General features: G+C 41.4%; 13 protein-coding genes, 3 long non-coding RNA genes and 6 pseudogenes across 53 annotated transcripts; 13 read left to right on the plus strand and 9 right to left on the minus strand.

Annotated features, from left to right (window-relative positions):
* Positions 1 to 27431: 27431 nt before the first annotated feature.
* On the minus strand, positions 27432 to 42944 carry FBXO45 (F-box protein 45). The gene is made up of 3 exons (XM_019723024.2): positions 42315 to 42944; positions 35793 to 36149; positions 27432 to 31653 (listed from the first exon to the last, which is right to left on the minus strand). The coding sequence occupies exons 1-3, from the start codon at positions 42621 to 42623 to the stop codon at positions 31468 to 31470; spliced, it is 852 nt and encodes a 283-aa protein (XP_019578583.2). The 5' UTR covers positions 42624 to 42944; the 3' UTR covers positions 27432 to 31467.
* A 40-nt stretch (positions 42945 to 42984) lies between these two features.
* Positions 42985 to 53898, plus strand: WDR53 (WD repeat domain 53). 4 transcript variants are annotated; one of them, XM_074330058.1, is made up of 3 exons: positions 42985 to 43090; positions 47806 to 48301; positions 52352 to 53898. In XM_074330058.1, the coding sequence occupies exons 2-3, from the start codon at positions 47822 to 47824 to the stop codon at positions 52943 to 52945; spliced, it is 1074 nt and encodes a 357-aa protein (XP_074186159.1). In that variant the 5' UTR covers positions 42985 to 43090; positions 47806 to 47821; the 3' UTR covers positions 52946 to 53898. The 4 variants fall into 4 exon arrangements, with proteins under 4 accessions (XP_074186159.1, XP_074186162.1, XP_074186164.1 ...); XM_074330061.1 differs by having other exon boundaries at positions 43080 to 43289; XM_074330063.1 differs by lacking the exon at positions 42985 to 43090 and adding an exon at positions 43965 to 44211 and having other exon boundaries at positions 47806 to 48326; positions 52352 to 52555.
* Positions 53899 to 60388: 6490 nt separating this feature from the next.
* SMCO1 (single-pass membrane protein with coiled-coil domains 1) lies at positions 60389 to 66092 on the plus strand. The gene is made up of 3 exons (XM_019723676.2): positions 60389 to 62080; positions 64527 to 64676; positions 65132 to 66092. Exons 1-3 carry the CDS (start codon positions 62031 to 62033, stop codon positions 65574 to 65576), a joined length of 645 nt encoding a protein of 214 aa, XP_019579235.2. The 5' UTR covers positions 60389 to 62030; the 3' UTR covers positions 65577 to 66092.
* A 3855-nt stretch (positions 66093 to 69947) lies between these two features.
* On the plus strand, positions 69948 to 101536 carry RNF168 (ring finger protein 168). The gene is made up of 6 exons (XM_019723667.2): positions 69948 to 70956; positions 82794 to 82870; positions 85285 to 85464; positions 87544 to 87662; positions 92827 to 92908; positions 96587 to 101536. Exons 1-6 carry the CDS (start codon positions 70656 to 70658, stop codon positions 97529 to 97531), a joined length of 1704 nt encoding a protein of 567 aa, XP_019579226.1. The 5' UTR covers positions 69948 to 70655; the 3' UTR covers positions 97532 to 101536.
* LOC109443378 (uncharacterized) lies at positions 100706 to 123794 on the minus strand. Of its 3 annotated transcripts, none has more exons than XR_012495620.1 (5): positions 123608 to 123794; positions 123340 to 123523; positions 117924 to 117962; positions 107522 to 107600; positions 100706 to 100844 (listed from the first exon to the last, which is right to left on the minus strand). It is a non-coding gene; the product is annotated as an uncharacterized LOC109443378 (long non-coding RNA). The 3 variants fall into 3 exon arrangements; XR_012495621.1 differs by having other exon boundaries at positions 123605 to 123789; XR_002136668.2 differs by lacking the exon at positions 100706 to 100844 and adding an exon at positions 103284 to 106511 and having other exon boundaries at positions 123608 to 123786.
* On the plus strand, positions 123794 to 180969 carry UBXN7 (UBX domain protein 7). Of its 2 annotated transcripts, XM_019723668.2 has the most exons (11): positions 123802 to 124009; positions 139629 to 139776; positions 142244 to 142311; positions 149310 to 149375; positions 158735 to 158847; positions 164503 to 164649; positions 165952 to 166042; positions 166675 to 166802; positions 171536 to 171929; positions 172062 to 172141; positions 173484 to 180969. In XM_019723668.2, the coding sequence occupies exons 1-11, from the start codon at positions 123847 to 123849 to the stop codon at positions 173643 to 173645; spliced, it is 1560 nt and encodes a 519-aa protein (XP_019579227.1). In that variant the 5' UTR covers positions 123802 to 123846; the 3' UTR covers positions 173646 to 180969. The 2 variants fall into 2 exon arrangements, with proteins under 2 accessions (XP_074186187.1, XP_019579227.1); XM_074330086.1 differs by lacking the exon at positions 149310 to 149375 and having other exon boundaries at positions 123794 to 124009.
* On the minus strand, positions 124005 to 125370 carry LOC109443379 (uncharacterized). The gene is made up of 3 exons (XR_002136671.2): positions 124693 to 125370; positions 124418 to 124621; positions 124005 to 124135 (listed from the first exon to the last, which is right to left on the minus strand). It is a non-coding gene; the product is annotated as an uncharacterized LOC109443379 (long non-coding RNA).
* An 8049-nt stretch (positions 180970 to 189018) lies between the features above and the next one.
* TM4SF19 (transmembrane 4 L six family member 19) lies at positions 189019 to 195580 on the plus strand. The gene is made up of 5 exons (XM_019723684.2): positions 189019 to 189212; positions 191818 to 192019; positions 192407 to 192484; positions 194243 to 194412; positions 194691 to 195580. Exons 2-5 carry the CDS (start codon positions 191837 to 191839, stop codon positions 194872 to 194874), a joined length of 615 nt encoding a protein of 204 aa, XP_019579243.2. The 5' UTR covers positions 189019 to 189212; positions 191818 to 191836; the 3' UTR covers positions 194875 to 195580.
* A 1652-nt stretch (positions 195581 to 197232) lies between these two features.
* Positions 197233 to 220189, plus strand: DYNLT2B (dynein light chain Tctex-type 2B). Its single transcript, XM_019723686.2, has 5 exons — positions 197233 to 197532; positions 199987 to 200120; positions 203395 to 203464; positions 217527 to 217590; positions 220039 to 220189. The coding sequence occupies exons 1-5, from the start codon at positions 197402 to 197404 to the stop codon at positions 220084 to 220086; spliced, it is 447 nt and encodes a 148-aa protein (XP_019579245.2). The 5' UTR covers positions 197233 to 197401; the 3' UTR covers positions 220087 to 220189.
* Positions 203424 to 261318, plus strand: PCYT1A (phosphate cytidylyltransferase 1A, choline). 6 transcript variants are annotated; one of them, XM_074330152.1, is made up of 10 exons: positions 203424 to 203464; positions 217527 to 217590; positions 238464 to 238590; positions 245126 to 245225; positions 251932 to 252048; positions 252691 to 252842; positions 254040 to 254118; positions 254565 to 254707; positions 256214 to 256402; positions 257299 to 261318. In XM_074330152.1, exons 3-10 carry the CDS (start codon positions 238474 to 238476, stop codon positions 257503 to 257505), a joined length of 1104 nt encoding a protein of 367 aa, XP_074186253.1. In that variant the 5' UTR covers positions 203424 to 203464; positions 217527 to 217590; positions 238464 to 238473; the 3' UTR covers positions 257506 to 261318. The 6 variants fall into 6 exon arrangements, with proteins under 6 accessions (XP_074186253.1, XP_019579237.1, XP_074186257.1 ...); XM_019723678.2 differs by lacking the exons at positions 203424 to 203464; positions 217527 to 217590 and adding an exon at positions 222808 to 222962; XM_074330156.1 differs by lacking the exons at positions 203424 to 203464; positions 217527 to 217590 and adding an exon at positions 222975 to 223440.
* LOC141571085 (small ribosomal subunit protein eS6) lies at positions 209655 to 210509 on the minus strand. Its single transcript, XM_074330107.1, has one exon. It carries the CDS (start codon positions 210459 to 210461, stop codon positions 209712 to 209714), a length of 750 nt encoding a protein of 249 aa, XP_074186208.1. The 5' UTR covers positions 210462 to 210509; the 3' UTR covers positions 209655 to 209711.
* LOC141571095 (large ribosomal subunit protein eL36-like) lies at positions 245243 to 249820 on the plus strand (annotated as a pseudogene).
* Positions 249234 to 251431, minus strand: LOC141567883 (large ribosomal subunit protein uL4 pseudogene; annotated as a pseudogene).
* A 35-nt stretch (positions 261319 to 261353) lies between the features above and the next one.
* SLC51A (solute carrier family 51 member A) lies at positions 261354 to 278602 on the minus strand. Of its 2 annotated transcripts, none has more exons than XM_019723681.2 (9): positions 278331 to 278602; positions 277842 to 277936; positions 266430 to 266584; positions 265193 to 265266; positions 264617 to 264775; positions 263938 to 264049; positions 263522 to 263668; positions 262718 to 262823; positions 261354 to 262182 (listed from the first exon to the last, which is right to left on the minus strand). In XM_019723681.2, exons 1-9 carry the CDS (start codon positions 278366 to 278368, stop codon positions 262046 to 262048), a joined length of 1023 nt encoding a protein of 340 aa, XP_019579240.1. In that variant the 5' UTR covers positions 278369 to 278602; the 3' UTR covers positions 261354 to 262045. The 2 variants fall into 2 exon arrangements, with proteins under 2 accessions (XP_019579240.1, XP_074186273.1); XM_074330172.1 differs by having other exon boundaries at positions 277786 to 277936.
* LOC141571092 (large ribosomal subunit protein eL42-like) lies at positions 270300 to 274455 on the minus strand (annotated as a pseudogene).
* An 11366-nt stretch (positions 278603 to 289968) lies between the features above and the next one.
* On the plus strand, positions 289969 to 299745 carry ZDHHC19 (zDHHC palmitoyltransferase 19). Its single transcript, XM_019723680.2, has 8 exons — positions 289969 to 290240; positions 290584 to 290705; positions 291244 to 291383; positions 292162 to 292334; positions 292714 to 292819; positions 298362 to 298447; positions 298794 to 298998; positions 299559 to 299745. Exons 1-8 carry the CDS (start codon positions 290116 to 290118, stop codon positions 299664 to 299666), a joined length of 1065 nt encoding a protein of 354 aa, XP_019579239.2. The 5' UTR covers positions 289969 to 290115; the 3' UTR covers positions 299667 to 299745.
* Positions 292696 to 393642, plus strand: TFRC (transferrin receptor). Of its 4 annotated transcripts, none has more exons than XM_074330131.1 (19): positions 292696 to 292819; positions 373942 to 374000; positions 374555 to 374765; positions 375342 to 375522; positions 376761 to 376907; positions 377083 to 377182; positions 378773 to 378886; positions 379501 to 379599; positions 380411 to 380550; positions 382297 to 382454; positions 383196 to 383315; positions 384692 to 384777; positions 384997 to 385060; positions 385981 to 386048; positions 386947 to 387005; positions 387228 to 387309; positions 388818 to 389039; positions 389889 to 390029; positions 390640 to 393642. In XM_074330131.1, the coding sequence occupies exons 2-19, from the start codon at positions 373965 to 373967 to the stop codon at positions 390880 to 390882; spliced, it is 2271 nt and encodes a 756-aa protein (XP_074186232.1). In that variant the 5' UTR covers positions 292696 to 292819; positions 373942 to 373964; the 3' UTR covers positions 390883 to 393642. The 4 variants fall into 4 exon arrangements, with proteins under 4 accessions (XP_074186232.1, XP_019579219.2, XP_074186239.1 ...); XM_019723660.2 differs by lacking the exon at positions 292696 to 292819 and adding an exon at positions 369899 to 370030; XM_074330138.1 differs by lacking the exon at positions 292696 to 292819 and adding an exon at positions 370688 to 370706.
* Positions 358018 to 369880, minus strand: LOC141571096 (uncharacterized). Of its 4 annotated transcripts, none has more exons than XR_012495649.1 (5): positions 369762 to 369880; positions 360655 to 360830; positions 359450 to 359582; positions 359130 to 359325; positions 358018 to 359026 (listed from the first exon to the last, which is right to left on the minus strand). It is a non-coding gene; the product is annotated as an uncharacterized LOC141571096 (long non-coding RNA). The 4 variants fall into 4 exon arrangements; XR_012495650.1 differs by having other exon boundaries at positions 360678 to 360833; positions 369762 to 369873; XR_012495648.1 differs by having other exon boundaries at positions 360655 to 360833; positions 369762 to 369873.
* Positions 393643 to 404604: 10962 nt separating the features above from the next.
* LOC141568126 (U2 spliceosomal RNA) lies at positions 404605 to 404781 on the plus strand (annotated as a pseudogene).
* Positions 404782 to 411404: 6623 nt separating this feature from the next.
* On the plus strand, positions 411405 to 450946 carry TNK2 (tyrosine kinase non receptor 2). 20 transcript variants are annotated; one of them, XM_074330267.1, is made up of 17 exons: positions 411405 to 412720; positions 414160 to 414250; positions 432095 to 432275; positions 433207 to 433277; positions 435117 to 435338; positions 436231 to 436383; positions 436847 to 437124; positions 438557 to 438683; positions 439031 to 439177; positions 439261 to 439355; positions 444254 to 444448; positions 445856 to 445947; positions 446556 to 446600; positions 447308 to 448653; positions 448751 to 448846; positions 449005 to 449132; positions 450154 to 450946. In XM_074330267.1, exons 3-17 carry the CDS (start codon positions 432113 to 432115, stop codon positions 450158 to 450160), a joined length of 3165 nt encoding a protein of 1054 aa, XP_074186368.1. In that variant the 5' UTR covers positions 411405 to 412720; positions 414160 to 414250; positions 432095 to 432112; the 3' UTR covers positions 450161 to 450946. The 20 variants fall into 20 exon arrangements, with proteins under 20 accessions (XP_074186368.1, XP_019579194.2, XP_074186409.1 ...); XM_019723635.2 differs by having other exon boundaries at positions 414160 to 414209; XM_074330308.1 differs by lacking the exon at positions 433207 to 433277 and having other exon boundaries at positions 414160 to 414209.
* LOC141571108 (ubiquitin-ribosomal protein eS31 fusion protein-like) lies at positions 417702 to 421172 on the plus strand (annotated as a pseudogene).
* Positions 450947 to 478668: 27722 nt separating the features above from the next.
* Positions 478669 to 485181, minus strand: LOC109442775 (chloride intracellular channel protein 1; annotated as a pseudogene).
* Between the last annotated feature and the right edge of the window lie 6230 nt (positions 485182 to 491411).

A 491411-nucleotide genomic window follows, 5' to 3' on the forward strand; every position in this document is an offset into this window, starting at 1 on the left:
GATTTCTTATTTAAAATACAATTATCCTTAATTCTATGTTCGAGATGGTTTCTAAGGAGATCATTAATTTACATTATATTATATTTTATTTTATTATATGATACATGTATCATATAATAACACAAAATAATAAATATGAATATTTAGTAAATATAAGTTTATATAATTTAAATATATAAATTAATTACATATTATTACATATCAGAAAACTCTAGGAAGCTGGTATTCCTTATTAAAGAGAAAGGTGCACTCATCACTTTAAGAGCATAAATTAGTCCCTTCATCTATGTGGGGAAAAGAGGATTATGTGCCTAGGGCTTGAATCCACAATAGTCAATATTTGCTGGGGTGTTTTTGAAGGTTGCTCAGCATCCAAACGTCCTTACTGTTTAGGGGAGTCTTTGCTTGCATGGTCGTGGTAGGAATAGTCTTAGTAGGAAACAGAGCTCTATCCCTTGGAAATTGAGGTGTGATTGCATGATCCAGGCTCAACCCTCTGAATCTGTGCCAAGAAGCAAGGGTCTGGAGCAAGGGCTGCAAAGAAGCTGACTGCTCTAGAACTGGCAGCAGCAGCCTCTAATGTCTAGGGCAGTGGTAACAGTAGTGCCATACACAGTGTTCAGCAGCCAACGTGACACAGCCTTTCAGCCAGACTGTCCCCATGATGTGACCATGGCTGCGGTTATAGCTGTCCACCTCCCTGTGGTGCTGCCCATTTGCTCATTTAGTCTCCAGCCTTCACATTCTCATCTACCTACTATCCTTCAAAGAATTCTTTTCCTGCTCAAGAGAGCCAGAATTAGTTGCTGTTGCTTGCAATCAAGAACACTGACTCATTCTCCAAATGGGAAAAAGAAAAATGCAAAAACTCTTGAAGTTGAAACAATGATGGGAGAAGAAAGAGAGGTGGGGGAAGAAAGAATTGAGATTTGGAAAGGTAAAATAAGGTTTTTTCTGGAATTAGCAGAAAGTAATGACAGCAACAAGTCTTGTTAGAGTAAGACCACATTACCTATAGCTATGGGCAAAGCTGGACTCCCAGGGAAACGAAGACTGCAATTCAATTGGCATAAGTCAAAAATTACAGTCCACTACCCTAGAGGAAACTGACTTACCCAAGTGATAGAATGAGGGAATTCTTTCAGAGATAGTAGTGTCTGATATTCTGAGATGTTTCTTGGTGGCTATACTTTAGGATAGGTTAGGCCTGGAAACAGTTAAAAGAACAGGAGTTAAATTATAGCCAAAAAACTTGGTAATAATATACGAAGAACTGAAATATTAGTCAAAAATATTAGAGGAAGCACTAATAAACAATAAGTTTTTATAGGTGAAGTAATCTCAGACCAAACTTAAGAATTGAAAGACTTTGCTTATAATTGTATGAAATACTTACAGTTTGGGTTATAATTACTATCTAAACTATTCTGAAATTACAATTCTTTGTAATTAAAATAACAAATATAATTGGAATTATTGACAAGAAAATAATAATTTCTAAGTTTATAGTGGTTTATGGGTTAAATTTGGTAATACTGAACTTAAGATCATTTCAATGAAATGGTACTTCTTTGAATCTTCGGATCCCTTCAATTATATGAATTGTTTGAAAATATAGAAAGTTTATAAAAGAAACATATACATATAGACTTTATTCTATTTTAGGTACAAACTGAATGGTTATCAGCAGAAATGTGCTGCTCAGTAGTTTTGTGGCCTCTCTGTGCCTCAGTCTCCTCATTTGTAAAATGTTGATTATAATAGTACCTACCTCATAGAATTGTACTGAGAAAATAAGTAAGTTACTAGTGTAAGCCCTTAGAACAGGGCTTGATACATATTGAGAGCTCAATAAGTCTTAGTTGCTTTTAATTGTGATGATTGGGTTTTTATTATTTGGGGTAAAGTCAGATCTACTCCCAATAACTATGGAAAGGGAAGTAGACTTGGGTAGCAATTTAATTGAGACTAGATAACTTAAAAAGCTCCAAAATGTGGCATTCTCAAAACTTATCTAACTTTAGGCGGGAAAAACAGAGCAGAACTGTTCAGAGGAGGATCCATAAGGAATAACCATTCTACTTAGGAACCCATCACTAACCTCAAATGGCCCCAGAGGGGTGCCAACGTTATGTTTCTGCCAGCCATAGCTATAATGAGTGCAAGATGGTCCACAGACAGGAAGAAGCAAAGGTGTTTAAGAAAGGCCTCTCCATGTGACTTGCCAGAGGAAAGGATGAAGACATCCTGGGAGGTAACCAAGGAAACCTTGTTAGGAGTGAAGAGGATGTTGGGTTGTAGGTCATGAGGATGGAAAGCTGAGGATAGAAGGAGAGGAGAGACCCAGAAAGGCTGCTGCAGTGGGATTACTACAGCTCCCACAACCAGGGGCCTCTCCACTTACACCACACACCGCTCCACGTCCCAAAAGTGACCCAGAGGCTGGAGATGCTAATGGACGATCTCATCATCCTCAAGCCTGCGGGAAGTCTATCCAGCTAAAACCAGACTGCGGTTTTGAATTAAATGTATTGGCGGTAACATTGGTTAACAGCATTATATAAATTTCAGGTGTATAACTTTATAACACATCCTTTATAATACATCTGTATACTCTGTTGTGTGCTCACCACCCACAGCCTAGTCTCCTTCCATCACTGTATATTTGGCCCCTATTATCCTCTTTGTCCTCCTCCCAATCCCCTTCCCCTCTGGTAACAACCATTGTCTACAAGAAACTCTTTTTTTAAAAAAAAACTTTTATTTATTTAAGTGTGTTTTTCCAGGACCCATCAGCTCCAAGTCAAGTAGTTATTTCAATCTAATTGTGGAGGGCACAGCTCATAGTGGCCCATGTGGGGATCAAACCAGCAACCTTGTTGTTAAGAGTACCGCGCTCTAACCACCTGAGCCATCCGGCAGCCCAACAAGCTCTTTTAACTAGATACAAAACTTGGCTCTGGAGTCAGACTCTGGCTTTAATGTCCGTGCTCCACCACCTGCCAGATGGACGAAATTGAGCAAGGTACTTAGCTTCTCTGGGCCTCGCTTCCTCATCGGAAAGGTGCCTTACATACAGCAAGGACCTTAGCTATTATTATTGCTTGCTGACAATTTCATCTTCCAGAGAGTAGAGGAAGTAATAAGGGGAACTGCCACTCTGAACCTAAATTTGGCCAAAAGGAGGAATTGGTTGGCAGAGTGGAAGTGACAGGAAACTTGGGAGAAAGCAACTGTGTCTTCTTGAAGTTTGTGATACTGAGAGAAATGGTAGGGTGTAGTTAGATGTGATCCCTAGATTTTAACTATTCAAAATATATTAATACCATGGCTTGAGACTTTAGAAAGATGTTCAAGAATTGAATAACTTCTTAAGAATATTTGCTTTACCTATGAAATCTCAAGGAAGTTAAAAAGGGGAAGGACTTAAAGAAATCATACAGTTACATATATGTTTGTTTATTTGATTGTATCAGAAAGAAAGCCTAAGGTGGACAGAGGGCGCATAACCAGTGGAACAGATGCCTAATGTACTTTTGAGAAAGTGAAAGCCTCCCATGAAAAGTCTCTCTGTAAAAGGCTTCATAAAGTCATATTCAAAGCAAAAAAGGGATACACTATTTGTGGTCAATGTTGTCATGTTGGTGGTTGACAAAGAGAAAGCAGAACTCCTCAATTTGTGTTTTGCTTCTGTTTTCTCTGCCAAAGGGAATGTTCTTAGAACAGAAATGCCCAGAGGAAAAGTTAACCCGAGGTGGGAGAAAAAATTGCAAGAGACAACCACAGTGTCTCTATATGAATTCCAGGAGTCTGACTAGAACAAAGTATTTTCCAGAGGGTGGGGAGATTTGCGCATTAGTTACCCATGAGGCCTTGTCTAAAGGACAGACCTCTGGAGGCAGGCACTTGCTACAATTTTTAAAACGGTGAAGAAATTCAATTCTACACACCACAAGCCATTGTATTTATTGAGAGTCCCAGAAACAACACAGATTATTAATGAGATGGATGGTGGGCACCTTGAAGGGGCAGTGGTTACTAGGAGTCAATGTTGTTGGACAGAAAACATTTCCATCTCTGCCATTTTGTCCCCAAGGAGGTTTTCAATACAAACATTTCAAATGAATTATACCAACATTGATTCATTTTCGTCAGGAATGTGTTTTTTGGAACAAACACCACTAAGTCAATTTAATTTCTTCATCATCTTTCTATGACACACACTTGAAACATTTCCATTTTTATGAATTTTAATTTTTTTTCAAATGAAATGCTTTTCACTAAGATCAATTCTTTTTCATTTAAGTTTTTAAATTAAGTTTTGTCCTATTCCTTGTTTTTTCAAATCTGTATTGGATCGATATCCAATTTTACTAAAGTTTTGCCATGTTAGGTGATATTTTGATTGGTCCCCTCCCCCCAACAATATCCATCTCCTTATTTCTGGTGACTACCCCAACTCTCATCCAATAACCGTATTTCCACCAGGCAATTCAGGGGCTTAAGCCAACTCCACCCCTGGCCAAAGCAGGGACCATGGTTCAAATCCCATCTCCAGTGAACTGTTATTATTGCAAAGAATAGGACATGACTTAATTCAGGCCATTGAAGCTAGAAAAAGACTTTTGGTGGGGACTTCTGGGAAACAGCTCTCTTTTCATTTGATTCACGTGGTATGAAGATGTGAAGCTTGGAAGCACTGCAGCTACTTTGTTGCAATGAGAAAAGCCTGGCTGAGAGCTAAGCCACCACACAGAGACCTAGAGGCTTCCTTGGAAACTGAACTGAAGCCCTGATCAAGCTACATCTGAAAGAGCTATTTATGGACTTGACAGTTATATGAGCCATTAAATCCTCTCCTCGTCCCCCTTTTGAACCAGCTTAGTTGAGCTTCGTGTTCCTTGCAACTGAAAATGCCTTAGCCAATACACCCACTGTGGATTTTCTTTTATGGCTGTTATTTCTATCAAGTCCAAATTTTCTGACTAAAATTTTCAGGCCTAAATTTTGTCAAGAAGATTTTTATCTTTCAATTTTTAACTAAAACCAAATTTTAATGTTTCAGAATAAGCAGTTTCAGTTTTATTTTCTATTGGTTGTGTATCAGTTATATTCATTATGAATTAGATAAAAGATTAAAGATAGTGTATATTTATTTCTTGACTAATCCATGAGAATATTGCAAGCAATGAGTCAGAAATAAGGAGAAGGAGAGAGGGGGAGGAAAGGAGGGAGAGAGGGAGGGAGGGAGAGAAGGAGGGAGGGAGGGAGGGAGGGAGGGAGGGAGAGAGAGAGAGAGAGTTGTAGGTATAATGTAAGAACCCAAACGTGTGAAGGGATGGTAAGGTAGGGGGAGCTCCAAATACCACACTTCATTCAGAAGGGATTGGACATGGTATTTAGAGTTGGGGATAGACCAACTATTCAGGACTTCAGAACCCCCTAACCCTGATTCTATGACGATTAAACTGCACAATGAAATACCTGCAGAAGGATTCGTTATTAGGTAGGCAATACCACTAGTAGCTCTGATCTAGCACTTCTGTTTTGTCTTCGTGTGAGTTAGAAGAGATGCCCCTCCGTCTGGACAGAGCCCACAGGTGAAACAGGCTAGATTTCAGCCTCCACTCCTCCCCTCTGCTCAGTGCTCTTTTGCAATGATCCAGCACAACTATAGGATGTGGTTCTCAGCTTGGCAGAGGCTTTGGCCCTTGGGTCACATGATTAGGAGGGCCAGACAAGGGGTCCAAAGTCCCAGCATCATCAGGCTGGATTGTGAAGAGTTAAACGCTGAGGACAAAGCAATGACTGGCTGAGTAGGCTGGCTCAGGGCTGTGGAGCTTCCAAAGATCATGGCAAAGATAAAGAGGCCCAAGACTGGTCTGATGCTCCCAAAGTGTGTCCAGTGCTGCAGGATGAGATCAGGGAATGGAGCCAAGGACAGAGTGTCAGCAGCAACCAAGGAAGGGATGTGGCAGCTGCTGCTCTGCCAGGAAGATGGTTCCTATCATCCCAGCTTCATCCTGCCTAACCAGACCCCTTACCTGTTGGTTCCTTACCAGTTTTTGCCCCAACTCCATCCTCTGCACCCTCTGCATCCAGATCAAAATGGGGAGCGTTCTCTGCCTGTCAAAGGGAAGTTCCCTGGTAATCAGGATCCTTGCCAGAGTTGTGAAGCCAGGCAGTGCCCTTCTGTGCTCCACTCTGGGTAGTCTACATGGCTGATCTGGTCCACCAGAACCTGAACTTCCTTATGCCACACACCCTTCTGGGAGTCTGGGAAAGCCTGCGGACTTCTCAGAATCATGTTTCTAAATGTAGAGAATAAAATACATAGGATTATAAAGGAAATAAACTATGGAGGGTGACAATAAAATGTGTACACATTTTAAGAAAGAAAAAACTGTATTAAAATTGTAATAATATATAACGATAACAAAAGATGAATACAAGTCATGTGAATACATTTTTTTGGCACCCCCAGTATAGTAAATTAGAATTCTATCCACAGGCCCCTTGGGTTCATGGACCCCAGATCAAGAAGTCCTGAGGGAGTAGTAGATAGTAGTTTAGAATTTTTTTAAAAGAGTTAAAAGTACTATCAAAGGTATTTGTTTTTGGAAAGGTCAACTAAAGTGGAAAATAAAAAGCTACTCTAAGTTTTATATATGTTCAAATTTTATTTTTACACGTAAGTATTTTCTGGTCAGCTCTATTTTTGCCAAGCCCATTTCCCTTTCTCACATCTTGATATTAACCTCAAAATTCAAGTTTCCCTTAGTGACTTAAAATTTCTTGATTTCTGTGTTTAAACCGCTTTTGGAATTGATTTTTACTCTCAAATTGTACTACCTCTTAGAGCAATGAATTTCACAAGTGTCCAATCCCCTACATGAAGTATGGCATTTTGCTGTGTATAATGCACAATTTTTGCCCAAATTTGTGAGGGAAAAATACAGATGCACATTATACATGGGTAGTACTAATTCTGCATCTATATAAATGTTTTTAATTCTTTTATTTATGCTTATGAGTTAAAAGTGTAACTCTAGAAATCAATAACAATATCTGTATGCAAAATAATATCCTGGAATATGATAATCGGTTTTGCTGAACTTATGACGAACTTGCAATGACGAAGAGTTCTTCGCCTTCTGTGGTGCATAAATATTGTGAATTTGTTACTGGTATATAAAATTTCTTGTAACTTGTATCTACTCTTGTGTTTTGTAATTATTTGTTACACAAAATTTCTTGCGCCATAATGTGTTAAAAATAAATGTTAAAATTCCTTTATAATACAAAAAACAAGTACCTAAATGTAAACAAATAAAAATTTGAATTAAACAATTAAAACAAAAGATTTTTTTTCCCTGAAAGTTTGGGCCAAAAATGTGGGAGCGCATTATACATGGCAAAATATGGTAATATTTCATTTTTATTTGTTTAAGGTAGATCTCCAAGTTCAAGATGTGTTCCCAATACTACTATTCTATTTTACAGTCTAATCTATAAATTACTGAAAGGTTTTATGCTTAGGCATCAGATGTTGATTTGTCCCCACGACTGCGCTAATTCTCCTATTGATCATTTCTGTTCCCCTCCTGTAGACCTTTCCTACTTTACATATATATATATATATGGGTTTTTTTGAGGCTCAGCAATCACAAACATATTTCCCGTGTGAACATGTTATGTGTACCAGACAGGGTCCCAGAAACAAAGACTTGGCACAGGCAAACTAGGCAATTTGAAGAAGGCTTAATAAAGGGACTTGAATACAGATGTGGTCGTGATGGTACAAGAACCCAGGACTTGCCCCAAAGCGCTGTTAATGACCCGAGGTCTGAGTGAAGGTAACGATGATTAGAGCCCAGAAGGTGAGAGTCCAGAAGTCACAGAGAGAGAGAGAGAGAGCCTCTGGCATAGGGAAGCAGCCACCCTGAAGAAATTTTGATTGGCAAGAACCAGAAGAATAAGTACCCTGACTGCTCTCTCCTCTCTGCCTCTAATCTCTTATCAGGGCTCCCACTTAGGGATCCCACCTTAGAAGCCAAAGGACACAGGAACCGTTGATTAGTCAGGACAGGTCAGCTGCCCTGAGTAGAGAGCAGGGTAGATGAGAGTGGAGAGTGGATCTGGAAGGTCAAACAATAAATCCACACACTGAGGTTCTACACAAGGGTGGAAGGAATCATGGTAACTGTTAACTGGGTTTGTTCTTTTTTTTCTATTATACTTTTCTAATATGTTGTGGCAACAGTAGCATCTTGGCACAATATGTTCTTAAAGAGCCTTTAATGCTTCTCATTCTTTATCTTGCAACTTGTCATACTATGAACAAAATTTAAACTATTGCTTCCTATGTGTGTTACCAGCCATTTGCTTACACCAACATCTAAACTTAACAGTCACTTTTCTTATCACTAACATACTCTCATACAATTTCCCTACAGAATTATTCCCAGTTTATCCATTAGTAAAATGATGTTAGATGAGATTTCTAAGGTCTATTATAGTTGCAAGAACTTAGAATTCTAATCTGAGATATGAATCTTTAAGGAAGCAGTGGGATAGGAATACCAATTATTTAGGGGAGAGAAGTTAAGGTCCTCAGGCTGAAGCTATGGACCAAAGATTAGAGGAAGAATTGCAGCTCAAGTTTTATAGACTTAACGTTCATGTGTATCAAAAAACACAATCAACAGAACAAAAAGGCAAACTACAGAATGGGAGAAAATATTTGAAAATCATATAACTGATAAAGTGTTTCTATCCAGAATACAATAAACGACTCCTAGAACTCAACAACAGAAAGCCAAATTATCTGATTAAAATGGACAAAGGACTTGAATAGACATTCCATCAAAGGAGATATAAAATGACCAACAAGCATGTGAAAAAATGCTTTACATCACTAATCATCAGAGAAATGCAAATCAAAACCACCATAAGATAACATTTCACACCCATTAGGAGGTTTTATTAAAACAAAAACAAAGCAAAACAAAAACAGAAAACCAGTGTTGGCAAGGGCATAGAGAAATTTAAATGCTTGTGCTCTGTAGGTGAGAATGTAAAATGGTGCAGCCTTTATGGAAAATAGCTAGGCAGCTGCTCAAAAAATTAAAAATAGAATTGCCATATGATCCAATAATACTGCTCTGGATATATCAAAAAGAATTGAAAGCATGTTCTCTAAGAGATACTTGTACACTTATGTTCATAGCAGCATTGTCCACAATAGCCAAAAGGTAGAAGCAACCCAAGTGTCTATCGGCAGATGAATGGATAAACAGGATGCGATATAGACATACAATGGAATATTATTCAGCCTCAAAAAGGGAGGAAATTCTGACACTTGCTACAATGTGGATGAAGCTAAAGGAGATTATAATAAGTGAGAAAAGTCAGTCACAAAAAGACAAATACTGTATGACTCCACTTACATGAGGTACCTGAAGTATTCAAAATCAGAAAAAGAAAGTAGAAGGGTGGTGGCCAGGGGCTGAGGAAAGGGGGGGAAAGTTGAGTTGTTTACTGGGTACAGAGTTTCAGATTTGCAAGATGAAAAAGTTCTGGTAATAGATGGTGGAGATGTGACAATGTGAATATAATTAACACAATTGTACAGCACACTTAAAAATTGTCCAGATGGCAAATTTTATGTTATGTGTATTTTAACACATTTGAAAATTTAAAAAAAAAATTTTTTTTTAAGTGGGAAGGAACCTTAGCGATGCTTTAGTTCAAACCCTTTATCTTGCAGACGGAAAATTAGGGCTCTGAGTGTTAAATGATTTACACAAGAACAGAACACAGTAGCACAGATGGAACCTTCATCCATCTCAGCCCTGCCTTTTCTTTTTCTGATCAACTGTGACTTTAAAATATAATACACATCACTTGACATTTGTCTGGTGCTATAATACAGCAACCACACAGATGTCTTTCTGGTCACAAGAGGAAAAAAACACAATGAAGGGGTCAAACTGTCAGCACCCAATCCAGGGGTCAATCTTAGCACCACTAGGAGTAGGACAACCATACATATCTCCCAATGGGAGGCAACATGAAGCCCCAACATCACTGAGAACATATTCTTGCTAAAAAATGTTTAACTTGAATTAAATCAAACCCTGAAATCTAACCTACCATTTATAGGAAATAAAGGGCCTAGAGGAATCAGTTAGAACACTACATAAGGAAGCAGTCAGATAAATCCGGAAGATGGGACCCTCCCTTCCACTTATCATCATCACAGTTAAAAGAGCCTTAACTCCGTACCATACAAATGCGATGCAGTGTATAGTCCTGGATTTGGTCTTAGTTTGGACAAAATAGCAGTCAAAGACATTTTGGGGACATTTGGAGAGATTTTAAATAGTGTTAGATAATATCAGGACATTATAATTAATTTTGTTGGGTACTATATTTTGATTTCAGCTCTGCAGGAAAATATTCTTGTTTTAAATATATGTATTAAAGCACTTAGGAGTGGAATTTCACTATGTCTTCAAATACACTTTTAAACATTTTAGCAAAAATTAATAAAGTATGCTGACTGGGGGAAACTCTTCTAAAGACACTGGGCACACGGGGAGGGGGTGGGGGGGGAGGAGGCAGTATGTCAAGGTTGTAGTAAACATGAGGGTAAACCACACACATCTCCTTGGCAAGGGAAGGGCCCACTAACGGCCCTTTGTTCTCAGCATTTCCTTCCCGCTGAGGTTTCAGTCCTGACTTCCTTTGGGTTTGTAAGTTTCTGAGAAACTCATGCTTTCAATCAGGACCTCCTCTTGGGGGGTCATCCTGGAGACTAAGGCATCTGAAGGGCTGTCCCATGGAGGAGAGAGTCCCAGGTGGGCCAATGAGGATGGCTGGAGGAGGCAGATTTCAGGTGCATAAAAGGCAAAATGGAGCTGATTTCTCAGTGAAGTAGCAAAATGTCCATCTCTGGAAGACTTGGGAATGCTGGCCTTGACGACTTCTACGGTACCTGTCAGCCTCACACGCCAGGACCCAGGAAAAGGATGGGGGTGGGGGGTGAAGAAGGGAGAACAAGACAGAACTGGAGGAAAGGGAGGCAGAGAGCCAGGCACTGACTGGTCTGGGCCTTAAGCTGATTCTCTGGTTTCCCTCCCAGCCCCTGCTTCTCAGTGCTGCTTCCTGTTTCTCGAAATCTGGAGAAGCCAATTTCCTTCAGTGGCCAATTTAATTTGATAAGGAAAGTGAGGGAGCCCAAGCCAAGCCATCACAGGGCCTGTCCTTGAGCAGAAACAGGAAGTTCAGTCTTTACAATCCCCAAAAAAGGGAGAATTGGAAGAGCAGCTGCAAGCCAAATTATTGCAAAGTTTGTTTTGAAGTTTGCAAATACTGTATTTAAAGCTAATAAAGAACCGTGCCCAGCATATTCCCTAGCTCCAGTGAGGACAGAACAACACAGGTCAGGTCAACAAACTGGAGCCCAGGGCCACTTCGTCCTGGGCTTAGATGGGATACAAAGATGAATAGATCCTTTCCCTGCCCTCACAGCATTCAAAACCTTGACTGCAGCCGAAAGATTAAAAATTACATATAAATAAAAACTCACTGTAAGACATACTTAGTTCTGAATGATAAGGAGAGGATAGGAATCTCTCTGGAAATGTAAGGGTGAAATTCAGGGAATCAATACCGCAGTTAGCCGTTTAACTCACCGCATAGCTCGCTATCTAGCCACCTGTACTTAGATTTCATTTTTTTTGCAGTTTGATCCATCCTGATATTCAGCTGTTTTCTCTTTGTTTCTCTCCTCACTGGTTAACTGAAGAACTCTGTTCCCTTTCTCAAAGCTACCCACACCTCCTTAATTAACAACATCCTGACCTGGGAAAGAGCAATATTTTAATCCTTAGAAGCCCGGATACTGGAATCCAATTTACAACTCTTGCAGTATTTACTAGTGACGCATTAGAGTCCCAGGCTGCTGTAGCCAAGGCTGAGTCCAGAGTTTGGAGATAACATCATCTTCAAACAGTCCAGACCCCAGGAAGCCATGTCAGCCCTCCAACCTGCCTGACCAACCCCCCCCTTTGCTATATAACTGAAGTTAGTGCAGCTGCCTACCAGCCTCTGCCGTGGCAAAGGAATTTGCCAGCAATTCTCTCTTGCTAACTTTAATAAAAATCTTTTTTCTTTTCCATGTTGTAGAATCTTGTGAGTGCTTTCACCTTTTGCGAACGACCAAGGATTAATTCCACAGCATGACAGGAAATACTTAACAAACAGACTATATGCCATATTCTTTCTTAAATATCTAGGGTAGTATAGCTACAGTCTTAGATGAGAGGCATGGAAATGGCCCAAGACCAATGACTCTTTGGTGGTTTGTCCAGACCCAGAATTCTAGATGTAGATTTCTCTATTAGTGTCTCTTCGCCCCAGGGAAAGAAAGATACCCTCTCCTCACACAGGGCTAGGAGCCAAGTCCCTAGAAATAGTCCCATTCTGTTCTGTCCTGTCTTGTTTCTCAATAGCCCTGGAGCCCTCAAGAATCCAATTTGTCCCATTACCTAATTCTATGCCCAAGAAACACGAGCCAAACAAAGTATTCTTGAAAATGTCATGATAAATGATGTTTGGAAGCATTCTATTGTTTATAAAACCTTTTCCTATCATTATCTTACTTGAGTATCTCAATTCCGTGACATAGTTATGGAGGGTATAATTAATATCCATTTGCAGATTAAAAAACTGAGGCTAGAAGGTAAGTGATTGCCCAAAACCGCAAAATCAAGCCTATGGCCTGTGACTTCGTCCCACGGACAGAGGTGATAAACTCCCATCTGCTTTCTCCTACACCACACTGCCTCCACTGGAATATGCCAGAGTGGAGAGAGTGTGTAAGGGCATTGTAACACTAGAATTGGAGGAAAGCAGTGAGAAGGTACAAGGTCACATTCTTTGGGGATCCTTGTAAAACTATGCCTTGCCTCTGTGCTTTGATCCCCAGCCCCACGTGTTCTGCCCCGCAGATTCCTCCCCCCCACGGCGTGCAGGTTTAGACCAAGTTACAAGCCAGATTGCACGTGGGTGCTCATGTTCTCTTCCTACATCGAGATGTGTAAGAGATGCCAGAGGCTTTCGATTAGTGGTGATTAGTCGCTAAGATAGATGTGCAGCCTCTGGGGAGGAGCTAGAACAGCCAGCCAGCTTTGCCCCTCCCTCATGCCCCTCTCCTGTTCCCCAAGTGACAGGGTAGCAGTGAGGTGACTATTTAGACTGGCCCATGATCATGGTGGTGGGAAAATGGAGGAAATGAAACGATGGGAAGAGGAAAGTTGGAAGAATTAGAACTTTCATGGGTAAAGGCAGAGGATGAAGAATTAGGAAAAAGCAAAAAGCCAGGTCCTCTAAAGTCCTCCTCCTCCTTCTCGAAGAAAAGACTGTCAGCTTTACAGAAAACCTGGTGTTTCTGGCTCAGCTCACCACAGGGGATGGGTTTGGCTCTGAAATGGGGCTGAGGAACTAGTTCACTTTTCCATTCTCTGGGTTTCCTCTGAAATCTCCTCCCCGCGGGGCACCCCACCCTCTCCTGAACACCTGAAGCGTGCCGCTGCTGCCCCCTGCTGCTAGAGCCCTGCTGGACCAGGAGAGAGGGAAGCCTTTGGAGGGCAGCCACTTGCCACCTCAGGGGAAGCAGAGGAAGACACTCTAAGGAGTGGGCAATAAAACAGAGTAGTTTAAACACAGACGGACCCAGAAATCAATCTTCGCAGGAAATGTCTGAAACATCTGGCTTATCATCAGCATATAGGCCCGTTAAAGAGGTCAAGGCAGGGCGAGGTGGAGAGCACCCACCTGAGACTGAGACTTTTACTAAGACCTAGACTACCCATTTTCTCCCTTTGGCTAGTCTGAAACATATCAACCTTCCTCAAGCACAGTGTTTTCTGTGTGATGGTAAAAAACTTCAACGACTTCATGGCTAAAAGAATAATGTTCAAAATTTTCAACTATCTTTTTCTCACCTCTTATTTCTAAGTCCACAGACTGACCCCCACCTACATTTTCAGCCTCGCCTCCCATTAGTCTTCCTTTCACAGACGGCACACCTATCAAACTGAACAATTTGCTGTTTCCAAACTCTCCCTCTTTTCTTCTCACTGTCATTTCAGTGTCAATGCTTCTGTCTTCCCCCTCCCCCTACTTTTCTAGCTCTATGAGTAACATGCATTATACAGATACAAAATTATTAAACAAAAACTGACAAAAATGAAATAAGAACAGATAAGTATTTTAAAAAACCCAATAACCTCTTCACTATATTTTGCAGCTTTTGAATTTTGTATATCTATATTGCACGTTCAAATATAATAAATTAAATGGCTTATTTCTTAATCAGAAAAAATGGATTAGAAATCTTTGAAATATAATATTTATTCAATAATTTTTAAAATTTGAGACAGAAACACAGCAAGAACATTTATTAATGAAAACATGACAGAGAAGTAAACACCATAAGGAAATTTTTAGTAAAAAGGGTAACAGTAGCCAAGTGACATAAAGAATAGACTGAGTTTCTAATCTAATCTCTTTTTAAAATCTCAGAAGAATAGAGAGGATACTAAAGAAGAAACTTTTGAAAATTAATAGTTTAAATGTATCTCTACATGCAAAAGAATGAAGTTGGACCCCTACCTCACACCACAAACAAAAATTAACTTCAAATAACCATAGACCTAAATGTAAGAGCTAAAACTAGAAAACCCTTAGAAGAAAACAAAAGAGTAAATCTTTGTGACCTTGAATTAGGCAATGGTTTCTTAGCTATGACACTAACTAAATGTCCAACTGACAAAAGAAGAAATAGATAAATTGGACTTTATCAAATTAATTTTTTTTGTACTTCAAAAGGATATCATTCTGGGGTATATAAAGAACTCCTACAATTCAACAATAAAAAGACAAATTTTCCGTTTAAAAATAGATAAAGGATTTGAACAGACATTTCTCAGAAAACATACAAGTGCCAATAAATACATAAAAAGAGGTTCAACATGATTTAAAACCACAAGATACCATCCCAGACAAGAAAAAGCTAAAGGAGTTCATCAACACCAAACGAGTATTACAAGAAATGTTAAAGGAATTTCTTTAAGAAGGAAAAAAACCTAAAAATATGAATAATAAAATAGCAATAATTACATATCTATCCATAATTACTTTAAATGTAAATGGATTAAATGCTCCAATCAAAAGACAGGGTGGATGAATGGATAAGAAAACAAGACCCTTACATATGCTGCCTACAAGAGACTCACTTCAGATTGAAAGACACATACTGACTGAAAGTAAAATGGAAAATGATATCTCATGAAAATGGAAATGAAAAAAAAAAGCTGTGTAGCAATATTTATACCAGACAAAATAGACTTTAAAACGAAGGCTTTAACAAGAGACAAAGAAGGACCCAGTAATTCCACTTCTGGGTATTTATTAGAAACACAAAACAAACAAACTCATAGATACAGAGAACATTTTGATGGATGCCAGATGGGCAGGCCTGGGGGGATGGGTGATAAAAGGGAAGGGATTAAGAAGTACAAATTGGTAGTTACAAAACAGTCATGGGGATGTAAAGTAAAGCATAGGGAATATAGTCTATTATATTGTAATAACTATGTATGGTTTCAAATGGGTACTAGATTCATCAGGGGGATCACTTCGTAAGCTATATAAATGTCTAATCACTATGCTGTACACCTAAAACTAATATAAGATTGTACGTCAACTGTAATTGAAAAATAAAAAATATGAAAAAATAAATAAAATAAAATAAACAAGACAGGGCATACACAAGCCTTCACCCTGAAATGGTATCTGGTCATGAAAGCGGTGAAAAATCTTAACTATGACACTCTTACTAAAACAAAGGATTGAGGAAGTACTTTCTGGGTACCTCCTAGATGCCACTTGTTTCCCTCCCTGCATTCACTCACGAAACATTTATCAACCCCTACTGTGTATGCAGAACTGCCCAGCTCCCAGAGTCTAAGCCATGTGTGGCAGGTAGTGAGGCAGACTGATCTGGAAACAGAACATTTTTATTGGGGGTGACAAGTGCAGGACTACAGGTATGAGCCAGGTGTGTCACATCCCTGAATTCCGCTGAGGACAGTCAGGCATGCTTCCCTTTGGATGAACTCCGTTGTTCTTTTAAGACATAATGTTGTCCTGGAGGAGAGGATGGGCAGAGAGAACCTGAGGGAAAGACAAGGTGGTGGGACAAAAAAATAAAAACACCCCAAAAAACCCACAAGATACCACTTCACACCCATTAGGATGGCTAGAATTAAAAAACAAACAAGCAAGTGTTGGCGAGGATATAGAGAAATTGGAACCTTCATGCACTGCTGGGAGGAATGTAAAATGGTATAGCCACTATGGAAAACAGTTTAGCCATTCCTCAAACATTTAAAAATAGTTATCAAATTATCCAGGAATTCTACTCCTAGGAAATGTCACCCAAGGGAATTGAAAGCATGTGTTCAGATGTGTGTTCATATAAAAACACGAATAAAAATGTTCAGAGCAGCATTATTCATAATAGCCAAAAAGTGGAAACCCAAATGTTTACCTACTGATGAATGGATAAACAAATGTGTTATATATACTCAATGAAATATATTACACAGCCATAAAAAGGAATGAAGTTACTTAAATTCTCCATTGCCTCAGTTTTTTCATCTAAAAGAGGAATAATAACAGTACCTATCTCATCTCTCATCAGATTGTTCTAAAGTTGCTGAAAATCAGGTCATCATAAATAAATCAGAATTCCTATATACCCATAATAACCAATGAAAAAACGTAATTGCAAACAAATTCCATTCTTAATTTAAAAAAAGGAACCTGTAAGGAAAGACTTCTTTCCTACTTGTAAGATTTTCATCCATTTGAAAGGAGCTCTACTGGTGTGACACTCTCAGTCTCTGCCCCTTTACTCATGCTGCTCCTTGGAGGGCAGACTGACATTAGTTAATAAATTTAGGAAGAATAATATGGGCATGCTGAGCTCAGTTTTTGTTTCTTCTTCTTTGGGAGCAAAGTGCTGACAGTGTCCTATATATAGCTATCTTTATTAGATTGTCTGTATAAATCTTTTGAATGCTTGCTAATATTTGTTGGCTTGCTCTATCAAGTACTTGGCTATCTAATCTAAAGCCACATCCTCTAACCTGATCTCTGTTAGCAGTAAAGAAATATTTTAGCCTCCCAGGTACTACTCCTTTATTTGTTCCAAACCCAAGTGAGGAACCCTATCTAATTATTGTACCATCAGAGATAATATTGAAAGATATAAAGGATGGTGAGATATACTGTCATCACAGATGAGAATACACTTTATAGTAAAGATATCAGTTCTTCCCAAATTTATTAATTCAATATGTATATTGATTTATATTTTCTATTTTTAATACAATTCACAAAAGAATTTTCAGGTAATGTGAGAAGCTAGGTCGAAAATTCACATGGCAGAGCAAAGGGCCAAGAATAACCAAAATAATTTTTAAAAATCACAACACTGAGGGAGTTGCTCTTTCAAAAATGAAGACTGATTTTAAAGTAAGGATAATTAAGAGTGCATGGTGTACGCCTATGTGTAGAGAAATAGGCCAAAGGAATAGAACAGGGAGCCCAGAAACTGATCCTCGTATATGTGGAAACTTGGTAAATGAAAGAGAAAAAAATTGCAAATCCATGGAGGATAAGATAGACTATTTAATAAAGAGGATGACGATAACATGTTAATCATATTTTAAATGATGAACTTTCTACTTTCTCCATAACAAAATAAATTCTAGATAGATTAAAGACCTATATTTAAAATTTTTTGAACACACTTTCTTCCTTTGTATTACAGTATGGACAAAAAATCCCAAAATACCTTTGATGCCTTTCGTAGCCCATGATGCAAACTTGTCACAATGTTGTCAACTAATATCTGCCCCGAGTCAGAAGTTCATGGTCAGCAGTGTAATGCAGAAGCTAAACCTGTTTGTCAATTGGATGGTGCATTGTAAGCCTCTTTCAGATAGCTTAGCAATGAGCCGGCTCTTCAGAGAGGGTTGTAAAGTCTCTGCTTTATAAATTCTCTTAATTATTGGGCTGTTTCTAACACATTTCTAATGCCAAGAAGGCTGAAACCTTAATTGCAAAGCTAACTTCATTCAGTGATCCTGATTCTTCCGTGCTCCTTATGAATGTATGAGGCAACAGGAAATTTGTAATCCCTCTCCTGTATGCAATACAAGGTGTGTCCAGCTGTGCCTGGCCTCAGTACACTTCCCCATGAAAGGTCAGAATCTGGGACACCACATGCATCCCCTTACATCTACAGATTGAGACATGCCTGTACCTTATATTATCTGTGGGGTTTGCCCTTGCCTCTTGCTTGATAAACAGAAATATTGCTGGTAAGAGTAAATTGGTCCTACTATTTTCACAATCAATTAGGCAATTCCTAACAAAGATGATGATGAGCATAACCTATAATCCAAGAATGTCATTTTTAATAATATATTCTAGAGAGACTATATGTACAGAATGCATTCCAGCTTTGTTTATAATTTAAAAAATTGGAAATAACTTAAATGGTCATCAACAGAAGAACAGATTGTAGTATATTTGTAAAATGTAATACTGCACAGGAATTTAAAATGAATTAACAGCTCTATGTTTAAATATGGATAAATCATAAGGACATAATGTTACAGAAGGACATAAACAGTATTATGGTTTATGTATAATTTGCATATATGCAAAATAATGCTGAACTTTTTAATGAATCATGCGTAAGTAGAAAAATTTTAAAAACAAACATGAAAATGATTCTGGAGAAGAAGAGAAAAGAAAGGAATCAAATCACAGGCAAGGGTATATAGGGGCTTCAGTTATATCTATAATATTTTGTTTCCGGGGAAAAAAATGATCTGAAGAAAATATGGCAAAATGTTAAGATTTGTTAAAATTGAACAGTGGGCACGTGGGTGTTTGTTGTTATTCTCTTTGCTTTTCTGCTTATGTTTTAAAATGTAAAAATTACAAAGGAATAGTCGCGAGACAAAGAAAGTTTCAGGCTTGTGTCTGCACAACAGGATAACTGGAAATCGATTCGGGGGAGTCACAGAAGCCCACGGAGGCAGCAAGATGGATTTAAAATTGGGTGGAAGAGAGAAATCAACCTTTTAATATTTTTGCCATTTTGGGACATGAACATCACTTGAGATTTTGAAAAATAATAGTAAACTGAAGAATTGGAAGTCTTGGTTAAAAAAAAAATTGCTGTAAATTCTATAAATAGTTAAAAGAAACAAGGTTTTAGTGAACTAAATTTATCATTTATCATTTGACAAATTGATGAAATTGCTATCAATGAATTCGTGTTTAGCAATTTGTTATTTAGCAAATTGAGAGACGTTTAAATAATATTTATCCTTTGAGGGTCTGTGCAAAAAACACCTCCTCCCTGAAGCTGTTTGCATTGAACCCTCCCGCACCCAAGTACGCCCTCTTCTTCCGCTGAAGTTCCGTAGCACTCCTGCACTTCCCTCGGGTGTTATAATCTTTACCATTTGTTACAGCTGTTTAGACAGGTCTTGACTTTCTTGCGGGGCCATGAGATCCTTCAGGGCAAAGTTTTATTCATCTTGGCCTTCCTGATGGTGTGGTGCTCAAGGTAGGTTCTCAGTAAGTATCTGAACAACAGAGAGGAGAAAGAGGGACCAGGACCCCTAACTGAGGAAGGATCAAATGACTAAAAATGTCTGCTTCTTCCAGACTGCAAAGTGAAGGATATTTATAACAGTCTGTGCTTTGAGTTTAAGCCACAGATTATTGCTGTTTCATCATTTTCCCCTCTTGGGCCATTTCCTTTGAGATGAAGTTCTGCCAATTTCTACCTTCAGGCTCTGCCTACAGTGCCAGCCTGCCAGTGTGGTGCCAGGGAAGTACTCTCAGAGGGAGCAAAGCAAGATAATATGATGACAGCATTTCTCTGCAGCAGGAGTAGACCCAGCTCTCATGCTGGAGCATGTACAGCAGCAGATGAGCAGAGCTCGGATAGGACCAGGAGCCCCGAACCAGGCTGCTATCAGGATGCTACATGGAAAAACCAAGGGTTCAGAAGGGTAAGGCAAGAGGCTTCTGGCTAGGTTTTAGAGTTGCCAGATTTAGCAAATAAAAATATAGGGCAGGGCTGGCCCGGTGGCTCAGGTGGTTAGAGCTCCCTGCTCCTAACTCTGAAGGCTGCCGGTTCGATTCCCACATGGGCCAGTGGGCTCTCAACCACAAGATTGCCAGTTCAATTCCTCGAGTCCCGCAAGGGATGGTGGGCAGTGCCCCCTGCAACTAAGATTGAACATGGCACCTTGAGCTGAGCTGCCTCCTGGATGGCTCAGTTGGTTGGAGCGCGGGTTCTCAACCACAAGGTTGCCAGTTCAATTCCTCGAGTCCCGCAAGGGATGGTGGGCTGTGCCACCTGCAACTAGAAAACGGCAACTGGACCTGGAGCTGAGCTGCACCCTTCACAACTAAGACTGAAAGGACAACAACTTGAAGCTGAACTGCACCCTGCACAACTAAGATTGAAAGGACAACAACTTGACTTGGAAAAAAAAAAAAAAGGCCTGGAAGTACACACTGTTCCCCAATAAAGTCCTGTTCCCCTTCCCCAATAAAATCTTTAAAAAAAAAAAAAGTTAGAGGTTATCAAATTGGATTAAAAAAAATCAAGATCCAATTATATGAAGTACTGCCTGCAAGAAACACAATTTAAATATAAAAGCAAAAATGCATTAAAAAAAGAATATATATATATATATATATATATATATATATATATATATATATATACATATGGCAACCAGTGGAGTTTGAATTTCAGATAAACAATGAATAATTCTTCAACAAAGGTATGTCTCATGCAACATTGGGACGTACTTATACTAAAAAAATTATTCATCTGAAATTCACATTTCATTGGGCATCCTGTATTTTATCTGGCAACTCAGATATAGGTCAGGGGTTGTGTAGTTATGGCTAATCATAAGTAAGAGGCAGGCTAAGAGAGAACAGTTCATAGAGGTGAGAAGGGAAGCCGAGAAGAGCCGGCCCAGACCCTGATGCGCCTTCAAGGCAGGGACATGTGTCATTCCCATGGACTCCTCAGTCCTGATGAATAAAATAACTGTCAGAGTGTCTCTAGTGATTCTCCAACAAATCAAACACCCCACCACCACTCCTGTCTGCTTCTTCAAGAACACTTATCTTATTAGAGGATATCTATCCGTTGACATGTCTGCTTCTCCCTTGAGTGGAAAGCAACCAGGCCTTTGAGTCAGAGATCTGAGTTCAAATCTAGACTCTGAAACTTAAATCTGTGTGACTTTAACAAATCACATGTCCTCTGTGATCCTCAGTTTTCTTTCCTATAAAACATGTACCATTGAGATGTGATAAATAAATGAAATAATGTAGGTAAAGCACATAGTAGGTGCTCAGAAATATTAAGCACAACATCAAGCGATCCAAAGTGGTGGAGTAGATACATGCTGTGCTTGCCTTTTCCTGTGAACACATCCAAATTACAACTAAATTATAGAACAATCAACCTGGAGAACCTTCTGACATCCAGCTGAACAGAAGTTTTATAATTAGGATATAAAGAAGACACATCGAGACTGGTAGGAGGGGCAGAGACACAAAACGGGCCAGCCCCAAACCTCTGTGGCAGATGAAAACTGGGAGGGCTATCTCGGCCACAGAGGTTCCCCATGGAAGAGCAAGGGATCCAAGCCCCACACCAGCCTTCCCAGCCCAGAGTACTGGTGCTGGAAAGAGGAGCCCTACAACATCTGACTGTGAAAAACAGTGGGGATTCTGACTACCTGGGTGGGAAAAAGGCTGCAGGAAACCCAGACATCCTCTTAAAGGACCCGTGCCCAGACTCACTCACTCGCAGGCACTCACTTTGGGATGGTGACTCAGGGGGCCTCAGAGACATGCGGGGGGTGGGGGGGCAGACTGAGGTGTGTATGGCTTCAGGGGGTGGGCTGAAAGATAGTTGCTGCTTTCCCTGTGTCGGGTTCTTCTACCATACAGCCAGCAGATAGGTGCCATCTTTCCTGTGTTGAGACCGCCCCCAACAGGCCAAATCTGACTCTGAATTGGTCAGGTGAGCTCTGCTTGCTCCACCCTAGTGACTCACTGAGACCCTGCCACACCCAGCTCTTTACTGCACAAGGCTTTACAGCGGCTGAACCTTACCAGGAGCCAGCAACCAACAGCAGGCCTCAGTGTTTCCTAGCTTTTTGTGGAGCTACCCCAGACCCAATACTGGTGGCAGCCATCCTTGGTTCACAGTGTGGCCTCTCTCATGTGCCTCCAGGTCGAACACAGGCAGCGACCGACTGAGGATCACTTGATATCTCTGTCATGTAGGGACTCTGGTCTCGCTCCCCGCACAAGAATGCAGGATATGGTGAGGCCAAAAGGAACAACGGAACCATAGATAGGGGAATCATACCACTGGCGGCTGGGTTCTCGCTGGCGGCTGGGTTGGAGACACAGGAAGCAGCTAACTGGTAACAACTGATGGCCACCCAGCCACAGTGGATGGCCATCTGATTACAGATTATGGCCATCTACAACCCGAGCCAGCACCTTTCCACATGAAGCTGAGAGCCTGGAAACTGCTCTCTGGGACTCTGTCTCCACAAGCTCCTACCAGGTAGTCCTCGGCCAGTCACAGGAAGTGGATGACCTGAGACTGCACCAAAGCCCCTCCCAAGAGGCCCTAGAACCAACGTATTTGGAAGTTGGCTTCAGACCAGAGCAGAACACCACCCAATTAGTCCCACAAGTGGCACACCCAAAAGGCAGCCTCAATAAGCACCAGAGCCTGCTGGGGGGAATGTCACTCAGTGGGTAAGTCCCCCACACAGCAGGCCGTAAGCTGTGGACTTGGCTCCATCTTCCTACAAGATCTCCTTTCTACCTCAAAACCTATAGCTCTAAGTATCACTCTGTGAAAAGCAGGAACATTTCACTTAGTTGAAAAGTTAGCACTGTTCTCCCCAGTTCTTTTGTTTTCCAGATAAAATAACTGAGGCACAGAGAAATCACTTCTCCCAAGTTACAGAGCTGTAAGTAGTAGAACTGGGGTTTGATTCCAGGCAGTCTTAACTCCAGAATCAATGCCCTTCCCTTATTCACTATACCATGTACTTTACAAACACTGGGTTATAAATGCAACCTGACAAAAGACCTTCCAACAAATCTGTAACACCCCAAAATAGTTTCTGGCCTTACCCCTTGTTCCAGTGAACAACCAAATACAGTATTGAAGTTGCCTTCAGAGAGAACTAGAACTGGTAGACAGAAAACTTACCAAGTATATTAGTTTCCTGAGGCTGCCATAGCAAAATACCATACAGTGTGTGGTTTAACCAACAGAAATTTATCATCTCCCTGTTCTGGAGGCCAGAAGTCCAAGACAAAAGAGTGAGGAGAGTTGGGTCCTTTTGAGAGCTGTGAGGGAGGAATCTGTCCCATGCCTCTTCCCTAGCCTCTAGTGGTTTGCTGGCAATCTTTGGCATTCCTTGTCTTCTGCTGCATGACCCCCAATCTCTGCCTTCATCTTCACGTGGCAGTCTCCCTGTGTGCATGTCTGTGTCCAAATATCCCCTTTCTATAAAGATACCAGTCGCATTGGATTTAAGGCTCATCCTTCTCCAGTATGACCTTAAGTAAATGCAATGACCATATTTCTAAGTAAGGTCACATTCTGAGGAACTGGGTGTTATAGGACTTCGACATGTGATTTTATTACTTTTTTTCCTGCAGCAATTTTTAATGATTATTTTTTTATACAGAAGTAAAAAGCTTGATTCTACAATGTGGCAAGCCACAGACGCAGCTTCTCAGGTTTGGTTTAACACTCAAATTTCAAGGCCTTCCTGACTCAGGAAAGATACCAAATCCACTGCTCCCTGAAAGAATCCCAATAAGGACACTTCTTTTAAATGACTGCAGGAATTTAGCTCACTAAGGGATTTAGAAAGACCAACAGAGGAGATATTAGATGTCATAGGAACTAGCTCTGGCTCTGCCATTGACTTGCTCTTGATCTACGGCTAGTGGGGTTTTTTTCTACATATATTCTCCTAGTCATGAAACAGATTTTGCCTCCACTTTCAGGCTCTTTAAAAGTCAGTCCTGAATGGTGATCTCCTAGTTCAGGGGAGAATTACCTGGGAATGAATGTGTGTCTGTGTATACACACACACACACACACACACACACACACACACACATGATTATATATATAATCATATATGTATATGTGTGTATATATAATCATATATGTGTATGTATATATCTATATATATATATAGATGCCTGAGTTCATACCCTTATTCCATCTAATTTAATTTGCCTGAGCATCCCACGTATATATTGTAAAAGCTTCCCACATATATATTGTCTTGATGGTGATGGATGTATATGAATGTCAAACTTATCAAATTGTGTGCTTAAATATGTGTTGCTTACTGTACATCAATTATATATCTCAATAAATCTGTTTGAAAACTTTAAAACTTCCCAAGTGATTCTAGTGGGCAACCCAAAATTAGAACCATTGGGCTGGGTCAACCTCCTCCTTTAAGCAGAGCAGGCAACGGCCTTAGAAGGGAAGACTGCTCAGGGATCACGTCATACTAGCAGCACCACCAGGACTTAGAACGTCTGACTCTTGAACTACCACTCCAGTGTCCTTGCCTTAAAATCAAAATGATAGGAAATTACTGAGCTCCCCAGAAAATTTTTAAAGAGGCACATGAAAAATTTGAAGTGCTAGGGTTGTTACTCAGAGGCGTAGGGCATGAGTTAAAACAAAAAACTAAAAGCCCACCAGCCTTTACTTGGTAGAATCACCACTTAGAGGGACAGTTAGGTGTCCTTTCAGTGTACACCAGGCATACCCTCCCCTCACTCTGCCCACTGGGCTGTGCAATCTAGTGGAGCGAGTAGAGCAAATGAGAAAAGTAACGCGTCAGCAGCTGTCACTTGGCTGGTAAGTGGCCTGTTGGCTGCCTCCTTCTTAACTCCTAACTTAGTTCCAACACTCTTTTGAATTATTTCTACCTCAGATTCAGCATGTTCAAAACTGAACTTATCACCTCCTACTCCAATCCGTTCCTCCTTTTCAATTTCCTCTACTAATAAAGAGTACCATTATTTTCCCAAATGTCCACACCAAAAAAAGTGCCTCATCTTCTACATACAAATGGTGTCCATTTATCTTCCTTAATATCTCTTGCATCTTCCTCTGCATCCTGACAGTCACCTTACTTTAGGGCCTCATTATTCCCTGCCTAAACCTCCTGACTCATCTCCCGTCTTTCTATTACTGCTTTGGGCAACTGGAGTAATCGTGGAAAACGACATGGATCACGCCATGCCCCCTCTAAAACAGATTTGAACGGCTTCCCCATAAAAAACAGGATGAAACGCAAACTCCTTCGCATGACAATTATGATGTAGCCCCAATCCCTCTGTTCCATATCCTCTCCCACTTTTCCAGGAAGCACCGTTTCCATACATACACATCATACACACTATCCTATCTGCCTAGAGTAGCAGACCCATCCTCACCCACTCCTATTCATCTTCTAAGAGTCATCTTAAATATCACTCCAGATTAAATACTCCGTCTCTGTGCCACACTGGACCTCATACATGACTCCATTAAAGCAATTATTCCATTGTCATGGTAGTCTATTTCCACATTTGCTCTCATTAACTTGTGAACGACTAGAACATACCATTTTTCGTTTTTCTCTCTCTGCATCCTTAGGACCTGGCAAAAGCTTTGTACATATAGGTGCAAAAAAGTATTTAATGGATTATGAATTATCTTCTCTGACTTTTCTTTCTAAACTACCAAATGGGTGACTAGCAGCTGGGTGAGCAAGGAGATCCTGACAATTTCAGAAGCTATAGCTCAGCTACAGACACCTAAAATCCAGAGTAGCGTTGGGAGTTAACGAAACTGTCTGTTTCGTTATGGCCCCATAGGTGCTGAAATTCAGTGTTCCTCTAGACTGTGCTTGGAAACGTGGATGCGTTTGGCTGCTCCCCAAAACTCAATGTAGCCAGTCTCCATTACCAGTGTGCTTGTCAGCAAGTAGCCGTCCATCCATGCTCTTTACTGATCCGGGCTATTTGGTCATGAACTATTTCATTCTTTGGTTTGTTGAAGGGGGAAAGAAGTCATTGACTCCTCTCATTCCAACCTTAAACATTCTTTCCTTTAAAGGTAAAGGTCACCACTAAAGGGGCGTTGATGAGTAAAAGACCTTTTAAATACTGGCTGGATAATGTGAACTAGTTTGGTACATTAAAATAAACAAAAATATCTGGGCTATTCATACCATTACAATAACTCTCTATTAAATCTAACTTTGGATATCAGCATTTTAATAAATTATTTCAGGGAGTCTTTCTCCAGGGAGATGGGACCTCAAAATCATTACTCAATTTCATCCTCCATTTTGTTTGTAGAGGAAGAAAGGGAGCAGAAATACAGTATGACTTACTAATTAACATACCATAGGATAGGCAGGACTGGACTTCCCTAATCTTTTTCTTAAATGTTTTCTTGTTTAAAAAGAAACAGAAATTAAGTACCATCAACAGGATGATCTAAGGAAAACTTCCTAAATGATTTTTACTTCTTGAGTCTCTCATTATGAAATCTTATATACAAAAACTAAATAATGACAATCTTAAATCCTGAGAGACTGCTTCTATTAACAAACCATATTCTGAAAAGTAGAGAACATGTTGTTCTAAACATTTTAATGAATACATTAAATAAAAAGCAAATGGTTCAGGGGAGGATCCAAAAAAGAAATTAGGACAACAGACTGGTAAAGCTGTCCCTGGTATCTCTTCCCACTAAAGATAAATACAGAAATTGTACACCTACTTTTCTTTTAGAAAATTAAAACGTTTTGTATAAATTTTAACATATTAATGCATCAAGCAACTTTTAGCAACATGACCAACTCATGCCCTCTTTAAGGTTTTGGATCACAGGAGCCATTTGTTCAGCCACGTCAGTCTCTTATTACTCTGGGCAAACGATTGCATTATCAAACAACTATTATCTGGGGGTGGGCAGCAACAGGGGAACAGGATCCTAGTGAATTACTATTCCCTGTCCATGTTCCATTCTAAACTTGGTGAATGTGGATTCCAGTATTAAAAGCCATGGAATTTGTAGGTAAATTCCATTACATTCGACTACTAAGATACCCGTTTTTCTTTCTGAGCTACATATAAAAAAAGTCCTCATTTTAAATGTAAGCAATCACAGGTGGTTAATGTTTAACTTTTTATTAAGAAACTAAAGCAAAACAAAAGAATTTCCAAAAATTAAAATACAGATTTCTAATTTTAATTCTAAACAAATATGAAATCTACACCAAGACCTAAAAATCAGAGTTCACCAATATTTAAGAATAAAGGGGAATGGCTAAAATGCATTCACAGTCATTTCCTTGTTAGCCTCAGATTTGCATCCCTTTCCTTTGTGCTTCACTTAAACAGGATACAGAATTTCTTTCTCATCTTTTGTTATTGTAGTCTGTAACTTTAGAGGAGCTTTTGTCTTCCTACAGTTCTCTCTCTATTCCTTCAGCAAATATGTGAGCACCTGCTTATTGGGTTGAGATGATTTAGACATAAAGATGAGTTCGTCAAAGATCCTGTCCTAAGATGTTCAGGGGAGAAAAGATACCAAGAAATAATCTATAAATAAATTTATAGGTGGTATAAAGTAATACAGCATGTTTTAAGTACAGATAAAATATAAAAATAGGAAAATTTCAAGGAAGGCGGGATTACATTCAGCTGGAGAAATTGAGGAATGCTTTGTGAGGATAGTATTTGGGTTGGATATGGACGGTTCCTTCAAGGAAGGCTTCAAAGAGGTCCCAATATGGTGGCCTTGATGTCTAGAGAGTAATCTTTTCAATGTTCATCTTTAAATCTCAAGTTTCTGTCTCTTCAAACTGCTAACTTTTTAAAATAAAAAATATTAATATTACAATTTATATGAACAGCAGTTTGGGGACTTAAATTAAAAGTTAATTATAATACCTCCTATATGGTTTCAGGGCTGTTACTTTCTAAACTCTTTCCCCGGTCAAATCATATCTAAAAGGCAGAAGATACCTAATCATTGAGCCATGACGTAAATATTCAACTGGGCAAAACCTACTGGCTTTAGGTGCTTTCTCAAGTCTAAACCTAAATTTACATGAATAAAAATGGAGATAAAACAAATGGCTTAACATTCAAAAGTCAGATAATGGAAAAAATAATGGCAACTATGAAATGATATATATTAAAACAACAGGACTCTTTGTATGAAATGTTTTAATGAATTATGAGCCATTGACCATTACAGACGTTAAGCCTAATATTTCTTCTTTCCTATGTAAAACCAGATGATCAGAACAGCCTATCTCAAATATGACAGAATACCATAGTATGAGTGAGAGTAATAGTAATGTTTGCTTACACATCTGCATGCTTCACTAAAGTTAAGAACCAGAGAATGCTCCCAGTTTCTCAAGTCAAAAAAGCAAATTCAATTACACATTTTTCCTGCTCAAAGTTTCAGTTGAAATACAAAACTACTTTGCCTTTCATAGCACTTTTTATCCATCACACAAGCACTTTCCTGTTATTTTCTCTACCCTCAATATTCTTGTGAGGTAGTGAAGGGAGGGAGCAAGGATACTTTAATTTTGCAGATGAGAAAACTTAAAGTGAATTTTGAACTCAACGGTGGCAGCGTACTGAAAATCATCTAGGAAATTTTAAAAAATGTTTATGGTTATGTCACATCCCAGACCAGTATCAGAATCTTAGATGTAGGACCCAAGTATCAATATTTTTAAAAACGCACATGACTCTAAAGTACAGCTATGGTTAACTACTGGTTTAGATGACTTATACTCAATCTTCAGGTACAACTGTCTTCTACCTAAATGCTCTCTGAAAAAGAGATTCCACTTCCTTGAACATTGTAGAAATTTGCTTCAATATTGTGTAGAGCTACTATTCGTTTCCAGTAACAAATTCATTTATCAGGTTATAAATGAAGGTTCTTCATTTCCCTGAGGCTCATGTTAAATATGAACCACCAATTTTATACAATTTGAAATGGGCTAGTAGGAAATTCAAATCTTTGAGATAAGAATAGCTTGTTAAACATTTAGGCAATTATTTGATTTCAGGTTTCATATGCAATAACCATGTGTTTTTGTTTTCCATTCAGCACCTTCAAAACTTCGTTACAAAATGAACATCTACTGACAAGACAAAATGGAAGTTTTAAACAAAACTCTTGGCGAAAGCTCTTGGAATTGGCTATATCACAACTTGAAAAAGAAAACAAGTACTTAAAGGGCTTTATAGTTTTCTAACCAGCTCAGTCTTCACCCTAACCCAGTTCTCTTTAATTTTAAACTTTGCCAAATTCCACACCAAGTCATTCCACACCAAGAAAAATCAATTTCTGTAGCAGCTATATTCTCTAATACATGTAACATATAATTTCACTTAGTACTATTAAGTATGGTTTCCAGGAGTTTCTTCTTGACATGGGTATCAAAAAGAATTTTTAACAGATTTCACCTTTAAGCAACATACTAAATACACAATAAATATTTATAAACCTGTCAGGTGGCAAAAATAAATCTTTGTTCATGATTCAAATCCCCTGCTTCATAGGAGTATTGATAATCTTAACTCTCAAGGAGCAGTCCAAGAACCCCAGCCAGCTTCTTGCTGTCCCTAATTTTATTAGATTTAAGACAAAATATACATACAGCAATAACCTAAAAAGTACAAAGATTCCACCTGCCTTAGTCAATTCTTATCACAAAGATGTATCTGACACCATACAATTTATACTTTCATACAGAAAGATGATGTTTGTTTCTCTTCTAACAAAAGAAAATCTCAGCTCATGTATGTTGGATTATTAATTCGAAAGAGTATTAGTGAAATCAGATTTATTAGTCAAAAATTCAGAATAGGAATTAATGTTAAGCTCTTCTACAATGAAACCTTCAAAATATTGCCAACCTGAAGTTTTCAGCACAAGGTGTTCTATTTCAAGTCCCATGGGGGCAATTACATATACTGAGATTAAGAACATTCTTAACCTGGGTTCAGGTTGGCACTGTTCCAGGTGGGTGAGTAAACATTTTCTTGATAACCCCAATGAAGAGTCTGAGGCTTAGATTGTTGCATGATGTAAACAATATGAAATTTTAAAAAATTATAATATCTACAGCATTATAAAGTTACAAAATAAAAGGACCATTTATCAATTCCTTTCCTAAGGTCTGTGACTAATAGCTTTCATATGTGAGGCCTATAAAAGCAAATGGCAATGTTGTGTATTGTCATGAGACACTTTCTCAGAAGGCCAAAAAATAAAACCAGGTACTATGAGATGCACATTATTATTACTGATATATGTACGGTTAGAAATAAATTTGCCTTCCCTCAATCTTTAGCCAGGAGATTAAAGGAGTTTTACAATAATTTTGGTCTTTTTTTTTTTTTAATCAGAATAGCTATAGAAACTGTAAACCAAATATAATACAAAATGAGCCAATACAACACATCTCCTCTCAAAATCCTCTTCGTTGTAGTTACCTAATTGTCCCTAAATGTTATTTTAATTTTGTACCATGTAGTGGTTTTTAAGAAATTGAACTAGAACAAAGCAATCACTTTGTCCTGTTTTTTTTATAGTTGTTTTTACACACATATTGTATATACAACTTGTAAAATAGCTGCACAATTTTACATCTCACTGTTAGAGAAGTGCAGTCCAAGCAGACCATGCTTCTCAATATATTAAAAATATTAAATAAAACCCAACCAGTTTCATACTTTTCTAATAGTCAAGCTGGTTGGAAAAAAAGGGTCTGGAGAAAAAACAGGCAGTTGTAAAACAGGGTCAGTCTTTCTTCACAAACACACTACTTAAAAATCTTGCTATTTCCTTATCTTATCCCTTTTACAGCATCTCTAAAATCTCACCTTAAAAGTTGGAAATAACACATTGCTAACTTAGAGACAAAATCAGTTGCAACATGCATATGTCAACTGCCCACTCAACCAAGTGCAACCCTGAGGATTTTCTGGCCCAGTAGAAAGAGGAAACACTAAGATAATCTCTGCTGTAGAGTTGCTTCTCCAGTTAACAATTTCATTGTGTTTTTCAGGATGTTTCTTGGGCATGCATGTATGACACTGTCACTTCATGATTCTAATTTCCACAAGCAGATTATCTCCTCTACTTTGTCTTTCATCCCAAGAAAGCCACTGTCATCCATCCAAAGGTTTTCCAAGGTAAACCAAAGTCACTTCTGTGTTGCCATATACAGCAGAAACTGCTGGATATAAGCAGGCCTTTGGAAGTCCTCTAAAGGCAACCCCCAGGAACTCATATCCACGTTCAAAAGCTAAAGTCTTATCTTCCATGTCCAAGATGACTCGAATTCTTTCTCCTATCTGTAAACAGATATCAAAATAAGGTTAGAAGAAAGCCCAGCAAGGGCATAGCTACAAGAAACATGATACAAATGAACAAGTTGAAAATATTATTTTGAATATATACCAAAAGTTATCTAGAAAAACCTGAAGAGAAGTTTTCTGGTCAAGGAGAAGCAGCTAGAAAAAGGACACATATCAATTTCATTACAACTTGTTTTGATAGTTTTTTTTTAATTTAAGACTTACATGGGGCCTACATTTAATACTGAAAATTTAAATGCTCCCCTTGAACAGTCCCCAGATTCTTTGTTTAAAGGTTTTTTTTCTTAAGCTTACCACTAAAAGCTGTAACTTTACCAAAAAAGGCTATCTAAATAACCTTTTCAAATTACTATAATACACACACACAACGGAATATTATTCATCCATGAAAAGAAATGCACTTTTGATACATGCTAGAACATGAATGCACATTGAAAACATTATGCTAAGTGAAATATGCCAGACACAAAAAGATAAATACTGTATGATTCCACTTGTATCAGGCACCTAGAATATTCACATTCATAGAGTCAGTAAGCAGAACAGCGGTTACCAGAGGCTAGGGGTGGGGAGTGAGAAATCAGGAGTTATTTTTTAATGAGCAAAGAGTTTATGTTGGGGATAATTAAAAAGTTTTGGGTACAGATAATGGTGATGGTTATACAACACTGTGAATGTATTTAGTGCCACTGAATTATACACTTACAAATGGTTAAAATTATAAATATTGCTGTGTATATTTTAATACAATAAAAAATTACATATATAATAAAACACTTATATAGTCTTTAAAGTTTATACAGCAGTTCTATATATAATGTGGAACTTACATAGTCATAAACAGACAAATCCAACTAAAAGTTCTAAAGAAGTAGAACAGGCTTTATTAAATAGTCACTTTATGGCCCACCGCTCTAAAAACATCTGTTTGTCATAAAAACAGCAGCACTGGTAGTTAAACTAAACTGGAAGCACAATATAGCCAGTTATTTTCCCATTTAGAAAAGTAAGCAAAGAAATAAGGATGTTTCACCTTTATAATTTGTGTCTAAATACTTGAAGGTAGAAAGTCCTAACATTTGCAATCAAAAATAATTTTATATTTCCAAATTATGCTAACTCCTGCTCTTGTTACTTCTCTTCATTGTATTTCCTATCACAAATAACTACCAACATCTGCTTTTTTCTTCCCTTTGCCCAACGTGCAGATTAACGCACACCCAAGTTTGTGGACCTAAGAATATTATTACCATCATCAACACTACTGCCATCAACAAAACATGAACAACAAAAAATAGAAATGAAGAATTAATATTTTGTTGGGTATTCATTTTGTGATTCATTTGTATTATCTCTTTTGATCCTCACATCAATCCTAGGAGTTATCCCTATTTTACAGAAGATGAAACTAAGAAGATAGTCCCACTGCTGGAGAAATTTGCAAGTTTGCTCCACCTACAACTGAGCATACAGCATGCACACAGCACAGGGAGCTGAAAGCAGAAGTCTTACTAGCTTTAGGTATCAGAAGGCAAAACTTGGAGATGGCAGAGTAACTGGAAACTTAGAGTTGGAACTCTAGAAGCAACCGAACCACAAAGAGGATGAGCCCCCAAATCTGAGAATAAACTCTGCCCAAATCCTGGTGTGATAACTATATAACACAGACATAGAGGAAACCTCCAGGTAACTAGCTGAAATAGTAGCAGCGAGAAACCAAAAAACAAACAAACAAACAAACAAATAAAAAAATTAAACAAAGACATTAGCTGGTACACACCATGGGGGAGACAGTCTACAGTTTGAGTCCATGCACGTTAAAAGCATGCTAGAACAAGAAAACCTACAGTCTTCAGAACACCAAAGCAACTTCTAGAGGAACAAAACACTCAGGTACTACTGCATATTATCTATAATGTCCAATTTGCAATTTAAAAATTACTGGATATGAAAAGAAACAGCAAAGTACAACTCATACCCCCGGGGGAAAACAAGGGCAGTCAATAGAAACTGATTCCAAGTAGGCCTTGATGTTAGATTGACAAAATCTTCAGAGCAGTTATTATAAATATGGGCAAAGAATTAAAGAAAAATCTAGGATTAATGAATACACAAATAGAGAATCTCAATAGAGAAATGGAAACTATAAAAAAAGAACCAAATGAAAATTCTAGAACTGAACAGCACAATAACTAAAATTCACTAGCCTGGCTTAATAGCAGAGTTGAAATGGCAAGAAGAAAGCATCTATGAACTTGAAGATAGAGCAATAGAAATTATCCAATGCAAAAAAAAGAAAGAAAAGAAAAAATGTAGCTTCAGAGGCACAGAGACAAGGACAATATCAAGTAGTCCAACAATTAAATTAAATGTAAATGGATTAAACATTCAAATCAAAAGATAGAGTATGAGATCAGGTTTGCTAAAAAGCAAGACCCAATTATTGTAAAAAGCAAAATCTGATTACATCTGTCTAGAAAACCTACTTTTAATACAAAGACAGACTGAAAGTAAAAGGATAGGGGGAAAGAGGTACTTTGCAGTAGTAAGCATAAGGAAGTTGGAGTGGTTTTATTAATATGAGACAAAATAAACTTCAAGACAAGGAATATTACTAGAGTCAAAGGCCAATTCATAATGATAACAGAGTTAATCAGTCTGGAAGAAATAATAATTATAAATGTATATCCACCTATTAATAATAACAGAGCTCCAAAACACCTGAAGCAAAAACTGACAGACTGAAAAAAGAAATAGATAAATTAGCAAGTACAGGTGGAGATTTCAATACTCCACTCAGTAAATGATAGAACAGGTAGAAAGAAAAACTAGTAAAGATAGAGAAGACATGAACACTATTAACTAACTTCATTAGTTAGTTGGGTGAAATGACATTCACCCAAATGTCATTTATGGCCTATTTCATCAAAAAGCAGGATATATGTTGTTTTCAAGCACACATGGAACATTAATCAAGATAGATCATATGCTGGGAATAAAACAAGTCTCAATAAATTTAAAAGAACTGAAATCGTATTTTTAGTTCTACTACTTTAGTATGCCTGACTTGCAGTCATTACTGAGGCTCGAGTTTTCAAGCCACATGTTCATCTGAAATATGCACTATATAATTCCTCAAAATTTCAAGTTTCTTATCAGATTATTGTGTTTTAGACCGCTGAATCTATAGTAATCATATAGATCTTATAAATAATTTTGAGCCTAGAATCAAGTAAGTATGGTGTAAGGCTAAGATGAAAAGAATTTAAAATGCAGAAGTTTGCCTGAACTTGTCTGTCTTTATAGAAATCGGTAACACCTCCAGAGTCTTTGAATCCACAAACAGATTAATAAATAGCAGGGGGTATGTGTATGCATGTACACAGGTGCATTTGTGGGGCTGAGATGTCTAGAAAAAGCAGATTTGGATGTGCTATGATATAGGAAAGATGAAGAGTCTAGAGCATGAGTTGGCAAACTATGGCTCCTGGGCCAAATCTGGCCTGCAGCTCATAAATGTTTTATTGGAATACAGCTATTTTTATTGGAACACAGCTATGCTTTTACATATAATCTATGGCTATTTTTGTGCTGTAACAGAGTTGACTAATGACCAAGACCATATGAACGACAAAGCCTAAAATATTTACATCTGGCCCTGTACAGAAAAAGTTTGCCAACCCTTGATTTAGAACAGGGGTGTCCAAACTTTTTTCAATGTTTTTCACCAAGGGCCATATACAGTAAAACACACAAATAGCCGGGTCACTCACTCAAGGTGAAGTACGTATTGCCTCACCTGGTTTATTTAAGTAAACTAAATATACTTTTGGAATTTGCTGCAGGCCAATAAAAAAATGGATCACGGGCCGCAGTTTGGACACCCCTGGTTTAGAACAAAGATGGACTGCTCAAGGTCAAATATGTATTAGGAAACAAATATTGAGATACTAAAAGATTATCATCAGAGTAGCAAAGAAAGACCAGTTACACTATTTAATTAAAAATTACCAAAAAAGTTATACAAAGCTACTATATTAAATTTCATAAATTTGAAACAAATTAAAACATGATTTGACAAAGGCCCACATCGAAGAAAATACCTAGCTTCTCACCTGATATTTTGGTGCGTTGTTGCATTGTGGAAAACTACCATTGACTTCTCCATTATGTAGTAGATTATTGTCCACCAGATTCCAGCCCCAGCTCTGGTCATCACTGCCCAGCAATGCCACATAACCTTGGCACTGCATGGGGGCCCGTTTTGTGGCAATTCCAATCACTGCCACAGTGCCCAGAGGGCCCTCCCACCATACTTCCCATGCATGGCGGCCCTCACTGAAACCAATCTTGGTCCTTGCACCATCAGTGCTCTGAGCAATGGGGTTTCGATGCAAAGTAAAGCCATTTTTCTTAATGTAGACATTCCTAGAGCAGTCATTAGTGCTGAAGGCATGTTGGAAAGCACGTACCTGAAAAGATGAAAAACAGACCAGAGAAACAGAAGTTGGATTTTTCTCAAATATTAAAAAGTACCCAAACTTTAGGCTATGTGTTTTTAACCAATAAAGTTATATATTTTTAAATAATAAAACAAGCATTTCCAAAAAATGACTAAAGTTTCAGGATGGGATACTAACATTTAAAATAACTGCCAACTATTTCATTATTGATCAAAATTCTAAACCGTAGCATTATTTCTCCAAAAAGACTTCTTAAAGATATCAAAAGATATACACAAGAATCCTTATATTTTAGAGATAACACTGAAATATTTATGGATGACATAATGATATTTGGGAATTGCTTTGAAATATCCAGGGTGGAGTGGGAGAGTTGGTGTGGTAAACATGAAACTAGATTGCCCATGAATGAATCATTGGTAAAGCTTGGTGATAGGTACAGAGAGGTTTGTTAAACTATTTTCTATACTCTTGCTTATATTTGATATTTTATATCAAAAAGTTAAGAGATGTACAGTTTTCATGTTGGCAATGTTATCACCAAAAGGGTATTTTAAGTAAAATAGAGAATTTAGTCATAGCAGCTCTAAAGTTTATGAAAAATTTGAATAACCACAAATTACGTTTGCGCCTCAGCCTCCTTGCTAGGTCTTACTCATACACTGAGACAGCACCACTCTCATTTTAACAAATCAAATAATCCCCTAGGTATATCTAAATTCAACCACTAGAATTTATAAAGAGATAGGCATTCAGGATAGCTTTCCATTGATAGAACACGTTAGTTTACCCTCAGTAATTACCAGCTTTCTTTAAGCTTCCAAAATACAGTATGAAAATTGCTACTCTGTATAAATAATAACAATTTCTCATGTTCTAATAATTTAAAGCTTTTGGTTTCTGTTTGTTTTTAATACCTTACTTTATTAAAACCACCCAAAAGCAGCCAAAGGCTGGGACCCATTGCTTTAGTTAACCTGAGAAATCAACTCCAGAATCATACAATTTCAGCACAGGAAAGAAGGACCTTAAATGTCACCTAGTCCAACTCAGGGATGAGGACACAGACCTAAAAGTCAACAGCTAGTTAGAGCAAGAGCCCCACAGAGAAGTCAGGTATCCAGTCCCCTCATCAAGTGTTCATTTACTAGCCAGTACACCACTGTTTCATTGTTGTACTCCAGAGCAGAGAAATTTAATAAAAAAACAAACAAACCCTTCTTGTTTCATGCATCCCGTGTTTTCATGAGGAGGCTGTAAAGCTAAAGTATTCCTATTTTTTTTTCCCTATCTGTTCCTATTTATAACACACTTTTAAGCATCTAAAAGATCGGAACAAAAGATTAAAAGGGGGAGTAAAATGTCCCCAAAATATTAAGTATTGCCCAAATAACCTAAGAGATTACTATCAAGACAATTAGTCCCTCATTATAAAATATTTAATTAATACTTACCCCAATTCTTATAAATACCAACTGGTTTTTCTCTATCTTTATTCTCTTTGCCAGTGACACTGTTGACAACCTCTTCCTCAAACATCTATGACATCTTCCTGTTACCCTGGGCTGATCCTCACTATATCCTTTTTTGGTGACTACGCTACCTCTGCCCCCCAAACTCTCCAGAACTCAGTTCTTAACCCTCTACCTGAATTCTTTCCAGACCTTTCTAAAACAGCACGTTTATTACATCTCATCCCAGTTCAATAACCTTTGATAGTTCCATATTGACTACCACATCGACCGTGAATTCTTCTGGCTTTCAAAGCCCTCCAGATGTGGTTCCTCCTATTTCTCTCACTTCCGTTGTTCTCCTTGCCTGTAGTATCGTACCTGCTTTCCTTCCCCCACATATCCTCTATGACCAGCCCAAGTCATACCACCTCCATGAAGCTATTCTTAACCAAGACCACCCAATCTCTTTGACTTCTCTCACCTGAATTCCACAGTCTACACCACACAACACTTAACTCTGTACACACCCCAACCATTTGGTTCCAGTTAAAAAATACCTTGCAAAAAATCTTATCTAACCTAACCTGATCAAACCTCTATAAGATATACAGAGAATAGAAGAGCATGTTCAACAACACCATGGGAATGAAATCTGCAAAACCCAGATTGAGGGAAACTTTACAGGGTAAACCACCTGGTTTCTTCAACAAATAAGTTGCAGGGGTGGGAGGTGGGGAGATGGAGGGTGAATGTGTAGACTGAAATAGTCTAAAGAGACATATCAACTGTTTCCCATGGGAATATTATATAGATCTTGATTAAATAAATGGTAAATTAAAAATAAACACTTGATTTATAAGGCAATGGAAATCAGAACACTGCATTTTTTATATTAAGGAATTACTGCAAATTTCTTTAATTTTTAGATAAGATGATATTGTGATTATGTTAAGTGTCCTTATCTTTTAGAGATGGATACTGACAAATTCAGATGAAATGGAAAAATACACAAATTAATAAATAAAAATCTGTAGTTCCTGTCTCCAAGTCTCATGCACAACCTGGATTTTGCATTATGGCAAACAGCTTTAAAACCTTGTTTAGGAAATAAGTCTGAACTTTAGAGAATTTTAGTTAGATGCCAAGTATGATGGAAATAATTGATGCTATTTATTAACACAAACTTTTAAGAAGACAACTCCTAAATAGATTGACAACTCCAAATACTTTCCAGTTTAATGCTATCCCAAGGCTGTTCCCATTTTTCTCTCAGTTACCCAAGCTCCCTGGAAATCCTATCTGATTCTTCCTTCTTCTTCATCTCACTCACTCGGTAAGCTAGCCGTCCCCCATGTGGATTTGTTCTCTGCAGTAGCTCTCCCAACCACCTCCTTCTCTCCACCATACACTTGTTCATACCTTTGTTTTATACACTGCCTAAGTACCTCTGGTACAATCACTAGCCCCTGCCTTCTCCAATTCATCTTATAGCCTAGTTTTTCTAAAACACAGCTCTAATTGTCACTCCTCTACTCAAAATCCTGTGGTTTCCAACTGTAGAACAAAGCCCAAACTACAGACTAAAGGCTGTATTTCAAGGCCCTCCATGATTTATCTCGTTTCAGCTTACCTTTACAATCATATTTCCCACTACTTGGATTCAATCTAATTGAACTATATTTTTAGCCTCTCCTCTAAGCTCCAAACTGTAAGAGATGCCTATTTGAAATCTTTTGGATATCTCAAATACACTTAAATTCTCCTCTAACGAAACTGAACTCATTCCTCCTAAATCCAGCCCAGGTCATCTCTCTATTATGTAAGCCAAATACCTAGGCGTCATCCTTAGCACTTTCCTCTTCCTCACCCCTAATTCAAATCTATTGCTAAGTCCTGTAGATTTCACGTCCTAAGTCTCTCCTAAATTTCTCCCCATCTGCTCCACTACCTACTTCCTAATTGATCTATCCATATTTCTAAGGTTTCCCTCCAACTTGTTCTCCATACTGGTTAGAAATAACCTCTCAAAAATGCAAAATAATCATATCACCAATCCCCACACTCCAAACTCCCCTTGCTTAGTTCAAAATGGCTATAGTTTAGTCCCAGGCCACCTCTTCCATCGTATCTCAACCTGCCTCACCTTCACTCTCTATGTTCCAGCTACATTGATGTATTTTCTGTCCCTCATACTCATCAGGTTTCCTCTGGAAGGCTCTTCTCTCACCCCTTGGCCTATTTATTCTTCTCCTTCAGGTCTCAGTTCATGCATTATTTCTTCAGAAAGGGCCTTCCCTGACCTGCACACCTAGGTCAAATCCTCCATTACTGACACTCAGAACACCACGTGTCTCTCCTTCACAGTACTCAGCACAGATGGAATTTTGTAACTGTGTGATTATTTGATTAATGTCCATTCTGCCCCCACCCCCCACCAGATTGTGAAGCAAGGCATCCATGAGTTTGTGTCTTGTTTTCATTCATTCCATCTACAAAACTGAACATAGTTCCTGGCATTCATATTTTTTTAAATAAAAATACAGTATATGCTGTAGAAAGCCTTGGCTTTCCTCTTGTACCGCTTTTGTTCAGGGTATTTCCTCTTAGTAAAATATTCAAATCCTCTCTATCTTTAAAATTCAACTCAGATACATCTCAACCTCAAACCTTCTCCAACCCTCCTCTCAGCTTGTAAATCTCTCCTCTCACTGAACTTCTAGTATATGTTTCTTTTTATGTCTCTAATAGGAGTAATTTCTACCAGGTGTTGGTTATTTCTATACATTTTTTTCTCCTGTATTAGACTCAGCACTTACTTATTAGACTTCTGACTTCTTTTGAATTAATCTTTTTATCCTCAGGATATTCAAGAAAAATCCTCCATCATCTGAATGAATATGTTATGAGTACAAGTCTACAATACTTGTAGTGCTTGTAGTAGAAAGACATACAAAGTATTAGAAATTTAAGAAACCTAAACTATCTACCGTGTTTCCCCGAAAATAAGACCTAGCCCGACAATCAGCTCTAATGCATCTTTTGGAGCAAAAATTAATATTTTACTATATTATATTTATTATATTATTTTACTTATTTTACTATAAGACCGGGTCTCATATAATATAACATAACATAATACCGGGTCTTACATTAATTTTTGCTCCAAAAGATGCATTAGAGCTGATTGTCGGGCTAGGTCTTATTTTCGGGGAAACACGGTAGAGAAGATACAAAAGGAATAGGTAACACAGGTTGCCTCCTAAGAAGGAAAACTGGGTGGCTGGGGGAAAAGACATTTTGCTTCCTTTGAATGTTAACTCACATGAACACATTATCGATTACATATTATTATATGAGTCTTTAATCAGGTGAACATATCTATGACAGAAAAATTACCAAAATGCTTTAAAATAAAAATAAACTTTATGGAGAAATAAAAACTAAATAAAACTTATGAAGCCTACACATGTATCAGGCAAAATAGGACAAAACTGCAATATTTGCACCCTACTATATAAATTACAACTAGTATCCACTGAGCATCTACGATGTACAAATATTGTCAAAGTAAATTAACATTATTTCGCTTAGTAGGAAAACAACTTGATAGATCATTTAACAGGAATATTCCTTAAACTTATTAAACCAAAACGTGCTTTATTACAGAAGAATAAATTTTACATCTATTTCACATGAAAAAAAGTTTACTTCTTACTCTGACTCTGACTGGTAGTCTAGCATTAAAAAGGGATGTTTTCCCATTTTAGTTATTAATGTATTTTTTTATGTTTACCACATTCTAAGCGAGACTTTATCCTCTCTCATATGGCTCTTGAAGACTGCTATACTAAATAGCTGCTATCCATCCAAATGAACTCAAGCTTAAGGCCTTTTTTTGGTATTGCCTGAAGAATCCTTGCAGCCCTACCATTACCTGTTACTAGACATTTTTATTTGCATATGAAGGTAGGAATATGCACAAGAATCTAGAAGAAAAAGAGGCAGCAAAACCGGAATTCTATGACAAATAGAACAGTAGAGACACACCATAAAGGTGGAACTAGGAAAAAGTTGGCAAGGAAGTAGCCAATAATAGTGAGACAAGGCAGTATTATGAAGGTTAAGCAATGCCGACGGGAGTTGGGTCTATTAAAGCCTGTATCTTGAAAGTTAGCAGGATGCCTAGGACCACACTCATTTATACACCCGAAACACTGTAGAAGGAATTAAAAAGAACTTGGGTGAAAATAAAGAAAAACAAATGGTTATAAATCAGAGCTTGGAAAAGGTGAGGTGAATGTGGGATGAAAGCGAAGATCTTAGAACTAAACCGATGTTAAGGCAGCAGGAAGATCTATTAAAGCCTATTTGGAGGGCAGGGAGAAAAATAAGATTAGAGTATTGAACGTACCACAATGAGGGCGGTATGTGTTTATAGGGAAAGACAGGGTAAGGTAGAATGAGTGATGGAAACCAGGGATGGGAAACCATCTGGATCTTCAAAAAGTCTATCACGGAAGTGGGGTGAGTTAAGGCGCATAACTTCAATCCAAAGAGAAGAGGATCTTCATGGAGGGGGGAGCTGAGGTAAGGTATGGACAAGTGCGGTGGAAAGGCGGGATGGTGAAGCGAGGCGTCTGACTCAGAAGCCTAGAGAAACACTGAGGGCCGTGCGCAGGAGCGGGGCTGGGGGCAGCGGCGTGGCCGGGGGATCTCTCACCTTGGCCTTGTAGCTGGGCAGGTTGCAGAGGATGTCCGTGCGCAGAGCCTCTTCTGCCAGGCTGCGGGCGCACAGGCTCCGCCACACCTCGCTGTTCTCATCGCCGTGAAGGCAGCGGTACCAGTGCTTGCACACCAGGGCGCAGCTCCGCAGCTCGGACAGCTCCAGGTAAGAGAACACCAACTCCAGCACCCGGCTGGGCAGCCGGCCCCCGGCCCCCGAGCCCGAGCCCGCGCCCGCGCCCGCGCCGCCGCCGCTACAGCCAGCGCCACCCGAGGCTGCTCCAGCCCCCGGGGCCGGGGCCGCCATCACCTCACCAGCCGGCCCACGGGCCGCCGCCGCTGCTGCCGCTTCTCCCCGTCTCTGCTGCGGAGGCCAAGCCTCGCCTTGAGACGGGAGCAGCTCGCTCACCGCCCCTCTCACAGCCAACTGCCCTGCCCCTCCACCACTCCCGCCCCTGCCCGGGGGCGCCCGCCGCGCGCCCCGCCTCACTGAGGGCAGAAGCACCCGCCACACGGGCGTCCCCCGCCCCTCCCCCGCGACTCAGCGCGGGCGCCGGAACCGCCCGACTCGCACGGCGTCCCCGTGGCGCGCCCGTGGCTCCGCCATGCGGGTTGAGGGCACGAAGCAAGGGCGCACGCCCAGCTCGCTCACGGTTCCTCTCGGCCCCGGATGTGACTGTTTAGCTGAGACGCCTCGCGCCCTACGCTACATGGGATTGGGCGCCCGTGGGTGAGGTCATCAGGAGGCGCCGTGGAGGGAAGCGGGGAGCACAGGTATGAGGTTTGCGCGGGTGGTCTTGTGGCTCGCTTCCCGTGCCTTTTCCTCTTTTTTGGTCTAAAGGTCCCGCGTCAGCTTTTCTGGGCCCCTCTTCCTGTGAGGTTTCCTTATGTCAGCGAGGTCCCTGTTTCAGACTCCAGCCTAACGCTGGAAACTTCCCTCTCCTGTGCAATTCCTGGCTCCGCCGCCTTCGGCGTGAGTTGGATCTTCTTTCTTTACTTTCGGCAGTTAAAGTCGTCTTTTCCTGATCAGGCTCTCGTTTTCCTCAAATACCGGTACTTTTCAGCATGTGTGCCCCAGCGTGTATTTGGAAAGTAAGGTCGCCACATTTGAACCTTCCTCCCCCCAACGTTTGGATAACTTTAAAGTGCTGTTTAAGTGCTTATTAAGTGCTACATTCGTTTGGACAAAATGTAGCCTTTTCAAGTCTTTCCTACTAACCCACCGATTAGTAGGCGGATTAAGGCAATGTGTTTTTATTTAGACGTTCCAATGGGGAGAATGACGTGAAGGCTATAATTATATATGGCTTCTTGGAAGGGAAAGAACTGCAGCATTATTTGGTTATACCACGTTTTCCTAGGTGGCCCCAAAAGTTTTCTGACAGTCTTTAAAGAATGCTTAGAGAAAATAATAGCTGTCATGTGAACCAGGCATTCTCCTAGGTTCCTTTATGCGGGTTTTTATGTAATTCTCAAAACAAGTCTGAGGGAATTATTATAATAGGGTTTATAGATTCCCTTAGTTGCCAACTCTACTGTCTTACCTTCCTTTATGTAGAAAGAAATCTTTCAAGACGCCCTCCCCCTTCTGTGTATAATCTATATTTTGTTCTCTAGTAAGAATAAAGTAACAGCAGCTACCTTCTCTACTCTTATATATGGTGTTTCATTATTGTGTTCCCTTCCCAGGTGTTTTTGTTTTTACAACATGCTTAGTAACCCAGATTCTTTTCATACTTGCTAATGCCAGTGGCGCAGCTTTTCAGTCATGTTGTTTGCTAGCCAGCTTCTCCACATCAAGACCAACTTTGGAAAACCCAAACATGTGAAGAAAAGTTGACATATATGCGTTACAGTGATAATGACTATAAGATATTGACAATGCAGGTAATAAGGTAATGACAAAACAGGTAATGACAATACAGGAACTGTGTTGTCTATAATAGCCCCTTAAAACAGTCCCTTTATAAGGTAGTCTAACATCAGGCTACAGAGTTTTGTTCAAGTTTCAGCTTTCAACCATAGGAGATCCAAGGAAAACCAACATTTTTCTGGAAAGACACTTAAGTTTCTTTGAAATCTTCAAGGATAAGTAGAGTTGATGCATCTGAGAAGGGGACAAAGAACCAGGCAGAATGAACTTCTTGAAAGGCACAGACACTTGAAAAGCACGAGTGGGTATATAGAAGTATGACTGGAGCAGAGTGTTTAGAGTAGAGATCGTTCAGTTATTAAAGACATTGGCCTTTATCCTTTCTGTCACAGTATAGGTGAGTAGGGCCTTTCAAGGATCTGATCAGACAATTTTGGTGCTAATCTTGTCCAGCCAATGAGGTGACTGTGCCAAAGTACTCCTCAAGTGTCCCAAGTAGAATTTCAAAGTAGGAAAAGGTTTCCTATATCATACTTCCTCTTCTTATACAGATCTTTCACCTGCTTGTCACCCTCCTGAGCATGCCCCTTCCCTCATCTTCAGTATCTTTATTCTGCCCTCTGGCTGTTGAGAACTGCAAACTGTTGCATTACACACTTTCTAAAAATGCTCTCAAAATACCCACTTTCCCCCTGCCCACTCCACGATATCATTAGGAATTGAATCTCTTCTCTAATTAAAGTAATTCACAATAGGATATGGTTGATTGTTGTGCTTGACCCTTTAGGCATCTGTGTATAAGTTCATTGACTTGATACCTCAATGTGGGGATAGTGGCACTTAGCGATTCTATTTCTGGTAGGCTTTCCAGTCCCAATAAGAGAAAAACAAACTGGCTTGACAGCTTACTTCTGACAGATTGTTTTGATTTAACTCAGATTTAATCACATTTTCCCCACTACCTTTACCAGAACGGTCTGATTGTTTAACACTTTTTTATGGTGGTCTTTGAATGTGTTTCAAATAATCACAAATTTTAATTTTACAAACGGATCAATACTCTGCATGATAAATATTGATGACTAAAATTAAAAGCCTCAGTGTATAGCTTTCTGGGGCTTTCTCAACTCTTTTTTAACATTCCTTATAATAGGTCTTTGTATTTTTCTGACTTGTTAGGTAATCGGTAAATATTAGCCATGTGATTTGAGATTAGAAGTTTAATTTGTTTTTTACTTTGGTGCATAGAGGTTAAGGTAGAGCTGACCTTGGTCTTACGAGATTACTAGACTGAGAGTTACTACTGGTTTCATTATGGAAAAATTTACAGGAACTGTGTTGTCTATAATAGTCCCTTTAAATGCTTTTAAATACAAAATCCTTTTGTTGCCTGACCTCACACTTTAGGGTGGAGCTTAAGCAAATGTATGTTTAAAATTGAGTTAATCTTTTCCAGAAAAGAATTGTATTAGGAAGAAAACCTGCTAATACTTTTGTCTGCCAGTCAGCATTCACTTAGGTCCCCTGTGGGTAAATCTGTCATGGAGAAATGGAAGTACTAGAAATCCTGCCTCATTCTTGTCTTAGAGAAAACCTAATATCCCAGCAGGGATCGAAAACCCCTATGTGCACAAAATCCTGACGCTGTAGATGGCAGACTTCCAGACTTTGAAGTTGATAAAAGAAAAATTAAAACTCTAATTTAGGAGATAAGTGATCAATACGCTACAGATTTATAAGAGAGTTAAAATTTTTTGTAACTTAATTGGCGTTTTCAATGGCTAATTCAAATTTCGTATTTTAAAGTAGGATATTGTCTTTGTCTTATAAGTCAATAGTCACCACAGATGACCGTCCCTAAGCCTAAATATTAATATTTTAAGTTGCACTAAGTGTCCTTTATTCTTTATCTGTAACATTTGGCAAGTCTCTGTTATGGTAGAAAATTATTTAACTAGTACTTAAATACTTGTCAGCAAAAATCAAACTACCAGGGTTCCCTGTCTTTACCTCCCTCTGAGTCATTTCCTCTTCAAACCTCTCTATTAAAACTTACTTGCTTCAGTCTCAGTTTAATTAGTTTCCTCCGTATACTAATTGAGTGCTTCCGTTGACATTAAAAAAATGTATCTTTTTGTCTTTTTCTCATTTTGTCGTCTTTATGAAAATTACTATATCTGATTTTGTGACCATGTTACTTTACTAACAGATTAGTGATTTTTTTTTTGCAAGTCTAGTCATTTTTTATGTGTGTGGCTAAAAGTGGGAGGAAACAAACTTTGTGTTGGGAATAGAAATCTTAGGCAGATTGCCAGATTTTTTAAAAATTATTTTTCAAAACAATATTAGGAAATTTATACCATTTTACTAAATTCAGGTATTGTATCTGAAAATAGTAAAGCAACTGTGGCAGTTTTTCACTAGATAAACTCTTCCCTTGGCTTGTGAAGTGAAAAATTAAATTTGACCAGATTTGTTTGCTTCCTTTTGTTTGACCATTTAGAGTTGTATAAATTGCCCTGATTTTCTTTTTTGCTTTGCCTGATAGGCACTTAAGGCAGTAAGTATGTGGCAATTTCAGTTTATAGATCTGGGATGCCTAACATATCAGGAATCTAAATTTTGTACATAAGTACTGCTGTTGCATAAATGCAAGTAGGTGATAATGGGATTAAAAATTTGTCAGTACATTTAAAAGCAGTAATGAATGATTAGTAGCTTTTCGTCACTTTCTGTACTTTCAAAGAATACTAAGTAGAACCGTTGTCAAGAGGAATTGTTAGAAAAGTATCTTCATGATTTAAAAGTTTGGGATCCCATGTATAAATCCTAAGGGCCAGCTGACTTTGGGCAAATTATTTAACATTTCTGAGACTCAGTTTTGTTATCTATAAAATGGATACAAGTTCCTAAGTGATGCTGATGCTGCCAGTCTAGAGACCATACTTTGAGGACCATTGGTGTAATATATATTATGCCTCTTTGACCAGCCTAATAAAAATAAGAAAAGTGATAATGGTAATATTTGTTGAGCACTCATTATGTACCAGGCACTATTATATGTGCTTTGCATATATTATCTCATTTAAGCCTCTCTGATCCTATGAAATGGGTGTTATTATTGTTACCCTCGTTTTATAGAAATGGAAGGTGGATGAGAGAGGAGGTTCAGTGCTTGCCCAAAGTCACCCAGCTAATAGGTAATAGAGCTATTCAAACCCAGAGAGTCTAGCTCCAGAGCTCACTCTCTAAAACATTATTCCAATAAAAGATATGACTTGAAGGTTGTACAGCCCTCTCTTAAAAAGAATTTTTCCTAATTTAAAATAAACATATTTAGTGTTTATTCTTATGTAGGCCTCATTTCAAAGGCTGGCAAACCAGGCTTACCTGGGTCCCTGATGCAGGGATAGCCCATTCAGGTACGTTCCAGACATACACCACAGTCCTGTGTTCAACCAGGCTTTCATAGACTTGATCTTAAAATGTATTTTTTGTTGAGTTTTTTAGATGTCTTTTTAAAATATTTAAATGAAATATCATTTACTGCATTTATCTCCTACCATCAAGTGCTTAAGTAAAACATGAAATGATAGTTTTTTCGCCCTCTTCACAGAGTCTTCTGGGCCATTATGGCTGTCAAGTGGACTGGTGGACATTCTTCTCCTATTCTCTGCCTGAATGCAAGTCAAGAAGGACTAGTGGCTTCTGGAGCAGAGGGTGGAGATCTCATGACTTGGGGTGAAGATGGGACTCCATTGGGACACACACGCTTCCAAGGGGCCGAAGATGTTACCAGTGTCTTATTCTCTCCCTCTTGCCCCACCAAGCTCTATGCCTCACACGGAGAAACCATTAGCATACTGGATGTCAGGTCCCTCAAAGGTTCCCTGGACCATTTTCATGTGAATGAAGAAGAAATCAATTGTCTTTCATTGAATGAAACTGAAAACCTGCTGGCTTCTGCCGATGACTCAGGGACAATCAAAATCCTAGACTTGGAAAATAAGAAAGTTAGCAGATCACTGAAGAGACATTCCAACATCTGTTCTTCTGTAGCGTTTCGGCCTCACAGGCCTCACAGCCTGGTGTCATGTGGACTGGACCTGCAGGTGATGCTTTGCCAGGAGTACTTGGGTAATTTCTAAATGGGATTTGCTAACAGAATCAAACTTTGAATTTTCTGTTCTCTACTAACATTGTCTTCTACTGCATGTTTCATGCTAACTTGACAAGGCCTTGATTTTATTCACAAAGTAATCATTAATCCTTAGTCTTCCTTGTTGTATGCTTTAATACATTCCTAAAACCTGAGAATTCAAATATTTGATTCTGAACATTTGTTTAAACAAAGGGCCATACTGAAGGCAGAGTTTACTACCCATTTTCTACAAACGCTGTGGGAAAAAAAAAAAAACTTGGCGGGACTGCATCTGTTTTTACTTTAAAATTCTGGGGTGCATTCATTGAGATACTGTGTATCGGTGACCAGGATCAGAGCATTGCGTTCATGCTGAGTTTTGAAAGGACCATCACATATTGACCCAAATTCAGAGGAAGGCCATTAGAAGAGTAGGTATATCTAGAAACCCCATTATGTGGGGTTTTCACGAGGGGGAAGAGTAGAATATGCTGGTTAAATACAAGTCATAGGGAAGCAGATTTTGGTTTAATAAAAGAAAGCTCTCAAATAGCTTGAATTTTCCCACAGTAGATGTGCTTCTTGAGAGTAAATCTTATGTCACTGGAGTGAGAATAATCATAGTTTCTTTTTGGTGAGCACTTAGTACTTGCCAATGCTTTATATATATTAGTTTTGATTCTAATCACACCCTAATAGATAATTATTCTTTTTTTGGACATGAGGAAACAGATTCAAATTAAGTGCCTGCACAGCTGCCTGAATTGGGATTCAAACCTCAATCTCTGTGACTTCAAAGCCTATGTTTTTTATCTGTGACACCAGAGGTATTTAAGCAAAATATCTTTAATAATGTGATAGAAAAGAGTTCTTGGTTTGGAAACAGATGACTTACAGAAAAAGAACCACTTTTATTAATGACCTATTCTAGGCATTTAATCTACCTTTTCAACTACATACAGTATTTTTCTTCTAAGACTCTGTGATTTTGTTAATAGCATCACAGGTTTTGTCTTTCCACCTTCTTGGCTAGTGATCTGTACCACACCTTCCTGTACCCTCCCTACCCTCTCATAATTGAGAAATAGATGAGGCTGATTTTTGTTGTGGGTCTGACTGCCACTCCCCCTCCCTCAAGCCACTGGTATTTAGTAGGCAAAATTTTAAAATCTACAATTTTCTACCCTAGTGGTAACAATATGCGTATTTGGTTGTGCGGAAAGGCCTACACAATGAGGCGGATATCTGTTTTAAGTAGGCACATTGTACAGTGTCTCTCTGACTAATCATTCTTTCATCCTTAAGCTATACTAATTTTCAATCACTGGTTCATTATTTAACTACTAAGTCTGGCAGTAAACAATGAGGTATGCAAAAATGACCTGTATTCTTCAGATTAAATAAGAAGTGGGCATCTAGAATTTACCATTTTGCATCCAGTTCTAGGTGGGAAGTTTTATTAAAGTTAGGCAGCTGCTAGAGAACAGTATAGGAAGTATTTTGTGTAAAGAAGACTTAGGTGATTGCTTGACTGCCAAGAATTGCTTGAAGTTCACTGTAGATTACCTTCTGCACTGGGCTATGATATAACAACAAAGATTGTGACATCACAACCATGCTTTAAAGAAATTATTTCCTTACTAAAGTTGTAATTTCTTCTACAGTTTACCTTTTAAAACCTGGTTATTCAGTATTCTAAACTTTAAGAATAGCCAGCCTATGGGGCAGTCCAAGAGTGTAGTTATAGTGGAAGGGAGTTTTTATCAGGTTAATTTTGAGTTATTTCTCACTGAGCAAAATGCGTTTTATCTCAATGCAGGAACTGAATTACTGCCACACACAGTAGATATGCTCAACACACCTATGCTTGTTATTAAAGAAATTATAAAAATTACATCTTTTGATTTAGATAGGTTTAAATAATTAGGTAAAGAATACTCAGAGTCAAGGACCTTAAGAACAAAGTGTGATTTATTAAGATTCTTGAGACCACTTAGTTTTATAGTAAATAGATACAAATAGTATTTATAATATATGCGTGAGGTATAAAGAATAACATTAAATAAATACCTGTGTATGCACCACTCAAATAGCATTTTCTTATAAAAACCTTTGGAAATTCGAAACCATCATACATTTCTGTAGCATACATGATTCCCACCCCCCACCCCGCCCCATTTCCACACCTGAAAATAAACATTCAAAGGATCAGGATGCTGGAGGAGGTGTTTTGTTTTGGTTTTTTGGTTTTTTTGAAAATTAATCTTTTATGAGGAAAGAAATGTTTTTTGTAGGGGGGAGAAATTTTTGAGTCGGGTCACTATGATATGATTGCATTCATTTCTAAACATTGGCCAGTTGTCCACTTTCCCTCCCTTTGATGTTTTATAGCACCATAAACCCCAAACTCTTGTATTCTTTCCTTTGATATCTGTAGCTCCCCTGCTTCGGTGATATTGCTTGAACAGGTGGTTGAGAAATTGTGGGACACCTTGGAATCTTTGGCAGTGACGAAGAATAAAGAAGTAAAAAGAAACTGCATAGGCAGGAACAACTTGGGAATCTTTAATACTTGGATTCTTGAGTTGGTAGAATCTAGGATGGTTAGTAACACATTTAGATGATTTAGCACAAAAATGTTTAAGTTGCTGAAAACACTTTTGGTATAATTCATATTTAGATGTCTTAGGACAACAGAAAATGTAATCCAGGCATTATGGGAGCTGTGTAAGAAAAACTTGGGGGTACCTGCCAATACAGTTAAGCTAGCATATTTTGGAATGTCTATTTTCCTGTGTTCAGGTTTTTTTTTATGGAGATTATTTTCACATCAAGTTTTAGTACACATTCATTTTTGTTGTATTTTCTAATATTTTTTTATTTTACTTTATTTCAGTTTGTAGTAGTATTTTGGCTTCACCCAAATACTAATTGCTGGCCACTTAGTGTAATTTTATAAATCCAATCCAAAAGGCTTTTCAGTTCTTTCCCTAGTAGAAGCAGAATATAAGTATTATTAGATTTCCTGTCTGTTGAAAGTAGGCTGAGTAGACAGAAGTTAACCTTGAATAAAAGGCCAAATTCTTAATATCAGCAGTAGTAATCTTGTCAGTTCAGCTCTATGTTTTGACTATCTACACAAGGTCTTGCTTATCCTACTGTCCATTTTAAATTGTGAGTCATAATTCAGGAATAATATGAGATGGTAAAATAAAACTGTCTATCCCCTATAAAAGTATTAAGAATATTTTCCTTTTCAAATTGGTTACTACAGGAAAGAAATGAATCACTATAAAGTAAAAGCAATTCACAAAGCTTATTATTTTGTTTTAAACAGGTTTTATTTAGCATTTCATTTAAATCGATTCAGTAGGTCCACGATCATGATAGGCAACAACAACAAAAAGCTAAATATACCAGGATGTCAAATTAATCAACAGACTGGTTTGGAATTTAAGTATGGGAGGGAGAAGCTGGCTGGAATAGTTAGGAAAGCCTTCTTAGAAGGACAGGAACTTGCTTAAGCCCCTAGGATGTGTGATTTGGGTAATGGGAAAGGAAAAGGAAAAGAAAAGGGAAAGCATTCCAGATAGAAATTACTTCAGTGGAATTCCAGATTTAGTTTAGTTGATAGGCATTATTACTTGTAACCAGCATAGACTAAAATTAATAAATTTCATAATCTTCCATTTTGCTTGCAGAGATGAGGGGTGAATGACTTAAAGAAACTGGCAAGTGCTTAAGAATTTGTATTACACCTTAATGGGTTTGTTAATGGAAAGTTATTCAGGCTCTTTTTTTCTAAGTTCTAGCTTATGGCCCATTGGCATTGTAGCTTTGGCACCAGGGTAGCATTCCACTGGCATGTTGTACTGTCGAAACATTTTTTTTAAATAGTGCTAGAAATACATCCTGCTACTCTCAGACTACTTTGATGATTTTATTAGAAGCAGAATAAGCATGGTAGTTGAACAAAATAGCCAGAACTCTATTTGACTGTGTAACTTCCTTTTATTTAAAGGTGATGCTGTGGAACCTTCAGAAAGCCCGGCCACTCTGGATCACAAATTTACAGGAGGATGAAACAGAAGAAATGGAGAGCCCACAATCACCCAGTCAACTTTTAAACCCTGCTCTAGCCCACTCTGTGTCTGTGGCATCGTGTGGTAACATTTTTAGTTGTGGTGCAGAAGATGGTAAGGTTCGAATCTTTAGGGTGATGGGAGTCAAGTGTGAACAGGAACTGGGCTTTAAAGGCCACACTTTGGGGGTATCCCAGGTCTGCTTTCTGCCAGAATCCTATTTGCTGCTTACTGGAGGGAATGATGGGAAAATAATGTTGTGGGATGTAAGCAGTGAAGTTGAGAAAAAACAGAAGAGTCCTACGAAACATACCCACAGGAAGAAAACTAAAAGAACAACTTACACCAAGCAGGGTGGAAACACTAATGCTTCAGTAACAGATGAAGAATATGGCAAAATTTCACCAAAGCTAAGTATTGAACATGGAGAAAAAGTGAACTGGCTCTTGAGTACAAAAATAAAGGGATACCAAAATATTTTAGTAGCTGATCAAACTAGTTCCATATCTCTGTATCCCTTAAATGAATTTTAAATCCAATAAAAACATTTGGAAAACTGCAGCAAAACGTTGTAGGTTGAAAAGAAATGCTGATTCTTTGCTTAAATTATTTGTCATATGTAATAATACCATTCCATTGTATAAATGTTAAGACATTTGAGCAGAAGATAATTGGGTAATACTTCATATAGTAAATGAAGTATTAAAATTGGGGAAGAGAACTAATATTCACTGATCATGTACCAGTGATTTTATATATTTTTTCATTTTTTATTCCAAATCAATGAAGTGGGTAATTTCCCCATTTATTGCTACAGAAATTGAGACTCAGAGATATTAAGTAATTTGAGAATCCAGGAAAATTGCAGGCACAATTACTTGCCTACAAGGATCTTAGTTGTCTTATCAAGTCTCCTGCCTTAGGAAAGCCCACATCCTGATCCAGATGTGGTCACCACGTCAGTTATAATGCAAATTATTTTGGATCCTAGGATGTTATGAGGAGCCTTACCAAGTTGGAAGAGGGAACGTATTCTTGTGTTTGTTCTTTGTAAAGCCCAGAGGCTTTTCTAACAATTACTTTTTGCCGTTTCTGAGAAGAGGGTTCCCAGGTCAAATCAGTTTAGCATATTACGCAGCAATCCAGACCATGATGCTGGTAGGACCAGGAATAAGCTGGAGTCATGAATAAGCAGATATTAAGTAGAGAAGAGATAGAAGACAGAGGATAGAGGCCAACATAATATATCAAGAATAAGTTGCTTTTTTCAGGGGCGGCCAGTTAGCTCCGTTGATTATCGAGTACTGTGCTCTTAACAACAAGGTTGCCAGTTCGATTCCCCACATGGGCCACTAAGAGCTGCGCCCTCCACAACTAGATTAAAACAACTACTTGACTTGGAGCTGATGGGTCCTGGAAAAACACACTTAAAATAAAAAGATAAAAAAATAAAATTTTAAAAAAGTTCCTTTTCATCATGGCCTAATTGCTGTCTTCTGTGCATGTTTTTTCAGCTTCTGTGTATACTTTCTACTCTTTATATTCAAAGTTTTGAAGAAAGAATCTGGTTGGTTACCATTATCCTTGTTTGAGGAGACTCTTTGATAAGCTCAATTTTAGTCAGAATGCTTGTTGTAAATGACAGAAACCAAATTCGAATTGGCTTAAAGGAATAAGAAGGAATTTATTCATTCACAACTGAGAAGTCCAAGCATAGTCAGGCATGTACTGCTCAGGTAGCTAAGCTGAGAGGATGTGAGTCTGTAGGCGCCGCACTTGTGGAAAGTCTATTCTTGGGGTGAAGAGGTAGAGTCCTCGCAGTAATTTTAAGCCTGGAACCAGCCATGCCTGAAACAAGTGTATTCCTGTAGCCTGTTTTTTTGTGTGTGTGTGTTTTTTTTTTGGTTTTTTTTTCATTGCTTAAGCTATTTGAGCTTGATTTTTTTAACTTGCAAGGAAGAGTTGTGACCAATTATCTGGGCAAACAGTAAATATTGTTTAGTGACCTCACTTGGAATTTAAGGAAAGGAGAATGCCATCTTGGCGCTAAAAAATTTATTGACAAAGGACTCTGGCCTGAGTACTTATTGATAGAAACAAGATTCTAATCCCAGCACTGAGCAAGATTCTTGGCCATTATGGGCCTTAGAGTTTCCTTACTTGAAAGTGAAGGGGTTGAGTTAGATATCCCCTAAGGTGCCTTCCATGCCGCTGTTCTATAACATAAAACAACATAATCATAACATCGTATTTAGCCAATGATTATAATATTTATTAAAATGCCAGGAAGGACTAATAATCATCGGTCAATCTCTGGAGGTTCAAAAGAATCTTTCGAAAATTACCCAAATACAGCATCATTTTACCTATTGAACCTGAATAATTTTGAGGGAACAAGGTAAGGAGTATTAAACCAGGATTGAAACCTCAGTCAATCAAACATCTTTTGGTTGCTGATAAAAGATACCCACTAAGACTGCCTAAGCAAAAAGGAAAAATTTCTATCAGGACATGGGGTGTGGGGGGAGCAGAATTCTCTCTTAACCGATAGCAGAAATGTAGCTCCACCTCACTTGAGTCTCTAGCCAGGGAAGCCTATAAGAACCAAGGCATCTGCACTTTTTGTCTCTGAGTCCCCTGTGTCACTTGTCTCTGCTTCTCTCTACATAGTGGCTTTCACATGACAAAAGATGGCCTTTCAGGAAACATGTTGAGATCTTGCTTCCAGGCAAATCCTATGGTTCAAATTTTGATAAAAATTTCCCCCAAAAAGATGGACTTTCAGGGCTACATCAGTAACCCATTTCAATTCCAGAAACTAAGTGAACTGTATCTAACTTCCAAATCTCTGAAGAGAATCTGATTGGTGCAAATTTAGTCAAGTGCTGCCTCGGATCCAATCAGGTCTGATGGGGGTGGGGGGTGTTATCACTTAGTATCAGCATTGCCAAAAGTGCCTATCCCCCATTAATGGGGAGCTAGTTCTCAGAGAAGGGGAGCATGGATTGAGCCAATAGTCCCATAAGATCTATTATACAACCATTGATACTTTGGTAAATTTACAGTATGAAAATTATATGCAAATGAACTGTCCTTAGGTCAGTCATGTTGCTACAGTTTGACTTAATTTGCAAGCAACAAAGACATTCCTAGATTAGTTAATGAGGGTTTGAGGAAATAAAAAAGTAAGCAAAAGAAAGCACCACAGCCCGGGCTTACACAGATACAGGGTATTATTTTGAACGTAGTTTAGCTCTAGTAGTCAGCCATCCATTCAGATAACAAATGAGAACTTCAGTAGTTACCCCTTAGAAGTGGGCTTTCGATGTCCCTTATCTGTAGTAGGCTGAAAATGACCCCCCAAAGTTATCAGGTCCTAATCTGGAACCTGTAAATGTTACCTTATTTGGTAAAAGGGTCTTTCCAGATACAATTAAGTTACAAATTGTAAAGGATCATGTTAAAGGAGCATAATTATGGTCATTGTATACTTGCTTTTCTATTTTCATTAGAGTGTAAGATACTTGAGGGCAAGGTTTCTGCCCTGTTTAATTTCAGAGCTTATGATCTAGCCTGTCCTGGACCCTTCCAACTCATACAAGCAGCACTCTAAATATTAAATGAAGCAAGGGAGGTCCAGAAGGGGAAAATGTTAAGAGATGTAGGTAGAAAAAAATAAAGGTCAACCTGAAGGAAACTGGTGGCAAGGTTGCCTGGCAACCAGACTGAACCTTTTGCTTGTGCTTCAGGTTATTTTTAATACCAGCTCTCAGGACGACACAGCTCTCCCAACCAATGTTCAATTTACAGACACCCAGACATGCTCATTTCACGTTGAATGTTCCCTCCCAATTACAATCGGTTTGTGATGCAGGATGGACAATCCTGAGGCTGGGGCAGTGCTACGCAGTTGCTTCTCCCTGCCACGAAAAGAAATGCCTTCAAGATGAATCAGTCACCCTCTGGCAGAGTTATATGTAATCCTGGAAACTTCACTTATGAACAGTTCTCCCTTGACCTCAGTTTTCCTATTCACAGACAGAATTAAAGAAAAACAGTACTACACTGTACATGTGTTCTGTATGTAAGTGTATTTTGTTGTCTGAACTATTTGAAAGTGAGATACCATGACAATTGATCTCGAAATATATCAGCATGCATCTCCTAAAAAAGATGTTTTCCAATAAAATCATAATACTGATATCATATCTAGAGTATCTTTGGTTTGAAAAAACTTGTAAAAGCTAAAAATGTTTTAAAATAAATGGCAGGTGTAAATATTTTTTTAAAAAATATCTAAAAGTACAAACTGCATAAACCAAGTGAGGGATATAATTCAATTAGAGAAAAGTTTTATAATGAGCCATTCTGCCCAATGTAGTATCAACTTGTCAAATTCAAAATAACCTTCTCTAAACCAGTGAGTGTCAAATCCGTGATATGAGAAGTAATTTAGTTTCAGCAAAATAGCATTGGCCATCATAATAAATTAATGTAAACAATTCAATTTTATTAGTTGTAATATGGGTTGTATTTAATATGTAGATTTGTTTTGATTTTATACTTGCATAAAAGTTGTAAGAAGTTTATACCTAATATTGGGTTTAAGTATACTAAAGCAACATTGTACTAAAGTAATTTTAGTATAATGATTAAATAATAAATCCTAGAAGTCTAATAATTATTTTTTTAAGAAATATATAGCACTCAATCTTGGACTTGTATATAATGTCCTGAAAATCTTCTCCAGTGGTCTTTGGCATCTCCTGGTGACACTAGGCGTAGGTCAGTGATGTTGCTTGGAATGTAGGAAATACTAATAGCAAGGTTGGAACCCGTAGTTTGCTATGGAAGAGGGAGTTCTGGAGGAGCACAAAGGATTTTTCAGTGTAAATTCTGGGGTAGCTAGGTAGGAAAACTAGTCACATTATCAGTAGGAGGCATTGGAGTCAAGAGTGGAGTCCAGCTTCCTGCTTTCAGTATCTGGGTGGATCCCAATGTCATAAATCCAGGTGGGGAGCACAAAGGGTGAGCAGGTTTGACTACTTAGTCCTACCTTACCTGCCCTGGCCGCTCTGACTAGCCATCTGGTGTCATTACCACCAGTTCTCCAAAGTGACACGTAGCTGCTGTTATTAGTTTGAACTCTTTGGTTGCACAGGACAGAATCCCACCGGGGTGATTTGGATTCTATTACTGGAGTAAACCAGAGCAGGGATTAGACAGACATTTCTGTTTTCCTTATACCTCTTACTCTTGGAATTCCTCTTTTTAAAATAACGTATTCTAATGTTCTAATTGATGTTACTGCTCTTCATGAGGCATTACTTTTTTAATTCTTAGAATTTTCAATATTTTCCCTTCCTGCATTGCTCTGTACAGGGTCAGCTCCTCTTGGAGACACATTCCACAACTTTCCTGGGTTGTCAGAAATTTTGATAGCCTCAAATTAGTCAACTAACTTCATCAGTCACTACCTTAACTTTTTCTTTTTTTTCTTTTTTTTCCCCCTTGTCTAGGTGACTTGGGCAATTAGACATCAGATAACTTATTTTCTTTCTTTTTAATAAAGAATTCTTCGTGGCACTAGGTAACCATTTATTATTTAACATTCAAATTTAAATTTATTTTTGGTCGAGCAGGTAAAGCGGGTTGGTGGAAGGGAAGAAGGGAAGAAGGGAGAGTCCACGTGCCCAGGTCCATATTTTCCAAAAAATGTTATTTCCCACGTCTTAGAACCTTTGTTTATATTTCTGAAATGTCATTCAACTCTACCATCCTACCACATATTTTCATTGTCTATGACATTCCCATAATTGGATTTGACTATTTCTTCAAAGGATCACTTTTCCTTCAAAGCTTTTCTAAAACCAAGGTGTCTTCATAATCTTGGCTGCAAATCAGATTCACCAGCGAAGGTTTTTAAAATATCTAGATGCCTAGGTCCTATCCTTCAAAAACCTGAATCAGTTACAGGTAGGTGATAGAGGTATAATATGCTGCAGATCAACTCACCCTTCATAAATACTAAAAAATCTGAATCAAATGTTTTTAAAATTAGTGATCCCCATTTTACAAACTGCAGTGAACATGGCAGTACAGATAACGTGTTTGATATTCTGCTTTCATTGCCTTTGGATATACGTGTATATACTCAGAAGTGGGATTCCTGGATTATATGTATGGTACTTCTGTTTTTTGTTTTTTGAGGAACTTCCATTGTGAAGTTTTTGAGGAACTTTTCATTGTGACAGGTTCTTTCCATCTTTCTGCTCTGTTGTCCTGGCTTGCTCTCTGAGACTGGTTCCCTTCAGGGTCTTACCAGGATGTCTGCTGAGGTTTCCAGGCATCACATGAAGATTTAACAATATTGAGGGATGAAGAGAGACCATTTTCTCCCGTCTGTTTCTTTCCATCAGAAAAACTTTCTCCAAGTCACAAAAGGACAAATAGTGTACAATTCCACTTGTGCAAGGACCTAGAGTAGTCAAATTCATAGAGACAAAAAGTAGAATGGTGGTTTCAGGTGCTGAAAAGAGGAGAGCATGTGGAGTTGGTGTTTAATGGGCACAGAGTTTCAGGTGGGGAAGATAGAAAGTTCTGCAGATGGATGGGGATAATGGCTGGACAACAGTGTAAATGTACCCAATGCCACAGAACTGCACACTTCAAAATGGTCAAAAGGGGAAAATTTTTTAAATTGAGAGGTAATTAACATAGTATATATAGTAGCTCCCCTTTATCCATGGTTTCACCTTCTGGGGTTTCACTGTCCATGATTTCAATTACCCACAGTCAACCACAGTCCAAAAATACTAAGTGGAAAATTCCAGAAATAAACAATGAGTTTTAAATTGATCTGAGTAGTTTGATGAAATCTTGAGCTGTCTGGTGTTGACACACTGAGTCCCGCCCAGGCTGTGACTTATCCCTATGTCCAGCACATCCACACTTATTCATCACTCAGAAGCCATCTCAATTTTCAGATTCACTATCACAATGCTTGTGTTCAAACAATCCTTATAGTATCCTGACACTCTGTCACAATGCCTACGTCATTCACCTCACTTCATCTCACCAGTAGGCATTTTATCTTGCATCATCACAAAAAGAAGGGCAAGTACAGTACATGATATTTTGAGAGACCCATTCACAGAACTTTTATTACAGTATATTGCTATAATTGTATATTATTAGCTATTGTTAATTATTGTTAATCTCTTAGTGTGCCTAGTTATAAATTAAACTATACCATAGGTATTTTTGTATTGGAAAAAACATAGCATATATAGGGTTCAGTACTATCCACGGTTTCAGGCATTCACTGGGAGTCTTGGAACATATGCCCCCCAGGTAAGGGAGGTCTACTGTATATTAGCTTCAGGTGTACAACATTATGATTCATTATAAGTATATACTGAGATCACCACAATAAGTCTAGTTAATATCCGTCACCACACAAAAATTTGTTTTCATGTGATGAGAACTTTTAAGATCTACTCTCTTAGCAACTTTCAAATATATAAGACAATATTATTAATTATAGTCTCCATGCTATTCATTACATCCCCAGGACTTATTTATTTTATAACTGGAAGTTTGTACCTTTTGGTACAAAATGGGTGTTTCCTACCTTCACTTATTTCACTTACCCCCCACCAAAAGGGTAAAATTTAAGTTATGTATATTTATCACAATAAAAAGAAACAAAGCTTCTTGGAAGCCCCACAAAAGACATCTTCTCACATTTCATAGGCCAGAATTCTGCCACCTGCTCATTCCTAAACCAAAGATAATGGAAACAATAATGAAATTAATATGATTGGCTTAGTCTAATCAAGATTCATTCCCGAGACTGGGGAGGGGCCCAGCCTCCCCTGAAGCATATGGCTTCCCAACACTGGAGCAAAATTTGGATTCTGTTGAGAGAAAAGCCGCAGGGGGGTGGGGGGAGAGAGGGGTGCATCGCTAGTTGGACACATAGGTAGGACACAAGACCCTAGCAAGGTTTTTCCCACAGAGGCAAGGAAGGACTTGATGTCCTCAGCACACTCAAAGTTTTCTGAAGATTTATGTGAGCCGTCCTGACTCCAACCCCCAGGAGTCTGTGAGGGAATTATAATGTCTCACATATCTATCCCTTTGCCTTTCCACTCCTAGGACCAACATTGTAATCGACCCCTCATCGCCTCACACCTGACTGTGATAGCAGTCGTCTGGGGCTTGTCTGCCTCTGGTTTCATTCCCACTTGGATTTATCCTAAACACCACTGCTAGATTAACTTTACAGAACCAGCAGCTCACAGCAGTTCAAACTTCTTATCAGGCTATCTAGAACCGTCCACTCTTTTGTAGTCCTTGTTTTCTGTGCTCCTTTAGGGCAAGGATTTTGCCTTCCTCATTGTATTCTCAATACCTAGAATAGTGCCGATCATTTATAGGTTTTATCCAGTCAACTGATATTTATGGTGTTCAGTAAGTACCGAATAAGTGAATAAATTATTCAACAAATGAATAAACCCATGAGCGGGCTCTTATCATTTTAAATGTTGGGTTTTTTCTCCTCACATGAATCTTATGCTTAAGACATTTCCACTCATTGTTCTCTGACCGTATTATGTACCTTGTCACCTCTGTAATTTTGCTCACACAATTTTTCCACTTTGTAACACCTTTCTCTCTTCTCTGATAATCAAAGACATACATTTCATTTAAGGCAAAGCTCAAATACTACCTTCAATGTGAGTGTTTTTCAACTACCCCAGGCTTGAGTAACCTACTCACTCATGATTTATGATTATTATGGTCTGTACTTATTTAGCACACAGCATTTTATGGACATTTTCTTTTTAAGTAATGCCCTATCTTCCCAATTAGAATTTAAATCTTTTAAATTCGGGAATCCAGTTTTATGTCTGTTTTTATTTCCAATACCTAATCTAATACTAAAGTGCTCAATAAATATTTATTAGTTTCTAAGGATGGTTAGATTTTTAGCATTGATATAATACATCATAAAAAGTATGGGGCTCTCTTTAAACTTAATTTAGATTATAATTGAATAATTAAGCTGTTAAAATTTAAAAGTAATATTTCCATCAGATTTAATTCTAGTATACGTAGGGGTGGCCGGTTAGCTCAGTTGGTTAGAGCGTGGTGCTAATAACACCAAGGTTGCCAGTTCGATCCCCACATGGGCCACTGTGAGCTGCGCCCTCCTTAAAAAAAAAAAAAAATTCTAGTATATGTATACATTTGTATGTCCATATATACATTTACTAGAATATACATAGAACCACTGGTTCTACTACTGGTTCTATACATAGAACATCTGGTTGTTGTGCTGGGTTGATGTTCTATGGCTCATTTTTCAAAGGCACATATTATAGTGCATTCCAGGACACCGGTGTTCACAGGATCAGTTCTTTGAAACTATATTTGGATGTAGAAGCTATTAAAAGCTTCTTGTACTGAGTGACCTTTCAAGCAGAATTTAGATCTAATACTCATCCTGGTGCCGCCTGTTGCTGAGTGGAAGACAGCAGAAAACCCGGGACTCAAACCTCTATTGGGTTTTTGTTTTGCTTGTTTTATTTTCTTTTGTTTTGCCTTCAGAAGATGAACAATGAAACCACAACTCTGGTATCCTTAAAGGAGGCCATGAAAAGGTTGAGAAGGGCTATAGGGCGGGAGCAAGCATAGGTCTGCTTTTCTGGGATGGCGGGTAAGAGAAGAGTGAGGAGTAAAAATAGGCAAAGAACCACAGACATGCCAATTAGGATTCTATTTGTGTTAAAGTGCTTTAAGTCTTCCAGGTTAAAAAATATGTAAATTAATAAAGAAAAATTTACTCCCAAGTGCTATAATTCCATTCAATTAATGCATGTGCTATATAGTAGGTATACAAAAATAAATAAAATGTGTTTTCTGCCCTCAAGGAGCTCACAGCCTTTAAGGAGAGCAAAAGTATTCAAAAATACTTACAATTTAATGGGATTGAGCTTATAATGGTGATGTTCCTAAAGGGCTATGAAAACATGAAGAGAGGATCAATTAATTTTGCCTTTGACACCAAGAACAAGAACTCATCATAGAGGAGCGTTTAAGCTAGATTTTAAAGTGTGAGTAGGAGTTTATAAGAAAGAAAAATACGGGAAGGAACTCTAGGTTGAAGAAAGAGTCCAGGTAAGCCATATAAGCATGGAACTGCATATTGTATTCAGTCACCAGATCGATGTCTCAGGTGATTGGTGAGTAGGCTGTGAGAAGAGTGGCAGGAGATGGGAGCAAAGGGTAAAGGACTTCATCTTTCCCGCTGAGAAGATCCAGCTTGGCTCTAACAATATCACTAAGCAAGTCAGGGTGGCAGAAAAGCTATATGTTTTTGAGTTACATGATCAGAATTGTGTTTCAGGAGCATATTTGAGGTGGCAGAAATTGAAAGCAGGGATCCAGTTAGGGTACTGTAATCCTAGGTCCAGGAAAGATGGTGATTAATTGGTTTAGTGGTGATGGAGAAGAGGGGATAGATTAGAGACATGAATGGTGAGGAAAAAAAACAAGAATTAGTCTGAGATTTCTCATTCAAGCAATTGAATGGATGGTGGTGTCATTAACTGAGCTGGAGAATTGTAGTAGAAAACACTCAGATTTGTAGACATGTTGTTTAGGATTTATTTGGAATGTTCTGGGAATGCCTTTTGGTAAGGACTCCAAAAACTGCAATTGCAAACTTTTATACTGATTGACAAGCTTGAGTTCCTCTCTAAAGTTCAAGCTAGACATGACCTTATAAGCAATATAGTCTTAAAGGAGGTCTAAAATTTAATACGAACAGTATGCCAGATAACATGGTTTTAATGTATAGACAGATTGCTGGCATATTAGGTCATGCAGGCTCACACTCCTACAAAACGCACGTTTCACACTGACCATTATCTGTATGTAAATGAATCCAAAGCAGTGAGAAAATTCCACTGTAGTAATTTCAGAAGATGGGGGTTAGTAGGTTCAGTTTAGGACAGTTGAGTTTGACATCCCATCCAGGTAGAGATGTACAAAACACAGTTGAAGATACACTTCTAGAGCTTAAGAGAGAGATGGTACCTGAAGCTGAATTAGCCTTGGGAGAAAGGTCAAGGATAGAACCTGGGCAACCGCAACCGTATTCAGGTAACTGGGAACGCAGAAGGTCAGGGAAGTGGTTTGTGTTTATCACTTCCTTCACGAAAGACAATGTGGGTGGCTTCAGGCAAGTGAGCTGTGTTGTTGTTACAGCTCTTCGTAGTTCAGTTCGACATAATTCCGGTGCCACAGCGCCCTCTGATGGTTAGGGTTGTTCAGAGCTACTCAAATCCCCTTGTTGGGTTACACAGCTCAGCTTCTCATCCACATTACAGATTTCAATCAAATAAGACATTTTATTACTTCTGTGTAAGGCCTCTGCTAGATGTTGGGGGAGAGGGATAAAGACGGTCAAGAAATAGTCTCTGATTCTCCTCCCTCCAAGAGCTTACAATTTTGTTCATGAAACGCTAACTCTGAAAATAGAGCAGGAGATGGGGAATGACAGGTGATAGAGGCAGTCCCTGTGAGAATGAAGTAGGAGATCTCCAGGTAGAAAGGCTGGGGGATTCAAGCAAGCAGTGGGATTTGAGCTTAGCTTTGAAGGATAGGATTTGGACAGTCATCATAGGGTAGAGAAAGCCAGCTTATTAAATACTGGCTCCAGCACTAGCTAGCTCTATGACATGAGGTCTCAATCTTTATCTTTATCTGTAAAATAGTAAAAATGTCTACTTCACTTCTTATGGTGGTTGTGAGACTCAAAAATAATGCTTGTATAAAATACTTTTTAAAGTATAAAGTATCATACGAAGATAAGATATGGCAGATGTAATTAAACAATTCAAAAGTTTGGCAACATAAGGAATGCAAGAACTAGGATGATGGCAAGGGAGAATGGCACGTGGGAACATCTGTTCACAATCTTAAATTTAAATAGCTACCCAAATTTGGTAGTGGTTGCAAACAATATATTATAGTCTTACCTTAAGGCAACATCTTAAGTTTGTCCCCTGACCTAAACTAACCCTTGATTCTTTTATCCGATAGAGTAGACCACAAACTCAAAGCTTTAGAAGCACAGTTTAAAGAACTGGACTTCACCAAGGATAATCTGACACAGAAATTTGAACATCATAGCAAGACGTTGGCAAGCCAAGCAGCCCAAGATGAGCTGTGGACAGCAGTTCTGGTGCTCAAGTGAGTATCCAATGAAAAATCAGTGGAATTCTCTGGCATTATGAGAGCTTGCAATGGTCATTCTAAAATTGAATGTCTTAATATGGTTCCAACAATGGATTGTGAAGAAAGCGCATATGCTTAATTTCCTTCATTCAAAATAGATTCATCTGAGTGCCTATTTCTATGCCGGGCACTGTGGTGCTCATCACAGTCTCTTGCTTGCTGAAGTCTTACTAACACAGAGATGCATAGTGTAACTCCTCTGCCATTGAGAAAATTATAGTATGGGTGGCTGGAGAACTATGGTGTCTGGTTTAGCACAGGTCTTATTTCTCAGGTAAGTATTTTCTAAAACACAATAGCTGGTTCTCCTAATGGGTTTATTCTTCTCTAAGTTACCCGAATAGATTTCGTTTTATAGTTGGATATTAAATGTTCTACTGCTTAAGAAGCTCTCCCCATTTTTTTTGTAGATTCACTTCAATGGAATTGAATATTTTATACAGCTATGTCGTTGAAGTACTCATCTGCTTGCACACTCATGTGCTTGAGAAGCTTCCAGACCTGGTGAGAGGTCTTCCCACCTTATCCTCTGTCCTTAGACGAAAAGTCAAGAATAAGCGCATTAGAGATGTGTGGGAGTCGGTCCTAGAGGAGTGTGGGCTGCAAGAAGGTGACATCACAGCACTTTGTACCTTCTTTATCGCACATGGTAGCAAGGCAGAACACTACAGTGCTAACGTGAGGCAGATGTACATCAGGGATGTCCCTTTCATGATCACCAACATGGTGAAGAACCAGGCTCTGCGGGATGGTTTGCTGAGGGCTATTCAGGTCATTGAGAAGGGGAAAGCAGTGAGAGCCCCTGAAGAGCAAAAGTCATCCCTAAAAGAGTTGATGCCATCAGTCAAAAACTAACCTGTTGCCCTATAACCTAGTGATTCCATTTCCAGTAATTTATCTTGCAAATGGGAAAAAATATGTATATACAATTTTGTTATGGGCTTATTTTTATAGCACAAGTGAGGGGAGTGTTAGAGAAGTTATGATAAATGGATACAGTGGATACTTTCTGTGTAGACACATAAGAGAATGAAGAAGCTCTTTGTGTTATTGTATAATGATACGGCGTTATCAGTAAGATGTATTGTTTTAAAATATTTATTTCCAATATAGTGTTAAGTGGGAAAAAGTGCAAAAACAAATACATAGACACATATAAGCTAATATACTCATAAACTTTATAAACTTCTGGAGAAATACAAAAGAAAGTGATAATATTGGTTGTTTTAGGAAAGAAAACTAAGAGACTAGAGAATGAAAGGTAGGAAGAAGTCTTTTCACTGTTAATCCATCTTGTACATTTTGAATTTTGAACCATGTGAATGTATCATCTATTAAAAGACAAAACAACAATAAAAAATACCTAATATATATTGTATGTTGATATACATTTTCTCTCTAGTATAAATATCACAGGTATTTATACTAGAAAAGGAATTCTCACATATTGACCATACATTTATGATGTATAAACAATTTTGTTATGATGTATATACAATTTATTGAACACCAAATGCCATGTGTTAGCCAGATAGCTCAGTTGGTTAGAGCATAAGCTCTTAACAACAGGGTTGCTGGTTCGATTCCCACATGGGCCAGTGAGCTGCGCCCTCCACAACTAGAGTGAAGACAACGCTGAACTGCTGGAGGGGTAGCTGGATGGCTCAGTTGGTTAGAGCGTGAGCTCTTAACAAGGTTGCTGGTTCAATTCCTGCATGGGATGGTGGGCTGCACTCCCTGCAACAGTGACTGGATGTGGAGCTGAGCTACACCCTCCACAACTAGACTGAAGGATGACTTGGAAAAACACACCGTTCCCCAATTAAAAAAAAAACCAACCCTTAAAAAAAATATATATGTTATAGATAGATAGATAGATAGATAGATAGATAGATAGATAGATAGATAGATAGATCGATCCTGTCCTCCTGGTAAAGGGTAAGTGCTGATGCTTTATTTGGGAGGTACAAATTCAGGACAGCCAAAATGAGGTAATACTCTGGAAGGGATGTTAGATAGAGAAGGACAAAAAACAAGGTGATATGTAATCTTGCTGGCCCCTCCTTGAAAATGAGCCACAAGAAACATGGAAGTTGCTTGGCAGATATATCCACTCAGTCTGATCCTTCTCCAAACACACTGTTTGGAGAAACCATGCCCATGCCTTCTTGGAAGGAAGAAGGAAAGGGAATTTCTCTGTCATGCTCACTCAGTCCACTGTTTTCAATTGGCCAAAGTTTGTTCCAGTGGGGAATGACACCTCATACTTACATAATGCATCATCTAAGCCCTCCCAGTAACCATTAGAAAGTCAGAGCCTACATTATTCAGTGCAATGTTTCACAGGAGTCCAAAAGTGGCAGGAGAAGCCAGAGATTCCAGGCAGCAACTGGTCAGCCACAGGCAGACTAAGGGATGGTAGGTCCAGAAAGTAAACAAGGCCAATGAGGAAGCATATACTCATAAAATGTATCCATTACAGAAGACATAAGTACCTAAAATAGAAATCAAAATGCAAGAGTTAAATAATAAGACTACAATAAAAACGACTATCACTAAGAAAGAGATATACAATTCGATGAGTTCAGAGAGGTATTGTTACTGTGACAAGGCCTGTGTGCTTGACGCACCAAATATTTAATATCCAGTAGATCAGAGCTTAGATTAGGAAAACTTTTATTTATCGAAATGGCACCATAACGAAAAGATAGATTTCTAGTTTTGTCAAATCCATCTTAAGACACAGCAAATCAAGATGTGTAAAACAAAAGGATCAAGACAAATGAGATCTAATGCTAGTGTCAGTTTAATGTCTACTGTGTTTTATATAGTATCTTTTTGTTCACTTTGGAAATTTTTACTAAAAATTGCAAAAAATATTGTTCAAAGATGTAAGGTTTTTTGAAACTCAAAATGCATTAATAAATAGACTTGATGAAATAAATTTTTAAAAATCCATCTTAAGAGAGTCCAGAATTCAGCCTTCTTTTATGTCAAGGAAAGAGAGAATGGGCCAGGCAAGAGGTGGGACCCAAGGAAGAGCAGAAATCTCCAAATCTCTTTGTTCTCAGTTAGTTCTTGACTCCCTCTGACCTGAATCCAGTCCTGAGATTATTATAAATCTTTGATAAACCGGCATGGCTTTGCATATCTTTTCCCACTTATTCAGGAGGTTGTTTTTGCAGAATTTCTCTAGTCAATTAGCATATCAACAATAGGAACTATTTTCCTGAAGGCCCTGGGAGAAATGCATGCTAAAATTTATGGTAAACAGCATATGGGAGAGAAACAGAAGCATTCTATTATTATAATATCACTGTCTGATGGAGAAATACTTCCTGGAGAAGTGCACTGAGTTGATCCTTGAGGTAGGCAAAGTCACAAACCAACTCATTTAGGATGAATTGAGAAAGCAATGACCTGACAACACAAGATGACATAAAGTAGATCATAGTTGAATGTTTCAAAGAAAAATGGAAGATTCCATGGGAAAAGCAGATTGATACCATATTAGGGAGGTGGAATTCTGGGCTAAGGAATTGATACTATGGACAACTGGATGGCAACCAAAGGTTTCCGAACCCACATTAAAACAAAACAAAGCTTTTTACCACGGACCTACACATCCTTGTTTTGGTTCCATCTGGAAACCTCTCATCTCCTCAACCTGAATGATCCCAGCAGACCCAAAAGAACTTCGACTATTTTCATGCACAGTGTTTTTCTTTTCTCTTTCTGTAGTTAATTTCCTCAAAAAAACTCAGGCCTAGTTCTCTCCCCCCACCCCCATTTTTTTATTGTGGTAAAATACACATAAAATTTACCAACTTAACCATTTTCAAGTGAACAGTTCGGTGGTATTAAATACATTCATAACGTTGTACAACCATCACCACCATCTATCTCTAGAACATATGAAACTGTGAAACTGTATATCCATTAAACAATAACTCCCAGCCCCTGGCAAACACAATTCTACTTTCTGTCTCTATGAGGTGTCAATGGAAGAACGTCCAAATCTATAGAGAATTTTTGTAAGAGTTTATTTGAGCCAAACTGATGACATACATCAGGGAGCAAGATTTCATATGCTCCAGAGAGTAAATTTTGCAGCTTTTTTTATGCATTTAAAATTAAGGGGGAAAATAAGGAAGATCACAGGAAGGTGGGAGAAAGCAAGACAGGGATTGGATTATGGGATAGTTGACAAGATTCTGGGCTCTCTTGAGGTTGGTTATGACTTATTTCAAAGGTGCATTAACCTAGATGCACAGAAGCAGTGGAGATTGTTTGCTTAAGACAAAGGTAAACCTTTTACTAAAAAGTTATATGCCTGGAGTGTGACTCCCCACCACTACCTGCCAGTTAGGAAGTTATGATTAGATCACCCTGTTAAATTACTTTCCATAGAATCCCTTTTTCGGTCCACAAAGGCTTGGTTCTCAAGTACGAAGGGTCAATCTATATTTAATCCGCCATTTTCCTAATCACAATATGTATTTTTCGTAGAACTGAATTTAATAGGATCAGTTGTCAATACAAAAACTTAATATCAAGTGGAAAAACATTTCAAAATGCATAAAATGTTAAACTATTTTCTGTTTTGGCTTCCTTATAATTTTGATTGCTCTGGATTGAAATTTAATAATAAAGTACTCCATTGTAAATGATGCACATGACTTTTGAGGTTCAGGATGGAGGCAGACGAGAGGTTTCCCAAACCCCTAGGAGGGAAGGCAATCCCAAAACAACCTATCTCTGGGCCACAGACTTGAGAAGGGGATGGACTATAGCCTTCTATAGTGAAATGCCTTTATAAATTATGGCAGTTTGCAGATACTCAGGCGAGAACCTTTCTAGATTAACCTCGGAGATGCTTTTCTAAGAACTTTGGGCAGCGAACTAAGAGGCTTAGTTACAAATGAAGAGAAACAGAAAGGTAGTTTGAGTACCAAGGGAAGAATTTTAAAAATTACTGTTCGGTATTTAAAGTTTGTTTGGGTTCTCTTTTCCGACCAGAGGCCAAATCTCGCGACACTGCCAGGTTTCCGCAGCCCCGGGAACAAAAAGTGCAAGGGAAGCTCGGACTTCACCTAAGCTGAAGTAGGAGGGGCTGCGACGCGGGAGCAAGGTCCTCCCCAGGCTGGGTGACGGAATTGGTGGCGCGCCCGGGACCCGGAAGTCCCGCCCTTCCCATTGTTATTGGTCTTTGCCCGTGGGCGGTTGTCTGGATGGGCGGGGCCGTTTTGGCGGGCAATTGTGACGTTACCAGTCCCGATCGGATTGCTTCCGCACCACCGCAAAGATTAAGCGTTTTGACTGATCCAGGAGAGGGTAAGGGCGGCTTCAGAGCGCCAGGAAACGACGTGAGACGCCGAAAAGCTGGAACGCTCGGGTTCGTGTGCTGCCCCTACAGCAACGAAAAACCGGAGGACCTGCTTTAGGGAAGCCAGGCGTCCGGGCGGAAGCAGCGTCTTTCCCGGAGCGGTGGTTTGGGGGCTGTGTGCCTAGCCAGCCTCCGGCTTGGCTGCGGGCAGCTGAGCGAGCATCTTCACCTGGTGAGAGGGAGGAGGGGAACTTGGCGCGTACCTCCCGCCGCACCAGACAACCGGAACCCAGCGTCCGCACTGCCGAAAAGGTTCTCTTAATGCCTCGGAGCAGCCAAGGTCTTCCGACGAAAACCTTTATTTTCTTATCCTAATTTGTCCTAAACGTGGATAAATTGCACCGCCTTCCAGGGAAGTACTGTTTACCTGACCCGCAGAGCGCCTTTTGCTTCAAGACGTGTTTGATGCTTCCAATCTCTGAATTCTGATACGCTGCTGGACACAGTATTTAACACAAAACTGCTAATTTGCTTTCTCATTAATTGGGCCAGAAATACTATTGTCTTTTCGGGTGTTGATGTTGAATATGCCGTTTTAGTATATTAAAATGGCTGTGCCTAAAGACGCCATCCGTTCCTTGTCGGATTGCCAATGCGGGATCTGCGTGGAAATCTTGATCGAGCCCGTAACACTGCCTTGTAATCACACGCTCTGTAAAGCATGCTTCCAATCGACTGTCGAAAAGGCGAATTTATGCTGTCCCTTCTGTCGCCGCCGGGTCTCGTCGTGGACTCGGTACCATACCCGAAGAAATTCTCTTGTCAATAGAGAACTGTGGGAGATAATTCAAAAACACTATCCAAAGGAATGCAAGCTTAAAGCATCTGGGCAAGAATCAGAAGAAATCGGTGAGTAAAACCCAGCGTGTTTGTTGGCTAAAAAACCAAAAATCTTTAAAAAATGAGTCACTGCTAATGAGTTTTTTCAAAGGCTAAAAAAGAAAGCCCGACTAGTGTCTGTCTAAATTATTCACAGGGGGTTGGGTTCTATGGGCGCCAAAGTCAGTGGCAAGATTTTAGTCATTGTTATAATACCCAAGGTGTGTTCAGTTGGTGTTTGTTGGGTTAAAAGTGAAAAAACAAAACAAAAAACTCACAAAAATTGCTGGTGTGGAGTCTTCATTCTTATGAAAAGTTGTATAAATATTCACAGATGAGCAATAGCGGTAGTACAGCAACAGCCGAAATAAGGAATCCAGTAGTTACTGGGTTCCTGTGTTAATATTTCTTTTACTTTCAATTACTTTCTCTAACTTACTTGCTTATACATATCCATCTTAACCTGCAAGGAGCCTAAACTAGCTTTCTGAGACCAGTTCCTTCTGGTTAAGTCATTTTTATTCAAAACCCTCCACAGTGTGGACTCAGCAGCTAATTCAGTGTGTCCCAAATGAAACAATTGACTAGCAGCTTGATCCACTTATGTGATCAGTAAGCCACGCAGTGTGTCTTAATGTGGTGGTGTCTGCTCTGGTGTACTTGCCTTTTTTTGTTGGAATTATTTTTATTGTAGTAAATATATATAACAAAATCAGCTATTTTAATCATATTTTTAACAGTAGTTACCTTTTATTAAAACCACTTGATTGTCCTCACCAGAAAAAGCCAATCTGTGTGAGAACTCCCATATGGATTTTGGGTCCAGTGATGCCAGTATCATCTAATTTTTTTCAAGAAAACCCCAAAATCTACAAGTCCATAGTTTGAATCCTACCAGAATAAATTGAAATTCTTTTAACCTACAGGCCAGAGAAAACACAGCTGTAGATCACCAGTTTACCATCACTGCCTTGAAAGAATAGATTAGTTCAAACAAGTTCACTGTTAACAAAATTAGAGATGTAGTCCATAGGAAAAACATTCAGTAATGCTCTTCTCTATTTAAAGCATGTATAGAGGATAGAGTCAAAAACAATCAAGAATAGTTTGATTTTTCATCAATAAATGTGTTGCATTTCCAAAAAAACCCCACAAAAAACATTTTATTGAGAAACTCACATACAATTGTTCCATTTAAAGGGTTAGGTTCAGTGGTTTTGGTATTTTACATTCTTTTTGCAAAATTGCAGTAAAATACATATGACAAAATTTGCCATTTTAACCATTTTATTTATTTATTTATTTTTTATTGGGGAAGGGGGACAGGATTTTATTGGGGAACAGTGTGTACTTTTAGAACTTTTTTCCAAGTCAAGTTGTTGTCCTGTTTCAGTCATAGTTGTGGAGGGCGCTGCTCAGCTCCAGGTTCAGTTGCCATTGCTAGTTGCAGGGGGCGCAGCCCACCATCCCTTACAGACTCAAGGAATCGTACTGGCAACCTTGTGGTTGAGAGCCCTCTGGCCCATGTGGGAATAGAACCAGCACCGTTCGGAGTTAGGAGCACGGAGCTCCAACCACCTGAGCCACAGGGCCGGCCCCCATTTTAACCATTTTTAAGTGTACATTTCGGTGGCATTAATTACATTCACAATGACGTGCAAACTTCACCAGTTGTTTCCAAAACTTTATCACCCCAAAATTTTTAACCATTAAGCAATGATTCCCCATTTTTCTCGCCCCCTTTCTAGTCTACTTTCTGTCTCTATGAATTTGCTTATTCTAGATAGTTCATATACAATATGTGATCTATTGTATCTGGCTTAAACTTAACATAATGTTTCCAAGGTTCATGCATGTTGGAGCATGTATCAGTACTTTATTCCTTTTTAGGACTGCGTAATATTCTATTTTATGGATATATTTCATCTGTCCTTTCATCCACTGATGGACATTTGGGTTGTTTCCACCTCTTGGCTATTTGAATAGTGCTAATACGAACATCAATGTCCAAGTATTTATTTGACTATCTTTTCGGTTCAGAATTTCTGGGTCATATGGTATTCTGTGTTTAGCTTTTTGAGGAACTGCCAAACTTACACAGGGCTGCACCATTTTACATCTTCAGCAGCAATGTGTAATGCTTCCAGTTTCTGCACTTGTTATTTTCCGTTATTTTTGTTTTTCTTTTCCATAGTCATCCAAGGTGTAAAGTGGTATCTTAGCATGTTTTTTTAATTGTGGTAAAGTATACATAACAAATTTACCATTTTAACCATTTTTAAGTATACAGTTCAGTGGCATTAAGTATGAGGTATGATCAAAAAATACGGTGAATGTTTAAATTAAAAAAATTTTTATTACAGTAAAAGACACATTGCCTTTAATCCCCCTCAAAATACTCCTCCTCACTTTGAACGCACTTATTCTATCGTTCTTGCAACTTTCTGAAGCAGTTCTGGAAGTCCTCTTTTGTGTTTTTACAAGCATTTAAGAAACAATGTGCATAGAAAATGGCCTTAGAAATGGGCAAATGGTTTCATTCTCCATCATGACAACGCTCCATGTCACACATTGCATCTGATATGGCAATTTCTGTCAAAAACATTATGGTGTGTCCTCATCCGCCTTATTCACCAGATCTGGCACCATGTGACTTCTGGCTCTTCCCCAAAATCAGAATGACTAGGAAAGGTAAATGTTTTGAATCAATTCAGGTCATGGAGGCAGCCATAACAGCGCAACTAAAGCCATTCACGAAAGAGGACTTCCAGAACTGCCTCAAAAGGTGGCAAGAACGATGGGATAAGTGTGTTCGAAGCAAGGGGGGGATATGTTGAGGGGGATTAATGGTAATATGTCTTTGACTGTAATCATTTTTTAAATATAAACATTCACCATATTTTTTTTCTTTTTTTTTTAATTTATTTTTTAAATTTATTGGGGTGACAGTTGTCAGTAAAATTACATAGATTTCAGGTGTACAATTCTGTAATACATCATCTATAAATCCCATTGTGTGTTCACCACCCAGAGTCAGTTCTCCTTCCATCACCATATATTTGAATATTTTTTTATCACAACTTGTACATTCACATTGGTGTGAACCCACCACCATCTATCTCCAGAATATTTCATCTTCCCAAACTGAAACTCTGTACCCATTAAACAATAACAATTAACATTATACTGTATTTGCTCTGTCACATGTTTTCATCTATCCATCAGTCTTATTTTCCATTTATTTTATTAGATCATTATTACCTTATAATTTTTTTCTTTTAATATACGAAGTCTGACAGTTATGTTCACGAACTTGTTGCAATGATGTTGCTAACCTTTTCTGATATTAGAGGGGTTATTCATTATGAATTTGTACCAACTGGACAGTTAACCAAGTTTACTATTTGGATGTGTTGAAAAGTCTGCGTGAAAAGTTAGACAACCCGAACTGTTCGCCAATAATTCTTGGCTCTTGCATCACGACAACATACCAACTCACAGGGCACTGTCTGTGAGGGAGTTTTTAGCCGGTAAACAAATAACTGTATTGGAACACCCTCCCTACTCACCTGATCTGGCCCCCAATGACTTCTTTCTTTACCCGAAAATAAAGGAAATATTGAAAGAAAGATATTTTGATAACATTCAGGACATCAAGGGTAATACAATGACAGCTCTGATGGCCATTCCAGAAAAAGAGTTCCAAAATTGCTTTGAAGGGTGGACTAGGCACTGGCATCGGTGCATAGCTTCCCAAGGGGAGTGCTTTGAAGGTGACTGTAGTGACATTCAGCAATGAGGTATGTAGCACTTTTTCTAGGATGAGTTCGCAAACTTAATTGTCCGACCTCGTAAGATTCACATATGAGATGCACAAATCTTAGTTGTACCTTACTGAGTGTTCACATATGTATAACCCTTTGTAACACAAAACCCTATAATACTGAACATCACCTCTGAAAGTTCCCTCATCTTCCTTCCAGTTAATCTCTACTCCCAACCTTCAAAAGTCAACCATTTTTTTCTTTCACCATAGATAAGTTTTGCCTGTTCTAGAACTTCATGTAAATGGAATTCTATGAGTTTTCCTAGGGTTGTCTTAACAAAGGACCACAAACTAGGTAGTTTAAAAAAAACACAAAATTGTTTTCTCAAAATTCTGAAGTCTACAAGCCCCAAATCAAGGTGTCAGCAGGGACATGTTCTCTTGAAGGCTCCAGGGGAGGATCTGTTCCATGCCTTTCTCTTAGCTTCTGGGTGTTGCTGACGGGCCGTAGTGTTCTTGGCTTGCAGCTGCATAACTCCAGTCTCTGCCTCCTTAGTCACATGGCCTTCTCCCTGTGTGTCTCTGTCTTTACATGGCCATCTCTTCTCTGTGTCTCTTTCCTTTCTTATAAGGATACTAGTGATATTGGATTAAGGGCCCACCCTACTCCGGTGTGAACCCAACGTAATTATGTCTACCAGAACCCTGCTTCCAAATAAGATCACATTCTTAGGGTTAGGACTTCCACATTTAACCCATAACAGTAATCATCCAGTGTGTAGTATTTTGTGCAAGGTTCTTGTACTAAGTATAAAGTTCAAGATTCATCCTCCTGTTGTGGGTATTGTTAGTTTATTTCTTTTTATTTTTAAGTATCATTCTACTGGTTCACTGTATTATACTTCCTTGGCTGTTCTCTAGTTGATGGCGCTTCCAGCTTTTAGTTATTATGTATAAAGTTGCTGCTAAGATTCTTGTACAAATTTTTTTGTGGTCATACGTTTTCATTTTTAATTGGGTAAATAATGAGGGGAATTGCTCAGTCATAGGTGTATATTTGGTTATAGAAGAAGCTACCAGATCATTTTCCAAAGTGGTTGTATTATTTTCTAATCCCAGCAGCAATGTACAGTTGATCCTTGAACAACATGGGTTTGAACTGCATGGGTCCACTTTTTGTTTTTTTAATAAAGTTTATTGTGGTGACAATGGTTAGTCAAGTTACATAGGTTTCAAGTGTACAATTCTGTATTACATCATCTATATATCACATTGTGTGTTCATCACCCAGAGTCAGTTCTCGTTCCATCACCATATATTTGATCCCGTTTACCCTCACCTACCACTCTTCTTCCCTCTTACCCTCTGGTAACTATTGTCTGGTAACTGTGTCTATGAGTTTTTGTTTATTTGTTTGTCTTGTTCCTTGGTTGCTTTCAGTTTTATATTCCACATATCAGTGAAATCATGGTTCTAAAACTTTTTTGTCTGACTTATTTTGCTTAGCATAATAATCTCAAGATCCATCCATGTTGTCGCAAATGGCACTATTTCATCTTTTCTTATACCAGAGTAGTATTCCACTGTGTAGATATACCCCGATTTCTTTATGTAATCATCTATCGAAGGACACTTTGGTTGTTTCCATGTCTTGGCAACTGTAAATAAAGCTACAATGAACATTGGAGCACATATGTCTATGGATAAGTGTTTTCAGATTTTTTGGGTAGATACTCAGGAGAGGGATTGCTGGGTCATATGGTGATTCTATTTGTAATTTTTTGAGGAACCTCCACACTGCCTTCCATAACGGCTGCACCAGTCTGCATTCCCACCAACAGTGTATGAGGGTTCCTTTTTCTCCACAGCCTCTCCAACACTTGTTACTATTTGTCTTGTTGATGATAGCCATTCTGACTGGGGTGAGGTGATATCTCATTGTGGCTTTTATTTGCATTTCTCTGATGATTAGTGATGTTGAGCATTTTTTCGTATGTCTATTGGCCATCTGTATGTCTTCTTTGGAGAAATGTCTCTTCAGGTCCTCTGCCCATTTTTTAATTGGATTGTTTGTTTTGTTGTTGAAGTGTATGAGTTCCTTATATGTTTTGGATATTAACCCCTTACTGGAGGTGTTGTTTGCAAAAAATCTCCCATTCAGTTGGTTGCCTCTTTATTTTGTTGATTTCCATTGCTGTGCAGAAGTTTTTTAGTTTGATATAGTCCCATTCATTTATTTTAGTTTTTACTTCCCTTGCCTTGAAGTCAAATTCATAAAATCCTCTTTGAACCCAAGGTCCATAAGTTTAGTGCCTATGTTTTCTTCTATACAGTTTATTGTTTCAGGTCTTATGTTTAGGTCTTCTTTGATCCATTTTGAGTTAATTTTGGTACAGCAGTCTAGTTTCATTCTTTTGCACATGGTTTTCCAGTTCTCCCAGCACCATTTATTGAAGAGGCTGTCTTTTCTCCATTGTATGTTTTTGGCTTCTTTGTCGAGAATTATCTGTCCATATTTATGTGGATTTATTTCTGGGTTTTCAATTCTATCCATTGGTCTGTGTGTCTGTTTTTCTGCCAATACCATGCTGTTTTGATTATTGTTGCCCTGCAGTACAAACTGAAGTCAGGGAGTGTGATACATCCAGCATTAGTCTTTTCTCTTAGGATTGCTTTGGCTATTTGGGGTCCTTTGTGGTTCCATACAAATCTTATGATTTTTTGTTCTATTTCTTTAAAAAATGCCATTGGGATTTTGATGGGGAGTGCATTAAATCTTATATTGCTTTGGGTAATATGGCCATTTTAACTATGTTGATTCTTCCAGTCCCTGAGCACGGAATGTCTTTCCATTTCTTTGTGTCTTCTTCAGTTTCTTTTAAAAATGTTTTATAGTTTTCAGTGTATAGGTCTTTCACATCCTTGGTTAAGTTTATTCCTAGGTATTTTATTATTTTTGTTGCAATTGCAAAAGGAATTGGTTTTTTTTTTTCTTTCTTTTTCTGAGATTTCATTGTTAGTATATAGGGATGCAATGGATACATTGTGTTGATTTTGTATCCAGCAACTTGACTGTATTCATTTATGTTTTCTAATAGCTTCTTGGTGGAGTCTTTAGGGTTTTCTATATATAGCATCATGTCATCTGCAAAGAGTGACAATTTAACTTCTTCATTCCCAGTTCGGATGCCATTTATATGTCTATCTCTCTCGCCTAATTGCTCTGGCCAGGGCTTCCAATACTACTGTGTTTACCCGAAAATAAGACCTAGCCAGACAGTCAGCTTTAATGCGTCTTTTGGAGCAAAAATTAATATAAGACCTGGTATTATTATATTTTATTATATTTTATATTATAAAGACCGGGTCTTATAGTATAATAAGAGCGGGTCTTATATTAGTTTTTGCTCCAAAAGACACATTAGAGCTAATTGTCTGGCTAGGTCTTATTTTCAGGGAAACATGGTATGTTGAAAAGCAGAGGTGATAGGGGACAGCCCTGTCTTGTTCCTGAATGTAGGGCAAAGGGCTTCAGTTTTTCACCGTTAATTATGATATTAGGGAGGGTATGTCATATATGGCCTTTATTATGTTAAGGTATTTTCCTTCTATACCCATTTTATTAAGTGATTTAACCATAAATGGATGTTGTATCTTGTCAAATGCTTTTTCTGCATCTATTGATATAATCATACGATTTTTGTCCTTTATTTTGTTAATGTGATGAATCACCTTGATCGATTTGCTTATGTTGAACCATCTGTGTGCCCCTGGGATGAACCCCACTTGGTCGTGATATATAATCTTTTTAATGCATTATGCAATTCAATTTGCTAGAATTTTGTTTAGGATTTTTCATCTGTATTCATCAGAGATACTGGTCTGTAATTTTCTTTTTTTGTATTATCCTTACCAGGTTTTGGTATCAAGGTAATGTTGTCCTCATAAAATGAGTTAGGGAGTATTGTCTCTTCTTCAATTTCTTTGGAAAAGTTTGAGTAGGACAGGTATTAGATCCTCTTTGAGTGTTTGGTAGAATTCACTAGTGAAGCCATCTGGTCCTGGAGTTTTGCTTTTGGGACAGTTTCGGATGACTGATTCCATTTCCTTGCTGTTGATCGGTCTATTTAGATTTTACAATTTTTCAGCCTAGGAAGGCTATATGTTTGTAAGAACTTGTCCATTTCTTCTAGGTTATAGAATTTGGTGGCATGTAGTTAATAGTATTCTTGGATGATCCTTTGTGTTTCTGTGGCTTCTGTGGTAACTTCTCTTTCATTTCTGATTTTATTTGTCTTTTTTATCGTAGTGAGTCTAGCCAAGGGTTTGTCAATTTTGTAAATCTTTCCAAAGAACCAGCTCTTTGTTGCATTAATTATGGGTCCACTTTTATGTGGATTTTTTTTTCCCCAGCAATACCTGCACTGTTTTCAGTTCCTGGTTGGGAGTCCATGGATGCAGAAGGCCAACTACATGCATTGATCTGCGCCATCTTATATAGGGGACTTGAGCGTCCTTGGATTTTGGTATCTACAGGGTGTCCTGGAACCAAGGGATGGAAGAATAATTTTATAAATAGCTTAATTCAAGTTCAAGTTAGGTTTTATTGTTTATTTTTATTTTTGGTCCAATACTGGACATTGAGTTCTTTAACTTGTGAATAAAATGAAAAGTATGGGGATAAATTTCTTTTAATGCATTCTGGCTGCCAAGGAAGAACACTCACTGTAAGAAAGCCATATTAAGTACAGTGAAAACATTTAATTTAAATGAGTCACAACAGAAGTTTTAGAGTTAACCAAAACAGAGCAGTGTTGAGAGTTGTTTCTAACAGATGTCAAAAATTGTCTATCATAGTCACTTTTAGTGTATACAACTGATGTTTTCAAATTTCTCGTACGCTTAGAAATTGTTTAAGAAATTGTTAAGAAATAGCAAATATATTGCTGCACTTAGATGTTGGAGGCATATAAAGACAATTTTAATTTGTTGTGTCTGATTGAAAAAGTTACTGATCTTAGTTTAGATTTACCTTGTGTGCAAATAAACTTTAAAAATCTCCGAAGTTCCATGTTTAAAACAAATTACTGTTGTCAGCTCAGTATAGAGTAGCTAAGCATCTTCTATAAAGTGCATGTTCCTTTCTTTTTGCCCATTATTGTAGTATGTTATTCTTAATTGATCTGTAGACGGTCTTGTATTCAAACATTAATTCTCTATTGATTTATGTATTTGCAAATAACTTCTCCCAGTTTGTTGTTTGTTTTTGACTTTGTGATTTGTCATCATATAGAGGTTTTTATTGTTTTGGGTTTCTTCTATTATTTAGGAAGTCTACCCTAAGATTTTAAATTATCTCTTGTATTTTCTTCTTGGTTATTTATGGTTTATTTGTTTACATTACAAGTTTGTTTTTAAATTCACCTGGAATTTGAGTATTGTATGAGGTAGGCATCTTAACTTTTTCCCCGCCAGGGATTGCCAATTCTAATAACCACACCTCTTGGCAAATGACACATCCTCACTGTGTACTGTTTGCCTAGACCTATGTTTATTTTCCAGAGCTGTTTTGGGGCTGTTTGTTGTTTAACTACCTATTTCTTGGTAGCTGTTAGTTTTAACAGCTATTAACTGTTAGATAACTATTAGAATTAAGGTGATAGTACCATACCTTAATTTAATTCTGCTCAATTTCATTTTGATATCTAGTATAATAAATCTGTCTTCATTATTCATTTTCTAAATTATCTTACTAGTTTTAATTATAGCTAAAGTGATTTACTTTTTTCAAGTATTTTTATTGTAGGAAAAAATATATAACATAAAATTTACCATTTTAATCATTTTTAAGTGAATAGTTAAGTAGCATTAAGTACAGTCACATTTGTATGCAAGCATCACCACCATCTATCTCAGATTTTTTCACCGTCTGCAATTGAAACTCTACCCATTAAACAATAACTCCTCAATTTCCCCTCTCTCTAACCCCTGGCAAGCCTGTTCTACTTTCTGTCAAATTGACTACTGTGGGTATCTCATTGAATCGTGGTGCGTATTTTGTCCTTTTGTATCTGGCTTATTTCACTTAGCATAGTGTCTTCAGGTTCATCCACGTTGTAGCATGTGTTGAAATTTCAATCCTTTTTATGACTAATATTCCATTGCATGTGTTTGCACATTTGGTTTGTCATTGTGAGTAATGCTGCAATGAGCATTGATATACAAGTATCTGTTTGAGTGAGTCCCTACTTGCACCGCTTGGATATGTACCTAAAAGTCGCAATTCTGGATCATATGGTAATTCTTTAATTTTTTTGAGCAACTGCCATATTGTTTTTCATAGTGGCTGCACCATTTGTATAAGGATTCGAGTTTCTCCACGTCCTTGCCAACACTTTGTGTTTTGTTTTACAGTCGCCATCCTAATGGGTATGAAGTCGTGTCTGTGGTTTTGATTTGCATTTTCCTAATGATTAGTGGTACTGAGCACCTTTCTGTGTGTTTGTTGGCAATTTGTATATCTTTTTAGAAAAAAGTCTATTTAAGTCTTTTGCCCATTTTCTTTTTTTTTCCTTTCCTCATAGCTGTGGCTTTTATTTTTTTAAAGATTTTTGTTAAATGTTGCCCATTTTCTTAATTGAGTTTGTTTGTTTTTTTGTTGTTGAGTTGTTGGTGTCCTTTATATTATTCTTGATGTTAATCCCTCATCAGATGTATGATTTGCAAATATTTTGTTCCCATTCTTGGGTTGTCTTTTTATTTTCTTAATGTCTTGGCTATTTTTAGAAGTGCTGTACCTCTTGTCTTCCTGGACTTTTTTTTTAGCCCTCCTATTTTGTCAGGGGCCTTATTCTTCTCTCTCCTGTATTTTCCACTGTATTGTTTCAAATGGATCCTCAATGGCTAAAATAAGTAAGAATTTAGTATATTTTAGCCCTACTTGTTATGGAGTTACATTGCTGTATTTAGTTCCTCTATTGCAGAATTTGCAAACTGCTGGCATGCATGAGGCCTTATAAAGCCTGCAGACCTGTTTTCTATGACCCATTTAGTGTCAAATTTAAAATTGGGAGATTTTACATTAAAATACAGATTTCTGGATTGTCTTGAAAAAACAAAAATTATGGCAACGACAGACCTGAGGCGGCAGTCACTTGGACTTGAGTAATAGCTGTCCCTCTAAACAGGAAGTTGTGTTCCCTTTTTCCAGATTTATCTCCAGGGTGACTTTTCCCCCTCTTACTATAGCTTAGCGTTTCTCTTTATTTCTGCAGATTTATTTCAAACGTCTGGTGATCCTTAGTTTTACTTTTGTATTTAAAAATGAGTCCCTAGAAAAAAGCTCTGTGTACATGGCAGGGCATTAGTGACTGGCAGACATTGTTTGAGGTTAACCTGGCCATTATGCTTTACCACCCCTCACAGCCAGATTTCAGGGTGCTTTGCTCTGGGTCACTTCCTTTTAGATGTACTGGGTCTATTCAGACAATACAGTTTCCTTAGAAAATAACCTTTGAATGTGCCTATGTGCACTTACATTTCCAGGGAGAAACGCCTACCAGCCAAGTATTCTAATTTACCAGTTTATAACTTTGAGTTCTCTGGCCCACACTTGTTTACTCTGGACTGTATTGTGGCTTGTGTTTCTGAGCCTGAGCCACTCTTCGGGAATATGGGGCAGATCCCCTCCCACTTCCACCACAGCCTTCCCTCCCAACGGCTGCTTTTCCCTTCATTCTGCTGCACCATTCACCTCTCTGACATTGGCTTCCCATTTTCTAGAAATTTGTTCCAGTTTCTTGTTTACTGATTGTCCCTTCCCCTAATCTCTTTGCTGTTATAGGACTACTTTTAAAAAAAATTCCTTTACTGTTATTTTAATGGCTTTTAGAGAAAGAGTTAAGTAATACATACTCATGTGTCATTTTGAACCAGAAAACCTATGGCTTTTCTTTTAAAATGGAATTCCATAAAGAAGGTATCGCTGTAGCTGTTAATAATTGTCATTTTACATTTTATATTAATAGTTTTAATGGAAGACCAAAGCGAGCCATAAAATTCTGTGTTGCCTATTGTATTTTTTTTTCTTGGTCTGAAACAGTTGATTGCTATCAGCCAGTTCGTCTGTTAAGTAAACCTGGGGAATTGAGAAGAGAATATGAAGAGGAGATAAGCAAGGTAGGAACTAAATAATTATTCCTTTTTGGAAAAATTCTCTGCTGTGTTTTCAGTTTTAGATTTTACATATAGTTTTTTCTGCTTATATAAATAGTATATATTGAAATGTAAGTAATTTTAATGTACTTTATAAAGGCTCCGTTTTTTACGTGTATTCAAAATCGTTACAAACTAGCTTTAATTTATACATAATTAGTGCTCTTCTTATGGGATAGTTGTCCCTAAGTATTTAAGTATGAAAGAGATTGTGTTCATTTTCCTGAAGCTTTGAGCTTAAAGGATGGAAAAATTGTGGTAGATTGTAGTTGTTTTAGTTTGTTAAGGCTGCTATAACGAAAATACCATGGACTTCGGGGCTTGAACAACAAACATTTATTTCTCACAGTTCTGGAGGCTGGGAAGTCCAAAATCCAAGGTATAGGCAGATCCGATGTTGGGTGCGGGCCTGCTTCCTGGCTTGTAGACAGATGCCTTCTCCCTATAGCCTCACATGGGGTTGGGGCAGGGGAGACAGAGAGATCCTCTCTTGTGACTGATTGTATACAGCTATTAATCCCTTTCATGAGGACATGACCCAATTATTTCCTAAAGGCCCCACCTCCAAATATCATCACAGTGGGGAGGAAGTCAATATATGAATTTTGGGGGACACAACGAGTTTAAATGAGAATAGAAAAATAAGGCTAATTGTGAATTATTAGATGAGAAAAGAGGGCCTAGTGCTTACATTGAAGCCTTTGAATTTCGCTAGTACTGGGAGAGCCGTATTATCACCTTATGCTTTGGGTAGAGCAGGGGTGTCCAAACTACGGCCCGTGATCCATTTTTAATTGGCCCGCAGCAAACTAGTTTACTTAAATAAACCAGGTGAGGCAATACGTACCTCACCTCGAGTGAGTGGCCCGGCTGTTTGTGTATTTTAACGCATATGGCCTTTGGTGAAAAATGTTGAAAAAAGTTTGGACACCCCTGGTGTAGAGCAACGTTGTCAAATAGAAACACAATGTGAGCCTACGTACAAAGTTTTTCTGGTAGCCACATTAAAAAAATTTTTCTTTTTAAATACAAATGAAGTTATTTTAATTTATATTTTATTTAACCCATTATATCTAAAATATTTTGTTATCAATATAGAAAGTATTACATAAAATTATAATTATATATATCATGATTAGGCACTAATTATATAAAATTATATAAAAATGAATCATGAGATTTTACATAATTTTTGCTTACTTAGTCTTCAGAATCTTTTATACTTTTAATACACATTGCTTTTGTCTGGGCTCATTTCAAGTGCTCAATAGCCACATGTAGCTAATAGCTACTGTATGGACCATGCAGATCTAGAAGAACTAATAAATAGTAAATAATTATGATAGTTGTCTAAGCAGTGGTCTTAAGTAAGGGTTTTAAAGAAGGAGTTTAATCCTCACAATAATGTAGTGAGAACAGGCTCTATCAGGATGCTTTGACTACACATAGAAGGAAACCCAACTTCAACTACCTTAAACAACAAGAAAATTGTAATTATTTGTAATTAGTCTTTCAGGTTTAGTTTCATCCAGAATTCTAGCTCCAGATCTTTGCTAATGTCTTTTTTTTTTTTAATTATATTAAAACATATCTAACATACAATATTATGTTAGTTTAGATCTTTGCTAATTTCCATCAGCAGGCTTTATCTTCAGGCTAATAGCAAGATGGCTGCACGGTTCTAAATCTCAGTTTTCTCATGGGATTGGATCAAAGATTTATTCTTGAGTCAAATCCTTTGGAATTCTCAAGTGGTTCATTTTTTTTTCAAGAAGTATGTTTAAATGATTATAAGTTTGGCTTTAGATCCTAGAATCTGAGTTTGAGTCGCTATTCTCCCACTTACTGATCTAAAAAAGTTATTTGCTTTTCTATGTCTGTTTCCTCGTTTGTAAATCGTATAATAACCGTTGTGGTTGTTTCTTCAGCAACCACTCCATTCCTGCTCACTGTGTGGGGATTCATCCCAACTTCAGGGATAGACCCTAAGTCATTATATTCCCTTTGCTAGGGTTTGGTTCAGGAACCTACGCCTAATTTAGTCAGCGTATGGCATTCTGTTAACTGAGGAAAAGGATTGCCTAGAAACACGTCCACAAATGTGTGACAATTTAGTAGAAACTGTGATAAGGACTGAGGTGAGGAGAGATGAGGGTTTGATTAAGGTTTGATTGGGCCGCCTGGGGAAGGCTTCCTGAAAGAGACTACTTGAACTATTCTGTAGAAATTTTCCTCTCCAAATTTGTACTTCATTTGAGGTATTTTAATTCCTGCCAATTTATTCTGTCTTTTTAAAAATTTTACTGTTCTTATTAGGAAATATTGCAAGTATACGTAAAAGTTCAAAGAAGGATTGTTCTGTGTTAATCATTTTTAAGGTGGAGGCAGAGCGGCGAGCCAATGAGGAAGAAGAAAACAGAGCCAGTGAAGAATACATACAGAAATTATTGGCAGAGGAGGAAGAAGAGGAAAAAAGACAAGCCGAGAAAAGGAGAAGAGAGATGGAAGAACAGCTGAGAAATGATGAAAAATTGGCAAGAAGGCTAAGCTTTAATATTGTAAGTTTTAGGAGAGAACTTTGAAGTATTAATATTCCTATTGCTTTGCCTCTGGTTTTCAGATTTGAAGACGTGTTCACCATAACTAGTAGCTATTTCTGACATATTTACTGTACTTAAAACTTTTTTTACATATTTTTCCAGTTTTTGCATATTGTTACATATTTGCTCTAATCCAATTATAATATTTCCCCCCTTTTTTCTGCCTCCCCCCCTCCACACTCCAGTTCAAGCCGCTGTTTCTAAGTCTAGTTGTGTAGGACACAGCTCCCTGGCGCATGCTGGTATGATGAGCCTTGCGCTCCCCTCGGCTGAGGGAGCTGGTCGCCAGTCGTCGATCGGTCGCTCACAGCAGCTCTCGCCGGTTGCCGGCCACTCACTCTGGCTCCCGGCCAGTCACGCTGGCCACCGGCTGCTCATGGCGGCACACGGTAGCCCACGACAGCTCACGCCAACCTTCGGCTGCTCACGGCAGCCCAGCTTCAGGGAGAGCTGTTGTTCACAATCTTAGCTGCTCACTGGCCCGTGTGGGAACCGGTGACCTCAGTGTTAGGAGCATGGCGCTCCAGCCACCTGAGCCACCGGGCCAGCCCCCAAGTATAATTTAAAAAAACTTTTTTTATATGTTGTTAGTAAATTCAAATTATGTAGGAAAGCTATTCAGTGAAAAATGAAAGTTTCCTTCCCCCTCCCACCTTTTCACTCCCATTCTGTTCTATTATATCAGTTTCTTTCCCCAGAGGTTAGCACTATTAACAGTTTCTTATAACTATTAATATTTTTCTTAATTCACCTAAAAAGGATTTATCAATCACACTTTTTTCCTTGACTTTTTTTACTTGATACATCTTAGAGATTTTTTTGTATTGCTACATGTAGTCTAATTCTTTTTAAGAGTGACATAATATTCCATTGTATGGATGGAAATCATTTTTAGGAAGTGAAGCACATTTAATTTTAACATATTAAACCTGGATTTTATTATCTTGCTTTAGTTATTGTGTAGAGGAAAATGAGGAAGAGAATGGATGATAAAATCACATACTTTAAGACCAAAGAATACAGTGGGACTCAGTGATTTGAAAGAACTTGGCAGAATCACCTGGGATTCTTTTAAAATACAGACTCCCATACCTGTTCTAAATCTACTGAATCAGAATCTCTGGGCATGGGATTTAGGGCATGCCATTCCCAGAGGCACCTAGGGAAGTCTGATGTGCGTTCAGGTTCTAGAGCCTCTGCTTTCAAACAACAAATATCTTAAAATATACTTGCTAAAATGAAGTATGTCCAGAATTGGGATTTTTTTTTTTTAAATTTTTGAGAGGCCTACCATTCATAATACTATACCAAGTTTTAAGTTGTATACCCTTATTTATATATTCTTTTTTTAAAGTAGAATAGCTTTATAAAAGTATACAGTAGGAAATTAAAGACATTGACCAATAGAGTAATAACAAATGGAATAAGAAAGAAAACATATCAAAGAGGAAAACCTTTACCTGTCTTTTAAGAGTCTATTCTAATCTTTCTTGTCTTCACATGGGATTATAAAAGTAGATCTGTTGATATTTTAGAGTAAGTGTTGGTTTACTTACGAAAGTTTGGTGGTCCACGGCCAAATGTCTACCACCACCATTTATATTAATTTTTCCAGTAGTAAGAAACTTATGAGACTGTACAGCAAGTAAATATTCATGGTATTGGTATGCCCTGAAACCCCCAAATTAAACTACTTTTATATAAAACTAACTTTTATTCCAGGTATATCTACAGCTGTTTGAACTTTCCCCTGTAGATTAAGGTAGTTATATGAAACTATTCATTAGAAAAATTAGCAGAAATTATCAGCTAATAAGATGAATATTATCATGCCTTTTGTGCTCTATAATGCAGAGTTAAAATGCAATTAATTTAGATCAACTTGGAAGACTTAAACTTGTTTATATTAATTTTAACATGGTCAATATTATTCAAAGTGTATAGAAAAATTCCTGAAAAATTCTGTATTAGTCAAATTAACGGCTCACTTTATAAACTTATTTTTAATAATGTCTGTTGTACTTTTTGTTGTTAAAGAACAATTTCTGTGAGGGAAGTGTCTTGGCTTCTCCTGTGAAGTCCAGAAAATCTGATCCAGTCTCAACCAAGTCGCAAAAGAAAAGTAACAAACAAATAAGTACTGGAGATATTCAGAAGTAAGTGAATATGACTATTTATCAATTATTTATTGATCACCTATGGTATACCAGTATTTTTTGTTCATATAGTGTACTGACAGTCAATTTTTGGTTCATGAACTCTGCATGAAAACCCTCAGATGGTTTGAGATTGATGTAAACTGAAAGTAAGAGAGCTACTCACATAGCTTAGATTCCTGGCTAGCACAAGTTGAGATGTGAAGTCCTTTTGTGTCTTGATTGCTCAGGACTTCCACGTTGTTCCCATTTTCTCAAAATTAACAAGTTGGGTTTCTTTTTCTCTTGGTTTAGATTCAATTGAGAAAAGCTGGTCCCATATAACATCTTCCTCATAGAAGGAACTTACAATTTGTCATCGGGGTCATTCACCCAGTCTCCTTTTCCCAGTTTGTGCATTACATTTTTTTCTCTACAAAAAGTGTGAGTCAGGTAGTCAACAGTGAAGTAATGGTTTAGCTTCCCCACATTCAAGGGCTTTTGGTTCAACTGGGTAAATAATGTGCAAGTAATTTGTTTCCTTCCAGAATTTATAGAAATTTTGGATTTGGGGTGCTGGAAATTTGGGATGGGGAGACCTAGTTTTGGGGTGGGTAGAGTTAAGTGACGTGGTTGCTATTAAAGAAAAAAATAGATATGGCAATACCAATATTGTTAATGCTGATTTTTATGCAAAGTAGAAATCAAGAGAAAAACCATTAAAAGGTGAAAAGCAGAGATAGTGCATAATAACACAATATTCTACTTAAAGGATATAACTGTCATGAATCTTCATGTATCTAAATATATATTTTGAAATATATGAAAATAAAAAATTACTAGGAATACAATGGACCTAATCTAATAAACTGAATTTTCATAAACTGATGAATTTAAAAGCAGAAATTGAAGAAACTGAGAAGCTAGTGGTTTAAAATAAAAACAAAGTTAAAAAATATAAGGTATAATCTCTGGAATATATAAAGAATTCTTACACACCTCAACAACAAAAGACAAATAATCCAACTTTAAAATGGACAAAGGACTTGAACAGACATTTCTCCAAAGATGTACAGATGGCCAATAAGAACATGAAAAGATGCTCAACATCATTAATCTTTAGGGAAATGTAAAAACAACAAGATACCACTTCATACCCACTAGAATGTCTATAATCCAAAAAAAGGGAAAAATAGCAAATGTTGAGAAGGATGTTGAAAAATTGGAATCTTGTGCATTGCTGGTGGAAATGTAAAATTGTGTGACCACTGTAGAAAACAGTTTGTCAGTTATTCAGAAAGTTAAACAGAATTACCATAAAACCCAGCAATTCCACTCCTAGGTATATAACGAAAAGAACTGAAATAGGTATTAAAACAAATACTTGTACACAAATGTTTGTGTCAGCATGTCAGATAACCAAAGGTAGAAACAGCCCAAATGTTCATTGAGGGATGAATGGATAAACAAATTGTATATCCATACATTGGAATATTATTCAGTCCTAAAAAGGAATGGCATGCTAATACATGCTGTAATATGGATGAACCTCAGAAACATGCTAAGTGAAAGAAGCCAGACATAACGGGGTATGTATATGATTTCATCTATATGAAATAGCTAGAATAGTTAAATCTGTAGAGACAGAAAGCAGATTAGTAGTTGCCAGTGGCTGCGGAGAGGTGGCGATGGGGAAAACTGCTTAATACATACAGCGTCTCCTTTGGGGATGATGAAAGTCTTTTGGAACTAGAGGTGATGGTTGCACAACTTTATGAATGTACTAAATGCCATTAAGTTGTGCACTTTAAAATAGTTAATTTTATGTTACACAAATTTCACCTCAAAATGATTAACAAAAAAGATTACGAAAGTATTTGAAAATTAAGAAAAACTACAGGTAACTCATTGGTTAAACAATATTTTCTTAAAATTTACTTATATTGAAAAAACAAAACAAAAAACACTTCACCCATTTCTCTCACATATCTCCCCACCTCCACCTTTGGCAACCACCAATCTGTTCTCTATATCTATGAGTCTGAGCTTTTTTTTTTTTCTTTTAACCAGATTCCAAATGTGAGAGAGATCATAGGGTATTTGTCTTTCTGTGACTTACTTCATTTAGCGTAATGCCCTCAAGGTCCATCCATGTTATTGTAAATGGCAAGATTTCATTCTTTTTTATGGCTTCAAATTTATAGTGAGTAAATGTATATGGTATTTGCACATGGATAGACAGACAAAATGATTGAAACAAATGATAATAGCTAGCTTAGAAACACACCACAGTTTATGGAGCCTCTATGCTAGCTTTGGTGTTTTTAAAATATGTCCACAAATTCTTGGATGTACCTCCCTTCAAAAGATAAAGCCTGGGGGCCAGCCCGGTGGCTCAGGTGGTTAGAGCTCCATGCTCCTAACTCCGACGGCTGCTGGTTCGATTCCCACATGGGCCCGTGGGCTCTCAACCACAAGGTTGCCGGCTCGACTCCTCAAGTCCCGCAGGGGATGGTGGGCTCCACTCCCTACAACTAACAATGGCAACTGGACCTGGAGCTGAGCTGCGCCCTCCACAACTAAGATAGAAAGGACAACAACTTGACTTGGAAAAAGCCCTGGAAATACACACTCTTCCCCAATAAAGTCCTGTTCCCCTTCCCCAATAAAATCTTTTTTTAAAAAAAGATAAAGCCTAATTTCCTTCCCCTTGAATGTGGACTGGACTTAAATATACAAACAGAATTACCAGAAGAGACATTGTACACTTCAGAGACTAAGTTCTAAAAGGCACTGATTTTTATTTAATTTTATGGAAATTAAAATTACAGTGAGGTCATTTTTGATTATATACAAATATTGATTGAATCATGTTGTACAGCTGAAACAAATACAATGTGGTATGTCAGTTATTCCTCAATGAAAACAACAAAATGACAGTGAAGTTAACATTTCGTATTCATCCGACTGGAAAAATTAAACTTTCTGGCAATATCAAGTGTTGTAGAGGATAGATGCACTTCACATGCTTGGGGAGTGTAAAACTTGATACTCTATAACTTTGGAGTATAGACACTAAAGAAACCCCAGAAGACAAGTACAGGAATGTTTCCAGCAATACTATTTGTAACAGTAAAGCGCCAGAAGCACCCTTATTCTAAGAGTAGTGAAAATGAATTCCAGCTAAGGAAAACACGCATGATTCAGGAAAGTGTTGGGTGAAGAAAACAAGTTGTGGAAGAATACATATAGTATGATTCCATATACGTAAGTTTCAAACCCATGCCGAACTAAGCGATAAGGTTTTTAGGGGTATAGGTGTGTGGTTCAACTTTTTAAAAATGAGAGAAATAACTCAGGATATTGATCATCTCTAAATAGGGGGAACAAAGGGGAGGCCCCATAAGGGATTTTAAAATCAGTGATGTTTTTTCCCCTTTAAACCAGGTGGTGAGTATAAGGCTGATAATGTAAATCTTTAAAACTTTTTTTTTAAGTATTACATATATTGAAGTGCATTAATCTTAAGTATACTTTTTACATTTTTACATTTGTATAAACCATCCTCCAGATTAAGATAGAATATTTCCAAGAAGTTCACTCGTGCCCTTTCCCAGTCAGTATCCCCTCCCTGTAACTATGATGTATTATGATTCTTATATATATTTTGTAACTATTCTCTTGTAAACTATTTGTTTTCATGAGGTAGACCAATATATACTTTATTAGAAAGATATTTAAGATATAAGTGAAAAAAGGAAATCCCAGACAAATATGATTTCTTTATAAAAGAGATAGTGTATACTATATATAGAAACCATACCTATATATTTTTAAATTGGTTACATATGAGGAAGTAAATAGGAATGAAAAGGGATGATGACATGTATTTCCTACATTTCTGTTTAGTTTTTTAGCATGAGCATGTATTCATATATTACTTGGTTATTATAAATAAAGACTATCCAGGAGAGTTCATAAATCTTCACTGATTATGTTGGGTAAGTATCTAATCACATTTTATTTTGTTCTCTGCTTATAGATTTTAAAACAACTATTATGCTATAATAACTCTTATCTTGGTACTAGCATACTGGGTAACTTTGGCAGAAGAGATTCATCAGCTTTGGGAAACAAATGAGGTTAAACCTGGACTCCTATTTTCTCTTATCAGCTGTGGTTCTTGTTCTCATAAGTTTGCAGACTGTTTAGGCTGATGTAATTAAATATGTGGGTTAGGTACTCTAGGTTATCTATAAGGGATATTCATTTGTTCTTTATATGAGATCTTTGTCTAGAATTTATTGTTCCATATACGACTCGTTGGTACTTTGGGCAGTGGAACATGGTTTTACATTTTACTTGCATTCAGACATATTTTTCATTTTTTTAATTATAAAAGCTAGCTGCTCTTTGAAAACCACCCAAACTTACCACCACTTAAAGGCAGCCAACATTTTGGGAGATTTCTGCTATTTTTAAGCATACTTATATATGCATTTAGATTTTTCACTTTTTAAAATACACCTACCATCTCATAACCTTTCCTTCTCATTTATTTTACAGCATTTTCCATTATATTACAAACTTTATATTTTCAGTGTCAACCTATTAAATAGATGCTTACAAATTTAGATATATGCTCTTATGCTGATATGCCTGTTTGTCTCTAAGCAGATAGTTGATATAAAATGTGTATATAACAAAAATCTCAATACCAAAATAGTAAAGAATCTAATCATGGACTTTATCCCAATAGTAGAGATAAAAAATGTAGAATTTCTGGCATTTAGAAAAAAAAAAGCTAACATGTGCTTTCTTCTGATTTAAAATGTCATTTCCATTACTACTTTTGGTAAGACTCTACAGTCTTGGTTGTTTTGATGCTATCTACCTTTTTTCATTTTTTTGAGAATTAAGAAATGTTTAGATTTGACTTTTATTTTACTTCCTTTTCTGCTGTTTTACACTAAAATATTAATACTTGGCCTTTTAAGTTTTGCTCTGGAATTATACCAAAACACCTAAGACAAGGAGATAGAATACGCTCTTTCTGATAAATCAGCCGGGTAGCAAACCAGACGAGGCTCGGTATAAATAGTTAATCTGCCTTTATTATATTGGGTACATACCACTTGTCTTTCAAAGCATTCAAACTTTGGTAAACTTTTTTTTTTTTTTTAAGGTATTTGTCTCCTAAATCTCAATTTGGAACAGCATCACAGCCTGAAGTTGTACAAGAAGGCAAGAAAAACTCCATGTCTATGGTATGTGGATGCTAAAGCTGTTCTTAGTTTGGCATGTTTACTAATGGTGTATAGGTTGCTAATACTTGTAGGTTCCTAAATTTTTTTTTTAAGTCACTGTAGTAAATGGGACACCCTTTCTTAGTCATCCTAGGCTTACCAGGACTAGAAGTCAGCAAACTTTTTCTCTAAAGGGCCAGACAGTAAATATTTTAGGCTTTGAGGCCCATGTGGTCTCAGTCACAACTAATCAGCTCTAATGTTGTCATGTGAAAGCATCCATCGCAATATGTAAACAAATGAGCTTGTCATTGTTCCAGTAAAACTATTTACAAAACAGCAGGCTGAATTTGGTCCCTGGACCATAGTTTATGGATCCCTCATCTAGATAATCAAACTCACAAAAGTGAATAGGCTACCCCTCATACCGGCTTCACTTAAAAGATCATAGGATGGGAAACAAAGCATGCTAGTCGGGCAATATCAGGCATATCGTTCAGTAAGAGTCCTCACTGCAGAGCTCCTAAGGGATTGCCTGGAAATGATAACACACAGAAGCCCCAGGCCCCATATGAGTGAGTTATTTATTGTAACAACCCATGGATGTAACTTCTAGGGGTCCTGGTAAAAAACATACCCGGTCAAAAGAGTTAGTTATAAGTCACTTACAGAAGCCCCAAGATTTGACATCCTGCTAGGTGTTCACAGATCACTCCTAGTTCTCCTAGTACAGATGTAGTTCATCAATAAGGGTCATTTTTTACCATAAGCTATGTGGCCTAGTAACTAACACAGGTGACATTCCACCTTTATCAGGTTTCGAGATAACTAGAACTAGGAAAGGTGAGTTGTCACCAAGGTCTGTTTCCCACATAAAAGAAGTTTTGTTAACCCTTTACTCACATGTTCCTAATTTTTTTTTTAATTCAGCTAGGTGGTTTTTATAGCACTTAATATTTAATGGACATTTGTTATGTGCCAGATAACATATGTATTTTCTTTCAATCTTCATCACGACCTCCAACTCTATAATGTAGTTATCCTTATGCCCATTTTACAGTTGAGAAAATTGAGGCACAGAGAGATAAGAGACTTGCCCAATATCCCTTAAGTAGAGGCAGTAGAGAGAGGATTCAAGTCCAGATAGTCCGGTTCATACTGGAACTGAGGATTGATAAAAGAGGCATTGAAGGGCTGGGATATTTTCCCTATCCTGTTGTTCATATTCACAGAAACCTAGAATTTGTAAACAACCTAGAATTTGTCCAATCCAAACCATGTTGGTTCATAAGAAATGCTATCAGGAATGATAAATGCAAAGCAAAGAAGGTAAAAGAACAGACTTAATATTTCCAACAGCCAGGAGTAGTTTTTGTCCTGAGGCAAATTCTCATTGAAGACTTTCTTCTTAAGGCTTTCCCATGGTCAAAACTAATCCTAAGTCTTGACTTCCCTAAGACCTATAAGTGAGAAGAGGAATTATCCTGGCTAAAGCAAGGGTCTCAACCCAAGGTTTATGGTTAGAATCCAGAGAGTACACAGGAATTTACATGGAAGAAAAAGTTTATCTTTACTTTTGTCTGATCTCTCATTTTAGTGTTTCCTTTAATTATGAATTAACAGACCATTATACTTGTAATAGTACCTGTGACTTTGCCATCAATAAAAAGGGTGGATTTTTTAATCACATTACATTTGTTGCAGATCTCTTGAAATATCCTTTAATACTCATCTCTACTGTAATATTACAAGTTATAAGACGTGCCATTAGTTCATAATAGATACACAATATATCATAATCTTTAACATTTTAGTAATTGTGTTGCAATATAAATTGTGATCCTGTGTATTTATATTTTAAAATATTATTCTTAGAAACGGTTTGTAAGCTTCACCAAAATGCCAAAAGGAGGAGAGTTTGTGGGACAAAAAGGGATTTAAAACCACAGGGCTAGTGGAAGTTTATAAGGTGAAAAAGAGGTCAAATCATCGTGCCAGCTCTTGGCCATAATATAGAATCTGGTTTGTGGGTTTTAATCTGTAGGTTTTCTTGGAAGTGAAAATGAAGGAATGCCTTAATCTAAATGGGCACATAGAATGGAAATACTATTAAGCATATACCTTATTATTAGTAGTAATATTTAATAACTACCTAATAGGGACAACTCAGCTATGGTATCTGTGGGGACAGAGCCAGGAGTGAACTGAAACCAGTGAACTATTGGCTTCTAATATAACTGCTGTGGCTACGCTAGCAGAAAAATGGGGGCTAGCAAGAAGAGGGTGGCTGAGCTAGTAAGCGCAGATTGCAGTTAGGATGGCGGGTTGCAGACATGGTGGATCCAGCCTCCAGTGAGACTATAGTGCCGCCAGGGAGAAGATAGTAGTATCCCCTATTTATGGCTCTGTGGGTCAGCGTATGGCATTCCAAAGATAGAAGAATTCCAAAGATAGAAACATAAAAGGACCAGAGACCCCGCAGGCCGCCCCGCACGACAAATGGCACAGCGAGCAGGGTACGGTGCTGGCCAAAGTTCTCCAAAAGGCGGTGGAGCAGTTTATGCATATGAACACTCAGTCTCAGGAAGACCAGGAGAAACAGCTGCCAGAGAGCTGGACCCCGTGGAGGGGTGGGAAAACATGGACGGTTCCCCAACCAGCACAGGCCAGAGAAAGCGAAGGTCGTAGCAGCCCTGTGGGCTGGGAAATACTTGCTGGGGCAGCCCGGATGCGGGATTTGTAATCCCAGGAGGAAATGCTTGCTGAGTCCTCCATGGGAGCTGAGGGTGAGGTCAAGGTCATCCCTCACCCCCAGGACAGCCCTGGCGAATGACTATGGACTATGGGGAATTGCCTTCCATCCCTACTTTAATGGCCGCTTGACTGTTTGGGAACATACCACCATGTAGTGGAACTGGCGGATGTTTGCTTTTGTGTCTTGACTGGCAGCCATCGAGAATATGTAAGCACCTTGACTGTGATCCGCTGTTGTTCCAGCACAGTGCCCTGAGAGGCCCAGAGAGAGTAGCAGTGCCCTGAGAGGCCCTGGCTGTGCCCGGGGAGACTGGTGGTAACCTAAGAAGTCTGGCTGTGCCCAGAAGAACTGGTGGTGCCCTGAGAAACCCTGGCTGTGCCCAGAGAGCCTGGCTATGTCCAGGATATTGCATTCACCTCTAGGCTCCTCGCACAGGGCCCCTTGCGGAAGACACTTGTCGCGTAGATTGTGAGGCAAGACCCTGTAGGGGTGGAGTGTGGGGACAGAGCAAGGAGTGCAGTTTCCAGGCTCTCGGCCTCACGTGGAAAGGTGCTGGCTCAGGTAGTAAATGGCCATCAACTGTGATTGCATGGCCATCACCTGTGGCTAGTTGGCCGTCAGCTGTAACCAATGAGCTATTGGCCTCTAATATAACTGCTGTGGCTACACTAGCAGAAAAATGGGGGCTAGCAAGAAGATGGTGGCTGAGCTAGCAAGAGTGGATTGCAGAGAGGCGGATGCTGCCAGCGAGACTGTAGTGGTATGACTCCCCCATCTATGGCTCCCTGGGTGTTCCTTTTTGGCCTCACCATATCCTGCGTTCTTATGTGGGGAGCGGGACCAGAGACCCCGCAGGCCGCCCCGCATGACTGTATCAGTGAGACTTACATGTTATGACTTGATGTGTACCCCTGGTTCACTCAGTCTTTTTCTGTTTTCTACAGGAAATTGACAGTAGTGATACAAAGAGCCCCACGTGGCAAGACACAGAAATTGAGAAAGATATGCCAACACTTTCTCCACAAATATGCCTAGAAATTCAAGAAAAAGGTACAAAGTCTTCAATAGAACCACCTATGCCTCCGTTATGTGCCAATGGTACAGAATGGTACCTTGAAGGAGAAGTCAAAATGAGACCAAGCAGTCATGAAAAAGAGTTATGTGTCATAAATCATGAGGGACCTAAAGCCAGAGTTCCCTCCTCTAGAGAAGCTGTAGTTAAGCCTTGTGGCAAAACAGAGAGTGGGAGCACTGTATCAGATATGACACAGATAATTGGAAATAGCACAGTTGAGACAGAAAATGAAGAATCTCGTCTACTGATTAATAAAGAAGATATTTCCAAAAGAAAAAACCAGGAATCATCTTTTGAAGTAGACAGGGATCCATGCTTTTCTGCAAAACGAAGGAAAATGTTCCCTGACGCTTCCTCAGACGAAGAGGAAGCAGAAATTGACTTTACCCAAAAACTGTTAGATTTGGAACATCTACTTTTTGAGAGACATAAACAAGAAGAACAGGACAGGTTATTAGCATTACAGCTTCAAAAAGAGGTGGATAAAGAACAAATGAAGCCAGACCGGCAAAAAGGATCCCCTAATGGGTATCAGTTACGTGCTACTCCCTCACCTCCAGACAAATTGCTAAATGGACAGAGGAAGAATTCCAAAGATAGAAAAGTAAAAGGACAAACTGAGCATTCAAAATGTCAGAGAGGCTCAAAAAATGAAGATTGGCAACCTTTTAAGAGCCAGTTGAAACATTCAGTTAATGGAAGAAAAATGCCAAATTCTACTAGAGATAATTTGGCATCTAAAAGTGCTCATTCCGTACAGCCTAGTAAGTCACAGAAAAGTATTTTTCAGATGCTTCAGAGATATACAAAGTAATGCATAGGCAAAGGGAGTGTTTTATAATCTAGTAAATCTGCTCTGTGGACACATTGTCCTTAACTAAAGGACTGCGATTATAAGGGAGGAATGAATATACAACTGTGTTTCTGTCAAACTCAGTGATAAGCAAGAGTCCCGATCCTTTATTAATAATTGCTAAGTTTGGCAATCCTTAATAGATAATAGATATAAAAATGCCTGGGCCAACTCCCAAGAAATCGTCAAATGCCAGTCTCTTTCACCAAAAACTGCATTTTATGGCCTTTGCTCACCTTTGTGTCCTGACTTGTAATCAAAGCAAGATTATAATCATACTACACAAAGTAGTTAAGGAATCCAGGTTTCAAATCTAAGTTTTCTTGCTACTTTGCCATGTATGTGTAGAGTACTTGAAATTCATCTTCCATAACACTAAAGTAATCTAATTTCCATTTTTTAAATTATTTTAAGCATTATAGCATCTTCTTTTATTTAAAATAGGTTGGGATCAGCATGAAATCTGAAAAATCAGAGAGTTCTGGAAAATTAGGGTTAGTTAGGAAACTAGACTCTTGATGCAAAAGCAGTTACGAGTTGGGATGAGGCTGAGTGGAGCAGATGATAACTTAGAAGCACTGGAACTGAGTGGGTGGTTAGGGTCCAGGATGGAATAGCAGGTATAGTTTGGCAGAGCATTCTCCCTCCTCCTTTTTGTGTTAAATGACACAAAGTATTTGGGTTTTACAGCTTTTCACACCATAGTATCTGGTGTCAAAATCAAAATTAGTTACTAAATTACCTGAAATTTTGGAAAAGCATATTTCTATTAATCTTCTATTCCAGAAAGAAAATGGGAATTTACTATAGGAGTTATATCACGATATCCTATGTTATGAAACCTATGACATAAATAACCATGTGTTTATTTCCTTATATTATCATTTGTATTGATGGTGACTTCTATTTGTGTTTATGGACAGAAATAGAAAGTATGATACTTGGGTTTTGCCTTATATTACCCCTGGAAGTTAAATCAGAGGCAATGATTTCATTTTGTGAAATTTAACTTAGAGACTATTAATCTTTGTTTCATTAATATGACTAGCTTGGAGCAAACAAACAGTTTTAGCAGTATTTCTGCTGATGTCTTGTTACCATCCTTTTAAGATAAAAATACAATAAAATGTCCTAGAGCTAATTCTAGCTTAAATTTGTCAATATTTTTATATATTGAGATTTTTTTCCCTCCAAATTTTATAACTGAAATTCTGTTAATTTTTGCATACTTGATGGCAAATATTTAAATACTGATTGAGTGGGTAATTATGGGTAGAATTCTCTATTGCTAATTTAAAATTTAGTTTGCCCTTTCTCCGAATAAAGTGTCCTCTGAGTAATGATTGAGCTGAAATGAAGTACAGCCAGAAACTAACCAAATTTGAATAAAATAGACTAAAATCTACCTTCTCATCAAACCGATATTTTTCTGAGCAATTTAAATCTTCCTGGAATAGTCCATGACCAAAAAGGGGGGAGAGGAAATAGTGTGAAGTAGTTAGGATTTATATGTTTAACCTCTTGTCTGTGAAGAAGTCTTCCTGACTAAAGTTGGTTTTAAGATAAATTTTAATTTCTCTATTAGTCATTAGAACGTATTGCTAGTTTTTCCTCTCATTTTTGTGGAAGGTATAAGAGTGTTTAATTTCTCAGGGAGTATTAAAACTGCAGAGGTTGAGAATCTGAAAATTAAAGTGTTAAAAATAAAAATGGACTATTATGTATTTTACCACAATTTAAAAAATAAAAATTAACTACATAAAAATAAAAAGTTCTGCATAACAAAATCTATAAAGGAAAACTAGAAGACATGCCAAACTGGGGAAAAAATAGATGCACTTCATCACAAAGAGCTAATTTCCTTCATATAAAGTGTCTGTCAATCCATTAAGAAAAAGACTAACAACCCAAAAGGAAAATTATAAAAGTTTATGTTCCCAAGAAACATAGTTCCCAGGAAAGGAAATGTAAATGGTTCTTAAATAGGTAGAAAGATGCTTAATGGTATTAAGCATCTTATATCAATGCTCATACATTTTCCCACCCTTCAGATTAATAAAGGTAAAGGTGCTTTTTTTGTTTTGTTTTTGTTATATATGTGTGGGGTGTTTTTTTTCTTTTTAATCTTGGCAAGAGTGTGAGGACAGAAGCATTCTTTTATGTTGCGTGGTACGAACAGAAAAATTTAAATCCCTTTGGAGATACAGTTGGCAATTCTACCTCTAGTAATTTCTTAAAGCTGTCTTCACATGTGTGTAGAATGACATGTACAAAACATTTTTGTATGGCATTTGTAATAAACTTAGAAACAAACTTCAATGTAACATTAATAGACAATAAATGAATGTACAATGGAATACTATATAGAGCAGTTAAAAACCCACCACTTTACACAGATGAAAACAACTATAAGATGTAGAGTTAAATAAAAATACAAGATGTAGAATAGCATATATAGTGTGCAACTATTTGTCCAAAAAAGGAAAACATGTATTTGCATAAAATATGCAAATATATAGAAAGAAACCATAAATGTCAGCAAGGAGAGAAAGTAGGTGGCTGTGAGATGTAATAGAAGAAATGACTTTTCACTATATGTTCTTTTGTACTTTTTGAGTTTTCAGTCACTGAATATATCATCTAGTCAAAAAAATTTAAATTTTCTTAAAATATTGCAAAATAAAGGAAGCTTATACATCTCAATGTGCACCACTCTAGATGGTCCTTTTTGTCTTTAAAATTTTAAGAATCATAATTCAGGAAGGCTTTTTTTTTCAGCATGAAAAATAGCATTGTGAATTTTTGGAAATAGCATTGTGAATGAATTTGAATTTATTTAGCTTTAATGTACTATCTCAAAATTATTTGAAAGTAAAATTTAGGCTTTCCAGGTAGCACTGCAACATACCTACAATCCTGCTGAGAACAATGAAAAAGCCAGATAAAAATGTAAAAATGTATACTTAAAAGCATCGGAGAGCTACGGAAATAATAACCAGTTTAGGGGCTAAGATTCTAGAGAGGAGAGACAAAGAGAGGGGAACTGAGGTTTGCAAGCACATTTTTGCTGGTAGCATGTGGCTGTTCCGAATGTAGAACGAGAACCAGGGCTGCTGCTGGTGAACAGAGAAACTGGAAGAGTTCTTGGCTATCTCATGAACCTAGAGTGACAACATTAGAGACTGGAGGGTCATCAGACAGGAGGCTGGTTTTCTCATCAGGATAATTGCAGTTTTGAAAATCCTCAGGGCAGAATTTAAAAGACTGAAAACCTCTGAAAAGTGAAGAGAGTTGTTATCAGGTTCACAGTGCCGATGAGACAAAAGAATAAAGTTCGGGACCTTCCAAGGGATGGAAGCCTGTTCACACAATAGAGTCTCAACTGAAAGCCCTAGAACAGGGGTCTGGCAAATTACACTCTAGGGGCCAAATCTGTACGCCGCCTATTTTTGTGGAGCCTGTGAGCTAAGAATAGTTTAAATGGCTTTTAATTTCTAAATGGAAATCATAACATAACCAACAGAGTTGCTATCAAGAGTTAAGTAATATATATGGAACACCTGGCACAGGCCCTGGCTCAAAAAAAGCCTTAATAAGTGGTCATTCCTTCTCCCTGGCTAGTCTCTACCTCTGCTCGACCAGTCCCACTTTGGAAGTGTCTCACTTCATCCAGTGCTTTGTGCTCCCGTACGTCTCCAGATGTGGCACAAGTAAATTGCAATTATCTTCTGTCTACTGATGAAGACTCCACTCATCTTTGCCGGATGTGTTCACAGCTTCCTGTGTCTCAGCCCCCAAAGGAAACCAAGTCCCAGGAATACTTCGGGGCTTCCTTGAATTTCTATACTAGTTCTACACATTTGGTATGCATAAAGGTGGGTAAAACACTACGAACATATTAAAGAGACTGGGGAGTTGAGCCATTACTGTGTTTACTTAATCCTGTATAAAGATCTTAAACAATCATGACTTGGAGTCTTTTTTTGTTTTTTCCCAGAATATTTTACATTTTCTTGGCAGGACTTTGCACAACATGCACCCTGAGGTCAACTGAGCGGACCCTTCTCTTTACATTTTGCTTTATATTTCTCTACAACTTGGCTTTTGTGCTCCCAGGCTGGCCCAGTTAGGCTCTATTCCTAAAACTAGTTCAGTTCATAAGGCTTTGAATTCAGTTGGGGATCATCCATAAAAAGTTTGGGGAGTATCTGTTTTTTACTGCACGTTAGACTGGCTGACCATGGACTGTCTTGATTCCTGGGATCAGGATGAGAACCCCACTCCCTGCTCAGTTTATACTAGACAAATGTAGATTATACTGGGTATATTGATTATGGTCCAATCAAAAGAAAACAAAAACCACAATAGGTATTTCAGCAGAGGGTATGCCGTACTGTAAGGAATTGGTTAGACAGGTGGTGCTGGAGCAAAAGGGAACAGTGCGATAACCCAAAGATGGTAACTGCAGGAAGTGGCCACCACCCTCAAATCTGGGAAATAGATGGGAAGGGTTTTGGTTACTAGAATGAGCTCAGGAGGTGGGGAATGGTGACCCCTACAGACCTGATGTTCAGACCTTTGAGAAGGAAGCACCTCCCTGACTGCTGGTACTGGGAAAGGCCCTAGTGAATCATTCTAGAAGAGTTGAAGGAATTTGGAAGCTGGAGGCGACTGACAGGAATAGCAAAAAAACAAGCTTCCCCCCCTGCCTTCCTCCTAGTATCCCTTATTAGAAATTCATAAGAAGCTTGCTGACAAAGGAGTCTGGGAGAGTGGGAAAGTGTTTTTTGTATCACAGCAGAATTTACAATGGCAGGCTTGGACCTGAGAGACGAGGGGTGGGAGGGAAACACACGAGAATCCATTAAAGGTGTTTTCCTTTAATGGATTCTAGGACTAAGATGTCTTGAAATTTCTAAGCCAAAAACCTGGAAAGCTATTCTGACAAGATGGAGTAATGTGTGTGGAAGAATGGTGCTTAAACACAAATAAATGCCTAGGCGAGGTAAAACCCCATTAAGGATCTAGAGGAGAAAATTGTGGAGAACCTTCCCAAGTACCTGTAGAAAGCCCTCCCGACTTCAGTTTCTGTTGCCCTGATTATATCCTAGCGTCCCCATCTTGATCAGGGCTGATGATTCAGGTTTGCGTTTGCCACCCACACACAGACAAACAATAACCTAAAACCACCTTTGTCCTGAGTCCCTACAAGCTTTCCAATTCCTCACCTATAGGGATGACAAGAACCCCTTTCTGAAATGTCTTCTATACACAATTAAGGCCTCAGGTATCACTAAATTCCCAGAGCTCCTAGGAAGGTACACCCCTGCAATAGAGTTAAAACACCAGGATAAGACTGAAAGGAGGGCATTTGAATAATTGAAAGATAATGAAGTAACTCTTCAGAGTAAGCCTAGATTGCAGGAAAAATGACAAGAACTGTAACAATTTTAGCAAGAGGAACTGAGATAATACTAATTTGGTTTTAACGTGAGAGAATCCACTCCCAAAGAGTTTGAAGTGTTGTAATTTATACAACTGTATTCTAAATTTATAGGATTGAAAACTGCTAAAATCTCATTTTCTCAGGAATGATTGGAAAAGCACCTTGGGAACAAACAAACAAATTTACTTGATTCCTTTTACTGGCAAATGCTTAGAAAACTTAAAGCTTTTACTTGTATAAAACTAAAATTACATGAATGAGCTGGTTTATTTTTAGAAGAAAAAATTATTTTGTGCTGGTAAGAACAGGTCACAAACCAAAAAATAGACAAAAGGCCTAATTACCTAAGACTTAAGTCTTTAGGGGGTAAGAAGTGGCAATTTTAACATTGCATAATAGCAAAAGCAACCAAAAATATTAGAGCTGAAGCAAGAGGTTAACCTGTGAGGACTAAATCAAGGCTCTCTTCTAGGTGAATTCTGCCCAGAGGAGCCCTGTCAGGAAATCAGAGAGAAGAGAGTATGATTGAAGTGTTTATCTCCTTGACTCCTCTGCAGGATGACCCCCGTCTGGCTGGCTGGCTATGGCCCCAACTGAAAGTCATATCTCCTGGAAGGTAGTGTTCACACAGATTCTCCTTCCAGGTTCTGGTATCTGCTTCCTCTTCACCCTTCTGATCTAGAAGTCGTAACAGCTCTCTGGCATTGCTACACGGAACCATCTTGTGCTTTCCCTAGACCATGCCCACGTCTTTGTAAATAATCCCTCTTCTCAAATTATCCAGTTTAACTGGGCCATCTATTTTTTACCAGGGCCCTGACTGATACTGTTAGCTAGACAACAAAGCATACCAGATATTAAAGGTCATGGAAATGTTCCATATCTTGAAAACTCATTGAACAATACATTTAAATTGGATGCATTTTTATTGTATGTAAATTATACCTCAATAAAGTTGATTTTCTAAAAATTTGTCCATGAACTCTGTGACCTATACCCATTGGTTTCCATGGGGCACTCAATGATCCTTTGCATAGTTCCTGTAGCACAAGAGAACCCTGCCTACATGCTCCCCTGTGTCTCAAGAAATCCCTGAACCATTAGAAAAATACCTAACGGAGAAAAAAAAAAACCTTCATGGTTAGCTCAAGTTATTATGCTAGTTCCACATATTTGATCTGAATAAATGTATGTTTTTAAAAGTCTGTAATCTTAAGGTGCTAAGAGAGTTGTACCTCAGCGATAGGTGTGCTTCTCATTCCTGTCTGTAGGTGACAGTCTAATAAATGACAGTCTTTAAATTTAGAGACGATTGTCTATTTCTTCTACTCTCTCTCTGTTATCCCTCATTTTAGCAATTTTCAAGCAGTGATTATTAGGAAAGGACACATATTCACATGTACTGTGACTAACTGTCCTGTCTGTAGGTGACAGTCTAATAAATGACAGTCTTTAAATTTAGAGACGATTGTCTATTTCTTCTACTCTCTCTCTGTTATCCCTCATTTTAGCAATTTTCAAGCAGTGATTATTAGGAAAGGACACATATTCACATGTACTGTGACTAACTGTCATATGACCACCTGTTGTGTCCAAAATTATTCATTTCAACGACAGATTTTCAGGCATTGAAGAAAAGTTAAAATTCAGAATGTTTCTGGAAATGCTGTTGAAAAATGACCTTGCCTGGGATGATGCCAGCATTCATTCTCCCTCTCAAGTCACTTTTTCCAGAATTGTCTCAGCTTTTCAAAACACCTCTCCCATCTATGCATCCCCAGGTTCTCATAAATGTGTAGAAGGGCTTCCTGTGGGAATAGGGGTCTAGGTGAGAAGGGATGCGGGAGAAGTCTCAAGGAAGAAAGAGACCGTGATGTTTTGCATGTATTGGTCTTTTATAACTTGGACATTAGTCAAAAACTGCACTATTAATATCATATAATTTTGGGTATAAAGGTAAGGATGTTAAATTCAGAAGCGATTAAATTCCTCCACTCTCACTCTAAAGAAATTAACTTGTTATATATATTTTAAAAAGTCCAAATTAGAGGCATCAAATGTCTGGGTTTTGGATTAAGATACTCTTATGAATGACACTTAGGGCTCTAACTTATTCTGACATTAATCTTTGTAAAATGTGTGTCAAGAGCCTCAAGCTATTCAATTTCATTCATCTGCTCTAAATTATGTCTTGTTTGGGGACAGCTATAGAGCTCCAACTAATCAAAACTGAAATATAACCACCTAAAGGTATGAGATGATACTATTTCCAAGGGCCAACACTTACTGGAAACTATGGGCTGGGCACTGTGCTTAACATCTCATGTAATCCTTTCAGCAATTCTAGGGCATAGACACTATTATTACACCTATTTTATATGTGAAAGAAACTGAAACTCAAAGAAGTTCAGTAATTTTCTCAAAGTCAGATAGAAGGAGGAGGCAGAGTCAGGATTTGAACACAGGACTATATGACTAGAGAATGAACTCAGACTCATTCTTCTATTCAAAAAGAAAATAAGCCAGGAATATCATTTATAAAGAAAAACAGAAGAGATTGTGTGCAGTTCTAGACACCTAATAAGGCGACGGTATACCCTGTTTTATAGAGGAAGAACCGGAGACCAGTGCAGTTGTCACTGCCTAAGGAGATTCTGACAGTAAGTGGATCTGTATCGAGACTGGAGTCTAAGACCCATGTCTTCAAGCAAAATGTGCTGTCTTGTTAAATATAAATTATATAAAATAAATATAAGGATTAAATGTACTTATATAACACCTGAAATTATAAATCATGTTTGTTTCTGGTGATTAAAGCTGAGGAATGGTAAGATTTCCTGTCCTACAGAGGAAAAGAGATGGACCTGGGCAAGCCTGCGGACACAGTGAATGGTAGGTAGAGAAGAATACGCTGCAGGGAAGGAGAAGAGAGGCCAGAGAGAGAGGAGGAAAATCAGCAGGTGTGGTACCACAGAAGCCAAGAGTGAGATTTCTAAAGAGGTAGTAAGCAAATACCAAATTCTATTGAAAAGTCTATAGAAATTAGCAACTTGAGGTCTTAGGTGACCCCAGTACAAGTGGATTGGGTGCAGTGTGAGCAGAAAGCAGATTGAAGTGGATTCTGAAGTGAGTGGGAGGGAAGAACATGGAGATGGTTGTATAGACAACAATGTAGAAAAGTTGGGTTTTGAAAGGAGGTAGGGAGAGATTAGGGTATAGTAGCTATTGTGGGAAGGCGAGAAAACTTGGGCATATTTAAGTGTCAGTAGAGAGGGTCCAGTGGAGAAGGAACATTTTCATATTCACACCCAGGCAAAAAAAGGGATAGATCTTACATAATAAGAGAGATGGCTTTTCTGTTGTGAGAGGGAAAGAGAAAACAGGGTGAGTGGAGTTGTGTGTAGATTTGTGCGTTCAGTGGCCACAGGTCAATGGACTTCTTGCCTGATGGCTCCAGTTTTCCCATTCTCAGTTGAGAGTGAATAGGAAGGGTAGCTGTACAAGATTTGAGGAGAGAGAAACACAGTACGGACATCTCATCACCTCTTTGGATTCCCTTGGTTTTACCTGCCTCTTATTCCAGCCACTGCTACAGCAACCATTTCTGCCTGGGCTCTGAACAACTTCGTGTGGTTGCCACCACATAGCACCTGACCTCAAGCCTGTGCCAGGTGTCAGGTCTAGGATTTGATTTTACTCTATTTACAGGCTTGGAAGTTAGCCTGTTACTGTTGCATAGATGCTGGCAGAAGACCTGAAATTCCTGGGTCAGAGAAAAGGAATTGTATCATTCATGGCACAACAGGCCGCATGAGTATCATTTTTATGTCCATTCTTGCCGAGGAGAAGAGACAACAGAACTTGTTCTTGAACATCTACAGAGGGTCCCAAAAAAATGTATACACATTTTAAGAAAGGAAAAACCTATTAAAATTGTAATGTTCTATATCAATAACTAAAGATCAATAAAAGGGGTGGCCAGTTAGCTCAGTTGGTTAGAACATGGTGCTAATAACACCAAGTTTGCCAACTTGATCCCCGCATGGGCCACTGTGAGCTGCGCCCTCTCTGAAAAAAAAAAAAAAAAAAAAATCAATACAAGTCATGTGTATACATTTTTTTGGCACACATGGTAGAAGGACCTCCTGGAAGACATTTTGGAGGCTGAGATCCTGTGTGAACAAATGAGAGGTGATCTACCAGCCAAATTTTGGGTAAGTGCTAACGTGACTTCATTTCCACCAGAGGTTGATAAGGACTGGCACATTCAGGTTATACTTACAAATGCCTCTAGATAGTGCATGGTGAGATGGCAAGAGTAGGGTTCTAGAATCAGGTAAATATGGATTCAAATTTTGCTTCTAGCTGTGTAGTCCTAACTTCTATGAGTATTTCCTCACCTCTAACAGGACAATCAAATCTTCCTCGCAGAGTTGTTGAGAAGATGAAATGATACAGCATATGTATGGCAGAGTAAGTTTTTGAAATATTAACTAATATTTTACCCTATCCTTGCATGATTTGGTCCTTCCCACATTTAGTCAGCTGGGCTATTTGACATTTGTTGCTTCAGGAAAAGTTCACCTAGGAAAAAGTAGAGGATAAAAATGTTAGTTCTAGACTTTTCAGTCTCAAAATCTAGCCCCCAGAGAGAACTCAAAACAAGAACAATAGATTTATAAGAATATCTGATGTTGAGTGAAGGGGATCAGACTATGCCACCCCAAAATAGGCCACTTGGTATAAAGATTATTTTAAGCTAAGACATTTGAAATTCACAGATGCAGAAAAATAGCTTTCTTGGAGCTTCCCTTATGTTACTAAAAGCAACAGCATCTAGGAAATAAAGCTGCCATAAATTCCTTTTTAGGACAAATCTACTCCCAGAAGGGAAAACATGAATAAAATCTACCTCAAATTCCTTCTCCAGGGAAATTTTATGGCCCTGAAGGAGCTAGAAAGATCATTCATACCTGTATAGACAAACATTATTACAACTTTCTTATTTCCTGAAAACCCAAAAAACTTTCATCTTTTCAAAAAGTCACTTATTTTCCTGTAAGTGCCTTTCTCCCCCCTTCACCTACTAAGATGGTAATTGTATAAGCCCCAAATTCTAACCTCTCTTCTGAGTTACTTATCACCGAGTTCTCCTGCATGTGTGTGCATTGCATATATAAACTCTGTTTTTTTTCTTCTATTAATCTGTTTTATGTCAGTTTAATTTTCACGGCCCCAGCAACTGAACTAGGAGGGGAGAGAAAAAAGATGTTTTCCTCCCCTACATGAGTAAGAGAGGCTTCCCTGATCTCAGATCAAATAAAGAATCTCTGGGCTGGTAGAAGGAGAAGGGGAGTATTACAAGTTCAGGTGTAATACATGTCCCTAGAGAGGAAGACCCTGTGTCCCAGACCCCTTTCTGTCTCAGAAAGATGTCCCAAGACAATGTAGAAACAGAGCAAAGAAACTCTGACAACCTTACAGCTTCCCTTGCTGCACTGTGTGCTGGGAGCAGCAGAACATTTCCTGTGTGCTCAAGAATGACACAGCCATGTAACCCAGGGGGTTTTGGGACCCAGAGGAATCCTGCAGCTGGAACAAGGGAGAGCCTTATGGCGCCTGGGGGGCCACTAAGCACCTTGTAGGCAGTGCTTATATCTCAAAGGTACGGGTGTGGATAGAGGACAACCAAGGACCGCATGTATCCCCTAGGGCGCCTAAAGCAAAACCCCTAGAACTTAGACACAACTCAGGTAAAGCATGAGGAAACCAACTTAACTGGAACTACATTTTTTTGTTCCTTTTTCTTTAACTGAAATTACGTTTTGCCACCCCAGATATCAGGGCCTCACAGTAGAAATGAAATTGAATTAAGGGAGACTACAGCTACTGTACAACTACTTCTGGTTTAAGATTAGTTTCAGCTGTTTGTGAAACTCATCCAGGATGTCTTAGAATTCCCAGGTAGCCCATATCTGCTTAAGGGTTGAATACTAACTCTAGACTAGGATTAGAGCTAAGTTATCTAGACCCAAAGGCCAAGATCTACCTGGAAATGTGTTATGTAGAGCTGATGTGACCCCTAAGAAATCTGCCGATTTCAGAAATGTGAGTAGACAGCGATGAGACCAAGCATGAAAGAGTCCTACAGAATGCTTAAATTCCCTAGACAGACACAGGGTGACTGACAAAAGAAGGTGAAGGTGAAGAATAAGGCAAAGAAAAAACAAATTAAAAAAGAAAAAAGACAAAAAAGAAGGTGCTGTCACCCTTGTTAGAGTTTGCATTCATGATCGAATTTCCTAAATCAAAGATGAATAAGGTCATTGTTATGGATGAATTGTAACCCCTCCCTAAAATGACATGTTGAAGTCCTAACTGCCAGTACCTCAGAATGTGACCTTATTTGGAAATAGGGTCATTGCAGAACGAATTAGTTACTATGAGGTCATACTGGATTATGGTGGGCCCCTAATCCAATATGTCTGATGTTCTTATAAGAAGACGTTCATGTAAAAATTCAGGCACACACAGAGGCAGAGATTGAAGTTATATAGCTGTAGGCCAAGGAATGCCAAGGATTGCTGATAACACCAGAAGCTAAGAGTAAGGCCGTGGAATAGATTCTTTCCTAGATTCGTCCCATGATCCTTCTGACTTCTTGATTTTGGACTTTTGGCCGCCAAAACTGTGAGAAAATACATTTCTGTTGTTTTAAGCACCCAGTTTGTAGTAATTTCTTGCAGCAGCCCCAGGAAATTAAGTCATTATAATGCCTTTGTCTTAAGGTGAATTTCTAAAAGACTAAGCCTCTTTTGAGGAAAGGAAGAGTTATTTCAATAGCACTAACCCAAGTTGCCAAAGCAGAGAAGCCCTCAAAACCCTTCAAAAACTGGCATACCTATGCAGCCATATTAGTACTCGGATTAGCCATTTCAAAAGGGAAAATAAACACCGTTTCCCCGAAAGTAAGACCTAGCCAGACCATCAGCTCTAATGCATCTTTTGGACAAAAATTAATATAAGACCTGGCATTATATTATATTATATTATTATATTTATTATATTATATTATACCGGGTCTTATATAAGACCCGGTCTTACATTATATTAAAATTAAGACCAGGTCTTATATTAATTTTTGCTCCAAAAGACGCATTAGAGCTGATGGTTCTGCTAAGTCTTATTTTCGGGGAAACACAGTAGTTCTCAATAATTTTGTCTTTATTGCAAATGGTTGTTCAACTATAGATATATTATGTTTTTACATTTGACTTAATCTTTAGGCATAATTTTTTAAATGATAAAAAAATAAAACATACGTTCGAAGCCAAGTTTGCATAAACAAACAAAAAATTGGCACACCTCTTAATCTGCTATAAAAATGGTGGCCTGGATATGTGGGGAGAAAGTGAGTTTTGGAGGATGAGGCTGGTCTCTACAGCACTGTCCAGCTCCCAGCGGCCAGGGGAAGAATTATTTAATTATTAAGGACCTTAATATTGCTGCTAAGACTTTTGGAAAACTCCTAAATTTACAAAGAGAACCTACAGCTATTAACGTAGAAGCTAAGTCAGGTCTTGGGGAAGACGATGTCTCAGAGGCCAGTAAAAAACCCCGAGTCTCCACAATACCTAGTTTGGTTGGTACCCATGCTCCCTCCTCGGTAGCTAGCCAAGGCCATGAAACTGGCCTATATTGTTTGAGAAAAAAGATGGCAGGTGGCATGGCTGAAACATTAGGCTCCTCCTGCCTTTAAACTGAATCAATGCCTCCACATTTCCTTATAGCTGTATGAGACCAATCAGAGGATTCACCCAGCCCAAGGAAGTCCACATCCTTGGGAAGTGGAGGGAATGGAACCAGTAGGAAGTCTCTTCAGGGGATAACAAAGAGGTATCATCCACATGGATGCAGGTGAGCATATCACTTTGAATCCAGGCTTACCTAAGAACCCAAGGAACCCAGAAGGAATGTGCTATTAGTTAATTATTGCTGCATAACAAATTACTTAAAAATTAGTGACTTAAAATAACAACAAACATTTATTATCTCATAGAGTTATTGTGGGTCAGGAATTCTGGAGTGGCTTAGCTGGGTGGTCTGGTTAGGGCTCTTAACAGGTTATAGATAAGACGTCAGTTGGGGCTGCAGTCATTTAAAGACTTGACTGGGAATGGCAAGTCAGTGCTGGCTGTTGACAGGAGGCCTCAGTTCCTTGCCACGTGGGTCTCTCCACAGAGCTGCTTGAGTGTCCTCATGACATGGCAGCTGGTTTTCCCCACAGTGATTGATCCAATAAGGAGCAAGGTAGAAGCGGTAATACCTTTTAAGAGCACATCTTGGAGGTCTCATGTCCTCACTTCTGCCATGTTCTTTTCATTAGAAGCAAGTCATCAAATTTGGCCCACACTAAAGAAGAGGGGAACTTAGGCACTATTTTTTTGAAGGAAGACATGTCAAATAATTTGTAGGTATTTTTTAAAACCACCACAGATAGTATCACGCACATAACCCTGAACTGCTTTGTTAGAGGGAGTGCTTGTCCTGTGGAATCTAATTTGGAATAAATACCCAGGTCCCATCATCATGAAGGTCAGGGACTTTTATATGAGAAGTAATTTTCTTTGCAATTATACCCTAAAAACACAATCATGACCAATGAGAAAAATGCAGAAATCTTCTGGGGGGTGTTCTGGGAAAGTATTTTTTTTGTTTGTTTTTCTGCCCTTCCCCTTTCTTCCTGCCTCAAACATAGGTGTGATGGCTGGAGCTGCAAAAGCCATCTTGCTAAGATGACTAGAAGGCCAAGGGTTATCTATCAGCCCTGACTTCATTGAACCAGTACGAACCTGCCTGTGCCTGGACATGCTGTTATGTAAGAGAAACGATTCTCTATAACTTAAGCCACTGGTATTCAAGTTTTCTGTTATTGACAGTCCAAACCATTCCCAACTAATGCCAGTGACTTAGTAGAAAACAGGATAACGGAGTCAATTCTTAGCTTTTGAATTTTTAAAACCTAGCCTATAAGATGGTAAACAAAAACAAAAACAACCTCAGGTATAGGCAATAAATTTGGGAGAGACTGATAACTAGTAAGCAGGCTACCCAACCCCTAGACTCCATAAAGATTCCCTGGTCTGGAAATGATAAAAGTTAACTTCAGGTATGGAAAAATAAAATTTAATTTCTTATTATATGAGTTTGGGCACTAAGATTTATACTTACTATATGGTAGCTCGCATTTGACTCAAAATGTTATTCCTTTCTTACCCTTTAACATCTTATTATTGCCCTAAACAGTACTCAGGGTCATTCTCTGAAAATTCACTTTTCTTCTAGACGTCTTGATAAAAACCACAATTTTTTCTCCTCCCAAGCTTGAAGAATTGAGGTTGTCCTTCCCTTTTCCCTTTTCTTCGTCTCTTATGTCTCTGACCTGTTATTCATTTTTAAAAATTTATTGGGGAATACTGGGGAACAATGTGTTTCTCCAGGGCCCATCACTCCACGTAGTTGTCCTTCAATCTAGTTGTGGAGGGCACAGCTCACTGGCCCATGTGGGAATCGAACTGGCAACCCTGTTATTCAGAGCTCACTCTCTAACCAACGGAGCCAACCAACTGCCCCATGATCAGTTATTTTTTTACTTTTCTTTCTTTCTCCCTTTCACTTCCTTCTCCCTCTCTCCCACTCTTTCCCTTCCCTCTTTCCTTACTTGCCTCTCTCTCTTCCTTTCTCCACCCCCCATCACCCCCCCCCCTTTTCTTCTTGAAGCCTTCCATTATTAGGACTGTGGACAGTTTAGCACATCAATTCCTCACCACAGTATAGTTGCAGCTCCAGCAACGCTGATCTGTGGAGGGAGGTATTTGGATAGACTGTCCCACAGAAAACAACTAAAATTGCTAGATACTATTTTAAAACAATCAAAACTTGTTGAAAACAATGGAAGACATGACAAGACAGTAAGGAATGACTGGGCCCAATCAAAGAGAATGTGGAATTTCTGAATGGAAAGGGAGCACCGAAGTTTCCCCTCTTTGAGAGAACAGGCCAAATGTGACAAACTTGAGCAACAATTTTCATGGCCCCATGAGGTGTGGAGTAAAGAAGTCAAAAGCCAGGGCCGCAGAAGGTGGGGAGTTGAATTAGTTTGCTAGGCCTGCCATTTTTAAAAAAAGGGGTTATGGAAAGTAACCTCACAGGGTGATCTGACAGTAAATTCCTAACTGGGCAGGTCATGGTGGGGAGCCATGCCCCAGGCATATAACCTTTTTTTAAAAAAAAAACACAAAGTCTTTATTCTTAAAGAGAATTCAAGCATAAAAAGGCACAAAACGGGCCGGCCTGGTGGCTCAGGCGGTTAGAACTCCATGCTCCTAACTCTGAAGGCTGCCGGTTCGATTCCCACATGGGCCAGTGGGCTCTCAACCACAAGGTTGCCGGTTCGACTTCTACAAGGGATGGTGGGCTGTGCCCCCTGCAACTAGCAATGGCAACTGGACCTGGAGCTGAGCTGAACCCTCCACAACTAAGACTGAAAGGACAACAACTTGAAGCTGAACGGCAGCCTCCATAACTAAGATTGAAAGGACAACAACTTGCCTTGGGAAAAAAGGCCTGGAAGTACACACTGTTCCCCAATTATTAAAAAAAAAAAGGCACAAAACCCACAAGCCATGGACATACGCAAAAATTGAACTACTATACTGGCATATAACTTCTTCAGCGAAAGGTTTTCAACCAGCCCTGTCCATTGTTTTTGTTCATCTTCAAAGGTTAACACACCTTTGAAATGCCAAAAGTAATACCCCTTGAAGGCGTTATTAATCCTCAAGAGAGGACATAACTATCCCGTAACCCAATCTCCCCCTTGCTTTCTCCAATCTTCCTTACGTCCTCTCCTTAATTTCAAGTGCATAAAAGAAGCTGCAAAACTGCTATTCCCCAGAGCATTTGAGATCTTGCTCCTTAGTATATGTCATCAGTTTGGCTCTAATAAACTCTTATAAAAATTCTCTACATGTTTGGATGTTCTTACGTCAACAGACTGGGTGGCTTAAACATCAGAAATTAATTTTTTCCCCAGTTCTGGAGGCTAGGAGTCCAAGATCAAAGTGTTGGCAGGTTTGGTCTAATTCTCTGCATGGTCTCCCTGGTATCTCCTTTCAATGTCCCCATTTCCTCTTATAAAGACACCAGTCAGATCGAATTACAGCCCACCCTAAACGCTTAGTTTTAATTTAACACCTCTTTAAAGGCCCCATCTCCAAATATATTCACATTCTAAGGTTCTATGGCTTCAACATATGAATTTGGAGGTGGACACAATTTGGCCCACAAAAGGAATGTAATGTGAAACATTCCCCCATAACACTAAGACCTCTCTGGTAAGAGAACCACAAGTAAGTAACCCTTCTACTCCCTGTCACCAAGGGCTGCATGGAAGGTTGCCTTGATGGTGGGTAATGAGGAGTGGGGGCTGTCTCTGAGAAGCTGTAGCTCCAGGCCATCTCTGATATGTTGATTTGAAGCCCAAATTCATTTTGCCTGTGTGGTTCAAAAAGCTTCCAGTTATAAGTTTAGTTTAAATTGGTCTCAGTACGGTAGTGCCCCTAAATGGTTGACAGGAACAAAGGTAAATCTCCTCTAGAGAAATGTGCCTTCATCTTAGACCTCAAAGAATTCCTATAAATAATTTTGCAAAAAATAAGCACCCCACAGTAAAAAAAAATAAACTAAGCACACACACAGAAACCCAGGCACCATGTATGAGAAGTGGTATAAACTACAGACTAAATGAACAGATGTGCAAAGACTTCAGACATTGGAATTATCAGACATGGATTAAAAAATAACTATGATTATCATGTTTAAAGAAATAAAATATTAACCTGAAAGCATCTGCTTAAATCTGGTTAAAAATAGCTAACCAGATTTGAAATATAAATATTAATAGAACTTATAGAAATAAAAATACAATAATTAAAATTTTTCAGCTATTTTCATATAAGCTTCAAACATACAACACGGTTGAAAGAACAATATAATAAACACCTGTAGGCAACTACCTAGCCTACATTTAACAATTGTTAACATTTTATCATAGCTATAGTATATATATATTTTTTCAATTTGCTAAACCATTGAAAAGTAAGTTGCAGACATATTTTATCCCTAAATATGTTAGAATGCATCTCTGAGAAATAAGAACACTTTTCGTAACCAAAATGTCATTATCACATCTAAGAAAATAATTTACTAATGTCATCTCATATTGAGTCCATATTAAAATTTTCAGTTTGCCCAAAAAAGTCTTTTATAGCTGTTTTTTGTTTTTGTTTTACAGCTAGGATCCAATCAAGGCAATGCATTTGGTGGTAATATCTTTTTACTCTTTTTATCTGGAACAGTCTTCGTGTTCCTTCCCCCCCATCTCACCCACCTGCCCCTGCCCATGACACTGACTTTTTAAAGAGACCAGGACAGTTGTCCTGTGAACATCCATATTCTGGATTTGCCTGAGTGCTTCCTCATAGTGTTCTTTAATTTGTTTCTTGATCTGCCTGTGTTTCTCGTAGTCTGGAAATTAGGCCTAGAAGCTGGATTAGATTCAGAGCCACAGTTTTGCGAAGAACATGTCATAGGTGAAGCTATGTATTTCCTAACGCATCACATTAGGAATACAAAATATCAGGTTGTCCCATTCTTAGTAATATTAAGTTCAGTCACTTGGTTAAGGTGACAATTGCTGAACATCTTTCCAAAACTGAAAATTCAAAATCCCTCGACAGTTTATCAGCTTCTTAAAAAGTCAAACATACATTCACCATATGACCCAGAAATTCTACAACGAGGTATCTTCCCAAGAGAAGTGAAAACTTATATTCACACAAAAACTTGTACATGAGTTTATAGCAGCTTTATTCATAATTGCCTTTAATTGGAAGTACCCCAAATGTCCTTCAACTGGTAAATGGATAAACAGACTGGGGTACATTCTTACAATGGAATCCCACTCAGCAATAAAAAGGAATGAAATACTGATACAGGCAACAGAATAGATAAATCTTAAAAAGCATTACACTAAGTATTAAGAAGCCAGATTCAAGAGGGTACACCCTGTGCAACTCCATTTATATAACATTCAGGAAATAGCAAAAACCATAGGAACAGCAAACGCTAACCCTACACCAAACTACCAATTTTTTCATTAGTTTCAGGTGTACAAAACAATGTAATAGTTAGACATTTCTCCCCTCACAAAGTGATAACCCCCACCCCCCAATCTACTACCCCTCTGACATGGCATACAGCTGTGCCAGTTCCACTGACTCTATTCCTTATGCTGTACTCCACATCCCGTGACTATGTATATTAAATTATAGTTGACATACAATATTATTCAGCTTCAGATTCAGGTGAACAGCACAGTGGTCAGGCATCTACACCGTCCATGAAGTGGTCTCCTTAATAAGACATGTGCCCACCTGACACCCTACAAAATCTTTGCATTACTGATTATATTCCCCAAACTGTCTTTCATATCCCTGTGGCAATATTGTGGTTACCAATTTATGCTGTCTAACCCCTTCCCCTTCTCCCTCATCTCCACCTCCCTCCCATTTAGCAACCATCAGTTTTTCCTCTATATCTCTGAGACTATTTCTGTTTACTTTGCTCATTTATGCAGTTCTTTAGATTCTACATATAAGTGAGATCATATGGTATTTGCCTTTCTCCAACTGACTTAATTCACTTAGCATAATGTTCTCTAGGTCCATCCATGTCATTGCAAATGGTAAGATTTCATTCTTCTTTATAGCTGAGTTATACAATGGATAAATTTACACAATTTATCCATTGTATAAATGTACCACAGTTTCTTAATCCAGTCTTGTTTCCAAGTCTTGGCTATTGTAAATAGCATTATAATAAACATAGGGGTGCATATGTTTTTTTTTGAATTAGCATCTTGGATTTCTCTGGATAGATACCCAAGAGTGGGATTGTTGGATCATAAGGTAGTTCCATTTCCAGTTTTTTGAGATACCTCCATACTGATTTCTATAGTGGCTGCACCAATCTGCAATCCCACCAACAGTGCACGAGGGATCCCTTTAGTCCACATCCTCACCAGCACTTGTTGTTTGTTGATTTATTGATGATGGTCATTCTCACCGGCAAAATACCAATTTTTAATATAGGGCATAGAAGTTGCCAGTGACTAACATACTCTTACACCACTTTCTGAAAGGTCTGAAGGAACAGGAAAGGTCAAGTATTACTCAGATGGATTCTATGTAAAGGCAGAATCAGAACAAAGGGAAGTGGAGGGATATTTCATCCTGCTCAGAGTGAAGCTTTATGAATGGAGCAGATTCTGACTGCCTAATTAACACCCATTTCCCTCCTTCTTCCTAAAAGCACCAGACTTTAGGGAGGTATCCATCCACCTTCCTCCACAAAGCCATCTGCTTTACTAAACCAGTTATGTTTATTTCACATTCCTTGGCACGGGTGGCTCTAGGAACAGAATTGTGATTCAATTCAGACCGGTTAATTTTGAAGAAGAGTCTTCCAAGGGACTTCGAGAAACATTTGCTTGTTTCCTTTCTCAATTAAAAAAAAAGACTTGACAGAAGAGATAAGTTGGTTCTTCTTCCTCTAGATGTTATTGTATCTGAATGTGATGCTTGGAACTCCTGCAGTTATCTTGCTACCAGCTTAGGATAAAGCTCAGACAGGTGAGGGAAAGTCAAGAGAGCAGAGCTAGAGCCCTGTGGTCATGGACATAGACCCTGCCCTAACTTGGATTATTTAAGCCAGCTGAGTTAGGGTTTCCTGATGTAATTCATAATACCCTAAAAAACTTAATGCCTGTCCCACAGTGTAACGTACCTTTTTGGTGGCAGTAATACTGGATCCATATGAAAGATGCTGAAAAAAATAAGAAGAGATACTGTTATTAGTTGGATTTTCTTTTTATAGTTGCTGAGCACACCACTCTTCAAGTTTTTTGTCAGCTCACTTTTGTTAGGGTTTAAATCCCAGTCTCACCCCTTATATTACCGACATTTCTAATTTCAATGTCAAATTTCTTACTTTTCGCCTTTATGGCTTGTGATTTTGTCTTCTTCATGAAATCTTTCCCTGTCTTGATCAGGACTTCATGATCTACAGCTTCAGGGCTTTTCAATAACCTGTGTTCTGTGTCAATGGCGCCCCCTGGAGCAAAAAAGTGCATGGCATCCCCTCCTTAAATTGTGCAAAGCAGTTCACTTGAAGTCATTAAGACCCTATATTTTCTGAAAGTTGTAAAGTTTTGCTAGTCTTCTTTAAATCTTTGATAAATCTATAATTTATTTTTGTATCTGATATGGGATTTGGATACAATTTTATTTGGCCCCAGAGTCATAGATCAGTTAGTCCATTTTTTTTCTCCAGTGTTTTGTAATGTCACTGCTGTCCCAGTGTACATATATGTTTTTGTCTGTTTCTGGACTCTGTTCTCCACTCTCTTTGTTTATCCCCCACCATTACCACACAGTCTTAGTTACTATACCTTTATAATAATTCATGATATCTAGTAGGGCAAAACTTCCACCTTGTTCTATTTTAAAAATGTCTTGATTATCGTTGATACGTTGTTCCTGAATTTGAAAATCACCTTATTAAAATCTTGGGAAACTCTGTGGGATTTTTCTTGGAATTACATTGAATATAAATATATATATATATATATATATATATATATATATATATATATACATACACACACATACATATACATAAATTTGGCATCTATATATTGTCTCCCCATACATTAATATAGATTTCTTCATTTAATGCCTATCAATAAAGTTTAATCATTTTCTTCATAAGACCTAGTACATTTTGTTAAATCTATGCTTAGGCACTTTATACTTTTAGTTGCTATTGAGAATGGAATAGTTTTAAAATTAGTTTCAAACTATTTGCTGCTGCTCACGTTTAGGAATAGAGTTTTTAAATGTGTCTTGTATGTTGGTTTTATATTCAGAAATATACCTGAACTCTTATTAGTTCAAAAATTGTCGGTTAGTTCTTAGGTTTTCTATGTAAATAATCATAGTCCATAATAATATTGTCCTTTAAAAATTATTTTATATAGGGCCGGCCCGGTGGCTCAGGCAGTTAGAGCTCCATGCTCCTAAATCCGAAGGCTGCTGGTTCGATTCCCACATACCACAAGGTTGCCTGTTCAACTCCTCGAGTCCCACAAGGGATGGTGGGCTCTGCCCCCTGCAACTAAGATTGAACACAGCACACCTTGAGCGGAGCTGCTGCTGAGCTCCCGGATGGCTCAGTTGGTTGGAGCGCGTCCTCTCAACCACAAGGTTGCTGGTTCGATTCCCGCAAGGGATGATAGGCTGTGCCCCCTGCAACTAGAAAACGGCAACTAGAAAACGGCAACTAGAAAACTAGAAAACGGCAACTGGAGTTGAGCTGCGCCCTCCACAACTGAGACTGAAAGGATAACAATTTGACTTGGAAAAAAAGGCCTGGAAGTACACACTGTTCCCCAATAAAGTCCTGTTCCCCTTCCCCAATAAAATCTTTAAAAAAAAATTATTTTATATATGTATGTATGAGTGTGGTATGTAACAAGATTTTTCTAAATTTTGGTTTAGTTTAACATTTTTGTTTCAGTAACCTTAAGTGAGGCTGAGCTTTCATTTACTGTTTTGTTTGGTTTTGATATTAAGATTATGCTAGCTTCATAGAAGGAGCTGTGTGTCCCTTTGTTTCTTTCTTGGAATAATTTATATAAACTTTGGATCATCTGTTGCTTAATTTTTTTTGGTAGCAATCACCTGTAAAATCATCTGGATCTTTTTGTTTGTGTGGTGAATTCAATTTCATTAATTGTCATCAGTCTATTCATAGTCAAGTCAATTTTGGTAAATTATATTTTTCCAGAACAGATATTTATGTTTCTTGATTCATTGGCATAAAATTGTCCATAATATTCTCTTATTTTTAAAATCACTGCTGTATCTGCTATGTCCCTGTTTTCATTCTTTCTAGTCTTTCTTTTTTTCTTAATTTAGTTAATCAAATAATTTAAATTTCACTTGTTATTTCAGAGAACAAGCTTTTGGTTTTATGGATTATTTTTGTATTTTGTTTTCTTTTACTGATTTCTGCATTTCCCCCCTCAAAGTTCCCTAGGTTTACTCTGTTGTTCCTTTATCAACTTTTTGATTAGATGTTGAGCTACAAGGTGTGATCAACAAATACGGTGAATATTTAAATTAAAAAGCTTTATTACAGTGAAAGACATTTTGCCATTAATCCCCCTCAAAGTACTCCCCCTCACTTCAAGCATACTTATCCCATTGTCCTTGCCACTTTCTGAAGCAGTTCTGGAAGTCCTCTTTCATGAGTGTCTTTAGTAGTTGCACTGTTGTGGCTGCCTTGATGTCCTGAATCATTTCAAAACATTTACTTTTCATGGTCTTTTTGACTTTGGGGAAGAGCCAGAAGTCACACGGAGCCAAATACAGTGAATAGGTGGATGAGAACATACCGTAATGTTTTCATTTGACAGAAATTGCTGTACCAGAAGCTATGTGTGACACAGAGCCTTTCCATTGTGATCAAAACATAGGGTGAATGCTGCTGTCGAGTGCCATTCAATGGAAAGGCAGGGATCTTCAATATGGGAAGCAGCACGTTGAACCTTAGTAAGTTTGTGACAAGTTTCAGTTTGTTTGGGGCAGTCAGTTGGGTGTGAGCTACGGTGGAGAGGTGTGTTATAAAGTGTGCCATAAATCATCCTCCAGGATGACAAAGTTCTGTGTCACGCATTGCTTCTGGTATATGGCAATTTCTGTCAAATAAAAACAGTGTGTCCTCATCCACCTTATTCACTGGATCTGGCACTGTGCGACTTCTGGCTCTTCCCCAAAGTCACAATGATTCAGGACATAGAGGCAGCCGCGAAAGCCCAACTAGACACTCACAAAAGAGGACTTCAGAACTACTTCAGAAAGTGGCAAGAAAGATGGGATAAGTGCGTTCAAAGAGAGGGGGAGTATTTTGAGGGCGATTAATGGCAATGTGTCTTTTACTGTAATATTTTTTTTAAATTTTATTGGGGAATATTGGGGAACAGTGTGTTTCTCCAGGGCCCAACAGCCCCAAGTCGTTGTCCTTCAATCTAGTTGTGGAGGGCGCAGCTCACTGGCACATATGGGAATTGAACCGGTAACCTTGTTGTTCAGAGCTGGCACTCTAACCAACTGAGCCATCTGTATCTTTACTACTTTTGCCTGAGAGAAGGGGGTTGTATAATTGTATATTTGTCAAATTTCTTCTTTAAACATTAATTTTTCTTTATATACAGTTGAGATCACGTTATTAAGTGCATACAGAATTAGAATTATTTTATCTTCTTGGTGATTTGTTCTTTTTGTCATTATATAGTGCTCCTCTTTATCTCTAATGATATGTTTTGCTTTACAGTATATTTTGTCTGAAATTAATATAGCCACAGCAGCTTTCATTTCCTTAATATTACCTCTGTATATCTTTTTTAACTTTTCAACTTTATGCTTATGTTTAGGTATATCTTGTGTCAATCGCATATAGTTCAATTTTTAAAATTATGTAATCTAATTATCTGTTCTTTTAAACAAAATAAATATTGTCATTTTAATTTACAATCAAAGTATAATACATTTATCTAGGATTCAAGGTATTTGGATTCCAGGCTCTACCCTACTATTATGTGACCTTGCACAACTCTCTCAAACTCTCTGAATTTCAGGAGAGTCAAGATAAAATAAATGTTTAATCAGATTATGTTGAATATCCCTTCTAGCTCATTTACTCTGTCATCCATTAAATTACAGTAACATGTTAACAAATTGTTTTGAGGCAGGGAGTCTTAAAACCAGAACTGAAAAACAAAATCCTAGAATAATTTAGTGATATAATTCAAATAGTAACTGAGATTTAGCTTTGAAATATTTGCTCTTTGTCATCTAAAACTTCATTTTTTTATTATTCAATATATAAAATTTTTGCAATTTAATTTCTTTTCTGATAGTGCTCCATGTTTTTTAAAAAACGTATTTTCCATGATCTGGGGATGTATGTAAATATATTCTCTTGTAATTCTAAAGCTCTTTTATATTTTTTAATAATCCAAAAAAGTTTTTCAAGGTTTCATTATTAATTTCCTGCCTCATTTTCTTTTAGCTTATTTTTTAATTTCTACAAAATTTTTCTAGAGTTGCAGATGCCACAATCTTTGCCACTTTTTCACAAGATTAATCTAAAAATCACATCACCATATTTGAATTCTAAGACCTCAGAAATAAACCTACAGATCTCATTGTTAGCCTCTCCATTTAATGGAGGTGCAGTAATAACTGTGTCTAGTTTTTGTAGTCAGTGGTATTATACCATTTTATTTGGAGCCTGATTTTCCATTGTTGGCTATAGTGACATGGCATTTAGGATTAAGGCCTTTAAGAAGGAAGAGATCACATTGTTTCTTGCTCTGGTTTTCCCCTCCCTTTTTTGCACCTCTGTGTCAATGGGAAGCAAATAGTTTCCCAAATCCATGACTGATCCCTGGAATTCCTCAACCCACCCATAAACTGCAGCAACCTGAAAGGTGGTGCCAGGATCAATCTTTGTCATTTAACTGACAATGCTCTTGATCAGGAGTCTGCTTTCTTATAAACCAGTGTCTTCCTGAAACTATATAATCCTAGTTACCTTAATTTGACTCGGTTACTTCTTAATTCGCCCCAATAGCATATTTAGTCTCATAGGATGGGTCAATTCTCCAGATGACTCATCCAATCTTTTATTGGGCCATTTTCCTATGTAGATAAAATATGTGGGTGTGGGTGGGGATGGGAGGTAGTAAGTGGGAGGTGGGAGGTTAGAACCTAAAGAGTCTTTTTAACTTTACTCTCAAGATGGAGGATCATCAGATTTGAGTGCACCCCTATAACTTTTTGTTTAAATTTTAAATTATATCAGTAACATACCAATGTTACCTTTGTTTAAAAATAAAGGATAAAAACCTCAAAGTCCCCTTTCATCATCCCTTCTATTGGCCCCCCCTCTCGTTTTGATGACACCTTTCCAGTACCCTTTCTATACATTTCTTTCCTCTAGTGTATATACATACATACACCCATTTTCTTTTTACATAAATGACACCTCCTCGTTTTACAGGAGGAAACTAAGTGAAACCTTAAGGGGAGACATATGTTGACAGACTTACTGAAGGAAATAGTTTATTAAAACCTACCATGTGTCAGACTACACCCAGTGCTTTACTGGCACGAAGGGTTCTGGTATTTTACTTCTGTTGGATGGGTCGCTAAGCAACTAGTGTAGCGGTTGGGAAGCAGATGCGAAGGTCGTTTCAGTGCGATGATGTGGGCTTTGTATTTTGATGGGAGCTGCAGGAAACCTAGCAGAGGGCTATGGACCTGCAAAAAAAGAAAAAAAACTGTTATCGGCAGTTGGGTCTGTCAAAGCTTGTGAAGCTAAAACGCGAAGAGCCTACTTACTACCTGCCGAGCCCGAAGCTTCCTTCGGAAACCAGAAACCGATATCGAGTCTGTGAGATTGGCCTTGGAGCTTAAACAGAGGAAGGCACCAGAGGTTGCGAAGAAGGACGCGACGGCAGGGAGCAACCAAACAACCAACCGCCAGAGAAGAAACCGTTCTTAGACCGGCATGGAAGTGCGCCTGCGCCGACCGCCGGAGGGGGGCGGGGCGGGACGTGAGGGGAGGAGCTTGGGGGCGGTCAATGAGCCTGCGCAAACTGCGCGGCGAGGTGGGGGAGGGCGGTCCGTGTGTGTCTGTGTTGTTGTTCCGCGGCGGCGGCGGCGGCGGTAAGATGGCTGCCCACGGGGGCTCCGCGGCGTCCTCGGCGCTGAAGGGGTTAATTCAGCAGTTCACCGCTATCACCGGTAAGAGACGCGGTTACCGGAAGGTGGAGAGTGGGGTCTGGAGCGGGCGGCCCGTCCACCCTCGGCTTCCCCTTACCTTCATGCATTCCTCCTTCGGGCTTTTCCCCATAGCTCGCGTCCTCCCTCCTGAGGAAGAGCGACGACGGCGTCGGGTCTCCGGTTCAGGCGGGAGACTGCCCTCCCCCCCACCACGTATCCCAAACCCTGGTTCTCGGTCTTCTCGTAGTGTGGAGGGGGACCCCCCCGCTTCTGTCAGCTCAGACCCCGGGAATGGGCCGAGCCCTTTCGCCCCCGCCGGCCCAGGGACCTAGGGGCGGGAATGGTGGGGGGCCGCACCCGGGCCACCGCCCTCCTCCTTCATCGTCATCTCTTCTCTGTGCAGCCCTGGGGTGCCGTGCATCCCCTCACCTCCTTTTTCCTTTCTTCTTTGGCCAGGTCATTCTCCGCCGTCCCTGGCCTGCCCTTCCCTTTTCTGGGCCCCTTGGAGCCATCGCCGTGGCCCTGGCTTGTTGGGGCCCTCCCGCTTTAACCGTGAGGCTGGTGGGTTCGGCAGCGCCTTCACGGATCCCGTGGGATAGGCCGCCAGAAAGGGGTGTGTGTGTTGAGGAGTACCTTCAAGACAGATGTTTTAAGATTAGAATGAGGAGGAACCCCCCCCCCCCCATACACACACACACACAAACCTTAATAGAGAAGGCCTGGAGGAATCCTGGGTGGCGTTTCCCACCTCCCCATAATAAAATCATGAAGACAGACCATGGCGCCGGGGCCTCTAGCCGATAAAACAGGGATGGCGGCAGAAACTTCTTTGAGAGAAAATCAGTTTCTGGATGTCAGTATCCCCCAAACCCTTGGTTTTTATTTTCCTTTGGTCCTCTGCGAAGGGCACACGCAGAACCTCTAACCGTCTGGAGGAAAGGCCCTAAGCCATTCTATGAATTCTCTGACTTCTCTCTGATGGTACTGAACTTTTTTTGCATGAGTTATTAGAGGGCGGAGCAAATGATGAAGTTCTCTGTGGAGTGATTTGAGAGAAGAGTACTCCATGTGCCTGAGTGTAATTTTGCCGTTCTAGTTTGTCATTTTGGAAGGAGGTCAGAATGTTAGTTCCCTCCCTTAACAGATCTATACTTTTTCCTGGTAATTTGTTAGATGCAGAGAACGTTTCCACTACTAAAGTACGTAGAATTTGACGTGCAAGACCTGGTTAAGTAAATTTTTTTTTATTGTTTTAACTACTGCAGGTTGTATACAGGTTGCCATTTTATAATGAAAGCTAGTTTTATTTTTTGCTCAGCAATAATAACTAGGTGTTTGATGCATTATCTGGCTTGTGGGCATGAAACATCACAAAACATAACATCAAAGTTGATAAAGTAAAATTTGTAATCAAATTGAGATGAGTGGAATAACTTTTCTTAATGTTTTTAAACTTTTGTGATTGGACTTTTATATTAAAGATGTAATGCATTTCCCAATGGCTAAGCAGATCATTGTTATTGGGAAAATTAGAAATTATTGTGTATACAAGTTAATATTGCATTATGTTTATATAGAAAAATCTTTGTAGTGAATCAGATATTGAAATATTTATCATAATTAATCTTGATTCAGATTTTTTAGAAGTGGTTTAAGATGATATCTGTTTAATTTTAGTTTTTTCTGCTAATTACCACCCCTGCAGCAACTCATATTGTTTCAATCTCACATTATTTCTTCTAGTGCAACATTTTTGTTAGACATAGAGAAAAACCCAGTGCGGTAAGATGAAGTGACTCACTTAATTGCTTTAAATCTGTTTCTGTCTGCTAGTCTACATGGCTTGTTTCTTGGATACAGGCCTTTCTATTTCTGAGTCAAGTTGGAGACCCTCAGTAGAACAAAGTATTTGGAATTCTGCAAAAGAAAAAATACTTTAGATTGTTTTTAATGTATTATGAACTTCTATTAATAATTTTTGGGATTTTTTTTTTTTTTTAACAAGATAGCAATTAACTTTTAGAAACATGATTGACCCCATTAGTCTTTTTCACATATCTTAAAAAGAAATTTTGGTGTTCTATCTGCATATATTTTACATTGTATTTATGATAAAAGGGTATTTGATAATTATTCATTGCTAGGTGAATTAAACTGAATTTAAGAACTTATGCTCCTATTTCAGAAAGGTTTTACTTACCTGGAAGCTCAACATTCTGGTAAAAGCAATGCATTTTCAAAAATGTAAGTCTTACCTTTTTGGTGGCATTTAGAAATGGAACAGAAAATTGAAAGAGTTTTAAGTCTTATTTCTCACTAACTAGAACAAATCTCACTCTGTATATGACACATGAGTATGAAGTAAGGACTATGATTTTTTAAATTATTAAAAAGATATCACATGAAATAATTTTGAAACAAGGAAAAACTAATCCACTTTCACAACAATATTTTACATTTTATCTTCCAATTCTTGTTTATATACTTTTATTTTTAATATTTTTTCTTATTTTTACATCGTGGATCATAGCATATATAATTTAGAATCCTGAAATTTTCAGTTAACATTGTATCATAAACATTTTTTTTCATAATCAAACTCTTTTGATAAGCAAGTAGCCAAGGAAAATGATGCTGTTTGAAGTAATCACATTGAGAACATGTATATTAATACCTCTACAACTTATGTTAGACTCATTTGAAGTTATTTAGTAAACCAGTCCTGTTATAGTCTGCTACATTTTACAGTATTACTCAGTTTGCTTTCCCTGGTTATTCATCATACATGGCTTTGAATGACTGCTGACTGCTTTTAAAAGTCATGTCAATTCCCCTAATATGAGGAAAGAATGTGCTGCTGGATCTGAAAGTAATTCTAAAAGTACAATTTTTGAAAATGTTTTGAACCATGGCATTACCCATTAACAGCAATTGGGCTTCCATCCATCCACACCTACACAAAATACACAGATGTAATCAGAATAATTTTTTTTATTCACTGACTTGAGTGACTCTGTGTAGGTTACTTAATCTCAGTGTAGTTCAATTTAATTAGCATCCAAATATGCTTCTGCTCAGTACTGGGCCTGTTATAAATACTGGGAAAAACACTGTAAGAGAGACATAGTTCCAGATATCATAAAGCTCATAGTCAAATAGGCAATGATGACACTGATGAGTAAAGCTCGTAATGCTGTGGGTGGTTCTGAATGTTGGGGGGATGCCCAAACTTCTACCTTCTGAGTGGTTCCAAAATTGTCTTGTATTTCTCCTAATTGTCACCGATGTCCTGTCTTAGTCTTCAAGTGCTGGAGATCCCTTCAAGCTTTGAAGATCTGGGTCCAGAATTGTGAGTCATATCCAGAGAAAGGCACAAGAATAATTCTTGAGAAAAAGGATATATAGATGATACAAAATAGGTAAAAATAAACAGGCAATTAAAAGGTAAGGACAGACAATGTGAGGGAATAGAAAGGAGAGGCTGAGAAGAATACAGGAGTTTGCTAGTATAGAATTCTAAAGCTTTATGCATAGTAGGCATTCACATACTTAATGAAATTATAGAATCTCGGTTGTGTAGAAGAGACCTTAGTTTAATATTTCTCTCAAGTTGTTGAATGAATGCATATTTGTTACAGAAATTAGTGTGGTATTTGGCTTTGTGACCAATTTCCATCCATAGTCTTTTCTACAATACATTTCTCTTGGGCTAGCATTAAAATATTTTTAAGTTTTCTGGCAGGAAAAGTAGTCGGTTGCAAGTGTTATAGATATATCAAAAGAAAACTATATCAAAGAATTATTTCAAAAGGTGATAATGACTTTTGAACAGAAATTTAGGGAAGTAGTTTTTTTTGAGTTGTGAATGAAATCTTACCAATAAAATCAGTACTTATTGATAAACTACTGTGTGCCAGGCACTGTTCAGATCATGGGGATACTACGATGAAAAAGACATGGTGTATTTGTACAAAAAGCTTAAAAGTTACCAGGAATACAGACACATACATAGGTATTGTAATACAGTGGGAAAATAGAAAGGAGCTATTACGGAGCACAAAAGAGGAAGATCAAGAAAAACTTCCCAGGAGAAGTAATTTCTTAGCTAAAACCTAAAGGAGAGGTGTTTCTAGCAGGAGGAATGTTTGTAAAGGCCTGGAGGAGACAGGGACTTACACACATACAGAGACAAGAAAGCAGAGACAATAGGTTTAGGGAATTGATAAATCCAGATAAATAGAGCCTAGCTAGTGGAAGATGCACTAAATGGAACTGAAGAGATTAAGTGGGTGCCAGATTAGGAAGGACCTTGTTAAACCATGGTAAGGAACCTGGCTTTATTCTGAGTGTAATCAGTGAAGCTTTAATTAGGGGAGTGACATAATCAGATTTGGATTTTTTAGAAAGAGCTACTTGGCCATAGTGGAGAAGAGGAGTGGTAGGCACAGATCAGTAGAAGACTGTTGTGTTAGTCACGAAAGACACTAGTGTCTTGAAATAAGTTCGTGGCAGAGAAGTGGACTCTGAAAGATATGGGTAGAAGTCAGAGGAGTCAGAATGAAGCTTCGGATTTCTGTTTTGGACATCCAGATCCATCCTGCTGCTGTTTATGAAGGTTTGTTAGAGAAGTTGTTTGGGGAGAAAATAATTAGTTCAGTTTTAGGTTAGCTGCTGCCTGTGGGACTTCCAGTTGGAGCTGTTGAATAAGCAAATGACTATTTGGGTCTGGAAGGAGAAGTGACATTTGAGGAGTCATATTGATGGCAGTTGAAAGTATGAAAGTAGATGGCATCTTGCAGGGGAGAGTGTAGTGTGAGAAAATACTAGGTTCCAGGACACAAAGCTGAAGGAACACAGACATCTGACAGACTGCAAAGAGAAACCAAAGATGTAGAAGAAAAGCTAGGAGTGTGTGGTAGTACTTCCATCAGGAATGTGGTCATACCTCCAATATAAAGGCACTTCAGGGACCAGGAATTACTGAATATGCATAGTTTTTTTTGTTGTTTTTTGTTTTTGGTTAGAGCTAGAAGGTATCTTAGTGGCCATCTTGACCCATTTCTGAGTAAATTAAATGAGAAATTGAAGGCCCAGAGAAGTAAAATATCTTAGGTCAGTACTTTTCAAACTTATTTGTAGGAAAGGACGTTTTTTTAAAAAAATTTCCAATCTTCACAGACCAGTACTGTTATAAAAAAACAATACAAATTAATTGCTTAAAAAATGAAATAAGAACAAATAGAAATGCAAGTCCAAATCTTTAAAATTAAGGTATAATTTGCGTACAATAAAATCGACCCTTTTTAGTTGTATACCTATGAGAGCTGAGAAGCGTATGCAATCATATAACCACATCGAGATGCGACAGTTTCTCATTCTCAAAAAATTCCTCCGGCCCCTTTGTAGTCAACCCTTCCCCCCACCTGTAACCTAATCTTTTTGTCTATTGATTTTCTTTTTCGGAATGTGATGTAAATGGGATCACAGTGTGTAGCCTTTGAGTCTGACTTTTTTTACTTAGCATACTGCGTTTGAAATTCATTCATGTTGTTGTGGTATGAGTAGTTCCTTTTTATCGGGGAATAGTATACCATTGTGCGGATATACTACACTTTGTTTATCCATGCATTAAATGAATGGCAAATAATTGTGTTGTTTCTAGTTTGGGGAATTATAAATAAAGCTGCTAAAAAAACACTAGTGTACAAGTGTGTGAATGTTTTATTTCCCTTTGGATAAATACGTAGGAGTGGGATTATAGGATCATATAAATGTATAACTTTAAGAAATTGCCAAACTGTTTTTCATTTTCTATTCCCATCACCAATTTGTGAGAGTTCCAGTTGCCCATTGGTATTTTTAATTTTAATAGGTGTGTAATGATATGGTATTGTGACTAATTTGCATTTGCCTAGTGACTAATGATATTGGTCATTTTATCATATGATAATTTGCCATCCATAAATCTTTCAGCCCCAACTTTTAATTATTAGATTCAACAGACATACAGTTACTCTATTGAATTGCTATTAAGTGTCTAAGTGCTTCCACTGGCATTTCTGTCTTGTCACTGGCTAGTGATAGATGGCTGGTCTGCCCTGGACCCCAGGTAGTGGTGGAACAAGGACTAGAAGTCTGGTGTCTGCTCCCAGGCCCATGTGTTTTCCTCCAGGTTACTGCCTGCCTCACTAGAGGCTCCTTTTGCTGAGTCAACACAAATTAGCTTTGTTTAACCAATCATTTCATTTCCCTAACGTAATCATTTCGTTCTTCTCGTACTTACTAAATTTATTTTTCTGTGTATAAGGGTTTTTATTTTATATTATGTTTTCTATTCCTGAATGGTAAGAAACTCCAAGATGAAAGAGAGAGGCTGATGAGGAGGCTAAACTTTCACTTTATTTCTTACAGCTCTCACCCACTCCCATTTCCTTGATGGATTCTCTAGCTTACTGTGTTATCCTTTCTGGGGGAAATGTGGAACCAAAAAGCAACCTCTTTGTGTGTCTATCATTTCTGTGCTCTATCACTCGTGGGCAAGAAGGGATCTGTAGAGGGACCTACCTTCCTTCTTCCCTTCCCCTCTCCTCCCTTCCCTTCCCTTCCTTTCCCTTCCCTTCCTTTCCCTTCACTTCCTTTGTCTTCCGCTCCCTCTTACTCCCCACCCTCCCTCTCTCTTTCATTCCCTTCCTTCCACCTTCTCTTTTTTTCCCTCTCTTCCTCCCTCCCTTGTGACTCCCATACTTTGGTTCCTTGACAGTAGTGAAGAGACTGTCCTTTGGCACTGAAAGTAGTGTAGCGACCAGACATAAGGGACTGTTAAGTCTTGATTCTTTCTCCTAGCTGTGGTGGAGACGTGGACTACATTACAGGTTTGGGGCTATTTCCTATATTGTCATTTAATGGAGAGAGAGAGAGTGAATTAAGAGGCAGCAGCAAGGAAATGGCCACTGATAAATTGTGTGCCACAAGCTGGGTTAAATAATGCTATTTGGTGCCATTAGCAAGCTTAAAGCAGATGGAAGGAAGAAAAGATAAGGGATAAATCAAAAGAGTGCATATGGTGAGACACAGGACTCCGGCCCTAGATTATGGATTGAATGTTTATGTGTCTTCCCCTGCTCCAAATTCACATGTTGAAATCCTAACCCCCAATGTGAAGATATCAGGGTGTGGGGGCCTTTGGGAAGTTAATTAGGTCATGAGGGTAGAGCCCTCAGGAATGGGATTAATGTTGTTAAAAAAGAGACCCCAGAGAATTCTCTTGTCCCTTATGCCCTGTGAGGACACAGTGAAAAAAATGGCTGTCTGAAGCAGAAAGCAGGTCTGTACCATACACCAAATCTGGAGTCTTTATCTTGGACTTCCCAGTCTCCAGGACTGTGAAAAATAAATGTTTGTTTTGTTTAAACCACCCAGCCTATGGTATTTTTATTATAGTGGTCTGAACAAACTAAGAACACTGAGTTAGACTAAGCAGGCCTTCTACCACAAATATTGGCACCTCAAAATAAACCCATTTAAACAAGGTTACAGATAGTTTAAATCTGCAAACTTGTTTTATTAGCCCTGTCTATAAAAAGGTATGTTCTTTATTCTGAATATAATAAGATAGAAGTTTAAATTTGTTCAGCAGACCCATCAAAAATTGTTATTACCTCTTAGTATATAGGTGAAACCTGTAACCATCACTCTTCCTTCTCCCTGTATCGTTTAGCCCTCCTTACTTTTCTGTCGTCTCAGTTAACCTTCACTCCCTCATATTCCTGTTAAGCTCAGTGGGAATGTTATTGGCATTTTGGCTAGGACAGTTTGTTGTGTACGACTGTTCCATCCATTGCAGAAGATTTAGCACTTGTATTAGTTTCCTGTGGCTGCTTTAACAAATTACCTCAAACTGCATGGCTTAACACATATTTATTCTCTCACAGTTCTGGAGGCCGGAAGTCTATAATGAAGGTGTGAGCAGTCTTTGGGGGAGGGAGGATTTTTCGACCTACTACAGCACCCCTAGCTTTTCTCCACTGAATGTCAGTAGTGCCCCCTCCCCTCAAGTCATGAAACACCAAAAATGGTCTCGCACATTACTGAATGTCTCTACTACTTCCCAACCCTAAGAGCCACTGGAATCTTTAATTATCTTTCACTTATCTTCTGTTTCTAAAATGTTACACTAAGTAAACTAAGAATGACTGATTTTACAAGCACAGATGATTCAGATAATTTGGCTTTATTTAAGAAAGTAAACGGTGTACTTTTGCTTATTGGGCCCCTTTTTAAAACTACCTTGTTTAATCTTGCCAGGATTTAGCATGAGCTTCCTTTTTAAAAAATCTATAGGTAGAGCTCCCTTTTCCCCCCCTTTTATTGAAAGCTCTTACAAGTCACTATGCTGACAAGCTCCAATGATGAAAGTTATCCTGTGTAATTGTCAGCAGAGATATGATAGTTCCATCTCCGGGATACGCTGCCTACAGCTTAGATTCTAGCATTAAGTGGTTAAGTGCGGATTGTAATAGATAGGATGGTAATTCTGGGCTTCCAGTGTTGACACCCTCTGCTCCCCAAAATATCACAGTTATTTATTGTAGCTTTATTTTTGTGTCTTAAAGTCATTCCCTGTATAATCCCTTTTAATAAATTCTATTTTAAGTTGTAGTTCAGTAGACCTATAGACCTTGAAAATTTTGGAATGCTTACCTGTATTTTTATTAGGTTTTCTACTGCCTCCGTGTATCAGCTCATGAGGCTTTTCCTCAGTCACACTGGAATGCTGTTTAGTTGTTACAAATTTTGGAGCAGATCCCTTTCATGTATTTTGTTTGTTTATTCATAGCATTCACCTTTTTTTCTAGAGTAATATTTTTTTGCTTTCTTCATTGTACTCCTTTTTTTCCATGAGTGTTTAACATGAGTGAAACACATGTTCAGAGCATCAGTGAGTGAGGGAAAGAAAACTGATGTCTTACTCTGCCTGTTTACTATCTGACGACACGTGGATCTCCATAAGCTGTATAAAAATCTCCCAGTATTTTTCATTTGTTATTGATTATAGCTTGAGTACCATATAACTGGAGACAGTCTTCTTAATAGCCAACTACTTGCCAGTAAGGACTTGTGCCAAGTTATTTAATGTGAATTTTGTTAATCCACACAAGCACTTCATGAAATTAATATCCCCATTTTATAACTGAGGAAACTAAGGGCTAGAGAAATTATTAACTAGCTCAAAGTCACCCAACTAGTGAATGATAAAACTAGGATTCAAACTCAGGATTATCTGAGTACTATCCAGGCTCTTGATGTCTATCCTATACTCCCTAGCTTGGGAACGGAAGGGAATATGAAGAATGTTTTATCTTCATTAATGAGTGTAGGAAAAATCCTCTTCATTAATGAGAGGAAAAATGTTGATACCTTCATTCCAGTGGTTTGGTGTCTATCCCCAGGGTACCCATGTCTTTGGTGCTCAAAGTATACCTGTCCCTGCCCGCCATGTGGCACTTCATGTAGGCCTTTCTTACCTCTCTCCCAAAAGGCTCTTGGGATGCTAAGGCTACTTATATCCCCTTTTTTCTGAACTAACTCCCATAATCTCTTATATCAACCCTCAGTTTATTGTTATTGGGTTTTAGGGGGAAGCAATATTATTGAATTAATTCACAGTGTGAAATAATTGATACATCCTTAACTCGTCAATAAGTTTATAGTTTTAAAAAGGGTTTTTTGTTTTTTTTAATTCAGTCTCTTAAGTGGTAGCATGTTAGGCAGCATAATAAAGTGAAAAAAATTTAGGTAGTTAGGAAAAGGCTTTTGGGACAGGCAGACCATATTGTTGACAGGCCAGCTTACCTGAGGAGTGGCTTAACAAGCTCCTGGTTTTCATAGCATCTTTTATTTTACTTCAGAACACACAAATTCTCTAAATGGTTCTCATGCCAGTGACGTTGGAGTTCTGATAATTGTAGGGTATTGGAAGGGAAGACAATAACTATTTGTATGCAGTGATCATTTTTATGTTGAATTTCCTTATGGACAAATCAAAAGAAGTGAAAGCAGCCAGCATTGGTTGCTATTAGGGCAGAAGGGAGTTTTGCTCCCCATCAGCCTGCTCTTTGCGCTCTTTGTGGTGCTTTAGTGCAATGTGAGCATCTAGAGGGACGAGAGCCAAAGTGGTATGAGCTCAGCCAGTTCATTCTCTGAAAGGAAAAATCAGTAGATGCATTGAGAAGCTAGTTTTAGGGTTTGTTCGGAGGCAAATGTAACAGTTCATGCATCTCTCTGCTGGACCAAGCTGCCAGAGTCGTCTACCTATAGGAGCCTTTTAGCTTTCAGAAGCTGCTGTTGTAGATAAGTAAATTAAAACAGTGGAGTACAATAGACTCTGAACTTTTAGGCTAGCATTTAATAAGTATAGTCAACACATTATAACTAGACACGGTGTAAAAATATTAGGAAAGCACTGAAACAAAGCCTCAGGTTTTATGAGAAATAATATGGCAGTGCCTGAGTCTTGAAATTCTTCATCAAATTTGTGTGCTGTTTTTGCCCAAAGAGTTTGCATTTAATTACCTAACATAAAGTTGATTATTGGGATATGTGAATTCCTCCTTTTGTTGTCCTTAAAAATAAAAGTTATTTTACCAGCAAAAATGGGTTTATTCGAGAATAGCAAAGACTTGCATTTTGGGACAAGCAAGCTATAGCAAAATAGGCAAGTCCAACAAACAAAGGAGAGGAAAGTTATTTCATGGAGAAAAAGGAAGTTGGGAGGGGTTGTTTTGAATGAAAGTCCATTGGAGAAAAGCAGTAAATGGTTCAGGGAGATGACAGTTCAAGGAAATGATGGTTTCTCATTACCAGAGTTGCTGTGGTAATCGATTTTTTTGTAGGAGATGCAATTTTCTGTTGGGGCCTATAATCCATTCTTTTTTGTTGAAGATTTCTTCGTTGGGGTTTGTCATTGACAATTCTTCTGTCATTGACAAGTAGTAGTACTGTGAGGGCTCCGCATTCTAGCCTCCCAATTCCATTTTAGTGAGGTTTCCCTTTATTTTTACACCCTCAAAAGTTGCATTCATTTTTGAGATTATAATGTTTTAAAGCATGTTTTCTAGTTGAGAATGTAAATTTGTACATTTACAGAACTTGAAAACTTTTGGTTCAGGTTGATCAAGAACTTAGAACTGGTCCAGTTCAGTGAGTTTTTAAAGTTTGCAAGATAGATAAAGTAGCAGAGACAATGATAGAGATTAAGACCATCATGGAAAAAGATATGAGTATATCTGTTCTTGTATCTACATCAGGGTGAGGAGGGGAAGGGTAAGGTCCAAAACTTAACAGAAAGGTGGGTATTTGGTGTGTCAGGAAGAAAAACAAGGGGACTGATTTGACTGATACCACTTCCATATCATGCAAAAGCATGGCATTATAAAGTACCACCAACTGATCTGCCTAGCTTACCATAGACCTGTGTGGCTGAAGGGACTAAGACGGAGGTGAGATGAGAGCAAAGGGATACAAAACAGGAGTGGTAAATAATGGCCGAATCTTGTATGCAGCTCAAGAGAGAGGAAAACTTTTGCAGTCATCAATGCAGAACTATTGAACAGGGGAGACAATCAAATTTGCATTATTTTCCAGTGTAGAAGATACATCAAAGGAGACATACCAAGAATGGAGAGATGTGACAGCTCATGTAAGACTATCGCAATGGACGTAGAGGACAGGTGGATAGGATTGATTAGATGGAAGCTGTAGGATTTGTTGGTTGACTGATGGGATGTTTATAGTTGAAGGAGAGAGAAAAGTTGGAGAAAGTTTCTCAAATTTTAATAACATATGAAGCCTTTTTAAAAGAAAAATCATTCCTGTCCTACGTAACTTAAATTACCATATATACCCAGATAAAAGGCAAACCCCAAATAAAAGACAATTCTATATTTGTCTAATTCCCCAAAAAGATTTTTGGCTAACATAAATATGTAAGTTTCCAGAGATTTAAGTGAAATGATCCGATACTTTTTTTGTAATATGTTTTTTACTGATTTAATATTAAATAATACTGTACAATAATGCTTTTTTCCATTTGTGTTTCATGAAAGAAGTTTGTTCAGTTTTTTTCAGTAGCATCATAGGTATATGTACCAGCTATCTGACAAAGCCATGGCTAATGTCATCTGACAGTTTTTTGGAGCATTTGATTTTCACTTTCCATTGTCTGAGATGTAGCACTTTTAAAAGTTGTAGATGATGCTCTCACTAGAAATTTTATCTTAAGTCCATTTATCCTAAGTACCCCATTTGCTGTTTGTAATTTCCAGTGTAACCATATTGCTTTATAAATAAAATTTAAAACATAAGTATATGCACACCGTGTAAAATTCAAAGGATGTAAATGAATTGTTTTGGCTGAAGCCTGGCCCTTTGTTCCCTGGTGTAATAACTGGTGAGCAGTTTATCAGACATTGATCACATGCAAGCAAACATGCTAGGTGTTGGGGATACCAAGACAATAACCAATCCTTGCATTCAAGAAGCTTCTCTTTTAGAGGAACCAGAAAGTAAACCAACATTTACCACTCAGTATATTCATGTATATTATAGAGTGTCAGAGGGATGGGCGTGGGGAGGTACTGTAGAGACTGTTTAACACACAAATTGATAGAGTAACATGTAGGGTGATTCTTGAGCATGCCTGAGCTGGATGAAGAGAGAGAGGAATGGGGAGGAGGGATATTGGAAGTGTGTAATTCAGTACAATTGAATTGTGTAGGACGGAGAAGAGGAGAGGCAAAGCCGGAGAGATAGGCTGAGGCCTGATCACAAAGGACTTTCCAGATCACAAGGACTTTGTAGGTGTCAGAGTCATTAAAGAATTTTAAACTGGGGTGTGATATAATGAGCCTTGTATTTTGGAACATAACCTCAGCAGCCAGGTGGAATATAGGCTGATGATCAGTTAGGGGCCTATTGTAAGAAGTATAAAGGGCTTGCTTTAAAGCCTTAGAGATAGGAGTAGAGAAAACACATGAGAGATACTAAGAGTAGAGTCAGCGCTTCCATTTCTGGCAGTAGGGCTAAACTAGAGAGAGATGGATAACCCTCCCGTTGAGAAAAAAATTCCTGAATAAAATGTGTATTTAAAAAAATCTTTGAGAATGTATCATTGAGATGGCAAGAAAGTAAGGAATACTCAGAGACTAAAAATGTGGCCTTCCTAAGGAGAGGAGTCTGAAAGAAGACCCCTGCCCCTTTATGAAGTTGAGCTTTATTGTTTCAACCTGGGTCGATGGGGAGTAGCGGGAGATAGCTTCACTGCGAATTTATAACAAGGGTCCTTACAGGGTCAGACTTCCCATGTGGTCTTATAAAACTTCAAGTCAGGAATGTATCTTGTTTGGTAGTCCCTGTTTGGTAGTGCCCACAGGTGCCTTACAAAATCTGTCAAATGATCATGTCCCCTTGTGAGGAATGTACCTTCAACCCAGGCTTCAAAAATCTACAGATTAAAATTCCAAGGCACACAAGATCTTAAGTCAAATAATCGCAAAAGACACAAAAACCATGGCACAGTAAGCAAGAGCCAGCAGGACCAAGACAATGACCCATAGAGACTGCAGAAAGTTTATATTTTGTCTTAGTAACTCCAGTAAGTTTGATTAATATTGAAATATGATCATGAAGTAAGGATCTCTGAAACATGACCAAGCAGATTAGGAAAAACCAAAAACAGAACTTCTAAGTTAAAAAACATTAACTGAAAGTAAAAGCTCAATGAACAGATAAAAAAGAGGTGAAGAGTTCTAATTGGAGTTCCAGACGTAAATAAGCGTGACTGGAGGAGTAAGGTAATTGTTAAATAGTAATGGCTGAGAATTTTTCAGAACTGATAAAAGATAACAGTTCTTATTTATGGTGGAAGTCCAGTGAATCCCAAGGAGAAGAAATAAAATCATCCCTGACAAATGAAAGTGAAACTGCAGAAGACCAAAGACAGAGAAGATCTTAAAAGGGACTAGAGAGAAACAACAACAGATTGGTATACAAATATTTTTCTTTGGCATCTGATTTCCTAACAGCAACAGAAGCCAGAGGACATTGGAATGCTGTCTTCAATGTACTGAGAGACCTTAGCTGTCAGCCTTAAAATAGAATATCTAATAAAACTATCTTTTAGGAATGACAGCAAAATAAAGACATTTTCGGATACACACACACCCACCCCCCACACTCAACCAACAGACCTCACTGAAGTAGATTATAAGGGACTTCATTCAGATAGAAGGAAAGTCATCATCCCAAATGGAAAGCCTGAGATGCTTTTTATTTTAGTTTTATTAGTTTCAGGTATACAATACAATGACTAGACATTTACACCTTTCCCAAAGTGACAACCCCCACAAGTCCACCACCCATCTGACACTGCACACAGCCACCACAGCACCATTGCATATTGCCCATGCTGCATCTCATATCCCATGAATGTGAATACATATATATTTTTAAATTTTTTAAATTTTTAAAAATTATAGTTGATATTCAGTATTATTTTATATTAGTTTCAGGTGTACAGCACAGTGGTTAGGCATTTATATAATTTATGAAGTGATCCGTTAAATCTAGCACCCATCTGACACCATATACATACAGTCTTTACAACATTATTGACTATATTCTCCGTACTGTACCTCACGTTCTGTATTGTAACTACCAATTTGTACTTCCTAATCCCTTTACCTGTCTCACCAGCCCTCCCAACCGCCTCCCATCTGAGATGCTTTTTAATGGCCACAAAATGTTTCATCAGATAGATTCTAGAATTCAGTCTCTATTATTGGACATTTATGTTGTTTCTAATTTTTTATATTAACTGAAGTTATACTAGATATGCATATGCTCATGTTTATGCATGTATTATTTTATGTAGAATAAATAATACGTTTTCTTTTGACTAGAAGCCCACCCATATTACTAGGTCAAAAAAGAAACGAGTATTTTTATGTTTCTTGATACATGTAAAATTATTTTCCTAAAGGGCTTTACCACTTTACATTGTATCTAACAGACTATGCTGGCTTTAGAAAATGAGTTTAAGTGTGTGATAGGGCACTTTTAAATGATGAAGACTGACATTTCTTACCAGGTTTTGACTTAGTTGTATCTTTGACAAAATGTTCTCACTTCTCTCCCACTGTTATGAAAAATGCTTTCTTTTTAATAGAAACAGAAATGCTAACGGAAATACATTCTTTCTAACAAAGTATTTCCAACTTTCTAGAACAGTAGTCTTTCATTTTTCTTTTTTTTTCTCTTCAGTTTATTAACAAATATATACTTGATCCATTTAAAGAAATGGCAAATAAATGCTTTATTTAGTTTTTGTTTTATTATGAAGGAAGACTACTATTTTAATGCTATTTTCTTTTCTAGCTCTGTATATTTCACTAATCAGCCAATATAGAAGTAAACAATTTTTTTTTAAAAAGTCATTTTTTTTTTTTTTTTTTTTTAGTTTGAAGAAAAAGTCATTCATTCTTAAAGGGAAAAGGTACTATTAATTTGGCAATTCTGTATACTAATAAGAACTGAATGTAAAAAGGTGTCCTTAAAACTTTTCTCCTGTCTTTTGCTTTTTCAGGTGCAAGTGAAAGTGTAGGGAAACATATGCTTGAAGCCTGCAACAATAATCTGGAGATGGCAGTCACAATGTTTTTGGACGGTGGAGGAATCGCTGAAGAGCCCAGTACCAGTTCAGCAAGTGTCTCCACTGTTAGACCACACACAGAGTATGAATTTATTATTTATTGTTACTTCCTGCCCAAATTGAGTAGTTGCATTTTTATCAGGTTAATTCTTTGTTTTTGAAAAAATTGTAAGTTGAAAGCATCTGAAAAAGTCAAGTAGAAATGTTTATTCTTACATGCTTTAATTCTGTAAAGCTTTGTCTTGCCTATTTAATCCTCAGAAGAACCCTGTGTGATGGCATTATCCACATTTTACAGATGAGGAAGTAGAGACATAGCCATTTTCCCAAGCTACACAGCAGTTAAGTAGGAGATACGGAATTAATGCCCAATAAAACTCATTTCCCAATTCTAGATTTTCCTACATTGCCCCAGGAAAGTTTTCAGTTGTCATAAAAAATTTTTAAAAAGATTTCTAGTCCTTTATACCTTAAATAGTTGCATGTAGTTGATCATTAGAAGCACTTTCAGCATATGGAACTGTACTATATAGAGAGAATAGTAATAAATGGTGAACAGATTTGGGTTTTTTGCCTTTTACATTTGATACCAATGAGAGTTTGAAATAAATACCTTTTGGGCAAAATTCCAATAGTCTTTGGAAAATATTAGAAATGAACACTACTCAAAGGAAAACCATTGATTTTTGAAACAAAATTAAGAAGATCCTTAAATAAGACTTTAATACTCGTAGCCCTTTCTAGTGGTTATAACATGAGATCCCCTTAAATACGAATAGGCAAGGCATGGATTTTATTTTTACTAAATTAGACTTAGATTTAAAAAGCCAAATAACATTCAGGACATGCCTCTTTTGTTGATCTAGTTCCAGATTCTAGAGTAATATTGTTTCCACATGAATCATGAACTTTAGAGATCATTATTAATATTTTACAAAGTTTTCTCCTATTACTACTACTGATTGAGATAATTTTATGTATATACTTAAATGTATATATGTATATATTAATGTATACTGTAAAGTGAGGTATAACAATAATGGAAAGATTTATTTAGGTAAAAGACATCTTTAAATTCTTAGTTTTCTTAAGGTAATAACCTATTTTCCCTTTGATGAAAAAGTATTACTAGAGCTTCCTCTTACAGATGCATTATCTATTCCTTCAGAATATTGAAATTCTGTGTGTAAGCAATAACTGATATCCAGTAGGAAAGAGTATTTAATGTATTAATAATTTTCAGTTACCCTTTATCTTTCAATCATTTGGCTTATTGTATATTTCTTTAACTAGCCGTTCTTTGATTACAGGATGTTAGTTCTTGATGAATGAGTATTTGTACTTTATTTCATGAAGTATGTTTTAGAGTTCCAACTCCTAGATATCAAAAACAGGGCCTTAAGCTCAGTTGTTATGATTAGAAACACCTGGATGGAAAACATTAGGCCTAACTTAAATTAACATTTATTATAAGCAGGAAGATAAATTTGGAATTTCCTATTGTGAACATTAATCAGCAGAATTTAACATTTGAGTTAAAACTATAAAATAAACTGATTTGTTTTGTTTTGTTTTGTTTTAAGATTTCATTGGGGAAGGGGAACAGGACTTTTTTTTTTTCCAAGTCAAGTTGTTGTCCTTTCAATCTTAGTTGTGGAGGGCACAGCTCAGCTCCAGGTCCAGTTGCCATTTCTAGTTGCAGGGGCACAGCCCACCATCCCTTGTGGGACTCAAGGAGTTGAACTGGCAATCTTGTGGTTGAGAGCCCACTGGCCCATGTGGGAATCGAACCGGCAGCCTTCGGAGTTAGGAGCACGGAGCTCTAACTGCCTGAGCCACCGGGCCGACCCCAATAAACTGATATTTAAAGGAACATACACCATTTTTACAGTATATCTAAATATTTATTTTTAATAGAAGAGATGGGTTATTAGTAAACCCTTTAGTGGTAAACTTTGAAGAGTTATAGGCTTTTAAAAGATGAGTAATTACTTTTTCTGTTGCATGTATTTTAGGCTCTATTTAATAATTAATACAGGGTAATACCTATGTTAGCCATCTTCATAACGAGCATAAAATTCATTGTATGTTTGTTTAAGCTTATTTTAATATATCTGTATGATTTAATTATTATTCGATGTAGTAGTAATGTCATATTGCTTTTATAAAGCCTGTAGTTTTTCAGTTAATTTTTCTGCCAATTTTTTTTTTAATTCCCTTTTTTTTTCTGAAAGAATTTAGGGTAGGCAACTTGAGAGGAAAGGGGAAATGCTTGTTATTTTTGTTTGTTCTCTTTCTTTATAAATCATGTGAGCTATCTGTGCCAGGTACTTTATTTCAGTTGATCTCTATATGGAAACTATCTAACAATCATTTATCACTATGGTTCCTAAAAGTCACTAAGTCTGGAAAAGAAAAAAAAAAGTCACTAAGCCTGGTGTTCATTTTATTTGTTAATTTGAATGGAATTAACAATAGTTACAGAGAGAACAGGTAGCAAAAAACAGTTTTCACTTTGATATTTTCCCACTTTTTTTGTTTTTTAATAGAGAAGAAGTTCGTGCCCCAATTCCTCAAAAGCAGGAAATATTGGTGGAACCAGAACCTTTGTTTGGTGGTAAGTTCACATTTCTTTAGTTTTGTTTGACTTTATTGTTGTCTTTAGGATTTTCATGAAGCTACCAAAAGATGTGAAGACTTGTTCAGAGATTGTAATTTCAGGTATAGGGTCAGTTCTTGTAATTCTGTACTCCTCTCAGGAATGTTGCACAGTTGGTTCTCTCTAAGGAGTGAACCAGATTAAAAAGTTGATGTTTGTTGCAGAAGGCCAAAAGGAGGAAAATTAGCAAAAAGAACTGCTGCCTTATAATGGAAACCAATCAATCTATTGTTAGATAAAAGACTCCCAATTGTTTTTCTTTTCTGGATACCTATGTAACTGCCACATTCTTACTGTCTAGATATGCCTTTTACTCTTTCTTAATTTCTAGACATACTGTTCCTATTTTGAACAAAGGAGAAAGTAATACCCAATCCATGCAAAAAAAACCTGATACCAATCTGAGTGCATAGAGAAGATGGTAGAAAATAGGACATTTAATCAGATTTAAAGAAAATTTATAGTTTTAAGATACACTTACTTACCTTTGTGAACCAAATATTTTAGGCATAATAGATGTAATAAAAAAAAGAAGACAAGGTAATAATCTGGTTAGGCAGACGAATGTATAGAAATGTATATTGTACATACTGAGAACAGCAGAGAAATAGGCTTATGAAAACTTTTGTAGGTAAATTAGACTAAAGAAGAATAAGTAAGTTGTAAGACAAGGATGACAAAAATTATATAAACCATATCTTTTAATTTGAAAAAGCACCTTAGTTAAGTGTGTTTTTAAGATTCATCTTTAACTTGGCAGCTTTGGAGTTTACTGTAGCAAGAAATAAAAGAATATACTGTCTAAATTTGGAAATAAAGATGGGGGATGAAAACTATAAGATCTGAGTATTGAAGTATAATATGTGCTTTCTAGACTGTTCGATTCAGCCAGTCATTGTGTTATTAACATACCAGAAGTAATAAAGCATTGTTCATATATTTTTGTTTTTAAACTTTTTTATTTATTTAAGTGTGTTTTTCCAGGACCCATCAGCTCTAAGTCAAATAGTTGTTTCAATCTAGTTGTGGAGGGCGCAGCTCACAGTGGCCCATGTGGGGATCGAACTGGCAACCTCGTTGTTAAGAGCACCATACTCTAACCAACTGAGCTAACTGGCCGCCTCCGTAATTTTTTAAATATGAACTTTATGATAGATTTGGAGCCAAGGCATAATACTCTTAGAAGCTTTGTCTTTTCTTTATTGCAAAGAAGAAGGCAGGATCTTTGAGTGGAGAAGACTACAGGAAATAGATTCTGTGCCCATTAACTGTTGAACCACAGGCAAAAGAGTTTCCACTTGAAACCCTGCTTTCCTCCTTTTACCTCTGGTTTGATATACATTATGGAGGGTGATGAAAATAACGTTATACAGTTAGGAAGTCAGTCCTGTCATTATGAGACCTTATTATAACTTAAGAAAGGTCTTTGAAGAATATTTTCTTCTTAGGATAGTATTGATTTAAAGAGTGATTCTCAAAGTGTGGTTGGGAGTCCCTGGTAACCCCTTTCAACAGTTTGGGTCTGTAAGATCAAAACTGTTTTCTTAGTAATAATACTAAGAAGTTATTTGCCTTTTTTACTGTGTTGATATTTGGATTGATGGTTCAAAAGCAATGATAGGTCAAACTATTACATATTAATTGAATTAGGGCAGGGGCACCAAACTGTACTACTATTCATTGAATTCTTTTTATTTTTTCCCCTTCTTCCGCCTCCCACCCCCCGACCCCCCACTCCCCGACCCCCCACTCCGGTTCAAGCAGTTGTTTCTCAGTCTAGTTGTGTAGGACACAGCTCTCTGGCCCATGCTGGTATTATGAGCCTTGCTCTCCCCCCTGGCTGAAGCAGTTGGTCGCTGGTCATGGCAGCTCTCACCGGCTGCCGGCCACTCATGCTGGCCACCAGCCGCTCATGGCAGCACACGGTAGCCCACAGCAGCACCCAGCAGCCCGTAGCAGCCCGTGGCAGCCCACGGCAGCTCACGACGACCTCCTCCGGCTGCTCACGGCAGCCCAGCTCCAGGGAGAGCCGTTGTTCACAGTCTTAGCTGTAGAGGGCGCAGCTCACTGGCCCATGTGGGAATCGAACTGGCGACCTCGGCGTTAGGAGCACGGCGCTCCAACCACCTGAGCCACCGGGCGGGCCCTACTCATTGAATTCTTCACTGCCACACACTCGCAGTTAAAATAAAAAAAAAACACACACAAAACCAATTTTATTTACTAATGTTCTTGATGAAGCAATAAAAATTAATGTAATTAAATCTTAACCCTTCATTACACATTTTAAAGTCTTCTGTTTGATGAAATAGGATGTATGCATAAAGCACTTCTGCATACTGAAGTGTTACGGTTACTTTAACTAAAAGCGCTTGTACACTTGTTTGAATTGCAAGCTGAACTGGCTGCTTGTTTTTCATGGAACATTATTTTTACTTGTAAAAATATTACTGACAAACTATAGTTGTTTAGAGTTAGACGTTTGGCATACATTTTCTTGAATATGAACAAAGCCTGTTACTGCTTTAAGGCAAAGAACTGATATTTGTTGCCAATAATTTTTTTAAAAAAGCTTTCAGGCATAAATTGGAAGTTTAGAAAGTTTATATCTACAATTGTGAGCTTGATTTTTTAAAAAATATTTTATAATGAAATGGTCAATATTTAGAATGTTTGCATAACTCAGTGAATAAAATGTTTTCAAAATACCAAGGCATGATGTTACAAAATTGTGCATAGGTAAAAGATCTATTCAGACTGGAAGATGATACACACACACACACACATATTTGTGTATATATATGTGTATATATACACACATACATATACACACACACATATGGAAAGACAGAGAGATTAGATATCTATTGTTGTGCTCACTTCGGCAGCACATATACTAAAATTGGAAAGATACCTATTGCTGTGTAACAGATTGCTTCAAAATTTAGCTTTCTGAAACAACAAACATGTTACTTCTCAATTTCATTGGGTCAGGATCTAGGTGTGGCTTAGCCAGGTGCCTTTGGTTAGGGTCTTTCACAAGGGTGTAATTAAGGTATCAGCCAGGGCTACAATCATCTCATAGCTTGAACAGAGGAGGATCTGTTTCTGAGTCCGCTCATATGGCTGTTGGTTGGCTGGAAACATCAGGTTCTTACCACAGCAAATGAGAGCCACAGGGCATCCCAAGACAGAAGCCACCATCTTTTAAAATTTAATCTTGTAGGTGACATCCCATCCCATCATCTCTGCCATATTCTATTCGATTTTGCCATACTCAAGATATTCACATTTACGTTATGATTATTGGGAGGTAGGGATAATTGAGAGCCATTTAAGAGACTACGTACCACATAGGCCTATAGATTTGAATGGAGCAGAGTATGAAAAGTTCTTTGATAGAATTGCAGATTCCATGTTGCAACTAACCTGTAAGAAACTATCATTGGTTGAGTTTTGGTGTAGTATAAAGAATATTTACAATTATATTAAAATATTATTAAAATAATCCTTTTTATAACTACATGTGAGGTTGAATTTTAATTTTTTTCATATACTTGAACTAAAGGAATAGCAGTAGATTGAACGCAGAAGTAGATCCAAAACTCCAGGTAGCTTCTCTTAAGTCAGTTATTAACAGATTTGTGAAACAGTGCCACTCTTCTCTAAATTTTTTTATTCACCTGTTCCATTCTCCTGTCCTGACTGATGCCCCTTGAATCTTTTTTAGCTCTTTGTAGCTTAGCCTGTAACCTCAGTGACCAGCACTCATTATGTGGGCATTAGAGCGAGAGTACAGAGGACTGAAGTTTGCTTTATAGCAGATGGGCTGGAAGAATCAGGAAACCACATATTGAAGAGGCAAGCAGGAGTAATAATGGTCCTAGGGCTAGAAGTGTTGTGGCCTGAGGAGAGGTTCTTGGTTAGGCTTTGGATAAATGAGGAACAAACAGATGGGAGCAGGTTATGAGCCCAAGAAATAAAAGGGGTTGGGTAGAAGGCTAGCAATAAGTGGAACTAGTAAGGATCCCCAGGAGGTCAAATGCCTAATAGAGAAGGGTTAAATTGGAGGTAGGTGGGGTGGAGGAGAAAAATAGCGTGGGGGGGAAAATAGGGGAGAATGTGCGAGGTGTGGTAAAAAAATACGGTGAATGTTTAAATTTTAAAAATTTTACAGTAAAAGACACATTGCCATTAATCCCCCTCAAAATACTCCCCCTCACTTCCAACACACTTATCCCCTTATTCTTGCCACTTTCTGAAGCAGTTCTGGGAAGTCCTCTTTTGTGTCTTTAGTTGTGTTGTCTTGGCTGCTTTGATGTCCTGAATCATTTTGACTTGGGAAGAGACAGAGCAGCACGGTGCCTGATCCGATAAATAAGGTAGATGAGGTAATGTTTTTATTTGACAGAAATTGCTGTATACCAGAAGCGATATGTGACACGGAGCCTTTCCATTGTAATAACAAATATGGTGAATGCTGCTGCGGTGTGCCATCCAACAGAAAGGCAGGGATCTCCAATGTGGGAAGTGACGCATTGAACCTTAGTAACAATGTATGACAAGTTTCAACTTGTTTGGTGCAGTCAGTCAGGTGTGCGCTATGGTTGAGAGAAGGTGTGTTTTAAAGTGTGCTGTAAATTGGACTGGCCAGGTGGCTCAAGTGGTTGGAGCTCCGTGCTCCTAACTCCGAAGGCTGCCGGTTCAATTCCCACGTGTGCCAGTGGGCTCTCAACCACAAGGTTGCTGGTTCAACTCCTCGACTCCCTGACTCCTGCAAGGGATGGTGGGTTCCACCCCCCTGCAACTAAGATTGAACATGGCACCTTGAGCTGAGCTGCTGCTGAACTCCCGGATGGCTCAGTTGGTTGGAGTGCCTTAACCACAAAGTTGCCAGTTCAGCTGCCCCAAGGGATGGTGGACTGTGCCCCCTGTAACTAACAATGGCAACTGGACCTGGAGCTGAGCTGCGCCCTCCACAACTAACATTGAAAGGACAACAACTTGACTTGGAAAAGTCCTGGAAGTATACACTGTTCCCCAATAAAGTCCTGTTCCCCTTCCCCAATAAAAAAAAATAAAGTGTGTCGTAAATCATGCTCCATCATGACTATGTTCTCACACATGGCTTCTGGTATACGGCAATTTCTGTCAAATAAAAACGTAACAGAGTGTCCTCATCCACCTTATTCACCCGATCTGGCACCGTGCCACTTCTGGCTCTTCCCCAAAGTCAAAATGACCAGGAAAGGTAAATGTTTTGAATCAGTTCAGGACTTGGAGGCAGCCACGACAGCGCAACTAAAGACACTCATGAAAGAGGACTTGCAGAACTGCTACAGAAAGTGGCAAGAACAATGGGATAAGTGTGCTCGAAGCGAGGGGCAGTATATTGAGGGGGATTAATGGCAATGTGTCTTACTGCAATAATTTTATTTAAGCATTCACCGTGTTGTTTGATCACACCTCGTGTGTGTGTGTGTGTGTGCGTGTGTGTGTGTGTGTGTGTGTGTGTGTAGAATAATGTAGAATATTGACTGGCTTGCCTTCGGCAATTTAAAAGTAGAAGAAAACTACTTTTATGTACTACCTCCCCAATAATAATATGCTTTCTTAGGTAGCTTATATGTCTTATCCTAGGATACTCTTCTCTTACTTTCTTAATTGTTGTGGTTAAAAAGTATCTGGTAACGAGTTTGAAGGAGGCATTATTGAGAGGCTATATTATTCCTGCTAGAAACATACATTGAAATAGGACCTCTTGATCAAAAATAGTTCCAAGATTGAAAAGAATAGCATTCCTCGCTTTGTAAAGGAAAGGAGGGAGAGTGTGAGGGAGGGAAAAATAATGCAATATTGAAATTTTTTTAAATTCAATTTAAATAAAATCAATACAATAAAATTCAATTTGAATTTAAAATTCAGTACCAAGCTGAATCATGGAAGTTTCGTTTTTTAACCAAATCCCATTGCTAGAGAAAATATTATGATTCTTTAATATAAATACTGATATACATATGTGCATAAATGATATACAGACATAGTGCTTTAAACAAAAACAGATTTTTTTTTACACGTGTTTTTACATTTTTTGTTACATTTTTGCTTTTTTTTTAACTCAATAATACTTCGATAGAAAGAATTACCTATATAATGGTAAACATAGGTGTTGGGAAAGATACTTTGGCATGGGGTGGGGGACTTTTTTACTTTCTAATCTTACTACTAATCATTTATTAACATGGAACATTGTTCTGGTTACATGTTGGCCAGGATTACATTAAGCCAACTTAATGACTGTTACCCATATTGAAAGAATCATTAAATGTATTGTAATGTATATAAATGATCTGGCAAATTTTTTTAGGTTTAAGAACACATAGGAAGATAACATTTTGACTATTGCCTTTTAGACTTCATTTGTAAAATACTTCAGGAATGGGCAATGTACACTGGACAGGGGTATCAGAAGACGGTTCTATTCACTTTTCTGTAATGAAACCATTATGTAATTGGAAAAAATTTTCTTCCAAAGCTAAAAATGTTTTTTGGTATATGTAATTCTACATGTATATCCACTCACTAAGAAGTTGACTCAAGCGTTATACCAAAGGATAGATCCCTTAGGTTAAACTGAATTAGATATTTTGTAGATTCATCTACATGGGGAGTGCTCAAAATCTTCTTTCTTCCTGTCTTTTACACAAGTTTAGTCAAGTCTTACGTGAGCCTTAATTTTCTAATTTGTAAAACAAAACGGTTGGGCTGAAGGTGGTTGAGTTCATTATATATAAATGAATTGAAGGTTTTAAAAATATTTATTTTTTGAAGGAGGGCGCCATTATGAATCTATGAGTGTTTCAAAACAGGAAATACTTACAGATAAGGAAATTTTTAGAATTGTTTCAAAATTAACATTTAAATTTTTGTATCAATTCTATTTTTCCCCCCTAAAGCTCCTAAAAGACGACGGCCTGCACGGTCAATATTTGATGGTTTCCGGGATTTTCAAACTGAAACTAGTAGGTATCTGTGGACCAGATTATCTTCTATGTCTGTCTGTCTCTGTCTCTCCCTTCTTCCCTCTTCCCTCCTGTCTTCCTTTCCTTTCCTCTCCCTTCTTTCTCCCACATATAAAAAACCACAAGGTAAAAAAGCACCCACACACTCCCCTATAGGTCAAAATCCTAGTTTTATATACTTTTTTCTTCAAAAGAAGATGAATATTAGGTCTAATTACTTTGAGGAGTCATCTTATTTAAAAAGTGAAATTATGAATTCAGTCTGTAATTGTTATTAATCCCCTCTAGAGCTGAATTGTCCTAAATTCTAACCTACTTGATGATAGAAGAATAATAAGAGAGATGGAGATAATGTAAGAAAATCTGGTAATTTACAACCTTAATCAGCTTTTTTTGGTGGGTGGGGGGGATATTAGGGGACTTCACTATTGTTGGGCAGTGGTGAAAGTCTTGACTTTCCATGAGTCTTCCTCTGATACCCTCCCACTGGAGATGGGGTGGGGACACTTATTGCCAGATGGGGATGAAGTCCAGGCTCCCCACTGGTCTCCTCCCACACTACATTGAGGAAGCCTCGTTATCTTCGGGAGATGAAATTCCTGGCTCTCTATTCAATCTTTTCTGACACGACTTAGGCAGAGAGGTTTGAGTTCCTTGTTAAAGCCTCACAAGGGTGGAAGTCTGGGCTCCCCACTCAGCCTTACTGGCATGGGTGGGAGTGGGGTCACAGGTTTTCTGTAGTGTTTGGTTGAAGTAGAACAGTTATTATTTAAAAGGTTTCTGTCTTGCTAGGCTGCTCCTTTGGCTAGAAAGAGCAAGGTTTTGTTAGGGCTTTTTTGGTCTACACTTAATTGGCATTTCAGGTTGCCAGGTTCTTTAAGCATTATGTCTGGGATATATAAGGCAAAAAAAGAAAACCCAGGGGACTCACACCATATTGTTCCTTGGATTCCGAGGTCAATAGTTGGTCTGCCTTCGCTTCACCTTACAGAGTCTTCCTGTGTTTGTTATTTTTTTAAATTTATTTTTTAATTACCATTGACATACAATATTATATTAGTTTCCAGTGTACAAAACAGCATACTGGTTAGACATTTATGTAGTTTATGAAGTGATTCCCCCCGATAAGTCTAGTACCCATGTGACATTATACATAGTTTTTACAATATTATTCATTAGATTCCGCATACTGTACTGTACATCCCCATGACTATTTTGTAACTACCAATTTGTACTTCTTAATCCCTTCACCTTTCCACTCAGTCCCCCAGCTCCCCTCCCATCTAGTAACCATCAGTTTGTTCTCTGTATCTATGAGTCTGTTTGTTTTATTTTTTTCTTTAGATATAAATATAAGTGAGATCGTAAGATATTTGTCTTTCTCAGTCTGACTTATTTCACTTAGCATATACCCTCTAGGTTCATCCATGTTGTCACAAATGGTAAGATTTCATACTTTTTTATGGCAGAGTAATATTCTGTTATACAGATATATATATATATATTACAATTTCTTTATTCAGTCATGTATTGATGGACATTTTAGTTGCTTCCGTATCTTGGTTGTTGTAAATAGAGCTGCTGTGACAATAGGGATGCATATATCTTTTCAAATTAGTGTTTTGGATTTCTTTGGATAAATACCCAGGAGTGGAACTGCTAGGTCACAAGGTAATTCTATTTTTAATTTTTTGAGGAACCTCCATACTGTTTTCCATAGTGGCTCCACCAGTTTGCAATCCCACCAACAGTGCAAGAGGGTTCCCTTTTCTCCTCATCCTTGTCAACATTTGTTGTTCGTTGATTTATTGATGATAGCCATTCTGACAAGTGTGAGGTGATATCTCATTGTGGTTTTAATTTGCATTTCTCTAATGATTAGTGACATTTAGCATCTTTTCATGTCTGTTGGCCATTTGTGTCCTCTTTGGAGAAATGTCTGTTTAGGTCCTCTGCCTATTTGTAATTGGATTGTTTGTTTTTTTGGTGTTAAGCTGTATGAGTTTTTTATGAATTTTGGATATTAACCCCTTATCAGATAGTTTGATACCAGGTAGCATGATGCCTCCAACTTTGTTCTTCTTTCTCAAGATTGCTGTGGCTATGTGGGGTCTTTCATGGTTCCATATAAACTTTAGGATTATTTGTTCTAGTTCTGTGAAAAATGTCATTGGTATTTTGATAGGCATTGCATTGAATCTATAGATTGCTTTGGGTCGTATAGACTTTTTTGTTTTGTTTTGTTTTCCCCTTTCTCCCGCCTCCTCCTGCCCCCACTCCTGTTCAAGCCGTTGTTTCTCAGTCTAGTTGTTAGGAACACAGTTCCCTGGCCCATGCTGGTATTACGAGCCTTGTGCTCCGGCTAAGGTAGTCAGTTGCCAGTCGTCGGTTGGCCACTCACAGCAGCTCATAGCTCTCACCAGCTGCCGGCCACTCAAGGCAGCACACAGTAGTCCGTGGCAGCTCACGCCAACCTCCGGCTGCTCACAGCAGCCCAGCTCCATGGAGAGCTGTTGTTCACAATCTTAGCTGTAGAGGGTGCAGCTCTCTGGCCCATGTGGGAATCGAACTGGTGATCTCGGCGTTAGAAGCACGGCATGCTCCAACCACCTGAGCCACCGGGCCAGCCTGGACATTTTAATTATATTAATTCTTCCTATCCATGAGCAGGTATATGCTTCCATTTATTTGTATTTTCTTCAGTTTCTCTCTTCAATATCTTATAATTTTTCAAGGAAAGGTCTTTTTTGTCCTTGGTTAAATTTATTCCTAAATATTCTTTTTGATGCAATTGTAAATGAGATGATTTTCTTAAATTTCTTCTTTCTGACAGTTCATTATTGGTGTAGAAAAATGCAACCGATTTCTGAATATTAATTTGGTATCCTGCTACTTTACTGAATTCATTTATCAGTTCTAATAGTTTTTGGTGGACCTTTCATTTTCTGTGTAGTATCATGTCGTCTGCAAATAATGACACTTTTACTTCTTTCTTTCCAATTTGGATGCCTTTTTTTTTTTCTTGTCTGAATGCTGTGACTAGGGTTCTAGTACTATGTTGAATAAAAGTGGTGAAAGTGGACATCCTTATCTTGTTCTTGACCTTAAGGAGAATGCTTAGCTTTTCCCCATCAAGTATGATGTTAGCTGTGGGTTTGTCATATATGGTCTTTGTTATGTTGAGATGTTTCCTCTATTCCCACTTTGCTAAGATTTTTTGTCATAAATGGATGCTGGATATTTTGTCAAATGCTTTTTCTGATCATAGTATTTTTATTTTTTTTTCATTTTGTTTGTATGATATATCATGTTAATTGATCTGTGGATATTGAACAAATACCCACAAATCAATTTATTCTTGGTATGCATATCAAGAATAAATTCCACTTGATCACGGTATATGATCTTTTTAATGTATTGCTGAATTCAGTTTGCTAATATATTTTTTTTAATTGGGTAATATTGGGAACAGTGTGTTTTTCCAGGATGTCAATTCATTGTTTTTCAATTCAATCTAGTTGTGGAGGGTGCAGCTCACTGATCCATGTGGGACTCAAATCGGCAACCTTGGTGTTATGAGCACCTCGCTCTAACCATTGAGCCAACCAGCTGCCCACCGGCGGCTCAGTTCCAAGCTCAAGCCAGTGCTTCTCACTGGTCTATGTGGGAATCAAACCGGTGACCTTGGTGTTATGAACACTGCGTTCTAACCACTGAGTCAACCGGCCGTCCAGAGGCTCAGCTCCAAGCTCAAGCTGTTCTTTCTCACTGTCCCATGTGGGAATCGAACTGGCAACCTTGTTGTTAAGAGCTTGCGCTCTAACCAACTGAGCCATCCAGCCACCCCAGTTTGCTAATATTTTGTTGAGAATTTTTACATCTATGTTCATCAGGGATATCGGCCTGCAGTTTTCGTTTTTTGTAATGTCTTTGTCTGCTTTTGGAATTAAGATAATGGTAGCCTCATAGAATGAGCTTAGGAGCCTTTACTCCTCTTGAATTTTTTGGACTAGTCTGAGAAGAATAGGTGTTAATTCTTCTTAGAATATTTGGTAAAATTCACCTGTGAAGCCATCAGGTCCAGGACTTTTGTTTGTTGGAAGCTGGTTGATTATTGATTCGATTTCATTAGTAGTAATTGGTTGGATCAGATTTTTTGTTTCTTCTTGTTTCAGTCTTGGAAGATTGTATTTCTAGGAATTTATCCATTTCTTCCAGATTGTCCAATTTGTTGGCATATAATCGTTAGTAATATTCTCTTGTAATCCTTCCTATTTCAGTGGTGTCAGTTGTCACTTCTCTTTCGTTTCTGATTTTATTTACTGTGTTTCCCCGAAAATATGACCTACCCCAAAAATAAGCCCCATTTAAGATCGTCAACCAGACAGATGCGTTTAGTACGTTATGACGATGTTCCAGAAGAAGATGACATGACTGTATTTGAAATAAATGTAGATTGTCATACATGAAAAAATAAGACATCCTTTGAAAGACATACTCCCTTATGCGTCTTTTGGAGCAAAAATTAATATAAGACCCGGTCTTATTTTCAGGGAAACACGGTATTTGGGTCCTCTCTCTTTTTCTTGATGAGTCTGGTTATAGGTTTATCAATTTTGTTCCTTTTCAAAGAACCAGCTCTTGGTTTCATTGATCTTTTGTATTTTTTTTAGATTCTATTTTGTTTCTTTCTGCTCTGATCTTTATTATTTTCTTTCTTCTACTCACTATGGGCTTTGTTTGCTGTTCTTTTCCAGTTCCCTTAAGAGTAGTTAGATTGTTTATTTGAAATTTTTCTTGTTTCTTGAAGTAGGCTTGTATTGCTATGAATTTCCCTCTTAGGATTGCTTTTGCTGTGTCCCATAGATTTTTGGATCCTTGTGTTTTCATTTTTGTTTGTCTCAAGGTATCTTTTGCTTTCTTCCTCTTTCTCATTGTTTATTAGCATATTAGTTAGCCTCCATGTGTTTGTGTGTTTTTTAGGGTTTGATTTCTAGTTTTATATCATTATGGTTGGAGATGACGCTCAATACAATTTCAGTCCTCTTGAATTTAGTGGGACTTGTTTTGTAGCCTAACATGTGGTCTGTCTTGGAAAATGTTCCATGTGTACTTGAAAAGAATGTATATTCTGCTCCTTTTGGGTGAAATGCTCTAAAAGTATAATTCTGTCCATCTGGCCTAGTGTGTTATTTAAGGCCACTGTTTTCGTGTTGATTTTCTGTCTGGAAGATCTATCCATTGGTGTCAATAGGGTGTTTAAGTCCGCTACTATGATTGTATTACTATTGATCTCTCCCTTTATGTTGGACAGTATTTGTTTTATGTATTTAGGTGCTCTTGTGTTGGGTGAATAGATATTTATTAGGGCTGTGTCCTCTTGTTGGCTTGATCCCTTTATGATTATGTAATGTCCTTTTTTTGTCTCTTACTATAGTCATTTTAAAGTCTGTTTTGTCTGTTATAAGTATTGCTACCACAGTCTTTTCTGTTTGTTTGTTTCCATTTGCATGAAATATCTTTTTTCATCCCTTTACTTTCAGTCTGTGTGTCTTGATCTGAAGTGAGTCTCTTGTAGACAGCATATGTATGGGTCTTGTTTTCTTGTCCATTCAGCTATCTGTGTCTTTTGATTGGAGCATTTAATCCATTTACATTTAAAGTGATTATTGATAGGCACATAGTTATTGCCATTTTATTCATATTTTTGGTCATCTTTTGTTTGTCTTCCCCTTTCCTCTTCAAGAAGTCCTTTTAACATTTCTAGTAATATTGGCTTGGTAGTAATGAATTACTTTAGCTTTTCTTGTCTGGGAAGCTCTGTATCTCTCTTTCAATTTTAAGTGATAGCCTTGCTAGGTAGAGTTGTCTTGGTTGAAGGCCCTTGCTTTTCATCACTTTAAATATTTCCTGCCACTCCCTTCTGGCCTCTAAAATTTGTGTTGAGACATCAGCTGATAGTCTTATGGGAGCTCCCTTGTAAGTAACTAATTGTCTTTCTCTTGCTGCTTTTGGGATTCTGTCTTTGTCTTTAAACTTTGACATTTCAAAGATGATGTGGCTTGACATGGGCCTCTTTGGGTTCATCTTGTTTGGGACTCTCTGTAGTTCCTAGCCTTGTATGTCTATTTCCTTTGCCAGGTTGGGGAAGTTTTCAGTTGTTGTTTCTTCAAATAGGTTCTCGATCCCTTGCTCTTTCTTTTCTCCTTTTGGTACTCCTATGATGCAAATGTTGTTACACTTGACGTTGTCCCAGAGTTCCCTTAAACTACTTTTTAAAAATTCTTTTTGTTGTTCGAATTGGGTGTTTTCTGCTATTTTATGTTCTAAATCACTGATTCAATCCTCTGCTTCATCTAATCTGTTGTTGATTCCTTCTAGTGTATTCTTCATTCAGTTATTGTATTCTTTATTATGATTTCTATGTCCTTCTTTATGGTTACCATCTCTTTGTTGAAGTCTCACTAAGTTCCTTAATATTTTTATAGCCAGTGTTTTGACTTTATCTCTGGTAGGTTGGTTGCCTCCACTTCATTTAGTTCTTTTTCTGGAGTTTTCTCCTGTTTTTTTTATTTGTGACATGTTTCTTCCCTTATTATAGCTGTCTTTCTGTGTTTGTTTCTGTGTATTAGGTAGATCTTCTATGTCTCTCATCTTTGCTAGGTGGCCTTATGTAGTAGGTGTCCTGTATGGTCCAGTGGTGCAGTCTCCCTGATCACCTGTGCTGTGTGTTCCAGGAGTGTCCTGTGTGTGTTGTGTGTATTCTCCTGTTGTAGTTGAGCCTTGATTACTTTTGGCACATCAGTGGGTGGGATTAACTCTCAGACTGATTGGCTGTGAGGACTGGCTATACCCACAGAGTATGAGCTGCTGTGTAGGGGCTGACCCCTCAGAGGGGGGATTTGCCTGAGTGGGCTCTTATGCCTGTTGAGACCACTCTTTGGGTGTGCTGCTTGTGGGGCGAATGGGATAGTGCTCAGGTGTGGTCTAAAGCAGGCCTCTCGGTGTGTAGCTTCTGATGCCTCTTGGGAGGGGCTCCTGTGCAGGCCAATTTTCAGCCTTGCTTGTGTCTGCCCTGGGCTACCCCATAGAAGCTGCAAAGCTATATGTACTTGGTTGCTGCCTGTGTTGGAGCTAGAGGCGTGTGGGGTGGCCTCACTGTGATCCCAAGCTGGCTGCCACCTGTATTGGTTCTCGGGCAGCTTAGCAAAAGGCCCAGGGCACCCCTAGGCCTGTTGCTACCTGCTGGCTGCACATAAAGCTCAGCTGCTGAAAGAGCCCTTAGGTGTGTGGCCCTGGTTGGTTGACCTGGTGCTGACAGTGCTCCCAGTAGTGCCACCCGAGTTGGGTGGGGTGGGATCCCAGTGAGTCTCTTTGGTGGGCCCAGTGGTTTTCACAAAGTTAATGCAGATCAGTTCTTGCGCCAGTGCTGAGCCTGTGGCCACTCTGCAAAATGCCCAGAGAACACCGTAGCCAGTCACTGCTCACCTCAGACCCACCGATCCTTGAGAGCCGCCCAAAAGAGGCTACAGCACAAGCTGGGGCTGACCACCTGCCACCAAAAGTCTCCCAGGTCGCCACAGGGTGATTGCTGTTGTAAAAGCCTCCTGCAATTTGCAGGGCAGGGCTGGCTTTGGAGTTGCTGAGGTTGCCCCCGGTGATGCTGCACTAGCTGGGTGTGGTGAGGTGCCAGGAGTCACTAATGGGGGCATGTGCAGATTTCACCAGACCAATGCCGTCTGAGATTTGGCCCTGTGGAGGAGGGCTTACCACTGGAAAGATGGCGCCTGCCTGTAGACTACACATGAGGCAAGCTCTATACAGGGATAATAGCGGCTGGCCCTTTGCCCTGAAGGGTTTTCCTTGTATGACTCAAGTTGCGCCAGAGCCCAGGGTGAGTGCTTGCAAGCAAGTAAGTCTGTGTGTAGGCTCTTTAAGAGGACGTCTGGGTTTCCAGCCACCTTCTGTCTCACTGGGATGAATAGAGTCCTTGCTAATTTTTCACTGCCAGATGTTGTGGGAACTCTTCTTCCTGGCACAGGACCCCTGGGCTGGGGAGCTCGGTGTGGGGATGGGACCCCCCCTCTTCTCTGGGGACTGCCACCACCAAGGTGTCCCTCCCAGTGTTCAACCACTGTGGGTTTGGGGTCAGCCTGTTTCGCGTCTCCGCTCCTTCTGCCAGTCTTGATGTGATCTCTTCTTTATATCCTTAGTTATAGAGGTTCTGTTCAGCTAGTCTTCAGATGATTGTTGATGTTGATTGTTCTATAATTTAGTTGTAATTTTGGTGTGGTCATTGGAGGCAGTAGGCACAGTGTTTACCTATTTGCCACCTTGGACCTTCTCCTCAATCAACTTTTGAATGAGCACTTAAATGCTGACTATAATAAAATAAAAAACTGATTTTGCTCAAGGTCCTGATATCTGTCAAAGTAATGACTACAATAAAAATGGTTATTGTAGGGGATTTAAAAATAGAAGAAGAAAAAGCCACACCACCCAAAGCAGCCAGTACCATGTTTCTCCAAAAATAAGAACCAGGTCTTATATTAATGTTTTCTCCAAAAGACGCATTAGGGCTTATGTTCAGGGCATGTCATCCTGAAAAATCATGCTAGGGCCTATTTTCTGGTTAGGTCTTATTTTCGGGAAAACACTATTAACATTTTGGGTACAGTTATTTAGGATAGGTTTATATCTTTCTGTGGAATAAATTAGAATGGGAATCTTGGATTTATACTTTCAAAGGATTTAGTACTGATTTAATAATGGAATTCTAAAGAAAAAGACAGTTATGTTTAGAAAATAGATAAGAAACTCTTGGACCATGTTTGATTTTGTAGTTGATTTATCATGAGCTTATTGAAGCACAGATAGGTGTTATAATTTGGAGAGAGTTGAAGGGGAACCCAAATTGACTCAGGTCATTCAAGGAATCCTGTGCCCTTCTGGGAAAAGGTAACAGCAGTGGTTATTCTCTCACTTCCAGAAAGAATTTTTAAAGATTGGGTATGTGGCTAGAAACGACATAAATTAGGATCACTTTTAGAACTAGATAAATGGAGATGAAAGTTTTCTTCTGTGCTAAAGTTTTGAATATGTGAAGGAAATATTTTGATTGGGTGACTCAAAATTTCTGCGTTTGTCCTTACCTTTGGGTAGAGAGCTACCACCAAGTCTGAAGATTCCCTCCTCACCCTGCTTTGTATTTTTTTTCAGTCAGCATTTAATGTCTGCATTTGAGGTCAAGCACATTGTTCAGTAGTTCTTGCAATTGATGCACATGTTTTTTTATGTTGTGAGATTTATGCCTTTTATTTTATGGCTATTTAAAACTTTCTCACCTTCCTGTGTTGCAGTTCGGCAAGAACAGGAATTAAGAAATGGAGGCGCAATAGATAAGAAACTAACTACCCTTGCAGATCTCTTCCGGCCACCCATTGATTTGATGCATAAAGGCAGCTTTGAAACAGTAAGTTGTTAAAAATTCTAAGCCTTAGCTATGAATCCTTTTGCATTTTCAATGCCATTTATTTTTCTAAGAGCAAAAAATGTGTTTAGGGTATTGTATAGAGAATTGGCATCTTAATAAGTATAATGTAAGTATGACTATACCTAAAAGGTAACATTGAAATATATTTCTAGCAGCAGCATATGACATTGCTTGATAAATGATTAGCCTTATGTGGTACAGTTTTAGAGTCTTTGCCATTTTGATACTCGTAGTTCTTCCCTTTAGTTTTACTTTTTTTAGTTTATATATTTGATTACTACTGAGAAAAGCGTATGTGTGTTAGCCATTTATGAATTGTTTGTAGATATCTTTTGCCCACATTTTTATGGGGATTCTACTATATTTTAAAAGAATATCTGTAGTTGCAGAATACATTCTCCCTCAATTCTTGGCTTTAGCTTGGCTAACACCAAAAAAAAACAAAAAGAAAACACAACCTTTCAAGAATAGGTTTATTTGATTGTCTACTAAATTACAAGCTTGTTGAGGGGGAGGGGGGACATGCTTCTTTTTATTTTGGTACTCCTTGGGACCCAGTCTCTCACATTTCATAGGAACATAGTATTGGTTATTAAACAAATGAGTTTAGTTAGGATTTTAAATATTTTTGTTTTGAGGTGTTTAATCAGCTTGCTTTTGTGTGTTGACTAGCATGTCAGTATTCTTTTGAATCAGAATGGCATTTCCATAGATGTAGATTACTTAACACGTTGCGTATGGATCATGAGAATCTTCGTTTTTTTTCTGAGCCATGCGTTAAGGACGGATAACGAGAATTCTCGTTTTTACTGTTGACTCTTTTTACTTTGCTTATTTTATTGAATTATTTGTGGAATAATTATTTATAGAATAATTTATAGAATAATTTATTTGTAGAATCTATTATTTATAGAAAAATAATAAATGACATAGAAGCATTTACGCTTTAAAGAGAAGAGTGCATTTTAAAGTAGTTTCTTTTAAAAACCTGCCAGAACATAGGGGTATGAGGGATTTAAACCCCGCCATACGCAACGTGTTAAATTTCAGGTAAGTTTTATCTGTTAGGATAAAGTGGGTCAAACAATAACCATAAAAGTGATGTTAGTAGCTACATATTTGAAAGTGAATTATGATTATTGTTTTTAAATTTTGTCCCTTGACATATTCTTATACTAAGCTAAATGAAGTATTTAATTTAGGATAAGAAATTTAACCATAAGCATATTCTTTAGTTTTAATTTTCTGAATTGTAAAACCTGAAAGTGTTTGGCTGCATGTAACAGAAAATCCAAATGATTTGGCCAAAGAAGAGGGTTTTTTTGTCATGTGAATAAGTCTAGAGTTGAGGGAGTCTTTGCCATTCATTCATCAGCTCAAAGATGTCAGATTAGATGTCTCCTCAGTTTTCTTTATCTTTCCCTCATGATCTTAACATGGCTGCTGCCTATCCTTTTTAGTGTTCCAGGCCGGCAGCTTGTCTGCCTATCCTTTCTAGTGTTCTGGTAATAATACAGCTACTGAAAGAATAAATATGAAAGACAAAAATGATCTGAGTTTGTTTTGACGTGTTTTCCATTTTCATTACCTTTTGAGTTGCTCTAGGGTTTGAAGAAATAATGCTGAGCTTAATTTAATGTGGTCATTTTGGGCTTATAAAAAGCAGTTACTCTGCTGCTTGTTCATAGAGGGGAAAAAGTGAATCTTTTGATGTTGTCACCTGCAGTTTGATTCATTTTATTAAGTTATATCACCTTTTTCTTTGTATTTCATGACCTATGTTGTTTGCAACAATCTATTCATGTTTTCAATGGTCATACTAAACTTTATCATTTACGACTCTTTAAATGACACGAACACTCCCAGAAAAAGTAGGCGTTCCATTATAACTAACGATGTGTCCATTAGTTTTATAATATATAAATTAGGGATGTAATATGCAAAATTAAGTCATAGAACCTTAAGAGGTGAATGTTAAAAATTATAGGAACACTCTGATTGCTCAGGCAGTGCCCATAGGTTAGGGCACAATACTACATGTAGATCTGACACATAGTTTTACAGGTTTCGAAACTAGACGTTCTTAGTGTAACTAGAGGTAGACTGTATTCAAGGATTCTGGCTCATGCTAAACAGATGAAACACTGATTAATTTACTTATTAAGTCAATAAATATTTATTGAGGACTCCTATTGCAAGGCCTTGTTCTAAGTCCTAGGGATTATATTTCTTGGGATAAAGATTTGACTGCGTGTGAGAGGGACCAGAAGGAAAACCACCAGTAGCTTAAGCAAGATAGAAGTCCAGGCTTTTAGGATGGTTCTGCTATATGAATGTACTAGGAGTGCAGTTTTTCCTGTTTTCTTCTTCTGTCTCCTAGGTCTTGCTTGCTTTGTCTACATGAGTCAAGGTGGCTTACCACCATGTTTGCTTTTTTCCAGCCAGCGTGAAGGAGGGAGGGGGCTGAGAAGGGTACACCTTTTCCCTTTAAAGGCACAGCTTAGAAGTTGAACACATCACTTATGCCCATATCCCACTGACCAGAACTTGGCAATATGGTCACACCTAGCTGCAGGGGACACTAGGAGATCCTGGTGCTTAGCTAAAATTGGAGGTTACGTTACTAAGAGGGAGAAGGGAAAAATGGATATTTGGTACCTATAAGCAGTTTCCGCCACAGAGAGATAGTGGTAAACAAATTATACAACATCCTTGCCATCAAAGAATTTATAATCAAGAGGGAGAAACAGATTATAAACAAACAAAAAATTATATATATAACATACTGTGTGTATATTTTATATATGTTTCACGTGTATGTGTGTGTATATATGTGTGTGTGTGTGTGTGTGTATATATATATATATATAGAGAGAGAGAGAGAGAGAGAGAGAGAAATTGCAGGTTACAGTAGGTGCTAGGAGAAAGAATAAAATAGAATAAGGGAAGGAGAGAGGGGGCAATTTTTTGTTTGTTTGGGGCCATTAAGGTGCGTGTGTTCTTACAGGTAAATTGAAAGCAAGGTTAATTTCATAGGTTTCACATGTGTTTGTAATTGTGAGGAGAGAGGACGATTTTAGATGGGAAGATCAGGGAAGATTCTGAAAGGATGAGATTTGAGTAGAAACCTGAATGAAGTGAGGGAATGTGACCCATAGGAATGTCCAGAGGAAGGGCAGATTGTAAGTGTAAAGGTACTGATGTTGGAAGGAGCTAGGCATGTTTCTGGTATAGCCAAGAAAACCAGTATGGCTGGAGCTGAGTGAGCAAGGCACTTCCATGCTGAATGTTTCCTTGCCCAGGTGAATGATCTCACCTGGGCAAGGGAATGGTTAGCCTATAAGTTCTTGTTCTATTTATTGTGTATTCAATGCCTTAGAAGAGTTTCTGGCACATAATTCTCCATCATTAAATCTTTGTTAAATGATTGAATGGCATAATCTGGAGTATATTGTACAGAAAGAATCAAAACAATTTTCATAAAGTTTTTCTAAACAAACTATAGCTTATATTTAGTTTTATTCATATTTGGCAAATATGGAAAAATTAGAAAGCTAGTAAGGAAAAATAAAATTATAGTTTTCATAAAAAGTACTGTGCGTATTTTAATATATTTTCCTTCTTGACTTTATGTATACGTATTATTAAAACTTTTTTTCCTTTGTATCATTTTTTTTTCATACTTTACTGATCTGTCTTAGACTAGGAGAGCTGGTAATTTCCCACTGTTTCCCCCTTGTCACGGGGGAAAGCCGTATCACATACCTCTCTATTTGGTATAATCACACTTACCCTTGGGTCTCCCTATGATGGCTTTTGAATGTTAATTCAGGACAACCTAATGATTCCAAGAGGGAAGATTCATCATTTATCCCATGGCCCACTCTCATCTCTGGTCCTTTACTCATAATTTGTTTACTTTGTGAGATTGTGTAAGACTCTCATATTCCCTCTAAACATTGTTGCTTTGTATGAAATTCATGTCTTGTTTGGGCCCTTCTAGCAGTAGTTTCTTAATAGCATCTTCAGTTTTTCTTGCTGGTATAAGATTTCTCCCTAATGTGTGCTTCATGAAGGCAGGGATTTTTGTGTTTTGATAATTGCTATAACTCCAGCATTTATATTAATAACTGTACCTGAAACGTGGTAGGTAGTAGTATTTGTTGAATGAATAAATCTGAATTAATGAAAGCATGAATGTGAATGAATGAATTTTTAAAAACAAAAGCAAACGTCTCTCCATCATTTTTAAACTCTGGACTTTTGTTATTTTCAGTGTTGAACATTTTTTTCTTGTCAGTGTTGTAGTTTAGGCAGACTTATGTAAATTCACCTTGTTATATGGATAAGTATTCTCCAATCTGTCTTTCTAGAATGTGTTAATTTTTTTCTTTATTCTCAAATATTTTTTCTTCAGTTAAGGCAATGTAATTACTCATTTATCACTCATTTATTATTTTGTGTGCCTGCTATAGGTAGGAAGTAAGTGGAACACTATTACTTCCTGGAAGCAAGGAGTAATATTATTGTATTTGTATATTTTAAAATAAGCCTTTGACCAGTTTCGTACAGCTTTTTGGCTCAATACGGGAATACTTCCTTTTAGAACATGGGTCTTCACCTGCAGAATCAATAGTGAATATTAGAAAATGATTTTCTCTGGGGATTCACACCAAAAAATAGGATTACAGTATGTAAACCTTCTTAAAACAGAAGATAGTCTTACATTTTCCAATACCTCAAAAATGATTTACATTTTTCAATTGTTATTAATCTAAGTTAATTGATTCTTAAGATTTTCCTGTGTCAAACTGATTTGGAAAAGAATATTGTTTTAAGAAAATTATTCAAAACTATGGCTTTCATTTCATTGTTTCTATACACAGGTTTAAGGCAGCATTTGCTCCTTTGTTTTTCTGCCATTCTCTTTGTATTCAGCAACATTTTAAGGTTTTTATGATGACAAGGAACTCTTGAGCAGAAAATACACAGTCACGATTGATATTAATCTTTATAAACTGAGGAGTCTTTCAAAGATTATTCTGAAACATTCTTTGATCCTGCAATCTCATTTTTTGAAATCCAGTCCTAGGGAAACAACCCTAAGAGAAAAAACCTTAGCAGCTTTTACAGAAATGTTAGTGATTTTATAAAATAATGCATGCTTAGTAATTGAGATGAGTATGATATTTGTAAATGTGTATAGAAAATGATGTTGAAGAAAATAAAACATGAAGTCATATACACACACTGGTTATATCTGTTAAAAAGGAGATTGTATATTTGTGGATAGGAATTGGAAGAGACAATACAATGGAATTATGTGACTTGTTGACCTTAAGTTTGGAATCTTTTTCAGGTAAAGATGTTTAAATGTACAATAAAAAAATCCAGCCATCAGAACAATAATAGTTCATTTAAATTTGAAAAATGCTTGAAAATGGACAGTATAATTATATGCACATAGGCAAATTAATGTAAATAGTGTATAGATACCAAAAACTCTAGATGTCATACTTGAGAAAAGAATTTAGTAGGTTAAATAAATGAAAAGTTGACAGCTTCTGAACTCTGAAACATATCAGTTACAAAGTAGAAATTATTTCTGACAAATGTGTAACTTTACCCTTACAGGCCAAAGAGTGTGGCCAGATGCAGAATAAGTGGCTAATGATAAACATTCAAAATGTACAAGATTTTGCATGCCAGTGCCTCAACCGTGATGTATGGAGCAATGAAGCTGTGAAGAATATTATTCGGGAACATTTCATTTTCTGGCAGGTGAGGAGTTTATCAAAATTTTAGTAGTAGTTTATTTTTGTAGTATGGGATGTTGAGAAGGAAGAATTCAGTTGTAAACTGGAAAAAAATGAATAACTGAGTTAAATTATGATATATGAAAATGTAAAACCAACCATAATGGCTGAAATAGTAAAGGTAAATGAAAATTAGGGCAGCAATGAAGAAATCCCAAAGGAAGGAGGAAAAAAAGAACCAAACTATGTAACCATATAATACTTGTATCTTGGAAGAGCTTGAATATCTTGATGGAGTATACAACTGTACTGTTCAATAGGAATATAATGGGAGTCACATATGTAATTAAAAATTTTCTAGTAGCTGCATTTAAAAAGGATAAAAGAAACAGGTGAAATTAATTTTAATGTATTTTAAAATCAATATATCTAATATAAAACTAATATTAAAATATTAATGAGATGTTTTGATTTTGTGTGTATGTGTGTGTGTTAAGTTTGCGAGGTCTGGCGTGTATATTTCACACATACAGTTCAGCTCAGTTCCGACTGGCTACATTTCAGCACATGTTGTAGTGGCTGCTATAATTGACAGTTTGGATGTAGGAGATCTTGGAGTAATGGAACAACATATAACTAAGACTTGGATTTTAGTTTGAATTTGATACTCTTTAACTCTGTGTCCTTAGGCTTGTCACTTAGTCTTGCTGGCTGTAGTTTCTTTTGATATAAATTACTAAGCTAAGGTTAGATGATCTTACTCCAATTTTTTTATTTTACGAAAAATTTTAGAAAATAAAATCTGAATGAACTTAATTTCCACCCCACTATATGTATTATTGTCATTAATTTGTTTTTTTACAGGCCCCTAAATTCAATATTATTTTTTCTGAATGGTAACGTTTTATTCAGTGACTGTTGATTGTGCATCCTTTGCCTAGCGCTGTACGAGGCAAGAGCCTATCTTAATATATTATGACTTACTAAGATGTTATGATTGAAAAAAAATGTATATGATTAAGAGTCAGGAATGGCATAGGTAGACAGATGCTTTGAACAGGAAGAGCAGTAACTCGAACAGGAAGAGCAATACCTCTTCTGAACTGGAAAGGGAGGAAAAATGGACTGATATATAAATTTCCAAAGGAACTGAGGACAGGAAGTTGAGGGAGTTTACACCAGATGACTTTCATTTTCTGTTTCTGAGTAAGAGCCTAACATATACAAAAGGTATATTTGGAGAATTAATTACTGTTGGTATAAAACAAGAATATACTTGGTACTTTTTTTAGAGGCTGACTTTTTTTTAAAATCAATGACTTAACAGGTTTATCATGATAGTGAAGAAGGTCAGAGATACATACAGTTTTATAAGCTAGGGGATTTCCCCTATGTTTCCATCTTGGATCCACGGACAGGTAAGATTTATATCAGCTTACATCCTTTGACCTATGACTTATCTTTCAATTACCTAAATAATTAATCTTTCGTATATAACTGGATCCAGTTTCAGAATTGTTTGTAATAATTTAGGTGTTCATTCCCGTTAGAATTATTTAAACATCTGTTGAAATGTATATATACGGAGTCTGTTAGTGCCAATTTTGGGAGATGGTAGCATTTTATATTTGTGCAATTCTTACAAAAAATAACTTTTATCTTTCTTGTGATATTTAAAGGCTCTCCTTAGATTTTCTATTAAAATACTAAGATCATTCAGGTACTGGTTGTAATCCCACCAGAGAAGCAAAGAGTAGAGATGAGCATATTATTAATGGATTGAGTTCTATATAGATACTGCTTTGGGTAAATCTCTTCTTAAATGGGAATAAGTGATATCAGCAGATAAAGTTGTTGCCCTGTTTTGATGGGTGGGAATCTCTTAGGTTGATTGTAATTAGTGGATCCTCTAGGTTATGAAAACACTATGCATCTTAAGCTGGTGAAGGGTATTCCCAATAAATTTTAATTATGCATATGCCAAAATAAGTAATGAGAATGTTCAGAAGGCATGTTGATTTCATTATATATCCTGGTTTTTAATTTTCAGGTCAGAAGCTAGTAGAGTGGCACCAGTTAGATGTATCTTCTTTTTTGGACCAAGTGACAGGATTTCTTGGTGAACATGGGCAACTGGATGGACTCTCTAGTAGTCCCCCCAAAAAATGTGCCCGCTCAGTAAGTATGACTAAGAAGTGGTGATGGGTGATTAAGTTTAATTGTATATAATGAGGTCGAGATGGTAAAGACCCATGTTTTTTATAGTTTTAGCTCTTAAATCAGTGATCCACTTTGAATTATTTCTTGTATACGGTGTTTAGGGTAGGGTCGAGTTGCAGTTTCTTGTTTGTTTGCATATGGCTGTATACTTGTTTCAGCACCATTTGTTGAAAAGATTCTCCTTTTTCCATTGAATTGCCTTTGTACCTTTGTCAAAAATTGATCATATATATGTGGGTTTATAGACTAGTCTTTTCAGTGATTGATATATCTTTCTTTATACCAATATTTCACTATCTTAATGATAACTGTAGCTTTATGATAAGTCTTGAAATCTCATGGTTAAGTCCTTCAACTTTGTAGTTTTGGTTATTTCAGGTCCTTTGCATTTCCATATAAGTTTTTACAATCAGCTTGTCACTTTCTACAAAGAGCTACTAGGACTTTGATTGGAATTGCATTGACTATGTATCGTTTTGGAGAGATTTGACATCCTAAAAAATATTGAGTCTGCAGATTTATGAGCATGGTACATATATCTCCGTTTATTTAAAGTCTTGAATTTCTCTCAGCAATGTTAGTTTTTGTATGTTGACCTTGTAGCCTACAACCTTGCTAAATTAACTTATAGTTCTAGTTACTTTTTTGTAGATACCTTTGAATTTTCTAGATAGATGGTCATGTTGTCAGCAAGTACACTTATTTTACTTCTTCCTTTACAATCTCTATGCCTTTTATTTTTCTTTCTTAGCTAGGACCTCCAGTACTAAGTTAAACAGAAGTAGTGAGACATTAGACATCCTTGTTTCTGGTGTTCTGGTGAAAGTATCTTTCACCATTAAATTTGAGGCTAACTATATGTTGTGTACAGATACGCTTAATCAGGTTAAGGAAGTTACCTTCTATTCCAAGTTTACTGAGTTTTTATCATGAGGGGATTTTGTCATGATTTTTCACATCTGTTGGGATGATCATATGGTTATAATTTTTAGTGAATTACGTTGGTTGATTTTTTAATAATGTTAAACCAACCTTTTATTTTTGGGCTAAAACCCAGTTGATTATGATACATTACTTTTAAATATATTTTTAGGTTTGATTTTCTAAAATTTTGTCAAGAATCTTTGTATCATTATTCATGAGAAATATTATTTGTAGTTTTTAAGTGTTTTGTTTTCCTTATAATATTTTTTAATATCTTTGTTTTGTTTTGGTATCAGGTTAATGCTGGCCTCACAGTGAATTGGGAAGTGTTTCTTCCTTTTCTGTTTTCTGGAAGAGTTTGTTTAGAATTGCTATTATTTCTTTAATATTTGTTGACATTCACCAGTGAAGCCACCTGGGCCTAAGAGTTTTCTTTGTGGGAAATTTTAAACTACTAATTCAATTTCAATTATAGATACAGACTACTCGGGGATCTATTTCTTCTGCAATGAGCTTTAGTAGATTGTGTCCTAGAGATTTGTCCATTTTATCTAAGAGGTTGAATATATTGACATAAATTTGTTCATTTTAATTCCTTGTTATTCCTTTAATGACTGTAGTATCTGTAGTGATGTCCCCTCTCACAGTCCTGTTATTGGTAATTTGTGGCTTCATTTTTCCTGACAGTCTGGGTAGTGGCTTATCAATTTTATTTATTTAAAAGAACCAGCTTTTGGTTTCTTTGGTTTTTCTTCTGTTTTGTAGGTCATTGATTGATTTCTGTCCTTTCTTTTTTCCTTCTGTGTAGTTGGATTTAATTTTCTTTTCTTTTTCTATGTGGGTACTTACTTAATTTAAGATGGAAACTTAATGATTAATTTGAGACCTTTTTTTCCTAATATAGCCATTTAGTTCTGTAATTTCTCTGTAAGTGCTGCTTTAGCTCCAACCACAGTTTCTTCCAGCTTGATATGTTTTCTTTTATAGACATGATTAGGATTCTATAAGTAAGGAATTAAAGGAAAATGGATATGAACTAGGAAGCCAGCGGTGTCTGCCATGGTGACAGTCTTTAAAATCAAGCTATGTGCTGTGCAATGTCACTGTTATAAACTTATAGTCCATCTAAGCAATTGCAAGTCATATAGGCACATCTACTTGCTTTTTTGTGTGTGTGATAAATTAGCCTTAACTTTATTTGAAATGTTTTATTTTTTGCTATATAATTTGGCAGATAGTGAAATTCAAAATGAGATTCCTTTAGTTTCTTGTGTGTTAGCAACCCATACTTATAAATCTTTTTTTTATTGTGGAAATGTTTAAGGATATTCAAAAGTAGAAGGAATTTATTGAACCTCTATATATCCATTAGCTAATTCAATAATTATCAACAAGTGGCCAGTCTTGTTTTATCTATGCTGCATTCTATTCACATTATTTTAAGGCAAGTCTCATAATTTGTTGTTTCATTCATTATACTTTGGTATGTATCTTTAAAGCACAAAGGTTCTTTTTCATTTTTAAAACACAATCCTTAAAAAATTAACTTACCTTAAAAAATTAACAGTGTAATGTCATGAGACATCCAGTGTTCAACTTGCAAATTTTTTTGTATCATTTGCTTGAGTTAGGATCTAAATAAGTTCCATTTAAACAACCCTTTTTTTAAGTTTAATTTTTATTTTATTACTATTTTTAAATTTTTAAATTATAGTTGACATACATATACATGTATGACATACATATATATAGCTGACATACATATATTAATACATATATATAGCTGACGTACATATGTTAATTTCAGATGTACAACACAGTGATTCAACATTTATATACCTTACAAAGTGATCACCACAATAAGTCTAACCATCTGTCACCATACATAGTTATTATGATATTAACTCTATTTCCTATGCTGTACATTACATACCTGTGACTTATTTTATAACTGGAAGTTTGTACTTAATCTTTCCCATTTCTACCCATCCCTCCTACCCCACTCCTCTCCACAACTGTCAGTTTTTTCTCTGTATCTATGTATTTTTTTGTTTGTTTTATTTAGATTCCACATATAAGTGAAATCAGACAATATTTGTTTTTTTGACTTATTTTACTTAGCGTAATACCCTCTAGGTCCATAGATGTTGTCTCAAATGGCAAGACTTTATTCTTTTTTATGACTGAGTAATATTCCATTGTGTATATATACCACGTCTTCTTTATCCATTTACCTGTCAGTGGACACCTAGGTTGCTTCCATATCTTGGCTATTAGTAGCAGTGGTGCAGTGAACATAGGAACATAACTCTTTTTGAATTATTGTTTTCATTTTCTTCAGATAAACACCCAGAAGTGGAATTGCTGGATCATATGGCAGCTCTATTTTTAATTTTTTGTGGAATCTCCATACTGTTTTACATAGTGGCTGCACTAATTTACAATTCCACCAACAGTGTACAAGGGTTCTCTTTTCTCCACATCTTAACCAGCACATATTATATGTTGATATATTAATGATAGCCATTCTGATAGGTGTGAGGTGATATCTCATTGTGGTTTTAATTTGCTGTTCCCTGATGGTTAGTGATGTTGAGCATCTTTTCATATCTCTGTTGTCCATCTATATGTCCTCTTGAGAGAAACATCTGTTTAGGTCCTCTGCCCATTTTTTAATTGGATTGTTTGTTATTTTGGTGTTAAGTTATAAGAGTTCTTTACATTTTTTGGATATTAACCCTTTATCAGATGTATCAGGACTTACATTTAAGTACTTAATCCATGTTGAGTTTATTTTTGTATATGGTGTAAGAAAGTAGTCTGGTTTCATTTTCTTGCATGTATCTGTCGAGTTTTCCCAGCACTATTTATTGAAGAGACTGTCTTTTCTCCATTGTATATTCTTGCCTCCTTTGTCATAGATTAATTGACCATATAAGCATGGGTTTGTTTTCTGGGCTTTCTGTTGATCTGTGTGTCTGTTTTTGTGCTTGTACCATACTCTTTTAATTACTATAGCTTTGTAATATAGTTTGAGATCAGGGAGCTTGACACCTTCAACTTTGTTTTTCTTTCTCAAGTTGCTTTGGCAAACAACCCATATTTTGTGACTGAATAAGTTTAGTGATATTCGTGACATTAGAACTTTACCAAGAGGAAAACTATTAAAATTTGCATTTCTCATGACCACAATGAAAAGGTTATTGCAATTAAGCTTGGGAAAATATAGTTGGTGTTTGAAAAAACAACCTATTTATTATACGGTGTTTTGTTTTGTTTTGAATGTTAGAGATCTGTTAGATTTTTTAGAAAATGATAATTACTGAGTTATTTATTGATAACCTTCTATCCAACAATGTTAGTTGAATACAATGGTGACATGCTTTGCTGTGTGTAGTCATTTTAAAGACTTAATGTTTTGGTTTTATACTTAAAACCTTAATTCTTTTTCTGGGCAGGGAATAAACTGTTTTCTTAATTTTATTCATTTTTATGCAAAAAAACTCCCCTGTGCTTGCAACATCATTGTGCCAGGTGGTATGAGTTTTTATTTTTGTTCTTAAGCTATCCATTCCAACTTGGTTCTGTACGACAATGTTGTTGCCCACAAATAGCGAAAACATTTAGTAGAACAGATACATTCAGCAGATACTAATAATGGCAAGTTGACTATTATATTTCTTATGCCCTGTTTGACTTCACTATCTATTTTTGGTTTAACTGTTTTCTTTTTCTTTCCACCTGTGTTTAATGACTGCATCTTGCAGGAGAGCCTTATAGATGCAAGCGAAGACAGCCAGCTAGAAGCTGCCATCAGAGCCTCCTTGCAAGAGACACATTTTGATTCATCACAGACAAAACAGGATAGCCGCTCAGATGAAGAATCTGAATCTGAACTTTTTTCTGGCAGTGAGGAGTTCATATCCGTTTGTGGCTCTGATGAAGAAGAGGAAATAGAGAATCTTGCCAAATCCAGAAAGTCTCCCCACAAAGATTTGGGGCATAGAAAAGAGGAAAACAGAAGGCCACTGACTGAGCCCCAAACCAGAACTGAGCCTGGAACAACCACAAACCACCAAGGATTGCCAGCTGTGGATTCAGAAATATTGGAGATGTCACCTGAAAAATCAGATGGAATAGTGGAGGGCATAGATGTAAATGGTGAGTTACATTCTAGACTTGATTTACTTGAAACTTGAGTATTACTGAAGGGATATATTTATTTGTGTAAATTAGTCTTCTATCTTAAGCTCTTGTGTCTTTTTTTCTTTTTTTTTTTTTTTTTTACCGTAGGACCAAAAGCACAACTGATGTTGCGGTATCCAGATGGAAAAAGGGAACAGATCACTCTTCCAGAGCAAGCTAAGCTGCTAGTGAGTATATCTAATTGGAAGTGTTTACTTGATGTAGATAAACTAATTCATTGGTGTAATTGACTTGATTCTTTGAAATAAGTGTTAGGTATTCAGTCTGACTTCTAACTGGAAACTTAACTGAGGTTAATCTTACTTCTAATTACCTTATTTCCTTCCTGAATTACCTTAGGCAAGTCACATAGGGTCTGTTCCAGTCCAGGCTCTTCTATTCCATGGCTGCATTTCATTTTCTGACTGAAATTATTACCTGGAAAAGGGGAGTAGAGACTATAGTGGGGCTCCAGGATTTCTTAGCTGGAACTGCAAAATAGTTAAGAACCACGGCCATTTTTTCATGTTTCTCTGATGGGGCGCCTATTTGGTTTCCCCCCCTGTAATTCTCTGGTTCACACCATTATTCTCTGTTTATTGGTGACTTGTGTTTAACTCTCAACTTGTACATGGTCCATCATAGTGATGCTGAAGGCTTTTTCCTCTAAAATCCACAGATGATGGACCTGTCCCGTTTTTTTTTCAACTCCTGGAAAAGAGAATGAGCCTGACTAGCTTAGCTTAGCCTATGAATGAATCCCCCTTTGATCAGGTGTTTATACCTGGCCATTTTCTGCAGCTGGAGATAGTCTATTCTTGAAGCCTGTATGACTCGAATGCAAGTCCGATCTGGCTGCTGGTGCTGATACCCAGACTGTCGCCCACGTCTTGTGTTTGGAAGGGAATTAATTAATGGGAGATGAGACAATGGATAGAGCAAGTATAGACAACTTTTTTGAGATGTTTGGTTGTGAGGCTAGAAGGGGAGTGGACAGTAATCAGAGGGGTAAAATGGTTGAAGGAGAAAGACTGAGCGTTTTTTAAGTCTGGTGGGAAGCATCTGTAGAGAGGGAGATGTTGAAGATACCTGTAAAAGACGGCATATTCTATAGTGGCGTGGTTTCTGAGAAGGCAAAAAGGGGTTTAGTGCAAAAGTGGCAAGATTGGCTGTCGGTAGAATGAAGAACATGTCTTCCCTGATCAAAAAAAGGAAGGAAAACTGATCAAGTGTTTAAAAACGAGGACGATAATTTTATAAACAGACAGTGGGTTTCTTTATTAAGGAAACCATAATAACCTTTATATTTCAGTATCACTTGATGGCCCTAAATTATTGGATACAGGTTTATTATCTCCCCATCCAGAGGGTTATATGGGCCCTTCCACAAGGCTAGGCTTCGGTTATCTGAAAGAGTAACTTAAACTTCATGTCTTCCTGATATGATAAAAATGAATGTCATATATGTAATTCTTTAATGTGCTCTTTCTACTTACATCTAACAGCCTTGTCTTTGTTTATTTTTCATAGGCTTTGGTGAAGCATGTCCAGTCTAAAGGATATCCAAATGAACGTTTTGAACTTCTCACCAACTTCCCTCGAAGGAAACTCTCTCATCTGGACTATGACATTACATTACAAGAGGCAGGCCTTTGTCCTCAAGAGACTGTCTTTGTACAGGAAAGAAATTAACATCATGGCCTGACCTCTCTCAGCTTACCCCTTTTTTCCCTTTTCCTGTGAGATACCATGTCACTGAGTATGCATTTTGGCTCATGGGATCATAGAGCCAAAGTTGGGCAAGCAAGTCACCTGCCTTCTCTTTTATTCCTTGCTCTCTCCTATAATCAGTCTTTTTCTCTCCTCTCCTATTTTCTTTTTTCTACTTTTCTTTTCTGTCTTTCTTACCTAATTGGGTGACCAAATGGAAGTGTAAGGATAAGACCTCCTAATACTGGCAGCAGGAAATGTGTGTTCCAAGAAGTGATCTCTTGCACGGCACTTTTTCGGGATCAACTGATGTTACTCCTCAGACTCTTTTGGTAAAGGACCGGCTAGATTCAGAATAAGAACAACCTCCCTTTTTTGTAAGCCCCATTTTTAGCAGGGAGAAGAAATTCTCTAACATATGTTTTATTATTCATATAGGAAATATCACATAACAAAATATCCAGGCTTTTGTTTACATGGAAAAAGCATCCCTTGTAATTATTTACTCATTATATATAAAAAAAAATTTTTTCAAAGGAATTCCATACCCTCAGCTAGAGTTATTTCCATGATCTGTGTTATTGGCAGAATGAGTGTTAAACATAGGGTGGATAGCATGGGGTGTCTTTCAATATCCTAGCCTGAGACAGCTTTCGTTGTTATTACTCTGTAAACTGTATTGATCCTGCTAGTCCCGGAATGGACACTTAGTGAGCATATTGTGGTGACCGACATAGGAAGATGCTTGCTGTTTTTGCCAGTACAGCATATTCGTTCCTTTGGCCCTTCCATTCTTTGGGTCCACAAGTGATCTGTAGGAAGGCAGCAGTTCATACTCATGCAGTACAATGGCTTGTAGTTGTAACCACCATGGTTATTGATTGTCCCATGTGCTCTAAGGCATACTTGTGTATGTCCTGGGGGAAAAAGACAAAAATGCAGCTGAGAGTATCTAACCACGTTCCTTTGGTTAGAAATAATGATTTTTTTTCCCCCCCGCCCCTGTTTGGAACAGTCTATAAAGGCTCTGGTGACTAAATTAGCTTAATTCCTCAAGCTGTTTTCTTGCAAAAGTTATCAAAACTGAAAGCCTCTCTAAGAGGAAGACCTTTAAATTCAATTCATAAGACAACATTGAATAAGGGAGGTGGGGAAGTTTACCAGTAGACCAGATCTTGTGGGGTTTTTTCTGCCTGCAAAAGCCACGTTCAAATTGTAGTTGGTGAATGCTTTTTTCAGTATTATTTAGAAGATGCCATCTTGAATCTATATAATACTATTCGACTATCAGTTTCACTGTATGCTCAGTTCTTATTTTAAACTTTAGAGGTCTTTGAAGGGGTAGTGGTGATTCTGGTGACAAACTCAGAAATTTAACTTTCTATAAAACCGTAATGTAAAATGGACCTATTTTGTCAATTGGGGATTTAGATTGATTGCTTCTTCTACTTGAGGAACGTAAATTGCTGTTATTGCTCAGAGACCTTTAGGTTCCCATCTACTTTAAGATCACTCTCTTGGTAACTAGTTGATTAAAAAAGAAAAAAGAAAAAAAGATGTGTTGCCTAGTATACAGTTAGAGAATATGGTTTCTAATGGGTGAATTTTGAGGGACCCTCCCTAAAGAATGAGTAATGTTTCTCCTCAAGGAAATCATGGAAAATTCTGTTTCTTCTTCAGTGAGTCCTTTTGAATTAATGTTCTTACATTTTTTCTTAAGTCTGTGTAAGTGCTTATGTATAAGTATATAATTGTATAAATATTTATAAATATATTTATATAATTACAATTTCATTTATACCTTGAGTCAAAGTTCTCTCTTTAGATTGGTGACTGAGTAATACCACTTTGGTGTTTTTTCATAGGCTCTCGAGGCTAACTAGCAACTTCTGAATTATTGAGGAAATATGGTTTTCATGTTAATTCCTCATTTGTATCTCTGAACTTGGATAACATACTTGCTATCTAAGGAACAGAGCTATACACTATCAAAGGCGCATTAGAGGGTAAAAAAATTGTTGGTAGTAGACAAGGTCAGATATCTAAAAATTCAGAGAGGTACAGGGTAAGAAGTGAGGATATGCCCAGCTTTGGTGCTGTAATGGCACCCATCTCCACTCAGCAAAGTCAAGTCACAGCTAAAGCCCAAATCTGTCAAAAATGTGAAGTCAAGAACTTTCCCTATAGGATTCTTTCATTCTTTTACCTGTTAGCTTCTCTTTATAAAACATATCTAGAGAACCTGAGACAACATGTTCATTAATGATAGGACGTAGTTCTTTTTGATAAGCTCAGCCCTGGCATATCCATTTATGAGAAACCAAAGTGACTTTTTCAACTGTGAGATGACCAAGTATATATATATAAAGTGATTTAAGTAAGCATATCAAAGAGATAGGGCATGAGATATTGACCCAACTTAGATACAGCTGGGGTGTTTAGAGTTCAAGATGTAAAGGATTTTATTTTGTTTTGAGGCAGGAGTATAATTATCATGGGCTTGATACAGAGGCCTGTGGGAGGATGGATTATGGATTGTACATGGGAAGAGTGAATATGGAATATTGCTTTACTCAAGAACTTAATCCACTTAGGGAGTATGCCTCCTCTACTTTGTCTTATTTCCTCTGCAAATTCCTTTGTTCTTTGGAGGAGAGGTTTTATTAAATAGATTAAATGAGGTTAGTATGATAGTTAAAAAATAGTTAAAAATAGTCATTCCTTTTGAAAGAGATTATAAAAGGTAGGGAAAAGAACAAGATAGACTTTGAGAGTAAGTGACAAGACATGTATAGGGAGATAAAATGAAAACTAGTGGGGAAAAAGTGACAGGAAACCTTTTGAATTTGATTTAGGAAGGAACCAGAAGAGAAAAAGAACAGCCAAATAAAAGAAGAACAGGGAACTAATTTTGACTAACATGTGCTAGGTACTTTATATGCATTTTCTCCCTTAATCTTCCTAAGAACTCTAGAAAATGCATATTTTCCCCATTTTGTAGATAAGAAAGAAAACTGAAGTTCAGAGAACTTGTTTCAGGATGTCACAGCTAGTAAGTGACAAAATCAGAATTGACATCCAGAGTCCATGCTCTTTAACTCCCCTGCTGTAGACTCCTACAACAGGGGATTCAGTCAAAAGGTTAGTATCTCATTGTTTGGTTCTGTGAAGTATCATTTGGTTTCTTTCCTTAAAGCTGTGGAATTTGTGCTATGCCTATAAATTATTAATATCATTAATCCCATAGATGGAGAAAATGTAAATGTGCATGTGGAATTGCAGACCCGAGCAGAAACTCTAGGAACCCACAGATTTTAGACCACTGAAAAGGATTATCTCTGAAATCCCTTCCACTCCAAAATTTTATGCTTTTAGGTCTCTCCCTTTTAATATATTATCCCTAGGCTAATTAAAAGTATACTTGCTAATTAATTCCTTTGCTTTTTTTTCTGTGTCCAGGTATCATTTGCCCAATAACTTGATCTAACCTCACTATGACTGAAATCTCCAAAAAGGAGAGTGTAATAGTTATAGATCTAGTAATGATCTTTTAAATATAATTCATTACTTTTAAAAACTTAATGTGGTATTCCTAATCATTGTTGAATATGACTAAAATGTAATTAATGACAACCAAATATTTCATTGACACCAGAGTAAAATTTTATTTTACCTGTGTGCTTAAACAAAACACTTGACTTGCCGAGCAATTGTTAGGAAATTGATTTGTGTCAGTTGTAGAATTTACACGTAGTTTTGGCAGAAACAACTTTTTCAGATCCAATTAGGCTGACTTTTAAAAATATTTCTTGTCCCATAGAGCGTATCTCCATTGTGTCATTCTCTCTTTCTCTCTGGCCCTCTTTCATTTAACTACTCAATAGTAAATTATGGGATGCAGGATGATGAATAAGTACTGTCTTGTGTAAAAGTAAATGCGAGTCAGAAGAACCAGCCCTCTGATGAGCACGGCAATTTTCCAGTCATACAAGCCTGGATGAAAAGGCTGCTTCAGGACAGCTGTGTGCTATGAATATTCAACTGTAGTGATTTGCCTTGTTTAGCACGTCTGGACTGTCTTGCCATGAAACTTAGAATTGCACTGCACACATTTTGCAATAGTGGCAAGAATGTTCTTTAGTACTAAAAATAACCAACAGAGAATACCAAGCCAATATGTTGATTTATCCTGTTATGCTGAAGTTTGGTATCTTAATAATGGTTATTTTGGTCTTTGACTCACCTATGTGTCAATCCTGCTAGAGAGCTTAGAATCGAGAGTATTGTTTCATAGAGATTATGATGACCTTGGTAGTTTTCCCATGAAGTGAACTTGTGTGAAAATTACTGGATGTAATGATATGGGACCCTTATTTAGAAAATCTTTTAATACTACTTTCTCTTTTACTTTTCTCTGTTCCTGATTTTTGATGTCCATTCTCTGAAAATTAGTCATGATTTTTAATGAAATTGCCTATGGTTAAGAAGTTCATGTCTAAATTTTAATATGTAACATTTAAATTTTTTTCATAAATTAATATACAGATGAAGAATTTGAGGCAAACATTTTTAGAGCTCATTTTCTCTCCACTTAAGAACTATCTTATTCCAAATATAGAATGACACCCCCCACCCCCTTTTTAGCCTACAGAATGTTGTTATATTGCTTAGAATCTCAGTTATTCTCATAAACATGACTTTTGGTACAGGCCTTTCCTTGCCATATGATCTGAAAGTAGAGTTGGGCGATCCAATATGAACTACATTAATAAAACACAATTTAGCATTTCTGTAAAGTATTTTCAAAAGATAACCACATTGTTGGATTAGAGATACAAATGATGATATTTTGCCTAAGAACAATCACATGTTAATTTATAAATATGGGAAGTTGCCTTGTACTTAATTCTGTTGCAACAAACAGCAAGTTTTTGTTGTTTGCTTAATGATATTCCTCTACAGAGATCAAAATGCCCTAAGTTTTCATATCCCTTATAAGGTCACTTTGGTTTTCAAATAAGAAGAATAGTCAAGCTAAGCTGGACTGAACATAAAAATTTTATATCCATCAAAAGAAGTTATTAATCTAACTGTGCTACTATGCATCATTCATTAGACATGGTAAATGGGAAACATTTCAAAGCGTTAGATGAATTCTAATCTGGAATTGAACTCCCTTCCTTAAAATCTTTTTTATTTGTTTTTTTTCATGGAATCAGTATGGGCATCTTAACTGATAAGGGAGAAAGATTCTTGATATGGAATCATTCCGAGCCATTCTGTTTATTTTCCCTCTGTCATAGCTGGATTTAGAATATATGCCATCAGGATCTATTTCAAGTTAAAGGCATTGAAATGTTGATGCTCAGTTGGATATCTTGCTGTTTTAAACAAAATGGTTTTATAGTATGCTTTCTCAAAGCTTCTGTGTTCTTAATAATGGAAACTATCAATAAATTAAATGGTGTGATTCAAAATATAAATAGGTTTTTGACACTAATCATATGCTCTTAATAACTTTTTGATAATTTATTGCCCTGTAAGTTAAACCTCACATGGCGTGACCATTGCCACCAGAAAATCCCTTTACCTGCTAATTAGAATGAAAGTAGTTATGTGATATCCACTTTTTAGTTAATGAGTAGCAAGCTTATAGTAGGGGCCTTTTATCTTAACCCATTTTGGGACTTGGGCCTTGTTCCTTTCCTAGGTTTGTCCCTTCGGTTTGGAAAGGCTATTTAAAACATCTACTGGAAAACAGAAATGAGTACCAGTTGATGCTAACATGGGACTTGGACTTTAAGGGGCTTTCATCCAAGTTGTGGCATGAATCTGTTAGACAAAATTTTATTCACTCCTTTAAGAATCTTTTTTCTTAGAACGGTTTTCCTTTTGATTGTTAACAACTTATAAGCACCTGGTGTCTTTTTTTTAAGCCCTTAAAGAAGCAAAGTCTGTTTTCAAGTAGGTATTGATTGTTCCATGGAAACTCAGGAGTGTTTGTAGGCTCTGTGCATGCTTTGTGTATGAGTTCAGTTTGAACAGTGTGATTTGAATCATCTGGGATGTCCAGTTCTGGCATGTCTTCATTAATTGTGTTTTTTAAACATTTTTCATGTCATTTTTCAAACCTCATTTCCCACCTTATTCAGAGAGGTTAATCAAGGAATGAAATTTCTTTGGGGATAGGGATGGGGGTGGGTTGGGAACTTGAGTGAAGTCAACTTGGGGTATTTGCTTTAAAGTGTTTCTCAAGCGGTTCCTAACAGTATTTAGAGATTCCCTGGGATATTTGTATACTCAGCTTATTTTGGACAAAGTGGTGGTCTTAGTGAGATTTGCATTCTTAATGCAGGACAGGCTCTAAATTTTATCTGTAGTGGAACTTAGTCACTGAATCCAGGAAGATAATGGACATAGACAATGCTCCTATTGTAGTGTTTCTGGCAAGTGCCCCCTAAAATGCACAGGTAGTTCTGTTTTCTAGGCTTTTAATCCCATGGTGCTAGGAGAGACCATTTGTTTCTGCAGGTCTTCTCAAAAGTGGGAAGAAGGTTGGGGTGGCCGGTTAGCTCAGTTGGTTAGAGCGTGGTGCTGGTAGCACCAAGGTTACCGGTGTGATCCCTGCATGGGCCACTGTGAGTCGCGCCCTCCTTAAAAAAAAAAAAAAAAGTGGGAAGAAGTCTTTGGGACCAGTGAGTAAGGGGCAACTGGATCATCCACTAAATTTTTTGTTCACGACACAATAGAGACCCTCTTGTATATCTATCTAGTAAGTGATAAAGGTGCTAGGGAAAGCCTTCAATTTAAAGACACAGAGGCCGTAGAAAATCTAAACTTGTAGGAGAAAAACATGCCATTAGATAAGGCAGAGCTGTAACTGCTGGCTAAGACTCAATGGAACTTCCACTTGCTCTAAAACCAGGGAAATCTTAGATAACTGGGTGTGATATATCTATAGATACACATAGTCTATAGGTAAATGATTTCTGAAATGAGGATCTTTCTCTCAGTTGATCCTCTGGTTTTGGCTGTACCAAATTGTGAATATTCTTGCTGTGTTGTACCCAGTTGCTTTATATTATTGCAACTTGAATTGGGGAGGGGGGGTGGGACATTTTGGGTGGGGGAGGGAGGGGAGTGGGACGATAAGTCTTTTGAAGACATCAGCTCACTGTGCTGAGAGAGGGACCAAACTCAAGGAAACCTCTGATCTATAAATTCAACTGCTGCATTTTTTATAAATACATGTAAATGTCCTGTTGTAATATTTGATCTTGAAAATAAAATAAAAAACTTTTCAGTATTAGTTTTTCGCATTGTTTTGTTAGATAAGACTGTGGATATAACTTTTATTAATACAATCCAGGTTTTAAAAGCTTTCCCTCATATTCTCATATTTAGGACAGTAGTATTTATAGACAAAAGTTAGTTCATTGTCCCATTTTCAAGGATAATGCTTGCTAGTTTTTTCTGTTCTTAGTAGTATGTTGGACATTTATGGTAAGTTTTCCATAATTGTTGGTCAAATTGTCATGAAATGATTGGGTTTGCTAGCCTTGATGGGAAAGTAAGATTCTATATTTGACACGTTTGGGCAATTCAAGTGTCTGTTTAGTTTTTCAAACTAATAATGACTAATGACTAAGGACTTGGCATAAGCAAGTGAAGAAAAAAAGTAATTACTAAATTAATAGAAAAGCCAGGAGATACGATTATATTGTTCAGTAGAAATGGAGATTGCCACCTAGCTCACAGTAACCTCAGGGACCAGTTTGTGCTGCTACTTTTCTTCCTCTTGTGGAACTGCCCATCACCTCCATGCTTCAGCAACATATCCTCATGAGCCTTGCCATCTTCTCTCAAGACCTTGTTTCCCTGGCTACATGGACTGGTCAAGGGGTGGGCACCTTCCTATATTGGGCCAATAGGGTACCTTTCCCATTCCTCCAGCCGTAATGAGCCTCACAATATGCCAAATAATAGAGATATGGTGATGAACAAAACACGCACAGCCCCTGCCCTCAAGGAACTTTCTTTTTAATTAGACATACAGACAAGAAGCAAATGAAAAAAACCAGATTTGATTCAAATACTAGGAGAAAAACTAGTAAGGAGCGAATTCTGCTTTAAATAAGATGTTGGGGAATAATATTTAGGCTGAGACCTGAAGGATGAAAAGAAGGTGGCCATGGTAAGGATGGAAGGAAAACTTACAAACAGAATGACAAATGCAAAGGCCGTGGAGCAAGAAATTCTTTTATGTATTTGAGGTATTGAGGGAAAGCCAACGTGTGCCTGGCATGTAGTGAGCAAAGGGAATGGCATAAAATGAGTAAAAGCTACATCATGCAAGGCCTTGTTAGGCCCTGGTAAGGGGCTCAGCTAGTGTCCCAAGTGTAATGAAGCCATTTACGTGGATGGTGATTGAAAGAGCAAGAGTAGAGACCACTGAACGATCAAGGTACAAAACGTTGCCTGGACCAGAGTGGTGGCAATGGAACTTGGAAGTAATGCATAAATTATAGATGCATTTTAAAGGTAGAAATTAAAAGACAATGTTGGATTAGATGTGGCGGAGGAAAGGAAGGAAGGAAAGAAATCGAATGACTCAAGTTTCCAGCAGGTGGGTAGATAGTGGTATCATCACTGAGGTGGGAAGACGGGTGGATCACGCAGGTTTGATGAGAGAGCAATCATTTTGGATGTGTTAATTGTATTTCCAAGTGCGGTACAGTATAGGAAGTTGGACGTGTGAGTCTGCAACTTGGAGGTAAGGTGGACTGGAGTTAGAAATTTGAAAAATCATTATACATGGAGTTTAATATATGAGAAGTTGAGAAAGAATGAGGTCACCTGGGGAGAAAATCAGAGTGCCCAGAATCCAGGCCTGGAGATGACCAACGTAAAGAGGCCCCGTCAAGGAGATGCAGCTCGTGAGGGAGGAGACACACCAGAGTGGGGTGTCTAGGGAGCCAAGACAGAATGCTCAAGAAGGATCTAGCAGCCAACAATGTCTAATTCTGCCTGGGGGTCAAGTGAAAAGGACTGTAAAGTGTTCATTAGATAGAAGTCACTGGGAGGAGGAGTGGGAAGAAGTTTTATTTTTATACTAATGAACTAAAAAAAACTAGAACTTCCTCTTCAGTGCACTGGCAAAAATGGCAGCTCTTTCAACATCTCCTATCTTCCTTTTTTTCTCCCTCCAATTAAGGGAATGTGCTCTTGTTTAGTCAGCTGTCAGTTGAGGTTGGAGCCCACCCACAAGGAAGCTGATTAGTCTGTCACTTTTATCTGGGAAAGACTGGCCTGATTGTCATCTTTTCCCTTTTCCTCCTGCCACTGAATTCCATTTCTCAACTTCCTCTATTCCTTGCTCAGATCCCACCTCCAGACCCCACAGTATCCCCCAGCATGGAACATCTGTGTATCCTGTTCTCCCAAGCCTTTCAGCTTTGGGAATCCTTTTATGGTGTTAGGCAAATTATTTTCCTACCCAGGCCCCATTCTTAATTTGTGCCCTCAGACTCCCATTTGCTGCTCCCTAGAAATATCACCAATAGAGTGATAACTAGTAGCTGTGTCTCCAATAGATCGAATTCTAAGATAACACATTTGTGGAAAGGTAATACTTTAATTCTTTCGTGGCAGTGACCAAGCCGCTGTTACAATAGAGGGCCTGCTACAGAGAAGTACAAACTTAACCGAAAGCTGGCCTTAGTAAAACTATTGCAAGTATGCTCGTATAGTTGCTAAAAGAAGTGTCTTGTTCATAAGGTTAATCACCGAACTAATTGTCACAAATTTGTCCTAAGGAACAAAGACCTACAGCTGTCATCACCAGCCCCAACTAAGTTTGGCCCTTTAAGGGGTTAAAGCCAAATTCCAGCACTTTTCTTTGCTCTAAAAGCACCATTTAGATAGTCATATGAGAGTGTCTGCTATTAGATAAGCCACTGGGTTCTGAACAGAGATGCCTTCTAAACATCCAAGTGATACCTGGCAGTCAGCCATCAGATCATTCTAATTGCCTGATTACAAGATGTCTAACAGACACTACATATAAAATCCCTTTTGCTAAGCTGAGATTCAAGAACAGGAGAGGACTAACCCACTCTAGGCAGCTTGCATCTTATTTAACTCTCAAAATAAACTTGAGGCAGGTATTTTATAAATGAGAAACTAAGGCTCAGATTATTACTGAGGTGCAGTAAACAACTGATAAATATTTGTAGCAGGAATTGAGACACAGATTTCTCAGGTGTCAAAACACCACAGTACTGCCTCCAAGAGGAAATACATTAAGATAGTTGGAATCTGGGTTGGGGAAAAACAATATCTCAGCCATCAGTGTGAGGGGCTGTGTGGGGTGTAGAGTTACACAACATACGCTCATCTCTCCAACCTCACTCACTATTACTCTGAGCAAGTCAAATTCCTTTGGGCTATAATCCCTTTATCCGCACAATGAGGCTAACCTAACATTTATTTTACTTGCTTTAGGTCTATTGTAAGGATCTAATGAAATAGTCTGTAAATGTGTTTTATAGGGTGAATGAATGGTTCTTTGTATTATAAAGCTTTGTGTGTCCTCAGCCTAGTGGTATCTTCTATCTAAATTCAATTCTCTGGGAAGAAACAAGAATTCATTTAAGCTCCAAATGATTCCCTTTTACCAGTACAATGAAAACTGGATCCTATTTAATGAACTTTTCAATAGCTATTTACCAGCTTTTGCTTCAGACATATATACATCTGCATGCATAGAAATTTCATACACAGAAAGCAGCTCATATGCAGTTTCAAAGGATGTAATAGCCAGTTATAATTATTCCTTCTTACATATATGTAGCAAGGGTTTTCTCAGTATTGTCTGTCTATTTTCATCATTAGAAATAAAATCTTTGTGCATAGATACTATGTGTGTTAACTTCATGCAGTGCATAAATTCATTAATCAAGTGATTCCTGAACTGCTACCATATTCCAGGCGCTATGCTAAATTCTGGGTATACAGAGCAGACCCAGACACAGCTTCTGCCCTTCAGAATCTCACAGTTGTGGGGGTCGCCAGTTAGCTCAGTTGGTTAGAGCATGGTGTCCTTAACAAGGTTGCCCATTCGATCCCCACATGGGTCACTGTGAGCTGTGCCCTCTACAACTAGATTGAGACAACTGCTTGACTTGGAGCTGATGGGTCCTGGAAAAAACACAAATAAATAGAAGTTAAAAAAAAAAAGAATCTCACAGCTGTGGGGAAGAGGCACATAAATAGGACAGGTAAATCAAAATGAAATGGGAAGAAGGCAAAGATTTTTTTAAACAGGACACCAAAAGCAATGATCATAAGGGGAAAGATTCATAAATGCAACTTAATCAAAATCAAGAACTTTTCTTCATCAAAGATATCATTAAGAATGAAAAGGCGGGGCCGGCCCGGTGGCTCAGGCGGTTAGAGCTCCGTGCTCCTAACTCCGAAGGCTGCCGGTTCGATTCCCACATGGGCCAGTGGGCTCTCAACCACAAGGTTGCCAGTTCAATTCCTCGAGTCCCGCAAGGGATGGTGGGCTCTGCCCCCTGCAACTAAGATTGAACACGGCACCTTGAGCTGAGCTGCCTCCCGGATGGCTCAGTTGTTGGTTGGAGCATGGGCTCTCAACCACAAGGTTGCCAGTTCAATTCCTCGAGTCCCGCAAGGGATGGTGGGCAGCGCCCCCTGCAACTAAAATTGAACACGGCACCTTGAGCTGAGCTGCCGCTGACTCCCGGATGGCTCAGTTGGTTGGAGTGCGCCCTTCAACCACAAGGTTGCCGGTTCGACTCCCGCAATGGATGGTGGGCTGTACCCCCTGCAACCAGCAACGGCAACTGGACCTGGAGCTGAGCTGCGACCTCCACAACTAAGACTGAAAGAACAACAACTTGAAGCTGAACAGAACCCTCCACAACTAAGATTGAAAGGACAACAATTTGACCATTGTTCCCCAATAAAGTCCTGTTCCCCTTCCCCAATAAAATCTTTAAAAAAAAAAAAAAAAAAGAATGAAAAGGCAAGGGGCCGGCCCGGTGACTCAGGCAGTTGGAGCTCCGTGCTCCTAATGCCGAAGGCTGCTGGTTCGATTCCCACATGGGCCAGTGGGCTCTCAACCACAAGGTTGCCAGTTCAATTCCTTGAGTCCGCAAGGGATGGTGGGCAGCGCCCCCTGCAACTGAAATTGAACATGGCACCTTGAGCTGAGCTGCCTCTAAGTTCCCAGACCGTTCAGTTGGTTGGAGCGCGTCCTCTCAACCACAAGGTTGCCGGTTCGACTCCCGCAAGGGATGGTGGGCTGTGCCCCCTGCAACTAGCAACGGCAACTGGACCTGGAGCTGAGCTGCGCCCTCCACAACTAAGACTGAAAGAACAACAACTTGAAGCTGAACAGAACCCTCCACAACTAAGATTGAAAGGACAACAATTTGACCATTGTTCCCCAATAAAGTCCTGTTCCCCTTCCCCAATAAAATCTTTAAAAAAAAAAAAAAAAAAAAAAAAAAAAAAAAGAATGAAAAGGCAAGGGGCCGGCCCGGTGACTCAGGCAGTTGGAGCTCCGTGCTCCTAATGCCGAAGGCTGCTGGTTCGATTCCCACATGGGCCAGTGGGCTCTCAACCACAAGGTTGCCAGTTCAATTCCTTGAGTCCGCAAGGGATGGTGGGCAGCGCCCCCTGCAACTGAAATTGAACATGGCACCTTGAGCTGAGCTGCCTCTAAGTTCCCAGACGGTTCAGTTGGTTGGAGCGCGTCCTCTCAACCACAAGGTTGCCGGTTCGACTCCCGCAAAAGATGGTGGGCGGTGCCCCCTGCAACTAGCAACGGCAACTGGACCTGGAGCTGAGCTGTACCCTCCACAACTAAGACTGAAAGGACAACAACTTGTAGCTGAACGGCGCCCTCCACAACTAAAATTGAAAGGACAACAACTTGACTTGGATAAAAGTCCTGAAAGTACACACTGTTCCCCTTCCCCAATAAAATCTTAAAAAAAAAAAAAGAAGAATGAAAAGGCAAACCACAGACAGGAGAAAATATCCATAACACATATATCTGACAAAGGTCTCGTATTTGCAATTCTAAAGAACTCCTATAAACCAGTAAGAAAAAGACAACCAATAAAAACCGGACAAACGACTTGAACAGGATCTCAAAAAAGGACCTCCAAATGGCCACTGAGTGCATAAAAAGTGCTTACTCATCTTGAAAATGCAAATTAACACGTTGCGTACGGCGGGGTTTAAATCCCTCGTGAAGATTCTCGTGATCCGTACGCAACGTGTTAAAACCACAGTGAGATACTACTATACACCCGCCGGAATGCCTAAAATTAAAAATGTTGGTGAGAATGTGAAGAAACTGAAACTCTCACACCCTGCTGACGGGAGTATAACTTGGTAGGACCATTTTGGGAAACTGTTTGGCAATATCATTTACCAAAATTAAATATTCATATTCACCTACCCTATGACCCAGCAATCCTTCTCCTAGATATAGTCCCTAGAAAAATTAGTGCATAGGTAGTTCTTCCAAAAGACATCTATGAGAATATTCTTAGTAGCATTATTTATAATAGGCAAAAATTGAAAAGAATCCATCTTTTCAATATCCATCAACAGTACATTAAATTGTATTATAGTTGTACAACGGATAATACTCAGCAACAAAAAAGAATGAATTATATGATGGATGAAACTCTCAGATATAATATTGAGTGAAAAAAGCCAAACATAAAAAAAGTACACACTACATGATTCCATTTATACGAAATTCAAGAACAACCAAATGTTAATCGAGGATAAAAGCCAAAATAGAAGTTAACACTGGGGATAGAGGTAATGATAGGAGGAAACACAATAGAAACTTCTGGGGATTTGAAGATGTCCTATATCTAGATCTGTGTGATGGTTACTCTGGGTGCACATGTAAAAATTTGTCAATTTTTATGCACTTTATGTTGTACCTAAATTTAAAAATAATAAAGTGCAATGGGAGCATAAATGCTTAACTTTGAGTGAAGAAATCAGGGAAGACTTCCCTGGGGGTATTTGAACTAAACAGGGGCTTGTCAAAATGGGGTCACAGATCAGAGGAAGACAAATACCATATGATTTCACTAATGTAGAATCTAAAAAAATAAACAAACAAGTAAAACAGAAACAGACTTATAGATACAGAGAACAAACTGATGGTTGCCAGATGGAAAGGGGGTTGCGGGGGCTGGGTGAAAAAGCCAGAAGTAAAAATTGGCAGTTACAAATACGCTGTAAATAAAGTATAGCATAGAGAATTTAGTCAATAATATTATAATAACCATGTATGATGCCAGGTGCGTATTAAACTTATTGGGACAATCACTTCATAAGTTATATAAATGTCTAACCACTATGCTGTACACCTAAAAAAAGAATCATAAAAATATTTGTCCCTTGATTTGTAATCCTATTCTCGGGAATTTATCCCAAGGAAATAATTAAACATAAGATAAAAGCTATATGCATCTCCTCTAATGTAAAAAAAAAAAAGAAAAGAAAAGAAAAAAGAGAGAATCTAAATGTTTAATAAAAAGGAAGAATAAATTATTGCCTGGGCAATCTTATATAATTTCACAAGGATTACTATGAAAGCTGTAGAATCATAGGAAAGTGTTTATGATTTCATAATTAGTGAAAAAGGCAATATATGTATGTAGAATATCACTATAACAATGTAAAATAGAATATGCACGTGTTCAAAGGCTAAAAAGAAACATGCAAATATGAAAACAGATGTATAAAAGAGCTGAGATTATGGTGAAAATGTTCTTATTTCTTATAGGTTGTCCTTATAATAAAGTTATTTTTTTTAAATCCTAAAAAATTGGGGTCACAGATCTCCCATGCAGAGAGCATAAAATGCTCAACAGTCTGGTATGACTGTGCCTGGGGCTTGAACAAAATGTCGGAAGGCACTGGGTAAAAAAAGCAAAGGAGCCATGCAACGCACAGAATTGAGCTAAGAGCAAAGCAAGCAGGGTGATAAGTTAGAAATGGTGGCTGCTCTGTTCAGGGCTGTTCTTCCAAAGAGCCCAAATTCTGCAATGAGTAAAACACATATGGGCGGCTAGTTTGTGAAACAGTGTTGCTGCTTGGGAAAGAAGAGGAATGAAGGTATTTCTCACGGGTGCATCCTCTGACTCATTAAGACGTTTTTGCTCACGAGGCCATGCCTCCTGGTTCCTTCCTTAGCGTCACATGAAAATGAGCAAAGTGTGGGTCATCAGGAGAGGGCCCTCCAAGAGGAGTAAAGCTCCTTCAATGGAAGCCTGTGGGCAGTGTTGTGGGGGCACACACACACACCCCCGCGCATGCACACACATTCGCATTGGTGACCTGGACATATATTCAGAGCCTCCCTGGCCCTCCTCAAGGGTCCTGCAAAAGTAGCCCCAAGGTCCAGCCCTGCAGGAGTCCCACTCTGAAGACAGAGGCTTCTCCAGGTTCTTTCTCTCGCATCTCGATTCTTGCCAACGGATGCAGGTAAGCACAGATGAAAGGGCCCAGTGAAATAATGGCCAGGGAACAGTATGGCCTAGCATGAACTTCCACTCAAGTGAGCCCTGGCTCTGCCACTGAGCAGCTCTGTGACTTCAGGTAATTTTTTTGACTTCTCTTAGCCTCCGTCTGTCAACTTCAGACCGATACACATGCTTAGAATACTTTTCCCTTCCCAGCTTTGCCTGTCTCATGCCTTGTTGTCATTTAAGTTTTAGCTCGCATAGCACTTTGTCCAGGAGGTTTTACCTTGAGTCTGCAGGACAAGATTAGGTGTCCTCTGTGTGCATCCATTACACCTTAAATCTGATCCCTCTGCTCAGCACTTGATTGTTACCTTGTCAGCGTCCCCACCAACCTTTAAGTTCCTCAAGGGAAGAGACTGTATCTGATTCACCATTCTATCCCAACCCCTAGCATACTGCCTGGCAGAAAGTGGTCATTTAATAAATATTTTGCTGTTCATGAGGAAATGAAAGAAAAACCTGGCTAGATGATGAGTAAGGTAGATAGACACACAGAGAATTTGTGATTCCTTCTCCATATCACTTATATTGTTGCCCAGACAGCTAGCTGGTGATTTGTTCACCCAGCCATGATCTCAGGTTGGAGTATGGCCTCCCCTACAGCCTGCTTTAATAAGGTTTTACCTTATCATTCCTGCTTGTCTCTTCGGATATCAAATTAGCCAACCTCTTTGCCAATCTCCTAGCTCACATTTTGGAAAGCATTTCTCAGAGTGTTATGATTTCTAGGGAAACAAAGTCAGGAAGAGGAAGTGAAATTCAAACTAAGTCCCAGCCCTCCTGGCTGGAGCAGCACAGCAAGTGCTTTTGGTGTAAGATCAGCGTGACAGCCAGAATTCGCTGCATTCCACTCTTCCAAAGGCCATGCTCAATTTCGTGGTTTCTCCCTCTCATGTCCGTAATTTTTAGTTTCCCTTCTAAAACTCTTTCCTGATAGGAAAGATTTCCAGAGAAGAGATTGTCAGGGGGATGTTATTTTGGTGATCTGTATGGAGACAGGTCTTACTCAGAGGTGGAATGGTTTGAAGGCTGCTGAAAGTGTTCCTGAACAAAAGCTTCTCCCTGCCTGTGGTCTAGAGAGCATGTTTGAAAGTCCAACTACACACCAGTACTTATTTGGGCTCCTGACAAAACGTCAGTCATGTGGGAGGGATGTGGGTTAAAATCGTAACTTGCTAACACCCTTGATTGGTTAATTCTCTCCAACACTGGGACACATTGACAGCCCCCGCACTCAATGACAGGACAGTCTGGGGAGAGAGGCTGCCCAGACGTGCCCTTGCATCACAAACTGTTACCCTACAGGTGTCCTGCTTAGTTATTGAATATGGATTGCAGTAATAGTCAAGGTATCTATTTTTCTGTTTTGCATATGGATTGTTCCAGCACCATTTGTTGAAGAGATTATCGTTTTCCAACTGACATACCATCTTTTTCAAAAATAATTTGATCATTTGTGTGTAGGTGTATTTCTGAACTCTCTAGTCTGTTGCATTGGTCTGTATGTCTTTATATGCATTTCTTTACCGTATTGATTACTGTAGCTTTATAATGTCCTATAACATGATGAAAAGTCCTCCAACTTTGTTTTTCTGTTTTGAAATTGTTTTGGCTAATCTAGGTCCTTCACATTTACATACAAATTTAGATTCAGCTTGTCAATTTCTACAACAAAATCCTGCTGGGATTCTGACTGAGATTGCACTGAATCTATGCATCAATTTAGAGAGAATCGACATGTTAATGATACTGAGTCTTTTCATCCATGAATGTGGTATATCTCTCTATTTATTTAGGTTTTAATTTTTTTCAGCAATGTTTTGTAATTTTTAGTGTACAGGTCTTGCACATATTTTGTTAAATTTATCCATAAGCATTTTCTGTATTTATGCTATTGTAAATGGTATCTTTTAATTTTCACAATTTATCATTGATTGTGTACACAATAGAATACAATAGAATTTTTGTGTATCAATTTTTTATTCTGTGACTTTGCTTAACTGACCTATCAGTTCTAGTACTTTTTAAAATAGATTCCTTAGGATCTTCTACATAGACAATTACTCACAATGCTACTTGTGAGCAATGATAATTCTCACTTCTTTCTTTTCTATCTATATAGCTTTTGCTTCTTTTTATTTTCTTATTGCTCTGCAAAGGACCTCCTGTACAATGTTGAATGGAAATGGTGAAAGTGGACATCTTTAAAATGCCATCTTTTAAAGAGAAAGGATGACACCTTTAAAAATTCGTTTTTCTGTACCAAATAGAAATAATCACTGGCTGTAATAGAGGTACAAACAAAATATGAAGGGATGAAGAGTGTGAGTGTGTGTGTGAATGTGTGTGTGTGAGTGTGTGTATGAGTGTGAATGTGAGTTGGCAGAAAAGGGAACAATTAAATTCTATCGAATGGGGAATATTTATAAGAGGCAGAGTTTTTAAGCAAGTTCCTTGGCTCTTCTTGATCTGACCCTGGGAGGTGACAGCATCTATAAGTCTGTTTCCCCCACCCCATGCTCTCAGCAGCAGAACTACCGTGACCTTCCTTCTGTTGGTTCCAGGACACTGTTGTCTCCCTGCATGATGACATGCTCACAGACCTGCTCCCGCATCCTGGGGCTGAGCCTCAGTACTACAGCTCTGGTTGCTGCTGGGGCCAACGTGGCGCTCCTCTTTCCTAACTGGGATGCAAGCTACCTGTTGAGGGGCCTCATTGGCAGGCATGCCATGCTGGGCTCTGGACTCTGGGGAGGAGGCCTTATGGTAAGTGTTCTGGGTTCCCTGGGTATGAACTCCCTAAGTGCCCTCCAGGGGTGGAGCAGGGTGGTGGTGGGGAAGGAGTGTTTGATCTAACAAGCTGGTCTTGAGTCTATAGCAACTCCAAGTGGTAGAAGATTCTAGGACGACTTGTGAGAGTTGTTGAATTTTGGACTAGGCAGAATGGGTGTGAATGTCAGATCAGACAACATTCAGAGTCAGATCAGAGTGACATCAGGCTAGCCATCCAACATTGGGTCCTGACAGTCAAAGCCAAACTTTCTGAGAAAGATAGGATAATCATGTCCATGTGTGGCTAGCTCAACAGCAACCGGTGGCAGCTAAAATGTAAATTACCTAGTCTCTTCTTACGATTTTTCTCTCCTCTCCCAGGTACTCACTGCAGCTACCCTCATCTCCTTGATGGGATGGAGATATGGATGCTTCAGTAAGAGTGGGCCCTGCCAAAGTGTAAGCACCAGATTCCACTCTTCTAATACCTAGAATTTCCCACATTCTGTTTCTTTAGAGCTAAGTGGTAAAAAGGCAATTTTGGTCTTTGGGTTTGATGTCAGGTTCTGACCATGCCCATTAATCTCCCTAAGCTCTTGGGCAAGTTGCTTAACTTTTCTGAGCCTCAGGTCCCCACCTGTAAAATGGGAGTTAACAGGATCAAGTCAATGATCCCATTATATGATAAACCATAAATGTAATGAACTATAACTGTTGATACAAATGTGAGAAACTTATTTTTATTTTTTAGGCAATTGAACAATATGGACATGAGTTATGTACATTGTAATCAGGTATTAATGATAGAAAATTTCCTGGTTATTTTGTTTAATTGTTCTTGGAACTGGAAGGTTCTCCCGAGATCATCTAATGACTAGATTCTGGTCTGATCTTTCCATTTTACAGATAATGAAACTGCAGCCCAGAATAAATCTGCTCTTTATTAATTACAGCGTCATCTATATACACATTTGAAAACTCTCAGTTTGCTTACACACCATATTGCTTATTCAACCTCAGATGCATGAATCTGTGGCCTCCTTACCGTAACTCCACGGCTTGCTTTGATATCTGCAGCCCATGTATTGGAAACCCTACTTACCGAGTCAGAATGATATTTTAAAGAATTAAATATAAACACCCACACATTTCATTCACGATCTGTTCTCAGTCATGTCTGTTTTTCCCCTAGACAGGTGGTTTCAGACCTGAGTGTGTATCAGGATCCTTGCAGGGTTTGTTAAAACACAGATTGCTGGGCCCTACTACCAGTTTCTGCTTCAGTAGGTCTGGGGTAGAGCAACAAATCTGCATTGCTAACAAGTTTCCAGGTGATGTGACGCTGCTGGGACTGCGACCACATTTTGAGAATCACTGTCCTAAGCTTACATCAGACTAATTCATCTTGAATCTTTTAACTATGAGTCAAAACTTAGTGTGCGCCTTTCTCTGTGCCCTCCTAAGCTCCAAACCAGCTCGACATTAGTGGAGAAATGACTCTATAGTTCTGATTAAAAACTATTTATATGTTTTATTTAAAATTTTAAATTATGTATTCTTTGGAAGGGAGAAAGACATCTAGTATCCTGAGAAAGAAGCCAATTTGGAAGCAAACCAGAACCCTGCCAAGAAAATAAACTCATTGTTATCTTTTGGGAGGGAGGGGTGGTGCACCGACTAGAGAAGTACAGTGAAAGAATTAGTGTCATTTCAGAGTTGACTGTAATTTCCCTCCGTCTGTCTCTGTCTCCTTTCTTCCTTTCTTTCCTATCCTTCTTCCATGCTTGATTTGAGAAAGACAGGAATCAGGGATAGGAGCTTGGATATTTTAGAAAATACAGCTTTCCCTTAAAGAGGCAGAAGTGGGCATGTGATAACCATTCTGACCTTTTAACCTAGAGGCTGAATAACTGCAATCTAAGCTTTAAAATTTCTGATGCCAACCTGCTGAGAAGCTCTGAAAAGCCTGCTGAATCAGGAAGGTCCAGGTTCAAGTGCCAGTTCTTCTCCCACCCTTTCCTGGCCCTACCAACTGACCCCTCATCAGCCACCTTACCTTGGTTAAGCTTTAAAGGAGGGGCCGTGGGTAGGAGTAGCCCCATGGATATGATGGGGGAAAGCCTGAACACCAGAGAAGTTAGACTTGTCCAGATGGCCCCACAAGTCACCTAGTCACGATGCCATCTTAGGCTTACTGTTTCTTTTCTCCCTCTACAGATGCTCACTGCTCTGTTTTCAAGTGGCCTGGCTTTGCTTGGAGCCTTGATTTGCTTTATCACTTCTGGAGTAGCCCTGAAAGATGGTCCTTTTTGTATGTTTGATGTCTCATCCTTCAATCAGACGCAAACTTGGAAATATGGTTACCCATTCAAAGACATGCATAACAGGTAAATGGATGGAGACTTGGATGAATTTGCAGCCTTTTCTGAGAGAGAGGGAGAGAGGGAGGGAGGGAGAAAGAGAGATGGACTACAATCTCCTTTTGGTGATGCATTCTAGCATTTCACTCCTCTGAGGCTCAGAAATTGCAAATACAGCAATAGTCACCCTAAAGAGTCTAGACCTAAGACCTGAGCTGGGCGAGGCCCCAGTTTTCTATTGAGATTGTTTATTTGTCTTTTCTTACTTATTCCTCAACTCCTGGTCTCCTTATTTTTTGGGATAGGAATTATTTGTATGACCATTCACTCTGGAACTCTAGCTGCCTGGAGCCTTCTAAAGCTGTTGTTTGGCACGTGTCCTTCTTCTCCACCCTTCTGTGCGTCAGCCTCCTCCAGATTTTCCTGGTAGTCATTCATTTCTTCAACAGCATCCTGGGCCTTTTCTGCAGCCTCTGTGAGAAGTCATAAGTAATGCCCTTTCATGGGCGGGAGTTTTCATCAGAAGCTGCCTTGAATCCTCTCTGCAACTAGGACTTATGGGTATGAATCATAAACAAACTTCCCTTTTAGGTATTCCTGTAGGAATAATAAAAATAATAATTCCTTGTATGTATGTTGAATGATATGTTTTTAAAATCACATTGTAAACTGCAAGATGATGTATTTGTAGAAGGAATAATTAAGTCATTATTGTGTAGGAACTTACACTCCATAAAATGTCCTCCAGCCATGATCTCATTTCAGCCTCTCAACAACCCCATAAAATCTGTCACATGTCATACATAGAGAAGTTAAGGCTCCTAGAGGATAACGGACTGGCTGCCCAAAAGCACTCAACTAGGTTCAGGTAACCTCAGTACCTGAGGCCCTATCTTCTAAATTCAAGTTCACCAGTTGTTATGGACTGAACTGGGTGCCCCCAAATTCACAGGTTGAAGCCTTAATCCCAATTGTGACTTTATTTGGAGATAGGATTAAGGTTAAATGAGGTCATAAGGAAAGGACCCTAATCCAGTAGGACTGGCATCTTTATAAGAAGAGGATGAGATACCAGATCTCTCACTCCACAGGAGCACAGAAGAAAAGGAAGGACATGGCTAGAAAGTTGCCATCTGCAAGCAAAGGAGAAAGGCCTCGGGAAAAACCAAACTTGTTGGCACCTTGATCTTCGACTTCCAACCTGCAGAAAATAAATTTCTGTTGTTTAAGCGACCCAGTCTGTGGTATTTTGTTATGGCAGTCTGAGCTGCTTGATCTACCAGTGTTCATCCCATTAGTGTTCAGTGCAGTTCAACAAGTGGTATATCCTGAGTATCCCCTGTGTGCCTGGTATTCACTGCTGTGCATGCTGTGGATCCAAAGATGACTGAGACATGGCCTTGACCTTGAACCCTGCCCTGTCCTTGACGAGCTCATGGTCAGGTTAAGGAAACAAACACATGTGCCAATAATTTAAATGTCATATAGTAAGGGCCATGGTAGAGGTCAACACAGGGTGCAATGAGAGCTCGGAGAAACAATGAACCTCCAAGAAGAGGATCTGTAAGAGACGGAGGAAGACTTCAGTTATGTCTTAGCTGATTCTTGAAATAGCCCAGTAAAGGGGGCAGGGTTTTCCCAGCAGAGGGAACAGCACGCTCTAAGGCATGGAGGGGAGACATGGAATGGGGTGTGTGCAAAACTGGGATGCCACAGCTGCTTCTAATGTGGAACGTGGAAAGCAGAGGACCTCCCTCTCTCCCACTTTAGGTCATGAAGCGTCTTATCTGCAAGAAAAGAAGTGTGAATTCTGGCGAGACAGCCATAAGGAGCCAACTGAAAGATTTCAAGCAGAGCACTGGCAAAGGAAAATCATTCTGAGGGCAGTGTGAAGCGGGGGCTGGAAAAGTGAAGGTGAAGTGAGTTCATTGGAGTCCGGGAGACCAATGTAGGCAATACTAGCAAGAAAACACTTTGTACAACAAAACCTGGAACAGTAAAATTAGTTGGTTTCTAGTGGAACTTGCAAAGGTATACTTTTACAGAAACTACCCCCTTGGCGTCTTATAGTGGCAAGTTTTGGAATGTGTTGATCCAACCAATAGGTTAAAGGTTACCAAAGGAAGCCTGGATGGATATTGAAGGAATTTCTTTTCTGTTTTTGAAGCAGGCAGAGGTCAGGATACTACAGCTTTGTAAATAGGAACAGAAACTGGTGCTCATCAGCAGGGAATGCACCCTAAGTCTGCTCCTTCTGGCTTTTGCACAGGAGCAGGGTGTGGGTGAGGCTGGGGGAACTGCAGGCTGGCAGTTATGGATTAGAGCAGGGCACTGCAACCTTTTCTGTAAAGGGTCAGATAATATTTTAGACTTTGAGGGCCATAAGGCCTGTTGCAACTGATCAATTCTGCCAACAGGACAAAAGCCGCCATAGACAACATATAAGTGAGCATGGTTATGATACAATAAAACTATTTCTGGATACTGAAGTTTTAATTTCCAGTAATTTTCACCTGTCGTGAAATATTCTTCTTTTGGTATTTTTCAATCATTTAAAAATGTAAAACATGTTCACAAATCCTACAAAACAGGGTAAAGGCTGGATTTGGCCCTCAGGTCAGTTTGAAGACCATTTAGAATTTCCGGCCTGCTGCTCACTAACTGTGTATCCTTGGACCTCAATGGGCCTCAGGTTCCGTGTGAATTTCTTAAGATTGTAGGGCGGTTGCTAAGAGCTAGCGTATTAAGCTGTTCTGTAAACCGGGCAGACATACATCAAATTTGGCCGAAGCGACCGTCACTCTCGCTCGCCTAATTCCCGCCCAGTAGCAGTGCGCACGCGCGGGAGACGGCGGCGAGCGCCCGCAGAGAAGGGCGGGCCGCTCCGCGGAGAGCGCGCGGCCGCGTCACGTCAGGGCCAAGGGCGGCCCTGTTGCCCTGACTACGGTTTCCCAGTTCCTTGCCGCAATCCGCCAGGCCTTCATCACGAGATACACTAGCCCAAGAAGTCCCGGCGATGGCTTCGTCGACGCGTCCGTCCATTTCTATGGGCGCGCCCTACTCAATGGCCGACGGGGTGCCTGAGACTGAGAAGACCTCAGGGGAGTCCGACAACACCTATATTCTGCGGCCCATTTTCCAGCAAAGGCGGGTAGCAGACGGGTTGTGGCAGGGACGACCTGCGGGTCTGTGGGTCAGGCAGGCAGAGCTCGCCTGGCAACTTGGGGGTCGGGAAGGGTAGTGCGGGGGACTGACGGAGTGGGGCGGGGCGCTGACAGAGTGGGGCGGGGCTGGGGCGGGGCGGGGCCGGGCGGGCGGGCGGGGCGGGGCTGGAGAGGGAGGAGCGAGTCGGGAGAGAGGGGTGCTGTTCCTGGGCTTTCAGCTGCAGGGGGCAGCAGAGGACCCGTCCTGGTATTAAAGCGCCTGGAGCGCCTAAGGCTAACGCAATGGGGGTGGTTGGCTCTTGGAGGCTGCGGACGTGGGCACCGAGGAAAAAGGAGATGGATAGAATGGACAGAGGAACAGAAAGCAAGCGCATTGCGTTGAATGCCATTCGGTCGTGTTTCGAGGGTTACTGTGTGCATACATGTGCCAGAATATGCTTACTTCTCTGCAGGGCAGGGGATCTGTAGGTATACAAAGCTTTAACAAGGTAGTGTATAAAGGCCCTTGGCCTGCCACCCTGATACCTTCCCAAAATTAAGGCACACAGTGCAGAGGACAGTAGGATACATCACTAACTTCATTTTCACAAGGTAAACAAAATTTTAAATAAAAGATTTCCCAAGCTCCTCCTCTGCTGTTTGAAACCAGATTGCTGAATCAAATGCTCGGCAAATACTGGAAGCCAGAAACTTTGGTTGTAAAGTGATACAAATTTTCATGCAGCAGGTTTCTGGTGGATAGGATGGACATAAAAGAAGATATGTTCAGTTATCTTGGTAAAGGAGTCGAAATGCATAGAATGCCATTCACCTGTATTTCTACTGTAAATAGTGCAGAACACGATTCACAACACATATATATTATGTAGGAATAATCCTGTGAAATTATTTGTGACTTGTTTGAAGATATAGTACATATGTACATAGGTAGACCACATTTTGAACAGATCAAATCCTGGAAATTTGTCAATGATTCTAAAGTTCATCTGTGAGAGTAAGCAGGCAAGAGACCAAAGAAAATACTGTTAAAATGCAGTAAAGGGTCACTAGTATTACCAAATATTAAACCATATTATCAACTCAAAAGTTAAATATTTTGGTAACTGCACATGATAGACAAATCATCTGATAGACTATATAGCCCAGAAAAGGAACTTGTGTAGTAATATGTGGTAAATACAACTAAAATGCTAATGGTATTGTTAGGGTGGTGAAAAATTAGACTTTTTTTTCCCTGTCTTCATATTCAGTAATTCATTTCTTCAAAAAATATTGTCTACTATGTGCTGGGTGCTATTCTAGGAAATGGGGATATAACAGTGAACAAAGATAAAAATCCCTGCCCTCCTGAAGCTAATGGTCTAGCTGGGTAAAAGGACAACAAACGATAAATACGTAAACTATGTAGTATGTCAGATAATAGTAAGTACCAGGTAGGGAGATATAAAATGATGTGGTAGGAGGGTGGTTTGAAGTTTTAGAAAAGGTGGTTAGGAAAGTGACTTTTGAATAAAGACTTGAAAGAAGTGAGGCAGCTAGCTGTGCATAAAGGGAGGAATTGAACTTCAGGCAGAGGTTAACAAGTGCAGAAGCGCTGAGATTTGCATGGCTGGTGTTGTTAAAGAACATAGGGAAGGCCTGTGGGGAGTGAGTGGAGAGAAGTAGGGGGAAAGTAGTAGGAAACTAAGTCAGAGAGTTTTAGGATAGACCTTCTGGGACCTTGCAAGTCGCAGTTAGGATGTTGATTTTACTCGGACTGAGCTGGGAAATATGTGGGTTATTTTGCATAAAGGAGTGTTATAATCAGACATACAGTTTAACAGGCCCAGTCTAGTTGCTATGGTGAGAACAGGATTTGAGGACAAAGGCAGACACAGAGAGACTTATTTGTTAGGAGGCCGTTGTAATCTAGGCAAGAAGTAATGGTAGCTTGTAGCAAGGTGTTGGCAGTGGGTTGGTGAGAGTGATTGAATTCTAGACTATTTTGATGGTAGAACTGATAAGATTTGCTCATGAATGGGCTGTGGGCGGTGAGTGAGAATGGCAGCAAGACTGATACCAAAGTTTTTGGCTAGAGCAACTGGAAGAATGGAGTTACCATTGACTGAGATGGGGGGCCCACTGCAGGAGGACAGTTTTGGGGAAAGCAGATGATCAGAAGCTCAGTGTTGGATGTATTCAATTTGAGTTGCCTACTATACATCCAGATGGAATATGTGTTGGAATATGTGGTCTAAAATGCAGGGGAGAGTTCCAAGCTGGAGATAAAAATTTGGAATATGACTTGTTTCCTTAATTTGTTTTTGTTTTATAATAAACAATACGAAAAAGAAGGATTAAATAGTGCTAATGACAAAGGAGCTGGGGGAAGTTGAACTGTGAAGGTAAGTTTGGGTTTTGGAATTACCAGTTAGATGTTTTGAACTCTTTCATTCAGGTTCAGACCCTCTGTGGTTAAAGACTGTATCCATGCTGTGCTCAAGGAAGAACTGGCAAACGCTGAATACTCTCCAGAAGAAATGCCTCAGCTCACAAAACATTTATCAGAAAATATTAAAGATAAATTAAAAGGTAATAGTAGTGATCATTGGAAATGATTCGTTCCCTTCAAACATTCGGTTTCACCCATTTGTCGCCTTCCCCATCTTTAAACAAAGAATATAAGCCATGAAGTCTATTAAAGACAAATTTCTCTTTAATGTCTAGTTTTCTTAATTATTTGGTAACTTTTATTCATGTAAGTTTTTGCAGATGGTGGGAAAGAGTAAAGATGTGAAATAAAACATTATATGGAACTATCCAGGAAATCAGAGTATGTAGAATGACCAGGAAGTACAGGGGCTCCTTACCCCATAATTCTTGGTTGTTTTTCCCACCAAGATACCAAGTCCTCAGCTTACTATTCAGTACCCGTTCAATCTGACCTCAGTCCATCTCTCCAGCTGAATCCTTACTACTTATCCTATTCAACCCTCCACTCCTGCCAAACTCTACAAGTGCAGAGCAGATCTTGCACTTTTCCTCCCTGTTCTTTATGTTTCTCTGTCTCTCTTTTATTAATAATGTTATACCATCTGAAAACTCCTCTCTTTCTATCTACCCCTTTTTAAAATACTATTTTTTTGAGGGAAGAAATATCTTTGTAATAGCAATACATTTTCATTGTAATAAACCTGGACAATACAGTAGTTTCCCCTTATCTGTGGGGATACATTCTAAGATCCCCTGTGGATTCCCGAAACCATAGATAGTACTGAACCCTATATACACTATGTTTTTTCCTATGCATACATACTTATGATAAAGTATAATTTATAAATTAGGCACAATAAGAGGAACAACAATAACTAATAATAAAATAGGACAGTTATTACAATGTATTGTAATAAAAGTTATGTGAATGTGGTCTCTCAAAATGTCTTACTGTGCTGTAAGACATACTGTGCTGTCTTACTGTGCTTAACTTTTTCATGTCAAAGAAACACATTATGGTTATTCTTTGGCATATCTGAATTGCTAGCATCACTACTTGGTGCTTTGTGGCCACATTAAGTAAAATAAGAGTTGCTTGAACACAAGCACTTGAATACGGTGACAGTCGCTTTGATAACTGAGACAGCTACTAAGTGACTAATGGGTGGATACACTGGACAAAGGAATGATTCACAGCGTGGGTGGGACTGAGTGGGTCCTTGTGAGATTTCAGTATGCTACTCAGAATGATCCACAACTTTAAAGTTATGAATTGTTTATTTCTAGAATTTGCCATTTGACCACAGGAAATTGAAACTGGGGAAAGCAAAACCACAGATGAGGGAACTAATGTACACATAAAGTTTTTTTTAAATTATATAAAATTTAATTACCTCAAAGTAGTTACTATTTAATATTCTGGTGTGTTTTCTTCTTTTCTTAATGTTTTAATTTTTAGAAATGAAAAAATAAAAAAGTATAAAGAAGAAAATAGCTGTTCTATGTATTTTCATCACCCAAATGAACTGTTAGTATATTAGCATTTTTATTTTGAGGCTTTCTAATGAAAGTTCACTGTTAAAATTATTGTAAAAATATGCATGCTCGTGTAAAAAACTTTAAACAATTTAGAAAAATAAAATCAGAAAAATCACCCCAAATGCTACCCATAAATAATCATTAATATTAGGTGAATATCATACCAGAGCTCTTTTCTATGTATGATACAGGTAGATAAATACTTTAATAACAATGGAATATTATAGACCTATTTCCCATAGTAGGTATGGCATTCATTCTATATTTAAATGGAATGATTGCTCATTATTTAATCCTTTTACCATTGCTGAGTTCTGTGTTTTGGTTTGGTTCTTACCTGACAAGATTTTGTTATAAGTTTTTTCAGGAAGGGCTCAGAAATGCTATATTCCATGGATTCTTTCATGTTTGAGAATGCCTTTAAACCAGAATATATTTTGGATGAATATAATATTTTGAGGTAATTATTTTTTTGAAAATCTTAATAGAGTTTGCTTCATTGTCTTCTAGCATAGAATTTTACTGTGGAGAAATCTGAGGTCAGTCTGAAGTTCTCTGCATAGGGAATCCTATCCTTTATCTTGATAGTAGCTTTTCTAGGGTATAGCTTGGTAGTGAGCATTCAAAAACCTGTAAATTTTATTTTTCCACATCAGGGAAATTTCCTGTACCTCTGAATACATTTCTTCTTCAGGACATCAAATATTGATATGTTGAATCATCTGTGTCTTCCATATCTATTGGCTTTCCTCTGCGGTAATTTCTCCCTTTTTCTTTGATGTCTGCTTGTGATTATCTTAAGCCAGTAATTCAGTTTTCATTTGTGTCTGGTTTGTCTCTTGCCATTTTAAATTTATTAGTTCTGTACTGCTGTTGTGTGGGTATTCAGTTTGTTTTCTAGGGCTTTCATCTCCCTTTTCATCTTTCATTGTTTTATAATCTGACTGAGTTCTTATCTTATTGAACTTATGAACTTACGTTGTTCTACATTGTGAATCAGTTGTGAGGAATTGCTGTTTGTTCCTTGATTTATATTATCTCCTAGGTTGAGTTCTTTTTCTTTTAAACAGTACGTTTCTTTCTTGGTAGTCTTTTGTTTCTGCTGTTGCACTTGTGCATATTGCCATTCAGCTTTTTTTTTTTTTTTAATTTTGCTTTTATATGGTGTGAGTGATTTTTTTTTACTCTCCTTCCACTTTGCCTGAGGCTTTTTATTTTTCTCTCAGAACTATGATTTAAGGGCTGAATGTTTAATATTCTAGCCACAATTCTAAAGCACGGGTATGAGAAAAGGAGGAAGTGACATGGGTAGAGAAATGAGGAAGCTCAACTAAGCTGTATGCTGTGATTTTAAAAAATAACTTGAACTGTCATCTTCTGAGATTTTGTTATGTATCCTGAATTAGGGTTCATGTCCCGCATGAGTGGGTACCTGTAGTGTTTGGATTGTTTGCCTAATTTACTGTATAACCGTGAAGTGTTTACTTTCATCAAGGAAAGTTGGCTCTGTTTTACCTTTGCCCATTTCACATTTTTGTTGTTACTGTTTCCACGATTCCCTGGTCATAAAAGGGGGAACATAAAGATACTCAGTTTTCTTCTCTCCAGATTTGTTGTTAGTGAGAAATTTCAGGATTTTGATTGTCTAAGGTCACACACTAAGTTTACAGTTAGGATTTGTCCTCAAGTCTGACTCCAAAGCTTATTATAATCATACTCAGTAAGTGCTTGTAGACTGAACGTTTATGGCCATTTCTAAGCAAACTTGCCTTCATTAAGTAGTTTTACCATATATTTGCTTATTGATAACTATCTCATTTTTTTTTCTTTCTAGAAATGGGATTTGACCGATATAAAATGGTGGTGCAAGTAATGATTGGAGAACAAAGAGGTGAAGGAGTATTGTGAGTAGTTGTTTTTCTTCTTATATGTTTCTTATTAGGTATTCATCTTCTTGATGATTCAGTAAGATTGTGTCTTTACAAAACTCAGAGGAAAGGACTCTGTGAACCCAAGAGATCCTGGTACTGAACAGTGAGGTTGACTGTCTTGGTGAGCTCCATGGGGTAATTCACTCTTCACAGTATCTGTAGGCTAATATATGTTCCCAAAGGAAACAAGAGATTATGTATATATCGGTCCTCCCATATTCCTTGTTGCCCAGTTTTTGGTCCTACCATTCTCCTAAACTAATTTCTTTAAAATTATCTGAGACCTCCTTATTAGTAACCTAATAGCTTCTTCATAGCTCTTGTCATTGGCCTGGGCTTCTATTTCTTAAAATTCACTCTGGCTTTATTGGCCCTCATGTGACTTATCTAACTTGTTTCTCTCTTGTTTGTCCAACTGATTATTCTCTACTTCACTGGTTTCTCTTTGTCGCCTACATTCCCAGCTGTGAGCTTTCTTCAAGGCTTTCTTCTGCTCTTCTCTGTGCTTTTTCAATGAGCTCATTCATTCTCATGACCTCAAACTGTCATTCTTGTATTGGTGAGTTCAAAATCTGTACTTCTTGTCTTTTCCTATGCTCAAGTGTTAATCTCCTGTTTCCGTTTGTAACCAGTGCCTAGTACAGTATTTTGTAAGAAAGTACTAAAATACTTGTTGAGTGAGTTTTAAAAATGCCTTGTAGATAATATCACTGAGAATTTTCATTATAGAATGTTAGATTTGAAAGGGACTACACGTATTTTCTAGTGTGTAGTCCCCTTATTTATAATGACACTTATGAGGTTCAGCATGATTTGCTCGAAATTATAGATATGGCTTGTGTCAGGGTCACTAATAGAATCCAGCCTTCTGACTCCCAGCATAGTATTCTTCACCATGGTGTCCTCTACCATTTGGCTGAAAGGCTTCAGGAGATTTCCTCACCACAGAGAGACTAAGAAATACTTTACTATTCTGTCACCTCATATTCAACATGTTCAGAATTCTGAATTTCTTCCTCTCCTTACATCAGGCTGTCATTTTAATTTCTCTGTCTCTCACAGTATTACCAAGGTTTTACTGACTTAAGCTTAAAATCTTGGAGTCTTCTTTTATCTTATTTAGCCATTACTCTCTCCCATTGCATGCATTGTAATCTGGATGTCAGGGTTACTTAGCAGCCCCTTATTAGCACTTCTTGACTCTCTCTGATCTGTCTGCTCTACAGTTCATTTTGCATATCAGACTGTCTTCCAGGAGTACACCTCACTTTCTTTCCATAAACTCTTGAGTTTATTGCAAACCCTGTCAAGTATAAACTCCTTAAACTGACCTGGTTAAATGTGATTAAGCCAAACTCTAAAACATGGCATCCAAGGCCTCCCTCTCCCCGTTTTAAAATTTTTATTGTCTAAAGTTTTAAACATATGCAAAAGTATAGACACTAAAGAATTCCCATGGAACTACTGTGTTTCCCTGAAAATAAGACCTAGCTGGACAATCAGCTCTAATGCATCTTTTGGAGCAAAAATTAATATAAGACCCGGTCTTATTTTACTGTAAGACCGAGTATAGTATAGTATAATATAATATAATACAATACAATACAATATAATACTGGGTATAATATAATATAACATAATATAATATAATACGAGGTCTTATATTAATTTTTGCTCCAAAAGACACATTAGAGCTGATTGTTTGGTTGGATCTTATTTCCGGGGAAACATGGTATTACCCAGATTCAAAGGTTATCGACACATGTATTGTTTCATTTATACATCCACCTACTCTCCCTGCCCCCACCAGATTATTATGTTTTTTTTATTTATTTATTGGGGTGACATTGGTTAATAATAATATATAGGTTTCAAGTGTACAGTTCTGTAATGCAGCATCTATACATTGCATTGTGTGTTCACCATCCAAAGTCAAATCTTACATCACCATATATTTGACTCTCTTTACCCTCGTCTACCACTCCCTCCCCCTTAGTCTCTGGTAACCATTATATTGTTGTCTGTATCTATGAGTTTTTGTTTGTCTTGTTTGTTGCTTTCAGTTTTATATCCCACATATGAAATCATATCGTTTTCAACATTTTCTGTCTGACTTGTTTCACTCAGCATGATAATATCAAGATCCGTCTATGTTGTCGCAAATGATAGTATTTCATCTTTTTTATGGCTGAGTAATATTCCATTGTATATATGTACCACACCTTCTTTATCCAATCATCACCAGTTTGTTTCCATGTCTTGGCCACTGTGAATAATGCTGCAATGAACATAGGGGTACATATACCTTTACAGATAAATGTTTTTATACTTTTGGGGTAGATACCCATTAAAAGGATTGCTGGGTCATATGGTAATTCTAGTCTTAATTTTTTGAGGAACCTCTATACTGTTTTCCATAGTGGCTGTACCAATTTACATTCCCACCAGCAGTGTATGGGTTCCTTTTTCTCCACAGCCTCTCCAACAGTTGTTATTATTACTTGTCTTGTTGATAATAGTTATTCTATTAATAACAGGTGTGAAGTGGTGTCTTATTGTGGTTTTGATTTGCATTTCCCTAAGAGCTAGTGAAGTTGAGCATCTTTTCATATATCTGTTGGCTGTTTGTATGTCTTCTTGGGAGAAGTGTCTTTTCAGGTCCTCTGCCCTTTTTCAATTGGATTGTTTTTGTTGTTGTTGAGTTGTATGAGTTCTTTATATATTTTGGATATTAGCCCTTTATCGGAGGCATTGTTTGCAAATATCTTCCCCCAGTCGGTGGGTTGCTTCTTTGTTTTGTTGAGGTTTCTTTTGCTGTGTAGAAGCTTTTTAGTTTGATATAGTTCAATTCATTTATTTTTGCTTTCACTTCCCTTGCCTTTGAGGTCAAATTCATAAAATCTTCTCTGAACCCAAGGTCCATAAGTTTAGTACCTATGCTTTCTTCTATGCAATTTATTGCTTCAGGTCTATGTTTAGGTCTTTGATCCATTTTGAGTTGATTTTGGTGTATGGTGACAGACAGCAGTCTCGTTTCATTTTTTTGCATGTGGCTTTCCCGTTTTTCCAGCACCATTTATAGAAGAGTCTTTCTTTTCTGCATTATATGTTTTTGGCTCCTTTGTTGAAAATTATTTGCCCGTATACATCTGGGTTTATTTCTGGGTTCTCAGTTCTGTTCCATTGGTCTGTGTATCTGTTTTTCTGCCAATAACATGCTGTTTTGATTATTGTCACTTTGTAGTATAATTTGAAGTCAGGGAGTGTGATACCTCTGTACTTGTTATTTTTTTTCAGGATTGCTTTGGCTATTCGGGTCTTTTGTGAGTCCATACAACCTGATGATTTTTCATTCAATTTCTTTAAAAAATGTCATTGGGATTTTGATGGGGATTGCATTAAATCTGTATATTGCTTTGGGTAATATGGCTATTTAACTATGTTGATTCTTTCAATCATGAACACAGAATATCTTTCCTTTTCTTTGTGCCTTCAATTTTTTAAATAATGTTTTGTACTTTTCAGTGTATAGGTCTTTCACATTCTATGTTAAGTTTATTTCTAGGTATTTTACTCTTTTTGTTGCAATTGCAGAAGGAATTGTTTTTTTTTTCCATTTCTTTTTCTGAAATTTCATTCTTAGTATATAGGAACCACAATGGATTTTTGTACATTGATTTTGTATCCTAAAACTTTATTATATTTGTTTATTGTTTCTAATAGTTGTTTGGTGGAGTCTTTAGGGTTTTCTATATAAAGAATCATATTGTCTGCAAAAAGTGACAATTTGACCTCTTCATTCCTAATCTGGATGCCTTTTATTTCTTTCTCTTGCCTGATTGCTCTGGCTAGGACTTCCAATACTGTATTGAATAACAGTGGTGATGGGGGGCATCCCTGTCTTGTTCCTGATCTTAGAGGAAAAACTCACTTTCTCACCATTATATATGATAATAGCTTTGGGTTTGTGGTATATGGCCTTTAGTATGTTGAGGTACTTTCCTTCTGTACCTTTTATTAAGTGTTTTAATTATAAATGGATGTTGTATCTTGTCAAATGCTTTTTCTGCATCTATTGATATGATCATATGATTTTCATCCTTTATTTTGTTTATGTGATGTATCACATTGATTGATTTGTGTATGTTGAACCATCCTTGCACCCCTGGAATGAACCCCACTTGATCATGATGTACGATCTTTTTGATGTATTCAATTTGCTAGTATTTTGTTTAGGATTTTTGCATCTGTATTCATCAGAGATATTGGTCTGTAGTTTTCTTTTATGTGTTATCCTTACCAAGTTTTGGTACCAGGATAATGTTGGCCTCATAAAATGAGTTAGGAAGTGTTGCCTCTTCTTTAGTGTTTTTGAAGAGTTTGAGAAGGACAGGTATTAAATCATCTTTGAATGTTTGGTAGAATTCATTAGTGAAGCCATCTGGTCCTGGACTTTTGCTTTTGGGGAGGTTTTTGATGATTGTTTCAATTTCCTTACTGTTGATCATTCTATTTAGATTTTCCAGTCTTAGTGATTCAGTCTAGGAAGGTTATATATGTCTAAGAACTTCTCCATTTCTTCCAGGTTATTGAATTTGGTGGTGTATAGTCTTTCATAGTATTCTTGTATGATCCTTTGTATTTCTTTGGTATTTGTTGTAACTTCTCCTCTTTCATTTCTGATTTTATTTGTGTTTTTTCTCTTTTTTCCTTAGTGAGTCTAGCCAGGGGTTTGTCAATTTTATTAATGTTTTCAAAGAACCAGCTCTTTGTTGTGTTAATTGTTTATATTGCCTTTTCTCTATTTCATTTAACTCTGCTCTAATTTTTATTATTTTCTTATTTCTGCTGACTTTGGGCTTCATTTGTTCTTCTTTTTCTAGTTCTTTAAGATGTAATGTTAGGTTGTTTATTTGAGATTTTTCTTGTGTCTTTGATAGGTCAGTAATGATATAAACTTCCCTCTTATTACTGCTTTGGCTGCATCCCAAAAGTTTTGCTATGTTGTATTTCATTCTCATTTATTTCTTTGTGTCTTTTGATCTCCTTTTATTTCTTCTTTGACCAGTTGTTCTTTAGTAGCATGTTATTTAATGTCCACATATTTGTGTTTTTTCCTGTTTTGTTTTTGCAGTTGATCTCCAATTTCAAAGCATTGTGGTCGGAAAATATGCTTCGTATGATTTCAATCTTCTTATATTTGTTGAGGCTAGTTTTGTGTACAAACATATGGTCTATTATTGAGAGTGTTTGATGTGCACTAGAGAAGAACGTATACATTCCCACCAGATTATTTTGAAGCAAATTCCAGTGATTATACCATTTCATCTGTAAATACAGCAATATATATCTCTAAAATATAAGGACCTTTTTAACATAATAAAGTATCATCACATCGAAATATTGTCAGTTCTTAATATTATAAAATATTCAATTAGTATTCAAATTTTCCCAATTGTTTTGTTTCACATATGTGTGTGTTTGTATGTGTATATACATATATGCATATACATACATACAAGCACACATATATATATATTTACAGTTTGTTCAAATCAGGATCCAGACAAAGTCCACACATTATATTTGGTTGATAACATCTGTTAATTTTTAAAAAATACATAATTTATCTCCCTCTTTTATCTATCATCTATCTATCTATCTATCTATCTATCTATCTATCTATCTATCTTTCTATCTATCTATCTTGCCATTTATTTGTTGAAAAAATTGGGTGGTATGTCCTATAGAGTTTCTTATATTGTGGCATTTGCTGATTGTATTCCCCTTGTATTGTTTATCACGTCTTCTATTTCCTGTATTTCTTTTAAATAAGTAGTTAGATCTAGTCTTAATCAGTCAGAGTTTTGAGTTTTGGGCAAGAATATTAAATAGGTGTTTAATATACATCCTATTGCATCTCATTAGGAGGCACGAAATATCTGGTTGTCTCTTTTTTAAATTAGGATTGATCATGTATCACCCCAATAAACTTGAATTTAAAAAAAGATTGATTATGGAGTTCAGATATTGTCGAATAGATCCATCTATTATAAAGTTCCCTATCAGCTTTACCATTAATGTTTTTGGCATCCTATCCTAGATTCATCATTCATCAGAGTTATAAAATGGTGGTCTTATAATTCTACCATTGTTCTTTCTTTTTTTTTTTTTTTTTTTATGATGTCTGATCTTATTTATTTGTTACTCTTAGAAAATCTCATTTTTGACTGGACTCAGACTTAGAGGTAGAAGCTCTCAGAGAAGACAGCCTGCGTCTCTTGGCAATCTGTTCCTGGCGTTTTTCTTTGGCCTCCTTCATTCTCTTGGCCAAAAGTTTAGCATATTCTGCAGCCTCTTCCTTATTTTTCTTAGTACGCTGTTTCTTCAGAGCAATACGCCGACGTTTGTGTTGCAGGACTCGTGGAGTAACAAGACGCTGAATCTTGGGTGCTTTGGTTCTAGGTTTCTTACCTTCTTTGTTTAGGGGCTTTCTCACAACATACTGGCGGACGTCATCTTCTTTAGAGAGATTGAAAAGTTTGCGAATTCTGCTAGCTCTTTTGGGCCCCAGGCGACGAGGCACAGTAGTATCAGTGAGACCAGGAATATCTTTCTCCCCTTTTTTTACAATGACCAAGTTGAGAACACTCAGATTGGCATCCACAATGCAACCCCGAACCGATTTGCGCTTTCTTTCTCCTGTCCTCCTTGGTCTATAACAGGAATGCCCCTTACTCAGGAGCAGGCGGACACGGCCATGGGTCAAGACACCCTGCTTCATGGGAAATCCTTGTTTGTCATTCCCACCACTGATTCGAACCACATAACCCTTCCATTCTTCACCCAGAGCATCAGCAGCAACTTCTGTGGCCATACGCTTCTCATAAAACGTACGAAGTTTGCGTTCATCGTCCACTTCAATGAGTTTCTGGCAGCCAGTGGCTGGGAAAGAGATGTTCAGCTTCATCCTGAAGCAGCCGACGGCCTCCGCGGCGCCACGAAAAAGAGGCCCCTGTTCTTTCTTTATTAGCTGGAATTCTATTAAGAATGAGGTGTGTGTTTTTTCCAACTCTTTCATTACAATGAGGTATAACTTGTACAGAAAAGGAAGGATAAATTTACCAATTTTCAGAATAATGCATTCCATAGCATCCTACAAAGGTTACCAATGATTGTTTTTATATCTGTGAACCCATGGTTTTAAATATATTTGATGTTTTTAAATCCATTGTAGTTATTATCTTTATTGATGCTCTAATTTTCCCATCTTTGGCCATCGGTAGTTTTTTCATGTTAACTTCTCATTCTTTTTCTTTTCTTTCTTTATTTCTTTTCTCCCTCTCCCCCTCCCCCTCCCCCTCCCCCTCCCCCTCCCCCTCTCCCTCTCTTTCACAAAACGGAAGGCTTATTTCTTCTTTTCATGAAACACACCACACAAGGTAGGAGTCCAAGCCTGGTGTGGTGCCTCACTGGTGTCAAGTACATAGGTGCTTATGTCTTGTTGCTCTGCTGTGTCCTCATCTGCATTGCTGAAGATGGCTCAGTACTACACTTACATTCCTTAAAGGAAAAAGATAGAAGGAAAGTGTATGTGCCATTCCATTTTCAGCACTTTAAAGATGTGATCCGTTGTCTTCTGGTTTCTATTGTTTCTGTTGAGAAGTCAGCTATAAGTCTTGTTAGTGTTCCTTTTGAGGGATGTGTCTTTTTTTTCCTAACAACATTAAAGTGTTTTTCTCACTGTCTTATTACTCTGATGTGTATGATTTTCTTTGTATTCATTCTTCTCGGTGTTCTCAGAGCCCCTTGAATCTGTGGGCTCTTGAATCTGTTCTGTATCAGCTTGGGAAAATTCTTAGTGTGTGGACAGAGTTGACTCCCATCTTGAAAAACTGACTGCATGTTGAAGCTAATCCATCAGCTTAGCTTCTGAGTGAATGAGCCTGGACCATTGACCCCACCTCCCCTTTTCCTCCGTGGACTCTGGAATGTGTACAGAGGTTTCAGGCTAGCGGTGCAGTTTCTATTACTTCTTCTGGGGTAAGGAGCTCTAGATGTTATCGATCTCTTAGGTCACTCTGGCGCCAGTCTGCTGGTATCTGGCTCCTTTGTTTTCCCTGAACATGCATGCAGCCCTTTGGGAGCGCATAGGTCTGTTTCTGAGTGGGGATGAAATAGGGTGGTCTAGAAGGGGAAAGACGGAGAGCTCACCATCTTGCAGCCACCCAAGACAAGCATTTCCTGTACATAAGTTCCCTTAAATCCATTAACCAACAAGTTGGACTTATCTAGTTCTTGGGTCTCTCTGCCCCTTCAGCATTTGGGGGCTGCTTTTCATACACTGTCTTTTCATGGGACATTTAGCCATTATCTTTTTTTAAAAATAAACTTGCTATTTTAGAATAGTTTTAGATTTGTAGAAAAGTTGCAGAGATAGTACAGAGTTCCTATACACTCCATATCTAGTTTCCTCTCTCATTAACATCCTACATTAGTATCATACATTTGTCACAACTAATGAATCAATATTGACAGCGTATTATTAACTAAAGTTCATACTTTATTCATATTTCTTTAGTTTTTATCTAATGTCCTAATGTTCTAGGATCTTATCTAGGATATCACGTTACATGTCTCTTTAGGCTCCTCTTAGCTGTGACAGCTACTCAGAGTCTCCTTGGTTTTGATGACCTCGACAGTTTGAGAACTACTGGTTAGGTATTTTGTAGAATGTCCCTCAATTGGGATTTGTCGGCTCGTGGTTAGTCTGGACTTAGAAGTTTTGGGGAGAAAGATTATAGAGGTAAAGTGCTGTTCTCATCATATCATATCAGGGTACATATTATTAACATGACATATTACCATTGATGTTAATTTTGATCACCTGCTTAAGGTTTAGGTTTTCTACTGTAAAGTAACTCTCTCTCTCCGTTTCATACTGTTGTCTGGGAAAAAATCACTATGTGAAGCCCACACTTACGGAGCCTGGAGTTATGCTCCACCTCCTTGAGGGCAGAGTATCTGTATAAATTATTTGGAATTTTTCAGCACAGATTTGTCCCTTATCATTTATTTATTTGTTTGTTTGTTTGTTTGTTTGTTTAGTCATTTGTTTCCATAAGGACTCATGAATTTTTATACTTTGGATTATAATCTAGTACTACTTTATTTCGTTACTCAAATTGTTCCATTGTTGGCCATTTGAGCTCTTTTGGTTGACTCCTGTGTCCCTTTGACATACTCTATTATTGTAGATTTTTTGAGTACTTCCTTACTTATTGGTACTATGAGATGGTCCATCTTATTCATTCCTGCCCCAAGCTAGAATCGGCCATTTCTCCAAGGAGCCCTAATTCATTTCATTGGAAAATGGCATTAGAAACTAAGATCTGGGGACTAAATATGGCCATTATCTTTGCTTTTGTTCCATTTGCTCTCTGCTTTTTAGACTCCAGTTACATATCTGTAGATCTTTTTGCTGTATTGCACGTCTTTTATGCTCTTGACTAAATTTTTATTTTTTCTCCCTGTGCTTCAGTTTGGATGTTTTTCTATTGAGCTGTCTTTCAGTTGGCTAACCCTCTTTTTTGTTGTGTCTAATCTGCTGTTAAACCCACCTACTGACTTTGTAATTTCAGTTATATTTTTCAGGCCCAGAATTTCCATTTAATTCTTTTTTATAGATTCCAATATTCTAGTGAAGTTCTTTATTTTTAATCCATGTTCTTTATTCTCCTTCTCTCCTCCATTTTTTACATTTTGGTCATAGTAATTATTGTTAAAATCTTTTCCTGCTTACTCTACTATCTAGATCATGTGTGAGTCATTTCCATTCTTTTTTTTTTTTTTCTTGATAATCCTTCATATGGCTCTGTCTCCTGGCATGCCAAGTTTGAATCCTGGACATTGTATTTAAAATATTGTAAAACCTCCAGATAATGTCACTTTCTCCCAAAGAGGGTTTACCATTTTCTTTGCTATTCGGGTAGAGTCTGGGCTGCTTACTTTAATCTAGTCAGGTACTGAGCTGAGTTGAAGTTGGGTTGCAGTTTTGATAATGCTCTATCTTCAGTTCACCCTTTTTTTCTTGAATGTAGCCCTCCAGATCTTTCAACCAAAAACCTGCAGTGTTCATTGGAACCCCACCCCCAGCAAATACTGACTTTTAGTCCTTGTTTCCTCAGCATAAAACTACTTTTCATTTCAGTCTTTTTCCTTAATGTATTTGTTTCCTATTGCTGCTGTAACAAATTATAAACCAAGTGGTTTAAAATACCATACATATACTTTTATAGTTCTGGAGATTATAAATCCAAAATGGGTTTCATTGAGCTACAATCAAGGTTTCAGCAGGACTGTATTCCTTCTGGAGGCTCTAGGGGAGAATCCATTACCTTGCCTTGTCCAGCTTCTAGAAGCTGCCTACATTTCTTAGCTCATAAACCTTTCCTCCATCTGCAAAACCAGCATATATCTTCAAATATCTCTGACTCTGATCTACCTGTCTCCCTCTTGCTGTGATTACATTGAGCCCACCTGGGTAATCCAGGATACTCTCCCCACCCCAACATCCTTAACTTAATCATATGTCTGTAAAATCCTTTTTCCATGTAACAACATATTCACAGGTTCTGGGGTTTAGGACAAAGACATATTTGTGGGGGGCATTATTTTGCTCACCACACTTAGGTTTTTAGGTTCCTGCTTACACAGTTTCAGAATTCAGCACATGTCTTGAGGGGAAACCTACCATGTAACATTAAGGCTCAGTTCTGCTCTCTTCTTTTTTACAGGGATCTTGGTCCTTCAGGTCTCCAATTTTATTTCCCTAGCCCAGCAAGACTGCCAGCAGTGCTGCTGGTTTATTTTTCCCTCAGTAATTAGTCCTCCACCTGAGCAAAACCCAGATTCTCTGCTGCTAACCGTGTGCCCAGAGTTGGCAAATGCCCCACTGCAGAATACCAGTTTACCTCATTGCAGTTCACCTCTCTGGAATTTTGGCTCTGATTCATTTTTTCGAGTTTTTCTAATTGATCTTGGTGGGAGCACTGACCTGCTACAAACTGTTCCATCATATTTCTTCTAAGTCCTTTTGACACAACTTTATAAATATATATCACTATATATATTTAAATATAGCATTCTTTTTTATATAGCCCAGGGTTTTGATATGACTCAAATGTTTCAGGTTTATCTTATACGTTTCCAACCCTAGGCCTGGAATTGGCCATTTATCCAAGTAGCTCTGGTTCTTTTTACTGGGAAATGGTATAAAGAGTCCTCTATCATTTGCACCTAGTACTCTGCTCACATATGATACTCAACAAATGTTTGTTAAATAAATGTTTATATTTATGTCTTCACTTGGTTCTACTCATCTTAACTACTACTTCTTTCAGTCTTCTTTGGCTTTTTTCTCCTCTCTAAATTCTCTAAATCTCTGTAGCACTTATACAGATTTAGTTAAAATACTTTGCAACTTGGGAGCCGGCCCGGTGGTTCAGGCGGTTGGAGCTCCGTGCTCCTAACTCCGAAGGCTGCCAGTTCAATTCCCACATGGGCCAGTGGGCCCTCAACCACAAGGTTGCCAGTTCAGTTCCTCGAGTCCCGCAAGGGATGGTGGGCAGTGCCCCCTGCAACTAAGATTGAACACGGCACCTTGAGCTGAGCTGCTGCTGAGCTCCCGGATGGCTCAGTTGGTTGGAGCACGGGCTCTCAGCCACGAGGTTGCCAGTTTGATTCCTCGAGTCCCGCAAGGGATGGGGGGCTGCACCCCCTGCAACTAGAAACAGGCAACTGGACCTGGAGCTGAGCTGCGTCCTCCACAACTAAGACTGAAAGGACAACAACTTGATTGGAAAAAAATCCTGGAAGTACACACTGTTCCCCAATAAAATCTTAAAAAAAAAAATACTTTGCAACTTGGACTTGGAGGCTGGGACTAGATAGATGTTATAATCCCTTTTAATTTTAATAACCTATAAATTAACACCAATTATACATTATCTTATTCTTTTTATGTGTGTTAATTTTTTCTCTTAATTAAATTGAGATTTGAGGATAGAGCCAGATTTTACTCTTTCTGGACGTATGGTAGTTGCTAAATACTTGTTGATTGATCAATTAAGTAGATTGATTTTATTACATATTGTTACTGTTGCAGCTTGGAAATAGGTGGAACTTTTTTGGTTTAAGAATGTGTGACATATTATTAGGCTAGGGGGAACTCTTCTATGTAAAGCAAAAAAAAAGCTCTCAAAAACGAATCAATATAATATGGTATGTGTATATCTTTCATTATAGACGTGAAGCTAAATTGCCTAGGTTCAAGTGAAGCTTTGTCACTTAATATTTGAATGACCTTGAACAGTTTTGTTAATTTTTCTGATCCTCAGTTTTCATGTTTATTAAATGGGTATAATAATAGTACCTACCTTATAGGATTAAGAGAGTTAATACATTGTCATGCAGTGTCTCCAGTCCCACTCCTGCTCTCAGCGCGTAGACACAGAGTATGGTGAGGTCAAAAAGGAACACCAATGGAGCCATAGATAGGATAGTCATACCACTATATTCTCCATGGCGGCTGGTCAAGACACAAAAGCAAACATCCACCAGTACCCCAACAAGGGGTCTTCCTGCATCCCAGTCTCGCTGGCGGCCGGGTGAGACATAGGAAGTAGGATCAACACGATCTGCAGTGTAATCCGCTTGCTAACTGCACTTGCCGCAATCTGCGCCTGCCAGCGTAGCCACAGCAGTTATATTAGTGGCTAATGGCTAACTAGTCACAGTGATGGCCATCTAATAACTGAGGCAGCACCTTTCCACGTGAGGCCGAGAGCCTGGACACTGCTCTGTGGGACTCTGTCCCCACATACATGTAAAGTAAAGCATTTAGGCCAGAGGCTGACACAAAGTAAGCACCCAATAAATGTTATCAGTGACTCATTACATACATTTAACAAAAAATGTAAAATATCTGTAAATACTTTTTTTACTTAACATTGTGCAAATCTTTTCATGTTCTTGAAGTTTTTTTGTAAAAAGTATCTTTAATGGCTGTATAGAAGTTCATTGCCAACAAATACCCTAATTTCATTTACAAATTTACTGGGCATTTAAATTGTTCACATTTTTTAATTGGCTTTTATTTTGACTAACATTTTTTCTTATTCAAGAACTGGGAGAGGAGAATGGCCACATTGAGATTTTATTTTATTTTTATTTATTTTTTTAATTGGGGAATATTGGGGAACCAGTGTGTTTCTCTAGGGCCCATCAGCTCCAAGTTGCCATCCTTCAATCTAGTTGTGGAGGGTGCAGCTCAGCTCCAAGTCCAGTCGCTGTTTTCAATCTTTAGTTGCAGGGGGCGCAGCCCACCATCCCATGTGGGACTTGAACTGGCAACCTTATTGTTGAGAGCTCGTGCTCTAACCAACTGAGTCATCCGGCTGTCCCCACACTGAGATTTTAGAAGTAGCATAGCATCCTTAGCGATAATACTAGATTTAGAATTAGTTAGAAGATTAAATTCTAGTTCATAGTCTGCCCCTATCTTTTCTAGGTTGGAGTAAATAATCTGTTGGATCCTTTCCAGAATTACCTTCTCATATTATTGTACAGGAATTAAGTCCATTTTAGTCTTAATTCTTAGGTATTATTTCCTCTAAAAGTCATACACAAATATCTTAGCTGACTTAATCTATATAACAGAGCTTCCTGTCCAGAGTACCAAAGACTTCAAGGTAGTGACTCTTTTAGCCATTAGGCATCTAGTCAAAGTCTGGGGCTGCTAGACCCCTGGGCTGGTCACCCCCAACTGCAAGCAGCCTAATCTATGACCCCAGACTCTTCTAGTTTACCCAGTATATTCTGCTGTACAAATACAATTTTCTGTGTGTCATCCTGTGAAAAGGTTTGAAAGTACTAATCTAAAAGAACGTGTCAAGGAAAACTTTTGCTGCTGGCAGATATATGTAGTTCAGATCCTTGCTATTTGTTGGTAATTCTCCATTCTTTGACTTTTTAGCATGGCTGCTCGCTGTTTCTGGGATGCTGACACTGACAACTATACCCATGATGTTTTCATGAATGTAAGTCTATTTGGAAACCTTTTCCTCCTTTCAAAGGACACAGGGGCATTGCAAATAAAATTACTTAATATTTATTAAGATTATTAACTTTAGACAATTATCTTAGACTCCTTCTTGATGAGATCATTTTCCTGTTCTTTTTTGTGTTACTAAAGCAGAAACCTAGTGTGCTGCTTATAGGCAAGGAAACTTGTTTGTATACAGGTGAAGTAACTCATTACAAGTTTGAATGTGGGAATAGCATATTGTTAAATTATTGCTAATAGACACATAGCACTTTGTTAAGTAGCAAAGCAATTTGAGTGACGGGTTCCATGAACAAAGTGATTTTCTTTCAGTAATTAATTTATCTTAGAGTTATTTCTCAAAATGAAGGAAAAACAAAGAGGAATTTTTCAAAAGAGGTTTCTTTTAAACATTGGGAAGTTATTGGCATAAATGTTTTGTATATTTTAATCTTATGTTGTTATTTTATACTGGCTTCCAGGAATTAGCCCCTCCTCTATCCAAATGCTCCCAGGTTGTAAATTAGTAGAGTCAGAATTAAGTATAGTAATGTAGAACAGAAACTGAATTGAGTGAATTAGGAGAAAAATTCCATTTCCAACTCTGTAATTTTCTAATTGATTGACTTTAGTAAGTCATTAGACTTTTCTCTGATTGTGTCAGTACCATTAGGAAACTGTACTAGATTTTTCCAAACACTGGCTGTGGCTGCCTAAGAATAATTTGAGGAACTTATTTAAAACTCAGATGCCAGGGCCCTATTCAAGTAGATTCTAATCAAATAAGCCAGGGGTTGGATCAGTGAATCTAAATTTTTAAAAAATTTTCATCACATGATTATGCTTACTACCAGTTTTAGAAGCTGCTTATGTAGATGATATTAAGGTACCTTTTAGCTTTAAAATTCTATGGTCCTGCCAAAGTTTCATTTTATCCTCAACTGCCGTAGAGATCAAGGGTTGAACAATGGGAAGTATATAAATCTTCATTTATAAACTCTTAGGGGTAAGGGTCAAGCTAAGGTGATGGTTTTTCCTGCTTGTTGGAGTTAAAAATGTATATTTCCCTGAGTCTTTATACAATACAATTCATTCATTCAACAGATAATTCTGAGCTCCTATTATGTGCCAACCTCTGTACTGGAGGTGCTAGGAATAAAATGATAATGGTTTTTGTCTCTCGAGAGTTTATAAACCAGTAGGGGCCAGGCAATACTCAAATTAAGAAACATGTAATATACAACTTTAGTTATCAATTATTACTTAAAAATTTCAGGATTGGGTTTTAGAACACAGGATTGGTGGGGGAGGTGCCTAAAAATCATATTTGAGAGCCTGGTCTAGGTTGTTGAGTTAGTCTACTGTATCTTTAGTACAGTTGGTTGAGTTGAGTGTTTAGGTGTCATTTTCAGAACTTAAGCACTTTACTATTTGGGAGATCCCAGGAAGACCCATAAAGGATGAGGAAATAAAGAGAGGGGAGAGAAAGGCATATGTATATTGAGCTGATAATTGCTGTGGATAACCGGGCTCAATCCCGCTGGAGAACTCTGGGTGGCGCTGTAGAACAGTGCCAATTAAAGTGGGGTCCACAGACCAGTGCTGTGAACGGTTTGTTACAGGTCCTCCAGGAGATGAGTACATAAATTGAGTGTAAGGGTTTAGAAACTCTTCTATGAATTTGACAAAGTAATTTTATGTCCATTGAATCTAATAATAAAAGGTTTAGGCTGTATTTGTATATTTCTTTTGAATTTCATTTTCCTAATTATTGTTATTGTATTTTACAAAAGCATCAGTGCGTGAAGGAATGGAAATTAAAACAAAAACAAAAACAGGTCCCGTACCACAGATAGCACTGTTATAGAACACAGCTCACAATTATCTCAGTCAAGGAGCCAGGGAACTGGGGCTAACCAAAAAATGTTGCTTTTGGTTAATAGTCAGGTACTTGAGTTCAGATTTTCTCCTATCACTGCCAAGCTGAAGGTGAGGTTGGTGGGTCAGGAGTTGCTCAGGCAGGTGGAACTCCTGTAAGAAATACCTAAAAAGTGTTTTAACAAGTTTAACTGGGATCTGGAAAACATTTTGGGATTCTGAGCTAAAAGACGGACAAATGAATTTTATAAATTAAGAACAAAAATCCAGAGACCATTTCCCCTTATCCAGAATTTATGACAAAGTGCTGTTATTTTTATTATCTGTGATACTATTATATAATATAGTTCTTTGGGTTGGGTAATGCATTTACTCTAAGAAACTCAAAGCATTTCATATATTATTTCTTTGATAAATCAGGAAAAATGGGAATACTTTTTTATGAACATGAATTACATAAAGTTCATTAGTTTGCATTTTGTTTCTACATTCCGAAAATCTAACTTTACCCATCCTTACATTCTGGATTTGTGTATGTGTGTTTTCTGTTTTGTTTGTTTTTTAGGACAGTTTGTTCTGTGTTGTAGCAGCATTTGGCTGTTTCTACTATTGAATCTTTGAAAGCTGGGAAAAGATATGATCATGAAGAAATATGAACAACTTTTTTATATTGTTAAATATCTTGACAAAATAAAGATAATTTGGCAGCATGGCAACCAAGTCTGTTGAGTTTTAGGCCTTATATTTTAACGTTTTGATTTTGTTATAGTATGTTCTTAATACATTTGGAAAGTAGAGGAAAAAGTAGGGGAAAATCCTTAATTAAATTGTTCTACATAACTAAATGTTTTGGTATATTTTCTACCAGTGTTTTTTATTTGCAGGGTTTAAAAGAAATCATATATACAATTTTGTAACCTGATTTTTCACTTCTCATAATTTCATGTGCAGTTTTAATGTCATTTTATTTGCATTATGATTTTCATAAACATAATTTAATAGTTGCGCTTATTCCATTAGGTTATACCATTGGTTATTTTTTGCCATGTCCTTATTGAGGGACTGATTATTTCTAAAATTTTAATATTATAAATAACACTGAGATTAATTTATTTGTGCATAAAGTTTTTTTCCTACATTTTGAATTGTTGCCTTTATCTCTCACTCATTGTTTTTGCTCAGCCTTTGCCACCCTGCAGCTTACACAGATTATTAGCTTAAACATGTTTTTTCCAGGGTTTGTTCAGTGTCAGAATTTCTGACAAGGTCTGAGAGTTTCCAAGCTGCATGTGAAATTAGCCCTCCCTTAAGACTCTTCAAAATTATGTTGGTAACTATCCCAACTCCCATTGTCTTTGTAATGATGTTTTCCTCAGAATCCCTGGTGTCTTCTCCAGCTAGCTGTTCTAATTTGGATCACCTTAGTCTTTAGGCTGACAAGGAGAAAATTCTGAGATGTTCTAAATTAAATTATAGCAGCTGGAGAGTGAGAGAGACAGAACAGGTAGCCTCTTAATAGCTGTAGACTAGCTAACAAAAGACTACTCATATTCATATATGTGTTTTGGAACTTCCAGGTGGCTATTTCCATGATTATCCAAAAGAGAGAATAGCCAGCACCTTTGAACCCCAGGAGCGTCCACTTCTTGTCTGTGCATGAACCTTCTGGACTGTTGCCCACCAGTCCAAAGGAGTGGACACTTTTTTCTTGTAGGTTCTGTGCTTATCCCCAGAGCTGGCCCTGCTTCACCTTCTCCCACCCGCATTGCCTATAGCTAATGTAAGAATTATTTCAGATGGCTTACATGCTTCCCCCCACCCCCACCTCCACTCCCACTTGATGTATAAAAAAAAGTCTTTTCCTCCTAGCCATGCTGCTGCTGGTTTGGACTTCATGCCCCAAGACTGGTCTACTTTTTGGTTAGCATTTTTGGCTCGATAAAACCTTTCTTAAGAAAAAAACAAAAAAAGACTTTCAGCTGTGGAAGTTAAATTTTGGTTTAACAGAGCCATGGTCAAATAATTATTTGAAACTCAAAAGGGAAAGTGCAACTGTTTAAATCCTTTTTCTCCCTGAGTCTCCTCATGCATAAATTTACCCACCTTTTTCAATTCAAGCATGTAGACAAAAATAAAAATGAATAATAAGAAAACACATTAAAAAGTTATTTTACATACTTCTTCCATAACAGTTAAGTATCTACTTGCCTTACATCAGTGGACTCTAAAGAGACCCCTCCAGAGGTTCATTCTAGCAAAGGAAAAAGTTTCTCTTCACTAGACACCCTGCCATGTGATTTCCTACTACCAGTGGTCTCCCTTGAATCTGCTTGCTGACCTAAGAAACATCTAAACCCATAGAGAATTTTTATGAATTGGAGCCAAACTGATGACATATGCCGGGGAGCAAGATCTCAAATGCTCCCGAGAATAAGTTTGCAGTTTCTTTTATGCATTTGAGATTAAGAAGGGAACGAATGTAATGAAGATTACTTGAATGTGGGAGAAAGCAAGGCAGGAATGGGATTACAGGAAATTTAAGCTCTTGAGGGTTGTCATGTATTAGAAGATGGGGTCTGAAAGGAGGGATTTCAAAGGTGTGTTAACCTAGATGCACAGAAACAATGGACAGATCTTGCTTAAGGCAAAAATAAGCCTGCCAGTTAGGAATTTATGATCAGGTCCTCCTGTGAGGCTACTGTCCATAGCACCCTCTTTGCTTCCACACCTTCCTGTTCACCTAGCCCTCGGTTGATTCCTAAGGATCATTTTTTGGTGAGCCCACCTGGGTCAGAAATAAAAAGGTCATTATATTCGTTATAGAGATACATAATATTAAGGAAAGAGGGTTTGGGGTCAGCTACAGGTTTTCACAGGACTTGGTTGGCGGACGTGAACTCTCTTTACATCACCCAGTAGGAAACAATTGACGCTGTGAAGCAGACACAGACCGGTGGGTCTTTGGCGGAAGGCGTCATGGCCACCTGCATTATGGATGCCCTGGTACGATTGCCTGGCACTGCGCCACGCGTTGGGGATAGAGCAGGGAGGACCATGACGGACAAGTCCGATCGAGAAGGTCCAACCCAACACCGAGCAGGACACCAGAGGAGCTGCAGGGTTAACGCTTCTTGACGAATTGCCGGGAAGCACGCGTGACAGTTCACTTCTGTCTCATTACCAGGAGGTGTCTTCACCGCATATTCCAGTTCCGCAGGGAGACAGACCCTTAGTCAATTTATGGCCTGCCTAGTGTTTTCTGCTCAATCACTCTGTGGAGGCGGAACCACTGTGTCAGGGGTCGAGTTTTCTGGGAAAAGTCGTGGTCGGATTGACAAGAGGGCGGGCAGTAGGCGGGACTTCCGGCCCGCTGTTCAGTCAGCTGCCTTTCCCGGGCGTCTCCCCGCAACCTCCTAAACTTCCCTTGTCCGTGACGCTGCGCCCAGGAGAAATCCGACGGGACAGGGGTCGGGATACCGTGAGCTGCAGGTGAGGACCCGGTGTGTGTGCATATCCTTGCGGCTCTGAGAGGAGAAACGGTGGGGCTGAGACCGCGAGGAGACTGACTGAAAGAAGAATGGGTCAGTGACAGCGAGGGCAGTGTGAGGCAGGGGCTACGAGCCTACTGTGACCCAGTGGCAGTGACAGCGAGGGGACTGTGACCGAGATGTAGCTGCTTGCGAGGGGTCTGCGACCCAGGAGCAGTGAACGCAAAGGGACTCTGACCTCGGAGAGAGGCAGAGGTTGCCAAGGAACTATGACCGAGGAAGTATGAGGCAGTGACCGCAAGGGGACTGTGACCAAGGGCCAGTGACTCGGAGGAGACTCTGATCGATGGATAGTGACTGCGAGGAGACTCTGACCTAAGGGAACATGAAGCAACGGCTGTGGAGAGACTCTGACCAACTAGCAGTAACTTTGAGCGGCTGACTCGGAGAAGAAAGAGTGGGACGAGTGACTGGCTATGGTACTGTAAGGCGAGGTTTGGGCGCGGGGTGTGATTGAATGGCCGTGACTGGGCAGAGAACGTCTTTAGTGGAAAGAACAACGGAACAGGACTTACTGTGGCTGGTAAACTTACCTCACCACTGAACTGCAGTTTCTTCCTCAGTGAATGGGAAGTTTGGACTAGATGAATGTGTCCTAACCTATGGCTTCCATCCTATTATTGGGTTGTGAAATCCATTTATGGATGGCATCTGAATGTTTTTAAAAAATGGAATAGACATTTTCAGTGTGTTCACACAGTAAGTATTGTTTCATGAAATTTGTTTCAGTTATGTGTGTATGAGATTATTATGTAAAATGGACTTTATGTATCTTAAAACATGGGAAATAAAATGTAGTACAAAAGATGATTACTAGATTATTCCTGAATTTTCTTTCAGATTATTTCTGAATTTTCTTTCAGATTATTTCTGAATTTTCTTTCAGGTCTAAAGTGCCATGATTTTATGATTAGGGGACTGTTCGGAAGTACAAAGATACAATTGGCAAGGCTGGATCTACAGCTGAGGCACAGGCTCTATCAGATAGACTTAACCGGAGAAGGCTTCCCAAATAAAATTGAAGTGACAAGTTATGATGAGGACTGAAACTGGCGATCTCGGTTGGGAGAACCAGAACTTATATATTGAAGTGGGGACAGTGAGATTTATAGAGACAGCAAGAATATAGGGGTTTATGTTAGGAAAAACTGTTAGGAATAGACGTTGAGGAAGGGGACGCTTTAGGGAGGTTAAGAACAAGACTTAGGAAGAGAACAGATGATAGAAACAGAAAACATTCTGCCAAGAATAAAATGGGAGTAGGGAGAAATGACCTTCAGGGTCCTTTTCAATCTTGATGTCTAGGGATTCTGCAAGTACAGAGAATGGCTAGTAAAAAGATATTAGTTGAGAATGGGATTTGGTGCAATAGTAAGTGGTACACAGATGATGAGCATCATGGAGAAGAAAGGATGACTCTGGGAAGGTCAACAATGGTGACTAAAATGCCACATGAAAGAGGCTTTAATGTATTTAGCCATTTAGCTCAATGATTTGTACACTGGAGGCCAAGACTGGCTTACTGGGTATGATACTGTATTGTGGGTAATTCAAATGATGTTTTAGCTGCTGATTTTATCTCCTACTGATTCCCTTTTCATGAGGGCTATTAGTGATGCAGATGAAATGAATTAAAGTGAGTTTCACCACCTCCTCTCCTACAGCCCTTTGTAGAAGGTGCTACTGATTTGCCACCCAACGTCGTTTTTGTTTCTTTCTTTTCTAAATGGGGTGACATTGGTTAATAAAATTACATAGGTTTCAAATGTACTATTTATAATACATCATCTATATATTGCATTGTGTGTTAACCACCCAAAGTCAAATCTCCTTCCATCACCATATATTTGATCCCCTTTATCCTCTTCTCCCTACCCCTCTTCCTTTACCCTCTGGTAACCACTAAGCTGTTGTCTGTGTCTATGAGTTTTTATTTGTTTGTTTGTTGCTTTCAGTTTTATATCCCACATATTAGTGAAATCACATGCTTCCCGACTTTTTCTGTCTGACTTACTTCGATTAGTATGATAATCTCAAGGTCCACCCATGTTGTTGCAAGTAGCAGCATTTCATTTTTTCTTATGGCTAAGTTATATTCCACCCAATTTAAAAAAAATATCTAACAGAAGAAGCTTGAGGTAATTTTAACTTGTTAGACACTGTATTTAACTGATAACCTAATAGTCAGCCCCGCCTCCTGTACACGTACACACTTTGCGATGGGGAAGAGAGTTCAGAAAGATTCTTGAATGGGAATAAGTGGGGATTGATGCATAGCCTTTGTTTAGCTAAAAAATGGCTAGTTACATTTTTTTCTAGAACATTAGGTGTGTACATGGCTTACATTCTACATAACTAAAAGGAACTACTGAAGAATTTCTTTCTAGAAGAGAATATATGCTTCAAGGTAACTGACCACAGAAGAGGAGACATTTAGCCTTGGGGAACTGCAGCACTGCCTTTGGGGTCTTTTGTGTTTGCTGAATGAAATAATTCTTTTTGACCTACGCTGCTTTGTAAATTACCTTCGAAAACCAGTATAATGACCTGATTGATAAAGAATGAACTTTATTCCTTCTTCAGCCTATGCGTTCTCCTCCCCTAAACAGGTGAGGTTTTATTTTTCTTGGGGTCCTCCCCTTTGAATATTTGATCCCTTAAGGGGAGAATGATCTAATCAGATAGAGGCTTGGATTCAGAAGTCCTGGGTTGCTTTATCTGATATTAACATTGACTTACTCTGTGACTGTGAGAAGAATTATTGCTTTCTCTTATTTAGATTTTCTAATGGCAGAGGTAACTGTACTTCTGTGTAAACAACCCTTTAATAATCTGCAATGTAATAATGATCACCACATTTTGTGAACAATCTCATGGAATGTGTAAACCATATGATTCCCCTATAGAGCTGTCTGTCTAACCTCTGGGTTAGACATGATTCCCCCAGGGAGTTCAATAACCTCTCCGTCTTATAAATGCTGATAAAAATTAATTTATGAAATATAAAAAAAGCAAGCATAATAGTTTGCTATTGTTATTGCATAATTCTGATCTGAAGTCAGATATCTGGCTTTTCTACTAACACAGGTAATTCCCACTTCTGAATCAAACAGAAATAGGTCTCTCTTACACCAACATTGGTGTTATCCTAAAATAAATTGGAAAGACTAAATTTTCCTAAAAGTCATGACTTTTGGGGGGAATTTTTTCAGTTAGAGAAACCTGAAACTCAGAGTACTTGCTAATCATTGTTGGACTGTGAGAGTTCCTTTTTGCTCAGGATTGTGGCTGCTTTTACATCTTTTACGTTATCACCACATGAGTCACATTGGAAAAATAATGTGACTTTGGAAGGAGAAAATGAGATCAGGGCTCTAGGCTCAACCCTTCTGCTTATCTGCTGTTTGAAGTTTGAGTTATTTTGTTAATTGCTTTATGAATATTTGTGGCAAAATTTAAATCCTAACTCCATGCTGCAATTCAGTCAGTAAATTCAAGGAATACAAATTTTTACATAATCTATTTTGCAGTATATGCCAGAGCTCCACTCCAGAAGAAAAAAAAAACATTTGTGAGTTTCTAAAATATATTTGACACTGTGTGAGATTAGTTTACATACATTATCTCATTAATAAATTAATTGAATTGCCCATAATTTACTGTTCACAAACCAGATTAGTAGATAGAAATATAGTAGGCTTTTTTTTTGGTCTTTTTTTTTTTTCTCCTTTTCTTTTGGTAACTCTCTTGTTGAAAGTTGAAAGTTATATTAGTTTGAAGCTTTTTATGTGTGAACTAGAATGACTACCAATGAGCCAGGGGAACCCATTGTCCCCTATGCTGTTATATCACATTCATTACTATTTGAAGTGAGAGCTGCTAAAAATAGTGACATACCGTCTTTGCTCTATATCAGAGAACAAAATGAGTGTATGGCACTTAGCAGAAAATAAGTATGTAGTTTTTATTTTTTAATTTACAGAGAATTACCTTAGATGTGATTATATTTGTTTATTTTTTTTGGCTCTAGAGCAGAAGTCTTAATCTTTTTTGTGTCATGAACTCCTTTGGCAGTATGGTGAAACCTTGTGAACTCTCTTTTTGGAATAGTATTTTTATATGCAAAATATAAAATACATGGAATTATAAAGGAAACAGATTATGTTGAAATAGTTATCAAAATATTTTTAAGTGTGATATAGCACTATATGTGCTTTTTATTAATATAGTAAATAATGTTTACTATCAGTGGGTCTTATAACTATAATCATTTTTAAAAGATCATGTGTTTAAACAAGATATTTGTAAGGAGTGTAATATGATATGAAAATATATTATTTCTATTGGTGAGAAAGTCTATTATTCTAAATCTACTATTACTGTTGCAACTTAGGTTCATAATTGAAGGAAGTGGTGAATTTGCCAAGGTTAGCAAAAGTAAAGATAAAATTTTTTGTTCAAATCCCAGACTCCCTGAATCTATCATAGCCCTTGCCTTAGACATATAAGTTCCATAACTCACTCTAGGAAGAAGACAGCCTTTAAACACAGGGTTTACTCACTGAATCTTCTGGAACGGTGGCAGAGCCTGTTCAACTGTAAGAACTATCACAAGTGTCCCTTGTGGTTTTTAAGATAATCTCTTTCCTGAAATATTCTACTGTGTGACCAGGCCCAAATATAAGCTTTATTTGGTTCCAGCGCTAACGGAGAGTCTGGCACAGGGTAAGTGCCCACTCAGTATTTGTTGAATAAGGGTTTTTCTGAAGAAATTAGAGGGAAGAGATCAAGTTCAAAGCTAAGATCTTAGATGTGGCAATTTACTGGCCTCAAACATTGAAGAGTAACACTGAGCTCTTCTTTAAAAGTAATGTCAGTGCAGGTCATATTGTGAAATTTACCTTTACATTTAGAATTTCTCAAATCTCAAAGGCTTTTTTTTTTTTTTTTTTTGACTTAATTCTATATATTGTGGTGACATAATGTTACTGACATAAACTGAAGTAATCCTGTATCAGAAAGGTATGGTACAATTTCTTGATATAATCCTACTCCTAGAAGTATCCTCCACTTTAGAACTATTTGCATAATCTAGGCAGAGTTTGCTATGACATTATTAATAAACCTGGTCCTGACTTCTTCTAGGATAGTACTTGACAAACTTTTTCGGTAAAGGGCCAGATAGTAAATATTAGGCTTTGCATATCATACAGTTTCTGTTGCAACTACTCAACTCTGCAGTTGTAGCACAAAAGCAGCCATAGGCAATAAATACATCAGTGAATGAGCATGGCTGTGTTTCAATTCAACTTTAATTACAAAAACAGGCAGTGGGCCATTTTTGGTGTGTGAGCTGTAGTTTGCTGACCTCTGATGTGGATGTCTGATGGTTCTTGAATCTCGTGCCTCCTCCTCGCTATGGATTAGATATATCCTCCCCCCTCAAGCTTCCAGCTTCAAAGGCCTTTACACAAGGGGTGATGTGACTGCCCTGTTATCTGTGGAAAGGCCTGAACGGACAGGCGATGACATGATTAACACCGAGAGTACTGGATGCGCTCTAACCTTGCTTGTTAGAACGCCACTGTATTAAGCTTTAACATGGCACAAGCAGGTGAAGACCCCAAATACGAAGTCTGCTGACTGACAGCTTGGGAAGTGAACATGGGTATGCCAGTAGAAAATGACTGAGCATAAGGTTTTACTGAGGAAGATAATGTAGGCCCAGAGAAGGGGGAAGCAGGAATAGAATGCAAAGGGAAAATTTGTTTCCTCTTTCTGCAGATAATTCTCTATAGTGCGCAGTCAAATTTGAATTAGAATTTGAAACTTGAGGCATATATGTAATTGCAGCTTGCTACTATTTATATTGTTGCATAGCTTAAGAAGCAGAGTCCACTTCTTCTTTCACCCTGGGGTGCTGACTAGATCTAACAATAAAAAAGGAGAATAAAGAGGACTGAGTGGGAGTCCCTAAAACTGCACTAGTAGGAGACTTTCATCTTTAAAACCCAAGCACGTGCAATGCCATGCATGCCAGTGCCCAGATTTTGTCTCCTTCTGGACATTCAGACTGGAAAAATACCTGACTGGATTTATCCTCAGTATCTTCTCACCACTCTACCCCCACACACATTTCCAACTTACTCTCTGTACTTCCTTACCAGCAAACTTGATGCATCCAATAGCCATCTGTTGGAACATGGAAGAACAAAGCAAGCAGTGTGTACTGGGAGGTGGGTCAGCAGAAGTGGAGGCAGATTTTGTGAGTCTGAGTAAAAAATCACAGGCACAATACTACATTCTGTATCTTGAAAGCAATTTGGAGACACTAATGCACTTAACAAGCAGGGTGGTAGCTGGTGGTGGTGTGGGTAGTTCTGTCCATATTTAGAATCTGGTTGAATGGGGAATTTGAGTGACTAAGATGAGGCGACTGACTAGGGACTAAGTAGGTAGCAGTGTGGGTAGGATCAGGCCTCACAAATGCTGCATTCTGGTGCCAGCTTCCTTTGTCTCTCTTTTGCTGTAGCTTCTCTTGACAAACACTTTTGGATGATAAACCACTGAGCAAACAGGAAGGTGGGGCCCACCCTAATGAACTCCTGAGGGAGGCTCTGTATTCTCTCTCTAAGTACTTTCAAAGCCATCTCCATTTTCAGGGCTATCACTGCACCTTTACCTGAATGGTGTTGGTTGATTACAAAGGTGCGGTTATCATATGGAGAGTTTGGGAAGTATTGATCCTCACTGTTGGCGGTATTCAGTGGTTACTGTGCAGTTGCGAATGTTGTAAAGTTAGTGTGGTTTTAGGTCCAGCTAAGTTTCAGTATAATGAACTAAAAAGCCAACATGTATGTATTATCCTCAGTATGCCCTCTTCCTCCCACTTAACCTTTTCTCAACAGCAAAGTTGATGTGTCCCAGCAGGCATTTATTAGAACTGTAGGGAAACGGGGGGTAATTTTTCCATCATTTTAGGCACTAAATATTAAATTACTATCTATGCTTTTGTGGTGCATAGATGTGAGGGAACGTGGGGATGGTTTAAGAGAGCCAGTGAGAATGAAAAAGCTTGAGAGACATATAAAGTCAAAGTTTTAAAATTAGTAGTAGTTCTAGAGGAAACATGTGAGGGTTAATCTCTAATTTCTAAAATCTTTTATTGTTAAGGAATGGCTGTGACGTTGGTGTTTTACATCTCTGAATAAAGAGTATAAGATACAGAAGTGTTTTACATTAAAAGCCAAAAAGTATTAGGTATGTTTGTTCTAAAGCCAAAGGATCTTAAGACTTCAGTTTAAGTTTAATGTGTAATGTTCACTTTAAAGTATAAAGTAAAATATAATGTAAGACACAAAAGTCATTTTTAGAAAATGGAGGAACTGTATGTAAGCAGATAAAGAATTGTGCAAGCAGATAAGGGAAAATACTTTTGACAGGATGGGAGCTTTGTTGCGCCATCTTTGATACAGTTATAAATTTACAAGTACTTGACCCCTTTCCATCAAAACAAAACAGTAATGTATATAGTGTTTTTGAAAATTTCAAAGTGGTTTTCTATACATACTACACTTATTCAAATAGTTACTGAACGACTACTGTGTTCCAGGGATCGTTGCTACGTATTGGGTGCATCAATTATGATTGTGTGGTTCCAAGTGATAAGAAACACAGCTCAACTGACTTAAGCAAAAAGGGGATTGTCTTGGTTGGCAGTTAGACAGTTCAGGATCTGACTTTTCTCTATCCTCAGCTTTTTTTTTTTTCCTTTGTTTACTGTTTTGAAAAAGGCTCTCTTCCTGGTTATCGGTTGGCCACTAGATTGTTATGCAATTGTTCCTAGAGCCATGTCTCCATGTTCAAAGCCACACAGAAAGAAGTGATAATCTTTGTCCAAGCTTTCCCATCTGGTGAGTCCTGAAGTCACTGATTGGACTAACTCAGGTCACCTATCATTGCCCTCCCCTCCATCCTTCTTCCTGTACTGATGTACTAGTTGGTTTAGGGTTTGCACATGCGGCCTGATGCTAGCTAGGGCTGAGGGTGAAGCTCACACAGACCAAATGAAAATGGTCTCTTTTCAGAATAGGTGGATTGAACAAGGGGAAGACGAACAACAAATATCTACCACATCAGGGAGTTTATAGTCTAATATCTCTTTATAGTCTAATTTCTCATTTGAACCTTACCATGACTTAGAAATGAAGTACATTTTATTAGAACCCTCCTTAACCACATGAAGAAACGCTTAGAGTCAAGGGACTTACCGTAATCTAGAGTTAAGGTACTGGAAGGAGCTAGAATTAAAATCCAGTTTTTGTTATATGATTCCTGGTCTAGTGCCCTCTCTACTCTTCTGCTCTGGCCCAAACCAAAACAAGCCCCTGGAGTTCCTGAGTAGTCTGCCAGTAATACGCCCAGTGGGAAGGGAGCCCAGTCTTTTTGAAAGATGAAATTAAGTTCCTGCTTGGCCCAGTGTAGCACATGACCAGAGTTTAGTAAGTGGTTTTGGTTAAGTTCATGTCTGACCATTTTTTTACTAGGCAACATAACATTGTCATTAAACACACAGACCTAGAGCCAGAATGCCAGCATTCAAGTCCTGGTTTTGCCCTTTCCTAGATGTGTGATCTCAGGCAAGTCATTTAACTTAGCTGTGCCTCAATTTCTTCATCGGTAAAATAGAGATAATAGTATTATCTCATAGGATTGTTGTGAGGATTAAGTTATTTAATATAAGTTAAAGGTTTATAACTTCCTGGCATATAGGAAGTACTCTATAAGTATCAGCTATCATTATAATCACTATAATTGTTATCATCACTATTTCAGGGACTGTGATAGAGAAATGTGGGCTATGTGATAGATAGTACAGTGAAACAGGTTTACATTGAATACCCTAAATCATTATGAATTCTAAATATATCCTCTATTCTGTTTTCTAAAGATAAGCTTTACTGTGTTTTACATTGTACTAACCTAAAGACTAGTAAGGGTTGTTCTCAATGAGGGGAGAGGGTTTTAATGGTATGTCACATGAGTGTATGGGGACATATATGAGGTATGATTGAAAAATATGATGAATGTTTAAATTAAAAAAATATTATTACAATAAAATACACATTGCCATTAATCCCCCTCAAAATATTTGCCCTCGCTTCTAACACACACATATCCCATTGTTCTTGCCACTTTCTGAAGCAATTCTGGAAGTCCTCTTTCGTGAGTGTCTTTAGTTGCGGTGTCGTGGCTGCCTTGATGTCCTGAATCGATTCAAAGCATTTACCTTTTATATCATTTTGAACTTTGGGGAAGAACCAGAAGTCGCACGGTGCCAGATCCAGTGAATAAGGTGGATGTGGACACACTGTAATATTTTTATTTGACAGAAATTGCTGTACTAGAAGCGATGTGTGACACGGAGTGTTGTCATGCTGAAGGATGAAATAAAGACATTCACGAAAGAGGACTTCCAGAACTGCTTCAGAAAGTGACAAGAATGATGGGATAAGTGTGTTTGAAGTGAGGGGGAGTATTTTGAGGGGGATTAATGGCAATATGACTCTTACTATAATAAATTTTTTTATTTAAACCTTCACTGTATTTTTTTATCACACCTTGTATCTATCCTGATCAATATTTTCAGCCATGACTTGGATGGAGACATAAAAACCATGCTTTTCAAGTTTATAGATTACATGCAATTGTGATAAGTAGCTAATAAAGGTGGTGGTCAAGATTTGAAATATTTTTAACAGATTGGAACAAACAAAAAGATCAGGATTAACAGGATTATGACCAGCAAAATGAATAAATGTGTGTCTATACAACCTCTGCTCTAAATGTCCTGGTGTGCTAAAATGGATTGTCTCCTGAGATTACCCAGTCCCATTTCAAATAACCTTGTTCCTAAAAAAGATTTTTATTATGTTTTGTTAAAATTTGTGTCTCTGCATCTTTCAACCAGTGATCCATGTTCTATTGTCTGAACGTTCACAGAATAAGTGTCTGCCCTACCCAACATAGCAGGCATTTCAATATTAGGGATAATTACCAGGTGCCTTCCTGTATCACATACAATAGTAGTTAAGGACGTGTGGTCTACAACCAAGCTGACTGAATCTGATTTCCTTTTCTTTCTTTCTTTTTAAAGTGATTTCTAGCTTCACCACGTACTAGCTATGTGGCCTTATCTTCTGTGCCTCAGTTTCCTCATCTGTAAAATAGTGATAAAAATAATATACCTGTGTCAATGGGTTGTAAATATTCAGATAATTTTAACATTTTTAAAAGTGTTTAGGCATACAGGTGGTAGATAAGTGCTCACTGTGAGTAGCAGTAGCAATGGTAGTAATGTTTCTTTTCTTTCTTTGTCGTAGTTTAACATCAGACTCTAGAAGAGTTCTTGCTACAACAGTGATTCTTAAACCTGGTTGTGTAGGAATAGGGAAGATATAGCATACTTCATATTTACCATACTTTTATGTAAGTATATACTTTTTATAATAGTAATCCTAGGGGGAAACTTGACAAAATCTTTTTGTATATAGGGGATACACAGAAGATAGGCTTTAAGGTAGACGATGACAACTACGACTACTAAATAATAACAGTAGCTAATATTTACAAGTACTTACTGTGTGCCAGGCACTGAGCTAAGGCTTTACATGGATTATCCCATTTCAACCTCATTTGTTAGATGATGCAAGTAAGGGTTGGAGAAATTAAGGAATTTGTCCAAGTTCTCGTGGCTTGTAAGTGGTAGAGATAGAATTCATACTTAGGCAATCTGATTTTAGGGTCTTAATCACTACGTTATGCTGACAGACTGATGTTAAAGATTTTTACATTTCTCAAAATGGAGCACAGAAAAGAATACTGAATAATACTGCCATACACATTTGGTTAGAGGTGTTTATATAAGGCAGATGGAGAGATTTTGTCGAAGAATATATGTACTCAACTGAAATACAGGTAAAATGTATTAGTATTACTATTCTTTACCAAAGACCTTTGTAATGTGTTAATAATACGGTATTTTTGATTCTTTCTATGTTTGGAAATTTTACTTTAGCTTTAAATAGCTAGTCAGACAACCCTTTTCTCTTGCCTTGAGTCCTCATTGTGATATTTTATTTTTTGTATGATTTTTTTTTAATCTAGTGGAATAGATCCAGTGTCACAAAATCTAGCAACTGCAGACATTAATCTGGCTTTAGAATATCTTGAAGACCACACTGACAGTATTTAACTATTAGGAGGAAAGCCTTTGCTTTTTTCTAGTAAAATAATATCCACCACCTGTTTGGCTGGTTGAGTTGAATCATATGACAAGATGGTTCAGTACTTCAAGAAGTAAGCAGTTAAAAAGCAAAGCAAATTTTATGTTATGTGTATTTGACACAATATGAAAAAATAAAACAAACAAAAAAGCAAAGCAAAACCCGAGTGGAGAGGGAGAGATGAATTACAAAGTGGCATGAGGAAACTTGAGTGATAGATATGTTCGTGACCCTAATTTTGACGATTTCACGGATGTATATATATATATATATATATATATATATATATATATATATATATATATATATAAAAACTCATTAAATTATGTACTTTAAGTATGTACAATTTATTGTTTGTCAATTATACTTTAGTAAAGCTACGAAAATATAGCACGCATACTCCTCCCTGCCAAACACAGAGCAAAGACTTCTGAGAAGTTCCTATAAACATGTCTTTGGACGTGTTAAGTATTTTTCTATTAAACATTAAAGAATTTTAATTTGCAATTATAGAAAATAACTGGTGAGAATATGACATGGCATTTATCCCCTTGATTTATTATGACACCCTTAAAACTGTTTGAATCATGAATAAAAAGTACAAGTGCCTTTAAAATATCACCTATTTGTAATGTCAGAGAGGTAGGAGCAGAGATTAAATAATTCTTTGTTGCTTATCAGGAAATCCTAGCAAAACTACCTAGCAGGAAAGATCTATAAATCTGTACAGCTGACAAATCAGGCAGCCTCTGATTCAGGCCAGTAGCCACGTCAGTTCTATTTGATTGGTCCTGGGACCTTGTTTACCTTTAAATAACTGTGACCTTTTATTTCACTGTTCAGTTAGACTGCTGTGATTTATGTGTGCGAAAACATAAGGGACTCATGCTGTAGAGAGAATGTTCTTGATTGAAGGAAGCAGCAGTAATGATGATGAGACAGCTTCTTTTTAAAAATCTGGAATTTCTGGGAGACATCAGAAAACAGTGGTAAGGACTTTGAAATTAGACAAGTCTGAATTTCAATCATGGCTCCTCTACTTACTAGCTATGTGATCTCTTAGGTAGATTGCTTAACTTCCCTGATCCTTAGTTTTCTCATTTGTTAATTGGGGCTAATAATACCTGCTTCTCAGATTGTATGGGTTAAATGAAAGTAATGTGTATGTAAATTGCTTAGTACAGTGCCTGGCACATAGTAAGTATTCAAAAAAGATAGCCAACATTGTGACTATTGCTGTTGTTATCTACCGTGCAAGACATTTAGATTACTAAATAGACTGCTTGGAATATGTATATTATGTATACTGATTCAAAGAGTCAGGAAGGAGAGGGAATCAGTTTCTAGAGACCTCAAAAGACAATCTTATATGAGGGCCTGTCTGTGTAGAAATTATTATAGAGCATTTTAAAAGTTAAACTTTTAATTTTGAACAAAAAGGTAAAGCCTACAGAAAAGTTGTAAGAATGTAAAAGAAACTCCTTTATGCCCCATCTAGATTCATACATTGATGTTTGCCATATTTGCTTTACCTTTTTTATAGGTATAATATACACATTTTTCTCCCTCCCTCTCTCTCCTTTCCCCTCTTCCTTCCTTCCTTTCTTTTTTTCTCTCTCTTTCTTTCTCTCTTTCTTGCTGATTGTAAGTTGCAGACATTATGACCTTTTATTTCTAGATACGTCAGCATATACTCATATCTCCTAAAAAAACAAGGAGAGTCTTTTACATAATACAATGTAAACTATCAAATTCGGGAAGTTTAACATTGATACGTATTGTTATCTGATACATAACCCATATTCAAATTTTACTGATTGTCCTAATAACTGTTCTTTATAACAATTTCTCCCCCAATCTACAATTTTGCACTACATTTAGTTGTCATTTCTTTGGTTTAACCTGGGACATCAGCCTTTCATTGTTTTTCATGGCTGACAGTTTGTGAAGAATATAGGCTTGTTGCTTTGTACAGTGCCCTTTAATTCAGGTTTGTCTGCTTGTTCCTCATGAATCCATACAGGTTATGCTTTTTTTAAAAAAATTTTATTGGGGAATACTGGGGAACAGTGTGTTTTTCCAGGACCCATTAGCTCCAAGTCAAGTCATTGTTTTCAATCTAGTTGTGGAGGGCGCAGCTCACTGGCCCATGTGGGAATCGAACCGGCAACCTGGGTGTTAGGAGCACTGTGCTCTACCCAATTGAGCTAACCAGCCACCCAGGTTATGCCTTTTATGGCAGGTAATAAGTCCTCGGTGTCTTACGTCAGGAGGTAATACTGGTGACATTAGTTAACTTTGATCACGTTAGCTAAGAGATTTTTTTCACTATAAAGGTAACTCTTTTCCCTTTGTAATTAATAAGTAATCTATGGGGAGGTATTTTGAAACTGTGTAAATATCCTGTTCCTCAACAAACTTTCCCACAATGATTTTTAGAACCCTAAGGAGTATTTTTATATCCTAAACATATGGTTTCCTCACCTTGATTTAAGTCTTCTTGAGAAAATAGTTTTTGCTTTACAATTGTTCTAGTACCTTGTCCACAATAAGTCCTTAATATTATTGACTACCTGACCTTGAGCTGCCTGTCATCAGATTGCTGATTTCATTTCTCGAATGGATTTTTTCTACCTACGCTGAGAAGAATTTAACAGGTACTTACAGCGAAGTCCTGTCTATGCAAATTAGAAACAGATTAATTGGACTAATTAGGCATTCTTAGCAGGCCTCTCAGACCAGTGAGGTGGGAGTAGTAATCCTGACCTGGATATTTTGAAAGAATAATTACTAATCATGAAGAAAGGCTCTGATCATCATCACTGGAAAAACCTGTTAAATGTATAGTAGTACCCTTCTTCCGTTTGAATTTGCATTTGTGATGAAAGGAAGTTTCTGGGTGGTGTTCATCTTTCGCTTTAGACTCACATTTTTCAAGTCATCCTACTACGTAGGCACGACTCCTGGGGAGTCACCTTCAGTTTCTAAGAATTAAGTCAGGTTTCTCGTAGATCTTGTCACGCTGCCACTTGAAATGTAGCTGGAGGACAAAGTAAGGCACAATTGCTGGTGCTTAGATGAGCACCTTATTCAGGAGGGCTTATTAGAGGCAGTGAGGCAGACTAGAATGGCCTCATTTGTCTGGCATCTGTTTTGTTCTCCACCTTTGTTTGCTCTGCGGATGTTTTCTTCCACCTTTCTCTGTCCTATATCTTGGCCAAAGGTGGCAGTTGACCATTAAAGTCAACTTTATCCTCTATCCCAATTTCTGGTTGATGCCTAAAATTTCATCACTATCAAGAAATTAATTTATGCAAATTATATTACCCAAGAAAAATCTAGATATCCTTCCTTGCAGGGGGTTGGAGAAGTAGCACAAGCCAACATCTAAACATGAACTATGACATATTCAGAACTTTTATATGATAGCTAGTTACTAGAAGCTCTCTGCTAAATGAGACTGTAATACATTTTTCTTGGGGGAAGGAGAAGCCTGGGTGAGGATTTAATAGTTGGGGACTCTGAATAAGCTTAAGGTGCTAATACTCTGAAAGAGAAAGGGGAAATGAGGTTTGAAGAAGGAAGAGGAAGGACATTTAAATGTGACAGTACACTTAATGTCACAATTAACTCAAACCCTGGTGGAGTGGTCTCTGAAATCTACAGAACGTTTAGTGTTAAGAGACCCATGTCTTGTTAAACCAGGAATTGGTGATGGCCATTCCTTAAAAAAGGTTCTTTTCTCCATCTGCACCAAAGACATACCTTTTCCATTTCCTTGGGGAATAACATAAGGGATAGTGGTAAAGTCTGTGTAATCAACTTTCTCAGCCAAGTTATTCCAGTCTTTTGCATGCAGTCACGATACGCAATTAGCAGTTGGTATACAGGCTTCATTGGTCAGGAGGAATCATTTCCCAGGTCCCATGATTCATTGTGGCCATTGTTCCACACAGAAGCATTTCAGTGTTTCTGTTAGAGCCTATGTTTTGTGAAGCTTTGTTTTTGCCAGATGCAGTTGGCTCATCTTTGTGAAATATGGGCTATTGAATTGATCTTTTGCTGAATATAATTTGTGTTAACATGTCTGAAATACTGGTGAAAGACTTTTTTCTACCCCAATGAGACAAAAATTCTTTTTCACTTTCTATGACCAGTTAAAATAAGATGGATGCACAGAGTTCAGCCAAAGTCAACACAAGGAAGAGGAGGAAAGAGGCACCTGGACCCAATGGGGCAACAGAGGAAGATGGAATTCCTTCAAAAATGACACGCTGTGCAGTTGTAAGTAAGGAAGAGATTTCTGTTGTACACTTAACCTGGCGGGGGAGGGTAGAAAACTGATATAACATTGATGATATCAGTGTTACAAGTCTTCTTAAATAATGGAGAGAATGAATAGTAAGTATTTTCACAGTTGTTGGAAATCTTATCCTTTCTCACCAGATTATAACTCACAGCTCAGCTGTAAGAGCTTTACATTGGAATTGAAAAAATAATGTTTGGAAAATTTGGACGTTGTGTTGTATATTAGGCCAAAGATCAAATTTCAACTAATGAACTAGAGAAATTGGGGCTCTAGACAGTAATCTGATCTTGATATCATCTCATGGTGTTTAGTTTTCTGTGTCTTACGGTCTTTTCTCCCATATCAGTTATCCACTCTATTACTGGTTATATCTTAGATGAGCGCCTTTTTCTATTACTGCCTACCTTATGTTCCTTTATCTCTGTGATGGTATCTTTGTATTTCTAACTACTGCCAAGCCTTTGATAAAAGACCCAATCCAAACTGCTCATCCTGTCTCAGGTTGGTACTCTTCCTAAAGCTTCCCCTAAAGAACATGTCAACGAACACACAATTGAAGTTATTGTTGATATACGATATTATTATGAAACCCATGTTTCAAAATCCCAGTGATAGAATTGCATGTTTCCATATTTTCTTTACCTATATTTACTATTAGCCACTGATCAAACTGCAGTTTCCATTGGTTAGTTCTGGAGCTTCATAGCCCAAAAGGAAAAACATTTCCAATCTAGCACAGTTAACAATTTTTCCAAACCAGTGCTCTGTCTTGAGCAATAAAAACAGCCGGGCTCCACAAATACGAGGCATATGCGAATGCTCCAGGCCTGATATTGATGACATTGGTGGGGGCAAATGTATTCATTCATGTTGCTTCTGTAACAAATTACCACAAATTTAATGGCCAAAAACAATGCAGACATGTAATTTTATAGTTCTGGTGGTCAAAGACTGAGATGGGTCTTCGAGGGCTGAAACCAAAGTGTAGGCACGGCTGAAGGTCCTAGGGGAGAATGTTTCCTTGCCTTTTCCAGCTTCTAGTTGCCCCCATTGCTTTGCTCATCACATCACTCTGACCATTGCTTATGTCATCACATCTCCTGATTCTGAATCTCCTGCTTCCCTCATTCACTTATAAAGACCCTTGTGATTACATCGGACATACCCGAATAACCCAGGGTTATCTCCCTGTCTCAAAACTTTAATCACACCTGCAAAGCCCCTTTTGCCATGTAAGGTAGCATTGTCATAGGTTCTAGAGAGTAACATGTAGACATCTTTAGGGGGCTATGATTTGCGTACCAAGCAAGTACACTCAGAAAATGACTCAGTAGTCAACAAAACAGGGCATTGTTAATTTTATTTTTTTAAGATTTTATTGGGGAAGGGGAACAGGACTTTATTGGGGAACAGTGTGTACTTTCCAGGCCTTTTTTCCAAGTCAAGTTGTTGTCCTTTCAATCTTAGTTGTGGAGGGTGCCACTCAGCTTCAAGTTATTGTCCTTTCAATCTTAGTTGTGGAGGGTGCAGCTCAGCTCCAGGTCCAGTTGCCGTTGCTAGTTGCAGGGGGCGCAGCCCACCATCCCTTGGGGAGTCAAACCGGCAACCTTGTGGTTGAGAGGACGCATTCCAACCAACTGAGCCATCTGGGAGCTCAGCGGCAGCTCATCTCAAGGTGCCATGTTCAATTTTAGTTGCAGGGGGCGCTGCCCACCATCCCTTGTGGGACTCGAGGAATTGAACTGGCAACCTTGTGGTTGAGAGCCCACTGGCCCATGTGGGAATCGAACCGGCAGCCTTTGGCATTAGGAGCACGGAGCTCTCAGCGCCTGAGCCACCAGGCCGGCCCGGCATTGTAAATTTTTGAATGTTTCTTAGACAGTTTAGGTAAGGGAGATGGTGGTGGGCACCAATTCAGCAATCTCACTTGGAGTAGGAACAAGTTATAACCAAGTGGGTGATACTCTTAGCCAATCTCCATAACCCAGAATAGAGCAAAAAGGCCAGTCTTAGTGGAATGGGCTCTGAGAAGATTTAAATTTCTTGGTCTTTAGAACCTGAGGAATCTCAGTGCTTTAAATTCCTTTGCTTCATATATTCATGTCACAAATCAGTTGAGTGACTTGTTACCTATTCCACATTCCTCTCTGGTACACACTGGCTGTTTAGCATGGGCAAATGGTTAAAGATTCACTCACTCAACTGGCTGGACCGATCCTAATGAGGAGTATCTGTTAAATAACCTGTCATTACCACTATATACCTGTACTTTCTATCTCTGATCCCCTTTCAATTCTGTAGCAAAAGCAAACGAAGTTTTTTTTTCTTTTTTAATAACAGCTTTATTGAGATCATCTAATCCACCCCTTTAAACTATACAATTCAGTGGGTTTTAGTATATTCACAGAGTTGTGCAATCATCACCACAAACAAATTTAGAATATTTTTATCACTCCAAAAGAAGCGCCATACCCATTAGCAATCACTCCCCCTTTTCTTTCTTTCAACCTCCCCAGCCTCTGAAAACCACTAATCTACTTTCAGTAGCTATAGATTTGCCTATTCTGGACATTACATACAAATGGCATCATACTCCATGTGGTCTTTTGTGGCCGGCTTCTTTCACTGAGCATGTTTTCAAGATTCATTAATGTTGTAGCATGTATCAGTACTTCATTTCTCTCTGTTGACAAATAGCATTCCATCATATACTTCATATTACATTTTATTTATCCATTCATTCATTAGTTGACATTTGGTTTGAGCAAACAAGATTTTGTCACACGTTTACAATGTGCCAATATGGCATAGGTCCTAGAAGTGTAAAAAGATAAGCAAGACCTTCCCTTTGAGAGATATGAGCATAATGCAGAGCTTCAGAGCTCAGAGCTCATTAGCTTTAGAAAAGTGCTTTCCTTGCCAGTGGGGTAAGGAATGGGAGGGAATACCAAGTGTTAGGTAGCTGGGTTGATGGGTCAGGATGAAATGGATAGAAGAAAGAGAAAAGAGTTGAGGAAAAATTAAGTGATAACTTTATGGCTAGTTTGTCTCTAAGTATAAAGAATTTGCTTACTGATACAGATGTTTCTAAAGAAAGGTACAATCAAAAGCATCACAAAAGTATTTACAAACAATAAGACATTTAGCCTATCTTAATATTTATATGTATGAATATGTCACAAAGTACGTAAACTCGGGGGGAGATTTGCCACAGTTCTGCTTTATGAAGATAGATCTCATAATCTCATTTCAGTCAATATATATTGAAAACCTCTCTGTGCCAGTTGCTAGAATTGGAGATACAAAGATGAAAAGACGACCTTGCTCTTAAGAATCTCTCAGACAAACAGAGAGAGACATAATTAAGACACAGTAGGAAAAGGGCCACATAGAAGGAGGTTACAGGAACAATGGCTGTCTAGAGGAGCAACAGATTCACTTTGTCAGAATGCAGAGGATGTGAAGAATGACTCCTAGGTTTCAGGCTTCGGCAGATTGTGTAAGTGGGGTGTTTCTCACTCAGATAAGAAACACAGGAGGAAGAGCTGGTTTAGGGGGAAGATGGGTTTAATTTTGTGTAAGTTCAACATAGAAGGTCTATGTGACATTTCTTATAGAAGCAATGTTGCAATCAAAAGATCATTTATAATTTGGGAGATGATGATCATTATTAGTTATAATTTCTAGTTACAATAATATTAGTTATAATTTGCATAGATTTAGAAACTTTATATAGCATTTAGAAGCTAACCTCTTAGATTAATACAATTAATTAATTTTATTGGCATAATAAACCTGTGCCATGGAATGGAAGAGAAAATGAGCTAACATTGTTGATGATGAATAAATTTGTTGAGTGCCTATTGTATGTGAAATATTGTGGAGCAGGTGGTATTACCTTCCAATTTTATAGAAGATGAAATGAAAGTTTAGAAGCTTGCTGTGATTTCACCACTATCAATAGAGCTGGGATTTAGATCTGAGTCCGAAATCCATTCCCTTTCATTTATACTTCACTACCAGGTAGTCAGAAGACTTGAAAGCGATGCTATTCTGTAGGATTCCCTTGAGTTTAAAATAAAGGAGGTATGTTTTATAACATACGAGTAGGTAGAAATACTTCGTCCTACTTTTATAAACCTCAATTTATTTGTAGGCACTCTTCTCTAACTGAGAAGAGACTAACAGAACGCTTTAAAAAAACTACACCTTCTAATTGAAGGCAACCCTAGAAAAATAAAGATTTTGCTGATTCTGCTGTAGCTGAAGAACCTTAGGTGTCATCCTCTACACTTAGGAGGAATTGATCCCGCACAAACTTTCCAGGAGAGAGCAGCATTTGTCTTCTGCCTTGGAACGTACGCGGAATGCTACAAGGAAGATCGAAGAAACAGAGTTATGAAAGATAGGATACTTAATGTATCTTTTAAAATTGAGATAAAATTCACATAACATAAAATTCACCATTTTCACCTTTTAAAGTGTACAATTCAGTGGTTTTTAAAGTTGTGCAACCTTCACCTTTGTCTAATTCCAGAACATTTTCATCCCCACAAAGAGAAAGCCCTGACTCATTAGCAGTCGCTCCCCATTTCCTCTTCTCTCTCTACCTACTGGAAACCACTAATCTACTTTCTTTCCCTATGGATTTGCTTATTCTGGACATTTCATATAAATAGAATCATGCAGTGTGTGGCCTTTTGTGTCTTTTATTTAGCATAATGTTTTTAAGGTCCATCCAGGTATCAGCGAGTATTAATACTTCATTCCTTTTTATAAGTGAATAATATGCCACATGGACATACCATTTTGTTTGTCCATTCATCAGTTGATGGATATTTGGATTGTTTCCATTTTGGCTGTTGTGAAGAATGCTGTTATGAACTTTATTCGTGTACAAGTTCTTTTTTAAACATATGTTTTCATTATCTTGGCTCTGTAACTGGGAGGGTAATTTCTGGGTCATGTGGTATTCTATGTTTAACGTACTGAAGAACTGTTTTCCGGAGCTGTGTACCAGTTTACGTTCACAGCAGCAGTGTATGAAGGTTTCTGTTTCTCCTCATCATCGTTGTTAGTACCTGTCTTTTTTTTTTGCTTATAGCCATCCTTATGGGTATGAAGGGGTATTTCATTGCGGTTTTAATTTGCATTTCTATAATGACTAATATTGTTGAGCATCTTTTCATGTACTTTTTGGCCATTAGCATATCGCCTTTGGAGAAATGTCTAGATCCCTTTGTCACCTTAACTCTTCACTTCCCTCTTCTGCCTGCCTTCCATTCGCCAGGGCCTAACCCTGTATGCAGAAAAGCATGTGACAAAATCCAATACCTATTTATTATAAAAACTCAACAAACTACAAAGAGAAGGGAGATTTCTCAACCTGATAAAAGGCATCTACGAAAAACTTACAGGTAACATAATACTTAATGGTGAAAGATTGTATGCTTCCCCCTCAAGACTGGGAAGAAGGCAAGGAAGGGTATGTGTCCTTCCCACTTCCATTCAAAGCTGTACAGGAGGTTCTAACTAGGGCACAAAGAGATAATAAAAGGAAATTAAGGGCATCCAGATTGGAAAGAAATAAGTAAAAGTGTTTTTATTCACAGACGACAGGATCTCATATGTAGAAAACCCTAAGGAATCTACCAAACAAACTGCTAGAATTAATCATTGAGTTTAGCAAAGTCATAGGACATAAGATCAATATATAAAGATCAACTGAAATTACACTCACATACACACATACAAATCAATTGCACTTCTATGTACTAGCAAGGAACGATCCAAAAATAAAATTAGGAAAACAGTTACATTCACAATAGCATCAAGTAGAATAAAATACTTAGAAATAAATTTAACAAAAACTCTTAAGTAAGGCTTTCCTCTATAGAGGAAAGAGCATACCTGCATTCTTTGCCTCTGACAATTGCATACAATTTATATAACTTCTCTGAGCCTTGTTTTCCTCATCTGTAAATTGAGGGTACTGTTGTATTACTTGCTTCACAGGGCTGTTGTAAGCATTGGAACCTCGTTACAGTGCAAAGCATTACACAGTGATCATCGTACGCAATGAAGGACACAGAAGTTGTTTGCCTTCCCAGTCCCCTAGTTGAAGTGGTATGAAAGTACACTTATGACCCTTGGCAATTTTATTACGTACAACAGGGTTGGGTGTTCTGCCAGGCAGCAGAGGAGCCATCATTCTGGACCCAGTTATTTGGGACTAAGCTTAGGTTCCCACCCACCTCGTTCAGTCTTTACCCTGAAATCATCAGCAAGACATTTGTCTTTCATGCCGCAATGTACCCATTTGGTAAAAGGTTGCATCTTTCACTTGTCATTTTGGATGACTTTTTTCTTCTTCTTTATGTTATGAAGTTTTAGGAGGAATTGTAATCACAGCATATTGACTAACTGATTATTCTTTAATGCTGCCGTTTTTTGAGTATTTCCATTTGTACCATTGAATTTAACTGTCTTTTCCTTCACTTTCCTTTTAAGGGCTTACGAGAGCCAGCTCCTTTTTCTGATGAAATCGAAGTGGACTTTAGTAAGCCCTATGTCAGGGTAACTATGGAAGAAGCCAGCAGAGGAACTCCTTGTAAGTAAATACCCAATTATGTTATTATTTTACTGTTGTTTTTAGCATTCCATTGTATTTATCAAATATATACCTACTCTGTATATTCTTTCCTCAGTTTACCTGTAAAGGCTGGTTGGGACAAAGGGGAGGAGTTCCCCCCATCACCCTTGCTGTTCTATTTGGGAGGACAGCTACTCCTTAAATTTCGTTTTTCTTCTTACTCTATACTTGTCTGCAGGATGTTGTCACAGCTGTGAGATACCGTGTTACACACTTGCTTCCTGGGCTATTATCACAGCTATGAGATGTAGTGGAACAAAGACAATAAGATATTAATTAGCCTGAGCTGGATTATAATCTTGTCTATTTTTACAAAGGTCCAAATAATATGTCAGGCTGTCACATTTTTTGTAGCCTTCAGATTGTTCCCCAAGTGTTCCTTTGTATTGTCAGCACTGTCACTGTGACGCTGTGATGATGGAGGACAAAAACATCCCAAGCTGGGCAATGCCCATCACTGAATTTTCTCTTTGTTGGTATTCTCATTTTCCAGTTTTATGTAAGACTCACTTTATTATTTTCAAAGCCCATGCTCTTTACTTGTATGCTTAGTTTACATTATGTATGTGTTCTAAATGCTCTCCCATTTTGGGCAAATGGTTTTAGGCATCATCATAAATGAAAACTTCCATGAGCATTTGTTATGAATACCGAGTCCTATAGGGAGGTTTCCTTACTTCTATGTAAATTCTCCAATTCTCCTTTTTTTTCAATCCTTTTTCAGTTCTTCCAATTACTATGGTAAGTGTTCTCTCTACTCTGTAAATGTCAGGCTGGACTCAAACCCAGGCAAGTACTAGGGAATGAGAAGCAGTTATAGCCACAAAAATCTATACATTTCCAGTGTATCAAAGATATCTGTGGTTACTTTTTAATTGTTAGTATGTTTGCTGTCTGTAAGCAAAATACATATGAATGCTGGCCAGTGGTCAGGCCAGTGGTCCTTTGACTATACCTTGGCTATATGGACTACAGTTTTGGGGTCCTCAAAATTCCAGAGAGTGCTTTCCTTTTGCAAAAGTGTTTAGCTATGGCTCATATTGATCACGACCCTTCTAATTCATAATGTGATTTTTTTGGCTTTGGCTCCCCTTGTAGAATAGGCACGCTAATGAGGCAGGTAAAATGACAACAAGGAAAAACAGGTCATGTGTTTAACAGGGTGCAGTGGTGACAGGTCAGATTTCAAAATGCCGCCAGACAGTCCAAGGATCACATTCAGATGTGACAGTAGTATGTTGAGGGCAAGAACTTTTCATGTACTCTCTAATGACACACATTCAGAATGTAGTACCTGGCTCAAATCTGATCACTTTAGTTGTATTACCCCGCTTCTCGCTAGTCTATCCATGCCACTTGGGGTACATGGAATGTATGTATGTGTATATGTACTTTAAACAAGTTTAGATGCTTATAATTAGCAAACACTAATAAACCTAATTTAAAAATATTTTAGAATAATAGAATTTTACAAGTTCATTTTTGAGATAATCTACTTTATAGTCTATTGTATACATGAAGAAATGAAGGTCCATAGAAACTTAGAAGTGAAATCTCCCCTACAGTAAAACAAATAATTAGTGATAGAATTGAAGCTAAAACCTAAGTGTTTCCATCTTTGTGTTCTTTTCACCCTGGAGTGGTGCTACTGTTTGTAGACATTAGTTATAAACAATAGAAGGCCATCTGACAAATTGATTGTATTTTAGACTGTAGATAGTCACAAATTAGCCTATAAAGTTTGACAGTCTAATTCTAGCTCTGGTTTTCCTCCTAAATCTCATTCTTTCAGTTCCTTTTCATGTTAAATAACCAAGTAACTGAATTCATATCAGTGCTGGACCAGGGATGAATCCACATACACATGCCATAGGTAGTGAATTTTAAACCAAATATTGGTACAAGGAGGCATCCCTCCCTCTGCCCCCAGGTTTTCACTTGAGAGGTTAAGGGAGTACAAGAGGGAAGTTTGTATAATCCAGGAGAAAACTCCACTACCCAAAGAAAAAACAAATGTGGCTTGAGAGATGAGAAGGTCATCCCTTTTGAAAGATGGGGAAAAAAATAAGCTATATGTTCTCTTGGAGAAAGGAAGGAAATAGCAGAGTCTAAAGGGCAATGGAAATCTGTTAGAGACAAAATGATTCAGTGATAGGTATTTGTGAGACTATATCAAAAGAGACAATAAATTGAAATGCAGGTCTGTTCTACCTGAAGGAGAACATCTAATTACTCAGCTAGCAGTAGTGTAATCCAAGTAGTGTAATCCAAATTAGTACTATCTTGAGAATGAAAGGGGTTGCTTTTAATAATATGCTGAGACAACGGATGTAAATCAGGTTTCACATCTGTTACCCTGCCCTATAACCACTTGGTAAAAGAATGGATAACTTGTGCTTTCTCCCCAGATTTTCTAGTTCAACAGTGGCCTCTTCTGGCCATTTGGTTAATATGCCAGTCTTGGTTCACTGAAGACTTGGGGTTAAGTCCCAGGGAATTGAGAAGTTAGGAGGCCAGGGAAACACTGAGGAAGACCAGAGGCACGTCTAGGGTTGGTCCAAGAAAAAGGACTCAGTGGCGACATGGCTTAATATGGGTGATTCCTGATCGAGTGGTCGAGTCTAGACCACTCGATCAACAGCAGTCTAGACGATTGCCACCATCCAGGAAGGAAGGGTGTTTATTGAGCTAAATCTCCCTCATTTCACTTTGCCCTTGCTGTACGCTAATGGCAAAGAAACAACAAAATAGTCTTAACTTCTAAATTTTATCCTTTGTCTTTTAGGAACAAATAAAGTGAGATCATAGCCCCACTCTGGACTTGTTTAGGAAAGATGGACGTATGTTAGTTACTTCATGGTCAGCATTTCTAGGATGTAGATGAGCGATTATACTGCTCGGATTTTGTTTTACCTTTTTTTCTCTCACTGCCTCTTTGATCAGGTTTTTATTCAAAATTAGCTGTCCAAACTGATTTGACCTTTACGGAATACACAAATTTTGGTTTATGCCACAGGCTTCTTTTCTTCCGTGGTGGGTTTCTTTTCTGCAGGCTTCTTCTCAGCTGCTGGTTTCTTGGTCGCTTCAGCCTTTTTTCCCACCAGAGGCCTCTTCTGCTTCGTAGCACCAACAGCCTTCTTTCCTTTCTCCCCTATGGCTGGCTTCTTGCCTGGAACGCCCTTCTCTTACTTGGCTTCTAGAGCTGCTGCTGTGTATTCCCCCCGGAGCTAGTGGTTCTTGGCCTGGAGAAGAAGGGTGTTCCGGCACATGATCTTTGCATATAGGTTTAGCTTCAACGTGATTCTCAAGTTTTTCAGTGGATTCTTCTTCAGGGCTCTGTGCTGAATCTTCTTGCGTGGTACTTGGAGGGCTTTTTGGATCTCTGGGCTTTTCAAGATTCTGCTAAGGTCTATATTCAGCATCTTGTGCATGGGAAGGTGGCCATTACTCTTGAGGGAGGCAGCTTTACGCTAAGGGCCATACAGAGCATCTAACTTGCAGAAAGCACGTTCAGTACAAATGCAGAAAAGGCTCCCACCGGGAGCAAGTTTCAGAATGTTCAGTTTGCCCCTCCAGCTGCGGCAGCCATTGGGAGCAGCAGCCATGGCTCTGCGCTACCCCATGGCCCCGCGCTACAAGGTGACTGAGGGCGTGAGCAGGCCGAGGCACAGCCGCTGCCACGGGCGCCTCACCAAACACACCAAGTTCATGCGGGACGTGATCCGAGAGGGGTGCGGCTTTGCCCCCTATGAGTACGTGCCGTGGAGCTGCCCAAGGTGTCTCAGGACAAGTGGGCCCTGAAGTTCATCAAGAAAAGGGTGGGGACACACATCTGTGTCAAGAGGAAGAGGGAGAGCTGAGCAGTGTCCTCGCAGCCATGAAGGCAGTAGCTAAGAAGGACTGAGCCCCCTCTCCTCTGTGTGGAATAAAACCATTTCAGAAACAAAACAAAAATGTTAAGTTTGCCTACACTAAGCAGAGTAATTCCAAGGATGTTTCTAAGGCTTTGATGATGCCATTGTCCTCGTTATACTGGGGGTGCCAAAAATATGTCCACAAGTGGACACTTTGGTCAGCGTTGCTCAAGCAGTAGTTTGCCGTAATCAGAAGTGTCTGGACGCTGATGGGAACCACTCTGAGCACCTCTTGTAATTGCAGGAGTCAAACGTGACTCGTATTCATCTTTTGTTATTGGTATATATTGAGTATTACAATTTTAATAGTTTTTTTTCCTTTCTTAATGTGTGTATACATTTTTGGGGGGCACCCTCTGTAGATGATGCAAGGTCCCTGCACTGGATATGACCACGGTTTCTCACTTTGCCCTTGCCAGCTCTCATTCACTGAGGCGCCTGGACTTTTTGTCATCACTCCAGGCCTTAAGTTTCTTAAGAAGCTAAACAGCCTCCTTGGTCTGCTTGTAGCCTTCAGCTTTATCTTCAACCACCACAGGAGGTTCAGGAACTTCCTCTGTGACGATGACCTTTAGACATGACCAGCGCTGGTAAGGCTGAGGCAGCCAGGGCGGAGCAGATGGCCTATCGCTTCTGTGTTGTGTTCGCTCTGCAGTGCCAACGGCGCCATGTTTTGGTTGGTGCAAACGTGCAGCTCCCACGACACATACTGCCCAAAGCACCCTGGCCAGAACGATGGGTCCTACCACCTTGAACTCTGGGAACTGGAGCCGCAGCTCTGCCAGGACCCCACGGCTCAGCCTTGGTTTGATGACCTGTTAATTCACTGACAGCACAGCGCTGGTGTTTTGCGCCAGTTGATATGAACAGAGTTCACAATATCTGGCCAAAGGGGAGCCTTGAATACTGCAGGCAAAGTGACATTTTTGCCACGTGATTCCCCCTTTTCGGAGTACACGATATCAGCAGATAAGCAGCCTTTTGCTTTGTCTTATAGATGAGGAAACTGAGGCTTAAAGAGGTTAAGATTAGAGAGGAAGGAGGCTAGTTGGCAAACTTAAGCTACAACCTTTCTGACTCTTTAATCTACCATATTATATTCTCAGCTTTTCATTGTACTGGTGTATGTTTATTTTATTTAAAAATGTTATTTCCTGTATTATAAAATCAATACATTCCCATGGCCTAACATTCATAAAGTACAAAAAGGGTATAGAGTGAAATGTCTTCCTTTCACCACTGTCTCGTAGCCACACAGTATCCCTCTTACTGGTTGGCAACCAGTTTTACCAACTTCTTGTGGATAGCTAAGCAAATAACATATGTGTCCTCCCACCCTTTTAGTGGGTGTATCATGGTATATTCAGTCTGCCATTGAAATTTAGGTTGTTTCTGAACTTTTGCTATTACAAACAATGCTGCAATGAATAACATACATTTTTACAAATATATCTGTGAGAAAAATTCCTAGAATTGAAATAGCTGGACCAAAGGGTATAAGCATATGTCATTTGTCTTTTGATAGGTATTGACTAATTGCCCTTAAGTTGTACCATTTTATATTTCTATAAGCAATTATGATTTTTCAGTTTAAAAGCTACTTGTTTATGGATAAAACTATCTGGAAAGAAAAGTCCATAAACCTCCTGACAATCAGTTTTCTCCCCTTTGAGTCACTGTCCTCACTGAGTCACTGACAGGAGGGAGATGCGTCTCAGCCCTGCCTTCAGACTGGCCCTTCTCTCCCAGAATGATATAGATGCTTCTACTCTTGTTTTCTGCTGTGACAGTAAAATAGTAATAGTTCTCCCTTTGTTCACATAGTGGGAATATGTCACTAGGACTCAGATTTATCATTTGAAGCATGATGAAACATTATATACATTTTATTCTCAGTGTGCTTTTTTTGGCTTGGAATTAATCTCATACCCCAGGGCATCATTTCCTGGCTTTTCTTTTGTAATCTACTACCACGAAAAATAAATTGACAATCAGTGCTTTATTATTCTCACTAATGGAGAGGAGATGAGGAAAAGCTCTAATACAAAGTCCTGAAGTATTTATATTTGATTTTCAAACACTGAATATACTGAGAAAGTGTACGATCATGCCCACTGTCAAGGAGACGTGCTTGAAGGAATCCTAGCTGTTGCCACAGAGCAGGTGTTGAGGGTGAATCGGGACTGAGAAACATACATTGATAACTGGCACCTACCTGCCATCTTTCTCAATCTCACCTTTCTGGATCATGCCTTACTCTGGGCAATAGCAGGGAGGTTTATTTTCAAAGCAAAACATTAGTCATCAGTAATCAAGTCAGCCTGAAAATGAGAGAACAAGCAGCCAGAGTATAGTCTAACTATCCTCTGTTCAAACATAACTGAAGTTTAAATATAAATTGAAGATGAGACTTTTGAAGTTTTGGGTATGTGTGTTGCATAACCCTTCCCTTTCACTTCTACAATAACTAAGAAAAAGCAACCATTAAGTCCAATTACCTGAGAAGTTTGAAACAACCAGGCTGACAAAGGAGAGAGTGGATACGATGTCCAGAGTGTCTTTGTAGCCAAGGAGGTTTGTGATGTGAGTCCTCACAACCCCAGGCCACTTGCACATCAGAGTGACTGTCCATCCAGAGAACACTGTGAGAGGGAGGCATGCAGGGATGGAACACAGTGCCACTGGCATTTGTCAGATCCGAGATAGTGAATCAGTGTATTTCTATGACAAATTCTTTCTTTTGGATTTAGATGAGCGGCCTGTGAGAGTTTATGCAGATGGAATATTTGACTTATTTCATTCTGGTCATGCCCGGGCTCTGATGCAAGCAAAGAACCTTTTCCCTAATACGTACCTCATCGTGGGAGGTAAGACAACATCTGATGACCTTAGGTACTGCCCAGAAAAATAATTACAGTAGCCTTTTCCCCCTGTTTTTAGAACCTGAGTATATTGGCAATTGCTTTGGTTTTTAAACATGAAGTATATAAACCGGAGAGAGACGTTCCAAGCTCACTGACCTGAGATGTGCAGTGTTTATCTCACTGTTCTTAGCCGAGTTTCTGAGTCATGGGAGCAACACTGGTCCCTATTTCCTGCTTAAGACCAGCATTTACTTTGCATGTCAGTTTTTCATTTTGAATCAACTGAATTACAGAAGTCTGCTAAGCAAATGTTATGTGGTCCAGTCTTATAAAAATGTAACAAGAAAACATTTTTGAAAACTTAAATGATGTAGAAATATACAGCACGATCATTTCAAAGCCAGAGATCTCAAACCCGTGTTGGCTCCTCTCTTCTCCAAAGTGTGAACACACTGTGTAGTGAGGGTCGCTCCTGCAGGTGCATCTTGGATTAGGAAAAGCATTGTTACCCAGCCTGAGCTACGTCCAGGTTTTTCTCCAGGTGGGGAGAATGGTTACAGTCCTAGAAAATGGAGAGGTTGGTGACTGAGGAATGGTTTAGCCTAGGGGACTTTGACTTACACCTTTATCATGTGGTGAACTCAGTTTGCAGTGATGAGCTAACGCACAACTTCAAAGGCTTCACCGTGATGAACGAAACTGAGCGCTATGATGCAGTGCAGCATTGCCGCTATGTGGATGAGGTGGTGAGGAACGCCCCCTGGACCCTGACGCCAGAGTTCCTGGCAGAACACCGGGTAAGAGACAGAGCACAGGGCCCCATTCCCGGTTCCGGAAGGCCTGCAGCTCTCAAGGCTGCTGGTACTTGGCCTAGTTTTCCACTAGCCTTATTTTACTTTTACCGTCTATGTAAATTTCACACAGAGGCGATGACAGTGGTATTACTACTAATAATAGTCATCCCTGACGTTTTATGGGTTTGATGGTTTACACGCACTTTTACATCCGTTGTATTTCCTTTGCTCTCCCTGTAACAATCCTGTTGGGTAATTATTATTTTCACTTTATATGTGAGAACAAGGCCAGAGAGACCAAATGACTGGGTCCAGGTCACACTGTAGCAGGACTAGAAATTGAACTCTACAGTTAGGGGATTTCCTACCCCCCAACACACACACACATACTGTAGGTGTGTCCAGCCTTATAGCATTCCTGTCTCTTTAGAACAGACTGTGTTTCCCTGAAAATAAGACCTAGCCGGATAGTCAGCTCTAATACGTCTTTTGGAGCAAAAATTAATATAAGACCAGGTATTATATTATATTATATTATATTATATTTATTATATTATATTAAAGACCTGGTCTTATATTATAGTAAAATAAGACCAGCTCTTGTATTAATTTTTGCTCCAAAAGAGGCATTAGAGCTGATTGTCCGACTAGGTCTTATTTTCAGGGAAACAGGGTACAGATGTATCTATTCTAGTAAAAGGGCTCTTGGTTGCTATTTTTATATTCCTACTCATCGCATGAACTGAGAGAGAAACCAGTTCACAAAGAAGTGACCTCTTTCTCTTACTTTTAGAAACCCTTATTTGACCAATTCTTACAGACCCAGGAGGACGGGGAGATTTCCTTTCTTCTTTCCTTGACTGCACTCACTTATTAGCACACCAGCAAATCCTCCAGTCCTATTTTCCAAGCATGGTGACTAGTATACAGTTTGAGGATGGCACCTCCAGTAGACCAGGAGAAACAGCTAAAAGAAAGAAACTGGCTGACTTTATATTTATGATCCGTAAATAATTAGGTTGGGTGGACTTGTAAATGAATCGTGGAATTTAGAAGCAAAACAAAGAGAGAGAAAGAGAAAAAATGTCCGTTTGAGGCCTGGCCTCTCCTTGTTTTCCTTTTTATGGGCTTGAGAGCATTTACTAGTTCTTTCTGAATGGCAGTTATCCTGGGTTTTAAATGATATTTCCTTATTTGCAGATTGATTTTGTAGCCCATGATGACATCCCTTATTCTTCTGCTGGTAGTGATGATGTTTATAAACACATCAAGGAAGCAGGTGAGTAAGTTGATTTGCATCCTCACTTTATGGAGTCTCGGGGGCAGTGACAGAGATTCCACCACATCGCTGCTTTCAGAGCAAAATTTATACACTGAGAAAGTCGACATCCACTTTCAGGTCACACTTTGGATAAGAGGTTAAGGTGAGCGTCACAATGACGTCCACCAAGTCTTAGCCTCTACTTTCGATATCTCTTTAATTTCAGAAATCCTTTCTTCAGCCCCATATTTTTCCTAATATGAGAGCCATAGAGCTTCTCCTTTCCTTAACTCCTATTCTTTGATTCACTCCTCCTTCTGTAGATCAATCTTTCTACACTGCTCTTAGTAATAGCAGATTCTGCTTCTTGAGGAAAAGAAAGGAATGTTGCTCCCAGTTGACATCTAGCCCTACCACCTGAGCTAACCAGCACGTCACCGTGTTTGTATGTGTTCTTGGGGTAGGCATGTTTGCTCCAACACAGAGGACAGAAGGTATCTCCACATCAGATATCATCACCCGAATTGTCCGCGACTACGACGTGTACGCTAGACGGAACCTACAGCGGGGCTACACGGCCAAGGAGCTCAATGTCAGCTTTATCAATGTGAGTTCCAACCGCACCCCAGAGTGCTCTGGTCCTACAGAACACATGTTGCCTTCCACTTCCTCTGAGCTGAACTTACTTTTCAGTCTGCTGTAATTGTCACCTCCTAAAGCTCAGTGAATGCTTCTTTGCAGATGACACCATGCTAAGCTCTTTAGAAAGAGACTAAAACAGAGGCATTTTCTGCCTTTATGCTCTAGTATCAACACATTGATATCAGGACACACAACCAATTAAATGAATAAGAATGTGTAACTTATATAACGGTATGTATATCAAATACATTTAAAACAGTGGTTTTTAGCATTTTTATTTTTTGATTGGATGGTCTTTGAAAATCTAAGGAAAGCTGTGGATCCTCTCTCTGATTGGATAGTGACACACAACATTTTGCTTGCAATTTCTCAGGACCTATGGACCTAAGCTTTAGTTTACCATGTTCCCTCACCTGCTCCCAGCTCTGTGAATTATGAATAAGTGAAATGATTTCATCTAAATGTGATTTTTATCTATGTAGATAAACCCTAGCTGTTGTTAACCTCCGACTACAGAATCTATCTATTTTTAGGTGTTTAAAAATCCTAAACATATTCCCTTTCCCCTTTATGATCAGGAAATTGTGAGACTGTTTTTTCATTTGACTAAAGATTCTCCTCTCTATGTCCCATCCCCAAAGGGTTCGTACCATTTTCTCTTATCTTTAGGGAAGCTGGTAGAAACAAAGGGTATCATCTTTATTTTGCAAATGAGCAAACAGACCTCAAAATACTAAAACAACTCTTTTAAAATCATAGAATAAGTCAATGATAGAGGGGAAAAAATTCAGTACAGGGCGCAGCAGGATGGCTCAGTGGTCAGAGTGCGGTACTCTTACAAGGTTGCTGGTTCGATCCCCACATGGGCCACTGTGAGCTGCGCCCTACACAACTAGATTGAAACAACTACTTGAGTTAGAGTTGATGTGTCCTGGAAAAACACACTTAAAATAAATAAAAGCTTTTTTAAAAAAAAATTCAGTACAATAAATGCATTAATGAAGTAAAAGATCTACTACTTCCACTTTTAGCCTGTTATAGTTGGCTTATTCTTGGCAATATTGTATGGTGATCTTATTACTGCCTTTACATCTCCATCTGGAATGGGGTTTGGGTTATGTTGGGCATGTTTATGTTCTAAGTTTATATTTTTTCTTTAAAAAGTGTGACTTCATTTGACTATATATATGTTACTGGGGCTACCCTATATATTTAGTTTAGTCCTGGGCTTCTATGATGTTAGAATTATCTTTTTGTATAACATGACCCTCCAGAGCATATCTTATGTATACGATGACCATCCAGAGCACATCTTACGTTATAACGCTAGAGAAGTGTGGGATAGATTAAAGCAAAGTGAAATTCTAAAGATTAAAAATAATATTAATAGAGTGCCAAAACATATTTTTCCCTCCTTTGGTATGGTCGGTCAGAGTAAGTATTATTTCTCAACAGTTATTTCTTTACCTAGGAGAAGAAATACCACTTGCAGGAGCGGGTTGACAAAGTAAAGAAGAAAGTGAAAGATGTGGAAGAAAAGTCCAAGGAATTTGTTCAGAAAGTAGAGGAAAAGAGCATTGATCTCATTCAGAAATGGGAGGAGAAATCCCGAGAATTCATTGGAAGTTTTCTGGAAATGTTTGGTCCAGAAGGAGCACTGGTATGTTCTTTTCTGCTGGACAATTTGGGGATCTTTAGGGAATTCTCATGCTGTGGGAAAAAAAGTTATAGACTCCTTGAGCAGAAAGGGACGTTGGCAGTAAGAAGTTATCTTATCTGTTCTCCATATTGGGCAGAACTCTATTTCAGCTATCCACAAAAAGTTCTTTAAAATCTTTACAGAAAGAGGTTACATATTCTCCTAAATTATTTTGCCAGCTCTCTATCAATGTCCAAATCTGGTGACAAGATAAGCAAGTAGCCTTGTCTAGCTTGCTTTTCTACATTATAGTTTTAGATAGAAGGAAAGGAAAGAACAAAGAATAGTGAAAAGAAAGCTGCCTTCACTACAATCAGCTACTGCAGGATTGCTGGGCGAGGTGGGAATTCTGTCCTTGAGGAGTAGCAAGGTATTTTCAAGCCAAATGAAGGGTGTATGTGTAGCTATTCGGCAAGTGAGCCGAGGTTAGATATAAGGAAGAATCTGAGTGTGAGGATGTTTGGATACCAGAATAGATTATTCAGGAAGAATATGGAATTTCTTTTTTTCAGAGAACTCTAAAAATAGGGTAGGTACCCTTTTGTCTGAGTCAGTTCCTTTGTTTTTGCCTGGAGCCTGGACAACAAGCCAAGTGGCCTTTTAAGAATACCATTGACATAGAAGTGAAGGGTTGGGTGACTATGGATAGCAGGTGGGGAACCCGGAGGTAAGTAGCATGGCATGGACCGCTTTAGGGAGGAAATTGCTTAGGATTATAGTTGTGTCCCTCTTCTGGCTTACTCCATCACTTTTGACATTGCAGAGGGCCCTCATGGTAATCTGAAGTCTCAGATCCTCCAGCGGTGATTTAGTAGGATCCATGGGTTTCTTCTAACTCTTCCTTTTGGTCTTCCCAGAAACACATGCTGAAAGAGGGGAAAGGCCGGATGCTGCAGGCCATCAGTCCAAAGCAGAGTCCCAGCAGCAGCCCCACTCGTGAACGCTCCCCTTCCCCCTCTTTCCGGTGGCCCTTCTCTGGCAAGACTTCCCCGCCTTCCTCCCCAGCAAACCTCTCCAGGCACAAGGCTGCAGCCTATGATATCAGTGAGGATGAAGAAGACTAATTTTTCACCCCGCCTGTCCTCTCCCGTCCCTCTGTCCCATCACCTGCAGAAGCTCTCTGTTGAATTCCAAATTGTGATCCCAACACTACACCTAAGAACAGCGACAAGGAAAGACAATTGGGGCAAGAGGACCTAGGCTGGGGGTCCAGACAGCCCATCCTCCCAGAGACATCACCCACCACACTAAGGAGGCTGACTGTGTCTTAGAAGCCGGTTCTGCATCCAATACCCTCCCCACAGGCGTCGCTTTACTGTTTATGTGATCTTGACAGGGAAATTGTCGTTTTTATTTTTTTAAAAATTAGTCTTTCAAATTGTAAGTAGGACTAATTTTTTGCCCGTGAGGAGTGGGCAGAAGGAAGTGGTGTTATACCCAGAGGCCTTTTCTTCCTGATACACTATAGTGTTTGCCTTCTGTTCTGAGGCAAACTGGCTTGCCAAGTCCTTCAAGCAATGAGCCATGTTGATGGGTGATTTGGGGAGACATATACTTTTGTTTTCCTTTAAAACAAAAAGCTGAAAGCTGGGCCATAGTCACAAATCCCCTAACTGTACTCCTGGCACGTGTCGATGTGGCTGTGGGAAGATCTGAGCCAAACTTTTCTTACTCCCTGAAGAGTTGCTTGGTCCCATTGGGCTCCATGAAGACACCGATGGGGATGGAACCAGACCACATGGCGTCAGCTGCGGTTTTGCTACTGTGTTCATCTCAGACAATTCTATTGCCCAGTTATTTAGGAACTCTTCTCAGTCTCCTTTTTGCAATCTCCCTTTCAGGAAAAACATTTTCAGGTTTACTGTGATTGACGAAGCGAGTGGGACAATACTCAGTCTTACACCAAATCAGTTTGGATTAATTTCCCTCCTGGAGTAAGTCCCAGCCCTGCTACTCCTATTTCTATGCCCATTTCCCAGCTTTCTACAAAGGAATACTTTGTAAATGTCTGCAGTTTGAACACAGTCTGTTCATCTATGTTGCTCATAACCGTATTGAATAGTTAGTCATTTGCACAGAACACAGACGCAAAAGCACAAGAAAACACCCCTACTTCCTAACGCCTTATCTTGACCTCTGCCCCTCTTAAGAATGTTCTTGACGGGAACCAGTGCTCCATAGTATTTCCTTTCCTGTGAGGGTGGCAGCTGGCAGGGACTCACTTCCCTCTACCACCCCTCCAGCAGCCACAAAGCCACATTCACATTAGAAGAGTACGGTAGGTTCTCTCCGCACGTGCCTGGTGGTTATGGTCCCACCTGCCGTCAGGCTGCCCAGGGGCATTCATTACTTACATTTCACATCGGAGACTGCTGAAGCCTAACCCCTGCTGCTGAGCGGGAGCTCATTTTCAACCTCCAGCTGCGTGTGTGACCTAGCAGCTCAGCATCCATCAGTCATCTTCAGGCTGGGTTCAGGGGAAGATTGCTTATGTCCAGGCCCCACCCCACCACTCGTCAATACCCCTTGTGGGGGTGGAGTTCTAGTGTTTTCAGCTAAGAAAACCCATTTTCTCTTTTCTCGCCCCTCTATTAGGGCTGTGAGCGTCTCACAGTCGCCACCCTCCACACGTGGTGAAGCCGGCTGCCTGCACAGCAGGAGTCCCTGCGTTCTTCACACTCAGACCACCCAGAGGCAGAGCATGGTGGCTGGAGGGACAAAGGGGGGAAGCTCTTGTCCTGACGGCCTGTGAAAACTACATGTAAACTCTTCTTATGAAGTGCTGTTTTTACTGTCAGATCTGGTTTACACGAGCTTCGGCTTGGGATCCTTTTTTTTTTTTTGAAACAGTTGAAGTTAGTGTTTGCCTACATTATTCCGCCTCATGATTACATTTTAACTTTTCTGGTAACTTCTTCAGCAGTCTTCATCTGTGGGAATTCTGCCTGTTTCGGTCTTATTCTCCCTGGTATAGGAAGGCAATGAAGTCACCACTGAAGCCCACCTACTTGTTTCCTCAAAGTACACGTTATCCAGTATATTTGGAAAGGGAGATGCCTAAAATGTGGGTTTCCTCCCTGCAGTCACTTCCCTCAAGTATATTATCTGGGCCCCAAATCTTTGGGACCTTCTCTGCTCTATCAACGGGCTGCTTGGGCCATGCCGGGTCCGTGGAATAATCTCTGGGCTGATACGCTCCGAGACGACTAGGGCGAGCATGTGCACACATTCTTGGGAAACTCGCTCGCCTCTTTGGGCGAGACTACAGCCTCAGTCTCCTAACACTACAATATTTCAAACAATTTTGACTGAAAGCAACAACATTTATAGTGTGGCATGTTAGATATGTTGGGATAAATGTGATCCTGGGTGCTGGACAGGATGGGCAGATGGAGGAAGCTGTTGGAACGATGTGTGATTTGATCCTTTGGGCCTAATTCAGTGAGGTTAAGAGGTTCACATACCATGACTGTGCCTGTAATTTGTAAATCCTCTAATATTAATATTTGAACCTGTGGAGCTGTTTCTCTGAATCCCACACACAAAACTGTCAGTCTGAATAGGCCAAATGTGGCAGAGATGGGAGAGCCTGAAAAGGTGGTTGGCCTCAGAGCCTCTAAGATAGAAAGAGAATGGAGAAGGAAGTCCTACAGCTAAGCTGGTGCTGAGGAGCTGCCATTTCAACAGTTTCCTTGAGATGCACTGGGCAGAAAGTTCGCTCTTTTCATACACTAGATTCAGTAGAACTGAAGAATAGAGGTTGAAATTTTAGAGGACTGGAAAAGGATCCTTTGTACTGCTATAGCTATTTCTGAAAGCTAGAGTCCAAGACCATTGGTTTGCTGAGGCTTGGGTAAGAAGGTCGGGGATGTGAGCAGGTTGAATGGAGAAACAATATGAGAGAGGTAAAGAGAACTTTTGACCGTTTCTGATCACTAATAACTTCTTAGGCAGCACCTGAGTTCCGTTTTTTAAAATTTCACTTGTGACCACACAGCTGGTCAGGCGGCCTCTGGGTATTCCCTGTGCAGTGGTTCTTCACAGTGCTTTTGTTACTCTTTCTGGATTATCTTGACTTGTGGGGTACTTTTGCTGTTCTGGAGCTCATTGCCTTTTTAAGCCTTTTCCAGATCCCATACTTAAAATCTTTCCAAATCAATTCTATTTTGCTGCGTTTCTTTAATTCCCTAAAAGCCATAACTTCTATATTTTCTGTCAGCTCACACTTTTACCAGAATTGCAACCAATACTGGTGGGGGGGGAAAAAACTCCCTTAACAATGTTTTTAACTAATGGTATTTTTTTTTAAGCTTACCAATATAAGTATTTTTGAATGTTATATTTTTCCAAGTCACACTATGATGATTCTGTTTTCTCTCATAGAATAGATTGTCATGGGATAAGAGTGGTCCCTAGCTTCTATTTTTCCAAATAAGTAGAACATGTTCTTGAGATTACACTATTAAATGTTAATTTTCTTTAAAAGAAGAAAGATTTTCTGTCTGCCAAAATTATATGTTTGTATTCAGATTGGGGTAGAAAACAACAGTGCTCGATTTAGCATTAAGGATGACTCAGGTTGTGTTCCTTTAGGTTTGAAGTGGGCTTCCCCACCCTTTTTCGGAAGCACTGACTGTATTTTGAATACAGACTTACTTGATTGGTTGAATTGCTTTATATTGAGGAAACTGAAAAAAAAAAAGTCTTGGAAAGAAATGCTGGCCATGGCATGAAAGCCCCATCACCAGTGCCGACGTCCGCAGGACTGTCTTCCTTAATCGCTGTTCAGTATATTGTTTTCCTTTCTGAGTATTAGTAATTTGTTCAAACTTATTTTGGCTTTTGTCATTTAGGCAAATAAAAGCAAAGTGGTTTTACGCCATGTTTTATTTTCTGTGTTTTTGACCCGATCTACAGGTGTATGATACAGTTTATGTCTTGGGGGCTTTTACCTGTACTCTCAGTTCCTTTACTTTTGCATCCTAATTTATTTCCTCAAAATCAAGCTCCATGACCATATTCCTGGAGGATACCTTTTGCAGCTTGGCACAGAGACTCAAAAAACCACGGTCTCACGAAGGGAGGCTGATCCTGCTCTCCCGGGTCTGACGTCATCAGTGCCCTATTGACACAGATGTAAGGGAAAGAACACCTTCGATCTATTCTTTAGAAGCCTGGTTTCCTTGAGAGTTTGGGCTTGTACTGTCTTTGCCTGGCTGAGTTCTACTCCCATCCACATATCGGACAAACTACCATGTACTCTTCCCCCTTTTCATTTGCTTTGAGAAAATTCAGTGACCTTTCAGTATGCAAGTTTTAAGGGCTAATAGTGGCACCCCCAGGGGCAATGTGTGCAGTTATAGAGTTTCAAACTTCATCCTGTTTATCTATTATATAATAAAACTTAAAATACCGTCACAGGCAATATCAAAAACAATTTCATCCTATTACATAATTCACCTTCATCTCTATAGTCAAATAGAATCGGCCAGCTTGTGCTGACTAAGGAATCCTTCCCCATTTGGTCAAAGTGGAGGGGCAGTGAAGAAATGTTGTGCCTGTCTCACGAGTACAGTGTCTCTTTCATTGTCCAAGCCATCCACCTCAGGCTTTGAGGTCCAGATCCCGGTGTGGAGAACAAAAAGGTTCATATCCAACCTTGTCGTCTTTCCTTCTGTAGTACATTCGTGCCAGCACAGTAATCAGAAAAGTCTCCAGTATGAGGAGGTGGCAATTCATCACTGCATTGTGGGGTGAAATACAATGTAGGTTATGCGAAATTATCTAGGTGGTGTCCCACCAGCAGCCCTGACATGTGAGCTGAACAACTTTCTCCAATTTATCCTCAAATCAGGACCTGGAGATAGTAAGTTGTCATGAGTAGCGTACCAGGTTAATGGCAGAGCCAGAACCAGAACTTAGCGCTCTACCTTCTGCAGTCTGAGGCTAGCTCAAACCTCATTTCTTTTGTGTTTTATGGGCATGGCCTTCTGCTTTCTGACCATACCCATTACTCTCCCAAAAGCTAAGGATTTGAACCCACGGCTTCCTGGGTTGGCCATCAAGGCTGGCTTCAAGCTGTGGAATTGCAGCTCTCCTTTGGGTGATTAGAGAAGTCATAGTCTCCTTAAAGTCTCTGTGGGGATTCTTGGAGATCCCTGTCTGGGTATCCCGAGCGGCAGCCAGCCTGGCCTACCTCTATGCTAAGGTCCTCCCTTCCCTGACCCTCCCCCTCTCTCCCATCCTGGAATGGGATAGGAGCCCCAGTGTGCTCACCTTGAGACCTGATTTTAGAGGAAAAGGGAGGCGAGCAAGCAATCTGCCCGGCGTTGGCCAAGACGGAGAAGATGGCTGGCTGCAGGGCGGTCAGGATGAGGAGAACCTGCAGGGGGGAGAGCAGCAAGGGCAGGGCGGGCCCAGCGGCCGTGGCACCGAGGCCAGCTGGCTGTGCTCGTGCTGTCCTGCCAGTGCATCGGCCAGCCTGTAGGTCTGTGCGGAGGGTCAAGACTCACACTTGATTACAACTATACTAATTAGTACTATACTAATTAGTTAAGATGAGGTCATACTGGAGTAAGGTGGGTCCTTATTCTAACATGACTGGTGTCCTTATCAGAAGAGGAAAAGAGACACAAAACCCAGACACGTGAGGGGAGCCTGCCATCTGAAGATGGAGGCAGAAATCAGAGTGACGGAGCTGTAAGTCAAGGAATGCCGAGATTGCTGGCAAAACACCAGAAGCCAGGAGGAAAAAGGAAGGATTCTCCCTTGTAGGATTCAGAGGGAGCATAGCCCAGCTGACACCTTGATTTTTGACTTCAAGCCTCCAGAACTGTGAGACAATACATTGCTGTTGTCTTAAGCCACTCGGTCGGCATTTTGTGGCAGCCCTAGCAAATGATTACAGCACAGAAAAGCAAAAACTGGGATGGGGCAAGGATCATTTTCCAAATCTCACAGGAAACCTAAGGCTTAAGAACATTCCCAAACCTGCTTTTATCAGTCATTAGTCTCACCTCCTAACCGCAATTATTTGTAGCTCTATTATGAACCATCTTTTCTCTCCCAGGATATAGTTACCTGGAACAGAGCAAATTTGGCTCCCATGTTCTGCTCGCCCAGGTGCAGCTTGGCTTGACGGAAAATGATGGCGAGGGACCAGAGAGCCAAGAGGGTGGACACACCAAGGAAAGTGTTGATCCATAAAGCTGTGCTCTTCTCAGAAATCTGATGGCAGACCAGACAGTAGTCAAAGACGGAGGCAAGCCCTTTTCTTCTATTCCCCCATAGTGGGACAGGTAATAAAAAAGGTCCCAAAGCCGTGGCCTATTCCAGTCTCCTCTCTCTCCACCAGAGTCCTCAAGCCTCTATTTTCCCATATCCACCCTGTCCCTGGGGTCCTGCATCAGGGGGTGTCAGCTCTAGCTATTCCTTCTAGAACTCAAAGGTACTAAACAGGTCTTAGACTTTACTCCTGCCCCTTACTCCTGGCTTACGTCTGCTGGGTCAAAGATGCCATCAGGGACGAGAAACAGGCCCACCAGGCACAGTGCTATCCTGAAGAAGGCATACTGGAATGGGCCGAACATCAGCAGCTGGAGCTTCCTCCTGAGGGCAGAAGAGGGCTAGGAACATGGATCCATGAACTACCCACCTCGAGAAAACCTCCCAACCCCCTCGCTGGGCTCCTGGGCCCAGACTTGGCTGCCATCACAGACACCAAAATAGTTAAATGAATGGGAACATAGGGAGAAGCCAGAATGCTGAGCATTGGGAACCTCCCTCTCGCCTCCCGCTCACTCCCAGACCACAATGGTACCTTTTGAGCAAGAACTATCTGTCAGTGTTGACCCAACCTCGTTAACCAAAATGGGCAGAGGGGCAAGTAAATAGCCAAAGTCCAGTTTGTTTTGTTTGCCTAAAGTTTGTAGGGGGCAGTGGGCTTAAGTGACGGGACCTTTGGAGTACTCCTTGCTCTGCTCCCCTTCCCCCTGGGTGGGTGCCCCGTGTGTGGGTCCTGGCTGGGGGATGCCCACCCTTTCATCATTGGGTTTGTTCCCTATAAGTCTAATTTCAAGAGACGTGCAGCAGGGCAGAGGGAACCAGCAGACGCTCTGGGGAGAGTGCGGGAAGAGGTACCGTGTTCGCCGAGGACGTCTCTCCCTCCTGCCTTACCTGGTGAGCATGAGTGGGGGGCAGCAGAGGCAGCAGCAGCAGCAGGGGCCTGTGTGAATCCTCATCGGCGTGTCCTTCAGTGTCCTCACTACTGCCTCCTTCCCACCAAAGCCTTCCACCATGACCTGCATCAGCAGGTAAAAGCACACCGCATAAAACCTGCAGTGGGGGAGAGTGGGCCTGAGAGTACCAGAGGGGACCGCAGCCAGCGGAGGGGACTCCCTTTGCTGCCAAAGAAGATGGGCTGCAAAGGGAGCAGGGAGAGGTGGCGCTTACCAAGGGGATCATGGTAAGGGCTGGCATTCTGAATGTGTGACCCGAGAGGAGAGAGAGGACAGGGGTCCAGGGGCCTGGGAAGGGGAATTTCAGGCTGTGGGAACAACATGGTGGCTGAGGATGGACACATCCAGAAGTTCAAGGCACTTGGGTTAGCACAAGTTGGAAAGGGATCAATTCGTGATCAATTACTAATCAGTTTGCAGGGATTTATGGATGGGACAGGGGATTCCGGAGTTGTGGGTAAGTGGGGAGCAGAAGGATACCCAACCCCAAGCTGGGGGCGGGCAGGACACTCACGAGGTTATGGCCATTTCTACAAGCATGAGGGAACGAGGAATCCAGAGACCGAAGCAGCAGAACATGGACACCACCTGCTCGGAGAGGAGCAAGAAGCCATTTAGAGCAAGGAGGAGACTCCGTGTTCTCTCTCTCTTGAACTTTTTGTGGCAAAGGCTCAAGGAACCCAAACCTAAACATTTAAGGCACCATTACTTAAAAGTGGCCAGCTGGAAAAATCACTAATTAAATTAACTAATTAAAAACTTTTATTTTAATTCAGCTGTCAGTTGCTTTTATGTCCAAGGTGAGAGACAGCAAGTCACCTTGAGACAGGGATTCTTATGAAGACTATCTCATCCTGTATCCCTGGGTAAGGAGTATGTAAGTTAATCGTTAGGAGTAAATGGATCAAGATCCAGCACGCTCTTTTCAACACGTCATGTTATTAAAGCACCTCTGATGACTTGAGATGGCCTAGGCAGATGTCATCTGGCAGGAAAGGACCTCAAGGGCCCCACTGTCCACCCCGAACAGACACTTAGAGCTCATCACAAGGAAGTAGAGGGCCAATTTTATGGTCTACGATATATTATAATACCATGTTTCCCCAAAAATAAGACCTAGCCGGACAATCAGCTCTAATGCGTCTTTTGGAGCAAAAATTAATGTAAGACTGGTATTGTATTATATTATATTATACTATACTATACTATACTATACTATACTATACTATACTATACTATACTATATTATATGTAAGACCCAGTCTTATATAAGACCTTATATTAATTTTTGTTCCAAAAGGCGCATTAGAGCTGATTGTCTGGCTAGGTTTTATTTTCGGGGAAACATGGTAGCTGTGGGAGTTTAAAAAGCCTACAGTGGAAGGATAGAGTAAAGTATGACCCCATGGGGAAAAATTCCCTTCTACACGCTGAGGAAACACTGCTTGCCTGTACAGGAAGAAGGCTTGCTTTTAACAGTAATACTGTAGCGAGGGGAGTGCTGAGTGGGCTGAGCAGTTTCTTCAGCTGTCTCTGTAGCTCTAAGAATTCAAACACTCCATCCCACTGCCTGTTGGCCCTCCAAGCATGGGGTCCTGAATGCAAATGGAGATCAGATTACAAACCCCTACCCTAAGGTGGTAGAGGCAGGCAACCCTTTGCTGACTTGAATTGCTGAGTTTGGAGGAATTCTCAAAATGGTCCCTGCCTCCTCACCAGTCCCTCCCAAAGGGCAGCTACAGGGTCCTCACCGTGGGTGCAGAGCTGCTCCAGAGCAGAGTCCGCCTCTTGATGGGGCAACGGGTGTTCTTGTACAGGTAGACAGCGTCCTCCAGGAAGATGGCGATTGAGCCCAGCACAAGCAAGGTCATGACGACCGTGAGGGCAATTTCCACAGGGCCCAATGCTAGACAGGAAAGAGGGCAGATTCCAGTGAGTTGACGATCAGGACTGAGGGGCACAGATGTGGCTTCTTCACTTGGATCTAAATTGCTTTACCACATGTAGAATTGTCTGGCCCAGACACCCCTCCATGCAGAAGATTAGCTTTTTCTTAGACCTAGAATAGCCAACATGTGGCTAAGAAATAGTCATTCTTCTGTATGGAAGGGAGACTAGACCAGACAATTCTAGATATGGTAAGGCTCACCTGAACCAAACAAATTTTACCATAATTAGCAAAAATATTGAGTTCAGAGTTCAGCAGGGCCTATTCACTTTTCTACCTCCAGTGTCAAGTGTCATGCTAGTGAGCACGGACCAATTAACATTATAATTGAAGCAGAATATAATTAGTGGTATATACTTTAGAAATGTTTAAATTTTATTTTAAAAATTATGTTATGAAACTGGGATATTAGAAAAGGATTTGAATAACAACAACAAAATGGATACAAGCAAAGACTATAAGGTTTTTCACCTGTGTTGGCCTTACAACTTCATTTTACATTAAATGTGGTCCAGTAGCTCTCTTTAGTGTTTATTACAATCTTTTGAGCAGTTGTTAAAAGTAGCTGTCCAGGTCCTACCCTCAGAGATGCTGCTTCAGTAGATCTGGGATGGACCCAGGAATCTGCATTTTTAACGAGCTTACCTGATAATGGTCAGTGGTAACAAACATTTTGACAAACACTGGTGAAGCTCTTCTGACCTCACCATTGCTACAGGAAAACTTAATATAGTCACAATATGTATTTCTGAACATGTGACTCATCAATGCAACAGTCAGTTTCAAAGTGTTCTGTGACTAAGCCCAGACCCTCATTCATCTATGTCTCTTCCCTAGTTGGCAGACTCTCTCCTTTCTACCTTCTAACTGGCTAGATCAGTGGAAGAAGGGGGAAAAGAAGACAGTTCATTGTCTTATTGTCTTGGGAGTAAAGAATGAGGAAGGTATTGGCTAGTCTGCCTTATGTTTTGGTGACTGAGGGCAACTCAGTCAGAGAGATATTACCGCTGAAACCAAACCAGGCAGGAAGGAGATCAAACTACAGTAAAGACTTGAGCTGTCATCTGGGTCAGTCATACCTGGTGGCACCACGAAGAGCAACCAGATCAAAGGTAAATCTGTCAAAAATACCACATTGCTCCTGGTTGCTTTTATTTCAGGGCACACGTTTTTCTCACTGTTTGCTTTACCCAAGGGGATCCCTTTATCTCTGACCACAGTTAGGTCTAATGACCAATCCAGAGGACCTGCCAAGGGGAAGGTGGCCCTTGGATTCCAACTCCCAGGCAGGACTTCTGAAGTCAGTGGTAAACATCAATCACAGGCCATAAAAGACTGGATTGTGCTGTTTTTCTTTCCTCTTACCCATCCGTTTCTCCACCCACCTCCATTTAGTTAGGCTATAGCCCTCTGGGTGTCTAAATTCCTGGCTTGGCTTTGCTGTTCCTGTTGAACTCTATTGCCTCTTTCTCAATTACCTCTCCAGATATTGCTCTAGTAGGTCCTGCAAGTTTTGAATGTTAAAAAACTGGTTGCAGTACTTTATTTAAAAAGACTTTACCGTTTCCTACTTGAAATGTTAAAAATATAAACATCACAGAGGATTTCTTTTTACACAAGTTTACCCTTATACAACAAAAATGTGTATCTAAAACAATTATGGAGATACTCATAAAGTCTGTCATATTTCAAAATAATTCCAGATTAAAGAGATAAGTCTTTTAAAAATCAAACAGGGAAAATTGAGAGAGAGAAAAGAGAGCGAGAGAGAATTGTACTTTCATCAGGACTTTGGAGACGAGACATTTCTAAGCTTAGGAACAATCCAAAAAATCAGAGAAGGATGGTCAAATTTGACATAAAGTGTTTAAACTTTTAAATGTTAGAAAAAGGGGAGCAAACAGACTTGGGGAAAGCATTTTTAATAAATGTGTACTCAAATTTAAGATCTTTATTGCATAAAGAAAATTAATAACAAACACAGGAGGCTCTTGCAAAAAAAAAAAATAGAAAAGTGATATTAACACAGCTCAGGACATGTGGGAAAATAGTCAACCTGCCTAGTAGAGAAGAGAAAATAACAGTGATATATTATTTTTGTTTTATTAAAAGATAATGTTTATAATATTATTGACTAATAGGCCTAAATTAAAAACAACTTAAGTGTCTGACAATATTGGAATTACTAAGTAAATTATACAACAGAGTATTATCCAGACATAAAAAATTTGTGCATGCCATAAAATATCTTTGCAAAGAGTATATAATAATATATTTTTTAAACTTATTAACACTCAATTAAAAAACCCCAAAACTTATTAGCAGACCCACACGTATGTAGTCATCTGATTCATGACAAAGGTTCCATTACAGTTTTGGGGGAAAGCATGTTGTTTTTCAAGACAGGGTGCTGGGTTAATTGGATATCCTTTGGGGGATAAAAAAGAACATTGACCCTCTCCTTCATATCATACAAAATACCTAAATGTAAAAGTTAAAACACAGTTTTTCAAAGAAAACAGAGAAGTACATCTTCATGATTTTGAGAGAGGCAAAGATGTTTTAAAGTAGGACACAAGAGCACTAATCATAAAGAAAAAATTGATAAATTGGACTTCCTTAAAATTAAGAATTTCCATTCGTCAATAGAAACCATTAAGAGAATAAAAAGGCAAGCTCAGACTGAGAGAAGATATTTGCAATACAGATATCCATCAAGAAACTCATATCCATAATATGTAAAGAATTCCTATCAGTCAGAAAAAGACACTATATTTTTTTTAAATGAAAAAAAGATTTTTTTTTTCATTTTGACCCGAACACTTACTTTGCAAAAGAAAATATCCAAATCTTCAAGAAACAGAAAAGGTGCTAAGTATCAACAGTTAACAGGGAAATACAAATGTGAGATGCTATGACATACCCACCAAAAGAGCTAAAATTAACAGAACCAACGATTCCAAGTGTTGGTGAGGATGAGGAACAATTGAAACGCTGTTGGGAGTGGTACAAGCAGTTTGGGAAACAAATTGGTAGTATCTATTAGAATTAAATATACACACCTACCCTATGACACAGGAATTCCACTCCTGGACACATATTCAGTAGAAATGAGCACTTATAATCACCAGAAGAATGTTCAGAGCAGCATTCTTTATAGTGGCCCAAACTGGAAATAGCCCATATGTTCTTCAATAAGAATACAGACAAAAAAATTGTGATGTATTCCCACAATGGAATATCACACAGCAATAAACAAGGATGAGCTACTGATACATGCGACGAAATGGATTATCTTAGAAACAGAATGAAAAGTAAGGAAGCCAGGCACAAGAACACATACTGTTTGATTTTGTTTATATAATTGGAAAACCAATCTATAAAGCCGACAGAGGTTAGAATAATGGTCTTTGTAGGAATAGTAAGTGAGGGGAGTATGAGAGACCCTACTGGATACTGGAAATGTTCTAAATCTGGATCTGGGTGGTGGTTTCACAGATGTACACATAGGTTAAAATACATCAAACCATATATTTAAGATTCATTGCTCTTTACAGCATGTAATTTACCTTAAACAAAAGAAAAGTCTTGTGTGAACAAAGCAGAATGCAAAATTAGTGCAGTAAAATTATAAGCATGTTTAAAGGATTTGATTGGGGAGAAAAAGGTAGAAAAGAGTTGAAGGAAAGAGTGAGGCACTACAAAATGGAAAGTCACAAAGAATTGTCCATAGTTGGCAGACTAAGAAATAAACTATAGGTATAGTATATAAAACTATAAGATAACCAACTAAAACTATTGACATAATTATATGGAGAGAATGGAAGATGGTTGGCACTAAGTAAGCTAAATCCGCATGTATCATAGAGACAGCCACAGATAATGCCCAAAAATCAATGCCCCAGGGAATAATGGTGTACACATATTGGTGATTTGAAGGTAACTATCAAAAGAACCATCAGCTATAAAAGGAGGAGGATAATTAGAAATGGGAATGGATAGGGCAAGGGATTGTTTTTGTTTGTTTTGTTTTTAGTGAACATATCCTCAAGATTTTATTGTTTTCATAATAAAACAAAATATGAAGCTTACAACTGGATCACTTGGCTCTTTCTCCTATCTCCTCCCAGTTCAAAATGCTTGCATCTCTTAATAGCCAGCATTCTCTTAGATCTGCGGTGGGACTCACGCATTCAAGCCTCAGGACAATGTTTGTAGTGTTAGCCGTTTTGTGGAAAATCAGCTCAAGTCTGCCCACCATAACCACTCTGCTTCCTGTCATAACGCTGCATTCCCTGCACACACAGAGAATCCTTGCCCTTCTTTGTACTGTGGCACTTTGTGGGGTTGGTGCTTGCCACACTTTTTACGGAAAGTCTGGGACGTTTTAGGACCGTTCACCATGTTTTTGAGAGCGCTATCAGCACGGAAATGTGGGAGGGGATTGCTGATTTTCATTAGCAGCCCTTTTGCACTATTTGAATTTTTAACCATGTTCATGCATTACTGTGATAAAATAAAAACATATAAAAATCATTGCATCCAAAAATGCCTCGAAATACTAAAACAACATTAGCAATGCTGTCTTCAGGTGATGAGACTGTGGTGTTCTTGTCTTCTATCTTTTCCAATTATTCTATAATAAAAATGTATTTTATAACAAAAATGTTTAAAAAAAAACACATTTTGCCAAACATATACTAACGTAAAAAATTCGTATGCTGTAATGCTTATAAAAACAGGACATAAAATTGTAAGTATAGGATGATTTCTACTAATATTAAATAAAAGCATAGAAAGAGGAAATTACACTGAGATAGTTGTGTCGTGGCATGGAATTAACCCCTGGTTGTTCGCAAAAGGTGAAAGTATTCAGACTCTATAAAGTGGGAGAGTGAAGAAAAGCTTTATTAAAGTTAGGAAGAGAGAGGCAGTGTCCAAAGATGATGGCTGCCACAGGTTGTAAGAAGAGAAACACCGGGGTGGGGGTGGTCACCGGGGCAGAGTCCAGAGTCTGAGAGTGGACAGCCGCACTAACTTCAAGTTAACTTTTTCTTATATAGCAAAGGGGGAGCCGGTCAGGCAGGTTTGAGAGCTGACATCTCTTCCTGGGGTCTGGTCTGTTTGAAGACGATGTTATCTCCAGACTCCAGACTTGGACTCAGCCATCAAGGCCTGGGACTCTAATGTGTCACAAGTAAATACTGCTAGGAAGTCGTAATTGGATTCCAGTGTCCGGGCGCCCGAGGATTAAGAAATGGCTCTTTCCCAGTTAGGATGTTGTTAATTAATGAGGTATAGGTAGTCTTGAGAAAGGGAACAAACAGAGTTCTTCAGTTAACAGTGAGGCGAGAAGCAAAGAGAAAACAGCTGAATATCAGGACGGATCTAACTGCAAACTAAGTCTAATTACAGGTGAATAGACAACGAGCTATGCGGTGAGTTAAATTGCAAACTAGCTAAGTCTGACTGCATTATTGATTCCCTGAATTCACCCTTACAATTTGTAGTGCCTGTCTTTGAGTAGTGGGACTATAAATTACTTCTTTTCTTTTTATTGTTCTGGATTATCAGATTTATTTTACTGAACCTGAATTATTTTTGCAATAGAAATGTTTAATTAAAAAATACACATATGATTTCATTTATATGTGGAGTCTAAAAAAACAAAAAACAAAATAAATGAACAAACAAAACAGAAACAAACTCATAGATACAGAGAACAAAGTGATGGTTGCCAGATGGGAGGAGGGTTGGGGGAACTGGGTGAAAAAAGTGAAAGTGAAGGGATTTAGAAGTACAAATTGACAGTTACAAAATAGTAGAGGGAATGTAAAGTACAGCATAGGGAATATAGTCAATAAGATTGTAATAACTATGTATGGTGCCAGGTGGGTTTAGATTTATCAGGGGAATCACTTCATTAGTTACATAAATGTCTAACTACTATGCTGTACACCTGCAACTAATATGTACTATTGAAGGTTAACTGTAATTGAAAAAAAAAAATTAAAGAAATGTCTATTAAAAAAATAGAGAGACAAAAGACAAAGTCCAGATAGGCAGAAACCAAAATTAATTCAGCAGATTTCTAAAAACCCATGTCCATTGTTGTGAGAGGGAGTCACTGCTGGAGGCCTTTCCTTGCCTGACCCTCACTGGCGACTTGACTGTCATCCTCAGCTCCCTGAGAGCTGAGAGTGGAAACTGCCCTTCCGCACACAAGCCATCGAGGCCAAAGCCTTTCCCAGTCTTTCCTGTCCTTGCGACGCCCTCCTCCTTGGACATCTCCTCCTCCTTGATTCACAGAACCACAGTCCTCGTTCAACTCCTGGCCTCTGACCTTAGGTCTCCCCTATGATTCCTCATCCTCTCCCACACTTTGTGTTCTCCAAACTCAGTCACTGCAGCTCAGCTCTTCTCTGTTTACTGAGGTGTAGAATTTCCCCTGCCACTCCTTCAGCCTCCCGACAACCACGTGAGCTCTTCCCACCTTCAGGACTTTATACTTGACTTCTGCTGGTTCAGCTTTTCTTCCTGAGCGCCTGATGGCTGGCTCCTTCTCCTCACTCAGCTCTCAGCTCAACCCGCTCTAAGTGCCTATGTGATCTGCCCCCACCTCCACATAAGGTTATTTGCATATTTATATACTTGCTCATTGTCTGTCCCCTCATCTTAGCGTAAATTCCACCAAGACAGGGACTTTGTCAGGTTTGTGCCTGGAACAGCACCTATGGACTATATGTTGAATGGAAGAGATAACCTCATGAGAATTCCTATTGTCCTCTCCATTATATAGGCTTTTTCAGGAAACAACAATAGAGTGTTAAGTACCTGGCCCAGGGTCACACAGCTTGGGAGGGAAGGAGGTAGGATTTAAATCCAGGGGTTCCTGATGCTAAACCCATACTCTCAACCATTATACCCGCCCGCTGACTATTGGTGTGTGTTCACATAGACATGGGAGAGCATGTGGAATGATATAAACAACCAAATGCAACCCTAAGAGGTTGTTTAAGTTCATGAAGGAAGGGGTGGGGCATATTCTGACTGTTCAATACAGAAATGCTTTTGCAAGTTCTTGTGACTGCTGGCTTTGGTACCCGATTCTTTCTCATACTTGCAGTATCTACAGGCTCTTGCGTGCATTTCCACGGTGCAAAAGCTAAGAAAGACAGAAATTCTTTGGCATCCACACCTTGACACCACTGCCCTCCATCAAACTCATTTATCTTTTTAAAAGATTGTCCCCTACAAAGGAATTTTGGAAATGCCTTAAACAAAGTTAAATGTTTCTTTCCTGCAGAGCCTACTCAAGTGTTTAATCTGATTTACAAAAAGGAGGTTACGGAATATAGCTTTTACAGAACTTGTTTTTCTACACACTCTGTTTTCATGAAGCACTCCTTGGGATTAGTATTCCAGGAAACACACTTTGGGAAATGCTTGTCTAACTGACCATTTTGTATACAATCATATCTTTAGCAACTAGCAAATTTCCCACTGTCTTGAAATAGCGAAGATTACTTTTTTAAATAATGAAAATAAAAGAACATTAAAATTTTGAAGCAAGAGTATCAGCCATAATCCTAGCTAGTTCCTAACCAAAAATTATTTTATTTTTGCATATTTGTTCCATAGAGGTTAAGAGCATATGCTCTGGAGTCAGAGATACCTGAATTCAAAGCAAATTTCCACTTACTGCTTGCTCTTGGACAGGTTACTCATCCTCCCATTAAACCTCTTAGTACAGCACCTGACATGTAGTATTTTTGCTCAATAAAAAGTAGCTTTAAAAAACATCCTTGTTAAAGTGCATACATATTATATTACTGCAATCATACTGTAAAATTTTGTGTTGTTTTTTTATCTAACATTTCATCACAGCCTGTCAAAAATGATTTTTATAATTATTTTTTAAATTATACATATTTCAAAAATGAAATAGAGCAAACATTACTATACCCATAACCCATTTTAAAGTGTTATGATTTTGCCAATTTTGCTTCAAACGTTATTTTTAGAAAAATGAAACATTACAGATGTATTTGAAGTCCCCCGTATGTACCTCCTGGATCTTTTTCCCTTCCTTACCTCACCTCCCAGGGCTCACTACTATTCTGAAGTTGGTGTATATCTTTTCCATTTATGGTTTAATGTTTCACAACATGTGTACATATTCAACATGCTATATTGCTTTCTCATTTAAAAAAATCTATATAAATGGCATTTATCCTGCAAAACGCTTTTTCCACTCAACGTTGTTTTCATGATTGTTATTTTCAGAGAGTTCCTCTATTCATATACCTACAGTTAGAATTGCTGGGTTGGAGGAGATGTGAATCTTCAGTGTTACAGATATCTAATTACTCTCCGAAGTACTGATACCAATTTATACTCCCACCAGCCATCTGTACGAGTTCGTGGTTCACCTCAAATTCAACATCACTTGGGATTAACAAGACTTTTTATTTTTGCCTATAAGAGAGTAGTGACATGATATTTTATTATTTAATTTGTGGCTCCCTAATTCCCAAGAAAATAGATCATCTTTTTGTGTATTTATTGCCCATTTGGATTTCCCCTTCTGTGAATTATCTGTTCATATATTTTATCCAATTTTTATTGGTAATTTTCCTACTACTAACTACTCATCCTTTGTTGGTTATAGGCTTGAAATTATCTTCTCCCAGTTTATGGTTTGGCTTTTAACGTTGTTGATAGTGTTTTCAGTTGTGCAGAAGTTTGTTTGCTTTATGTAGTCAATCTCCATGATTATTTATGGTTTCTGTGTTGAAGAAATTACTCTCTGCTGTCAGAAAGATATCTTTTCTCTATTTTCATTTGTAAAAATGTTTGCATTTTACATTTAGCTATTTAATATACCCAGATTGAAGCTATGTTGGAGCTATTTTCATGTTCATTTATTTGCCATAGGGACAGGCAATTGTCCAGCATCATTTCTTGAAGAGACCATATTGCCCCACTGATGCGTCCTTTCAGAGAGCAAGTCCCCAAGTGGGTATGGGTCTGTTTCTGGGCCCTCTATTTTGTTCCTTGTTTCTACTTGTCAGATCCCTTGTAGTTATTGCCTCAGTGCTTTAATTAGTCTTATTATAAGCCTTAATTTCTGGTAGGGCAGGTACCTTCCTTGTACTTTTTCAAAACTGTCTTGGCTTTTCGTGGCCCTTTACAGTTCCATATAAATGTTTGGATCAGTCCATTAAAAAAAAAAATCCTGTAAGAATAATTGCAGTCACATCGTATGCATTTCAAAAATGGATTAGCGAAAGGTTCAGTAGTTCTTCCAGAGCAGCTTTCTTGAATGGCATTTACTATAAGGAACAGCAGAGTTTATAAGTGAAGGAGGAAGGAGTTCTCCACATCCTCCAATGGGCACCGCTTCCTGACTCTCCTACTGCTGTCAGTGTCGTCGCCATTGCCCAGATTCCCAGAGTCATCTTTAGAGTCTCTTTTTCCTTTACTCACCTTGTCTAGATATTCACCAGATTGCCTGCTCTTTCTTTGGATTGCCTGTGTGTCCCCACCTTCCCTTCCTGTCCCTGACACTGCTCTGGTTCAGACTCTCGTCCCTCATGCTGGGCTGTGGCAATAACCTCCAATTTATACCCCTGCCGCTCAAGGTTTTTCTTCCCCAGGTCCGTCTTGATTACTCATCCGAAGCACTGTCCTGCCCCTCCCAGTGTGAGAGCCCTCACAGCGCTCCTTCCGTCTACAGGGTAAAGTACAACTTCTCGATCATTGGGCCACACCTTACCTGCCCAGCCTCTCAATTACCCCCTGCCTCCCTACCTGCAACCTTGAATCCCGCCAGACCTAGCTCCTCAGAGTCTGGGGGAGCTGTCTGCTCTCTCCATCTCTGTCCTTACCCCTGCTGTGCCCACAGCCTGCTCGCCACTCTCCAGCTGCTACCCACTCCAACAGTTCTGTCTGGGAACCAGGCAGCTCGCCAGACTTCCTGGCCCAGAACGGTCTGCCTATTTTGAACATTCTCGGTGCTTCCATTTGCACATTTTGTAGCAGAGCAATGTGAGACCGTTTTCACTGTGAAAGTCAGGGTTTCTCAGTTCAGCATTGCTGACACTCTGATTCAGATAATTCCTTGTTGTGGGGGGGGTTCCTTTGTTTGCAGCATCCCTGGCCTCTGCCCACTAGATGCCAAGTAGCACACCCTAGTTGTAGCAACTGAAACTGTCTCCAGACGTTGCCAAAAGTCCCCTGGGGGAAAAACTGCCTTGGTGTAAGGGAATACTTGTGTCACCAGCTGCCCTCTGTGAATAAGAGGTCCTTGGAGTTAGATGCAGCAGCTGCCGATGGGCACGAACCACAGAGCAGCTATGAGGTTTCTCTGGGCACTCTCTGGGCACTCTGGTCCAGAGCACCTGAAACAAGGCTGAGCATTGTCTGAGGACATGGCCACGTGTGCCGCCTAACGCACACTGACCACAGCCTGTCTAGTCCTTGAGGTGACAACATCAGGAAAAGGGCTGGGAAAAGGTTAAGGTACCATGGCGACACAGGCTCCTATTCATCTCTGTCTGAGAAGTAGTTCATCGTGCAATAGAAAAACAAAATAAATGTGGATGAGCCACATTGGTTATGAAGATGCTGGGGTCATTTGACCATCACGCTTTAGGCATCCAAAGAGTAAACTGCGTCTCATCCTCAGCCTTTCACTTTCAAAAGCAGTTCGGTGCTAGGAATCTAGTTGGCCAACTCTGTCAGAATACTTTTCCAGGTTCATCTAAGTTTTAACAACATCATTCACAATAACCCCCTCAAATGGCATAGGTCCTTCCCTTGAGGCTGTTGTGCAGGCCTCAAGGAGATTCTGTGGGGTTTGGGTCATTGGGGCCATCTTGAGTCCCTGGATGGCTCTGGGCGCTGAAAAATGCTCTAGGCCAGCATTCCCAATTGGAGTGAGCTTTGAAGCTAGGATTTGTGGGAGGCCCAACATGCATGTTTGTCTCCTGGGCTAGGTTGTCATGCCCCTCTTTCGGCCTATTGGCTCGTCAAGGAGTTGATCTTTTCCAAGGCTTTAACCATGATAGACAGACACTGGGCCAGCCATCCTCTCAGGGTCACTAGGCTGGCCGCTCAGGGCCACTTCTCTGCTCCTCTCAGCTGTCCTGACTTACCACTGGGATGCTCACTTCCTCCTTTAGGTTCCCTCTGGGGCAGGTTCCTGACTCACCTCTCAGAAGCTGGGCTGCAGTGGGAGGGTGAGAGAAGCAGGCAGAGGGAATGCTGTAATTATTTTTCAGTATTTCCAGAAGATCTGCCGTGTACCTGGAGAGACACCAGCCTGTGTTCAGAATATGAGGATTTGTGGAGGGGAGAGGTACCAGATGGGACACCAGTTACTTGACACTCCTGAGGGATGGGTATCCAGCTGGTGGGGCTTCTGTGCATGCCCCCCCACACACACACACAGCTCCCAAGTCTGGGCTCTTACGCTCCCTGATTGTAGAGAGAAAGCCAAAGCTCTAGGGGTCACGCACTGGCCCCACGCTATAGTGTCCCTGAGGACCTAGAGGCCAGCCAGACCGTTATCAGCCCTGTCTCATTCTGTGGGCTGGGAACCAAAGGGCCCTGGCAGGGAAGCAGGGACAGGTTGGAGCGATAGGAGCCACCGGATGCTTAGCAACTGGCTCTTGGCTTAGGGCCTGCTGCCCTCACTCACCTGGGGTCAAGCTTTATCTGAGTCCTGTCTGGCTCCATTGTCTTCTCTCCCTCTCCGGTTCTCCTAGTAGGCCCTGCGGGGCAAGGAAGGGCAGGCGGGCAGGTGAGGGCCCTGAGGGAGGCGGCTCCTGGCCGTGCTGCCTGCAGGCTCTTCCAGAGGTCTCCCGCAGAAGATAGGTGCAGTGGCTTTGTCTTCACCTGGGGATTTCTCCCTCCTCAGGCTTCCTGTGCCTGTGGGTCCCTATCTCAGAGTTCGTTACAGAGGAATTTGAAACTTGATCCTTTCCGCTGGCTGAGTTCCCAGGTTCCTGACTCCTCCCCGTCCCTAGGTGTGGTCCCTCCTGCCTCCCTCCCACAAATGCCTTTGGCCATCTCTTGCCCACGCCTCCCTCACCCCCATCACAGCCCACCTCCATCCTCAATCCTCCACCTAAGGAGCCTTCTGGGGCTTTGGTAGGACAAAGTTCTTGATCCTCCCCTCTTCGCTTCCTGGTCACCAACTCCCTCTCCCCCAAAACCTGGCTGGAACTCAAGCTCTGGGGCCCTGGAGGTGGGAGAATCAGGGTTGAGGCTTTGACTGTGTTGCTATTGGTGGCTTGGCACGTGCAAGGAAGGACTAGCCTGAAAAGGAAAAGCCCCTGTGAGTTTCCCAAAACCCAGCCCCCCACATCTTCATGATGGGCTTATGCAGCCAGACAGCAGCAGAAGGTGCAGCAAATGGGAGGGAGGCTGTATTTAAGAGGCAGGGATGCTGAGTGAGATTTCTGAGCATATTGACAGATGTTTAAAAACTGTGCCAAATTATATGCTTATGAACTATTTTATTAATTGGTGATCTCTCTTCTCTTTCCAAATAGACTTATCAGAGGCCAAGAACAGTACCCCTGGGTTTCTAGCACAGGGTCTGACACATACTATGTGCTCCTTAGAACTGGTTGCATGGCTGATAAAATAATAAAATCACAGCAACAGCAGCAGCTAATGTCTATTGAGACTTTATGGCGACCAGGTGCTGTAGGAAATGCAGTATGTTCCTTATCTCATTTAACCTTACACCCACTTTTAAAAGGTAAGTACTATCTTTATTCCCAGGCTCAGAGAGGTTACGACACCAGGTTGGGTAGAAAGCCGTGGAGATATGGAGAGAAGCAGAAGGGACCAGGGTTAGGGCTTTGTTGAGGTTCAGGTGAAGACTTTTGATAGTAAGAGAAGGGCCAATGAGAGGTTCAAGACAGTCAATTCTGGGAGGGCAGAGGAGGCTCCCTGCCCTGGGCTGGTGAGTAGATACAATTAGAGGAAGCAGTTACTGGTGTGGTACCAGAAGGATTCCCTATTCCAGTCCCCAAACACCTCAAAATATCTCCTGAGGGTCAAGCAAAGTCCTCTTCCTCTTTTCCTCTCCTTCTAAAGGATGGTTCTCAGGGACAGGACAGTGCAGTGATCCAGGATTCTCAGGGCCCCATCACCCCCTAAGGTGGAGGTTCGGAAACAACAAGGAAGACATGGACACTGACCCCCAGAGGGTCAATTGCCTTAACTGACTGGCCTGCCCTGACAGAGCCGCTGTTGACTCACTTCCTCAAACCATTGCCACAGAAATACTCCCTGGGTCATTCATCTCTAGCCTGTGAGAGGCCTTGAGCTTAATTGCCTAAAGCCTTGAACTTTAGACTTATCTAGAGCAGATAACAGGTGCTGAGGATGGTCTCTGAAACTTCTTCAAGGACAGAACTGGGGGGTGTGGAGGGGAGGAGAGAGGAGGGTTGAAAAGAAGGAGGGAGTCAGGAAGGGAAGGCAGCTGGGGTGACACTCAGTTTTCCCCCGCCTGGCAGCAGGGGCTGGGGAGACTGGATAATTCTCAGGATGGATGCATGGGGGGGAGAAATAGGGGGGTGCTGGTGAGAGGGAAGGCTTTAGCTCTGATGAAGTACTTCTGCCCCATCCAAAGCCCCGAATTGGTTATCTTCTATACAGTGTGACCCATGGACTATTAGAGGGCAATGCCCTAACTCAAGACCAGCCCATTTATAGCAAAGGTGTAGCAAGAAAAGACCAGCTGCACTAGCCAATCGGATTCTTGTTCATTTTTGACGTCTAGATGTCACTGACTTCTAGAGCCAAGAAAAATGAATCATTCTTCATTGGGGGGTTTAATTTCCCCCACAAAATTGTATGATAACATGATAGGATACCTGTAACTTCAATTTGGGCTCGTGGTGTTAAGGGTCATTTTTGAAAGATCAAAATATTTAAAACACACACACACACACACACACACACACACACACACACACACATGAATTTCATCAATTTTGCCCAGGGCTCTGCAATCATTGATATCTAAAAAAGTTTCTTATTGAGATAAAATTCACATAACATAGACTTCATCGTTTTAGTCATTTTAAAGTATATTATTCAGTGGTTTTTAGTATACTCATAATATTGTGTAATTACCACCATTAATCTAATTGCAGAATATTTCCATCATCCCCAAAAGAAACCTCATATTTCCCAATTCCTCCTTCCTCACATCCCCTGGCAACCATTAATTTGCTTTCTGCTCTATGGACTTGCCTACTCTGGACATTTCATCTAAATGGAATCATACTATGTGTGGCCTTTAGTGTCTGCTTCTTTCACTTAACATAATGTTTTAAAGTTTTATCATTGTTGTAGCTGTATCAGTATTTCATTTCTCTCATGACTGAATAATATTCTGTCATATGGATATACCATGTTTTGTTTTATCCATTCATCAGTGAATGGATGTTTGGGTCGTTTCCATTTTTTGGCTATTATGGATAATGTTGCCACTTTGCTGAACTCATTTATTAGCTCTGTCTGTGCGTGTTATTTAAGGTTTTCTATATATTAGTTGGTGCAAAAGTAATTGCAGTTTCAAAGGTTAAAAATAATTGCAAAAACCACAATTACTTTTGCACCAACCGTGAGCTAAAAGATTATGTCATCTGCAACTAGAGATAGTTTTACCTCTTCCTTTCCAGTGTGGATATTTTATTTATTTTTCCTTAAAGTATTTTTTTTTTAATTTTTCAATTACAGTTGATATACAATATTATATTAGTTTCAGGTGTATAGCATACTGGTTAGACCTTTATATAACTTACGAGGTGATCTTCCCAATAAGTTTAGTACCCACCTGGCACTATACATAGTTATTACAATATCATTGACTACATTCCCTATGCTGTATTTTATATCCCTGGGACTATTTTGTAACTGCCAATTTATATTTCTTAATCCCTTCACCTTTTTCATCCAGCCCCCCAGCCCCCTCTTACTTTTGTTCTTGCCTAATTGCTCTGGCTAAAACTTCCAGTAAAATGTTCAATAGAATTGGCAAAAGCAAGCATACTAGAGTTGTTCCTGGTCTTACAAGGAAAGTTTTTAGTCTTTCACTAGTAAGTATGAAGTTAGCTATGGGCTTTTTATAAATGCCCTTTATCAGGTTGAGAAAGTTCCCTTCTATTCCTAGTCGGTGGGATGTTTTAAACATTTAAGGGTGTTAGATTTTGCCAAATGCTTTTTCTGCATTGATATAAGCATATTGTATTTTTTTGTTCACTTATTAATGTGATGTAATACACTGATTGATTTTTGTATGTTGACCCACTCTTGTACTCCTGAGAGCAATCTCACTCAGTTGTGATGCATATAATGCTTCTAATATGCTGCTAGGTTCAGTCTGTTAGTATTTTGTTGAGGATTTTTGCATCTATATTCATAAAGGATATTGTTCTGCAGTTTTTTTCTTGTGATGTCTTTGTCTGGCATTGGTATCAGGGTGATATTGACCTCATAGTGTTACTGTTCTACAGTTCTACAAAGTCAAGAGGCAAGGTTGGTGGAAAGAAAAGCAGGTTTATTCAGAAGGCCGGCATTCTGAGGGAGGACAGTGGACTGCTGCCCAAAGGCCATCTCCTTGGTCCTAGACCGGTCAGAAGGTTTTATAGGTACACAAGGAGAAGCAGAACAAAGGAAAGGGGGAGTCAGTCAGGCAGGTCTGAAGGCTGATGTCGTGCCCCAGGTTCTGGTCTGTTTGGGGTTTTTTTTGTTTTTGTTTTTAGTTTCAGGTGTACAATACAATGCAATAGACGTTTCACCCCTCACAAAGTGATAACCCCCCTCCCCCAATCTATTGCCCTTCTGGCACCATATAAATCTATTACAATGCCATTGATTTTATTCCCTATGCTGTACTCCATGTCCTATGACTATATATATTAAATTATAGTTGACATACAATATTATTCAGCTTCAGCTTCAGGTGTACAGTGCAGTGGTCAGGCATCTACACCGTCCATGAAGTGGTCTCCCTAATAAGACAAGTGTCTATTGGATACACTACAAAATCTTTACATGATTGTATTCCCCAAACTGTCTTTCATATCCCCATGGCAATATTGTAGTTGCCAATTTGTGTTTTCTTATCCTCTCCTCTTCTCCCTCATCCCCACACCCCTCCCATCTAGCAACCATCAGTTTTTCCTCTATATCTCTGAGACTATTTCTGTTTACTTTGCTCATTTATTCTGTTCTTTAGATTCCACAATATAAGTGAGATCATATGGTATTTGTCTTTCTCCAACTGACTTATTTCACTTAGCATAATGTTCTCTAGGTCCATCCATGTCATTGTAAATGGTAAGATTTCATTCTTCTTTATAGCTGAGTAATACTCCATTGTATAAATGTACCACAGTTTCTTAATCCAGTCATCTAGCGATGGGCATTTCAGTTGTTTCCAAGTCTTGGCTATTGTGAATAGAGCTACAATAAACATAGGGGTGCATATATTTTTTCAAATCAGCATCTTGGATTTCTCTGGATAGATATCTAAGAGTGGAATTGCTGTGTCATAAGGTAGTTCCATTTCCAGTTTTTTGAGATGCCTCCATACTGATTTCCATAGTGGCTGCACCAATCTGCAATCCAGAGTCTGGTCTGTTGTAAGATAATGTTATCTCCGGACTGGGCCACTGCAGCCTGGGGCTTTATGCTTCACCAGTAAAAACTGCAAGGGAGTTGCAAAATGGATTCTGGTGTTGGTTGCCTGAAGATTAAGGGTTTACTTTTTTTGGTTAGTGCTCTACTAATTAACTAGATTACCAAAGAATGTGCAGCCTTGAGAAAGGGAACAAAGCAGAGTTCTTAAATCAATCAGTGAAGGGAAAAACAAAGAGACAACAGCTGAGTATCAGGGTGGATCAAACTGCAAACTAGTTAAGTCTAACTTCGTAATTGATTCCTTGAGTTTCACCCTTACAAGAGAATGAATTAGGAAGTATTCTTTTTTTTTTTTTTTTGTCTCTTCTATTTCTTGGAAGAGTTTGAGAAGGGTTGGTGTTCATTCTTTAATGATTGGTAAAATTTACCAATGAGGCCTTAGGCCATTCTTTTTTGAAGAGCCCACCATGTTGTCAAACTTGTTGATTTTTCCTTCCTCAATTTTCACCTGTTTTAGACTTTTGGGGTGATTTAAAAGGTACTTTAATATAGCATATATCAATATCATAAAATTCTGTGAAATTTTAAATTTCACTTTGCAATAAATTGTCATTGTACCTGCTCTTGACATTGTTTTACATTGCAGTTGAGATGGGAAAGGAAGATGCTAGTATACAATGAAAGGCGATCTTTGAATAGGGCCTCATTTCTTATTTATTAGTGTTATTTCTTATTTTTGTGTTATGATGTTTTTGTTTACTATGTAACATCATAAATTTAGGGATTCAGATGATGAGAAACAAGAATGCAAAAAACCCCTGAATTCGAAAACTACAAAAGTTGAACTACATGCTGCTAAATTCAATAAGTTAATGAAACAAAAAGTCCACAAACAGACTATAGAAATTAGCATGCAGGATGATTATTGGGGAATCATTTTAGGATCAACACAGTGGAAAGGAAGGGAAGGAAATGGGACTGAGCACAGGGAGCAATCTGTAGCAAAGGCCTCAGCTAACCCGAAGGTCACAGTGGGATGGGATGGCCCTTCAGAATTGTCTTGCATTGGGGCAAAGTGGCTGGGCCTTTACACCCTTACGTTGGCCACTCCTTAGATGCAAGCTGCCCCTGGGACCTTGGGTAAGCAGCTTTCTTTAGGAGAGGCAATCCCCCAAGCTAAGTCTGTTTCCAACAGCTAGGGGCATAAGTTCTTCATTTTTGGAGGGGGGTCTGAGAGGTACCTCACAGTGCCACTCACAGACCTTAATATATATGAAAAATTTAGTGTCTGTTGTTAGAGGGAAAAGAAAGCTTACTCGATAAATGACGCTGGAACAAGTGATTATGATGATGTGGGAAAAATACATGATTAGACCCTTACCTTCTATCTTAGCCCACATTAACTTCTGATAGATTAAAGAGTTAAATGAAAAAGAAAACAAGAGGCCCCGGAGAGGAGCATGTCCGCCAGTCGAGCCAAGAAAGTGAAGAAGGCCATCAAATCGTGCCCCGAGTGTGACCAACAGGTTCCTGTTGCATGTAAATCTTGTCCCTGTGGTTATGTATTTATTAATAGGAAATTTCTACAAATAAACCACTCAGAGAAATCATCATCTTTTACAGACATGAACAATACCATATCTTTGAAAGATTTGCAAATACCTTTTTTTTTATGAATTTCAACTAGGACAGAGTGCAGCCATGGCAAGTAGAAACATCACTTCTGTCTTTGAAGAAGTCTCCATTAGTGAAAGGACTATCGCTGGTGGTTTGACAAATTTCGTTCTGGGGACCTAAGTCTGAAAAATGAGCCTCGAGGGAGGCCCAGATCTGTTTTAAATGAAGATCGATTGAGAGCCATGGTGGAAACTAACCCCCAAAAAGCAATTCGAAGCCTTGTGGCAGACTTCAAAGTTTCTGCTACAACAATTTCTCGACACCTGGCAGCAATAGGAAAGGTGAAAAAATTCGACAGGTGGGTTAACACCAGTTGATGGATGATGATAAACTGAGATGGTTAGAGAGATGCTCATCCCTTACGGTTTGAAAGAGCAGAGAGACTTGTTTTGGAGAGCATTACGAGTTTTTTCGAAAAACAAAATTAAAAGTGAGCTGGACAATGGTTGGATGTTGATGAAGTTCCCAAACAGGTGTTAAAGCCATCGTTGCAACCAAAAATGGTTTTGTAACTGTATGTGGTATGCGAAAAGGGTATTTCATTACTGCTTTTTAACCCAGACTGCTTTTACTGTTTTAAAACTAACAATAGCATTTTATTGTCAAGAAGTTGAAATTATGTATTAAAAACTGATCGAAAAGTAAAAGAAAACAAGAAATAATTAAGTATTTATCAGAAGGAGAGGGAAAGCCTTAGAAGTAAAGTAAGATGATGTGAAGGAAATGATCAATAGATTTGATTACATAAAAACAACAAAAACTTTACATTAAAAATTTTACACAAAATTAAAAGGCAAACAACAAACTGAAACATATTTGCAATAAACACAGCCCAAAATTTTAATATAAAAGAGCTCCTGCAAATCAGAAAGAAAAACCCAACATTTCCTTCAAAAGCACAAATGGATGTGGAGAAATTGGAACCCTTGTGCATTGTTGGGGGAATGTAAAATGGTGCAGTGGCTCTGGAAAACAGTATGGCAGTTCCTCAGAAAATTAAACATAGGATTATTGTATAATCCTGAAATTTCACCTCTGGATATATACCCAAAATAATTGAAACCAGAAACCTGAATATATACTTGTGCATCTATGTTCATAGTAGCATTACTCACTTTCTCCAAAGGTGGAAACAACCTAAGTGTCTATCAACAGATGAATGGATAAACAAAATGTGGCGTATACATACAATGAAATATTATTCAGCCTTAAAAAGGAAGGAAATTGATACATGTTACAACATACCAATTTCCAGGACAGCTAAAGGCCAAGGGTGAAACTTAAGGACATTATGCCAAATGCCAGACACAAAAGGACAGCTATTGTGTCATCCCACTTACATGAATAATTAAATTCATAGAGTCAAAAAGTAAAACAGTGGGGCCGGCCCGGTGGCTCAGGCGGTTAGAGCTCCGTGCTCCTGACTCCGAAGGCTGCCGGTTCGATTCCCACATGGGCCAGTGGGCTCTCAACCACAAGGTTGCCAGTTCAATTCCTCAAGTCCCGCAAGGGATGGTGGGCAGCGCCCCCTGCAACTAAAATTGAACACGGCACCTTGAGCTGAGCTGCCGCTGAGCTCCAGGATGGCTCAGTTGGTTGGAGCCTGTCCTCTCAACCACATGGTTGCCGGTTCGACTCCCGCAAGGGATGGTGGGCTGCGCCCCCTGCAACTAGAAAAAACGGCAACTGGACCTGGAGCTGAGCTGCGCCCTCCACAACTAAGACTGAAAGAACAACAACTTGAAGCTGAACAGAACCCCCCACAACTAAGATTGAAAGGACAACAATTTGACCATTGTTCCCCAATAAAAGTCCTGTTCCCCTTCCCCAATAAAAATCTTTAAAAAAAAAAGTAAAACAGTGGTTACCAGGGGCTGAGGGGAAGAGGGAATGAGGAGTTAGTGTTTAAGGGGTATAGAGATTCTGTGTGGAGCAACAAAGTTCTGAAGGGAGATGATGCTGATGGCTGCACAACAATGGAAAGGTACTTAACATCGTTGAACTGTACACTTGAAAGTGGTTTAAACAGTGAAATTTATGTTACCTGTATTTACCACAATTTAAAAAAGAAAAATGCCCCAACACTTCCACACTGAAATGTGAGAAAAAAGAAAGAAAGGAAGGAAGAAAGGGAGGGAGGGAAGGAGGGAGAGAGGGAGGGAGGGAAAAAGGAGGGAGGGAGGGAGGGAGGGAGGGAGGGAGGGAGGGAGGAAGGATGGAAGAAAGGAAGGAAGAAAGAAAGAAATGGGAGCAAACAAAAGATGTAAATAGACAATTTACAAAATAACTACAAGAAAATGATCTATAGGTTCATAAAATATTGAATCTTACAAGTAATTTAAGGAGCTATAAATGAAAAGATCAAAATATCTACACAAAATATCATTTGTCACCTACACAATTAGAGAAATTATTTAATGCTAATATTTAATTGTAGTGTTAGTATTATAACATGGGTATGCTCATAGTGGGCGTATAAACATATACACGCCTTCTGGAAAGCATCTTGCAAATTATGCAAAAGCTGTTTTAAATAGTCACATTCACTGACCCCAAATCTAACCATTAGGAATCTATTCTAAGGAGATAAATGGTAATACAGGCATCTGGATAATGACAGAAGATACCACTGGAACAAAGTTTGTGAAGTGAGGGAGAACACTCTGCAAATATTTGTAGCAGAGAATTCCAGGGAAAGAGAGCAGCAAGTGCCAGGAACCCAGGACTGGAACACACCGGGTGTGTTTGATAACAGCAAGGAGGCCAGTGTGTCTGGCTGGTGTGGAGCGAAGATTAACCTGAGGAGAAAATGTGTTAATGGACAGTGAAAACATTGACAAATCTGTTCTGTAAAGTGCATGCCACAGTGCTGCCAATTGCCATGAGTGTTTTAAATCAAGGAACAAAATACTCTTAGAAGCCAATTGGTTAACAGTCTCTGTGTTGGGCCTTGCACTTGAATTCCAGCGTGCTTTTACCCACTCTGCAAGAGTATCCAATTTACTGAAAAATGTATTCATATTGATAACCCTTTACCTATACCAAATCTAGATGAAATCCTCTTTTTTATTTATAAGCTTACCCCACAACATGGGCCCAATAAGTAGGGCACCTCTTATAATACCATTGAGCACATGAAGAAAATATGGAGCATGTGAATTATTTCTGTTTTGAACATCCATCAAACCTTGAGAGTGCCATGTCATGGTTTACGAGGTGGGGGAGCAAGGCTTTGATTTACCCAGCCGTCGAAAAGACACGAGGTCAATTTTATTCTTCTGAATTTGGGGCCCAGTATCAGAAAATAGCAGCATCAAAAAAAGCTGTTGCTACATAAGAACAAAGGTGCCTGAGAATTATAAATGGTTAGAGTGTTGGCTGTATTGTTAATCGAACTAACAATCCTTTACATGGCATAACAGAAGGTAATGTAACACACAGCATTTTCAGTTTTATTTGAGAAGTGAGGATTCTCCTTATCATTCTATTAATTTGCTTATCATTGTCCATGGTCACAAAATTTCCAAAAACAGCAAAAAAGCTTATAAGTGAATAGACGCCATTAATATTACTTATTTAGATTAGGAGAGATAATAACCCTCTACTGTTTGGTAGAATAGGCAGAAAGCAAAGAACTTTTTACTGTATCATGTTGAAAACAGTGTTATTCAAAGATCATTTCTCTTCCAAGCTACCAATGCTTTCCTATTATACACATATCTTTAAAATATTACTTTAAGTATATTTTTACATGTAGGTATTTTAAATGTGCATGCATATATAGTTATAGTAAATGATGACAAATGAAAATACCTAAAGCTTTAAACTTTAGTATTAAAATATAATCTTATTAAGTATATTGTAAGATAAAATTCTAAATACATTGATTTTGAACCACTTAGTTTGAATATCATGAAGGAAAAATATGTTTCTATAGACAAAATAATGTAAGTAACAATAATTGTGTGTTGATGAGGGATTTTTGCTGGTTTTAATCAAATTAATTTGCCCAAAATGTTCTAGTTCATTTTGTCCAATTCAAAGAATCTTGGAATTACAAATTTTATCCATATTGAAGAACGATACATTCTCCGTTAAATTTAAAGTGACATTCAAAATGGCCATTACACTCCCACACATAGGAACTCTGACAATATGTGCGGTTGCTGCATCTCAGCAGACGCCCCTGTCGGTTGGTGGTAGCAGTTCTGAGGCTACTTGGTGGCGCCTGGGTCACAGGCCTGTGTGCTAGTTGCAAGAAAGGCTTCGAATGTGAGTGTCTGGCATATTCAGCTCCAACTGGGATGGGGACCGGTCCTTTGCCCTTCATCAAGACTCACAGTGAGGGGAATCCTCCAAACACAGAGGGGTTCAGATGCTCAGTGGCTATAACAAATGACAAGAGTCAGCTGCAGGCAACAGAAAAACCAGTTATTTTTCTCACATAATAAGCAACCAGACGGAGGCAGTTCAAGGCTGGGGCAGAGACTCAACAATGTCATTCTGTCTGTGTAGCATGTTGACTTATTGCCTAATGGGTCCAATGTGGCACCCTCAGCCAGCACATCTAGGTTCAAGACAGGAAGAGAGGGCCAACTGCATCCTTTCCCCCTTTTATCAGGAAGGCAAACGCTTTTCTAGAAACCCTCAACAGACACCCACTTATATCTCAGTGACCGGAATTGTCATGAAGCCAACTCTGTAAACAAGGGAAGCTGGAAAATTATTTAGCTGCCCTTCTCCCAAAGTGGAATTCTGTAATAACAAAAAGGAAAAAATGGAGACAGAGCGAGCAATGAGCATGGCTTCAATTAGCACAGAGCCTGAAAGGGTCTTTAGAATCACCCACGTCCTCCCCATGAGTTTCTCTAATCTCATGTGGTCTGGAAGTTAACCTCCTCCCAGGGGCAGGAGCTCTCAGTCCCCAGCACGAGTGGGAGTGGGGCAGGTTTGCAGACAGTTCTGCTGCAGAGTCCCTGTTTCCCATTCTCCTCAGCCTCTGTGATGTCACACTGGGACTTCTTTCCTTCCACCCTTAGCTGTGGCTTCTGAGGCCGCTGTGGCCATGGGGCTCCTGAAGTCAGCAGGGGGAAGGAAACCTGGTGGCTCTGATCTTCTCTGGGGGCTCAGGAGGTTCAGCCATGCCGCTCTTGAAGGAGCCCCATCCCCCCCCTCAGGCCCCACGTCCCTGGATCCTCCCAAGTCTGTTTGCTGCCTTCAATGTCATGCTGTTGGTGGTTTTCAGTGGACTCTTTTTTGCATTCCCGTGAGTCTACCACATGAGCTGGCAGGTTTCTTACAGAAAGAAAAAGGAAAACAGATAGTGGTAGTGTGAATGCAGGGGAAGTTCAGAAGAGGGGTCAGAGAAGGAAGATATTCTAAGCAGAGGAAACTGAATGTGCAAAGACAGAGATGTATAGAGTACTTGGTGCATTTGGGAGCTGCAGGAGGCTGGGAATAGTGGGAGACATTTGGTGGAGCCTCTAGAGATCTGCCAATAGCGTGGATGTTTAGAGCAAACTTTAAGGTCTGTGGGTTCTGAAAGTGGACGGGGTCCTGAGGAGCTTCTGGCCACCCCAGATCAGGGCTGAGGCCTGCTCTGCTCTCAGTTGCAGGTGGCTGGCCCAGAATGGGGAATGGGCCTTTTCCATCGTCACAGGTCTCCTCTTTGTGCTCACCTTCTTCAGTCTCGTTTCACTCAACTTCTCAGACCCTGGCATTCTGCATCAAGGTAGATCTGGGTCCCCTGGGTGAATGAGGTGGCACCCTAAGGGCTCTTGCCTACACGGATGATTCCTGAAGTACCCCTCCCATCTCTTCTCCTGGGGCCTCAGGACCTCTTCACCCCATGTCCTCATTTGCTTGGACCCTGCTCCTAGCGCTTCATTTTCCAAGCCAATGATGTGGCAAAACACATCCAGTTGCCTTAGAGGAGTGGGAAGGGACAGGTGGGGGAGAGAAGCCAGCTCTTCACAACCACTCAGTTCTTTCTCTCTTTCTCACTGCACAAACTCCTTAAAGCCTCCATCATGATTCCAAAGACCTGAGTTCTCATAGAACTCCTCTTGAGGAAACTCACCTTCCCTTTGACTGCCAGCCTCTCCAAGCTTTATCAGCTTGCTCAGCGAGGACCAAGGATTCCCCTGCCCACCTTCTCCCCACCCTTCCCGGAGCCCAGTGATACTGTGAGGTCCCCCCTGCCCTCAAGCCACCAGCAACACACTGATGGAAGAGCCTCGTGGCGCTGCCCAATCTTCTTCCCGTGCCAGGCTCCAAAGAACAGGGTCCCATGATGGTACATGTAGTGTGGGTGAACCACAGAGCCTTCCGCCTGCAGTGGTGCCAGAAGTGTTGCTTCCACCGCCCACCCCGGACCTACCACTGCCCCTGGTGCAACATTTGTGTGGAGGTGAGTGTCCCTCTCCCCTGCCTATCTTCCCACTCCCCCTCCCCACCCAGCACTGGCCGGGACCAGGAGGCCCACTAACATGGGGGCCACTGGTGGGCATGAAACCACTTCTGGAACTGCTAAAGGCCTAGGGTGGCAGTAACTCCCAGCCACTCTTGGTCACTCATGCAGGTCACTGCCTCTGTGCCTACACCTGTCCTGGGAGGCTGGCCCTTGCCTGCACAGGTGCTGATACAAACAAGGGCATCCACATCTATGCTGGGCTTGGTCAGGCCAGGAGGAAGAAAGGCAACCCATCCTACGCCCAGGCTCACCGACACTAGATACCCAAGGCCCTCAGGATGGCTGCAACTCTGGCCTGGGAGCTTTGCCTGTCTCCTCTGGGTGCCTGCTGGGCTCTGAGTGCTTGTCTCTCTCGCTTGCACTGCCTGCAGAGGTCTACAAATGTGCTGTCTTATGTGGTCCTTACCATGCTGGAATGCTGGCTGGGCAAGGGTGTTATTATTCTCATCGGCTGGATGAGAAAACATATGCCCAGAGATACTCTCTGTCCTGTCCAAAGTTACACCAGGATGTGTCCCACAGAAGACCAGATAGGCCTTGTCCCTAAAGGCCTCTTGACAGGCGACCTTGTGAGCCACAGAGCCCTAACTAGCAGTGCTCTAACCACCGAAAAGCTAACGTTAGGGACTTTGTGGCTCAGGTAAGGCCTTAGATTTAGAGGCGACTGAGCCTTGGCCAGAGGTCGGGTCCTGGAGGTCTGGCCCCTCTCCACCAGGATTTTGATCATCACTGCAAGTGGGTCAATAACTGCATCGGTCACCGCAACTTCCGCTTGTTTATGCTGCTCGTCCTATCCCTGTGCCTCTACTCGGGTGCCGTGCTGGTCACCTGCCTGATCTTCCTGCTGCGCACGACCCACCTGCCCTTCTCCATAGACAGGGTCGTCGCGTATCCTCCAGGCCCACGTGGGGAGCAGTGGGGAGGACCCAGACAGCCCAGGGCCGGGTCTCGGTAGCCGAGCTAATGGTGGGCGGGGCTGTTTGGGAGGATCAACCTGGGACTAGGTGAGGGTGGGTGGGGACAGGGAGATGGGCAGGGCTAGGAGGAACCGCGAAGAGGTGAGAAATCTAGCAGGGTCATGGTTAGGGGGTGTTAAAGGTGTCACGGGGGCTTAGACAGCAGGGTGGGGTGAGGTTTATGCGGGGCTGGAGCGAGGGGAGCGAATGGACGGGGCTGGGTGTGGGCAGGGCTGTTTGGGGCGGAGTCGGGATGAGGGGTGGGGCTAGGAAGCGCGGTTCCTCGGGGCTGCTCCTTAGCTGGTGTGCAGCATCCTGGTGGCTGTACCTGCTGCTGGCTTCTTGCTGCCGCTCTTCCTGCTGCTGCTGATCCAGGCCAAGTCGGTGAGCGCGGCCGAGCGCTCCTACGAGGGCAAGGTACGCGGGGCCAGAGCGGGGCGCCATTATACCAGGCTGTGGGTGGTTATGATGCGCCTCGGGTACCTCGGCACTTTCCGCCCTTTCTCCGCCACTCCGGTCCTTGGTGGCCTGAACTCCCTCGAAGGTGCCTCATTAGCCCTTCCAGACCCAGATTCAGCTCAAATTTCGTCTCCTCCTGAACCTCGGTGGTCACTCCACCTCCTGGGTGCACTGTATCGAGGGCCTACTGTTTGCTGGGCCACGTGTGCATTATTTTGAGTGATGGGCGTAGAAGTGAGTAACGCTACATCCTGCGCTTGTGTTGGTAAAGAACCTGAAATCAGAATAATACCAGCCAGACACACGTGAACATTCTCAGGGGCCTGTCCTACGTTGAGCAGCACAGACGCAGAGAGGGAATTGAGAGTTCAGGGAGGACAGCAGTACAGAGTAGGATTTGCCACGTAGTGGTTTTGGATAGACAGAAGACAGGGGAGGGCTTGCAGATGAGGGGCCAGCTTGCAAAAAGACAAGGGAGCCAAGATTTAGAACAGTTTTATCACTCCAAAATAATTCCCTCATGGCTTATTGCAGTCGGTTCCTTTCTTGGCCTAGAGCTTCTGGCACCCACTGATCTGTTTCCTATCCCTATAGTTTTTCCTTTTCCCGAGTCTCATATAAATGGAATCATAGCTTTTTGAGTCTAGCTTTTTTCACCTAGCACAACGAATTTGAGATTTGTCTATGTTGTTGCCCATATCAGTAGTTTCTTTCTTTTAGTGCTGTATAGTGTTCCATCATATGGGTGTAACACAGCTTGTTTACCTGTTTGCTAATTGAAGGGTATTTGGGCTGTTTCCAGTTTTTGGTGATTATAAATAAAGCAGCTATAAACATTGGTGTACGGGCATATGAATATAAGTTTTCATTTCTTTTGGGGTAAATATTTAGGATTGGCATTGCAGGGTCATATGGTAACTGTATACAGAGGGTGCCAAAAAAATGTATACACATTTTAAAGAAGGAAAACTATATTAAAATTGTAGTACTCAATATATACTAATAACAAAAAATTAATCCAAGTCATGTTTGATTTCTGCAATTACAAGAGGTGCTCAAAGCAGTTACCATCAGCGTCCAGACACTTCTGATTACAGCGAAATACTGCTTGAGCAACGTTGACTAAAGTGTGCACTTGTATACATTTTTTTGGCATCCCCGATATTTAACTTTGTAAGAAACTGCCAAACTGTCTTCCAAAATGGCTGTACCATTTTGCATTCCCAAAGCAACGTATGAGAATTTCAGTTGTTTTGCATCCTCACTAACACATGGCATTGTCAGTTTTTTTTTTAATTTTATTCAGTCTAATAAATGTATAGCAGTATCTTATTGTGGTTTTAATTTACATTTTCCTAATGATTAATGATGTTGAGCATCTTTTCATGCTCTTATTTACTATCTGTATATCTTTGATTAAATATCTGTTTCAGCCTTTTGCCCATTTAAAAAAAATGGGTTGTTTTCTTATTGAATTTTAAAAGTTCTTTATATACTCTAGATTCAGATATGTGTTTTGCAAATATTTTCTCCAGTCTATGGCTTGTCATCTCATTTTCTTAACAGTGTCTTCCAAAGATCAGAAGTTTTAAATTTTGATGAAGTACATGGTCTGTTTTTTTTTCTTTTATAAATCATGGTTTTGGTGTTGTAATTAAGAAATCTTTGCCTAAACCAAGGTCACATAGATTGTTTTATATGTTTTTTTCCTAGAAGTTTTATAGTTTTAGATTTTATAGTTAGGCCTACAATTCATTTTGGGTTAAATTTTGTGTTGAAAGGTATGGATCAAGCTTTATTTTTTTGCATATAGGTTTTCCCAGCATCATTTGTTGAAAACACTATTCTTCCATTAAGTTGTCTTTGCACATTTGTCAAAAATTAATTGACTAGGTAGGTGTGGATGTATTTTTGGGTTCTCTATGCTTTTGCCAATGCCAAGTTCTTGGTTAGTAGCTTTATATTAAGTTTTAGAATCACACAATGTGAGTTCTTCAATTTTGTTCTTTTTCAAAGTTCTTTTGACTATCCTAGTTTGTTTGATTTTTTCATATAAATTTTAGAATCAGCTTGTCAATTTTTATAAAAAAAGTTTGCTGAGATTTTCATTTGGATGACGTTGCACCTATAGATCAATTTGGAAAGTTGATATTTTAACAATATTGAGTTTTTGAATTCATGAACATGGTATACTTCTCCATTCATTTTGGTCTTCATTGATTTCTTTTATTAGTGATTTTTGGTTCTCGGCAAATAGATCTTGCATATGTTGTGTTAGATTTTTTCTAAGTGTTTTACATTTTTCTGTGCTATTATAAGTTTTAAAAATAATTTCATTTCCATTTGTTTATTATTACAGTCATGCATCCCTTAACTATGGGAATACATATGAGAAATGCATCATTTGGCAAGTTTGTTGTTGTGTAATCATTATAGAATGCACTTACACAAACCTAGACGGTGTAGACCTCTACATACCTAGGTATAGCTTATTGCTCCTAGACTACAGACCTATATAGCATGTTACTGAACAGTGTAGGTAATTGTAATCTATTGCACTGTGATGTTACAATGACTATGATGTCACTAGGTGATAGGAATTTTTCAGCTTCATGGTAGTCTAATGGGCCCACCATGATATATGCTGTTTTCTATTGACTAAACTGTAGTTATGCAGCACATGACTGATAAGAAAATACAATGGGTTTTCTTATATTGGTCTTGGATCTTGCAATTCTGCTAGACTCACGTATTAGTTCTAATAGCTTTTTTTGTCGATTCTACATAGAAAATCATATTACCTGTGAACAAGGACAGTTTCATTTCTTCCTTCCCAACATGTATGGCTTTCTTTTTCTTTTCTTACTGCACTGTCTTGAACCTCCAATACAACGCTGAGGAGAAGTGGTAAAAGTGAACATCCTTGCCACGGGATTCCTTCAGCAGGACAATGACTTGACTAAAGGCTACTTTAGGAAGACTGTTGTGGGCCACCTCGGTGAGGGAGGGGCTGGAGGCATTGGACAGCTGATAGGACAGCAGCCCTCTTTGCCCACCATCTCCCATCCTTCCAGTCGCCACTCAGTCACTCTACTCCACCCAGCTGTGTCTCTCAGCCCTTACTCATCAGCCCCCTGTGGTCTACATGTCTTCTGTCTCAAGCCTCAGTCCATCATTTCAGCGTCTCTTGGGCAGCATTCTCCCTTGCCACAGCCTGTGGTTTTTCTAACCCCAGGTCAGGTCACAGGCCTGCCCTCTCTCCACTGTTCAGAATGAGGCCCTCCATATCCAGGATCTCCAACCTAAGAAACTTTAATGTGGTCTGCCCTCTGTGATTCACCAGGCAAGGCTTTTTCCCATTATCTGCAGACCCCTTTTCAGGTACCTGCATCCTACCTCTATCCCCGGACTACAACTTCTCCTGGGGCCACTGCTTGGTGGTTGATAGCAAGGGCTGTGGTGCCAGACCACGTAAACTCAAATCACAGTTCCACAACATACCAGCAGGGAGATCTTCGGTGTGTCATTTAGTCACTTGGTACTTCAGTTTCCCCATCTGTAAAGAAGGGGGCAGCATGGGTTAATATGCATAAGCCACATAGAGCAGTGGCTAGAGAATTAAGTGCTGTATATGCTGTTATTATTGTTATCACTCCTGCCCATCACCATTTATACATATTCATGTCTCTCTCATCTTAAAAGCAAAGTAAAACCCTCCCTCAACAGCATAGGCCTCCACTCTCCCCTCCATCTCTGCCATATTTCCTGAAAGAGTGGGGTGTGCTCACTAGTGCCATTCTTCACCTTCCTTGGCCCACTTCGGCCTGGCCTCTGTCCTGGCTGTCACACTGACATTGTACTCTCCAAGTGGCCAAAGCCGGTGGGCAGCCCTCAGACTAATCTTGCCCGACTGCACACAGCAGCTCCCAAAACGGAATGCGCCTGCAGTGGCTCTTTGCCAGCCTCTCTGGCCCAGCTTGCTCTGCTTCCTGGGCTGCTGCTCAGCCTGCACCTTGCAGGCCTGGCCTGCGGCCTGCTCTGCCAGCAGCCCAGTGCCTGGGACATTGTTAAAGACCCTCAATATTTATGAGTAAATGAGTGAACGTACAAACAAAGGAATCCATAATGCTTTGAGAGACAAGGAAAGAGAGAGAAGCCTGATGCCTAGTCCCGGGGAGACGGGGATCGAGCTAAGGAGGGAGTTGGGCAGCAGATGGGATGAGAAAATGCCCACTTTGGTTTTGGTCCTGTGGTCTGTAAGGGTGGAACATGGGATTAGAGCAGGGACCCAGATCTGGAGCCAGTGAGAGAGGACAGTCTGGAAAGTTCAGAGCTGTCAGATTCCATTCACGTCTGAGAGGGTCCCATGTTGGGGGAGAGAGGAAGTCACCCTGCTTTATGAATTGATTAAATAGTTATCCTTCCTTTAAGCATTGAAGCATTGACATTTTTCTATATTTTAGGTACATCTAATAAATCAACATTTATTTCTCTAAAATTCTGAGTATAGATTTGATTAAATGCTTCAAACGATTGAATTAAAATTGAGAATATAACATCAGTTTTCCTTACATGCTCTAAACACCTTTAAGTAGGCAGAACTCAAAATATCACAAAGGTTAGTGTTGCTTTTTGGCAACAATAGGACATTCTGGAACTGTCTTGACTTTTCTTCCCCCAGGTGTCAGCTTCCCTACATGGAATCCTGGTTTCTTTTGGTGGCGAATAGTATTGAAGATAAAAGTCTTAGTAACAGTGGCAGGGGTGGCAGGGGAGCTGGTGGTGCTACTGGGCTACACTTTTGGTCGCAACCAACATTTTGTAGCTAAGGCTGTTGAAGTCTGAGTGAGACTCAGCCAGCACTAGAGAAGAGGAGGGAGCTCACGAAGGGGGCGAGGTCCGTGGGTGGAGGGAGAGGGGAAGGGAGGAGGAGAACCTGGTAAGAAGTGCCCAGGGTAGGGCTTGACCTTTGGGCTTGACCTTGACTGCATTGGGTGCTTCAGCCCAGATGTTCCAGGGCCATGTGATTTGGTTAGGGAAATATGATTGGGCCCCATACAACTGCCTTTCCAGATGGTGAAATTCAGTGAAGTACAAGTTTAGAGAAAAATGAGAGATGGGAAATTATTGAAGTGGCAGGAGCAGGGGGGGTGTGTGTGTGTGTGTGTGTAACTGTCTTTGAAGCAGTTTGGCATCAAAAGGAAGATCTGAACACTGTCGGGAAGGACGTAGCAGGAGGCTGTGTAGGGCCAAAGGAGACAGAAATGGGGAGGATACTACAAAAGTGGGTACAAGGTGATGGGAAGGATTCCTGAGAAGGCAGGAGAGGTGGGTGCAGTGCCAGGGTTGCCCGGAGAGAGCCACTCAGAAGTGAGTTGGGGGAGGCCTCAGCTCAGCCCTGGGCTGTGCTGGGCTAACGGACTCGGGGAAGTAGGGCCAGTGGGGGTGCCCTGCCCAGTGCTGCTGGCCCTGAGTTCTTCCCACCCTCACCCCCCTCCAGTGCCGATACCTGCAGGGATACAACCCCTTCGACCATGGTTGTGCCAGCAACTGGTATTTAACAATTTGTGCACCGCTGGGACCCAAGTGAGTTGGCAAACCAGAGGTCTGAGCAGTGGCCCCTGGGGCTGGTGGGGCGTGGTGAAGATGGGTCATCTCCCCTGGCCTCTTAGTACAGCTCCCAGACCCTTACACTCACTGTTCTCATTCCTCTGGAGTTTCCTCCGGGATATTGTGGAAGCCTTGGGAGCCTCTGTGAATTCTTGTCCCAGGAAATGGGGTAGAGGCACACTGCAGTCTGGGTGAGACTGGCTGCAGCTCCCTGCAGGGCCAAGCCCAGGGACATGTGCTTCCCAAGCTGAGGAGGCATGGTGACCAGGCCGGGGTGGGGGTGGGGGGCTGTACCCCTTGCATCTGACTCATTGCTCCCCAGGTACCTGGCCGAAGCTGTCTGGCTGCAGAGAATGGTGGAGCCTGAGTGGGTGCCCATGCAGGACCTGCACTTGCCGATGTGCCCCTCCTCGCTCAGCCCCCCAGCCCTCCCTAGGCCTGGGTCTGCCTACCACCCCCAGCCTCTGGCTCGCTACAAACCAGGAAAGGGGCCTCCAGGGAGTGGTGAGGCTGCAGCTCTCCAGGAGGTGAAGTGTGTGTGTGTGTGTGTGTGTGTGTGTGTGTGTGTGTGTGTTGGGAGAGGGGCATCTGCGAATTGAAGAGGTGTTGGGGGAAGCCTCTCCCCCATGTTGACTGTCCTTGAAATGGAGCACTCAGAGCTCCAGGGAGGGGGATTCTGGGCCTGAGGAGTGTTGGAAGTGGATTCACAGACCTCCAGAATACACAGGGCTCCCCGGAGACAGGAAGGGAAAAGACCACACCACTCACTCCCTGGTTAGCCTTGGGCCAGTGACGTATACTTTCTGGGCCTCAGTTTCCTTGGTTATAATGACTAAGACTAGTCCAGTGGTTTGTCATTTTGGGGGGTAGATTCCTTTATTTGAAGGCAATTTTTACTCTGGAGCATATGGAGGTAAAGCCTTAGGGATGAAGTAGTGATGTAGTGACAGTCTGTGGTGCCAGCCCGCTCTCTTCACTCTGCCTGGGGGCAGTGGTGGCTTGGAGAGTTTTGTGCCTCCCAGCAGGTGAGCCCTGAGCTGTGGGGTGGGGGCTTGGGAAGAGCCCGACACCCCGACATGGTATTCAGCTCCATGCAGGCCCAGTGTTGCCAGTGCTGCGGGAGGCCCACGGACGAGGCTCACCCCTTCACACCCCGCGATGCCAGGAACGCCTGCACCCGAACCTCACCTCCTGAGCCCCGTCCTTACCCAAACCTCTGGCGGAAGTGCCGAGACCCCCCTAAAGCCCATTAAACACCCTTTGCCTACCTCCTACGATTGCCGTGCTGCGCATGTCTTTCCAGGGTGTGAGGGAGCGTGGGGATGGGGGTGACCTAAGGGGTTGGCACAACCCTGGGAGGGAGATGGATCCAACACTAACTAGCTCTGCGACCTTCGAGTAGACTCTCAATGTTTCCCTCATCATTAAAATGGGGCAACTGTAAGAACCACAGTGGCTGCGCTGGCCACCTCCCTCCCAGGGCGAGAGATAATGAAAGAGAAAACCCACCACTGTCGTGGATGTCAAGCTCCGGGAAAGATTCTTCCCCGCCCTGCCGCACCCTTGTCTGGCTGCAGGGGGCGCCCATTGCCTGGGAATTCATCAAGCCTGGCCTGGTCCCGCCCCACGGCACTGCCGCCTCCTGGGCGGGTTAGGGAAGGCCCTCAGTCTGGAAGTGGGCCCTCCCGCTGCCTCATCCCTGGGAGGTGGAGGCTGGGGGTCTCCTCCATCACAGTCCAGCCCTGCATCGTTCCTGCTAGTGGGTCTCACCCTAGTCCCTTCCTCGTTGGGGAGTCAGGGCCTGTCCCTGGGGTGGGTCCCAGACCCTGTGAGTCTACAGGCCCCCTGAGGGGTGGGGGGAAGGGTGCACATCAAACTGTGGCTCCTCTAGGGGCCAGTGTGTGACCTTGAGAATGGAAATAATGGCACCTTTCTGGAAGGGTATCAGAGGATGAAGTGAGGTGGTTCATGCAAAACACCTGGTATACAGTCGGCAAACAATGAATGCAGTGGTGTGATTATAATTATTTTCTCCACGCAGCCAACAGACCACTGAGTCTTTCTCCAAAGACCACCTTCTCAGAATTTCCTGGGTCCCCAGATCACCCACTCGGAATCGCGGGGTGTCGAGGGAGGTAGGAATATGAATCAGAATTTGTATGGAGTGCTCCATGTGACCCTGCCACCCTGAAGTTTCAGTACTGATATCTTAGGAAGTGAGGATGGGCACCAACCACTGCTTCCTGCCACCCTTGTGTCCAGGTGCAATCAGGGTGTGGTGAAGGAGAGGTCTTCAGATGAACATCCCAGAGGCCTGTGGAGGTGTGTGTCTAAGTGGGCACACAGGTGCTTGTGCGTTAGGGGCAGGAGCTTATGCTCCAGGGGTGCCAGCCCAGCCTGGGGAGGTGCGTGACCTACATTGTACGACATGGCTCCAGTTCTCATAGGCTGAGTTCTCCATGAGGCTGCACTTCCGTCTTCCTCCCATTCCAACCGGCTGTGGCAGCCGCCGGCACTTCCTGGTCCAGCCTCGGCCTCACCTGTTGCTGTGGCTCTGGCTCTCTGAGCTCCTGACTAGGCTTGCTCGGCCCCAGGGACTCCAGCTCTTTCTCATTCCCTTTGCCCTGGTCCCAAGTGTCTCTGCAAGTCCCAGGCCCTCTTGGTGCTCATTTCGTTCCTTAGCTCTCATCCCTGCTTTACTCAGCATTGCCCTTGAGTTCTAGGGAGAGGTGAAGTGTACTCCCTGGCATACAAAGAGGGAGCACAGTTTGGGCCTTGCTGTAAATGGCTGAAGTGGCCACATTTAAACTTCCTAGGGCCCACATTTACAAGTAAAGCTGAAGCTGCCTGGTAGTCTCGGAAGCCCGCCATACATGGTCGCATGGCAAGGGGAGGAGGGCCTGAGGCCTTTACAGCCCCCAAGCCCAGGTGTGTATGTGGCACATGAGTCTGTGTGAGTCTCCTGCTTGTTGTGTTCAGGGGCCACAGCTCAGCCCAGGCTGCCTGGCACTGAGGAGAGGTGGCGAGAACGGGGCACCCAACAGGACTCGCAGGCCTACTCCCAAGTGGGAGTCCTTGGGGTGGCCTGGGCCTGGGCCAGAGTGGAAGAGGATCCAGGAACCTGGGCCAAGGCCTGGATGGGGAGCTATTCATGGAACTGGCTGCGTGCAGGAGTGGCACCTGCCTGGAGCCCCAGATCCTCTGGGAGCTGAGAAGGCCCGGCCCAGGGTCTGGGGAAGCCTCGGCTTGCCCTGCCCTGCTGCCCTGCCTGGTTCAGAGCTGGGTGGCAGGTCATCAGGACTGCACTTAGTGATGTTAAAAAAAAAATTCAACAGTAAATCTGAAGATCTAATTGGCTTTATTAAATGATTCCTGAATTAAGCAGCATCCCGTCTGGCAACTTAAAGGGCACTCTGAGCGGTTGTATAAAATGAAAGGTTTTCGTAGGAAGAAGGATAGGGCAAGGGAGCTATTAGCAAAAGAAAATAAAGAATTATTTGGGGGCCAGGATATCTTTTTAGGGGGAAGAAAATGGGAAGGGATTTTATCACTCAGGTTGCCTTTTCTTTCTCTGGGGGATAGAGAGGGCCTACATGGTAGATTATTGATGCTTGTCTAGAAAATTCCAGACTCGTTAAGATTATATTTCTGGGAGAGGTTGAAACTGCAATTAGATCAGGTATTAATCTAGGTTTGGTATCATGGGCTTTTAGCATGAGTGATGCCATTTTGAGCCTATGGTTTTCTCTTTAATACCAAGTCCCTGCCTCCAGCTATACAGGGGACTCCCAGTGTCAGCCAAGACTTTCCAAGTCCTAAACCAAGTGTGCGTCACCTCCCCTGACAGCCTGGGCCTCGGTTTCCAGGTTTCCGCACGGGGCAAGGACATAACTTTCCTCAGATTCTCAAAGGAGGCCATGACCCCTCCTTCTCTGGGATGCAGATCTGGCGACTCTCTAGTCTCTACCAGCATGAGATTTTTAGGATTTCTTTAGGAAAGTCACTTGGAGCAGACTCCTCTCCTCCTTGAGGGGTAAGTGGGACCTAGCTCACACCTGTTTTTGACACTACCCCCGACACCTTCTCTCCTAAGCATTGCCCTCCCCCCTCCAGAGATTCTTTCCTATCGTGCTGGCAGCCGCAGTTGAGCTGCACCTACTTTTGTTTTCTGCCTCCTCCCCATTTCTGCTGAACTTGCCCTTGATTCTCAGACATGCCCCTCGCAGGCCTTGGCCCCTGATAAGAGGAGGGGTGTTATCAGGGCCTAGTGTTGGGGCCTGCTCTGCACACACCATGAAGCCATGCCATCCTGCCTTCCCCTGGGCCAGAGCCAAGGAATGACCCACACCCTGCAGGGTCACCACGTGACCATGTATCTGGACCTCCTCTGAGAGGCCCCTAACCCTCTCCTGGAAACTGATGGAGGCAGTTGAACGCTGGGATGGGGAGCCAGGAAGCACCTACCCCCTCATCACGGTCAGAGCATGTAGGGAAGAGACTGGGCTGGGAAGAAGGTGTCACTCAGCTCTTGGCCTCAGATTCCTCAGCTATAAACAGGATGATTGCGGCTACCTCACAAGTAGTCACAGCATCCTAACTTTTTAGAGCTAGCAGGGTCTCAGGGGTCCCCTCATCCAGCTGGCCCTCCACTCCCAATTTCTCACATGAGAATCAGAGGGGGAAGGGATTGCCTAGGATGACATGGTGTCCAAAGCAGGTGGCGCTCTCCCTGTTTCCCAGGCTGCCTCTCCCATTCCTGTTCCAGGAATCAGTCCAGAGGGGGAAGGACCTGGGCAGTAGCGACAGGGCCCCAGCCTCCGGCCCCCAGGCCCCAGAGCCAGACTGTGCCTTTCAGGACAAGGCCTGGGGAGCTGATAAGCAGGCCAGGCTTAACTCTGTCTCCAGCCCTGTGCTGAGAGTGATAATGACGCCCTGTGCCTCCCGCTCAGCCCTGCCCTGCCCTGCCCTGCCTGGCTCGCCCCTCCCAAGGGGCCCTGCACGGCAGGGACAGATGGGGGTTGCAGCAACATCTTGGGTTGGGGGGGAGGCCAGAATCCTAACACCTCAGGGGCACAGGCCCCTCGCTGGCTGACTCTGCTGGGCACCTGGGCAGTGCCTGGCACCACGTGGTGCTCTGACAGTGCCCACGTCCTCCTCTGTAGTTCCTGTGTGTGGAGTGTGACTGAAGGTTTGCCAGTCCCCGTACTGGGTAACAAAACCTTTATTGAGCCCTGCCTGGGCCAGGGCCTGTGCTAAGTGCTTCGTAGGATCGCCTTACTCCTCCTAAGAACCGTCTGGAGTTGTTATTCTTGTTTTGGAGATGAGAAACCAGCACTGAGCAAGCAATCCACTGCTCCAAGGTCACACTGCTTCTCCGTGGCAGAGCCAGCACTCCTTTGGCCTTCGCCATCACACTGTGTTTCACAGGCAGCAATAGTCTGTTTCAGTTTAGAGCATGGCTAAGCCATGTGCTCTGGAGCCAGCCTGCCTGGTGTTCCCCCTGTAAGTGGGATAATTGCGTCTTACACTGCCTTTTTGAGGATTCATTATGCGGGGCATGTAAAGAGCTTGGTACGCACACTGACACATGGCAGGTGTCAGTCAATGGTACAATAGGATCCAAGTGATGCCCGAGTCAGGACTTTGTGATCTGCTGGGTTCTTCTGGATGCCGGGCACATGGCAGCAGCAGCCCGCTCCTGTCCAGTTTGGTGCGGGTTCCATAGTGGCTGGGCAGCAAAGGTGAAGGGAGCTGCTTCTTAAGGGAGGTTTGTGGTGGTGTTTTACAGAAAATCAACCAAGTTGGTGTCTCCAGGCCAAAGGGAAATGGAGGCGTGGACTCAGAGTCTTCAAGGGAGCCGCAAGGTGACCCACCCAGTGGCTCTGCCCTCCCACATGGGCGAGGGAGTTCCTATTAAGAAAGCATCTTGTTGCTTCTGTTTTGTGGCAGCGCAGTGTCCTAGGCTGAAGGAAGTCCAAAGCTATTGTGTTCTGAGCCTTGCGTCTAGGCCACGACGACAGCCACTGCCCGCTGCCCGTCGCCTCTGCACGTCCCAGTCTGTCTCTCCCTGCCTGTCTTTGCCTCACCTCTTCTCACCTTTCCACTCTGTCTCCTTTCTCTCCCTTGTTCCTCCTCTTCCTCTTTTTATAGCCTTCTGCCCTGTCTGACTCTCACTCTGCCTCTCTCCCCCTCTCCCCGCAACCTTTCCTGGACTGACTACAGCTTCCAGGAACACAAAGTAAGCTGTCTGACAATTTTCAAGTATTAACTTTCACTGTGATTCCTGGAAGCCCCTGGGCCTGGGTATGGAAACCTGCAGAGGTCTGGGCCAGGCCTGCACAGGGCGCCTTTGTCTCAGACCTAGACTTCCTCCTCTGAGCCAGGCACACGTTTTCCCAGCTGCTTTCTGGTCAGGCCGTTTCGCTGCTGAATTGGGGATTCCCAAGCTGGAAGGGGCCTACTGGCTCTCTGGCTTATTTCTCAGGGAGAGGAAAACCAGGGCATTGGGTGAAGAAGTACAGCAGGGCTTCCCCCGGATCGCATGTCTAACGGGAGGCAAGGCGAGACTGGGTCCCAGATCTCCTGCTTCTCCGCCTTGCCACCACCCCGTGGTGAGAAGCCATACGGGTCAGAAGTCTGGGCTGACTCCTTCCCCTCCTGGAGGCCTAGTGTCTTGGCTCCGGTGGGGAAAATCACAGCAGTGAGGGCAGTACAACAATATCGGTTTGCTAACCGTGGGCTAAGGGCTATGCTTGCATTATCTCCTGTCATTCTCAAAACGACTTGTGAGGAAGGTGCTGCTGTTCCTTTTGTGGGACAGTCCTCAGGCTTCCATCTCCCTATCTGCATGGCCAGGATTTTCTGGAGGATCCTCAGGACTACTCCTGCCCTGACCACCTGGGAGTCCATGACTCAGTGACCAGACAAGAGGGTCCCCGGCCTGGAGACAAGCCCTGAGGTATACAGGGCCTTGGGCAGGGCTTCTTCTATGGCTCATTAGGGTCCTTTGCGTGAACTTCATCTGTCCCCTAGTAGTGGGGGGAAGGGAGGCATTAGGTCACCAAGCAAGGGTCCTGACTGCTGGGCAGGATCCTTGGCCATCTGGACTTGGAAAGCCCCCTGGCCTGCTAATTCCTAGCCGTCTGTTCCTCAGGCACTGACAGAAATGGAAAGACACTCTCCTGCCCGCCCTTTTTCCCGGGTGGGGCAGGAGGCTGCTGTGGAGAGAACACAGACTGGGCATCAGGAAACCTGGATTGGAAAGCAGGCTCTGTGGCTTCTTGGTGCTGGGGCCCTGGAAAAGCCCTTAGCCTCTCAGAGCCTCTGTTAACCACATCTGCAAAGGGAAATGAAAGCCCATGCCGGCCCACTTTACAGCACTGTAGGATCACTCCGTGTTCGGTGGGAAGACACTCTGTGGACTTTCACTTTTTTGTGCAGGCAGGAGCTGGGTGGGTGTGGGGTCTATAAAGGGAGCAGTGGAAGGTCAGACTTAGGCTTGGGAACCTGGCAGGAGTAACTAACTCCCTTTCCCTTTTGTCTCCATCTCACTTCGTTGGGTCTCCTTTTGCAGACTCTGGATTTGAATCATGTGGAAGTGGCCAAGACTGAAAATGGGCATCTTATTTTAAATCCCAGGTAGACTAAGCCTGAGTCACCTTCCTTGGGGGAACTTCTCAGCCCCCTCTCTTCCCCACCAAGTATCTGTTCCCAGGAGGAAGAGATGGCTGGACTGGGGCTTGTGGCAGGGATATGGCCCTTTCTCCTCCCTGCTGGCATCCCCATCTGTCAGCCCCCCCAGGCACCTGGCCTCACAGTGCCCTGGAATGGAAGCCTCTGCAAGGCCTCAAGGTCTGACTGTGCCCAGCTCATTCTGAACCCTCGGTAGGGACTTGGGCTGCTCCCATCTTGGCTACGAGTTTCTATCTGCCTTGGACACAATCCAGACCAGAGTAAAGGAGGTTTGTTCCTGAAGCAGAGACCAGAACTAGGCACACAGAGGGCTCTTTGCTTTGGAGTTGAAGCTTTAAAAGATTTGTTTTCTTTAAATATCCTGCTGCAGGAAAGAGAAGCCAAAAATCAAACATTCCTGAAACATGAATTTCAGGTGGCTTTAAAGGAGCAATTTGTTTGGTTTCCGTCCCACCCTGTTTCTGCTCAGTGGGGTCTGGGCACTTGTCTGTGGAGTTTGGTGGAGGGTCCACACCCATCCAGCCTCACCGGGAGGAGGTTTCCTCAGGACGAAATCCAGCCTAAGGGTCTCTGGTCACAGCCGGGCCTGAGACCCAGGGGAGGGTCTGTGCACATCCCCATCAGGGTATGGAGGCCACTTTCCCTCCATCCTCAGCTGCACTGTCACTGTTGACCACACCCCCCTTTACCCTTGACCTCAAGGATCAGACACGCTCCTCCTGACTCCCAAATGCTCCATCTATGATTCTTCCTCTCATCTCCTACTTAGAAGTCTTCCAGCTCCCATCCTCAGGACATGCCCACCACTCAGAGAACTCACTCATTTCCTTGCCTTCGGTGGTGCTGGGCCTGACCAAGCCCCTATCTCCAGGCTCACACCCTGCCAGTGCCCCAGGCTCTGTCCTCAATGGTCTTCTTTTCTGTCAGCTTTATTGAGGTATAATTGACAAATAAAATTTTAAGATATTTACAGTATACAATGTGATGATTTGGTATACGTATACAGTGAAAGGATTCCCACCATCGAGTTGGCCTTAATTTTTAATGATTGAATTATTCCCTCGGAGTCCCATGAAAGTCTCAGGGTCTTTCCTGAGTTCCAGCACCAGGAAGAAAGGAGAGAAAAAAGCAGAGGCAAACCAGCCACTGAGTAAGAGGAACACTTGTTAGTCTGAGGGAATAGCAGAGCAGGGTGCCAGGGCTAGAATCCAGGGGAGAGGGCATCTGGTATCTCACACCTGTCCCACACCCAGGCCCAAAGCTGACCTTGACCAAGAAAGGAGCAGGGCTAGAGGACTATCCTGAGCAATCTTACTTGCCCTTCTTGACTCCTGGGTCCCTGCTGTGGAGGCCATGGTAGGACTGGGTAGGGGTGGGGAAGGAGCGCACTGGGTGAAGGGGTGTCTAAGGAGGATACCAGTTCAAGGCTTATTGTTGTCTCCAGGGAGGAGCTGATAAAAAGACTGAGGCCTGAAGTGGGATAGTGGGAATAAGAATTCATTCATTCATTCATTCAACAAACACTGAATAATCACAAGGTATCCAGGAGATACTGAAATTAGTTTTAAAAAATAATATGTTCATTCATAATATAATTAAGTGTTGATTAAAATTACATATATGTATTTTTAAAAGACTGGAAGCAAATTCATCAAATGCTCATGGTCATGAACAAGTATTTCCTAATCAGAGGGATTCTGGCTGCCAGTCTGGGTGTCAGGACACCTGAATGCTAGGCCCAGCTCCTCCTGTGCCTGGCTGTGTGACTAGGAAAAGCCCTTCCCCTCTATGTTCCCTCATCTGTGAAATGAGAGTGTGGAAACAGAAGGTCTATGGCTCTTTCCAGCTCTGATCTTACCTGAGAACATTTAGGACTAGGGAGTTCTAGCAGTTACATTGACCTGGCTGAGGCTACTCTGCTTTGCCTCAGGAGCTGTGTCCACCCCCACTCCTCTCCTGGAGGGTTCCACACAGGGGAGGGAGAGGCTGCCCACAGCCTGACCAGCTGTCGGGATCAGATCTGAAATTAGAATCATGCCTCTCATCTCTTTCCACCCATTAAGAATCATGAAAGTTTGTGGCCTGGTGACCAGGAGCAGAGGGGGCTATGGCTAGAGCTGCTGCGTCAGCCTTAATGGCCCTGAAGCCTCCGTTTGGAAATGAGAGAGCCAGCCAGGCAGGGAGCTAACACGTATTGATTGCATGCCCCCTGCACCTCCCTGCACCACACAAGGCTCGTAAGTTGTTCTATGGGCCTTAACTCATTCATCCTTCACAGCAGCCCTGGGTGGGATGTTTGATTGTCACCTCATGGAGGAGGGGTGAGTCTCAGAAGGGGGAAGCACTGCACCAGTCACACAGCTGGGAAGAGGGGCTCCAGGATTGGAACCAGCTGTCTTGGCATCTGAGTGGAAAGCAGCCAGGGCCCTAGGCTGCTCTTCCAAGGATGGAGGGGGATTTCCAGCAGCTGTAAAACCCACTCTTGCCCCCACTGCCAGAATTTTGTGTGTGGTAACGGGGGCTTAAACCCATTTCTGACTTTCCCCATGGAAAATACATTTCTCTTTCCTAGAAAAATCCCACTGGCAGAATTGCTTCTCCCCTTCTTGTTCTCAGGCCTCTGAGTGACCCTGACTCCCCAACAGTTGGCAGATCTGGTACCTCTCTCATCTTCCTGTGGAAGCTGGAGGTCTTGTTCTCATGGGAAAGCAGCATATTGAAAGGGAGAAATGCTGGCCCCTCATGCTGAGCTGTCTCTTTAGGCACCTGCTTCTTCTTTTCACAACTTCCCTATTTAGTTAGCCAACTGTCCTTTTCTCCAGCCTGCTCCCCACTGGGTGCTCACCTCACCCCATCTTCCCCCCCATGCACATACACACATACCACCTTTTTTCTTCCTCTTCCTTAAATTCTAAATTAGGACGGCAGGGGAAATTATGTCTCTTCTTCTATCTGGCCTCAGAGTTTCAGGCAGGCATTGAAGACAAGCAAAAAGTAATTTCTTATCAAATGCTATTGCTGTTCTCTTTTGAACACTGGCATCATATTTTTCTAATGGTTACTGTACATGTTCAAGAATTCTGGAGTATTATGGGTTAATTGGCCTTCCTTGGACTAGCCTGAGTACGTACATTTTTAGTGGGAAAATGCCTTTTGACCACATCTTGGAATATAACATAGTTAGCAATTGGGGGCTGCCTGTGATTCTTAACAAATTCAAATCTGCTACATCTTGGGTAGGATGCTTAACCTTGCTTACTTGGCTAAAGTCCATACCTCACAGGACTGTCCCAAGGAGCCAATGAGGTAGGGCATGGGAATATGCCAGCACTTAATAGGTGCTCAGTAAATATCCACGCTGCCTCCTACTCCATACTGTCCTGGGGTTCACGTCTTATTCTCTGAACCCCAGTTTCCTCATCTGTGAACTCGGGTAGGAGTCCTGAAATTGCCCTGTCCCTTTGTATCTGTGGGTTTCTCATCCATGGATTCAACCAAACTCAGATAGAAAATATTTGGGGAAAAAAAAAAAGTTATGTTGTTGACACGTACTATATAGTTAGGCCAAAGATGGTCTGTACTGAACATGTACAAACTTTTTTCCTTGTCATTATTCCCTAAATAATGCAGCATAACAACTATTTACATGGCATTTACATTGTATTAGGTATTATAAGTAATTTAGAGATGATTTAAAGTATACGGGAGGATATGTGTAGGTTATATGCATGTGCCATTTTGTATACGGGACTTGAATATCCGAGGAGTTTGGTATCTGCAGGAGTCCTGTAACCAATTCTCCGTGGATACAAAGGGACAACTGTACTTCACAGGGTAGCTGTGAAGTATTAAAGTGAAGAGTGTGAAAGTGCTTTCTATGCTGAAGGTGCAGAGTACAATTAAGGAGTTGTTATATGCAGGCCCCATTGCACAGCTTATTGACTTGTTTTTGAAGAGAGAAAGCTCCCGTCCCCAAACTCTTCAGTCCTCGTTGGGACAGGTCACTCCTAGCGCATGGAGTCAGACCCTGCCTGGCTGTACAATTCAAGAGGCCTGAACTGTAATGAAGAGCACTTCTGCCCTCACTGCTGCCCGGGTCTCGGCCTCTCCAGGACTTGCTTTTCAGGCACAAACTGACAGGAGGTGTGCACTGTGACAGTGGCCTGCAGGTGACTCCCACAATGAGCTGACATCTTACCTCCTAGCCAGTCCCTAGGGCTCCCTGTTCTCTGTGTCTCTCTGTCTCCTGGCAGGGGAGTGGGGGATGCAGGGTCCTGGTCCTGGCTCTCTAGGTGGCCGGCGACTCTCCCAGGCGACTCTGAGGTTTGTCCACAGCCCACCTGCCTTGGGGAGGCACGGGCCCAGGTCACCCCTATGTTAGCACAGGGTCTTCCAAAGCGTACTGCACAGCCTGCAGACCCCTTTCCCAGAGGACTTCGTATTTTAATAATTAAGCATTTATTGTAATGAATATTAGAAAAGAATGTAGTTAGCTTGGCCTAACCAAGAATTGAAGGATTTGGAGAGAGGAGTTTTTAAAACAAATCAATTCACAGGAACAAGAGAGGTTGCATATATTAATCTATTGCATGGGCTCTGTGTTCTTTAGCAAAGTGTATTTTTCACAAAGTGAGATGATTAAAAGTTGATTTAGTGACAAAAAATAAAAAAGTAGAGCAGGTGATGTGCAGACATGGTAAAAATGGTGACAGGAAATTGAATGACTGAAGTTTGGAAATGGTTTTCCCATTTAATGCTCACAACAATCCTGAGAGTAGGCGTTACTGTCTCCTTTTATGGAGGCAGAAACCGGCACGGAGAGGTGAGGCGAGTTGTCCAAGTTCCCTCAGTGAGAGAATGGAGGAGCCAATCAGTGGGGCTTGGAGAGAGGCCTCCTCCCAGGACCACTGAACCCTGGGCTGACAGTTCCGAGCTCAGCGCTCTGTTGCTCAGCTGTGCCAGGCAGGGGCTTGTTCTCTGACTAGAAATGGTTGCATCAGACTGGCTGACCTTGTGCTTGTGGCAGAATAGATAGCAAGACTGACGGGATCAGGGAGGGCAGATGATGAGAAGGAGAACCAGACAGAGACAAAAGACAGACACACGCCTGCCAGGCTGGCGTCACAGGGATCTAAAACATGTGGGAGCTACTAAATAACTCTTACCCCAAGGTTCTTTGAATCACGGGTCTGGCCTAACACCTTTAACAGGCCTCTAACACCCAATCTGAGAGTAGGTGAAAAGGATTTGAGACAAAGGAAAGCTATAAACTCTGTGAATGCATCCACACCCCCCCCACCACACACACACCTTGAGTGATGACAAGGGGTGAGTGGCCATCGCAGATCTTTTGTCCTGGTGCCTCGTAAAAAACCCGTAGGGTGTCCTTTCCCCTTTGGAATGATTTGTTGCTGACCTGTCTCTCTGCTTCTGTTCTCTTGTCACTGTGAAGTTGAATAGGTGCAGCACATGCCCGTGGTTGCCAGAGATGTACATGCTGGCTCAAATAAAACTAACAAACAAGTAATGAGTGCACATGACGATCCAGCCCGATGCAAGCCCTGTGGGTTTGTCAGGCGGAAAGGAAAGGAGGAAGGGGCAAAAGGTGAATGAGGTGGGCTTGGCCTCTAGGAACTTGGAGCTTCCTGGGGAGGAGGAGCAGGAGAGGAACCTTGCTTGAAGAAGCTCAAATGACCCATCAGCAGATTTCAGTAAGACCTGAAGACTATGTACCACAGAAGGGTGGTCACAATGACGTGTGTGATCGTTCTCGGGGGCTGGGAGGCGTGTCAGGGAAGGTCGCCTCTTCTAGGGCACTGGTGCCAACTGAGGAGAATTTGGTCTCCCTTGTGTTGTGTGAGGCTTAATGCGCAAGTTACAAAGCACATTCCCCCGTGAGCCAGGTGGGGCAGGAGAAATGAGCCCCCAAAGGCAGATGAAGAAACTGAGGCTCGGGGAAGTGACTAGCAGCCCAGGTCAGAGGACTAAGGAAGTTGCGTTGAGGTTGGCATCCAGACCCATGAAGGGGAGGCCAAGCCAAAGATTGGCCTGAGCAGGGGGGGTGCGCAGGGAAGGTAAGAATGGTAACTCCTGGGTCTGCAGGACAGGAACAAATAAGGGAAAGAAAGAGGAAGGTATGGTTTCTGTTCCCAGAAGCAGCTGCAGCAGATGCGAGCTGGGGTCAGGGAAGGGGGCTGACATGTGCAGGAGGTGAGATGTGGTGCCAGGGGAGGGCGCAAAAGGTGGGTACAGTTGGTGGAGAGATAAGTTTTCTGGTACCACCAGCTAAGAGAAACCTCAAAAACTTTCAATTCTAGGACTGGCTTTCTGTTTCAGAGATTACTTAACTCTACTTTTATCTTAAAAAACGATAAAACTTTCCTTAAGTTAATTTTATTCTTTTTACTACTGCGAAGCTAAGATGAGAGGGGACAGCAGCTACTACTCACCCGCTCTCTACCGTGCTGTGGGAACACTGCTAAACGCCACCTGGATGGGCTCATTGAATCTCTCAGCCACCTTCAGAGGCTACTACGATCATGTCCATATTATATTTGGGGAAATGGAGGCACCAAATGATCAAACACCTAGCTCAAGACCACTCAGCAAGTAAATGGCAGAGTTGAGACTTAATCCAGGCAGTCACTACAGGGCCGACTTTTTCAGCCCAAGGCTGGTTGCTTCGGTTACTGTAGCCCCTGCACGCTGGGCACCCACCACACGCCCAGCCCTTTGGCTCCGCTGTTGCTCATCTTCTCAAAATCTATAGAAGAATGGAAATCCTCTGTAATCCCACAATCTAGAACTAACCACTGGTAATGCTTTGGGAAACATCCCTCCAGTCTTTCTTCTGTCTACCAATATGCATATGTGATAAAAATTACCACCACAGTTTCATCATTTTGAACAGCTTTATGGACACATAACTGATTAAAATGGGCATATTGAAGGTGCACAGTTTGGTAAGTTTTGACACGTGTACAACCGAAACCGCCACTACAGTCAAGACACTGAACACATCTGTCCCCCCACAAGCTTCCTTGAGCCCCATTCATAGCCTCCCCACCCTCCACTCCCCTCCTAGTGCTGACGTCCTAGAACTCGAGGACTTCTGGCCAGTGTCACGGCCTAGGCAGCAGGCACCTGGCCAGGGGGCTTGCCTGGGCTCCAGCCCTCAGTCATGGGGTGCTTCAAGGGGTTCAAACAATACCACCTTCTGCAGGCCAAAGAGTGCGTGTGACTTGTCAGCTTCATCCAGCAGTTTGGCCTGCTCTGGCGCCTGCTGCCCCCTCCTTGTAACCCTCCTCCTCTAACCATCCCTCCGTTACACAGACCTGCATCCTTAGGCCTGAATCTTCCAGCTCCCTGAAGTTGACCCCACTTCCTCCTCAGGTTCTGTAATGTCGTCTGAGAAGGTTGCCAGGGTCCCTAGTCACAGGTGTCACAGGCTTATCTTTAGATATTATTATTGCCTCTCCAGGGGCAGGAGCTGAGGTGGAGTGGTCAGGCTGTGAAGGGGAAACACAAGCTCCCTGTGAAGCACCCACCCTTGCTTTTGGCTATTTTTGACTGTCACCTTGCTGAATCTCATAACTCACATTCTTTGCTGAGCAGGATTTCCTGAGTGTACTTTAAACTTCTATCTATGACTCAAGGCCATATTTGTAACGTTGTTTGCTGATGTAAGTTGGCAGATGCAGTGAGCAGTGTGGGTGAAGCGGGGACCAATCACAGTGGTATTACTGGAACTTGCTTTCTGGCAAAGGCCACACTTGTCCTCCAGCCTCAGGAGGGATGGCAGTTGTGTTTCTGCCTGGACTATTGGCAGCCTAACATGTGACCAATTTATTAGCAAATCAAGAACCAAAGCAGCCTTGGCTTTCTCATCTGCCATCAAATCACCATCATAGACACCTGTGTTTGTACACTGTTTTAGTTCTCAGAGTCCTTGCACACACACATTTTCTCTTCTGATCTTCCCAGTAACCCTGTGAGAAAAGCAGGACTGTGCTCCTTCCCATTTTAGAAATTTACGACACAACAGTCTCAAAAAATCAATTCCAGGTCCATTAACGATGTGACAGGCAGAATATACAACCTTAAGCAGGAAGTATAGGAGTATATCTCTGTGACCTTGGGGTAAAAAGAATTTCTTGAAAGCACTAATAGTTAGGAAAAGATGAATAAGTCCCACTACATTAAAATGGGAAGATGATAATGATGTGTCAATGTAGGTAAACAATTGTAACAAACGTACCCCTCTGGTGGGGATATGTGTAGTGGGGATTGTGCTTGTATGGGGGCGGGGGTATGTGGGAACTCTCTGTACTTTCTGCTCTGTAATTCTGCTGTGAACCCATAACTGTCCTCAGAAACTAAGTCGATTTAAAAGGAAAGAAAAAAAAAAAGAAAAGAAAAGCTTCTGTTCCTCAAAGGAAGCTATAAATAAAGCAAAAAGATGCAAAATAGGAGAAGATACTTGTAACACATAACCAACACTTAACCAATGTGATTGAAGTCCAGAATACAAAGAACCAGAAACAAATAAGAAAAAAGACAAGGGAAATGCACCTCTTGCAAAAAAGAAAACATACATTGAAAGTAAACCTATACAAAGATGCTTACCTACCTTAGGAATCAGGAAAATGCAAATTGAAGACAATAGGAAATACTGTTTTATACCCACCAGATTGGCAAAGAGGATAGCATTTAGGGTTCTCTAACCCAGGCATTTGCCCTGCACACCCAAGCAGCAGTTCCGTTTAGGGTACACCATGCAGGAAGTTCAGGGCAGCACCATATGCAACGTTTAAAACAAAACCCTGAAAGCAAGCCATATAGCTTTTTCAAAATAAAATAGAAAAATGATGGTGTGTATATCATATAATGGAACATGGCAGAGAAAATAAACCTCAGTTTCGTTCATTAACAAATGAATCTCAAGAATATAGAATGGAATGATGTATTTGTTCCTGGCGCTGTCAACACAAAGTACCACAGACTGGGTGGCTTAAACAGCAGAAACATATTCTCTCACTCTTCTGGAGCCCAGAAGTCCAAGATCAAGATGTTGGCAAGGTCGTGCTCCCTCCGGAGCCTCTAGGGAAGGATCCGTTCCAGGTTTCTCTCCTAGCTTCTGGTAGTTCCTTGGCAGTAGAACTCCAGTATTCACATGGTGTTCTCCCTGTGTGCATGTCTCTGTGTCCAGAATGCCCCCTTTGTATAAGGACACCAGCCATATTGCTTTAGAACCCACCCTAATGACCTAATTTTAACTCGGCTATCTCTATGAAGTCCCTATGTCCAAAACAGGTCAAATTCTGAAATACTGGGTTTCAGGACCCCCAATACAGCCTTTTTGGAGGGGATACAATTCAATTTATAACAAAAAAGTGGCAAAATACTTATAATTTATATAAAGTTTAGGTATACATAAATGCTTAAAAACTTAATGCAAAGGAAGAGAATCATAAACGCTGAATTTGAAATAGTGGTTGGGTGGAGGGGAGAGGTATGTGACCAGGATTTCAGATGCTTTGGTATTCTCTATTTCTTAAGCTGACTGGCAGGTGCATATGTTTGTTTAATATTCTTTATAACACATATGTTATTTTTATTTACAAAATAATTCACAATAAATGCAAACTTTTTTTTTTTTAAAGAGTCAGAAAAACAGACTTGGAGGAAAGTATAGACAGCATTTGGAGCAGTTTTGCTGCAGAGGGAAGGAGCAAAATGGGGTGATAGCCAGAGCAGGATGAGATTTCCCATTTTACTTGAGAAGAGGTAAGTTCAGGGAGGTGAAGTGGCTTACCAGGCTCACACAGCTGGCCGGCTCACCCAGGAGTGGCACCCAGGTCCCCAACTCCCAGCACCATGCCCTTTCCTCCCCACAGCTGCTGCCTCTTGTTTGTGGTCGTTATCAGGGTTCTTGGATACTGGCCCTCAGGTTGGTCCTTCTACTCCGACCAGAATTTCACAATTCACAGATCCTTGGAGTAGAAGGGACCACCCTGCAACCTCTTGGCACACGTGACTGAACTTCCCTCTCATTTGTCCTCTTATTGTGATGTGAAATCAGTTGCCAGATGTGTGCACGATCGTGTACCTCTCTTTTATTTTGTATGCTGAAGTGTATTCAGGGTCCTTGGGAGTCATGAGTGGTGCGTTATGAGCGCTGTAGCCAGGTGGTCAACCTGGGCTGGAATCCTGATAGCATCTGCTATCAGTTTGACCTTTGGTCAAGTTCTTTACCTTTTCCAAGCCTCATCTGCAAAAGAGGGCTGTGCTTACCTCGCAGGTGGTATTGAGTACTGAGGGTCTGGTACTCAGGAAAGGAAGGACCCCGTCCCTGCCTCTCCCCCCTCCATTTCTTACACAGGGGAAGTTTGGGTCTTCTCTGCCTCTGGCCAAGTGCGGACTACCCACCCACATGCCTGCCGTAAGAGTTGGTTTTCTGAGTTTACTCTAGGAGAAGGGTCTGAGCTCCTGTCCTGGAGAGTTTTACTGGCGCCTCCTGAGTGCCAGGATGTGGCCATGAGGCAGTTGTCACTCACGCTGTGAAAAGATGGCCTCAGCTGACCCCACAGCTGTTCTGGAACCTGGTGCTTGGCCCGGTGAGCTGGAGAATTTACTCTCTGCTGTGACCCCAATCCTCCCTGGGTGGATAGATCAAGTTCAGTTTTAGCTCAGTCCATCCACCAAGAAAAGGGAATGTTATTCCCCCTCTGTAAGCCTCATTTTCCTGCTCCGTGAAATGAAGCCATCTCTTGGTTCCTTCCAGCAACAAGGATTCTGGATTTTTTGTAAGATGTCATTTGAACCTGCAAAGTTAGCCCATAGAAACACAAGGGCCCTGTTTTACTTTGCTTGAATTTCAGAGCATTTAGTTCCCCAGCACCTGCAAGAGTCGATCCAGCAGAAGTCAAAGAAGAGAAGGTCTGGGGCCTTATGAGCCTTGGAAGGGACAGAGCGCAGAGCACTGAGCGACCAGTGGCCCTCTCAACAAAACAGGGTTGTCAGAGGAGGCCCGAATCAGTGTGTGCCATCAGCCTCAAAATACTTAGTCTTTAACTCAGTAACTTCACTTCTGGGAAATTATTCTAAGGAATGATCAGAAATATGGATAATATTAGGTCGGTGCAAAAGTAATTGCAGTTTAAAAGGTTAAAAACAATTGCAAAACTCACAATTACTTTTGCACCAACCTAATAGTATATACATAAGGATGTTTATCACAGAACTGCTTAAAATATTGAAAAACTTTAAACCACCTAAACGTTCAGAAATAGAAGACTGGTTGCATAAATTTTGTTATGCCAATATAATCAAATACCAGAGAGCCATTAAAAATCATGTTATAGGAGATTTTGGAAATACTTACAATATAGTTAAGTGAAAAAGTGGCATATATGATTGTATCTATTGAATGAAGTAAATTATAGATTGATAGATGTACACACATATATGTTCAAAATAGAGGAAATACACAATCTTATTAGCAGTAATTGTCTCTGGATAGTAGACTAACAGGTAATTTTTATTTCTTTATGAGTTTTTACATGTAGTATATAAGATATATTATATCTTTACCTCTAGACTTTTCTGTAAGTTCAAGATTTTTAATAAATATTTCTTTTATCTGCAGAAAAGCAACAAAAATGTTATTACAATTTTAATTTAATTATTAATAGTGGTAAATTTTTTAATAGTGGCAAAATATACATAGCAAAATTTACCTATACCTTAACCATTTTTAAGTGTACTGTTAGGTAGTGTTAAGTACATTCACGTTGTTGTGCAATCAATCTCCAAAACTCCTTTCATCTTGCAAAACTGAAACTCTGTACCCGTTGAACAACTGCCCTTTCCCACCCAGGCAACCATAATTCTACTCTTTGTCTCTATGAATTTGACTATTCCAGGTTTCAAATACTTCTAAGTGGACTCATACACTTTATCTTTTTGTGGCTGATTTATTTTACTTAACATAATGTTCTCAAGATTCATCTATGTTGTAGCATGGGTCATAATTTCTTTCCTTTTTAAGGTTGAGTAATAGTCCATTATATGTATATACGTATCACATCTAAAAAAATCTATTTATCTTTCAATAGACATTTGGGTTGCTAACCTTTTAGCTATTGTGAATAATGCTGCTGTGAACATGGGTGTGCAAATACCTCTTCAAGACCCTACTTTCATTTCTTTTTGAAGTGGAATGGCTGCATCATATGGTGATTCTATTTTTAATGTTTTGAGGAACCATCATGCCGCTTTCCATAGCGGCTGCACCATTTTTCATTTTACCACCAGTGCACAAAGTTTCCAATTTCTCTACATCCTGGACGATGTTGTTATTTTCTTTTATTTTATAGTAGCCCCCGAAAATGTCATTTTTAAAAACGGGCAGAGCACGCCGAAATTTTGCCCAAACCCTCTGAATGCCAGATGCTGGTTTCTGGGCTCAGTGCAGAGGTTATACTGAGCCTCATTACAAAGTCCCAGCCTCTCTGGAGCATATGGTCCAGCCAGGAGACCTGCCCTGGCTATGATCCATTACTCAGGTCGCCACTGGAAGGACCTGGCCACACACTCAAAACTCATTTCAAAAGAAGGGCATTTCAGGAAGGCCTTGTGCCGGAGCTTGAGCTATGGAGGGTTTGTAACTTGCCCTGTAACCATGGCCTGTAAAGGGGTGCATTCAGGCCTGGCCTGGCAAGTACAGCAGGATTAGCCATGGCTCCCTTATGGCTTCCTTGCTTCTGGCATCCCTGCCAGGAGAATTCTGTGCCTACCCTTATGTTTTTCTGGTCTGGTCTCTGAGGCTAAAGCAGGAGGAGGGGGGCTGGGTTGCCCCCAGTTATAGCTGCTTCCAAAATCTCTGCATAGAAATGGAGGTCCCTGGCCAAACTGGAGGCATTGACAGGGATTGGTTCTTGGGCTCTGTGGAAGGTCAAATAAGTTGTAAGCGGGCAGCAGAGCAGTAGGTAGGAAGCAGCAATGTCAGCCCTGTACAGCTCCAGAGACCTACAAGATGACCTCCTTCACAGTCGATGCCCAGTGATGCTCCATGTCACAGAACTTTTTGCATTTGCCTTGAAATAGCTGGAGGCAGAGGGATGACCCCGTTGACCTCTGGCGGGTCCAACCAGCCCAAGAATGTCACCTGCTACCTCACTTTTATGCTGGTGCCTAGCGTAAATATTTATATGTACAGTACAATTTATTATACATCCTATTTTGGTTTCTGTCCATGGCACCTGTCTCTGAAACCAGGAGAGACTTCCATTTTGGGATTGTTAGCATCAGTGGCTCCCATCTCTTTTCCTGGCCTTTGAACCTTCTGCTGGTAGTTGGTGGTGAGGCCAAAGACACAGTGAGGTGTAGGCCATAGTCAACTACCCCAAGACTATTGCAGGATGGCTCTTTCTCACGCTGGGGAAATTGCCTTCCATTCTGGCTTGTGGAAACCCATAGTCACCCCTCGTGACTCATAAGGCAGAAATGACTCTCCGCGGGCAGAAGTGGGGAGCCATGACACATGATGGCGGGCTTGGAGGAGGCCTGCTGGCCCGGCGCCCACAGTGTCTGCCCTGTGCCTGAGTCTCCCAGAGGCAGCAGCTGCCCTCTCTGTAGGACCTGAGAGGCCAGCGACAGGGTCATGGAATGGCAGCAGCCAGGGCCGGCGGCACTTATCTCCACATTTCTGCATCTCTAGAAAGGCACTGAATGTATCAAACACTTGCTGTTTCTACACAGTGTTTCTACACACTGTGCTGGGCGCACTAATCCATCCCGTCCTACTTAATCCTACAACCTCAGGAGGAGGAACTTGTTTAGGAGGTCCAGAGAGCCAAGGAGCTTGCCCAACGCCACACAGTGACAAGTAGAAAACTGAGGATCTGAACACAGGTCTGTCTGATTTCAAAGGTCTCCATACTGGTGTTCTGATCCTAGGGAAGGGCCGGGGATCAATAACTGAGTGAAGGAGGGTGGGACGGCGTCCTATAAGGAGCAGTCAAAGAGTTTAGGACCAAAAAGCTGAGGAATATCTGGAGTAGAGCCTGTAAATTCTTGACTCAGATGTGTTCCTGTAAAGTGTGATGTGCAAAATGTGAAACTCCCTTCTTGTCTGCAGTGTGCGAAAAACAAAAGCATCTACTTCATGGGGTTGCTATGAAGTTTAATTGAGAGAGTTCGTGATGATTGAGACTTTTAACAAAGGGCGAGCTTTGGGGTTTTGGATTGCCATTCCCAAAACGGGGTCTCCGTTTCTAGAGAGGCTTTCAGTTCAACTTTGGAATATTAATTTAGTTTTTACCAAAAACGTTTGCCACTCTGTTTTGAACCTCTGGGGCTTGGTTGCCTTCTGAATATCCATTTCCCCTTCTTTCTTAATAACAGGACCCTGATTTTGTTTGGGTCAACAGAGTGACCAGCAGGACTAAGCCATGGCCATGGCAACCCTGCGCCCTCCTTCCCCTGTTTTGCCACTAAGGGAGACCACGTGACCCGCTCTGGTCAATGGACTCAAGTGAAAGGAGCGCTCCTAAGACAGACTGTCTGGCACAGTTCCCTTCTCTTTCTTCCTACTTTGAAAAGGTGCCTGATATTTGAAACTGCAGCAACTATATTTCCACAGGGAAAGGCCAAGAGAACCTCAGAAATGTCAGCCCTGACACTGCTGAGCACCAGCCCCCACCCACTTTCAGATTTTTTATTTTGTGAGACAAAGAAACCACTATTTGTTCAAGTGCGCGCTAGTCAGGTTTTCTGTTGCCTGCAGCTCAATTTATGCCTGACTGACACGTGGCACTTTCTTCTGCTTTCATTCTTGTGTGCTGTGTTCCCAGGTGGGAGGGATGCCCTTAGGTCCTCCAGGGATTCTCGGTGCTGCAGGGCTTCTCTCCTCCCCTTCTTCAGACTTTTGTCAGAACTTTGTGAACCTTTGGATCCTTACCTTTCCCTGAGCACCCACATTTCCCCCATTTTTCAATTCCCTTCTCCATTCTGACCTCAATTTACCATTTCCTTTGGTTAATCCCCTCTCCCCAAAACCACCTTCTTGTCACACGCACTGAGTCACTCCTCACATCCTGTAGCACATAAATGCCGCCTCCCTCCCCCCACACACGTACACACCTCTCTCCTGGCCGCGTTGTCTTTTTCTGACTTCTTGTTAAAAGTAGAGCCACAGATCTGAAATCCAGTGTCTGGATTATGCTTCTGCCTAATTCCATCTGCTCTTGCCAGATGGAGTGTTCTTAATCCACATATAATTTTAGAGACGGGAGAGGTTGCCATGGGGACCAGACACCCTCACCAGAGCACAGGGAGACTGCCCTTCCTTCCTCCCCAGCCATGCCCAGGTGGCCTGTCCAAGAGCCTGTGCCAAGGAGAGTATGAGAGCAGAGCCTCTTCAGGATTCTCAGTAGCAGTGTCTGACCTTGGAGGCCAGGACTTCTAGCCTACCTTGAGGGCTATCCGTGGAGGAGCCCAGAGATGGCCAGAGGAGCTGATACTTGAGGAAATCAACTGCTTTCTTCTGTCTAGGCTCCTCCTGCTGAGGCAATGCTATGCCCACGCGGGAACTCCTCAACCCCTCTCCAGTGCAGAAAGGTGGGGCTGTAGCTTTGCCCCTGAAATGGGTGAGCTGAAGGGGCCATGGGGGGGGTGTTTCACTGCAGGGGGTGGGGGAATGGCCCCCTTCCCTTGTAGGAACATTTCTCCGTGGGGCCTTCCACCCTGCCTGGCTGACCTCCTGGGTTATATAACACCCCTTCCCTCTGACTCCAGGGAGCAGCTCCCACTGTGTGGGCCAGCCTTGGGGATCGACAGCTCTGTCTCCTAAAGCACACCCTCAGCAGAAGGTCTGAAAGCTTTCCTGGCTTCCCCTGCTCTTGCCCCTGCAAGCACCACTCCTGTCCTGGGGAGTCTTGCTGGCAAATGGGCTGCTGGCTCACACGCTGCCCCCTTGGGCACTCATGGCTCAGGTGAGACCAATATGTGGTCTTGCCAGGTCAGCAGCTGCAGGACATGGCTGAGAATCAAGAAAGGGGCAAAGGGATGGGGTACCCAAACTTTAAAGTTTCCAGATTTGAGCTGGGGCTTCAGACTCCACTAGGTGGGCTCCAGTGTGTTTTGAAGAGACCTGGTTCTGGTGTCAGAAGCCCTGAGTCAAGACTTGCTCTGCAACTTTGAGCAAGGTGCTTTACCTCTCGGAATCTCAGTTTCCTTCCCAGTGAAAGCGCTCTATGAACGCCTCAGATCCCGCAGAGGATTTCTGTGGCCAGCAGGTGCTTCTCTTGTCCACCTCCCACTAGTCCAAACTCCCCTCCTCTTCTGTTCCTTCTGTCGGCCCTAGAACTGCTTCCTTGCAGAATCCTCTGGCACATCACATCCAACGCAGTAAAATACGTCTACAGCCCACATTAAATATTTTTGCTACAAACTTTTTGAAAGGGTTTTAAGAAAGTTGCTTTATAAATTATTTGGCTATAAATAACTTACTGAATTTTGATTGGCTATTTTTTCAGTGATCGTGGTGTGTATTAGAAATTCTTAGAACGTGAGAAGTGCTACAGAGAGTTACTAAATGTTGTGCCATTGTCTTGAATACTAAATGAATTAATTTGCAAGCCAGTTGGCAAGCCATTAGCAGCTTAAGGCCCTGGCAGGAGTATTTATAACATGGAAATCAGCAAACACAACAAATTAGTATAGTATTTATTTATAGATCCCCACCCCCTAACTAATTTACCCCCCAACCATTGGGAAATTGTTTGTTTTAAATCTTCCCGGATTATTCAAATGTGTAGCCACTGATCTGGAAGAAATTCTTGGGGGGACCCAGACTCAATTCCATCAGGAAGGATGAATTGCTATAGGAAAGAGGGAGTGCTCCCCTAGGGAAGTGCTCCCCACCTCCAGCCTCAGGCCTTGCTTTTGGTGCGTCTTACTTTTGATCAAGGAATGGTCAAAAAGGGTTTCATCTCTTCCTGTTTTTGTATTTGCACTGTAGTCAGTTGGTTTGTTTTTATTGTTTTACTGCTTCCATTTTATTAGGTAAACTTTAGCCTATTTATTGTGTTTATTTTACTTCTCTTTTCATCTTTCACTGCTAACAGGTCCTGTTGGCAAGCAGAGGTGAGGAGGGCTGGCCCAGCAGGGAGGAACGCAGGGCCATGCAAGCTCTGCCAGGCCTTCCTGCTACTGCGGCAAGAGGTCAGGAGGAAGTCCTTGATCTTGAACCCCCAACAGTTAGCGTCTGTGGGTGGCCCTACTTTCAAAGTGCACTCCCCATGATTCTGGCCTCTCCACGTGAGGAAGCCTGTGAGCCCAGGAGACCTTCCTGAAGGCTCCTGAGGTCCTGCTGAGCAAAGCCTCCAGCTCTCAGGGGCAGTGAGAAATGGGGCCCACGCAGGGGGCTATCAACAGGAGCAGGGTCAGGCAAGCATGGCATTGATGGTAGAGCACAGAGGACCAAAGGAACAAACCCGATGTACGTGTTTCAGCAGGGAGGACTTCCTAAATGTTCTGTGCAGTAAAAAATGCAAATAGCCAAACCCTGTGGAGCGCATGATGCTGTCTATGTGAAAACACATAGCGCAAAACAGTATATTTTGTATGGGCGTATGTATTATACATAAACAGAGGATGGGAAACTTTGAAAGTTCTGAAGCATGGACATCAAATCCCTAAACAGTAGTTACTCTTGAGGTGAAGACAGAGACAGGGATTGAAGTTGATGGACTAAAAAACTTTAGATTGATCAACAATGTTCTGATTTTTAAAAGAATGTTCATTTACATATGTAATTAAACTTATTTTTAAAAAATCTAATTTTTGTGTGTGTGAAGACAAAGCTTCGGGATTGGAGTTCGAGGGTAGAGTGAAGCCCTGCTCCATGCCCCCCACGACTGCCTGCCCCAGGGCTGTTAATCACTGCTTGCCTTCAGCTACCACTTAGGTGAAATGGGCATAATAAAACTAGTGATGCTAGAGAGCTTCTGAAGAAGTGACCTGAGAGGTCCATCTAAAGAACTGGTGGGCAAAGATGTATATATGCTAGTTATAATGAGCATTTTGTTTTTACAAACAATTTAGAGTCTCCATAAAGACAGGCTCGATATAAAGTCCAAGGACTCTCCCCAAGGACAGAGAAAAGACAGTGATCATGAAGGAGCCACCTTGAGTTTCCTAACAGTAGGTCACATCAGAAACTAACGTTACTTCCTTTGTTCACAGGGGAAGGGAAGGGAAAGAAGCAAGCATTTATGTTGCTTCTCCTGTGCCCCAGGCTCTGTGCTGGGTGTGTTCAGAGCTCACCACACCCTATGAGTTAGGTTTCTCATTTTACAGATTCGGAAACGTGAAACAGGTTCAGTGATGTTAAGATACTTGCCTCAGGGGGAAGTTGAACATCCAGATCCCAAGCAGCTGACAGTAACAGCAGAAGCAGCAGCAGCAACAGTGGCAACAGCCACAGCTACCCTGGGCTGTCCTTTAATCTTTATAAGGATGATGTTGTTATTTGTTTGTTTTTAATTTTTTATTGGGGAATATTGGGGAACAGTGTCTTTCTCTAGGGCCCATCAGCTCCAAGTCGTTGTCCTTCAATCTAGTTGTGGAGGGTGCAGCTCAGCTCCAAGTCCAATTGTCGTTTTCAATCTTTAGTTGCAGAGGGTGCAGCCCACCATCCCATGCAGGAATTGAACCGGTAACCTTGTTGTTCAGAGCTCACACTCTAACCAACTGAGCCATCTGGCCGCCCCAGGATAAGTTTTAATACTCACATTTTACAAGTGAAGAAAATGGGATACCAGAGAGGTTGAGTAAGCTAGCCCAGTCACAGGTCTGTCTCATTCTAAAGTCCAAGCTCTTAACCATGCCACTCTGTGGCATCCCTTCTCCACCTACCCCTTCCTCACCCCCAGGAGATTCTGGCCTCCTCCCCAAGTGGGAAGGGAGTGGGCAGCCATGTACAGCTCCTGGTGGCAACCACTGCTCCAGGCTGGGCTAGTGGATTGGGTTGACTGGTTAATGGGGTGGGGTGCGTGGACTCCCAGTCCATTGGGATTGCAACAGGGCTTCTGATAGAGATTCTCTTCAAAGCCTGGAGCTCAACAAAGGGACATGGGAGATTAAAACTGATACTGCTTGAATAGTAGGTTGAATTGGGTCCCTGATAAGATATTGAGGTCCTCACCCCTGGTCCCTGTGAATGTGACCTTTTTGGAAAATAAGTTATTTGCGTATGGATGAACTCATCCTGGATCAGGGTGAGCCCTAAATCCAATGACTGGTGCCATTATAAGAAAAGGGAAACTTGGACACAAAGACACAAAGAAGACACACACAGAGGGAAACGTGCCAGGTAAAGATGGAGTGATGCAGAAATGTCAAGCATTGCCAGAAGCCAACAAAAGTTATGAAGAGGCAAGGAAGGATTTTTCCATAAAGTCTTTGGAAGGGGGATGGCCCTTCCAATGCTGACACCTTGTTAGGACCTCTAGCCTCCAAATCTGTGAGGGAATGAATTTCTGTTGTTTTAAGCCATTCAGTTTGTGGCAGCCCTAGGAAACTAAACAATCTGGTTGCTCCATAGCTGATTGAGCAATCAAAACACATCACGTGGACTTGGGTAGTGGGACAGAGAGCTTTATCCTTGACCCTGATTTATTTTATTATTCTCTTGGATGAAAATAAAGAGAATGTCTGCCAGTCAAGTAGGTGGATTGTGCAAAACCTGGAGAGATGATTAATACTGAAGCCAGGATCTATATACAAAACACCTCAGTAAAATGCAATAACGGACCAAACTTTATAAGGTGAAATTTAACAAGGACTCTTTACTTAGATTCAAGGAACCAATTGCATGAATGCAGAATGAGGAACCCCTGGCTTAATGACAGCTCATGTAATAAAAGGTGTTGACCGCAGCTGAATATGAGCCAACAATGCACTGCGGTCACTAAAAAAGCAAGTGTATGTTTAAGGTGCTCTACTGGCGAGGAGAGATGAGATGAGATGAGCATCCCATGGGCCCCTGGGCTGATCAGGCCTCATCTGGAGCTTCATTCAGATCTAGGTACCACATTGTGGTGTTTTGGCACTACTCAGCATTCAGGGAAAAAGAGCCTGGGAAGTGAGGGGTCCAGAAACAATTCTGCAAGGAAAATTAGAGGATCTAGGCTTGTTTCCTGGAGATGAATAACTGTGGGAACATGGGACATGTCTTTAATACTGAATGGTTCTCATGAAGTGGAGGGAATGGGTCATTGTGTAGTGTTCTAGGAGAAGGTTCCTAACCAGTGGCTCCTGCCCTGATGAGGCAAGAGTACAACTATTGGTTTTGCGGCATTTATCCTCACTTTTTCTAATAATAGCACCCACATTTCCTGTGTGAGACCATTCCACCCCCACTGTGTCCATGGTTCCAGGAGTGGGACTATGACTCTGGATTAACCAATCAGAGTGCTCTGTCCCTTTGGCCAAACCGATCTGTCCAGGGATGGGCATGTGACCCAAGCCAGATCAATGAGTGTCTATCCCATTATTTTGTTGCAATTATCAGGCAGAAACCCCTTCCTTCCATTAGGATCATGAAGCTGGTAGGATAGAAATCTGGAGGTGTTGGCGGCCAGCTTGCCAAAGTGTGAGAGGAGCCTTCTTGAGAATGAAGTCAAAACAGAAACTAGAGCCAAGAAATGGAGACAGAAAGATCTCTACTGGCACCAGGTGAACACCTGGATCCAGCTAGGACTGAAGCTTGTTTGTCACGTGACACAATACAATCCCCTTTTGTGCTTTCACCAGTTGGAATTGAGGCTTTGTCATTTGCAATCAAGGGTCCTGATACATCCCATCCACCTGCAAGCGTAGCAAGATGTCTGATGAAGATGTCATATGGAAGGAATTGTAATGGTTAACATTTATTGTGTCCCTTCTATATATAGAAATTCTGGTAGCTTTTTAAGTTTAATTTTTTTGGTTAATTTTTAATGGAGTTACACTTGCACATAGTCTAATGAGTTAAATAGTTCTGTAAGATTTACTATGAGAAACTGTCTCTTGCAACTCAGACCCCATTTCCAACTTCTCAGAGGCATCCACTTTCAACTTTTTCAGCTGATTCTTTATCTACTGACTTTTCTCTGTGAAAAATTAGTATTTAGCTCATTTTTGCTCTCCCTACCCCCAGCACACAGGTTTAGCCAATCAGCCTTCCCATCTCCCCTTCCTCCCAATTTAGTTATGTTGTAATTATGTTTAGATCAGTATTCACTGTTTACATTTTAACTTTGAAAACTCTATTCACTGCTCAATTAATATACTACGATTATTTTTTCCTGCACAACATTTTGTTTTTGCGGGAATTAATAATAGTCTTACTTTTTTCTTTTGTTTAGTATTCTATTTGTTACTAATTCAACCCCAAACTCTCCCTTATTTGTATGTAAATCTCTAGACAATATGCTCAAAACATTAGATGTTTTTTATCAGCCTCCTGATCTGCTCCAGTCTGGACTGGTCGGTCCCTTCCAGGCCTCCACGATAGCTGTGGTCTTGGGATCTCCCCTCACCATCAGCTAGAGCAGGGGTGTCCAAACTTTTTTCAACGTTTTTTACCAAGGGCCATATGCGGTAAAATACACAAACAGCCGGGCCACTCACTCGAGGGGAAGTACGCATTGTTTCACCTGGTTTATTTAGGTAAACTAAATGTATTTTTGGAATTTGCTGCGGGTCAATTAACAATGGATTGTGGACTGCAGTTGGCCCGCGGGCTGCAGTTTTGACACCCCTGAGCTAGAGAGTCCCTTTGCTCCTCACTTAATTGGCTCTTGGATCCTGGATCCCGTTTCTTCTTTCTTGGTTTAATTCTTGTTTGGCAGAGCACATCCTTGAGTGGCTTCCTGAGAAAATGGGTGCATTGGAGGTATATTTTTGAGATTTTCTCTGAAAAACATTTCACACTCGTATTTAGTTTCTATAAGTTGGATATTGTTTTCCCTCAGAATTTTGAAGGTCTTGTTCCATTGTGTTCTAGTTTCCAACATTGATAAGAAGGTTGATGCCATTCTAGTTCTGGATCCTTTGTATGAAATCTTTTTTTTTTTTCTTCCTCAAAACTTGTAGGATCTTTTCACGGTCCCCACTGAGTTACCCCAGTAGATCTAAAGATGAATAAGTTGGTCCCCGAGGAGCTTTAAGGCCAATGGAGAAGACATGTGTGTTGGTTATCTGTTGCTGTGTAACAAATTACCCCGAAAGGTAGAGGATTAAAACAACAAACACTTGTTATCCCAGTTTCTATGGGTCAGGAATCTGGGCACAGCTTAGCTAGGGGCCTCTAATTCAGAGTCTCCTACAACAAAACCAATCAATGATGACTAGGGCTGCAGTCACCTCAGAAGCTTGTGTGGTGTCTTTTAGACACGTCTAATCAGCTCATTCGTGGCAGTTGATCTACGTCAAGTCCTTACTGACTGTTGGCTAGAGATATATGTTGCTTGCCACATGGGACCCACCACAGGACTACTCCAAAATGGTAGATTGCTTTTTCCAGAGTGGGGGCTCCGATAGAGACAGAGAGAGCCCCAATTCAGAAGCCACAGGTAGTTTTTTTGTAACCAATCTCAGGAGTGACATCCCTTAACTTCTGCTGTATTCTTGTCATTAGAAGGGACTCAATGAGCCCAGCCCACATTCAAGGGGAGGGCACTAAACAGGAGAAATACCTAGAAGCAGGGATCATTGCGAGCCTTCCTATTGGACACTGCCCACCACAACAGGCAAATGTGTAATTAGAGCACATGTGTTGGTGCTGAGAGAGGCAAGCCAGGCTGTTGCAGGAGCTCAGGAAAAGAAACGCCCGCCTCTGCCTGAGGAGATCAGGCAAGGCTTCCCAGAAGAAACAGTGTTGGGTCAAGACTTGGAAGATGAGTAGGAAATTCCAGGTAAACCAGGGGGTATAAAGAGCATCCCAGGCAAGTAAAAAGTATGTGCAAAAACCAGATGTGTGAAAAGGCTTGGTGGATTCTGGGAGCAACACGGCAGAGCCACAGCAGAGCGTGAAATGCGAGGCTGGGGTGGGCAAGGTCAGCTCCTGAAGGACTTGCCTGCTCTCCCAAGGAGCTGGTACTTTATCTCAGAGGCTTCAGGGAGCCATGACTAGCTTTCAGGGGAGTGAGATGACTGGGTTTGTGTTTTAATACACTCTCTAGTTGCTGGCTAATGCAGGAGGACTGGTGGTGCAGAGGTGGAGGCAGGGGACCAGTTAGGAGGCTGTTGCAGGTGTCCAGGTGAATCTGGGGTGAGGTAAGTGTGACTGATGCGGCTTCTACAGTGTCAGTGAAAAGGGATTCAGCCTGTCAGTGAGCCAGGTGAATGGAGTGGAGGGAGGGAGGGGGAAACAGGTTTGTGGATAGATGGAGGCACTGCACAGGGAGGTCCATAACCCAGAGCAAGTGGGCTCCATAGATGTCTGTTGACTGGCTAGGCAAACAATGAGCAGGCAGGGTCTTGTTTCTGCATTAAGGGAAAGTTGGAAGGGTTGGGTGGTATCCTTGGGAGAGTAGGAAGAAAGGTCAGGGTAGAAATGTCAGCCATCACTTTGGATCCCTTGGTTGGCCCCAAGAGGTTCATTTCTAAATCCTATAAATTATTCATCCTCCACACTTCTTAGCTGCCTTCCCATCTGTGGGAAACCAAGGCTCACACATTGCAGCCAAGGCTCATCTCCAGACCCAGAGCTTAGAACGCTCTGCAGGGGCTTCTCGAACCCTCCCACAAACCCACTCCAGCAGCTGTAAGAGTTAGGCACCCCCTTCGGCCTTCTGAAGTTCATAGAAGATCTTAAGGCTTTGAACTAACTGCCTGCCACTGATTTGCCAGCCTCCTTACCTTCTCCTTCTCTACGTGACTGTGGGCAAGTGAGTCACTTCTTAGTCTTCAGCCTATAAAATGAGGAAGTTGGACCAGCTGCTCCCCATGGGCTCTGGCAGCACTAGCTTGCTGGGATGCCATCTCCCACCCACCTTCTGGGTTCTGTGGGCTCCAGGCTGTTTCTGTAACACGCATTCCAGCCACCCCGAGAGTTGTCTGCATTCCCTCCTTCCCTTGGTTCAGGCCTGCCCTGGGAGCTTTAGAAGCTGTACTGAGCTCAGCTCCTCATCTTAATTCTGCAAACCTTGTTGCTTGAGGTTTGGTCTTGTTCCAAGCTCAGCACTTAGGTACCAGGACGCGGGTATGCTGGGCTGGGATCTGCCCCATTAAGCGATGAACCATTAGTGGATAGTCTTCTGGAAGTCAGAGAGTTCATCCCCTGCTCCAGGCAGGACTGCTTTACTCATCAGAGATAATCTTTAAGTAGGTACAGAAGAAAACGTCACACTTTTATGTAACATGTTCCTATTTTGCAGCTCCTCAGTGGTGAGCTTCTTTCTTAGATCTAGCCTAAATCCTTCAGGAAGTTAAAACAGAGCAGAGCTACATTCTAAGCATAGAAGACACACAGACTGGGACCTGCCCCCCTCAAATTTCCTTCTCCAGAGTTGTGGCTCAGGCCTCCAGGTGGGAAGGGGATCCCTTGCTTTCACCTCCTGCCCTCTCTAACTAGGCCCAGCCCACACCTTCCTGGGGCCAGAGGCACAGTTGCCCTTAGCACCCGGAAGGTCTGAGGATGTTATGTAACTGGTCTTGACCAGACATTCTGGTTCCACAGGTACAGCCTGCAAGTTAAAAATTGTTCTAAAAATGCAGTGCAACTGCCTAAACACACAGACCTAGGGGAGGAGGCCTGGGGACAGAAGCCACAGTCACAGAAGGAAGGGTTTTCCATGGGAACTTTGGGGCCAGTGCTTTGACCCCAAGGGTAATATCGAACTCAGGGACCAGTGGCACATGCCTGGAATAGGTATTGTGGCCTAGCACTCTCTGAGCTGTTTTCTCTAGAACCTCCTCTGTCTCCCTCTGCCTCCTGTGAGAAAGCTGCTCTGGCCCCTCCTCCATAATCCTGTCTGGTCCCTACATGTGTGTGCGTTAGAGCTTTGCTTTTGGTTTTTGTTGTCCTAATTCATTTCCTTATTTTGAGGCAGCTCTAACCTTCCTATACTTCTTCTTCTCTGGTCCCTTCTCTTCTTTCTTTTCTTCCTTTCCCGACCTTGCCTCCACTCCCTCTACCCACTAATGGGAATGGGGATTACTTTCCTCCTTAAACTCTGCCCCACACCCCAAGCCTCTAGGGATGGGCCTGAAGGAAGCAGCCTCTGGCCGCTCCACTGAGATCTTGGGGAAGTCCTTTTACCTCTCTGGACCTCTGTGAAAGGGGGACACTAATAGCCACTTGATTCTTTGCTTCACAAAATGGTTGTGAACATTAAAAGAAGTGACACTGACTTTTGTATACATATACATGGACTTGAAAATTCTTTTCCTTCAGTTCATTCATGACATATTTATTAAGCAGCAATAATTTGCCAGGCATTATGGTAGGTTCTGGGGTATGTAAAGAAGAATGAAAGGCACTTGTGGAGCGGTCCCTAAACCTGCTCATCAGAACCACATGGAGGCCTTCAAGAAAGACAAACTCCCAACCTCCACCCAAGCCTACAGGGCCAGGTCTGCAAAGATGGGGATCAAGGAGGCAGGGGTGATGTCTGTGTTTTTATTGTTCCTCAGGTGAGCCTGACGCCCAGGGTTAGAAACCAGTGTGCTGTTGGTGAGGGAAGGAGCTGAAGGTGAGTTGGGAGGAGGGATAAAGTGAAAACCTACTTTGGGAAGACCTAGATGGGCCAAGGGGGGGCAGGCAGGGGAAGAAGATGGAATAAACTGGTGACAGGAAGCAAGAGGGCATCTTTCTCCTGATCTTTGACTAGGTCTGCTCATATCCATCCACTTCCAGACTGGCCAGTCATTGATGGCTGTGATGAATTCTTTTAAAAAGCAAGAAAAAGAACCACAAAGGAAATACAGTAGCTCTAATCATTTCTTCCTGATAGGAGGCTTTCTCCCCTCAGCTAGGATATTTTACAGAATATTTTGCTCACAGATCAGCCTTTCCCTATTTGTTTTGTCTAGAGAATCACTCTAAAAGTAGGCCTATGTTTTCCACTTTGATCTTGGTGTATATGTAACTAAAAAAGAAATAATAATAAGGTTTATTTGTTTCTTTAAATATTAGTGACATTTATTCTGATGTTAATGAAGCAATAATTAAGTTTTACTGCATAGAAATTAAATTCACGCCCATTAAAAAAATGAACAGTAAAATAACTAAAACCAAATACAAAAATCTAATGCCTCCAACTTTTCATTTATATATATGAAATACATATAAAGTATATATATATATATATATATACATATATATATTTATACATATATACCAAAATCTGATGTTCAACAATTCCTCTATTCTATCACAGTATCTTTTTTTTCTTCCGTTAAACTTAAAGTCAAAATGAACATCTGTAATTTTAAAATGTTAACAGTGACTTTGTTTTTTATTTGACAATGATTTGAATAGCCAGGCACTGCTGATGGTAAGAACAATGAACCAAACAGACAAAAATCCTGATGGAGTTGCATCCCAGTTGGGGAGGGATAATAAGTCAAATTAACTAGATGAAATAAGAGCATGGTTAGTATGGTAGATATCAATAAAATGCTAAGGAGAAAAAACAAAAATCAGGGATGAGAAATATAAAATGAGGGTTAAGGAGCTAGAGTTGGAATTTTAGGTAAGGAAGCCTGGAAGATCTCTTGCAAAGATGTTTTAAACTTTTCATCACAAAATTTCAAAGCTTTGCAAAGTTAGAATAATAAAATAAATATTACGCACACTCACACACACATTCATTACTCAGTTTCAAGAAATATTAACATTTTGCCAGTTTGGTTTTATCTAATTTCCCCAAACCTTTTGTTTGTTTTTTTGTCCTGCGGTTTTTAAAAGCAAACCTGAGAACTTCCCTCACCAGTCTTAACTGATAAGCTTATTTTTTTTAAATTACATAGTTGCCATGCTATTATACACCCAACAATAACAATAATCCCTTAATATCCTCTAATAACCAGTCCATATTTTTATTTCCCAGTGGACTCACAAATATATTTTTACACTAGGTTTTGAAACAGGATCATAAAGGTTAATTCTAAATGGTGACATCGATTTTAATACTCTGTTTTTCAAATTTTTCTACTATGAGCATGTATTGCTTTTATAATTTTGAAAAAGAAAAAGATGACAGACTGGAGAAAAAGCTTGCAGCAAATAAGACAAAAGATTAGGTTTGCAAATAGCTACTCAAGACTAATATTGAGCAAAGAATATGAACTAAACTTTATTCAACAGGGATGTAAACAGTAAATACACAGCATGATGTCCCAGAATAAGTTAACAAGATTCAGCCATATGAACAACACTAACGGTCTCTGTAGAATTAACAAGAATGTGCTCATAACGCATATGCTCATATAAAGTGTAAATTGTTATACTGGGGAGCAATACAGCCATAACGAATATAAAAGCTATAAACAAATATATGTTATCCCTAACAGCAAAAAGAAGCAAACTAAATATTTGGCAATAAGAAAATGAGTAAATAAATGATGTTTCCACAACTTGGAAGATCAGGCTGTCATTAAAAATTTTATGGATGAAGACTACAGGATTATCAAGGAACATTTACGATCAAAAATGTTAAATGGCATGCAAAATGTAAGATAGATCACTGTAATAAAATATGTACATATTTGGACAAACAGGAAGGACTAGACAGAAAAAAAAAAAATAACATCCTTGGGCTAGAATGCTGAGAACATAGGTGATTTATTTTTTCTTTTAAATTTCCTTTAATATCTTTATTTTTTTAATGATAATTCTTTTTAAAGAGAAATCATGATGTGGGTAAACATTTGGAATACTGTGAAAATATGCCCACATGCATCTCCTCGCCTCTGAAGTCTTGTCCAGGCCTCCAGCCTTCTGCCACACTCTGGCTGCCCCACATCCTGAGAGCGCTCTGATGGAGCCAGCCAGGTAAACTCCATTCTCTCAGCCCCTGGCAGGCCCTGGCACCTGGAGCACTGCAGGAACAGTCAACAGGCTGGCTGCTCCCCTTTGCTGAGCCCGCCTCCTTGCCAAGCTCTTACATACTTTATCTCCACTTAATCCTCACAACTCAGGGAGGTAGGTGCTATTATCTCCATTTTCTAGATTTAAAACGGACTCATAGAGAGTTGGGTAATTTGCCCAAGGTTGCAGAGTAGATAAAGAGCAGAGCCAAATTCAAGCCTCTGCTTGTAACCTCTGTGCTGCCCTGCCGTGCTGGGTTCTCAGGGCAGCTCTACCACGAGGCTTGCTGGGCAGTGGAGCCAGCTCCCTAACACCTCTGATCTCCTATTCACTTTTCGATAACAAGGTGAAGTACCCGGGGGAGGAAATCACCTCCCTGGATCTGGGCTCAGAGCTCCACTTGATTCTGAGCAGTGCAGAGTCAACCTCCATTGACTCGCTCGCTCATTTATTCATTCGTTTGAGCTCTCTATGTGCCAGGCACTGTGCTACCTCTGGGATACGCATCACAGGACATGGTCCCCATCTAACAAAGGGAGGAAGACACATCAACAGAGAAGTTTATTGAAATACTCTCTCCATTCAAATGTCACCTCCTCAGAGAAGATGCGCTGGCCCGTGTTATGCAAAGCGTCTCTCCATGTCCATTCTCCTGTTACTCTGTTGGTTCTTCATATACTTTGTCACTATCTGAAATTCTGTTAGTATTTATAAGTTCCATGAGGACGAGAACTTGACTCGTTCACCTCTGTATTTCCCAGGGCTTAGGACAGAGTGAATGCTTTATGCGTGTTTACTATTTACTGAATTATCTGAATAAATGAAAGGGGTGCAGGCACCACGGTAGACACTTGTAAAGCTGAGCTGAGCAGGCAGAGGTGGCAATGATTTCAGAGGGAGGAGAAGGGGCAGAGAAATTGCATGTGAAACAGTTTGGGGAAGGGAAGGAAGTGTATTTCTTTGGCAAGAGGTCACGAAAACACTCAAGACCCTTCAAACCCAGGAGAGGAGGTCAGCAGAGATAGTGAATGACCCGTGGCTTTAGATTTCACCTGTTTTACAGAGTCATACTTAAAAAGATTGCATTACCTTCAAACTAGCAGTTTATCTCCTATAATTTGACCTAAGCAAATAGTGATGACACGAGGACAAAATGAGTCCAAGGATGTTCAGCATAGCATTGCTGATAATGGCAACAAGCTGGGGAAGCCTGTCTAACCCTAGGGGAATAGTTAATGATGACTGAGTCGTATGATGGACTCGTATGTGCTCATTAAAATGCAGATGTAGACCTACATATTTATAGATTTGAACAGGCACTCAAGATGTATATTTCACAAAAAACCACATTCCCAAACAGTATGTTGGATATTATTTCATTTTGACAATTTTACATCTATGTGTGAGACAAAATATATTGGTTATTTCTGCTTGGTGGGCCTACATGTGATTTTTTTCCCTTCTTTGCTTTTTTTTTTTTTTTTTTTTTTTTTTTAGATTTTCTGCAATAAATGTAAATAACATAGATAATAAAAATGAAAAGAAAATAAGGTCTAGGCTATCCTCTGGAGATAGGAGTTAGGGGGTATGACCGGACAGGTGTGAGTTGAATAAAGGGAAAAGTATGTGTGATTCCCGGGAGCAGTATCCCCAGGGGAGAAACCTCAGCCCCCATCCACCCTTGGAGGAAACCAAATCCTCCCTAACAGGAAGGTATTGAAACACAATCAACTAACTCTAATCAGCTTAGTGTTCATTCAATACATTCAAGGCTTAGCCGCCAGGTGCAGAGATAATGAGATTAGAATGCAAAATTGATTTCAGGATCACAGGGTCTGTTCCAGAGGTGGCAGTGCAGGGCAGAGTTCAACCACACATACCAGGCCTCTAAGCAAGTGCCAGCCCTTTTAGGCACGAGGTGTCTGACCCGCCCAGGGATGGAAGGATGGCACAGCTTCCTCCCTGGGACCCCTTTCCTGTTAATCCCCATTCAGGGAGTTCTCCTTACATCAAATTAAGTTTTCTGCCATCACAATTAAAAATATAATAGTTTCATTGTTTTCCTCTGATTGCAGAATACTTGCAAGATATAAAAATATATGTACTTAAAATGTATATGAATACTAAAGAAGAAAAATATCACTGATAAACCCATCCCTGGAAATATAACCACTCTTTTTTTTTTTTTTAGTAGATTTCCTTCTACACTTCAATTCATATACATAAGCATAACTGACATCACCCTGTGTTCTCCTGTGAGGTCCTGATCTCTTCAAGCATGTATCAGGCATGCAGTCTCCCCAGGTCCCTAGAGAAAGGACACATAGCCTCATCCCGGGGGCCTAGCTCATCAGGCAGGGCTTGGCCCATGCTGATAAAGCGCTGACTGGATACCCGCCTGGTAGAGTCAAAGGCACCTCTTCCCCTCAGTGTGTGCTGTCCTGAAAACCCTCACGGAAGAAGACTTCCTCAGCTGAAGACTGAACTCTCATGGGGAAGAGCACTTGGAGGGGAAAGGTATCAAGTTGGGGTTAGGACTATGAAAGCCCCTATAACCATGTGTTTCTGTGTATTAAGACAGCACCTCGCACAAAGGCAACAGCAGTAATGCCACCACCTCCTTCATTTCACATAACAGGTACCGCCCCTTTCCCCTGTCTGGCTCTGGCTCTGGCTCTGGTTCTACACAAACTTCCTGGAGTGTCCCTCCCAGTTCCAATGAGGCCATTGAGATATTGCTTGCCTGTGTTGCTGGTAACTCACACAGGCAAAGCTCAGGGCTCTGACTGGTTCCTCTCACAAAGCTTGAGCTGCTGCTGATTCTCTGACATGGGAACAGGGAGGTCCCACATCCTAGCTTGGATGCTGGGCCGTTTATGTGTCTCGCTCAGCTTGTGAGACCCTGAAGAGTCTCCATCTGTGTCCTCCCCATCCAGTCTGCTTGAGATAACCCAGTGTTACCAGGGCATGCAGCCCGATGAAGGCCCCCAGACGGGACCCACCAGCCTGTTCCGCACAGGTCCAGCAACCCACCCCCTTATCCCTCTGAGCCGGCCCAAGACTCGGGTTCTTCTTCCTCAGCTTCTCACATTTCTCCCAAGGCTGCATTATGCAAAGCATAAAACCGCTACTCCAACCCAGCCATTTGCCTCTGGTTTTTTATCACAATCCCCAAACCTTTACTTTCTAACTGCCCTCCCACACCAGCATTCCATGGAAATTATTTTTATAAGTTGTTCCTTTGATCAAAACCTCACAATGGTTTCCTACTTCACTCACAGTTAAGTCCAAATCCTTATAATGGCCATCTTCTCCAACTCCACTGGGCTCCTGGCTGTTCCTCCAATGTATCACACACTCTTCTGCCTTTGCACAGCTGTCCTTTCTACCCGGAATGCTCTCACCTCAGGGGTCTATTTGGCAACCTCTCTTACCTCCTTCAAGTCTTTGCTTAAACCTCAGCTTCTCAATGAGGCCCACTTTATCCCCAAATTAAATACGACAGTCTCATTCCCACTCCTGATCCCCCTCACTCCGCTCTCTTTTTCTAATAGCTCCGTCACCTTCTAACATACGAGTACTACAGAATTAACTCATTTAGCGTATCTATTTTTTACCATCCCAGACCCTACCAGCCAGAATGTAGGCTCCATGAGGGCAGGGATCTCTGTCTGTTTTGTTCCCTAATGTATCTCAAGTGTCTAGAATGGTGCTGCACACAAGTAGGTGCCCAATAGGGATTGAGTGAATGAATAGTATTTAGGCTCCAATGTATTTATTGATAGGAGGAAATTCCTGGTGGGGGAGAATAAGTGTACTCTGACTTGGGCCAGAGGCAGAAGAAGGGTGGAACCTGTCCCCCACAGCCCAAGCTCCCAGTTTGTTTTGGAATCTCCAGCTCATCTCTCACGCTGCCCAATCTGGAAGTAAAAGGAAGCACTTCCATGTGCACACTGTACATCTGCCTGCGATGTGAGGCCCTTCTGAAGACTTCTAAGATTGACAGGCAGAGACGCCCTGGGCCCACCTCAGGCCCCATCTTGGACCAATTAGGTTTGATCCCAGAGAACTTTCTGGGCAGTCCCAGGGAGTGAGGTGCCAGTCCAGATGACTGAGGGCCTGGAGGTGTTTTCTTCCTGGGCCTAATTGGGTGTGTCTTACTAGAAAGAAACGGGATGAATTAAATGATGCCCCAAAAGTTCCTGAGGCCGCTGGAATGTGGTTGAAAGACTATGTATTTTGTAATCAGAAGTTGTGGGTTCAGTTTCCACCTCTGCCACTGACTAGCTGAGTGATAGGTTTTGAAATTTCTCTGTGGTAGGTTGCCCATGACCTAATCCCCAGAACTGTGAATGTGTTATTGCCGTGTTTCCCTGAAAATAAGACCTAGCTGGACAATCAGCTCTAATGTGTCTTTTGGAGCAAAAATTAATATAAGACCCAGTATTATCTATTCTATTCTATTCTATTCTATTCTATTCTATTCTATTCTATTCTATTCTATTCTATTCTACTCTACTCTACTCTACTCTACTCTACTCTACTCTACTCTATTCTATTCTATTCTATTCTATTCTATTCTATTCTATTCTAATGACCCGGTCTTATATTATGGTAAAATAAGACCGGGTCTTATATTAATTTTTGCTCCAAAAGGCGCATTAGAGCTGATTGTCTGGCTAGGTCTTATTTTCGGGGAAACACGGTAATATATTACATGGTGAAGGCGACTTTGCAGATGTGATGAAGATTACAGATCTTGAGATGGGGAGGTTGTCCTGGATGATCTCAGTGGGCCCAATCATGACTGTGGCCAAAGCTGCAGGGAAGGGAAGGACCCAGGTCAGAAAGGGTCAGGAACTCACTCCGGGCTGTCCTGCAGTCTCAGTCTTGAAAAGCCCTGCTGCTGATAGTCACACCCAAGGGAAGGTGAGGTGAGGCTGGTAAGCTTAGGAGACAGAGCTTTTATGAGGGACACTTCTGATAGCCCTTCCCTTCTCTTCCTGCTTCAGCCAGCCAGGCCCTGCTGTGTGTGATGAGAAGGCAAAGATAGACACTCCAGGGAAATGGGAGCCCCTCCTCCCCTCCCAGGGCACCATGGTTCTGGCGTTTGCTGCTGCTCTCTCTGCAGTTAGGAGTCCCTTTGCATCCCCCCGGCACCTGAGAGATATCTGCTGCTCCTGGTATTTTCCCTTTGCACCCCTTCCCTCCCTCTCTGCCAGCCCTGTCCTGGTGGAGGCTGGGTAGGGAAGTGGCAGCCCCTGAGCTGCTTGAGCCTGGAAGGGGCAGTCCCCAAGCTGAGAGCACCGAGCAGAAGTGTCAGAGACTCTATTATTGATCTTCCTGCCAAGGAGAGAATAGCCTCAAGAGTGGGAACCGCATTCTTCTAAGGCAGTCAGGACGTCAGTGAATCCTCTTCCTGGCTGCTGTGGAAGGCCAGCGCCACCGTGGTTGAGAGGAAAAGTGATCAGGGACATCATTGCCCGTTCCCACTACCCCCACCATGGATACTTCCATTCCTTTGAGAAGCACCTCATAGAACCTCTTTTCCCAATACATATATATCAGCCAAACGAGAAGGGCCCTTTGAGGACATCCAGCTCAAACCCCTTGTCATACACTTGGGAAACTCAGACTCAGAGAGAGGGATCCTTCCATCACACGGGCAGTTGCTATGAAGTCAGTGAGGGAGACCTTATCCCTCTCCAAAATCCACACACTGTACATCCCATCAGCTGCACCAAAAAGCAAGCTCATGTCTCACATGCCACCCCCACCCCCACCCACTTCCACCACCTACTGGCCCTGTCCCCTATATCAGCTTGCAGCTTTTAGATTCTAAACAGGGGCAAGCCCATCCTGTTTACTCTTAGCCAGAGGGGCTTATCACAGAGGTAACTGCATTTTCCCAAGATTAAATAAAAACAGCCACACTTCCAGATATTCATTCATTTATTTATTATTTATACCACACCTACTTCCAAAATGTATTTGAGGTGGCTCACAATAAAAGCCACACGTACAACAGAGCTATTTTAAAAGTGAATAAACGTCCAGACAGTCAAAACCTTTCAAGATTTTCAGACTATGGGAGTAATTTTGTTTTTTTAAGGACAAAAGAAGTCTTTGACCTCAGGTATTTGGGAGGGTCAGGTCTTGAGTGTGGACATTTAAAGGAGCCTGGTCAGGTTGAGGTTGATAGAGGGACCAGGGGTAGGAAAGGACAGCCACCAGCAGTCCAAGAGCAAGTATAGGAGCAAAAGGCCCATTTTCTCCTTACCCCCCTGTCTTCCTTCTTGGAGGCTGGGGTATGATGATGTGATGCTTAGAGCTATATAGCCCTTGCCTTGTGGCCATGAGGCAAGACACACCCAACACGCTAAGGATGACAGAAGGGAAGGCGCCTAGGTCCTTTATGATAAAATTGAGCTGCTGAGCCAACCCTGAAGAGTCCACCATCAGTTGTCTGAGAGAATGAAATGTTTCTATTGTTTAAACCACTATTAGACAGGTGTTCTGTTACTTGCAGCTAAATGTATCCAATGAAAGCTCGTTGTGATCAGCATGTGATACAGGGGAACACAAAGGATGGATGATTTGTTTTACCCAGGTAGGTCATATAAGGTTTCTCAGAAAACACCCATGAGAAGAGTCTTAAAGGATAAGTAGGAGTTTGCAGGATGGTCAGGGGAAAAGAAGAGCATGCCAGGCTGCAGGTTAGGGGGCCACTCACAGAGGGCTGCGAGGTGAGAAGGCATCAGGAGGAACATAAGCAAACTATTAGGGACCTGGAGGTAGGACCTGGTTGAGTGGGCGATAGGGATCCAGGGGGGGAATTTAAGCAGAGGCTGGAAGTGGGAGTTGGAGGAAGTCAAGCGGGTTACAAAATATCCACGTGATTGGGCTCCATGAGGAAAGGCGACAAGTCAAAGGGACCCAGACCACTGAGAGGAGGCCAGGATCAGTATCCAGCCTGTTTCACCAAAGAATTTCTCACCTTTGTTTTAGGCCTTCTCTTGGGACTCCTTGTTTTATGGGAAACCATCACCCTGATGGAGGGAACAATCACACAGAAAATCAACAGGTGCTGGGAAAATCCTGACAAAAATCAGGAACCCTCCAAAAGAACATGTCACATGCTAGCTCTTCAGAGAATCAGGCCAGTCCCGTCATGGCACAAATGAGGAAACTTAGCCCTGAGAAGCACTGTGAGCTGCCCAGGCCACACAGCTACCTAGAGGCAAAGCGGAACTGGATGCCTTGGACTAGCACTTGGCCCCACCCCTCAGCTCTTCTCATGACAACAAATGGCCATGGATCAAACAGAGAACAAATGAGAAAACTCCAAGCCCAACAGGATGACACAGCCCTGCTTCCCCCCAAACAAAGAGAAGATGAATCAACAATGTTTGAAGCACAGGGCCTGTCTCCCAGAGTGACGAAGTTAAAGAAAAAATTCCTTAAGCCCACACTGATTACTTTTAATACCCTTTCAGAATTCCTAAGAAACTAAACTTTTATTTTAAAACGTACAAACAAACTTTGAAGTTGTTTGAAGATAAAAGATACTTTACCGGCCAAAGCTGGTGACGGGAAGGCTTACAGGTATTTTCAAACAAACTGTGGAGAGTTCATCACAGTTTGAGAGGATTCTGCTAATATTCCACAGATGTATTTGTCATTACCTAGCTGAGACAACGCACACCAGCCTTAGTGTGTTTCAAGACTGCTCACCTAATGTGCAGAACTACCCAGATAGCATGGGTTCTAATCCCAGTTTCATCATCTACCAGCTGTAGGCAAGTCACCTACCTCTCTGTGCTTTGGTTTCTCATCTGTAAATAGGCACAATAATAATAGTCACCAACTCATAGGGCTGTTGTGAAGATTAAATGAGTTAGTGTAAGGGCTTATAGCTGTGGTTACGCTTTGTTAGTATTAGCTATCATTATTAGGTCCATAAATCTCGGTGGGAAGAAATATCTATCCTGGCTGTATCCAGCCTGACTGGGCCTTCTCAGTCACTGGCCACTCACCTGCTGTTAAGTATGGTTTCAGGACCAGTGATAGCCATCACCTGGGAGATGGTTAGCAATGCTGAATCTGAAGGTCTACCCCAAACTTACTGGGAAGAATTTTCATTTCAACGAGATTTCCAGGGAATTTGGGCGAGGACTAAAGTTTGAGGAGCTTTCGGACAGGCTGCTGAAATAGGCACTGATGGCATCTCCAAGTGGAGGGGCTTTGGTTGCAGCCAGGACCCTGCTGGCCCTCCTGGTCCTGAGACTAGGGCATCAGAGTGCTGTGTTGTCTGTCTCCTGCCTGCTAGAGATGCTGGGCCCTGAGGCCTCCCCACCCTGATTCTTGCTTTCTGCACATTTGGATGTCACTTTCCATTTCCCTTTCTCTGATTGGGTCCAACAAGTGGGGACACGTAGAAGACCTTGGCCTTGTCTTGAGTTTACCTGGAAAAGAGAGTTAGTAGTGCATCTTCTGTGGAGCCCCCAGCTTTGCCTAAGGAAGAACTTCTACAAATTCCTGTGCATGTAGAGCTCAAGGGAACTTCTCCAATTGTCATCCAAGGTCAGCTTGCCCTGCCACTCAGACAGTCATGGGGCTGGATGACTAATTCTGAGAAGTTGGGGCAAGTAAAAACCCTCAGCAGAGCAGAGAGGAAACCATTTACCCATTAATTCTCCCAGTTTCATTTTTTATAAGTGACTGTACTTTACTTAACTGGCTCAAACAGTTCCACTTGCTCTAGAATTCAGGAAAGCCTGGTGGGCCACTAAATATTTGTGTGACTTCAGGTGTGTCTCCATGTCTAGGCTCACATGGGATTAGATGTAAAATGAGGGAAGTTCTCTAAGATCCCTTCTCTCTGTTCAGCAGGTAGAGTAAACATGCCTAAATTGGTAAATGCAGGTCAAGTTAACAAGGACCTGAGAGGCCAAGCTGTGAAATTCAGACTTGACACTCTACACTCGCATTGTCCAATGTGGTAACCACTAGCCTCATGAGGCAATGGACACTTGAGATGTGGCTACTCTGAACTGAGACACGCTGCCAAGTGTAAAACACACACCAGATTTTGAGACTTTGTATGACAAAAAGAAAGTAAAATATCTCATTAATATTATGTTAAGTACATGTTGAAAATACAATATTTTCGATATGTTGGGTGAAATAAAATACTTTAAAAAATTAATTGTACCTGTTTCTTCTTGGTTTTTTTAGATTATAAATGTGTCTACTAGAAGATTTAAATTGCATATGAGAATTGCATTATACTTCTATTGAACAACACTGCCCCAGAGCTACCTTCTCAAAAAAAGAGGGATGGAACTGATGATTAGTTTATCCTTGAAGAGGGAGTCACTTCCAAATTTAACCATCAGAGAAGGAATCCATTGGGAATAATCTGAGGGATAATTCTATACATATACAAGTGAAAGTTCCAGATTTTATCTGTACTTCCCCCAAATGTCAGAGTTTGAACCTATTGTTTTGTGTTCGGGGCACAACTCTGTTTGTTTTAAGGCCAGTTCGTTGAGAGCTAGAGGCTGGTCTCTGGAGTGTGAGGATAATTCTTCAGGTCCTACTTTAATGACCTGGTAAACAGAGGTCTAAAATAAAGAGATGTGTCACCTGAAACTAATAAATGTCAATTATACTTCATTTAAAAACAATTTAAAAACTCTCCTGCAAAAAAAAAAAAAAAATAGATGTGTTAATGCTGGGAATGGTATTGCAATACATTTTCCTGATATAGTGAATCCTTTCCCTGGCATAGAGGCAATGCTTTGGGGTTTAGACAAAGCCTGGAAAAGAGGCAAAATGTTAGCAGAGACTCCTAGAAGGAAGTTACCAACCCAGGCTTCTGTGGATCGACTTCCTCTCATGAAATTCCTTGCACAAGCCCCACAGGCATGTGCTATGTGGATTTTGAGAAACTGGGTCTTTCCCTTCTTGACTTACTCTCTGGCTCCCTGTCAGCTGCCATCCTGGGAGACTGGGCCTGGATGCCCCTTCTCCCTCCCACGTGTCTGATCCTTGCTCTCTCTGGGGGCTTGGGGAGCAAGGTGGCAGTTAGAGCGAGGATTGCAAGGGGACAAGAGAGGGAGAGCGTTTGCTTGAGCTTAGGCTCTGGGCCTCCCACGGTCCAGCTGGAGCCCCATGCCAAGCTGCTGCCAGCAGATACAGAGTGCTCCCCACTCTGGGTTCCGCTGATCCTGTACAGCTCTCTGAGCCCTTGACTATGAAAGTGAGATAATGTGGACAGAGCTGCTGTCTCCACTGGGGACCACGGGGCTCTAGGACTGTATGGCCGTGCCCTTGGGGCCAGAGCTACGTGGGCCATTGACAATAAGCTCATTTTTCCATCAGTGTTTTGGAGAGGAATCAAACTTGCTTGACCTAAGCTCTCATTACACAAACAAACGACTCCTCAAAAAGCCCTAGAATGAAAGAGACGTGGTGGCTATACTTTTGGAATAAAAAATTTGGACACAGGATCAGATAAGAACGGGCTTATGTATGGTGTGAATGGGGCTTTCTCTGCTCATTCCCTGGAGGTCATCTGCTCCAACCTCCACAGGGCACCACTTTCCATCCACCCCCAGCTACTCCAGCTACTGAGCATTGAGCTTTTTTTTTTTTTTTTTTTTTAAGATTTTTATTAAAAATATAGTTAGCATACAATATTATATTAGTTTCAGGTGTACACCATAGTTATTCAACATTTATATACCTGAAGAAGTGATCACCATGATAAGTCCAGCAACTACCTGATAGCGTACCATGCTGTCACAATATTATTGACTATATTCCCCATATTGTACATTACATCCCCAAGACTTATTTGTTTTATATTTGGAAATTTGGGCCACTTATTGCCCTTTACCTTTTCACCCCCTTTTTAATTTTTCAGTTACAGTTGACATTCAATATTACTTGACATTAATTTCAGGTGTATAGCATAGTGGTTAGACATTTATATAATTTAAGAAGTGACCCCCCCCTGACTAGTCTAGTACCCGTCTGGCACTATACATAGTTATTACCATATTACTGGCTATATTCCCTATGCTTCACATTCCCATGATTATTTTGTAACTACCAATTTGTTACAAAATGGATTTCTTAATCCCTTCACCCTTTTCACCCTGTTCCCTACCTCCACATCTATTAACCCAACAAATCTAGTACCCATCTGATGCCATATATAGTTATTACAATATTATTGACTACATTCCTTATGATATACCCTACATCCCCATGACTACTTTGTAACAACCAATTTGTATTTCTTAATCTCTTCCCCTTTTTCACTCACCCCCTCAACCCCGCTCCCATCTGGCAACCATCAAAATGTTCTCTGTATCTATGAGATTGTTTCTGTTTTGTTTGTTTGTTTTGTTCTTTAGTTCCACATATAAGTGAAATCACATTCCATCTGTCTTTCACTGTCTGATATACTCCACTCAGCACAATACCCTCCAGGTCCAACTATGCTGCTGCAGATGGCAAGAACCATTCTCTTCCCTGGCCTAGCAATATTCCATTGTATATATGTACCACTTCTTCTTTATCCGTCCTTCCATCGACTAACACCGAGGCTGCCTCTCCATCTTGGCCATTGTAAACAATGCTGCAATGAACATATGGATGCACATGTCCCCTTGAAGTAGTGTTTGGATTTCTTCGGATAAATACCAGGAAGTGGGATTATTGGGTCCTTCGTTGTCTCTTATTATAGGCTTTGTTTTAAAGTCTATTTTGTCTGGTATAACGTATGACTATGTCAGCTTTTTGTTTGTTTGTTTGTTTCCATTTTCATGAAATAACTTTTTCCATCCCTTTACTTTTAGTCTGTGTGTTTTCAATCTGAAGTGAGCCTCTTTTAGGCAGCGTATGTAAGGATTTTGTTTTCTTATTCATTCGGCCACCTATGTTTTTGATTGGAGCATTTAATCCACTTACATTGAAAGCAACTGTTGATAGATAATGTAGTTATTGACATTTTATTATTCACATTTTTGGTCTGTTTTTTCCATCTTAAAGAAATCCCTCTAGCATTCCTTATAATACTGGTTTAGTGGTGATGAACTCCTTTAGTGTTTTCTTGACTGGAAAGCTCTTTATCTGTTTTTCAATGTTAAATGATAGCCGTTCTGGGTAGAGGAGTCTTGGTCACAGATCCTTACTTTTCATCACTTTGAATATTTTGTGTCAATCCCTCTGGCCTGCAAAGTTTCTGTTGAGAAATCAGCCAACAGTCTTAAGGGAGCTCCCTTGTAGGTAACTAACTGCTTTTCTCTGGCTGCTTTTAGGATTCTGTCTTTGTCTTTAACCTTTGCTATTTTAATTATAATGTGTCTTGGTGTGGGCCTGTTTGGGTTCATCCTGTTTGGGACTCTCCATGCATCCTGAGCTTATATGTCTATTTTCTTCACCAGGTTAGGAAAGTTTTCAGTCATTATTTCTTCAAATAGATTATCAATCCCTTGCTTTCTTCTCCTGGTGCCCCTATGAGGTGAATGTTGTTATTCCTGATGTTGCCCCAGAGGTCTCTTAAACTATCCTCATTTTGTTAGATTCTTTTTTTCTTTTTGCTGTTCTAATTGGATGTTTTTTGCTATCTTTTCTTTCAAATCACTGATTTGATCCTCTGCTTCATCTAGCCTGGTGGTGATTCCTTCTAGTGCATTCTTCATTTCAGTTGTCTTATTCTTCACTTCTGACTGGTTCATTTTTATGGTTTCTATGTCCTTTTTTATGCTTGCTATCTCTTTGTTGAAGTTCTCACTAAGTTCCTTGAGCACCCTTATAACCATTGTTTTGAACTCTGTCTAGGTTGCTTGCCTCCATTTTGTTTAGTTCTTTTTCTGGAGTTTTCTCCTGTTCTTTCATTTGGAACATATTTCTTTGTTTCCTCATTTTGGGCTGCCTCTCTGTGTTTGTTTCTATGTATTAAGTAAGGCGGCTATGTCTCTCAGTTTTGCCAGGTGGCCTTAAGTAGTAGGGGTCCTATGGGACCCAGTGGCAGTTTTCCTGGTCACCTAAGCTGGGTTCTCCAGGAGTGTCCCTTGTGTGGGTTGTGAGTGCCCTTCTGTTATAGTTGAGCTTTGATTGCTGTTGGCATGTCAGTAGATGGTATTGACCCTCAGGCTGACTGGTTGTGGGCTTTGGCCATGTCCACAGCTTATGGGCTGCTGTGTAGGGGGCTTAAACCATGGAGTAGGATTCACACCAGCAGGCTCTGGTACCTGTTGAGACCGCCCTTTGTGTGTGCTGAGTATGGGGCTAATTGGCTGGTGCTCTACTGTGGTCTGAAGCCAACCTGCAAGTATGTTGGTTCTGGGGCCTCTTGGGAGGGGAGCCACTGCAGGCTGAGGTCAGCCACTGCCTGTGAGTAGTTGGGGAGGACCTGGTAGGAGCTACAAAGTGATCCACAGTTGGTTGCAGTCCGTGCTGTATCTGGAGGTGCATGAGAGAGGCCACAATGTGAACAAATGAATGCTACCACCAATACTAGGTTTAGGGTAGCTCCACAAAAGCCAGGACACTCCAAGGCCTGCTGCCACCTGCCAGCTCCTGTAAGGTTCAGCTGTTCAGTGAGTCAGTGGGGTGGAACAGCGTTGTTCACCAGGCAAATCAGATTCAGATTTGGCCTGTTGGGGCAGATTCAACACAGGAAAGATGGCGCTTGCCTGCCAACAGCACAGGAGAAGGCCCCCACACAGGGAAAATGGGAATTGTCCCTCCAGTCCTCACCCTAAAGTTATACAACTCAGTCTCTCCCCTTACATCTCCAATGCCCCCAGAGCCACCATTCCTCCACTGGAACCCAGGGTGAATGCCTGCAAAAGTCCTTTAAGAGGCTCTCTGAGATTCTCACACCCTTCCATCCCACTTGGACAGTTGGAATCCCTACTGTTTTTCACAGCCAGAAGTTGTGGGAGCTCCTCTTCCTGGCACCAATGCTTCATGCTGGGGAGCCTGGTGTGGGGGACTGGGGTCCCTCTCTCCTTTGTGGGGAACCTCTGTGGCCAAGATTCTCTCCCACTTTTCAACTGCCATACGTGGGTGTGGAACCAGAAGGTTTTGTGTCTCCACCCCTCCCACCAGTCTCAACGTGGCTTCTTTTTTATGTCCTTAGTTATAAAACTTATGTTCAGCTAGACTTCAGGTGGTTCTCCAGCCTGACTGTTCTATAATTTAGTTGTAATGTTGATGCATTCACAAGATGAGGCAAGCAATAATATTTACCTACTCTGCCATCTTGTATCTCCACCCCCTTCTCAGTTGAGCTTTTTATTAAAAGGCTCCAGAGGGGGACTCCTGACTTTACAGTCCAAACAAGGGGAGGGGGGGGGTTCATTTTTTCATTCTGGTCCTTCCATGGAGAAGTTCTCCCTGGAGCCTGGGGCTTTCTTGATTGGCCTGGACCTGATGGTGTCAGGCATTAGGATTGAAACCAATCTCATTCTCACCATTCTTTTTGTTGTTATTGTTGTTAGTCCCTTGGCTTTCATTTTTGTATTGTTATCTTACTTGATATTTCTAAGTGTGAGTATGAACAAACTATACAATTTCAGAATAGGCCAAGAATTTAGGAGAATTTCTCAGAAGCTAAAACTGTTCAGAGTAAGAGTTCTTGGTTTCAATGCTTCCGAGTCAGGGCCTAGTGAGTTTTAGAAATTGGTTTCTCCTCTTTAAAAACATAACGTAGGGATTCACCATTAAGAAATAATTTTGCTGATAAGAAAGGCTAACAGCCTTGGGGATGGAAGTTTTTTCCAGGATGGTGTTTATGTTGAGATGGTTTCTCCTCCCAGGTGTCCACTCCCAGAATCCAGTCTCCCCACCACACCACCCCACCCAGGCTAGGCCCACTGGTGGCTCTCTGCAGGGACTTATTGTGGGAGGTATTTTTTGGAGTAAATAGCTCCTGTCTCAGAGCCAGTGAATGGGAAGAAGAGGAGCAATACCTTGGAACTTACGTCATTGACTATGTAAGAGTCAGCCTACTGAATAAGTTCTGTCCATCAATACCACTTGCCCCTTCCCTCCACAGCCAAGGACACTTAACTGCAGCCAGTGTTCTGGGAACAATCTTGTTTTAGATCTGGATTTAAGGAACTGAATTTGATTCCAATCCTGCTGATACTACTATTTATTTAAAATTATAACCATTATCCATTTGTTGTGCTCTTGCCATGTGTCAGGGTGTTTACACATAGCTACTGTCATTTAAAACTCTGAGAGCCCTATGAGAAACTATTATTAAGGTCATGTACAATAACATAAAAAATCTGAGGTTGGAGAGATTCAGTAAATTAGTCACAGGACAGGTTCAGTTCAGCTCCAAATACAGATTTTGTCTTTCTTGATTTTTTTACTGTAAAATATATAAATATAGTCTCAAAATAGTATACATAACATTATATAAATGGTTAATGAATTATAATATACTTTATATACAAATAATTTGTTGCTTATATATGTTAGAAATATGTTTATAACTTGTTTTTTGCTTTTATTATGGAATGTTTTAACAAAAACTAATTCTTAATTTTAATGGAATAGAATTTATCAGTATTTTCTTTTATGGTTTGCACTTTTTTTTTTTTAAAGATTTTATTGGGGAAGGGGAACAGGACTTTATTGGGGAACAGTGTGTACTTCCAGGCCTTTTTCACAAGTCAAGTTGTTGTCCTTTCAATCTTAGTTGTGGAGGGTGCCGTTCAGCTTCAAGTTGTTCTTTCAGTCTTAGTTGTGGAGGGGGCAGCTCAGCTCCATGTCCAGTTGCCTGTTCCTAGTTGCAGGGGGCGCAGCCCACCATCCCTTGCGGGACTCGAGGAATTGAACTGGCAACCTCGTGGTTGAGAGGATGCGCTCCAACCAATTGAGCCATCTGGGAGCTCAGCAGCAGCTCAGCTCAAGGTGCCCTGTTCAATCTTATTTGCAGGGGGCACTGCCCACCATCCCTTGCAGGACTCGAGGAGTTGAACCGGCAACCTTGTGGTTGAGAGCCCACTGGCCCATCTGGGAATCGAACCGGTAGCCTTCGGAGTTAAGAGCATGGAGCTCTAACCACCTGAGCCACCGGGCCAGCCCATGGTTTGCACTTTTTATAGCTTATTTTAAAAATCATTTCCAATTCCAAAGTCATAAAGATGTTTTTCTATATTGTTTTTTTTTCAGTTTGGTCTTTTACATTTATATCTTTAAACCACCTAGTTTATTTATTTGTTTTTTGGAGCATGATGAAAGGTAGGTTGTTAGTTCTTTCTATTTTACTAAGTTACAGACAATGTGTATGCTCTCTAAACTCACACAGGAACTACACAAACAAAGCTTACTTCTTTCCATTCAGTTTTACAAGATATTTTCTAGTATCCACTGTGGGCCTATCTAGAAGTAGGTCCTGTATGGGGGAAAAAAAGGGAAATAATCAACAAAAGGAACTGGGGTAGAGGCACCGCAGACCAATAAATTCTTAAAAAAGAAAATCTACTTTGATATTTAATAAATATATAGTACCGAGGAATGGCTAATATGATATCCTACTTCAGTAAGCACATTCCAGATCACATACAAGAAAAGTGAACAAATATGTGACCCTGATGGGAGTTGAAGCAAATATTAAAATTAAGTTACATCGGGCTGGCTAAGATTGGAAGGACAACAACTTGGCTTGGAAAAAATATCCTGGAAGTACACACTGTACCCCAATAAAGTCCTGTAAAAACAAATTAAGTTATATCAAAATAATGCCAATATAATCTTGGTAGCTAGAGCAGTTTTATGCGAGAAATCCGGTGTCCAACACACATGGTATCAGTTGGCAATCAGAATATTTCTTATCTGACACTGATAATCATGATGAGCTTGGTCAATAGACCCAAGATCAGGTTCTTCTAAAAGTAGATAAACCTAAAATCGGCAATGTAGACTAGGGAGAAGTGGACCATTTCCACAGAGAGGAGAGCTTTTCTTATCTGCTCCTCCACTTACCAGCACCTGTTCTGGACCCCAATAATATACTGGAGAAAATTTTGCCAAGTAACTATTATTATGACTATGATGCCCCAGAAAAGTGATAAAATATATATTTAAAGACACATTCACACTTTATGTGTACATAGTTATAAACTATGTCAAGGGCTTCTGAGGACCCTCTTTAGAAATCTAGAATAGTCGCCCCTGAGTCCCATAAAATTTCCTACTACCCAGCCCCTCTCACCTGAAGCACTACAGATGCATTCTTTTTAACCTCTATAGCTGGATCAGTGACCTGCATTCTTTTAAACATCTACAGCTGAATCAGTGACCTGTAAGTTACCCAGGAGAACAGGCATTACTTCATGTTGTGTTTTCAGGTGTTAAGCGTCATTCCCAACCTCTGTGTGTGGTCCGTTTTTGCTCAAATCCCTGTAGTTAGAGCTCCATTAAGAAAGTCATCATTATTAAAATGTAAAATCTTCATTAGCCTTGAAGATTTTTGTATATTTTCTCACCCAGAGCAAACAGCAGGTTTTTCCTTTTTGTTTAACTTGAGACGGTAGGGGTGAAACAAAAAACTCCGTTTTTACTTAAGAGCCTTTCCGAGTGAAGCAACTTAAATGCCAAGTACTTCTGAGAAGTATGATTTGGATTGTTCCTCTTTAGTGGTTTGTGGGATTATTCAATTTTGTTTTTCGATTGGGTAGGAGTGGAGGAAATATTAGGATTTCTCTATTTTCTCCCAGACCCTAACGTTGGTGAGCTTTCACAGATGACCAAGTCTAGGGGCTTCCCTGAGGAGACAGTGCCCTGTCATGAGGACTAGGAGGGTACATACCCATTGTAGAGACAAACACGTTACACTATCAGAGATGGGGCCATTCAATAATCAAAGCTTACAACTGTTGCAGGTAGAGTGTCTGGGAAACAGACCAGGAGGAAGATGTGCTTCCGGGAAGTTGATTACAGATGCCTTCAGAATCTACACGTCCCAGGAGGGAGGACAGCAGGTTTTGGAGAGGTTGGCCCAGGTGGCAAGTAACACAGGCCTCAGCTGATCCTACAACAGGAAGCTCTTGAGCTGGGATAAGCCTTTCCATGGGAAGGCACGACCTTGGGTGAGGCAGGTCTCTTCAGCCTCAGACAAATCTCCAGAGGGAGAATTCCCTTGTCCTAAATCCATTCTACCAGGCACCACTCTGATTACATTTCTGTTTCCTCTGTATTTGTCTGATAGGACAAGACTATCCTACACAGGTGCATGGGAAAAGTCTGCAGTAACCAAGAATTTCATCTCTATACTTGTTTTTACCCCTACATCATTCCAAAAGAAGCTTTGACATGGCAACAGAAAGAAATACAACTTTTAAATTCTCATATTGGCTACCATTTATTGAGTACTACTAGAAGCCTGTGTACTAGGTTAATTATTTTACGTAGATTATTTTATCAATCTTCAGAAGAACCTGTGAGGTAGGTACTAATAGATAAGGATACAGACTCAACGAGGCAAAGCATCTTGCCTTAGGTCACACAGTTAGTGAATGGCAATGCAGAAGGTTGGATTGACTCCAGGTAAGTTGTTTGAACTATTCGGTCCTATTGAAGATGATAGGAACATAAGATAAAACCAGGTGGGTAGGGCCCCTATCTCAAAAATGCACACCCCAAAGTTCTGCACAGTTGCTGGAATAGGGCCCCAGAATTGATTCTGATTTCCTGGGGCTACAGCAGAGAAAGAAACACGATCAGGAACAAGATTCACAGAAGTACCTCTGCAGTAAAAGCAAATCCATGATGATAGAAGTTAGAATCATGGTGACTTTTTTTGGAAGGTTATTGACTGAGAGGGGCAGGAGGGAGGCTCCTGGGTGCTAGTAACATTCTACATTGTAAGCCAGGGGGTGGTGATACAGTTGCAAGCATGTATGAACATTTCAAAAGTTGTACATTTAAGGCTTGTGTGCTTTAGTATGTGTACGTTATATGTATTTACTTCAGTAACACAAAGTTATCAAAATTGTGTCAAAAATGAAACAACCCAATTGATCAGGAAAAGGACAGCCTTTTCTGGTACTGAAACCCTAGAAAAATTCCCAGAGCCTCCTGAGAGGGACACTGTGTGATGTGGTGTTGACCATCTTCTTTAACAACTCCTATGATAAGCTCACTATTGAGTTTCGTGTGACTTTTCATTATTGTCCCTCAGTGAAGGCAGATGGCATGATGCAAAAGAAGAATTTCATGAAGGCTTGAGATGCCAACAGTGGGGTCCCAAGACAGAGCTTTGTGTTCTCTCCTTATCGTTAAATTGGCACTCACAGTACTAGTGAGGGTTCCTGAGTGGGACTGCTCTCTCAGCTCTCTCCAAGACTCTTCTGTGTACGGGGCTGCCCTGTGTCTCTGGTTCCAACCTACTGCCACAGGGAAGGCGTTAGTGTACACACATTGAGGGCACAGGAGTTTCAGTGACTGGGAAACCGGGGTTCTTGTCCCACCCGAGGTCGCAGAGACTGGCGTCCCTTCTGCTCCCTCACTTGAAATGGCTCCTCTCACCTCACGGAATGTCACCAGCCATCAGACCTCTGCATTGCACAGTTCCAGGGAGCACCACTCACAACTGTGAATGTTGTGCGATGTAGTGACCCTGTCAACAATGGCCCCATTTCCCCTTACTCTCTCTCCTGGGAAGGAGGGGGCTTATTGCTGAGGAAGGAAGGAAAGGCTCCATCCTACCCTCATGGCTGGAATGGTGGTTGGGCTCTGGGGGGAACCAAGAAGCCCAAAAGGGGTTGTGGTCTGTGTGGCTGCCAGGCAGAGATGCTCAGGACCTGCTAACCTACTCTTCTGCTATCACGCTGAACTTTGACTATTATTACCCAACACCAGCCAGCCCTCAGGCTGCGGGTTTCATTGTAGCACAGGTCAACATGGTCTCCAGAATCAACTGACCTGGATCCAAATTCTGACTCTACCCCTTACTAGTTGGGCAAGTTCCTAACCGCTCGAAGTTTTCTAAGCTGTAAAATGGGTGTGATAATTACATTAGTACCCACTTCAATGGTTCATGAGAATTGATTGACACACTAAGTACATAATGTATGGCACATTATATGTACTCAGTCTGAGTTAGCTATCCACATGAATCTATTATCTGTATCATGTTTAGCATAAAAAAAAGATGTGTTTTCTATTATGTAATAGAAGTAGAGATAGCAGTAATGAGAGAGCCAGAATTAGTTTTTAAACAAATAATCTTTTTTTTTTTATGTTAAAAAAAAGTTGTGGGAGAGGAAAAATAGGGAGATGTTGGTCGAGGGGTATGTTTCACTTATGCAAGATGAATAAGTTCTGGAGATCTAATGTACAACAATATGACTATAGTTAATACTATATCGTATACTTGAAATTTGCTACTAAGAGGTAGATCTTAAGATCTTCTCACAACAAGAAGAAAATGGTAACTATGTGAGGTGACAGGTAATGTGACATAGCTTGATTGTGGTGAATATTTCGCAATGTATATGTATATCAAGTTGTATACTTTAAATATATGCAATTTTTAATTGTCAACTATACTTCAGTAAGGCTAGAAAAAAAAGCAAAGATTTTTTAATGTTCCAAGTAATACATATTCATTAAGGAACATTTAATTAAAAAGGAAAAAGTTTTAAAAATTATCTGCTATTAACATTTTGGTATTTTTCTTCTATTCCTTTTTTACAACTACGTGATATATGTGTATATATAATATGTGTGTATAGTTTTTTAAAAACTTTCAAATATGCAGTACAATATTACTAACTGTAATCACCATGTTATACATTACATCCCCATGACTTACTTATTTTATAACTGGAAGTTTGTAACTTTTGACCCCCTTCACCCATGTCATCCATATATATGTTTTAAAACAAATTTTTTACTTTAAGATATTTTCTCATTTACAGAAAAATTACAAGGATAATACAGAGTTCCCATATACCCCACACCCAATTTCCCACTGTTATCTTACATTACTATGGTACATTTATCACAACTAATGAACTAAGATTGATGCATTAATCTTAACTAAAGTCCATACTTAATTTGGATTTTTTTGTTTTTACCTAATGTTCCATTTTTGTTCTAGGATTTCATTCAGGGTACCACATTACATGTAGTCATTATGTCTCCGTAAGCTCTTCCAGAATGTAAGAGTTTCTCAGATTTTTCTTGTTTTTGGTGAACTTAACGGTTTTGAGTAGTGTTCAGGTATTTTGTAGAATTTCCTTCAACTGAGATTTGTCTGAAGTTTTCGTCACAATTAGATTAGCGTTATGGGTTTGGCAGGGAAAACCAAAGAAGTGCCATTTTCATCACATTATATTAAAGGTATTATCAACATGACTTATCACTATTTATGTTGACTTTCATCACCTAGTCAAGGTACTATTTGTAAAGTTTTCTTTTTTCTCCCTTTTTCATACTGTATTATTTTGGAAGGAAGTCATTACGCACAGCCCATACTTTAGAAGTATGGCTTTATGCTCCATCTCCTTAATGGAATATCTACATACTGTATATTATTTAGAATTCTTCTGTACATGAGAATATTCTTTCCCACCTATTTATTTTGTCTATCATTTATTTATATCAGTAGGATCTAGTGGACATTTATTTTACACTTTTAGCTATAACCCAGTATTATGCTATTTATTTTGTTGCTCAAATTGTCCCAGCTTTGGCCGTTGGGAGCTCCTTCAGTCAGCTCCTGTGCCATAGACATATTCCATCATTTTGTTCTTTGAGCACTTCCTTACTTTCTGGCAGTAACAGATGCTCCAGACTCATCTTGTATATTTCCTGCCACAGCCATTTCTCCAAAAAGTCTGGTTTCTTCTTATTAAAAAATGGTACTAGAAACGAAGATCTGAGTCCTGGTGTGATCATTGTACCCAAGTGTTTTTGCTTCTAGTGGCTTTAGGTAAACAGCGTAGCTCTAGGTAAATCTAATTTTTGGAACTCGCCACATTCACCTTTTGAAAACCATCTTGGTCACCTTTAGTTTTTGGACGTTATGAATAAAGCCACTCTGAACATTCACATGTGGATTTCTATGTGGACATAAGTTTTCAAATCAATAGAGCAAGTACCTAGTATGATTGCTGGGTTTATGGTAAGACAATTTTAACTTTGTAAGAAACTGTCAACCTCTCTTCCAGAGTGGCTCTATCATTTGGCATTCCCACCGGCAATGAATGAGAGTTCATACACACTATGACAGAGGACTTTTCAGCTAAATGACCCGGGCTCTAAATTTATGGCCTCTACTAATCTTGCTCTTTACTGCTCTGATAGATCTAAAGCCGTGGGAAAACACAGGAAAGTAAGGGTGTGCCTGGAAGAGAGATACAAACCTTTTGATTAATTTTATCAGTCTTCTGGCCAATGGCTAACCTTCTAAACACCAGATGTCCAAGTCCATCTCATTCTGCTAATAGTAAAGGACTATGTCACACAGAGGAAGGGGTCTTTCCTTACTACACTGATAATCTCAAAACCTCCCTTGTGATTTTACCCCTAGGCCATGCATATTTTGCATCCCTTTCCAAAAATCCAGATGGCACCATTCTATAGGGTACTACAGATACTATATTTCTCAGAAAATGCTTAACTCTCCCTTTTGATTTTGTTGTTTATAGTAGGAAAACTACACATTCACGTTGAAGTGTTAGAGGACAAGATCGTCCCTTTCTTACTAATTTTGAAATCCAGTTGGAGATGAATCTTAAGATATAGCTGTGATGGGGCACATAAACATGGCATTAGGAGTGCTGGTTTTAACAAAACCCAGAGGGACTGACAGGTATGAGGACAAGTGTAGGAAAAGGGGTCAGGAAGCCATTGTCAATGATGGGGACAGACAAAAAGAATAAGAACCTATCTGGAAAGAGGGAAAGGATCCGTGGCAAGGGTGCTTGATCACCATGGTAGAGAGACCCAGGGGGTTGAATGGAGGGTGCTGAGAGGGAGAAGGGTGCTGGAAGTCAGGCTAGAAAGTCAGGAGAGGAGGGCAAATACCATCTGGTCTGAATAGGGGCTGAGAGTAAGAGACTTGGGGAGAACAAACCAGGGGTGTAATTAGTTTCGGAGTCATTCTGACCTGAAGTTTTGACAGCAGCACCAGCAACAACTAACATGTTTTGAGCCCTTCTAAGGTGACCACACCATACTAAACACTTTACATGTATTATCTCATTTAAACCTATGCTGTGAATATTGTTATTCCCATTTTACAGATTAGAGATCATTGAGATTTAGAGAGCTGAAGATACTTAGAGATAAATATCTCTAAGACCTTAGAGAGTTTAAATTGAGATTCCAACCTAGATTCATTTGGGTCCAAAGCTGTCTTCTTTGCGTCTATGAGCTCTTTTGAATACTCCGTGTCGGTGGTAAGTGCTCACACCCTGCCCAGATTATACCTTCAAGACTCCCCAGGTCTTGTTTTTTCCAGGAGCCCCCTAGATCTTCCTGATCACAGTCTTCCCTCCTCCAAACTCCCAGAAGCCCTTGTTTAATGACTGCCCAGCAAACACCTTTTGCCTTAAGTTTCAGCATTTACATTTATTATGCAACTCCAGAACTTTTAACAACTCAATTTTTATGTCAGGTTTTTTCCTAATATTCTTTTCTTTTTAAATAAACATTTTAAGAATAGCTTTAGATGTGTAGATACATTGTGAAGATAGTACAGAGTTCCCATATATCCCCCAAACTCAGCTTCCTATATTATTACCTGTTAGTGTGATGTGTCTCCTTCTTGACCATGTCTATGCACTTATATACACATCACACTCTTCAAGAAACATAGTTTTGTCGTGTATGCCTCAGTCTCCTCCTCAGAGCTTAGCTCAGTGCTAAGAAACTGTCCCTTAATACAGGCCAAGTCACGGGGAGCCCGACCATGGTGAAGTTCTCACTCTTCATCCAGAAGGACAGGATGTTTCAATGTCTCTTTTCCTTCCTTGTAGAAACTTGAAATCCTCTCAAGAGTGTACTCTGATTAAACACATGCATACATACATATGAAGTCTGACAATTAAGTTCGCGAACTTGTTGCAATAGTGTTGCTAACCATTTTTGGTATGCAACAATGGTTAGCAACATTAGAGGGATTATTCTAATGGGTAGAGGGTTAGAGGGATTATTCATTATGAATTTGTACCAACTGAACAATCAATTAACCAAGTTTACTATTGGGAAGTGTTGAAAAGGCTGCATGAAAAAGTTAACGACCTGAACTTTTCGCCAACAATTCATAGCTTTTGCATCACGACAAAGCACCAGCTCACACGGCACTGTCTGTGAGGGAGTTTTTCACCAGTAAACAAATAACTGTGTTGGAACACCCTCCTTACTCACCTGATCTGGCCCCCAATGACTTCTTTCTTTACCTGAAGATAAAGGAAATATTGAAAGGAAGACATTTGGATGACATTGAGAACATCAAGGGTAATATGATGACAGCTCTGATGATCATTCCAGAAAAAAAAATTCTAAAATTGCTTTGAAGGGTGGACTAGGCGCTGGCGTCGGTGCATAGCTTCCCAAGGGGAGGACTTCGAAGGTGACCATAGTGATATTCAGCAATGAGGTGTGTAGCACTTTTTCTAGGATGAGTTCGCGAACTTAATTGTCTGACCTCACACATCCATAAAAATGGAGATGCTGGAATCTGTTAGATGCTAGTCACCAGCAGCATATAACTTTGTGGTTCTCTCTAACTGAAAGGAGAAATTATTCATTAAATGAGCTGGTTTCATCTGAGCCCAGGAACAAATTGCTCCCTAAGTATCTCCAGCCAATAAACATTTATTGAGCACCTACCAGGTGGCTATGGGGAGAGTGCCCAGGAGTGTCAGGACGATCCCCTGATTCTGTAAAGCACAGAATCATGGAGCAGGGAAAATGGGAGGCAGGAGTAGCAGCTTTGGGGAGGGCGAGGTTGGGTTCTCTGTGGGACTGGTTGGACTTGAATGAATCATCCAGGAGGAGGTGTCCGGCAGGCGCTCAGAATAAAGATCTGGCGGAGAGATAGAGAGAGAGAATAAGAATACAAATTGGTATTTGTACAGCGAGCTGAAGGAATCCCGTTGTAGAGATACAGATGGGAGCATGTGGGTACTGACCTTTAATTCATCACGTACCTTCTCTCAGATAATTCATGGCATTTGCTCATCTGTTGCCTCGCTGGTTTTTACAAAAATTCTTGGAAATAGATAACAGTGGAACACTCCTATGGACACTCTGTGCTGGCCATTTGTCTGTTTAAAGTGATGTCTAAACATGAAACAAGGATGCTTATCTTAATGTTTCAAAGGTTTCTGATGGCGCAGAAGTGGAAGGGCAGGCTTCTGGAAGACAGATAAGTCACTAGAGAGAACCCAAGAGAAGTCTTCTGAGGCAGCTCTTTATTGCCAGGGCTCAACACAGCACCTTGCACTGTAGACCCGTCAGCATTTGGAAAATATCCTCGGGAAAAGTGAGAAGAATGGGACTACGAACCCATAAAGGCCCATTAATTCACAGACTCAGTGTCCTTATTCTGAGCACATGTGGAAAATCAAAGGTAGCCCTCAGACAGGGAGTAGGGTCTTAACAGACGGCCCCAAGCAGGCTCAGGCCTAGAAACAGGACGAGGTAATGCAGTCACTCTGGCAGAGGGAGCTGATGCCAGGCAGACAAACACCAGATAGGTGCCTCTGCTTCAGGATGCTGGTTTAGGGTCACGCATGACCCAGCTCACTGACTGTGCTAAGTGGCCAGAGAGAAATGGGTCAGGGCAAGGGCTGGCCTTCCAGGAGTTAACTACTCAGCTATCCAGACAGGCTGGAGCGGCGTCTGCAGGCTTAGGACAGAGAGACAAAGCCTCAATGGAGAAATCAGGGGCTGCATAAGTCAGTGCCATCCTCACCCGAGGCTCAGTCTCCAGGGGAGGGACTGAGTGGGACAGGGACGCCTCAGGTCAGGGCTACCCTGGGCAGAAAGAGAGACTTGATAGACCATTCCCAGGCAAGGATCAACACTCTCGCCTGCCCTGTGTCGGCACTGACCCTCCAGTCCCAAGGATGAGTGTCTTTGCCCGGAATCTACTTCTCTGATCAAACTCAGAGAGGTAGAGAAGAGAGAGCACGTCAAAGCTGGTGACCCACTCAAGCTGACCTTTCGTGAGACTGCAAAATTAGATTCCCAAATGCACACCCTGTGATCTGTTTGTTTCATGTCTTGTGAGAGAGTGAGTGGGTGGCGAGGGGTGGTGATTTAGTATTTGGTTCCTCAGTAAGAAATTTTGTCTGCTTGTTTGTTTGTGGGTGGTTGTTGGTAGTGGTTGATTGTTTTCAAAAAATCCTACCCTTGCTCCTGCTCTGGCCCCACCTGCAGGAGAGGTTCCAGCGTAGAGTCTGCAGGGACTGGCTGTCCAGCTGGTCTTCCCAGGTACTTGGTGAAGTTCACAGCAGGTCTAGGTTGTTCCTCTGCTTCAGTTTCAGAAACTTAATTTTATCAGTTCATCCGGGGTCATCAGGTAATCTGCTACCCAAAGGCACAAAACACTGATTCATAAAGCCTGTTTATTAATTTATGTGGAGCCAGAGAATTGCTGTCTAGGCCAAACCTAGTGTCTTCTCAGGAGGGAAAATCTTCTCAAGAATTAGGATAAGTGGTTTATTTGGCAAAGAAGCTGGATGGCCATAAGCGCTGTTTTACTTAAGCTGTGATGGGTCATGAATTGCTTTTGTCTGCTGAAAAGCTTTGTAGAATAATAGGCCACTACAGCTGCATAAAAATAGCTGCCAGGCAGAAACCACTTTCACGCCAGCTGGCCACAGTGACCTTCTCTGTGGGGAGTGCTGAGAAAACAGCTAGTAAAAACTTCTTCTAAAAAGGACTCACGTGTGCTCTAAAGACCAGCAGCCCTGGTATCGCCAGGGATCTTATTAGAAATGCAGAGTCATGGGCCCCCACCCAGATCTTCTGAGTCAGAATCTGTATTTGAACACATCCTCAGGGTACTATTCTCAGTGCACATTAAAATTTAAGAAGCTCTGGGCTGGAGTCTAGGCTCGATGTGGATCTCAAAATCCACTTAAACTTGAATCATCTCAACGCCTGCAGGAAACCCTGCCTGTCCTTTAATAAAGTCAACGTGGGACTTGACCCTCCAGCCTGAAATGAGTTGGGGACAGAGAGGCTCAACAGGGCTCAACAGGACTGCCTCCTGTTTCCGGATTCTCTTTCCCTTTGGAGCTCTGCTGCCATTGCCAACCCTAAGTCCTGTGTTTCACTTGGTGACAAAAGCCAGTGGGTCTCTTCAAATGCTTCCTTGTTTGAACCCAATCTCAGAAGCAGTAATCAATCTTATGATGTTTACAGGTGATTTATCATGATTCCATTTTAGGTTGGCTGTTTTCCAATTACCCGGTCGGGGGCTGTGGACCTTTATCTCATCAGTTAAGTAAATTCCAAATCTCACTTTAGCACAGGTTACTTCTAGGAAGCATTTCTGGGAGATAGTTATCCCAGACACACTACATCTAGTGACCTTATTTTTATAGTTTGGGGTCTTTTATTTTGTGTCTGTGGCATCAGATTCAATTATAAAATGGACTCAAACCTTCCTAAGATGGTCATGACTAGAAGGTCCAGGCTGTAGCCTGGCAGTAAGTCATTTTTCTTTGGGCACAGAATTTCAAGCATCTGCCTGCTGGACAGTGTTTCAATATTTCAACACCTGAGATGTAGAGAAAGGTGGTTTTAAGATAAAAGATCTCAAAGATATGAAGCTAGGCTATGCCATTTAAAAATTCTGCCACTTGGAGCCAATTATTTTGTATTTGTTGCACTGCCACTCATTCATCTATAAGATGGGCCTGGTACCTATTTCACAGAACTGTTGGGAGGTGAATATAAGATGACACAGTACAAGCGCTCAGTAATTCTACAGGGTCGGGGCTCAGAGAATGTTGGTAGTCTGACACCTGGAAACCTTGTGGCTTTCCCTGCCATTTAGGAACTATCTGAGATGAATCAGGGGGAGCCAGGCCAGCCCTCACAGATGTAACCACCAAACAGTTGCCCCCTTGATCACATTTCCATGGCTGAGAAATAAAACTTTTGGCAGTGTCATTTTCCAAACCAAGGGAAATGTGTCTACTTGCGTATATTAAGCTGAAGAAACCAAAAGTTTTCTGATGATAGGGTATTTTTCCTGAACCCTAGATTTGCTGACTTGGGATTTAGATTTAATTATCTGTTTGCAAGTTTGTTCTTTACACATTTTGGTCATTTTCCCCATTTACATCCGCAGCCACCCAGCACTTCACAATGTTCTTTTGAAGTCTTCTTTTTTAGCCTTTCCTTTTTTTTCTTTTTTAAGTCTTCAACTTAGGCAGTGTTTGGCCATGTGGCACACAGTTCATTAGATTTTAAGATGCCAGATTTATACCATAGAGGAAGGGAAACTCAGATATAAGCAAAAGAGTTGCCAGCTACAGATGTTGAAAGAAGGAAGACAAAAATAAGGAAAACCAAAGTGACTCACTGATATTTTGGAAACAAAGTTAATATAATTCTTTTAATTCAGTAACTCTCCTTATCAAAGGTAGGTACACATTCTGAGAATTTAAGGAACTCAGCTCTTTTATAGGGACACCATGAACGTGCTGCAATTCGGTCAAACATGTACTTACATTTCTGAAGTATCCGTTATATTAGTTTTATTTTTAGAAGTATCTAAGAGTTCATCCTCAACATAAGTATCAATCCAAATTTTGAAATGAAATTAAATCTGAAATGAAAAATAAATGGATTCCCCAAATACTGAATCTTCTCAACTTGTCCCACTTGGATGGCCCCTGGACCTCTTTAATAAGATTTCTGCCTTGGGGAGAAGTCTGTGGAGCTGTCTACGCAGTCAGTCCGTGTCATAGTTAGAGTTGTAAAGAGGCAGTATAGTGGCATTGTTTAGGGCTGGGCTCAGAAGCTAGATTGCCTAGGTTTGTGGTTGTCACCACTTATTAGCTACGCAACCTGGGGCAAGTTCCTTAACTTCTTATAATGCCAGTTTTCACACCTGGAAAATGGGGATAATATTAATTTTTATTTTTAAGGATTGTGATGAGGATTATATGAGCCAATACTATAAAGAGTTAGAATTGTTCCCGGCATACAATAGTTGCTCAATAAATCTTAGCTGTTGTCATTCAGCTCTAATAGCAAAGATATTCCCAGCCAAATAGACTAAGCTCTTTTCCATCATTAGCTGACTAGACTGGTGATGAACTGGGACAGACAGTCTACATATAGTGAATTAAACTGCAAGAATATGTGGCTATCACAGTATCCATGGAAAAGAGAGAAATATGGAATACTACTACAATTAGCCTGTACGTGGCGAAACTAGGTTTTGAACCCAGATGTCTCTGCTCCAAGGCCAATCTGTTCCCATTCAACCCTGCTAAAAGCTCAACATGAGCTGACAGTGTTCGGTGGTTGTTAAAGTAGTGAATGTGGCGGCAGATAGATGGGATTCGTAAAAGCCATAGCCTCTAAAACAGAGGAATGGTGGCTCTGCTCCATCTGGACTGGTCAAACTATGCCTCAAAGAGTGATCAGTGGGTGGGACACATGGAATCGTGCCCTGTGATGGTCCTTGGAAGGGGTTGGGATATTTAGTCTGAAGAAGAGAAAATAGCTGTGGACGTGAAAGGATTCTTCAAGCAATAACCAATTTATAGAAAGTAGAAAGAGAGATAATTCAATTTAATGCAGGCAAAAACTTTCTAATAGTCTGAACTATCCAAGGCTCTCTCCTTTCGGAAGTGATAGATTTGCTCTCATTGTAAAGGTTAAGGAGACGCTGGATAACCGTTTGATGGAGTGAAGTAGTGAGATTTTGTTCAATGAACTCAACATACATTTATTGAACATCTATTGTAGGCCAGCGATATTAATAGTACGTGAGTTAAGGTTCCTCCCAAACTTGAAATTCTGTTATGAAACTAGTTCTATTTCACCCAGATAGGACTAAATAGAATCTGATATCCTGCTTAAAACTCTAACTAGACCACTATACTCGTTGCCATAAATATTACTGTAATTAATTTTAAAATAAATTATTCTTCTTTCCTTGCCCTCAGTCACCTTTGTCACTTGCTATAGAGTAGGGGCAAACTCCTCCATATTAACCTGGATATTGCTCCTATTCCATGTTCTCCATGTGAGCTTCCTTTTAGCACAGGAGAAACAAAAAATAATTTAGTCAGCAGTATTAGGACAGGATACTGAAGGTTTCCAAGTACATTTTTTAAGGGGGAAAAATGCAAAATTAAACGGAAAATAGTACCAACCCCAAATATATGAGCTGAGAGTCCACCTCCATTCTCTGAAGGGCATCCTGTTCCAATATGCAGAGCTCCACATTTTTATTTTATGATTCTGGTCCTAAAGTGATGCCCGAGGCTTAGGATTCCAAGGTAAAGAAAATGGATACAGCTTGTTCATTGGAGCTGTGGTCAGAGCTGAATGTAGGTTCGAGTGGCTTCTGTAGAGGTTGCTATGAGTCTCTACTGTACGACAGGCAGCGTTATGCCAGGATTGACCAAAGTGTATGCCAGCATTTGAAAGCATTTGAAAAAACTTTATCTATGTTTTCTAACTCTGCCTCCCAACTCATAAAACCTCAATCAATATTGAAGTTGTAGGGTGGTAGAAAGTTAAAACAGTGGGCAAAGTAACAGGGAGAAACCTTGGAAGTTGAAATTTAACTTTGAGCAAGTCATTTGTCCTGTTCATTAAAAAGACTTGTGCTCTGAGAAAGAAGATGACCTAGGACTGTGGTTTTCAAATACAGGTCACAGCCCATTGAGAAATCAGTTGAATAGGTTAAAATCAGCATTTTAAAAATTAAATACAGAATTCCAGACTGCTTTGCACACAGCAAGGGTATTATTCCATGAAACTTTTGTTTCATGTGTCTACTGAGTTGTGAAGTAAAATGGATGTTAAACCATGGAACGCAGTAAAAAATGTTTGGGAAATGCTGACTTAAGAGACCCCATTTAGCATTCACGCCATAGATTGGGACACAGAAAGAGCAAATGGTTTTGGATCCGCTATTATTGAGCTAACAAATTTTTTTAAAATTCTGATAAAATATATATAGCCTAAACATATTCATGTTTTAAATGTAAGGGACAAAATACTAAATACCTTTGTCTAAAAACGAAAATCTCCCACTCTCAACTTGCATCATCTTGTAGGTTTGGGTTTACAATGCTTCCCCTGCCACTCCCGATTTTTCCTCCTGGGTTCTTGGCCTGTAACTAAAGGTAAGAGGTGTATGTTTTGGCTTTGATCTTATGGGGCAAGGAGCAGAAGTTCCTTCTTGTACTTGTTACTGAGTTAGAAGAACACGATTTACACTCAATTGTCTTTTTTCATCAGAAATAGGTTATTTAAAAAAATACAGGTAAGCATAAAGATGAACTAGAATCTAGATGGGCATATAACTTGGAACAAGATTTAGAGAACTCCAAGTGTGTCTAGGTGAGCATTACCAAAGCCTCACATCTGTTTTTCAGATCTGGGCATTTGGCTGTCACAGACCTGCACTCGCTTTTATTTTTGCTTGTATTTAACATTTGCATCCTTGTTGTTTGTCCTTTAAGTTGTTTCCCCAGTGACAGTTTCCTTTTTCAGGGGTATAGACATGTTTCATTTCTCTGTATATGTCTTTGCCCCACAAACAACACTACTCAATAAATGTCAGTAATGATGGTAATTAATCATCTTTTCTTCTCAGCCATTATCAATGACTGAGTTATTTTTTTCTGGAATCAGGTCGTTCAAAAGCCAATGAAGATAACATTCCTTTTCATGAGCAATAACCACATTGTTAATTGCTTAGAACTTTTCAGTTTTCAGGCTTCTCCCCCTCATTTACTCACTTGGCTTGGGCTCTGAACTAGCAGCACCTTATATTTGTATAACCGTGTAGTTAAAGCAGCTTCTCTACTTTTAATTCACTGGTGAAGGAAATGAAGGGATGTTACCTCCATGTGGCCAATGGGTAACTGAAGCCCAGAGCTATTCCGCTCATGGTTCTGCGGCATAGTTAGTAACAGCACTGGAACCAGTGCGGACTTCTAGGCTGCTTTCACTACATCAGTGGCTTCTCTGGTTTGCTTTTTCTTGCTATCCCTCCCTCATCAAATAGCCAGACTCCTGCTTTCATCTCCAGGTGAAGAAAAAAGAGAGGAAAGGAGAATTTTGCAGTTGATGACTCCCACACCCTCTCCTCCACCAGTAATTCCCCTGAAGTAGCTGTCAGGTATTTCAGGATAGTAGAATTAACATGCCACCGGCTCATTCTCACTTCAGTCTTCAAGTAAGCCTTTCTCTTATAGCTGAATGTCTTCTTTCTTCCTCTTCATCTGCCTAAATCCCTGCACAGCTTTCCCCCACTATCCAAAAGTAGAGCGTTCCTATGAAACCTTTCATAAACTGAAATAGTGTAAAAAAAAAAAAAAAGAAAGAAAGAAAAAAATTACTTTTAATTTGTATGGAAAAATTTGGGGGTGTTCCCAGACCCAAAAAATAACCTACCAAACGTCCAGATTTACACGAAGTATAGTGCCCTTATGAGCTCTCTTAGGCTTTTCTGATGCCTTAGGACACATCTTGCTAACGAGGCACAAAATAAGTTGAGATAAAGCACAAAAAAAGACACAGTTCAAAGCCATGGCGGCTTGATGCTGAGATGCTGAGTGTAGCTCCTAGGGCAGGAGCTTGTTGGGGCCACTCTTGCTGCTGGGGTGCACGCTGCCTCTGTATTGGCTTGTTGCTGCAAAGTAATGCTGATCACATCCCCCCCAACTCCCCACCTGCCTTTCCACCTTTGTTCGTAAAAGCAAAAATCATCTTCGGATTTCCTTCAAAAATAGACACTAATGTATGTCTTCCGTAAAAGCAAAGCGGCAGAAGGCAAACTTTCTAAAATTGGGGAATACCTGCACTGGCCTATAGACGTCTTCCATGTTACTTTCCTGACTGACCCTGCACCATCTACCTAGACTGACTCAACCAAGCTCACCAAGAGTCTACTATGTGCCAGTTTACTGTGTGTTTTTTAGGAGGTTGCACTCGCCTTATCTCATTTGAACTCACAGAAATTCTGCAAGGCAGGTATTTTTATTCCCATTTTAGAGCAGATATAACCCAGGCTCAAGCAAGTTGAGAATTTCAGTTTCTAGACTGCAGACTTTGTGCTCTTTCCCCAGACCTCAAGGTTTCTGGTTTTTACTTTTTTCTTCTTCTTTTTTCCTTCTGTTCATTCCTCTCCAACCTCCAGTTTTTTTTAGGCAAAATTTTACTGTACATGACTTTAACATTTAAAAAAATTTCTGTGTACCTTTTGGAAGAACTGCAAGAATTTTGGTTCCAATGTTATTGAAGTCTTATGTAACAGTCTGTGGAAGGTTGGAATTTGAATATCCATTTTAGTTATAGTTTAAATAAAGGTTACCAAAAACTTATTTCACTGCAAGCATGATGACAACTACAGTAAGGGGAGTCAGCCAGAAGTGGGAGCGAATGTTATGTAATAATGCAACAATGACAATGAAAATCAAGTTAAAAAAAATAAAATCTTTGAACTGTTAAAAAACAAAATTCAACAGAGTAAATTCGAAAATCTAATTGGCTTTTTAAAGAAATTCCTGAATTGGGCAGTATCCCAGCTAGGAACTAGAAGGGTATCCTGAGGGGTTGTGCAAAATGGAAAGTTTTTGTAGGAAGAAGTGTGGGCAAGAGAGCTATTAAAAGAAAAAAATATTTTGGGATGGGACATCTTTTTTTTGTGGGGGTGGGGTATGAGACCAGAAGGGTTTTACCATGCAGGTTGCTTCTTCTTTATGTGGGAGGAAATAGAGAGGGCCCATGTGACAGATTACTCCATACTGTTGATTAGGATTACATTTCTGGGAGAGGTTGAAACTGCAGTTAGATCAGGTATTAAATCTGGCTTTGGTATCATGGGCCTTTAGCATGAGTGACAACATTTTGGGCCTGTTTTTTCTGTTCAATATAACATTTGTATGGAATTCCAGACAAAGCAAAATTGCCTCTTAGAATGTACAGATTCTTCAACAAAGCAAGACAAATTTGTTTTAATCTACTTGAAATTGCAAAGGAGGGAGATCCTGCAAAACTTCTGGGGAGAAACGGATAGTAGAGGAATTTAATTGCATAGTGTCCGTTATTACTACTAAAAGCATGAAAATAAAAATAGACTTGACACACTGTTTAAGGCAGTGTCTTCTTTATTGTTTCACTTCAGTGAATGTAAATTTTTTTATTTGGGTTTTCATAGGTTGTATCCTGACCTCCATCTTCTAAACACGTCTTTTCCACTTGCTTGTAAGATTTTCACCTCGATACTAGCATTGTTTGTTTTTTAAGATCCCAGCAGTCAAGGAAAGGGAGAGGAGCCTCAGGAGGCCTATTGTCTGAATTTCAAGGCAGCCCCTCAAGAACTAATCCATATCCATCACATTTCTCCCTTTAACTTTTTCCTGTGCAGACCCACTAAGGTGCAGAGATGCTCCTGCTTATAAATTTTTATAATAGTTCTCCTTAGGAAGAGATTTTAAGCAATGGGGGTAAACGAAGGGAGTGGGTAGACCCTACGTATTTCCTCTATTTGAACGCAGAATAAGGCAAAGAGCGAAAGGATTTGCATTTTAAAGTACTGTTCTGCATCCCTCCAGGCTCTGACCTTGAAAGCTCTTTATCTGTAACCTTTTTATGGCCCGGGTTGTTTCCTCCCTTTGTAGCTATTTGTAAACTTGTCTAATCTCCTACTGGACCGTAGGTTACAGACCAGAGGCAGGGAGAGGGTGTGAATGTTTGGAAAGGGTTTAAAAAGTGACAAGAACTCAATTTTATTTATTACGTATTGCACAATGCTATATAGTAATAATGGCAATGAACATGAAAGTTCATCTACAATTCTATCGTTCTAAATAAATCACTTCTTCTATTTTTCCTTCCATTTCCTCATGCATTAAACATTAGGCGAAGCACTGTGCCAGTCTTGGTTCATGTGCAGCTTTTCCACATCCTAAACACAAATTTGCATTTTGTTTTTAACTCTTTTTCCTTTTGCTTATCCTAAGAATTTCTGAGACTGCAAAATATATGTGCACAATATGCCTTTAATGGTTACGTAATATTCCATCAAGGACACACGCTTTAAGGAATTATTATAGTGTAAGAATCCAACATTTAGAAGTAAACGATAACACCATTGACCTTTCGCTGCAAAGCCTGGTGAACGGTTAAAGTTAGACTGAAGGCTCCGTGTTGCAGGGCCGCGGACCGCACCCCAGCCGGTAGCAGCGAGGCGAAAAACTGTGTGCCAATCACGCGTTCCGCCCACCCCCACTCCCACACCCCCCGCACCTGCAGTCTTGGCGCCTTTCCCCTTGTCCTGCCCTCCTTTTTGAGGCGGTCCCTCGTCCGGGTGCGTGCGCACCCTTTGCCGGGAGCGATCCAATTCCTGAGCACCTTTTAGGTGTACGTGACGCCGGATGTGACGTAAGCCCGCGGGGGAGGGTCGAAAGAAGCAGCGGCCAGGCTATAAACAGCTGGCGGGGGAAGGCTGTACCTTGAAAGGGTGTTAGCATCGGCCGGTGGAGGCTTGGGTAACGGTGGACTGAGGAGGCGCCCGCGTGAGTGATATGCCGCTGCTAGGACACCGCCGACCCTCCTGGCCTCCCCTCATCCTGCGGGGCGGGTCCCGATGGTCTGCGGTGCAACCCCACTCGGTGCTGTTCAGCAGCTTGGGGAACCGCAAGGAGGCTGCTGCGCCTCCGGGTGGGGCGGGAGGGACGGAGCGGGGCCCGCGTGCGGGTGGGAAAGGGGGCCCGGAGCGGGCTGCAGGTGCCGCGGGGTGGAGCGGCCGTGTAGAGTGGAGCCGTCCTTCCCTTCTCTTCCTTTCTGTGCCCTGCTGGTCTCGGTCCCTGAGCGGCGAGTGGTTTTCCTGTGAGGGCTCGATGAGGGGTTACCAACTGTCGCTCTGCGCCCCGCCATTCTGCTTCCGGCTCCTCGGGCCACCCCGATCCCTCGTCCTCAGTGTCTCGCCCCTAAAAGATGCTGGTCCTCTTGGGACAGCCCTAGGCTGTTGGCTCTGAAGCCACTTGTCCGCCCAGCGCGGGGCACGCGTCGCTGCCGCAGCACCGGCCAGCTCTGCTGCGAGCACGTGGCTGCTCTAGGAAGTGTCCCCAGGGAATGGCTGTCGGGGTGCGTGGGTGACCTTGAGCTCGTAGCCTTTCACTTCCTCGGGGCTCGCCCCGGGCCCTGTTCTCAGTGCTGAAAGAGAGAAAGCTGTCCTGGATTCGATTACAAGTGTGTCCTGGGTATTTAGATGGGGTTTCTGTAAGCTGTGTATTGGAACTCTTGGGTATAACCTGATCTTTCTTGCCGCATGCTGCCTCTGGGCTCTGTATATGGATTCTCAGTTTCCCCGAGACAGAAGCCGACAGTGAGCACGTTAAGGTTTTAGGCTTGCTAGGCTCTCCTCACAATAAGATGGGAGACCATGGAATAAGACACTTTGTGAAAGCTCTGGTCTAAAGGCTAAGTAAAGGCTATTTGGATTGGAATCGGCTTGTACCTTCAGGACATTAGCGATTTGGTCAAAGGGCTGTGCTGTACTGACAAACGCCTTCGAGGCCTATTGTGTCACTCGCTGGTGGACAGCTCGCTAAGGTGGTAGTAGGGAGAGTGGCTAAGAAAATAGTATTTTGTGACTGAACTCTTTTCGGTTAGCATTTTCCCTTTGCTCCCTGCTTGTAACGACCTTGGGTATACCGGTATCAGAGAACTTGATTGCTGCTACTTTTTCTTGTTCGTTTTTTTTTTTTGTTTTTTGTTTTTTGGTGTGTGTGTGGGGGGGGCGGCGGTTTACAGGATTGAAGTTGGAAATAGTTGTCCTGGAACAGAGGTATTTGGATACCTGATACCTTTATTCTAGTCTTAAATAATGAATTTGGAATACTAGATGCTGATTCATTTGTCACTGAGCTGGGGAGTTTGACCTTATTGACAAAGACATTTAATGTGATTTTCAGTTGTTTTTTTACGGTGAAAATTAAGTTTAGGCTAAGGACTTGTTGGCCCTGCTGTTTTTTTCTTAGTTTTGGATTATAATAAACTCAATATATTTCACAAGAAAATCCAGAATTAAAATTTTTTTGTCATAGATATAAAATACTTTCAAAGTCTCTATGCGCACGTAGCATAGCACCCTTTAACTTGTTTTTGATGGACTGTTCTTGTTAAGTAATGGTGTGCTTCTAGCCTGTGCGGAAGATCGTTGGATACGGAAGACCACCTTGGCTAACTGCCCTAAGGTGAGGCAGTTATTTGCCTCTGATAATGTATTTAATCTATAATGGAGCCAGGTTCCCAGCTAAATTTGAATCCGACAACAGTGAAAGCTAGTTACAAATGATCCTCTGAGGACTTTTGGAACTCTTCTGTGCGTGTGCCTTCTGTATGCTCTTGCAGACGAGCACTGCACAAATAGATTGCAATGACTTCAAGTGGTCCGGACCTTCCAGTTGGGCAATCTTTTTTCAGAAAGCTGTTTGTTTTCTTTGTTATGTATAAAACTTAGGAAATAACTTGTGTGGATATCATAGAATCATTGTGTTCTTCACAGATCCAAGGTTAAAATAGGAATTGCCCAGGTCACACTTTTTTTCCTCTAACTTGATTTCTTTTATATTATAGTCAACTTTGTGTCTGAGGGTTGAAATATTATAGAAATAACATAGCTATTTTTCTTAGTAAAAAATGTACTTAGATTTTAATTATACAAAATCCTGATTACATATTGTATTAATACATATCTGTTTCTGTAGACTTGCAGTTATTTAATCTCATCATTTATTTAAATCTTTATTTAGATCATTTATTCAAATGTTACCACTTTAGTGTTAAAATTAATTTAAAACTAGAAACCTTGAGGAATGGCTGATTGAGATGAGAATTAAACTAGTAAACTGCTTTTTCCTAGAAAAGGGTGATTAAAACTGGTTCAGGGTGGGGCCTTCTAGTTCTGGCTCTAGTGATTGGGTTTGTATGGTTCAGGTGCCGTGGTAGTGATAAGCGTTTTGTACCACATGGGGCAAGAGATTGTGCTTCTAAGAATATGATCTATTTATTGGTTATTGGCTCTGGTCTTTAAAACTTGGGAATTAAAAAAAAATTTTTTTGTTAATAGGTTTTCATAGACTTTTCTAATTTCAGTTTATGTAATGGGTTGTTTTACAAACTGTATATCGCTCACAGCTTGCTTTGTGCCACGTGGGTGTTAAATGTGCTGTTAAGTGTACTCGTATAGGAAAAGCCTTAAAGTAAATAATATGAAATGTCTATGTTATACAGCTCAACATAATATCACTTTCAAGCATCTAGATACATTCAGACCAAATTAATTAGAAAAATCCAGATTTCAGTTAATACCTGTGCTTTAACTTGAATGGCACTCTCTGTTGGTTACAGAGGTGTGTTTTGCTTTGAAAAAAGTTAAGATTAATTTCTTAATATTTCTGGAGATGAGCAGACAATTTCTATAATCCGGTAACTCATTGAACTGCATTTTTAGATAATCAGGTTTTCAGCCTTGAACAAGTCACTTAACCTATCTCAGATAATTCACCTCTTCATCTGTAAAATAGCGTACTCTGTTATTCTTTTTGCCTCAGAGCTCTAGCAAGTCATTTGTAGGAACTGTTCGTTTAATCAGAAGGATCAGATTTTTCTCTCCTTTTTTGTTGGAGATGCTTTGTTACTGATATATATATATATATATATATATATATATATATATATATATATATATATATATATATGGCATGACCAGTCTTGACTTAATTCTCCTTTGGTTTGGGTTTTTTCTTCCAGTGTCATTATTGTTGTTTGTATTTGTTCCTTTTCTTTGACTACTAAATTCAGTTACTTAAATCTGCTTACTATGGATGACATCCTAACTAGTTTTCCCCACAGTTTTGATTTTGAAAAACTTCAAACCTACAAGAAAAATTGAAATAATAGTAATGTATATATCCATGAATCCTTTACCTAGATTCACCAATTGTTAACAGTTTGCCACATTCACTTTATTTCTTATATATTATTTTAAGCTGAATTATTTGAAAGTAAGCTACAGACATCATGATACTTCATCCTTAAATTCTTAACCATTAATCTAAGAACAAGGGCATTCATCAAAAACACAATACCATTATCACATTCCCCAAATCTAACATTGATACAATACTGTTATCCAGTATATAATCTATGTTCAAATTTCTTATTTCTCCCAATAATGTCCTTGAACTTGTCCTTACACCCACCCCACCTTGCCTCAGTTCAGGATCTAATCAAGGATTACACTACATTTAGTTGTCATGTAAACTAAATATCTTGGTTAAAGACCCTTTCTAGAAAGGCGATAATATATTTAAGAATAGAAGTAAATTTGATATACAATAATCTAGTGGGATAATGAAAAGCCTTCACTAATCTGATATAGTGGCATCTATCTCATAAAATTCTCTTATGTTTTTACTAGGCTCTTCTGTGTGGCAGCCCAGAATGATGGATCAAGCCAGATCAGCATTCTCCAACTTGGTGAGATATTTTAAGTTATATTTCTGTCACCAGTTTGCAAGCATATGAAATCTACAAGCATGACTTTCACCAAGTAAGCATGAAATAATACCCAAAGCTGTCATCAGGTATGCATTTCCATTTGAAGTGGTGGTCTCGAGTTGGAACTGATCCCACAAAAGAAGAATATGTGTAGTCTTGAGTAGAGTTCATTATGGAAAGGCTTGTAAGAAGTTTCAGGGTATGTGGGGTGTGGTGGAGGGGGACTGCCAAGAAGGTAAGATGAATTCAAAGAAAGCACAGATCAAAATGTATCTGAGTAAACATACATAACTGAAACCCTGAAAGAAAAGGCTGAATGAGGTGAAGAAGGCCAGTGTGTGATCTAGCCCTCACCTGCCATTGACAGAACTGGGCACAGGGAAGAATGTTGATTTGAAAGGGGAACCTCTTTTTCCTTAAGAATACGTAGAAAGTCATGGTAATGGCCCAATAATAAGTATAGTACCTGACCAAAGTTTTTGTAAGTGTTTCTACTACCTTCTTTTTCTGTCTCTCTTTTGTTAAAATCTCAGTTTGGTGGAGAACCATTGTCATATACCCGGTTTAGTCTGGCTCGGCAAGTAGATGGAGATAATAGTCATGTGGAGATGAAACTAGCTGTAGACGAAGAAGAAAACATGGACAATAACATGAGGGGTAATCATGCCAAGGTTGCAAAACCAAAAAAGTTTAATCGATATTTCTGCTATGCGGCTATTGTTGTAATCATCTTTTTCTTGATTGGTAAGTGGCCATTCAAAACTTAAATGTTCCTTGTCACCAACTGTACAAAGTTTGTTAATTCAGCTCAGCAAACATTTATACTGTACTTTGTTGTGTGCCATTGAGCTAGGCACTGGGAATCTAGTGATTAAGATTCTATACCTGTTTTTGAGTGTAGTCTGGTGGGAGAAGAGAGACATAAACCATTTCAGCGTAACATGCAGATGTCATACTAGAAATATGCGCAGGATATTTGTAGCATAGAAGCTTGGCCTAAGGATTCAAGGAAGGCTTCTGGGAAGAAAAGATGCTGTGTATATTTATAAAGAACCATAGAAGATCAAAATAAGCAGTTTTTCTTTCAGGGGATTCCCAATTTGAAAAGGTAACTGCTTACAATAAAGTTACTATATAATTTATTACATTGAATATTTTGAAATACATAAAACTGAGATGCATTATTTACTTTCAAACGGCTTAAAGTTGGATTAAAACCAGTATTTTCAAAACTTAGCTGAAAAATGTTAATAATTCCTGTAGGAATAGATTATAAATGAAATTCTGTGAATTCAGTTCTGAAACTTTTTTACCCTTTAGGGTTTATGATTGGCTACCTGGGCTATTGTAGACGTGTAGAACCAAAAGTTGAATGTGGGGAAACAGAGTCTTTCGAAACGGAGGAGTACTTCCCTGAAATACCTTCCCGCTTATCTTGGCCAGACCTCAAAGCAATGTTGTCAGAGAAACTGAATAACGTAGACTTCCTCAGTACCATCAGGTAAGCTTGAAGCTGCTTCACAAGTTCAACCTCACCACCTAAACAAATACTGATTATTAGGTGCAGTGGAATAAAACGAAGGTGACAGTCTGGAAGAAAGGCTTTTAAACGTAGGGGAGATTTCCCTTGTTTGGTTAGAAGGTAAGGAGTCAGTAAAGAATGCAAATGATGTTGATAGGGGGGAAATTTAGAACTTTTGTGAGGACTCTCCTTTTTCTTAAAAATATTTCATAGGTCCTTGATCTTTCTGTCACCTGGTTCTTTGTAGCTTGTTGCTTGCTGTCAGATTTTCTTCTGCTCAGATTTTCCATCTTAACTCCTTGTAAGTAATGCTGAGCTCTGCTACTCCACAAGGGCATCAGTAGCCTTCTTAATCCTCTAGGTCAGGACTAACTTGATTGCCCAACTTGATATGTCTCTATTATTCCTGGATTTCTTCTGGTTCTCCCTCATTAATCCATGCCCTAAGAAGTGTCCTTAAGGTTTCTAGACTTAGATTTTTAAGATCTTCCTTAGACACTTAATCTAACTGTAAAGAGCAAATTCATCTTTTACCTTTTGCTAGCTCCCTGTAGTTTCAATGGAACAATAATTATTTTAGTCTTAAATTAGAAATCTTGACATTTTTTACTCTATCTCGTGAATACTTCTGTGTATACCGTACACCAGGCGTTATGGATAAAGTGAGAGTATAGTCTACCCTTCCCCTCAAAAGATCAAAAAACTAATATGCTGTGTATATTTGTAAAGAGCCATGGAAGATCAAAATTGCTTTCAGGGGATTCACAATGCTTCAAAATAGGTGAAAATTGAAGCTGTAATCTTGAGTTCACTAACAGTAATGCTCTCTCATTTTGCTTATAGCGAATCTCCTGGAAACTGCTCATTTCCCTGAAAACTACCCTAAGCAGATATATTGTATTGGGATGGGGTGTTTTATAGAGGTTTTAATGAGTTTGAAGTTATAAATTGAAGTTTGGGGTCACAGTTATTTAAATCTGATGTGTGGTATTGAGTTATACTTTTAAAACAATTTGCTTATTGAAAATTATTCTGTATGTACGACACTGTAGTGCATATACTTACCCAATTATAATAGTGTACACTTGAAACTTAACGTAATGTTATTAACCAGTGCTACCTCAAGTAAAAAGAAAAATTTTGCTTGATATTTGAGTTTAATATTTATTTTAAATTAAACTTTAGTTCATTTAACAGTGACTTTTTTTTTCCTCCAGGCGGCTGAATGAAAATTATGTCCCTCGTGAGGCTGGATCTCAAAAAGATGAAAGCCTTGCTTTTTACCTTGAAGATCAATTCCGTAAACTTAAACTCAGCAAAGTCTGGCATGATGAACATTTTGTTAAGATTCAGGTCAAAAACAGGTATGTTGAAAGATGGTAAACTTGTTTTATAGAGATAGTTATTTTTAGGTATGATGAAAATAGCAAAGACTTTCAAAGTAAATAATGCTAGTCAAATTCTAACTGTATTGAAGCCATTTAATTTTTTTGTCCAGTTGTGGTCTTAGCTTCATTTTAACTTAATCTTTTCTAACAGTGTTCAAAACTCGGTGACCATAATGAGTGCGAATGGCATGGTATACCTGGTGGAGAATCCTGAGGGTTACGTGTCCTATAGTAAGGTCGCCACAGTTAATGTAAGTGGGGCACAAAGTGCACGACTTTTTTCTCAGTTGAATAGCTCAAAAACTCACTGTCTTTATTGTTCTTAAGTGTTACGGTATAAAGTTACTTGTAAAATGTTACTGATCGTGAGCTATTCTTGTTCCCAACCCTCCTGTGCCCACGTTAAAATAAAATCCCGTCTTCGTGTTGGTTGGCAAGGCCCTAAGTCTCCTACTGCTCTCCTCTCGCTGCTCTGGCCCCTCTAACCTCCCTGTCATTCTTCCAACACTCAAATTCAAGCATACACTCACCTCAAGGCCTTTATAAAACTTGCCTTTCCCTTTGCCTGGACCACTCTTCCCTAAATATCAACATGTTTTTTTTTTCCTCACTTTGTATAAGTCTCTTCTCTAACATTACCCCCCTAGGGAATTCTTCTTTGATAATCTTATCAAAATGTCCTTTCTCTAATCACTTCCCCTTATCCTGCTTTATTTTTCTTTGTAGTGCTTATGGCATCTGACATTATTCATTTGATTCCACAACTGGAATGTAAGCTACACAAAGGGCTAGGGGTCGGTTTCATTTACTGCTATGTCCCAGAGCCTTGGACAGTGTTTGACACTTGGTGGTATTTGTTGAATCAATGCATATATCAGATCCCTGCTTATGTGGGGACAGATGATAGAACTAACCATCTTGGCTGGAGTCTAGTCTTAGCTTGGTTCTTTAATTCTTGAGCTTATAAAATTTAGGCAAATGTGGCCAAACTACTACAGAAATTAAAAAAAACAGCTAGATAGAATAGCTCCGTCTAGGTTTTTCAGGTTAGAAACTGCATATTTGTATGTCAGGGCTATCTAGTGGATGACTTCCGAGCCAGATGAAGTTTTATGGTTATTCTGTGTCTACTTGGTTTACCTGTGCTATATCACTTTCCCTGGCTACCTACAAGCCAAGGGTTTGGAGGTGGGTGGATTGTTCTGTTAAAGAACATTGAGGGTGTTAGTTCTCCAGCAAATATTCTATATTTAGATATTTGGTTGTTCATGTCAGCTTATAATTGTACAACTGAACTCTATGGAATTTAGAAACATTATGATGACAGCTTATATAAACATCTAAAAATTTATATAAGTCACTTTGTTGTAATAGACAATTTGTGGGCAAATTATCAGAACTTTCAGTTGACACCTATTCTTTTATGTCCTCACTTGTCTGGGGTTCAAGTGTGGGAACATGTCATTGGTGCTGCCATGGCTAGCCTACAATATTTATATTGGTATATACCTCTGTTCAACATCCTGTTACCCTTTCTCTTTCCCCAAGATATATGAAGCAATGTAAAATAGATTAAATGTAAAGTAATTAATGTAAATAGGTCAATGTAGATTAAAGACAGCATGAGATAATGAAAGACATGAATACAGGAGGCCAGAAGTCTTGACTTTACTCCTGATAACCCTGACCACTTTGGACTTTAGAACTGTAATATATCCTTTGTAGGCCTTGGACTCTTTTTATCCCCCTTTTTTGAGCTTGATCTGTAAAACCGTTCTGTCTTAGATTCTATGGCTGTTCTAATATCATAATGTTCACTAAATCTAATGTCTTTATTCTAGGGTACACTGGTCCATGCTAATTTTGGCACTAAAAAAGACTTTGAGGATTTAAGCTCTCTTGTGAATGGATCTTTAGTGATAGTTAGAGCAGGGGAAATCACTTTTGCTGAGAAGGTGAGTATGAGTTATTAAATACATTGGTATCCTATCATTTTTCTGTTAAAATGGTATTGTTAATTTTCTTTCATTCTGAAAACCAGCAGTCTTAAACTCTCATATCTAATAATATAATTTAATGTATTAAAGTGCTTAACAAATCAAATGAGTTGCAATTATCTAAAGTTATAGGATACTTCAAAACTGTGGCATATCCACTGGAGTATTTTGTAGCCATTGTCTTTCAGTGAAAATGAACTAATCACAAATACTTACATGAAAGCAATTTAAATTGTGTCTATGTAACCAAGTTTTATGTATATATAGAATCCAGTTATAACTATGTCTTATGAAAAAGAAAATTAAAAGTCAAACCTAAACAAGGTACTAGTGTGGAACATATCAAAAGACAGTGGTTGTCTTGAATGGGTTTTTATTATTTCTCTTTTAAAGTCTCCTTAATGAGTTTTAAGGCTTATATTTTTTCTAAATATGAAAGCTATTTGAAACATTTGAGAGTATCAGTGTAGTCCTCGGTGACCCTTTGTCCTTTAGCATAAAGTCCAGTACGTATTATTCTGATTTTATATTATTAGATCTTCATTTTCTGAGCTTTATGCCTTTTTCTTTAGGTTGCAAATGCTGAAAGTGTAAATGCAATTGGTGTCTTGATCTACATGGACAACAATAAATTTCCCATTGTCAGTGCAGATGTTGCAGTCTTTGGACATGTGAGTTCTTATTTCTTGAGTAAATGGGTTTTCGGGTTCTCCAAATTATTGCTAGATTTCATATACATTAGTAGAACTAGACCTGTGCCCTCCTTAAGTACTCTTTTTTCCTGAGAGTTTTAGCAGTAAACAAGAAGATGGATTATATGACTTTGAGACCTAGTTATATTACTTATGGCTAAAAGTACTTTATCAGTATAGTCGTCCCCCCCTTATCTGTAATTTTGTTTTCAGTTATCCATGGTCAACTGCGGTCCTAAAACTATTAAATGGAAAATTCTAGAAATAAACAATTCATTAGTTCTGACTAATGTGTGATGAAATTTCATATCATCCCACTCTGTCTAGGCATGATTAATTCTTTAGTCTATCAACCTTGTATACACTACCCATCCATTAGCCACTTAGTAGCCATCTCAGTTATCAGATTGACTATCATGGTATCACAGTGCTTGTGTTCCAGTAAGCCATATTTTACTTAATAATGGCCCCAAAATGCAAGAATGCGGATACTGGCAATTCAGATATGCCAAAAAGGAAGCTGTGAAGTGTATGTATGTATAGGAAAAAACATAATATATATAGGGTTTCGTACTATCCACGGTTTCAGGAATCCACCGGGATCTTAGAACATATTGAGAATTTGGCATATGCCATATTAAAAATGAGAGTCACATAACAGTAGAGCCACTCAGACTTTCAGACTTGAAGGTGCTAAGCTTGGGCTATAGCCTCGTACTGAATCTGAATCTTACAGGGAAATTTATTGAATAAATACCGGATAGGGCTAATTACTCTTTTGTTTTACTAGGCTCATCTAGGAACAGGTGACCCTTATACACCTGGGTTCCCTTCTTTCAATCACACTCAGTTTCCCCCATCCCAGTCATCAGGATTGCCTAATATACCTGTCCAAACAATTTCCAGAGCTGGTGCAGAAGAGCTGTTTCGGTAAGTTCTTACCTGAAAACTGTTTTGCAGGGTGAGGTTTTAAGATTAGGGAGAAATAATCTGTTTAAGTTGATTTAACTTTAATTGGCTATAATTTCCACATTTGAAACATTTAGGGGATGGATAGCTGTTAATGAAATTTTTCCTCCATAAAGTAATATTAATAATAGACATTGGATTTATAAACTCAAGGAGTCCTTGAGTAATATTCCTGGCATAGCTTCTGCTTGAATACTTCCTGTAGTAAAGCACTTTGTTGCCTGGGCAATCCATTCAGTTATTGGAGAAGATCTATTAGAATTCATGTTGAACTGAAATTTTATTTCCTGTAACACCCATTAGTTCTGGATTTTCTTTTTAGCTGTAGAACGATTCAAGTTTTATCTATAGATTGAATATTCTCAGTTTTCATTACAATTCCAGATGCTATATAGCCATGATTAGTCCTCCTGGATATCCCTAATGTTTAATATCCCGCTTTAAAAACAGAACCCAGTCTGATTGGAATAAACGTCATTAATTTTTATCTTCATCTGGACCTATTTCCCACCTGGTCTTAGCATAGGATGTAGATCTAGTTTCAGACACTTGGGTGACCATTTATTTGCTGTGACATAGAGCAACTGATCATGTTTCTTTGACTTAATTGGGTAGCTAAAATATATTCTACCTAATAGGGTGATTGGTCTCAAATAAGGAGCATCTACATGTAAGGACTTTATAAAATACTATGTGACTATTAATAATACTGTTTAAATCTAGGAGGTATTTGTAATAGGTGATTCTTACTGACTCATACCAAACTTAGAATCAGGTAATTCTTCACACCACCTAATCTGTGCAGCCAGCCCCCTATCTTATACTTGTGTAATGGGGGGTAATAATGTTTTTACATACAATTGATCTTCAAACAACATGGGTTAGGGATGCTATGCTGACACCCCTGCACAGTTGAAATCCGTGTATAACTTGACTCCCCCAAAATTTAACTACTAAGAACCTACTGTTGACCGGAAGCCTTACCGATAACATAAACAGTTGATTAACACATACTTTGTATGTTATATGTATATGTATTATATATATTATATACTATATTCTTACAACAAAACTAGAGAAAAGAAATATTACGCAAATCATAAGGAAGAGAAAATACACTTACAGTAATGTACATATTGATTGAAAAAGATCTGTTTATAAGTGGACCCATGCAGTTCAAACCCATGTTGCACAAGCATCAACCGTATTTATGTAAGCAAGCCCCTTTAGAGCAGTCATTGTTTGGATAACATTTGAGGAACTATGTAGGGGGAGATACCTAACTATTAAGAGCTTGAGACTATTCTTTTATAACTGAGATAAGCCTGTATACTACCCTTGTTAGTGGAGAGAGGAGCTATGAGAATATATTATATTAATGGACTTTTATATAAGAATTTCATTCTGAGTCCTCCTAGTATCTAGTTCAAATATAAACCATAGCTATGTCTCTGGCAGAAAGGTACACGTCAGCAGAGGAAGGTAGAGAACTTTTAAAACATTGGTTAAGCAAGGAAGTAACTCATTGTTTTCAGATGACTGCCTACAGACCAGAGAAAGACACGAATGTTTAGTCTGTAGGGAGTAAATTTTGTATGTTCTCTTATGTCCTCTTAACATAGAACTTTACTGGACAGTTAAGGACTGATTTTGTAAACCTGGGGAAAGTAACCACTCGGAATGCTGGCCTCTGTTCTTTACTTCTAGAAATATGGAAAAAGACTGTCCTCGTACTTGGAAAACAGATTATTCATGTAGGATGGTAACCTTACAGAATACGACGGTGAAACTCACTGTGAAAAATGTGCTGAAAGAGATAAGAATTTTAAATGTCTTTGGTGTTATTAAAGGCTTTGAAGAACCAGGTAAAGGCCCTTGTGTTTGCTTGTTTTTTTAAAGTTTTTATCTGTCTGTCTATCTCTATTTCTGTTTTCTTCACTCTGAATGATGTGGCCAGAGAAGGGAGTGCAGGAAGGCTGGCTTGCCTTGGTTTTGTGAAATGCTAAATCTTTTCTGCTGTTTAGCAAACTGTTTAGGTGTCAGTTTCATTGGGAGGTAATAAGGTCCTAGGAAACTAACCATTATGATTAGTAAGTTGCTTTTAATTATTGAGTAAGCCAGCGCTAAGCAAATTTCTCCTTAAGGGGGCAGATAATAAACATTTTGCAGGCCATGCAGTCTCTGTTGCGATTATTGAACTCTGGTGTAGCATGAAATCAGCCATGGACGATACATAATGAATGGGCATGTGGGCTGTAGTTTGCTGATCCCTGGAATAGGTCATGTGTGTGTTTAAGTGCAATCAAATAGTCATATCATTTAGTATGGAAAGCCCTTGGACTCCACAGTCAATGAGAAAACGTAGTGAGTAATGTAGAAAAGGGGTAGCAATACTAATAAAGAAAAAGATTCGTATTGTTATATAAAAGTTTGTATCCCCAAAGTCCTAAGTCAGATCTGAAGTAAGGCTCTCTTATTCTTAATACATATACTATATTTTTACCCTTTTACTAATGTGCTTATTCTAGATTTTGATATTAGAAAACAGTTTAAGAGCTGATTGTAATAATGTATCTTTTTTCTTTCTTTTTTTTATTTGTTTTAAGAGCACTATGTTGTAGTAGGGGCCCAGAGAGATGCCTGGGGGCCTGGAGCTGCAAAGTCCAGTGTGGGAACAGCTCTGCTATTGGAACTTGCCCAGATATTCTCCGACATGGTCTTGAAAGGTAGAGTGCAAAATTTGAGAACTTAAATATCTATGTGCTACATGTAGTTCTAAATGTTATAATGTGCTTTGCTCACTTTTGCCTATGTCACTCGTGCTAAACCCTGAGTTCTTAAGTATAAATCAGATTGTCTTTTGTTATATCTGCCTTTAACTTTTTTATTAAAGTATAGTTAACATACAATATTATATTAGTTTCAGATGTACAACATGGTGATTCGATATTTATATACCTTATGAAGTAATTACCATGATAAGTCTAGTAACCATCTGTCACCATACAAAGTTATTACGGTATTATTGACTATATTCCCTATATTGTACGTTATATCCCGCCTTTGACTTCGAAACAGTTTTCCATGCAGTGTCTTTATTGCACTGGGATTCATCAATTTCTTTTGAGACACTGGGAAGTGTTATATTGGGCCCCAATTCTTAGTTTGACATACCCAGAATGATATGGCATATCTAACATGGTCCCTAAGGAATCTCTTTGAAAGTAAGCAGTGGCATACCTCTGTATTAATAATGTTCTACAGTTTTGTTATAAATTTATAATGTATAATTTGATATATTTATATATTATAAATATGTAAAGGCTTACTTTCAAGCCTTTCTCTCATGATATTTGCCACTCCTTTACACCAACCCACCCACACATGCAAACCCGCATCATATTCTTGAATCTTTGGTTCATAGGGTAATTGCAGTGCTTAATGTTATATAAAAGTACATCAATGCAGAAAAATATGTAGCTTTGGCAAGGGGAAGGATGGAGGGCAGTGGCGCATATATCCTCCAAAGGAGCTGTCACTAATGTAATTTTTCTGAAAATTCTTTCCTATAACTTAAATTTGTGAATTTTTATTCTATTTCGTAACAATTGTTTTTAAAGTAATCCAGTGTTTTAAGTGACTTCTAAGCAAATATGTTCTCAAACAAGATACACTGTGATTTCATGTAACTCTTGGTCCAGAAGTTAAGGGACCCAAAGAATGGAGATGAAAATAAGAGACTTCCAGTAAGCTGGTCCTTGCTATGAACTTGAAATTTTCTTTGCAAATGATGTCCTCCCCTGTTCTTTCTAGATTACTTTAAAACATTTTTTAAATTAATTTTTATTAAGTATAGTTGATATATAATAATACATTAGTTTCAGGTGTGCAACATAGTGATTTGACGTTTATTTCCTTACTATGTGATCATGTAGATTACTTTTAAAATTTATTCCTATTTTTGTGTTTACCTGGGGCCTCAAAACAAAGGGAAAGAAATATTTTTGAATCTGCTGTCTTGATTAGAAGTTTCTGATTTTATCTTGTCAGTTGTCTAACTATAACTTTCCCAAGATAAAACTAACTTTTTGTTGTATTTTAGATGGGTTTAAACCCAGCAGAAGCATTGTCTTTGCCAGCTGGAGTGCTGGAGACTTTGGAGCTGTTGGTGCCACTGAATGGCTAGAGGTATTATCTATACCCAGAATGGTAACCAAACTTCTGTTGGCCTAATTTATCCTCCAGAAACCACGCTCTTTTAGATTGGATTATATCATTTTTGCTTTTCTATATTTAGTCTCGATAGAATCCAAATTTAAAAAGAAACCCCTAACAATAGCTACTCAATGTGATACAATAATTAGGTTAATACACATTAATACATTAGTCTTTTTCCTTCTATTCTAGGGATACCTTTCCTCCTTGCATTTAAAGGCTTTCACTTACATTAATCTGGATAAAGCAGTTCTTGGTAAGTGTCCTTTTCATTAGCTGTCTATGAATTCAAGTAAACTACTTATAGAACAGCAGAAGAAAGCATTCTAAAGCAGCACTTGTTATTTTTTACGTTGCCCATAACTCAAATCAGATGGACTTAGCTGTCTCTTCATAGCGGATTAAGTTATAGAATGGGTGCAGATTGCCTTGTCTAGAGCACCAGTTCAGCAGCAGCAGGATCTCTGGGAACTGTTAGAAATGCAACATTGCAGGCCCTGTCCCAGCCCTTTTGAGTCAAGTTGGAGCGTAGGTCCAGCAAACTGTTCTAACAAGCATTCCCAGTGATTCTGATGCGCTAAAGTTGGACAAGAACCACTAGTCTGGACTATATTTTACAGCAGAAGGAACTAAACCGTACCATATAGAATGGTACTTCCAGAGACTGATTTCACATCTTGTTAGATAAAAATACCAGATAAGCAAACTTCTGAAAGAGTTTGAATGTTATTAAAAGTACAGGTGTAGCCAATGGATAAACTGAGAATAGTGAAACGTCTCCATTGGGAAGAAAAGGAAGGAGTTATAATTAAACGAAAACTTTATTAGAGTTGTCATTATTGCTGTTTTAACCTCTGCTGCAGAATGTATTGAATATAGCAAGCTTACTATAGCAGATGACTGCCTTAGCATGGATGAGCTAAAAGGTGCCAAAAAACAAATATTAAAGTATGGAAACTCAAGGAGTAAGAGCTTCAGTTGAGTCAAATTAAGGTTAACAGTCACTGAAGAACTTTGACTCCTAAATCCCATTTTTGTCTACTTCATTAAGAGGGTACTTGTTGTATATGCCACTGATCTGTCTTCCTCTTTGCCAAGTACTTTTAGTTGTAGAAGTAGCAGTGTGAAAACTGCTTGACTAGTAGAAGGGGTAATATTAAAATAATCTCTTTGCAGGTACCAGCAACTTCAAGGTTTCTGGCAGCCCACTGCTGTATTCACTTATTGAGAAAGTGATGAAAGATGTGAGTGTCTTCCTAATTATGAAAATGTGTAACTTAATTTTTTGTCTAATTTACATAAGGTGAAAAACATTAATATTTAAACCATTATAAGTAACCAATAATGGGAAATTGGAATAAATTTTATAGCAGCATTATTTAAGTCATGCTCTTGGCTTATTCGCCCCCAGCTATTGAACCATGTGAAGTGAGGCAGGTGATATATTAAGGACTCTGATCTCAAAAAAGATGTAGTCTATTTAGGAATATATATCAGAATTCCATGAAGCCTAAGCTGTACTGTAGGAGCCCACAGAGGGTTGTCTGTAGAGTCAGGATGCTAAGGAAGGTCTAAGTGGACTTGAACCTATACCTAAGACTTAAATAAGAAGGCCAGATGCAATTTTCATTGAATAAAGACAAATGCATGAATGACCGTAGTTTTGAATGGGCAAGGAACAAGATTTGCCTAAATGGAATTAGAGGCTATATATATTGGAGTAATTAAAATTGGAAGGAAACCAGGGTCAAAGAACTTGACCTTGATCCTGTGGGAAACTAGGGATTACTACAGGGTCTCCAACAAGGCTGTACTGTGTTTGCAGGTTAGACTGGCAGTAGTATAAAACGTATTAGAAGGAAGAAACGAGAAATGAGATAGGCATATTATGAAGGCTGGCGATGGCTTTTAAAATTGTGGTTAAACCACCTTTAAAATGTTAAGTAGGAAACACTTTTTTTTTCACCTTGATTAAAGGAATTAACAGCAGAAGCCTAGTAGGATAACTTCAGAAACTTGAGATTGTTTTAATTTATTTTTTCAAGAGGGTATAATAAAAATTAAATATTTTTATAAATGTTTATAGAGAGAAACATGTTTCAGAAGTTTGTTTCAATGATAAATTAATTTCTTATTTTACAGGTGAAACATCCAGTTACTGGGAGGTCTCTATATCGGGACAGCAATTGGATCAACAAAGTGTAAGTTGAGAAAAGTGAATGAACAGCTAATAGAAAAGCAGAATCACCTAGTAGCACCTACTGTGTTAGGTAGAGATTTAAACATAACCTTGTAGTGAGCTTACCTATACTTAGAGAGATTCAATTTAAGACTTTATTTGGGGGTAGGGGTAACATTGCATGGTAACACAGTTTTGTTCTTTAGAAAACTTTCTAAAAAACACATTCTTGCTTTTCTTACAGCGAGAAACTTTCTTTGGATAATGCTGCTTTCCCTTTCCTTGCATATTCCGGAATCCCAGCAATTTCTTTCTCTTTTTGTGGGGTAAGTCTGAAGAACTCTAAAAGTGCTGTATCTTAAAAGTCTTTTTTTGTCAATTTTGAGACCAAGGGTCCTAGAGTGCTTAAAATATTTTAAGAAGTTATACACATGCAGTTATTGCACACCACCTTATAATCAGTCTTAACATAGAATTGTTGTCTCAATTAGCTTAATTAGCATTTAATTTCCTAAAACTTCAATTAAGTATCAATTTTAATAACAAGGCTACCTATTGGACAGTGTAGGTACAGAGTATTTTCATCAAACAGAAAGTTCTACTGGACAATGCTGTTCTTGATACCTGTTGAAATACGGTTCTAGATGTTTGTCCCAGAGATGTTAGTTTCTTATGCAGGGATTATAGGTAAAAGTGCGGAAACCCCGAACTGATGTATGACTGTTATGAGATAACTTTGAACTGACCGAGTTGTAGGAAAACAAGATTAGCTTGGTACAACAGCCAATTAGAAGGCAGTGAACAGAATGATGAAGGCTTCTGTGCTAAAGTGCTGGAGTAGGAAAACCAGCTCTGTAGCGGGCTCTTCCAAGGGGTGACTAGATCCGAGAGTTAGTATTGGGATCAGCATGGTGGCTGTTGACTTTGGAATCAAATTGTTGATCAAGTAGAGGCCAGGTCCTTATTAGACTTCTTATCACTGGGTGTTTTAGCCTGGGACTGAAAGGTCTGAGGGGAAAGGTCTGGATTTGGAGATTAACGTAGCTAGAATTCCCTCGACCTGCTAGAGGAGCGGTATGAATTGTATTGAAATAGCTGGTTATTGTGTCTACTTAGTACATTGGGAAGAACTGTGTGTCATATCTTAGGGTGGAGGAAATTTATGGATGATTTCTGTTGACCTTCACAAGTTATGTTTTTCAAAATCATAATGACTTCCTAGATGTCAAAAACCTGGCAGTGCTAGTTCAGAGGTACAGATAATACAGAAATGTATAGTCTGAAAGTAAAAAATTGAGATCAGACCAAGGAGTTGTCAATGTGATTGTCACCATGGATTGAGCGGAAGACAGTTACTAAAGTTGTCTAATGGAGGTGGAAGAAGTCTTGTGAGCATCAGACATTCTTGTTAGAAAGGTAACGTTGTATGAAAGGATCAAGTGCTGCGTGATTAAGAAGGTAAACTTTTGTCTAAGAGTAACACTATATTGAAAGTACATTTCATGCATGCTCTCCTTCCTTATTGATACGGACCAAACTTCCTAGAGAGAGAACAAGGGTGTAACCTCAAGGAATTTGGCTAGAAATCTGTTCAGAGTATCTGATGTGATAGAACAGGGATAGAAGAAAGTGGTCATTTTTGTCGTAGGTTAGGTTCAGAGATAATGGCAAAAGTGGTGTCTTCAAGTGGTGGATAACAGATAAAATTGGGGTTAGAAATATATTAGAAGCAAGGGAAGAACTGCAGTTACTATGACCTTTGCGGTGAAACTGGAATATGAGGCTCCTACTCTTGTAACCCATCTGCGTACATTAACCTTGCTTTGTTTTCCAGGACACAGATTATCCCTATTTAGGTACTACCATGGATACCTATGAGGTACTGGTTCAGAATATTCCTGACTTGAACAAAATGGCACGTGCAGCAGCAGAAGTGGCTGGTCAGCTCATGATTAAACTTACCTATGGTGTTGAATTGAACCTGAACTATGAGATGTATAACGACAAGATACTTTCATTTGTGAGGGATATGAACCAATTTAGATCAGACATAAAGGTGAGCACTCATTAAAATCAGCTTCTTACTGCTGAAGTTTAAGCAGTTTGAAGAATGATATTTAGCTGTTTCTGGGAAAGATGTGATTGGTCACCAACGTACATTTTAAAGTGAACTGAGGTATAATTTTGCTTAGAATCCATTAACTCATTTGAAATCCAGGAAGTAGGGAGACTATGTGTTATAGATCTGGGATAGACGACAGCAAGTATTTCAGAACCTAGAACTATGCTTTCTATTGTTCACATAATCCAAGCAAACCCATAAAGAGGTGTAAGACCCAGAGACTAAAGAACCATGATTATGAGCCTATGAGTCTGGCTGTATATGCCTTTTGGAGATGACATGGATGGAGAGAGAACATAGCCAGGAGTTACAGTCTTATTTAGTGTTGATCCTGTGTGTCTAATATTCAAATGTTTGATAAAATCAAAAGTGGTTTCCAATTAATAACCAAATCTTAATTATTATGGCTTTCTTGAAACTTGAAACTATCTGATCAGAAAATGGGACCTAACAGATGGAAATAACTAGATTCTGAAGTTCGTTGAATCAAAATGCCTTATGTTCTCCCAATAGGGAAATTGAACTGGGAACAATATAATGTACAGGATTATATACTTTGATTAAGTAGGTTGTTAAACTTTTTGACAAAGATGGTTTTCTTATGAGACTAAGAATGATAATTACAGGGAGCTTAAGTCTAGCCTTTTCTGGATCTTGGGCTTATCTGTGAGTTCACCCCCTTTTATCAGAATCTTAGTTGCTACCCCTAAATTAGAAAGGTATATAGAATAACATCCTTGCAAGTATAACATCTAACAGTGAATGTAATGTCTTTCTGCTCAGGAGATGGGTCTGAATCTACAATGGTTGTATTCTGCTCGTGGAGACTTTTTTCGTGCTACTTCCAAACTAACAACAGATTGTAAGAATGCTGAGAGAACAAACAGATTTGTCATGAAAGAAATCAATGACCGTATCATGAAAGTAAGTAAACCCTTAGAAAAGGAGGAACTAAAACATGTTCGTTTTTAGTTGGGAAATCTTGCATTTCTAAAAAGAAGAGTAATAACTTTAGGAGCCTAGAATCCTTTGCTGCTTTTGAATTCAGAAATTTTAACTCTTACACAATCTAAAACCAATATATCTAAACTGTTAATACAGGAGACATTTGACCTAGTATTAATTATTTTAGGCTTTAAAAACATTTTGAAGAAGAGATCATTAGTTTTTAGCTGTCATTTTTTCTGTATTTCTATTGTCTAATTTGGCCCTTACCTGCTTTTATCCTAGTCTGCTTGGAAGAATTAGAAGACTATTACAATAGAAACTTGTCGTAAACCTTCACATATGTGCTCCAACCAAAACCAAACCCAGAAACCCAATACCATTAGAGTTTACTTTCACAAAGGAATTGACAGTTTGCTTTACAATGTTTAACATTAGAAGATTAGTAGCCTGGTTCTCAACATTCTTGAATTCAGGAAAATTTTAACATTTCAAGTGGGAGAATGACAGTGGTTTTACTATATCAGGTACTTTCCTCACAACAGAAGTCATAACACTGTAAGCTCTCTTTTATGTTTTGTTTTTGTAGGTGGAATATCATTTCCTCTCGCCCTATGTCTCTCCAAGAGATTCTCCTTTCCGACATATCTTCTGGGGCTCTGGCTCTCACACTCTGTCAGCCTTACTAGAGCACTTGAAGCTGCGTCAGAAAAATAGCGGTGCTTTTAACCAAACGCTGTTGAAAAACCAGTTGGCTCTAGCAACTTGGACCATTCAGGGAGCTGCAAATGCCCTCTCTGGTGACATCTGGGACATTGACAATGAGTTTTAAATGTGCTATACCCATAACTTAATCAGGGTAGTATGGTTTCTAGACTCGTGCTGGTTGTGCTCAATTTTCAGTAGGACTACAAAACCTAGTATTGTTAAAATTCTACCCAATCCTCTTGGTACTGCTAGATGTCTAAGCAGCAGCTTTTAATACAGGATAGGTACCTGCACTTCAAGGTAAAGTGACTAACCACTTAAAAATGTTCATCATAGAACATTTTCTCTAGAATTTTAAGTGCTTTATAATGGTAACTGCCTCTTTCCTGTTACAGTTATGAAAATGTCAGAACCAGTTATGTGAACTATTGCTGTAAATCCTTAGGACAGGAACTGGTAATCTTTTGAGTGGGAGGAGCAAGGTGATATCTGCTGAAAGTTAAAAGTGTTAGCTAAGTGTGTGATCCTCCATCCTCATTTGATGCTAGATAAGAGATACCAAGTTGTAAGAGCTTATCCTCCAAGTGAGATATATGCCTTCTTTAAGGATTTTGCTGGTTTCCACATCCCTGAATGAAACAGTTAACTTTCAGAAGTGATACGACTTGTTTTGCCAATGGGGTCTGAAATAGAGGTCCTTTAGCTGGGTAAAATAAGGCTCAACTGTTTATTGCAGGAGTTACCCTCAGATCATTTATGAAAAGAGGAGACCAGAAGCCAAAGACCTAGTACATTTTCTTTTCCTCTGCCCCCTCCCCCATAAGCCTTTGTTTAGTGTTTTGTTGTTGTTTTCCAAGGTATTTTGAAAGAGAACCAGTTTTAGGTGTTTAATTTCAAACTCAGTTTGTCAGACTTTAAATAACACACTGCCAAATTTTGGCCAAAGTGTTAATTTTTTGGAAAAGCTTTCTATCATTTTGGCACTGAGATATTTATTGTTTATTTATCAGTGACAGAGTTCACTATAAATGGTGTTTTTTTTATAGAAGATAATTATCGGAAGCAGTGCCTTCCATAATTATGACAGTTATACTGTCGTTTTTGTTTTTTTTTAAATAATAAAAGCAGCATCTGCTAATAAAACCCAACAGATACTGGAAGTTTTGCATTTATGGTCAATACTTGAGGATTTTAGACAACAGCCTCAAGCTAAATAAAATTTTAAAGCTAAGTATTATAGAAGAATTAAATTTTATTAGGGGTTTCTAATCAAGTTAGACTTCTATTTAGCCAAGTAGGTAAAAATGGTAGTTTCCCTAAATGCAGTGAATTGTGACCGAGTTATAAATTACTGTCACTTAAAGGCTGTGATCGTGCTCATGTGCAAAATTTTACAGCTCATTTTATCCAAGGTGTAACTTGAATTCGAATTTTGCAAAATTTCCAGTACCTTTGTCACAAACCTAACTCACATTATCGGGAGCAGTGTCTTCCATAATGTATAAAGAACAAGGTAGTTTTTGCCTACCACAGTGTCTATATCGGAGACAGTGATCTCCATATGTTACACTAAGGGTGTACATAATTATCGGGAACAGTGTTTCCCATAATTTTCTTCATGCAATGACATCTTCAAAGCTTGAAGATCGTTAGTATCTAACATGGATTTCCAGCTCCCTGTAATTCTCTGTCGTTTAGTTTTAGTTGCAGAAACATTTTGTGGTCATTAAACATTTGGTGGGTAAATGCAACCACGGTAAAATAAAATTACTTCCTTCAAGATTCTTCTTGCTGATTCAAAGGTTTTTAAATCTCATGATTTAAACGTAAAGATAGATTCAGGGTTGTTTTTAAACCTGATGGGGTGTTTTGTTATATTTGTGATTCCGCTGGGTCTTCTGTTTAGCGGGATAGTGGCATACATTTATAATGTTTGCTGTTGACAAATGAATTTAACTTTATCCCCTATATGCATGTTATCTCTTCTAAACTTAGTTTATACAAATTTGAATCCAGAACTGACCTTTTAGCTTAAAGCAGGGGAAACCTGTATAGGCGTTGTGGGGGGAGGGGGAAGGAAGTTTATGGGGAGCCAAAGCTTCCAAAAGGATCTTTGATTATGTCTGACTACCTACCTGATAGTATATGGTGGTCAAAAGTTAAATGTAGATGTGAAAAATTAAGTTTGAGGCTACATGAGTAAAGACTGTTTCCTATTCAACCATCACTATAAACCTGATAATCAGCTGTTATAGGGCTATTCAATACTGTCACCTAAGAAAAAATTCTTAGAGTCTCTTAAGGTTCTTAAACTTAATGTCATGTACTCAAGTTAAAATAGATCTAGGTTACAGCCTCACTGAATTTTTTCACTACTCAGTCTATTTAGTCTTCACAGAAGTGTTTTATCTTGAACTGATATTTTAGTGTAGTTAAGTAAAAAGGTCATTGCTGGGATTCCTGGTTTGAATATCATACTTTAATAAAAGCTCAGTGACTTCAAGGTATAATATGAATAATAGGTACACATTTTACAACAGTAAATCTCTTCCAAGTGATTTCCAATCAAACAAGCCGATAAGTGGTAAGAGGTTTAATATTCCTGAATAAAGTGTATATCTGACTAGTGATGACCTGCTGGTCTTCAGATTTTTTCTGCATTTTGAAGGTAAAGGATAAAATGTGTGTGCTGACCGTTACTGTGTTACCTCTTTGAATGTTCTTGAAATTTTACTTGGCTGAAGATGGCTTATTAGACTTACCAACCTACTGCTCAGCTCTATCTTTGTAAACAAGTGATAATGTCCTGATAATTGTATACAAGCTGGTATGTGCAACAATGTGGAGATTCCTTATCTGATTTAATAAACTGCTTGAACACTGAGTTGTCATTTTTTTAATAGATTTTATTTTTTTAGAGCAGTTTTACGTTCACAGGAAAATTGAGCAGAAAGTACAAGGAGTTCCCATATACTCCCTGCCTACACACCCTACCCCGTATCTTCCCCCACTGTCAACATTCCCCACCAGAGGGTACATTTGTTACAGCCAGTGAGCCTACGTTAACACATCCTTATTGCCCCAAGACCATCATTTACAATAAAGTTCACTCTTGGTGGTGTACGTTCTATGGCTTCGGACAAACGTATAATGATGTGTCCACCACTGTAGTACATTACACAATTATTTTACTGCCCTGAGAATCCTATGTGCTCTGCCTCTTCATCCCGTCCTCCTCCTTAACCCCTGATAACCACTCTTATTACTGTCTTCATAGTTTTGCTTTTCCAAAACGTCATGTAGTTGGAATCATACAGTATGTGGCCTTTTCAGATTGGCTTCTTTCACAGCAATATGCATTTAAGGTTCCTCCATGTCTTTTCATGGCTTGATAGCTCATTTCTTTTTAGTGCTGAATAATATTCCATTATCTGGATGTAGCAGTTTATTTGCCCTTCACCTACTGAAGGACTTCTTTGTTGCTTCCAAATTTTGGCAGTTATATGAATAAAGTTGCTATAAGCTTACACACATACACAGGTTTTTATGTAGGCATGTTTTCAGTTTATTTGGGTAAATACAAAGGTGCAGTTGCTGGATCATATGGTAAGAGTATGTTTAGTTTTGTAAGAAAATGGCAGACTCTTTTAAAGTGGTTGTGCCATTTTTTATTCCCACCAGCAATAAATGAGTCATTGTTACTCCACATCCTTGCCAGCACTGGGTGGAGTCAGTGTTCTGGGTTTTGGCCATTCTAGTAGCTTTGTAGTGGTATCTCAATATACATCTCACTGATGATGTGACATTGAGCATCTTTTTCTAGGCTCATTTACTAAGTGTATCTTTGGTGAGGTGTCTGTTCAGATCTGCCCCATTTTAATTGGGTTGTTCGTTTTCTTATTGTTGAGTTTCAAGAGTTCTTTGTGTATTTTTGATAACTCCTTTATCAGGTAATGCGTCTTACAAATATTTTCCCCTCAATTTGTGGCTTGTCTACTCATTTTCTTGGCATTATCCGTTGCAGAGCATAAGCTTTTAATTTTAATGCAGTCCAACTTAGTCCAACTTATCAATTATTTATTTCATGAATTGTGCCTTTGGTGTTGTATCTAAAAAGTTATTGTCAGACCCTGACCTAGATTTTCTCCTATGTTATCTTCTAAGAGTTATATAGGTATGCATTTTACATTTAGGTCTATGGACCATTTTGAGTTAATTTTTGTAAATGGTATATGGTCTGTGTCTAGATTTATTTATTTTGCATGTGGATATTCCAATTGGTCATTGGTTTTTGTTAAAAAATACTCTAGCAGGACTATCCCCCCAAAAAATATGTGAGCTACCAACGTAATTTTAAATGTCTTTGTAGCACATGAAGAAACTCAAAAGAAACAGGTGAAGTTAATTTTAAAATATTTTGATTCAATAAATCCCATTTAACATTTCAATATGTACACATTAAAAATTATTGCTGTGTTATTTTACATTACTTTTTTTCATACTAAGTCTTCAAAATCTATTGTGCTTATAGCGCATCCCAATTCGGGCTACCCACATTTCAAATGCTTCATAGATACTTATGGTTAGTGGATAGTGGACACTGCTGCTCTATAGCAAAAGGCATAATTGGTAAAGGTTTTCTTCTACAGGCTTTCTACTATGCAATTGCCAAAAAGCCATTATACAATTTAATTTTGTCGGTTCAAATGCCAGCCAGTATTCAGTATAATTGTAGGAAGTGCAGCCACTACAATTGGGAAGCCTTTTAATTGCTTCACCTATGTCCACGCTTTCTCCTGTCAGACTTAGTAGTCACATGCGTAGCCTTGAAGAGGAACAAGACAATAATTTGCTGTATTCTACAGAAGGAAGTGCCTATGTGGAAGGTAATGGGCCAGGAGACAGCCCTAAACAAATATTTGAAGATAATCTGGTTATCTGGAAGATATACCTTTATTTGGAAGTTAACACCTTAGACACTAATATCTTCCTTGTGACTTTCAATGGGTTTATCTTAGGCTTTTGAGTTAAAGCCTTTGCAATTTGCTACATCTGTCCTATAAACTGCCTAATGCTTATTCTATCCCAAATGGGCTGTTTTGACTAGTTGTTAATGCCTTTTTTGAAAATACTTACATACTAATGGTCAAGTGCAGAAGCGTGTGTATTGAATAGTAAGTTTTTTCAGGTATGCAAGGTATATTCATTGAGATAGACCATATGCTGGGGTGTAAAACAAGTCTCAATAAGTTTAAAAGTATTAAAGTTATGCACAGTGAGTTCTCTGACCATAGGAATTAAGCTAGAAATCAGTAACAAGATAACCAGAAAACCCCCAAACATCAGAAATTAAATAGCACATTTGTAAAAAATTTATGGGTCAAAGAAGAAATCACAAGGGAAACTAGAAAATATTTTAAATTTAATGAAAATTAATAAAATTTGTGGATGCAGGTAAAGCAGTACTTAGAGATGTACTGCTCAATACAGTAGCCACAAGCCACATGGTTAAATTTAAATTAATTAAAAAGTTCCTCAGACACACCACGTTTCAAATGCTCAGTCGCCATGTGGTTCATAGCTATTGTATTGGACAGCAGAAAATAGAATATTGCCATCACTGCAGAGATCTACAGGACAGTCATGGCTTAGAGGGAAACTTACAGTTTCCACCTTAACAAGTTAGAGAAAGAAAAGCAAAGTATGCCCAAATGAAATAAAAGAAATATAAAGAGCAAAAGTCAATGAAATGGAAATCAGACAATAGATAAAATTAAAGCCAAAATCTGATTCTTTGGAATGGAAAAAATTATTTAAAATGACAGAAAACAATCACTAATAATCAGGAATAAAAAAGAAGTTATCACCACAGACCCTACAGACATTAAAGGATAATAAAGGTGTACCACAAACAACTTTATGCCAACAAATTTGACCACTTATGTGAAGTAAATTTATTGACGAACTCAACCAAAATTAACACAAAAATCAAGAAATCTGAATTCAAAGAATAGAATTTATCAAAATTTCCCAAAAAGAAAATGAGTCAGTTTCACTATCAATCATTCAAGGAAAGAATAGCACCGATCTTACACAAACCTTTTCAGAAAATAGAGAAGGAGGAAACTGTTAAGGCCATTATAACATATCAAAACCTGACAGACATTACAAAAAATTACAGATCAATATCATGAATATAGATGCAAAAATCTTTAACAAAATACTAGTAATTTGAATCCAATAATATATAAAAGGATAATACTAAACCAAGTAGGGTTTATTCCAGGAATGCAGCGTTAATATTAAAAAATAAATGTGTCCATCAATTTCACACCTCTGTAGGTATTGCTAGTTGAACACTTGGAATGACCAAGGTAGAGCTTGAAGAGGCTGGTAAGTTTCAGTAAATTTGAGTGAATTTTAGCCTTTCGAATGGTGGCTACCATCCCCTACTTCCCAGCCCCACAGTAGGCAGCTGAGAGGAGAGACAGTGGCCCACACTCCTGGCTGGTATAGCTTCCTGGAGCCAGAGTGGGCAATAAGGACCTTGTGTTCCAAATAATCAGGTTTGTGTGTTGATGATTACTACTATTGATTGGTAAGGGACCAGCACAGAGTCTGGCCATTGTTTGAACCCCCATGGTCTGAAGTGGTTTACATGACATTTAGAGAGACACCATTTCCCTTTGCGAGCCAGACATTTAAGGAAATCTTTGTCAGATCACTGGCTGACTTACAGAGATAAAAGAACAGAAACTTCAGTGATAACACACAACAAAGAATATACATTTTACAAAAATAGTTTGAAAGTTACAAATATGGCTCCAGCTCCCAACAAGCAAGATTTAGCAATCCCTGAAGAGTGGGAGAATTAGAGTTCTGGAGTTACCACAACATAACGCTCAATATGTCTAGTCCTCAATATAGAAATTACAGGAAACAGAAACAGGAAAGTATAGCCCAACCACAGGGAAAAAAATAATTTGATGGAAACCAAGACTTTGGAATTATTAAAGAAGTTAAATCAATTGTCTTAAATATGTTTAATGGGCTAAAGGAAACTGGACAAAGAACTAAAGGAAATCAGGAAAACTAGAACAAATGTCAGTAAAGAGAGATAAATTATAAAAAGGAACCAAACAAATTCTGGAGCTGTAAAGTAAAATAAGTGAAATGAAAACATCAGTACAGGTATTCACTATCAAATTTGAGCACATAAAAGATCAATGAACTTAAAGATAAGACTTGAAATTATCCAGTCTGAGGAACACAAAGAAAAAAGAATGAAGAGAAATGAACAGAGCTTTAGAGTCTTGTGAGACCATAAAAAATAGGGATTATAGGAGTCTCAGAAAAAGGAGTCCCAGGGGAAAAGAGCCATAAAGGTGCAGAAAAAATATTTGAAGAAATGATGGTTAAAGTTTCCCAAATCTGAGTAAAGACATGAATATACATATTCAAGAAGTTCAATAAACTCAAAAGAGATCTACACCAAGACACATACAGTCAAATTGTCAAAACTGAAAGAGAAAAATGGAGAATTTTGAAAGCATCAAAAAAGAAGTGACTCATATAAGAAAGCCTCAATAACATTAACAGCTAATTTCTCTTTGGAAACCATGGAGGTCAGAAGGTAATGGGACAACATATTTTAAATCCTGAAAGAAAAAATTCAACCAATAATTCTGTATCTGGCAAAACTTTCCTTCAAGATTGAAGGAGAAATTAAGACATTTCCAAGCAAACAAAAATTTAGGGAATTCATTACTAGCAGACCTGCTCTACAAGAATGGCTAAAGAGAGTCATTCAGGCTGAAATGAAAGGATACTAGACAATAACTCAAAGACAGGAAAAAAATGAAGAATATTGGTAAAGGTAACTACATATTGGTAAAGGTAAATATAAAAACCAGTATTATTGTACTTTTGGTATGGTTTGTAGTTTTTCTTTTTCCTATGTTATTTAATAGACAAATACATAAGACAATAATTATAAACCTATGTTAATGGACATACAACGTATAAAGATGTAATCTGTGACAATAGCAACCGTGTTTCCCCAAAAATAAGACCTAGCTGGACAATCAGCTCTAATGGGTCTTTTTGAGCAAAAATTAATGTAAGACCCTGTCTTACATAAGACCGGGTCTTATAGTAAAATAAGACCAGATCTTACATTAATATTTGCTCCAAAAGACGCATTAGAGCTGATTGCCAGGCTAGGTCTTATTTTCAGGGAAAATGGAATATAAAGAGGAAAGGACAGGGAGGTACAGGAGCAGAGTGTATACTATTGAAGTTAAGTTGGTATTATTCAGAGTAGGTCTTTATAAGTTTAAGATGTTAATTTTAATCCCCAAGGTAACCACTATGAAAATAATTTTTAAATATACAGAAAAGAAAATAAGGGAGTTAATATATGACAAAAGATTAAATCATAAATGATCTCAAAGAATAGAGGAATTGAGGAACAAAAAAAATAAGACATACAGAAAACAAACATGTATGGCAGAATAAAATCTTATTAATCCAGTAATCACATTAAATGTAAATGGACTAAACTCTCCCATCAAAAGGCAGAGATTGGCATATTGAATTAAAAAAAAAGGGTACCTCCCAGGTTGTGTAAGCTTCTGTAAGGGCTTAGCCTCATGGGACCTTAATTTTCTGACCAGAAAACTCCATAATCATATCTGCCTCATTGTTGTATTGCATGTAATTCTATGAAAATATTTAAGGCATTATGCAAATATTAAAATCTGTTATGATGATCTCTAAAAATGTAAAAAAAAAAAAAAAAGGATCCATCTATTAATATATGCTGTCTACAAGAGACTCACTTTAGATATAAGGACAGAGAGAGGTTGAAAGTAAAAAGATAGTCCATGCAAATAGTAAGCAAAAGAGAGCTGGGTGGCTATATTATCAGACAAAATAGACTTTAAATCAAAATAGTTTACAAAGATGAAGGACATTATATATTGATAAAAGATTTGATACAGCAAGAAGATATAATAATTATAAACATATATGTACTTAATAGGACCCCAAAATATATGACAACAGTGATAGAATTAAAAGTAGAAATAGATACTTCTAAAATAATAGTTGCAGACTTCAATACTCCACTCGCAATAATGGATAGAACAACCAGACAAAAGATAAATAAGTAAATAGAGAATTTTAACAACACCATAACCTAATAGATCCAGCAGATAGTCCAACAATACACAAAAATTAACCAAAAAATAGATCAAATACCTAAACTTAAAAGCCCAAACCATAAAACTCCTAGAATAAAACAGGGGAAACCTTCATAACTTTGGATTTGGCAATGATTTCTTGGATATGACACCAAAAGCACAGAAAACAAAGTAAAAAGAAAAAAAAGTAAATTGGACTTCATTTAAAATAAAAGCATCATAGCACATTATTAAGAGAGTGAAAAGACAACCAATAGAAGAAAAAATTGTAAATCATATATTTGATAATATGTAGAATATACAAAGAACCAAAAACAACCCAATTTAAAAATGGGCAAAAGATTTGAATGGACATTTTTCCAAAGGAGATATACAAATGGTCAATAATCACATGAGAAGATGCTCAACATCTTTAGTCGTTAAAGAAATGCATCAAAACCACCATGAGATACCACTTCACACACTTTATACTTCATAAATTAAGGTTATTATTTTTTTTAAAGGAAAATAAGAAGTGTTGCCAAGGATGTGGAGAAATTGAAACCCTCATGCATTGCTAATAGAAATGTAAGATGGCACAACAGCTGTGGAAAACAGTTTGGTGGTTCTTCAGAAGGTTAAACATAGAATTACGATATAATCCAATAATTCTACTCCTGGTATACCAATTATAGCATTATTCACAAGAGTCCAAATGCGGAGACAACCTGAGTATCCATCAACAGATGAATGGATAAACTACATATGGTATATACATATAATAGACTATTCTTTAGCCATAAAAAATTAAATTTTAATACATGGTACCTTGAAAACCCTATGCTAAGTGAAAGAAGTCATTCACAAAAAAAACCACATAAGATATGAATCCATTTATATGAGATGTTCAGGATAGGTAAATCTATAGAGACAGAAAATAGATTAGTGATTGCCAGAGGCTAGGTGAAGAGGGAATACCAAGTGACTGTTAATGGGTATGGGGTTTCTACTTGCAGTGATGAAAGTGTTCTACAATTATGTATGGATGATGGTTGCAGAACTATGTGACTATGTTATAAATCATTGAATTGTACACTTTTAAAGAGTGAATTTTATAGTATATACAGTATATATCAATAAAATTATTAAAAATAATCAGGGAATTCATAATATTAACAGAATAAAGGAGAAAACCCATATAATTACACCACAGATGCAAAAAAGCTTCTGGAAAGATTCCCACCATTTCATGATTCATAAATTCTCAGAAAACTAGAAATAGTAGGGAACTTCCTCACACTAATAAAAGGGAATTTATGAAAAACTTACAGCAAATATTCATATTGTATGGTGAAAGACTGAATTGCTCACCTATAAGATTATGGATAAGGAAATGATGTCCATTTTTACTGCTTCTATTTAACATTGTACTGGATACCCTAGCCAGTGCAACAAGGCAAAAAAAAAAGAAAAAAAAAAAAAGAAAAGGCATATAGAATAGAAAGAAAGAAAATTGCCCTTATTTGCAGAGTATATGGTTGTTTAGATAGAAAATCCCAGATAGTCTACAAAACAACTTCTAGAACTAATAAGTGAATTTATCAAAGTCACAGGATACAAGGTCAATATACTAAAATCAATTGCATTCTTATGTACTAGCAGCAAACAATTGTAAAAAAAAAAATCAATTTATAGTAGCACCAAAAAACAGAATACTTAGGAAAGAAATCTAACAAAAGATACCCACAATTTCAATGCTTAAAACTACAAAATGTTGCTGAGAGATATTAAAGATTTAAATTAATGCAGAAATATACCATGTTTATGGATTGGAAGACTCAATATTGTCAAGATGTCAATTGTCCCCAAATTGATCTATAGAGTCAACACAACCCCAATAAAAATTCTAAGGGGCGTTGCATTTGTATATACCAATAATAAAATATCAGAAGGAGAAATTAAGAAAATCCCATTTACAATTGCTTCAAAGACTATAAAATACCTAGGAATAAATTTAATCAAAGAAGTGAAAGATTTGTACTCAGAAAATTATAAAACACTGAGGAGAGAAATTAAAGAAGATACAAATAGATGGAAACACATACCATGTTCATGGATAGGAAGAATTAATATTGTTAAAATGTCCATACTGCCTATACAAGGCAATATACAGATTCAACGCAATTCCTATCAAGCTACCAAGGATATTTTTCACAGAAATAGAACATATAGTCCTAAAATTTATATGGAACGATAAAAGACCCAGATTGCCTCCGCAATCTTCAGAAATAACACAGTGGGAGGTATAACGATACCTGACATCAAATCATACTACAAGGCTACAGTAATCAAAACAGCATGGTACTGGCATAAAAATAGATACATAGATCAATGGAACAGAATAGTGAGCCCAGAAATAAATCCAGGCCTATATGGTCATTAAATCTACGACAATGGAAGCAAGAATTTACAGTGGGGTAAAGACAGTCTATTCAATAAATGGTGCTGGGAAACCTGGACAGACACATGCAAAAAAATGAAGCTGGACCACCTCCTTACACCATATACAAGAATCAATTCAAAATGGATTAAAGACTTAAATGTAAGATCTGAAACCATAAAACTCCTAGAAGAAAATATAGGAAGAAAGTTTATAGACAGTACCTGGAATAAGAGTTTTACTGATATATCCCCTCGGGCAAGGGAAGTAAGAGAAAAAATAATCATGCGGGGTTACATTAAACTAAAAAGCTTTTTCACAGCAAAGGAAACCATCAATAAAACAAAAAGGGATCCTACTGAGTGGGAGAACATATCTGCCAATGATATATCCGATAAGGGGTTAATATCCAAAATTTATAAAAAAACTCACTCAACTCCAAAAAAACAACCCAATTGAAAAATGGGCAGAGGACATGAAGAGAGATTTTTCTAAAGAGGACATACAGATGGCAAACAGACCATATCAAAAAGTGCTCAACCTCACTAATCATTAGAGAAATGCAAATAACCACAATGAGATACCACTTCACCCCAGTCAAAATGGCTATCATCAATAAATCAACAAACAACAAGTGCTGGAGAGGATGTGGAGAAAAGGGAACCCTCATGCACTGTTAGTAGGATTGCAGATTGGTGCAGCCACTATGGAAAACAGTATGGAGGTATCTTAAAAAACTGAAATGGAACTAACTACCTTATGACCCAGCAATTCCACTCCTAGGTATCTATCCAGAGAAATCCAAAACTCTAATTTGAAAAAATTTATGCATCCCGATGTTTATGGCAGCACTATACACAATAGCCAACACATGGAAACAACTGAAATGCCCATTGGTAGACAACTGGATTAAGAAACTGTGGCACATTTATACAATGGAATATTACACAGCCATAAAGAAGAATGAGGGCCAGCCTGGTGGCTCAGGCGGTTGGAGCTCCATGCTCCTAATGCTGAAGGCTGCTGGTTTGATTCCCACATGGGCCAATGAGCTCTCAACCACAAGGCTGCTGGTTGGATTCCTCGACTCACGCAAGGGATGGTGGGCTCCGCCCCCTGCAACTAAGATTGAACACGGCACCTTGAGCTGAGCTGCCGCTGAGCTCCTGGATGGCTCAGTTGGTTGGAGCGTGTCCTCTCAACCACAAGGTGCCGGTTTGACTCCCGCAAGGGATTGTGGGCTGTGCCCCCTGCAACTAGCAACGGCAACTGGACCTGGAATTGAGCTGTGCCCTCCACAACTAAGATTGAAAGGACAACAACTTGACTTTGAAAAAATCCTGGAAGTACACACTGTCCCCCAATAAAGTCCTGTTCCCCTTCCCCAATAAAAAAAATAAATCTTAAAAAAAAATGAAATCTTACCATTTGCAACAATATGGATGGACCTAGAGAACATTATGCTAAGTGAAATAAGTCAGACAGAGAAAGACAAATACCATATGCTTTCACTTATATGTGGAATCTAAAGAAAATAATAAATGAATGAACTGATCAGAAACAGTCTCAGAGACAAAGAGGAAAAACAGGGTTGCTACATGGGAGGGGGGGTGGTGATAAGGGGGACGGCGAGGGGATTAGAAAGCACAATCGGTAACCACAAGATTGCCACTGGGATATGAAAGTCAATTTGGGGAATGTAATCAATAATGTTGTAAAGACTTTGTGGGGTATCTGATGGACACGTCTCATTAGGGAGACCACTTCAGGGAAGATGCCTGATCACTGCACTGTACACCTGAAGCTGAAGCTGAACAATAATGAATGTCAACTACAATCATATATATATATATATATATATATATATATATATATATATATATATATATGTGTATGTATGTATGTATATATATATATATATATATATATATATATATATATATGTATATATTTACAAGAGTGGAGTACAGCTTTAGGAATAGAGACAGTGGAAATGTAATGGCTGTGTGCGATGTCAGAGGGGTAGTAGATGGGGGAGGGGGGTTATCACTGTGTGAGGGATATAAATGATAAATATCTAACTATTACATTGTTTTGTACACCTGAAACTAATAAAAAAAATTCTAAGTGGCTTTTTTTTTTTTTTTTGCAGAAATTGACAAGCTGATAATAAGATTTATATGGAGATGCAGAAGACCCAGTGAAGCAACTTTTAAAAAGAAGAATCACTTCTTGGTCTTTGGCTAAGGTCAAGTATAGTATCTGCTATTATCTAATATGTCTCTACCGAGGATAATATAGTAAACGGGTTTTTGGAACAGGGAGACAGAATAGGAGCTTGCTCCATCTGCTTCACTCCTTGATTTGGTATTGTAGTATTTCCAGGAATGATGCACAGAGAAAGAGGATAAGAAGAACAATACGAACAAAGTCAGAGATATTACCCTACCTGAGTTCAAGACTTACCATACACCTATAGGAATCAAGACAGTTTGGTACAGGTAAAAGCGTAGATATATAGAATACAATTGAGTTCAGATAAAAACCCATCCATATATGGTTGATTGAGTTTTTACAAAATGCCAAGGCAATTCAATAAGAGACAGACAAGTCTTTCTAGCAAACAGTGCTTGATCAACTGGATATCCACAGGGAGGAAAAAATGAACATTGACTCTTACCTCACAGCATAAACAAAAATCAACTCAACGTACTCATAGATCATAGACTTACATGTAAAAATCTAAAATTATAAAATTTCTAGAAAAACACATACAGGAGAAAATCTTTGGGGTAGGCAATGGTGATAGAATTCAAAAAGCCTGACACAGTGAAAGGTTGATCAATTAGACTTCATCTAAATTAAAAAATGTTGCTTTTCAAAAGATAACTATTTGAAAAATAAAAAGGCAAACCACATACTGGAAGAAAGTATTTGCAAATCATATTATATATTTGATAAAGGGCTTATACCCAGAAGATATAAAGAACTCTTACAACTCAATAATAAGACAGTCCAAATTTTTTGAGTGGGCAAAAGATTTGAATAGGTCTTCACAAAATAAAGTGTACAAGAAGGAGCACGTGAAAAGATGCTCAACATCACCAATCATCAGGGGAATGCAAATGAAAACCAACAGGGAGATATCTACGCATTCATTAAAATGGCTAAAATTAAAAAGACTGACTATACCATGTGCTGGTGATGGTGTTGAGCAACTAGAACTTTTATATTCTACTAATGGGAATGTAAAATATTACTACTACTTTGGAAAACAGCTTGGCAGTTTCTTTAAAAGTTAAAATATACACTCACTATGTGACTCAGCCATTCTAGGTCTCATCCAAGAGAAATGAGAACATGTAGCTACAAAGGCTGGTACTCAAAGGTTCATGGAAGTTTTACTTGTAATAGCTCAAAATGGAAACAACCCAAATAGCTATTAAAATGTATTATAGTTATACAATGGATATCTACTTAGCTCTGAAAAGAAACTGGATTCCATTTATATAAAATTCTAGAAAAGGCAAACTAACCTATAGTGACAGAAAGAAAATCACTTGTTGCCTGGGTGTGGGGGGGAGAGATTAGAGCAAGTGGGGAGGAATGGCAGGGAGGGAGTACCAAGGGGCATAAAGAAACTTTTGAGGATGTTGGAAATGCGATTGTGGGGATGGTTTCACCAAGTATGTATACTTAAGTCAAACGCATCAAGTTATACAAATTTAAATTGTGTAACGTATTGTACATCAGTTATACCTTAATAAAATAGTAAAATAAAAATGCACATATACATTACAGTATCGTGCTTTGTTCACATTAATTATAAACCTCGAATGAGTCACAGCTATACAAATAAATATACTTTATGCTTTAAAGTACATTTAAAAATGCTGTATATTATGCATTATTCAGATATGCCATAACCTTGTGTTAGCAGTCCCATTTTAAGGAACATCTAAGCTAGTTCCGTTTTGTTACTGCATGTTATATTTAACTGAGCATCTATCCATTTCTATCATCTATCTATCTATCTATCTATCTATCTATCTATCTATCTATCTATCTATCTATCTGTTAGTCATCTTTGTGCACAAGCAGAGGCTTATCTGTAGAATAAATACCTAGAAAACTGTGGGCTTTCCTGGGATGGTCATCATCTGAGCAAAAGGAAGAAGAAACAGTCAGCTAAGGATGTGCTGTGTCTACACTACAAATGGGGAGATTTAAACAAAGGAGAGAGAAACAGCAAGAAGGTATAGACGTGAAAAAATACCTCAGCATTTAAGTGTAAGACCTGACTGCTCCTCATTTCTAAAGTCAGTACACTAAGTTCCAGGGGAAGCCAGATTTCATGGTTCATGGACATAAAGGAGTCGGTCAAGAATAAAAGAGCCAGTCCTTCATATGTTTAGTCTTGTCTCCCTAATAGCAATTTCTTGATTATGCATATTGGGCCATGTCTTATATGATTGTGCCAAACACTGACTGCACTTACATAGATAAGTACCTGTAGCCACTGGTCCATTTATTGATTATTAACTTCAACTCTAGGTGTCCGCCAGGGGGCAGTAGAACCCAGGACTATGGCTCTCCTTTCCGAATAGCCCCTGTAGATCCAGGGTTTGTATCTCTTGGCTCATTTGGCCCTTTCTGTAGCTGGGCAGCGGAAGCAGCTGGCGGCGCCTCCTTCCAATGCCCTAGTAAGGTTTTGAAATCGAATTGCTTGGGTACATGTGAGCCCGGCCCCTTGAGCACCTCCGGGGAGCTCTGACTTGCTCCATAGGGAGAGGGCACGGTCTGTTCTTGGTCCTGGGACCACATGGCCTGGGTTAGCAAACAGTCCCATGCCTCAGAATTCTTTCGGATATCCCTCCCTTCACCTCGAGGCAAATGGTCCCTTGCTAAGAACTCTTCATCGAATCAGATTGTCTGTTCACATACCAGTCCTGATTCCACACCTCACTTCACTCCTGCCTCAGCTCAGGCATTTTCTAGGCACTGCGGGGACTCTAGGGAACTAAGCACCTACCATTTCTGGTTGCACATTGGAATCCCCTGCAGAGCTTTTACAAACTATGGATGCTGAGCCACTCCCCAGAAGTTCCAATTTAATCGTTCTGAGCACCAGTGTTTTTAAAAACCTCCCATATGATTCTTACCGTGTTTCCCCGAAAATAAGACCTAGCCGGACAATCAGCTTTAACCTGTCTTTTGGAGCAAAAATTAATATAAGACCAGATACTATATTATATTGTATTATATTATATTATATTATTATATTATATTATACCCGGTCTGGGTCTTATATTAATTTTTGCTCCAAAAGACACATTAGAGCTGATGGTCCGATTAGGTCTTATTTTCGGGGAAACACAGTATATGCAGCATTATTGAGAATCTCTGGGCCCAAGGCCTTGCTCTATCAAAGTGTAGATAGAAATGCAGAATCTCAGTACCCCACTCCCAAGCTGCTGAATCAGAATCTGCATTTCAACAAGATCCCGAGATTATTCTGTTGCACCCTGAAGTTTGAGAAGCAGGGATCTAGTAGGTATATCACTCTGCTTCACTCAGGCTCAGTGCCCTGGCCTGACTCACAGCCTCCACAACTTTCTCAAGTTGGAGCAGTGGCTTTCAAAAGTTTTGGACTGTAACCTACAGAAAGAAATAGATTTCCTATCAAGAGGTAGAGCACATATATATGTGTATATATAATGAAACAAAAATGTCACCAAATAAGACCTTTACTACCTGTGATTGCACTCTCATTCATTCAGTAAATATTGTTGGCACCTCCTGCGTGCTAGGCATTGTTCTAGGTACCGGTGCCAGTCTATTCCCAGACAAAAATACCTGTGATTGTGGAGTTTACATTCTGTGTGTGTGTGTGGGGGGGGGGGGTTGGGGGGGGAGGGTTGTCAGAAAGTTAAAAATAAATTCTGAGTATGAAGGGCATGCTAAGAAAATTCAGAGCCCCTCCTCCCAGTGATAGGGCAGCCTGCGGACCCGATCCTAGCCCAATTGGAGGCAGCCTTGGGCTATGAAGTTTAGAACCCAAAGACTTAGAGCCTGAGGGTCAGTTGGCCCTGTTACTGACTGCATCTCATTTATAAAATGGGTGTAATAACAAAACAACTCCAGACAGAATTGTCCTAAAATTCAGACATCAGGGAACTGTGGAAGAATGGCTCTTTCTGCACCCCCATTGTCTGGTATTGGACCCAAGGGCCCTGGCCAGAGGACAGTAGGGCAATTTTCTTTTGCACCTCTCCGGATGTATGTTATACTACAATAAAAGGTTAAAAAAAATTACATTCTGATATTTTCTACTCTATTATTGTCCTCTTTTATTAAAAAAAAAAAAGCCAGTCAAAACCCACTAAATTCAGTTCACCTCCTCTAATAGGCTGTGACAGTAGTTTAATAAACATTATTTTAGAAAACAAAACAGAACACAACCAAATATCTTCAGCTCAATCACTCGGCAGCATCCACCACTCTTGGCTGAACACCTGCTTGCAGGTATAAGCTAGGCTATCTGTCACCACCCCGCAGGTGCCTTCCTTGCCCTCCTGCTTCCCCCACAGTGCAACCATCTCACAATGGAGATTCTTTACGGGCACCACCACAAGCCTCGCTCAGGCAGCTTGGTCCACCTCCACTTAGAAATAGACCTGACAAGCCCTTCTCCCTGCAGTCATTCTGCTGTGGGCAACTCTCCTCAAGTTCCAGATCTAGGAAGAGATTGGCACAGGCATGTTAGAGGGTTAGGGTTATCCCTGCAGCTACCTCCTGAATCTTCTGAGCCTTATGCTTTAGACTGTATCTCATTTCCTCTGTTACGCTGTCAGCTCTCTGGGGGCAGAGCAGTCTCCTTGTGTGTCCCTGGCTACTAGTACTGGAGTCACAAAACAGTGCAGAGAAGGAGATGGCCTCAAAGACATCTCCCAGTACAGCCCGTGCTCAAGGTGGTTTGTGGGGACAGTCCAGGAGCTGGGACTACCGTGTTTCCCTGAAAATAACACCGGGTCTTATATTAATGTTTGCTCCAAAAGACGCATCAGGGCTTATGCTCAGGGGATGTCATCCTGAAAAATCATGCTAGGGCTTATTTTCTGGCTAGGTCTTATTTTCGGGGAAACACGGTAGGTGGATGGGGGAAAGAAGCAGGAGGCCTCTTTTCTGTGAGCCTAAAGCTCCAGATAACCATGCACTATAAGGATGTAAGAGGCATGGATCTGGCTTTTGAGGGCAACTGGAGGAGAAATAGGAAAATAGGGAGCTGGGTCCCCCTAAAAGAATCACCTATCAGTACTAAGGATACAGGCGCTTTGATTCCTTGCTTTGTTTGATTTGGAGCTTGATTTACCAGCAGAGAAGCTTGCTTCAAATCAGTTGTTTGCATCGATTGACCCTCCCCCCTGCCACCCCATTCCCCCCCAAATCTACTCAGAACTAATGCCTCCGAAAGCAAGGCTCCTGGGTTTGGCGTTGCTTTGTTGTGCCTTAGTGGTTCAGAGCAGACTTTGGAGTCAGAAAACTGAATTTGAATTCTGGCTTCACCACCAGCTGTATGATCCTGAGCAAGGTACTTTAACCATGTACGTAGAGCCTCAGTTCTGCCGTCTGTAAAATAGGGGTGATAATGTGTACTTCATTGGGTTGTGGTGGGGGTTGGATGAGAATAAATGCCATGTGCAGGGCCTTACCCATAGGAAGTCTCCAAAAACCTTAGCAATTGTCATTACTGAGGGAGGTTGGGGAGAGGATGCCCCTCAGATTCCTTTCCCCTGACTTTCTCCCCTGAGAAACAAGAGGGAAGACCTTAGCCTAGAGTCCTGCCTGCCCTAAACCCTCTCTTGGACCTGGTAGGGTACATTTATCTCCTGCTCAGCAGCGCTGGCTCCATGGGGAAGGGCTGCCGTTACACACACTGTTATCAAATGATTTAATAGAAAGTTGCCCTGCCCACCTCACAGGGCAAGATGCCCCGATCCAAATCCACCCAGTCCAGCCCCCGCATTGGTGTCTGAAAACATCCTCTTCTCATTGCCCTACTGTCCTCTGGCCAGGGCCCTTGGGCCCAATCTCAGACAATGGGGGTGCAGACAGAGCCATCCTTAACACAGTTCCCTGATGTCTGATTTTTGGGACAATTCTGTCTGGAGTTGTTTACTATTACACTCATTTAATAGATGAGATACAGTCAGTAACAGGGCCAACTGGCCCTAAGCCTTTGGGTTCTAAACTTCACAGGCCAAGACTGCCTCCAATTGGGCTAGGAGCTGGGTCTGCAGGCTGCCCTATCACTAGGAAGAGGGGCTCTGAATTTTCTCCTTCAGGGTTGGGGGAGATGAGGGCCTAAGAGGGAGCAGTGTAGGGCAAAGCAAGGTTCCCCCACCCCCACCCCTTGCCTGGGATGCTTTCTGCCTGTGCTCCTGGCAGGACGTGTCACAGGCCTCAGACCAGCTCTTTCAAGTATCCTTCCAGTACCCTCTGCCTTCAGCTGGCCTCAGGGAAAGGGTGGGTGTGGCCCAGGTTCCTATGCCACTGGACTGCGGTTTAGGGATTAAGACTAGAAGCCCTCTCTGCAAACACTCATGGATTGTGACCTTGTAAACTTTCCAATTCAACCTCCTCATTTTAGAAACGAAGCAACTGAGGTCAGATGGAAATGACCTTTTACACTGTCACATGGTAAATCAACAGGAGCTGAAGTGCTACTTAGAATTCGAGACTCCTATTTCAGTGCTCCTCCATTGGCTGTGGTTGACTGCACCTTCACATTGTGAATTCTCTACCTTCCACTTCACCTCTCCTTCCTTTTTTGGCATCACAGGAAGGCGCAAGCTGGGCCTGGGGTGGAGAGAAGGATGAAATGAAGACTGCCAGAGATAGGGGGACCGGAGAGAGGGGGCGGGGGGAGGAGTAAGCGGTACCTGACCCTTTAAGAGGGCGGGCCGGACCCCGCCCCCTCGAGGCAGCGCAGGCGCACGCGGGCTCCAGGAACTCCGGCGGGAGGGCGGGCGCTCCTGGCTCGCGGGCCGGCGCGCGGGGCCGCAGCACCTGCGGGGGCCGGCGCAGGGCGCGGCGCCCGGTGGGCGGACGTCGACGCCCGGAGGCGAGGGCGGGGAGGCGTGACGGGGACGTCGGGCTGACAGCGGAGCGGAGGGGACGCGACCCCGCAGCCCCCTTCCCCGGGGGACGGGGCGGAAGGAGCGGGCGGGGGACGGTGTGAGCGAGCGCGGAGGGCAGCACCATCTGGAGAGGCGGGACCGCGCGGCCTCTGGGGGGCAAGCGAGTGCGCTGGGCAGTGCGGGCGGGGGACCCCAGGCGGGGCGCGCAGGAGGAGCGTGGTGGGCTCAGCCCAGCGCTGCCAGAGCAGCAGCCGCAGCGGGTCGGGGTTCTCAGCTGGGGCCCGCAGCACCTCCGCGGGCTGAAGCTCGGCGTGGAGGAGCAGGGGGGCGTGGGTCCGGCCGTGCAGGAGGAAGGCGGGGTGGGTCCGGGGGTGCAGGAGCGGGGCGGCCGCGGCCACGAGCCCAGCCTGGGGGTGGTGTGGGGGCCGCCAGACGGCGCGGACTGGAGGCGCCCGCCGCTGTGGACGGGCTCCGCGAGCTGGCCTGTGGTGCAGGAGGAGGGGCTGGGGCCCCACAAGCAGTACCAGGAGAAGGGAGGCGGCATCCCCGCAGTGCAGGAGCGGGGGGAGGCCCGCGCCGGGGTGCAGGAGCGGGGGGAGGGGAGCTCACGCAGGCCACTGCAGCTGTCCGAGTTCGGGGACCGCTCCTGGGAGCGCGGGGAGGGGCTCGAAAGTTCCGGGGAGCAGGGTGAGCACTATTGGGAGAGCTGCGGGCACCACAGACGGGAGGCGGTGGTTCTAGGAGAGGTCCCTACTCGCCGAGGGAGACTCGAGGTGGTGGGGAGGGCGCGGCCTGTGGGGCCCCAGGGGCCTGAGGGGGAGGGACGCCTAGGGGTGCAGGAAGCAAATTGGCTGCCCGGGGTGCAGGAGGGACAGGTGGTGCTGGCTGTCCAAGAAACATACCTGGACGGGAAGAGGTCCCAGGAGGGAGAGGCGGCCCCTGAGGGGCACAGGATCCGGAGGCGCCGGCGGAGGAGGAGGTGGTAACCTACAGGCTGGATGTCGAGCCAGTAACGCCCTAGGGCCAAACCGAGGGCAAAATGTAGGAGTTTGGGGAGTGGGGAGCAGAAGAGCGCTGTGAACCTGAGAGCGTTGGGAGCCACTGCCCGAGTGCAGGCAGTGTCCTGCTGGATCGTGTTCTGCCACCTCAGCCTGGACATCATCGAAGCTGTGTCTACAGGGAGGCAACAGAAGGCAGCAGGTAAGGAAGCCCTGTTTCTGTTCTCAGCTGGAATTGGTATGTTTGGAAGCAGGGGGGCTGCAGTTACCTCAGGAGAGAGTGGTCTCTAAACTGCCTTTGTTCGTTGCCCTGTGTTTAAGTCTGGGGAGGGAGGAAGCAGTGCAGTTTTCACAACAGCCAGGCAGGAACCCTCCCTCCAGTGCTGTATATGCCAGCTAGAGTGATGGGGCATTTCCTTAGAGTCTAGACTGGAGGTGAGACTGCCTGGGTGGCTGCCAGGCCTGGGCAGAAGGAGGAGAGGGGTAGCCCCAGCCTGAGGTTGCAGAGGAAGTAGTCACCCCTCCACCTGTTTATCTGTGGAATTAGGGGTGCCTCGGTGCCATAGCTGGGATGGTGCTATCAGCATAGGTTGTTGCCTTAAGTCCTCAAAACCACATTCTAAAAAAGGGAAGAGGGCAGCATTGCGCTAACAGGGCCTTATCTTGTAGCCCTGTTGGCCACGTGAGCTGAGGTGTGAGTATGGCAGTCAGTGCCTTGGGCACGAGCCTGACCTGCTCCCGCCACACCTTCTTGTCACAGTTGATTAATACTGAGGGCCCAGAGCCAAGGATAACTAGTGGGCAGAAGGGTGGAGCGCTACTGGGGAGTGAGTCTGTCTCCTTATGGGCTCTCAGGACCCCGGCCTGAAAGGGATGGGAGAGAAGGAGGTATTTGCACCGCTGGACTCTGGGCATCCTCTGTGTTCCAGACCTCAGCCCCACCCACTCGAGGTGGACAGATGGGCAGCTGTGGCATCATGGGTTCTGTACCAGCTGGGGCCAGCTCCTCGCCCAGCCTAGAGGTGGTATTTACAGGGGTGCGGGCTAGATTTGGCTTCCTGTTGACTCCCTCGTGGCCTGGGTGCCAGGCCTACACATTCCTGGCCCCGAGGGGCTTGATTGGCCAGCTTCTGGGCCTCCTCCGACTAGGGCTGTTCCCCTCTTATCTGGTACTGTCCCTTGGGGGCTAGGGGGAAGGTGTTCAGAATTGCTGCCTGCCTCAGGACCTTACATGGGCCCCATCTCTACCCCAGCCCAAGGTGTGGCTCTGAGTCACATGGTCCCCAAACCCCTGTGTGAAGCAGACTGGGTGGAGATAGTCCTCTCCTGTAGAGACAGAGCGAGTGGTGGTGACGTTCTAGGCAGGCAGCCAGGCAGCTGCTGGGACGGTGCTAGAGGAGCCGGTTAGCCTGCTCCTCCCTCACTCAGACTCAAACCCAAACCCGTTTGTCAGCTTCATCCCACGCTTGCCTGTCTCACTGCCACCCCAAACACTCATGCACCCGGAGTTCAGGTGCTGTGTCCAGGGCGCCTGGATCTTCTGGGATGACCAGACTGGGTCTGGCGCTCTGGCTTCCGTGCAGAGAGAATTGAATTGCCTGTTTAAATACACACACAGCACATATCATCACCCTATTTCAGGTGGACTTTTTTGAACTTGTGGTGGATGAAGATGAGAAGGACTCTGACAGGTCTGGATTTAGACTGCTTACCTGCTGTGTAACGTCTTGAGGCAAGCAAACATGTCTGGGCTTGTCTTGTCTGTGCTGTGGGCCGTGCCTTTCCCTGCTGTGTCCCGAGTGCAGAGGGCTCAGACCCTTCTTTGCCAGCCTGGTACCCACTTCCCCAGCAGCCCTGGCTGGCAGATGTAGGGGAGGAGGGACCTGTACTCCCAGATGTTTTGCTCTGGCCCTTAAACCCATGATTATCCCCTACCTTGTGCTTTATTCTGGAAGATGAAGTGCTTTTTTTGTTTTTGTTTTTAATAATAGTTTTATTGAGGTCTAATGACATAAGGTAAATGGAACATATTTAAAATATAACTTAGTGTTTTAACATATGTATATATCCATGAAACCACCACCACAATCAAGATAATGAACATATTCATTATTCCCAAACCCTCAAAAGTTTTTTGGGCCCCTTTGTAATCCCTCACTCCCACCCCTCCGTTGCCATCCCCGTTCCACAGATAATAGATTGGTTTGCTTTCTGTCACTATTCATTAGTTCACATAACCTAGAATTTTATGTATATGGAATTATACAGCATGTGCTCTTTTTTTGCCTGGGTTTTTTCACTCATCATAATTATTTTGAGATCCATGTTGTGAATATCAATAGCTCATTCCTTTGTATTTCTGAGTAGTATTCCATTATCTGTAGATCATAGTCTGTTTATCCATTTACCTGTTGATGGGTTATGTTCAGTTTTTGGTTATTACAAATAAAACTACGAATATTTGTGTAAGTCTTGGTATGAACAAAGGCTTTTTATTTCTCTTGGGTAAATCCTTAGGACTAGAGTGGATGTATGGTAGGTGTACATTTAACTTTTAAGAAACTGCCAGGCTGTTTTCCAAAGTAGTTCCATTTTACATACACCAGCTGTGTATGAAAGTTCGTTTGTTCACTTCTTTGTCAGCTCTTGGTGTGATTGGTCTCTTTAATTTTAGACATTCTAATAGGTATGTAGTGGCATCGCATTGTGCTTTTAATTTGCATTTCCCTAATGACTAATGTTGTTGAGCATCTTTTCATGTCCTTATTCATCATCTGTATATCTTTAATCGTGTGTATTCAAATTGTTTACCCATTTTTTAATTGTATGGGTTTGTTTTTTTCTCACAATTTTGAAAGTTCTTTATATATTCTGGATATAAGCTTTTTGTTGGATATATGATTTGCAGATATTTTCTTCCATGCTCTGGCTTGCATTTTAATTCTCTGAAGAGTGTCTTTTGAAGAGCAGAAGTTTTCAATTTTAATGAACTCCAATTTACCAACTTATTTTTTTATAGATTGTGCTTTTGGTGTCATGTCTAAGACATCTTTGCCTAACCCAAAGTACGGTGGTTTTCTCCTATGTTTGTTCTAGAAGTTTTATAGTTATGGGTTCTCCATTTTGGGTTAATTCTTGTGTATGGTGTAAGGTATGAATTGCAGTTCAGTATTTTTGCATGTGGAGATCCAGTTGTTCCAGCACCATTTGTTGAAAAGACTTCTATCTGGAATTGCCTTTGCACCTTTGTCGAAAATCAGTTGTCTGTATATATGTAGACCTAATTCTGGACTGTTTTGTTCCATTGATCTATTTGTCTTTATCTTTACAAGATAGTACAACACTATCTTGATCATTGTAGATTTATAGTTAAGTCTTGAAATCAGAGTAAGATTTGATTTGTTCTTCCGTTTCAAAATTGCTTTAGTTATTTTAGGTTCTTTGCATTTCTATATGCATTTTAGAAGCAATTTGTTAATTTCTACAAAAAACCTGGGATTTTGATTGAGATTGCATTGAATCTATAGATCAATTTGGGGAGAATTGATATCTTCACAGTATTAAACCTTCTGACCCATGAACAATATAAATCTCTTATTTATTTAGATTTTAAAGAATTTTACCAATGTTTTGTAGTTTACAGTGTATAGATTTTTCACATCTTTTGTCAGATAGATCCTTAAGTATTGCATATTTTTAGTACTTGTTGTAAATGGTATTTTTAATGATAATTCAGTTATTTATTTTAAATTTTTTTCATCTTAATTGTCATAAAATATACATAACATAAAATTTACCATTTTAACCATTTTTAAGTGTACAGTTCAGTAGTGGTAGGTACATTCATATTGTTGTGCAACAATCATCACTATCCATTTTCAGAACTTTTTTCATCTTGCAAAACTGAAACGCTATACTTATGAAACAATAACTCCATTTCTCCCTCCACCCCAGCCCCTGGCAACCACATTCTACTTTCTGTCTCTATGAATTTGATTACTCTAAATACCTCATAGGAGTAGAATCATACAGTATTTGTCCTTTTGTAACTGGCTTTTTTCACTTACCATAATGTATTCAGTTTTCACCCATGTTGTGTAAGAATTTTCTTTTTTAAGGTTGAATAATAATCCATTGTATGAATATTTCACATTTTGATTATTTATCCGTAGATGGTTGCTCCTGCCTTTTGGCTATTGTCGGTAATGCTGCTATAAGATGGTATTATTTTTTCAAATTTCAGTTTCCGATTGTTTGTTTATATATATAAATACAAAATATGGTTTTTATATATTGACCTTGAATCTTGCCGCCTTGCTAAACTGACTTATTCTAGTAGCTTTTTTGTAGCTTCCGTTGGGTTTTATACATAAACTGTCATGTCGTCAGCTAGTAAAGATAGTTTTACTTCTTTTCTGATCTTTATGCCTGTTATTTCTTTTTCTTGCCTGATTGCACTGTCTGTATCCTCTAGATGTTGAACAGAACATTAGGTTCCTTGTTCCTGATCTTCAGGAGAAAGCATTCAGTCTTTCACCCTTACTTACGCGTGATACTACTAGCTGGAGGTTTTTCATATATGATCTTGATCAGGTTGAAGAAGCTCCTTTCTATTCTTACTTCACTGAGATTTTTGATAGGAATGGATGTTAGATTTTGTCAAATGCTTTTTCTGTGTTTATCAAAATGATCGTAGGATTTCCTTTTTTGAAAGTTTTTTAATATGTTGAATTACATTGATTGATTTTCAAATGTTAAAACAACCTTACATTCCTAAGACAAACGGTACTTGGTCATGATATACTATTCTTTATATATATTGTTGGATTCTGTTTGTTAAAGAATTTGTGAAGAATTTTTGTATCCGTGTTTATGAGGATAGTTTTCTTTTTTGTATTGTCTACAGGATTCATAATATACATCTTTAACTTGTAGTCTATTTTCAAGTGATATTAGTATAAGAGCCTTAAAATAGGATATTTTCATTTCTCTCCTCCTTTTATGCTGTTAGTATAAAAAATTACCGTGTTTCCCAGAAAACAAGACATAGCCGGACAGTCAGCTCTAATGCGTCTTTTGGAGCAAAAATTAATATAAAACCCGGTCTTATTTTACTATAACATAAGACCGGGTCTTATGTTAATTTTTGCTCCAAAAGACACATTAGAACTGACTGTCCGGCTAGGTCTTATTTTTAGGGAAACATGGTATACGTGTTATAAACCCCACACTACAGTGGTATTATTTTTGTTTAAACAGTCAATTTACCTTTTAAAGTAATTTAAATAATAAGAAAACTATCTTAACTATTTAGCCATGTAGTTGCCATTTCCAGTGCTGCTAATTTCTTTGCATAGACTGATATTTCTATATGGTCTTGTTTTTCCTTCTGTCTGAAGGACTTCTTTAACATTTATTGTAGTGTAGGTCTACCGGCTGATGGTGAATTCTTTCAGCTTTTGTATGTTTAAAAAGTTTCTTTCACCTTTATTTTAAAAAGATGTTTCCACTTTCTGCTTCATCATACCCTTATGGAGAAGATCGTCACTCTTGAGGTTGAGCCCTTAGATACAATAGAAAATGTAAAGGCTAAGATCCAGGGTAAGGAAGGAATTCCTCTTGATGAGACTGATCTTTGTTGGCAAGCAACTGGAAGGTGGACGTACTTTGTCTACAGCTTTCCAGAGGAGTCCACTGTTTATCTTGTGTTGAGACTTTGTGGCGGTGCTAAGAAAAGGAAGACGTCTTACACTACTCCCAGGAAGAATAAGCAAAACAGAAAGGAGGTTAATATTACAAGGTTGATGAGGATGGCAAAATCAGTTGCCTTCGTCGGGAGTGCCCTTCACATAAATGTGGTGCTGAAGTTTTTATGGATAGCCATTTGGACAGACATTTTTGTGGCAAATATCATCTGACCTATTGCTTCAACAAACTGGAAGGCAAGTAATTGTATATGGGTTAATAAAAAACATGAACTAACAACAAAAAAGGATATTTCCGTTGGAATTGAATTCTCGTTAGTTTTCTCCGTGAGTACTTTAATGACGTTGTGACACTGTCTTCTCATTTCTGTTGTTTCTGCAAAACAATCTGCTGTCATCTTTGTCTTTGTCTGTATATAACATCTTCCCTCGCCCTCCCCAGCTACTCTTTAAGATTTTCTCTTTATCACGAATTTTGAGCAAGTTGATTATGAGGTATGTTGGTGTAGTTTCCTTCATGTGCTTGGAGTTCACTGAACTTCTTGAGTCTGTGGGCTTAAGTTTTCAACAAATTTGGAAATTTTTCAGCCATTATTTCTTCAAATATTTTTTTTTGTTCCCCTCTCTCTTTTCCTCAGGAACTCCACGTGTGTGTGTGTGTGTGTGTGTGTGTGTGTGTGTGTTGGGCCACTTGAAATTGTTTCACTGCTCACCAACGCTTTGTTCGTTTAAAAAAGAATCTTTTTTACTCTGTTTTATTTTGGATAATTTCTAATACTGTCTTCAAGTTCACCAAGTTTTTCTTTAGCAGTGTCTAATCTACCTTTAATTCCATTCAGTTTATTTTTTCTATCTCCTACAGTATGGTTTTTATACTAGAAGTTCAATTATAGTCTTTAAAAATATAGTTATAATTGTTTGTTTTTGTCTAAGTCTAATGTGTGTCGCTTCTAGGTTCGTTTTGATTGATTGCTTTATCTCCTCACTATGGAGATAAAGCTTCATTGCATGTCTAGTAATTTCTCATTGGATGCCAGACAATGTAAATTTTACCTTGTTGGTTGCTGTGCATTTTTCTATTCCTATAAATATTCTTAAGCTTTGTTCTGGGATGTAGTTACTTGGAAACAGTATGATCCTCTTGGGTCTTGTTTTTAAAATTCATTAGGTGGGACCAGAGCTGTGCTCAGTCTAGGGTTAATGATTCCCCACTGCTGAGGCAAGACCCGTTTGTGTGTTCTACCCATTGCCTAGCTTTTCCAGTCTGGCTGTTAGAAATAGGCACTTTTTCCAGCCTTGTGAGCACCAGGCACTGTTACTTGTAATCCTGTTGGGGTTATTTTTTCCCCCCAACCTTAGGTAGTTTCATTCATGTGATGATCAGTACTCAGCTGAATATTCAAGGGGACCCTTTACAGACCTCTGTGGTGCTCTCTCTTCTCTGAGTCTCTGTTCTGTGGACTCTGGCCACCTGAGTCTCCCCAGACTCTCAGTTCCTTCTCCTCAGTTCAGGGAGTCTTTTGGGATCTGACTGGTTTCCTTCTCTGTAGTGTAGCTTGGAAACCCAACTGTAGGGCTGAGCTCCTTTGTTTTCTGTCTCACAGGTATCACTGTCCTTTGTTTCATGATATGATGTCTGGTGTCTTGAAAACCATTTTGTATGTGTTGTCCTTTTTGTTGTTATTTCAGTTAGGAGGTTCAATCTGATCTGTTATTCCATCGTGGTCACAGATGAGGATTTGACTTTAATTCCCTCATTCCCACCCTTCCACCCTTTAACCCTTCCCATTTTTCAGTCCATCCACTCTAGATTTATCTCATTTTTTCCCCATCAATCTACTCTCCATGTCTACGTTGTTATGGTCTAATAAACTGTGATCAGTTTTCCTTTCCTACATAACTTTTTGTTCTCTCTGGAGTTGCTTTTCTTGTTTGCTTAGTTTTCTATGTACCTTTCAATTAGTCAAACTCTCCAGTAGCTGTTGAAATTTCTCAAGATGTCATTTCAATCAGGTATTCTATCAAATTCACCTTTTGGAAAAAGTCTCAGAGCCATGTGTCCCGAAGCAGCGTGCATGGACTGATTGCTTTCTTTCCCTGATGCTGAGCTGTCCTCCTGGGATCTCCCGTCAGCAGCCTGGGCATTTCCTTCACAGCCCTTCTGGGTTGTAGCTCCTGCTTTCCTGTATCCTGTGTCTTCGCCTTTGTTGGTTTACGCTCTAGTTTTCGGAGACCACATCCTCTCGGTTGTCACTGGTCTATCTGTTTTCCAGCTTCCAAAGTTTTGTAGTGATGGTCTCTACTGTTCTTTCCATCCTTAGGGACTTCTGCCATTCAAAACATTTTTCTTTTTAAGTTATAGTATTGGTGGGGTTTTGGGAAGGAGTAAAATTATGTGCATGTTTGCAATTTACTGTCTTTCCCTGGAACCTCTGCCCCATCTTTTAAACTTCCTCACCAAATCCATGAATTCATTCAGTATCGGCATATTTAACAAATAAGACTCCAGCTTTGCCCTCCATCGTCCTGCTTCCTTGAGCCAAGCAATGCAGTGCACAGTTGTATATGGACTGAATCCTGGCTTCATCTCTTCCTTTCTGGGTGCCCCTGCTCACTTCTCCAGAGCCACAATTGCCTTATCTGTAAAACGGGGCTAGTGTAGGGTAGTAAGGGGCGGGGGTTAATCGGTCAATGAAGACAAAGCTTTTAGTAAAGAACCTGCACCATGACTTCTCCTGCTTTATGTCCCCCAAACCCTAGCACATCATAGGACCATGGTGAGCGACTAAGGAGGGGTATGGGTGAAAGGTTTGGTCTGGTCTCTCCCTGCAGCAGCTGTACATCCTGGGAGTGCTGGAGCCAAGGGCCAGCCGGGTGTGGAGAACACTGGCTTCTTGTCTCTGCCTGTCCTCTGTCTGCTGGGTCTCCTGCTGGGGCAGCTGACCTTTACTAGGCCCTGACTTTGGCAGGGCTCCCCTCCGTGGCCAGAAGAGAATTGCCACCACTCTGGACTGTTGACAGCCTCCAGCTCCTGGAGATCCATTCCTCATGACAGGTTCTTAATGCTGTGGACCAGGCAAGTCTCTTCCTCTTTTAGGGTCTCAGTTTCTCTGTCGCAAAAATGGGTGGGCAGGATATTGTAGAATGTAAGGTGTCTGAAATACCGTAAAGTGCCTGCCATTTCTCTTACTCCCAGGTTCAGACTCCTCTCCTGGGCCCTGCAACCTGCCCTACACTGGACATTTCTAGCTTCCAGGGTTCTGGTGTGGCTGTGGTCCCCAAGGGATGAGCAGTCCTTCTTGCAGAGTAAATGCTGTACAATTCACAGCTCTGGCTTCTTTCCCCCACCCCACCTTCAGGGCCTAACAATAGGCCCCTTCAGCTCTAGGCTGTGGATGAGGGGGTGGGGGTGGGGTGAGGCCCGAGCCAGCAGGCTGGGTAACTAGCTGGGCAGCTCTGGGAGTGGCTGGTTGCGGGGACTACATCCTTTTCCCTTCCTGAGCTTTGGTGCGTGACGCTGCCTGGGCCAGAGGAGTGGCGAGCGGAAGGGCCCTGCAGCAGCCTGCGTCCCAGCCCTGGCACCGCAGCGCAGTGTGCGTGGTGCGCCTGTGCACAAGACCCAGGCAGCTGTAGGAATTTATTCTCTGTCACACTCGCTTGGTGTGTGTGTGCGGGGGAGAGGGGTGCTCCAGGAATGTGTGAGGGCGTCAGTGTCCTATCTCTGGGTGTCAGCGTGGGTGTGCCAGTGGCTAGCTGGTAGAGCATGAGATCGCTCCAGAATCCTCTCACCCCCAAGCTGGTACAGTGGGGTGGGGTGGAATTCAGTGTGGGACTCTGTGTCATGCTGTTTAGTCAGATCCTTTCCTTTCAGGTTTGAAGTTACACCTCTGTCTCCTTTGGAATCAAAGGAAATGAGGCATAGGAGGGTCCCGATATCTGTGTGTCTTTCCTGCTTCTGTGCCCTGCCTTCCCACTCTGTCACTCCCCTGTGCCCCCCCTCTTTCTCTCCTTAAGGCTGGTATGCCTGACGAACCAGACTTCCTTCCCGTCAATCATGTGGTATCCTGTACCTCAGCCCTCCCTCCAGAGTTGGAGAAGGCAGCCTTCGTGGTGACGGCTGATTCATGGCTCCTGCTGCCCGAGTGACCGAGCGCGCTGTCCTAGGGCTGAAATGGCTTTGTGGGAGCAAGGTAGCTTAGTGGGTCTGGGACAGGAGTGGCTATGATGAGATTTGCAGCCTCTCTTCTCATGAAGGTACTTGCTTTACTGGCTTTGAAGTAATGGTGGAGGGTGGGGGTAGTGCAAGGAGTAAAGCCATGGCCAGCAGCGCAACAGGCTAATTCCTGGTGTCCACGGGGAGTGAGCTGGTATCCGCTCCCTGGAGAACTCAGTGTCCTTTCCTTGGTCCATCGCGAAGGCTGGAAATCCTTTTCAGCAAACTCTTGATCAGATGCCACGACAGATTCTGCCTTCAAGGTGACAGATATAAACAGATGGTTGTTTTACAATGTCCAGACCACAGTAGAGTTGTGTGCGTAGGACTCCCTCAGTAGAATTGTGTATTAACAGTGTTACAGGAACAGTGAGCCTTGAAGGATCAGAGCATGATGAATAATTTACAATTTTTAATTATTTTGGCTGTTTTCCACATGTACTATTATGTGTTTATACCACTATTGTTTTCAAATATTATGTTAATACAGTAACTTGAGAAGCATGGCAGAAATAACCATTTGGGGGTAGGATAGGGGAATTTACAAAGGAAATGATTTGATTTGGGCCTTGGGTGTGTAGGAGTTCATGTGGACAAAGAGAAGGACAGAGAACAGCACAGAGATATTAAAATGAAAGAAGAGAGGGTCAAGGGAAGGGCAAGTATTGGACGGTTTGAACATGGAGGCATTTGAAGGGAATGGTGAGAGACGGAGTTGGACAAATAGGCAAGGAGTGGATCCTGAATGGCCTTGGGTTTGGCGCAGTGAGCAGTCACAGAAGGCTGGACGCAGGGGAGGGACTGCAGATCTGTGTTCAGATGACAGTAATAGCCATCGGCAACTATGTGCTAGGTGCTGTGCTGAGTGTGCTATTATCTTACTCAGTCTGCACTCTATGAAGGAGGTAATATTTATCCCCTTTTACAGATGAGGAAATTGAGGCTTAGAGGTTAAGTCATTTGCCCCCAAATTGCCGAACTAGAAAGTGACAGAGCCAGGATTTCAGCTCAGGCCTGTCTTGAGTCTTTGATCCCAGTGGTATTGATGGGAGGAATAATGAGGCAGAAACAACAAGATTTTGTGGCCTGGCCAGTGGAGAAGGTAGGATGATGGATGTAGGAGGGGGCAGAGGTGAGGTTTTTAGCCTGGGTGGCTGGTGTTGGCTTGGGATGTTTTCAGTCAGGGGACAGGAGCAGCCATTGGCTAGCTTTCCGTGCGTGATGATGAGCTCAGTTTGGATATGCAGAATTTGTGGTCCTTGTGCATCCTCCTGGTGAGGCTGTCCTGTAAATGTCTGGAAAAGTGGGTCTAGAGCTTCAGGGGCTTAGAAATGGAGACAGACAGCGCATGGAGGTAATGGGAGTCGTGGCCTGAGAGGAGATGACCTCCAGGGGCACCCACTGAGAAAGGAAGGGCACGTTCAGAAGTCTTAGGAAGTACTGTTACAGTAGTTAAGGAGATGGCTGAAGAGCCTTTAGGGCTGGACTCGGGGCCGGTAGGCCCAGCACTGCTGGCAAATATGCCTCAGCCTTGCCTGGCCTCAGGACCTCAGCTGCCAAGCTCCCCTGGGAGGGAGTGGGGCCCCCGTGTCCTGGTGATGGAGAGGGTGTGGACAGTTATGGTATGTGTCTGAATCATCCCCTTCTCTCCCTGGGCCCCTGACCAGCCTGCTCACCAGACCAGTGCTCTGTCAGACCTGGATGACCCCAAGGTGTGGGGTTGCCTGGTGCAGCTCCCCCTGGGATGAGATACCGAGGGGAGCCAGTCTGGACCTGGTCCAGAAGCTTTGGCCATGCTCACAGAGGTGAGTTGAGGCCGACTGGGCTCGGTGGGGCTGACATGTGGAGGCAAGATAGTCCTCTGGCCAGGAGAGGAGCTCTAGCACCCTCCCTTCCCCCAATTGTTGTGTTCCCTCTAGGGCTGTGAGAAAAGGGAGGGCAGAGGTGAGAGGGCTGGCTCGGAAGGGGGATTGGCACGTATTCCCGAGAATACGGTAGATTGTTTTGGAAAAATCCTCTTGGCCGGAAATTACATGTCACGTCTGCTCCTCAGGGTGGATTTGTCACTTCACTAGTGCTGTTTGAGAGGCTGTGGGAGGGGAGCTGGCAGCAGAGGCAGGCTGGTACCTGGCTGCTGCCGGCTTCCTTTAGAGATAAGGGGGCACGTTACAGAGCAGGGAGGTGTGCGTGTGCGCTGGATTCCCCAAATCCTAGAGGCAGTTTGGACCGTGTGGCTGTCTTACACTACGATGGCATTAGGAGGCAGGGGACTTAGGAGGGAGGCGGAAGGGACAACGCAGGAAGGAGGAACTGTTTGGATCAGACCCTTCACACGACGATGGGAAGGAGTGGACCTGGCGTTTTCAGTCTCTTTCTCCACAGCCTCCTGACTTTGGGTTCTAACAGCTGCTTCCAAAACTAGTTCTGCGGTAGCTGCAGTAAGATGCAGGGGAGCTTCTGCCTAGAGTAGACCTGCTGCCTGGCAGGGTCACCCCCCCATCCCAGCATGCTTCAGGGTGGAAAAGAAGCTTGTGAGGCGAGTGTGAGCCTATGGGAACTCACGTAGTACCCTCCTGGGGACTCTTTCTTCGGTCTAGAGGTAGAGCGAGAGAGACAGACAGACAGACAGCATTTCCCTCCTCCTCGCCCCAACTCCGTAAGGGGTAAAGGTGCACGGAGCTCAGCGCTGAATACCTGGTACTGTGGAGTCAGTGGGTGCTTCAGACACCAGTGCGCAGGGGGCCTCTAGGCCTCCGGAGCTGGAGGGAGAGCAGGGACCCTGCAGCGGGACTTCCTCCGCCAGCAGTGGCCTCACCTGAGTGGTGGTGACAGTTCTGCATGGGCTGGTGTTGGAGCAGCTCCTTCAGCGGAGAGTGTGGGCACCCTTCTGAGGCAGAAATGTCAGCCCCAGTCCTCGGCCCTGCCCGGAGCTCCCCGCGTGTAGCCAGTGCTGTGTTGGGGGTGGGGGAGGCACATACCAAGGCCTGGCTGAGTGGAGGCCTGCGGCTGGGGTGGGTGTGGGAGGCGTGGCTCACGCGGCCGGGCAGGTTCACGGTGCAGTGAGTGCACAGCGGAGTAGCAGGGAGCCTGGCGGGGCTCATTCTTGGAACCCAGTGGAAGCTGGGCAGGAGCAGGGATAGGCTTCCGCCCCGATGTCTACAGGGAGGGGTCTCAGGTCTAATTAAGACGGGAGCGCTTCTCTTCTGTGACCTTTTTGGATGGACACCCTCCCCCCTTATGGAATATGGGGACCCTTGAATCCCCAGGACCAAACTGGTGGCTGTGGAGCTCTGGGGTCCTGGAGGCGGCCGAGGGGCTGAGGGGAGCTCTGGTCTGTGATCAGTGAAGGCGGGGCTCAGCACTTGGCTCTTTCTGGGGTCTGCCTGTGGCTCGGTGGAGAGGTGACGCCTCGTTAATGGAGACTGGGGGCAGGGTTGGGGGAGGGGCCAGCCACCGCTGGGGCTGTGGGCAGCTGGTGGTGGTAGGGAGGCTGTGGGGGGGGGGGGACAGGCGGGGGGGGGGGGCAAGGAGTGGAGCCTCCCCTGGCTGAGGCGTTAACAGCCCTGCCCTCCTCTAGAGGATGCCCGAGGCCCAGCCTCTCAGGACGCAGGGCAGTGACGCTGCTGGTGCCGCTGTGGGGGCGGGGGCTGCGGGAGGCCTCTGCCCCCCTCCCGGGCCCTAACGCGAGGATTTTGGGTTCCATGGGGGAGAGAGCTGCATATCAGCGCCTGACTGGGGGCGAGGAGGGACAGCAGGTAATGGGAGACGCCAGGGGAACAGTGAGATACCTGAGCCGTAGCCCCCATCATTTGCTGGTGAGCTAACTGCCCAGCCCTGCTTTCTGCAGCAGCCTTTCAAGAGTGAGGGGTGTCTATGCTCCTGGGCCCCAGGATGGATCCTGGGTAAAGGAGAATGGGTGTGGTGGGGGGTTGAGAGGGTGGGGGAGTCAGTGGTGGTGAATTACTGATGCTGACATTTGCCTTGGTGTTTCTGGGTCCCCTGGGTCCCAACTAAACTGCCCTTTGGGCTTTCTTTAGTGCCCCATGAGAGCCCCGGAAGCACTGCTAGGATTTGGGTTTAGTCTTTTATGGGCACTGAGTCCCTGTGCCTTGGACATTGCCACTTTACTGGCTTTTCAAATATGCATATCAAGCCAAATGTTTTCTTTAGAAAATATGATCACCGGATTTATGACAGGGCCGCTTCCCTTCCCCTTGGAGATCAAGAACTTTCTCTCTTGGCCGGCAGAGGGCAGTAGCTGACAGGACATAGCAGGGCAGAAAGGTGGCGGCTGTTTTCCAGGGCTGGGAGAAGAGGTCCAAGAGCTGGCCTGAGCACCGACCCCTGACCATGCTTTCCTTTTCCTCACCGCCTCCCACAGCTGGATTCCTGAGCAAGCTGCGGAGGCTTGTTCTTACCCGGCATCGGAGGGACAGTCAGGCATGGGGGTTCTGGTGGATTTGGGGCATATCTTTCAGGAGGTGGCTAGAATTTTTAATTGGGCCATTCTGATCCAGCAGCCCCCATCTTGCAGAAGAGGGATTACTCCTGCTTAAACTGTCCCATGAGGTCAGGTCCCTGGGTCTTCAGGGTGGTGTCTGATGGGAGCTATCTCTGTCTTTTCTGTCTGAGATGTGGGCATTGTCTGCCAGAGTTTAGGGGGGAAGTTAGCTCCAGCGTGACCTCAGCCTGACCTCATCATGTCCATTATCTGTGACCCCAGCTTCAGACTGGTGATTCCCTGGGACCGAAGGGAGGCTGCACCTGACTGGCTCTACAAACTGGGTGTGGATGACTGACAGGGAAGAGGGATGGATTGCTGGAGTGTGTCCTCCCTCCCCTCACCGGGGTCCGACGAGAAATAGCTGACCCTTTGGGTACCTCCTTGTAAGGGAGGTCAGGCAGGTCAGGCACTGAGAGAGAGTCTGGAAAGAGAGCCCGAGGAGCTGACTCCCCAAAACTCTTTTACCCCATCTGCCTGCCCCACCAGCCAGCTGGGGCTCCCAGAGCTGGTGGCCAGCTGGATAGGGACAAGAGAACAGTGTGCAAGAAACAGGGGCTCCCTGGGCATGGCTGGGGGGTGGGGGGTGCTGAGGGAGCCTGAGAGAACTTCCTGCAGCTGTCAGGTGTGTCTGGGGGCTGTAGTGAGGGGGGTGTAAGTGCAGCTGGTGCCCTTGAGGAGGGGCAGAGGGATCATTTGTCAGCTCCAGGAACGTGGGGGGCCCACGGGGGCTTGATGGAGTGTCTCCAGTTTTTCACTGGGGCTGTTGTCTGTGTGTGTGAGTGCTGGACAAGGGACATCCTACAGCCTGGAATCCTGCAGCTTTGGGGTGAGGGCATTCCCAGCAGGGTCTAGGGGCATATTTGTTTTGAGGGGGCTTTGGGATTTTTGGCTGGCTGGTCTGGGGAGGAGACACCCTGGGCATTGTGGGCAGAAGACAAGGCAACCCCAGGGGAGGGGGTGGAGATTCCTTATCCCCCCCACCCCCTCTCACTCTCTTGGCTGGACTGCCCCACTCTGGCAGGCTGCCGGCCTCCTATTTCCGTCGGGCACCAGGGTAACAGGGCCACATTAGGGCCTGAGCCAGGAGCCGCCTAGCCAAGGCTGGCCTGGGAGCTGGGGGCGGGTCTCTGAAGGGTCTGCCTGCAAGGTCCTGAATGATGCTGGGGTCCTAGACCCCACCTCACTCTGTGTACTAACCTCCAAGCCCCAGATAAGCCATCTGGGGGCCGTAACCACTCTTTGTATATTGCTGTTTGATTCACATAGCCCCCACCCTAAAATCCCGAGAGTTGTCTGCAACTATGGGGGCTGGGGTGGAAGCCAGAGACAGGGGGCCTTGTGTATGGGGAGGCAGGGGGGCCAGCACGGGTGGCTGGGAGGAAGAGTCCCCCCATTCCCGCCGCCCTCTTGGCAGTGATTCAGAAAGGTCCTTTTTCAGCCAGTGTCAGAGCTGCTCAGCTGGAGAGGGAGGGAGGAGGGAAGGAGGGAGGGCAGTTGGGTGGGGGAGCCAGGGAGTAGGGCTGGAGCTGTGACCACTGCACTGGAGAGAAGACAGAGAACCGGGACAGAGGACCCAGGCTGCAGCTCACCGAGAGAGGAGCGAACCTGCTCCCTGCCAGACTGGCCAGCTGTAGAAACAGCTGTGCAGCAGAGAAAAGGGTGCACCCTATTCTTCTGCCCCATTTCCCACCCCTGGTGTGAGATTTGGGGACTCCTGGGGCAGACAGACCTCTGGCCAACTTCCCTTCTGGACAGAACCTGAAATTCAGGAGGTGAGGTCCCTGCTCCCCCACTTCTCAGGCTAGAGTCCCGGTGAGCCAGTCAGGGGGTCCAGCTCCGTGGAGATGCCACCAGCTCGTCGGTTTCCTGGCCTCGAGCTGTCCTTCCCTCTCCTGGCCAGACTACGGCGAAGACTCTACACAGTGAGTGGGGGGTTGGGGGCTGGGGCAGGCTGGCTGGGGACTGGATCAGCCTCTCAGAGCCAGTATTTCACTGAGGGGCAGAGAGCAGGAATGGGAATGGCTGAGGGACACCTCCTGTGAGGGTGTGACAGTGGGAGGGGGGTCTGGGCCTAGGGGCCTCTTCCCTGGGGCTGGTGCTGCTGTTGCATTCTTGTTGGCTCCTGGTAGGGAAGCGTCTGCAGGAAGTGTGCATGCAGCCACGAGCTGCATGTGTCAGACACAGGAGTGCAGCCACGAGCGCGACATGTGTCAGACAGGTGTGCAGGCCCAGGCACACGCAGGACTTGTGACTGAGCAGGGGAAGCTGCAGCCGTGCTCTGTGCTCCCAGAGAAACGGGCTGGAGGGGGAGGGCGGGGTGACGCAGGGACTTACCCAGGGTCATCCTGGACTTGGGGGAACCTGCCTGCTTCTCCCCAGTCTTCTCCTCAGTCTTCCCACACACGCCCCACGCAGAGCGGCCCTGTTGCCTCTGGTTGGGGAGCAGCGGGGAGAGATTGGTTAGCTGGTGTTTCAGGGAAAAGGAACAGGCTGGACTAGGCTTTTCAGGTGAGGGGCCTCAGGGTCTTCCTCAGCCCTGACAACCAGGGCATGGCTTTGAGCTGTTCTCAGGAGTGGCTGCCTCCTGCCCCAGGGGAGGGTAGGAAGGGGGAGCCTGGAGCCCTGAACTTGGGGCCTGGGAAAGAAGGGGGGGAACCTTCACATTGCTTACCCTGGTGGTAAGCCCCATCTGGGGGCTGAGCCAGTCGGGGTGGGATCACTGCTCCGGGGACAGGGGACAGGGTAGGGTAGTCACGGTGGCCCTGCCCCACCCAGCAGTGCACCGTTGAGGTTTTCTTCTGGAAAGCAGTGGTGCCCTGCTGTCTTAAGCCCACATACCCCTTGTTTGTAACAGATGGTTTTGTGGAGGATAAGTGAGTTAAAACAGCTCAGTGCTTAGAACTGTGCCCAGCACGTCGTAAAGGTAGTTGAAGTGTTATTTTTATTAAGTAAAATTAATAGAAGTACAACCTATTTACTGTGTATGTGTGTCTTGTCAGTCAACATAATGCCACCTGTAATGTAATGGAGAAATAAGGGGAAGTACTTATGCCATCCCCTGTATTCTAATATTCTAACACATCGGGACTCTGTGACATATGAGGCCGGCCCCCAGAAGCCTCGGGGCCACTGTGGGGGCAGCACCCACGAGTGCTGACTGAGAGGAGAGCTGTGGAGTAATACGGATGGGTTGCGTTCATCGACATATTTTTGAATAATGAACAACTTTTGCTAAGTTCTGAGCAAAGCAAAGACCAGTTTCCCCTCAGTTTACACAGTAGTTCCATTCAAAGAAAACACGGTGTGTATTAATACTGCAGAAATGCTTTCTTGTTCATGTAAAATGGATTTCAATTTTAAGTTCCTATGATGACAAACACATTTTTCACCTGCATGAATTGAGTTGTATGGGATTTGGGACAGTACGTAGACTGTAGAGGATAATTCGTGTTCTTATCCCCCAACCACTAGTGGCCCCCCAACGTTGAGACAACCAAAACACCCCCCTAGGGGGCTGTATAGTCTACGTGAGAACCATCTGGATAAAGGGTTATGGCTTAAAGTTTGGAAACCTTCTCTGGCCCAGCCGCCTTGGTGGAAGAGCCAGGTTGTGAACTGAGGGCCTCTTATTCCCATTTGTCACTATACTACCCTGCGCTGCCTGCGAAAGGCTGAACTCCTGGCACTGGCTTGGCAGCACCTCTGGGAACTGTGGGGGCAGGAGGCTCACGCTGGGCCTGGGCTACGAGTGCCTGCTCTTTTGGGTGACCTGTGATGACAGCTGGTGTACAAGGCCACCTCTGTACCCCAGAGGTGGGGAGGAGGGGTCATGGGCAGCTGGCCTTTTCCCTCTTGCCTGGTTCCTCAGTGGGTATTGAACACAGGTCCGGGGCTGAACTGGGCACGCCCTTGGCTCTGAGATGTCTTACTTCGACAGGGATGGGCTGGGTGTCCAGTGGGTCAGCCTGCTTCGTTGTGAGGGTGCTGTTGGCCTCTCTGTGGGCGGAGGAGAGTGTAGGTCACAGGTCACTCACCGATGGCATTTGGGCTGATTGTGACCTGTATATGTGTTTTGTTTGGCCAGTACAGTGTGTGTGTGTGTGTGTGTGTGTGTGTTTCAAACTTGAATTAGGTGACATAGTTAAAAAGTCAGGAGAAAGATACAATCTTAAGTGAAATCGAGGAACAGAATGGTGTGGGTCATGAGTGAATATTTGTGTGTGGGAAAAACAAAGTCTGAAGGATACGTAAAAATCATTAATGGCATCTAGCTTTAGGGATGGGGGGCGAGGTGCTGTGTAACACGGGAGGGGATGAGAGTATGGCTCTTGTGTGCCTTTTGAATATTTTACCATGTGCGTATATTACCTTTTCAAAAAAATTTTAATGGCAGGATTTTACATATAAATTCAGGTTTCCGGTGTTTTTTGAAAAAAATTGAAAGCTTTGACAACACGAGGCCACAGCCTGTTATGACAACCATGGACAGGAGCTGAGCAGTGCTGCCTCTCTGAGCTGGCACCTGGAAGCCCTCCCTTTTAGCTGCTACTCACTGTGCCCCTGGGGGCACTGGAGTGGGCGCCTGTGGAGTGGTCTTTGGTTTGGAGGGAGAGGCTCTGGCAGTGTGAGGCGTTGGGAGGAACTTAGCTGGAGCCCATCTAGTCCCACTCTTCCTGTGGGGTCCCTCAGGTGTGGGGAGCCCATGGATGCATCTCAAGGGACACACTACCCCCCCGCCTCGTATTTTTTATTAAAACTTTATGATTAAAAACGTGTAGTTCTCCTAGAGATACCAGGTGATAGTTTTCATCAGATTCTCAAACGGCTTGTGACCCCAAGAGAGTTTGAGCCGATGGGGAACCTGAGAACAGAGAGGTTGATCTCAGGTCACTTGGCCACAGATCACAGATTTTGGGAGTAAGACCCTGACTCCAGAGCCTGGGCTGTTAACCAACTGCCCTAATTCTACCCTTGTTGCCAGCAGGAAGGGGGACAGGTAGTTACAGGCTATTCTGTGCAACTGTTTTGGGGGGCAAGGAGGTGGTTTGAATCCTTCCCTGCAGCAGCATAGTAGGATGTGGGTGAGCTCGGGGCAGGGTTCCCTGTTACCTCCCTGTACCCCTTGCTCCCTGATTCATTCTTCCCTCCCCACAGAGGCTGGGGAGCAGCAGCATGCAGCCGGAGGAGGGCACAGGCTGGCTGCTGGAGCTGCTGTCAGAGGTGCAGCTGCAACAGTACTTCCTGCGGCTCCGCGACGACCTCAATGTTACCCGCCTGTCCCACTTCGAGTATGTCAAGAATGAGGACCTGGAGAAGATTGGCATGGGCCGGCCCGGTAGGTGGGGACGCTGGCCGTGCACGTCGTTTCCCCACTGATCCTTTACCTCCTGTGTTCAGGCTCACCAACCACATGGAAGAGCCCTCCCCCCTTTATTCCATGGGGTGGCATAGCTGAGAACTCTCCCTGCCTGTCCAGGAGCCCCCGAGGTGGGGTGGAGGGGGCCCAGTAGATGCCGCGCACAGTGAGCGCAAGAGCACAGTTTGCACTTGCAAAGGTGCATTGGAGCTGGAGGAGTCTCGCTTAAAGCGCTGGCTGCCACCCGTTTGTGTTTGCTCAGTCATTTGTAGGGTGTATGTCCTCCATCTTCTCCTCTATACACATAGAATCGAGTCTGTTCTGGTCACCGTTTGAAGATCTCGAGGGGTCTGTGTCCAGAGATCTGTATGAAGAAAGAAGATTAAAAACTCAGATGATTCGCTGATTCTCTCTTAATCAGTTTTTTTCTCTTTCTTTCTCACAAAGATCTGCTCTAAGGTGAACTCATCTCTTTCTCTTTCCTGGGCACAATGATTTGCTCTATCAGTTGAACTCATTTCTTTTCTATGTATTGATCCTAAAAGTAGTGGTTGCAGCATCTAGAAATCAGTGTCCCTTGTAGAACATTCAATACTTCCCCGCGCGTTCAACTTAAAATTGCTAAATAAGTATTAATGTGCTAAATTAGACATCATGTTGGCCTGGATAGTTGGTGTCTGATGCCAGTCACATAATAAAATTTTATAGGAGAAAAACTCAAAATTGGGACAATTCTATCCATTACCTCGATTTCCTTTGTTCCTGAGAGTTGGGAAAACAACACCACTGTTCAATTTTGGTGGTTAAACACCGCCATCCAGTTCAAGAACCACCATCCGGAAGTGGGGACCGAGGGCGCCTGCAGGTGGGAGCAGCCTTAACCGCCTGGGCTTCCCCTTCCCTCCCTCAGGCCAGAGGCGGCTGTGGGAGGCTGTGAAGAGGAGAAAGGCCGTGTGCAAACGCAAGTCCTGGATGAGCAAGGTGGGTGTCCAGGGTGTGAGCTGGGCCTGTTCCCATGCCTGTCCCAGGAAGCGCCCCCATTCCCAGGCAGCGTCATCTTGCACTTTGTACAGACTTTCCTCCTCCAGGGTCTTATCGGGCCGGGTACTTGTAGAGCTGCCTGGCTGAGTGTCTGTCTCCGCCAGAGACAGCACGTGAGTAGCCTGTGTGCAGCCATGGCTACACATCCCCTTCCGCTACGCGTGGTGCTGGTTGACAAGTGCACTAGAACGTGAGCTCTTGCTGTGAGTGTTAGGGCCGGTGTCCAGCATGGGGTGGTGGGGACCGGCTGGACCCAGGACATCTTTGTTTTTCTTCCCTCCTCCCCCACCCTCCTCAGTCTCTGGCCAACTGGCTTTGCTGACAGCTTCTTTCCCCACAGCCTCCCCTCCCCCCTTTGCCCTAATTTGGGTCTGTGGCGTGGTGAGTCCCTGGTCTGACTCAGTGGAACTTTGCCCATTGTCTGGAAGACAATGGGAGAGGAAGTGAAGCAGCCAGGGCCTTCCCTCCCCACTGCTGGCCTCGGGGCTGGGGTGGGGGGCAGGCAGGGCAGAACAGCTGGACTGGGATTGGGCAGCAGAGATTTCCTGGCTGCGATCTGCCAAAGGGGCTGTCTCTTGGGATCCTGTGGCCTTTTCTGGGGACACTGTCCTGGTCCCTTGCCCAGGTTTTAGGGAAGGTTGAGTGTGTTGGGGCGGGTGAAGGCAGGAGGGAAGAGCTGTGACAGGATTCAGGGTCTTGGATCTACCACCGGCTCACAGGAGGTTCCTGGGCTGCTCAGTGGACCTCTCCAGACTGGAGGCCTGTCTCAGTACACCAATGCTGGCCACGCTTGCCCAGCTCACCTCACTCGGGCTGTGGCGGGGGTGGGGGGGTCCTTGTCAGCTGTACACTGTTTACAAATGTAAGGGATTCCAGGTACTGGGAGGAGGGACAGGCCAGAAGAGGCCCTCAGATTGGAGACCGCTGTGCAGCTAAGGCTCGGCCAGCTTTGGGGGCAGAGGCCCAGCTGGGCAGACTCTGCAGCCGGAAGCCAAGGCTTTGGGTGCCCGAGTAGGTGTGGCCGCTTCAGACAGAGGGGCCAGCTCTCACCCTCAGAGCCTCCTTCCTTCTGTCCCCTCACCTTTGGCCCCTTCCCTCTCCAGCCCAGGCTGCAGAGTTCTCTTCCATCTGCCTTTTTTCTCAGCCCTCAGCTCTAGGCACCCCTCCAGAAACCCAGCTGTCTTCCCAGGTCCTTCCCCAGCAAGGCCTTGCTTCATCTGCACCCCACACACACTCACGATCCAACCTCAGGCTCAAATTATCCTCCCCTGGCAGGGGGAAGGGCAGCCGACTCCCTGGGGAGGGTGGAGACAGACAGCGCCAAATGGGCAGCCCAGAGAAGGGGCCAGGGCTAAAAATGGACAGAGAGGTGTTTGTGGCGGGCCCCTCAGGCTCCTGCCCATCTGCTGGCGTTAGGGCTGGAGTCTGTGCTGGGCAGGGGTACAGGGAGGGACGGGCGGGGCAGAAGGTGGCACCTAGATTGGCTTCGGGCTGTCCCAGGACCAGCCCCCCACCCCAGCTGGGTGTGGGGCCACAGCAGCCACCAGCTACATGCTTGTCAGTCCATTCCTGGCACATACCCTGCAGCCACACAAGGCTGTGGGTTCCTTTTTGGGGGTATGGTCAGGAAGGGGTGTGGGCCACCAGCCAGGCTGGCCCTCGGCAGTTTGGCAAAGCCAGGACCTATCTGGAGGCCTGGCTGAGGATGCAGTGGGGCAGGACTCAGGGACTGGCTCTGGGGCCTCAGGGTTCCATCTGCCCCTGGCTACCTTCAAACAGGTATTCAGTGGAAAGCGGCTGGAGGCTGAGTTCCCTCCTCATCACTCTCAGAGCACCTTCCGGAAGACCTCGCCCACCCCTGGGGGCCCAGCCGGGGAGGGGCCCCTGCAGAGCCTCACCTGCCTCATTGGGGAGCAGGACCTGCGTCTCTTTGAGAAGCTCGGCGATGGCTCCTTTGGCGTGGTGCGCAGGGGCGAGTGGGACGCCCCTTCAGGGAAGACGGTAAGCTTTCCGGGTCCTGTGGGCGTGGCAAAGGGACAGGCCCCTCTGCCCTCTAAGGTGGACTGTCCCTTCTGCTGGGACGCGACAGCGACTGGGGACAGGTTGCAGAGTGGCTCGCCTTGGAGTCCACACTCAAGTTTAACTACACACATCTGTTTCTTTTTTAAATTGCAAAAATAATGTATTTATTCTAAAAGTCTGGAAACTATTTAAAAATTAAGAAAAAAAAGTGCCCGTAATCCCACCCCTCAGAGGAAACACAGTATTTCTGCCTTGTTCCCCCCTCAGGTATTTTGTTGAATTTAGTTTCAAGATACACATTTTGGATGCTTTTTAAATCTTGTCCTTTCTCTTGGTATTGTGCTTAAAATGTTTCCTCCGAGGGATAGAGAGCGTGTATGGGGTAAAGCGTACAGGTCTTCAGTGTACAGCCCAGGGAGGTTTTACCTACGCACAGAGGCAGGTAACTACGCCCAGATCACGATACGCAGCACTGCAGAGCGTCCCTCGTGCCTCTTCACCGAGTGTCCCCTTCCTCCAGGGGAGGCCACTATTCTTAGTGGCTTAGCGTTTTGGCATTATATGTAAAACATTTTTTTTTATACCAGGACTATATTATAATATAACATTTTAATATCCTATCCTCATACTGGTTGTTTCTTACCTAATGCTTGCTATTTAAGCTGGGCATCCCCCCAGGAAGGGGAGGTGCCATGGATGGCCCCTGGGGTCCGCCCGCTGCCCTCCCCCAACCAGACCAAGGCAGCCGTGGCCCTCGGATGAGCAGATCTGTGCTGGGATATTTGAGCTGAGTTGGAGGGAGGAGCAGGCTGGCTCCAAGGCTTGGGGCCTGGGGCCTGTCCTGACTCCCTGCCATCCCTGCTCTGGGCAGGTGAGTGTGGCTGTGAAGTGCCTGAAGCCTGACGTGCTGAGCCAGCCCGAGGCCATGGACGACTTCATCCGGGAGGTGAACGCCATGCACTCTCTCGACCACCGAAACCTCATCCGCCTGTACGGTGTGGTGCTCACGCCGCCCATGAAGATGGTGAGCGGTCCTCCCCGCCGCCACCTGTGCTGGGGTTACTCCCTCCATCCTGATGAAGGAAGGCCTGAGGTCCCCCAGACCCTGCTCTGGTCCCCCATCTGATGTGGCAAAGGGGCTCACGGGGGTCTCGCCTGCTACTGTGTCCCCTACAGCCCATGTCCATCTCTGCATTTTGCTTGTGTTCACTGGGAGGGAGTCATACTCCCTGAGAAAAGCCAGCCCTGGAGCTCAGTGCCTGGAATTTCTAACCTGAGCCTCTTCGGGTTGTTTCTCTGGGCCTCAGTTTCCCACATTGCTTAGAGGAAAGCTGTAGGACTTCTAGGGATCCCCAAAGGATGGTCCAGGAAGGCTCACTGAGCATGGCTCTGGCAGGCCTTCAGGAGAGGACTGGGAGCCCAGCGCGGGGTGCTGAGGGAGGGGCCGGGCTCCGCCACGCTTACTCCTGCCTCCTCTGTGGCCTCAGGTGACAGAGCTGGCGCCTCTGGGATCATTGTTGGACAGGCTTCGCAAGCACCAGGGCCACTTCCTTCTGGGTACTCTGAGCCGCTATGCTGTGCAGGTGGCCGAGGGCATGGGCTACCTGGAGTCCAAGCGCTTTATTCACCGTGACCTGGCTGCCCGCAATTTGCTGTTGGCCACCCGAGACCTCGTCAAGATTGGGGACTTTGGGCTGATGCGAGCGCTACCCCAGAACGACGACCACTACGTCATGCAGGAGCATCGCAAGGTGCCCTTTGCCTGGTGAGGGGCAGGCGATTCGGGCTCCTGGGGCCTGGACCCCATCCTGTCCCACCCTGGTTCGCACATACCCAGGCCTCAGAGTTTGCAGGGCCTCCATACCCACAGCAGCCCTTGTTGTGTGCCCTCCATTCGCTCATCCATCTAGGAGTTCTTGTGTGTCGGGTACTAGGATACACAGGGACGAGTGCTGTGGGGACTCAAAGGCTTCCTGGACAGCCAGTATTAAGCTCCTGAAATAACAGGAAAAGTTAGCTGGGCAAAGACTGGTTGGTAAGCATATTCTAGGTGGAGTTAGCGGCAGGCAGGGCCGGAGCAGGCTGGGCCTTGTGACTGCACAGGGACATTTGCTGCACAGGGACCATTGCCCTGCCTCCTGTGGGAGCCGATCCTGTGCTGAGACCAATGTGGTCCTCTGGTGTCAGAGGCACCCAAACAAGTATAGTCTCCCTGCTTTGGGGTGGAAGGATCCGGTCCCGTTCAGCTTGCCAGAGTACTCTTCTCATTCAGGACGTCTAGACATCCTACTTAGTAACCGACTTTATACCTAGGGGGACCATACATCCTGTATTATGCCTGTTGTCCTGAAGTAAATTAATAGCACGTCCTTTCAGACTCACACATCCTTGTGTAGATTGTTTTAAGGGGGCCACATAAAAATAGGTACAGCTCTATTTTTATACAGCCCCCTTCAAACAACCCTATGAAGCGAGCAGATTATTGTTCCCATTTCACAGATGAGGAACATGAGGCTTAGAGGTCTTGAGTGACTTTCCCTGTGTCCTATCCTCTTTGAGTGGCAAGGCCAGCTCTCCAGTTTCATGAGCGATCCTTTGCCTCTCCATCCAGAGCAGCTTCCTCCTCATGGCGCCTCAGCCCCCCTGGAATATCCCTTTGCCATCTTCACTGCAGTGGCGTTTCTCCTCACCCAAGAGGGCATCCCAGAGGAAGTGTGTGGATATTTGGGTGAAGCCATTGTGACTATTTCCACCCATTTGGTTCTTCCTCAGGCCCTATCCAGATTTCCCACCCACACCTTCCTGCTGAAATGACCCAGATGTTAGGATCCTGCCCCAAATCTGGAAATTGTCATCCTCCCACCACAGTTAGAAAACAGCCTGAGCGCTTATCCCCTCCCTCCCAGCCCCAGAGCCTCTGACCTTTTTCCCTGCTTCCCTGACCTGGGAGCTTCACCCCCTTCCAATCCCAGGCCACATGTGGGCAAGAGACCTGAGCCCAGATGGTCTTCTCCAAGTCTGTACTCCATGGGCAAGCCGTCCTGCCCTGTCCCTTCCATACCGGGTTCCCAGTCCCTACTGTTGAGCTTGGCACATAGGGCAACAACATGTGTGTTGAATGAGCATTTTATGTTGCTTGGGACTGGTGTGGGTGTGTGTGCTCGAGAGGCCTTCTGTTTGACCCCTGCCTCTGCCAGGTGTGCCCCCGAGAGCCTGAAGACACGCACCTTCTCCCATGCCAGTGACACCTGGATGTTTGGGGTGACGCTGTGGGAGATGTTCACCTATGGCCAGGAGCCCTGGATTGGCCTCAATGGCAGCCAGGTGAGGAAGCTGGGGAGGTGCCCCTCACAGGGCAGGTAGGGTGGGTTTGATCCTGGCTCCCAGCGCGGCCCTGCTAGAACTGGCGCTGACCTGCTGGAGTCCTGTCCCCCACCCTCCGTCTGTGTGACCTCCCAGCTGAGCATAGAGAAGGGCCCCATGGTCAGGAGGGACAGGCTCCCGTTCTCAGCCCTTGCCACGGCCACCTGGGGAGAGGCCCTGCCCCGAGGCAGACTACTTCAGGGTGCGGGCAGTGCGGCCTGCAGCTCCACTCGTCCCAGGGGTGGAGGGAGGCTGGGAGGGAGGAGCTGGGAGCTCTGCTTGTCCTCAAACTGTACCACTCTCTCCAGATCCTGCATAAGATTGACAAGGAGGGGGAGCGTCTGCCGCGGCCGGAGGACTGTCCCCAGGACATCTACAATGTCATGGTCCAGTGCTGGGCTCACAAGCCAGAGGACAGACCCAGCTTTGTGGCCCTGCGGGACTTCCTGCTGGAGGTGAGGGCACGCCTGCCCACGGGGCCCCGGGGCTGTGAGCAGGGTCGGCCCCAGGGTGGGCAGTGACCTTTCTGTGCCCTCAGGCCCAGCCCACGGACATGCGGGCCCTTCAGGACTTTGAGGAACCAGACAAGCTGCACATCCAGATGAATGACGTCATCACCGTCATCGAGGGGAGGTAGGGAGCGTGGGGGCTGCGTCTGTACTGCTTTTAGGGTGCGGGTGGGGGGGCCTGCTGGCCGAGAGCTCTTTTGCCTCTGAGGTCCCCATGTCATCACACAAGGTGTGGTGAGCGTGATGGGAGGGCATGCCTGGGTCTGCCCCGAGTGCTTGGGGTTACATCTGCAGGTGCGGCTGCTCCTGAGGGGACTCCCCCTGCATAGTGCTGCCTGTCACCCTTTTCCCAATCAGCTCCAGCCCTGGCTGTGTGGGTCAGGGCCAAACTGGCATTACGGCGAGGCAGCCGGGCCTCAGGGCCACAAGTGGAGACTCTGGAACTCCTAAACATTCTTTCCTCCTCTAATCCTCTTCCTCCCCTTCCCTTCCCGCCTCCTCCCAGGATAAGGACTCTTGACTACCCACCTGGGTGCGTTTCAGTACCCCAAAGCAACGCCCCCTCTTCCTGGCAACTTCCGCCCTCCCACTGAGCCCCACTGCTCCTGGCCGGGGACCCTCCATCCTCTGCTCGGCCTTGCTCCCTGGCCTCTGTCCCTGGGCTCCCTGCAGGGCCTCTCTTCCTGACCCCTCCCTCCCCTTTACACCTGGCAATACAAGTCTGTGCCTATAGGTGCCATCTCCTGAATCATGTCTCCTAGCCTGCTGCCCCCACCCACCTGTCCGCCTGCCGTGGAGCCCCACCCCGCTCACCCCGCCCCTGTTATCTGAGTCTCAGGTGTCTGAGGAACTGGTTGGGGTAGGGCAGGCTTGAGGTGCCTTTGGGTGAGCATGGAAGGCTCCTGTACCCCCAGTGCATCTGACTGAGAGCCAGGTGTGGGTGAGGGCAGGGGCTACTGCCCGCAGAGCCCTTTCTACCTGGACTTCAGGTTTCGGACTGGGGCCTTTGGTTAAACCTTGTGCTGCATGGGGGCTTGGTGACAGGAGAGCCTCTGGGTCTGTCATGACGGAGTTGGTTCTGGAACCCGGGTGGTTTGTGGAGGAACATGACCTGCACCTGCTGTGGCCCCAGCACCGCCTCTCAGGCCGGGACTCCCCTTGCCTCTGGGCATAGTATCTGGGAATCAGAATAATATTCGTGCCAGTGGATGAGAGCAGAAAGCTGGGAGAGAGGCCTAGGGACAGGAAGGAATATAGTCTGTGGTTTGGAGCGCAGGGGCCAGGGAAGGCACGCAGGCCTGACACTCTGGAGAGCATTCTGGAAACAGGAGGATTAGGGTGAGGGCCCCTCTGGAGGTGCCTGGCAGGACCTAAGGCAGAAGTCTAGGTCTCCAACCATTCCCATTTCCTGGAACCTTGGACCAGGCTCCTCTGTAGTCCTCTGTCCTTACTTTCCCCTTCCCTTGCTCTCAGTGGGGGCCCATATGCCAGGGCCCAGTGTTCTCCAGGGGGTGAGTCAGGAGCTTCCTGTGTTTCTGGGGCGTGTGTCTCTTGAGCTGGTGCCCTGGGTTACCTCTGGCGGGCGAGGGGAGGGGTCAGGGCGCCCTCCTCCTGGGAGGTTGCTGTGGGCATGCTCCGCCCTGCCCTCCGTCACAGGCTCCCTGCTGCCTGCCAGTGTGGGCTCGCCGGGCTCCTCCTCCAGGGCCACCAGCCGTCTTGGACCACTGTGCCTGCCCATGGTCTCTGGAGCCGCTCAGGAGGTGGGAGGTGAGGGGCAGGAGGCCACAGCAGCTGGTGGGGCTCTGGGAGTGGGCCTGTGTGTCCGTGGGGCCAGAGCTTTGACTCTGCCCCCTGGTTTTCTCAGTGCTCAAAGCTCTGTTTGACTGGCTCTGTCTCCACGTCTCCAGGTGGATGGGCTCTGTGTGTGTCCCTTTGGGTCTGGGTTTATACATGTAGGTCCCTGGCTCTTTCCCGTGTCTCCCCTTGGCCTGGTTCTCGGCTTTCTCCATATCTGCTCTTCTGTTGGTTTTGGATTCCTTCTGGCGGAAGCTGTCTCCAGTATTTGTTTCCTACTCCAGAGTCTGGGAACCCCCTTGCCCCTGGCTCTGGTTCTGCTGGCTCAGTGCTTCTTGGGGTAACAGGCAGTGGGCAGAGAGACACCTTGACGTTCTATGAGCCACGCTTGTGAGGCTCAGCCTAGGCTGAGGGCTGGACACTGACCGCTCTTTCCCAGGGGGTCTCATATGGAGGCTGGGAAGGCTGGCAGCTCATGTCTGCGTTTATGGCACCGGAGAAGCGGGACAGAGGTTTTGAAACCCATCAGCAGGTCCTTGGCCTGGCCTGGTCCCTGGAGCCTCTGCTTCCTGGGGTTGGTGAGGGAGGGGAAGCAAGGGTCTGTGTTGTTCCTCAAGGCCAGGGGCTGCCTGGGACACTCAGAGAGAAGTGGGTGGGGTGCGGTTTTAAGCAGAATGTGGAAGCAACATGTGTCAGCCATTCTGGACTCCCTTAGGCCAGGACTGGAACAAGGGGCTAAATTTCAGGGGATGGTCCCCCATAGAGCTGGGGCCACCTGAGGCAGTTCTCAGCCCAGGCCTCAGTTTCTTAGCTGCTGCTTCACATTTCACTTGTCTCAGGCTGCTGACAGGCAGCAGGAAGTGGAGATCTCTTGCTGGAGGTGCTGGGCCCTTTTCTTACTCCCCTAGAGACTCCCCTTGGGTGTCTGTGTCCATGTTTGCTGCAGTGGGGGGCCTGGCCTTCCTGTTGTTGCCGTGGAGACTGGCCTATTGGTGGAGGGGAGGAGAAGGTGTGGCCAGAGCAGGCTGGGCGGCAGGACGGGGCTGCTGGTACCTCAGCCCCGTGGAGCCTCAGAGGGAGACAGTGGGCAGTTGAGCACAGCAGCGGCCATCTCATTGGCTATCTCAGGGCTCACATTAGAGCTTTGTTGGGCTGATGTGCTCGGGGTGCGATTGCCAAGGGGCTTCTTTCTCATACACACTTAATACTCCTCCCTCTCCCAGGAGCAAAGACGTTTTTGGGGAGTGGTGTCAGGACCCCCAATAATCATGGGGGCTCTCGCCTTGGCCATAACCTGTAATGAAGGGAGGTGGGCTTGGTGTCCCCTCTCGCTCTCAGAAGTGTGTCCAAAGGAGGCTTCTGTGTGAGGAGCTTGGCTGTGTTGGCAAAGGAGAGGAGCACAGGGAGTGATTGCCGGCTGGTCTGCTTCGCTCCGGGCCCACACAGGAGGGCATGGTCGTGCCGTGGATGGAGTCTGTTCTCCGCACTGCGTCTCCGCCGTGGCTGCATTTCTCACCCAAGTTAACGAGCACTTCTGAAGAGGCGTGGAGAGCTGAGTCCAGTGTCCAGCCATGGGCTTGGTGTCTGAGATGGTTCTGTGGACGTGCCTGCAGAACCCAGGGAGCCAGTCAGTGTGGGGGGACCGCAGCAGGGTCCCCCAGTGCCAGGCGTGCCTCCCTACTCTCTTCACCGGCGGCCCTCAACCTCAGCTGGCCCTGGGAGGCGGACGGGAAGCGCTCTTCTCCTTTCCTCCTTAGAACGGCGCTGCTATTTTCAGATGAGCTTTGTCTCTTCCTGGGTGTTGTCCTGTCCTTCCTTCCTTCCCTGCCCTTCCCACCCAGAGGGCAGGGTGGTAGTCATAGGGTTGCTGTGTCTGTGGTGGGCCCTCAGCGGCCTTGTTTACAAGGAGGCCGGGCTCCTAGCCCTGCCATCCTCACCTCTCAGCTTCCCACGGGCTGCTGTGCTGGTGGGGTTCGGCTTCCCTCTCTGGAACAGGCTGTTTGGGGGTTACGATGCCGCAGTGGGCCTCATCACCTCCCAGAGAAGTGCCCAGGTGCTTAGGCCTTGCTACCTGCTTCCAGCCTCCAGCCTCCCCCCATCCCTCTGGGCTAGTCGCAGTCGGGAGGAGACCTTTCTTTACGTTCCTGGCTGTGGGCAGTGACGTCTAGGTAGGGGGTTGACAGTGAGGTCATGCAGCTTGGTGCCACACGTGTCTACCACAGCAGCATGGGGCTGTCACCACCTCTGCCTTAGCCCAGATCTTACCCATGTCAGCAGGGGGGAGTGAGCCCACAGCAGACGCAGGAGCCTGACAGCCTGTTGGCTTTTGCTGTTCCAAGTGTCCAGGAGGCTCTCTGCTCTTTCTTGCTCACCTGCCCGCCCCAACCCAGGGGGCTTAGGCTGCATAACAGGTTTTGTGTGTGGGGTCAGAACAAGGAGCTGGTGGCCCAGCTACATTGGGAGGCTGGGTTCCCCTCTGAACCCCTTGTTTAAGATGGTAGTAACGCTTTTCCCAAGGAGGTGGATGGGGCAAGGGTGAGGGTCCCCCCAGCCCTGTGAGGGCCTGGTAGAAGGTATTAGAGAAACATAAACTGGTGACGTGAAGGCGTGGGTTGCCCTGAGTGATTCTAAATGCATGAGAGCTGCACGCAGGAGGTAGGTTGCAGTGGGAGGGCTTGGCCTTAAGCCCAGCGTGAGGGCTGGGTGAGTCCTCCTTGGGCCCCTGAACCTCACAACTCCTGGAATTGCGCTGAAGAGTGAAACTGGGTGGCCAGAAGGGGCCCGGGACCAGGCCTTGCCCTGGGAAGAGGGAGGCCAGGTGGTACTGTGAGAAGGGCAGTGGCTTTCCAGACTAACAACTAGATTTGAATCCTGGGTCTACTGCGATCTTTCTGGTAACTGTAGTAGGCAAGTCGTGTCACTTGTTGGAACCTGTTTCCTTTTTTGTAAGCTGTAGGAAAAGCTGTCTCACCCACCTAGGTAGCTTACAGGCTGTGTGAAAACAGCCGGGCCCTGTACTGGGGCAGTGGCAGGTTATGGGGAGCTGCTGGGAGGAGGCAGGCATGATCGCCCACCCTGGTCCTGGGGCCTTTGCCCCCGTGTTCCCTTCTGCCAAGGTGGTTAGACTTCATAGTTAAAGAGCTTGGTGTGGAAAGGGTCCCACTCCTTGGGGCTGTCACACCACGTACACCACGCCCTGGTGTTCACCATGTCATCTTTGTTGGGCAGGGCCGAGAATTACTGGTGGCGTGGGCAGAATACTCGGACGCTGTGTGTGGGGCCCTTCCCTCGCAATGTGGTGACCTCCGTGGCTGGCCTGTCGGCCCAGGACATCAGCCAGCCTCTGCAGAATAGCTTCATCCACACGGGGCATGGCGACAGCGACCCCCGCCACTGCTGGGGCTTTCCCGACAAGATCGATGAGTGAGTACTGGGCAGGGCCAGCAGCCCCTCCCCGGGCATGCAGGCGTCTTTTAGGCTTCCAAGGTCCCATCATAACGGGGGACAGAGGGTCTCTCATTGCCCAGCAACTTTTCCCTATAGGCAGAACCAGGGTTAGGAGCTTCAAGGGATGGACCTGGGAGAAAGGCCCCCAAGGGCTGCAGCCTGAAGCTCCCCTGGCACACTGGCCTTAGGAAAATGGACTTGGGAACAGCCTTCCGAAGCAGTTCAGTGGGAGAGCTTTTGTCATGATCCCCAGCATTTGAGTAGCAGTTTCCCTTCTGCTGGAAGTAGCACAGTCTGGGAGATGGGAACCTGCCGGGTCAGGCCCAGGGGTGCAAGGCCCCGAAAGAGCTCCTTGTGGGGAAACTTCAGAGCGAATGGTAGGCAGCAGCTTAGCGCCCCGCCTGCCTGCTCCCTCTGTGTCCTGGAGGTGTGTTCAGTCTCCTTTAAGTGAAAGGATGAGGTCACTGAGGGGCATCTGGGGAGGACACAGAGGAGAAGAATTAGTCACTTCCTGGGTGCCCTGCCCCTGGGTTCCACCTGGCGGCTCCTCACGCCAGGCCTCAAGGCCCCTGTGCTGGCCCCAGAGGGCCAGCTCCAGGCAGCGCTAGTCCTCTGACTTCTGACACACGCCTGGCTGGTGTGGTGCCACTGGCCCTTCACCTGTGTGCCCCCACACACCAGAACACTTACATGTGGGAGGGAGGCCCGCGTGTCTCTTGCTCAGAAGAGCCAGGTGAGGGCTGGCGAGAGTTGGGGCATGAGAGCACAGACACCCTCCAGAAGGAGGCCTGGTGCCCTCTGCCCTGCTCCTGGCGTGCCGTGGCCAGCCCAGCCCCATTCCTCTGGGCGTTAATCAGCCTGTGACTAAGGCCCAGATCCTGACAGTCAGCACAGAGGTTGAGGGTGAATTGAGAGCAGGGCAGGTGGCCAAACCCCTGGCAGTGTGGCAGAAGGATGTGTCCTGCCCACCCTGCCTGGGGAGCACAGCCGGATGCCTCTGGGCCTGGAAGGAGAGAAGAGAGCGTGCCAGCAGGTGGCTGCTGCCGGGCGTGGGTTGGGGTGCCATGGGGGTTGCAGAGGGCTAGCTCTGCCTTGTAGGGTGTTCTTGGAGCCCCTACAGTCCTAGGCTTTTCAGCCTGCAATCAGGAGTCCTTTCCCTGCCCTCTCCATGACGCCCTCCCCAGGTTACAGCTTAGGTCTACAGAAAGGAGCTGCTGGGAATTGGAAGTCCTGTGCTCCAGACCACATCTGCAAGGGGCTTGGGCAAGGTGGTCCCTGGATGCCTGACCCCAGGGGACAGGCCCAGCGTCTCCTCCATAGGTTTCCTCACTGCCACCACTCCACACTGGTCCTCTACCCTCTGACCTGGTTCTCCCCCCGCAGACTGTATCTGGGAAACCCTATGGACCCTCCCGACCTGCTGAGCGTGGACCTGAGCACCTCCCGCCCCACCCAGCATCTGGGAAGGGTGAAAAGTAAGCGCCCCCAACTCCAGGGCTTTCCCAAGTTCATTGGCTGCTCAGGGGCACTGTCTTCTCAGGCCAACCTTGAGCCGGCTGTTCTGGCTCTGAGACAGTTGGGTCAGTGCAGCAGGGGGACGGACAGCTGTGTCCCTGGCTCCAGCCGGGAGTGGGGTGGAAGAAGAAAGGCAGCTGTATCCGCCGAGGTGGGCATCCTCCGTCGGCCCTGCGTTGGCCTGCCCTCCTCAGCTCTCTCTACCCTCCTCCTTCCCGCCGTGCTCAGAGCCTGGCCTTCCTCACCCACCCTCATCCTGCTCTCCTCTCCCAAGCCAAACCACCCCACAGGCTTCATCTTGGCTAGGAGCCTCATCCAGCCCCCGGGTCCTGGGCCTTCGTTCCGGAACACAGTTTTTCCCATCCTGCCGCCCCATTACTTCCCATTGCTCTTGGGTTTGTACGTTCACTCGCTCCTATTTACGGCGCGCGCTCTCTCTCTCTCTCTCTCTCTCTCTCTCTCTCTCTCTCCATGCTCTGCTCTCTTGTCTGGCCTTGTCTTCTTCCTCCCTTGTCCCCTTGTCTGTTCTGCTCTGCCCCCCTCCACTCTCTGCATGGCCTTCCTGCAGGGGAGCCTCCACCTCGCCCACCTCAGCCTGCCATCTTCACTCAGAGTAAGTGGGGCTGCGCTCGGTGCCTTGGCCCCTGCCCCCGGCCCCTCTCTCCTCTCATTCCTTCTCTCCTCCTGGAAGGTACAGAGTCCTCGTAGCCGGTGGGGTGGGAGGGGAAGCCAGTGTGTGCTGTGAGCTTTTGCTGCTGACCTGGCCCAGCATGCCTGCCTCTCCCCTCACCCCCCAAGAGCCTGGGCTTCTGGAGCAATTGTGTGGTCCTGGAGCCCACCTCTGCCTCTCTCCACCATTGCCTGGCCTGCCTCACTCCTTTTGGGACCTGCAGAGGCTGGGCTTCCATGACGGTGGGTCAGGAGCTCCTGTTGCTCTAGATGGTGGGGGATTGCCCATAGCCCCCGCCTGCACTAATGGTGTGCCGTAACGGGGTGGGATAGGGCTACTAACCGGGCCCAGGGGCAAGGGCATTTGGGGTCTTCTGTGGATGGAAGGGGTGTCAGAGGCAGGTGGTGTGCAGAGTCGCTTGCTCAGGCTGAGATGGAGACGGGCTTACGCACCCACGCAGGGAGCTAACACTACCCAGAGCAGGCCGTGCCCTGCTTTGTGAATGGGGTCAGTGTGCACTGAGAACCTGGCAGCTGAAGGCTGATCTCTGGGGGAGTTGGTGGGGACAATTGGCTTTTTTCCTCACCCTCCACCTTTCTTGGCCTCCTACCTGACACCGCCTCCCTGTCGGGGTCTCCCTTCCATTGCAGAACCAACCTATGACCCTGTGAGCGAGGACCAAGACCCCCTGTCCAGTGAGTTCAAGAGGCTGGTGCTGCGGAAGCCAGGCTTGCCCCGTGGGCTGTGGCTGGCAAAGCCGTCGGCCCGGGTGCCGGGCACCAAGGCAGGCCGCGGTGGCACCGGCGAGGTCACACTCATCGACTTCGGCGAGGAGCCTGTGGTCCCAGCCCCGCGGCCCTGTGCGCCCTCCCTGGCGCAGCTGGCCATGGATGCCTGCTCCTTGCTGGACAAGACCCCACCGCAGAGCCCCACTCGGGCCCTGCCCCGGCCCCTGCACCCCACACCTGTGGTGGACTGGGATGCCCGCCCGCTGCCCCCGCCACCCGCCTACGACGAAGTGGCCCAAGATGAGGCCGACTTTGAGGTCTGCTCCATCAACAGCACCCTGCGGGGCGCGGGCGTCTCCCCCGGCCCCACCCAGGGAGAGACCGACTTCGCCTTTGGGCCTGAGCAGCCGCTGCGCCTCCCTCCTGTGGAGGACAACCTGTTCCTCCCGCCGCAGGGTGGGGGCAGGCTGCCCACCTCAGCCCAGACCGAGGAGATCTTCCAGGCCCTGCAGCAGGAGTGCATGCGGCACCTGCAGGTCCCGGCCCGCTCGCTGGGCTCCTCACCCAGCCCGGTGAGCGACGACAGGCCCCAGGTGCCCCCACGGGTGCCCATCCCCCCGAGGCCTGCGCGCCCACGTGGCGAGCTGTCCCCAGCCCTCTCAGGCGAGGAGGAGACAGGGCGGTGGCCTGGACCTGCCTCCCCTCCCTTGGTGCCTCCCCGGGAGCCTGTGTCCCCTCAAAGCTCAAGGACCCCCAGCCCCCTGGTGCCACGTGGCAGCTCCCCGCTGCCACCCTGGCTCTCAAGCTCACCTGGGAAGACCATGCCCACCACCCAGAGCTTCGCTTCAGACCCCAAGTACGCCACCCCCCAGGTGATCCAGGCACCTGGCCCACGGGCCGGGCCCTGTATCCTGCCCATCGTCCGAGACGGCAAGAAGGTCAGCAGCACCCACTACTACCTGCTGCCTGAGCGCCCACCCTACTTGGAGCGCTACCAGCGCTTCCTGCGTGAGGCCCAGAGCCCCGAAGAGCCAGCCCCCCTGCCTGTGCCCCCGCTGCCCCCACCCAGCACCCCAGCCCCTGCTGCCCCCACTGCCACTGTTCGTCCCATGCCCCAGGCTGTCCCAGACCCCAAGGCCAACTTCTCCACCAACAACAGCAACCCAGGGGCACGGCCACCAGCCCTGAGGGCCACTGCTCGACTGCCACAGAGGGCCTGCCCTGGGGACGGGCCAGAGGCTGCACGGCCAGCAGATAAGATCCAGATGGTGAGTGCCAGGCCTGGCTGCCGGGGAAAGGGGCTGGGGCCCAAGGGCCGCAGAGGAGTGGGCCCAGGTGGTGCTGACGGGTGGTGGGTGTGCCCAGCTGCAGGCCATGGTGCATGGGGTGACCACAGAGGAGTGCCAGGCCGCCCTGCAGAGCCACGGCTGGAGCGTGCAGAGGGCTGCCCAGTATCTGAAGGTACCACCACCTCCTGCTCACTCTGGTTTTCAGGGACCCTGAAGACTGGTTCTGCTGTTCTCTTCCCCTCCTTACCCCTCGGGCTCTCCTCTGCCCCAGCCCTGGCCTGGTACCCCTTGGGCCCAGTGTGTCCCATGGCACCACCCTCTGCTCCTCAGGTGGAGCAGCTTTTTGGGTTGGGTCTGCGGCCGCGAGGCGAGTGCCACAAAGTGCTGGAGATGTTCGATTGGGACCTGGAGCAGGCTGGCTGCCACCTGCTGGGCCCCTGTGGCTCTGCCCAGCACAAGTGAGTAAGCCCTCGCCTGCCACCTTCCTGTCCTGGGGGCGGGGAAACAGTCCCACACCTCACAAGCCCCCCACAGCAGGAGTCCCGGAGCTCCCCAGCCAGGAGCTGGGCCCAGGCCCAACATGCAGACATTTCTGGGTGCAAACAGTCTCTCCGAAGTGCGTTTATTGAGACTTTCAGCCACTTGGTTCAAATGCACTGATTAAAAGAGGCAGTTGGAGTCCCTCCAGTTCTAGGGGGCTTGTTTCCCAAGCCCCTCCCATGGCACCCTGAGCGGCCTCCTGGGAGCCACGGTCCAGGACCCAGTGATACTTCTCACCTCTGCATGGCAGTCCAGTTTAAAATAACAGTTTTAATGCCTTTTTAAAGGAATGGCTAACCCCAAAAAATCCAGTATTTTCCTGTAAAAAATTTAAATGTACCTGTATATAACAAAATAAGTTACATAAATAACATAGTGATATGTAACATAAATATATGTATGTGAAGGCTTTAGCAAGCCAAAAAGTGGTGAAATGGGTACATCCCAGCATCGTCCCTGGAGAGGCCCTGCTGGGCCGTGGGGTTTCGGAGCAGTTGGGCTGTGGCAGCAGGCAGCCCGACTCGGAGCCCAGCCTCCTGCTAGCGTGCCGCGTCTGCCTGTGTCCCCACCTCTCCGGGTCCTCATCTGTAAAATGGGTATGAATGACGTTGCCAGCTGCATAGACGCGAAGTAACTAGGGATGCGTCTGTCACATCTCAAACGACACCATTTGTAAATTCTTGCTAATTTGTATCCAAATAAACTTAGGCTTTACTGTGCCTGTCACCCTTGGAGACTCCTGCTGGTCTCTTTATTTTTCGTTGTTTAAAAATAAGGACAAAAAGGCATCCCTGGATGGTAGGTTCCAAAATTATTGCCTGGAACTACCAGTTTTCAACCGATTTGCCGGCACTGAGAGGCCCTCCCACGCTAGACATTCCATACTCTGGTGCACTGGCCACTGTTGATGGAGGGACTTTCTGGGTCTTTCTCCTTTAGGCGCTGAGATGTCTGGAGAGCCAGAGGGTCTGCCCCGAAGGAATAACTTGAGCCTGTCCATCTGACAAGGGCGGGGATGCCCATTTCAGGCCTGGAGGATCTGCCACCCACTGCTTCCAGTGGCAGAGGGGGGCCAAAGCAGCAGGAGGCTGGGAGCCCCGCCTTGCCTCCCTCCCTCACCCAGCGCCACCCCTGCAACTTCGGTTCAGCCCTCGGTGCACCCAGCCAAGGTGCAGGAAGGAGCCCCATGAAGGCAGGCCTGGGGGTGGCCTCATGGCCCCTACAGCTGACCTGTCTCTGGCTCCACCCTGGCGGGGTCTGTGGCTGGAATATGTCCCCAAGTCCTGCCGACGGGGAAGCCAAGCTTGACCCCAGGCCTGGAGTTGTGTTGGCCACAAGGAGAGGTGGACCAGCACAGGGCTGGGCCCTTCTCCAGGAAGCCCCTGGTGGGCAGTTGGGGTGTTGGACAGAGTGTGACTTGTGGCCTCTCCGTGGGCATGTTATAGGACTTGGCTGTTCTTAGGATCTTGTGCCTGGAAATAGCCTGAGGTGGCTCAGGAAGCAGAGCAAGTGTGCCAGATAATTCTCTGGCAGGGACCAGGGCCCAAGGCCCCAGGGTTGGAAGGAGACCAAGGGGGCAGCTGCCCTCGAGGGACACCAGTGCTTCCTCTTTGACCCAACTCTTTCCCTGTGCTGTTCTGTTTTCCCACCAGCCTCTGTTGCCAAAGTTGCTGCCCCAGTTATGGATTCCTGCTTCTTCCAGAGAAATAAAATTAGTTTCTATTTTATGTTACATACTTGTGCCTGCCTGTGTCTCTCTGCCTCTTGGTCAGCTGACTGAGGCCCCAGGGTGCCCCCAAGCCACCACCACCCTGTGCCCAGGGCAGCAGGCCCCATAGCACCACCTGTGGACAGAAAGAGGAAGTGCAGGCCTGGTTGGTTCTAAGGGGTCTCTCTTCTGGGGCTGAGATGTAGTCACTGACTGACAGCTTTGCTCTCGAGTTCCATAAGGCAGGATACACTGCAGGAGAGAATACAGCAAGTCAGCTGGAGCTAAGCCAGAAACTTGAGTAACAAAGAAGGCTTCAACATGCATAAGTGTTTTAATGTTTTTCTGAGTAACTAACATTTCACGGAGTTCAAAATTCAAAAGGTACTTTATAAAGGATATAGAGTAAAGTCTCCCACCCCAGCTGCCCACCTCCCTGGAGGCTGACAACCATCAGTTTCTCGTGTGTTTCTTGTTTTTTTTCTCTTACAGTATTTTGAAGAGTTCATAGCCTCTGAAAGAGCTTCCCCGTTCTTGTTTAGGGTTGCATGGATGTATGGATGTGCCATAATCTATTTAACGAGGCCCTTTTTGATGAAGTGATAATTTGGTTGTTTCCAATACTTTATAATGACAACTACTGTTGCAATAAATGGTGTATGTGGGTTTTTTTTTATATGCAACTGAAGGATGAGTTCCCAGAAGTGGGTCCCCTGAGTTGTAAAGAGTGTGTGAAATAATGACATTGCTGAATTGCTTTCCTTAGAAGAGGTTATGCCAGTTGTCAGCCACTGGGGTGTGAGAGCTTTCCACGTGTTACAGCGCTTTTTGGTTTTAGCCAGTCTGACAGGTGGAAAATGGTGTCTCTGTGGTTTTAATTTGCATTTCTTGAATGAATGAACATTTAAAAAGATTAGTTGGGCCATTTATATTTCCTTTTCTATGAGCTACCTATTAATACCTTGGCCCATTTTAAAAAGTTAGATTATTTGTTTTTAGGAAATTACTGGATCACTAGTTTTTAGGAAATTACTGGATCAAGGAAATTAGCCCTTTGAGCTTTATGTCATTTGATCATCTGAATTTTTGGAAAAGAAGTAAATCATAAATAAGCTGATGGCTTGGGTTTAATAAAAACAGGCCATTCAGGATGGGTCTGGGCCTTTCCTTTGTGTGTCTGTGGCTCCGGGCTCGTCTGTGTGGTGAGCCCTGAGGCCTGGGAGGTCTGGAACCTTCAGTTCCAACATGTCCTGACTACCCTGTTCACTAAGACAGGAATTAAATTTAACTGTGATTTTAAAAGTAGTCACATACGATATAAAAGGGAAAAGGTTAATATTAAGTCAATTTGGGGTATTGCTGCTAGACTTGGAATTCCATTCTCAGCTGTTTGATCTTGGAAAAGTTACTTAACCTTTCTGAGCCTATAAACTAGGGGAGAGTAATTAATTCCTGCTTTATATTACAGAAGAACAAGCGTGAGGATTAAATGAGGGCACATGGGTAAAACATTGTGCTTAGTGCATGAGCCATATAAGTAGTTGAACTAATCATACATTTTTTCATGTTCCTGTCTATTTCTACCAATCAATAGCTTACATTATACACTGACCACAATTCTGTGTATACAAGTGTCTTCTCACATTTTTCCCTTAATTTTTTGGGGGGAAATAATTTGTTCTTTTGCTACAAAGCCATTCCTATTTACAGACCATGGACGTCTTCAACTCCATTTTCAAAAATGTCATTTTTGGGTAAATGATGGCGGAGCTAATACACTCCAGAAAGACTTTTTTTTTTGGAAGGGGAGCACCAAAGCATCTGGGGGTCCCTCAGGGAATCAGGAAACCAAATGTACTTTTCTTACCGGACACACGGTTCCCTAAATCCCAGCGTTTCCTATTGCTTTTCTCACTTCTAATCAGCCTGCCAGCTTTTGCCAGCATCTCCTGGGTTTATTGAAAAGCTATTAAGGGAGGGTGTTGAAAAAGCTGACAGAGGTTGGACTGCCCTTCTCTGCGTCAAGCCTTGAAGTGCGGGACACAAGTTGAACAGACAGTCTGTGTCCCCAGGGACTGTGACGTTACAGGAAGAGGATGATCATTATATGGCAGGTGCCTTGAGAGCAGAGGAGGTGGTTCCCAGAGGAGATGACATTGTGCTGACTTGGTGGGGAAGCATCGTCACACGCTAGGAGGTCAAGGGGGCGGGAGAGCATGGCAGGTGGAGGGAGCTGCGTGTGCAGAGCTATGGACGGCCCGCGCTGGCTTGTTCTCAGTGCTGATCTGTAAGGCTAGCACCCATTCTGCTGTTGTTTTGGGGATGAGTGAGGCAGGCCTGGCTCATGAAGCCGCTGGTGTGAAATGCTGAGTTCTCTGACTTTGTAGACAAAGGGAGACAACAGGAGAATATGAAGTGATGTGGAAGGATCTGTGTTTTTAAGAGACGGCTCTGCTTAAAAGTGGCTTACCGCTCCACTGCAGCCAGAGTGGAGGAAAGATCTAGCATATGCGTCTCACCGCACCCTGGGAACACATAGGTGTTCACAATTTGAAGCAGATTTTTACAGAAATTTGAACTTGGGGAATAGAGGGACCACCAATTCCTGGAATCCTTGGCTAGAACAGGGGTTCCTGACGGCCAGTCCAGGGCCCGTGCTGGTCTAGGGTCAAGTTTTCACTGGCCTGAGGTGAAATAAAATGAACCACACAGTTTAGTTTTCCTTGAAATGTATTGCATTTCAAGGACTGTTGAGACTTTTGTCTTCCTACCTTTTTGGTATTGAAACAACTCTTGTGTGGTGATGATAGTGATAGTGGTAGCTAGTAAATTTGTCCCCATGCCCTTATGTAGAAATGCCATGTCAGCATGTCCTCTCCGGCAATTATTTGAATGATCCCGGAAGTCTTCAGAACCCCTAGGCAAGTGCTTTTGTGTTAGGCAGCACCACCTATTGGCAACATGTGGCATTGCAGTTTCAGGCTAAATATCGGGAGGGATAAGATTGTGTAAAATCATTGCCCAATAAAGCAGTTAAATCCAAAAGCTGCCGGCCCAGACCCATAGGTGCTTAAAGGGCCTCATCCCAGGGAAGCTGGGAGGAGAAGAAACAGCTTCGCCCACCATCTGGAGCCAAACGGAGGTCAGCTAGGATCTAATGCCAGAAAAAGGAACTAGGTGGGGGGCTCTGAAGGAGGCCACTCCCAAACCTAGGAAAGAAACCGTGGGCTACCTGGGAGAATGTTGTGGGCTAAGGGAGAGCACGCAATCACTTGCCGGTGAAAAGTCGGGATGATACAAGTGCCCCTTGGGAAGCCCCACTTTTTCTTTTAATGTTGTTGTTATGATTGTCATACATGCTCATTGTTGAATTGGAACAGTCAGAAAACACAATGAGAAAAATTACCCAGAAAGCTACTTGAAATTTTGAAAAATTTTCTTCCAGTTCTGTTGCTGTGCACATACATATACGAGGTCTGGCAATTAAGTTCACGAACTTGTTGCAAGGATGTTGCTGACCTTTTTTGATATCAGAGGGATTATTCATTATGAATTTGTACCAACTGGACAGTTAACCAAGTTTACTATTTGGAAATGCTGAAAAGGCTGAGTGAAAAAGTTAGACAAAAATAACCTGAACTTTTCACCAACAATTCATGGCTTTTGTATCACGACAAAGCACCAGCTCACAGAGCACTGTGAGGGAGTTTTTAGCCAGGAAACAAATAACTGTATTGGAACTCCCTCCCTACTCACCTGATCTGGCCCCCAATGACCTCTTTCTTTTCCCAAAGATAAAGCAAATATTGAAAGGAAGATATTTTGATGACATTCAGGACATGAAGGGTAATACGACGACAGCTCTGTTGGCCATTCCAGAAAAAGAGTTCCGAAATTGCTTTGAAGGATGGACTAGGTGCTGGCTTCGGTGCATAGCTTCCCAAGAGGAGTACTTCAAAGGTGACCGTAGTGATATTCAGCAATGAGGTACGTAGCACTTTTTCTAGGATGAGTTCCCAAACTTAATTGTCCAACCTCATATGTTATATGTATCATGGTTTTATAAAAATAAGGTCATCCAGCTTGTACTGTTTTGTAACCTGCCTTTTTTACTTAATATTTTATAACACAAGCAGTTTTCTGTATCTTTAAATTTATCTTCTCAAAGGATATTTAGACACTGAATATTTTTCATTCTATAGAAATGAAGTATAGAAATTCTGTTATTTAACATGTTATTTTGTTAACATTTTTGCTTTGTGACAAATTAGTTTAACAAACATTGCTAAATAGCTTTCCAGAAATATTTGTCTCCTTTATTGAAACAAAACATACATGTTTTTAAAGAGAAGACTTATATTTTGGAGACATGTTTTGAAATATTTCTAAATGAAGTGATCTGTTGAAAGTAGTCCAGATAGTTAGAGGAAATGGGCCATGAGTTGATAATTGTTGAAGCTGGTGGTAGGATATGAGGGCTCATTGTACCACTGGACTTAAGAGGGTGAATGAACCTTTTCCACGATAAAAAGTTAAACAAAAATGCATGTACTCTCCAGGTGGGGAAATGCCCACCAGTCCAGCTGTCTTCTCTGAAGCTGCCCCTTTGGAGGTTTCTCACTTTGTTCCTGCTGCCACCACCAGGATGGCCCCCAGGGATGTATGGCTTCTCCTTTGCATCTCCCTTCTCACCTCTAGGACAAGGTGGACAGAATCTCCTTCTCTTGCTGGCCATTGTGAGTTAAGACAAGGTGGAGCTTTACAAACCACTGAACCAAATTCTGAGGGAAACATCTGCAGTCCTATCATCACGGCCTCACCACAAGCCCCGTCCCATGTGCTCACCCTTTATCCTGGGGCTGTGCTTCTTAAAGGGTGGCATGAGGTCCAGTAGCATCAGCATTACCTGCGAACCTGTTAGAAATGCAGTCCCAGGCCCCATCGTGGACCTACTGACTAGAATCTTCATTCTACCAAGATTCCTCTGGGATTTGCAGATGCAATAAAGTGTGTAAAACCTTGAACTAAGGCAGCTCCCCTCTAATCCCAAAGAGCTGGTGGGCACTGGGTGCCCTCCTGGCTCCTGGGAGCCTCTGGTCCTCTCCGAGCAGGGGCTGTGCTCCCCAATGATCCATCACTCATCCTAACTACCACCTTTTTTGAATAATTCATTTTAAAAAAATATACATGGAATTTAATCACAACAGTGTTTATGATAGTAAACTATTGGAAACCATCAATAAGGGATAATAGGGGATTGGTTAAATATACTTTATTTCAAACACAGAATGGGAAATAATACAGCAGGCCAATCATCCTTTGAAAAGTTCAATTAATATTCAATTAATATTAAAATCGATTATTTCTGAGTGATGAGATTGTGGCTATTTTTTTAGAAAGTTTTGTATTCTGTTCTATTGCAAAATGGCTTCCTATTATACATTTTCTTTTCTTTTTTTTTTATCCCCCTTCTTCTCCCACCCCCGACTCTGGTTGTTTCTCAGTCTAGTTGTATAGGACACAGCTCCCAGGCCCATGCTGGTATTATGAGCCTTATGCGGGCTGTTGGCCAATGGCTATCAGCCTGGCCACTCCTGGTGGCACATTGTGTAGCCTGCAGCTGCACTCAGGAAGCTGTTGTTCACAGTCTTAGCTGTAGAGGGCGCAGCTCACTGGCCTATGTGGGAATCGAACCGGTGACCTCTGCATTAGGAGCACGGCGTTCCAACCACCTGAGCCACTGAGCCGGCCCAATTTTATTTTATTTTATTTTATTTTATTTTTTTTCTTTTTCTTTCTTTCTTTCTTTCTTTCTTTCTTTCTTTCTTTCTTTCTTTCTTTCTTCCTTCCTTCCTTCCTTCCTTCCTTCCTTCCTTCCTTCCTTCCTTCCTTCCTTCCTTTCTTTCTTTCTTTCTTTCTTTTGTCCCCTGTCTCTGTCTCTGTCTCTCTCTCTCTCTCCCCCCCTCCCCTTCTCCCTCTCCCTCTGCCTCTGCCTCTCCCTCTCCCTCTCTTTCCCTCTCTCTCCCTCTCTCTCTTTATTAAAGGAGGGCACAGCTCACAGTTGCCCATGCGGGATCGAACCGGCAACCTTGGTGTTATTAGCACCACGTTCTAACCAACTGAGCTGACCGGCCACCCCTATTTTCAATTTTTTTATTGTGGTAAAATACATATAACAGTTTTTTTGTGGTTTTTTTTTTTAAAGTAGCAGCCATCCTAATGAACATGTGCTGGTATCAAGTGGTTTTGACTTGCATTTCCCTAGTGATTAGTGATGTTGAGCATCTAGTCATGTGCTTTGTTGGTCTGAATGCTATTTTTAAATTGTGTTGTTTGGTTTTTTGTTGTCCTAACTGCCCTCTTGCTGGACCCCATGACATGGAACGTCATCTCTGACCTGGTTTCACTGGTTTTAGGAATCCCGATTTCTGCCTTTCTTCTCTCTCCAAGTATGTGATGTGGGCCCGGCTCTCCCTCCACACACCAGCACCTTCTGTCCTGGCTGCACCCTTTCTCAGGGTATTGGCAGCCTGTTCTCAGAGGAGCAGCACCTTGCCTGTGGCTCTTGTCATCCATCCTCACTAGCCTGGCTCTCCACCTGTCCGGAGACTGCTGGCCATGCTGCTGCTGATGTCCAGGCCTCCAACCAGGCTGCCCCTTCCACGTGCCCACAGCCAGCAACCCACCGTTCATTTCACAGGGTCCCATCTGACTGTGAGCTGTCCTCTGGAGTGTTTATTGGCTCTTACAGGCTCACAGTGAATGCGAGGAGATGGCCACACACAGAACTTTATATGACACCGAACCAAGAGCTTTGACAAGACAGAGACATGGAGCCCTGGCAGCACAAAGAAATGTATGAACCTTGAAGAATTAAAAGTTGCCAGGCAAAGAAAGGGGAAATTAGAAGAAACAAAGATTTGAAATGGCAGAAGCCCTTGTGTGGTAGGAAATGGAGGCTGGAGAGGGTGTGTGTGTGGTGCGGGGCAGGAGGTGGCAAGGGAGAGGCACAGAGAAAAAGCTGGAAAGGTGGCTTCGGATGGTTTTCTCTCCATGATCAGGTTTTAAGTTCTAGAGAGCAGACCTGTATCTTAACTCCGTATGTGCTCCAGGGAAGTGTGTTGATTGGATTTCCTGTTTGCTTTTGTTGTTTTCCAGGTCAGCATTTTGGTTTCATTCCCCTTCCTTCCTTCCTCCCTTTGCCCCTCCCTGCTGTAACTGAGTGGCTGCTGTTGGGTACTTAGAACATCTTCACTGCATTGATGTAAGACACACTGTCTATGATGGCAAACCACTGCCTCCACAGGCCCCTTCTCCCCTGCCAGAACTCAGGGCACTGAGCATCCCTGTGTCAGGAGCAGGCCCCGGAAGTTCTCAGCCTGCAGGAAAGGCCCCCAGGTCTCTCCTTGGCCTGCCAGCTCTCTCATTTCCTCTCATTTACTTGCTTCCCCTCAGAACCCCAGGGTTGATCATGGCCATGGAGGTGAAGGAGAGCTGATCAGAGAAGGATGGCAGAGGTGTAGGAACCAACATGAATGAGGCCTATGAATGGAGACGTCGTTTGGCTGCTGGTAGTCCTGGGGTTATGAGCACTCTGTCATGTCTGATACCGTGTTTCCCCGAAAATAAGACCTAGCCGGACAATTAGCTCTAATGTGTCTTTTGGAGCAAAAATTAATATAAGACCCGATCTTATTCTAGTATAATATAAGACCGGGTCTTTAATAATAGTATAATATAATATAATATAATATAATATAATATAATATAATATAATATAATATAATATAATATAATATAATAATATAATATAATATAATATAATATAATATAATATAATATAATATAATATAATATACCGGGTCTTATATTAATTTTTGCTCCAAAAGACACATTAGAGCTGATGGTCTGGCTAGGTCTTATTTTCGGGAAAACATGCTGGTTGTCAAAGGGGAGGGTATGAGGGGGTGGGTGAAAAAATATATTTTAGGAAAGAGCATACAGGAACTTGGGTGGTAGTTGTGCTTACTAAACTGTATAGATGTCACAGAACTGCACACCAAAGTCACAAATTTCACCAAATATTATGTATCAATAAAACCAACTTAAGAAAACACCCATCAGAGCCATTGTTCACTTCTCTATTGCCAAAAACCCAAGTGTGATAACCTATTGTTTAGGGAGCCGGGGGGAAATAGGCACTCTTGCACACAGAGTATAAACTGGTACCTCTACAGAGTATAGTTTGACACCATCTATCAAAATTAAATTTCATAAATCCTTTAACTCAACAACAACAAAAAATAATAATTCTTAGTTGATATTGCTCATCTGTATGCATACTTAATGTTACTACATTGTATATAATCATAATTATATAACCCATAGAAATGGATGGAAACCCAAATATCCATAGAACACTATACAGTAGCCCTTATCCACGGTTTTGTCTCCCATGGTTTCATTTATTTACAGTCAACCATAGCCTGAAAATATTAAATGGAAAATTACAGAAATAAACAATTCGTAAGTTTTAAATTATGCGCCATTCTGAGTAGTGTGATGAAATCTCTTGCAGTCCGGCTCCATCCTGTCTGGGATGTGAATTATCCCTTTGTCAAGCGTATCCATGCTGTATATGCTAGCCAGCCAGTTAGTTAAAATAAATAAATAAACTTTCAACTGTAGAGGACCTCCAGCCATTGACATTGTCATGACTCGGTGATCCAGGATAACCTGAAGCAGATGACCCTGCTGACAGCTGTCCGCTCAGTAGCCTAACGCTGTGTCCCAATGCCTCCTTCATCACAAAGGTTGAGTACAATATTTTGAGACCACATTCACATCACTTTTATTACATTATAAGAGTCCCATTATTAGTTATTGATCTTTTACTGTGCCTAATTTATAAATGACACTTTATCATAGGTATGTGTGTATAGGAAAAACATCGTGTATACAAGGTTTAGAACCATCCAGGGCATCCACTGTGGGGCTTGGACCACATCGCTCGTGGATAAGAAGGGACAACTATACTATGCAGCTGTAAAGATGGACACTTTTTATGGAATGATCAAAACACAGTGTTATCTGTGTAATAGTATGTACAATACGCTAAATTTTTGGATAAAAAACGAGCGGGTAAATAACTATGCTCATTTGCTGTGTATGCTTTAAGAAACTAAAAACAGGGCCGGCCCGGTGGCTCAGGTGGTTGGAGCTCCGTACTCCTAACTCCAAAGGCTGCCGGTTCGATTCCCACATGGGCCAGGGAGCTCTGAACCACAAGGTTGCCGGTTCGATTCCTCGAGTCCTGCAAGGGATGGTGGGCTGCGCCCCCTGCAACTAGCAACGGCAACTGGACCTGGAGCTGAGCTGTGCCCTCCACAACTAAGACTGAAAGGACAACAACTTGAAGCTGAACGGCACCCTCCACAACTAAGATTGAAAGGACAACAACTTGACTTGGAAAAAAGGCCTGGAAGTACACACTGTTCCCCAATAAAGTCCTGTTCTCCTTCCCCAATAAAAATCTTAAAAAAAAAACCACGAAAAAAAACCAAAAAGACTTGCTGCTAACAGTATAATAGTTCGTCAATGAATGCAGGTTTTTAAAAAAAAAAAAAAGAAAGAAACTGAAAACAGTGATTATAGCGAAGGGGCTGAGAATTAGACAGATGGAGGAGAAATCGATGTTAAATCGATGTTGAAATGGAGGAAGGTCTGTGGCCTGAAGAGCCCACATTTCTTATCCATATACTGTTTAGCACTCACTTGTTCAGCCATAACTGGGGAAAATGCTGCTATTTTATACTGGTAGGTGCGAGGTGAAGAAGCTGAGAAGACAGACACCAAGGAAGCTAAAAATGCTGGTGCAAAGCCGATGAGGAGCAGGTTCCACTGCAGCCGTTACCACGCTCTAATTCTACTCCCCTTAGTAGAAGCAAACATCCCATTAAACTGGTCGAGTCAAACCACATATCCAGGCAGATAAGAATAATTTAAAAAAAAAAAAAAGACACAAAGGAAAGCGATCAGGCATTAATCACGTTCTTCATAATAAATTCAGAACAGCAGTTTGTGAGGATGGACCCCATTTGTGAGAGTGAACACAGAGCCGAGATAGCCCCGGGGCTGCAGAACAGCTTTGATTTGGTGTGGAATTTGCGAGTCCATGGCTTTCTGATCAATTTTACACGTCTCTGTAATCTTGTATTTCTGTTTCTCTGTGTCGAAGACCTCACCCTCCTGGCATCTGGGCGTGTGCAGCTTCTTCTTCTTGAAGTAAGCACCAGTGGGATGTTGGGGATTTTCACAGCACTGATATTTTGGTGGAGATGGCAATGACAAATTTCTGGTGTGTTCTATGCAAAGGAATTCAATTGAGGGACAGAGATCCAGTCACACATCACAAGCCTCTGCTCAGCTCAGGGAAATCGCCCTCTTGCCTCTATGGCGCCCGGTGAGCATGATCAGAATGGTTCCAGGAGTGATGCTGGCCCCAAGTTTTCTCACCTGCTGACTGAAGAGTTTCTTGCCGTGGCTCAGCAGCTTTCAAGGCACGTCTTTGGTAGGACCTTATCTAGGCATTTTGTGAAGTTTAACCACTCAGGTGCCACCATTCTTGTTGCCACCAAACTGGTTTCATAAGAGTACAAGAAACTTCTTTTTCTTTTCAATCCTGGATTTAGCTGCTGAATACTTCCTCCGGTACGTTGGCTTCCGGGAACACATAGCCCATCGGGAATACCTGCCAATTCCTCTGACGAGGGCAGGGTTTCGGCCGCAGTGGGCTTCCCCTTCTTAGGCGTTTTGGCCTTGAGGTTACCCTTCTTTACCTTGCCACCAGCATCAGCCTTCTGGGATTCAGGTTTCTTCTCCTTAGTGTCCGACTTCTCAGCCCTCCTCACCTGCGATCCGCTGATACCTTGCAAGATGGTGAATCATTCCCCCTTGGTTGAATATAGTAGTAGTTCCCACTTTTCTTCTATAATTCTTATTGCCAAAGCTAATTGTGCTAAATCTATTACTATTTAATCAACCACTCTCTGTGCTTAGCATTTAATCTAGAGCATTCCTTAAAAATATAACAATTGCCCATCATGCTATTTTAGCTAAATGTTTATTAAAGACATCTACATATAAGAACATTTTTTCTTGAACTGTGCAAATGAAATCCTTAATGAAACTTCTAAAAGCCCTATAGTACTTAATTCTCCACAAATAGAAAAAGTTCAGGAAAGCAGGTATTTCTATCACTGGTTGTATGACCTTCTGCAAATCCCTGTCCTTCCCTGAGCCTGAGTTTCACACCATAAAGGAGACGGTTGGGAGAGGGTCCTTATCACCCCTGCCTCTGATATTCTGCTTACTGTCCCTGGGAAGAGAAGGCTGGTGCTTTAACTCTTCCCACAGCTGACATCTGATCTCCTTTGCCTTGTCTTCCCTGTCTAAAGGCCCCAGGCTTACCGTCAGAGCCCGGGTTTGAATCCCAGCTCTGCTCTTCCCAGACAACCTCGTTTCTGTCTTCTAATCTCTCAGGAGCATGTTTCCTCGCAGTGAAGTGGGAGTGGGCGACTGGGAAGGGAGTCAGTGTGTCAGAACCTCTAGCTGTAAGATCGGATCCCCTGTTAGCTTTTGCTTCTCCCCCACAGCGCTAGTTGGTGAGTCCTCAGTTTGCCAGACCTCCTCTGTGCCTCTGGCTGTGTGCAGAGCATTCCGAGACAGAGAAAAACCACCAGTCCCCTCCCATAGGGAGCTTAGTTGCCCTGTCTACCACACACTTCCCATGATTACAACTCACTCTGACCAAGCGAAGAGAGAATTAAGAGAGAGGGAAATAAGCAGGGGGATTCCCCTATACTTTTGGGACCACGGGTTCTCTGAGCAGAGAGGACATCCTCTCCCGTGGAACTTTAGGTCCCGTCCAGCTGTTGCTGCCACTGCTGCTGTAGGTTTGCCGGGGAGACTGGCGTGGAAGAGAATGGACAAAACAACAACAAAAAATGTAGATTTCCTCCACTCACTTTAATCCGTAGGAGCCCCCTTTTCTGCTCCTTTGACCAGAAATAGTTTCTTTTGGAGCTCTTTCTGTCTGCACCCAGACTACACTTCTAGGTTTCAGGCTAGGGGACACCAGAGCAGGGAGAAAGGGAAACTCACTGCCAGTTTGATGCTACTTCAGATTTGGGTTTTCTTCCCCAGTGCACTGCTGTCTCAAACAGCAGGCCTCAGACTAAAACCAGGCTCTGCCACTCCAGAGTTGTGCTTGCTCCTGAGGGTGTTCATGCAGCAGAAAGCCACAGGCCCTGTCACTTAATTGACGTCAGTCGCCCTGATGACACCAGTCCCACTCACCCACAAACCTCACCTTAGAGGCTAACGTTATTTTTCTCATGCACCTACTAAGCGGTTGGCCCTTTCACAGACCTTATCTCATATAATACAATAACTTCCCAAGTTAGATTTTATTAGCCCCGTTTTATAGACAAGGAAATGGAGGATCAGAAAGGTTGGGTGACTTTCCCAAAGCCATAGAAAGAGATGGCACTGGAATCCAAATTCCGATCTGGGTGACTCCGGCACCCCCATAGCTGCCTGCTATATAAATTCCCAGCGTGGCTGCCAAACTGGATCCTGGGAGCCCAGCCATGAAGAGAGAGGACAACTGAAGAAACCACGTGACTATTTGGAAATTCTCCTGGTGCCCAGAGCTCACATGAGGGGAGGAGCCTATGAGTTCTGGGCAATCCCCTGGGAGAATCCTTCCACCACCCTCCGGCTCCACTGAACAGGGTGACCATCCCTCCTAGTTTCTCTGGCACATTCCTGTTAATGCCCATTGCTCCTGCGTATTGCTAATAGCATCTCTTTGCACCCTCACAAGTGACTCAGTATGGACCCTAGATTATAACAGAGTCACCCTACCACTGGGGAATGCTTAGCCATGCCTCTGTCCATATACTCAGCCTTGTTCTTAGTACAGGATAGGCACTATCCCAATTAAACCTCTGCATGGATCAGAGATGTTTCCTGAATCTTCCCTCAGCCTTTTCTCCAGCCTAGAAAATCCACAGAGGACTGCACACCGCTGTCGAAAGGGCATGAATTTTGGAACCTAAAGACCTAGGTTCTCTGTTTGCACCTTTGGCAAACTATTTAGTTTGTTTGAGCCTTAGTTTCTTTATCCATAAAATGGGCATAATAAAACATATTTTAAGGTGGTTGTAAGGATTGAAATAAAGAATGTAAAGAACTTGGCACAAACGGCAGTTTCTGCTTTTGAAGGTGGGAGAAGCTGGAGACTAGGGGTGTGGAAGAAGGTGCATGGGGTGGGGGGTGAACTCACTGCTGCAGTGGAGCCCTAATCGGTGGACAGCAATGTTGCTGGAACACATATTCCTTGAGCAAATGCTAAAGTCTTAAAAATGCAGCCATGATTGTAATGGCTACTGATAGCAGTTCAGTTGTAACTTTGCAGAGAAAAGAACCCAGAACATTATTCATCCTGAAGTTAGCAGTGCCTGAGTGTGGGTGGGGAAATTGTGGGTAATTTTCAGTTCTTGTGTTTTTTTTTTTTTACAAGTTTTTCAACTTTCTAAATCATGTGTGGGTGTGTGTGGGGGTGATTTTATACTCGGAGGAAATAAAACATTATAGAAATAGACCAATGTGATAACTGGTTTTTAGTGCATTAGAAAGTTATTTTGGATTGATGGGTCCTGATTCCCTAAGTGGTCAATAGAGAAGCCTAGATGGAAACTCAGGCTTCTAGATTCCCAGTCAGAAAAATGCAGAAAAGTGTGTTCATATCCATTTGTACAGAAAATGACTGCTGTGTTCCCCCACCTGGGCCCTTACCTGGTTCTCCTTGGGGCCCTGGGGTCTTGAGGACCCAGGCTCCAGGTAGACCTGGAATTACACGGATGGGGGCGGGGCAGGAGGGGAGGCAGCACAACCCGGGGAGGGCACGGTTGCTGTGGAAGGACCACAGGGGCCTCCTGCTCGGGACCCGCCCCTTCTCTCCTCAGCTGGGCCCGTCTCAGCACATCTCTCCCAGAAATGAGTCAGTGAGGGCCTGGATGCAGGGTGACATGGTAGAGGGCCAGCCGCAGAGGGAAAGAGGCCCTGAATCAGTTCAGGCACTCAGTAAGAATTCAATGCATGAATAAAAAGTCAATTAATTAATTAATTAATTAAGGGACTGGCAAGAAATGACTGAAATCCTCTAGCGGCAGAACAGAAGCCCAGCCCCCACTTAAATGGGAGACATCTCTGAAGGGCCACCCCAGGTCTTGAGCTCCCCAAGGGATCAGCTGAGGCCTCTCCTCTACCCAATCCTGCATTTGCCACCCCTCACGGATGTTTTCAGGAGGGAGCCTCAGTTAACCACCTGCATAGAAATCTCCTTCTTAGAGTCTACTTCCTGGGGAACTCGACTTAAGACAATGCCCTGTCATACAAAGGACTAAAAGAAGTGTGATGTTCGCTACATGTCACTGCTCAGGTGTGACTGCACTGGGACCTGGAAGCATCGGCCTCTCCTGGGGCTGGCGTGAAATGCGTATCTCAGGTCTCACCTCAGACCTGCTGGAATTTGAATCTGTACTTTAGCGTGGTCCTCAGGGGGTATATGTGCACAAAGTGAGAAGTGCGTCACTAAGAGATATCACAAAGGTCAGATGTGACATTACAAATGTGGACACACAGGTATCTCCTGGCCACTAAGTGGCTGTACTGTCAGTGATGAGATTTTCCAAATCCATGAACAACTCTTGGCAAAGTGCCAGACAAAACACAATATGAAATCCCCTCAATTTACTCAGTAGCTGTGTACCTGGAAAATGCAGTGTGTCTTAAAGTTATGCAAAAAAACCCTACGTTTCCAGGTAGAATGGAGGACATTTCCTCATTGCACATTATTGCTCCATGTATTGTAGAAGGTCCCTTTTATACCAGTGGCCTCTGTCACAGTGACCACTGAAAATACCCCCAGCACTTCCCAATTTGTCCGTTAGGGGTCATTACTGCCCTCACTGAAAACCACTGGTTCCCCTAGAGAAAACCCTGTGCATGGAAATTTGCAAATTATTCATCTAATCCTCCCAATAAGCTTAGGAAGTAAGCGTTATGATTCCCTTTCCTTAGCTAAGAAAATCAAGTTCAGAGAAGTTAAGTAATTTGTCCAAGTTCACACAGTTAGTAATTGGGAAATCAAGAAAGGTTTGAACCCAATTCTACCTGTCACCAAAGTCCATGTTTTCCCCTGTGGTTTGCTTTGTCTTTGTAGTTTATCAAGAATTGCATGGTTACCAGGGTGTGGCCAGGTTTGTTTATAACAGAAAAGAATAAATCTTCTTTAGGGCCCCCACCCTTTGTGTGGACACAGGGCAACTGTAGGAATTTGAGGCTGAGATTTGCTGGGCTTCCCTGAGGAATTTCCACCTTAACTGCCTATGTCCTCAGAGCCTGGGTGCACAGATGGAACCACAACCTTAGACCCCCTTCCTCAGGTGACATCTTAAGTGGCTATGGGGACAGAGTCCCAGAGAGCAGTTTCCAGGCTCTCAGCCTCACGGGGAAAGGTGCTGGCTCGGTTATTAGATGGCCGTCAGCTGTAATCAGATGGCCGTCCGCTGTGGCGGGGTGGCCATCAGCTGTTACCGGTTAGCCATAAGCCACTAATATAACTGCTGTGGCTACACTAGGTGGTTGGTTGGTTGGCAGAGAAGCGGATGGCGGATTGCGGATCATGTGGCTCCTGCTTCCTGTGTCTCCAACCCAGCCACCAGCGACACTACAGTAATATGAACCCCCTATCCATGGCTCCATGGATGTTCCTTTTTGGCCTCACCATGTCCTGCGTTCTTGTGCGGGGAGTGGGACCAGAGACCCCGCAATGACAGTGTCTGTCTATCATGCAGGGACTCAGCTGCAATCTGTCATCCTCTTCTCTGCCAACCACCAACCCCCCAGCATAGCCACGGCAGTTATATTAGTGGCTAATGGCTAACCGGTAACAGCTGATGGCCACACAGCCACAGCTGATGGCCATCTAATAATTGAGCCAGCACCTTTCCACGTGAGGCCGAGAGCCTGGAAACTGCTCTCTGGGACTCTTTCCCCCACTGTCCACCCCCACACACCACAAAAAGACCACTAGAAAGATGAGCAGGCCCAGATCCAGGAGGCACCAATCAGAGTTTCTCTGCGGGTCTCTCCCACCCTCCACACCTGGGCCCTAGACAAAGTGAAGAGTGTTCCAATATCCAGCTCAGATGCCTTGTCACTTCACCTTGAATTAACTTGACCTGGAGTGAGGGTTTGAAGGACAGCTAAGTTTGGCAGGTGTAAGTAGGAGCTTAGACATGGAGGTAGAGACCAGATGGGAAGACTGGACCACATCATCCCCAAGTGGGCTCTCCCCTCCCTGGGCCTAATGGAGAGCTGAGGGGCACTCTCTCTATGTACTTACGCCCCCTGCTGGCAGAATCCTGCTGGCAGGCGCTGAGGGTGTGTGGAGAGGGTATGGGCAGCCCAATTGTGTTAGTCCAGATCCTCCAAGAAGCAGTCACCAAGATTGGGATCAAATGCCCAAGGATTTTATTTGGGGAAAGTGTGAGAGAAAATGAGGGAACCAGAGATGCTGTGAGAGCTTCAGCCACTGTGCAAGTCTGGACCTGAGTGAGGAGAGAGGGAGGGAAGGTCGAGTGGAGGAGTGCCCTAGACCTCCGGGTAGTCTCCAGAAGGTTTGACAAACTATCAGGGAGTCCTGGAGCCTGTGTCTCTCAGGAATGAGTTAACATCCAGGTCGCAGCCAGTCATTATTTGGGAGCTGGGGACACGGGATTTTCTACTCTGACTCCGACTCCCCTACACACACACATACACACACACACACACACACACACACACACACACACGCATTGAGTTTTGTAGGCCCTTCCATCAGCCCAGGGTGTTGGCTCTGTCAACTTTTCTAACTCCTTCCTGGAGGTGGGGACGAGACCTCAGGAGCTGTGTAGGAGGGAGATCGGATGAAAGGAGACCACCCTCTCTGTTCAGCCTCAGAAAGCACATCCACAAAACCCAGCAAACCTTTCTTGTGCCAAAACTGATTGCTTCACAACTTTGGTGCACTCTTATACGAAGAGTATCTTTATTTTCCCCCTAGAGTGTGGGGTGGGATGAACACGGTGATCTGTTACATTGTTCCTGGATTAATAGGAGAAGCACCTGGACAGGTATGGTGCAGCCAACACCAGAAGCCAAGGCAAAGTGTTATGCAGGGTTGTTCAGCAGACGTGGGGCACCCACAGAGGAGGGTCTTGTGAAGGTTACTGTGGTAGTGGGTGCAGGATGAACCACTGTTGGGGTAATTTGGAAGGAGGCCCGTGCACAGTCCCAGGGAGTAGGACTGAGCACCAGGCAGGAAGTATGTTGGTTTGTGACAGACTTGAAGGGGAGGAAAGAGTCGGTGCTGGACTGGACACCCCAGGGTAGCCCTCCGGGTGTGTGAGCCGCTCAGGCAAATGACTGCTGGAGCCCCACACCCAGTACCAGCCTCAACTAGACCTTCCGTGGTCTGTGATTTTCTTTCTCTCCAAGACAGGCATGGCCTTGCTCATTCCAGGGCAGCCCAGAGGCTGTGAGACCCTGAGCTGAGTCCTTCCTCCCTGACAGGCCAGATTTCCTCCCTGTCCTTCTGGTGACCCCATTATTTCTGCCATCCCATGCTCCCTGAGCCAAGTGACTAATGCACATAAATCTCCCTAGGAAGAGTAGAGACCAAGTTGAACTCTGCAATGGAAACCAAGCCCAAAGAGGTGTGGTTGGCAGCCCTGGCAGCCACTTGCCATTGCCCATGGGTGCCAGGTGAGAGATGTGAGCCCAGCGAGAGGAAGGAAGGGGGCCAAGGACGAGGAGAGGGGCAGGCGAAGGGACTAGGTGAGGAAGGATGGTAGCCAGGTTGCTCCATGAGGGCAGGAACCAGGTTTGTCCCATGTCCCCAGGGCCTGGCACATAGTAAGTATTCAATGAACATTTGTTAATTGATTGATTGATTGATTGATTGATTGATTGATTGATTGATTTTGAACAAATTCACCGAGAGGGGCTGCTGTAAAGGATGGTGAAAAGGGGTTGGGATGAGAGGAGGCATCTTGCTTCTTAGGAGACAGTTTCTAGGCAAAAATGGCAGGAATCTTTTTGTAAAATAGCAGTCCTTTTGAGATGTCTAAGGGGGGCCATGGGAGGGGTCTGGAGTATGCAGTTCAGGGGGTTCCTCCGACTGATCCTGTGGCCCTCAGTTGGTCACCAGTGTCCCATAGAGCATTCAAGGAGGAAAGTGACTGAGGACATGGGGATGTGCTCCAGCATGTGCTGTGTAGTTTCCTGCAGTGTACTGGCTATTCACATTGCCTTCACGGGGGCACCTGCATGGTCCAATATGGCAGCCACTAGACACGTGTGGCTACTGCGGACTTGAAATATGTCTAGGCCAAAGTGAGATGGAGAGTAAGTATAAGCTACACTTGGATTTCCAAGACTTAGTAGGAGAAAGAAATATCTCAATACTTTTTCATATTGATATGTTGAAATGATATGATTTTGGATATATTGGGTTAAATACACTATAATGTTAAAATTAATTTCACCTGTTTCTTTCTATTTTTAATGTGGCTACTAGAAAATTTTAAATTATATGCGTAGCTTGCATTATATTTCTACTGGACTGCACCGCTCTGCACGCTATTCCACATCTTGCTTTTTCTCACCTAACATATTGTGGAAATTGTTCTTAATCAATGCGTATGGAGCCGTCTCATTCTTTTCAATGGCTGCACAGTATACAATTGTGTGAAGATGCTATAATGAGGTTTCAATATAGTGAGATCGCAGTGATTACAAAATCCTCAATAGTTCACTGCTGGGAGCTATGAGTCTTCCATCACACAGTTTAAAGGCACACAGAAAATTCCAAGTGGGACGTTGTGGGTTGCAGGTAGTGGGAGGATGTAGGGTCACATGTATACAGCCATGAGTCATCCACACAGTGACCCAGATGCCACCGAGGGGATGCGTCATATGCTGAAGTAGAGAACTAAGACTCAGGTGTTAGGGAAAGCTAACAGTTGGGAGAGGAAGAAAGAGGAAGAGGAAACAGGAAACAAGTAGACAAAAGGCCAGTCAGAAAGTTAGAGAAGAACCCGGATGGCCCAGGGCCACAGAGGTCAGAAAGAGACCTTTCCTACAAGAGAAGGAAGTCAAAGAAAGGTGTGCATTACAGTGATAGGGGGCCTTTAACTTCAACAAGGGGTCCTCAAATTTGTGACTTAAAAAAAATCATTATGTGATTTAAAAAAACTATTTTGCATTGAACATATATTAGTCATTGGCTGCATATTTATTGAGTCCCTTCTGTGTGACAGGCCCTGCTCTGAGGTGGGAGGGAGTTTTCAGAGGGAACTAAGACAGGAAAGAATCCTGCTCTCAAGAAGTTTATATTTTATTGCAGAGAAATGAATAATAAACAAGCAAACAAATTAGTAAGACTTTAGGTAGTTATGTGATAGAGTGACTGGGATGGGTGGTGGCATAGCAATGTCATGGAAGTCCTCTCTGTGGAGGTGACACTGTGACATTTAGTGAAGATCTGAACAAGGAGAAGGGCGTCAACTACATAACCACCCGAGAGAGAGGTAAATATGTGTTCTAAGTGCCATGGGGAGGCTTGGGTGGGGTCTTATCCAGTTTGGAGTGTGGGTAAGAGATCAAGAAGGACTTTAGAAAGTGGACACCGAGGTGAGTCTTGATGGATGGGTTCCTACTTGTCAGGGGGACAGCCTTGTTGGTTCAGGACAGAGCGTTCAGTGGGCTAAAGTGTGGAATGCAAGATGAGGCTGAGAGCCAGGCAGGGCACATGTCCTGGAAGGGTTAATAAGCCATGAGGAGAAATTTGGACTTTATCCTGAGGGCAGGGGGCAGACACTGGAGGGTTTTAAGCAGGATGGAGACAGGATCCACTGTGAAAATAAGGAGGATTACTTCCCCCATGATGTAGAGAATGGATGGAAGGGACAGGATTGGAGGCAGGGTGAGAGTTTAGGGGGTTGGGTGTTCATCCGGGTGAGGGAGGAGGGTGTCCTGAGCTACGGTAGGGTCCATGATGATAGAGGACAGAGGAAGGGATGGGAAGGAGAGATTTAGAGGAGGATAGAATTGACAGGACTTCTGTCTTGTCTGAGTGGATTTTAAAGGTGAGAGAAAAAGATCAAGGAAGACTTCCCAACGTTTGATTTGGAACATTGTCTGAAGGGTGCTACTCAGTAGATACAGCAGACAAGTGCAAGAGCAAGTTTGGGATAAACAAACGGTGTTCTAGCCATACAACGGAATATTATTTGGCCATGAAAAGGAATGAAGTACTGACATATGCTACAACATGGATGAACCTTGAAAATTTATGCTAAATGAAAGACGTCAGATGCAAAATTCTACATATTATATACTTCCATGTATATGAAATGTCCAGAATAATCAAATCCATGGACACAGAAAGTAGATTAGTGGTTGTTAGGGGTGAGGGGGAAAGAGGAACGGGGAGTGTCTACTTAATAGTATGGTGATCTTTTTTGTAGTGATAAAAATATTCTGGTACAAGTGGTAATGGTCGCACAGAACTGCAAATATACTAAAAACCACTGAATTGTACTCTTTAAAATGGTTAAAATAATTAATTTTATGCTACCGAAATGTAATCTCAATAAAATATTTAATTAAAAAAAAGAGCATGTTCAGGGTATAATGATCAGTTTGTTTGGGAGGTGTGAATTTGGGGTGTCTGAGAGATACCCAGGTGGAACTGCCCAGTCGGTAGTTGTGGCATTTGACTCAAGAAACAGGCCTCAGATGGAGTCAACCATCAATACATAGAACCACAGAGACGCCATTGCAGCCTCAAGCTGCCTCCGCCCTTCTGGTCTAGCTCAGGATTCAGAACCAGACAGATGTGCCTTCAAATTCTGCTTTGGGAGCTCCTGCTGGCTGTTAGGTCCGTGCCCACAGAGACAAAGTTCAGGTCACCCTTTGTGTTAATTATTAGTCTTCTTTGGAACACAGATTTTTGTATTTTCATGTGAAGAGTGAGGTTGGTTTAATGTACACACAGTAGGACAAAAAGAGCTACCGAGGCAAACCCAGCCCACCAAGACTTACGCTTTTCATTACAGAGCATGTCCTCAGAGTCTTTTCCACGGGACTAGGAATCTGGCTTTTATCAGTGTCAGCGCTCAGAGTCACACACTAGTTGGTTTCTCTGGGAGCAAATTAAACCTAAAGTCCACCTGAAAGTCTTCCCACACTCATTGTCATCACCAAGAGTGTTTTTATTTGGACTTTTCTTGTACTTGAGGACTGAGCTTCTTTTTCACATTTGACATCCCCATTTGACATTCTCTTCCCTCACTAAATGGAGCAAAAGATTTATAATCATTTTTTGAAAGCACAACAAATGCAAATATTTAATCTTTTTTTAAATTTTGTTTTATTGGGGAATATTGGGGAACAGTGTGTTTCTCCAGGGCCCATCAGCTCCAAGTTATTGTCCTTCAGTCTAGTTGTGGAGGGCGCAGCTCAGCTCCAAGTCCAGTCGCCGTTTTCAATCTTAGTTGCAGGGGGCGCAGCCCACCACCCCATGCAGGAACTGAACAAGAAACCTTGCTGTCAAGAGCTTGCGCTCTAACCAACTGAGCCATCCGGCCACCCCTCCAGCAGCTCAGTGACAGCTTGTTGCCTTCAGTCGAGTTGTGGAGGGTGCAGCCCACTGGTCCATGTGGGAATCGAACCGGCAACCCTGTTGTTCAGAGCTCGCGCTCTAACAAGCTGAGCCATCCAGCTGCCCCACAAATATTTAAAATTTTCATGTGACTCTTCCATCTTTTTTAGTTGACTGGGTAAAAATCTTCCTACTCCTGAGTCTTACATTTTTATTGTTTTGAAAGAATTAATTGTTCCATATTTTCTCTTTATAACTTATCAGGTTGTGTATGTATTGTTAAATACCCTGCTAGACTGTGAACATCTTAAGGGACAGTGTCCCTTTGTGCCCCATATCCTAGACACCCAGTAAGGGCCTGGCATAAGGTAGGCTCTCCATATGGATCTATGGAATCACCCAAATGGGCTTTACCTAATGTCCAGGGCCATGTACAGTTTTCTTCTTCCTTCAACCTTAGCTTCCTGAGTCCACATAAAGGCTTCATTTGTAACCATGTCTTGCCTGCTTTGTTATCTTCTATAATCTAGAACAAATGGCTCCTGAATCATCTCACAGTGGCTGTCAGAGTTCAGAGTGAGGGATTGTCTCTTAATGCTTGCATAGGGAAGAATCAAGAGAGAGGTGATGAAAACCAGCTCAGGATTCAGAACCAGGTAGATGTGCCTTCAAATTCTCACTCTTCTCTGTGGCAGTAGAGTAACCTTGGGCAGGTTATTTAGACCGCTGTTTCTTAAACTATCTGCAAAGGACCAGCTTTTTAAAAAGGCAAAATTATAGCGATGGTAAAAATCAGTGGTTGCTACGGGGAATGAGGGGAGGGAGAGATGAGTAGGTGAAGTGCAGGGTTTTTAGGGCAGTGCAACTATTCCGTACGATACTGAAATGGTGGATACATGACACTGTGCATGTGTCAAAATGCATAGAACTTTCTAACACATACAGTGAAACATACAGTGAAACAACGTATGCAAATGAAAACAGAATCATTTAGGAGGTCAGAGATCCCAGGCTAGAATGCAGAATGTGCCCAAACAATCTAAATGTACTGCAGTTGTATGAACAACCTCACTAAAGGGGGTGGGGAAAAGGGTGCTAACAGAAGTTACTTGCAAATGAGTGGAGTATATAAGACTAAAGGCGAAAGAAACTGTACATAAAGTTGTTTCTCATGAGGGTACAGGTTAACAATTCTGATAACACTATACATATATACTGGGATTGAACAATTAAGTAAATGGTGACAGAGGCAACCAGGTACCTCCCTGTTGGAGTGGGAGGCTACAGGTTAGCAAGGGGAGGAGGCTGGAATTATCTGTGTGGAAATGGATTGGAGTTGGAGACATCTGTATGAACTCATGTTTAGCTTCATATAGATACATATGGGTATATACTAAAGTATTTATAAATATGTAAATGGATGTGGGTTAGTATACACATATATTTCCTTGCTCTGTCACTTGAGAGACACCACGATATCAATGGGTATACCTAGAGTCAAGATCTTACTTTCTACTGCCACTCTCCAATAAAAGAGATCCTGGGTTCCTTGAAGAAATAACTGATTCTAGGGTTGAGGAAAGAAATACATAAGATGAACCGGAGCATCTTGTATAAATGCAGAAAGTAAGAAAGTGCTTAAAAAAATAAAACACAATAATGAAATACGTCGAAGAGACACAGGAGCCAGTGGAAAGACTTCCCAAAACTGGAACAATTTGAGCAACAACATAAATAAAATCATACTTACAATCTAAAGTATAAAATAAATATTAAGAGGTCCATACTGATGTATATAAATGATTGAATACATAAATAAATGGGGGGAGAAAAGACAAACCCCCTATGCACAATTTCACATAATTAATGTGATATTGCCTCCTCAAGGAAGTTTGAACACAATTCCCCAACCCTAAAGTGTGGGCTGCATATAGTGAATTCTTTCTAAAGAAAGCACAGTCTGGAAAGGGTGGAAAAAAGACTAGGTTTACAGTAGAGGAACCTGACAAACACTACATCAGCCAAGTGATCAAGATCAACATCCGTAGTGACAGGTCATATTGAGAGTATGTACCCTTGATACTGTGTGATGAGAATGTCACTTTACTTATGTGAATTCCTCCCCAAAACTCATAACCCCAATCTAATCATGAGAAAAACATCATACAATTCCAGCTGAGGGACATAATACAAAATCCCTGACCAGTACTCCTCAAAACTGTCATGTTTATCAAAGACAAGTCTGAGAAACTGTCACAGCCATGAAGAGCCTAAGGAGACATGGCATCTAAAATATACTCATAAAGTGGTATATCCTGGATGGGATCCTGGAAGAGGAAAATGACATTAGGTAAAGAAATCTGAATAAAATATGGATAAATAATACAAATAAATTTAATAAAGTAGTAACTATTCAATAACAATGTGTCAATGTTGGCTCATTAATTGTGACAAATTTACTAACAAATATAAGGTATTAATAGTAAGAGAAAATGGGTGTGGGGTATATGGGTCCTCCCAGACTGTCCCTGTAATTTTTCTGTAAATCAAATTATTCTTCGAAAAGGTTATTAAAAATGAATTACTAGAAAAATAAAATTTATAAAAACCAAAGATATATAAAATATTAATCCCCAAATTTTGCGTAATACCGTGTTTATTTTATCTTTCGTTTGTCAAATTGTAGGTTATAATTGCAACTATTTTGTGTTTATAAATACACAATGATTACCTAGGATATGCTTTCTGATAAAAAATAAATCATGGCATAATTAGATACACTTCATCTAACTTTTAATTTATTCTAATCCAATTATATAAAGGAGAGATTAGCGAACTTTTTTGCAAAGGACCATATGGTCTCTGTCACAACTACTCAACTTTGCCTCAATAGCATTGTAGACAATCCTAAAATGAATGTGCAGTTGTGTTCCAATAAAATTTTATTTACAAAAACAAGGAGCCGCTAAATTTGGCTCATGGGCTGTATAGTTTGCCTACCCTTCACATTTAGCCAAACACTTGTGAGATTTAACAGTTTTCCCGAGTACATTTGTTTTCAAATCACTATCTTGTGAAACAATCTACTCGTACTTCTTTTCCTTGTGAAATATTTTTTTAAAATTTGTTTCCAATAAATATTTATTGATAGGACCCATGAATAAGAAACTGTCTCTAACCACACTATGAAGTGAAATAAAAATCCCTAGAGACACGTTCACTAAATATATAAAGATATTATTTCACTCAGAACCAGAGTTTCAACATTGTCAACATTTTCATTTAATTTCCATGAATTTCTTTCCTGGATACTATTCCTTTGCATTGATCTATTTACCAATTCTTGGCCCAAGACTACTTTAAATTACTATAGTTTTACATTTTACCATCTGGTCATTTACTCAAAATGTATTTTTTCATATGAACTTGAGAATCAAATTTTCAAGTTCCAAAAAATAACATTGGCGTTTTTATTCTAACTGCAGAGATGAATATAGGGAGAATTAACATCTGTTTACCATTAAAGCTTTTCTTCTAGGAACATATGTCTTCTTATTTATTCAAGACTTTTTTAAAGTCCTTTATTATGTTTATTATTTTTCTTCATATGACTTTTCCACAACTCTTTTAAAGTATATCCCTAGCTGTTTTGTGCCAAATGTTTATTTATTATTTTATTTTTAATTCTTTTTTTAATTGGGGAACAGTGTGTTTCTCCAGGGCCCATCAGCTCCTAGTCATTGTCCTTCAATCTAGTTGTGGAGGGCGCAGCTCAGCTCCAAGTCCAGTTGCTGTTTTCAGTCTTTAGTTGCAGGGGGCATAGCCCACCATCCCATGTGGGAATTGAACCAGCCACCTTGTCGAGAGCCCACGCTCTAACCAACTGAGCCATCCGGCCGCCCCCCAAATGTTTATTATTACATACAAGGGACATACAACTTCTCTGTCAAAGTGCTAGGAGTTTCCAAACACCATCTCTCAATTCCTGTACTTACCTCACTGTGACCAGCATAGGTCTGTGATTTGCATTTAAGGAAGCACTGATTTTGACTTCTGTGAGCCTCGGGCTCCTCTTGGGTAAAATAAGAGCACAGTGTTGGTACAGAGTGGACTCCTAACAGATGGATGCTTTCACAGGCAGCTCCTCAGGTCCCAAAGGAGACATCCCTTTCCTGCCCAACAGCCGCCATGCTCTGTGGTTGCTCTCTGGCCTGTTTTCCCCACCCTCCAAGAGTGCGTCCAGTAATGTCCTGACTCTTCCTGTTTATAAGTTTTGTAACACTTTGAAAGAAGATAAAGAGAAACAACAAATTATGGGGAAAATATTTGCAACTAATCTGACAAAACGTCCCTAACAGTATTACATGAAACACATAAATTGATAAGAAAAATACTAAGATCTTAGCTGGATAAAGGATTTGAACAGATAATTCACTATGAGAATATATATATGTATTATTCACATACACACATATGTATGTATGGAAAAAATAGCTGTTTAATTCTTAGAAGTGGTAAAAATGTGAATTAAATTAATTGTATAATTATTAAACTATAAAAATGATTTTTCAAATTCTTCCTAGGGCTTTCAAAGTTTTGTTAACAGTGTCACTGTGTTGGTTAATGTCATGTTTCAACTTGGTTGGGCCATAGTGCCCAGATATTTGGTCAAATATTATTCTGGCTGTTTCTATGAGAATGTTTTTGGATGATATTTACATTTAAATTGGTGGACTTTGAGCAAAGCAGATTGCTCTTCATAATGTGGTGGACTTCATCCAATCAGTTGAAGGCCTGCATAGAACAAAAGGCTGACCTTGAACAAGAGGGAATTCTCCAGCAGACTTTAATTGCTGGACTTCATCTGAACACTGACTCTTCCTAGTTTTCTAGTAGATTGCCTTTTTCTTGAGTCTTTAGCCTGCCAGTCTCCTGCATCAGATTTTGTACTCACCAAGTCTTTATAATTGTGTGAACCAACTCCTTCAAATAAATCTCTCTCTCTCTCTCTCTCTCCTCTCCTCTCCTCTCCTCTCCTCTCCTCTCCTCTCCTCTCCTCTCCTCTCCTCTCCTCTCCTCTCCTCTCCTCTCCTCTCCTCTCCTCTCCTCTCCTCTCCTCTCCTCTCCTCTCCTCTCCTCTCTCTCTCTCTCTCTCCTGTTTCTCTGGAGAACCATGACTAACACAGGCACTCTCATACATAAGTACAAAACTTTTGAAAAGCAATTTGGCAATATGTATTAAGAGCCAATAAAAGATTTATACACTTTGATTCAGTAATACCACTTTTTGGAATCTATCTTAAGGAAATGATACCCAGAAGGAGAAGTTATTGGCATGTTAAGCATGGCATTATTATTTATAATAGTTAAAGAAAGCAACCAACAAACAAAATATCTAAACATTCAATAATAGAATAGTTCATTAAATTATGGTATAACTATTCAATGAAACACTTCCATTAAAATTATATTGAAGATGCTTAATAAATTAAACAACTGAATACAAAATTATATCTACAGTGTTGTTCCAACCATGTTAAAATATATATGTAGATGAGAAAATTGGGAGTGAAAAAAATTATTTGGGTTATTTATAAAGAAGATGTGTTATATGTGATTTTCCACCCTCTAATGTTAGGCTTTCTATAACATTTGTATATTGCATTTATTGATTTATTTTTTCACATTTTTTAATCTGTGTTTTATTACTGAAATACATTGTCCTACCCTTCCCACCCCACAATAAAAAGCCCACCCAGATCCCTCATTCCTTCCCCTCATCCCCCAACCTATCCTGTACAAGTGCTGCAGAATTCACTCCCCACTAGCAATTCTGAACGTATCCTGAGTAGAGAAAAATGGAGGGGGGCAAGGGAGCCCCAGGAGGGGCTTATTTGATGGCCTTGGCCACTTGCTCATAGGTCAGCTCGATCATTTCATCCTCTGAACAGATGGCCTGGCACAATTACCGTTACACTCCTTGGAACACCTCAAGCAAGGAGAATCCCTGGTACTTCTTATACACCACCTGTACTATATGGAGCTTTGGCAACAGGTTGCAGTCGACCAGAGTGAGCTCATCACCATCCAGAAATTTCCACTGAGAGAGGCCATCAGCACTGGTCTCATCTACTTCTTCTAGGATGGGGGATGTCAAGAAATTCTCTAAAACTTTCAGGGCTTTCAGGAGCCCCTTTTCCAGATGATCACTGAAGGCTGGGTTTGAATTCTTGATGTAGGCAGAAAATTTAGTAAATATGTCCAGCTAGCTGTGTTGGATTCAGGGTTCAGAGCTGCCAGCTTGGGGTAGCTGGGAGGGCAGAGCCCTGCCTCCAGAAATGCCTCAGTCTTGTTGGTGTCTGTGTGCACTTCGGTGCCATACAGCAGGAATGGGACCTGCCCTCCTGGGCACGGCTTCTGTACGTCTAGTTTGCCTCTTGGTGTCAATGGTGGTGATGTTGAAGGTGTCTCCCTTGAGCCAGGACACCATGAACGTCTCTGAGAGACGGGGCAGGTCTTGGCCCCGTCACCGCCAGCGTTCACGAACAACTTAATTCTTCAGCCATGACTGCGATGAGGATCCTTGCATTTATTTTTTTTAAAGGGAATAAAGGAAGGAAGGGAGAGAGGGACAGAGGGAGGAGGTATTTTGCAGGTATTTTGGACACTGGTGAGTACAGGGTGCCGTCTCCCTACCCGCCCATGCCAGTCCTGCAATGCTGCCTTCGGTGTATAGGCTCTGGGGTCCAACTCCCCCCAGGAAGGAGGTGAGCAGGCAGCAGCTCCTGGAGTGGAGGGAAGAGTTGTGCCAGCTGCCTTTCCTTCCACCTCAGGTTCCTACTCCATTTTTCTGGTCCTACATTTCTTCAATACCTGGTCACATCTGAGGGTGTGATTGATCAGCTAGAGTCTCTCTCCCTGTTGCTCTCCCAATGGGAATGCCACAAGACAGGAACCCAGGGTTTGCCCTAGAGACTTGCATTGAACTTTAGCCAACCAACTGAATGCTAGTGATGAATTCACCCAGTGTTGGCCTGGGGCCACTGGGAGACCCAGATCTCTCCCACTCAAGAGTGAGGGAGAAAGGAGACTCCTAGATGTTTGCATGTTTCTCCCTCTGCTGGAGAACCCATTCCTTTCTTTGCCTGGCTAATTTCTACAGTCTTGAAAGACTCAGCTAAGTCATGACCTCCTACAGGAAGCCTTCCCAGATATACACTTCCCTGTCAGGCTGGCTCAGGTTGGGAACACCAGGAGGATAAATGCTGTGTCTGCCAAGGCCTAGGCAGAGCTGAAACTTAGAAAATATTTGTTGACTGAAAAGAAATCACTTCCTTGTAATTGACTTGACCCTTGGCCTCACATCTCCCTGGACCCACAATCCCCTCTACCACATATACTGTCTTGGGAAGAACAACTTCTTTGATTAAATGTATGTACCATATGGAAGGAGGAAACACTTTGGTGTTGTGACGGCCATGAAAATGTACTGCTCAGATCTCCTGCTGCACAGAGCAGAACTGACTGACACACCAGCTGCAGTCCCCTGCATCCACCATCACCTTTCACAAGAGATCATGCTTCCCCAGGGCTGCTCCCAGACAGTGCCTGAGCATAGTGAGGGTATGATGCAGGCACATTCCAGCAAAACATGGGACTCCTCCAATGGATGACACTGGCTTGAGGACATCCGATTGGCCTGATGGAAACTGTCTTAGACTGAACTGCAGTCCAGGACTCCTCTACCCAGTCCTTGAGGCTTCCTTCCCCCTTTCCCTCACAGAGGTCAGACCTGCATTGTGGTCTGAAGGTTCTGCTCACTCTCTGGTTCCTTCCTTGTGGTAGCCAATTTCCAAGATAGCTCCTAATGATCCCCACTTCCCTGTGTTCATGTTCTCATGTAGCCCCTCCCACACTGTACCAGGGTCGGTCTGTGTGACCAACAGAATATGGCACATGTGATAGAATGTCACTTCTGAGATTAGGTTATAAAAGATACGGCAGCTTCTCTCTCTCTCTCTCAAGTCAGCTGCCATGTTGCTACCATGTTGTTGAACAGCTCTAGCCCACATGGTGAGAAGCTGAAGCCTCCAGCCAACAGCCACACGAGTGAGCTTGGGAGCCTTTAGTTGACTGTGGCCCCTGCTGACAACTGCAACCTTCTAAGAGGCCCTGAGCCAGAAACAAATAGCTACGTCTCTCCAGATTCCTGATCCTCAGAAACTTGGTGAAATAATAAATGTTTGTTGTTTTAAGCCACTAACTTTTGGAGTGATTTGTTATGCAGCAATAGATAATTATTAAATAATATACTCCCCTTTTTTCTTTCCGAGGCATTTCCTCCAATAAATCTTTTGCATGCTTAATCTTGTCATGACATCAGCTTTTCAGAGGACTGAGACAGCATAGGTGTCAACAGATGACAAGAAAAACAGCCAACCCTAACTGAACATGTAGTAGTGCCAGACACTTCTAATCACCTATCATTTTAGTTAATCCTCACGACAATCCTATGCGATACTACTATTGTCCCCATTTTATAGATGAAGAAACCGAGACGCAGCGATGTTAACTCATTTTGATGTGGAGAGAGCGCCTAGAAAACCAAAAAAATGCTGTGTTTACTGCAGGGAGTTCTAGTTCTGGCTCAGCTGTGTGACTTTGGATAAGACATTTCACGCCTCTGGGCCTCTTCCTGTCTATGAAGAGGGTACCAAAATGACTGGTCTCTGAGGTCCCTTTTAAGGATAACAATAGGGTATCACTAGCATTCCAAGAGTTAGACTAGTAAAACTGACACGTAAGAGATAAGACCACACAGACACATACACGTGTGTACGTATACAAATACATGTGACTCAAATGTCAGCGGGAGTCATCCTTTCTTTGGGGTCCAGAGAGAAGGGAGGTTCAAGCGCCCATTCCACCTTCCTTGTCAAGTCCAATGCTCCCTCCAGACACTGAGAATCCTTTGGTGGCAAGTGGAGGAGGTGATGGACTTGTGTCACCCCCCACGCCAAAGTCCCACTCCAATTTCCTGCCTTGAGACTTCCTGGACTCCACCCTGCACAAAGCTGTTCTGCTTTTCCTCAGTCCCTGTGCCAACCCAAATTTGAGACATAGCCTTTTTCTCCTTGATCCCTGCCCCCCTGCCCCACCCCTATGAGGCACCCAACTGCAACAGAACTCAGACTATGGTCCCCGGTCATTGGCCACACTGCACAGCAAACAGCAGCCTGCGGCAGAGCCGGAGGTAGTTTTTCTATCACCTGCCCCGGCCCACCGCCCTCCACCCCCGCTCCAGCCACCCAGGCTTCCCCCTCTTGCCGTTGCATAGGGTTGCCAGATAAAATACAGTATGTTCAGTTAAATTTGAATTCCCCATAAACAACAAATAACCTTTAGTATAAATATGTCCCAAATATTGCATGGGATATGTTACATTAAACAATTATCCATTGTTTATGTGAAATTCAAATTTTACTGGACATTCTATATTTTTATTTGTTCACTCTGGCCTCCTCTTTTTTTCTGCTCTTGTTTAAAAATTCATTTTAGGTGTACAAAACAATGTGATACCCTCCCCCGCCCCCGCGCCCAATCGACTACCCCTCTGACATCGTATATAGCTGTTACAATTCCATTGACTCTATTCCCTATGCTGTACTCCACCTCCTGTGACGAGATATATATATATATATATATATATATATATATATATATTAAGTTATAGTTGACATTCAGTATTATTCAGCTTCAGCTTCAGGTGTACAGCGCAGTGGTCAGGCTTCCTGTTTTTTTCCAAGGCTTCTCCTCGCTGCTCTCCCCAAGGTCACCCCTGACACTCAGATTCTGTTCACTGTATAAGTCAGAGCAATTATGGTCGGCCCAGACCTCATCCCCAAAGTCAGCCCAGGTCCATGCTGCATTTCTAAACCCCTCAAGGACATCTGCTCCTTTATTAGCTCAGTGTACCCACAGTTTATGTTTTCTTCTTGAATTCCTCCAACCTGTTCTTCGAAACAGCACTTTCCTCTTCTGTTGCTGGTATAGAAGTTGTCTTAACACAAAAAGGCTTCTCCAGCTGCCGCCAGAGTGTGGAAGGCCTATCAGTGCCTACACAATGCAAATAAAGAAAGAATTTGCCAGTGGAGGCCAGCCAACAAGGAGAACAAGAAAGAGGGCCCAGGAGGCTGAACCAGGTGGGAAGAGGCCCTGCGTAGAGGAACACAGCTCTCCACTTGCAGAAGTAATCCCTCGTGTTAGCCATCCTATCGTGTGAGGGAGTATGGGGGAAAATGGTTTTGCGGTCAAACAAATGTGGAAAATTTCTGGTAAAACTATGTTTCTTTCAGAGCCTTAAATAGTCCTACACATATTGTGAATTTCCAGGAGTGGATGAAATATGCAGCCTTCTCCAAACTTAATTGGCATTAAGAGTCCTTTTTTTGAAAAGTTGTACATGTAAGAGTGTTTTGCTTTGGGAAATGTGGCCTTTCACTCCCCTCTCCGCTAATTCTGCTGCCAGCTCACTAAGTTATCTAATTTGAGTCTTCGGATACCTAGAATTTATAAAGGGGACCACCATGTCATCTGACACAGGGATTTAATAATTGCAAAGGGACAGCATAGGGGAGATTGCTGAAGATTAATAGACTTGCATAGGTGAGAATAAATCAATAGACATCACACAGTCAGACAGTTGGGGAGTTCTAGCTTATATTTTCCGTTAATAAACGGCATTCTGGTTTATATATCAGTTGGGCACGTGGGTTTGGTTAGCAGAAATCATTTCCCCAGAAGCTGGGACATTGATAAGACCTGGCTCTTGGTTACTGGGCTGAAAAGATGGGCCCAAGCAAAGTGACCAGTAGGCTTCTTGTTTCTTCCCACAAAGCACCTTCCAACTCTAGAATTGTGGGCTTTAGGAAACGTGGATCTTTAATAAATGTTAAATTTGCTGAGGGCCAAAGGGGTCATCATAGGTCAGCCATCTTAGCAGTGGGCAAAGGGCCAGCTGGTGAGCTGAGGTGTATGAGGAAGGAGAGAAGTGAGAAAAGGGGTAAGTGCAATGAGGAAGAGAAGACATGAGTCAGGGGGGTCCAAGATCAGAAGCGAACATGACATTTAGTAGGTGCCCAATACTGGAGGGCAGTGGGAACAGGAAACGCGTGGAAAACAGGAAGACAGAGGAACTAGGCTGCAGGCTGGGCTTCAGAGCAGTTTCAGGCTGAACCCAGGACAGCAGCCATGAGGAGATGCATGTCCTAGCCTGGGAGGCCGAGAGATAACTGGAGGCCTGCTGTTCTCCACGTGGTGGAGTTCTTCAGGAGTGGACAGAGCACAGAGCCCATCCCTGGGGGGAGGCACCTGAGCTCTCACACCTGGGGAGAAAGGGCCTGTGGATGGTGAGGGCCGGACTGGGGTTCTGAGAGCTGGCAAGAAAGCTCTGGGAACTGAGACTCAAAGTCTTCCCTACCCCATCTTCCCATTGGACACCCTTTTCATCAGCTACGGCCCTGGTCCTGCTCCTCTGACCCGTCCTGGTTGGAAGAGAAGGAGCTCCTTGTGGGCCTGTGGAGACTGCTGAGACCCCGACCCGCCTCTGCCAGAATACCATGGCAGCTGATTCTGTTTCCTCTTCCTGACCCAGGGGCCTGAGCTCACAGCCACCTCCTGTCTGCCCAATAGACAGGAGCTGTGACAGCCCCCCTCCACACCCCTGCTTCCCCACCCAGTTCTCGGAGCAGCTCAGATTGAAACTGAATTTGAAACATTCCCTTACTTCCTTGTTCCTCTTGGCACCTGGGTCACTGACGTCCTGGCCCAAAATGCTCATTGTGCCAGCACCCTCCAGAACCAGGGACCCACCCAGGTAGACTCAGAGTCTGGCAGCGTCAGAGCTGGAAGGGACTGCTGTGACCGACTAGTCCAACCTCATTTCAAAGATGAGGAAACTGAGGCAGCGAGTGAGGAGTAGTTGCCCAAGGTCACACAGCCGTGAGACTGTTTAGGTTCTGGATCTTCATGTCCTCCCTGAACTAAAGTAGTGCCCAAATAAAGAGCCCCTGTGATCAAAATCCAGATGTCACTTCATCCAGCGTCTTGCCTCCAAGGGGTCCATGACAGCAGGGGTTGCTGCAATCTCAGAACTTCTGGCTGCATGTCGACAAGTGCAGCCTCGCTCCCTCTCCGGGCCCAAGGGCCACATTTGTCTATTCACTGACTTAACATAGACCACTGAGTGCCTTCACCTAGTGAACCTCAGCACCACTGGGGAAAGGGAGAGGATGACCCTAGTAGACTCTTCTTTTTCATAGGGGTATTGTAAAGCCAAAACGAGATTCAGATGCAAAAGCACTCAGGGTGGGAATGTGTGAGGGCCCTACATGGTAATGGGGAAAGGACACATGCCCCAGAGACATTTGGCTGTGCTCAGGCCAGTGGCTCTTTGACCACCTTGCCCCACTCACCTTCGAGCCATGTGGACTCTGGCTTTACCGACACCGTTCCCTTCTCTAGAGGGTCCTTCCTCTGACCCTTGGTGCACCCATCTGATACCACCTTCCTTTTAGGAAGAGACAGTGTCCTCTGGTTTGCAAATCAAATGAGGTGGGTTCAAATGTGCCCCAGTCAGCCTGCTGTATGTTTTTGATCTCTACAGCTTTCCCTCCTCTTAGGAAATGTCCCACATCCTTTAAATGGCTGATAAAACCAACATCTGTATTCCTCAAAGTGTCCTCCTCCAGCCACTTGCCTCAGCATCACTTGGGGAAATAGGTAAACATGCAGGTTCCCTGGCTGAGGCTTGGTGGAGGGCAGGCTCTGGAGCTGATATTGAAACCAGCTCCCCTAGGACATGCTTCTGCCTGTAGAGTCTGAAAAGCTGAAGAATCTGACTCTTACCAGCTCTCTAGCCTCATCTTATTTATTCCTCCCCCCTAGCCCCATCTCTGTGGTCTTCTTCAGCTCCTTGATTAGGTAAAGTTTATATTTACCTCAGGGCCTTAGCACATGCCGTTCCTCTGCTCACAGCTGTCTTGCCCCACCTCCACCTGGCTAACCAGTGCTCCTTCTTTCGACCAGCTTAGGCATCCTTCTGCCTGCCCTCCTCCCCCAACTAAAGTAAATAACTTGCTGTATGTCCCTAGAATCCTCTCTGCTTTTCCCTCACAGCACTTAACGCAATTATAATTTACTTGCTTGACTTTTTGTCTAATATCTGTTTCCAGACCAGACTGTCGAGGTCAGAGACTGCTGTTATCTCTGCTTTTAGCCCCACACCTGGCACAGACAGTTCCAATCAATGATTAGAGAGAATATTCTATGTCAAAATGCCAAACACAGTGGATGCGCAATATACGGCGGCTTAAAAAAACACAACCAGCAAGTTAAATAAGAAAAACAGCATGAAAGAGCCAACATAGAGCTTTACTGTCAGTAGCAAGTCAATTCTCCGGTATGCATGGTTTGCTCTATTTTCTCACCTGTACATGTGGTGACACAGGTTACCAGCCTCTGGCAGCCTCTGAGTGGTGGTGGGTGAATGGCAGAGGTCTGTGTGGCCTCGGGCTGCCTGCTGGAAGGACATGGCTGTTCAGGAGCTGGCCGAGGCCCAGAGGAGCTGGAGGGCTGGCGGTGGGCAATGCCTGCGCTGCCCACCACCTGGCTTCTCTCTGCTCAAGCAGAAGGGATGACTGCAGGCTGAGCGTGAACCCGGGTGAATGAGATTCCAGCTGACTCTCAGCCAGCCCTTGTGGGCAACACAGCTTAGTCATGGCAAAGGTGGCCTGTGCCCATCAGACCCGGGGCTCCCCAAGGCAGGTAGCTAGGTTTTTCTTAATTCTCTGGGTGTCTTCCCTGCACCCAGCACAGAGCCAAACACACAGTGGGCACTCACTTAATAACCATTGAAAGAATCTATGGATTAATGAATGAGCAAAATGGCCTGGCATGGTGGCTTCAGTCCTGGGTATATGAGTGTGTATGCACATGTTCATACTTTAACAGACCACAGGGCTGGGGAGAGGATGACTTCAGAAGAGGCAGTGGATGGCAAGGGCCTGGACACATGGGAATGGAGGGTGGTTAGGATCCGAGTAGGGAGAGGGGAGGCAGGCTTTGACTTTGGGGGTGACAGGGAGGCTGCCTTTAAACATCTGAAGTGCTGCCCAGGGAGAAGGGTGTCAGAGGTGACCAGGTAGGATGAGAGGTCAGAGCTTGTTAAACAGAAGAACAATGTCTTGCAGTTGGTTCTGTCGAAAAACAGCACAAAAGGTAGTGAGCTCCCCGTTACTAGAAGGACTCAGCCAGGGCTGGGCAGTGCTTAGTTGTGGCCAGTGTAGACCAGTGTGTCTCAAACTTTGTTTTTAAAAACTACCACCTACATAGAAATATATTCCATGTTGCAGTCCTCTGCGCATGCACACACAGGAGCCCACTCCGTCGGGCCGGGCGCTCAGCACAAGCATGGGGAGAGCATTGTACCTGCTCTCCCACCGGGTACGTGCTCTCCCACCGGGTACCTGCTCTCCTACCAGGTACCAGCTCTCCCATCAGGTACCTGCTCTCCCATCAGCCTGAAGGCCCCATCAGGCCTGTGGTCCCAAGGTTGTATTCTCCAGGAATTCAAACTCTCATTAATACTCACCGGAGAAAAACTCATTTAGGAAGATAAACCTTTACTTAAAAAACTCACAAAACATTTTTCTCTTTTATTACAAAATAATATTTATTGTTGGAAGTACCAATAAGCAAAAGAATAAAAGCCATCTACTACTCAGGTAATGCCAATGTCAACATTTCGGTATATTTCCTACCAGGTTCTTGTTTTTTTCATTGTATATAGCTCTTCTTAAAAAAAAATGGGATCACATTGCATAAACCATGTTATCAACATTTTACTTCACAGTGTTTTATTAACGTTTCCTTGATTACTATATATTTTTCCACAAGATTATTTTTTAAGAATGCATCATATTCCATTGCATGAATGCATCATAAGAACTTAACCAAATTCCGGTAGTTATCCATTAGGTAGTTTCCAGTTTTTGCTATGTACGTATGTCTTTGTATACCTGGCCTGTGAGTTGTTTTGGATAAATTCCTAGAAGTGAATTTTGAAGAGTAGAAGTAAAATAGTAAGACTTTTGCAATGTGTTAATAAATTACTTTCCAGAAATTACCAATTTTTAATCTCGAGAGCCATTATAAATGTCCGTTTCTCCATATGCGTATCAATCCTGGGTATTATCATTTTTTCAAATCTTTACAAATGCAATTTTTCTTAAAAAGTGATATTTTGTTTTGATTTGCATTTCTTTAAATATTAGTGGAATTGAAAACGTCTATGTATTTCTTTGTTTATTCATGCCCTTTGCTCCCATTTTATTTTATTTTAAAGTGTTATTATTATTTGTAAGAGCTCTTTATATATTAAGGATATTCATATCTTTCAAATATGTTGCAAATATTTTTTGAATTATTAAAAATTGCCTTTCAAGTTAACTTGTTTTTTGTTTTGACATGTAGGGTTAATCTTCTTTTTAAAATATTGCCAAATGCATTCAAAAGCCAAAAATTATAATGTTTGGATTTTGCGTGTTATTCTTTCCTCCTCTTCACTGCCCCCTCTGCCTCCTCCCTCCTCATGGTGCACACTCCAGAAGCAGATAAGAGTTTCTTGTGATGAGGGAGGTTTATCTCATTTCCAGTCTCTTACGTTCTCTGCTGCTTTCCAGGTCATAGGCAGGTTATGACCAGTTAAACAGATGGGTCATAGAAGAAAAACCAACTGTGGATACCCTACGTCCTGGATTACCCATCCATATAATCCAAAAATACTGCGAAGCTGATGATTCTGCCCCACTCTCCTTCCGGGCACAAAGCCTGGCATCCCAACACTGCCCCTTGTGGAACAGAGAGTCCAACCCTCCTGGTGCCCTCTCCCCACCCGAAGGGTCTTCTCAGGAAAATTCCGGGGTAGAAAGACCCTTTAAAGCCCTGCTTCTTGGGCTGGGTACAGCCATTCCTCATCTCAGATTGGTCGTCTCACAAGCCCCACCCCCACCTGCCTCTCCTTCCTGGACCTCTCCACCAGCACACCCTCTTTCACTCTGTGAAGAAACCACAAGCTCTTTCAATTTGGGGGAAATTGAATAGCAAGAGTGAAAAAGCTGTGGAGAAGGACAGACCTGCCTTCTAATTCTGGCTCACGTCCCTGTTAGGTGTCTAACTCTGGACAAATTACGTAATCTCTGAACTGCTCAGAGACACTTCAAACGTCTGAAGTGCTGCCGGGGAGGAGCCCAAAGCTCCTTTGCCCCGAAAATGACGACGTTCACATTCTGTTTCCCACCCACCTTCTCTCTCACTTCCCTCCATGAGCTCCAAGTCCTCTATTCCATGTAGAAAACAGAGACGCCCACCCCCAGGAAACTCCCAAACACAAGCACCCTCTGCACAAAGCACCCCCCCACACACAGCCTCTCCCCCAGCACAGAGAGATGGGAGATGTTGCTCCTACAAAGCAGGCCCTGCATCGGGCTCTTCTCTGCAGTTTTCCTCCTTTCTGAGGCTCCCCCACCCCAGGAAGGTATTCTGGATTCCACCCAGGTACCCAAAGGATTTCACCCACATTCATGGGAATTGGGGTGAGTCAGCTACTACTTCTCACGTTTCTCATGGTGCCACACAGGTTGGCAGCATTAAACCACTACAGCCCTGATGAAGGGGCTCTGGTTTCACCGTCTTATTTACTCTTGTTAACACTTCCTCCACCCACCCGCCTGGGCTGCATCCACAGGGCTGGACCCCAGCTTCACCTCAGGCAAAACTGTCCTCCTGTGTCTCAGGGACTCTGCTTACAGACATCCTTTCCTGTTGTTCTGTAGTTCAAGGTCAGGCCTGGATGCCCAATGAACCTGTCAATTTGCTCAGCACTCCTGTCCTGACCTTCCCATTTTCTCCCTGCCTTCCTCACCCTCTGTATTCATCTGATGAAAGGACACACTTTCATTGTAGGAGAAGTCACTGTTTTTTTAAATACATTGGTCATTTGGTCATTTACATGGAAACACAGACTCACAGATATGGATAAAAACACAAGTGAATTTTAATTTTGTCTCTCATTGCTGCCCAAGACTGGTGGGGAGGGAAGGAGAGGATCTAACAGAAGAACAAGAGTTTAGGTTTCATGTTTTTAATACTTCAGGCAAAGTACAGTGACCTTGACTCTGATGGCATGGGGTGGGGGTGGGGTAGGTCTAGCCACAGCCAGGGTGCTCTGAAAGCCAGGTCCTAGCATGTAAGGGCCTGCCTCTTGGCAGAGGGGCAAACTAACCAAGGACCAGTGGCCTAATTGTCTCAGAGTGACCAGGAGTTTGGCTGCCCAGGCATGTTAAAGGGAATCAGACATTCAGGAGCTCCCCAGGCAATAACAGTCATAAAACCTTTTAAAGCATTTTTAAAAAACTGATCTCACACTTAGTGTAGGCTAATATAATTATATATATAATATATACTATTACATCACACATCACAATATATTAATGCTATACATATTAGTTATTATAAGATATTGAAACCTACATTTGAACTCTCAACATACAGTTAGGGTCTGCAGGCTTTGACTAACTACTCTGTGAGATAGTCTATTGTCAAAATTTTTAAAAAGCCCTCCAATCAAAAATATTCTCTCAGGACCCACCCCATCCTTGCCCTTGCATACTATGCTTTTTAGTAGGTTGATTCAATACTATTGTTTCTGATTCTCAGAACCTCATTCTCTCAAACAGGCTCCTTTCCCCCGGTCTCCAAAGCATAGTCTTTGAAGAACTTACCAACTTGCATAATCACTGCATAAAATAAGCTTATCTGCACATGATTAACACCTGATCTAGCCAAGCTGATTATCTCCCAGTTTACAGGACCCTGGTGGGGACAGTAGCCTTCTGAGCCCTATAGCCAGACCTGTCCCCCCCACCCCCATTTCCCTTCCAGAGTTATTCACTCAGCAAGACTCATACTGTAACCCCCTCACTTCCATGAGCTGTCCCTTCCACCCAGAACAACACCAGACTCTTGCTACAAACAACTTTTTGGCTCTCTTTCCATGTCCTCCTTCTCTGCGGGTGGTGGTGGGTGGGGGAACACTAACATTTGTTGAGAATCTTCTATGTGCTAAACCAATAGGAAGTATGATTACTATTCCCATTAAGCAGATGGGGAGACTGAGGTTCAGCTAGGAAGCAGCCTGCCTGAGGCGACTCCAAAGCCCTTGCCCTTTCCCTGGAGCACTCGCTCTGCCTTCTGTGGCTCAACAACAGCCCCTCTCACACCCGCCTTCCCAAAGGAGAATAGGTGGTGACTCCTACCCAGGCATCTCCTGGACCTGGGGCCAGGTCCTAGGCAGTTTATCCTGGACCTGATACCTCACAGCTAAAGTCTCTGGACCCCAGAAGCTGAACTTTCATCTCAGTGAAAATTTCATCTTGCAGTGCTTGCACCTGCGGATGTAGGCTTATTAATTGTAATCCTCTTGCCTCCTCCTCTGGCCTGCACCTCAGTTCTCAGGGCTCCAGGGAGTGTGCGTGGGTAACCAAGGCTGAGGAGAGAGAACATTCCAAGTACACTTGAAGAAATAGTGTCAAGGGGGTGGGGTAAGGTGAGAAGTCGCTTTTTTTCAATAAAGGGAGAGTCTGGGGTTGTGTAGAT

This window comes from Rhinolophus sinicus, linkage group LG01, assembly GCF_036562045.2.
Source record: "Rhinolophus sinicus isolate RSC01 linkage group LG01, ASM3656204v1, whole genome shotgun sequence".
Lineage (NCBI taxonomy): Eukaryota > Metazoa > Chordata > Mammalia > Chiroptera > Rhinolophidae > Rhinolophus > Rhinolophus sinicus.

What these genes read in the sequence shown, in the direction of transcription:
- FBXO45 (XM_019723024.2), bottom strand. Translation starts at nt 42,623, where the DNA reads ATGGCGGCCCCGGCCCCGGGGGCTGGAGCAGCCTCGGGTGGCGCTGGC. An exon ending in TGCCCAGCTACAAGGCCAAG is followed by an intron (nt 36,150 to 42,314) that starts GTGAGAGATCCC and finishes TCATCTTTTCAG; the next exon opens with GTACGTGCTTTCCAACATGC. An exon ending in ACAACGCACCAAAATATCAG is followed by an intron (nt 31,654 to 35,792) that starts GTGAGAAGCTAG and finishes ATCTGTTTACAG; the next exon opens with ATAGGAGAAAGAATTCGAGT.
- WDR53 (XM_074330058.1), top strand. Translation starts at nt 47,822, where the DNA reads ATGGCTGTCAAGTGGACTGGTGGACATTCTTCTCCTATTCTCTGCCTG. An exon ending in CATGTGGACTGGACCTGCAG is followed by an intron (nt 48,302 to 52,351) that starts GTGATGCTTTGC and finishes TTTTATTTAAAG; the next exon opens with GTGATGCTGTGGAACCTTCA.
- SMCO1 (XM_019723676.2), top strand. Translation starts at nt 62,031, where the DNA reads ATGAACAATGAAACCACAACTCTGGTATCCTTAAAGGAGGCCATGAAA. An exon ending in TTAAAGGAGGCCATGAAAAG is followed by an intron (nt 62,081 to 64,526) that starts GTTGAGAAGGGC and finishes TTTATCCGATAG; the next exon opens with AGTAGACCACAAACTCAAAG. An exon ending in ACAGCAGTTCTGGTGCTCAA is followed by an intron (nt 64,677 to 65,131) that starts GTGAGTATCCAA and finishes TTTTTTTTGTAG; the next exon opens with ATTCACTTCAATGGAATTGA.
- RNF168 (XM_019723667.2), top strand. Translation starts at nt 70,656, where the DNA reads ATGGCTGTGCCTAAAGACGCCATCCGTTCCTTGTCGGATTGCCAATGC. An exon ending in ATGAAGAGGAGATAAGCAAG is followed by an intron (nt 82,871 to 85,284) that starts GTAGGAACTAAA and finishes ATCATTTTTAAG; the next exon opens with GTGGAGGCAGAGCGGCGAGC. An exon ending in GAAGGCTAAGCTTTAATATT is followed by an intron (nt 85,465 to 87,543) that starts GTAAGTTTTAGG and finishes TTGTTGTTAAAG; the next exon opens with AACAATTTCTGTGAGGGAAG.
- UBXN7 (XM_019723668.2), top strand. Translation starts at nt 123,847, where the DNA reads ATGAGCCTGCGCAAACTGCGCGGCGAGGTGGGGGAGGGCGGTCCGTGT. An exon ending in GCAGTTCACCGCTATCACCG is followed by an intron (nt 124,010 to 139,628) that starts GTAAGAGACGCG and finishes TTGCTTTTTCAG; the next exon opens with GTGCAAGTGAAAGTGTAGGG. An exon ending in GGATTTTCAAACTGAAACTA is followed by an intron (nt 149,376 to 158,734) that starts GTAGGTATCTGT and finishes CCTGTGTTGCAG; the next exon opens with TTCGGCAAGAACAGGAATTA.
- TM4SF19 (XM_019723684.2), top strand. Translation starts at nt 191,837, where the DNA reads ATGATGACATGCTCACAGACCTGCTCCCGCATCCTGGGGCTGAGCCTC. An exon ending in AGAGTGGGCCCTGCCAAAGT is followed by an intron (nt 192,485 to 194,242) that starts GTAAGCACCAGA and finishes CTCCCTCTACAG; the next exon opens with ATGCTCACTGCTCTGTTTTC. An exon ending in TTCAAAGACATGCATAACAG is followed by an intron (nt 194,413 to 194,690) that starts GTAAATGGATGG and finishes TTTTTGGGATAG; the next exon opens with GAATTATTTGTATGACCATT.
- DYNLT2B (XM_019723686.2), top strand. Translation starts at nt 197,402, where the DNA reads ATGGCTTCGTCGACGCGTCCGTCCATTTCTATGGGCGCGCCCTACTCA. An exon ending in TATTAAAGATAAATTAAAAG is followed by an intron (nt 200,121 to 203,394) that starts GTAATAGTAGTG and finishes TTTTCTTTCTAG; the next exon opens with AAATGGGATTTGACCGATAT. An exon ending in CCCATGATGTTTTCATGAAT is followed by an intron (nt 217,591 to 220,038) that starts GTAAGTCTATTT and finishes TTTGTTTTTTAG; the next exon opens with GACAGTTTGTTCTGTGTTGT.
- LOC141571085 (XM_074330107.1), bottom strand. Translation starts at nt 210,461, where the DNA reads ATGAAGCTGAACATCTCTTTCCCAGCCACTGGCTGCCAGAAACTCATT.
- PCYT1A (XM_074330152.1), top strand. Translation starts at nt 238,474, where the DNA reads ATGGATGCACAGAGTTCAGCCAAAGTCAACACAAGGAAGAGGAGGAAA. An exon ending in TACGTACCTCATCGTGGGAG is followed by an intron (nt 252,049 to 252,690) that starts GTAAGACAACAT and finishes TGGTGAACTCAG; the next exon opens with TTTGCAGTGATGAGCTAACG. An exon ending in AGTTCCTGGCAGAACACCGG is followed by an intron (nt 252,843 to 254,039) that starts GTAAGAGACAGA and finishes CCTTATTTGCAG; the next exon opens with ATTGATTTTGTAGCCCATGA.
- SLC51A (XM_019723681.2), bottom strand. Translation starts at nt 278,368, where the DNA reads ATGGAGCCAGACAGGACTCAGATAAAGCTTGACCCCAG. An exon ending in GGAGCAGCTCTGCACCCACG is followed by an intron (nt 265,267 to 266,429) that starts GTGAGGACCCTG and finishes CTCTCCGAGCAG; the next exon opens with GTGGTGTCCATGTTCTGCTG. An exon ending in CCCCCACTCATGCTCACCAG is followed by an intron (nt 264,050 to 264,616) that starts GTAAGGCAGGAG and finishes TTCTGCCCTCAG; the next exon opens with GAGGAAGCTCCAGCTGCTGA.
- ZDHHC19 (XM_019723680.2), top strand. Translation starts at nt 290,116, where the DNA reads ATGCCGCTCTTGAAGGAGCCCCATCCCCCCCCTCAGGCCCCACGTCCC. An exon ending in CCCTGGCATTCTGCATCAAG is followed by an intron (nt 290,706 to 291,243) that starts GTAGATCTGGGT and finishes TTCCCGTGCCAG; the next exon opens with GCTCCAAAGAACAGGGTCCC. An exon ending in GGTGCAACATTTGTGTGGAG is followed by an intron (nt 291,384 to 292,161) that starts GTGAGTGTCCCT and finishes CCTCTCCACCAG; the next exon opens with GATTTTGATCATCACTGCAA.
- TFRC (XM_074330131.1), top strand. Translation starts at nt 373,965, where the DNA reads ATGATGGATCAAGCCAGATCAGCATTCTCCAACTTG. An exon ending in AAATCACTTTTGCTGAGAAG is followed by an intron (nt 378,887 to 379,500) that starts GTGAGTATGAGT and finishes CTTTTTCTTTAG; the next exon opens with GTTGCAAATGCTGAAAGTGT. An exon ending in TCAATGACCGTATCATGAAA is followed by an intron (nt 390,030 to 390,639) that starts GTAAGTAAACCC and finishes TTGTTTTTGTAG; the next exon opens with GTGGAATATCATTTCCTCTC.
- TNK2 (XM_074330222.1), top strand. Translation starts at nt 426,138, where the DNA reads ATGGGGGAGAGAGCTGCATATCAGCGCCTGACTGGGGGCGAGGAGGGA. An exon ending in CGCAAGGTGCCCTTTGCCTG is followed by an intron (nt 437,125 to 438,556) that starts GTGAGGGGCAGG and finishes TGCCTCTGCCAG; the next exon opens with GTGTGCCCCCGAGAGCCTGA. An exon ending in GCCTGCCATCTTCACTCAGA is followed by an intron (nt 446,601 to 447,307) that starts GTAAGTGGGGCT and finishes CTTCCATTGCAG; the next exon opens with AACCAACCTATGACCCTGTG.